This window comes from Schistocerca gregaria, unplaced genomic scaffold (assembly GCF_023897955.1).
Source record: "Schistocerca gregaria isolate iqSchGreg1 unplaced genomic scaffold, iqSchGreg1.2 ptg000333l, whole genome shotgun sequence".
NCBI lineage: Eukaryota > Metazoa > Arthropoda > Insecta > Orthoptera > Acrididae > Schistocerca > Schistocerca gregaria.
The window spans coordinates 4,682,841-5,259,556 of NW_026061799.1; positions in this window are offsets into that span (position 1 = coordinate 4,682,841).

Consider the following 576,716-nt stretch of genomic DNA (forward strand, 5'->3'; position numbering starts at 1 on the left):
TTTCCGATTAACATCTGGAGGCATTATGTAATCTGTGGTCTATCAGAGTGTTGATGAAACACAGAAATTGCACCGGGATTGAATACAACAGTCACCATGCGCACTTTCCTCCATGTTAGTAATGTCCCAAACAGTCTACGTTTTGATCGTTCCCTGGAAGACCAGTAGTAGTTTCCGATGAACATCTGGAGGCTTTCTGTAATCTGTGGAGTATCAGAGTGTTGATGAAACACAGAAAATGCATCGGGATTGAATACAACAGTGACCATGCGCACTTTCCTCCATGGGAGTATTGTCTCAAACAGTATACACTTTGATCGTTCCCGGGAAGACCAGTAGTAGTTTCCGATGCACATTTGGAGGCATTCTGTAATCTGTGGAGTATCAGAGTGTTGATGAAACACAGAAATTCCATTGGAATTGAATACAACGGTCACCATGCACACTTTCCTCCATGGCAGTAATGTCTCTAACAGTCTACGCTTTGATCGTTCCCGGGAAGACCAGTAGTAGTTTCCGATGCACATCTCGTGGCATTCTGTAACCTGTGGACTATCAGAGTGTTGATAAAACACAGAAAATGCATCGGGATTGAATACAACAGTCAGCATGCGCACTTTCGTCCATGGGAGTAATGTCTCAAAGAGTTTACGCTTTGATCGTTCCCTGGAAGACCAGTAGTAGTTTCCGATGCACATTTGGAGGCATTCTGTAATCTGTGGAGTATCAGAGTGTTGATAAAACACAAAAATTGCATCGGGATTGAATACAACAGTCACTATGCGCACATTCCTCCATGGGAGTAATGTCTCAAACACTCTACAATTTGATCGTTCGCTGGAAGAGCAGTAGTAGTTTCCGATGCACATCTGGAGGCATTCTGTAATCTGTGGACTATCAGAGTATTGATGAAACACAGAAATTGCATTGGAATTGAATACAACGGTCACCATGCACACTTTCCTCCATGGCAGTAATGTCTCAAACAGTCTACGCTTTGATCGTTCCCTGGAAGACCAGTAGTAGTTTCCGATGCCCATCTGGAGGCATTCTGTAATCTGTGGAGTATCAGAGAGTTGATGAAACACAGAAATTGTATCGGGATTGAATGAAACAGTCACCTTCCGCACTTTCCTCCATGGGAGTAATGTCTGAAACAGTCTACGCTTTTATCGTTCCCGGGAAGACCAGTAGTAGTTTCCGATTAACATCTGGAGGCATTCTGTAATCTGTGGACTATCAGAGTGTTGACGAAACACGGAAATTGCATCGGGATTGAATACAACAGTCACCATGAGCACTTTCCTCCATGGGAGTAATGTCCCAAACAGTCAACGTTTTGATCGTTCCCTGGAAGACCAGTAGTAGTTTCCGATGAACATCTGAAGGGTTTCTAAATTCTGTGGAGTATCAGAGTGTTGATGAAACACAGAAAATGCATCGGGATTGAATACAACAGTCACCATGCGCACTTTCCTCCAAGGGAGTAATGTCTCAAACAATCTACGCTTTGATCGTTCCCTGGAAGACCAGTAGTATTTTCCGATGCACTTCTGGTGGCATTCTGTAATGTCTAGACTATCAGAGTGTTGATGAAACACAGTAATTGCCTCGAGATTGAATAAAACAGTCACCATGCTCACTTTCCTCCATGGGAGTAAAGTCTCAAGCAGTCTACGCTTTGATCGTTCCCTGGAAGACCAGTAGTAGTTTCCGATGCCCATCTGGAGGCATTCCGTAATCTGTGGAGTATCAGAGAGTTAATGAAACACAGAAATTGTATCGGGATTGAATAAAACAGTCTCCATCCGCACTTTCCTCCATGGAAATAAAGTCTGAAACAGTCTACGCATTGATCGTTCCCGGGAAGACCAGTAGTAGTTTCCGATTAACATCTGGAGGCATTCTGTAATCTGTGGACTATCAGACTGTTGATGAAACATAGAAATTGCATCGGGATTGAATACAACAATCACCATGAGCACATTCCTCCATAAAAGTAATGTCTCAAACAGTCTACGCTTTGATCGTTCCCTGGAAGACCAGTAGTAGTTTCCGATTAACATCTGGAGGCATCCTGTAATCTGTGGGCTATCAGAGTGTTGATGAAACACAGAAACTGCATCGGGATTGAATACAACATTCTCCATGCGCAGTTTCCTCCATAGGAGCAATGTCTCAAATAGTCTACGCATTGATCGTTCAGTGGAAGGCCTGTAGTAGTTTCAACTGCACATCTGGAGGCATTCTGTAATCTGTGGAGTATCAGAGTGTTGATGAAACACAGAAATTGCATTGGGATTGATTACAACAGTCACCATGCGCACTTTCCTCCATGGGAGTAATATCTCTAACAGTCTACACTTTGATCGTTCCCGGGAAGACCAGTAGTAGTTTCCGATTAACATCTGGAGGCATTCTGTAATCTGTGGTCTATCAGAGTGTTGATGAAACACAGAAATTGCATCGGGATTGAATACAACAGTCACCATGCGCACTTTCCTCCATGTTAGTAATGTCCCAAACAGTCTACGTTTTGATCGTTCCCTGGAAGACCAGTAGTAGTTTCCGATGAACATCTGGAGGCTTTCTGTAATCTGTGGAGTATCAGAGTGTTGATGAAACACAGAAAATGCATCGGGATTGAATACAACAGTGACCATGCGCACTTTCCTCCATGGGAGTATTGTCTCAAACAGTATACACTTTGATCGTTCCCGGGAAGACCAGTAGTAGTTTCCGATGCACATTTGGAGGCATTCTGTAATCTGTGGAGTATCAGAGTGTTGATGAAACACAGAAATTCCATTGGAATTGAATACAACGGTCACCATGCACACTTTCCTCCATGGCAGTAATGTCTCTAACAGTCTACGCTTTGATCGTTCCCGGGAAGACCAGTAGTAGTTTCCGATGCACATCTCGTGGCATTCTGTAACCTGTGGACTATCAGAGTGTTGATAAAACACAGAAAATGCATCGGGATTGAATACAACAGTCAGCATGCGCACTTTCGTCCATGGGAGTAATGTCTCAAAGAGTTTACGCTTTGATCGTTCCCTGGAAGACCAGTAGTAGTTTCCGATGCACATTTGGAGGCATTCTGTAATCTGTGGAGTATCAGAGTGTTGATAAAACACAAAAATTGCATCGGGATTGAATACAACAGTCACTATGCGCACATTCCTCCATGGGAGTAATGTCTCAAACACTCTACAATTTGATCGTTCGCTGGAAGAGCAGTAGTAGTTTCCGATGCACATCTGGAGGCATTCTGTAATCTGTGGACTATCAGAGTATTGATGAAACACAGAAATTGCATTGGAATTGAATACAACGGTCACCATGCACACTTTCCTCCATGGCAGTAATGTCTCAAACAGTCTACGCTTTGATCGTTCCCTGGAAGACCAGTAGTAGTTTCCGATGCCCATCTGGAGGCATTCTGTAATCTGTGGAGTATCAGAGAGTTGATGAAACACAGAAATTGTATCGGGATTGAATGAAACAGTCACCTTCCGCACTTTCCTCCATGGGAGTAATGTCTGAAACAGTCTACGCTTTTATCGTTCCCGGGAAGACCAGTAGTAGTTTCCGATTAACATCTGGAGGCATTCTGTAATCTGTGGACTATCAGAGTGTTGACGAAACACAGAAATTGCATCGGGATTGAATACAACAGTCACCATGAGCACTTTCCTCCATTTGAGTAATGTCCCAAACAGTCAACGTTTTGATCGTTCCCTGGAAGACCAGTAGTAGTTTCCGATGAACATCTGAAGGCTTTCTGTAATCTGTGGAGTATCAGAGTGTTGATGAAACACAGAAAATGCATCGGGATTGAATACAACAGTCACCATGCGCACTTTCCTCCAAGGGAGTAATTTCTCAAACAATCTACGCTTTGATTGTTCCCTGGAAGACCAGTAGTAGTTTCCGATGCACTTCTGGTGGCATTCTGTAATGTCTAGACTATCAGAGTGTTGATGAAACACAGTCATCGCCTCGGGATTGAATAAAACAGTCACCATGCTCACTTTCCTCTATGGGAGTAATGTCTCAAGCAGTCTACGCTTTGATCGTTCCCGGAAAGACCAGTATTACTTTCCGATGCACATCTGGAGGCATTCTGTAATCTGTGGACTATCAGAGTGTTGATGAAACACAGAAATTCCATCGCGATTGCATACAACAGTCACCATGCGCTGTTTCTTCCATAAAAGCAATGTCTCAAACGGTCTACGCTTTATTCGTTCCCTGGAAGACAAGTAGTAGTTTCCGATGCACATCTGGAGGCATTCTGTAATCTGTGGAGTATCAGAGGGTTGATGAAACACAGAAATTGCATCAGGATTGAATAAAACAGTCACCATCCGCACTTTCCTCCATGGGTGTAATGTCTGAAGCAGTCTACACTTTGATCGTTCCCAGGGAAGACCAGTAGTAGTTTCCGATGCACATCTGGATGCATTCTGTAATCTGTGGACTATCAGAGTGTTGATGAAACATAGACATTGTATCGGGATTGAATACAACACTCACCATGTGCACCTTCCTCCATTTGAGTAATGTCTCAAACAGTCTACGCTTTGATCGTTCCCTGGAAGACCAGTAGTAGTTTCCGATGCACATCTGGAGGCATTCTGTAATCTGTGGACTATCAGAGTGTTGATGAAACACAGAAATTGCTTCGGGATTGAATACAACAGTCACAATGCGCACTTTCCCCCATAGGAGTAATTCTCAAGCAGTCTACGCATTGATCGTTCCCTGGAAGACCAGTAGTATTTCCTATGCACATCTGGTGGCATTCTGTAATCTGTGGACTATCAGAGTATTGATGAAACACAGAAATTGCATCGGGATTGAATACAATAGTCACCATGCGCACTTTCCTCCATGGGAGTAATGTCCCAAACAGTCTACGCTTTGATCGTTCCCTGGATAACCAGTAGAAGTTTCCGATTAACATCTGGAGGCATTCTGTAATCTGTGGACTATCAGAGTGTTGATGAAACACAGATTGCATTGGGATTAAATACAACAGTCACCATGCACAATTTCCTCCATGGCAGTAATGTCTCAAACAGTCTACGCTTTGATGGTTCCCTGGAAGACCAGTAGTAGTTTCCGATGCCCATCTGAAGGCATTCTGTAATCTGTGGAGTATCAGAGTGTTGATGAAACACAGAAATTGTATCGGGATTGAATAAAACAGTCACCATCCGCACTTTCCTCCATGGGCGTAATGTCTGAAACAGTCTACGCTTTGATCGTTCCTGGGAAGACCACTAGTAGTTTCCCATTAACATCTGGAGGCATTCTGTAATCTGTGGACTATCAGAGTGTTGATGAAACACAGAAATTGCATCGGGATTGAATACAACAGTCACCAAGCGCACATTCCTATACAGGTTTAAAGTCTCAAACAGTCTACGCTTTGATCGTTCCCTGGAAGACCAGTAGTAGTTTCCGATGCACATCTGAAGGCTTTCTGTAATCTGTGGAGTATCAGAGTGTTGATGAAACACAGAAAATGCATCGGGATTGAATACAACAGTCACCATGCGCACTTCCCTCCAAGGGAGTAATTTCTCAAACAATCTACGCTTTGATTGTTCCCTGTAAGACCAGTAGTAGTTTCCGATGCACTTCTGGTGGCATTCTGTAATGTCTAGACTATCAGAGTGTTGATGAAACACAGTCATCGCCTCGGGATTGAATAAAACAGTCACCATGCTCAGTTTCCTCTATGGGAGTAATGTCTCAAGCAGTCTACGCTTTGATCGTTCCCGGAAAGACCAGTATTACTTTCCGATGCACATCTGGAGGCATTCTGTAATCTGTGGACTATCAGAGTGTTGATGAATCACAGAAATTCCATCGGGATTGCATACAACAGTCACCATGCGCTGTTTCTTCCATAAAAGCAATGTCTCAAATGGTCTACGCTTTATTCGTTCCCTGGAAGACAAGTAGTAGTTTCCGATGCACATCTGGAGGCATTCTGTAATCTGTGGAGTATCAGAGGGTTGATGAAACACAGAAATTGCATCAGGATTGAATAAAACAGTCACCATCAGCACTTTCCTCCATGGGTGTAATGTCTGAAACAGTCTACACTTTGATCGTTCCCAGGGAAGACCAGTAGTAGTTTCCGATTAACATCTGGAGGCATTCTGTAATCTGTGGACATTCAGAGTGTTGATGCAACACAGAAATTGCATCGGGATTGAATACAACAGTCACCATGCGCACTTTCCTCCATAGGAGTAATGTCCCAAACAGTCTACGATTTGATCGTTCCCTGGAAGACCAGTAGTAGTATCCGATGCACATCTGGATGCATTCTGTAATCTGTGGACTATCAGAGTGTTGATGAAACATAGAGATTGTATCGGGATTGAATACAACACTCACCATGTGCACCTTCCTCCATTTGAGTAATGTCTCAAACAGTCTACGCTTTGATCGTTCCCTGGAAGACCAGTAGTAGTTTCCGATGCACATCTGGAGGCATTCTGTAATCTGTGGAGTATCAGAGAGTTGATGAAACACAGAAATTGCATCGGGATTGAATAAAACAGTCACCATCCGCACTTTCCTCCATGGGTGTAATGTCTGAAACAGTCTACGCTTTGATCGTTCCCTGGAAGACCAGTAGAAGTATCCGATTAACATCTGTAGGCATTCTGTAATCTGTGGACTTTCAGAGTGTTGATGCAACACAGAAATTGCATCGGGATTGAATACAACAGTCACCATGCGCACTTTCCTCCATAGGAGTAATGTCCCAAACAGTCTACGCTTTGATCGTTCCCTGGAAGACCAATAGTAGTTTCCGATGCACATCTGGATGCATTCTGTAATCAGTGGACTATCAGAGTTTTGATGAAACACAGATTGCATTGGGATTAAATACAACAGTCACCATGCACAATTTCCTCCATGGCAGTAATGTCTCAAACAGTCTACGCTTTGATCGTTCCCTGGAAAACCAGTAGTAGTTTCCGATGCCCATCTGGAGGCATTCTGTAATCTGTGGAGTATCAGAGAGTTGATGAAACACAGAAATTGTATCGGGATTGAATAAAACAGTCACCATGCGCACGTTCCTCCATGGGAGTAATGTCCCAAACAGTCAACGTTTTGATCGTTCCCTGGAAGACCAGTAGTAGTTTCCGATGCACTTCTGGTGGCATTCTGTAATATGTGGACTATCAGAGTATTGATGAAACACAGAAAAGGCATCGGGATTGAATACAACAGTCACCATGCGCACTTTCCTCCAAGGGAGTAATGTCTCAAACAATCTACGCTTTGATCGTTCCCTGGAAGACCAGTAGTAGTTTCCGATGCCCATCTGGAGGCATTCTGTAATCTGTGGAGTATCAGAGTGTTGATGAAACACAGAAATTGTATCGGGATTGAATAAAACAGTCACCATCCGCACTTTCCTCCATGGGCGTAATGTCTGAAACAGTCTACGCTTTGATCGTTCCTGGGAAGACCACTAGTAGTTTCCCATTAACATCTGGAGGCATTCTGTAATCTGTGGACTATCAGAGTGTTGATGAAACACAGAAATTGCATCGGGATTGAATACAACAGTCACCAAGCGCACATTCCTATACAGGTTTAAAGTCTCAAACAGTCTACGCTTTGATCGTTCCCTGGAAGACCAGTAGTAGTTTCCGATGCACATCTGAAGGCTTTCTGTAATCTGTGGAGTATCAGAGTGTTGATGAAACACAGAAAATGCATCGGGATTGAATACAACAGTCACCATGCGCACTTCCCTCCAAGGGAGTAATTTCTCAAACAATCTACGCTTTGATTGTTCCCTGGAAGACCAGTAGTAGTTTCCGATGCACTTCTGGTGGCATTCTGTAATGTCTAGACTATCAGAGTGTTGATGAAACACAGTCATCGCCTCGGGATTGAATAAAACAGTCACCATGCTCAGTTTCCTCTATGGGAGTAATGTCTCAAGCAGTCTACGCTTTGATCGTTCCCGGAAAGACCAGTATTACTTTCCGATGCACATCTGGAGGCATTCTGTAATCTGTGGACTATCAGAGTGTTGATGAAACACAGAAATTCCATCGGGATTGCATACAACAGTCACCATGCGCTGTTTCTTCCATAAAAGCAATGTCTCAAATGGTCTACGCTTTATTCGTTCCCTGGAAGACAAGTAGTAGTTTCCGATGCACATCTGGAGGCATTCTGTAATCTGTGGAGTATCAGAGGGTTGATGAAACACAGAAATTGCATCAGGATTGAATAAAACAGTCACCATCCGCACTTTCCTCCATGGGTGTAATGTCTGAAACAGTCTACACTTTGATCGTTCCCAGGGAAGACCAGTAGTAGTTTCCGATTAACATCTGGAGGCATTCTGTAATCTGTGGACATTCAGAGTGTTGATGCAACACAGAAATTGCATCGGGATTGAATACAACAGTCACCATGCGCACTTTCCTCCATAGGAGTAATGTCCCAAACAGTCTACGATTTGATCGTTCCCTGGAAGACCAGTAGTAGTATCCGATGCACATCTGGATGCATTCTGTAATCTGTGGACTATCAGAGTGTTGATGAAACATAGAGATTGTATCGGGATTGAATACAACACTCACCATGTGCACCTTCCTCCATTTGAGTAATGTCTCAAACAGTCTACGCTTTGATCGTTCCCTGGAAGACCAGTAGTAGTTTCCGATGCACATCTGGAGGCATTCTGTAATCTGTGGAGTATCAGAGAGTTGATGAAACACAGAAATTGCATCGGGATTGAATAAAACAGTCACCATCCGCACTTTCCTCCATGGGTGTAATGTCTGAAACAGTCTACGCTTTGATCGTTCCCTGGAAGACCAGTAGAAGTTTCCGATTAACATCTGTAGGCATTCTGTAATCTGTGGACTTTCAGAGTGTTGATGCAACACAGAAATTGCATCGGGATTGAATACAACAGTCACCATGCGCACTTTCCTCCATAGGAGTAATGTCCCAAACAGTCTACGCTTTGATCGTTCCCTGGAAGACCAATAGTAGTTTCCGATGCACATCTGGATGCATTCTGTAATCTGTGGACTATCAGAGTTTTGATGAAACACAGATTGCATTGGGATTAAATACAACAGTCACCATGCACAATTTCCTCCATGGCAGTAATGTCTCAAACAGTCTACGCTTTGATCGTTCCCTGGAAAACCAGTAGTAGTTTCCGATGCCCATCTGGAGGCATTCTGTAATCTGTGGAGTATCAGAGAGTTGATGAAACACAGAAATTGTATCGGGATTGAATAAAACAGTCACCATGCGCACGTTCCTCCATGGGAGTAATGTCCCAAACAGTCAACGTTTTGATCGTTCCCTGGAAGACCAGTAGTAGTTTCCGATGCACTTCTGGTGGCATTCTGTAATATGTGGACTATCAGAGTATTGATGAAACACAGAAAAGGCATCGGGATTGAATACAACAGTCACCATGCGCACTTTCCTCCAAGGGAGTAATGTCTCAAACAATCTACGCTTTGATCGTTCCCTGGAAGACCAGTAGTAGTTTCCGATGCACTTCTGGTGGCATTCTGTAATGTCTAGACTATCAGAGTGTTGATGAAACACAGATTGCATTGGTATTAAATACAACAGTCACCATGCACAATTTCCTCCATGGCAGTAATGTCTCAAACAGTCTACGCTTTGATCGTTCCCTGGAAGACCAGTAGTAGTTTCCGATGCCCATCTGGAGGCATTCTGTAATCTGTGGAGTATCAGAGAGTTGATGAAACACAGAAATTGTATCGGGATTGAATAAAACAGTCACCATCCGCACTTTCCTCCATGGGCGTAATGTCTGAAACAGTCTACGCTTTGATCGTTCCTGGGAAGACCACTAGTAGTTTCCGATTAACATCTGGAGGCATTCTGTAATCTGTGGACTATCAGAGTGTTGATGAAACACAGAAATTGCATCGGGATTGAATACAACAGTCACCTTGCGCACTTTCCTCCATGGGAGTAATGTCCCAAACAGTCAACGTTTTGATCGTTCCCTGGAAGACCAGTAGTAGTTTCCGATGAACATCTGAAGGCTTTCTGTAATCTGTGGAGTATCAGAGTGTTGATGAAACACAGAAAATGCATCGGGATTGAATACAACAGTCACCATGCGCACTTCCCTCCAAGGGAGTAATTTCTCAAACAATCTACGCTTTGATTGTTCCTTGGAAGACCAGTAGTAGTTTCCGATGCACTTCTGGTGGCATTCTGTAATGTCTAGACTATCAGAGTGTTGATGAAACACAGTCATCGCCTCGGGATTGAATAAAACAGTCACCATGCTCACTTTCCTCTATGGGAGTAATGTCTCAAGCAGTCTACGCTTTGATCGTTCCCGGAAAGACCAGTATTACTTTCCGATGCACATCTGGAGGCATTCTGTAATCTGTGGACTATCAGAGTGTTGATGAAACACAGAAATTCCATCGCGATTGCATACAACAGTCACCATGCGCTGTTTCTTCCATAAAAGCAATGTCTCAAACGGTCTACGCTTTATTCGTTCCCTGGAAGACAAGTAGTAGTTTCCGATGCACATCTGGAGGCATTCTGTAATCTGTGGACTATCAGAGGGTTGATGAAACACAGAAATTGCATCAGGATTGAATAAAACAGTCACCATCCGCACTTTCCTCCATGGGTGTAATGTCTGAAACAGTCTACACTTTGATCGTTCCCAGGGAAGACCAGTAGTAGTTTCCGATGCACATCTGGATGCATTCTGTAATCTGTGGACTATCAGAGTGTTGATGAAACATAGAAATTGTATCGGGATTGAATACAACACTCACCATGTGCACCTTCCTCCATTTGTGTAATGTCTCAAACAGTCTACGCTTTGATCGTTCCCTGGAAGACCAGTAGTAGTTTCCGATGCACATCTGGAGGCATTCTGTAATCTGTGGACTATCAGAGTGTTGATGAAACACAGAAATTGCTTCGGGATTGAATACAACAGTCACAATGCGCACTTTCCCCCATAGGAGTAATTCTCCAGCAGTCTACGCATTGATCGTTCCCTGGAAGACCAGTAGTATTTCCTATGCACATCTGGTGGCATTCTGTAATCTGTGGACTATCAGAGTATTGATGAAACACAGAAATTGCATCGGGATTGAATACAATAGTCACCATGCGCACTTTCCTCCATGGGAGTAATGTCCCAAACAGTCTACGCTTTGATCGTTCCCTGGATAACCAGTAGAAGCTTCCGATTAACATCTGGAATCATTTTGTAATCTGTGGACTATCAGAGTGTTGATGAAACACAGATTGCATTGGGATTAAATACAACAGTCACCATGCACAATTTCCTCCATGGCAGTAATGTCTCAAACAGTCTACGCTTTGATCGTTCCCTGGAAGACCAGTAGTAGTTTCCGATGCCCATCAGGAGGCATTCTGTAATCTGTGGAGTATCAGAGTGTTGATGAAACACAGAAATTGTATCGGGATTGAATAAAACAGTCACCATCCGCACTTTCCTCCATGGGCGTAATGTCTGAAACAGTCTACGCTTTGATCGTTCCTGGGAAGACCACTAGTAGTTTCCCATTAACATCTGGAGGCATTCTGTAATCTGTGGACTATCAGAGTGTTGATGAAACACAGAAATTGCATCGGGATTGAATACAACAGTCACCATGCGCACTTTCCTCCATGGGAGTAATGTCCCAAACAGTCAACGTTTTGATCGTTCCCTGGAAGACCAGTAGTAGTTTCCGATGAACATCTGAAGGCTATCTGTAATCTGTGGAGTATCAGAGTGTTGATGAAACACAGAAAATGCATCGGGATTGAATACAACAGTCACCATGCGCACTTCCCTCCAAGGGAGTAATTTCTCAAACAATCTACGCTTTGATTGTTCCCTGGAAGACCAGTAGTAGTTTCCGATGCACTTCTGGTGGCATTCTGTAATGTCTAGACTATCAGAGTGTTGATGAAACACAGTCATCGCCTCGGGATTGAATAAAACAGTCACCATGCTCAGTTTCCTCTATGGGAGTAATGTCTCAAGCAGTCTACGCTTTGATCGTTCCCGGAAAGACCAGTATTACTTTCCGATGCACATCTGGAGGCATTCTGTAATCTGTGGACTATCAGAGTGTTGATGAAACATAGAGATTGTATCGGGATTGAATACAACACTCACCATGTGCACCTTCCTCCATTTGAGTAATGTCTCAAACAGTCTACGCTTTGATCGTTCCCTGGAAGACCAGTAGTAGTTTCCGATGCACATCTGGAGGCATTCTGTAATCTGTGGAGTATCAGAGAGTTGATGAAACACAGAAATTGCATCGGGATTGAATAAAACAGTCACCATCCGCACTTTCCTCCATGGGTGTAATGTCTGAAACAGTCTACGCTTTGATCGTTCCCTGGAAGACCAGTAGAAGTTTCCGATTAACATCTGTAGGCATTCTGTAATCTGTGGACTTTCAGAGTGTTGATGCAACACAGAAATTGCATCGGGATTGAATACAACAGTCACCATGCGCACTTTCCTCCATAGGAGTAATGTCCCAAACAGTCTACGCTTTGATCGTTCCCTGGAAGACCAATAGTAGTTTCCGATGCACATCTGGATGCATTCTGTAATCTGTGGACTATCAGAGTTTTGATGAAACACAGATTGCATTGGGATTAAATACAACAGTCACCATGCACAATTTCCTCCATGGCAGTAATGTCTCAAACAGTCTACGCTTTGATCGTTCCCTGGAAAACCAGTAGTAGTTTCCGATGCGCATCTGGAGGCATTCTGTAATCTGTGGAGTATCAGAGAGTTGATGAAACACAGAAATTGTATCGGGATTGAATAAAACAGTCACCATGCGCACGTTCCTCCATGGGAGTTATGTCCCAAACAGTCAACGTTTTGATCGTTCCCTGGAAGACCAGTAGTAGTTTCCGATGCACTTCTGGTGGCATTCTGTAATATGTGGACTATCAGAGTATTGATGAAACACAGAAAAGGCATCGGGATTGAATACAACAGTCACCATGCGCACTTTCCTCCAAGGGAGTAATGTCTCAAACAATCTACGCTTTGATCGTTCCCTGGAAGACCAGTAGTAGTTTCCGATGCACTTCTGGTGGCATTCTGTAATGTCTAGACTATCAGAGTGTTGATGAAACACAGTAATTGCCTCGGGATTGAATAAAACAGTCACCATGCTCACATTCCTCCATGGGAGTAATGTCTCAAGCAGTCTACGCTTTGATCGTTCCCGGAATGACCAGTAGTAGTTTCCGATGCACATCTTGAGGCATTCTGTAATATGTGGACTATCAGAGCGTTGATGAAACACAGAAATTCCATCGGGATTGAATACAACAGTCACCATGTGCTTTTTTTTCCATAAAAGCAATGTCTCAAACAGTCTACGCTTTATTCGTTCCCTGGAAGACAAGTAGTAGTTTCCGATGCACATCTGGAGGCATTCTGTAATCTGTGGACTATCAGAGTGTTGATGAAACACAGAAATTCCATCGGGATTGCATACAACAGTCACCATGCGCTGTTTCTTCCATAAAAACAATGTCTCAAACAGTCTACGCTTTATTCGTTCCCTGGAAGACAAGTAGTAGTTTCCGATGCACATCTGGAGGCATTCTGTAATCTGTTGAGTATCAGAGAGTTGATGAAACACAGAAATTGCATCGGGATTGAATAAAACAGTCACCATCCGCACTTTCCTCCATGGGTGTAATGTCTGAAACAGTCTACGCTTTGATCGTTCCCTGGAAGACCAGTAGTAGTTTCCGATTAACATCTGTAGGCATTCTGTAATCTGTGGACTATCAGAGTGTTGATGCAACACAGAAATTGCATCGGGATTGAATACAACAGTCACCTTGCGCACTTTCCTCCATAGGAGTAATGTCCCAACAGTCTACGCTTTGATCGTTCCCTGGAAGACCAATAGTAGTTTGCGATGCACATCTGGATGCATTCTGTAATCTGTGGACTATCAGAGTGTTGATGAAACACAGAAATTGTATCGGGATTGAATACAACACTCACCATGTGCACCTTCCTCCATTTGAGTAATGTCTCAAACAGTCTATGCTTTGATCGTTCCCTGGAAGACCAGTAGTAGTTTCCGATGCACATGTGGAGGCATTCTGTTATCTGTGGACTATCAGAGTGTTGATGAAACATAGAAATTGCTTCGGGATTGAATACAACAGTCACAATGCGCACTTTCCCCCATAGGAGTAATTCTCAAGCAGTCTACGCATTGATCGTTCCCTGGAAGACCAGTAGTATTTCCTATGCACATCTGGTGGCCTTCTGTAATCTGTGGACTATCAGAGTATTGATGAAACACAGAAATTGCATCGGGATTGAATACAACAGTCACCATGCGCACTTTCCTCCATGGGAGTAATGTCCCAAACAGTCTACGCTTTGATCGTTCCCTGGATGACCATTAGTAGTTTCCGATTAACATCTGGAGGCATTCTGTAATCTGTGGACTATCAGAATGTTGACGAAACACAGATATTGCATCGGGATTGAATACAACATTCTCCATGCGCAGTTTCCTCCATGGGAGTAATGTCTCAAACAGTCTACGCTTTGATCGTTCCCGGGAAGACCAGTAGTAGTTTCCGATGCACATCTCGTGGCATTCTGTAATCTGTGGACTATCAGAGTGTTGATGGAACACAGAAAATGCATCGGGATTGAATACAACAGTCACCATGCGCACATTCCTCCATCGGAGTAATGTCTCAAAGAGTTTACGGTTTGATCGTTCCCTGGAAGACCAGTAGTAGTTTCCAATGCACATTTGGAGGCATTCTGTAATCTGTGGAGTATCAGAGTGTTGATAAAACACAGAAATTGCATAGGGATTGAATACAACAGTCACCATGCTCACATTCCTCCATGGGAGTAATGTCTCAAACAGTCTACAATTTGATCGTTCCCTGGAAGACCAGTAGAAGTTTCCGATGCACATCTGGAGGCATTCTGTAATCTGTGGACTATCAGAGTGTTGATGAAACACAAAAATTGCATCGGGATTGAATACAACAGTCACCATGCACACTTTCCTCCATGGCAGTAATGTCACAAACAGTCTACGCTTTGATCGTTCCCTGGAAGACCAGTAGTAGTTTCCGATATCCATCTGGAGGCATTTTGTAATCTGTGGAGTATCAGAGAGTTGATGAAACACAGAAATTGTATCGGGATTGAATAAAACAGTCACCATCCGCACTTTCCTCCATGGGAGTAATGTCTCAGACAGTCTACGCTTTGATCGTTCCCGGGAAGACCAGTAGTAGTTTCCGATTAACATCTGGAGGCATTCTGTAATCTGTGGACTATCAGAGTGTTGATGAAACACAGAAATTGCATCGTGATTGAATACAACAGTCACCATGCGCACTTTCCTCCATGGGAGTAATGTCCCAAACAGTCTACGTTTTGATCGTTCTCTGGAAGAACAGTAGTAGTTTCCGATGCACATCTGGAGGCATTCTGTAATCTGTGGAGTATCAGAGTGTTGATGAAACACAGAAAATGCATCGGTATTGAATACAACAGTCACCATGCGCACTTTCCTCCACGGGAGTAATGTCTCAAACAATCTACGCTTTGATCGTTCCCTGGAAGACCAGGAGTAGTTTCCGATGCACTTCTGGTGGCATTCTGTAATGTCTAGACTATCAGAGTGTTGATGAAACACAGTAATTGCATCGGGATTGAATAAAACAGTCACCATGCTCACTTTCGTCCACGGGAGTAATGTCTCTAACAGTCTACGCTTTGACCGTTCCCTGGAAGACCAGTAGTAGTTTCCGATGAACATCTGGAGGCTTTATGTAATCTGTGGACTATCAGAGTGTTGATGAAACACAGAAATTGTATCGGGATTGAATACAACAGTCACCATGCGCTCTTTCCTCCCTGGGAGTAATGTCTCAAACACTCTACAATTTGATCGTTCTCTGGAAGACCAGTAGTAGTTTCCGATGCACATCTGGAGGCATTCTGTAATCTGTGGAGTATCAGAGTGTTGATGAAACACAGAAAATGCATCGGGATTGAATACAACAGGCACTATGCGCACTTTCCTCCACGGGAGTAATGTCTCAAACAATCTACGCTTTGATCGTTCCCTGGAAGACCAGGAGTAGTTTCCGATGCACTTCTGGTGGCATTCTGTAATGTCTAGACTATCAGAGTGTTGATGAAACACAGTAATTACATCGGGATTGAATAAAACAGTCACCATGCTAATTTTCCTCCATGGGAGTAATGTCTCTAACAGTCTAGCCTTTCATCGTTCCCTGGAAGACCAGTAGTAGTTTCCGATGAACATCTGGAGGCTTTATGTAATCTGTGGACTATCAGAGTGTTGATGAAACACAGAAATTGAATCGGTATTTGATACAACATTCTCCATGCGCTGTTTCCTCCATGGGAGTAATGTCTCAAACACTCTACGATTTGATCGTTCCCTGGAAGACCAGTAGTAGTTTCCGATGAACATCCTTAGGCTTTCTGTAATCTGTGGACTATCAGAGTGTTGATGAAACACAGAAATTGCATCGGGATTGAATACAACAGTCACCATGCGCACTTTCATCCATGGGAGTAATGTCTCAAGCAGTCTACGCTTTGATCGTTCCCGGGAAGACCAGTTGTAGTTTCCGAAGTACATCTCGTGGCATTCTTTAATCTGTGGACTATCAGAGTGTTGATGAAACACAGAAAATGCTTCGGGATTGAATACAACAGTCACCATGCGTACATTCCTCCATAAATGTAATGTCTCAAACAGTCTACGCTTTGATCCTTTCCTGGAAGACCAGTAGTAGTTTCCGATGCACATCTGGAGGCATTCTGTAATCTGTGGACTATCATTGTGTTGATGAAACACAGAAATTGCATCGGGATTGAATACAACAGTCACAATGCGCACTTTCCTCCATAGGAGTAATTCTCAAGAAGTCTAAGCATTGATCGTTCCCTGGAAGACCAGTAGTATTTCCTATGCACATCTGGTGGCATTCTGAAATCTATGGACTATCAGAGTATTGATGAAACTCAGAAATTGCATCGGGATTGAATACAACAGTCACCATGCGCACTTTCCTCCACGGGAGGTATGTCTCAAACAGTCTGCGGTTTGATCGTTCCCTGGAAGACCAGTAGTAGTTTCCGATGCACATCTGGTGGCATTCTGTAATCTGTTCACTATCAGAGAGTTGATGAAACACAGAAATTGCATCGGGATTGAATACAACAGTCACCAAGCGCACATTCCTCCACAGGAGGTATGTCTCAAACAGTCTACGCTTTATTCGTTCCCTGGAAGACAAGTAGTAGTTTCCAATGCACATCTGGACGCATTCTGTAATCTGTGGACTATCAGAGTGTTGATGAAACACAGAAATTGCATCGGGATTGAATAAAACAGTCACCATCCGCACTTTCCTCCATGGGTGTAATGTCTGAAACAGTCTACGCTTTGATCGTTCCCAGGAAGACCAGTAGTAGTTTCCGATTAACATCTGGAGTCATTCTGTAATCTGTGGACTATCAGAGTGTTGATGCAACACAGAAATTGCATCGGGATTGAATACAACAGTCACCATGCGCACTTTCCTCCATGGGAGTAATGTCCCAAACAGTCTACGCTTTGATCGTTCCCTGGAAGACCAGTAGTAGTTTCCGATGCACATCTGGATGCATTCTGTAATCTGTGGACTATCAGAGTGTTGATGAAACACAGAAATTGTATCGGGATTGAATACAACACTCACTATGTGCACATTCCTCCATTTGAGTAATGTCTCAAACAGTCTACGGTTTGATCAATCCCTGGAAGACCAGTAGTAGTTTCCAATGCACATCTGGAGGCATTCTGTAATCTGTGGTCTATCAGAGTGTTGATGAAACACAGAAATTGCTTCGGGATTGAATACAACAGTCACCATGCGCACTTTCCTCCATGGGAGTAATGTCCCAAAAAGTCTACGTTTTGATCGTTCCCTGGAAGACCAGCAGTAGTTTCCGATGAACATCTGGAGGCTTTCTGTAATCTGTGGAGTATCAGAGACTTGATGAAACACAGAAATTGCATCGGGATTGAATAAAACAGTCACCATCCGCAATTTCCTCAATGGGTGTAATGTCTGAAACAGTCTACGCTTTGATCGTTCCCTGGAAGACCAGTAGTAGTTTCCGATGCACATCTGGAGGCATTCTTTAATCTGTGGACTATCAGAGTGTTGATAAAACACACAAAATGTATCACTGTTGAATACGACACTCACCATGTGCATCTTCCTCCATTTGAGTAATGTCTCAAACAGTCTACGCTTTGTTCGTTCCCTGGAAGACCAGTAGTAGTTTCCGATGCACATCTGGAGGCATTCTGTAATCTGTGGACTATCAGAGTGTTGATGAAACACAGACATTGCATCGGGATTGAATACAACAGTCACAATGCGCACTTTCCTCCATAGGAGTAATTCTCAAGCAGTCTAAGCACTGATCGTTCCCTGGAAGACCAGTAGTATTTCCTATGCACATCTGGTGGCATTCAGAAATCTATGGACTATCAGAGTATTGATGAAACTCAGAAATTGCATCGGGATTGAATACAACAGTCACCATGCGCTCTTTCCTCCACGGGAGGTATGTCTCAAACAGTCTGCGGTTTGATCGTTCCCTGGAAGACCAGTAGTAGTTTCCGATGCACATTTGGTGGCATTCTGTAATCTGTGAACTATCAGAGTGTTGATGAAACACAGAAATTGCATCGGGATTGAATACAACAGTCACCATGCGCACTTTCCTCAACGGTACTAATGTCTCAAACAGTCAACGATTTGATCGTTCCCTAGAAGACCTGTAGTAGTTTCCGATGAACATCTTTAGGCATTCTGTAATCTGTTCACTATCAGAGTGTTGATGAAACACAGACATTGCATCGGGATTGAATAAAACAGTCACCATCCGCACTTTCCTCCATTGGTGTAATGTCTGAAACAGTCTACGCTTTGATCGCTCCCAGGAAGCCCAGTAGTAGTTTCCGATTACAATCTGGAGTCATTCTGTAATCTGTGGACTATCAGAGTGTTGATGCAACACACAAATTGCATCGGGATTGAATACAACAGTCACCATGCGCACTTTCCTCCATGGGAGTAATGTCCCAAACAGTCTACGCTTTGATCGTTCCCTGGAAGACCAGTAGTAGTTTCCGATGCACATCTGGATGCATTCTGTAATCTGTGGACTATCAGAGTGTTGATGAAACACAGAAATTGTATCGGGATTGAATACAACACTCACCATGTGCCCCTTCCTCCATTTGAGTAATGTCCCAAACAGTCTACGCTTTGATCGTTCCCTGGAAGACCAGTAGTAGTTTCCAATGCACATCTGGAGGCATTCTGTAATCTGTGGACTATCAGAGTGTTGATGAAACACAGAAATTGCTTCGGGATTGAATACAACAGTCACCATGCGCACTTTCCTCCATGGGAGTAATGTCCCAAACAGTCTACGTTTTGATCGTTCCCTGGAAGACCAGTAGTAGTTTCCGATGAACATCTGGAGGTTTTCTGTAATCTGTGGAGTATCAGAGTGTTGATGAAACACAGAAAATGCATCGGGATTGAATACAACAGTCACCATGCGCACTTCCCTCCCAGGGAGTAATTTCTCAAACAATCTACGCTTTGATTGTTCCCTGGAAGACCAGTAGTAGTTTCCGATGCACTTCTGGTGGCATTCTGTAATGTCTAGACTATCAGAGTGTTGATGAAACACTGTAATTGCCTCGGGATTGAATAAAACAGTCACCATGCTCACTTTCCTCCATGGGAGTAATGTCTCAAGCAGTCTACGCTTTGATCGTTCCCGGAAAGACCAGTATTACTTTCCGATGCACATCTGCAGGCATTCTGTAATCTGTGGACTATCAGAGTGTTGATGAAACACAGAAATTCCATCGGGATTGCATACAACAGTCACCATGCGCTGTTTCTTCCATAAAAGCAATGTCTCAAACGGTCTACGCTTTATTCGTTCCCTGGAAGACAAGTAGTAGTTTCCGATGCACATCTGGAGGCATTCTGTAATCTGTGGACTATCAGAGGGTTGATGAAACACAGAAATTACATCGGGATTGAATAAAACAGTCACCATCCGCAATTTCCTCCATGGGTGTAATGTCTGAAACAGTCTACGCTTTGATCGTTCCCAGGGAAGACCAGTAGTAGTTTCCGATTAACATCTGGAGGCATTCTGTAATCTGTGGACTATCAGAGTGTTGATGAAACACAGAAATTGCATCGGGATGGAATACAACAGTCACAATGCGCACTTTCCTCCACGGGAGGTATGTCTCAAACAGTCTGCGGTTTGATCGTTCCCTGGAAGACCAGTAGTAGTTTCCGATGCACATCTGGTGGCATTCTGTAATCTGAGGACTATCAGAGTGTTGATGAAACACAGAAATTGCATCGGGATTGAATACAATAGTCACCATGCGCACTTTCCTCAACGGTAGTAATGTCTCAAACAGTCTACGATTTGATCGTTCCCTGGAAGACCAGTAGTAGTTTCCGATGAACATCTTTAGGCATTCTGTAATCTGTTCACTATCACAGTGTTGATGAAACACAGAAATTGCATCGGGATTGAATACAACAGTCACCAAGCGCACATTCCTATACAGGTTTAAAGTCTCAAACAGTCTACGCTTTGATCGTTCCCTGGAAGACCAGTAGTAGTTTCCGATGCACATCTGGTGGCATACTGTAATTTGTAGACTATCAGAATGTTGATGAAACACAGAAAATGCATCGGGATTGAATACAACAGTCACCATGCGCACTTTATTCCATGGGAGTCATGTCTCAAACAGTCTTCCCTTTGATCGTTATCTGGAAGAGCAGCAGTAGTTTCCGTTACACATCAGGAGGCTTTCTGTAATCTGTGGACTATCAGAGTGTTGATGAAACACAGAAATTACATCTGGATTGAATACAACAGTCACCATGTGCACTTTCCTCCATGGGAGTAATTCTCAAGCTGTCTACGCTTTGATCGTTCCCTGGAAGACAGTAGTAGTTTCCGATGCACATCTCGTGGCATTCTGTAATCTGTGGACTATCAGAGTGTTGATGAAACACAGAAATTGCATCGGGATTGAATACAACATTCACCATGCGCACTTTCCTCCATGGGAGTAATGTCTCAAAGAGTTTACACATTGATCGTTCCCTGGAAGACGAGTAGTAGTTTCCGATGCACATCTGGAGGCATTCTGTAATCTGTGGACTATTAGAGTGTTGATGAAACACAGAAATTGCATCGGGATTGAATACAACAATCACCATGCGCACATTCCTCCATAAAAGTAATGTCTCAAACAGTCTACGCTTTGATCGTTCCCTGGAAGACCTGTAGTAGATTCCGATGAACATCTGGAGGCATTCTGTAATCTGTGGACTATCAGAGTGTTGATGAAACACAGATATTCCATCGGGATTGAATACAACAGTAACCATGCAAACTTTCCTCCATGGGAGTAATGTCTCAAACAGTCTACGCTTTGATCGTTCGCAGGAAGACCAGTAGTTGTTTGCGATGCACATCTGGAGGCATTCTGTAATCTGTGGACTATCAGAGTGTTGATGAAACACAGAAATTGCATCGGGATTGAATAAAACAGTCACCATGCGCAGTTTCCTCCATGGGAGTAATGTCTCAAACAGTCTTCGCTTTGATCGTTCCCTGGAAGACCAGTAGTAGTTTCCGATGCACATCTGGAGGCTTTCTGTAATCTGTTTACTATCAGAGTGTTGATGAAACACAGACATTGCCTCGGGATTGAATACAACAGTCAGCATGCGCACTTTCCTCCATGGGAGTAATTCTCAAACAGTCTACGATTTGATCGTTCCCTGGAGGACCAGTAGTAGTTTCCGATGCATATTTTACGCCATTCTGTAAACTGTGGACTATCAGAGTATTGATGAAACACAGAAAATGCATCGGGAATGAATACAACAGTCACCATGCGCACTTTCCTCCACGGGAGGTATGTCTCAAACAGTCTACGCTTTAATCGTTCCCTGGAAGACCAGTAGTAGTTTCGAAAGCACATCTGAAGGCATTCTGTTATCTGTGGACTATCACAATGTTGATGAAGCACAGAAATTGCATACGGATTGAATACAACAGTCACCATGCGGACTTTCCTATATGGAAGCAATGTCTCAAACAGTCTACGCTTTGATCGTTTCCTGGGAGTTCAGTAGTATTTTTCGATGCACATCTGGTGGCATTTTGTAATCTGTAGACTATCAGAGTGTTGATGAAACACAGAAATTGCATCGGGATTGAATACAACAGTCACCATGCGCACATTCCTCCATGGGAGTAATGTCTCAAACAGACTACGCTTTGATCGTTCCCTGGAAGACCAGTAGTAGTTTCCGAAGCACATCTGGAATCATTCTGTAATCTGTGGACCTTCAAAGTGTGGATTGAAACACAGAAATTGCCTTGGGATTGAATACAACAGTCACCATGCGCACTTTCCTTCATGGGAGTAAAGTCTCAAACAGTCTAAGCTTTGATCGTTCCCTGTAAGACCAGTAGTAGTAACCGATGCAAATCTGGAGGCATTCTGTAATCTGTGTAATATCAGAGTTTTGATGAAACACAGAAGTTGCATCGGGATTGAATACAACAGTCACCATGCGCACTTTCCTCCATGGAAGTAATGTCTCTAACAGTCTACGTCTTGATCATTCCCTGGAAGACCAGTAGTAGATTCCGATGCACATCTGGAGTCATTCTGTAATCTGTGGACTATCAGACTGTTGATGAAACACAGAAATTGCATCGGGATTGAATACAACGGTAACCATGCGCACTTTCCTCCATGGGAGTAATGTCTCAGGCAGTCTACGCTTTGATCGTTCCCTGGAAGACCAGTAGTAGTTTCCGAAGCACATCTGGAAGCAATCTGTTACCTGTGGACTATCAGGGTGTTGATGAAACACAGAAATTGCATCGGTATTGAATACAACAGTCACCATACGCACTTTCCTACGTAAAAGTAATTTCTCAAAAGGTCTACGCTTTTATCGTTCCCTGGAAGACCAGTATTAGTTTCGAAAGCACATCTGAAGGCATTCTGTTATCTGTGGACTATCACAATGTTGATGAAACACAGAAATTGCATCGGGATTGAATACAACAGTCACCATGCGCACTTTTCTCCATGGGAGCCATGTCTCAAACAGTCTACGCTTTGATCGTTTCCTGGGAAACCAGTAGTTGTTTCCGATGCATATCTATTGGCATTTTGTGATCTGTAGACTATCAGAGTGTTGATGAAACACAGAAATTGCATCGGGATTGAATACAAGAGTCACCATGCGCACTTTCCTCCATGGGAGTAATGTCCCAAACAGTCAACACTTTGATCATTCCCTGGAAGAGCAGTAGTAGTTTCCGATGAACATCTGAAGGCTTTCTGTAATCTGTGGAGTATCAGAGTGTTGATGAAACACATAAAATGCATCGGGATTGAATACAACAGTCACCATGCGCACTTCCCTCCCAGGGAGTAATTTCTCAAACAATCTACGCTTTGATTGTTCCCTGGAAGACCAGTAGTAGTTTCCGATGCACTTCTGGTGGCATTCTGTAATGTCTAGACTATCAGAGTGTTGATGAAACACAGTAATTGCCTCGGGATTGAATAAAACAGTCACCATGCTCACTTTCCTAAATGGGAGTAATGTCTCAAGCAGTCTACGCTTTGATCGTTCCCGGAAAGACCAGTATTACTTTCCGATGCACATCTGGAGGCATTCTGTAATCTGTGGACTATCAGAGTGTTGATGAAACACAGAAATTCCATCGGGATTGCATACAACAGTCACCATGCGCTGTTTCTTCCATAAAAGCAATGTCTCAAACGGTCTACGCTTTATTCGTTCCCTGGAAGACAAGTAGTAGTTTCCGATGCACATCTGGAGGCATTCTGTAATCTGTGGACTATCAGAGGGTTGATGAAACACAGAAATTACATCGGGATTGAATAAAACAGTCACCATCCGCAATTTCCTCCATGGGGGTAATGTCTGAAACAGTCTACGCTTTGATCGTTCAGAGGGAAGACCAGTAGTAGTTTCCGATTAACATCTGGAGGCATTCTGTAATCTGTGGACTTTCAGAGTGTTGATGCAACACAGAAATTGCATCGGGATTGAATACATCAGTCACCATGCGCACTTTCCTCCATAGGAGTAATGTCCCAAACAGTCTACAATTTGATCGTTCCCTGGAAGACCAGTAGTAGTTTCCGATGCACATCTGGATGCATTCTGTAATCTGTGGACTATCAGAGTGTTGATGAAACATAGAAATTGTATCGAGTTTGAATACAACACTCACCATGTGCACCTTCCTCCATTTGAGTAATGTCTCAAACAGTCTACGCTTTGATCGTTCCCTGGAAGACCAGTAGTAGTTTCCGATGCACATCTGGAGGAATTCTGTAATCTGTGGACTATCAGAGTGTTGATGAAACACAGAAATTGCTTCGGGATTGAATACAACAGTCACAATGCGCACTTTCCCCCATAGGAGTAATTCTCAAGCAGTCTACGCATTGATCGTTCCCTGGAAGACCAGTAGTATTTCCTATGCACATCTGGTGGCATTCTGTAATCTGTGGACTATCAGAGTGTTGATGAAACACAGAAATTGCATCGGGATTGAATACAACAGTCACCATGCGCACTTTCATCCATCTGAGTAATGTCTCAAGCAGTCTACGCTTTGATCGTTCCCGGGTAGACCAGTAGTAGTTTCCGAAGTACATCTCGTGGCATTCTGTAATCTGTGGACTATCAGAGTGTTGATAAAACACAGAAAATGCTTCGGGATTGAATACAACAGTCACCATGCGTACATTCCTCCATAAAAGTAATGTCTCAAACAGCCTACGCTTTGATCGTTTCCTGGAAGACCAGTAGTAGTTTCCGATGCACATCTGGAGGCATTCTGTAGTCTGTGTACTATCAGAGTATTGATGAAACACAGAAATTGCATCGGGATTGAATACAACAGTCACCATGGGCTGTTTCTCCCATAAAAGCAATGTCTCAAACAGTCTACGCTTTATTCGTTCCCTGGAAGCCCAGTAGTAGTTTCCGATGCACATCTGGAGGCATTCTGTAATCTGTGGAGTATCAGAGACTTGATGAAACACAGAAATTGCATCGGGATTGAATAAAACAGTCACCATCCGCAATTTCCTCCATGGGTGTAATGTCTGAAACAGTCTACGCTTTGATCGTTCCCTGGAAGACCAGTAGTAGTTTCCGATGCACATCTGGAGGCATTCTTTAATCTGTGGACTATCAGAGTGTTGATAAAACACAGAAATTGCATCACTGTTGAATACGACACTCACCATGTGCATCTTCCTCCATGGGAGTAATGTCTCAAACAGTCTACGCTTTGTTCGTTCCCTGGAAGACCAGTAGTAGTTTCCGATGCACATCTGGAGGCATTCTGTAATCTGTGGACTATCAGAGTGTTGATGAAACACAGAAATTGCATCGGGATGGAATACAATAGTCACCATGCGCACTTTCCTCAACGGTAGTAATGTCTCAAACAGTCTACGATTTGATCGTTCCCTGGAAGACCAGTAGTAGTTTCCGATGAACATCTTTAGGCATTCTGTAATCTGTTCACTATCACAGTGTTGATGAAACACAGAAATTGCATCGGGATTGAATACAACAGTCACCAAGCGCACATTCCTATACAGGTTTAAAGTCTCAAACAGTCTACGCCTTGATCGTTCCCTGGAAGACCAGTAGTAGTTTCCGATGCACATCTGGTGGCATACTGTAATTTGTAGACTATCAGAATGTTGATGAAACACAGAAAATGCATCGGGATTGAATACAACAGTCACCATGCGCACTTTATTCCATGGGAGTCATGTCTCAAACAGTCTTCGCTTTGATCGTTATCTGGAAGAGCAGCAGTAGTTTCCGTTACACATCAGGAGGCTTTCTGTAATCTGTGGACTATCAGAGTGTTGATGAAACACAGAAATTACATCTGGATTGAATACAACAGTCACCATGTGCACTTTCCTCCATGGGAGTAATTCTCAAGCTGTCTACGCTTTGATCGTTCCCTGGAAGACAGTAGTAGTTTCCGATGCACATCTCGTGGCATTCTGTAATCTGTGGACTATCAGAGTGTTGATGAAACACAGAAAATGCATCGGGATTGAATACAACATTCACCATGCGCCCTTTCCTCCATGGGAGTAATGTCTCAAAGAGTTTACACATTGATCGTTCCCTGGAAGACGAGTAGTAGTTTCCGATGCACATCTGGAGGCATTCTGTAATCTGTGGACTATTAGAGTGTTGATGAAACACAGAAATTGCATCGGGATTGAATACAACAATAACCATGCGCACATTCCTCCATAAAAGTAATGTCTCAAACAGTCTACGCTTTGATCGTTCCCTGGAAGACCTGTAGTAGATTCCGATGAACATCTGGAGGCATTCTGTAATCTGTGGACTATCAGAGTGTTGATGAAACACAGATATTCCATCGGGATTGAATACAACAGTAACCATGCAAACTTTCCTCCATGGGAGTAATGTCTCAAACAGTCTACGCTTTGATCGTTCGCAGGAAGACCAGTAGTTGTTTGCGATGCACATCTGGAGGCATTCTGTAACCTGTGGACTATCAGAGTGTTGATGAAACACAGAAATTGCATCGGGATTGAATAAAACAGTCACCATGCGCGGTTTCCTCCATGGGAGTAATGTCTCAAACAGTCTTCGCTTTGATCGTTCCCTGGAAGACCAGTAATAGTTTCCGATGCACATCTGGAGGCTTTCTGTAATCTGTTTACTATCAGAGTGTTGATGAAACACAGACATTGCCTCGGGATTGAATACAACAGTCAGCATGCGCACTTTCCTCCATGGGAGTAATTCTCAAACAGTCTACGATTTGATCGTTCCCTGGAGGACCAGTAGTAGTTTCCGATGCATATTTTACGCCATTCTGTAAACTGTGGACTATCAGAGTATTGATGAAACACAGAAAATGCATCGGGAATGAATACAACAGTCACCATGCGCACTTTCCTCCATGGGAGTAATGTCTCAAACAGTCTACGCTTTGATCGTTCCCTGGAAGACCTGTTGTAGTTTCCGATGCACATCTGGTGGCATTCTGTAATCTGCGGACTATCGGAGTGTTGATGAAACACAGAAATTGCTTCGGGATTGAATACAACAGTCACCATCCGCACTTTCCTGCATGGGATTAATTATCAAACAGTCTACGCTTTGATCGATCCCTGGAAGACCAGTAGTAGTTTCCGATGCACATCTCGTTGCATTCTGCAATTTGTGGACTATCAGAGTGTTGATGAAACACAGAAAATGCATCGGGATTGAATACAACAGTCACCATGCGCACTTTCCTCCATGGGAGTAATGTCTCAAAGAGTTTACATTTTGTTCGTTCCCTGGAGGACGAGTAGTAGTTTCCGATGCACATCTGGATTCATTCTGTAAGCTGTGGCCTATCAGAGTGTTGATGAAACACAGAAATTCCATCGGGATTGAATACAACTGTCACCATGCGCACATTCCTCCATGGGAGTAATGTCTCAAACAGTCTACGCTTTGATCGTTCCCTGGAAGACCAGTAGTAGTTTTCGATGCACATCTGGTGGCATTTTGTAATCTGTAGACTATCAGAGTGTTGATGAAACACAGAAATTGCATCGGGATTGAATACAACAGTCACCATGCGCACATTCCTCCATGGGATTAATGTCTCAAACAGACTACGCTTTGATCGTTCCCTGGAAGACCAGTAGTAGTTTCCGAAGCACATCTGGAATCATTCTGTAATCTGTGGACCTTCAAAGTGTGGATTGAAACACAGAAATTGCCTTGGGATTGAATACAACAGTCACCATGCGCACTTTCCTTCATGGGAGTAAAGTCTCAAACAGTCTAAGCTTTGATCGTTCCCTGTAAGACCAGTAGTAGTAACCGATGCAAATCTGGAGGCATTCTGTAATCTGTGTAATATCAGAGTTTTGATGAAACACAGAAGTTGCATCGGGATTGAATACAACAGTCACCATGCGCACTTTCCTCCATGGAAGTAATGTCTCTAACAGTCTACGCCTTGATCGTTCCCTGGAAGACCAGTAGTAGTTTCCGAAGCACATCTGGAATCATTCTGTAATCTGTGGACCTTCAAAGTGTGGATTGAAACACAGAAATTGCATCGGGATTGAATACAACGGTAACCATGCGCACTTTCCTCCATGGGAGTAATGTCTCAGGCAGTCTACGCTTTGATCGTTCCCTGGAAGACCAGTAGTAGTTTCCGAAGCACATCTGGAAGCAATCTGTTACCTGTGGACTATCAGGGTGTTGATGAAACACAGAAATTGCATCGGTATTGAATACAACAGTCACCATACGCACTTTCCTACGTAAAAGTAATTTCTCAAACAGTCTACGCTTTTATCGTTCCCTGGAAGACCAGTATTAGTTTCGAAAGCACATCTGAAGGCATTCTGTTATCTGTGGACTATCACAATGTTGATGAAACACAGAAATTGCATCGGGATTGAATACAACAGTCACCATGCGCACTTTTCTCCATGGGAGCCATGTCTCAAACAGTCTACGCTTTGATCGTTTCCTGGGAAACCAGTAGTTGTTTCCGATGCATATCTGTTGGCATTTTGTGATCTGTAGACTATCAGAGTGTTGATGAAACACAGAAATTGCATCGGGATTGAATACAACAGTCACCATGCGCTCTTTCCTCCATGGGAGTAATGTCTCTAAACGTCTACGCTTTGATCTTTCCCTGGAAGGCCAGTGGTAGCTTCCGATGCACATCTCGAGGCTTTCTGTAATATGTGGACTATTAGAGTGTTGATGAAACACAGAAATTGCATCGGGATTGAGTACAACAGTCACCATGCGCACTTTCCTCCATGGGAGTAATGTCTCAAACAGTCTACGCTTTGATCGTTCCCTGGAAAACCAGTAGTAGTTTCCGAAGCACATCTGGAGGCAATCTGTTGTCTGTGGATTATCAGAGTGTTGAGGAAACACAGAAATTGCATCGGGATTGAATACAACAGTCACCATGCGCACTTTCCTCCATGAGGGTAATTCTCAAACAGTCTACGCTTTCATTGTTCCCTGGAAGACCAGTAGTAGTGTCCGATGCTCATCTGGAATCATTCTGTAATCTGTGGACCTTCAAAGTGTGGATTGAAACACAGAATTTGCCTCGGGATTGAATACAACAGTCACCATGCTCACTTTCCTCCATGGGAGTAATGTCTCTAACAGTCTACGCTTTGATCGTTCCCTGGAAGACCAGTAGTAGTTTCCGAAGCACATCTGGAGGCAATCTGTAATCTGTGGACTGCCAGAGTGTTGATGAGACACAGATATTGCAGCGGGATTGAATACAACAGACACCATGCCCACTTTCCACCATGGGGTATTTCTCAAACAGTCTACGCTTTGATCGTTCCCTGGAAGACCAGTAGTAGTTTCCGATGCACATCTCGAGGCATTTTGTAATCTCTGGACCTTTAAAGCGTGGATTGAAACACAGAAATTGCCTCGGGATTGAATACAACAGTCACCATGCGCACTTTCCTCCATGGGAGTAATGTCTCAAACAGTCTACGCTTTGATCGTTCCCTGGAAAACCAGTAGTAGTTTCCGAAGCACATCTGGAGGCCATCTGTTGTCTGTGGACTTTCAGAGTGTTGAGGAAACACAGAAATTGCATCGGGATTGAATACAACAGTCACCATGCGCACTTTCCTCCATGGGGATAATTCTCAAACAGTCTACTCTTTGATCGTTCCCTTGAAGACCAGTAGTAGTTTCTGATGCACATCTGGAATCATTCTGTAATCTGTGGACCTACAAAGTGTGGATTGAAACACAGAAATTGCCTCCGGATTGAATACAACAGACACCATGCGCACATTCCTCCATGGGAGTAATGTCTCTAACAGTCTACGCTTTGATCGTTCCCTGGAAGACCAGTAGTAGTTTCCGAAGCACATCTGGAGGCAATCTGTAATCTGTGGACTGTCAGAGTGTTGATGAAACACAGATATTGCAGCGGAATTGAATACAACAGACACCATGCCCACTTTCCTCCATGGGGTAATTCTCAAACAGTCTACGCTTTGATCGTTCCCTGGAAGACCAGTAGTAGTTCCGATGCACATCTGGAGGCATTTTGAAATCTCTGGACCATTAAAGTGTGGATTGAAACACAAAAATTGCATCGGAATTGAATATAACAGTCACCATGCGCACTTTCCTCCATGGGAATAATGTCTCTATAAGTCTACGCTTTGATCGTTCCCTGGAAGACCAGTAGTAGTTTCCGAAGCACATCTGGCGGCAATCTGTAATCTGTGGACTGTCAGAGTGTTGATGAAACACAGATATTGCAGCGGGAATGAATACAACAGACACCATGCCCACTTTCCTCCATGGGGTAATTCTCAAACAGTCTACGCTTTGATCGTTCCCTGGAAGACCAGTAGTAGTTTCCGATGCACATCTGGAGGCATTTTGGAATCACTGGAACTTTAAAGTGTGAATTGAAACACAGAAATTGCCTGGGGATTGAATACAAAAGTCACTATGCGCACATTCCTTCATGGGAGTAATGTCTCCAACAGTCTACGCTTTGATCGTTCCCTGGAAGACCAGTAGTAGTTTCCGATGCACATCTGGAGGCAATCTGTTATCTGTGGAATATCAGAGTGTTGATGAAACACAGAAATTGCATCGGGATTGAATACAACAGTCACCATGCACACTTTCCTCCATAAAAGTAAAGTCTCAAACAGTATACGCTTTGATCATTCCCTGGAGACCAGTAGTAGTTTCCGATGCACATCTCGAACCATTCTGTAATCTGTGGACTATCTGAGTGTTGATGAAACACAGAAATTGCATCGGAATTGAATATAACAGTCACCATGCGCACTTTCCTCCATGGGAGTAACCCTGAAACAGTCTACGCTTTGATCGTTCCCTAGAAGACCAGTAGTAGTTTCCGATGCACATCTGGAAGAATTCTGTAATCTGTGGACTACCTGAGTGTTGATGAAACACAGAAATTGCATCGGAATTGAATATAACAGTCACCATGTGCACTTTCCTCCATGGGAGTAATGTCTCTAACAGTCTACGATTTGATCATTCCCTGGAATACCTGTAGTAGTTTCCGATGCACATCTGGAAGCATTCTGTAATCTGTGGACTATCTGAGTGTTGATGAAACACAGAAATTGCATCGGAATTGAATATAACAGTCACCATGCGCACTTTCCTCCATGGGAGTAATGTCTCTAATAGTCTACACTTTGATCGTTCCCTGGAAGTCCAGTAGTAGTTTCCGATGCACATCTGGAGGCTTTCTGTAATCTGAAGACTATCAGAGTGTTGATGAAACACAGAAATTGCATCGGGATTGAATACAACAGTCTCCTTGCGCAGTTTCCTCCATGGGAGTTATGTCTCAAACAGTCTACGCTTTGATCGTTCCCTGGAAGACCAGTAGTAGTTTCCGATGCACATCTGGAGGCATTCTGTAACCTGTGCACTACTAGAGTGTTGGTGAAACACAGAAATTCATCGGGATTGAATACAACAATCACCATGCGCACTTTCCTCCATGGGAGTAATGTCTCAAACAGTCTACGTTTTGATCGTTCCATTTAAGATCAGTAGTAGATTCCGATGCACATCTGGAGGCATACTGTAATCTGTGGACTATCAGAGTGTTGATGAAACACATAAACTGCATCGGGATTGAATACAACAGTCACCATGCGCACCTTCCTCAATGGGAGTAATGTCTCTAATAGTCTACGCTTTGATCGTTCCCTGGAAGACCAGTAGTAGTTTGCGATGCCCATCTGGTGGCATTCTGTAATCTGTGGACTATCAGGGTGTTGATGAAACACAGAAATTGCATCGGGATTGAATACAACTGTCACCATGCGCACTTTCCTCCGTAAAAGTAATGTCTCAAACAGTCTACGCTTTGATCGTTTCCTGGGACTTCAGTAGTAGTTTCCGATGCACATCTGGTGGCATTTTGTAATCTGTGGACTATCTGAGTGTTGATGAAACACAGAAATTGCATCGGGATTGAATTCAACAGTCACCATGCGCACATTCCTCCATGGGAGTAATTGTCAAACAGTCTACGCTTTGATCGTTCCCTGGAGGACCAAAAGTAGTTTCCGATGCACATCTGGAGGCATTCTGTAATCTGTGGGCTATCAGAGTGTTGATGAAACACAGAAATTGCATCGGGATTGAATACAACAGTCACCATGCGCACTATCCTCAACGGGAGTAATGTCTCAAACAATCTACACTTTGATCACTCCCTGGAAGACCAGTAGTAGTTTCCGATACACATCTGGTGGCATTCTGTAATGTGTAGACTATCAGAGTGTTAATAAACACAGTAAATGCACCGGGATTCAATACAACAGTCACCATGCGCACTTTCCTCCATGGGAGTAATGTCTCTAATTGTCTACGCTTTGATCGTTCCCTGGAAGTCCAGTAGTAGTTTCCGATGCACATCTGGAGGCTTTCTGTAATCTGTGGACTATCAGAGTGTTGATGAAACACAGAAATTGCATCGGGATTGAATACAACAGTCTCCATGCGCAGTTTCCTCCATGGGAGTAATGTCTCAAACAGTCTACGCTTTGATCGTTCCCTGGAAGACCAGTAGTAGTTTCCGATGCACATCTGGAAGCAATCTGTTATCTATGGACTATTAGAGTGTTGGTGAAACACAGAAATTCATCGGGATTGAATACAACAATCACCATGCGCACTTTCCTCCATGGGAGTAATGTCTCAAACAGTCTACGTTTTGATCGTTCCATGGAAGATCAGTAGTAGATTCCGATGCACATCTGGAGGCATTCTGTAATCTGTGGACTATCAGACTGTTGATGAAACACAGAAATTGCATCGGGATTGAAGACAACAGTCACCATGCGCACCTCCCTCAATGGGAGTAATGTCTCTAATAGTCTACGCTTTGATCGTTCCCTGGAAGACCAATAGTAGTTTCCGATGCACATCTCGAGGCTTTCTGTATTCTGTGGACTATCAGAGTGTTGATGAAACACAGAAATTGCATCGGGATTGAATACAACAGTCACCATGCGCACTTTCCTCCATGGGAGCAATGTCTCAAACAGTCTACACTTTGATCGTTTCCTGGGAGTTCAGTAGTAGTTTCCGATGCACATCTGGTGGCATTTTGTTATCTGTATACTATCAGAGTGTTGATGAAACACTGAAACTGCATCGGGATTGAGTACAACAGTCACCATGCGCACTTTAATCCATGGGACTGATGTCTCAAACAGTCTACGCTTTGATCGTTCCCTGGAAGACCAGTAGTAGTTTCCGATGCACATCTGGAGGCAATCTGTTGTCTGTGGACTATCAGAGTGTTGATGAAACACAGAAATAGCATAGGGATTGAATACAACAGTCACCATGCGCTCTTTCCTCCATGGGAGTAAAGTCTCTAACAGTCTACGCATTGATCTTTCCCTGGAAGACCAGTGGCAGTTTCCGATGAACATCTCGAGGCTTTCTGTAATCTGTGGACTATCTGAGTGTTGATGAAACACAGAAATTGCATCGGAATTGAATATAACAGTCACCATGCGCACTTTCCCCCATGGGAGTAACCCTGAAACAGTCTACGCTTTGATCGTTCCCTAGAAGACCAGTAGTAGTTTCCGATGCACATCTGGAAGAATTCTGTAATCTGTGGACCACCTGAGTGTTGATGAAACACAGAAATTGCATCGGAATTGAATATAACAGTCACCATGTGCACTTTCCTCCATGGGAGTAATGTCTCTAACAGTCTACGATTTGATCATTCCCTGGAATACCTGTAGTAGTTTCCGATGCACATCTGGAAGCATTCTGTAATCTGTGGACTATCTGAGTGTTGATGAAACACAGAAATTGCATCGGAATTGAATATAACAGTCACCATGCGCACTTTCCTCCATGGGAGTAATGTCTCTAATAGTCTACATTTTGATCGTTCCCAGGAAGTCCAGTAGTAGTTTCCGATGCACATCTGGAGGCTTTCTGTAATCTGAAGACTATCAGAGTGTTGATGAAACACAGAAATTGCATCGGGATTGAATACAACAGTCTCCTTGCGCAGTTTCCTCCATGGGAGTTATGTCTCAAACAGTGTACGCTTTGATCGTTCCCTGGAAGACCAGTAGTAGTTTCCGATGCACATCTGGAGGCATTCTGTAACCTGTGCACTACTAGAGTGTTGGTGAAACACAGAAATTCATCGGGATTGAATACAACAATCACCATGCGCACTTTCCTCCATGGGAGTAATGTCTCAAACAGTCTACGTTTTGATCGTTCCATTTAAGATCAGTAGTAGATTCCGATGCACATCTGGAGGCATACTGTAATCTGTGGACTATCAGAGTGTTGATGAAACACAGAAACTGCATCGGGATTGAATACAACAGTCACCATGCGCACCTTCCTCAATGGGAGTAATGTCTCTAATAGTCTACGCTTTGATCGTTCCCTGGAAGACCAGTAGTAGTTTGCGATGCCCATCTGGTGGCATTCTGTAATCTGTGGACTATCAGGGTGTTGATGAAACACAGAAATTGCATCGGGATTGAATACAACTGTCACCATGCGCACTTTCCTCCGTAAAAGTAATGTCTCAAACAGTCTACGCTTTGATCGTTTCCTGGGACTTCAGTAGTAGTTTCCGATGCACATCTGGTGGCATTTTGTAATCTGTGGACTATCTGAGTGTTGATGAAGCACAGAAATTGCATCGGGATTGAATTCAACAGTCACCATGCGCACATTCCTCCATGGGAGTAATTGTCAAACAGTCTACGCTTTGATCGTTCCCTGGAGGACCAAAAGTAGTTTCCGATGCACATCTGGAGGCATTCTGTAATCTGTGGGCTATCAGAGTGTTGATGAAACACAGAAATTGCATCGGGATTGAATACAACAGTCACCATGCGCACTTTCCTCAACGGGAGTAATGTCTCAAACAATCTACACTTTGATCACTCCCTGGAAGACCAGTAGTAGTTTCCGATACACATCTGGTGGCATTCTGTAATGTGTAGACTATCAGAGTGTTAATAAACACAGTAAATGCACCGGGATTCAATACAACAGTCACCATGCGCACTTTCCTCCATGGGAGTAATGTCTCTAATTGTCTACGCTTTGATCGTTCCCTGGAAGTCCAGTAGTAGTTTCCGATGCACATCTGGAGGCTTTCTGTAATCTGTGGACTATCAGAGTGTTGATGAAACACAGAAATTGCATCGGGATTGAATACAACAGTCTCCATGCGCAGTTTCCTCCATGGGAGTAATGTCTCAAACAGTCTACGCTTTGATCGTTCCCTGGAAGACCAGTAGTAGTTTCCGATGCACATCTGGAGGCAATCTGTTATCTATGGACTATTAGAGTGTTGGTGAAACACAGAAATTCATCGGGATTGAATACAACAATCACCATGCGCACTTTCCTCCATGGGAGTAATGTCTCAAACAGTCTACGTTTTGATCGTTCCATGGAAGATCAGTAGTAGATTCCGATGCACATCTGGAGGAATTCTGTAATCTGTGGACTATCAGACTGTTGATGAAACACAGAAATTGCATCGGGATTGAAGACAACAGTCACCATGCGCACCTCCCTCAATGGGAGTAATGTCTCTAATAGTCTACGCTTTGATCGTTCCCTGGAAGACCAATAGTAGTTTCCGATGCACATCTCGAGGCTTTCTGTATTCTGTGGACTATCAGAGTGTTGATGAAACACAGATATTGCATCGGGATTGAATACAACAGTCACCAACCGCATTTTCCTCCACGGGAGTAATGTCTCAAACGGTCAACGCTTTGATCGTTCACTGGAAGACCAGTAGTAGTTTCCGATGCACATCTGGTGGCATTCTGTAATCTGTAGACTATCAGAGTGTTGATGAAACACAGAAATTGCATCGGGATTGAATACAACAGTCACCATGCGCTCTTTCCTCCATGGGAGTAAAGTCTCTAACAGTCTACGCATTGATCTTTCCCTGGAAGACCAGTGGCAGTTTCCGATGAACATCTCGAGGCTTTCTGTAATCTGTGGACTATCAGAGCGTTGATGAAACACAGAAATTGCATCGGGATTGAGTACAACAGTCACCATGCGCACTTTCCTCCATGGGATTTATGTCTCTAACAGTCTACGCTTTGATCGTTCCCTGGAAGACCAGTAGTAGTTTCCGAAGCACATCTGGAAGCAATCTGTTACCTGTGGACTATCAGAGTGTTGATGAAACACAGAAATTGCATCGGGATTGCGTACAACAGACACCATGCGCACTTTCCTCCGTGGGACTAATGTCTCAAACAGTGTACGCTTTGATCGTTCCCTGGAAGACCAGTAGTAGTTTCCGAAGCACATCTGGAGGCAATCTGTTGTCTGTGGACTATCAGAGTGTTGATGAAACACAGAAATTGCAAAGGGATTGAATACAACAGTCACCATGCGCTGTTTCCTCCATGGGAGTAAAGTGTCTAACAGTCTACGCATTGATCTTTCCCTGGAAGGCCAGTGGTAGTTTCCGATGCACATCTCGAGGCTTTGTGTAATCTGTGGACTATCAGAGCGTTGATGAAACACAGAAATTGCATCGGGATTGAATACAACAGTCACCATGCGCACTTTCCTCCATGGGGGTAATTCTCAAACAGTCTACGCTTTCATCGTTCCCTGGAAGACCAGTAGTAGTTTCCGATCCTCATCTGGAATCACTCTGTAATCTGTGGACCTTCAAAGTGTGGATTGAAACACAGAAATTGTCTCGGGATTGAATACAACAGTCACCATGCGCACTTTCCATCATGGGAGTAAGGTCTCAAACAGTCTAAGCTTTGATCGTTCCCTGGAAGACCAGTATTAGTTTCCGATGCACATCTGGAGTCATTCTGTAATCTGTGGACTATCAGAGTGTTGATGAAACACAGTAATTGCATCGGGACTGAATACAACGGTAACCATGCGCACTTTAATCCATGGGTGTAATGTCTCAAGCAGTCTACGCTTTGATCCTTCCCTGGTAAACCAGTAGTAGTTTGCGATGCCCATCTGGTGGCATTCTGTAATCTGTGGACTATCTGAGTGTTGATGAAACACAGAAATTGCATCGCAATTGAATATAACAGTCACCATGCGCACTTTCCTCCATGGGAGTAATGTCTCTAACAGTCTACGATTTGATCATTCCCTGGAATACCTGTAGTAGTTTCCGATGCACATCTGGAAGCATTCTGTAATCTGTGGACTATCTGAGTGTTGATGAAACACAGAAATTGCATCGGAATTGAATATAACAGTCACCATGCGCACTTTCCTCTATGGGAGTAATGTCTCTAATAGTCTACACTTTGGTCGTTCCCTGGAAGTCCAGTAGTAATTTCCGATGCACATCTGGAGGCTTTCTGTAATCTGTGGACTATCAGAGTGTTGATGAAACACAGAAATTGCATCGGGATTGAATACAACAGTCTCCTTGCGCAGTTTCCTCCATGGGAGTTATGTCTCAAACAGTCTACGCTTTGATCGTTCCCTGGCAGACCAGTAGTAGTTTCCGATGCACTTCTGGAGGCATTCTGTAACCTGTGCACCACTAGAGTGTTGGTGAAACACAGAAATTCATCGGGATTGAATACAACAATTACCATGCGCACTTTCCTCCATGGGAGTAATGTCTCAAACAGTCTACGTTTTGATCGTTCCATTTAAGATCAGTAGTAGATTCCGATGCACATCTGGAGGCATACTGTAATCTGTGGACTATCAGAGTGTTGATGAAACACAGAAATTGCATCGGGATTGAATACAACAGTCACCATGCGCACCTTCCTCAATGGGAGTAATGTCTCTAATAGTCTACGCTTTGATCGTTCCCTGGAGGACCAGTAGTAGTTTGCGATGGCCATCTGGTGGCATTCTGTGATCTGTGGACTATCTGGGTGTTGATGACACACAGAAATTGCATCGGGATTGAATACAACTGTCACCATGCGCACTTTCCTCCGTAAAAGTAATGTCTCAAACAGTCTACGCTTTGATCGTTTCCTGGGACTTCAGTAGTACTTTCCGATGCACATCTGGAGGCATTTTGTAATCTGTATACTATCAGAGTATTGATGAAACACAGATATTGCATCGGGATTGAGTACAACAGTGACCATGCGCACTTTCCTCCACGGAACTAATGTCTCAAACAGTCTACGCTTTTATCGTTCCCTGGAAGACCAGTAGAAGTTTCCGAAGCACATCTGGAGGCAATCTGTTGTCTGTGGACTATCTGAGTGTTGATGAAACACAGAAATTGCATCGGGATTGAATTCAACAGTCACCATGCGCACATTCCTCCATGGGAGTAATTGTCAAGCAGTCTACGCTTTGATCGTTCCCTGGAGGACCAAAAGTAGTTTCCGATGCACATCTGGAGGCATTCTGTAATCTGTGGGCTATCAGAGTGTTGATGAAACACAGAAATTGCATCGGGATTGAATACAACAGTCACCATGCGCACTTTCCTCAACGGGAGTATTGTCTCAAACAATCTACGCTTTGATCATTCCCTGGAAGACCAGTAGTAGTTTCCGATACACATCTGGTGGCATTCTGTAATGTGTAGACTATCAGAGTGTTAATGAAACACAGTATATGCACCGGGATTCAATACAACAGTCACCATGCGCACTTTCCTCCATGGGAGTAATGTCTCTAATAGTCTACGCTTTGATCGTTCCCTGGAAGTCCAGTAGTAGTTCCCGATGAACATCTGGAGGCTTTCTGTAATCTGTGGACTATCAGAGTGTTGATGAAACACAGAAATTGCATCGGGATTGAATACAACAGTCTCCATGCGCAGTTTCCTCCATGGGAGTAATGTCTCAAACAGTCTACGCTTTGATCGTTCCCTGGAAGACCAGTAGTAGTTTCCGATGCACATCTGGAGGCAATCTGTTATCTATGGACTATTAGGGTGTTGGTGAAACACAGAAATTCATCGGGATTGAATACAACAATCACCATGCGCACCTTCCTCCATGGGAGTAATGTCTCAAACAGTCTACGTTTTGATCGTTCCATGGAAGATCAGTAGTAGATTCCGATGCACATCTGGAGGCATTCTGTAATCTGTGGACTATCAGACTGTTGATGAAACACAGAAATTGCATCGGGATTGAAGACAACAGTCACCATGCGCACCTCCCTCAATGGGAGTAATGTCTCTAATAGTCTACGCTTTGATCGTTCCCTGGAAGACCAGTAGTAGTTTCCGATGCACATCTCGAGGCTTTCTGTAATCTGTGGACTATCAGAGTGTTGATGAAACACAGATATTGCATCGGGATTGAATACAACAGTCACCAACCGCATTTTCCTCCACGGGAGTAATGTCTCAAACGGTCAACGCTTTGATCGTTCACTGGAAGACCAGTAGTAGTTTCCGATGCACATCTGGTGGCATTCTGTAATCTGTAGACTATCAGAGTGTTGATGAAACACAGAAATTGCATCGGGATTGAATACAACAGTCACCATGCGCACTTTCCTCCATGGGAGCAATGTCTCAAACAGTCTACGCTTTGATCGTTTCCTGGGAGTTCAGTAGTAGTTTCCGATGCACATCTGGTGGCATTTTGTTATCTGTATACTATCAGAGTGTTGATGAAACACAGAAATAGCATAGGCATTGAATACAACAGTCACCATGCGCTCTTTCCTCCATGGGAGTAAAGTCTCTAACAGTCTACGCATTGATCTTTCCCTGGAAGACCAGTGGCAGTTTCCGATGCACATCTCGAGGCTTTCTGTAATCTGTGGACTATCAGAGCGTTGATGAAACACAGAAATTGCATCGGGATTGAGTACAACAGTCACCATGCGCACTTTCCTCCATGTAATTAATGTCTCTAACAGTCTAAGCTTTGATCGTTCCCTGGAAGACCAGTATTAGTTTCCGATGCACATCTGGAGTCATTCTGTAATCTGTGGACTATCAGAGTGTTGATGAAACACAGTAATTGCATCGGGACTGAATACAACGGTAACCATGCGCACTTTAATCCATGGGTGTAATGTCTCAAGCAGTCTACGCTTTGATCCTTCCCTGGTAAACCAGTAGTAGTCTGCGATGCCCATCTGGTGGCATTCTGTAATCTGTGGACTATCTGAGTGTTGATGAAACACAGAAATTGCATCGCAATTGAATATAACAGTCACCATGCGCACTTTCCTCCATGGGAGTAATGTCTCTAACAGTCTACGATTTGATCATTCCCTGGAATACCTGTAGTAGTTTCCGATGCACATCTGGAAGCATTCTGTAATCTGTGGACTATCTGAGTGTTGATGAAACACAGAAATTGCATCGGAATTGAATATAACAGTCACCATGCGCACTTTCCTCTATGGGAGTAATGTCTCTAATAGTCTACACTTTGGTCGTTCCCTGGAAGTCCAGTAGTAATTTCCGATGCACATCTGGAGGCTTTCTGTAATCTGTGGACTATCAGAGTGTTGATGAAACACAGAAATTGCATCGGGATTAAATACAACAGTCTCCTTGCGCAGTTTCCTCCATGGGAGTTATGTCTCAAACAGTCTACGCTTGGATCGTTCCCTGGCAGACCAGTAGTAGTTTCCGATGCACTTCTGGAGGCATTCTGTAACCTGTGCACCACTAGAGTGTTGGTGAAACACAGAAATTCATCGGGATTGAATACAACAATTACCATGCGCACTTTCCTCCATGGGAGTAATGTCTCAAACAGTCTACGTTTTGATCGTTCCATTTAAGATCAGTAGTAGATTCCGATGCACATCTGGAGGCATACTGTAATCTGTGGACTATCAGAGTGTTGATGAAACACAGAAATTGCATCGGGATTGAATACAACAGTCACCATGCGCACCTTCCTCAATGGGAGTAATGTCTCTAATAGTCTACGCTTTGATCGTTCCCTGGAAGACCAGTAGTAGTTTGCGATGGCCATCTGGTGGCATTCTGTGATCTGTGGACTATCTGGGTGTTGATGAAACACAGAAATTGCATCGGGATTGAATACAACTGTCACCATGCGCACTTTCCTCCGTAAAAGTAATGTCTCAAACAGTCTACGCTTTGATCGTTTCCTGGGACTTCAGTAGTACTTTCCGATGCACATCTGGAGGCATTTTGTAATCTGTATACTATCAGAGTATTGATGAAACACAGATATTGCATCGGGATTGAGTACAACAGTGACCATGCGCACTTTCCTCCACAGAACTAATGTCTCAAACAGTCTACGCTTTTATCGTTCCCTGGAAGACCAGTAGAAGTTTCCGAAGCACATCTGGAGGCAATCTGTTGTCTGTGGACTATCTGAGTGTTGATGAAACACAGAAATTGCATCGGGATTGAATTCAACAGTCACCATGCGCACATTCCTCCATGGGAGTAATTGTCAAGCAGTCTACGCTTTGATCGTTCCCTGGAGGACCAAAAGTAGATTCCGATGCACATCTGGAGGCATTCTGTAATCTGTGGGCTATCAGAGTGTTGATGAAACACAGAAATTGCATCGGGATTGAATACAACAGTCACCATGCGCACTTTCCTCAACGGGAGTATTGTCTCAAACAATCTACGCTTTGATCATTCCCTGGAAGACCAGTAGTAGTTTCCGATACACATCTGGTGGCATTCTGTAATGTGTAGACTATCAGAGTGTTAATGAAACACAGTATATGCACCGGGATTCAATACAACAGTCACCATGCGCACTTTCCTCCATGGGAGTAATGTCTCTAATAGTCTACGCTTTGATCGTTCCCTGGAAGTCCAGTAGTAGTTCCCGATGAACATCTGGAGGCTTTCTGTAATCTGTGGACTATCAGAGTGTTGATGAAACACAGAAATTGCATCGGGATTGAATACAACAGTCTCCATGCGCAGTTTCCTCCATGGGAGTAATGTCTCAAACAGTCTACGCTTTGATCGTTCCCTGGAAGACCAGTAGTAGTTTCCGATGCACATCTGGAGGCAATCTGTTATCTATGGACTATTAGGGTGTTGGTGAAACACAGAAATTCATCGGGATTGAATACAACAATCACCATGCGCACCTTCCTCCATGGGAGTAATGTCTCAAACAGTCTACGTTTTGATCGTTCCATGGAAGATCAGTAGTAGATTCCGATGCACATCTGGAGGCATTCTGTAATCTGTGGACTATCAGACTGTTGATGAAACACAGAAATTGCATCGGGATTGAAGACAACAGTCACCATGCGCACCTCCCTCAATGGGAGTAATGTCTCTAATAGTCTACGCTTTGATCGTTCCCTGGAAGACCAGTAGTAGTTTCCGATGCACATCTCGAGGCTTTCTGTAATCTGTGGACTATCAGAGTGTTGATGAAACACAGATATTGCATCGGGATTGAATACAACAGTCACCAACCGCATTTTCCTCCACGGGAGTAATGTCTCAAACGGTCAACGCTTTGATCGTTCACTGGAAGACCAGTAGTAGTTTCCGATGCACATCTGGTGGCATTCTGTAATCTGTAGACTATCAGAGTGTTGATGAAACACAGAAATTGCATCGGGATTGAATACAACAGTCACCATGCGCACTTTCCTCCATGGGAGCAATGTCTCAAACAGTCTACGCTTTGATCGTTTCCTGGGAGTTCAGTAGTAGTTTCCGATGCACATCTGGTGGCATTTTGTTATCTGTATACTATCAGAGTGTTGATGAAACACAGAAATAGCATAGGCATTGAATACAACAGTCACCATGCGCTCTTTCCTCCATGGGAGTAAAGTCTCTAACAGTCTACGCATTGATCTTTCCCTGGAAGACCAGTGGCAGTTTCCGATGCACATCTCGAGGCTTTCTGTAATCTGTGGACTATCAGAGCGTTGATGAAACACAGAAATTGCATCGGGATTGAGTACAACAGTCACCATGCGCACTTTCCTCCATGTAATTAATGTCTCTAACAGTCTATGCTTTGATCGTTCCCTGGAAGACCAGTAGTAGTTTCCGAAGCACATCTGGAAGCAATCTGTTACCTGTGGACTATCAGAGTGTTGATGAAACACAGAAATTGCATCGGGATTGCGTACAACAGACACCATGCGCACTTTCCTCCGTGGGACTAATGTCTCAAACAGTGTACGCTTTGATCGTTCCCTGGAAGACCAGTAGTAGTTTCCGAAGCACATATGGAGGCAATCTGTTGTCTGTGGACTATCAGGGTGTTGATGAAACACAGAAATTGCAAAGGGATTGAATACAACAGTCACCATGCGCTGTTTCCTCCATGGGAGTAAAGTGTCTAACAGTCTACGCATTGATCTTTCCCTGGAAGGCCAGTGGTAGTTTCCGATGCACATCTCGAGGCTTTGTGTAATCTGTGGAATATCAGAGCGTTGATGAAACACAGAAATTGCATCGGGGTTGAATACAACAGTCACCATGCGCACTTTCCTCCATAGGGGTAATTCTCAAACAGTCTACGCTTTCATCGTTCCCTGGAAGACCAGTAGTAGTTTCCGATGCTCATCTGGAATCATTCTGTAATCTGTGGACCTTCAAAGTGTGGATTGAAACACAGAAATTGTCTCGGGATTGAATACAACAGTCACCATGCGCACTTTCCATCATGGGAGTAAAGTCTCAAACAGTCTAAGATTTGATCGTTCCCTGGAAGACCAGTATTAGTTTCCGATGCACATCTGGAGTCATTCTGTAATCTGTGGACTATCAGAGTGTTGATGAAACACAGTAATTGCATCGGGACTGAATACAACGGTAACCATGCGCACTTTCCTCCATGGGTGTAATGTCTCAAGCAGTCTACACTTTGATCTTTCCCTGGAAAACCAGTAGTAGTTTGCGATGCCCATCTGGTGGCATTCTGTAATCTGTGGACTATCAGGGTGTTGATGAAACACAGAAATTGCATCGGGATTGAATACAACAGTCACCATGCGCACTTTCCTACGTAAAAGTAATGTCTCAAACAGTGTACGCTTTGATCGTTCCCTGGAAGACCAGTATTAGTTTCGAAAGCACATCTGAAGGCATTCTGTTATCTGTAGACTATCACAATGTTGATGAACACAGATATTGCATCGGGATTGAATACAACAGTCACCAAGCGCACTTTTCTCCATGGGAGCCACGTCTCAAACAGTCTACGCTTTGGTCGTTTCCTGGGAGACCAGTAGTAGTTTCCGATGCACATCTGATGGCATTTTGTGGTGTGTAGACTATCAGAGTGTTGATGAAACACAGAAATTGCATCGGGATTGAATACAACAGTCACCATGCGCTCTTTCCTCCATGGGAGTAATGTCTCTAAAAGTCTACGCTTTGATCATTCCCTGGAAGAACAGTGGTAGTTTCCGATGCACATCTGGAGGCATTCTGTAATCTGTGGACTATCAGACTGTTGATGAAACACAGAAATTGCATCGGGATTGAAGACAACAGTCACCATGCGCACCTCCCTCAATGGGAGTAATGTCTCTAATAGTCTACGCTTTGATCGTTCCCTGGAAGACCAGTAGTAGTTTCCGATGCACATCTCGAGGCTTTCTGTAACCTGTGGACTATCAGAGTGTTGATGAAACACAGATATTGCATCGGGATTGAATACAGCAGTCACCAACCGCATTTTCCTCCACGTGAGTAATATCTCAAACGGTCAACGCTTTGATCGTTCACTGGAATACCAGTAGTAGTTTCCGATGCACATCTGGTGGCATTCTGTAATCTGTAGACTATCAGATTGTTGATGAAACACAGAAATTGCATCGGGATTGAATACAGCAGTCACCATGCGCACTTTCCTCCATGGGAGCAATGTCTCAAACAGTCTACGCTTTGATCGTTTCCTGGGAGTTCAGTAGTAGTTTCCGATGCTTATCTGGTGGCATTTTGTTATCTGTATACTATCAGAGTGTTGATGAAACACTGAAACTGCATCGGGATTGAGTACAACAGTCACCACGCGCACTTTCCTCCATGGGACTGATGTCTCAAACAGTCTACGCTTTGATCGTTCCCTGGAAGACCATTAGTAGTTTCCGAAGCACATCTGGAGGCAATCTGTTGTCTGTGGACTATCAGAGTGTTGATGAAACACAGAAATAGCATAGGGATTGAATACAACAGTCACCATGCGCTCTTTCCTCCATGGGAGTAAAGTCTCTAACAGTCTACGCATTGATCATTCCCTGGAAGACCAGTGGCAGTTTCCGATGCACATCTCGAGGCTTTCTGTAATCTGTGGACTATCAGAGCGTTGATGAAACACAGAAATTGCATCGGGATTGAGTACAACAGTCACCATGCGCACTTTCTTCCATGGGATTAATGTCTCTAACAGTCTACGCTTTGATCGTTCCCTGGAAGACCAGTAGTAGTTTCCGAAGCACATCTGGAAGCAATCTGTTACCTGTGGACTATCAGAGTGTTGATGAAACACAGAAATTGCATCGGGATTGCGTACAACAGACACCATCCGCACTTTCCTCCGTGGGACTAATGTCTCAAACAGTGTACACTTTGATCGTTCCCGGAAGACCAGTAGTAGTTTCCGAAGCCCATCTGAAGGCAATCTGTTGTCTGTTGACTATCAGAGTGTTGATGAAACACAGAAATTGCAAAGGGATTGAATACAACAGTCACCATGCGCTCTTTCCTCCATGGGAGTAAAGTCTCTAACAGTCTACGCATTGATCTTTCCCTGGAAGGCCAGTGGTAGTTTCCGATGCACATCTCGAGGCTTTTTGTAATCTGTGGACTATCAGAGCGTTGATGAAACACAGAAATTGCATCGGGATTGAATACAACAGTCACCATGCGCACTTTCCTCCATGGGGGTAATTCTCAAACAGTCTACGCTTTCATCGTTCCCTGGAAGACCAGTAGTAGTTTCCCATGCTCATCTGGAATCATTCTGTAATCTGTGGACCTTCAAAGTGTGGATTGAAGCACAGAAATTGTCTCGGGATTGAATACAACAGTCACCATGCGCACTTTCCTACGTAAAAGTAATGTCTCAAACAGTGTACGCTTTGATCGTTCCCTGGAAGACCAGTATTAGTTTCGAAAGCACATCTGAAGGCATTCTGTTATCCGTAGACTATCACAATGTTGATGAAACACAGATATTGCATCGGGATTGAATACAACAGTCACCAAGCGCACTTTTCTCCATGGGAGCCACGTCTCAAGCAGTCTACGCTTTGATCGTTCCCTGGAAGACCAGTATTAGTTACCGATGCACATCTGGAGGCATTCTGTAATCTGTGGACTATCAGAGTGTTGATGAAACACGGAAATTGCATCGGGATTGAATACAACAGTCACCATGCACACTTTCCTCCATAAGAGTAAAGTCTCAAACAGTCTACGCTTTGATCATTCCCTGGAAGACCAGTAGTAGTTTCCGATGCACATCTGGAAGCATTCTGTATTCTGTGGACTATCTGAGTGTTGATGAAACATAGAAATTGCATCGGAATTGAATATAACAGTCACCATGCGCACTTTCCTAAAAGGGAGCTGTGTCTCAAACAGTCTACGCTTTGATCGTTCCCTGGAAGACCAGTAGTAGTTTCCGATGCACATCTTGAGTCATTCTGTAATCTGTGGACCTTCAAAGTGTTGATGAAACACAGTAATTGCATCGGGATTGAATACTACAGTCACCATGCGAACTTTCCTCCAAGGTAGTAATGTCTCAAAGAGTCTACGATTTGATCGTTCCCTGGAAGACCAGTGTTAGTTTCCGATGCACATCTGGTGGCATTTTGTTATCTGTATACTATCAGAGTGTTGATGAAACACTGAAACTGCATCGGGATTGAGTACAACAGTCACCATGCGCACTTTCCTCCATGGGACTGATGTCTCAAACAGTCTACGCTTTGATCGTTCCCTGGAAGACCATTAGTAGTTTCCGAAGCACATCTGGAGGCAATCTGTTGTCTGTGGACTATCAGAGTGTTGATGAAACCCAGAAATTGCATCGGGATTGAATTCAACAGTCACCATGCGCACTTACCTCCATGGGAGTAATGTCTCAAACAGTCTACGCTTTGATCGTTCCCTGGAAGACCAGCAGTAGTTTCCGATGCACATCTGGAGGCAGTCTGTAATCTGTGGTCTATCAGACTGTTGATGAAACACAGAAATTGCATCGGGATTGGCTACAGTCACCAAGTGCACTTACCTCCGTGGGAGTAATGTCTCAAACAGTCTACGCTTTAATCGTTCCCTGGAAGACCAGTAGTAGTTTCCGAAGCACATCTGAAGGCATTCTGTAATCTGTGGACTATCAGAGAGTTGATGAAACACAGAAAAAACATCGGGATTGAATACAACAGTCACCATGCGCACCTTCCTCCGTGGGAGTAATGTCTCAAACAGTCTACGCTTTGATCGTTCGCTGGAAGACCAGTAGTAGTTGCGATGCACGTCTCGTGGCATTCTGTAATCTGTAGACTATCAGAGTGTTGATGAAACACAGAAATTGCATCGGGATTGAATTCAACAGTCACCATGCGCACTTTCCTCCAAGGGAGCAGTGTCTCAAACAGTCTACGCTTTGATCGTTCCCTAGAAGACCAGTAGTAGTTTCCGATGCACATCTAGTGGCATTCTGTAATCTGTGGACTATCAGAGTGTTAATGAAACACAGAAATATCATCGGGATTGAGTACAACAGTGACCATGCGCTCTTTCCTCCATGGGAATAATGTCTCAAACAGTCTACGCTTTTATAGTTCCCTGGACGACCAGCAGTAGTTTCCAATGCACATCTAGTGGCATTCTGTAATCTGTAGACTATCAGAGTGTTGATGAAACGCAGACATTGCATCGGACATGAATGCAACAGTCACCATGCGCACTTTCCTCCATGGGAGTAACGTCTCAAACAGTCTACGCTTTGATCGTTTCCTGGAAGACCAGTAGTAGATTCCGATGCACATCTGGAGGCATTCTGTAATCGGTGGACTATCAGACTGTTGTTGAAACACAGCAATTGCATCGGGATTGAATACAACAGTCACAATGCGCACCTTTCACAATGGGAGTAATGTCTCAAAGTGTTTACGCTTTGATCGCCCCTGGAAGACCAGTAGTAGTTTCCGATGCACATCTGGAGGCATTCTGTAATCTCTGGTCCTTCAAAGTGTGGATTGAAACACAGAAATTGCCTCGGGATTGAATACAACAGGCACCATGCGCACTTTACTCCATGGGCGTGATGTCTCAAACGCTTTGATCGTTCCCTGGAAGACCAGTAGTAGTTACCGATGCACATCTGGAGGCATTCTGTAATCTGTGGACTATCAGAGTGTTGATGAAACACAGAAATTGCATCGGGATTGAATACAACAGTCACCATGCACACTTCCTTCCATAAAAGTAATGTCTCAAACAGTTTACGCTTTGATCATTCCCTGGAAGACCAGTAGTAGTTTCCGATGCACATCTGGAAGCATTCTGTAATCTGTGGACTATCAGGGTGTTGATGAAACACAGAAATTGTCTCGGGATTGAATACAACAGTCACCATGCGCACTTTCCATCATGGGAGTAAAGTCTCAAACAGTCTAAGATTTGATCGTTCCCTGGAAGACCAGTATTAGTTTCCGATGCACATCTGGAGTCATTCTGTAATCTGTGGACTATCAGAGTGTTGATGAAACACAGTAATTGCATCGGGACTGAATACAACGGTAACCATGCGCACTTTCCTCCATGGGTGTAATGTCTCAAGCAGTCTACACTTTGATCTTTCCCTGGAAAACCAGTAGTAGTTTGCGATGCCCATCTGGTGGCATTCTGTAATCTGTGGACTATCAGGGTGTTGATGAAACACAGAAATTGCATCGGGATTGAATACAACAGTCACCATGCGCACTTTCCTACGTAAAAGTAATGTCTCGAACAGTGTACGCTTTGATCCTTCCCTGGAAGACCAGTATTAGTTTCGAAAGCACATCTGAAGGCATTCTGTTATCTGTAGACTATCACAATGTTGATGAACACAGATATTGCATCGGGATTGAATACAACAGTCACCAAGCGCACTTTTCTCCATGGGAGCCACGTCTCAAACAGTCTACGCTTTGGTCGTTTCCTGGGAGACCAGTAGTAGTTTCCGATGCACATCTGGAGGCAATCTGTTGTCTGTGGACTATCAGAGTGTTGATGAAACACAGAAATAGCATAGGGATTGAATACAACAGTCACCATGCGCTCTTTCCTCCATGGGAGTAAAGTCTCTAACAGTCTACGCATTGATCATTCACTGGAAGACCAGTGGCAGTTTCCGATGCACATCTCGAGGCTTTCTGTAATCTGTGGACTATCAGAGCGTTGATGTAACACAGAAATTGCATCGGGATTGAGTACAACAGTCACCATGCGCACTCTCTTCCATGGGATTAATGTCTCTAACAGTCTACGCTTTGATCGTTCCCTGGAAGACCAGTAGTAGTTTCCGAAGCACATCTGGAAGCAATCTGTTACCTGTGGACTATCAGAGTGTTGATGAAACACAGAAATTGCATCGGGATTGCGTACAACAGTTACAATGTGCACTTTCCTCCATGGGAGTAATTCTCAAACAGTCTACGATTTGATCGTTCCCTGGAAGACCAGTAGTAGTTTCCGATGCACATCTGGAATCATTCTGTAATCTGTGGACCTTCAAAGTGTGGATTGAAACACAGAAATTGTCTCGGGATTGAATACAACAGTCACCATGCGCACTTTCCTACGTAAAAGTAATGTCTCTAACAGTGTACGCTTTGATCGTTCCCTGGAAGACCAGTATTAGTTTCAAAAGCACATCTGAAGGCATTCTGTTATCTGTAGACTATCACAATGTTGATGAAACACAGATATTGCATCGGGATTGAATACAACAGTCACCAAGCGCACTTTTCTCCATGGGAGCCACGTCTCAAACAGTCTACGCTTTGATCGTTCCCTGGAAGACCAGTAGTAGTTACCGATGCACATCTGGAGGCATTCTGTAATCTGTGGACTATCAGAGTGTTGATGAAACACGGAAATTGCATCGGGATTGAATACAACAGTCACCATGCACACTTTCCTCCATAAAAGTAAAGTCTCAAACAGTCTACGCTTTGATCATTCCCTGGAAGACCAGTAGTAGTTTCCGATGCACATCTGGAAGCATTCTGTATTCTGTGGACTATCTGAGTGTTGATGAAACATAGAAATTGCATCGGAATTGAATATAACAGTCACCATGCGCACTTTCCTAAAAGGGAGCAGTGTCTCAAACAGTCTACGCTTTGATCGTTCCCTGGAAGACCAGTAGTAGTTTCCGATGCACATCTTGAGTCATTCTGTAATCTGTGGACCTTCAAAGTGTTGATGAAACACAGTAATTGCATCGGGATTGAATACTACAGTCACCATGCGAACTTTTCTCCAAGGTAGTAATGTCTCAAAGAGTCTACGATTTGGTCGTTCCCTGGAAGACCAGTGTTAGTTTCCGATGCACATCTGGAGGCATTCTGTAATCTGTGGACTATCTGAGTGTTGAAGAAACACAGAAATTGCATCGGAATTGAATATAACGATCACCATGCGCACTTTCCTCCATGGGAGTAACCCTGACACAGGGTACGCTTTGATCGTTCCCTAGAAGACCAGTAGTAGTTTCCGATGCACATCTGGAGGCATTCTGTAATCTGTGGACTATCAGAGTGTTGATGAAACACAGATATATCATCGGGATTCAATACAACAGTCACCATGCGCACTTTCCTCCAAGGGAGCAGTGTCTCAAACAGTCTACGCTTTTATCGTTCCCTGGAAGACCAGTAGTAGTTTCCGATGCACATCTGGAGGCATTCTGTAATCTGTGGACCTTCAAAGTGTTGATGAAACACAGAAATTGCATCGGGATTGAATTCAACAGTCACCATGCGCACTTCCTCCATGGGAGTAATGTCTCAAACAGTCTACGCTTTGATCGTTCCCTGGAAGACCAGCAGTAGTTTCCGATGCACATCTGGAGGCAGTCTGTAATCTGTGGTCTATCAGACTGTTGATGAAACACAGAAATTGCATCGGGATTGACTACAGTCACCTAGTGCACTTACCTCCGTGGGAGTAATGTCTCAAACAGTCTACGCTTTAATCGTTCCCTGGAAGACCAGTAGTAGTTTCCGAAGCACATCTGGAGGCATTCTGTAATCTGTGGACTATCAGAGTGTTGATGAAACACAGAAATAACATCGGGATTGAATACAACAGTCACCATGCGCACCTTCCCCCGTGGGAGTAATGTCTCAAACAGTCTACGCTTTGATCGTTCGCTGGAAGACCAGTAGTAGTTGCGATGCACGTCTCGTGGCATTCTGTAATCTGTAGACTATCAGAGTGTTGATGAAACACAGAAATTGCATCCGGATTGAATACCCAGTCACCATGCGCACTTTCCTCCAAGGGAGCAGTGTCTCAAACAGTCTACGCTTTGATCGTTCCCTAGAAGACCAGTAGTAGTTTCCGATGCACATCTAGTGGCATTCTGTAATCTGTAGACTATCAGAGTGTTGATGAAACACAGACATTGCGTCGGAAATGAGTGCAACAGTCACCATGTGCACTTTCCTCCATGGGAGTAACGTCTCAAACAGTCTACGCTTTGATCGTTTCCTGGAAGACCAGTAGTAGTTTCTGATGCACATCTGGAGGCATTCTGTAATCGGTGGACTATCAGACTGTTGTTGAAACACAGCAATTGCATCGGGATTGAATACAACAGTCACAATGCGCACCTTTCACAATGGGAGTAATGTCTCAAAGTGTTTACGCTTTGATCGCTCCTGGAAGACCAGTAGTAGTTTCCGATGCACATCTCGAGGCTTTCTGTAATCTGTGGACTATCAGAGTGTTAATGAAACACAGAAATATCATCGGGATTGAGTACAACAGTGACCATGCGCACTTTCCTCCATGGGAATAATGTCTCAAACAGTCTACGCTTTTATAGTTCCCTGGACGACCAGCAGTAGTTTCCAATGCACATCTAGTGGCATTCTGTAATCTGTAGACTATCAGAGTGTTGATGAAACGCAGACATTGCATCGGACATGAATGCAACAGTCACCATGCGCACTTTCCTCCATGGGAGTAACGTCTCAAACAGTCTACGCTTTTATCGTTTCCTGGAAGACCAGTAGTAGTTTCCGATGCATATCTGGAGGCATTCTGTAATCTGTGGACTATCATAGTGTTGATGAAACACAGAAATTGCATCGGGATTGAATACAACAGTCACCATGCGCACTTTCCTCCATAAAAGTAATGTCTCAAACAGTCTACGCTTTGATCGTTCCCTGGAAGACGAGTAGTAGTTTCCGAAGCACATCTGGAGGCAATCTGTAATCTGAGGACTATCAGAGTGTTTATGAAACACAGATATTGCAACGGGATTGAATACAACAGACATTATGCCCTCTTTCCTCCATGGGGTAATTCTCAAACAGTCTACGCTTTGATCGTTCCCTTGAAGACCAGTAGTAGTTTCCGATGCACATCTGGAGGCATTCTGTAATCTCTGGTCCTTCAAAGTGTGGATTGAAACACAGAAATTGCCTCGGGATTGAATACAACAGGCACCATGCGCACTTTACTCCATGGGCGTGATGTCTCAAAGGCTTTGATCGTTCCCTGGAAGACCAGTAGTAGTTACCGATGCACATCTGGAGGCATTCTGTAATCTGTGGACTATCAGAGTGTTGATGAAACACAGAAATTGCATCGGGATTGAATACAACAGTCACCATGCACACTTCCTTCCATAAAAGTAATGTCTCAAACAGTCTACGCTTTGATCATTCCCTGGAAGACCAGTAGTAGTTTCCGATGCACATCTGGAAGCATTCTGTAATCTGTGGACTATCTGAGTGTTGTTGAAACACAGAAATTGCATCGGAATTGAATATAACAGTCAGCATTCGCACATTCCTCCATTGTAGTAATGTCTCTAACAGTCTACGATTTGATTATTTCCTGGAAGACCAGTAATAGTTTCCGATGCATATCTGGATGCATTCTGTAATCTGTGGACTAGCTGAGTGTTGATGAAACACAGAAATTGCATCGGAATTGAATATAACAGTCACCATGCGCACTTTCCTCCATGGGAGTAACCCTCAGAGAGTCTACGCTTTGATCGTTCCCGAGAAGACCAGTAGTAGTTTCCGATGCAAATCTGGAGGCATTCTGTAATCTGTGGACTATCAGAGTGTTGACGAAACACAGATATTGCATCGGGATTCAATACAACAGTTACCATGCGCACTCTCCTCCAAGAGAGCAGTGTCTCAAACAGTCTACGCTTTGATCGTTCCCTGGAAGACCAGTAGTAGTTTCCGAAGCACATCTGGAGGTAATCTGTTGTCTGTGGACTATCAGAGTGTTGTTGAAACAGAGAAATTGCAAAGGGATTGAATACAACAGTCACCATGCGCACTTTCCTCCATGGGGGTACTTCTCAAACAGTCTACGCTTTCATCGTTCCCTGGAAGACCAGTAGTAGTTTCCGATGCTCATCTGTAATCATTCTGTAATCTGTGGACCTTCAAAGTGTTGATTGAAACACAGAAATTGCCTCGGGATTGAATACAACAGTCACTATGCGCACTTTCCTCCATGGAAGTAATGTCTCTAACAGTCTACGCTTTGTTCGTTCCCTGGAAGACCAGTAGTAGTTTCCGAAGCACATCTGGAAGCAATCTGTTACCTGTGGACTATCAGAGTGTTGATGAAACACAGAAATTGCATCGGGATTGAATACAACAGTCACCATGCTCACTTTCCTCCATGGGGGTAATTCTCAAACAGTCTACAATTTGATCGTTCCCTGGAAGACCAGTAGTAGTTAACGATGCACATCTGGTGGCATTCAGTAATCTGTGGACTATCATAGTGTTGGTGAAACACAGAAATAGCATCGGGATTGAATACAACAGACACCATGTGCACTTTCATGCATGGGAGTAATGTCTGAAACAGTCTACGCTTTGATCGTTCCCAGGAAGACCAGTGGTAGTTTCCGATGCACATCTCGAGGTTTTGTGTAATCTGTGGACTATCAGAGCGTTGATGAAACAAAGAAATTGCATCGGGATTGAATACAACAGTCACCATGCGCACTTTCCTCCATGGGGGTACTTCTCAAACAGTCTACGCTTTCATCGTTCCCTGGAAGACCAGTAGTAGTTTCCGATGCTCATCTGGAATCATTCTGTAATATGTGGACCTTCAAAGTGTGGATTGAAACACAGAAATTGTCTCGGGATTGAATACAACAGTCACCATGCGCACTTTCCATCATGGGAGTAAAGTCTCAAACAGTCTAAGCTTTGATCGTTCCCTGGAAGACCAGTATTAGTTTCCGATGCACATCTGGAGTCATTCTGTAATCTGTGGACTATCAGAGTGTTGATGAAACACAGTAATTGCATCGGGATTGAATAAAACGGTAGCCATGCGCACTTTCCTCCATGGGTGTAATGTCTCAAGCAGTCTACGCTTTGATCTTTCCCTGGAAAACCAGTAGTAGTTTGCGATGCCCATCTGGTGGCATTCTGTAATCTGTGGACTATCAGGGTGTTGATGAAACACAGAAATTGCATCGGGATTGAATACAACAGTCACCATGCGCACTTTCCTACGTAAAAGTAATGTCTCAAACAGTCTACGCTTTGATCGTTCCCTGGAAGACCAGTATTAGTTTCGAAAGCACATCTGAAGGCATTCTGTTATCTGTAGACTATCACAATGTTGATGAAACACAGATATTGCATCGGGATTGAATACAACAGTCACCAAGCGCACTTTTCTCCATGGGAGCCACGTCTCAAACAGTCTACGCTTTGGTCGTTTCCTGGGAGACCAGTAGTAGTTTCCGATGCACATCTGGTGGCATTTTGTGATCTGTAGACTATCAGAGTGTTGATGAAACACAGAAATTGCATCGGGATTGAATACAACAGTCACCATGCGCTCTTTCCTCCATGGGAGTAATGTCTCTAAAAGTCTACGCTTTGATCATTCCCTGGAAGAACAGTGGTAGTTTCCGATGCACATCTCGAGGCTTTCTGTAATCTGTGGACTATCAGAGTGTTGATGAAACACAGAAATTGCATTGGGATTGAGTACAACAGTCACCATGCGCACTTTCCTCCAAGGGAGTAATGTCTCAAACAGTCTACGCTTTGATCGTTCCCTGGAAAACCAGTAGTAGTTTCCGAAGCACATCTGGAGGCAATCTGTTGTCTGTGGACTATCAGAGTGTTGAGGAAACACAGTAATTGCATCGGGTCTGAATACATCAGTCACCATGCGCACTTTCCCCCATGAGGGTTATTCTCAAACAGTCTACGCTTTCATTGTTCCCTGGAAGACCAGTAGTAGTTTCCGATGCACATCTGGAATCATTCTGTAATCTGTGGACCTTCAAAGTGTGGATTGAAGCACAGAAATTGCCTCGGGATTGAATACAACAGTCACCATGCACTCTTTCCTCCAAGGGAGCAGTGTCTCAAACAGTCTACGCTTTGATCGTTCCCTGGAAGACCAGCAGTAGTTTCCGATGCACATCTGGAGGCAGTCTGTAATCTGTGGTCTATCAGACTGTTGATGAAACACAGAAATTGCATCGGGATTGACTACAGTCACCAAGTGCACTTACCTCCGTGGGAGTAATGTCTCAAACAGTCTACGCTTTAATCGTTCCCTGGAAGACCAGTAGTAGTTTCCGAAGCACATCTGGAGGCATTCTGTAATCTGTGGACTATCAGAGTGTTGATGAAACACAGAAATAACATCGGGATTGTATACAACAGTCACCATGCGCACCTTCCTCCGTGGGAGTAATGTCTCAAACAGTCTACGCTTTGATCGTTCGCTGGAAGACCAGTAGTAGTTGCGATGCACGTCTCGTGGCATTCTGTAATCTGTATACAATCAGAGTGTTGAGGAAACACAGATATTGCATCGGGATTGAATTCAACAGTCACCATGCGCACTTTCCTCCGTGGGAGTAATGTCTCAAACAGTCTGCGCTTTGATCGTTCCCTAGAAGACCAGTAGTAGTTTCCACAGCACATCTGGAGGCATTCTGTAATCTGTGGACCTTCAAAGTGTTGATGAAACACAATAATTGCATCGGGATTGAATACAACAGTCACCATGCGCACTTTCCTCCATGGTAGTAATGTCACAAACAGTCTACGCTTTGATCGTACCCTGGAAGACCTGTGTTAGTTTCCGATGCACATCTGGACGTATTCTGTAATCTGTGGACTATCAGAGTGTTGATGAAACACAGAAATTGCATCCGGATTGAATACCCAGTCACCATGCGCACTTTCCTCCAAGGGAGCAGTGTCTCAAACAGTCTACGCATTGATCGTTCCCTAGAAGACCAGTAGTAGTTTCCGATGCACATCTAGTGGCATTCTATAATCTGTAGACTATCAGAGTGTTGATGAAACACAGACATTGCATCGGAAATGAATGCAACAGTCACTATGCGCACTTTCCTCCATGGGAGTAACGTCTCAAACAGTCTACGCTTTGATCGTTTCCTGGAAGACCAGTAGTAGTTTCCGATGCACATCTGGATGCATTCTATAATCTGTGGACTATCAGACTGTTGATGAAACACAGAAATTGCATCGGGATTGAATACAACATTTACCAAGCGCACTTTCCTCCATGGGAGTAATGTCTCAAACAGTCTACGGTTTGATCGTTCACTGGAAGACCAGTAGTACTTTCCGATGCATATCTGGAGGCATTCTGTAATCTGTGGACTATCATAGTGTTGATGAAACACAGATATTGCATCGGAATTGAATATAACAGTCACCATGCGCACTATCCTCCATGGGAGTAACCCCGAAACAGTCTACGCTTTTATCGTTCCCTAGAAGACCAGTACTAGTTTCCGATGCATATCTGGAGGCATTCTGTAATCTGTGGACTATCAGAGTGTTGACGAAACACAGATATTGCATCGGGATTCAATACAACAGCCACCATGCGCTTTCTCCTCCAAGGAAGCAGTGTCTCAAACAGTCTACGCTTTGATCGTTCCCTGGAAGACCAGTAGTAGTTTCCGATGCACATATGGAGGCATTCTGTTATCTGTGGACCTTCAAAGTGTTGATGAAACACAATAATTGCATCTGGATTGAATACCCAGTCACCATGCGCACTTTCCTCCACGGGAGTAATGTCTCAAACAGTCTACGCTTTGATCGTTTCCTGGAAGACCAGTAGTAGTTTCCGATGCACATCTGGATGCATTCTGTAATCTGTAGACTATCAGAGTGTTGATGAAACACAGAAATTGCATCGGGATTGAATACAACAGTCACCATGCGCATTTCCTCCATGGGAGTAATGTCTCAAACAGTCTACGCTTTGATCGCTCCCTGGAAGACCAGAAGTAGTTTAAGATGCACATCTGGAGGCATTCTATAATCTGTGGACTATCAGACTGTTGATGAAACACAGAAATTGCATCGGGATTGAATACAACATTCACCAAGCGCACTTTCCTCCATGGGAGTAATGTCTCAAACAGTCTACGGTTTGATCGTTCACTGGAAGACCAGTAGTAGTTTCCGATGCAGGTCTCGTAGCATTCTCTAATCTGTGGACTATCAGAGTGTTGATGAAACACAGAAATTGCATCGGGATTTAATACAACAGTCAGCATGCGCACTTTCCTCCATGGGAGTAATGTCCCAAACAGTCTACGCTTTGATCGTACCCTGGAAGACCAGTGTTAGTTTCCGATGCACATCTGGAGGCATTCTGTAATCTGTGGACTATCAGAGTGTTGATGAAACACAGAAATTGCATCCGGATTGAATACCCAGACACCATGCGCACTTTCCTCCACCGGAGTAATGTCTCAAACAGTCTACGCTTTGATCATTCCCTGGATGACCAGTAGTAGTTTCCGATGCACATCTGGAAGCATTCTGTAATCTCTCTACTATCTGAGTGTTGATGAAACACAGATATTGCATCGTTGTTGAATATAACTGCCACCATGCGCACTTTCCTCCATGGGAGTAACCCCAAAACAGTCTACGCTTTGATCGTTGCCTAGAAGACCAGTAGTAGTTTCCGATGCACATCTGGAGGCATTCTGTAATCTGTGGATTATCAGAGTGTTGATGAAAGACATATATTGCATTGGGATTCAATACAACAGTCACCATGCGCACTTTCCTCCAAGGGAGCAGTGTCTCAAACAGTCTATGCTTTGATCGTTCCCTAGAAGACCAGTAGTAGTTTCCGATGCACATCTAGTGGCATTCTGTAATCTGTAGACTATCAGAGTGTTGATGAAACACAGACATTGCATCGGAAATGAATGCAACAGTCACCATGCGCACCTACCTCCATGGGAGTAACGTCTCAAACAGTCTACGCTTTGATCGTTCCCAAGAAGACCAGTAGTAGTTTCCGATGCACATCTGGAGGCATTCTGTAATCGGTGGACTATCAGACTGTTGTTGAAACACGGCAATTGCATCGGGATTGAATACAACAGTCACCATGCGCACCTTTCACAATGGGAGTAATGTCTCAAAGTCTTTACGCTTTGATCGTCCCCTGGAAGACCAGTAGTAGTTTCCGATGCACATCTGGTGGCATTCTGTAATCTGTCGACTGTTTGAGTGTTGATGAAACACAGAAATTGCATCGGGATTGAATACAACAGTCACCATGCACACTTTCTTCCATAAAAGTAATGTCTTATACAGTCTACGCTTTGATCATTCCCTGGAAGACTAGTAGTAGTTTCCGATGCATATCTGGATGCATTCTGTAATCTGTGGACTATCTGAGTGTTGATGAAACACAGAAATTGCATCGGAATTGAATATAACAGTCACCATGCGCACTTTCGTCCATGGGAGTAACCTTGAAACAGTCTACGCTTTGATCGTTCCCTAGAAGACCAGTAGTAGTTTCCGATGCATATCTGGAGGCATTCTGTAATCTGTGGACTATCAGAGTGTTGACGATACACAGATATTGCATCGGGATTCAATACAACAGTCACCATGCGCACTCTCCTCCAAGGGAGCAGTGTCTCAAACACTCTACGCTTTGATCGTTCCCTGGAAGACCAGTAGTAGTTTCCGATGCACATATGGAGGCATTCTGTTATCTGTGGACCTTCAAAGTGTTGATGAAACACAATAATTGCATCTGGATTGTATACCCAGTCACCATGCGCACTTTCCTCCACGGGAGTAATGTCTCAAACAGTCTACGCTTTGATCGTTTCCTGGAAGACCAGTAGTAGTTTCCGATGCACATCTGGATGCATTCTGTAATCTGTAGACTATCAGAGTGTTGATGAAACACAGAAATTGCATCGGAATTGAATACAACAGTCACCATGCGCATTTCCTCCATGGGAGTAATATCTCAAACAGTCTACGCTTTGATCGCTCCCTGGAAGACAAGAAGTAGTTTCCGATGCACATCTGGAGGCATTCTACAATCTGTGGACTATCAGACTGTTGATGAAACACAGAAATTGCATCGGGATTGAATACAACATTCACCAAGCGCACTTTCCTCCATTGGAGTAACGTCTCAAACAGTCTACGCTTTGATCGCTCCCTGGAAGACCAGTAGTAGTTTCCGAAACACATCTGGAGGCATTCTGTAATCTGTGTACTATCAGAGTGTTGATGAAACACAGAGATTGCATCGGGATTGAATACAACAGTCACCATGCGCACTTTCCTCCATGGATGTAATTCTCAAACAGTCTACGCTTTGATCGTTCCCTGGAAGACCAGTAGTAGTTTCCGATGCACATCTGGAGGCATTCTGTAATCTGTGGACTATCAGAGTGTTGATGGAACACAGAAATGGCATCGGATTCAATACAAAAGTCACCATGCGCACTTTCCTCCATGCGAACAGTGTCTCAAACAGTCTACGCTTTGATCGTTCCCCGGAAGACCAGTAGTAGCTTCCGATGCACATCTGGTGGCATTCTGTAATCTGTGGACTATCAGAGTGTTGATGAAACACAGAAATTGCATCGGGATTGAATACAACAGTCATCATGCGCACTTTCCTCCATGGGAGTAATGTCTCAAACAGTCTACGCTTTGATCGTTCCCTGGAAGACCTGCAGAGGTTTCCGATGCACATCTGGAGGCATTCTGTAATCTGTGGACTATCAGACTGTTGATGAAACACAGAAATTGCATCGGGATTGACTACAACAGTCACCATGCGCACTTACCTCCATGGGAGTAATGTCTCAAACAGTCTACGCTTTGATCGTACCCTGGAAGACCAGCAGTAGTTTCCGATGCACATCTGGAGGCATTCTGTAATCTGTGGACTATCAGACTGTTGATGAAACACAGAAATTGCATCGGGATTGACTACAGTCACCAAGTGCACTTTCCTCCGTGGGAGTAATGTCTCAAACAGTCTACGCTTTGATCGTTCCCTGGAAGACCAGTAGTAGTTTCCGAAGCACATCTGGAGGAATTCTGTAATCTGTGGAGTATCAGAGTGTTGATGAAACACAGAAATTGCATCGGGATTGAATACCCAGTCACCATGCGCACTTTCCTCCACGGGAGTAAAGTCTCAAACAGTCTACGCTTTGATCATTCCCTGGAAGACCAGTAGTAGTTTCCGATGCACATCTGGAAGCATTCTGTAATCTGTGGACTATCTGAGTGTTGATGAATCACAGAAATTGCATCGGAATTGAATATAACTGTCACCATGCGCACTTTCCTCCATGGGAGTAACCCTGAAACAGACTACGGTTTGATCGTTCCCTAGAAGACCAGTAGTAGTTTCAGATGCACATCTGGAGGCATTCTGTAATCTGTGGACTATCAGAGTGTTGATGAAAGACAGATATTGCATCGGGATTCAATACAACAGTCACCATGCGCACTGTCCTCCAAGGGAGCAGTGTCTCAAACAGTCTACGATATGATCCTTCCCTGGAAGACCAGTAGTAGTTTCTGATGCACATCTGGAGGCATTCTGTAATCTGTGGACCTTCAAAGTTTTGATGAAACGCAATAATTGCATCGGGATTGAATACAACAGTCACCATGCGCACTTTCCTCCATGGTAGTGATGTCTCAAACAGTCTACGCTTTGATTGTTCCCTGGAAGACCAGTGTTTGTTGCCGATGCACATCTGGAGGCATTCTGTAATCTGTGGACTATCAGAGTGTTGATGAAACACAGAAATTGCATCGGGATTTAATACAACAGTTACCATGCACACATTCCTCCATAAACGTAATGTCTCGAACAGTCTACACTTTGATCATTCCCTGGAAGACCAGTAGTAGTCTCCGATGCACATCTGGAGGCATTCTGTAATCTGTGGACTATCTGAGTGTTAATGAAACACAGAAATTGCGACAGGATTGAATACAACAGTCACCATGCGCACTTTCCTCCATGGGAATAATGTCCCAAAGAGTCTACGCTTTGATAGTTCCCTGGAAGAACAGTAGTAGTTTCCGATGCACATCTAGTGGCATTCTGTAATCTGTAGACTATTATAGTGTTGATGAGTCACAGAAATTGCATCGGAAATGAATGCAACAGTCACCATGCGCAACATTCCTCCATGGGAGTAACGTCTCAAACAGTCTACTCTTTGATCGTTTCCTGGAAGACCAGTAGTAGTTTCCGATGCACATCTGGAGGCATTCTGTAATCGGTGGACTATCAGACTGTTGTTGAAACACAGAAATTACATAGGGATTGAATACAACAGTCACCATGCGAACCTTTCACAATGGGAGTAATGTCTCAAAGTCTTTACGCTTTGATCGTCCCCTGGAAGACCAGTAGTAGTTTCCGATGCACATCTGGTGGCATTCTGTAATCTGTCGACTATTTGAGTGTTGATGAAACACAGAAATTGCATCGGGATTGAATACAACAGTCACCATGCGCACTTTCCTCCATGGGAAAAATGTCTCTAACAGTCTACGCTTTGATCGTTCCCTGGAAGACCAGCAGTAGTTTCCGATGCACATCTCGAGGCTTTCTGTAATCTGTGGACTATCAGAGTGTTGATGAAACACAGAAATTGCATCGGGATTGAGTACAACAGTCACCATGCGCACCTTCCTCCATGGGAATTATGTCTCAAACAGTCTACGATTTGATCGTTAGCTGGATGCCAGTAGTAGTTTGTGATGCATATCTGGTGGCATTCTGTAATCTGTGGACTATCATAGTGTTGATGAAACACATAAATAGCATCGGGATTGGATACAACAGTCACCATGCGCACTTTCCTCCATAAAAGTAATGTCTCAAACAGTCTACGCTTTGATCGTTCCCTGGAAGACCAGTAGTAGTTTCCGAAGCACATCTGGAGGCAATATGTAATCTGTGGACTATCAGAGGGTTGATGAAACACAGATATTGCAGCGTTATTGAATACAACAGACACCATGCCCTCTTTCCTCCATGGGGTAATTCTCACACAGTCTACGCTTTGATCGTTCCCTGGAAGACCTGCAGTAGTTTCCGATGCACATCTGGAGGCAATCTGTTATCTGTGGACTATCTGAGTGTTGATGAAACACAGAAATTGCATCGGAATTGAATATAACAGTCACCATGCGCACTTTCGTCCATGGGAGTAACCTTGAAACAGTCTACGCTTTGATCGTTCCCTAGAAGACCAGTAGTAGTTTCCGATGCATATCTGGAGGCATTCTGTAATCTGTGGACTATCAGAGTGTTGACGAAACACAGATATTGCATCGGGATTCAATACAACAGTCACCATGCGCATTTCCTCCATGGGAGTAATATCTCAAACAGTCTACGCTTTGATCGCTCCCTGGAAGACCAGAAGTAGTTTCCGATGCACATCTGGAGGCATTCTATAATCTGTGGACTATCAGACTGTTGGTGAAACACAGAAATTGCATCGGGATTGAATACAACATTCACCAAGCGCACTTTCCTCCATTGGAGTAATGTCTCAAACAGTCTACGCTTTGATCGTTCCCTTGAAGACCAGTATTAGTTTCCGATGCACATCTGGAGGCATTCTGTAATCTGTGGACTATCAGAGTGTTGATGGAACACAGAAATGGCATCGGGATTGAATACAACAGTCACCATGCGCACTTTCCTCCATGGATGTAATTCTCAAACAGTCTACGCTTTGATCGTTCCCTGGAAGACCAGTAGTAGTTTCCGATGCACATCTGGAGGCATTCTGTAATCTGTGGACCTTCAAAGTGTGTATTGAAACACAGAAATTGCCTCGGGATTGAATACAAGAGTCACCATGCGCACTTTCCACCATGGGAGTAATGTCTCAAACAGTCTACGCTTTGATCGTTCCCTGGAAGACCAGTAGTACTTACCGATGCACATCTGGAGGCATTCTGTAAACTGTGGACTATCTGAGGGTTGATGAAACACAGATATTGCGCCGGGATTGAATACGTCACCATGCGCACTTTCCTCCATGGAAGTAATGTCTCAAACAGTCTACGCTTTGATCGTTCCCTTGAAGACCAGTATTAGTTTCCGATGCACATCTGGAGGCATTCTGTAATCTGTGGACTATCAGAGTGTTGATGGAACACAGAAATGGCATCGGATTCAATACAAAAGTCACCATGCGCACTTTCCTCCATGCGAACAGTGTCTCAAACAGTCTACGCTTTGATCGTTCCCCGGAAGACCAGTAGTAGCTTCCGATGCACATCTGGTGGCATTCTGTAATCTGTGGACTATCAGAGTGTTGATGAAACACAGAAATTGCATCGGGATTGAATACAACAGTCATCATGCGCACTTTCCTCCATGGGAGTAATGTCTCAAAGAGTCTACGCTTTGATCGTTCCCTGGAAGACCAGCAGAGGTTTCCGATGCACATCTGGAGGCATTCTGTAATCTGTGGACTATCAGACTGTTGATGAAACACAGAAATTGCATCGGGATTGAATACAACAGTCACCATGCGCACTTACCTCCATGGGAGTAATGTCTCAAACAGTCTACGCTTTGATCGTACCCTGGAAGACCAGCAGTAGTTTCCGATGCACATCTGGAGGCATTCTGTAATCTGTGGACTATCAGACTGTTGATGAAACACAGAAATTGCATCGGGATTGACTACAGTCACCAAGTGCACTTTCCTCCGTGGGAGTAATGTCTCAAACAGTCTGCGCTTTGATCGTTCCCTGGAAGACCAGTAGTAGTTTCGGAAGCACATCTGGAGGAATTCTGTAATCTGTGGAGTATCAGAGTGTTGATGAAACACAGAAATTGCATCGGGATTGAATACCCAGTCACCATGCGCACTTTCCTCCACGGGAGTAAAGTCTCAAACAGTCTACGCTTTGATCATTCCCTGGAAGACCCGTAGTAGTTTCCGATGCACATCTGGAAGCATTCTGTAATCTGTGGACTATCTGAGTGTTGATGAAACACAGAAATTGCATCGGAATTGAATATAACTGTCACCATGCGCACTTTCCTCCATGGGAGTAACCCTGAAACAGTCTACGGTTTGATCGTTCCCTAGAAGACCAGTAGTAGTTTCAGATGCACATCTGGAGGCATTCTGTAATCTGTGGACTATCAGAGTGTTGATGAAAGACAGATATTGCATCGGGATTCAATACAACAGTCACCATGCGCACTGTCCTCCAAGGGAGCAGTGTCTCAAACAGTCTACGATTTGATCGTTCCCATGAAGACCAGTGTTTGTTGCCGATGCACATCTGGAGGCATTCTGTAATCTGTGGACTATCAGAGTGTTGATGAAACACAGAAATTGCATCGGGATTTAATACAACAGTTACCATGCACACATTCCCCCATAAACGTAATGTCTCGAACAGTCTACACTTTGATCATTCCCTGGAAGACCAGTAGTAGTCTCCGATGCACATCTGGAGGCATTCTGTAATCTGTGGACTATCTGAGTGTTAATGAAACACAGAAATTGCGGCAGGATTGAATACAACAGTCACCATGCGCACTTTCCTCCATGGGAATAATGTCTCAAAGAGTCTACGCTTTGATAGTTCCCTGGAAGAACAGTAGTAGTTTCGGATGCACATCTAGTGGCATTCTGTAATCTGTAGACTATCAGAGTGTGGATGAGACACAGAAATTGCATCGGAAATGAATGCAACAGTCACCATGCGCAACATTCCTCCATGGGAGTAACGTCTCAAACAGTCTACTCTTTGATCGTTTCCTGGAAGACCAGTAGTAGTTTCCGATGCACATCTGGAGGCATTCTGTAATCGGTGGACTATCAGACTGTTGTTGAAACACAGAAATTACATAGGGATTGAATACAACAGTCACCATGCGAACCTTTCACAATGGGAGTAATGTCTCAAAGTCTTTACGCTTTGATCGTCCCCTGGAAGACCAGTAGTAGTTTCCGATGCACCTCTGGTGGCATTCTGTAATCTGTCGACTACTTGAGTGTTGATGAAACACAGAAATTGCATAGGGATTGAATACAACAGTCACCATGCGCACTTTCCTCCATGGGAAAAATGTCTCTAACAGTCTACGTTTTGATCGTTCCCTGGAAGACCAGCAGTAGTTTCCGATGCACATCTCGAGGCTTTCTGTAATCTGTGGACTATCAGAGTGTCGATGAAACACAGAAATTGCATCGGGATTGAGTACAACAGTCACCATGCGCACTTTCCTCCATGGGAATTATGTCTCAAACAGTCTACGATTTGATCGTTAGCTGGATGCCAGTAGTAGTTTGTGATGCATATCTGGTGGCATTCTGTAATCTGTGGACTATCATAGTGTTGATGAAACACATAAATAGCATCGGGATTGGATACAACAGTGACCATGCGCACTTTCCTCCATAAAAGTAATGTCTCAAACAGTCTACGCTTTGATCGTTCCCTGGAAGACCAGTAGTAGTTTCCGAAGCACATCTGGACGCAATATGTAATCTGTGGACTATCAGAGGGTTGATGAAACACAGATATTGCAGCGGGATTGAATACAACAGACACCATGCCCTCTTTCCTCCATGGGGTAATTCTCAAACAGTCTACGCTTTGCTCGTTCCCTGGAAGACCTGCAGTAGTTTCCGATGCACATCTGGAGGCATTCTGTAATCTCTGGACCTTCAAAGTGTGGATTGAAACACAGAAACTGCCTCGGGATTGAATACAACAGACACCATGCCCTCTTTCCTCCATGGGGTAATTCTCAAACAGTCTACGCTTTGCTCGTTCCCTGGAAGACCTGCAGTAGTTTCCGATGCACATCTGGTGGCATACTGTAATCTGTGGACTATCAGAGTGTTGATGAAACACAGAAATTGCATCAGGATTGAATACAACAGTCACCATGCGCACTTTCCTCCATGGGAGTAATGTCTCCAACAGTCTACGCTTTGATCGTTCCCTGGAAGACCTGCAGTAGTTTCCGATGCACATCTGGAGGCATTCTGTAATCTCTGGACCTCCAAAGTGTGGATTGAAACACAGAAATTGCCTCGGGATTGAATACAACAGTCACCATGCGCACTTTCCTCCATGGGAGTAATGTCTCCAACAGTCTACGCTTTGATCGTTCCCTGGAAGACCAGTAGTAGTTTCCGATGCACATCTGGAGGCAATCTGTTATCTGTGGACTATCAGAGTGTTGATGAAACACAGAAATTGCATCGGGATTGAATACAACAGTCACCATGCGCACTTTCGTCCATGGGGACAATTCTCAAACAGTCTACGCTTTGATCGTTCCCTTGAAGACCAGTAGTAGTTTCCGATGCACATCTGGAATCATTCTGTAATCTGTATACTGTCTGAGTGTTGATGAAACACAGAAATTGCATCGGAATTGAATATAACAGTCAGCATTCGCACTTTCCTCCATTGTAGTAATGTCTCTAACAGTCTACGATTTGATTATTCCCTGGAAGACCAGTAGTAGTTTCCGATGCACATCTGGAAGCATTCTGTAATCTGTGGACTATCTGAGTGTTGATGAACCACAAAAATTGCATCGGAATTGAATATAACAGTCACCATGCGCACTTTCCTCCAAATTAGCAGTGTCTCAAACAGTCTACGCTTTGATCGTTCCCTGGAAGACCAGTAGTAGTTTCCGATGCACATATGGAGGCATTCTGTAATCTGTGGACCTTCAAAAGTGTTGATGAAACACAATAATTCCATCTGGATTGAATACCCAGTCACCATGAGCACTTACCTCCACGGGAGTAATGTCTCAAACAGTCTACGTTTTGATCGTTCCCTGGAAGACCAGTAGTAGTTTCCGATGCACATCTGGTGGCATGCTGTAATCTGTAGACTATCAGAGTGTTGATGAAACACAGAAATTGCATCGGGATTGAATACAACAGTCACCAACTGAACTTTCCTCCGTGGGAGTAATGTCTCTAACAGTCTACGCTTTGATCGTTCCCTGGAAGACCAGTAGTAGTTTCCGAAGCACATCTGGAGGAATTCTGTAATCTGTGGAGAATCAGACTGTTGTTGAAACACAGAAATTGCATCGGGATAGAATACAAGTCACCATGTGCACCTTTCACCATGGGAGTAATGTCTCAAAGTCTTTAGGCTTTGATCGTCCCCTGGAAGACCAGTAGTAGTTTCCGATGCACATCTGGTGGCATTCTGTAATCTGTCGACTATTTGAGTGTTGATGAAACATAGAAATTGCATCGGGATTGAATACAACAGTCACCATGCGCACTTTCCTCCATGGGAGTAATGTCTCTAACAGTCTACGCTTTGATCGTTCCCTGGAAGACCAGTAGTAGTTTCCGATGCACATCTCGAGGCTCTCTGTAATCTGTGGACTATCAGAGTGTTGATGAAACACAGAAATTGCATCGGGATTGAGTACAACATTCACCATGAACACTTTCCTCCATGGGAATAATGTCTCAAACAGTCTACACTTTGATCGTTAGCTGGAAGCCAGTAGTAGTTTCTGATGCATATCTGGAGGCATTCTGTAATCTGTGGACTATCATAGTGTTGATGAAACACAGAAATTGCATCGGGATTGAATACAACAGTCACCATGCGCACTTTCCTCCATAAAAGTAATGCCTCAAGCAGTCTACGCTTTGATCGTTCCCTTGAAGACCAGTATTAGTTTCCGATGCACATCTGGAGGCATTCTGTAATCTGTGGACTATCAGAGTGTTGATGGAACACAGAAATGGCATCGGATTCAATACAAAAGTCACCATGCGCACTTTCCTCCATGCGAACAGTGTCTCAAACAGTCTACGCTTTGATCGTTCCCCGGAAGACCAGTAGTAGCTTCCGATGCACATCTGGTGGCATTCTGTAATCTGTGGACTATCAGAGTGTTGATGAAACACAGAAATTGCATCGGGATTGAATACAACAGTCATCATGCGCACTTTCCTCCATGGGAGTAATGTCTCAAACAGTCTACGCTTTGATCGTTCCCTGGAAGACCAGCAGAGGTTTCCGATGCACATCTGGAGGCATTCTGTAATCTGTGGACTATCAGACTGTTGATGAAACACAGAAATTGCATCGGGATTGAATACAACAGTCACCATGCGCACTTACCTCCATGGGAGTAATGTCTCAAACAGTCTACGCTTTGATCGTACCCTGGAAGACCAGCAGTAGTTTCCGATGCACATCTGGAGGCATTCTGTAATCTGTGGACTATCAGACTGTTGATGAAACACAGAAATTGCATCGGGATTGACTACAGTCACCAAGTGCACTTTCCTCCGTGGGAGTAATGTCTCAAACAGTCTGCGCTTTGATCGTTCCCTGGAAGACCAGTAGTAGTTTCGGAAGCACATCTGGAGGAATTCTGTAATCTGTGGAGTATCAGAGTGTTGATGAAACACAGAAATTGCATCGGGATTGAATACCCAGACACCATGCGCACTTTCCTCCATGGGTTAATTCTCAAACAGTCTACGCTTTGATCGTTCCCTGGAAGACCTGTAGTAGTTTCCGATGCACATCTGGAGGCATTCTGTAATCTCTGGACCTTCAAAGTGTGGATTGAAACACAGAAATTGCCTCGTGATTGAATACAACAGTCACCATGCGCACTTTCCTCCATGGGAGTAATGTCTCCAACAGTCTACGCTTTGATCGTTCCCTGGAAGACCAGTAGTAGTTTCCGATGCACATATGGAGGCATTCTGTAATCTGTAGACTATCAGAGTGTTGATGAAACACAGAAATTGCGTCGGGATTGAATACAACAGTCACCAAGTGAACTTTCCTCCGTGGGAGTAATGTCTCAAACAGTCTACGCTTTGATCGTTCCCTGGAAGACCAGTAGTAGTTTCCGAAGCACATCTGGAGGAATTCTGTAATCTGTGGAGAATCGGACTGTTGTTGAAACACAGAAATTGCATCGGGATTGAATACAACAGTCACCATGCGCACCTTTCACAATGGGAGTAATGTCTCAAAGTCTTTACGCTTTGATCGTCCCCTGGAAGACCAGTAGTAGTTTCCGATGCACATCTGGTGGCATTCTGTAATCTGTCGACTATTTGAGTGTTGATGAAACACAGAAATTGCATCGGGATTGAATACAACAGTCACCATGCGCACTTTCCTCCATAGGAGTAATGTCTCTAACAGTCTACGCTTTGATCGTTCCCTTGAAGACCAGTATTAGTTTCCGATGCACATCTGGAGGCATTCTGTAATCTGTGGACTATCAGAGTGTTGATGGAACACAGAAATGGCATCGGATTCAATACAAAAGTCACCATGCGCACTTTCCTCCATGCGAACAGTGTCTCAAACAGTCTACGCTTTGATCGTTCCCCGGAAGACCAGTAGTAGCTTCCGATGCACATCTGGTGGCATTCTGTAATCTGTGGACTATCAGAGTGTTGATGAAACACAGAAATTGCATCGGGATTGAATACAACAGTCATCATGCGCACTTTCCTCCATGGGAGTAATGTCTCAAACAGTCTACGCTTTGATCGTTCCCTGGAAGACCAGCAGAGGTTTCCGATGCACATCTGGAGACATTCTGTAATCTGCGGACTATCAGACTGTTGATGAAACACAGAAATTGCATCGGGATTGAATACAACAGTCACCATGCGCACTTACCTCCATGGGAGTAATGTCTCAAACAGTCTACGCTTTGATAGTACCCTGGAAGACCAGCAGTAGTTTCCGATGCACATCTGGAGGCATTCTGTAATCTGTGGACTGTCAGACTGTTGATGAAACACAGAAATTGCATCGGGATTGACTACAGTCACCAAGTGCACTTTCCTCCGTGGGAGTAATGTCTCAAACAGTCTGCGCTTTGATCGTTCCCTGGAAGACCAGTAGTAGTTTCGGAAGCACATCTGGAGGAATTCTGTAATCTGTGGAGTATCAGAGTGTTGATGAAACACAGAAATTGCATCGGGATTGAATACCCAGACACCATGCGCACTTTCCTCCACGGGAGTAAAGTCTCAAACAGTCTACGCTTTGATCATTCCCTGGAAGACCCGTAGTAGTTTCCGATGCACATCTGGAAGCATTCTGTAATCTGTGGACTATCTGAGTGTTGATGAAACACAGAAATTGCATCGGAATTGAATATAACTGTCACCATGCGCACTTTCCTCCATGGGAGTAATCCTGAAACAGTCTACGGTTTGATCGTTCCCTAGAAGACCAGTAGTAGTTTCAGATGCACATCTGGAGGCATTCTGTAATCTGTGGACTATCAGAGTGTTAATGAAAGACAGATATTGCATCGGGATTCAATACAACAGTCACCATGCGCACTGTCCCCCAAGGGAGCAGTGTCTCAAACAGTCTACGATTTGATCCTTCCCTGGAAGACCAGTAGTAGTTTCTGATGCACATCTGGAGGCATTCTGTAATCTGTGGACGTTCAAAGTTTTGATGGAACACAATAATTGCATCGGGATTGAATACAACAGTCACCATGCGCACTTTCCTCCATGGTAGTAATGTCTCAAACAGTCTACGTTTTGATCGTTCCCATGAAGACCAGTGTTTGTTGCCGATGCACATCTGGAGGCATTCTGTAATCTGTGGACTATCAGAGTGTTGATGAAACACAGAAATTGCATCGGGATTTAATACAACAGTTAACATGCACACATTCCTCCATAAACGTAATGTCTCGAACAGTCTACACTTTGATCATTCCCTGGAAGACCAGTAGTAGTCTCTGATGCACATCTGGAGGCATTCTGTAATCTGTGGACTATCTGAGTGTTAATGAAACACAGAAATTGCGACAGGATTGAATACAACAGTCACCATGCGCACTTTCCTCCATGGGAATAATGTCTCAAAGAGTCTACGCTTTGATAGTTCCCTGGAAGAACAGTAGTAGTTTCCGATGCACATCTAGTGGCATTCTGTAATCTGTAGACTATCAGAGTGTGGATGAGACACAGAAATTGCATCGGAAATGAATGCAACAGTCACCATGCGCAACATTCCTCCATGGGAGTATCGTCTCAAACAGTCTACTCATTGATCGTTTCCTGGAAGACCAGTAGTAGTTTCCGATGCACATCTGGAGGCATTCTGTAATCGGTGGACTATCAGACTGTTGTTGAAACACAGAAATTACATAGGGATTGAATACAACAGTCACCATGCGAACCTTTCACAATGGGAGTAATGTCTCAAAGTCTTTACGCTTTGATCGTCCCCTGGAAGACCAGTAGTAGTTTCCGATGCACATCTGGTGGCATTCTGTAATCTGTCGACTACTTGAGTGTTGATGAAACACAGAAATTGCATCGGGATTGAATACAACAGTCACCATGCGCACTTTCCTCCATGGGAAAAATGTCTCTAACAGTCTACGTTTTGATCGTTCCCTGGAAGACCAGCAGTAGTTTCCGATGCACATCTCGAGGCTTTCTGTAATCTGTGGACTATCAGAGTGTTGATGAAACACAGAAATTGCATCGGGATTGAGTACAACAGTCACCATGCGCACTTTCCTCCATGGGAATTATGTCTCAAACAGTCTACGATTTGATCGTTAGCTGGATGCCAGTAGTAGTTTGTGATGCATATCTGGTGGCATTCTGTAATCTGTGGACTATCATAGTGTTGATGAAACACATAAATAGCATCGGGATTGGATACAACAGTGACCATGCGCACTTTTCCTCCATAAAAGTAATGTCTCAAACAGTCTACGCTTTGATCGTTCCCTGGAAGACCAGTAGTAGTTTCCGAAGCACATCTGGACGCAATATGTAATCTGTGAACTATCAGAGGGTTGATGAAACACAGATATTGCAGCGGGATTGAATACAACAGACACCATGCCCTCTTTCCTCCATGGGGTAATTCTCAAACAGTCTACGCTTTGCTCGTTCCCTGGAAGACCTGCAGTAGTTTCCGATGCACATCTGGAGGCATTCTGTAATCTCTGGACCTTCAAAGTGTGGATTGAAACACAGAAATTGCCTCGGGATTGAATACAACAGTCACCATGCGCACTTTCCTCCATGGGAGTAATGTCTCCAACAGTCTACGCTTTGATCGTTCCCTGGAAGACCTGCAGTAGTTTCCGATGCACATCTGGAGGCATTCTGTAATCTCTGGACCTCCAAAGTGTGGATTGAAACACAGAAATTGCCTCGGGATTGAATACAACAGTCACCATGCGCACTTTCCTCCATGGGAGTAATGTCTCCAACAGTCTACGCTTTGATCGTTCCCTGGAAGACCAGTAGTAGTTTCCGATGCACATCTGGAGGCAATCTGTTATCTGTGGACTATCAGAGTGTTGATGAAACACAGAAATTGCATCGGGATTGAATACAACAGTCACCATGCGCACTTTCGTCCATGGGGACAATTCTCAAACAGTCTACGCTTTGATCGTTCCCTTGAAGACCAGTAGTAGTTTCCGATGCACATCTGGAATCATTCTGTAATCTGTATACTGTCTGAGTGTTGATGAAACACAGAAATTGCATCGGAATTGAATATAACAGTCAGCATTCGCACTTTCCTCCATTGTAGTAATGTCTCTAACAGTCTACGATTTGATTATTCCCTGGAAGACCAGTAGTAGTTTCCGATGCACATCTGGAAGCATTCTGTAATCTGTGGACTATCTGAGTGTTGATGAACCACAAAAATTGCATCGGAATTGAATATAACAGTCACCATGCGCACTTTCCTCCAAATTAGCAGTGTCTCAAACAGTCTACGCTTTGATCGTTCCCTGGAAGACCAGTAGTAGTTTCCGATGCACATATGGAGGCATTCTGTAATCTGTGGACCTTCAAAAGTGTTGATGAAACACAATAATTTCATCTGGATTGAATACCCAGTCACCATGAGCACTTACCTCCACGGGAGTAATGTCTCAAACAGTCTACGTTTTGATCGTTCCCTGGAAGACCAGTAGTAGTTTCCGATGCACATCTGGTGGCATGCTGTAATCTGTAGACTATCAGAGTGTTGATGAAACACAGAAATTGCATCGGGATTGAATACAACAGTCACCAAGTGAACTTTCCTCCGTGGGAGTAATGTCTCTAACAGTCTACGCTTTGATCGTTCCCTGGAAGACCAGTAGTAGTTTCCGAAGCACATCTGGAGGAATTCTGTAATCTGTGGAGAATCAGACTGTTGTTGAAACACAGAAATTGCATCGGGATAGAATACAAGTCACCATGTGCACCTTTCACCATGGGAGTAATGTCTCAAAGTCTTTAGGCTTTGATCGTCCCCTGGAAGACCAGTAGTAGTTTCCGATGCACATCTGGTGGCATTCTGTAATCTGTCGACTATTTGAGTGTTGATGAAACATAGAAATTGCATCGGGATTGAATACAACAGTCACCATGCGCACTTTCCTCCATGGGAGTAATGTCTCTAACAGTCTACGCTTTGATCGTTCCCTGGAAGACCAGTAGTAGTTTCCGATGCACATCTCGAGGCTCTCTGTAATCTGTGGACTATCAGAGTGTTGATGAAACACAGAAATTGCATCGGGATTGAGTACAACATTCACCATGAACACTTTCCTCCATGGGAATAATGTCTCAAACAGTCTACACTTTGATCGTTAGCTGGAAGCCAGTAGTAGTTTCTGATGCATATCTGGAGGCATTCTGTAATCTGTGGACTATCATAGTGTTGATGAAACACAGAAATTGCATCGGGATTGAATACAACAGTCACCATGCGCACTTTCCTCCATAAAAGTAATGCCTCAAGCAGTCTACGCTTTGATCGTTCCCTGGAAGACCAGTAGTAGTTTCCGAAGCACATCTGGAGGAAATCTGTAATCTGTGGACTATCAGAGTGTTGATGAAACACAGATATTGCAGCGGGATTGAATACAACAGACACCATGCCCTCTTTAGTCCATGGGTTAATTCTCAAACAGTCTACGCTTTGATCGTTCCCTGGAAGACCTGTAGTAGTTTCCGATGCACATCTGGAGGCATTCTGTAATCTCTGGACCTTCAAAGTGTGGATTGAAACACAGAAATTGCCTCGTGATTGAATACAACAGTCACCATGCGCACTTTCCTCCATGGGAGTAATGTCTCCAACAGTCTACGCTTTGATCGTTCCCTGGAAGACCAGTAGTAGTTTCCGATGCACATCTCGAGGCTTTCTGTTATCTGTGGACTATCAGAGTGTTGATGAAACACAGAAATTGCATCGGGATTGAGTACAACATTCACTATGCGCACTTTCCTCCATGGGAGTAATGTCTCAAACAGTCTACGCTTTGATCGTTAGCTGGAAGCCAGTAGTAGTTTCTGATGCATATCTGGAGGCATTCTGTAATCTGTGGACTATCATAGTGTTGATGAAACAAAGAAATTGCATCGGGATTGAATACGACAGTCACCATGCGCACTTTCCTCCATAAAAGTAATGTCTCAAACAGTCCACGCTTTGATCGTTCCCTGGAAGACCAGTAGTAGTTTCCGAAGCACATGTGGAGGCATTCTGTAATCTTTGGACCTTCAAAGTGTGTATTGAAACACAGAAATTGCTTCGGGATTGAATACAAAAGTCACCATGCGCACTTTCCACCATGGGAGTAATGTCTCAAACAGTCTACGCTTTGATCGTTCCCTGGAAGACCAGTAGTAGTTACCGATGCACATCTGGAGGCATTCTGTAATCTGTGGACTCTCAGAGTGTTGATGAAACACAGAAATTGCATCGGGATTGAATACAACGGTCACAATGCGCACTTTCCTCCATGGGAGTAATCTCTCAAACAGTCTACGTTTTGATCGTTCCCCGGAAGACCAGCAGTAGTTTCCGATGCACATCTGGAAGCATTCTGTAATCTGTGGTCTATCAGACTGTTGATAAAACACAGATATTGCATCGGGATTGACTACAGTCCCCAAGTGCACTTTCCTCCGTCTGAGTAATGTCTCAAACAGTCTACGCTTTGATCGTTCCCTGGAAGACCAGTAGTAGTTCCGATGCACATCTGGAGGCATTCTGTAATCAGTGGACTGTAAGAGTGTTGATGAAACACAGAAATTGCATCGGGATTGAATACAACAGTCGCCATGCGCACTTTCCTCCACGGGAGGTATGTCTCAAACTGACTATGCTTTGATCGTTCTCTGGAAGACCGGTAGTAGTTTCCGATGCACATCTGGTGGCATTCTGTAATCTGTGTACTATCAGAGTGTTGAGGAAACACAAAAATTGCATCGGAATTGAATACAACAGGCACCATGCGCACTTTCCTCCAGGGAAGTAATGTCTGTAACAGTCTACGCTTTGTTCATTCCCTGGAAGACCAGTAGTAGTTTCCGATGCACATCTGGAGGCATTCTGTTATCTGTGAACTATCTGAGTGTTGATGAAACACAGAAATTATATCGTGATTGAATACAACAGTCACCATGAGAACGTTCCTCCATGGGAGTAATGTCTCAAACATTCTATGCTTTGATCGTTCCCTGGAAGACCAGTAGTAGTTTCCGATGCTCATCTTGAGGCATTCTGTAATCTGTGGACTATCAGAGTGTTAATGAAACACAGAAATTGCATCGGGACTGAATACAACAGTCACCATTCGCACTTTCCTTTATGGGAGTAATGACTCAAACAGTCTACGTTTTGATCGTTCCGTGGAAGACCAGTAGTAGTTTCCGATGCACATCTGAAGACAATCTGTAATCTGTGGACTATCAGAGTGTTGATGAAACACAGAAATTGCATCGGGATTGAATACAACAGTCACCATGCGCACTTTCCTCCATGGGAGTAATGTCTCCAACAGTTTACGCTTTGATCGTTCCCTGGAAGAACAGTAGTAGTTTACGATGCACATCTGGAGGCATTCTGTAACCTCTGGACCTTCAAATTGTGGATTGAAACACAGAAATTGCCTCGCGATTGAATACAACAGTCACCATGCGCACTTTCCTCCATGGGAGTAATGTCTCCAACAGTCTACGCTTTGATCGTTCCCTGGAAGACCAGTAGTAGTTTCCGATGCACATCTGGAGGCAATCAGTTATCTGTGGACTATCAGAGTGTTGATGAAACACAGAAATTGCATCGGGATTGAATACAACAGTCACCATGCGCACTTTCCTCCATGGGGATAATTCTCAAACAGTCTACGCTTAGATCGTTCCCTTGAAGACCAGTAGTAGTTTCCGATGCACATCTGGAAGCATTCTGTAATCTGTGGACTATCTGAGTGTTGATGAACCACAGAAATTGCATCGGAATTGAATATAACAGTCACCATGCGCACTTTCCTCCAAATTAGCAGTGTCTTAAACAGTCTACGCTTTGATCGTTCCCTGGAAGACCAGTAGTAGTTTCCGATGCACATATGGAGGCATTCTGTAATCTGTGGACTATCATAGTGTTGATGAAACACAGAAATTGCATCGGGATTGAAAACAACAGTCACCATGCGCACTTTCCTCCATAAAAGTAATGTCTCAAACAGTCTACGCTTTGATAGTTCCCTGGAAGACCAGTAGTAGTTTCCGAAGCACATCTGGAGGCAATCTGTAATCTGTGGACTATCAGAGTGTTAATGAAACACAGATATTGCAGCGGGATTGAATACAACAGACACCATGCCCTCATTCCTACATGGGGTAATTCTCAAACAGTCTACGCTTTGATCGTTCCCTGGAAGACCTGTAGTAGTTTCCGATGCACATCTGGTGGCATTCTGTAATCTGTAGACTATCAGAGTGTTGATGAAACACAGAATTTGCATCGGGATTGAATACAACTGTCACCAAGTGAACTTTCCTCCAGGGGAGTAATGTCTCAAACAGTCTACGCTTTGATCGTTCCCTGGAAGACCAGTAGTGGTTTCCGAAGCACATCTGGAGGAATTCTGTAATCTGTGGAGAATCAGAGTGTTGATGAAACAGAGAAATTGCATCGGGATTGAATACAACAGTCACCATGCGCACTTTCCTCCATGGCAATAATGTCTCAAACTGTCTACGCTTTGATCGTTCCCTGGAAGATCAGTAGTAGTTTCCGTAACACATCTGGAGGCATTCTGTAATCTGTGGACTATCAGAGTGTTGATGAAACACAGAGATTGCATCGGTATTGAATACAACAGCCACCATGCGCACTTTCCTCCATGGGGTTAATTCTCAAACAGTCTATGCTTTGATCGTTCCCTGGAAGGCCAGTAGCAGTTTCCGATGCACAACTGGAGGCATTCTGTAATCTGTGTACCTTCAAAGTGTGTATTGATACACAGAAATTGCCTCGGGATTGAATACAAAAGTCACCATGCGCACTTTCCACCATGGGAGTAATGTCTCAAACAGTCTACGCTTTGATCGTTCCCTGGAAGACCAGTAGTAGTTACCGATGCTCATCTGGAGGCATTCTGTAATCTGTGGACTATCATAGTGTTGATGAAACACAGAAATTGCATCGGGATTGATAACAACAGTCACCATGCGCACTTTCCTCCATAAAAGTAATGGGTCAAACAGTCTACGCTTTGATCGTTCCCTGGAAGATCAGTAGTAGTTTCCGTAGCACATCTGGAGGCAATCTGTAATCTGTGGACTATCAGAGTGTTGATGACACACAGAAATGGCATCGGGATTCAATACAACTATCACCATGCGCACTTTCCTCCATGCGAACAGTGTCTCAAACAGTCTACGCTTTGATCGTTCCCTGGAAGACCAGTAGTAGTTTCCGATGCACATCTGGTGGCATTCTGTAATCTGTGGACTATCAGAGTATTGATGAAACACAGAAATTGCATCGGGATTGAATACAACAGTCACCATTCGCACTTTCCTTTATGGGAGTAATGACTCAAACAGTCTACGTTTTGATCGTTCCCGGGAAGACCAGTAGTAGTTTCCGATGCACATCTGAAGACAATCTGTAATCTGTGGACTATCAGAGTGTTGATGAAACACAGAAATTGCCTCGGGATTGAATACAACAGTCACCATGCGCACTTTCCTCCATGGGAGTAATGTCTCCAACAGTCTACGCTTTGATCGTTCCCTGGAAGACCAGTAGTAGTTTCCGATGCACATCTGGAGGCAATCTGTTATCTGTGGACTATCAGAGTGTTGATGAAACACAGAAATTGCATCGGGATTGAATACAACAGTCACCATGCGCACTTTCCTCCATGGGGATAATTCTCAAACAGTCTACGCTTAGATCGTACCCTTGAAGACCAGTAGTAGTTTCCGATGCACATCTGGAAGCATTCTGTAATCTGTGGCCTATCTGAGTGTTGATGAACCACAGAAATTGCATCGGAATTGAATATAACAGTCACCATGCGCACTTTCCTCCAAATTAGCAGTGTCTTAAACAGTCTACGCTTTGATCGTTCCCTGGAAGACCAGTAGTAGTTTCCGATGCACATATGGAGGCATTCTGTAATCTGTGGACTATCATAGTGTTGATGAAACACAGAAATTGCATCGGGATTGAAAACAACAGTCACCATGCGCACTTTCCTCCATAAAAGTAATGTCTCAAACAGTCTACGCTTTGATAGTTCCCTGGAAGACCAGTAGTAGTTTCCGAAGCACATCTGGAGGCAATCTGTAATCTGTGGACTATCAGAGTGTTAATGAAACACAGATATTGCAGCGGGATTGAATACAACAGACACCATGCCCTCATTCCTACATGGGGTAATTCTCAAACAGTCTACGCTTTGATCGTTCCCTGGAAGACCTGTAGTAGTTTCCGATGCACATCTGGTGGCATTCTGTAATCTGTAGACTATCAGAGTGTTGATGAAACACAGAAATTGCATCGGGATTGAATACAACTGTCACCAAGTGAACTTTCCTCCAGGGGAGTAATGTCTCAAACAGTCTACGCTTTGATCGTTCCCTTTAAGACCAGTAGTAGTTTCCGAAGCACATCTGGAGGAATTCTGTAATCTGTGGAGAATCAGAGTGTTGATGAAATAGAGAAATTGCATCGGGATTGAATACAACAGTCACCATGCGCACTTTCCTCCATGGCAGTAATGTCTCAAACTGTCTACGCTTTGATCGTTCCCTGGAAGATCAGTAGTAGTTTCCGTAGCACATCTGGAGGCATTCTGTAATCTGTGGACTATCATAGTGTTGATGAAACACAGAAATTGCATCGGGATTGAAAACAACAGTCACCATGCGCACTTTCCTCCATAAAAGTAATGGGTCAAACAGTCTACGCTTTGATCGTTCCCTGGAAGACCTGTAGTAGTTTCCGATGCACATCTGGTGGCATTCTGTAATCTGTAGACTATCAGAGTGATGATGAAACACAGAAATTGCATCGGGATTGAATACAACTGTCACCAAGTGAACTTTCCTCCAGGGGAGTAATGTCTCAAACAGTCTACGCTTTGATCGTTCCCTGGAAGATCAGTAGTAGTTTCCGATGCACATCTGGAGGCATTCTGTAATCTGTGAAGTATCTGAGTGTTGATGAAACACAGAAATTGCGTCGGGATTGAATACAACAGTCACCATGCGCACTTTCCTATATGGGAGTAATGTCACATACAGTCTAGGATTTGATCGTTCCCTGGAAGAGCAGTAGTAGTTTACGATGCACATCTGGAGGCATTCTGTAATCTGTGGACTATCAGACTGTTGATGAAACACAGAAATTGCATCGGGATTGAGTACAACAGTCACCATGCCCACTTTCCTCCACGGGAGGTATGTCTCAAACTGACTACGCTTTGATCGTTCCCTGGAAGACCAGTAGTAGTTCCCGATGCACATCTGGTGGCATTCTGTAATCTGTGGACTATCAGAGTGTTGATGAAACACAAAAATTGCATCGGAATTGAATACAACAGGCACCATGCGCACTTTCCACCATGGGAGTAATGTCTCTAACAGTCTACGATTTGATCGTTCCCTGGAAGACCAGTAGTAGTTTCCTATGCACATCTGCAGGCGTTCTGTAATCTGTGGACTATCAGAGTGCTGATGAAACACAGAAATTGCATCGCGATTGAATACAACAGTCACCATGACAACGTTTCTCCATGGGAGTAATGTCTCAAACAGTCTATGCTTTGATCGTTCCCTGGAAGACCAGTAGTAGTTTCCGATGCTCATCTTGAGGCATTCTGTAATCTGTGGACTATCAGAATGTTAATGAAACACAGAAATTGCATCGGGACTGAATACAACAGTCACCATTCGCACTTTCCTTTATGGGAGTAATGACTCAAACAGTCTACGTTTTGATCGTTCCCTGGAAGACCAGTAGTAGTTTCCGATGCACATCTGAAGACAATCTGTAGTCTGTGGACTATCAGAGTGTTGATGAAACACAGAAATTGCATCGGGATTGAATACAACAGTCACCATGCGCACTTTCCTATATGGGGGTAATGTCTCATACAGTCTAGGATTTGATCGTTCCCTGGAAGAGCAGTAGTAGTTTACGATGCACATCTGGAGGCATTATGTAATCTGTGGACTATCAGACTGTTGATGAAACACAGAAATTGCATCGGGATTGAGTACAACAGTCACCATGCCCACTTTCCTCCATGGGAATAATGTCTCAAACAGTCTACGCTTTGATCGTTAGCTGGAAGTCAGTAGTAGTTTCTGATGCATATCTGGAGGCATTCTGTAATCTGTGGACTATCATAGTGTTGATGAAACACAGAAATTGCATCGGGATTGAATACAACAGTCACCATGCGCACTTTCCTCCATAAAAGTAATGTCTCAAACAGTCTACGCATTGATCGTTCCCTGGAAGACCAGTAGTAGTTTCCGAAGCACATCTGGAGGCAATCTGAAATCTGTGGACTATCAGAGTGATGATGAAACACAGATATTGGAGCGGGATTGAATACAACAGACACCATGCCCTCTTTCCTCCATGGGGTAATTCTCAAACAGTCTACACTTGATCGTTCCCAGGGAGACCTGTAGTAGTTTCTGATGCACATCTGGAGGCATTCTGTAATCTCTGGACCTTCAAAGTGTGGACTGAAACACAGAAATTGCCTCGGGATTGAATACAACAGTCACCATGCGCACTTTCCTCCATGGGAGTAATGTCTCCAACAGTCTACGCTTTGATCGCTCCCTGGAAGACAAGTAGTAGTTTCCGATGCACATCTGGAGGCAATCTGTTATCTGTGGACTATCAGAGTGTTGATGAAACACAGAAATTGCATCGGGATTGAATACAACAGTCACCATGCGCACTTTCCTCCATGGGGATAATTCTCAAACAGTCTACGCTTTGATCGTTCCCTGGAATGCCAGTAGTAGTTTCCGATGCACATCTGGAGGCATTCTGTAATCTGTGGACTATCTGAGTGTTGATGAAACACAGAAATTGCGTCGGGATTTAATACTACAGTCACCATGTGCACTTTCCTCCATGGAAGTAATGTCTCAAACAGTCTACGCTTTGATCGTTCCCTCGAAGACCAGTAGTAGTTTCCGATGCACATCTGGAGGCATTCTGTAATCTGTGGTCTATCAGACTGTTGATGAAACACAGAAATTGCATCGGGATTGAATATAACAGTCAGCATTCGCACTTTCCTCCATTGTAGTAATGTCTCTAACAGTCTACGATTTGATTATTCCCTGGAAGACCAGTAGTAATTTCCGATGCACATCTGGAAGCATTCTGTAATCTGTGGACTATCTGAGTGTTGATGAACCACAGAAATTGCATCGGAATTGAATATAACAGTCACCATGCGCACTTTCCTCCAAGGGAGCAGTGTCTCAAACAGTCTACTCTTTGATCGTTCCCTGGAAGACCAGTAGTAGTTTCCGATGCACATATGGAGGCATTCTGTAATCTGTGGACTTTCAAAATGTTGATGAAACACAATAATTGCATCTGGATTGAATACCCAGTCACCATGCGCACTTTCCTCCACGGGAGTAATGTCTCAAACAGTCTACGCTTTGATCGTTCCCTGGGAGACCAGTAGTAGTTCCGATGCACGTCTCGTGGCATTCTGTAATCTGTGGGGTATCAGAGTGTTGATGAAACACAGAAATAGAATCGGGATTGAATACAACAATCACCATGCGCACTTTCCACCATGGGAGTAATGTCTCAAACAGTCTACGCTTTGATCGTTCCCTGGAAGACCAGTAGTAGTTTCCGATGCACATCTGGTGGCATTCTGTAATCTGTGGACTATCAGAGTGTTGATGAAACACAAAAATTGCATCGGAATTGAATACAACAGGCACCATGCGCACTTTCCTCCATGGGAGTAATGTCTCTAACAGTCTACGATTTGATCGTTCCCTGGAAGACCAGTAGTAGTTTCCTATGCACATCTGCAGGCGTTCTGTAATCTGTGGACTATCAGAGTGTTGATGAAACACAGAAATTGCATCGGGATTGAATACAACAGTCACCATGCGCACTTTCCTTCATGGGAGTAATGTCTCATACAGTCTACGTTTTGATCGTTCCCTGGAAGAGCAGTAGTAGTTTACGATGCACATCTGGAGGCATTCTGTAATCTGTGGACTATCAGACTGTTGATGAAACACAGAAATTGCATCGGGATTGAATACAACAGTCACCATGCGCACTTTCCTCCACCGGAGGTATGTCTCAAACTGACTACGCTTTGATCGTTCCCTGGAAGACCAGTAGTAGTTTCCGATGCACATCTGGTGGCATTCTGTAATCTGTGGACTATCAGAGTGTTGATGAAACACAAAAATTGCATCGGAATTGAATACAACAGGCACCATGCGCACTTTCCTCCATGGGAGTAATGTCTCTAACAGTCTACGATTTGATCGTTCCCTGGAAGACCAGTAGTAGTTTCCTATGCACATCTGCAGGCGTTCTGTAATCTGTGGACTATCAGAGTGCTGATGAAACACTGAAATTGCATCGGGATTGAATACAACAGTCACCATGGAAACGTTCCTCCATGGGAGTAATGTCTCAAACAGTCTATGCTTTGATCGTTCCCTGGAAGACCAGTAGTAGTTTCCGATGCTCATCTTGAGGCATTCTGTAATCTGTTGACTATCAGAGTGTTAATGAAACACAGAAATTGCATCGGGACTGAATACAACAGTCACCATTCGCACTTTCCTTTATGGGAGTAATGACTCAAACAGTCTACGTTTTGATCGTTCCCTGGAAGACCAGTAGTAGTTTCCGATGCACATCTGAAGACAATCTGTAATCTGTGGACTATCAGAGTGTTGATGAAACACAGAAATTGCATCGGGATTGAATACAACAGTCACCATGCGCACTTTCCTCCATGGGAGTAATGTCTCATACAGTCTACGTTTTGATCGTTCCCTGGAAGAGCAGTTGTAGTTTACGATGCACATCTGGAGGCATTCTGTAATCTGTGGACTATCAGACTGTTGATGAAACACAGAAATTGCATCGGGATTGAGTACAACAATCACCATGCCCACTTTCCTCCATGGGAATAATGTCTCAAACAGTCTACGCTTTGATCGTTAGCTGGAAGTCAGTAGTAGTTTCTGATGCATATCTGGAGGCATTCTGTAAACTGTGGACTATCATAGTGTTGATGAAACACAGAAATTGTATCGGGATTGAATACAACAATCACCATGCGCACTTTCCTCCATAAAGGTAATGTCTCAAACAGTCTACGCTTTGATCGTTCCCAGGAAGGCCAGTAGTAGTTTCCAATGCACATCTGGAGGCATTCTGTAATCTGTGGACTATCTGAGTGTTGATGAAACACAGAAATTGCGTCGGGATTTAATAAAACAGTCACCATGCGCACTTTCCTCCATGGAAGTAATGTCTCAAACAGTCTACGCTTTGATCGTTCCCTCGAAGACCAGTAGTAGTTTCCGATGCACATCTGGAGACATTCTGTAATCTGTGGTCTATCAGACTGTTGATGAAACACAGAAATTGCATCGGGATTGAATATAACAGTCAGCATTCGCACTTTCCCCCATTGTAGTAATGTCTCTAACAGTCTACGATTTGATTATTCCCTGGAAGACCAGTAGTAGTTTCCGATGCACATCTGGAAGCATTCTGTAATCTGTGGACTATCTGAGTGTTGATGAACCACAGAAATTGCATCGGAATTGAATATAACAGTCACCATGCGCACTTTCCTCCAAGGGAGCAGTGTCTCAAACAGTCTACGCTTTGATTATTCCCTGGAAGACCAGTAGTAGTTTCCGATGCACATCTGGAAGCATTCTGTAATCTGTGGACTATCTGAGTGTTGATGAACCACAGAAATTGCATCGGAATTGAATATAACAGTCACCATGCGCACTTTCCTCGAAGGGAGCAGTGTCTCAAACAGTCTACGCTTTGATCGTTCCCTGGAAGACCAGTAGTAGTTTCCGATGCACATATGGAGGCATTCTGTAATCTGTGGACTTTCAAAGTGTTGATGAAACACAATAATTGCATCTGGATTGAATACCCAGTCACCATGCGCACTTTCCTCCACGGGAGTAATGTCTCAAACAGTCTACGCTTTGATCGTTCCCTGGGAGACCAGTAGTAGTTCCGATGCACGTCTCGTGGCATTCTGTAATCTGTGGAGTATCAGAGTGTTGATGAAACACAGAAATTGCGTCGGGATTGAATACAACAGTCACCATGCGCCCTTTTCTCCATGGAAGTAATGTCTCAAACAGTCTACGCTTCGATCGTTCCCTTGAAGACCAGTAGTAGTTTCCGATGCTCATCTGGAGGCAATCTGTAATCTGTGGACTATCAGAGTGTTGATGGAACACAGAAATGGCATCGGGATTCAATACAACAGTCACCATGCACACTTTCCTCCATGCGAACAGTGTCTCAAACAGTCTACGCTTTGATCGTTCCCTGGAAGACCAGTAGTAGTTTCCGATGCACATCTGGAGGCATTCTGTAATCTGTGGTCTATCAGACTGTTGATGAAACACAGAAATTGCATCGGGATTGACTACAGTCACTAAGTGCACTTTCCTCTGTCTGAGTAATGTCTCAAACAGTCTACGCTTTGATCGTTCCCTGGAAGACCAGTAGTAGTTCCGATGCACATCTGGAGGCATTCTGTAATCAGTGGTCTGTCAGAGTGTTGATGAAACACAGAAATTGCATCGGGATTGAATACAACAGTCACCATGCGCACTTTCCTCCATGGGAGTAATGTCTCAAACAGTCTACGCTTTGATCGTTCCCTGGAAGACCAGCAGTAGTTTCCGATGCACATCTGGAGGCATTCTGTAATCTGTGGTCTATCAGACTGTTGATGAAACACAGAAATTGCATCGGGATTGAATACAACAGTCACCATGCGCACTTTCCTCCACCGGAGGTATGTCTCAAACTGACTACGCTTTGATCGTTCCCTGGAAGACCAGTAGTAGTTTCCGATGCACATCTGGTGGCATTCTGTAATCTGTGGACTATCAGAGTGTTGATGAAACACAAAATTTGCATCGGAATTGAATACAACAGGCACCATGCGCACTTTCCTCCATGGGAGTAATGTCTCTAACAGTCTACGATTTGATCGTTCCCTGGAAGACCAGTAGTAGTTTCCTATGCACATCTGCAGGCGTTCTGTAATCTGTGGACTATCAGAGTGCTGATGAAACACTGAAATTGCATCGGGATTGAATACAACAGTCACCATGGAAACGTTCCTCCATGGGAGTAATGTCTCAAACAGTCTATGCTTTGATCGTTCCCTGGAAGACCAGTAGTAGTTTCCGATGCTCATCTTGAGGCATTCTGTAATCTGTTGACTATCAGAGTGTTAATGAAACACAGAAATTGCATCGGGACTGAATACAACAGTCACCATTCGCACTTTCCTTTATGGGAGTAATGACTCAAACAGTCTACGTTTTGATCGTTCCCTGGAAGACCAGTAGTAGTTTCCGATGCACATCTGAAGACAATCTGTAATCTGTGGACTATCAGAGTGTTGATGAAACACAGAAATTGCATCGGGATTGAATACAACAGTCACCATGCGCACTTTCCTCCATGGGAGTAATGTCTCATACAGTCTACGTTTTGATCGTTCCCTGGAAGAGCAGTTGTAGTTTACGATGCACATCTGGAGGCATTCTGTAATCTGTGGACTATCAGACTGTTGATGAAACACAGAAATTGCATCGGGATTGAGTACAACAATCACCATGCCCACTTTCCTCCATGGGAATAATGTCTCAAACAGTCTACGCTTTGATCGTTAGCTGGAAGTCAGTAGTAGTTTCTGATGCATATCTGGAGGCATTCTGTAAACTGTGGACTATCATAGTGTTGATGAAACACAGAAATTGTATCGGGATTGAATACAACAATCACCATGCGCACTTTCCTCCATAAAGGTAATGTCTCAAACAGTCTACGCTTTGATCGTTCCCAGGAAGGCCAGTAGTAGTTTCCAATGCACATCTGGAGGCATTCTGTAATCTGTGGACTATCTGAGTGTTGATGAAACACAGAAATTGCGTCGGGATTTAATAAAACAGTCACCATGCGCACTTTCCTCCATGGAAGTAATGTCTCAAACAGTCTACGCTTTGATCGTTCCCTCGAAGACCAGTAGTAGTTTCCGATGCACATCTGGAGACATTCTGTAATCTGTGGTCTATCAGACTGTTGATGAAACACAGAAATTGCATCGGGATTGAATATAACAGTTAGCATTCGCACTTTCCCCCATTGTAGTAATGTCTCTAACAGTCTACGATTTGATTATTCCCTGGAAGACCAGTAGTAGTTTCCGATGCACATCTGGAAGCATTCTGTAATCTGTGGACTATCTGAGTGTTGATGAACCACAGAAATTGCATCGGAATTGAATATAACAGTCACCATGCGCACTTTCCTCCAAGGGAGCAGTGTCTCAAACAGTCTACGCTTTGATTATTCCCTGGAAGACCAGTAGTAGTTTCCGATGCACATCTGGAAGCATTCTGTAATCTGTGGACTATCTGAGTGTTGATGAACCACAGAAATTGCATCGGAATTGAATATAACAGTCACCATGCGCACTTTCCTCGAAGGGAGCAGTGTCTCAAACAGTCTACGATTTGATCGTTCCCTGGAAGACCAGTAGTAGTTTCCGATGCACATATGGAGGCATTCTGTAATCTGTGGACTTTCAAAGTGTTGATGAAACACAATAATTGCATCTGGATTGAATACCCAGTCACCATGCGCACTTTCCTCCACGGGAGTAATGTCTCAAACAGTCTACGCTTTGATCGTTCCCTGGGAGACCAGTAGTAGTTCCGATGCACGTCTCGTGGCATTCTGTAATCTGTGGAGTATCAGAGTGTTGATGAAACACAGAAATAGAATCGGGATTGAATACAACAGACACCATGCGCACTTTCCTCCATGGGAGAAATGTCTCAAACTGTCTATGCTTTGATCGTTCCCTGGAAGGCCAGTAGCAGTTTCCGATGCTCATCTGGAGGCATTCTGTAATCTGTGTACCTTCAAAGTGTGTATTGAAACACAGAAATTGCCTAGGGATTGAATACAAAAGTCACCATGCGCACTTTCCACCATGGGAGTAATGTCTCAAACAGTCTACGCTTTGATCGTTCCCTGGAAGACCAGTAGTAGTTACCGATGCACATCTGGAGGCATTCTGTAATCTGTGAACTATCTGAGTGTTGATGAAACACAGAAATTGCGTCGGGATTGAATACAACAGTCACCATGCGCCCTTTTCTCCATGGAAGTAATGTCTCAAACAGTCTACGCTTCGATCGTTCCCTTGAAGACCAGTAGTAGTTTCCGATGCTCATCTGGAGGCAATCTGTAATCTGTGGACTATCAGAGTGTTGATGGAACACAGAAATGGCATCGGGATTCAATACAACAGTCACCATGCACACTTTCCTCCATGCGAACAGTGTCTCAAACAGTCTACGCTTTGATCGTTCCCTGGAAGACCAGTAGTAGTTTCCGATGCACATCTGGAGGCATTCTGTAATCTGTGGTCTATCAGACTGTTGATGAAACACAGAAATTGCATCGGGATTGACTACAGTCACTAAGTGCACTTTCCTCTGTCTGAGTAATGTCTCAAACAGTCTACGCTTTGATCGTTCCCTGGAAGACCAGTAGTAGTTCCGATGCACATCTGGAGGCATTCTGTAATCAGTGGTCTGTCAGAGTGTTGATGAAACACAGAAATTGCATCGGGATTGAATACAACAGTCACCATGCGCACTTTCCTCCATGGGAGTAATGTCTCAAACAGTCTACGCTTTGATCGTTCCCTGGAAGACCAGCAGTAGTTTCCGATGCACATCTGGAGGCATTCTGTAATCTGTGGTCTATCAGACTGTTGATGAAACACAGAAATTGCATCGGGATTGAATATAACAGTCAGCATTCGCACTTTCCTCCATTGTAGTAATGTCTCTAACAGTCTACAATTTGATTATTCCCTGGAAGACCAGTAGTAGTTTCCGATGCACACCTGGAAGCATTCTGTAATCTGTGGACTATCTGAGTGTTGATGAACCACAGAAATTGCATCGGAATTGAATATAACAGTCACCATGCGCACTTTCCTCCAATGGAGCAGTGTCTCAAACAGTCTACGCTTTGATCGTTCCCTAGAAGACCAGTAGTAGTTTCCGATATACATATGGAGGCATTCTGTAATCTGTGGACGTTCAAAGTGTTGATGAAACACAATAATTGCATCTGGATTGAATACCCAGTCACCATGCGCACTTTCCTCCACGGGAGTAATGTCTCAAACAGTCTACGCTTTGATTGTTCCCTGGGAGACCAGTAATAGTTCCGATGCACGTCTCGTGGCATTCTGTAATCTGTGGACTATCAGAGTGTTGAAGAAACACAGAAATTGCATCGGGATTGAATACAACAGCCACCATGCGCACTTTCCTCCGTGGGGGTAATTCTCAAACAGTCTATGCTTTGATCGTTCCCTGGAAGGCCAGTAGCAGTTTCCGATGAACATCTGGAGGCATTCTGTAATCTGTGTACCTTCAAAGTGTGTATTGAAACACAGAAATTGCCTCGCGATTGAATACAAAAGTCACCATGCGCACTTTCCACCATGGGAGTAATGTCTCAAACAGTCTACGCTTTGATCGTTCCCTGGAAGACCAGTAGTAGTTTCCGATGCCCATCTGGTGGCATTCTGCAATCTGTGGACTATCAGAGTGTTGATGAATCACATAAATTGCATCGGGATTAAATACAACAGTCATCATGCGCACTCTCCTCCATGGGAGTAATGTCTCTAACAGCCTACGCTTTGATCATTCCCTGGAAGACCAGTAGTAGTTTCCGATGCACATCTGGAGGCAATCTGTAATCTGTGAACTATCTGAGTGTTGATGAAACACAGAAATTGCATCGGGATTACATACAACAGTCACCATGCACACTTTCCTCCATGCGAACAGTGTCTCAAACAGTCTACGCTTTGATCGTTCCCTGGAAGACCAGTAGTAGTTTCCGATGCACATCTGGAGGCATTCTGTAATCTGTGGTCTATCAGACTGTTGATGAAACACAGAAATTGCATCGGGATTGACTACAGTCACTAAGTGCACTTTCCTCTGTCTGAGTAATGTCTCAAACAGTCTACGCTTTGATCGTTCCCTGGAAGACCAGTAGTAGTTCCGATGCACATCTGGAGGCATTCTGTAATCAGTGGTCTGTCAGAGTGTTGATGAAACACAGAAATTGCATCGGGATTGAATACAACAGTCACCATGCGCACTTTCCTCCATGGGAGTAATGTCTCAAACAGTCTACGCTTTGATCGTTCCCTGGAAGACCAGCAGTAGTTTCCGATGCACATCTGGAGGCATTCTGTAATCTGTGGTCTATCAGACTGTTGATGAAACACAGAAATTGCATCGGGATTGAATATAACAGTCAGCATTCGCACTTTCCTCCATTGTAGTAATGTCTCTAACAGTCTACAATTTGATTATTCCCTGGAAGACCAGTAGTAGTTTCCGATGCACATCTGGAAGCATTCTGTAATCTGTGGACTATCTGAGTGTTGATGAACCACAGAAATTGCATCGGAATTGAATATAACAGTCACCATGCGCACTTTCCTCCAATGGAGCAGTGTCTCAAACAGTCTACGCTTTGATCGTTCCCTAGAAGACCAGTAGTAGTTTCCGATATACATATGGAGGCATTCTGTAATCTGTGGACGTTCAAAGTGTTGATGAAACACAATAATTGCATCTGGATTGAATACCCAGTCACCATGCGCACTTTCCTCCACGGGAGTAATGTCTCAAACAGTCTACGCTTTGATTGTTCCCTGGGAGACCAGTAATAGTTCCGATGCACGTCTCGTGGCATTCTGTAATCTGTGGACTATCAGAGTGTTGAAGAAACACAGAAATTGCATCGGGATTGAATACAACAGCCACCATGCGCACTTTCCTCCGTGGGGGTAATTCTCAAACAGTCTATGCTTTGATCGTTCCCTGGAAGGCCAGTAGCAGTTTCCGATGCACATCTGGAGGCATTCTGTAATCTGTGTACCTTCAAAGTGTGTATTGAAACACAGAAATTGCCTCGCGATTGAATACAAAAGTCACCATGCGCACTTTCCACCATGGGAGTAATGTCTCAAACAGTCTACGCTTTGATCGTTCCCTGGAAGACCAGTAGTAGTTTCCGATGCCCATCTGGTGGCATTCTGCAATCTGTGGACTATCAGAGTGTTGATGAATCACATAAATTGCATCGGGATTAAATACAACAGTCATCATGCGCACTCTCCTCCATGGGAGTAATGTCTCTAACAGCCTACGCTTTGATCATTCCCTGGAAGACCAGTAGTAGTTTCCGATGCACATCTGGAGGCAATCTGTAATCTGTGAACTATCTGAGTGTTGATGAAACACAGAAATTGCATCGGGATTACATACAACAGTCATCATGCGCACTTTCCTCCATGGGAGTAATGTCTCTAACAGTCTACGTTTTGATCGTTCCCTGGAAGAGCAGTAGTAGTTTACGATGCACATCTGGAGGCATTCTGTAATCTGTGGACTATCAGACTGTTGATGAAACACAGAAATTGCATCGGGATTGAATACAACAGTCACCATGCGCACTTTCCTCCATGGGAGTAATGTCTCCAACAGTCTACGCTTTGATCGTTCCCTGGAAGACCAGTAGTAGTTTCCGATGCACATCTGGAGGCAATCTGTTATATGTGGACTATCAGAGTGTTGATGAAACACAGAAATTGCATCGGGATTGAATACAACAGTCACCATGCGCACTTTCCTCCATGGGGATAATTCTCAAACAGTCTACGCTTTGATCGTTCCCTGGAAGGCCAGTAGTAGTTTCCGATGCACATCTGGAGGCATTCTGTAATCTGTGGTCTATCAGACTGTTGATGAAACACAGAAATTGCATCGGGATTGAATATAACAGTCAGCATTCGCACTTTCCTCCATTGTAGTAATGTCTCTAACAGTCTACAATTTGATTATTCCCTGGAAGACCAGTAGTAGTTTCCGATGCACATCTGGAAGCATTCTGTAATCTGTGGACTATCTGAGTGTTGATGAACCACAGAAATTGCATCGGAATTGAATATAACAGTCACCATGCGCACTTTCCTCCAAGGGAGCAGTGTCTCAAACAGTCTACGCTTTGATCGTTCCCTGGAAGACCAGTAGTAGTTTCCGATGCACATATGGAGGCATTCTGTAATCTGTGGACTTTCAAAGTGTTGATGAAACACAATAATTGCATCTGGATTGAATACCCAGTCACCATGCGCACTTTCCTCCACGGGAGTAATGTCTCAAACAGTCTACGCTTTGATCGTTCCCTGGGAGACCAGTAGTAGTTCCGATGCACGTCTCGTGGCATTCTGTAATCTGTGGAGTATCAGAGTGTTGATGAAACACAGAAATAGAATCGGGATTGAATACAACAGTCACCATGCGCACTTTCCACCATGGGAGTAATGTCTCAAACAGTCTACGCTTTGATCGTTCCCTGGAAGACCAGTAGTAGTTTCCGATGCAAATCTGGTGGCATTCTGTAATCTGTGGACTATCAGAGTGTTGATGAAACACAAAAATTGCATCGGAATTGAATACAACAGGCACCATGCGCACTTTCCTCCATGCGAGTAATGTCTCTAACAGTCTACGATTTGATCGTTCCCTGGAAGACCAGTAGTAGTTTCCTATGCACATCTGCAGGCGTTCTGTAATCTGTGGACTATCAGAGTGCTGATGAAACACAGAGATTGCATTGGGATTGAATACAACAGTCACCATGAGAACGTTCCTTCATGGGAGTAATGTCTCAAACAGTCTATGCTTTGATCGTTCCCTGGAAGACCAGTAGTAGTTTCCGATGCTCATCTTGAGGCATTCTGTAATCTGTGGACTATCAGAGTGTTAATGAAACACAGAAATTGCATCGGGACTGAATACAACAGTCACCATTCGCACTTTCCTTTATGGGAGTAATGACTCAAACAGTCTACGTTTTGATCGTTCCCGGGAAGACCAGTAGTAGTTTCCGATGCACATCTGAAGACAATCTGTAATCTGTGGACTATCAGAGTGTTGATGAAACACAGAAATTGCATCGGGATTGAATACAACAGTCACCATGCGCACTTTCCTCCATGGGAGTAATGTCTCATACAGTCTACGTTTTGATCGTTCCCTGGAAGAGCAGTAGTAGTTTACGATGCACATCTGGAGGCATTCTCTAATCTGTGGACTATCAGACTGTTGATGAAACACAGAAATTGCATCGGGATTGAATACAATAGTCACCATGCGCACTTTCCTCCACGGGAGGTATGTCTCAAACTGACTACGCTTTGATCGTTCCCTGGAAGACCAGTAGTAGTTTCCGATGCACATCTGGTGGCATTCTGTAATCTGTGGACTATCAGAGTGTTGATGAAACACAAAAATTGCATCGTAATTGAATACAACAGGCACCATGCGCACTTTCCTCCATGGGAGTAATGTCTCTAACAGTCTACGATTTTATCGTTCCCTGGAAGACCAGTAGTAGTTTCCTATGCACATCTGCAGGCGTTCTGTAATCTGTGGACTATCAGAGTGCTGATGAAACACAGAAATTGCATCGGGATTGAATACAACAGTCACCATGAGAACGTTCCTCCATGGGAGTAATGTCTCAAACAGTCTATGCTTTGATCGTTCCCTGGAAGACCAGTAGTAGTTTCCGATGCTCATCTTGAGGCATTCTGTAATCTGTGGACTATCAGAGTGTTAATGAAACACAGAAATTGCATCGGGACTGAATACAACAGTCACCATTCGCACTTTCCTTTATGGGAGTAATGACTCAAACAGTCTACGTTTTGATCGTTCCCTGGAAGGCCAGTAGCAGTTTCCGATGCACATCTGGAGGCATTCTGTAATCTGTGTACCTTCAAAGTGTGTATTGAAACACAGAAATTGCCTCGCGATTGAATACAAAAGTCACCATGCGCACTTTCCACCATGGGAGTAATGTCTCAAACAGTCTACGCTTTGATCGTTCCCTGGAAGACCAGTAGTAGTTTCCGATGCCCATCTGGTGGCATTCTGCAATCTGTGGACTATCAGAGTGTTGATGAATCACATAAATTGCATCGGGATTAAATACAACAGTCATCATGCGCACTCTCCTCCATGGGAGTAATGTCTCTAACAGCCTACGCTTTGATCATTCCCTGGAAGACCAGTAGTAGTTTCCGATGCACATCTGGAGGCAATCTGTAATCTGTGAACTATCTGAGTGTTGATGAAACACAGAAATTGCATCGGGATTACATACAACAGTCATCATGCGCACTTTCCTCCATGGGAGTAATGTCTCTAACAGTCTACGTTTTGATCGTTCCCTGGAAGAGCAGTAGTAGTTTACGATGCACATCTGGAGGCATTCTGTAATCTGTGGACTATCAGACTGTTGATGAAACACAGAAATTGCATCGGGATTGAATACAACAGTCACCATGCGCACTTTCCTCCATGGGAGTAATGTCTCCAACAGTCTACGCTTTGATCGTTCCCTGGAAGACCAGTAGTAGTTTCCGATGCACATCTGGAGGCAATCTGTTATATGTGGACTATCAGAGTGTTGATGAAACACAGAAATTGCATCGGGATTGAATACAACAGTCACCATGCGCACTTTCCTCCATGGGGATAATTCTCAAACAGTCTACGCTTTGATCGTTCCCTGGAAGGCCAGTAGTAGTTTCCGATGCACATCTGGAGGCATTCTGTAATCTGTGGTCTATCAGACTGTTGATGAAACACAGAAATTGCATCGGGATTGAATATAACAGTCAGCATTCGCACTTTCCTCCATTGTAGTAATGTCTCTAACAGTCTACGATTTGATTATTCCCTGGAAGACCAGTAGTAGTTTCCGATGCACATCTGGAAGCATTCTGTAATCTGTGGACTATCTGAGTGTTGATGAACCACAGAAATTGCATCGGAATTGAATATAACAGTCACCATGCGCACTTTCCTCCAAGCGAGCAGTGTCTCAAACAGTCTACGCTTTGATCGTTCCCTGGAAGACCAGTAGTAGTTTCCGATGCACATATGGAGGCATTCTGTAATCTGTGGACTTTCAAAGTGTTGATGAAACACAATAATTGCATCTGGATTGAATACCCAGTCACCATGCGCACTTTCCTCCACGGGAGTAATGTCTCAAACAGTCTACGCTTTGATCGTTCCCTGGGAGACCAGTAGTAGTTCCGATGCACGTCTCGTGGCATTCTGTAATCTGTGGAGTATCAGAGTGTTGATGAAACACAGAAATAGAATCGGGATTGAATACAACAGTCACCATGCGCACTTTCCACCATGGGAGTAATGTCTCAAACAGTCTACGCTTTGATCGTTCCCTGGAAGACCAGTAGTAGTTTCCGATGCAAATCTGGTGGCATTCTGTAATCTGTGGACTATCAGAGTGTTGATGAAACACAAAAATTGCATCGGAATTGAATACAACAGGCACCATGCGCACTTTCCTCCATGCGAGTAATGTCTCTAACAGTCTACGATTTGATCGTTCCCTGGAAGACCAGTAGTAGTTTCCTATGCACATCTGCAGGCGTTCTGTAATCTGTGGACTATCAGAGTGCTGATGAAACACAGAGATTGCATTGGGATTGAATACAACAGTCACCATGAGAACGTTCCTCCATGGGAGTAATGTCTCAAACAGTCTATGCTTTGATCGTTCCCTGGAAGACCAGTAGTAGTTTCCGATGCTCATCTTGAGGCACTCTGTAATCTGTGGACTATCAGAGTGTTAATGAAACACAGAAATTGCATCGGGACTGAATACAACAGTCACCATTCGCACTTTCCTTTATGGGAGTAATGACTCAAACAGTCTACGTTTTGATCGTTCCCGGGAAGACCAGTAGTAGTTTCCGATGCACATCTGAAGACAATCTGTAATCTGTGGACTATCAGAGTGTTGATGAAACACAGAAATTGCATCGGGATTGAATACAACAGTCACCATGCGCACTTTCCTCCATGGGAGTAATGTCTCATACAGTCTACGTTTTGATCGTTCCCTGGAAGAGCAATAGTAGTTTACGATGCACATCTGGAGGCATTCTCTAATCTGTGGACTATCAGACTGTTGATGAAACACAGAAATTGCATCGGGATTGAATACAATAGTCACCATGCGCACTTTCCTCCACGGGAGGTATGTCTCAAACTGACTACGCTTTGATCGTTCCCTGGAAGACCAGTAGTAGTTTCCGATGCACATCTGGTGGCATTCTGTAATCTGTGGACTATCAGAGTGTTGATGAAACACAAAAATTGCATCGTAATTGAATACAACAGGCACCATGCGCACTTTCCTCCATGGGAGTAATGTCTCTAACAGTCTACGATTTTATCGTTCCCTGGAAGACCAGTAGTAGTTTCCTATGCACATCTGCAGGCGTTCTGTAATCTGTGGACTATCAGAGTGCTGATGAAACACAGAAATTGCATCGGGATTGAATACAACAGTCACCATGAGAACGTTCCTCCATGGGAGTAATGTCTCAAACAGTCTATGCTTTGATCGTTCCCTGGAAGACCAGTAGTAGTTTCCGATGCTCATCTTGAGGCATTCTGTAATCTGTGGACTATCAGAGTGTTAATGAAACACAGAAATTGCATCGGGACTGAATACAACAGTCACCATTCGCACTTTCCTTTATGGGAGTAATGACTCAAACAGTCTACGTTTTGATCGTTCCCTGGAAGACCAGTAGTAGTTTCCGATGCACATCTGAAGACAATCTGTAATCTGTGGACTATCAGAGTGTTGATGAAACACAGAAATTGCATCGGGATTGAATACAACAGTCACCATGCGCACTTTCCTCCATGGGAGTAATGCCTCATACAGTCTACGTTTTGATCGTTCCCTGGAAGAGCAGTTGTAGTTTACGATGCACATCTGGAGGCATTCTGTAATCTGTGGACTATCAGACTGTTGATGAAACACAGAAATTGAATCGGGATTGAGTACAACAATCACCATGCCCACTTTCCTCCATGGGTATAATGTCTCAAACAGTCTACGCTTTGATCGTTAGCTGGAAGTCACTAGTAGTTTCTGATGCATATCTGGAGGCATTCTGTAAACTGTGGACTATCATGGTGTTGATGAAACACAGGAATTGCATTGGGATTGAATACAACAGTCACCATGCGCACTTTCCTCCATAAAGGTAATGTCTCAAACAGTCTACGCATTGATCGTTCCCTGGAAGACCAGTAGTAGTTTCCGAAGCACATCTGGAGGCAATCTGAAATCTGTGGACTATCAGAGTGATGATGAAACACAGATATTGGAGCGGGATTGAATACAACAGACACCATGAACTCTTTCCTCCATGGGGTAATTCTCAAACAGTCTACGCTTTGATCGTTCACTGGGAGACCTGTAGCAGTTTCCGATGCACATCTGGAGGCATTCTGTAATCTCTGGACCTTCAAAGTGTGGATTGAAACACAGAAATTGCCTCGGGATTGAATACAACAGTCACCATGCGCATTTTCCTCCATGGGAGTAATGTCTCCAACAGTCTACGCTTTGATCGTTCCCTGGAAGACAAGTAGTAGTTTCCGATGCACATCTGGAGGCAATCTGTTATCTGTGGACTATCAGAGTGTTGATGAAACTCAGAAATTGCATCGGGATTGAATACAACAGTCACCATGCGCACTTTCCTCCATGGGGATAATTCTCAAACAGTCTACGCTTTGATCGTTCCCAGGAAGGCCAGTAGTAGTTTCCGATGCACATCTGGAGGCATTCTGTAATCTGTGGACTATCTGAGTGTTGATGAAACACAGAAATTGCGTCGGGATTTAATACAACAGTCACCATGCGCACTTTCCTCCATGGAAGTAATGTCTCAAACAGTCTACGCTTTGATCGTTCCCTCGAAGACCAGTAGTAGTTTCCGATGCACATCTGGAGGCATTCTGTAATCTGTGGTCTATCAGACTGTTGATGAAACACAGAAATTGCATCGGGATTGAATATAACAGTCAGCATTCGCACTTTCCTCCATTGTAGTAATGTCTCTAACAGTCTACGATTTGATTATTCCCTGGAAGACCAGTAGTAGTTTCCAATGCACATCTGGAAGCATTCTGTAATCTGTGGACTATCTGAGTGTTGATGAACCACAGAATCTGCATCGGAATTGAATATAACAGTCACCATGCGCACTTTCCTCCAAGGGAGCAGTGTCTCAAACAGTCTACGCTTTGATCGTTCCCTGGAAGACCAGTAGTAGTTTCCGATGCACATATGGAGGCATTGTGTAATCTGTGGACTTTCAAAGTGTTGATGAAACACAATAATTGCATCTGGATTGAATACCCAGTCACCATGCGCACTTTCCTCCACGGGAGTAATGTCTCAAACAGTCTACGCTTTGATCGTTCCCTCGAAGACCAGTAGTAGTTTCCGATGCACATCTGGAGGCATTCTGTAATCTGTGGTCTATCAGACTGTTGATGGAACACAGAAATGGCATCGGGATTCAATACAACAGTCACCATGCACACTTTCCTCCATGCGAACAGTGTCTCAAACAGTCTACGCTTTGATCGTTCCCTGGAAGACCAGTAGTAGTTTCCGATGCACATCTGGAGGCATTCTGTAATCTGTGGTCTATCAGACTGTTGATGAAACACAGAAATTGCATCGGGATTGACTACAGTCACCAAGTGCACTTTCCTCCGTCTGAGTAATGTCTCAAACAGTCTACGCTTTGATCGTTCCCTGGAAGACCAGTAGTAGTTCCGATGCACATCTGGAGGCATTCTGTAATCAGTGGTCTGTCAGAGTGTTGATGAAACACAGAAATTGCATCGGGATTGAATACAACAGTCACCATGCGCACTTTCCTCCATGGGAGTAATGTCTCAAACAGTCTACGCTTTGATCGTTCCCTGGAAGACCAGCAGTAGTTTCCGATGCACATCTGGAGGCATTCTGTAATCTGTGGTCTATCAGACTGTTGATGAAACACAGAAATTGCATCGGGATTGAATATAACAGTCAGCATTCGCACTTTCCTCCATTGTAGTAATGTCTCTAACAGTCTACTATTTGATTATTCCCTGGAAGACCAGTAGTAGTTTCCGATGCACATCTGGAAGCATTCTGTAATCTGTGGACTATCTGAGTGTTGATGAACCACAGAAATTGCATCGGAATTGAATATAACAGTCACCATGTGCACTTTCCTCCAATGGAGCAGTGTCTCAAACAGTCTACGCTTTGATCGTTCCCTGGAAGACCAGTAGTAGTTTCCGATGCACATATGGAGGCATTCTGTAATCTGTGGACGTTCAAAGTGTTGATGAAACACAATAATTGCATCTGGATTGAATACCCAGTCACCATGCGCACTTTCCTCCACGGGAGTAATGTCTCAAACAGTCTACGCTTTGATTGTTCCCTGGGAGACCAGTAAGAGTTCCGATGCACGTCTTGTGGCATTCTATAATCTGTGGACTATCAGACTGTTGATGAAACACAGAAATTGCATCGGGATTGAATACAACAAACACCATGCGCACTTTCCTCCATGGGGGTAATTCTCAAACAGTCTATGCTTTGATCGTTCCCTGGAAGGCCAGTAGCAGTTTCCGATGCACATCTGGAGGCATTCTGTAATCTGTGTACCTTCAAAGTGTGTATTGAAACACAGAAATTGCCTCGCGATTGAATACAAAAGTCACCATGCGCACTTTCCACCATGGGAGTAATGTCTCAAACAGTCTACGCTTTGATCGTTCCCTGGGAGACCAGTAGTAATTTTCGATGCCCATCTGGTGGCATTCTGCAATCTGTGGACTATCAGAGTGTTGATGAATCACATAAATTGCATCGGGATTAAATACAACAGTCATCATGCGCACTCTCCTCCATGGGAGTAATGTCTCTAACAGCCTACACTTTGATCATTCCCTGGAAGACCAGTAGTAGTTTCCGATGCACATCTGGAGGCAATCTGTAATCTGTGAACTATCTGAGTGTTGATGAAACACAGAAATTGCGTCGGGATTTAATACAACAGTCACCATGCGCACTTTCCTCCATGGAAGTAATGTCTCAAACAGTCTACGCTTTGATCGTTCCCTCGAAGACCAGTAGTAGTTTCCGATGCCCATCTGGTGGCACTCTGCAATCTGTGGACTATCAGAGTGTTGATGAAACACAGAAATTGCATCGGGATTGAATACAACGGTCACCATGCGCACTTTCCTCCATGGGAGTAATGTCCCAAACAGTCTACGCTTTGATCGTTCCCTGGAAGACTAGCAGTAGTTTCCGATGCATATCTGGAGGCATTCTGTAATCTGTGGTCTATCAGACTGTTGATGAAACACAGAAATTGCATCGGGATTGACTACAGTCACCAAGTGCACTTTCCTCCGTCTGAGTAATGTCTCAAACAGTCGACGCTTTGATCGTTCCCTGGAAGACCAGTAGTAGTTCCGATGCACATCTGGAGGCATTCTGTAATCAGTGGTCTGTCAGAGTGTTGATGAAACACAGAAATTGCATCGGGATTGAATACAACAGTCACCATGCGCACTTTCCTATACGGGAGGTATGTCTCAAACAGACTACGCTTTGATCGTTCCCTGGAAGACCAGTAGTAGTTTCCGATGCACATCTGGTTTCATTCTGTAATCTGTGGACTATCAGAGTGTTGATGAAACACAAAAATTGCATCGGAATTGAATACAACAGGCACCATGCGCACTTTCCTCCATGGAAGTAATGTCTCTAATAGTCTACGATTTGATCGTTCCCTGGAAGACCAGTAGTAGTTTCCTATGCACATTTGCAGGCATTCTGTAATCTGTGGACTATCAGAGTGCTGATGAAACACAGAAATTGCATCGGGACTGAATACAACAGTCACCATTCGCACTTTCCTTTATGGGAGTAATGACTCAAACAGTCTATGTTTTGATCGTTCCCTGGAAGACGAGTAGTAGTTTCCGATGCACATCTGGAGACAATCTGTAATCTGTGGACTATCAGAGTGTCGATGAAACACAGAAATTTCATCGGGATTGAATACAACAGTCACCATGCGCACTTTCCTCCATGGGAGTAATGTCTCATACAGTCTACGTGTTGATCGTTCCCTGGAAGAGCAGTAGTAGTTTACGATGCACATCTGGCGGCATTCTGTAATCTGTGGACTATCCGACTGTAGATGAAACACAGAAATTGCATCGGGATTGAATACAACAGGCACCATGCTCATTTTCCTCCATGGGCGTAATGTCTCAAGCAGTCTATTCTTTGATCGTACCCTGGAAGACGTGAAGTAGTTTCCGATGCACATCTGGAGGCATTCTGCAATCTGTGGACTATCGGACTGTTGATGAAACTGAGAAATTCCATCGGGATTGAATACAACAGTCACCATCCCCACTCTCCTCCATGGGAGTAATTCTCAAACAGGCTACGCTTTGATCGTTCCTTGGAAGACCAGTAGTAGTTTCCGATGCACATCTGGTGGTATTCTGTAATCTGTGGACCTTCAAAGTGTTGATGAATCACAGAAATTGCATCGGGATTGAATACAAGAGTCACCATGCGCACTCTTTCTCCATGGGAGTAATGTCTGAAACAGTCTACGCTTTGATCGCTCCCAGGAAGACCAGTAGTAGTTTCCGATGCACATCTGGAGACAATCTGTAATCTGTGGACTATCAGAGTGTTGATGAAACACAGAAATTGCATCGGGATTGAATACAACAGTCCCCACGCGCACTTTCCACCATGGGAGAAATGTCTCTAACAGTCTACGCTTTGATCGTTCCCTGGAAGACCAGTAGTAGTTTCAGATGCACATCTGGAGGCATTCTGTAATCTGTGGACTATCATAGTGCTGATGAAACACAGAAATTGCATCGGGATTGAATACAACAGTCACCACACGCACTTTCCACCATGGGAGAAATGTCTCTAACAGTCTACGCTTTGATCGTTCCCTGGAAGACCAGTAGTAGTTACCGAAGCACATCTGGAGGCATTCTGTAATCTGTGGACTATCAGAGTAATGATGAAACACAGAAATTGCATCGGGATTAAATTCAACAGGCATCATGCGCACTTTCCTCCATGGCAGTAATGTCTGTAACAGTCTACGCTTTGATCGTTCCCTGGAAGACCAGTAGTAGTTTCCGATGCACATCTGGAGGCAATCTGTAATCTGTGAACTATCTGAGTGTTGATGAAACACAGAAATTGCGTCGGGATTTAATACAACAGTCACCATGCGCACTTTCCTCCATGGAAGTAATGTCTCAAACAGTCTACGCTTTGATCGTTCCCTCGAAGACCAGTAGTAGTTTCCGATGCCCATCTGGTGGCATTCTGCAATCTGTGGACTATCAGAGTGTTGATGAAACACAGAAATTGCATCGCGATTGAATACAACAGTCACCATGCGCACTTTCCTCCATGGGAGTAATGTCTCAAACAGTCTACGCTTTGATCGTTCCCTGGAGACCAGCAGTAGTTTCCGATGCACATCTGGAGGCATTCTGTAATCTGTGGTCTATCAGACTGTTAATGAAACACAGAAATTGCATCGGGATTGAATATAACAGTCAGCATTCGCATTTTCCTCCATTGTAGTAATGTCTCTAACAGTCTACGATTTGATTATTCCCTGGAAGACCAGTAGTAGTTTCCGATGCACATCTGGAAGCATTCTGTAATCTGTGGACTATCTGAGTGTTGATGAACCACAGAAATTGCATCGGAATTGAATATAACAGTCACCATGCGCACTTTCCTCCAAGGGAGCAGTGTCTCAAACAGTCTACGCTTTGATCGTTCCCTGGAAGACCAGTAGTAGTTTCCGATGCACATGTGGAGGCATTCTGTAATCTGTGGACGTTCAAAGTGTTGATGAAACACAATAATTGCATCTGGATTGAATACCCAGTCACCATGCGCACTTTCCTCCACGGGAGTAATGTCTCAAACATTCTACGCTTTGATTGTTCCCTGGGAGACCAGTAATAGTTCCGATGCACGTCTCGTGCCATTCTGTAATCTGTGTACTATCAGAGTGTTGATGAAACACAGAAATTGCATGGGCATTGAATACAACAGCCACCATGCGCACTTTCCTCCATGGGGGTAATTCTCAAACAGTCTATGCTTTGATCGTTCCCTGGAAGGCCAGTAGCAGTTTCCGATGCACATCTGGAGGCATTCTATAATCTGTGTACCTTCAAAGTGTGTATTGAAACACAGAAATTGCCTCGGGTTTGAATACAAAAGTCACCATGCGCACTTTCCACCATGGGAGTAATGTCTCAAACAGTCTACGCTTTGATCGTTCCCTGGAAGACCAGTAGTAGTTACCGATGCACATCTGGAGGCATTCTGTAATCTGTGACCTATCTGCGTGTTGATGAAACACAGAAATTGCGTCGGGATTGAATACAACAGTCACCATGCGCCCTTTTCTCCATGGAAGTAATGTCTCAAACAGTCTACGCTTTGATCGTTCCCTTGAAGACCAGTAGTAGTTTCCGATGCTCATCTCGAGGCAATCTGTAATCTGTGGACTATCAGAGTGTTGATGGAACACAGAAATGGCATCGGGATTCAATACAACAGTCACCATGCACACTTTCCTCCATGCGAACAGTGTCTCAAACAGTCTACTCTTTGATCGTTCCCTGGAAGACCAGTAGTAGTTTCCGATGCACAACTGGAGGCATTCTGTAATCTGTGAACTATCTGAGTGTTGATGAAACACAAAAATTGCATCGGGACTGAATACAACAGTCACCATTCGCACTTTCCTTTATGGGAGTAATGACTCAAACAGTCTATGTTTTGATCGTTCCCTGGAAGACGAGTAGTAGTTTCCGTTGCACATCTGGAGACAATCTGTAGTCTGTGGACTATCAGAGTGTCGATGAAACACAGAAATTTCATCGGGATTGAATACAACAGTCACCATGCGCACATTCCTCCATGGGAGTATTTCTCATACAGTCTACGTGTTGATCGTTCCCTGGAAGAGCAGTAGTAGTTTACGATGCACATCTGGCGGCATTCTGTAATCTGTGGACTATCCGACTATAGATGAAACTGAGAAATTCCATCGGGATTGAATACAACAGTCACCATCCGCACTCTCCTCCATGGGAGTAATTCTCAAACAGGCTACGCTTTGATCGTTCCTTGGAAGACCAGTAGTAGTTTCCGATGCACATCTGGAGGCATTCTGTAATCTGTGGACTATCAGAGTATTGATGAAAAACAGAAATTGCATCGGGATTAAATTCAACAGTCATCATGCGCACTTTCCTCCATGGCAGTAATGTCTGTAACAGTCTACGCTTTGATCGTTCCCTGGAAGACCAGTAGTAGTTACCGATGCACATCTGTAGGCATTCTGTAATCTGTGTACTATCAGAGTGTTGATGAATCATATAAATTGCATCGGGATTACATACAACAGTCATCATGCGCACTTTCCTCCATGGGAGTAATGTCTCTAACAGTCTACGCTTTGATCATTCCCTGGAAGACCAGTAGTAGTTTCCGATGCCCATCTGGTGGCATTCTGCAATCTGTGGACTATCAGAGTGTTGATGAAACACAGAAATTGCATCGGGATTGAATACAACGGTCACCATGAGCACTTTCCTCCTTGGGAGTAATGTCTCAAACAGTCTACGCTTTGATGGTTCCCTGGAAGACCAGCAGTAGTTTCCGATTCACTTCTGGAGGCATTCTGTAATCTGTGGTCTATCAGACTGTTGATGAAACACAGAAATTGCATCGGGATTGACTACAGTCACCAAGTGCACTTTAGTCCGTGGGAGTAATGTCTCAAACAGTCTACGCTTTGATAATTCCCTGGAAGACCAGTAGTAGTTCCGATGCCCATCTGGTGGCATTCTGCAATCTGTGGAGTATCAGAGTGTTGATGAAACACAGAAATTGCATCGGGATTGAATACAACTGTCACCTTGCGCACCTTCCTCCGTGGGAGTAATGTCTCAAACAGTCTACGCTTTGATCGTTCCCTGGAAGACCAGTAGTAGTTTCCGATGCAAATCTCGTTGCATTCTGTAATCTGTGGACTATCAGAGTGTTGATGAATCACAGTAATTGCATCGGGATTGAATACAACAGTCACCAAAAGCACTTTCCTCTATAAAAGTTATGTCTCAAACAGTCTACGCTTTGATCGGTCTCTGGAAGACCAGTAGTAATTTCCGAAGCACATCTGGAGGCAATCTGTAATTAGTGGACTGTCAGAGTGTTGATGAAACACAGAAATTGCATCGGGATTTAATACAACAGTCACCATTCGTACTTTCCTCCACGGGAGGTATGTCTCAAACAGACTACGCTTTGATCGTTCCCTGGAAGACCAGTAGTAGTTTCCGATGCCCATCTGGTGGCATTCTGTAATCTGTGGACTATCAGAGTGTTGATGAAACAAAGATATTGCATCGTGATTGAGTACAGGAGGCACCATGCGCACTTTCCTCCATGGAAGTAATGTCTCTAACAGTCTACGATTTGATCGTTCCCTGGAAGACCAGTAGTAGTTTCCGATGCACATCTGGATGCATTCTGTAATCTGTGGACTATCAGAGTGCTGATGAAACACAGAAATTGCATCGGGATTGAATACAAGAGTCACCATGAGAACGTTCCTCCATGGGAGTAATGTCTCAAACAGTCTACGCTTTGATCGTTCCCTGGAAGACCAGTAGTAGTTTCCGATGCAAATCTCGTTGCATTCTGTAATCTGTGGACTATCAGATTGTTGATGAATCACAGTAATTGCATCGGGATTGAATACAACAGTCACCAAAAGCACTTTCCTCTATAAAAGTTATGTCTCAAAGAGTCTACGCTTTGATCGTTCTCTGGAAGACCAGTAGTAATTTCCGAAGCACATCTGGAGGCAATCTGTAATAAGTGGACTGTCAGAGTGTTGATGAAACACAGAAATTGCATCGGGATTTAATACAACAGTCACCATTCGTACTTTCCTCCACGGGAGGTATGTCTCAAACAGACTACGCTTTGATCGTTCCCTGGAGGACCAGTAGTAGTTTCCGATGCCCATCTGGTGGCATTCTGTAATCTGTGGACTATCAGAGTGTTGATGAAACAAAGATATTGCATCGTGATTGAGTACAGGAGGCACCATGCGCACTTTCCTCCATGGAAGTAATGTCTCTAAGAGTCTACGATTTGATCGTTCCCTGGAAGACCAGTAGTAGTTTCCTATGCACATCTGGATGCATTCTGTAATCTGTGGACTATCAGAGTGCTGATGAAACACAGAAATTGCGTCGGGATTGAATACAAGAGTCACCATGAGAACGTTCCTCCATGGGAGTAATGTCTCAAACAGTCTATGCTTTGATCGCTCCTTGGAATATCAGTAGTATTTTCCGATGCTCATCTTGAGGCATTCTGTAATCTGTGGACTATCAGAGTGTTAATAAAACACAGAAATTGCATCGGGACTGAATACAACAGTCACCATTCGCACTTTCCTTTATGGGAGTAATGACTCAAACAGTCTACGTTTTGATCGTTCCCGGGAAGACCAGTAGTAGTTTCCGATGCACATCTGAAGACAATCTGTAATCTGTGGACTATCAGAGTGTTGATGAAACACAGAAATTGCATCGGGATTGAATACAACAGTCACCATGCGCACTTTCCTCCATGGGAGTAATGTCTCATACAGTCTACGTTTTGATCGTTCCCTGGAAGAGCAGTAGTAGTTTACGATGCACATCTGGAGGCATTCTGTAATCTGTGGACTATCAGACTGTTGATGAAACACAGAAATTGCATCGGGATTGAATACAACAGTCACCATGCGCACTTTCCTCCACGGGAGGTATGTCTCAAACTGACTACGCTTTGATCGTTCCCTGGAAGACCAGTAGTAGTTTCCGATGCACATCTGGTGGCATTCTGTAATCTGTGGACTATCAGAGTGTTGATGAAACACAAAAATTGCATCGGAATTGAATACAACAGGCACCATGCGCAATTTCCTCCATGGGAGTAATGTCTCTAACAGTCTACGATTTGATCGTTCCCTGGAAGACCAGTAGTAGTTTCCTATGCACATCTGCAGGCGTTCTGTAATCTGTGGACTATCAGAGTGCTGATGAAACACAGAAATTGCATCGGGATTGAATACAACAGTCACCATGAGAACGTTCCTCCATGGGAGTAATGTCTCAAACAGTCTATGCTTTGATCGTTCCCTGGAAGACCAGTAGTAGTTTCCGATGCTCATCTTGAGGCATTGTGTAATCTGTGGACTATCAGATTGTTAATGAAACACAGAAATTGCATCGGGACTGAATACAACAGTCACCATTCGCACTTTCCTTTATGGGAGTAATGACTCAAACAGTCTACTATTTGATCGTTCCCTGGAAGACCAGTAGTAGTTTCCGATGCACATCTGAAGACAATCTGAAATCTGTGGACTATCAGAGTGTTGATGAAACACAGAAATTGCATCGGGATTGAATACAACAGTCACCATGCGCACTTTCCTCCATGGGAGTAATGTCTCATACAGTCTACGTTTTGATCGTTCCCTGGAAGAGCAGTTGTAGTTTACGATGCACATCTGGAGGCATTCTGTAATCTGTGGACTATCAGACTGTTGATGAAACACAGAAATTGCATCGGGATTGAGTACAACAATCACCATGCCCACTTTCCTCCATGGGAATAATGTCTCAAACAGTCTACGCTTTGATCGTTAGCTGGAAGTCAGTAGTAGTTTCTGATGCATATCTGGAGGCATTCTGTAAACTGTGGACTATCATAGTGTTGATGAAACACAGAAATTGCATCGGGATTGAATACAACAGTCACCATGCGCACTTTCCTCCATAAAGGTAATGTCTCAAACAGTCTACGCATTGATCGTTCCCTGGAAGACCAGTAGTAGTTTCCGAAGCACATCTGGAGGCAATCTGAAATCTGTGGACTATCAGAGTGATGATGAAACACAGATATTCGAGCGGGATTGAATACAACAGACACCATGAACTCTTTCCTCCATGGGGTAATTCTCAAACAGTCTACGCTTTGATCGTTCCCTGGGAGACCTGTAGTAGTTTCCGATGCACATCTGGAGGCATTCTGTAATCTCTGGACCTTCAAAGTGTGGATTGAAACACAGAAATTGCCTCGGGATTGAATACAACAGTCACCATGCGCATTTTCCTCCACGGGAGTAATGTCTCCAACAGTCTACGCTTTGATCGTTCCCTGGAAGACAAGTAGTAGTTTCCGATGCACATCTGGAGGCAATCTGTTATCTGTGGACTATCAGAGTGTTGATGAAACACAGAAATTGCATCGGGATTGAATACAACAGTCACCATGCGCACTTTCCTCCATGGGGATAATTCTCAAACAGTCTACGCTTTGATCGTTCCCAGGAAGGCCAGTAGTAGTTTCCGATGCACATCTGGAGGCATTCTGTAATCTGTGGACTATCTGAGTGTTGATGAAACACAGAAATTGCGTCGGGATTTAATACAACAGTCACCATGCGCACTTTCCTCCATGGAAGTAATGTCTCAAACAGTCTACGCTTTGATCGTTCCCTCGAAGACCAGTAGTAGTTTCCGATGCACATCTGGAGGCATTCTGTAATCTGTGGTCTATCAGACTGTTGATGAAACACAGAAATTGCATCGGGATTGAATATAACAGTCAGCATTCGCACTTTCCTCCATTGTAGTACTGTCTCTAACAGTCTACGATTTGATTATTCCCTGGAAGACCAGTAGTAGTTTCCGATGCACATCTGGAAGCATTCTGTAATCTGTGGACTATCTGAGTGTTGATGAAACACCGAAATTGCGTCGGGATTTAATACAACAGTCACCATGCGCACTTTCCTCCAAGGGAGCAGTGTCTCAAACAGTCTACGCTTTGATCGTTCCCTGGAAGACCAGTAGTAGTTTCCGATGCACATATGGAGGCATTCTGTAATCAGTGGACTTTCAAAGTGTTGATGAAACACAATAATTGCATCTGGATTGAATACCCAGTCACCATGCGCACTTTCCTCCACGGGAGTAATGTCTCAAACAGTCTACGCGTTGATCGTTCCCTGGGAGACCAGTAGTAGTTCCGATGCACGTCTCGTGGCATTCTGTAATCTGTGGAGTATCAGAGTGTTGATGAAACACAGAAATAGGATCGGGATTGAATACAACAGACACCATGCGCACTTTCCTCCATGGGAGAAATGTCTCAAACTGTCTACGCTTTGATCGTTCCCTGGAAGACCAGTAGTAGTTTCCGATGCACATCTGGAGGCATTCTGTAATCTGTGGTCTATCAGACTGTTGATGAAACACAGAAATTGCATCGGGATTGACTACAGTCACCAAGTGCACTTTCCTCCGTCTGAGTAATGTCTCAAACAGTCTACGCTTTGATCGTTCCCTGGAAGACCAGTAGTAGTTCCGATGCACATCTGGAGGCATTCTGTAATCAGTGGTCTGTCAGAGTGTTGATGAAACACAGAAATTGCATCGGGATTGAATACAACAGTCACCATGCGCACTTTCCTCCATGGGAGTAATGTCTCAAACAGTCTACGCTTTGATCGTTCCCTGGAAGACCAACAGTAGTTTCCGATGCACATCTGGAGGCATTCTGTAATCTGTGGTCTATCAGACTGTTGATGAAACACAGAAATTGCATCGGGATTGAACATAACAGTCAGCATTCGCACTTTCCTCCATTGTAGTAATGTCTCTAACAGTCTACAATTTGATTATTCCCTGGAAGACCAGTAGTAGTTTCCGATGCACATCTGGAAGCATTCTGTAACCTGTGGACTATCTGAGTGTTGATGAACCACAGAAATTGCATCGGAATTGAATATAACAGTCACCATGCGCACTTTCCTCCAATGGAGCAGTGTCTCAAACAGTCAACGCTTTGATCGTTCCCTGGAAGACCAATAGTAGTTTCCGATGCACATATGGAGGCATTCTGTAATCTGTGGACGTTCAAAGTGTTGATGAAACACAATAATTGCATCTGGATTGAATACCCAGTCACCATGCGCACTTTAATCCACGGGAGTCATGTCTCAAACAGTCTACGCTTTGATTGTTCCCTGGGAGACCAGTAATAGTTCCGATGCACGTCTCGTGGCATTCTGTAATCTGTGGACTATCAGAGTGTTGATGAAACACAGAAATTGCATCGGGATTGAATACAACAGCCACCATGCGCACTTTCCTCCATGGGGGTAATTCTCAAACAGTCTATGCTTTGATCGTTCCTTGGAAGGCCAGTAGCAGTTTCCGATGCACATCTGGAGGCAATCTGTAATCTGTGAACTATCTGAGTGTTGATGAAACACAGAAATTGCATCGGGATTACATACAACAGTCATCATGCGCACTTTCCTCCATGGGAGTAATGTCTCTAACAGTCTACGCTTTGATCGTTCCCTGGAAGAGCAGTAGTAGTTTACGATGCACATCTGGAGGCATTCTGTAATCTGTGGACTATCAGACTGTTGATGAAACACAGAAATTGCATCGGGATTGAATACAACAGTCACCATGCGCACTTTCCTCCACGGGAGGTATGTCTCAAACTGACTACGCTTTGATCGTTCCCTGGAAGACCAGTAGTAGTTTCCGATGCACATCTGGTGGCATTCTGTAATCTGTGGACTATCAGAGTGTTGATGAAACACAAAAATTGCATCGGAATTGAATACAACAGGCACCATGCGCACTTTCCTCCATGGGAGTAATGTCTCTAACAGTCTACGATTTGATCGTTCCCTGGAAGACCAGTAGTAGTTTCCTATGCACATCTGCAGGCGTTCTGTAATCTGTGGACTATCAGAGTGCTGATGAAACACAGAAATTGCATCGGGATTGAATACAACAGTCACCATGAGAAAGTTTCTCCATGGGAGTAATGTCTCAAACAGTCTATGCTTTGATCGTTCCCTGGAAGACCAGTAGTAGTCTCCGATGCTCATCTTGAGGCATTCTGTAATCTGTGGACTATCAGAGTGTTAATGAAACACAGAAATTGCATCGGGACTGAATACAACAGTCACCATTCGCACTTTCCTTTATGGGAGTAATGACTCAAACAGTCTACGTTTTGATCGTTCCCTGGAAGACCAGTAGTAGTTTCCGATGCACATCTGAAGACAATCTGTAGTCTGTGGACTATCAGAGTGTTGATGAAACACAGAAATTGCATCGGAATTGAATACAACAGTCACCATGCGCACTTTCCTCCATGGGAGTAATGTCTCATACAGTCTAGGAGTTGATCGTTCCCTGGAAGAGCAGTAGTAGTTTACGATGCACATCTGGAGGCATTCTGTAATCTGTGGACTATCAGACTGTTGATGAAACACAGAAATTGCATCGGGATTGAGTACAACAGTCACCATGCCCACTTTCCTCCATGGGAATAATGTCTCAAACAGTCTACGCTTTGATCGTTAGCTGGAAGTCAGTAGTAGTTTCTGATGCATTTCTGGAGGCATTCTGTAATCTGTGGACTATCATAGTGTTGATGAAACACAGAAATTGCATCGGGATTGGATACAACAGTCACCATGCGCACTTTCCTCCATAAAAGTAATGTCTCAAACAGTCTACGCATTGATCGTTCCCTGGAAGACCAGTAGTAGCTTCCGAAGCACATCTGGAGGCAATCTGAAATCTGTGGACTATCAGAGTGATGATGAAACACAGATATTGGAGCGGGATTGAATACAACAGACACCATGCCCTCTTTCCTCCATGGGGTAATTCTCAAACAGTCTACGCTTTGATCGTTCCCTGGGAGACCTGTTGTAGTTTCCGATGCACATCTGGAGGCATTCTGTAATCTCTGGACCTTCAAAGTGTGGATTGAAACACAGAAATTGCCTCGGGATTGAATACAACAGTCACCATGCGCACTTTCCTCCATGGGAGTAATGTCTCCAACAGGCTACGCTTTCATCGTTCCCTGGAAGACAGGTAGTAGTTTCCGATGCACATCTGGAGGCATTCTGTAATCTGTGGACTTTCAAAGTGTTGATGAAACACAATAATTGCATCTGGATTGAATACCCAGTCACCATGCGCACTTTCCTCCACGGGAGTAATGTCTCAAACAGTCTACGCTTTGATCGTTCCCTGGAAAACCAGTAGTAGTTTCCTATGCACATCTGCAGGCGCTCTGTAATCTGTGGACTATCAGAGTGCTGATGAAACACAGAGATTGCATTGGGATTGAATACAACAGTCACCATGAGAACGTTCCTCCATGGGAGTAATGTCTCAAACAGTCTATGCTTTGATCGTTCCCTGGAAGACCAGTAGTAGTTTCCGATGCTCATCTTGAGGCATCCTGTAATCTGTGGACTATCAGAGTGTTAATGAAACACAGAAATTGCATCGGGACTGAATACAACAGTCACCATTCGCACTTTCCTTTATGGGAGTAACGACTCAAACAGTCTACGTTTTGATCGTTCCCGGGAAGACCAGTAGTAGTTTCCGATGCACATCTGAAGACAATCTGTAATCTGTGGACTATCAGAGTGTTGATTTAACACAGAAATTGCATCGGGATTGAATACAACAGTCACCATGCGCACTTTCCTCCATGGGAGTAATGTCTCATACAGTCTACGTTTTGATCGTTCCCTGGAAGAGCAGTAGTAGTTTACGATGCACATCTGGAGGCATTCTGTAATCTGTGGACTATCAGACTGTTGATGAAACACAGAAATTGCATCGGGATTGAATACAACAGTCACCATGCGCACTTTCCTCCACGGGAGGTATGTCTCAAACTGACTACGCTTTGATCGTTCCCTGGAAGACCAGTAGTAGTTTCCGATGCACATCTGGTGGCATTCTGTAATCTGTGGACTATCAGAGTGTTGATGAAACACAAAAATTGCATCGTAATTGAATACAACAGGCACCATGCGCACTTTCCTCCATGGGAGTAATGTCTCTAACAGTCTACGATTTGATCGTTCCCTGGAAGACCAGTAGTAGTTTCCTATGCACATCTGCAGGCGTTCTGTAATCTGTGGACTATCAGAGTGCTGATGAAACACAGAAATTGCATCGGGATTGAATACAACAGTCACCATGTGAACGTTCCTCCATGGGAGTAATGTCTCAAAGAGTCTATGCTTTGATAGTTCCCTGGAAGACCAGTAGTAGTTTCCGATGCTCATCTTGAGGCATTCTGTAATCTGTGGACTATCAGAGTGTTAATGAAACACAGAAATTGCATCGGGACTGAATACAACAGTCACCATTCGCACTTTCCTTTATGGGAGTAATGACTCAAACAGTCTACGTTTTGATCGTTCCCTGGAAGACCAATAGTAGTTTCCGATGCACATCTGAAGACAATCTGTAATCTGTGGACTATCAGAGTGTTGATGAAACACAGAAATTGCATCGGGATTGAATACAACAGTCACCATGCGCACTTTCCTCCATGGGAGTAATGTCTCATACAGTCTACGTTTTGATCGTTCCCTGGAAGAGCAGTTGTAGTTTACGATGCACATATGGAGGCATTCTGTAATCTGTGGACTATCAGACTGTTGATGAAACACAGAAATTGAATCGGGATTGAGTACAACAATCACCATGCCCACTTTCCTCCATGGGAATAATGTCTCAAACAGTCTACGCTTTGATCGTTAGCTGGAAGTCAGTAGTAGTTTCTGATGCATATCTGGAGGCATTCTGTAAACTGTGGACTATCATAGTGTTGATGAAACACAGAAACTGCATCGGGATTGAATACTACAGTCACCATGCGCACTTTCCTCCATAAAGGTAATGTCTCAAACAGTCTACGCATTGATCGTTCCCTGGAAGACCAGTAGTAGTTTCCGAAGCACATCTGGAGGCAATCGGAAATCTGTGGACTATCAGAGTGATGATGAAACACAGATATTGGAGCGGGATTGAATACAACAGACACCATGAACTCTTTCCTCCATGGGGTAATTCTCAAACAGTCTACGCTTTGATCGTTCCCTGGGAGACCTGTAGTAATTTCCGATGCACATCTGGAGGCATTCTGTAATCTCTGGACCTTCAAAGTGTGGATTGAAACACAGAAATTGCCTCGGGATTGAATACAACAGTCACTATGCGCATTTTCCTCCATGGGAGTAATGTCTCCAACAGTCTACGCTTTGATCGTTCCCTGGAAGACAAGTAGTAGTTTCCGATGCACATCTGGAGGCAATCTGTTATCTGTGGACTATCAGAGTGTTGATGAAACACAGAAATTGCATCGGGATTGAATACAACAGTCACCATGCGCACTTTCCTCCATGGGGATAATTCTCAAACAGTCTACGCTTTGATCGTTCCCAGGAAGGCCAGTAGTAGTTTCCGATGCACATCTGGAGGCATTCTGTAATCTGTGGACTATCTGAGTGTTGATGAAACACAGAAATTGCGTCGGGATTTAATACAACAGTCACCATGCGCACTTTCCTCCATTGAAGTAATGTCTAAAACAGTCTACGCTTTGATCGTTCCCTCGAAGACCAGTAGTAGTTTCCGATGCACATCTGGAGGCATTCTGTAATCTGTGGTCTATCAGACTGTTGATGAAACACAGAAATTGCATCGGGATTGAATATAACAGTCAGCATTCGCACTTTCCTCCATTGTAGTAATGTCTCTAACAGTCTACGATTTGATTATTCCCTGGAAGACCAGTAGTAGTTTCCAATGCACATCTGGAAGCATTCTGTAATCTGTGGACTATCTGAGTGTTGATGAACCACAGAAATTGCATCGGAATTGTATATAACAGTCACCATGCGCACTTTCCTCCAAGGGAGCAGTGTCTCAAACAGTCTACGCTTTGATCGTTCCCTGGAAGACCAGTAGTAGTTTCCGATGCACATATGGAGGCATACTGTAATCTGTGGACTTTCAAAGTGTTGATGAAACACAATAATTGCATCTGGATTGAATACCCAGTCACCATGCGCACTTTCCTCCACGGGAGTAATGTCTCAAACAGTCTACGCTTTGATCGTTCCCTGGGAGACCAGTAGTAGTTCCGATGCACGTCTCGTGGTATTCTGTAATCTGTGGAGTATCAGAGTGTTGATGAAACACAGAAATAGAATCGGGATTGAATACAACAGACACCATGCGCACTTTCCTCCATGGGAGAAATGTCTCAAACTGTCTACGCTTTGATCGTTCCCTGGAAGACCAGTAGTAGTTTCCGCAGCACATCTGGAGGCATTCTGTAATCTGTGGACTATCAGAGTGTTGATGAAACACAGAAATTGCATCGGGATTGAATACAACAGCCACCATGCGCACTTTCCTCCATGGTGGTAATTCTCAAACAGTCTATGCTTTGATCGTTCCCTGGAAGGCCAGTAGCAGTTTCCGATGCACATCTGGAGGCATTCTGTAATCTGTGTACCTTCAAAGTGTGTATTGAAACACAGAAATTGCCTAGGGATTGAATACAAAAGTCACCATGCGCACTTTCCACCATGGGAGTAATGTCTCAAACAGTCTACGCTTTGATCGTTCCCTGGAAGACCAGTAGTAGTTTCCGATGCCCATCTGGTGGCATTCTGCAATCTGTGGACTATCAGAGTGTTGATGAATCACATAAATTGCATCGGGATTAAATACAACAGTCATCATTCGCACTCTCCTCCATGGGAGTAATGTCTCTAACAGCCTACGCTTTGATCATTCCCTGGAAGACCAGTAGTAGTTTCCGATGCACATCTGGAGGCAATCTGTAATCTGTGAACTATCTGAGTGTTGATGAAACACAGAAATTGCGTCGGGATTTAATACAACAGTCACCATGCGCACTTTCCTCCATGGAAGTAATGTCTCAAACAGTCTACGCTTTGATCGTTCCCTGGAAGACTAGCAGTAGTTTCCGATGCATATCTGGAGGCATTCTGTAATCTGTGGTCTATCAGACTGTTGATGAAACACAGAAATTGCATCGGGATTGACTACAGTCACCAAGTGCACTTTCCTCCGTCTGAGTAATGTCTCAAACAGTCTACGCTTTGATCGTTCCCTGGAAGACCAGTAGTAGTTCCGATGCACATCTGGAGGCATTCTGTAATCAGTGGTCTGTCAGAGTGTTGATGAAACACAGAAATTGCATCGGGATTGAATACAACAGTCACCATGCGCACTTTCCTCCACGGGAGGTATGTCTCAAACAGACTACGCTTTGATCGTTCCCTGGAAGACCAGTAGTAGTTTCCGATGCACATCTGGTTTCCCTCTGTAATCTGTGGACTATCAGAGTGTTGATGAAACACAAAAATTGCATCGGAATTGAATACAGCAGGCACCATGCGCACTTTCCTCCATGGAAGTAATGTCTCTAACAGTCTACGATTTGATCGTTCCCTGGAAGACCAGTAGTAGTTTCCTATGCACATTTGCAGGCATTCTGTAATCTGTGGATCATCAGAGTGCTGATGAAACACAGAAATTGCATCGGGACTGAATACAACAGTCACCATTCGCACTTTCCTTTATGGGAGTAATGACTCAAACAGTCTATGTTTTGATCGTTCCCTGGAAGACGAGTAGTAGTTTCCGATGCACATCTGGAGACAATCTGTAATCTGTGGACTATCAGAGTGTCGATGAAACACAGAAATTTCATCGGGATTGAATACAACAGTCACCATGCGCACTTTCCTCCATGGGAGTAATGTCTCATACAGTCTACGTGTTGATCGTTCCCTGGAAGAGCAGTAGTAGTTTACGATGCACATCTGGCGGCATTCTGTAATCTGTGGACAATCCGACTGTAGATGAAACACAGATATTGCATCGGGATTGAATACAACAGGCACCATGCTCATTTTCCTCCATGGGCGTAATGTCTCAAGCAGTCTATTCTTTGATCGTACCCTGGAAGACGTGAAGTAGTTTCCGATGCACATCTGGAGGCATTCTGCAATCTGTGGACTATCAGACTGTTGATGAAACTGAGAAACTCCATCGGGATTGAATACAACAGTCACCATCCCCACTCTCCTCCATGGGAGTAATTCTCAAACAGGCTACGCTTTGATCGTTCCTTGGAAGACCAGTAGTAGTTTCCGATGCACATCTGGTGGTATTCTGTAATCTGTGGACCTTCAAAGTGTTGATGAATCACAGAAATTGCATCGGGATTGAATACAAGAGTCAACATGCGCACTTTCCTCCATGGGAGTAATGTCTGAAACAGTCTACGCTTTGATCGCTCCAAGGAAGACCAGTAGTAGTTTCCGATGCACATCTGGAGACAATCTGTAATCTGTGGACTATCAGAGTGTTGATGAAACACAGAAATTGCATCGGGATTGAATACAACAGTCCCCACGCGCACTTTCCACCATGGGAGAAATGTCTCTAACAGTCTACCCTTTGATCGTTCCCTGGAAGACCAGTAGTAGTTTCAGATGCACATCTGGAGGCATTCTGTAATCTGTGGACTATCATAGTGCTGATGAAACACAGAAATTGCCTCGGGATTGAATACAACAGTCACCACACGCACTTTCCACCATGGGAGAAATGTCTCTAACAGTCTACGCTTTGATCGTTCCCTGGAAGACCAGTAGTAGTTTCCGATGCACATCTGGAGGCATTCTGTAATCTGTGGACTATCAGAGTATTGATGAAACACAAAAATTGCATCGGGATTAAATTCAACAGTCATCATGCGCACTTTCCTCCATGGCAGTTATGTCTGTAACAGTCTACGCTTTCATCGTTCCCTGGAAGACCAGTAGTAGTTTCCGATGCACATCTGGAGGCAATCTGTAATCTGTGAACTATCTGAGTGTTGATGAAACACAGAAATTGCGTCGGGATTTAATACAACAGTCACCATGCGCACTTTCCTCCATGGAAGTAATGTCTCAAACAGTCTACGCTTTGATCGTTCCCTCGAAGACCAGTAGTAGTTTCCGATGCCCATCTGGTGGCATTCTGCAATCTGTGGACTATCAGAGTGTTGATGAAACACAGAAATTGCATCGGGATTGAATACAACGGTCACCATGCGCACTTTCCTCCATGGGAGTAATGTCTCAAACAGTCTACGCTTTGATCGTTCCCTGGAAGACTAGCAGTAGTTTCCGATGCATATCTGGAGGCATTCTGTAATCTGTGGTCTATCAGACTGTTGATGAAACACAGAAATTGCATCGGGATTGACTACAGTCACCAAGTGCACTTTCCTCCGTCTGAGTAATGTCTCAAACAGTCTACGCTTTGATCGTTCCCTGGAAGACCAGTAGTAGTTCCGATGCACATCTGGAGGCATTCTGTAATCAGTGGTCTGTCAGAGTGTTGATGAAACACAGAAATTGCATCGGGATTGAATACAACAGTCACCATGCGCACTTTCCTCCACGGGAGGTATGTCTCAAACAGACTACGCTTTGATCGTTCCCTGGAAGACCAGTAGTAGTTTCCGATGCACATCTGGTTTCATTCTGTAATCTGTGGACTATCAGAGTGTTGATGAAACACAAAAATTGCATCGGAATTGAATACAACAGGCACCATGCGCACTTTCCTCCATGGAAGTAATGTCTCTAACAGTCTATGTTTTGATCGTTCCCTGGAAGACGAGTAGTAGTTTCCGATGCACATCTGGAGACAATCTGTAATCTGTGGACTATCAGAGTGTCGATGAAACACAGAAATTTCATCGGGATTGAATACAACAGTCACCATGCGCACTTTCCTCCATGGGAGTAATGTCTCATACAGTCTACGTGTTGATTGTTCCCTGGAAGAGCAGTAGTAGTTTACGATGCACATCTGGCGGCATTCTGTAATCTGTGGACTATCCGACTGTAGATGAAACACAGAAATTGCATCGGGATTGAATACAACAGGCACCATGCTCATTTTCCTCCATGGGCGTAATGTCTCAAGCAGTCTATTTTTTGATCGTTCCCTGGAAGACGAGTAGTAGTTTCCGATGCACATCTGGAGACAATCTGTAATCTGTGGACTATCAGAGTGTCGATGAAACACAGAAATTTCATCGGGATTGAATACAACAGTCACCATGCGCACTTTCCTCCATGGGAGTAATGTCTCATACAGTCTACGTGTTGATCGTTCCCTGGAAGAGCAGTAGTAGTTTACGATGCACATCTGGCGGCATTCTGTAATCTGTGGACAATCCGACTGTAGATGAAACACAGATATTGCATCGGGATTGAATACAACAGGCACCATGCTCATTTTCCTCCATGGGCGTAATGTCTCAAGCAGTCTATTCTTTGATCGTACCCTGGAAGACGTGAAGTAGTTTCCGATGCACATCTGGAGGCATTCTGCAATCTGTGGACTATCAGACTGTTGATGAAACTGAGAAACTCCATCGGGATTGAATACAACAGTCACCATCCCCACTCTCCTCCATGGGAGTAATTCTCAAACAGGCTACGCTTTGATCGTTCCTTGGAAGACCAGTAGTAGTTTCCGATGCACATCTGGTGGTATTCTGTAATCTGTGGACCTTCAAAGTGTTGATGAATCACAGAAATTGCATCGGGATTGAATACAAGAGTCAACATGCGCACTTTCCTCCATGGGAGTAATGTCTGAAACAGTCTACGCTTTGATCGCTCCAAGGAAGACCAGTAGTAGTTTCCGATGCACATCTGGAGACAATCTGTAATCTGTGGACTATCAGAGTGTTGATGAAACACAGAAATTGCTTCGGGATTGAATACAACAGTCCCCACGCGCACTTTCCACCATGGGAGAAATGTCTCTAACAGTCTACCCTTTGATCGTTCCCTGGAAGACCAGTAGTAGTTTCAGATGCACATCTGGAGGCATTCTGTAATCTGTGGACTATCATAGTGCTGATGAAACACAGAAATTGCCTCGGGATTGAATACAACAGTCACCACACGCACTTTCCACCATGGGAGAAATGTCTCTAACAGTCTACGCTTTGATCGTTCCCTGGAAGACCAGTAGTAGTTTCCGATGCACATCTGGAGGCATTCTGTAATCTGTGGACTATCAGAGTATTGATGAAACACAAAAATTGCATCGGGATTAAATTCAACAGTCATCATGCGCACTTTCCTCCATGGCAGTTATGTCTGTAACAGTCTACGCTTTCATCGTTCCCTGGAAGACCAGTAGTAGTTTCCGATGCACATCTGGAGGCAATCTGTAATCTGTGAACTATCTGAGTGTTGATGAAACACAGAAATTGCGTCGGGATTTAATACAACAGTCACCATGCGCACTTTCCTCCATGGAAGTAATGTCTCAAACAGTCTACGCTTTGATCGTTCCCTCGAAGACCAGTAGTAGTTTCCGATGCCCATCTGGTGGCATTCTGCAATCTGTGGACTATCAGAGTGTTGATGAAACACAGAAATTGCATCGGGATTGAATACAACGGTCACCATGCGCACTTTCCTCCATGGGAGTAATGTCTCAAACAGTCTACGCTTTGATCGTTCCCTGGAAGACTAGCAGTAGTTTCCGATGCATATCTGGAGGCATTCTGTAATCTGTGGTCTATCAGACTGTTGATGAAACACAGAAATTGCATCGGGATTGACTACAGTCACCAAGTGCACTTTCCTCCGTCTGAGTAATGTCTCAAACAGTCTACGCTTTGATCGTTCCCTGGAAGACCAGTAGTAGTTCCGATGCACATCTGGAGGCATTCTGTAATCAGTGGTCTGTCAGAGTGTTGATGAAACACAGAAATTGCATCGGGATTGAATACAACAGTCACCATGCGCACTTTCCTCCACGGGAGGTATGTCTCAAACAGACTACGCTTTGATCGTTCCCTGGAAGACCAGTAGTAGTTTCCGATGCACATCTGGTTTCATTCTGTAATCTGTGGACTATCAGAGTGTTGATGAAACACAAAAATTGCATCGGAATTGAATACAACAGGCACCATGCGCACTTTCCTCCATGGAAGTAATGTCTCTAACAGTCTATGTTTTGATCGTTCCCTGGAAGACGAGTAGTAGTTTCCGATGCACATCTGGAGACAATCTGTAATCTGTGGACTATCAGAGTGTCGATGAAACACAGAAATTTCATCGGGATTGAATACAACAGTCACCATGCGCACTTTCCTCCATGGGAGTAATGTCTCATACAGTCTACGTGTTGATTGTTCCCTGGAAGAGCAGTAGTAGTTTACGATGCACATCTGGCGGCATTCTGTAATCTGTGGACTATCCGACTGTAGATGAAACACAGAAATTGCATCGGGATTGAATACAACAGGCACCATGCTCATTTTCCTCCATGGGCGTAATGTCTCAAGCAGTCTATTTTTTGATCGTACCCTGGAAGACGAGAAGTAGTTTCCGATGCACATCTGGAGGCATTCTGCAATCTGTGGACTATCAGACTGTTGATGAAACTGAGAAATTCCATCGGGATTGAATACAAAAGTCACCATCCGCACTCTCCTCCATGGGAGTAATTCTCAAACAGGCTACGCTTTGATCGTTCCTTGGAAGACCAGTAGTAGTTTCCGATGCACATCTGGTGGTATTCTGTAATCTGTGGACCTTCAAAGTGTTGATGAATCACAGAAATTGCATCGGGATTGAATACAAGAGTCACCATGCGCACTTTCCTCCATAAAGGTAATGTCTCAAACAGTCTACGCATTGATTGTTCCCTGGAAGACCAGTAGTAGTTTCCGAAGCACAACTGGAGGCAATCTGAAATCTGTGGACTATCAGAGTGTTGATGAAACACAGAAATTGCATCGGGATTGAATACAACAGTCCCCACGCGCACTTTCCACCATGGGAGAAATGTCTCTAACAGTCTACGCTTTGATCGTTCCCTGGAAGACCAGTAGTAGTTTCAGATGCACATCTGGAGGCATTCTGTAATCTGTGGACTATCATAGTGCTGATGAAACACAGAAATTGCATCGGGATTGAATACAACAGTCACCACACGCACTTTCCACCATGGGAGAAATGTCTCTAACAGTCTACGCTTTGGTCGTTCCCTGGAAGACCAGTAGTAGTTTCCGATGCACATCTGGAGGCATTCTGTAATCTGTGGACTATCAGAGTATTGATGAAACACAGAAATTGCAACGGGATTAAATTCAACAGTCATCATGCGCACTTTCCTCCATGGCAGTAATGTCTGTAACAGTCTACGCTTTGATCGTTCCCTGGAAGACCAGTAGTAGTTACCGATGCACATCTGTAGGCATTCTGTAATCTGTGTACTATCAGAGTGTTGATGAATCATATAAATTGCATCGGGATTAAATACAACAGTCATCATGCGCACTTTCCTCCATGGGAGTAATGTCTCTAACAGTCTACGCTTTGATCATTCCCTGGAAGACCAGTAGTAGTTTCCGATGCCCATCTGGTGGCATTCTGCAATCTGTGGACTATCAGAGTGTTGATGAAACACAGAAATTGCATCGGGATTGAATACAACGGTCACCATGCGCACTTTCCTCCATGGGAGTAATGTCTCAAACAGTCTACGCTTTGATCGTTCCCTGGAAGACCAGCAGTAGTTTCCGATTCACTTCTGGAGGCATTCTGTAATCTGTGGTCTATCAGACTGTTGATGAAACACAGAAATTGCATCGGGATTGAATATAACAGTCAGCATTCGCACTTTCCTCCATTGTAGTAATGTCTCTAACAGTCTACGATTTGATTATTCCCTGGAAGACCAGTAGTAGTTTCCGATGCACATCTGGAAGCATTCTGTAATCTGTGGACTATCTGAGTGTTGATGAACCACAGAAATTGCATCGGAATTGAATATAACAGTCACCATGCGCACTTTCCTCCAAGGGAGCAGTGTCTCAAACAGTCTACGCTTTGATCGTTCCCTGGAACACCAGTAGTAGTTTCCGATGCACATATGGAGGCATTCTGTAATCTGTGGACGTCCAAAGTGTTGATGAAACACAATAATTGCATCTGGATTGAATACCCAGTCACCGTGCGCACTTTCCTCCACGGGAGTAATGTCTCAAACAGTCTACGCTTTGATTGTTCCCTGGGAGACCAGTAAAAGTTCCGATGCACGTCTCGTGCCATTCTGTAATCTGTGGACTATCAGAGTGTTGATGAAACACAGAAATTGCATCGGCATTGAATACAACAGCCACCATGCGCACTTTCCTCCATGGGGGTAATTCTCAAACAGTCTATGCTTTGATCGTTCCCTGGAAGGCCAGTAGCAGTTTCCGATGCACATCTGGAGGCATTCTGTAATCTGTGTACCTTCAAAGTGTGTATTGAAACACAGAAATTGCCTCGGGATTGATTACAAAAGTCACCATGCGCACTTTCCACCATGGGAGTAATGTCTCAAACAGTCTACGCTTTGATCGTTCCCTGGAAGACCAGTAGTAGTTCCCGATGCACATCTGGAGGCATTCTGTAATCTGTGACCTATCTGAGTGTTGATGAAACACAGAAATTGCATCGGGATTGAATACAACAGTCACCATGCGCCCTTTTCTCATTGGAAGTAATGTCTCAAACAGTCTACGCTTTGATCGTTCCCTTGAAGACCAGTAGTAGTTTCCGATGCTCATCTGGAGGCAATCTGTAATCTTTGGACTATCAGAGTGTTGATGGAACACAGAAATGGCATCAGGATTCAATACAACAGTCACCATGCACACTTTCCTCCATGCGAACAGTGTCTCAAACAGTCTACTCTTTGATCGTTCCCTTGAAGACCAGTAGTAGTTTCCGATGCACAACTGGAGGCATTCTGTAATCTGTGGACTATCAGAGTGTTGATGAATCACATAAATTGCATCGGGATTAAATACAACAGTCATCATGCGCACTCACCTCCATGGGAGTAATGTCTCTAACAGCCTACGCTTTGATCTTTCCCTGGAAGACCAGTAGTAGTTTCCGATGCACATCTGGAGGCATTCTGTAATCTGTGAACTATCTGAGTGTTGATGAAACACAGAAATTGCGTCGGGATTTAATACAACAGTCACCATGCGCACTTTCCTCCATGGAAGTAATGTCTCAAACAGTCTACGCTTTGATCGTTCCCTCGAAGACCAGTAGTAGTTTCCGATGCCCATCTGGTGGCATTCTGCAATCTGTGGACTATCAGAGTGTTGATGAAACACAGAAATTGCATCGGGATTGAATACAACGGTCACCATGCGCACTTTCCTCCATGTGAGTAATGTCTCAAACAGTCTACGCTTTGATCGTTCCCTGGAAGACCAGTAGTAGTTCCGATGCACATCTGGAGGCATTCTGTAATCAGTGGTCTGTCAGAGTGTTGATGAAACACAGAAATTGCATCGGGATTGAATACAACAGTCACAATTCGCACTTTCCTCCAAGGGAGGTATGTCTCAAACAGACTACGCTTTGATCGTTCCCTGGAAGACCAGTAGTAGTTTCCGATGCACATCTGGTTTCATTCTGTAATCTGTGGACTATCAGAGTGTTGATGAAACACAAAAATTGCATCGGAATTGAATACAACAGGCACCATGCGCACTTTCCTCCATGGAAGTAATGTCTCTAACAGTCTACGATTTGATCGTTCCCTGGAAGACCAGTAGTAGTTTCCTATGCACATTTGCAGGCATTCTGTAATCTGTGGACTATCAGAGTGCTGATGTAACACAGAAATTGCATCGGGACTGAATACAACAGTCACCATTCGCACTTTCCTTTATGGGAGTAATGACTCAAACAGTCTATGTTTTGATCGTTCCCTGGAAGACGAGTAGTAGTTTCCGATGCACACCTGGAGACAATCTGTAATCTGTGGACTATCAGAGTGTCGATGAAACACAGAAATTTCATCGGGATTGAATACAACAGTCACCATGCGCACTTTCCTCCATGGGAGTAATGTCTCATACAGTCTACCTGTTGATCGTTCCCTGGAAGTGCAGTAGTAGTTTACGATGCACATCTGGCGGCATTCTGTAATCTGTGGACTATCCGACTGTAGATGAAACTGAGAAATTCCATCGGGATTGAATACAACAGTCACCATCCGCACTCTCCTCCATGGGAGTAATTCTCAAACAGGCTACGCTTTGATCGTTCCTTGGAAGACCAGTAGTAGTTTCCGATGCACATCTGGAGGCATTCTGTAATCTGTGGACAATCAGAGTATTGATGAAACACAGAAATTGCATCGGGATTAAATTCAACACTCATCATGCGCACTTTCCTCCATGGCAGTAATGTCTGTAACAGTCTACGCTTTGAATGTTCCCTGGAAGACCAGTAGTAGTTACCGATGCACATCTGTAGGCATTCTGTAATCTGTGTACTATCAGAGTGTTGATGAATCATATAAATTGCATCGGGATTACATACAACAGTCATCATGCGCACTTTCCTCCATGGGAGTAATGTCTCAAACAGTCTACGCTTTGATCATTCCCTGGAAGACCAGTAGTAGTTTCCGATGCCCATCTGGTGGCATTCTGCAATCTGTGGACTATCAGAGTGTTGATGAAACACAGAAATTGCATCGGGATTGAATACAACTGTCACCATGCGCACCTTCCTCCGTGGGAGTAATGTCTCAAACAGTCTACGCTTTGATCGTTCCCTGGAAGACCAGTAGTAGTTTCCGATGCAAATCTCGTTGCATTCTGTAATCTGTGGACTATCAGAGTGTTGATGAATCACAGTAATTGCATCGGGATTGAATACAACAGTCACCAAAAGCACTTTCCCCTATAAAAGTTATGTCTCAAACAGTCTACGCTTTGATCGTTCTCTGGAAGACCAGTAGTAATTTCCGAAGCACATCTGGAGGCAATCTGTAATAGGTGGACTGTCAGAGTGTTGATGAAACACAGAAATTGCATCGGGATTTAATACAAGAGTCACCATTCGTACTTTCCTCCACGGGAGGTATGTCTCAAACAGACTACGCTTTGATCGTTCCCTGGAAGACCAGTAGTAGTTTCCGATGCCCATCTGGTGGCATTCTGTAATCTGTGGACTATCAGAGTGTTGATGAAACAAAGATATTGCATCGTGATTGAGTACAGGAGGCACCATGCGCACTTTCCTCCATGGAAGTAATGTCTCTAACAGTCTACGATTTGATCGTTCCCTGGAAGACCAGTAGTAGTTTCCTATGCACATCTAGATGCATTCTGTAATCTGTGGACTATCAGAGTGCTGATGAAACACAGAAATTGCATCGGGATTGAATACAAGAGTCACCATGAGAACGTTCCTCCATGGGAGTAATGTCTCAAACAGTCTATGCTTTGATCGCTCCCTGGAATATCAGTAGTAGTTTCCGATGCTCATCTTGAGGCATTCTGTAATCTGTGGACTATCAGAGTGTTAATGAAACACAGATATTGCATCGGGACCGAATACAACAATCACCATGCGCACTTTCCTCCTAGGGAGTATTGTCTCAGACAGTCTACGCTTTAATCGTTCCCAGGAAGACCAGTAGTAGTTTCAGATACTCATCTGGAGGCATTCTGTAATCTGTGGACTATCAGAGTGTTGATGAAACTCAGAAAATGCATCGGGATTGTGTAAAACAGTCACCATGTGCACTTTCCTCCATGTGAGTAATTCTAATACAGGCTACGCTTTGATCGTTCCCTGGAAGACCAGTAGTAGTTTCCGATGCACATCTGGAGGCATTCTGCAATCTGTGGACTCTCAGACTGTTGATGAAACACAGAAATTACATCAGGATTGAATACAAAAGTCACCATTCGCACTTTCCTCCATGTGAGTATTGTCTCAAACAGTCTATTTTTTGATCGTTCCCTGGAAGACCAGTAGTAGTTTCCGATGCACATCTGGAGGCATTCTGTAATCTGTGGACTATCAGAGTTCTGATGAAACACAGAAATTGCATCGGGATTGAATACAACGGTCCCCACGCGCACTTTCCACCATGGGAGAAATGTCTCTAACAGTCTACGCTTTGATCGTTCCCTGGAAGACCAGTAGTAGTTTCCGATGCACATCTGGAGGCATTCTGTAATCTGTGGACTATCAGAGTATTGATGAAACACAGAAATTGCATCGGGATTAAATTCAACAGTCATCATGCGCACTTTCCTCCATTCCAGTAATGTCTGTAACAGTCTACGCTTTGATCGTTCCCTGGGAGACCAGTAGTAGTTACCGATGCACATCTGTAGGCATTCTGTAATATGTGTACTATCAGAGTGTTGATGAATCATATAAATTGCATCGGGATTAAATACAACAGTCATCATGCGCACTTTCCTCCATGGGAGTAATGTCTATAACAGTCTACGCTTTGATCATTCCCTGGAAGACCAGTAGTAGTTTCCGATGCCCATCTGGTGGCATTCTGCAATCTGTGGACTATCAGAGTGTTGATGAAACACAGATATTGCATCGGGATTGAATACAACGGTCACCATGCGCACTTTCCTCCATGGGAGTAATGTCTCAAACAGTCTACGCTTTGATCGTTCCCTGGTAGACCAGCAGTAGTTTCCGATTCACTTCTGGAGGCATTCTGTAATCTGTGGTCTATCAGACTGTTGATGAAACACAGAAATTGCATCGGGATTGACTACAGTCACCAAGTGCACTTTCCTCCATGGGAGTAATGTCTCAAACAGTCTACGCTTTGATAATTCCCTGGAAGACCAGTAGTAGTTCCGATGCACATCTGGAGGCATTCTGTAATCAGTGGTCTGTCAGAGTGTTGATGAAACACAGAAATTGCATCGGGATTGAATACAACAGTCACCATGCGCACTTTCCTCCATGGGAGTAATGTCTCAAACAGTCTACGCTTTGATCGTTCCCTGGAAGACCAGCAGTAGTTTCCGATGCACATCTGGAGGCATTCTGTAATCTGTGGTCTATCAGACTGTTGATGAAACACAGAAATTGCATCGGGATTGAATATAACAGTCAGCATTCGCACTTTCCTCCATTGTAGTTATGTCTCTAACAGTCTACGATTTGATTATTCCCTGGAAGACCAGTAGTAGTTTCCGATGCACATCTGGAAATATTCTGTAATCTGTGGACTATCTGAGTGTTGATGAACCACAGAAATTGCATCGGAATTGAATATAACAGTCACCATGCGCACTTTCCTCCAAGGGAGCAGTGTCTCAAACAGTCTACGCTTTGATCGTTCCCTGGAAGACCAGTAGTAGTTTCCGATGCACATATGGAGGCATTCTGTAATCTGTGGACGTTCAAAGTGTTGATGTAACACAATAATTGCATCTGGATTGAATACCCAGTCACCATGCGCACTTTCCTCCACGGGAGTAATGTCTCAAACAGTCTACGCTTTGATTGTTCCCTGGGAGACCAGTAATAGTTCCGATGCACGTCTCGTGCCATTCTGTAATCTGTGGACTATCAGAGTGTTGATGAAACACAGAAATTGCATCGGCATTGAATACAACAGCCACCATGCGCACTTTCCTCCATGGGGGTAATTCTCAAACAGTCTATGCTTTGATCGTTCCCTGGAAGGCCAGTAGCAGTTTCCGATGCACATCTGGAGGCATTCTGTAATCTGTGTACCTTCAAAGTGTGTATTGAAACACAGAAATTGCCTCGGGATTGAATACAAAAGTCACCATGCGCACTTTCCTCCATGGGAGTAATGTCTATAACAGTCTACGCTTTGATCATTCCCTGGAAGACCAGTAGTAGTTTCCGATGCCCATCTGGTGGCATTCTGCAATCTGTGGACTATCAGAGTGTTGATGAAACACAGAAATTGCATCGGGATTGAATACAACGGTCACCATGCGCACTTTCCTCCATGGGAGTAATGTCTCAAACAGTCTACGCTTTGATCGTTCCCTGGAAGACCAGCAGTAGTTTCCGATTCACTTCTGGAGGCATTCTGTAATCTGTGGTCTATCAGACTGTTGATGAAACACAGAAATTGCATCGGGATTGACTACAGTCACCAAGTGCACTTTCCTCCATGGGAGTAATGTCTCAAACAGTCTACGCTTTGATAATTCCCTGGAAGACCAGTAGTAGTTCCGATGCACATCTGGAGGCATTCTGTAATCAGTGGTCTGTCAGAGTGTTGATGAAACACAGAAATTGCATCGGGATTGAATACAACAGTCACCATGCGCACTTTCCTCCATGGGAGTAATGTCTCAAACAGTCTACGCTTTGATCGTTCCCTGGAAGACCAGCAGTAGTTTCCGATGCACATCTGGAGGCATTCTGTAATCTGTGGTCTATCAGACTGTTGATGAAACACAGAAATTGCATCGGGATTGAATATAACAGTCAGCATTCGCACTTTCCTCCATTGTAGTTATGTCTCTAACAGTCTACGATTTGATTATTCCCTGGAAGACCAGTAGTAGTTTCCGATGCACATCTGGAAATATTCTGTAATCTGTGGACTATCTGAGTGTTGATGAACCACAGAAATTGCATCGGAATTGAATATAACAGTCACCATGCGCACTTTCCTCCAAGGGAGCAGTGTCTCAAACAGTCTACGCTTTGATCGTTCCCTGGAAGACCAGTAGTAGTTTCCGATGCACATATGGAGGCATTCTGTAATCTGTGGACGTTCAAAGTGTTGATGTAACACAATAATTGCATCTGGATTGAGTACCCAGTCACCATGCGCACTTTCCTCCACGGGAGTAATGTCTCAAACAGTCTACGCTTTGATTGTTCCCTGGGAGACCAGTAATAGTTCCGATGCACGTCTCGTGCCATTCTGTAATCTGTGGACTATCAGAGTGTTTATGAAACACAGAAATTGCATCGGCATTGAATACAACAGCCACCATGCGCACTTTCCTCCATGGGGGTAATTCTCAAACAGTCTATGCTTTGATCGTTCCCTGGAAGGCCAGTAGCAGTTTCCGATGCACATCTGGAGGCATTCTGTAATCTGTGTACCTTCAAAGTGTGTATTGAAACACAGAAATTGCCTCGGGATTGAATACAAAAGTCACCATGCGCACTTTCCACCATGGGAGTAATGTCTCAAACAGTCTACGCTTTGATCTTTCCCTGGAAGACCAGTAGTAGTTTCCGATGCACATTTGGAGGCATTCTGTAATCTGTGAACTATCTGAGTGTTGATGAAACACAGAAATTGCGTCGGGATTTAATACAACAGTCACCATGCGCACTTTCCTCCATGGAAGTAATATCTCAAACAGTCTACGCTTTGATCGTTCCCTCGAAGACCAGTAGTAGTTTCCGATGCCCATCTGGTGGCATTCTGCAATCTGTGGACTATCAGAGTGTTGATGAAACACAGAAATTGCATCGGGATTGAATACAACGGTCACCATGCGCACTTTCCTCCATGGGAGTAATGTCTCAAACAGTCTACGCTTTGATCGTTCCCTGGAAGACCAGTAGTAGTTCCGATGCACATCTGGAGGCATTCTGTAATCAGTGGTCTCTCAGAGTGTTGATGAAACACAGAAATTGCATCGGGATTGAATACAACAGTCACAATGCGCACTTTCCTCCAAGGGAGGTATGTCTCAAACAGACTACGCTTTGATCGTTCCCTGGAAGACCAATAGTAGTTTCCGATGCACATCTGGTTTCATTCTGTAATCTGTGGACTATCAGAGTGTTGATGAAACACAAAAATTGCATCGGAATTGAATACAACAGGCACCATGCGCACTTTCCTCCATGGAAGTAATGTCTCTAACAGTCTACGATTTGATCGTTCCCTGGAAGACCAGTAGTAGTTTCCTGTACACTTTTGCAGGTATTCTGTAATCTGTGGACTATCAGAGTGCTGATGAAACACAGAAATTGCATCGGGACTGAATACAACAGTCACGATTCGCACTTTCCTTTATGGGAGTAATGACTCAAACAGTCTATGTTTTGATCGGTTCCTGGAAGACGAGTAGTAGTTTCCGATGCACATCTGGAGACAATCTGTAATCTGTGGACTATCAGAGTGTCGATGAAACACAGAAATTTCATCGGGATTGAATACAACAGTCACCATGCGCACTTTCCTCCATGGGAGTAATGTCTCATACAGTCTACGTGTTGATCGTTCACTGGAAGAGCAGTAGTAGTTTACGATGCACATCTGGCGGCATTCTGTAATCTGTGGACTATCAGACTGTAGATGAAACTGAGAAATTCCATCGGGATTGAATACAACAGTCACCATCCGCACTCTCCTCCATGGGAGTAATTCTCAAACAGGCTACGCTTTGATCGTTCCTTGGAAGACCAGTAGTAGTTTCCGATGCACAACTGGAGGCATTCTGTAATCTGTGGACTATCAGAGTGTTGATGAATCACATAAATTGCATCGGGATTAAATACAACAGTCATCATGCGCACTCACCTCCATGGGAGTAATGTCTCTAACAGCCTACGCTTTGATCTTTCCCTGGAAGACCAGTAGTAGTTTCCGATGCACATCTGGAGGCATTCTGTAATCTGTGAACTATCTGAGTGTTGATGAAACACAGAAATTGCGTCGGGATTTAATACAACAGTCACCATGCGCACTTTCCTCCATGGAAGTAATGTCTCAAACAGTCTACGCTTTGATCGTTCCCTCGAAGACCAGTAGTAGTTTCCGATGCCCATCTGGTGGCATTCTGCAATCTGTGGACTATCAGAGTGTTGATGAAACACAGAAATTGCATCGGGATTGAATACAACGGTCACCATGCGCACTTTCCTCCATGTGAGTAATGTCTCAAACAGTCTACGCTTTGATCGTTCCCTGGAAGACCAGTAGTAGTTCCGATGCACATCTGGAGGCATTCTGTAATCAGTGGTCTGTCAGAGTGTTGATGAAACACAGAAATTGCATCGGGATTGAATACAACAGTCACAATTCGCACTTTCCTCCAAGGGAGGTATGTCTCAAACAGACTACGCTTTGATCGTTCCCTGGAAGACCAGTAGTAGTTTCCGATGCACATCTGGTTTCATTCTGTAATCTGTGGACTATCAGAGTGTTGATGAAACACAAAAATTGCATCGGAATTGAATACAACAGGCACCATGCGCACTTTCCTCCATGGAAGTAATGTCTCTAACAGTCTACGATTTGATCGTTCCCTGGAAGACCAGTAGTAGTTTCCTATGCACATTTGCAGGCATTCTGTAATCTGTGGACTATCAGAGTGCTGATGTAACACAGAAATTGCATCGGGACTGAATACAACAGTCACCATTCGCACTTTCCTTTATGGGAGTAATGACTCAAACAGTCTATGTTTTGATCGTTCCCTGGAAGACGAGTAGTAGTTTCCGATGCACACCTGGAGACAATCTGTAATCTGTGGACTATCAGAGTGTCGATGAAACACAGAAATTTCATCGGGATTGAATACAACAGTCACCATGCGCACTTTCCTCCATGGGAGTAATGTCTCATACAGTCTACCTGTTGATCGTTCCCTGGAAGTGCAGTAGTAGTTTACGATGCACATCTGGCGGCATTCTGTAATCTGTGGACTATCCGACTGTAGATGAAACTGAGAAATTCCATCGGGATTGAATACAACAGTCACCATCCGCACTCTCCTCCATGGGAGTAATTCTCAAACAGGCTACGCTTTGATCGTTCCTTGGAAGACCAGTAGTAGTTTCCGATGCACATCTGGAGGCATTCTGTAATCTGTGGACAATCAGAGTATTGATGAAACACAGAAATTGCATCGGGATTAAATTCAACACTCATCATGCGCACTTTCCTCCATGGCAGTAATGTCTGTAACAGTCTACGCTTTGAATGTTCCCTGGAAGACCAGTAGTAGTTACCGATGCACATCTGTAGGCATTCTGTAATCTGTGTACTATCAGAGTGTTGATGAATCATATAAATTGCATCGGGATTACATACAACAGTCATCATGCGCACTTTCCTCCATGGGAGTAATGTCTCAAACAGTCTACGCTTTGATCATTCCCTGGAAGACCAGTAGTAGTTTCCGATGCCCATCTGGTGGCATTCTGCAATCTGTGGACTATCAGAGTGTTGATGAAACACAGAAATTGCATCGGGATTGAATACAACTGTCACCATGCGCACCTTCCTCCGTGGGAGTAATGTCTCAAACAGTCTACGCTTTGATCGTTCCCTGGAAGACCAGTAGTAGTTTCCGATGCAAATCTCGTTGCATTCTGTAATCTGTGGACTATCAGAGTGTTGATGAATCACAGTAATTGCATCGGGATTGAATACAACAGTCACCAAAAGCACTTTCCCCTATAAAAGTTATGTCTCAAACAGTCTACGCTTTGATCGTTCTCTGGAAGACCAGTAGTAATTTCCGAAGCACATCTGGAGGCAATCTGTAATAGGTGGACTGTCAGAGTGTTGATGAAACACAGAAATTGCATCGGGATTTAATACAAGAGTCACCATTCGTACTTTCCTCCACGGGAGGTATGTCTCAAACAGACTACGCTTTGATCGTTCCCTGGAAGACCAGTAGTAGTTTCCGATGCCCATCTGGTGGCATTCTGTAATCTGTGGACTATCAGAGTGTTGATGAAACAAAGATATTGCATCGTGATTGAGTACAGGAGGCACCATGCGCACTTTCCTCCATGGAAGTAATGTCTCTAACAGTCTACGATTTGATCGTTCCCTGGAAGACCAGTAGTAGTTTCCTATGCACATCTAGATGCATTCTGTAATCTGTGGACTATCAGAGTGCTGATGAAACACAGAAATTGCATCGGGATTGAATACAAGAGTCACCATGAGAACGTTCCTCCATGGGAGTAATGTCTCAAACAGTCTATGCTTTGATCGCTCCCTGGAATATCAGTAGTAGTTTCCGATGCTCATCTTGAGGCATTCTGTAATCTGTGGACTATCAGAGTGTTAATGAAACACAGATATTGCATCGGGACCGAATACAACAATCACCATGCGCACTTTCCTCCTAGGGAGTATTGTCTCAGACAGTCTACGCTTTAATCGTTCCCAGGAAGACCAGTAGTAGTTTCAGATACTCATCTGGAGGCATTCTGTAATCTGTGGACTATCAGAGTGTTGATGAAACTCAGAAAATGCATCGGGATTGTGTAAAACAGTCACCATGTGCACTTTCCTCCATGTGAGTAATTCTAATACAGGCTACGCTTTGATCGTTCCCTGGAAGACCAGTAGTAGTTTCCGATGCACATCTGGAGGCATTCTGCAATCTGTGGACTCTCAGACTGTTGATGAAACACAGAAATTACATCAGGATTGAATACAAAAGTCACCATTCGCACTTTCCTCCATGTGAGTATTGTCTCAAACAGTCTATTTTTTGATCGTTCCCTGGAAGACCAGTAGTAGTTTCCGATGCACATCTGGAGGCATTCTGTAATCTGTGGACTATCAGAGTTCTGATGAAACACAGAAATTGCATCGGGATTGAATACAACGGTCCCCACGCGCACTTTCCACCATGGGAGAAATGTCTCTAACAGTCTACGCTTTGATCGTTCCCTGGAAGACCAGTAGTAGTTTCCGATGCACATCTGGAGGCATTCTGTAATCTGTGGACTATCAGAGTATTGATGAAACACAGAAATTGCATCGGGATTAAATTCAACAGTCATCATGCGCACTTTCCTCCATTCCAGTAATGTCTGTAACAGTCTACGCTTTGATCGTTCCCTGGGAGACCAGTAGTAGTTACCGATGCACATCTGTAGGCATTCTGTAATATGTGTACTATCAGAGTGTTGATGAATCATATAAATTGCATCGGGATTAAATACAACAGTCATCATGCGCACTTTCCTCCATGGGAGTAATGTCTATAACAGTCTACGCTTTGATCATTCCCTGGAAGACCAGTAGTAGTTTCCGATGCCCATCTGGTGGCATTCTGCAATCTGTGGACTATCAGAGTGTTGATGAAACACAGATATTGCATCGGGATTGAATACAACGGTCACCATGCGCACTTTCCTCCATGGGAGTAATGTCTCAAACAGTCTACGCTTTGATCGTTCCCTGGTAGACCAGCAGTAGTTTCCGATTCACTTCTGGAGGCATTCTGTAATCTGTGGTCTATCAGACTGTTGATGAAACACAGAAATTGCATCGGGATTGACTACAGTCACCAAGTGCACTTTCCTCCATGGGAGTAATGTCTCAAACAGTCTACGCTTTGATAATTCCCTGGAAGACCAGTAGTAGTTCCGATGCACATCTGGAGGCATTCTGTAATCAGTGGTCTGTCAGAGTGTTGATGAAACACAGAAATTGCATCGGGATTGAATACAACAGTCACCATGCGCACTTTCCTCCATGGGAGTAATGTCTCAAACAGTCTACGCTTTGATCGTTCCCTGGAAGACCAGCAGTAGTTTCCGATGCACATCTGGAGGCATTCTGTAATCTGTGGTCTATCAGACTGTTGATGAAACACAGAAATTGCATCGGGATTGAATATAACAGTCAGCATTCGCACTTTCCTCCATTGTAGTTATGTCTCTAACAGTCTACGATTTGATTATTCCCTGGAAGACCAGTAGTAGTTTCCGATGCACATCTGGAAATATTCTGTAATCTGTGGACTATCTGAGTGTTGATGAACCACAGAAATTGCATCGGAATTGAATATAACAGTCACCATGCGCACTTTCCTCCAAGGGAGCAGTGTCTCAAACAGTCTACGCTTTGATCGTTCCCTGGAAGACCAGTAGTAGTTTCCGATGCACATATGGAGGCATTCTGTAATCTGTGGACGTTCAAAGTGTTGATGTAACACAATAATTGCATCTGGATTGAATACCCAGTCACCATGCGCACTTTCCTCCACGGGAGTAATGTCTCAAACAGTCTACGCTTTGATTGTTCCCTGGGAGACCAGTAATAGTTCCGATGCACGTCTCGTGCCATTCTGTAATCTGTGGACTATCAGAGTGTTGATGAAACACAGAAATTGCATCGGCATTGAATACAACAGCCACCATGCGCACTTTCCTCCATGGGGGTAATTCTCAAACAGTCTATGCTTTGATCGTTCCCTGGAAGGCCAGTAGCAGTTTCCGATGCACATCTGGAGGCATTCTGTAATCTGTGTACCTTCAAAGTGTGTATTGAAACACAGAAATTGCCTCGGGATTGAATACAAAAGTCACCATGCGCACTTTCCTCTATGGGAGTAATGTCTATAACAGTCTACGCTTTGATCATTCCCTGGAAGACCAGTAGTAGTTTCCGATGCCCATCTGGTGGCATTCTGCAATCTGTGGACTATCAGAGTGTTGATGAAACACAGAAATTGCATCGGGATTGAATACAACGGTCACCATGCGCACTTTCCTCCATGGGAGTAATGTCTCAAACAGTCTACGCTTTGATCGTTCCCTGGAAGACCAGCAGTAGTTTCCGATTCACTTCTGGAGGCATTCTGTAATCTGTGGTCTATCAGACTGTTGATGAAACACAGAAATTGCATCGGGATTGACTACAGTCACCAAGTGCACTTTCCTCCATGGGAGTAATGTCTCAAACAGTCTACGCTTTGATAATTCCCTGGAAGACCAGTAGTAGTTCCGATGCACATCTGGAGGCATTCTGTAATCAGTGGTCTGTCAGAGTGTTGATGAAACACAGAAATTGCATCGGGATTGAATACAACAGTCACCATGCGCACTTTCCTCCATGGGAGTAATGTCTCAAACAGTCTACGCTTTGATCGTTCCCTGGAAGACCAGCAGTAGTTTCCGATGCACATCTGGAGGCATTCTGTAATCTGTGGTCTATCAGACTGTTGATGAAACACAGAAATTGCATCGGGATTGAATATAACAGTCAGCATTCGCACTTTCCTCCATTGTAGTTATGTCTCTAACAGTCTACGATTTGATTATTCCCTGGAAGACCAGTAGTAGTTTCCGATGCACATCTGGAAATATTCTGTAATCTGTGGACTATCTGAGTGTTGATGAACCACAGAAATTGCATCGGAATTGAATATAACAGTCACCATGCGCACTTTCCTCCAAGGGAGCAGTGTCTCAAACAGTCTACGCTTTGATCGTTCCCTGGAAGACCAGTAGTAGTTTCCGATGCACATATGGAGGCATTCTGTAATCTGTGGACGTTCAAAGTGTTGATGTAACACAATAATTGCATCTGGATTGAGTACCCAGTCACCATGCGCACTTTCCTCCACGGGAGTAATGTCTCAAACAGTCTACGCTTTGATTGTTCCCTGGGAGACCAGTAATAGTTCCGATGCACGTCTCGTGCCATTCTGTAATCTGTGGACTATCAGAGTGTTTATGAAACACAGAAATTGCATCGGCATTGAATACAACAGCCACCATGCGCACTTTCCTCCATGGGGGTAATTCTCAAACAGTCTATGCTTTGATCGTTCCCTGGAAGGCCAGTAGCAGTTTCCGATGCACATCTGGAGGCATTCTGTAATCTGTGTACCTTCAAAGTGTGTATTGAAACACAGAAATTGCCTCGGGATTGAATACAAAAGTCACCATGCGCACTTTCCACCATGGGAGTAATGTCTCAAACAGTCTACGCTTTGATCTTTCCCTGGAAGACCAGTAGTAGTTTCCGATGCACATTTGGAGGCATTCTGTAATCTGTGAACTATCTGAGTGTTGATGAAACACAGAAATTGCGTCGGGATTTAATACAACAGTCACCATGCGCACTTTCCTCCATGGAAGTAATATCTCAAACAGTCTACGCTTTGATCGTTCCCTCGAAGACCAGTAGTAGTTTCCGATGCCCATCTGGTGGCATTCTGCAATCTGTGGACTATCAGAGTGTTGATGAAACACAGAAATTGCATCGGGATTGAATACAACGGTCACCATGCGCACTTTCCTCCATGGGAGTAATGTCTCAAACAGTCTACGCTTTGATCGTTCCCTGGAAGACCAGTAGTAGTTCCGATGCACATCTGGAGGCATTCTGTAATCAGTGGTCTCTCAGAGTGTTGATGAAACACAGAAATTGCATCGGGATTGAATACAACAGTCACAATGCGCACTTTCCTCCAAGGGAGGTATGTCTCAAACAGACTACGCTTTGATCGTTCCCTGGAAGACCAATAGTAGTTTCCGATGCACATCTGGTTTCATTCTGTAATCTGTGGACTATCAGAGTGTTGATGAAACACAAAAATTGCATCGGAATTGAATACAACAGGCACCATGCGCACTTTCCTCCATGGAAGTAATGTCTCTAACAGTCTACGATTTGATCGTTCCCTGGAAGACCAGTAGTAGTTTCCTGTACACTTTTGCAGGTATTCTGTAATCTGTGGACTATCAGAGTGCTGATGAAACACAGAAATTGCATCGGGACTGAATACAACAGTCACGATTCGCACTTTCCTTTATGGGAGTAATGACTCAAACAGTCTATGTTTTGATCGGTTCCTGGAAGACGAGTAGTAGTTTCCGATGCACATCTGGAGACAATCTGTAATCTGTGGACTATCAGAGTGTCGATGAAACACAGAAATTTCATCGGGATTGAATACAACAGTCACCATGCGCACTTTCCTCCATGGGAGTAATGTCTCATACAGTCTACGTGTTGATCGTTCACTGGAAGAGCAGTAGTAGTTTACGATGCACATCTGGCGGCATTCTGTAATCTGTGGACTATCAGACTGTAGATGAAACTGAGAAATTCCATCGGGATTGAATACAACAGTCACCATCCGCACTCTCCTCCATGGGAGTAATTCTCAAACAGGCTACGCTTTGATCGTTCCTTGGAAGACCAGTAGTCGTTTCCGATGCACATCTGGAGGCATTCTGTAATCTGTGGACTATCAGAGTATTGATGAAACACAGAAATTGCATCGGGATTACATACAACAGTCATCATGCGCACTTTCCTCCATGGGAGTAATGTCTCTAACAGTCTACGCTTTGATCATTCCCTGGAAGACCAGTAGTAGTTTCCGATGCCCATCTGGTGGCATTCTGCAATCTGTGGACTATCAGAGTGTTGATGAAACACAGAAATTGCATCGGGATTGAATACAACGATCACCATGCGCACTTTCCTCCATGGGAGTAATGTCTCAAACAGTCTACGCTTTGATGGTTCCCTGGAAGACCAGCAGTAGTTTCCGACTCACTTCTGGAGGCATTCTGTAATCTGTGGTCTATCAGACTGTTGATGAAACACAGAAATTGCATCGGGATTGACTACAGTCACCAAGTGCACTTTCCTCCGTGGGAGTAATGTCTCAAACAGTCTACGCTTTGATAATTCCCTGGAAGACCAGTAGTAGTTCCGATGCCCATCTGGTGGCATTCTGCAATCTGTGGAGTATCAGAGTGTTGATGAAACACAGAAATTGCATCGGGATTGAATACAACTGTCACCATGCGCACCTTCCTCCGTGGGAGTAATGTCTCAAACAGTCTACGCTTTGATCGTTCCCTGGAAGACCAGTAGTAGTTTCCGATGCAAATCTCGTTGCATTCTGTAATCTGTGGACTATCAGAGTGTTGATGAGTCACAGTAATTGCATCGGGATTGAATACAACAGTCACCAAAAGCACTTTCCTCTATAAAAGTTATGTCTCAAACAGTCTTCGCTTTGATCGTTCTCTGGAAGACCAGTAGTAATTTCCGAAGCACATCTGGAGGCAATCTGTAATAAGCGGACTGTCAGAGTGTTGATGAAACACAGAAATTGCATCGGCATTTAATACAACAGTCACCATTCGTATTTTCCTCCACGGGAGGTATGTCTCAAACAGACTTCGCTTTGATCGTTCCCTGGAAGACCAGTAGTTGTTTCCGATGCCCATCTGGTGGCATTCTGAAATCTGTGGACTATCAGAGTGTTGATGAAACAAAGATATTGCATCGTGATTGAGTACAGGATGCACCATGCGCACTTTCCTCCATGGAAGTATTGTCTCTAACAGTCTACGATTTGATCGTTCCCTGGAAGACCAGTAGTAGTTTCCTATGCACATCTAGATGCATTCTGTAATCTGTGGACTATCAGAGTGCTGATGAAACACAGAAATTGCATCGGGATAGAATACAAGAGTCACCATGAGAACGTTCCTCCATGGGAGTAATGTCTCAAACAGTCTATGCTTTGATCGCTCCCTGGAATATCAGTAGTAGTTTCCGATGCTCATCTTGAGGCATTCTGTAATCTGTGGAGTATCAGAGTGTTAATGAAACACAGATATTGCATCGGGACCGAATACAACAGTCACCATGCGCACATTCCTTTATGGGAGTAATGTCTCAAACAGTCAATGCTTTAATCGTTCCCTGGAAGACCAGTAGTAGTTTCCGATGCACATCTGGAGACATTCTGTAATCTGTGGACTATCAGAGTGTTGATGAAACACAGAAATTGCATCGGGATTGAATACGACAATCACCATGCGCACTTTCCTCCTAGGGAGTATTGTCTCAGACAGTCTACGCTTTAATCGTTCCCAGCAAGACCAGTAGTAGTTTCAGATACTCATCTGGAGGCATTCTGTAATCTGTGGACTATCAGAGTGTTGATGAAACTCAGAAAATGCATCGGGATTGTGTAAAACAGTCACCTTGTGCACTTTCCTCCATGTGAGTAATTCTAATACAGGCTACGCTTTGATCGTTCCCTGGAAGACCAGTAGTAGTTTCCGATGCACATCTGGAGGCATTCTGCAATCTGTGGACTCTCAGACTGTTGATGAAACACAGAAATTGCATCAGGATTGAATACAAAAGTCACCATTCGCACTTTCCTCCATGTGAGTATTGTCACAAACAGTCTATTTTTTGATCGTTCCCTGGAAGACCAGTAGTAGTTTCCGATGCACATCTGGAGGCATTCTGTAATCTGTGGACTATCAGAGTTCTGATGAAACACAGAAATTGCATCGGGATTGAATACAACGGTCCCCACGCGCACTTTCCACCATGGGAGAAATGTCTCTAACAGTCTACGCTTTGATCGTTCCCTGGAAGACCAGTAGTAGTTTCCGATGCACATCTGGAGGCATTCTGTAATCTGTGGACTATCAGAGTATTGATGAAACACAGAAATTGCATCGGGATTAAATTCAACAGTCATCATGCGCACTTTCCTCCATGGAAGTAATGTCCCTAACAGTCTACGATTTGATCGTTCCCTGGAAGACCAGTAGTTGTTTCCTATGCACATTTGCAGGCATTCTGTAATCTGTGGACTATCAGAGTGCTGATGAAACACAGAAATTGCATCGGGACTGAATACAACAGTCACCATTCGCACTTTCCTTTATGGGAGTAATGACTCAAACAGTCTATGTTTTGATCGTTCCCTGGAAGACGAGTAGTAGTTTCCGATGCACATCTGGAGACAATCTGTAATCTGTGGACTATCAGAGTGTCGATGAAACACAGAAATTTCATCGGGATTGAATACAACAGTCACCATGCGCACTTTCCTCCATGGGAGTAATGTCTCATACAGTCTACGTGTTGATCGTTCCCTGGAAGAGCAGTAGTAGTTTACGATGCACATCTGGCGGCATTCTGTAATCTGTGGACTATCCGACTGTAGATGAAACTGAGAAATTCCATCGGGATTGAATACAACAGTCACCATCCGCACTCTCCTCCATGGGAGTAATTCTCAAACAGGCTACGCTTTGATCGTTCCTTGGAAGACCAGTAGTAGTTTCCGATGCACATCTGGAGGCATTCTGTAATCTGTGGACTATCAGAGTATTGATGAAACACAGAAATTGCATCGGGATTAAATTCAACAGTCATCATGCGCACTTTCCTCCATGGCAGTAATGTCTGTAACAGTCTACGCTTTGATCATTCCCTGGAAGACCAGTAGTAGTTCCCGATGCCCATCTGGTGGCATTCTGCAATCTGTGGACTATCAGAGTGTTGATGAAACAAAGATATTGCATCGTGATTGAGTACAGGAGGCACCATGCGCACTTTCCTCCATGGAAGTAATGTCTCTAACAGTCTACGATTCGATCGTTCCCTGGAAGACCAGTAGTAGTTTCCTATGCACATCTGGATGCATTCTGTAATCTGTGGACTATCAGAGTGCTGATGAAACACAGAAATTGCATCGGGATTGAATACAAGAATCACCATGAGAACGTTCCTCCATGGGAGTAATGTCTCAAACAGTCTATGCTTTGATCGCTCCCTGGAATATCAGTAGTAGTTTCCGATGCTCATCTTGAGGCATTCTGTAATCTGTGGACTATCAGAGTGTTAATGAAACACAGATATTGCATCGGAACCGAATACAACACACACCATGCGCACATTCCTTTATGGGAGTAATGTCTCAAACAGTCTATGCTTTAATCGTTCCCTGGAAGACCAGTAGTAGTTTCCGATGCACATCTGGAGACATTCTGTAATCTGTGGACTATCAGAGTGTTGATGAAACACAGAAATTGCATCGGGATTGAATACAACAATCACCATGCGCACTTTCCTCCTAGGGAGTATTGTCTCAGACAGTCTACGCATTAATCGTTCCCAGGAAGACCAGTAGTAGTTTCAGATACTCATCTGGAGGCATTCTGTAATCTGTGGACTATCAGAGTGTTGATGAAACTCAGAAAATGCATCGGGATTGTGTAAAACAGTCACCATGTGCACTTTCCTCCATGTGAGTAATTCTAATACAGGCTACGCTTTGATCGTTCCCTGGAAGACCAGTAGTAGTTTCAGATGCACATCTGGAGGCATTCTGTAATCTGTGGACTATCATAGTGCTGATGAAATACAGAAATTGCATCGGGATTGAATACAACAGTCACCATGCGCACTTTCCTCCATGGAAGTAATGTCTCTAACAGTCTATGCTTTGATCGTTCCCTGGAAGACCAGTAGTAGTTTCCGATGCACATCTGGAGGCATTCTGTAATCTGTGGGCTATCAGAGTGTTGATGAAACACAGAAATTGCATCGGGATTGAATACAGCCGTCACCATGCGCACTTTCCTCCATGGAAGTAATGTCTCTAACAGTCTATGCTTTGATCGTTCCCTGGAAGACCAGTTGTAGTTTCCGATACACATCTGGAGGCATTCTGTAATCTGTGGGCTATCAGAGTGTTGATGAAACACAGAAATTGCATCGGGATTGAATAAAGCCGTCACCATTCGCACTTTCCTCCATGGAAGTAATGTCTCTAACAGTCTACGCTTCGATCATTCTTTGGAAGGCCAGTAGTAGTTTCCAATGCACATCTGGAGGCATTCTGTAATCTGTGGACTATCAGAGTGCTGATGAAACACAGAAATTGCATCAGGATTGAATACAACTGTCACCTTGAAAACTTTTATCCATGGCAGTAATGCCTCAAACAGTCTATGCTTTGATCGTTCCCTGGAAGACCAGTGGTAGTTTCGGATGCACATCTGGAGGCATTCTGCAATCTGTGGACTACCAGAGTGTTGATGAAACACAGAAATAGCATCGGGACCGAATACAACAGTCACCATTCGCACTTTCCTTTATGGGAGTAATGTCTCAAACTGTCTACGCTTTGATCGTTTACTGGAAGACCAGTAGTAGTTTCCGATGCACATCTGGAGGCAATCTGTAATCTGTGGACTATCAGAGTGTTGATGAAACACATAAATTGCATCGGAATTGAATACAACAGTCACCTTGCGCACTTTCCTCCATGGGAGTAATGTCTCAAACAGTCTACGTTTTGATCGTTCCCTTTAAGACCAGTAGTAGTTTACGATGCACATCTGGAGGCATTCTGTAGTCTGTGGACTCTCAGACTGTTGATGAAACACAAAAATTTGCATCGAGATTAAATACAACTGTCACCATGCGCACTTTCCTCCATGGGAGTATTGACTCAAACAGTCTACGCTTTGGTCGTTCCAAGGAAGACCAGTAGTAGTTTCCGATGCACATCTGGAGGCATTCTGTAATCTGTGGACTAACAGAGTGGTGATGAAACACAGAAAATGCATCGGGATTGAGTAAAACAGTCACCATGCGCACTTTACTTCATGGGAAAAATGTCTCAAACATTCTACGCTTTGATCGTTACCTTTAAGACCAGTAGTAGTTTCCGATGCACATCTGGAGGCATTCTGTAATCTGTGGACTATCAGAGTTTTGATGAAACACAGATATTGCATCGGGATTGAATACAACAGTCACCATGCGCACCTTCCTCCATGGGAGTAATGTCTCAAACAGTTTACGCTTTGATCGTTCCCTGGAAGATCAGTAGTAGTTTCCGATACACGTCTGGTGGCATTCTGTAATCTGTGGACTATCTGAGTGTTGATGAAACACAGAAATGGCATCGGGATTCAATACAACAGTCACCATGCGCACTTTCCTCCATGGGAGTATTGTCTCAGACAGACTACGCTTTGGTTGTTCCCAGGAAGACCAGTAGTAATTTCCGATGCACATCTGGAGGCATTCTATAATCTGTGGACTATCAGAGTGTTGATGAAACACAGATAATGCATCGGGATTGAGTAAAACAGTCACCATGTGCACTTTCTTCCATGTGAGTAATTCTCATACAGGCTACGCTTTGATCGTTCCCTGGTTGACCAGTAGTAGTTTACGATACACATCTGGAGGCATTCTGTAATCTGTGGATTATCAGACTGTTGATGAAACACAGAAATTGCATCGGGATTGAATACAATAGTCACCATGCGCACTTTCCTCTATGGGAGTAATGTCTGAAACAGTCTACGCTTTGATCGTACCTAGGAAGACCAGTGGTAGTTTCCGATGCACATCTGGAGACAATCTATAATATGTGGACTATCAGAGTGTTAATGAAACACAGAAATTGCAACGGGATTGAATACAACAGTCACCATGCGCACTTTCCTCCATGGGGGTAATTCTCAAACAGTCTATGCTTTGATCGTTCCGTGGAAGACCAGTAGGAGTTTCCGATGCACATCTGGAGGCATTCAGTAATCAGTGGACTATCAGAGTGTTGATGAAACACAGAAATTGCATCGGGACTGAATACAACAGTCACCATGTGCTCTTTCCTCCATGGGAGTAATGTCTCAAACAGTCTACTCTTTGATCGTTCACTGGAAGACCAGTAGTAGTTTCCGATGCACATCTGGAGACAATCTGTAATCTGTGGACTATCATAGTGCTGATGAAACACAGAAATTGCATCGGGATTGAATACAACAGTCACCACACGCACTTTCCACCATGGGAGAAATGTCTCTAACAGTCTACGCTTTGATCGTTCCCTGGAAGACCAGTAGTAGTTTCCGATGCACATCTGGAGGCATTCTGTAATCTGTGGACTATCAGAGTATTGATGAAACACAGAAATTGCATCGGGATTAAATTCAACAGTCATCATGCGCACTTTCCTCCATGGCAGTAATGTCTGTAACAGTCTACGCTTTGATCGTTCCCTGGAAGACCAGTAGTAGTTACCGATGCACATCTGTAGGCATTCGGTAATCTGTGTACTATCAGAGTGTTGATGAATCATATAAATTGCATCGGGATTAAATACAACAGTCATCATGCGCACTTTCCTCCATGGGAGTAATGTCTCTAACAGTCTACGCTTTGATCATTCCCTGGAACACCAGTAGTAGTTTCCGATGCCCATCTGGTGGCATTCTGCAATCTGTGGACTATCAGAGTGTTGATGAAACACAGAAATTGCATCGGGATTGAATACAATTGTCACCATGCGCACTTTCCTCCATGGGAGTAATGTCTCAAACAGTCTACGCTTTGATCGTTCCCTGGAAGACCAGCAGTAGTTTCCGATTCACTTCTGGAGGCATTCTGTAATCTGTGGTCTATCAGACTGTTGATGAAACACAGAAATTGCATCGGGATTGAATATAACAGTCAGCATTCGCACTTTCCTCCATTGTAGTAATGTCTCTAACAGTCTACGATTTGATTATTCCCTGGAAGACCAGTAGTAGTTTCCGATGCACATCTGGAAGCATTCTGTAATCTGTGGACTATCTGAGTGTTGATGAACCACAGAAATTGCATCGGAATTGAATATAACAGTCACCATGCGCACTTTCCTCCAAGGGAGCAGTGTCTCAAACAGTCTACGCTTTGATCGTTCCCTGGAAGACCAGTAGTAGTTTCCGATGCACATATGGAGGCATTCTGTAATCTGTGGACGTTCAAAGTGTTGATGAAACACAATAATAGCATCTGGATTGAATACCCAGTCACCATGCGCACTTTCCTCCACGGGAGTAATGTCTCAAACAGTCTACGCTTTGATTGTTCCCTGCGAGACCAGTAATAGTTCCGATGCACGTCTCGTGCCATTCTGTAATCTGTGGACTATCAGAGTGTTGATGAAACACAGAAATTGCATCGGCATTGAATACAACAGCCACCATGCGCACTTTCCTCCATGGGGGTAATTCTCAAACAGTCTATGCTTTGATCGTTCCCTGGAAGGCCAGTAGCAGTTTCCGATGCACATCTGGAGGCATTCTGTAATCTGTGTACCTTCAAAGTGTGTATTGAAACACAGAAATTGCCTCGGGATTGAATACAAAGTCACCATGCGCACTTTCCACCATGGGAGTAATGTCTCAAACAGTATACGCTTTGATCGTTCCCTGGAAGACCAGTAGTAGTTACCGATGCACATCTGGAGGCATTCTGTAATCTGTGACCTATCTGAGTGTTGATGAAACACAGAAATTGCGTCGGGATTGAATACAACAGTCACCATGCGCCCTTTTCTCCATGGAAGTAATGTCTCAAACAGTCTACGCTTTGATCGTTCCCTTGAAGACCAGTAGTAGTTTCCGATGCTCATATGGAGGCAATCTGTAATCTGTGGACTATCAGAGTGTTGATGGAACACAGAAATGGCATCGGGATTCAATACAACAGTCACCATGCACACTTTCCTCCATGCGAACAGTGTATCAAACAGTCTACTCTTTGATCGTTCCCTGGAAGACCAGTAGTAGTTTCCGATGCACAACTGGAGGCATTCTGTAATCTGTGGACTATCAGAGTGTTGATGAATCACATAAATTGCATCGGGATTAAATACAACAGTCATCATGCGCACTCTCCTCCATGGGAGTAATGTCTCTAACAGCCTACGCTTTGATCTTTCCCTGGAAGACGAGTAGTAGTTTCCGATGCACATCTGGAGGCATTCTGCAATCTGTGAACTATCTGAGTGTTGATGAAACACAGAAATAGCGTCGGGATTTAATACAACAGGCACCATGCGCACTTTCCTCCATGGGAGTAATGTCTTAAACAGTCTATTCTTTGATCGTACCCTGGAAGACCAGAAGTAGTTTCCGATGCACATCTGGAGGCATTCTGTAATCTGTGGACTATCAGAGTGTTGATGAAACACAGAAATTGCATCGGGATTAAATACAACTGTCACCATGCGCACTTTCCTCCATGGGAGTATTGTCTAAACAGTCTACGCTTTGGTCGTTCCAAGGAAGACCAGTAGTAGTTTTCGATGCACATCTGGAGGCATTCTGTAATCTGTGGACTAACAGAGTGGTGATGAGACACAGAAAATGCATCGGGATTGAGTAAAACAGTCACCATGCGCACTTTACTTCATGGGAAAAATGTCTCAAACATTGTACGCTTTGATCGTTACCTTTAAGGCCAGTAGTAGTTTCCGATGCACATCTGGAGGCATTCTGTAATCTGTGGACTATCAGAGTTTTGATGAAACACAGATATTGCATCGGGATTGAATACAACAGTCACCATGTGCACCTTTCTCCATGGGAGTAATGTCTCAAACAGTTTACGATTTGATCGTTCCCTGGAAGACCAGTAGTAGTTTCCGATACACGTCTGGTGGCATTCTGTAATCTGTGGACTATCTGAGTGTTGATGAAACACAGAAATGGCATCGGGATTCAATACAACAGTCACCATGCGCACTTTCCTACATGGGAGTATTGTCTCAGACAGACTACGCTTTGGTTGTTCCCAGGAAGACCAGTAGTAATTTCCGATGCACATCTGGAGGCATTCTATAATCTGTGGACTATCAGAGTGTTGATGAAACACAGATAATGCATCGGGATTGAGTAAAACAGTCACCATGTGCACTTTCTTCCATGTGAGTAATTCTCATACAGGCTACGCTTTGATCGTTCCCTGGTTGACCAGTAGTAGTTTACGATACACATCTGGAGGCATTCTGTAATCTGTGGATTATCAGACTGTTGATGAAACACAGAAATTGCATCGGGATTGAATACAATAGTCACCATGCGCACTTTCCTCTATGGGAGTAATGTCTGAAACAGTCTACGCTTTGATCGTACCTAGGAAGACCAGTGGTAGTTTCCGATGCACATCTGGAGGCATTCTGTAATCTGTGGACTATCAGAGTATTGATGAAACACAGAAATGGCATCGGGATTCAATACAACAGTCACCATGCGCACTTTCCTCCATGGGAGTATTGTCTCAGACAGACTACGCTTTGGTTGTTCCCAGGAAGACCAGTAGTAATTTCCGATGCACATCTGGAGGCATTCTATAATCTGTGGACTATCAGAGTGTTGATGAAACACAGATAATGCAACGGGATTGAATACAACAGTCACCATGCGCACTTTCCTCCATGGGGGTAATTCTCAAACAGTCTACGCTTTGATCGTTCCGTGGAAGACCAGTAGGAGTTTCTGATGCACATCTGGATTTATTCTGTAATCTGTGGCCTATCAGAGTGTTGATGAAACACAGATATTGCATCGGGATTGAATACAACAGTCACCATGCGCACTTTCCTCCATGGGAGTAATGTCTCAAACAGTCTACGGTTTGATTGTTTCCTGGAATACCAGTAGTAGTTTCCGATGCACATCTGGAGGCATTCAGTAATCAGTGGACAATCAGAGTGTTGATGAAACACAGAAATTGCATCGGGACTGAATACAACAGTCACCATGTGCACTTTCCTCCATGGGAGTAATGTCTCAAACAGTCTACTCTTTGATCGTTCACTGGAAGACCAGTAGTAGTTTCCGAAGCAATCTGGAGGCATTCTGTAATCTGTGGATTATCAGAGTGTTGATGAAACACAGAAATTGCATCGGGATAGAATACAACAGTCACCATGCGCACTTTCCTTTATGGGGTAATTCTCAAACAGTCTACGCTTTTATCGTTCCGTGGAAGACCAGTAGTAGTTTCCGATGCACGTCTGGAGGCATTCTGTAATCTGTGGACCTTCAAAGTGTGTATCAAAACACAGAAATTACATCGGGATTGAATATAACAGTCACCATGTGCACTTTCCTCTATGGGAGTAATGTCTGAAACAGTCTACGCTTTGATCGCTCCCAGGAAGACCAGTAGTAGTTTCCGATGCACATCTGGAGACAATCTGTAATCTGTGGACTATCATAGTGCTGATGAAACACAGAAATTGCATCGGGATTGAATACAACAGTCACCACACGCACTTTCCACCATGGGAGAAATGTCTCTAACAGTCTACGCTTTGATCGTTCCCTGGAAGACCAGTAGTAGTTTCCGATGCACATCTGGAGGCATTCTGTAATCTGTGGACTATCAGAGTATTGATGAAACACAGAAATTGCATCGGGATTAAATTCAACAGTCATCATGCGCACTTTCCTCCATGGCAGTAATGTCTGTAACAGTCTACGCTTTGATCGTTCCCTGGAAGACCAGTAGTAGTTACCGATGCACATCTGTAGGCATTCTGTAATCTGTGTACTATCAGAGTGTTGATGAATCATATAAATTGCATCGGGATTAAATACAACAGTCATCATGCGCACTTTCCTCCATGGGAGTAATGTCTCTAACAGTCTACGCTTTGATCATTCCCTGGAAGACCAGTAGTAGTTTCCGATGCCCATCTGGTGGCATTCTGCAATCTGTGGACTATCAGAGTGTTGATGAAAAACAGAAATTGCATCGGGATTGAATACAATTGTCACCATGCGCACTTTCCTCCATGGGAGTAATGTCTCAAACAGTCTACGCTTTGATCGTTCCCTGGAGGACCAGCAGTAGTTTCCGATTCACTTCTGGAGGCATTCTGTAATCTGTGGTCTATCAGACTGTTGATGAAACACAGAAATTGCATCGGGATTGACTACAGTCACCAAGTGCACTTTCCTCCGTGGGAGTAATGTCTCAAACAGTCTACGCTTTGATAATTCCCTGGAAGACCAGTAGTAGTTCCGATGCACATCTGGAGGCATTCTGTAATCAGTGGTCTGTCAGAGTGTTGATGAAACACAGAAATTGCATCGGGATTGAATACAACAGTCACCATGCGCACTTTGCTCCATGGGAGTAATGTCTCAAACAGTCTACGCTTTGATCGTTCCCTGGAGACCAGCAGTAGTTTCCGATGCACATCTGGAGGCATTCTGTAATCTGTGGTCTATCAGACTGTTGATGAAACACAGAAATTGCATCGGGATTGAATATAACAGTCAGCATTCGCACTTTCCTCCATTGTAGTAATGTCTCTAACAGTCTACGATCTGATTATTCCCTGGAAGACCAGTAGTAGTTTCCGATGCACATCTGGAAGCATTCTGTAATCTGTGGACTATCTGAGTGTTGATGAACCACAGAAATTGCATCGGAATTGAATATAACAGCACCATGCGCACTTTCCTCCAAGGGAGCAGTGTCTCAAACAGTCTACGCTTTGATCGTTCCCTGGAAGACCAGTAGTAGTTTCCGATGCACATATGGATACATTCTGTAATCTGTGGACGTTCAAAGTGTTGATGAAACACAGTAATTGCATCTGGATTGAATACCCAGTCACCATGCGCACTTTCCTCCACGGGAGTAACGTCTCAAACAGTCTACGCTTTGATTGTTCCCTGGGAGACCAGTAATAGTTCCGATGCACGTCTCGTGCCATTCTGTAATCTGTGGACTATCAGAGTGTTGATGAAACACAGAAATTGCATCGGCATTGAATACAACAGCCACCATGCGCACTTTCCTCCATGGAGGTAATTCTCAAACAGTCTATGCTTTGATCGTTCCCTGGAAGGCCAGTAGCGGTTTCCGATGCACATCTGGAGGCATTCTGTAATCTGTGTACCTTCAAAGTGTGTATTGAAACACAGAAATTGCCTCGGGATTGAATACAAAGTCACCATGCGCACTTTCCACCATGGGAGTAATGTCTCAAACAGTCTACGCTTTGATCGTTCCCTGGAAGACCAGTAGTAGTTACCGATGCACATCTGGAGGCATTCTGTAATCTGTGACCTATCTGAGTGTTGATGAAACACAGAAATTGCGTCGGGATTTAATACAACAGTCACCATGCGCCCTTTTCTCCATGGAAGTAATGTCTCAAACAGTCTACGCTTTGATCGTTCCCTTGAAGACCAGTAGTAGTTTCCGATGCTCATATGGAGGCAATCTGTAATCTGTGGACTATCAGAGTGTTGATGGAACACAGAAATGGCATCGGGATTCAATACAACAGTCACCATGCACACTTTCCTCCATGCGAACAGTGTCTCAAACAGTCTACTCTTTGATCGTTCCCTGGAAGACCAGTAGTAGTTTCCGATGCACATCTGGAGGCATTCTGTAATCTGTGGTCTATCAGACTGTTGATGAAACACAGAAATTGCATCGGGATTGAATATAACAGTCAGCATTCGCACTTTCCTCCATTGTAGTAATGTCTCTAACAGTCTACGATCTGATTATTCCCTGGAAGACCAGTAGTAGTTTCCGATGCACATCTGGAAGCATTCTGTAATCTGTGGACTATCTGAGTGTTGATGTACCACAGAAATTGCATCGGAATTGAATATAACAGTCACCATGCGCACTTTCCTCCAAGGGAGCAGTGTCTCAAACAGTCTACGCTTTGATCGTTCCCTGGAAGACCAGTAGTAGTTTCCGATGCACATATGGATACATTCTGTAATCTGTGGACGTTCAAAGTGTTGATGAAACACAGTAATTGCATCTGGATTGAATACCCAGTCACCATGCGCACTTTCCTCCACGGGAGTAATGTCTCAAACAGTCTACGCTTTGATTGTTCCCTGGGAGACCAGTAATAGTTCCGATGCACGTCTCGTGCCATTCTGTAATCTGTGGACTATCAGAGTGTTGATGAAACACAGAAATTGCATCGGCATTGAATACAACAGCCACCATGCGCACTTTCCTCCATGGAGGTAATTCTCAAACAGTCTATGCTTTGATCGTTCCCTGGAAGGCCAGTAGCGGTTTCCGATGCACATCTGGAGGCATTCTGTAATCTGTGTACCTTCAAAGTGTGTATTGAAACACAGAAATTGCCTCGGGATTAAATACAACAGTCATCATGCGCACTCTCCTCCATGGGAGTAATGTCTCTAACAGCCTACGCTTTGATCTTTCCCTGGAAGACCAGTAGTAGTTTCCGATGCACATCTGGAGGCATTCTGTAATCTGTGAACTATCTGAGTGTTGATGAAACACAGAAATTGCGTCGGGATTTAATACAACAGTCACCATGCGCACTTTCCTCCATGGAAGTAATGTCTCAAACAGTCTACGCTTTGATCGTTCCCTCGAAGACCAGTAGTAGTTTCCGATGCCCATCTGGTGGCATTCTGCAATCTGTGGACTATCAGAGTGTTGATGAAACACAGAAATTGCATCGGGATTGAATACAACGGTCACCATGCGCACTTTCCTCCAAGGGAGTAATGTCTCAAACAGTCTACGCTTTGATCGTTCCCTGGAAGACCAGTAGTAGTTCCGATGCACATCTGGAGGCATTCTGTAATCAGTGGTCTGTCAGAGTGTTGATGAAACACAGAAATTGCATCGGGATTGAATACAACAGTCACAATGCGCACTTTCCTCCAAGGGAGGTATTTCTCAAACAGACTACGCTTTGATCGTTCCCTGGAAGACCAGTAGTAGTTTCCGATGCACATCTGGTTTCATTCTGTAATCTGTGGACTATCAGACTGTTGATGAAACACAAAAATTGCATCGGAATTGAATACAACAGGCACCATGCGCACTTTCCTCCATGGAAGAAATGTCTCTAACAGTGTACGATTTGATCGTTCCCTGGAAGACCAGTAGTAGTTTCCTATGCACATTTGCAGGCATTCTGTAATCTGTGGCCTATCAGAGTGCTGATGAAACACAGAAATTGCATCGGGACTGAATACAACAGTCACCATTCGCACTTTCCTTTATGGAGTAATGACTCAAACAGTCTATGTTTTGATCGTTCCCTGGAAGACGAGTAGTAGTTTCCGATGCACATCTGGAGACAATCTGTAATCTGTGGACTATAAGAGTGTCGATGAAACACAGAAATTTCATCGGGATTGAATACAACAGTCACCATGCGCACTTTCCTCCATGGGAGTAATGTCTCATACAGTCTACGTGTTGATCGTTCCCTGGAAGAGCAGTAGTAGTTTACGATGCACATCTGGCGGCATTCTGTAATCTGTGGACTATCCGACTGTAGATGAAACTGAGAAATTCCATCGGGATTGAATACAACAGTCACCATACGCACTCTCCTCCATGGGAGTAATTCTCAAACAGGCTACGCTTTGATCGTTCCTTGGAAGACCAGTAGTAGTTTCCGATGCACATCTGGAGGCATTCTGTAATCTGTGGACTATCAGAGTATTGATGAAACACAGAAATTGCATCGGGATTAAATTCAACAGTCATCATGCGCACTTTCCTCCATGGCAGTAATGTCTGTAACAGTCTACGCTTTGATCGTTCCCTGGAAGACCAGTAGTAGTTACCGATGCACATCTGTAGGCATTCTGTAATCTGTGTACCATCAGAGTGTTGATGAATCATATAAATTGCATCGGGATTACATACAACAGTCATCATGCGCACTTTCCTCCATGGGAGTAATGTCTCTAACAGTCTACGGTTTGATCATTCCCTGGAAGACCAGTAGTAGTTTCCGATGCCCATCTGGTGGCATTCTGCAATCTGTGGACTATCAGAGTGTTGATGAAACACAGAAATTGCATCGGGATTGAATACAACGGTCACCATGCGCACTTTCCTCCTTGGGAGTAATGTCTCAAACAGTCTACGCTTTGATGGTTCCCTGGAAGACCAGCAGTAGTTTCCGATTCACTTCTGGAGGCATTCTGTAATCTGTGGTCTATCAGACTGTTGATGAAACACAGAAATTGCATCGGGATTGACTACAGTCACCAAGTGCACTTTCCTCCGTGGGAGTAATGTCTCAAACAGTCTACGCTTTGATAATTCCCTGGAAGACCAGTAGTAGTTCCGATGCCCATCTGGTGGCATTCTGCAATCTGTGGAGTATCAGAGTGTTGATGAAACACAGAAATTGCATCGGGATTGAATACAACTGTCACCATGCGCACCTTCCTCCGTGGGAGTAATGTCTCAAACAGTCTACGCTTTGATCGTTCCCTGGAAGACCAGTAGTAGTTTCCGATGCAAATCTCGTTGCATTCTGTAATCTGTGGACTATCAGAGTGTTGATGAATCACAGTAATTGCATCGGGATTGAATACAACAGTCACCAAATGCACTTTCCTCTATAAAAGTTATGTCTCAAACAGTCTACGCTTTGATCGTTCTCTGGAAGACCAGTAGTAATTTCCGAAGCACATCTGGAGGCAATCTGTAATAAGTGGACTGTCAGAGTGTTGATGAAACACAGAAATTGCATCGGGATTTAATACAACAGTCACCATTCGTACTTTCCTCCACGGGAGGTATGTCTCAAACAGACTACGCTTTGATCGTTCCCTGGAAGACCAGTAGTAGTTTCCGATGCCCATCTGGTGGCATTCTGTAATCTGTGGACTATCAGAGTGTTGATGAAACAAAGATATTGCATCGTGATTGAGTACAGGAGGCACCATGCATACTTTCCTCCATGGAAGTAATGTCTCTAACAGTCTACGATTTGATCGTTCCCTGGAAGACCAGTAGTAGTTTCCTATGCACATCTGGATGCATTCTGTAATCTGTGGACTATCAGAGTGCTGATGAAACACAGAAATTGCATCGGGATTGAATACAAGAGTCACCATGAGAACGTTCCTCCATGGGAGTAATGTCTCAAACAGTCTATGTTTGATCGCTCCCTGGAATATCAGTAGTAGTTTCCGATGCTCATCTTGAGGCATTCTGTAATCTGTGGACTATCAGAATGTTAATGAAACACAGATATTGCATCGGGACCGAATACAACAGTCACCATGCGCACATTCCTTTATGGGAGTAATGTCTCAAACAGTCTGTGCTTTAATCGTTCCCTGGAAGACCAGTAGTAGTTTCCGATGCACATCTGGAGACATTCTGTAATCTGTGGACTATCAGAGTGTTGATGAAACACAGAAATTGCATCGGGATTGAATACAACAATCACCATGCGCACTTTCCTCCTAGGGAGTATTGTCTCAGACAGTCTACGCTTTAATCGTTCCCAGGAAGACCAGTAGTAGTTTCAGATACTCATCTGGATGCATTCTGTAATCTGTGGACTATCAGAGTGTTGATGAAACTCAGAAAATGCATCGGGATTGTGTAAAACAGTCACCATGTGCACTTTCCTCCATGTGAGTAATTCTAATACAGGCTACGCTTTGATCGTTCCCTGGAAGACCAGTAGTAGTTTCCGATGCACATCTGGAGGCATTCTGCAATCTGTGGACTCTCAGACTGTTGATGAAACACAGAAATTGCATCAGGATTGAATACAAAAGTCACCATTCACACTTTCCTCCATGTGAGTATTGTCTCAAACAGTCTATTTTTTGATCGTTCCCTGGAAGACCAGTAGTAGTTTCCGATGCACATCTGGAGGCATTCTGTAATCTGTGGACTATCAGAGTATTGATGAAACACAGAAATTGCATCGGAATTAAATTCAACAGTCATCATGCGCACTTTCCTCCATTCCAGTAATGTCTGTAACAGTCTACGCTTTGATCGTTCCCTGGAAGACCAGTAGTAGTTACCGATGCACATCTGTAGGCATTCTGTAATATGTGTACTATCAGAGTGTTGATGAATCATATAAATTGCATCGGGACTAAATACAACAGTCATCATGCGCACTTTCCTCCATGGGAGTAATGTCTCTAACAGTCTACGCTTTGATCATTCCCTGGAAGACCAGTAGTAGTTTCCGATGCCCATCTGGTGGCATTCTGCAATCTGTGGACTATCAGAGTGTTGATGAAACACAGAAATTGCATCGGGATTGAATACAACGGTCACCATGCGCACTTTCCTCCATGGGAGTAATGTCTCAAACAGTCTACGCTTTGATCGTTCCCTGGAAGACCAGCAGTAGTTTCCGATTCACTTCTGGAGGCATTCTGTAATCTGTGGTCTATCAGACTGTTGATGAAACACAGAAATTGCATCGGGATTGACTACAGTCACCAAGTGCACTTTCCTCCATGGGAGTAATGTCTCAAACAGTCTACGCTTTGATAATTCCCTGGAAGACCAGTAGTAGTTCCGATGCACATCTGGAGGGATTCTGTAATCAGTGGTCTGTCAGAGTGTTGATGAAACACAGAAATTGCATCGGGATTGAATACAACAGTCACCATGCGCACTTTCCTCCATGGGAGTAATGTCTCAAACAGTCTACGCTTTGATAATTCCCTGGAAGACCAGTAGTAGTTTCCGATGCACATCTGGAAGCATTCTGTAATCTGTGGACTGTCTGAGTGTTGATGAACCACAGAAATTGCATCGGAATTGAATATAACAGTCACCATGCGCACTTTCCTCCAAGGGAGCAGTGTCTCAAACAGTCTACGCTTTGATTGTTCCCTGGGAGACCAGTAATAGTTCCGATGCACGTCTCGTGCCATTCTGTAATCTGTGGACAATCAGAGTGTTGATGAAACACAGAAATTGCATCGGCATTGAATACAACAGCCACCATGCGCACTTTCCTCCATGGGGGTAATTCTCAAACAGTCTATGCTTTGATCGTTCCCTGGAAGGCCAGTAGCAGTTTCCGATGCACATCTGGAGGCATTCTGTAATCTGTGTACCTTCAAAGTGTGTATTGAAACACAGAAATTGCCTCGGGATTGAATACAAAAGTCACCATGCGCACTTTCCACCATGGGAGTAATGTCTCAAACAGTCCACGCTTTGATCGTTCCCTGGAAGACCAGTAGTAGTTACCGATGCATATCTGGAGGCATTCTGTAATCTGTGACCTATCTGAGTGTTGATGAAACACAGAAATTGCGTCGGGATTGAATACAACAGTCACCATGCGCCCTTTTCTCCATGGAAGTAATGTCTCAAACAGTCTACGCTTTGATCGTTCCCTTGAACACCAGTAGTAGTTTCCGATGCTCATCTGGAGGCAATCTGTAATCTGTGGACTATCAGAGTGTTGATGGAACACAGAAATGGCATCGGGATTCAATACAACAGTCACCATGCACTCTTTCCTCCATGCGAACAGTGTCTCAAACAGTCTACTCTTTGATCGTTCCCTGGAAGACCAGTAGTAGTTTCCGATGCACAACTGGAGGCATTCTGTAATCTGTGGACTATCAGAGTGTTGATGAATCACATAAATTGCATCGGGATTAAATACAACAGTCATCATGCGCACTCTCCTCCATGGGAGTAATGTCTCTAACAGCCTACGCTTTGATCTTTCCCTGGAAGACCAGTAGTAGTTTCCGATGCACATCTGGAGGCATTCTGTAATCTGTGAACTATCTGAGTAATGATGAAACACAGAAATTGCGTCGGGATTTAATACAACAGTCACCATGCGCACTTTCCTCCATGGAAGTAATGTCTCAAACAGTCTACGCTTTGATCGTTCCCTGGAAGACCAGTAGTAGTTTCCTATGCACATTTGCAGGCATTCTGTAATCTGTGGACTATCAGAGTGCTGATGAAACACAGAAATTGCATCGGGACTGAATACAAGTCACCATTCGCACTTTCCTTTATGGGAGTAATGTCTCAAACAGTCTACGCTTTGATCGTTCCCTGGAAGACGAGTAGTAGTTTCCGATGCACATCTGGAGACAATCTGTAATCTGTGGACTATCAGAGTGTCGATGAAACACAGAAATTTCATCGGGATTGAATACAACAGTCACCATGCGCACTTTAATCCATGGGAGTAATGTCTCATACAGTCTACGTGTTGATCGTTCCCTGGAAGAGCAGTAGTAGTTTACGATACACATCTGGCGGCATTCTGTAATCTGTGGACTATCCGACTGTAGATGAAACTGAGAAATTCCATCGGGATTGAATACAACAGTCACCAACCGCACTCTCCTCCATGGGAGTAATTCTCAAACAGGCTACGCTTTGATCGTTCCTTGGAAGACCTGTAGTCGTTTCCGATGCACATCTGGAGGCATTCTGTAATCTGTGGACTATCAGAGTATTGATGAAACACAGAAATTGCATCGGGATTAAATTCAACAGTCATCATGCGCACTTTCCTCCATGGCAGTAATGTCTGTAACAGTCTACGCTTTGATCGTTCCCTGGAAGACCAGTAGTAGTTACCGATGCACATCTGTAGGCATTCTGTAATCTGTGTACTATCAGAGTGTTGATGAATCATATAAATTGCATCGGGATTACATACAACAGTCATCATGCGCACTTTCCTCCATGGGAGTAATGTCTCTAACAGTCTACGCTTTGATCATTCCCTGGAAGACCAGTAGTAGTTTCCGATGCCCATCTGGTGGCATTCTGCAATCTGTGGACTATCAGATTGTTGATGAAACACAGAAATTGCATCGGTATTGAATACAACGGTCACCATGAGCACTTTCCTCCATGGGAGTAATGTCTCAAACAGTCTACGCTTTGATGGTTCCCTGGAAGACCAGCAGTAGTTTCCGATTCACTTCTGGAGGCATTCTGTAATCTGTGGTCTATCAGACTGTTGATGAAACACAGAAATTGCATCGGGATTGACTACAGTCACCAAGTGCACTTTCCTCCGTGGGAGTAATGTCTCAAACAGTCTACGCTTTGATAATTCCCTGGAAGACCAGTAGTAGTTCCGATGCCCATCTGGTGGCATTCTGCAATCTGTAAAGTATCAGAGTGTTGATGAAACACAGAAATTGCATCGGGATTGAATACAACTGTCACCATGCGCACCTTCCTCCGTGGGAGTAATGTCTCAAACAGTCTACGCTTTGATCGTTCCCTGGAAGACCAGTAGTAGTTTCCGATGCAAATCTCGTTGCATTCTGTAATCTGTGGACTATCAGAGTGTTGATGAATCACAGTAATTGCATCGGGATTGAATACAACAGTCACCATAAGCACTTTCCTCTATAAAAATTATGTCTCAAACAGTCTACGCTTTGATCGTTCTCTGGAAGACCAGTAGTAATTTCCGAAGCACATCTGGAGGCAATCTGTAATAAGTGGACTGTCAGAGTGTTGATGAAACACAGAAATTGCATCGGGATTTAATACAACAGTCACCATTCGTACTTTCCTCCACGGGAGGTATGTCTCAAACAGACTACGCTTTGATCGTTCCCTGGAAGACCAGTAGTAGTTTCCGATGCCCATCTGGTGGCATTCTGTAATCTGTGGACTATCAGAGTGCTGATGAAACACAGAAATAGCATCGGGATTGAATACAAGAGTCACCATGAGAACGTTCCTCCATGGCAGTAATGTCTCAAACAGTCTATGCTTTGATCGCTCCCTGGAATATCACTAGTAGTTTCCGATGCTCATCTTGAGGCATTCTGTAATCTGTGGACTATCAGAGTGTTAATGAAACACAGATATTGCATCGGGACCGAATACAACAGTCACCATGCGCACATTCCTTTATGGGAGTAATGTCTCAAACAGTCTATGCTTTAATCGTTCCCTGGAAGACCAGTAGTAGTTTCCGATGCACATCTGGAGACATTCTGTAATCTGTGGACTATCAGAGTGTTGATGAAACACAGAAATTGCATCGGGATTGAATACAACAATCACCATGCGCACTTTCCGCCTAGGGAGTATTGTCTCAGACAGTCTACGCTTTAATCGTTCCCAGGAAGACCAGTAGTAGTTTCAGATACTCATCTGGAGGCATTCTGTAATCTGTGGACTATCAGAGTGTTGATGAAACACAGAAATTGCATCGGGATTGAATACAACAATCACCATGCGCACTTTCCTCCTAGGGAGTATTGTCTCAGACAGTCTACGCTTTAATCGTTCCCAGGAAGACCAGTAGTAGTTTCAGATACTCATCTGGAGGCATTCTGTAATCTGTGGACTATCAGAGTGTTGATGAAACTCAGAAAATGCATCGGGATTGTGTAAAACAGTCACCATGTGCACTTTCCTCCATGTGAGTCATTCTAATACAGGCTACGCTTTGATCGTTCCCTGGAAGACCAGTAGTAGTTTCCGATGCACATCTGGAGCCATTCTGCAATCTGTGGACTCTCAGACTGTTGATGAAACACAGAAATTGCATCAGGATTGAATACAAAAGTCACCATTCGCACTTTCATCCATGTGAGTATTGTCACAAACAGTCTATTTTTTGATCGTTCCCTTGAAGACCAGTAGTAGTTTCCGATGCACATCTGGAGGCATTCTGTAATCTGTGTACTATCAGAGTGTTGATGAATCATATAAATTGCATCGGGATTAAATACAACAGTCATCATGCGCACTTTCCTCCATGGGAGTAATGTCTCTAACAGTCTACGCTTTGATCATTCCCTGGAAGACCAGTAGTAGTTTCCGATGCCCATCTGGTGGCATTCTGCAATCTGTGGACTATCAGTGTGTTGATGAAACACAGAAATTGCATCGGGATTGAATACAACGGTCACCATGCGCACTTTCCTCCATTGGAGTAATGTCTCAAACAGTCTACGCTTTGATCGTTCCCTGGAAGACCAGCAGTAGTTTCCGATTCACTTCTGGAGGCATTCTGTAATCAGTGGTCTGTCAGAGTGTTGATGAAACACAGAAATTGCGTCGGGATTTAATACAACAGTCACCATGCGCACATTCCTTTATGGGAGTAATGTCTCAAACAGTCTATGCTTTAATCGTTCCCTGGAAGACCAGTAGTAGTTTCCGATGCACATCTGGAGACATTCTGTAATCTGTGGACTATCAGAGTGTTGATGAAACACAGAAATAGCATCGGGATTGAATACAACAATCACCATGCGCACTTTCCTCCTAGGGAGTATTGTCTCAGACAGTCTACGCTTTAATCGTTCCCAGGAAGACCAGTAGTAGTTTCAGATACTCATCTGGAGGCATTCTGTAATCTGTGGACTATCAGAGTGTTGATGAAACTCAGAAAATGCATCGGGATTGTGTAAAACAGTCACCATGTGCACTTTCCTCCATGTGAGTAATTCTAATACAGGCTACGCTTTGATCGTTCCCTGGAAGACCAGTAGTAGTTTCCGATGCACATCTGGAGGCATTCTGCAATCTGTGGACTCTCAGACTGTTGATGAAACACAGAAATTGCATCAGGATTGAATACAAAAGTCACCATTCGCACTTTCCTCCATGTGAGTATTGTCTCAAACAGTCTATTTTTTGATCGTTCCCTGGAAGACCAGTAGTAGTTTCCGATGCACATCTGGAGGCATTCTGTAATCTGTGGACTATCAGAGTTCTGATGAAACACAGAAATTGCATCGGGATTGAATACAACGGTCCCCACGCGCACTTTCCACCATGGGAGAAATGTCTCTAACAGTCTACGCTTTGATCGTTCCCTGGAAGACCAGTAGTAGTTTCCGAAGCACATCTGGAGGCATTCTGTAATCTGTGGACTATCAGAGTATTGATGAAACACAGAAATTGCATCGGAATTAAATTCAACAGTCATCATGCGCACTTTCCTCCATTCCAGTAATGTCTGTAACAGTCTACGCTTTGATCGTTCCCTGGAAGAGCAGCAGTAGTTTCCGATTCACTTCTGGAGGCATTCTGTAATCTGTGGTCTATCAGACTGTTGATGAAACACAGAAATTGCATCGGGATTGACTACAGTCACCAAGTGCACTTTCCTCCATGGGAGTAATGTCTCAATCAGTCTACGCATTGATAATTCCCTGGAGGACCAGTAGTAGTTCCGATGCACATCTGGAGGGATTCTGTAATCAGTGGTCTGTCAGAGTGTTGATGAAACACAGAAATTGCATCGGGATTGAATACAACAGTCACCATGCGCACTTTCCTCCATGGGAGTAATGTCTCAAACAGTCTACGCTTTGATAATTCCCTGGAAGACCAGTAGTAGTTTCCGATGCACATCTGGAAGCATTCTGTAATCTGTGGACTATCTGAGTGTTGATGAACCACAGAAATTGCATCGGAATTGAATATAACAGTCACCGTGCGCACTTTCCTCCAAGGGAGCAGTGTCTCAAACAGTCTACGCTTTGATCGTTCCCTGGAAGACCAGTAGTAGTTTCCGATGCACATATGTAGGCATTCTGTAATCTGTGGACGTTCAAAGTGTTGATGAAACACAATAATTGCATCTGGATTGAATACCCAGTCACCATGCGCACTTTCCTCCACGGGAGTAATGTCTCAAAGAGTCTACGCTTTGATTGTTCCCTGGGAGACCAGTAATAGTTCCGATGCACGTCTCGTGCCATTCTGTAATCTGTGGACTATCAGAGTGTTGATGAAACACAGAAATTGCATCGGCATTGAATACAACAGCCACCATGCGCACTTTCCTCCATGGGGGTAATTCTCAAACAGTCTATGCTTTGATCGTTCCCTGGAAGGCCAGTAGCAGTTTCCGATGCACATCTGGAGGCATTCTGTAATCTGTGTACCTTCAAAGTGTGTATTGAAACACAGAAATTGCCTCGGGATTGAATACAAAAGTCACCATGCGCACTTTCCACCATGGGAGTAATGTCTCAAACAGTCTACGCTTTGATCGTTCCCTGGAAGACCAGTAGTAGTTACCGATGCACATCTGGAGGCATTCTGTAATCTGTGACCTATCTGAGTGTTGATGAAACACAGAAATTGCGTCAGGTTTGAATACAACAGTCACCATGCGCCCTTTTCTCCATGGAAGTAATGTCTCAAACAGTCTACGCTTTGATCGTTCCCTTGAAGACCAGTAGTAGTTTCCGATGCTCATCTGGAGGCAATCTGTAATCTGTGGACTATCAGAGTGTTGATGCAACACAGAAATGGCATCGGGATTCAATACAACAGTCACCAAGCACTCTTTCCTCCATGCGAACAGTGTCTCAAACAGTCTACTCTTTGATCGTTCCCTGGAAGACCAGTAGTAGTTTCCGATGCACAACTGGAGGCATTCTGTAATCTGTGGACTATCAGAGTGTTGATGAATCACATAAATTGCATCGGGATTAAATACAACAGTCATCATGCGCACTCTCCTCCATGGGAGTAATGTCTCTAACTGCCTACGCTTTGATCTTTCCCTGGAAGACCAGTAGTAGTTTCCGATGCACATCTGGAGGCATTCTGTAATCTGTGAACTATCTGAGTGTTGATGAAACACAGAAAATGCATCGGGATTGAATAAATCAGTCACCATTCGCACTTTCCTTTATGGGAGTAATGACTCAAACAGTCTATGTTTTGATCGTTCCCTGGAAGACGAGTAGTAGTTTCCGATGCACATCTGGAGACAATCTGTAATCTGTGGACTATCAGAGTGTCGATGAAACACAGAAATTTCATCGGGATTGAATACAACAGTCACCATGCGCACTTTCCTCCATGGGAGTAATGTCTCATACAGTCTACGTGTTGATCGTTCCCTGGAAGAGCAGTAGTAGTTTACGATGCACATCTGGCGGCATTCTGTAATCTGTGGACTATCCGACTGTAGATGAAACTGAGAAATTCCATCGGGATTGAATACAACAGTCACCATCCGCACTCTCCTCCATGGGAGTAATTCTCAAACAGGCTACGCTTTGATCGTTCCTTGGAAGACCAGTAGTCGTTTCCGATGCACATCTGGAGGCATTCTGTAATCTGTGGACTATCAGAGTATTGATGAAACACAGAAATTGCATCGGGATTAAATTCAACAGTCATCATGCGCACTTTCCTCCATGGCAGTAATGTCTGTAACAGTCTACGCTTTGATCGTTCCCTGGAAGACCAGTAGTAGTTACCGATGCACATCTGTAGGCATTCTGTAATCTGTGTACTATCAGAGTGTTGATGAATCATATAAATTGCATCGGGATTACATACAACAGTCATCATGCGCACTTTCCTCCATGGGAGTAATGTCTCTAACAGTCTACGCTTTGATCATTCCCTGGAAGACCAGTAGTAGTTTTCGATGCCCATCTGGTGGCATTCTGCAATCTGTGGACTATCAGAGTGTTGATGAAACACAGAAATTGCATCGGTATTGAATACAACGGTCACCATGCGCACTTTCCTCCATGGGAGTAATGTCTCAAACAGTCTACGCTTTGATGGTTCCCTGGAAGACCAGCAGTAGTTTCCGATTCACTTCTGGAGGCATTCTGTAATCTGAGGTCTATCAGACTGTTGATGAAACACAGAAATTGCATCGGGATTGACTACAGTCACCAAGTGCACTTTCCTCCGTGGGAGTAATGTCTCAAACAGTCTACGCTTAGATAATTCCCTGGAAGACCACTAGTAGTTCCGATGCCCATCTGGTGGCATTCTGCAATCTGTGGAGTATCAGAGTGTTGATGAAACACAGAAATTGCATCGGGATTGAATACAACTGTCACCATGCGCACCTTCCTCCGTGGGAGTAATGTCTCAAACAGTCTACGCTTTGATCGTTCCCTGGAAGACCAGTAGTAGTTTCCGATGCAAATCTCGTTGCATTCTGTAATCTGTGGACTATCAGAGTGTTGATGAATCACAGTAATTGCATCGGGATTGAATACAACAGTCACCAAAAGCACTTTCCTCTATAAAAGTTATGTCTCAAACAGTCTACGCTTTGATCGTTCTCTGGAAGACTAGTAGTAATTTCCGAAGCACATCTGGAGGCAATCTGTAATAAGTGGACTGTCAGAGTGTTGATGAAACACAGAAATTGCATCGGGACTTAATACAACAGTCACCATTCGTACTTTCCTCCACGGGAGGTATGTCTCAAACAGACTACGCTTTGATCGTTCCCTGGAAGACCAGTAGTAGTTTCCGATGCCCATCTGGTGGCATTCTGTAATCTGTGGACTATCAGAGTGTTGATGAAACAAAGATATTGCATCGTGATTGAGTACAGGATGCACCATGCGCACTTTCCTCCATGGAAGTAATGTCTCTAACAGTCTACGATTTGATCATTCCCTGGAAGACCAGTAGTAGTTTCCTATGCACATCTGGATGCATTCTGTAATCTGTGGACTATCAGAGTGCTGATGAAACACAGAAATTGCATCGGGATTGAATACAAGAGTCACCATGAGAACGTTCCTCCATGGCAGTAATGTCTCAAACAGTCTATGCTTTGATCGCTCCCTGGAATATCAGTAGTAGTTTCCGATGCTCATCTTGAGGCATTCTGTAATCTGTGGACTATCAGAGTGTTAATGAAACACAGATATTGCATCGGGACCGAATACAACAGTCACCATGCGCACATTCCTTTACGGGAGTAATGTCTCAAACAGTCTATGCTTTAATCGTTCCCTGGAAGACCAGTAGTAGTTTCCGATGCACATCTGGAGACATTCTGTAATCTGTGGACTATCAGAGTGTTGATGAAACACAGAAATTGCATCGGGATTGAATACAACAATCACCATGCGCACTTTCCTCCTAGGGACCATTGTCTCAGACAGTCTACGCTTTAATCGTTCCCAGGAAGACCAGTAGTAGTTTCAGATACTCATCTGGAGGCATTCTGTAATCTGTGGACTATCAGAGTGTTGATGAAACTCAGAAAATGCATCGGGATTGTGTAAAACAGTCACCATGTGCACTTCCCTCCATGTGAGTAATTCTAATACAGGCTACGCTTTGATCGTTCCCTGGAAGACCAGTAGTAGTTTCCGATGCACATCTGGAGCCATTCTGCAATCTGTGGACTCTCAGACTGTTGATGAAACACAGAAATAGCATCAGGATTGAATACAAAAGTCACCATTCGCACTTTCCTCCATGTGAGTGTTGTCACAAACAGTCTATTTTTTGATCGTTCCCTGGAAGACCAGTAGTAGTTTCCGATGCACATCTGGAGGCATTCTGTAATCTGTGGACTATCAGAGTTCTGATGAATCACAGAAATTGCATCGGGATTGAATACAACGGTCCCCACGCGCACTTTCCACCATGGGAGAAATGTCTCTAACAGTCTACGCTTTGATCGTTCCCTGGAAGACCAGTAGTAGTTTCCGATGCACATCTGGAGGCATTCTGTAATCTGTGGACTATCAGAGTATTGATGAAACACAGAAATTGCATCGGGATTAAATTCAACAGTCATCATGCGTACTTTCCTCCATGGCAGTAATGTCTGTAACAGTCTACGCTTTGATCGTTCCCTGGAAGACCAGTAGTAGTTACCGATGCACATCTGTAGGCATTCTGTAATCTGTGTACTATCAGAGTGTTGATGAATCATATAAATTGCATCGGGATTATATACAACATTCATCATGCGCACTTTCCTCCATGGGAGTAATGTCTCTAACAGTCTACGCTTTGATCATTCCCTGGAAGACCAGTAGTAGTTTCCGATGCCCATCTGGTGGCATTCTGCAATCTGTGGACTATCAGTGTGTTGATGAAACACAGAAATTGCATCGGGATTGAATACAACGGTCACCATGCGCACTTTCCTCCATGGGAGTAATGTCTCAAACAGTCTACGCTTTGATCGTTCCCTGGAAGACCAGCAGTAGTTTCCGATTCACTTCTGGAGGCATTCTGTAATCAGTGGTCTGTCAGAGTGTTGATGAAACACAGAAATTGCATCGGGATTGAATACAACAGTCACCATGCGCACTTTCCTCCATGGGAGTAATGTCTCAAACAGTCTACGCTTTGATCGTTCCCTGGAAGACCAGCAGTAGTTTCCGATGCACATCTGGAGGCATTCTGTAATCTGTGGTCTATCAGACTGTTGATGAAACACAGAAATTGCATCGGAATTGAATATAACAGTCACCATGCGCACTTTCCTCCAAGGGAGCAGTGTCTCAAACAGTCTATGCTTTGATCGTTCCCTGGAAGACCAGTAGTAGTTTCCGATGCACATATGGAGGCATTCTGTAATCTGTGGACGTTCAAAGTGTTGATGAAACACAATAATTGCATCTGGATTGAATACCCAGTCACCATGCGCACTTTCCTCCACGGGAGTAATGTCTCAAACAGTCTACGCTTTGATTGTTCCCTGGGAGACCAGTAATAGTTCCGATGCACGTCTCGTGCCATTCTGTAATCTGTGGACTATCAGAGTGTTGATGAAACACAGAAATTGCATCGGCATTGAATACAACAGCCACCATGCGCACTTTCCCTAATGGGGGTAATTCTCAAACAGTCTACGCTTTGATCGTTCCCTGGAAGACCAGTATTAGTTACCGATGCACATCTGGAGGCATTCTGTAATCTGTGTACCTTCAAAGTGTGTATTGAAACACAGAAATTGCCTCGGGATTGAATACAAAAGTCACCATGCGCACTTTCCACCATGGGAGTAATGTCTCAAACAGTCTACGCTTTGATCGTTCCCTGGAAGACCAGTATTAGTTACCGATGCACATCTGGAGGCATTCTGTAATCTGTGACCTATCTGAGTGTTGATGAAACACAGAAATTGCGTCAGGATTGAATACAACAGTCACCATATGCCCTTTTCTCCATGGAAGTAATGTCTCAAACAGTCTACGCTTTGATCGTTCCCTTGAAGACCAGTAGTAGTTTCCGATGCTCATATGGAGGCAATCTGTAATCTGTGGACTATCAGAGTGTTGATGGAACACAGAAATGGCATCGGGATTCAATACAACAGTCACCATGCACACATTCCTCCATGCGAACAGTGTCTCGAACAGTCTACTCTTTGATCGTTCCCTGGAAGACCAGTAGTAGTTTCCGATGCACAACTGGTGGCATTCTGTAATCTGTGACCTATCTGAGTGTTGATGAAACACAGAAATTGCGTCAGGATTGAATACAACAGTCACCATATGCCCTTTTCTCCATGGAAGTAATGTCTCAAACAGTCTACGCTTTGATCGTTCCCTGGAAGACCAGTAGTAGTTTCCTATGCACATTTGCAGGCATTCTGTAATCTGTGGACTATCAGAGTGCTGATGAAACACAGAAATTGCATCGGGACTGAATACAACAGTCACCATTCGCACTTTCCTTTATGGGAGTAATGACTCAAACAGTCTATGTTTTGATCGTTCCCTGGAAGACGAGTAGTAGTTTCCGATGCACATCTGGAGACAATCTGTAATCTGTGGACTATCAGAGTGTCGATGAAACACAGAAATTTCATCGGGATTGAATACAACAGGCACCATGCGCACTTTCCTCCATGGGAGTAATGTCTCATACAGTCTACTCTTTGATCGTTCCCTGGAAGAGCAGTAGTAGTTTACGATGCACATCTGGCGGCATTCTGTAATCTGTGGACTATCCGACTGTAGATGAAACTGAGAAATTCCATCGGGATTGAGCACAACAGTCACCATCCGCACCCCCCTTCCATGGGAGTAATTCTCAAACAGGCTACGCTTTGATCGTTCCTTGGAAGACCAGTAGTAGTTTCCGATGCACATCTGGAGGCATTCTGTAATCTGTGGACTATCAGAGTATTGATGAAACACAGAAATTGCATCGGGATTAAGTTCAACAGTCATCATGCGCACTTTCCTCCATGGCAGTAATGTCTGTAACAGTCTACGCTTTGATCGTTCCCTGGAAGACCAGTAGTAATTACCGATGCACATCTGTAGGCATTCTGTAATCTGTGTACTATCAGAGTGTTGATGAATCATATAAATTGCATCGGGATTACATACAACAGTCATCATGCGCACTTTCCTTCATGGGAGTAATGTCTCTAACAGTCTACGCTTTGATCATTCCCTGGAAGACCAGTAGTAGTTTCCGATGCCCATCTGGTGGCATTCTGCAATCTGTGGACTATCAGAGTGTTGATGAAACACAGAAATTGCATCGGGATTGAATACAACGGTCACCATGCGCACTTTCCTCCATGGGAGTAATGTCTCAAACAGTCTACGCTTTGATGGTTCCCTGGAAGACCAGCAGTAGTTTCCGATTCACTTCTGGAGGCATTCTGTAATCTGTGGTCTATCAGACTGTTGATGAAACACAGAAATTGCATCGGGATTGACTACAGTCACCAAGTGCACTTTCCTCCGTTTGAGTAATGTCTCAAACAGTCTACGCTTTGATAATTCCCTGGAAGACCAGTAGTAGTTCCGATGCCCATCTGGTGGCATTCTGCAATCTGTGGAGTATCAGAGTGTTGATGAAACACAGAAACTGCATCGGGATTGAATACAACTGTCACCATGCGCACCTTCCTCCGTGGGAGTAATGTCTCAAACAGTCTACGCTTTGATCGTTCCTTGGAAGACCAGTAGTAGTTTCCGATGCAAATCTCGTTGCATTCTGTAATCTGTGGACTATCAGCGTGTTGATGAATCACAGTAATTGCATCGGGATTGAATACAACAGTCACCAAAAGCACTTTCCTCTATAAAAGTTATGTCTCAAACAGTCTACGCTTTGATCGTTCTCTGGAAGACCAGTAGTAATTTCCGAAGCACATCTGGAGGCAATCTGTAATAAGTGGACTGTCAGAGTGTTGATGAAACACAGAAATTGCATCGGGATTTAATACAACAGTCACCATTCGTACTTTCCTCCACGGGAGGTATGTCTCAAACAGACTACGCTTTGATCGTTCCCTGGAAGACCAGTAGTAGTTTCCGATGCCCATCTGGTGGCATTCTGTAATCTGTGGACTATCAGAGTGATGATGAAACAAAGAAATTGCATCGTGATTGAGTACAGGAGGCACCATGCGCACTTTCCTCCATGGAAGTAATGTCTCTAACAGTCTACGATTTGATCGTTCCCTGGAAGACCAGTAGTAGTTTCCTATGCACATCTGGATGCATTCTGTAATCTGTGGACTATCACAGTGCTGATGAAACACAGAAATTGCTTCGGGATTGAATACAAGAGTCACCATGAGAACGTTCCTCCATGGGAGTAATGTCTCAAACAGTCTATGCTTTGATCGCTCCCTGGAATATCAGTAGTAGTTTCCGATGCTCATCTTGAGGCATTCTGTAATCTGTGGACTATCAGAGTGTTAATGAAACACAGATATTGCATCGGGACCGAATACAACAGTCACCATGCGCACATTCCTTTATGGGAGTAATGTCTCAAACAGTCTATGCTTTAATCGTTCCCTGGAAGACCAGTAGTAGTTTCCGATGCACATCTGGAGACATTCTGTAATCTGTGGACTATCAGTGTGTTGATGAAACACAGAAATTGCATCGGGATTGAATACAACAATCACCATGCGCACTTTCCTCCTAGGGAGTATTGTCTCAGACAGTCTACGCTTTAATCGTTGCCAGGAAGACCAGTAGTTGTTTCAGATACTCATCTGGAGGCATTCTGTAATCTGTGGACTATCAGAGTGTTGATGAAACTCAGAAAATGCATCGGGATTGTGTAAAACAGTCGCCATGTGCACTTTCCTCCATGTGAGTAATTCTAATACAGGCTACGCTTTGATCGTTCCCTGGAAGACCAGTAGTAGTTTCCGATGCACATCTGGAGGCATTCTGCAATCTGTGGACTCTCAGACTGTTGATGAAACACAGAAATTGCATCAGGATTGAATACAAAAGTCACATTTCGCACTTTCCTCCATGGGAGTATTGTCTCAAACAGTCTATTTTTTGATCGTTCCCTGGAAGACCAGTAGTAGTTTCCGATGCACATCTGGAGGCATTCTGTAATCTGTGGACTATCAGAGTTCTGATGAAACACAGAAATTGCATCGGGATTGAATACAACGGTCCCCACGCGCACTTTCCACCATGGGAGTAATGTCTCTAACAGTCTACGCTTTGATCGTTCCCTGGAAGACCAGTAGTAGTTTCAGATGCACATCTGGAGGCATTCTGTAATCTGTGGACTATCATACTGCTGATGAAATACAGAAATTGCATCGGGATTGAATACAACAGTCACCATGCGCACTTTCCTCCATGGAAGTAATGTCTCTAACAGTCTATGCTTTGATCGTTCCCTGGAAGACCAGTAGTAGTTTCCGATGCACATCTGGAGGCATTCTGTAAACTGTGGGCTATCAGAGTGTTGATGAAACACAGAAATTGCATCGGGATTGAATACAGCCGTCACCATGCGCACTTTCCTCCATGGAAGTAATGTCTCTAACAGTCTATGCTTTGATCGTTCCCTGGAAGACCAGTTGTAGTTTCCGATGCACATCTGGAGGCATTCTGTAATCTGTGGGCTATCAGAGTGTTGATGAAACACAGAAATTGCATCGGGATTGAATAAAGCCGTCACCATTCGCACTTTCCTCCATGGAAGTAATGTCTCTAACAGTCTACGCTTCGATCATTCTTTGGAAGGCCAGTAGTAGTTTCCAATGCACATCTGGAGGCATTCTGTAATCTGTGGACTATCAGAGTGCTGATGAAACACAGAAATTGCATCAGGATTGAATACAACTGTCACCATGAAAACTTTTATCCATGGCAGTAATGCCTCAAACAGTCTATGCTTTGATCGTTCCCTGGAAGACCAGTGGTAGTTTCGGATGCACATCTGGAGGCATTCTGCAATCTGTGGACTACCAGAGTTTTGATGAAACACAGAAATAGCATCGGGACCGAATACAACAGTCACCATGCGCACTTTCCTTTATGGGAGTAATGTCTCAAACTGTCTACGCTTTGATCGTTTACTGGAAGACCAGTAGTAGTTTCCGATGCACATCTGGATTCAATCTGTAATCTGTGGACTATCAGAGTGTTGATGAAACACATAAATTGCATCGGAATTGAATACAACAGTCACCTTGCGCACTTTCCTCCATGGGAGTAATGTCTCAAACAGTCTACGTTTTGATCGTTCCCTTTAAGACCAGTAGTAGTTTACGATGCACATCTGGAGGCATTCTGTAGTCTGTGGACTCTCAGACTGTTGATGAAACACAAAAATTTGCATCGGGATTAAATACAACAGGCACCATGCGCACTTTCCTCCATGGGAGTAATGTCTTAGACAGTCTATTCTTTGATCGTACCCTGGAAGACCAGAAGTAGTTTCCGATGCACATCTGGAGGCATTCTGTAATCTGTGGACTATCAGAGTGTTGATGAAACACAGAAATTGCATCGGGATTAAATACAACTGTCACCATGCGCACTTTCCTCCATGGGAGTATTGTCTCAAACAGTCTACGCTTTGGTCGTTCCGTGGAAGACCAGTAGTAGTTTCCGATGCACATCTGGAGGCATTCTGTAATCTGTGGACTAACAGAGTGGTGATGAAACACAGAAAATGCATCGGGATTGAGTAAAACAGTCACCATGCGCACTTTCCTTCATGGGAAAAATGTCTCAAACATTCTACGCTTTGATCGTTACCTTTAAGGCTAGTAGTAGTTTCCGATGCACATCTGGAGGCATTCTGAAATCTGTGGACTATCAGAGTTTTGATGAAACACAGATATTGCATCGGGATTGAATACAACAGTCACCATGCGCACCTTCCTCCATGGGAGTAATGTCTCAAACAGTTTACGCTTTGATCGTTCCCTGGAAAACCAGTAGTAGTTTCCGATACACGTCTGGTGGCATTCTGTAATCTGTGGACTATCTGAGTGTTGATGAAACTCAGAAATGGCATCGGGATTCAATACAACAGTCACCATGCGCACTTTCCTCCATGGGAGTATTGTCTCAGACAGACTACGCTTTGGTTGTTCCCAGGAAGACCAGTAGTAAGTTCCGATGCACATCTGGAGGCATTCTATAATCTGTGGACTATCAGAGTGTTGATGAAACACAGATAATGCATCGGGATTGAGTAAAACAGTCACCATTAGCACTTTCTTCCATGTGAGTAATTCTCATACAGGCTACGCTTTGATCGTTCCCTGGTTGACCAGTAGTAGTTTACGATACACATCTGGAGGCATTCTGTAATCTGTGGATTATCAGACTGTTGATGAAACACAGAAATTGCATCGGGATTGAATACAATAGTCACCATGCGCACTTTCCTCTATGGGAGTAATGTCTGAAACAGTCTACGCTTTGATCGTACCTAGGAAGACCAGTGGTAGTTTCCGATGCACATCTGGAGACAATCTGTAATATGTGGACTATCAGAGTGTTAATGAAACACAGAAATTGCAACGGGATTCAATACAACAGTCACCATGCGCACTTTCCTCCATGGGGGTAATTCTCAAACAGTCTACGCTTTGATCGTTCCGTGGAAGACCAGTAGGAGTTTCCGATGCACATCTGGAGGTATTCTGTAATCTGTGGCCTATCAGAGTGTTGATGAAACACAGATATTGCATCGGGATTGAATACAACAGTCACCATGCGCAATTTCCTCCATGGGAGTAATGTCTCAAACAGTCTACGGTTTGATTGTTCCCTGGAAGACCAGTAGTAGTTTCCGATGCACATCTGGAGGCATTCAGTAATCTGTGGACTATCAGAGTGTTGATGAAACACATAAATTGCATCGGGACTGAATACAACAGTCAACATGCGCACTTTCCTCCATGGGAGTAATGTCTCAAACAGTCTACTCTTTGATCGTTCACTGGAAGACCAGTAGTAGTTTCCGAAGCAAGTCTGGAGGCATTCTGTAATCTGTGGACTATCAGAGTGTTGATGAAACACAGAACTTGCATCGGGATTGAATACAACAGTCACCATGCGCACTTTCCTTTATGGGGTAATTCTCAAACAGTCTACGCTTTTATCGTTCCGTGGAAGACCAGTAGTAGTTTCCGATGCACGTCTGGAGGCATTCTGTAATCTGTGGACCTTCAAAGTGTGTATCAAAACACAGAAATTACATCGGGATTGAATATAACAGTCACTATGTGCACTTTCCTCTATGGGAGTAATGTCTGAAACAGTCTACGCTTTGATCGTACCTAGGAAGACCAGTAGTTGTTTCCGATGCACATCTGGAGACAATCTGTATTCTGTGGACTATCTGAGTGTTGATGAAACACAGAAATTATATCGGGATTGAATACAACAGTCACCATGCGCACTTTCCTTCATGGGAAAAATGTCTCAAACAGTCTACGCTTTGGTCTTTCCCTTGAAGGCCAGAAGTAGATTCCGATACACATCTGGAGGTATTCTGTAATCTGTGGCCTATCAGAGTGTTGATGAAACACAGAAATTGCATCGGGATTGAATACAACAGTCACCATGCGCACTTTCCTCCATGGGAGTAATGTCTCAAACAGTCTACGCTTTGATCGTTTCCTGGAAGACCAGTAGTAGTACCGATGCACATCTGGAGGCATTTTGTAATCAGTGGACTATCAGAGAGTTGATGAAACACAGAAATTGCATCGGGATTGAATACAACAGTCACCATGCGCACTTTCCTCCATGGGAGTAATGTCTATAACAGTCTACGCTTTGATAATTCCCTGGAAGACCAGTAAAAGTTTCCAATGCACATCTGGAGGCATTCTGTAATCAGTGGACTATCTGAGTGTTGATCAAACAAAAATATTAAATCGGGATTGAATACAACAGTCACCATGCGCACTTTCCTTCATGGGAAAAATGTCTCAAACAGTCTACGCTTTGGTCTTTCCCTTGAAGGCCAGAAGTAGATTCCGATACACATCTGGAGGTATTCTGTAATCTGTGGCCTATCAGAGTGTTGATGAAACACAGAAATTGCATCGGGATTGAATACAACAGTCACCATGCGCACTTTCCTCCATGGGAGTAATGTCTCTAACAGTCTATGCTTTCATCGTTCCCTGGAAGACCAGTAGTAGTTTCCGATGCACACCTGGAGGCATTCTGTAATCTGTGGGCTATCACAGTGTTGATGCAACACAGAAATTGCATCGGGATTGAATACAGCCGTCACCATGCGCACTTTCCTCCATGGAAGTAATGTCTCTAACAGTCTATGCTTTGATCGTTCCCTGGAAGACCAGTAGTAGTTTCCGATGCACATCTGGGGGCATTCTGTAATCTGTGGGCTATCAGAGTGTTGATGAAACACAGAAATTGCATCGGGATTGAATAAAGCCGTCACCATGCGCACTTTCCTCCATGGAAGTAATGTCTCTAACAGTCTACGCTTCGATCATTCTTTGGAAGGCCAGTAGAAGTTTCCAATGCACATCTGGAGGCATTCTGTAATCTGTGGAGTATCAGAGTGCTGATGAAACACAGAAATTGCATCAGGATTGAATACAACTGTCACCATGAAAACTTTTATCCATGGCAGTAATGCCTCAAACAGTCTATGCTTTGATAGTTCCCTGAAAGACCAGTGGTAGTTTCGGATGCACATCTGGAGGCATTCTGCAATCTGTGGACTACCAGAGTGTTGATGAAACACAGAAATAGCATCGGGACCGAATACAACAGTCACCATGCGCACTTTCCTTTATGGGAGTAATGTCTCAAACTGTCTACGCTTTGATCGTTTACTGGAAGACCAGTAGTAGTTTCCGATGCACATCTGGAGACAATCTATAATATGTGGACTATCAGAGTGTTAATGAAACACAGAAATTGCAACGGGATTGAATACAACAGTCACCATGCCCTCTTTCCTCCATGGGGGTAATTCTCAAACAGTCTACGCTTTGATCGTTCCGTGGAAGACCAGTAGGAGTTTCCGATGCACATCTGGAGGTATTCTGTAATCTGTGGCCTATCAGAGTGTTGATGAAACACACATATTGCATCGGGATTGAATACAACAGTCACCATGCGCACTTTCCTCCATGGGAGTAATGTCTCAAACAGTCTACGGTTTGATTGTTCCCTGGAAGACCAGTAGTAGTTTCCGATGCACATCTGGAGGCATTCAGTAATCTGTGGACTATCAGAGTGTTGTTGAAACACAGAAATTGCATCGGGACTGAATACAACAGTCACCATGCGCACTTTCCTCCATGGGAGTAATGTCTCAAACAGTCTACTCTTTGATCGTTCACTGGAAGACCAGTAGTAGTTTCCGAAGCAAGTCTGGAGGCATTCTGTAATCTGTGGAATATCAGAGTGTTGATGAAACACAGAAATCGCATCGGGATTGAATACAACAGTCACCATGCGCACTTTCCTTTATGGGGTAATTCTCAAACAGTCTACGCTTTTATCGTTCCGTGGAAGACCAGTAGTAGTTTCCGATGCACGTCTGGAGGCATTCTGTAATCTGTGGACCTTCAAAGTGTGTATCAAAACACAGAAATTACATCGGGATTGAATATAACAGTCACTATGTGCACTTTCCTCTATGGGAGTAATGTCTGAAACAGTCTACGCTTTGATCGTACCTAGGAAGACCAGTAGTTGTTTCCGATGCACATCTGGAGACAATCTGTATTCTGTGGACTATCTGAGTGTTGATGAAACACAGAAATTATATCGGGATTGAATACAACAGTCACCATGCGCACTTTCCTTCATGGGAAAAATGTCTCAAACAGTCTACGCTTTGGTCTTTCCCTTGAAGGCCAGAAGTAGATTCCGATACACATCTGGAGGTATTCTGTAATCTGTGGCCTATCAGAGTATTGATGAAACACAGAAATTGCATCGGGATTGAATACAACAGTCACCATGCGCACTTTCCTCCATGGGAGTAATGTCTCAAACAGTCTACGCTTTGATCGTTTCCTGGAAGACCAGTAGTAGTACCGATGCACATCTGGAGGCATTTTGTAATCAGTGGACTATCAGAGAGTTGATGAAACACAGAAATTGCATCGGGATTGAATACAACAGTCACCATGCGCACTTTCCTCCATGGGAGTAATGTCTATAACAGTCTACGCTTTGATAATTCCCTGGAAGACCAGTAGAAGTTTCCAATGCACATCTGGAGGCATTCTGTAATCTGTGGACTATCTGAGTGTTGATCAAACAAAAATATTAAATCGGGATTGAATACAACAGTCACCATGCGCACTTTCCTTCATGGGAAAAATGTCTCAAACAGTCTACGCTTTGGTCTTTCCCTTGAAGGCCAGAAGTAGATTCCGATACACATCTGGAGGTATTCTGTAATCTGTGGCCTATCAGAGTGTTGATGAAACACAGAAATTGCATCGGGATTGAATACAACAGTCACCATGCGCACTTTCCTCCATGGGAGTAATGTCTCTAACAGTCTATGCTTTCATCGTTCCCTGGAAGACCAGTAGTAGTTTCCGATGCACATCTGGAGGCATTCTGTAATCTGTGGGCTATCAGAGTGTTGATGCAACACAGAAATTGCATCGGGATTGAATACAGCCGTCACCATGCGCACTTTCCTCCATGGAAGTAATGTCTCTAACAGTCTATGCTTTGATCGTTCCCTGGAAGACCAGTAGTAGTTTCCGATGCACATCTGGAAGCATTCTGTAATCTGTGGGCTATCAGAGTGTTGATGAAACACAGAAATTGCATCGGGTTTGAATAAAGCCGTCACCATGCGCACTTTCCTCCATGGAAGTAATGTCTCTAACAGTCTACGCTTCGATCATTCTTTGGAAGGCCAGTAGTAGTTTCCAATGCACATCTGGAGGCATTCTGTAATCTGTGGACTATCAGAGTGCTGATGAAACACAGAAATTGCATCAGGATTGAATACAACTGTCACCATGAAAACTTTTATCCATGGCAGTAATGCCTCAAACAGTCTATGCTTTGATCGTTCCCTGGAAGACCAGTGGTAGTTTCGGATGCACATCTGGAGGCATTCTGCAATCTGTGGACTACCAGAGTGTTGATGAAACACAGAAATAGCATCGGGACCGAATACAACAGTCACCATGCGCACTTTCCTTTATGGGAGTAATGTCTCAAACTGTCTACGCTTTGATCGTTTACTGGAAGACCAGTAGTAGTTTCCGATGCACATCTGGAGGCAATCTGTAATCTGTGGACTATCAGAGTGTTGATGAAACACATAAATTGCATCGGAATTGAATAAAACAGTCACCTTGCGCACTTTCCTCCATGGGAGTAATGTCTCAAACAGTCTACGTTTTGATCGTTCCCTTTAAGACCAGTAGTAGTTTACGATGCACATCTGGAGGCATTCTGTAGTCTGTGGACTCTCAGACTGTTGATGAAACACAAAAATTTGCATCGGGATTAAATACAACAGGCACCATGCGCACTTTCCTTCATGGGAGTAATGTCTTAAACAGTCTATACTTTGATCGTACCCTGGAAGACCAGAAGTAGTTTCCGATGCACATCTGGAGGCATTCTGTAATCTGTGGACTATCAGAGAGTTGATGAAACACAGACATTGCATCGGGATTAAAAACAACTGTAACCATGCGCACTTTCCTCCATGGGAGTATTGTCTCAAACAGTCTACGCTTTGGTCGTTCCAAGGAAGACCAGTAGTAGTTTCCGATGCACATCTGGAGGCATTCTGTAATCTGTCGACTAACAGAGTGGTGATGAAACACAGATAATGCATCGGGATTGAGTAAAACAGTCACCATGTGCACTTTCTTCCATGTGAGTAATTCTCATACAGGCTACGATTTGATCGTTCCCTGGTTGACCAGTAGTAGTTTCCGATGCACATCTGGAGGCATTGTGTAGTCTGTGGATTATCAGACTGTTGATGAAACACAGAAATTGCATCGGGATTGAATACAATAGTCACCATGCGCACTTTCCTCTATGGGAGTAATGTCTGAAACAGTCTACGCTTTGATCGTACCTAGGAAGACCAGTGGTAGTTTCCGATGCACATCTGGAGACAATCTGTAATATGTGGACTATCAGAGTGTTAATGAAACACAGAAATTGCAACGGGATTGAATACAACAGTCACCATGCGCACTTTCCTCCATGGGGGTAATTCTCAAACAGTCTACGCTTTGATCGTTCCGTGGAAGACCAGTAGGAGTTTCCGATGCACATCTGGAGGCATTGTGTATCTGTGGATCTTCAAAGTGTGGATTGAAACACAGAAATTGCCTCGGGATTGAATACAACAGTCACCATGCGCACTTTCCTCCATGGGGGTAATTCTCAAACAGTCTACGCTTTGATCGTTCCGTGGAAGACCAGTAGGAGTTTCCGATGCACATCTGGAGGCATTGTGTATCTGTGGATCTTCAAAGTGTGGATTGAAACACAGAAATTGCCTCGGGATTGAATACAACAGTCACCATGCGCACTTTCCTCCATGGGAGTAATGTCTATAACAGTCTACGCTTTGATAATTCCCTGGAAGACCAGTAGAAGTTTCCAATGCACATCTGGAGGCATTCTGTAATCTGTGGACTATCTGAGTGTTGATCAAACAAAACAATTAAATCGGGATTGAATACAACAGTCACTATGCGCACTTTCCTTCATGGGAAAAATGTCTCAAACATTCTACGCTTTGATCGTTCCCTTGAAGGCCAGTAGTAGTTTCCGATGCACATCTGGAGGTATTCTGTAATCTGTGGCCTATCAGAGTGTTGATGAAACACAGATATTGCATCGGGATTGAATACAACAGTCACCATGCGCACTTTCCTCCATGGAAGTAATGTCTCAAACAGTCTACGGTTTGATTGTTCCCTGGAAGACCAGTAGTAGTTTCCGATGCACATCTGGAGGCATTCAGTAATCTGTGGACTATCAGAGTGTTGATGAAACACAGAAATTGCATCGGGACTGAATACAACAGTCACCATGCGCACTTTCCTCCATGGGAGTAATGTCTCAAACAGTCTACTCTTTGATTGTTCACTGGAAGACCAGTAGTAGTTTCCGAAGCAAGTCTGGAGGCATTCTGTAATCTGTGGACTATCAGAGTGTTGATGAAACACAGAAATTGCATCGGGATTGAATACAACAGTCACCATGCGCACTTTCCTCCATGGGAGTAATGTCTATAACAGTCTACGCTTTGATAATTCCCTGGAAGACCAGTAGAAGTTTCCAATGCACATCTGGAGGCATTCTGTATTCTGTGGACTATCTGAGTGTTGATGAAACACAGAAATTATATCGGGATTGAATACAACAGTCACCATGCGCACTTTCCTTCATGGGAAAAATGTCTCAAACAGTCTACGCTTTGGTCTTTCCCTTGAAGGCCAGAAGTAGATTCCGATACACATCTGGAGGTATTCTGTAATCTGTGGCCTATCAGAGTGTTGATGAAACACAGAAATTGCATCGGGATTGAATACAACAGTCACCATGCGCACTTTCCTCCATGGGAGTAATGTCTCAAACAGTCTACGCTTTTATCGTTTCCTGGAAGACCAGTAGTAGTACCGATGCACATCTGGAGGCATTTTGTAATCAGTGGACTATCAGAGAGTTGATGAAACACAGAAATTGCATCGGGATTGAATACAACAGTCACCATGCGCACTTTCCTCCATGGGAGTAATGTCTATAACAGTCTACGCTTTGATAATTCCCTGGAAGACCAGTAGAAGTTTCCAATGCACATCTGGAGGCATTCTGTAATCTGTGGACTATCTGAGTGTTGATCAAACAAAAATATTAAATCGGGATTGAATACAACAGTCACCATGCGCACTTTCCTTCTGGGAAAAATGTCTCAAACATTCTACGCTTTGATCGTTCCCTTGAAGGCCAGTAGTAGTTTCCGATGCACATCTGGAGGCATTCTGTAATCTGTGGACTAACAGAGTGGTGATGAAACACAGAAAATGCATCGGGATTGAGTAAAACAGTCACCATGCGCACTTTCCTTCATGGGAAAAATGTCTCAAACATTCTACGCTTTGATCGTTACCTTTAAGGCCAGTAGTAGTTTCCGATGCACATCTGGAGGCATTCTGTAATCTGTGGATTATCAGAGTTTTGATGAAACACAGGTATTGCATCGGGATTGAATACAACAGTCACCATGCGCACCTTCCTCCATGGGAGTAATGTCTCAAACAGTTTACGCTTTGATCGTTCCCTGGAAGACCAGTAGTAGTTTCCGATACACGTCTGGTGGCATTCTGTAATCTGTGGACTATCTGAGTGTTGATGAAACACAGAAATGGCATCGGGATTCAATACAACAGTCACCATGCGCACTTTCCTCCATGGGAGTATTGTCTCAGACAGACTACGCTTTGGTTGTTCCCAGGAAGACCAGTAGTAATTTCCGATGCACATCTGGAGGCATTCTATAATCTGTGGACTATCAGAGTGTTGATGAAACACAGATAATGCATCGGGATTGAGTAAAACAGTCACCATGTGCACTTTCTTCCATGTGAGTAATTCTCATACAGGCTACGCTTTGATCGTTCCCTGGTTGAGTAGTAGTAGTTTCCGATGCACATCTGGAGGCATTCTGTAATCTGTGGATTATCAGACTGTTGATGAAACACAGAAATTGCATCGGGATTGAATACAATAGTCACCATGCGCACTTTCCTCTATGGGAGTAATGTCTGAAACAGTCTACGCTTTGATCGTACCTAGGAAGACCAGTGGTAGTTTCCGATGCACATCTGGAGACAATCTGTAATATGTGGACTATCAGAGTGTTAATGAAACACAGAAATTGCAACGGGATTGAATACAACAGTCACCATGCGCACTTTCCTCCATGGGGGTAATTCTCAAACAGTCTACGCTTTGATCGTTCCGTGGAAGACCAGTAGGAGTTTCCGATGCACATCTGGAGGCATTGTGTTTCTGTGGATCTTCAAAGTGTGGATTGAAACTCAGAAATTGCCTCGGGATTGAATACAATAGTCACCATGCGGACTTTCCTCCATGGGATTAATGTCTCAAACAGTATACGCTTTGATCCTTTCCTGGAAGACCAGTAGTAGTACCGATGCACATCTGGAGGCATTTTGTAATCTGTGGACTATCAGAGAGTTGATGAAACACAGAAATTCCATCGGGATTGAATACAACAGTCACCATGCGCACTTTCCTCCATGGGAGTAATGTCTATAACAGTCTACGCTTTGATAATTCCCTGGAAGACCAGTAGAAGTTTCCAATGCACATCTGGAGGCATTCAGTAATCTGTGGACTATCTGAGTGTTGATCAAACAAAAAAATTAAATCGGGATTGAATACAACAGTCACCATGCGCACTTTCCTTCATGGGAAAAATGTCTCAAACAGTCTACGCTTTGGTCTTTCCCTTGAAGGCCAGAAGTAGATTCCGATACACATCTGGAGGTATTCTGTAATCTGTGGCCTATCAGAGTGTTGATGAAACACAGAAATTGCATCGGGATTGAATACAACAGTCACCATGCGCACTTTCCTCCATGGGAGTAATGTCTCTAACAGTCTATGCTTTCATCGTTCCCTGGAAGACCAGTAGTAGTTTCCGATGCACATCTGGAGGCATTCTGTAATCTGTGGGCTATCAGAGTGTTGATGCAACACAGAAATTGCATCGGGATTGAATACAGCCGTCACCATGCGCACTTTCCTCCATGGAAGTAATGTCTCTAACAGTCTATGCTTTGATCGTTCCCTGGAAGACCAGTAGTAGTTTCCGATGCACATCTGGAAGCATTCTGTAATCTGTGGGCTATCAGAGTGTTGATGAAACACAGAAATTGCATCGGGTTTGAATAAAGCCGTCACCATGCGCACTTTCCTCCATGGAAGTAATGTCTCTAACAGTCTACGCTTCGATCATTCTTTGGAAGGCCAGTAGTAGTTTCCAATGCACATCTGGAGGCATTCTGTAATCTGTGGACTATCAGAGTGCTGATGAAACACAGAAATTGCATCAGGATTGAATACAACTGTCACCATGAAAACTTTTATCCATGGCAGTAATGCCTCAAACAGTCTATGCTTTGATCGTTCCCTGGAAGACCAGTGGTAGTTTCGGATGCACATCTGGAGGCATTCTGCAATCTGTGGACTACCAGAGTGTTGATGAAACACAGAAATAGCATCGGGACCGAATACAACAGTCACCATGCGCACTTTCCTTTATGGGAGTAATGTCTCAAACTGTCTACGCTTTGATCGTTTACTGGAAGACCAGTAGTAGTTTCCGATGCACATCTGGAGGCAATCTGTAATCTGTGGACTATCAGAGTGTTGATGAAACACATAAATTGCATCGGAATTGAATAAAACAGTCACCTTGCGCACTTTCCTCCATGGGAGTAATGTCTCAAACAGTCTACGTTTTGATCGTTCCCTTTAAGACCAGTAGTAGTTTACGATGCACATCTGGAGGCATTCTGTAGTCTGTGGACTCTCAGACTGTTGATGAAACACAAAAATTTGCATCGGGATTAAATACAACAGGCACCATGCGCACTTTCCTTCATGGGAGTAATGTCTTAAACAGTCTATACTTTGATCGTACCCTGGAAGACCAGAAGTAGTTTCCGATGCACATCTGGAGGCATTCTGTAATCTGTGGACTATCAGAGAGTTGATGAAACACAGACATTGCATCGGGATTAAAAACAACTGTAACCATGCGCACTTTCCTCCATGGGAGTATTGTCTCAAACAGTCTACGCTTTGGTCGTTCCAAGGAAGACCAGTAGTAGTTTCCGATGCACATCTGGAGGCATTCTGTAATCTGTCGACTAACAGAGTGGTGATGAAACACAGAAAATGCATCGGGATTGAGTAAAACAGTCACCATGTGCACTTTCTTCCATGTGAGTAATTCTCATACAGGCTACGCTTTGATCGTTCCCTGGTTGACCAGTAGTAGTTTCCGATGCACATCTGGAGGCATTGTGTAGTCTGTGGATTATCAGACTGTTGATGAAACACAGAAATTGCATCGGGATTGAATACAATAGTCACCATGCGCACTTTCCTCTATGGGAGTAATGTCTGAAACAGTCTACGCTTTGATCGTACCTAGGAAGACCAGTGGTAGTTTCCGATGCACATCTGGAGACAATCTGTAATATGTGGACTATCAGAGTGTTAATGAAACACAGAAATTGCAACGGGATTGAATACAACAGTCACCATGCGCACTTTCCTCCATGGGGGTAATTCTCAAACAGTCTACGCTTTGATCGTTCCGTGGAAGACCAGTAGGAGTTTCCGATGCACATCTGGAGGCATTGTGTATCTGTGGATCTTCAAAGTGTGGATTGAAACACAGAAATTGCCTCGGGATTGAATACAACAGTCACCATGCGCACTTTCCTCCATGGGGGTAATTCTCAAACAGTCTACGCTTTGATCGTTCCGTGGAAGACCAGTAGGAGTTTCCGATGCACATCTGGAGGCATTGTGTATCTGTGGATCTTCAAAGTGTGGATTGAAACACAGAAATTGCCTCGGGATTGAATACAACAGTCACCATGCGCACTTTCCTCCATGGGAGTAATGTCTATAACAGTCTACGCTTTGATAATTCCCTGGAAGACCAGTAGAAGTTTCCAATGCACATCTGGAGGCATTCTGTAATCTGTGGACTATCTGAGTGTTGATCAAACAAAACAATTAAATCGGGATTGAATACAACAGTCACTATGCGCACTTTCCTTCATGGGAAAAATGTCTCAAACATTCTACGCTTTGATCGTTCCCTTGAAGGCCAGTAGTAGTTTCCGATGCACATCTGGAGGTATTCTGTAATCTGTGGCCTATCAGAGTGTTGATGAAACACAGATATTGCATCGGGATTGAATACAACAGTCACCATGCGCACTTTCCTCCATGGAAGTAATGTCTCAAACAGTCTACGGTTTGATTGTTCCCTGGAAGACCAGTAGTAGTTTCCGATGCACATCTGGAGGCATTCAGTAATCTGTGGACTATCAGAGTGTTGATGAAACACAGAAATTGCATCGGGACTGAATACAACAGTCACCATGCGCACTTTCCTCCATGGGAGTAATGTCTCAAACAGTCTACTCTTTGATTGTTCACTGGAAGACCAGTAGTAGTTTCCGAAGCAAGTCTGGAGGCATTCTGTAATCTGTGGACTATCAGAGTGTTGATGAAACACAGAAATTGCATCGGGATTGAATACAACAGTCACCATGCGCACTTTCCTCCATGGGAGTAATGTCTATAACAGTCTACGCTTTGATAATTCCCTGGAAGACCAGTAGAAGTTTCCAATGCACATCTGGAGGCATTCTGTATTCTGTGGACTATCTGAGAGTTGATGAAACACAGAAATTATATCGGGATTGAATACAACAGTCACCATGCGCACTTTCCTTCATGGGAAAAATGTCTCAAACAGTCTACGCTTTGGTCTTTCCCTTGAAGGCCAGAAGTAGATTCCGATACACATCTGGAGGTATTCTGTAATCTGTGGCCTATCAGAGTGTTGATGAAACACAGAAATTGCATCGGGATTGAATACAACAGTCACCATGCGCACTTTCCTCCATGGGAGTAATGTCTCAAACAGTCTACGCTTTTATCGTTTCCTGGAAGACCAGTAGTAGTACCGATGCACATCTGGAGGCATTTTGTAATCAGTGGACTATCAGAGAGTTGATGAAACACAGAAATTGCATCGGGATTGAATACAACAGTCACCATGCGCACTTTCCTCCATGGGAGTAATGTCTATAACAGTCTACGCTTTGATAATTCCCTGGAAGACCAGTAGAAGTTTCCAATGCACATCTGGAGGCATTCTGTAATCTGTGGACTATCTGAGTGTTAATCAAACAAAAATATTAAATCGGGATTGAATACAACAGTCACCATGCGCACTTTCCTTCTGGGAAAAATGTCTCAAACATTCTACGCTTTGATCGTTCCCTTGAAGGCCAGTAGTAGTTTCCGATGCACATCTGGAGGCATTCTGTAATCTGTGGACTAACAGAGTGGTGATGAAACACAGAAAATGCATCGGGATTGAGTAAAACAGTCACCATGCGCACTTTCCTTCATGGGAAAAATGTCTCAAACATTCTACGCTTTGATCGTTACCTTTAAGGCCAGTAGTAGTTTCCGATGCACATCTGGAGGCATTCTGTAATCTGTGGATTATCAGAGTTTTGATGAAACACAGATATTGCATCGGGATTGAATACAACAGTCACCATGCGCACCTTCCTCCATGGGAGTAATGTCTCAAACAGTTTACGCTTTGATCGTTCCCTGGAAGACCAGTAGTAGTTTCCGATACACGTCTAGTGGCATTCTGTAATCTGTGGACTATCTGAGTGTTGATGAAACACAGAAATGGCATCGGGATTCAATACAACAGTCACCATGCGCACTTTCCTCCATGGGAGTATTGTCTCAGACAGACTACGCTTTGGTTGTTCCCAGGAAGACCAGTAGTAATTTCCGATGCACATCTGGAGGCATTCTATAATCTGTGGACTATCAGAGTGTTGATGAAACACAGATAATGCATCGGGATTGAGTAAAACAGTCACCATGTGCACTTTCTTCCATGTGAGTAATTCTCATACAGGCTACGCTTTGATCGTTCCCTGGTTGAGTAGTAGTAGTTTCCGATGCACATCTGGAGGCATTCTGTAATCTGTGGATTATCAGACTGTTGATGAAACACAGAAATTGCATCGGGATTGAATACAATAGTCACCATGCGCACTTTCCTCTATGGGAGTAATGTCTGAAACAGTCTACGCTTTGATCGTACCTAGGAAGACCAGTGGTAGTTTCCGATGCACATCTGGAGACAATCTGTAATATGTGGACTATCAGAGTGTTAATGAAACACAGAAATTGCAACGGGATTGAATACAACAGTCACCATGCGCACTTTCCTCCATGGGGGTAATTCTCAAACAGTCTACGCTTTGATCGTTCCGTGGAAGACCAGTAGGAGTTTCCGATGCACATCTGGAGGCATTGTGTTTCTATGGATCTTCAAAGTGTGGATTGAAACTCAGAAATTGCCTCGGGATTGAATACAATAGTCACCATGCGGACTTTCCTCCATGGGATTAATGTCTCAAACAGTATACGCTTTGATCCTTTCCTGGAAGACCAGTAGTAGTACCGATGCACATCTGGAGGCATTTTGTAATCTGTGGACTATCAGAGAGTTGATGAAACACAGAAATTCCATCGGGATTGAATACAACAGTCACCATGCGCACTTTCCTCCATGGGAGTAATGTCTATAACAGTCTACGCTTTGATAATTCCCTGGAAGACCAGTAGAAGTTTCCAATGCACATCTGGAGGCATTCAGTAATCTGTGGACTATCTGAGTGTTGATCAAACAAAAAAATTAAATCGGGATTGAATACAACAGTCACCATGCGCACTTTCCTTCATGGGAAAAATGTCTCAAACATTCTACGATTTGATCGTTCCCTTGAAGACCAGTAGTAGTTTCCGATGCACATCTGGAGGTATTCTGTAATCTGTGGCCTATCAGAGTGTTGATGAAACACAGATATTGCATCGGGATTGAATACAACAGTCACCATGCGCACTTTCCTCCATGTGAGTAATGTCTCAAACAGTCTACGGTTTGATTGTTCCCTGGAAGACCAGTAGTAGTTTCCGATGCACATCTGGAGGCATTCAGTAATCTGTGGACTATCAGAGTGTTGATGAAACACAGAAATTGCATCGGGACTGAATACAACAGTCACCATGCGCACTTTCCTCCATGGGAGTAATGTCTCAAACAGTCTACTCTTTGATCGTTCACTGGAAGACCAGTAGTAGTTTCCGAAGCAAGTCTGGAGGCATTCTGTAATCTGTGGACTATCAGAGTGTTGATGAAACACAGAAATTTCATCGGGATTGAATACAACAGTCACCATGCGCACTTTCCTTTATGGGGTAATTCTCAAACAGTCTACGCTTTTATCGTTCCGTGGAAGACCAGTAGTAGTTTCCGATGCACGTCTGGAGGCATTCTGTAATCTGTGGACCTTCAAAGTGTGTATCAAAACACAGAAATTACATCGGGATTGAATATAACAGTCACCATGTGCACTTTCCTCTATGGGAGTAATGTCTGAAACAGTCTACGCTTTGATTGTACCTAGGAAGACCAGTAGTTGTTTCCGATGCACATCTGGAGACAATCTGTATTCTGTGGACTATCTGAGTGTTGATGAAACACAGAAATTATATCGGGATTGAATACAACAGTCACCATGCGCACTTTCCTTCATGGGAAAAATGTCTCAAACAGTCTACGCTTTGGTCTTTCCCTTGAAGGCCAGAAGTAGATTCCGATACACATCTGGAGGTATTCTGTAATCTGTGGCCTATCAGAGTGTTGATGAAACACAGAAATTGCATCGGGATTGAATACAACAGTCAGCATGCGCACTTTCCTCCATGGGGGTAATTCTCAAACAGTCTACGCTTTTATCGTTCCATGGAAGACCAGTAGTAGTTTCCGATGCACGTCTGGTGCATTCTGTAATCTGTGGACCTTCAAAGTGTGTATCAAAACACAGAAATTACATCGGGATTGAATATAACAGTCACCATGTGCACTTTCCTCTATCGGAGTAATGCCTGAAACAGTCTACGCTTTGATCGTACCTAGGAAGACCAGTAGCTGTTTCCGATGAACATCTGGAAACAATCTGTATTCTGTGGACTATCTGAGTGTTGATGAAACACAGAAATTATATCGGGATTGAATACAACAGTCACCATGCGCACTTTCCTTCATGGGAAAAATGTCTCAAACAGTCTACCCTTTGGTCTTTCCCTTGAAGGCCAGAAGTAGATTCCGATACACATCTGGAGGTATTCTGTAATCTGTGGCCTATCAGAGTGTTGATGAAACACAGAAATTGCATCGGGATTGAATACAACAGTCACCATGCGCACTTTCCTCCATGGGAGTAATGTCTCAAACAGTCTACGCTTTGATCGTTTCCTGGAAGACCAGTAGTAGTACCGATGCACATCTGGAGGCATTTAGTAATCAGTGGACTAACAGAGTGGTGATGAAACACAGAAAATGCATCGGGATTGAGTAAAACAGTCACCATGCGCACTTTCCTTCATGGGAAAAATGTCTCAAACATTCTACGCTTTGATCGTTACCTTTAAGGCCAGTAGTAGTTTCCGATGCACATCTGGAGGCATTCTGTAATCTGTGGATTATCAGAGTTTTGATGAAACACAGATATTGCATCGGGATTGAATATAACAGTCACCATGCGCACCTTCCTCCATGGGAGTAATGTCTCAAACAGTTTACGCTTTGATCGTTCCCTGGAAGACCAGTAGTAGTTTCCGATACACGTCTGGTGGCATTCTGTAATCTGTGGACTATCTGAGTGTTGATGAAACACAGAAATGGCATCGGGATTCAATCCAACAGTCACCATGCGCACTTTCCTCCACGGGAGTGATATCTCAAACAGTCTACGCTTTGATCCTTCCCTGGAATACCACTAGTAGTTTCCGATGCACGTCTGGTGGCATTCTGTAATCTGTGGACTATCTGAGTGTTGATGAAACACAGATAATGCATCGGGATTGAGTAAAACAGTCACCATGTGCACTTTCTTCCATGTGAGTAATTCTCATACAGGCTACGCTTTGATCGTTCCCTGGTTGACCAGTAGTAGTTTCCGATGCACATCTGGAGGCATTCTGCAATCTGTGGATTATCAGACTGTTGATGAAACACAGAAATTGCATCGGGATTGAATACAATAGTCACCATGCGCACTTTCCTCTATGGGAGTAATGTCTGAAACAGTCTACGCTTTGATCGTACCTAGGAAGACCAGTGGTAGTTTCCGATGCACATCTGGAGACAATCTGTAATATGTGGACTATCAGAGTGTTAATGAAACACAGAAATTGCAACGGGATTGAATACAACAGTCACCATGCGCACTTTCCTCCATGGGGGTAATTCTCAAAGAGTCTACGCTTTGATCGTTCCGTGGAAGACCAGTAGGAGTTTCCGATGCACATCTGGAGGCATTGTGTATCTGTGGATCTTCAAAGTGTGGATTTAAACACAGAAATTGCCTCGGGATTGAATACAACAGTCACCATGCGGACTTTCCTCCATGGGATTAATGTCTCAAACAGTATACGCTTTGATCGTTTCCTGGAAGACCAGTAGTAGTACCGATGCACATCTGGAGGCATTTTGTAATCTGTGGACTATCAGAGAGTTGATGAAACACAGAAATTGCATCGGGATTGAATACAACAGTCACCATGCGCACTTTCCTCCATGGGAGTAATGTCTATAACAGTCTACGCTTTGATAATTCCCTGGAAGACCAGTAGAAGTTTCCAATGCACATCTGGAGGCATTCTGTAATCTGTGGACTATCTGAGTGTTGATCAAACAAAAAAATTAAATCGGGATTGAATACAACAGTCACCATGCGCACTTTCCTTCATGGGAAAAATGTCTCAAACATTCTACGCTTTGATCGTTCCCTTGAAGGCCAGTAATAGTTTCCGATGCACATCTGGAGGTATTCTGTAATCTGTGGCCTATCAGAGTGTTGATGAAACACAGATATTGCATCGGGATTGAATACAACAGTCACCATGCGCACTTTCCTACATGGGAGTAATGTCTCAAACAGTCTACGGTTTGATTGTTCCCTGGAAGACCAGTAGTAGTTTCCGATGCACATCTGGAGGCATTCAGTAATCTGTGGACTATCAGAGTGTTGATGAGACACAGAAATAGCGTTGGGATTGAATACAACAGTCACCATGCGCACTCTCCTCCATGGAAGTAATGTCTCAAACTGTCTACTCTTTGATCGTTCCCTTGAAGACTAGTAGTAGTTTCGATGCACATCTGGAGGCATTCTGTAATCTGTGGCCTATCAGAGTGTTGATGAAACACAGAAATTGCATCGGGATTGAATACAACAGTCACCATGCGCACTTTCCTCCATGGGGGTAATTCTCAAACAGTCTACGCATTTATCGTTCCGTGGAAGACCAGTAGTTGTTTCCGATGCACGTCTGACGGCATTCTGTAATCTGTGGACCTTCAAAGTGTGTATCAAAAAACAGAAATTGCATCGGGATTGAATACAACAGTCACCATGCGCACTTTCCTCCATGGGAGTAATGTCTCAAACAGTCTACGTTTTGATCGTTCTCTGGAAGACCAGTAGTAGTTTCCGAAGCAAGTCTGGAGGCATTCTGTAATCTGAAGAGTATCTGAGTGTTGATGAAATACAGAAATTGCATCGGGATTGAATACAACAGTCACCATGCGCACTTTCCTCCATGGAAGTAATGTCTCTAACAGTCTACGCTTTGATAACTCCCTGGAAGACCAGTAGTAGTTTCTAATGCACATCTGGAGGCATTCTGTAATCTGTGGACTATCTGAGTGTTGATCAAACAAAAAAATTACATCGGCATTGAATACAACAGTCACCATGCGCACTTTCCTTCATGGGAAAAATGTCTCCAACATTCTACGCTTTGATCGTTCCCTTGAAGGATAGTAGTAGTTTCCGATGCACATCTGGATGCATTCAGTAATCTGTGGACTATCAGAGTGTTGATGAAACACAGAAATTGCATCGGGACTGAATACAACAGTCACCATGCGCACTTTCCTCCATGGGAGTAATGTCTCAAACAGTCTACTCTTTGATCGTTCTCTGGAAGACCAGTAGTAGTTTCCGAAGCAAGTCTGGAGGCATTCTGTAATCTGATGAGTATCTGAGTGTTGATGAAACACAGAAATTGCATCGGGATTGAATACAACAGTCACCATGCGCACTTTTCTCCATGGGAGTAATGTCTCAAACAGTCTACGTTTTGATCGTTCCCTGGAAGACCAGTAGTAGTTTACGATGCACATCTGGAGACAATCTGTAATCTGTGGACTATCAGAGTGTTGATGAAACACAGAAATTGCATCGGGATTGTATACAACAGTCACCACGCGCACTTTCCAACATGGGAGAAATGTCTCTAACAGTCTACGCTTTGATCGTTCCCTGGAAGACCAGTAGTAGTTTCCGATGCACATCTGGAGGCATTCTGTAATCTGTGGACTATCAGAGTGTTGATGAAACACAGAAATTGCATCGGGATTGAATAAAGCCGTCACCATGCGCACTTTCCTCCATGGAAGTAATGTCTCTAACAGTCTACGCTTTGATAATTCCCTGGAAGACCAGTAGTAGTTTGTAATGCACATCTGGAGGCATTCTGTAATCTGTGGACTATCTGAGTGTTGATCAAACAAAAAAATTACATCGCGATTGAATACAACAGTCACCATGCGCACTTTCCTTCATGGGAAAAATGTCTCAAACATTCTACGCTTTGATCGTTCCCTTGAAGGCCAGTAGTAGTTTCCGATGCACATCTGGAGGCATTCAGTAATCTGTGGTCTATCAGAGTGTTGATGAAACACAGAAATTGCATCGGGACTGAATACAACAGTCACCATGCGCACTTTCCTAGATGGGAGTAATGTCTCAAACAGTCTACTCTTTGATCGTTCTCTAGAAGACCAGTAGTAGTTTCCGAAGCAAGTCTGGCGGCATTCTGTTATCTGTGGACTATCAGAGTGTTGATGAAACACAGAAATTGCATCGGGATTGAATACAACAGTCACCATGCGCACTTTCCTCCATGGGGGTAATTCTCAAACAGTCTACGCATTTATCGTTCCGTGGAAGACCAGTAGTTGTTTCCGATGCACGTCTGACGGCATTCTGTAATCTGTGGACCTTCAAAGTGTGTATCAAAACACAGAAATTGCATCGGGATTGAATACAACAGTCACCATGCGCACTTTCCTCCATGGGAGTAATGTCTCAAACAGTCTACGTTTTGATCGTTCTCTGGAAGACCAGTAGTAGTTTCCGAAGCAAGTCTGGAGGCATTCTGTAATCTGAAGAGTATCTGAGTGTTGATGAAATACAGAAATTGCATCGGGATTGAATACAACAGTCACCATGCGCACTTTCCTCCATGGAAGTAATGTCTCTAACAGTCTACGCTTTGATAACTCCCTGGAAGACCAGTAGTAGTTTCTAATGCACATCTGGAGGCATTCTGTAATCTGTGGACTATCTGAGTGTTGATCAAACAAAAAAATTACATCGGCATTGAATACAACAGTCACCATGCGCACTTTCCTTCATGGGAAAAATGTCTCCAACATTCTACGCTTTGATCGTTCCCTTGAAGGATAGTAGTAGTTTCCGATGCACATCTGGATGCATTCAGTAATCTGTGGACTATCAGAGTGTTGATGAAACACAGAAATTGCATCGGGACTGAATACAACAGTCACCATGCGCACTTTCCTCCATGGGAGTAATGTCTCAAACAGTCTACTCTTTGATCGTTCTCTGGAAGACCAGTAGTAGTTTCCGAAGCAAGTCTGGAGGCATTCTGTAATCTGATGAGTATCTGAGTGTTGATGAAACACAGAAATTGCATCGGGATTGAATACAACAGTCACCATGCGCACTTTTCTCCATGGGAGTAATGTCTCAAACAGTCTACGTTTTGATCGTTCCCTGGAAGACCAGTAGTAGTTTACGATGCACATCTGGAGACAATCTGTAATCTGTGGACTATCAGAGTGTTGATGAAACACAGAAATTGCATCGGGATTGTATACAACAGTCACCACGCGCACTTTCCAACAGGGGAGAAATGTCTCTAACAGTCTACGCTTTGATCGTTCCCTGGAAGACCAGTAGTAGTTTCCGATGCACATCTGGAGGCATTCTGTAATCTGTGGACTATCAGAGTGTTGATGAAACACAGAAATTGCATCGGGATTGAATAAAGCCGTCACCATGCGCACTTTCCTCCATGGAAGTAATGTCTCTAACAGTCTACGCTTTGATAATTCCCTGGAAGACCAGTAGTAGTTTGTAATGCACATCTGGAGGCATTCTGTAATCTGTGGACTATCTGAGTGTTGATCAAACAAAAAAATTACATCGCGATTGAATACAACAGTCACCATGCGCACTTTCCTTCATGGGAAAAATGTCTCAAACATTCTACGCTTTGATCGTTCCCTTGAAGGCCAGTAGTAGTTTCCGATGCACATCTGGAGGCATTCAGTAATCTGTGGTCTATCAGAGTGTTGATGAAACACAGAAATTGCATCGGGACTGAATACAACAGTCACCATGCGCACTTTCCTCCATGGGAGTAATGTCTCAAACAGTCTACTCTTTGATCGTTCTCTGGAAGACCAGTAGTAGTTTCCGAAGCAAGTCTGGAGGCATTCTGTAATCTGATGAGTATCTGAGTGTTGATGAAACACAGAAATTGCATCGGGATTGAATACAACAGTCACCATGCGCACTTTCCTCCATGGGGGTAATGTCTCAAACAGTCTACGTTTTGATCGTTCCCTGGAAGACCAGTAGTAGTTTACGATGCACATCTGGAGGCATTCTGTAGTCTGTGGACTATCACACTGTTGATGAAACACAGAAATTGCATCGGGATTGAATACAACAGGTACCATGCGCACTTTCCTCCATGGGAGTAATGTCTCAAACAGGCTATTCTTTGATCGTTCCCTGGAAGACCAGTAGTAGTTCCCGATGCACATCTGGAGGCAGTCTGTAGTCTGTGGACTATCAGAATATTGATGAAACACAGAAAATTGCATGGGGATTGAATACAGCCGTCACCATGCGCACTTTCCTCCATGGAAGTAATGTCTCTAACAGTCTATGCTTTGATCGTTCCCTGGAAGACCAGAAGTAGTTTCCGATGCACATCTGGAGGCATTCTGTAATCTGTGGACTATCAGAGTGTTGATGAAACTCAGAAAATGCATCGGGATTGAGTAAAACAGTCACCATGTGCACTTTCCTCCATGTGAGTAAGTCTAATACAGGCTACGCTTTGATCGTTCCCTGGAAGACCAGTAGGAGTTTCCGATGCACATCTGGAGGCATTCTGTAATCCGTGGACTATCTGAGTGTTGATGGAACACAGAAATTGCATCGGGATTGGATACAACAGTCTTTATGCGCACTTTCCTCCATGGGAGTAATGTCTCAAACAGTCTACGTTTTGATCGTTCCCTGGAAGACCATTAGTAGTTTACGATGCACATCTGGAGACAATCTGTGATCTGTAGACTATCAGAGTGTTGATGAAACACAGAAATTGCATCGGGATTGAATACAACAGTCACCACGCGCACTTTCCACCATGGGAGAAATGTCTCTAACAGTCTACGCTTTGATCGTTCCCTGGAAGACCAGTAGTAGTTTCCGATGCACATCTGGAGGCATTCTGTAATCTGTGGACTATCAGAGTGGTAATGAAACACAGAAATTGCATCGGGATTGAATAAAGCCGTCACCATGCGCACTTCCCTCCATGGAAGTAATGTCTCTAACAGTCTACGCTTTGATCGTTCCCTGGAAGACCAGTAGTAGTTTCCGATGCACATCTGGAGGCATTCTGTAATCTATGGACTATCAGAGTGTTGATGAAACACAGAAATTGCATCGGGATTGAATAAAGCAGTCACCATGCGCACTTTCCTCCATGGAAGTAATGTCTCTAACAGTCTACGCTTTGATAATTCCCTGGAAGACCAGTAGTAGTTTCTAATGCACATCTGGAGGCATTCTGTAATCTGTGGACTATCTGAGAGTTGATCAAACAAAAAAATTATATCGGCATTGAATACAACAGTCACCATGCGCACTTTCCTTCATGGGAAAAATGTCTCAAACATTTTACGCTTTGATCGTTCCCTTGAAGGCCAGTAGTAGTTTCCGATGCACATCTGGATGCATTCAGTAATCTGTGGACTAGCAGAGTGTTGATGAAACACAGAAATTGCATCGGGACTGAATACAACAGTCACCATTCGCACTTTCCTCCATGGGAGTAATGTCTCAAACTGTCTACTCTTTGATCGTTCTCTGGAAGACCAGTAGTAGTTTCCGAAGCAAGTCTGGAGGCATTCTGTAATCTGTGGACTATCAGAGTGTTGATGAAACACAGAACTTGCATCGGGATTGAATACAACAGTCACCATGCGCACTTTCCTCCATGGGGGTAATGTCTCAAACATTCTAGGTTTTGATCGTTCCCTGGAAGACCAGTAGAAGTTTACGATGCACATCTGTAGGCATTCTGTAGTCTGTGGACTATCACACTGTTGATGAAACACAGATATTGCATCGGGATTGAATACAACAGGCACCCTGCGCACTTTCCTCCATGGGAGTAATGTCTCTAACAGTCTATGCTTTGATCGTTCCCTCGAAGACCAGTAGTAGTTTCCGATGCACATCTGGAGGCATTCTGTAATCCGTGGACTATCTGAGTGTTGATGGAACACAGAAATTGCATCGGGATTGGATACAACAGTCTTTATGCGCACTTTCCTCCATGGGAGTAATGTCTCAAACAGTCTACGTTTTGATCGTTCCCTGGAAGACCAGTAGTAGTTTACGATGCACATCTGGAGACAATCTGTGATCTGTAGACTATCAGAGTGTTGATGAAACACAGAAATTGCATCGGGATTGAATACAACAGTCACCACGCGCACTTTCCACCATGGGAGAAATGTCTCTAACAGTCTACGCTTTGATCGTTCCCTGGAAGACCAGTAGTAGTTTCCGATGCACATCTGGAGGCATTCTGTAATCTGTGGACTATCAGAGTGGTAATGAAACACAGAAATTGCATCGGGATTGAATAAAGCCGTCACCATGCGCACTTCCCTCCATGGAAGTAATGTCTCTAACAGTCTACGCTTTGATCGTTCCCTGGAAGACCAGTAGTAGTTTCCGATGCACATCTGGAGGCATTCTGTAATCTGTGGACTATCAGAGTGTTGATGAAACACAGAAATTGCATCGGGATTGAATAAAGCAGTCACCATGCGCACTTTCCTCCATGGAAGTAATGTCTCTAACAGTCTACGCTTTGATAATTCCCTGGAAGACCAGTAGTAGTTTCTAATGCACATCTGGAGGCATTCTGTAATCTGTGGACTATCTGAGAGTTGATCAAACAAAAAAATTATATCGGCATTGAATACAACAGTCACCATGCGCACTTTCCTTCATGGGAAAATGTCTCAAACATTTTACGCTTTGATCGTTCCCTTGAAGGCCAGTAGTAGTTTCCGATGCACATCTGGATGCATTCAGTAATCTGTGGACTAGCAGAGTGTTGATGAAACACAGAAATTGCATCGGGATTGAATACAACATTCACCATGCGCACTTTCCTCCATGGGGGTAATGTCTCAAACATTCTAGGTTTTGATCGTTCCCTGGAAGACCAGTACAAGTTTACGATGCACATCTGGAGGCATTCTGTAGTCTGTGGACTATCACACTGTTGATGAAACACAGAAATTGCATCGGGATTGAATACAACAGGCACCCTGCACACTATCCTCCATGGGAGTAATGTCTCTAACAGTCTATGCTTTGATCGTTCCCTGGAAGACCAGTAGTAGTTTCCGATGCACATCTGGAGGCATTCTGTAATCTGTGGGCTATCAGAGTGTTGATGAAACACAGAAATTGCATCGGGATTGAATACAGCCGTCTCCATGCGCACTTTCCTCCATGGAAGTAATGTCTATAACAGTCTATGCTTTGATCGTTCCCTGGAAGACCAGTAGTAGTTTCCGATGCACATCTGGAGGCATTCTGTAATCTGTGGGCTATCAGAGTGTTGGTGAAACACAGAAATTGCATCGGGATTGAATACAACAGTGACCATGCGCACTTTCCTCCATGGGAGTATTGTCTCATACAGTCTACACTTTGGTCGTTCCCAGGAAGACCAGTAGTAGTTTCCGATGCACATCTGGAGGCATTCTGTAATCTGTGGACTATCATAGTGCTGATGAAACACAGAAATTGCATCGGGATTGAATACAACAGTCACCACGCGCACTTTCCACCAGGGGTGAAATGTCTCAAACTGTCTACGCTTTGATCGTTCCCTGGAAGACCAGTAGTAGTTTCCGATGCACATCTGGAGGCAGTCTGTAATCTGTGGATTATCAGAGTATTGATGAAACACAGAAATTGCATCGGGATTGAATACAGCCGTCACCATGCGCACTTTCCTCCATGGAAGTAATGTCTCTAACAGTCTATGCTTTGATCGTTCCCTGGAAGCCCAGTAGTAGTTTCCGATGCACATCTGGAGGCGTTCTGTAATCTGTGGGCTATCAGAGTGTTGATGAAACACAGAAATTGCATCGGGATTGAATACAACAGTCACCATGCGCACTTTCCTCCTTGGGAGTAATGTCTCAAACAGTCTACGTTTTGATCGTTCCCTGGAAGACCAGTAGTAGTTTACGATGCACATCTGGAGGCATTCTGTAGTCTGTGGACTATCAGACTGTTGATGAATCACAGAAATTGCATCGGGATTGAATACAACACTCACCATGCGCACTTTCCTCCTTGGGAGTAATGTCTCAAACAGGCTATTCTTTGATCGTTCCCTGGAAGAGCAGTAGTAGTTCCCGATGCACATCTGGAGGCAGTCTGTAATCTGTGGACTATCAGAGTATTGATGAAACACAGAAATTGCATCGGGATTGAATACAGCCGTCACCATGCGCACTTTCCCCCATGGGAGTAATGTCTCAAACAGTCTACGTTTTGATCGTTCCCTGGAAGACCAGTAGTAGTTTACGATGCACATCTGGAGACAATCTGTAATCTGTGGACTATCAGAGTGTTGATGAAACACAGAAATTGCATCGGGATTGAATAAAGCCGTCACCATGCGCACTTTCCTTCATTGAAGTAATGTCTCTAACAGTCTACTCTTTGATCGTTCCCTGGAAGACCAGTAGTAGTGTCCGATGCACATCTGGAGGCATTCTGTAATCTGTGGACTATCAGAGTGCTGATGAAACACAGAAATTGCATCGGGATTGAATAAAGCCGTCACCATGCGCACTTTCCTCCATGGAAGTAATGTCTCTAACAGTCTACGCTTTGATAATTCCCTGGAAGACCAGTAGCAGTTTCTAATGCACATCTGGAGGCATTCTGTAATCTGTGGACTATCTGAGTGTTGATCAAACAAAAAAATTACATCGGGATTGAATACAACAGTCACCATGCGCACTTTCCTTCATGGGAAAAATGTCTCAAACATTCTACGCTTTGATCGTTCCCTTGAAGGCCAGTAGTAGTTTCCGATGCACATCTGGAGGTCTTCTGTAATCTGTGGCCTATCAGAGTGTTGATGAAACACAGAAATTGCATCGGGATTGAATACAAGTGTCACCATGCGCACTTTCCTCCATGGGAGTAATGTCTCAAACAGTCTACGTTTTGATCGTTCCCTGGAAGACCAGTAGTAGTTTACGATGCACATCTGGAGACAATCTGTAATCTGTGGACTATCAGAGTGTTGATGAAACACAGAAATTGCATTGGGATTGAATACAACAATCACCACACGCACTTTCCACCATGGGAGAAATGTCTCTAACAGTCTACGCTTTGATCGTTCCCTGGAAGACCAGTAGTAGTTTCCGATGCACATCTGGAGGCATTCTGTAATCTGTGGACTATCAGAGTGTTGATGAAACACAGAAATTGCATCGGGATTAAATAAAGCCGTCACCATGCGCACTTTCCTCCATGGAAGTAATGTCTCTAACAGTCTACGCTTTGATAATTCCCTGAAAGACCAGTAGCAGTTTCTAATGAACATCTGGAGGCATTCTGTAATCTGTGGACTATCTGAGTGTTGATCAAACAAAAAAATTACATCGGGATTGAATACAACAGTCACCATGCGCACTTTCCTTCATGGGAAAAATGTCTCAAACATTTTACGCTTTGATCGTTCCCTTGAAGGCCAGTAGTAGTTTCCGATGCACATCTGGATGCATTCAGTAATCTGTGGACTAGCAGAGTGTTGATGAAACACAGAAATTGCATCGGGATTGAATACAACAGTCACCATGCGCACTTTCCTCCATGGGGGTAATGTCTCAAACAGTCTACTCTTTGATCGTTCTCTTTAAGACCAGTAGTAGTTTCCGAAGCAAGTCTGGAGGCATTCTGTAATCTGTGGACTATCAGAGTGTTGATGAAACACAGAAATTGCATCGGGATTGAATAAAGCCGTCACCATGCGCACTTTCCTCCATGGAAGTAATGTCTCTAACAGTCTACGCTTTGATCGTTCACTGGAAGACCAGTAGTAGTTTCCGATGCACATCTGGATGCATTCAGTAATCTGTGGACTATCAGAGTGTTGATGAAACACAGAAATTGCATCGGGACTGAATACAACAGTCACCATGTGCACTTTCCTCCATGTGAGTAAGTCTAATACAGGCTACGCTTTGATCGTTCCCTGGAAGACCAGTAGGAGTTTCCGATGCACATCTGGAGGCATTCTGTAATCCGTGGACTATCTGAGTGTTGATGGAAAACAGAAATTGCATCGGGATTGGATACAACAGTCTTTATGCGCACATTCCTCCATGGGAGTAATGTCTCAAACAGTCTACGTTTTGATCGTTCCCTGGAAGACCAGTAGTAGTTTACGATGCACATCTGGAGACAATCTGTGATCTGTAGACTATCAGAGTGTTGATGAAACACAGAAATTGCATCGGGATTGAATACAACAGTCACCACGCGCACTTTCCACCATGGGAGAAATGTCTCTAACAGTCTACGCTTTGATCGTTCCCTGGAAGACCAGTAGTAGTTTCCGATGCACATCTGGAGGCATTCTGTAATCTGTGGACTATCAGAGTGGTAATGAAACACAGAAATTGCATCGGGATTGAATAAAGCCGTCACCATGCGCACTTCCCTCCATGGAAGTAATGTCTCTAACAGTCTACGCTTTGATCGTTCCCTGGAAGACCAGTAGTAGTTTCCGATGCACATCTGGAGGCATTCTGTAATCTGTGGACTATCAGAGTGTTGATGAAACACAGAAATTGCATCGGGATTGAATAAAGCAGTCACCATGCGCACTTTCCTCCATGGAAGTAATGTCTCTAACAGTCTACGCTTTGATAATTCCCTGGAAGACCAGTAGTAGTTTCTAATGCACATCTGGAGGCATTCTGTAATCTGTGGACTATCTGAGAGTTGATCAAACAAAAAAATTATATCGGCATTGAATACAACAGTCACCATGCGCACTTTCCTTCATGGGAAAAATGTCTCAAACATTTTACGCTTTGATCGTTCCCTTGAAGGCCAGTAGTAGTTTCCGATGCACATCTGGATGCATTCAGTAATCTGTGGACTAGCAGAGTGTTGATGAAACACAGAAATTGCATCGGGACTGAATACAACAGTCAACATGCGCACTTTCCTCCATGGGAGTAATGTCTCAAACTGTCTACTCTTTGATCGTTCTCTGGAAGACCAGTAGTAGTTTCCGAATCAAGTCTGGAGGCATTCTGTAACCTGTGGACTATCAGAGTGTTAATGAAACACAGAAATTGCATCGGGATTGAATACAACAGTCACCATGCGCACTTTCCTCCATGGGGGTAATGTCTCAAACATTCTAGGTTTTGATCGTTCCCTGGAAGACCAGTAGAAGTTTACGATGCACATCTGGAGGCATTCTGTAGTCTGTGGACTATCACACTGTTGATGAAACACAGAAATTGCATCGGGATTGAATACAACAGGCACCCTGCACACTTTCCTCCATGGGAGTAATGTCTCTAACAGTCTATGCTTTGATCGTTCCCTGGAAGACCAGTAGTAGTTTCCGATGCACATCTGGAGGCATTCTGTAATCTGTGGGCTATCAGAGTGTTGATGAAACACAGAAATTGCATCGGGATTGAATACAGCCGTCTCCATGCGCACTTTCCTCCATGGAAGTAATGTCTATAACAGTCTATGCTTTGATCGTTCCCTGGAAGACCAGTAGTAGTTTCCGATGCACATCTGGAGGCATTCTGTAATCTGTGGGCTATCAGAGTGTTGGTGAAACACAGAAATTGCATCGGGATTGAATACAACAGTGACCATGCGCACTTTCCTCCATGGGAGTATTGTCTCATACAGTCTACACTTTGGTCGTTCCCAGGAAGACCAGTAGTAGTTTCCGATGCACATCTGGAGGCATTCTGTAATCTGTGGACTATCATAGTGCTGATGAATCACAGAAATTGCATCGGGATTGAATACAACAGTCACCACGCGAACTTTCCACCAGGGGTGAAATGTCTCAAACTGTCTACGCTTTGATCGTTCCCTGGAAGACCAGTAGTAGTTTCCGATGCACATCTGGAGGCAGTCTGTAATCTGTGGACTATCAGAGTGTTGATGAAACACAGAAATTGCATCGGGATTGAATACAGCCGTCACCATGCGCACTTTCCTCCATGGAAGTAATGTCTCTAACAGTCTATGCTTTGATCGTTCCCTGGAAGCCCAGTAGTAGTTTCCGATGCACATCTGGAGGCGTTCTGTAATCTGTGGGCTATCAGAGTGTTGATGAAACACAGAAATTGCATCGGGATTGAATACAACAGTCACCATGCGCACTTTCCTCCTTGGGAGTAATGTCTCAAACAGTCTACGTTTTGATCGTTCCCTGGAAGACCAGTAGTAGTTTACGATGCACATCTGGAGGCATTCTGTAGTCTGTGGACTATCAGACTGTTGATGAATCACAGAAATTGCATCGGGATTGAATACAACACTCACCATGCGCACTTTCCTCCTTGGGAGTAATGTCTCAAACAGGCTATTCTTTGATCGTTCCCTGGAAGAGCAGTAGTAGTTCCCGATGCACATCTGGAGGCAGTCTGTAATCTGTGGACTATCAGAGTATTGATGAAACACAGAAATTGCATCGGGATTGAATACAGCCGTCACCATGCGCACTTTCCCCCATGGGAGTAATGTCTCAAACAGCCTACGTTTTGATCGTTCCCTGGAAGACCAGTAGTAGTTTACGATGCACATCTGGAGACAATCTGTAATCTGTGGACTATCAGAGTGTTGATGAAACACAGAAATTGCATTGGGATTGAATACAACAATCACCACACGCACTTTCCACCATGGGAGAAATGTCTCTAACAGTCTACGCTTTGATCGTTCCCTGGAAGACCAGTAGTAGTTTCCGATGCACATCTGGAGGCCTTCTGTAATCTGTGGACTATCAGAGTGTTGATGAAACACAGAAATTGCATCGGGATTAAATAAAGCCGTCACCATGCGCACTTTCCTCCATGGAAGTAATGTCTCTAACAGTCTACGCTTTGATAATTCCCTGAAAGACCAGTAGCAGTTTCTAATGCACATCTGGAGGCATTCTGTAATCTGTGGACTATCTGAGTGTTGATCAAACAAAAAAATTACATCGGGATTGAATACAACAGTCACCATGCGCACTTTCCTTCAGGGGAAAAATGTCTCAAACATTCTTCGCTTTGATCGTTCCCTTGAAGGCCAGTCGTAGTTTCTGATGCACATCTTGAGGCATTCAGTAATCTGTGGACTATCAGAGTGTTGATGAAACACAGAAATTGCATCGGGACTGAATACTACAGTCACCATGCGCACTTTCCTCCATGGGAGTAATGTCTCAAACAGTCTACTCTTTGATCGTTCTCTTTAAGACCAGTAGTAGTTTCCGAAGCAAGTCTGGAGGCATTCTGTAATCTGTGGACTATCAGAGTGTTGATGAAACACAGAAATTGCATCGGGATTGAATACAACAGTCACCACGCGCACTTTCCACCATGGGAGAAATGTCTCTAACAGTCTACGCTTTGATCGTTCCCTGGAAGACCAGTAGTAGTTTCCGATGCACATCTGGAGGCATTCTGTAATCTGTGGACTATCAGAGTGTTGATGAAACACAGAAATTGCATCGGGATTGAATAAAGCCGTCACCATGCGCACTTTCCTCCATGGAAGTAATGTCTCTAACAGTCTACGCTTTGATCGTTCACTGGAAGACCAGTAGTAGTTTCCGATGCACATCTGGAGGCATTCTGTAATCTGTGGACTATCAGAGTGTTGATGAAACACAGAAATTGCATCGGGATTGAATAAAGCCGCCACCATGCGCACTTTCCTCCATGGAAGTAATGTCTCAAACAGTCTACTCTTTGATCGTTCTCTGGAAGACCAGTAGTAGTTTCCAAAGCAAGTCTGGACGCATTCTGTAATGTGTGGACTATCAGAGTGTTGATGAAACACAGAAATTGCATCGGGATTGAATACAACAGTCACCATGCGCACTTTCCTCCATGGGGGTATTTCTCAAACAGTCTACGCTTTGATAATTCCCTGGAAGACCAGTAGTAGTTTCTAATGCACATCTGGAGGCATTCTGTAATCTGTGGACTATCTGAGTGTTGATCAAACAAAAAAATTACATCGGCATTGAATACAACAGTCACCATGCGCACTTTCCTTCATGGGAAAAATGTCTCAAACATTCGACGCTTTGATCGTTTCCTTGAAGGATAGTAGTAGTTTCCGATGCACATCTGGATGCATTCAGTAATCTGTGGACTATCAGAGTGTTGATGAAACACAGAAATTGCATCGGGACTGAATACAACAGTCACCATGTGCACTTTCCTCCATGTGAGTAAGTCTAATACAGGCTACGCTTTGATCGTTCCCTGGAAGACCAGTAGGAGTTTGCGATGCACATCTGGAGGCATTCTGTAATCCGTGGACTATCTGAGTGTTGATGGAACACAGAAATTGCATCGGGATTGGATACAACAGTCTTTATGGGCACTTTCCTCCATGGGAGTAATGTCTCAAACAGTCTACGTTTTGATCGTTCCCTGGAAGACCAGTAGTAGTTTACGATGCACATCTGGAGACAATCTGTGATCTGTAGACTATCAGAGTGTTGATGAAACACAGAAATTGCATCGGGATTGAATACAACAGTCACCACGCGCACTTTCCACCATGGGAGAAATGTCTCTAACAGTCTACGCTTTGATCGTTCCCTGGAAGACCAGTAGTAGTTTCCGATGCACATCTGGAGGCATTCTGTAATCTGTGGACTATCAGAGTGGTAATGAAACACAGAAATTGCATCGGGATTGAATAAAGCCGTCACCATGCGCACTTCCCTCCATGGAAGTAATGTCTCTAACAGTCTACGCTTTGATCGTTCCCTGGAAGACCAGTAGTAGTTTCCGATGCACATCTGGAGGCATTCTGTAATCTGTGGACTATCAGAGTGTTGATGAAACACAGAAATTGCATCGGGATTGAATAAAGCAGTCACCATGCGCACTTTCCTCCATGGAAGTAATGTCTCTAACAGTCTACGCTTTGATAATTCCCTGGAAGACCAGTAGTAGTTTCTAATGCACATCTGGAGGCATTCTGTAATCTGTGGACTATCTGAGAGTTGATCAAACAAAAAAATTATATCGGCATTGAATACAACAGTCACCATGCGCACTTTCCTTCATGGGAAAAATGTCTCAAACATTTTACGCTTTGATCGTTCCCTTGAAGGCCAGTAGTAGTTTCCGATGCTCATCTGGATGCATTCAGTAATCTGTGGACTAGCAGAGTGTTGATGAAACACAGAAATTGCATCGGGACTGAATACAACAGTCACCATGCGCACTTTCCTCCATGGGAGTAATGTCTCAAACTGTCTACTCTTTGATCGTTCTCTGGAAGACCAGTAGTAGTTTCCGAAGCAAGTCTGGAGGCATTCTGTAACCTGTGGACTATCAGAGTGTTGATGAAACACAGAAATTGCATCGGGATTGAATACAACAGTCACCATGCGCACTTTCCTCCATGGGGGTAATGTCTCAAACATTCTAGGTTTTGATCGTTCCCTGGAAGACCAGTAGAAGTTTACGATGCACATCTGGAGGCATTCTGTAGTCTGTGGACTATCACACTGTTGATGAAACACAGAAATTGCATCGGGATTGAATACAACAGGCACCCTGCACACTTTCCTCCATGGGAGTAATGTCTCTAACAGTCTATGCTTTGATCGTTCCCTGGAAGACCAGTAGTAGTTTCCGATGCACATCTGGAGGCATTCTGTAATCTGTGGGCTATCAGAGTGTTGATGAAACACAGAAATTGCATCGGGATTGAATACAGCCGTCTCCATGCGCACTTTCCTCCATGGAAGTAATGTCTATAACAGTCTATGCTTTGATCGTTCCCTGGAAGACCAGTAGTAGTTTCCGATGCACATCTGGAGGCATTCTGTAATCTGTGGGCTATCAGAGTGTTGGTGAAACACAGAAATTGCATCGGGATTGAATACAACAGTGACCATGCGCACTTTCCTCCATGGGAGTATTGTCTCATAAAGTCTACACTTTGGTCGTTCCCAGGAAGACCAGTAGTAGTTTCCGATGCACATCTGGAGGCATTCTGTAATCTGTGGACTATCATAGTGCTGATGAAACACAGAAATTGCATCGGCATTGAATACAACAGTCACCACGCGCACTTTCCACCATGGGAGAAATGTCTCAAACTGTCTACGCTTTGATCGTTCCCTGGAAGACCAGTAGTAGTTTCCGATGCACATCTGGAGGCAGTCTGTAATCTGTGGACTATCAGAGTATTGATGAAACACAGAAATTGCATCGGGATTGAATACAGCCGTCTCCATGCGCACTTTCCTCCATGGAAGTAATGTCTCTAACAGTCTATGCTTTGATCGTTCCCTGGAAGACCAGTAGTAGTTTCCGATGCACATCTGGAGGCGTTCTGCAATCTGTGGGCTATCAGAGTGTTGATGAAACACAGAAATTGCATCGGGATTTAATACAACAGTCAGTATGCGCACTTTCCTCCTTGGGAGTAATGTCTCAAACAGTCTACGTTTTGATCGTTCCCTGGAAGACCAGTAGTAGTTTACGATGCACATCTGGAGGCATTCTGTAGTCTGTGGACTATCAGACTGTTGATGAATCACAGAAATTGCATCGGGATTGAATACAACACTCACCATGCGCACTTTCCTCCTTGGGAGTAATGTCTCAAACAGTCTACGTTTTGATCGTTCCCTGGAAGACCAGTAGTAGTTTACGATGCACATCTGGAGGCATTCTGTAGTCTGTGGACTATCAGACTGTTGATGAATCACAGAAATTGCATCGGGATTGAATACAACAGGCACTATGCGCACTTTTCTCCATGGGAGTAATGTCTCAAACAGGCTATTCTTTGATCGTTCCCTGGAAGACCAGTAGTAGTTCCCGATGCACATCTGGAGGCAGTCTGTAATCTGTGGACTATCAGAGTATTGATGAAACACAGAAATTGCATCGGGATTGAATACAGCCGTCACCATGCGCACTTTCCCCCATGGGAGTAATGTCTCAAACAGTCTACGTTTTGATCGTTCCCTGGAAGACCAGTAGTAGTTTACGATGCACATCTGGAGACAATCTGTAATCTGTGGACTATCAGAGTGTTGATGAAACACAGAAATTGCATCGGGATTGAATAAAGCCGTCACCATGCGCACTTTCCTTCATTGAAGTAATGTCTCTAACAGTCTACTCTTTGATCGTTCCCTGGAAGACCAGTAGTAGTGTCCGATGCACATCTGGAGGCATTCTGTAATCTGTGGACTATCAGAGTGTTGATGAAACACAGAAATTGCATCGGGATTGAATAAAGCCGTCACCATGCGCACTTTCCTCCATGGATGTAATGTCTCTAACAGTCTACGCTTTGATAATTCCCTGGAAGACCAGTAGCAGTTTCTAATGCAAATCTGGAGGCATTCTGTAATCTGTGGACTATCTGAGTGTTGATCAAACAAAAAAATTACATCGGGATTGAATACAACAGTCACCATGCGCACTTTCCTTCATGGGAAAAATGTCTCATACATTCTACGCTTTGATCGTTCCCTTGAAGGCCAGTAGTAGTTTCCGATGCACATCTGGAGGTATTCTGTAATCTGTGGCCTATCAGAGTGTTGATGAAACACAGAAATTGCATCGGGATTGAATACAAGAGTCACCATGCGCACTTTCCTCCATGGGAGTAATGTCTCAAACAGTCTACGTTTTGATCGTTCCCTGGAAGACCAGTAGTAGTTTACGATGCACATCTGGAGGCATTCTGTAATCTGTGGACTATCATAGTGCTGATGAAACACAGAAATTGCATCGGGATTGAATACAACAGTCACCATGCGCACTTTCCTCCATGGGGGTATTTCTCAAACAGTCTACGCTTTTATCGTTCCGTGGAAGACCAGTAGTAGTTTCCGATGCACGTCTGGAGGCATTCTGTAATCTGTGGACCTCCAAAGTGTGTATCAAAACACAGAAATTGCATCCGGATTGAATATAACAGTCGCCATGCGCACTTTCCTCCATGGGAGTAATGTCTCAAACAGTGTACGTTTTGATCGTTCCCTGGAAGACCAGTAGTAGTTTACGATGCACATCTGGAGACAATCTGTAATCTGTGGACTATCAGAGTGTTGATGAAACACAGAAATTGCATCGGGAAAGAATAAAGCCGTCACCATGCGCACTTTCCTCCATGGAAGTAATGTCTCTAACAGTCTACGCTTTGATCGTTCCCTGGAAGACCAGTAGTAGTTTCCGATGCACATCTGGAGGCATTCTGTAATCTGTGGACTATCAGAGTGTTGATGAAACACAGAAATTGCATCGGGATTGAATAAAGCCGTCACCATGCGCACTTTCCTCCATGGAAGTAATTTCTCTAACAGTCTACGCTTTTATAATTCCCTGGAAGACCAGTAGCAGTTTCTAATGCACATCTGGAGGCATTCTGTAATCTGTGGACTATCTGAGTGTTGATCAAACAAAAAAACTACATCGGGATTGAATACAACAGTCACCAGGCGCACTTTCCTTCATGGGAAAAATGTCTCAAACATTCTACGCTTTGATCGTTCCCTTGAAGGCCAGTAGTACTTTCCGATGCACATCTGGAGGCATTCAGTAATCTGTGGACTATCAGAGTGTTGATGAAACACTGAAATTGCATCGGGACTGAATACAACAGTCACCATGCGCACTTTCCTCCATGGGAGTAATGTCTCAAACAGTCTACTCTTTGATCGTTCTCTGGAAGACCAGTAGTAGTTTCCGAAGCAAATCTGGAGGCATTCTGTAATCTGTGGACTATCAGAGTGTTGATGAAACACAGAAATTGCATCGGGATTGAATACAACAGTCACCAAGTGCACTTTCCTCCATGGTGGTAATGTCTCAAACAGTCTACGTTTTGATCGTTCCCTGGAAGACCAGTAGTAGTTTACGATGCACATCTGGAGGCATTCTGTAGTCTGTGGACTATCACACTGTTGATGAAACACAGAAATTGCATCGGGATTGAATACAACAGGCACCATGCGCACTTTCCTCCATGGGAGTACTGTCTCTAACAGTCTACGCTTTGATCGTTCCCTGGAAGACCAGTAGTAGTTTCCGATGCACATCTGGAGGCATTCTGTAATCTGTGGGCTATCAGAGTGTTGATGAAACACAGAAATTGCATCGGGATTGAATACAACAGTCACCATGCGCACTTTCCTAAATGGGAGTAATGTCTCAAACAGTCTACGTTTTGATCGTTCCCTGGAAGGCCAGTAGTAGTTTACGATGCACATCTGGAGGCATTCTGTAATCTGTGGACTATCATAGTGCTGATGAAACACAGAAATTGCATCGGGATTGAATACAACAGTCACCACGCGCACTTTCACCATGGGAGAAATGTCTCAAACTGTCTAGGCTTTGATCGTTCCCTGGAAGACCAGTAGTAGTTTCCGATGCACATCTGGAGGCAGTCTGTAATCTGTGGACTATCAGAGTATTGATGAAACACAGAAATTGCATCGGGATTGAATACAGCCGTCACCATGCGCACTTTCCTCCATGGAAGTAATGTCTCTAACAGTCTATGCTTTGATCGTTCCCTGGAAGACCAGTAGTAGTTTCCGATGCACATCTGGAGGCATTCTGTAATCTGTGGACTATCAGAGTGTTGATGAAACACAGAAATTGCATCGGGATTGAATACAACAGTCACCATGCGCACTTTCCTCCATGGGGGTAATTCTCAAACAGTCTACGCATTTATCGTTCCGTGGAAGACCAGTAGTAGTTTCCGATGCACGTCTGGAGGCATTCTGTAATCTGTGGACCTTCGAAGTGTGTATCAAAACACAGAAATTGCATCGGGATTGAATACAACAGTCACCATGCGCACTTTCCTCCATGGGAGTAATGTCTCAAACAGTCTACGTTTTGATCGTTCCCTGGAAGACCAGTAGTAGTTTATGATGCACATCTGGAGATAATCTGTAATCTGTGGACTATCAGAGTGTTGATGAAACACAGAAATTGCATCGGGATTGAATACAACAGTCACCACGCGCACTTTCCACCATGGGAGAAATTTTTTCTAACAGTCTACGCTTTGATCGTTCCCTGGAAGGCCAGTAGTAGTTTCCGATGCACATCTGGAGGCATTCTGTAATCTGTGGACTATCAGAGTGTTGATGAAACCCAGAAATTGCATCGGGATTGAATAAATCAGTCACCATGCGCACTTTCCTCCATGGAAGTAATGTCTCTAACTGTCTACGCTTTGATAATTAGCTGGAAGGCCAGTAGTAGTTTCTAATGCACATCTGGAGGCATTCTGTAATCTGTGGACTATCTGAGTGTTGATCAAACAGAAAAATTACATCGGCATTGAATACAACAGTCACCATGCGCACTTTCCTTCATGGGAAAAATGTCTCAAACAATCTACGCTTTGATCGTTCCCTTGAAGGCCAGTAGTAGTTTCCGATGCACATCTGGATGCATTCGGTAATCTGTGGACTATCAGAGTGTTGATGAAACACAGAAATTGCATCGGGACTGAATACAACAGTCACCATGCGCACTTTCCTCCATGGGAGTAATGTCTCAAACAGTCTACTCTTTGATCGTTCTCTGGAAGACCAGTAGTAGTTTCCGAACCAAGTCTGGAGGCATTCTGTAATCTGTGGACTATCAGAGTGTTGATGAAACACAGAAATTGCATCGGGATTGAATACAACAGTCACCATGCGCACTTTCCTCCATGGGGGTAATGTCTCAAACAGTCTACGTTTTGATCCTTCCCTGGAAGACCAGTAGTAGTTTACGATGCACATCTGGAGGCATTCTGTATATCTGTGGATTATCACACTGTTGATGAAACACAGAAATTGCATCGGGATTGAATACAACAGTCACCATGCGCACTTTCCTCCTTCGGAGTAATGTCTCAAACAGTCTACGTTTTGATCGTTCCCTGGAAGACCAGTAGTAGTTTACGATGCACATCTGGAGGCATTCTGTAGTCTGTGGACTATCAGACTGTTGATGAATCACAGAAATTGCATCGGGATTGAATACAACAGGCACCATGCGCACTTTCCTCCATGGGAGTAATGTCTCAAACAAGGCTATTCTTTGATCGTTCCCTGGAAGACCAGTAGTAGTTCCCGATGCACATCTGGAGGCATTCTGTAATCTGTGGGCTATCAGAGTGTTGATGAATCACAGAAATTGCATCGGGATTGAATACAACAGTCACCATGCGCACTTTCCTTCATGGGAAAAATGTCTCAAACAATCTACGCTTTGATCGTTCCCTTGAAGGCCAGTAGTAGTTTCCGATGCACATCTGGATGCATTCAGTAATCTGTGGACTATCAGAGTGTTGATGAAACACAGAAATTGCATCGGGACTGAATACAACAGTCACCATGCGCACTTTCCTCCATGGGCGTAATGTCTCAAACAGTCTACTCTTTGATCGTTCTCTGGAAGACCAGTAGTAGTTTCCGAAGCAAGTCTGGAGGCATTCTGTAATCTGTGGACTATCAGAGTGTTGATGAAACACAGAAATTGCATCGGGATTGAATACAACAGTCACCATGCGCACTTTCCTCCATGGGGGTAATGTCTCAAACTGTCTACGTTTTGATCGTTCCCTGGAAGACCAGTAGTAGTTTACGATGCACATCTGGAGGCATTCTGTAGTCTGTGGATTATCACACTGTTGATGAAACACAGAAATTGCATCGGGATTGAATACAACAGTCACCATGCGCACTTTCCTCCTTGGGAGTAATGTCTCAAACAGTCTACGTTTTGATCGTTCCCTGGAAGACCAGTAGTAGTTTACGATGCACATCTGGAGGCATTCTGTAGTCTGTGGACTATCAGACTGTTGATGAATCACAGAAATTGCATCGGGATAGAATACAACAGGCACCATGCGCACTTTCCTCCATGGGAGTAATGTCTCAAACAAGGCTATTCTTTGATCGTTCCCTGGAAGACCAGTAGTAGTTCCCGATGCACATCTGGAGGCATTCTGTAATCTGTGGGCTATCAGAGTGTTGATGAATCACAGAAATTGCATCGGGATTGAATACAACAGTCACCATGCGCACTTTCCTCCATGGGAGTATTGTCTCATACAGTCTACACTTTGGTCGTTCCCAGGAAGACCAGTAGTAGTTTCCGATGCACATCTGGAGGCATTCTGTAATCTGTGGACTATCATAGTGCTGATGAAACACAGAAATTGCATCGGGATTGAATACAACAGTCACCACGCGCACTTTCCACCATGGGAGAAATGTCTCAAACTGTCTACGCTTTGATCGTTCCCTGGAAGACCAGTAGTAGTTTCCGATGCACATCTGGAGGCAGTCTGTAATCTGTGGACTATCAGAGTATTGATGAAACACAGAAATTGCATCGGGATTGAATACAGCCGTCACCATGCGCACTTTCCTCCATGGAAGTAATGTCTCTAACAGTCGATGCTTTGATCGTTCCCTGGAAGACCAGAAGTAGTTTCCGATGCACATCTGGAGGCATTCTGTAGTCTGTGGACTATCAGAGTGTTGATGAAACTCAGAAAATGCATCGGGATTGAATACAACAGTCACCATGCGCACTTTCCTCCTTGGGAGTAATGTCTCAAACAGTCTACGTTTTGATCGTTCCCTGGAAGACCAGTAGTAGTTTACGATGCACATCTGGAGGCATTCTGTAGTCTGTGGACTATCAGACTGTTGATGAATCACAGAAATTGCATCGGGATTGAATACAACAGGCACCATGCGCACTTTCCTCCATGGGAGTAATGTCTCAAACAGGCTATTCTTTGATCGTTCCCTGGAAGACCAGTAGTAGTTCCCGATGCACATCTGGAGGCAGTCTGTAATCTGTGGACTATCAGAGTATTGATGAAACACACAAATTGCATCGGGATTGAATACAGCCGTCACCATGCGCACTTTCCTCCATGGAAGTAATGTCTCTAACAGTCTATGCTTTGATAGTTCCCTGGAAGACCAGAAGTAGTTTCCGATGCACATCTGGAGGCATTCTGTAATCTGTGGCCTATCAGAGTGTTGATGAAACTCAGAAAATGCATCGGGATTGAGTAAAACAGTCACCATGTGCACTTTCCTCCATGTGAGTAATTCTAATACAGGCTACGCTTTGATCGTTCCCTGGAAGACCAGTAGTAGTTTGCGATGCACATCTGGAGGCATTCTGTAATCCGTGGACTATCAGAGTGTAGATGAAACACAGAAATTGCATCGGGATTGAATACAGCAGTCTTCATGCGCACTTTCCTCCATGGGAGTAATGTCTCAAACAGTCTACGCTTTGATCGTTCCCTGGAAGACCAGTAGTAGTTTCCGATGCACATCTGGAGGCATTCTGTAATCTGTGGACTATCAGAGTGTTGATGAAACACAGAAATTGCATCGGGATTGAATAAAGCCGTCACCATGCGCACTTTCCTTCATTGAAGTAATGTCTCTAACAGTCTACTCTTTGATCGTTCCCTGGAAGACCAGTAGTAGTTTCCGATGCACATCTGGAGGCATTCTGTAATCTATGGACTATCAGAGTGTTGATGAAACACAGAAATTGCATCGGGATTGAATAAAGCCGTCACCATGCGCACTTTCCTCCATGGAAGTAATGTCTCTAACAGTCTACGCTTTGATCGTTCCCTTGAAGGCCAGTAGTAGTTTCCGATGCACATCTGGAGGTATTCTGTAATCTGTGGCCTATCAGAGTGTTGATGAAACACAGAAATTGCATCGGGATTGATTACAACAGTCACCATGCGCACTTTCCTCCATGGGAGTAATGTCTCAAACAGTCTACGTTTTGATCGTTCCCTGGAAGACCAGTAGTAGTTTACGATGCACATCTGGAGACAATCTGTAATCTGTGGACTATCAGAGTGTTGATGAAACACAGAAATTGCATTGGGATTGAATACAACAGTCACCACGCGCACTTTCCACCATGGGAGAAATGTCTCTAACAGTCTACGCTTTGATCGTTCCCTGGAAGACCAGTAGTAGTTTCCGATGCACATCTGGAGGCATTCTGTTATCTGTGGACTATCAGAGTGTTGATGAAACACAGAAATTGCATCGGGATTGAATAAAGCCGTCACCATGCGCACTTTCCTCCATGGAAGTAATGTCTCTAACAGTCTACGCTTTGATAATTCCCTGAAAGACCAGTAGCAGTTTCTAATGCACACCTGGAGGCATTCTGTAATCTGTGGACTATCTGAGTGTTGATCAAACAAAAAAATTACATTGGGATTGAATACAACAGTCACCATGCGCACTTTCCTTTATGGGAAAAATGTCTCAAACATTCTACGCTTAAATCGTTCCCATGAAGGCCAGTAGTACTTTCCGATGCACATCTGGAGGCATTCAGTAATCTGTGGACTATCAGAGTGTTGATGAAACACTGAAATTGCATCGGGACTGAATACAACAGTCACCATGCGCACTTTCCTCCATGGGAGTAATGTCTCAAACAGTCTACTCTTTGATCGTTCTCTGGAAGACCAGTAGTAGTTTCCGAAGCAAGTCTGGAGGCATTCTGTAATCTGTGGACTATCAGATTGTTGATGAAACACAGAAATAGCATCGGGATTGAATACAACAGTCACCATGCGCACTTTCCTCCATGGTGGTAATGTCTCAAACAGTCTACGTTTTGATCGTTCCCTGGAAGACCAGTAGTAGTTTACGATGCACATCTGGAGGCATTCTGTAGTCTGTGGACAATCACACTGTTGCTCAAACACAGAAATTGCATCGGGATTGAATACAACTGGCACCATGCGCACTTTCCTCCATGGGAGTAATGTCTCTAAGAGTCTATGCTTTGATCGTTCCCTGGAAGACCAGTAGTAGTTTCCGATGCACATCTGGAGGCATTCTGTAATCTGTGGGCTATCAGAGTGTTGATGAAACACAGAAATTGCATCGGGATTGAATACAACAGTCACCATGCGCACTTTCCTCCATGGGAGTAATGTCTCAAACAGTCTACGTTTTGATCGTTCCCTGGAAGACCAGTAGTAGTTTACGATGCACATCTGGAGGCATTCTGTAGCCTGTGGACTATCAGACTGTTGATGAAACACAGAAATTGCATCGGGATTGAATACAACAGGTACCATGCGCACTTTCCTCCATGGGAGTAATGTCTCAAACAGGCTATTCCTTGATCGTTCCCTGGAAGACCAGTAGTAGTTCCCGATGCACATCTGGAGGCAGTCTGTAATCTGTGGACTATCAGAGTATTGATGAAACACAGAAATTGCATCGGGACTGAATACAGCCGTCACCATGCGCACTTTCCTCCATGGAAGTAATGTCTCTAACAGTCTATTCCTTGATCGTTCCCTGGAAGACCAGTAGTAGTTCCCGATGCACATCTGGAGGCATTCTGTAATCTGTGGACTATCAGAGTGTTGATGAAACTCAGAAAATGCATCGGGATTGAGTAAAACAGTCACCATATGCACTTTTCTCCATGTGAGTAATTCTAATACAGGCTACGCTTTGATCGTTCCCTTGAACACCAGTAGTAGTTTCCGATGCACATCTGGAGGCATTCTGTAATCCGTGGACTATCAGAGTGTTGATGAAACACAGAAATTGCATCGGGATTGAATACAACAGTCTTCATGCGCACTTTCCTCCATGGGAGTAATGTCTCAAACAGGCTATTCCTTGATCGTTCCCTGGAAGACCAGTAGTAGTTTCCGATGCACATCTGGAGGCATTCTGTAATCCGTGGACTATCAGAGTGTTGATGAAACACAGAAATTGCATCTGGATTGAATACAACAGGCACCATGTGCACATTCCTCCATGGGAGTAATGTCTCAAACAGGCTATTCCTTGATCGTTCCCTGGAAGACCAGTAGTAGTTCCCGATGCACATCTGGAGACAATCTGTAATCTGTGGACTATCAGAGTGTTGATGAAACACAGAAATTGCATCGGGATTGAATACAACAGTCACCACGCGCACTTTCCACCATGGGAGAATTGTCTCTAACAGTCTACGCTTTGATCGTTCCCTGGAAGACCAGTAGTAGTTTCCGATGCACATCTGGAGGCATTCTGTAATTTGTGGACTATCAGAGTGTTGATGAAACACAGAAATTGCATCGGGATTGAATAAAGCCGTCACCATGCGCACTTTCCTCCATGGAAGTAATGTCTCTAACAGTCTACGCTTTGATAATTCCCTGGAAGACCAGTAGCAGTTTCTTGTGCACATCTGGAGGCATTCTGTAATCTGTGGACTATCTGAGTGTTGATCAAACAAAAAAATTACATCGGGATTGAATACAACATTCACCATGCGCACTTTCCTTCATGGGAAAAATGTCTCAAACATTCTACGCTTTGATCGTTCCCTTGAAGGCCAGTAGTAGTTTCCGATGCACATCTGGAAGTATTCTGTAATCTATGGATTATCAGAGTGTTGATGAAACACAGAAATTGCATCGGGACTGAATACAACAGTCACCATGCGCACTTTCCTCCATGGGAGTAATGTCTCAAACAGTCTACGCTTTGATCGTTCTCTGGAAGACCAGTAGTAGTTTCCGAAGCAAGCCTGGAGGCATTCTGTAATATGTGGAGTATCAGAGTGTTGATGAAACACAGAAATTGCATCGCGATTGAATACAACAGTCACCATCCGCGCTTTTCTCCATCGGAGTAATATCTGAAACAGTCTACGCTTTGATCGTTCCCTGGAATACCAGTAGTAGTTTCCGATGCACATCAGGAGGCATTCTGTAATCTGTGGACCTTCAAAGTGTTGATGAAACACAGAAATTGCATCGGTAGTGAATACGTCAGTCACGATTCGCCCTTTCCTCCGTGGGAGTAATGTGTGGTTCAGTCTACGCTTGGATCGTTCTTAGGAATATTAGTAGTAGTTTCCGATGCGCATCTGTAGGTATTCTGCAATCTGTGGATTATCAGAGTGTTGATGAAACACAGAAATTGCATCGGGATTGAATACTACAGTCACCATGCGCACTTTTCTCCATGGGAGTAATGTCTCAAACAGTCTATGCTTAGATCGTTCCCTGGAAGACCAGTAGTAATTTCCGATGCACATCTGGACTCATTCTGTAATCTCTGGACTATCAGAGTGTTGATGAAGCACAGAAATTGCATCGGGATTGAATACAACAGTCACAATGCGCACTTTCCTCCATGGGAGTAATGTCTCAAACAGTCTACGCTTTGATCGTTCCCTGGAATATGAGTAGTAGTTTCCGATGCGCATCTGGAGGTATTCTGTAATCTGTAGACTTTCAGAGTGTTGATGAAACACAGAAATGTCATCGGGATCGAATGCAACAGTCACCATGCGCACTTTCCTGCATGGGAGTAATGTCTCAAACAGTCTACGCTTTGATCGTTCTTGGAAGACAGTAGTAGTTTCCGATGCACATCTGGACTCATTCTGTAATCTGTGGACTATCAGAGTGTTGATGAAGCACAGAAATTGCATCGGGATTGAATACAACAGTCACAATGCGCACTTTCCTCCATGGGAGTAATGTCTCAAACAGTCTACGCTTTGATCGTTCCATGGAATATCAGTCGTAGTTTCCGATGCGCATCTGGAGGTATTCTGCAATCTGTGGACTATCAGAGTGTTGATGAAACACAGAAATTCCATCGGGATTGAATACAACAGTCACCATGCGCACTTTCCTCCATGGGAGTAATTCTCAAACAGTCTACGCTTTGATCGTTCCCTGGAAGACCAGTAGTAGTTTCCGATGCACATCTGGTGGCATTCTGTAATCTGTGGACTATCAGAGCGTTGATGAAACACAGAAATTGCATCGGGATTCAATACAACAGTCACCATGCGCACTTTCCTCCTTGGGACTAATGTCTCAGACAGTGTACGCTTTGATCGTTCTCTAGAAGACCAGTAGTAGTTTCCGATGCACATCTGATGGCATTCTGTAATCTGTGGACTATCAGAGTGTTTATGGAACACAGAAATTGCATCGGGATTGAATACAACAGTCACCATGCGCACTTTCCTCCATGGGAGTCATGTATCAAACAGTCTACGCTTTGATCGTTCCTGGAATACCAGTAGTAGTTTCCGATGCACATCTGGAAGCATTCTGTAATCTGTGGACCTTCAAAATGTTGATGAAACACAGAAATTGCATCGAGATTGAATACAACAGTCACCATGCGCACTTTTCTCCATGGGAGTAATGTCTCAAACAGTCTACGCTTTGATCGTTCCCTGGAAGACCAGTAGTGGTTTCCGATGCACATCTGGTGGCATTCTGTAATCTGTGGACTATCAGAGTGTTGATGATACACAGATATTGCATCGGGATTGAATACAACAGTCACCATGCGCACTTTCCTCCATGGGGGTAATGTCTCAAACAGTCTACGCGTTGATCGTTCCCTGGAAGACCAGTAGCTGTTTCCGATGCAAATCTGGTGGCATTCTGTAATCTGTGGACTATCAAAGTGTTGATGAAACACAGAAAATGCATCGGGATTAAATACAACAGTCACCATGTGCACTTTTCTCCACGTGAGTGATATCTCAAACAGTCTACGCTTTGATCGTTCCCTGGAATACCAATAGTAGATTCCGATGCACATCTAGTGGCATTCTGTAATCTGTGGACTATCAGAGTGTTGATGAAACACAGAAATAGCATCGGGATTGAATACAACAGTCACCATGCGCACTTTCTTCCATGGGAGTAATGTCTCAAATAGTCTACGCTTTGATCGTTCCCTGGAAGTCCAGTAGTAGTCTTCGATACACATCTGGTGGCATTCTGTAATCTGTGGACTATCAGAGTGTTGGTGAAACACAGAAATAGCATCGGGATTGAATACAACAGTCACCATGCGCACTTACCTCCATGGGAGTAATGTCTCAAACAGTCTACGCTTTCATCGTTCCCTGGAAGACCAGTAGCAGTTTCCGATGCACATCTGGTGGCATTCTGTAATCTGTGGACTATCAGAGTGTTGATGAAACACAGAAATTGCATCGGGAATGAATACAACTGTCACCATGCGCCCTTTCCTCCATGGGAGTAATGTCTCAAACAGTCTACGCTTTGATCCTTCCCTGGAATACCACTAGTAGTTTCCGATGCACATCTGGAGGCATTCTGTAATCTGTGGACTATCAGAGTGTTGATGAAACACAGAAATTGCATCGGGAATGAATACAACAGTCACCATGCGCACATTCCTCCATGGGAGTAATGTCTCAAACAGTCTACGCTTTGAACGTTCCCTGGAAGACCAGTGGTAGTCTCCGATGCACACCTGGTGGCATTCTGTAATCTGTGGACTAACAGAGTGTTGATGAAACACAGAAATTGCATCGGGATTGAATGCAATAGTCAATATTCGCACTTTCCTCCATGGGAGTAACGTCTCAATCATTCTACGCTTTGATCGTTCCCTGGAAGACCAGTAGTAATTTCCGACGCACACCTGGTGGCATTCTGTAACCTGTGGACATTCAGAGTGATGATGAAACACAGAAATAGCATCGGGATTGAATGCAACAGTCACCATGCGCACTTTCCTCCATGGGAGTAATGTCTCAGACAGTCTACGATTTGATCGTTCTCTGAAAGATTAGTAGTTGTTTCCGATGCACATCTGATGGCATTCTCTAATCTGTGGACTATCAGAGTGTTGATGAAACACAGAAATTCCATCGGGATTGAATACAACAGTCATCATGCGCACTTTCTTCCATGGGAGTAATGTCTCAAACAGTCTACGATTGGGTCGTTCATTGGTTGACCAGTAGTAGTTTCCGATGCACATCTGGAGGCATTCTGTAATCTGTGGACTATCAGAGTGCTGATGAAACACAGAAATTGCATCGGGATTGGATACAACAGTCACCATGCGCACTTTCCTCCACGGGAGTGATATCTCAAACAGTGTACGCTTTGATCGTTCCCTGGAATACCAGTAGTAGTTTCCGATGCACATCTGGTGGCTTTCTGTATTCTGTGGACTATCAGATTGTTGATGAAACAGAGAAATAGCATCAGGATTGCATACAACAGGCACCATGCGGTCTTTCCTCCATGGGAGTAATGTCACAAACAGTCTACGCTTTGATCGTTCCCTGGTAGACCAGCAGTAGTTTCCGATGCAAATCTGGTGGCATTCTGTAATCTGTGGACTATCAGAGTGTTGATGAAACACAGAAAATGCATCGGGATTAAATAGAACAGTCACAATGTGTACTTTTCTCCACGTGAGTGATATCTCAAACTGTCTACGCTTTGATCGTTCCCTGGAATACCAGTAGTAGATTCCGATGCACATCTGGTGGCATTCTGTAATCTGTGGACTATCAGAGTGTTGATTAAACACAGAAATTGCATCGGGATTGAATACAACAATCACCATGCGCACTTTCTTCCATGGGAGTAATGTCTCAAATAGTCTACGCTTTAATCGTTCCCTGGAAGACCAGTAGTAGTCTCCGATACACATCTGGTGGCGTTCTGTAATCTGTGGACTACCAGAGTGTTGATGAAACACAGAAATTGCAACGGGATTGAATACAACAGTGAATACTCGCACTTTCCTCCATTTGAGTAATGTCTCATAGCGTCTACGCTTTGATCGTTCCCTGGAAGACCAGTAGTAATTTCCGATGCACATCTGGTGACATACTGTAATCTGTGGACTATCAGAGTGTTGGTGAAACACAGAAATACCATCGGGATTGAATACAACAGTCACCATGCGCACTTACCTCCATGGGAGTATGTCTCAAACAGTCTACGCTTTGATCGTTCCCTGGAAGACCAGTAGTAGTCTCCGATGCACACTTGGTGGCATTCTGTAATCTGTGGACTAACAGACTGTTGATGAAACACAGAAATGTCATCGGGATTGAATACAACAGTCAATATTCGCACTTTCCTCCATGGGAGTAATGTCCCAAACAGTCTACGCTTTGATCGTCCCCTGGAAGACCAGTAGTGGTTTCCGATGCACATCTGGTGGCATTCTGTAATCTGTGGACTATCAGAGCGTTGATGAAACACAGAAATAGCATCGGGATTCAATACAACAGTCACCATGCGCACTTTCCTCCATGGGAGTAATGTCTCAAACAGTCTACGCTTTGATCGTTCCCTGGAAGACCAGTGGTAGTCTCCGATGCACACCTGGTGGCATTCTGTAATCTGTGGACTAACAGTGTTTTGATGAAACACAGAAATTGCATCGGGATAGAATACAACAGTCAATATTCGCACTTTCCTCATTGGGAGTAATGTCTCAAACAGTCTACGTTTTGATCGTCCCCTGGAAGACCAGTAGTAATTTCCGATGCACATCTGGTGGCATACTGTAATCTGTGGACTATCAGAGTGTTGGTGAAACACAGAAATACCATCGGGATTGAATACAACAGTCACCATGCGCACTTACCTCCATGGGAGTATGTCTCAAACAGTCTACGCTTTGATCGTTCCCTGGAAGACCAGTAGTAGTTTCCGATGCACATCTGGTGGCATTCTGTAATCTGTGGACTATCAGAGTAATGATGAAACACAGAAATAGCATCGGGATTGAATACAACAGTCACCATGCGCACTTTCCTATATGGGAGTAATGTCTCAGACAGTCTACGATTTGATCGTTCTCTGAAAGACCAGTAGTAGTTTCAGATGCACATCTGATGGCATTCTGTAATCAGTGGACTATCAGAGTGTTGATGAAACACAGAAATTCCATCGGGATTGAATACAGCAATCACCATGCGCACTTTCCTCCATGGGAGTAATGTCTCAAACAGTCTACGATTTGATCGTTCCCTGGAAGACCAGTAGTAGTTTACGATGCACATCTGGAGACAATCTGTAATCTGTGGACTATCAGAGTGTTGATGAAACACAGAAATTGCATCGGGATTGAATACAACAGTCACCACGCGCACTTTCCACCATGGGAGAAAAGTCTCTAACAGTCTACGCTTTGATCGTTCCCTGGAAGACCAGTAGTAGTTTCCGATGCACATCTGGAGGCATTCTGTAATCTGTGGACTATCAGAGTGTTGATGAAACACAGAAATTGCATCGGGATTGAATAAAGCCGTCACCATGCGCACTTTCCTCCATGGAAGTAATGTCTCTAACAGTCTACGCTTTGATAATTCCCTGGAAGACCAGTAGCAGTTTCTAATGCACATCTGGAGGCATTATGTAATCTGTGGACTATCTGAGTGTTGATCAAACAAAAAAATACATCGGGATTGAATACAACAGTCACCATGCGCACTTTTCTTCATGGGAAAAATGTCTAAAACATTCTAAGCTTTGATCGTTCCTTTGAAGGCCAGTAGTAGTTTCCGATGCACATCTGGAGGCATTCTGTAATCTGTGGACTATCAGAGTGTTGATGAAACACAGAAATTGCATCGGGACTGAATACAACAGTCACCATGCGCACTTTCCTCCATGGGAGTAATGTCTCAAACAGTCTACTCAATGATCGTTCTCTGGAAGACCAGTAGTAGTTTCCGAAGCAAATCTGGAGGCATTCCGTAATATGTGGACTATCACAGTGTTGATGAAACACAGAAATTGCATCGGGATTAAATACAACAGTCACCATGCGCACTTTCCTCCATGGGAGTAATGTCTCAAACAGTCTATGCTTAGATCGTTCCCTGGAAGACCAGTAGTAATTTCCGATGCACATCTGGACTCATTCTGTAATCTGTGGACTATCAGAGTGTTGATGAAGCACAGAAATTGCATCGCGATTGAATACAACAGTCACAATGCGCACTTTCCTCCATGGGAGTAATGTCTCAAACAGTCTACGCTTTGATCGTTCCCTGGAATATCAGTAGTAGTTTCCGATGCGCATCTGGAGGTATTCAATAATCTGTGGACTATCAGAGTGTTGATGAAACACAGAAATTGCATCGGGATCGAATACAACAGTCACCATGCGCACTTTCCTCCTCGGGAATAATGTCTCAGACAGTCTACGCTTTGATCGTTCTCTAGAAGACCAGTAGTAGTTTCCGATGCGCATCTGATGGCAATCTGTAATCTGTTGACTATCAGAGTGTTTATGGAACACAGAAATTGCATCGGGATTGAATACAACATTCACCATGCGCACTTTCCTCGATGGGAGTAATGTCTCAAACAGTGTACGATTTGATCGTTCCCTGGAAGACCAGTAGCAGTTTCCGATGCACTTCTGGTGGCATTTTGTAATCTGTGGACTATCAGAGTGTTGATGAAACACAGAAATTGCATCGGGATTGAATACAACAGTCACCATGCGCACTTTCCTCCATGGGAGTCATGTATCAAACAGTCTACGCTTTGATCGTTCCTGGAATACCAGTAGTAGTTTCCGATGCACATCTGGTGGCATTCTGTAATCTATGGACTATCAGAGTGTTGATGAAACACAGAAGTTGCATCGGGATTGAATACAACAGTCACCATGTGAACTTTCCTATACTGGAGTAATGTCTCAAACAGCCTATGTTTTGATCGTTCCCTGGAAGGCCAGTAGTAGTTTCCGATGCACATCTGGAATCATTCTGTAATCTGTGGACCTTCAAAATGTTGATGAAACACAGAAATTGCATCGGGAGTGAATACAACAGTCATAATCCGCACTTTCCTCCATGGGAGTAACGTCTGAAACAGTATACGCTTTGATCGTTCCCAGGAAGACGAGTAGTACTTTCCGATGCACATTTGGAGGCAACCTGTAGTCTGTGGACTATCAGAGAGTTGATGAAAGTCAGAAATTTCATCGAGATTGAATACAACAGTCACCATGCGCACTTTTCTCCATGGGAGTAATGTTTCAAACAGTCTACGTTTTGATTGTTCCCTGGAAGACTAGTAGTAGTTTTCGATGCACATCTGGAGGCATTCTGTAATCTATGGACTATCAGAGTGTTGATGAAACACAGAAATTCCATCGGGATTGCATACAACTGACACCATGCGCACTTTCCTCCATGGGAGTAATGTCTCAAACAGTCTACGCTTTGATCGTTCCCTGGAAGACCAGTAGTAGTTTCCGATGCACATCTGGTGGCATTCTGTAATCTGTGGACTATCAGAGTGTTGATGATACACAGATATTGCATCGAGATTGAATACAACAGTCACCATGCGCACTTTCCTCCATGGGAGTAATGTCTCAAACAGTCTACGCGTTGATCGTTCCCTGGAAGACCAGTAGTGGTTTCCGATGCAAATCTGGTGGCATTCTGTAATCTGTGGACTATCAGAGTGTTGATGAAACACAGAAATTGCATCGGGTTTGAATACAACAGTCACCATGCACACTTTCCTCCACGGGAGTGATATCTCAAACAGTCTACGCTTTGATCCTTCCCTGGAATACCACTAGTAGTTTCCGATGCACATCTGGTGGCATTCTGTAATCTGTGTACTATCACAGTGTTGATGAAACACAGAAATAGCATCGGGATTGAATACAACAGTGACCATGCCCACTTTCCTCCATGGGAGTAATGTCTCAAACAGACTACGCTTTGATCGTTCCCTGGAAGACCAGTAGTAGTCTCCGATGCACACCTGGTGGCATTCTGTAATCTGTGGACTAACAGAGTGTTGATGAAACACAGAAATTTCATCGGGATTGAATACAACAGTCAATATTCGCACTCTCCTCCATGGGAGTAATGTCTCAAAGAGTCTACGTTTTGATCGTGCCCTGGAAGACCAGTAGTAGTTTCCGATGCACATCTGGAGGCATTCTGTAATCTGTGGACTATCAGAGCGTTGATGAAACACAGAAATAGCATCGGGATTCAATACAACAGTCACCATGCGCACTTTCCTCCATGGGAGTAATGTCTCAAACAGTCTACGCTTTGATCGTTCCCTGGAAGACCAGTGGTAGTCTCCGATGCACACCTGGTGGCATTCTGTAATCTGTGGACTAACAGAGTGTTGATGAAACACAGAAATTGTATCGGGATTGAATACACCAGTCAATATTCGCACTTTCCTCAATGGGAGTAATGTCTCAAACAGTCTACGCTTTGATCGTCCCCTGGAAGACCAGTAGTAATTTCCGACGCACACCTGGTGGCATTCTGTAATCTGTGGACTATCAGAGTGTTGATGAAACACAGAAATTGCATCGGGATTGAATACAACAGTCACCATGCGCACTTTCTTCCATGGGAGTAATGTCTCAAACAGTCTACGCTTTGATCGTTCCCTGGAAGACCAGTAGTAATTTCCGATGCACATTTGGAGGCATTCTGTAATATGTGGACTATCAGAGTGTTGATGAAACACAGAAATTGCATCGCGATTCAATACAACAGTCACCATCCGCGCTTTTCTCCCTCGGAGTAATATCTGAAACAGTCTACGCTTTGATCGTTCCCTGGAATACCAGTAGTAGTTTCCGATGCACATCTATAGGCATTCTGTAATCTGTGGACCTTTAAAGTGTTGATGAAACACAGAAATTGCATCGGGAGTGAACACATCAGTCACAATCCGCCCTTTCCTACATGGGAGTATAGTGTGATACAGTCTTCGTTTGGATCGTTTCCAGGAAGACCAGTAGTAGTTTCCGATGCCCATCTGGTGGCATTCTGTAATCTGTGGACTTTCAGAGTGTTGATGAAACACAGAAATTGCATCGGGATTGAATACAACATTCACCATGCGCACTTTCCTGCATGGGAGTAATGTCTCAAACAGTGTACGCTTTGATCGTTCTTGGAAGACCAGTAGAAGTTTCCGATGCACATCTGGAGGCATTCTGTAATCTGTGGACTATCTCAGTGTTGATGAAACACAGAAATTGCTTCGGGATTGAATACAACAGTCACCATGCCCACTTTCATCCATGGGAGTAATGTCTCAAACAGTCTACGCTTTGATCGTTCCCTGGAAGACCAGTAGTAGTCTCCGATGCACTCCTGGTGGCATTCTGTAATCTGTGGACTAACAGAGTGTTGATGAAACACAGAAATTGCATCGGGATTGAATGCAATAGTCAATATTCGCACTTTCCTCCATGGGAGTAATGTCTCAATCAGTCTACGCTTTGATCGTCCCCTGTAAGACCATTAGTAATTTCCGACGCACACCTGGTGGCATTCTGTAACCTGTGGACTATCAGAGTAATGATGAAACACAGAAATAGCATCGGGATTGAATGCAACAGTCACCATGCGCACTTTCCTCCATGGGAGTAATGTCTCAGACAGTCTACGATTTGATCGTTCTCTGAAAGACCAGTAGTAGTTTCCGATGCACATCTGATGGCATTCTGTAATCTGTGGACTATCAGAGCGTTGATGAAACACAGAAATTCCATCGGGATAGAATACAACAGTCATCATGCGCACTTTCCTCCATGGGAGTAATGTCTCAAACAGTCTACGATTGGATCGTTCATTGGTTGACCAGTAGTAGTTTCCGATGCACATTTGGAGGCATTCTGTAATCTGTGGACTATCAGAGTGTTGATGAAACACAGAAATTGCATCGGGATTGAATACAACAGTCACCATGCGCACTTTCCTCCACGGGAGTGATATCTCAAACAGTGTACGCTTTGATCGTTCCCTGGAATACCAGTAGTAGTTTCCGATGCACATCTGGTGGCTTTCTGTAATCTGTGGACTATCAGATTGTTAATGAAACAGAGAAATTGCATCAGGTTTGCATACAACAGGCACCATGCGGACTTTCCTCCATGGGAGTAATGTCACAAACAGTCTACGCTTTCATCGTTCCCTGGTAGACCAGCAGTAGTTTCCGATGCACATCTGGTGGCATTCTGTAATCTGTGGACCATCAGAGTGTTGATGAAACACAGAAATTCCATTGGGATTGAATACAACAGTCACCATGCGCACTTTCCTCCATGGGAGTAATGTCTCAAACAGTCTACGCTTTGATCGTTCCCTGGAATACCAGTAGTAATTTCCGATGCACATCTGGAGGCATTCTGTAATATGTGGACTATCAGAGTGTTGATGAAACACAGAAATTGCATCGGGATTGAATACAACAGTCACCATGCGCACTTTCCTCCATGGGAGTAATGTCTCAAACAGTCTACGCGTTGATCGTTCCCTGGAAGACCAGTAGTGGTTTCCGATGCAAATCTGGTGGCATTCTGTAATCTGTGGACTATCAGAGTGTTGATGAAACACAGAAAATGCATCGGGATTAAATACAACAGTCACAATGTGCACTTTTCTCCACGTGAGTGATATCTCAAACTGTCTACGCTTTGATCGTTCCCTGGAATACCAGTAGTAGATTCCGATGCACATCTGGTGGCATTCTGTAATCTGTGGACTATCAGAGTGTTGATGAAACACAGAAATTGCATCGGGATTGAATACAACAGTCACCATGCGCTCCTTCTTCCATGGGAGTAATGTCTCAAATAGTCTACGCTTTGATCGTTCCCTGGAAGACCAGTAGTAGTCTCCGATACATATCTGGTGGCGTTCTGTAATCTGTGGACTACCAGAGTGTTGATGAAACACAGAAATTGCAACGGGATTGAATACAACAGTGAATACTCGCACTTTCCTCCATTTGAGTAATGTCTCAAAGCGTCTACGCTTTGATCGTTCCCTTGAAGACCAGTAGTAATTTCCGATGCACATCTGGTGGCATACTGTAATCTGTGGACTATCAGAGTGTTGGTGAAACACAGAAATAGCATCGGGATTGAATACAACAGTCACCATGCGCACTTACCTCCATGGGAGTATGTCTCAAACAGTCTACGCTTTGATCGTTCCCTGTAAGACCAGTAGTAGTTTCCGATGCACATCTGGTGGCATTCTGTAATCTGTGGACTATCAGAGTGTTGATGAAACACAGAAATTGCATCGGGATTGAATACAACAGTCACCATGCGCACTTTCCTCCATGGGAGTAATGTCTCAAACAGTCTACGCTTTGATCGTTCCCTGGAAGACCAGTAGTAGTCTCCGATGCACACTTGGTGGCATTCTGTAATCTGTGGACTAACAGAGTGTTGATGAAACACAGAAATTGCATCGGGATTGAATACAACAGTCAATATTCGCACTTTCCTCCATGGGAGTAATGTCTCAAACAGTCTACGCTTTGATCGTCCCCTGGAAGACCAGTAGTAGTTTCCGATGCACATCTGGTGGCATTCTGTAATCTGTGGACTATCAGAGCGTTGATGAAACACAGAAATAGCATCGGGATTCAATACAACAGTCACCATGCGCACTTTCCTCCATGGGAGTAATGTCTCAAACAGTCTACGCTTTGATCGTTCCCTGGAAGACCAGTAGTAGTCTCCGATGCACACTTGGTGGCATTCTGTAATCTGTGGACTAACAGAGTGTTGATGAAACACAGAAATTGCATCGGGATTGAATACAACAGTCAATATTCGCACTTTCCTCAATGGGAGTAATGTCTCAAACAGTCTACGCTTTGATCGTCCCCTGGAAGACCAGTAGTAATTTCCGACGCACACCTGGTGGCATACTGTAATCTGTGGACTATCAGAGTAATGATGAAACACAGAAATAGCATCGGGATTGAATACAACAGTCACCATGCGCACTTTCCTATATGGGAGTAATGTCTCAGACAGTCTACGACTTGATCGTTCTCTGAAAGACCAGTAGTAGTCTCCGATGCACACCTGGTGGCATTCTGTAATCTGTGGACTAACAGAGTGTTGATGAAACACTGAAATTGCATCGGGATTGAATGCAACATTCACCATGCGCACTTTCCTCGATGGGAGTAATGTCTCAAACAGTGTACGATTTGATCGTTCCCTGGAAGACCAGTAGCAGTTTCCGATGCACATCTGGTGGCATTTTGTAATCTGTGGACTATCAGAGTGTTGATGAAACACAGAATTTGCATCGGGATTGAATACAACAGTCACCATGCGCACTTTCCTCCATGGGAGTCATGTATCAAACAGTCTACGCTTTGATCGTTCCTGGAATACCAGTAGTAGTTTCCGATGCACATCTGGTGGCATTCTGTAATCTATGGACTATCAGAGTGTTGATGAAACACAGAAATTCCATCGGGATTGCATACAACTGACACCATGCGCACTTTCCTCCATGGGAGTAATGTCTCAAACAGTCTACGCTTTGATCGTTCCCTGGAAGACCAGTAGTAGTTTCCGATGCACATCTGGTGGCATTCTGTAATCTGTGGACTATCAGAGTGTTGATGATACACAGATATTGCATCGGGATTGAATACAACAGTCACCATGCGCACTTTCCTCCATGGGAGTAATGTCTCAAACAGTCTACGCGTTGATCGTTCCTTGGAAGACCAGTAGTAATTTCCGATGCACATCTGGTGGCATTCTGTAATCTGTGGACTATCAGAGTTTTGGTGAAACACAGAAATAGCATCGGGATTGAATACAACAGTCACCATGCGCACTTACCTCCATGGGAGTAATGTCTCAAACAGTCTACGCTTTCATCGTTCCCTGGAAGACCAGTAGTAGTTTCCGATGAACATCTGGTGGCATTCTGTAATCTGTGGACTGTGAGAGTGTTGATGAAACACAGAAATTGCATCGGGTTTGAATACAACAGTCACCATGCACACTTTCCTCCACGTGAGTGATATCTCAAACAGTCTACGCTTTGATCCTTCCCTGGAATACCACTAGTAGTTTCCGATGCACATCTGGTGGCATTCTGTAATCTGTGTACTATCACAGTGTTGATGAAACACAGAAATAGCATCGGGATTGAATACAACAGTGACCATGCCCACTTTCCTCCATGGGAGTAATGTCTCAAACAGACTACGCTTTGATCGTTCCCTGGAAGACCAGTAGTAGTCTCCGATGCACACCTGGTGGCATTCTGTAATCTGTGGACTAACAGAGTGTTGATGAAACACAGAAATTTCATCGGGATTGAATACAACAGTCACCATGCCCACTTTCATCCATGGGAGTAATGTCTCAAACAGTCTACGCTTTGATCGTTCCCTGGAAGACCAGTAGTAGTTTCCGATGCACATCTATAGGCATTCTGTAATCTGTGGACCTTTAAAGTGTTGATGAAACACAGAAATTGCATCGGGAGTGAATACATCAGTCACAATCCGCCCTTTCCTACATGGGAGTATAGTGTGATACAGTCTTCGTTTGGATCGTTTCCAGGAAGACCAGTAGTAGTTTCCGATGCCCATCTGGTGGCATTCTGTAATCTGTGGACTTTCAGAGTGTTGATGAAACACAGAAATTGCATCGGGATTGAATACAACATTCACCATGCGCACTTTCCTGCATGGGAGTAATGTCTCAAACAGTGTACGCTTTGATCGTTCTTGGAAGACCAGTAGTAGTTTCCGATGCACATCTGGAGGCATTCTGTAATCTGTGGACTATCTCAGTGTTGATGAAACACAGAAATTGCATCGGGATTGAATACAACAGTCACCATGCCCACTTTCATCCATGGGAGTAATGTCTCAAACAGTCTACGCTTTGATCGTTCCCTGGAAGACCAGTAGTAGTCTCCGATGCACACCTGGTGGCATTCTGTAATCTGTGGACTAACAGAGTGTTGATGAAACACAGAAATTGCATCGGGATTGAATGCAATAGTCAATATTCGCACTTTCCTCCATGGGAGTAATGTCTCAATCAGTCTACGCTTTGATCGTCCCCTGTAAGACCATTAGTAATTTCCGACGCACACCTGGTGGCATTCTGTAACCTGTGGACTATCAGAGTAATGATGAAACACAGAAATAGCATCGGGATTGAATGAAACAGTCACCATGCGCACTTTCCTCCATGGGAGTAATGTCTCAGACAGTCTACGATTTGATCGTTCTCTGAAAGACCAGTAGTAGTTTCCGATGCACATCTGATGGCATTCTGTAATCTGTGGACTATCAGAGCGTTGATGAAACACAGAAATTCCATCGGGATTGAATACAACAGTCATCATGCGCACTTTCCTCCATGGGAGTGATATCTCAAACAGTGTACGCGTTGATCGTTCCCTGGAAGACCAGTAGTGGTTTCCGATGCACATCTGGTGGCTTTCTGTAATCTGTGGACTATCAGATTGTTAACGAAACAGAGAAATTGCATCAGGATTGCATACAACAGGCACCATGCGGACTTTCCTCCATGGGAGTAATGTCACAAACAGTCTACGTTTTGATCGTTCCCTGGTAGACCAGCAGTAGTTTCCGATGCACATCTGGTGGCATTCTGTAATCTGTGGACCATCAGAGTGTTGATGAAACACAGAAATTCCATTGGGATTGAATACAACAGTCACCATGCGCACTTTCCTCCATGGGAGTAATGTCTCAAACAGTGTACGCTTTGATCGTTCCCTGGAATACCAGTAGTAATTTCCGATGCACATCTGGAGGCATTCTGTAATATGTGGACTATCAGAGTGTTGATGAAACACAGAAATTGCATCGGGATTGAATACAACAGTCACCATGCGCACTTTCCTCCATGGGAGTAATGTCTCAAACAGTCTACGCGTTGATCGTTCCCTGGAAGACCAGTAGTGGTTTCCGATGCAAATCTGGTGGCATTCTGTAATCTGTGGACTATCAGAGTGTTGATGAAACACAGAAAATGCATCGGGATTAAATACAACAGTCACAATGTGCACTTTTCTCCACGTGAGTGATATCTCAAACTGTCTACGCTTTGATCGTTCCCTGGAATACCAGTAGTAGATTCCGATGCACATCTGGTGGCATTCTGTAATCTGTGGACTATCAGAGTGTTGATGAAACACAGAAATTGCATCGGGATTGAATACAACAGTCACCATGCGCTCCTTCTTCCATGGGAGTAATGTCTCAAGTAGTCTACGCTTTGATCGTTCCCTGGAAGACCAGTAGTAGTCTCCGATACATATCTGGTGGCGTTCTGTAATCTGTGGACTACCACAGTGTTGATGAAACACAGAAATTGCAACGGGATTGAATACAACAGTGAAAACTCGCACTTTCCTCCATTTGAGTAATGTCTCAAAGCGTCTACGCTTTGATCGTTCCCTGGAAGACCAGTAGTAATTTCCGATGCACATCTGGTGGCATACTGTAATCTGTGGACTATCAGAGTGTTGGTGAAACACAGAAATAGCATCGGGATTGAATACAACAGTCACCATGCGCACTTACCTCCATGGGAGAATGTCTCAAACAGTCTACGCTTTGATCGTTCCCTGTAAGACCAGTAGTAGTTCCGATGCACATCTGGTGGCATTCTGTAATCTGTGGACTATCAGAGTGTTGATGAATCACAGAAATTGCATCGGGATTGAATACAACAGTCACCATGCGCACTTTCCTCCATGGGAGTCATGTCTCAAACAGTCTACGCTTTGATCGTTCCCTGGAAGACCAGTGGTAGTCTCCGATGCACACCTGGTGGCATTCTGTAATCTGTGGACTAACAGAGTGTTGATGAAACACAGAAATTGCATCGAGATTGAATACACCAGTCAATATTCGCACTTTCCTCAATGGGAGTAATGTCTCAAACAGTCTACGCTTTGATCGTCCCCTGGAAGACCAGCAGTAATTTCCGACGCACACCTGGTGGCATTCTGTAATCTGTGGACTATCAGAGTGTTGATGAAACACAGAGATTGCATCGGGATTGAATACAACAGTCACCATGCGCACTTTCTTCCATGGGAGTAATGTCTCAAACAGTCTACGCTTTGATCGTTCCCAGGAAGACCAGTAGTAATTTCCGATGCACATTTGGAGGCATTCTGTAATATGTGGACTATCAGAGTGTTGATGAAACACAGAAATTGCATCGCGATTCAATACAACAGTCACCATCCGCGCTTTTCTCCCTCGGAGTAATATCTGAATTAGTCTACGCTTTGATCGTTCCCTGGAATACCAGTAGTAGTTTCCGATGCACATCTATAGGCATTCTGTAATCTGTGGACCTTTAAAGTGTTGATGAAACACAGAAATTGCATCGGGAGTGAATACATCAGTCACAATCCGCCCTTTCCTACATGGGAGTAAAGTGTGATACAGTCTTCGTTTGGATCGTTTCCAGGAAGACCAGTAGTAGTTTCCGATGCCCATCTGGTGGCATTCTGTAATCTGTGGACTTTCAGAGTGTTGATGAAACACAGAAATTGCATCGGGATTGAATACAACATTCACCATGCGCACTTTCCTGCATGGGAGTAATGTCTCAAACAGTGTACGCTTTGATCGTTCTTGGAAGACCAGTAGTAGTTTCCGATGCACATCTGGAGGCATTCTGTAATCTGTGGACTATCTCAGTGTTGATGAAACACAGAAATTGCATCGGGATTGAATACAACAGTCACCATGCCCACTTTCATCCATGGGAGTAATGTCTCAAACAGTCTACGCTTTGATCGTTCCCTGGAAGACCAGTAGTAGTCTCCGATGCACACCTGGTGGCATTCTGTAATCTGTGGACTAACAGAGTGTTGATGAAACACAGACATTGCATCGGGATTGAATGCAATAGTCAATATTCGCACTTTCCTCCATGGGAGTAATGTCTCAATCAGTCTACGCTTTGATCGTCCCCTGTAAGACCATTAGTAATTTCCGACGCACACCTGGTGGCATTCTGTAACCTGTGGACTATCAGAGTAATGATGAAACACAGAAATAGCATCGGGATTGAATGAAACAGTCACCATGCGCACTTTCCTCCATGGGAGTAATGTCTCAGACAGTCTACGATTTGATCGTTCTCTGAAAGACCAGTAGTAGTTTCCGATGCACATCTGATGGCATTCTGTAATCTGTGGACTATCAGAGCGTTAATGAAACACAGAAATTCCATCGGGATTGAATACAACAGTCATCATGCGCACTTTCCTCCATGGGAGTAATGTCTCAAACAGTCTACGATTGGTTCGTTCATTGGTTGACCAGTAGTAGTTTCCAATGCACATCTGGAGGCATTCTGTAATCTGTGGACTATCAGAGTGTTGATGAAACACAGAAATTGCATCGGGATTGAATACAACAGTCACCATGCGCACTTTCCTCCACGGGAGTGATATCTCAAACAGTGTACGCTTTGATCGTTCCCTGGAATACCAGTAGTAGTTTCCGATGCACATCTGGTGGCTTTCTGTAATCTGTGGACTATCAGATTGTTAATGAAACAGAGAAATTGCATCAGGATTGCATACAACAGGCACCATGCGGACTTTCCTCCATGGGAGTAATGTCACAAACAGTCAACGCTTTGATCGTTCCCTGGTAGACCAGCAGTAGTTTCCGATGCACATCTGGTGGCTTTCTGTAATCTGTGGACCATCAGAGTGTTGATGAAACACAGAAATTCCATTGGGATTGAATACAACAGTCACCATGCGCACTTTCCTCCATGGGAGTAATGTCTCAAACAGTGTACGCTTTGATCGTTCCCTGGAATACCAGTAGTAATTTCCGATGCACATCTGGAGGCATTCTGTAATATGTGGACTATCAGAGTGTTGATGAAACACAGAAATTGCATCGGGACTGAATACAACAGTCACCATGCGCTCCTTCTTCCATGGGAGTAATGTCTCAAGTAGTCTACACTTTGATCGTTCCCTGGAAGACCAGTAGTAGTCTCCGATACATATCTGGTGGCGTTCTGTAATCTGTGGACTACCACAGTGTTGATGAAACACAGAAATTGCAACGGGATTGAATACAACAGTGAATACTCGCACTTTCCTCCATTTGAGTAATGTCTCAAAGCGTCTACGCTTTGATCGTTCCCTGGAAGACCAGTAGTAATTTTCGATGCACATCTGGTGGCATACTGTAATCTGTGGACTATCAGAGTGTTGGTGAAACACAGAAATAGCATCGGGATTGAATACAACAGTCACCATGCGCACTTACCTCCATGGGAGTATGTCTCAAACAGTCTACGCTTTGATCGTTCCCTGTAAGACCAGTAGTGGTTCCGATGCACATCTGGTGGCATTCTGTAATCTGTGGACTATCAGAGTGTTGATGAAACACAGAAATTGCATCGGGATTGAATACAACAGTCACCATGCGCACTTTCCTCCATGGGAGTAATGTCTCAAACAGTCTACGCTTTGATCGTCCCCTGGAAGACCAGTAGTAGTTTCCGATGCACATCTGGTGGCATTCTGTAATCTGTGGACTATCAGAGCGTTGATGAAACACAGAAATAGCATCGGGATTCAATACAACAGTCACCATGCGCACTTTCCTCCATGGGAGTAATGTCTCAAACAGTCTACGCTTTGATCGTTCCCTGGAAGACCAGTAGTAGTCTCCAATGCACACCTGGTGGCATACTGTAATCTGTGGACTATCAGAGTAATGATGAAACACAGAAATAGCATCGGGATTGAATACAACAGTCACCATGCGCACTTTCCTATATGGGAGTAATGTCTCAGACAGTCTACGACTTGATCGTTCTCTGAAAGACCAGTAGTAGTCTCCGATGCACACCTGGTGGCATTCTGTAATCTGTGGACTAACAGAGTGTTGATGAAACACTGAAATTGCATCGGGATTGAATGCAATAGCCAATATTCGCACTTTCCTCCATGGGAGTAATGTCTCAATCAGTCTACGCTTTGATCGTCCCCTGGAAGACCAGTAGTAATTTCCGACGCACACCTGGTGTCATTCTGTAACCTGTGGACTATCAGAGTGTTGATGAAACACAGAAATTGCATCGGGATTGAATACAACAGTCACCATGCGCACTTTCCTCCATGGGAGTATGTCTCAAACAGTCTACGCTTTGATCGTTCCCTGGAAGACCAGTAGTAGTTTCCGATGCACATCTGGTGGCATTCTGTAATCTGTGGACTATCAGAGTGTTGATGAAACACAGAAATTGCATCGGGATTGAATAGAACAGTCACCATGCGCACTTTACTCCATGGGAGTAGTGTCTCAAACAGTCTACGCTTTGATCGTTCCCTGTAAGACCAGTAGTAGTTTCCGATGCACATCTGGTGGCATTCTGTAATCTGTGGACTGTGAGAGTGTTGATGAAACACAGAAATTGCATCGGGTTTGAATACAACAGTCACAATGCACACTTTCCTCCACGGGAGTGATATCTCAACAGTCTACGCTTTGATCCTTCCCTGGAATACCACTAGTAGTTTCCGATGCACATCTAGTGGCATTCTGTAATCTGTGTACTATCAGAGTGTTGATGAAACAGAGAAATTGCATCAGGATTGAATACAACAGTTACCATGCGCACTTTCCTCCGTGGGAGTAATGTCTCAAACAGTCTACGCTTTGATCGTTCCCTGGAAGACCAGTAGTTGTCTCCGATGCACACTTGGTGGCATTCTGTAATCTGTGGACTAACAGAGTGTTGATGAAACACAGAAATTGCAACGGGATTGAATACAACAGTGAATACTCGCACTTTGCTCCATTTGAGTAATATCTCAAAGCGTCTACGCTTTGATCGTTCCCTGGAAGACCAGTAGTAATTTACGATGCACATCTGGTGGCATACTGTAATCTGTGGACTATCAGAGCGTTGATGAAACACAGAAATAGCATCGGGATTCAATACAACAGTCACCATGCGCACTTTCCTCCATGGGAGTAATGTCTCAAACAGTCTACCCTTTGATCGTTCCCTGGAAGACCAGTAGTAGTCTCCGATGCACACCTGGTGGCATTCTGTAATCTGTGTACTATCAGAGCGTTGATGAAACACAGAAATAGCATCGGGATTTAATACAACAGTCACCATGCGCACTTTCCTCCATGTGAGTAATGTCTCAAACAGTCTACGCTTTGATTGTTCCCTGGAAGACCAGTAGTAGTCTCCGATGCACACCTGGTGGCATTCTGTAATCTGTGGACTAACAGAGTGTTGATGAAACACAGAAATTGCATCGGGATTGAATACAACAGTCAATATTCGCACTTTCCTCAATGGGAGTAATGTCTCAATCAGTCTACGCTTTGATCGTCCCCTGGAAGACCAGTAGTAATTTCCGACGCACACCTGGTGGCATTCTGTAGTCTGTGGACTATCAGAGTAATGATGAAACACAGAAATAGCATCGGGATTGAATACAACAGTCACCATGCGCACTTTCCTATATGGGAGTAATGTCTCAGACAGTCTACGACTTGATCGTTCTCTGAAAGACCAGTAGTAGTCTCCGATGCACACCTGGTGGCATTCTGTAATCTGTGGACTAACAGAGTGTTGATGAAACACAGAAATTGCATCGGGATTGAATGCAATAGTCAATATTCGCACTTTCCTCCATATGAGTAATGTCTCAATCAGTCTACGCTTTGATCGTCCCCTGGAAGACCAGTAGTAATTTCCGACGCACACCTGGTGGCATTCTGTAACCTGTGGACTATCAGAGTAATGATGAAACACAGAAATAGCATCGGGATTGAATGCAACAGTCACCATGCGCACTTTCCTCCATGGGAGTAATGTCTCAGACAGTCAACGATTAGATCATTCTCTGAAAGACCAGTAGTAGTTTCCGATGCACATCTGATGGCATTCTGTAATCTATGGACTATCAGAGTGTTGATGAAACACAGAAATTCCATCGGGATTGAATACAACAGACATCATGCGCACTTTCCTCCATGGGAGTAATGTCTCAAACAGTCCACGATTGGATCGTTCATTGGTTGACCAGTAGTAGTTTCCGATGCACATCTGGAGGCATTCTGTAATCTGTGGACTATCAGAGTGTTGATGAAACACAGAAATTGCATCGGGATTGAATACAACAGTCACCATGCGCACTTACCTCCATGGGAGTATGTCTCAAACAGTCTACGCTTTGATCGTTCCCTGGAAGACCAGTAGTAGTTTCCGATGCACATCTGGTGGCATTCTGTAATCTGTGGACTATCAGAGTGTTGATGAAACACAGAAATTGCATCGGGATTGAATACAACAGTCACCATGCGCACTTTCCTCCATGGGAGTAATGTCTCAAACAGTCTACGCTTTGATCGTTCCCTGGAAGACCAGAAGTAGTTTACGATGCACATCTGGTGGCATTCTGTAATCTGTGGACTGTGAGAGTGTTGATGAAACACAGAAATTGCATCGGGTTTCAATACAACAGTCACCATGCACACTTTCCTCCACGGGAGTGATATCTCACAGTCTACGCTTTGATCCTTCCCTGGAATACCACTAGTAATTTTTTCGATGCACATCTGGTTTCATTCTGTAATCTGTGTACTATCAGAGTGTGGATGAAACACAGAAATAGCATCGGGATTGAATACAACAGTTACCATGCGCACTGTCCTCCATGGGAGTAATGTCTCAAACAGTCTACGCTTTGATCGTTCCCTGGAAGACCAGTAGTAGTCTCCGATGCACACTTGGTGGCATTCTGTAATCTGTGGACTAACAGAGTGTTGATGAAACACAGAAATGTCATCGGGATTGAATACAACAGTCAATATTCGCACTTTCCTCAATGGGAGTAATGCCTCAAACAGTCTACGCTTTGATCGTCCCCTGGAAGACCAGTAGTAATTTCCGACGCACACCTGGTGGCATTCTGTAATCTGTGGACTATCAGAGCGTTGATGAAACACAGAAATAGCATCGGGATTCAATACAACAGTCACCATGCGCACTTTCCTCCATGGGAGTAATGTCTCAAACAGTCTACCCTTTGATCGTTCCCTGGAAGACCAGTAGTAGTCTCCGATGCACACCTGGTGGCATTCTGTAATCTGTGGACTAACAGAGTGTTGATGAAACACAGAAATTGCATCGGGATTGAATACAACAGTCAATATTCGCACTTTCCTCAATGGGAGTAATGCCTCAAACAGTCTACGCTTTGATCGTCCCCTGGAAGACCAGTAGTAATTTCCGACGCACACCTGGTGGCATTCTGTAATCTGTGGAATATCAGAGTAATGATGAAACACAGAAATAGCATCGGGATTGAATACAACAGTCACCATGCGCACTTTCTTCCATGGGAGTAATGTCTCAAATAGTCTACGCTTTGATCGTTCCCTGGAAGACCAGTAGTAGTCTCCGATACACATCTGGTGGCGTTCTGTAATCTGTGGACTACCAGAGTGTTGATGAAACACAGAAATTGCAACGGGATTGAATACAACAGTGAATACTCGCACTTTCCTCCAATTGAGTAATATCTCAAAGCGTCTACGCTTTGATCGTTCCCTGGAAGACCAGTAATAATTTCCGATGCACATCTGGTGGCATACTGTGATCTGTGGACTATCAGAGTGTTGGTGAAACACAGAAATAGCATCGGGATTGAATACAACAGTCACCATGCGCACTTACCTCCATGTGAGTATGTCTCAAACAGTCTACGCTTTGATCGTTCCCTGGAAGACCAGTAGTAGTTTCCGATGCACATCTGGTGGCATTCTGTAATCTGTGGACTATCAGAGTGTTGATGAAACACAGAAATTGCATCGGGATTGAATACAACAGTCACCATGCGCACTTTCCTCCATGGGAGTAATGTCTCAAACAGTCTACGCTTTGATCGTTCCCTGGAAGACCAGTAGTAGTTTCCGATGCACATCTGGTGGCATTCTGTAATCTGTGGACTGTGAGAGTGTTGATGAAACACAGAAATTGCATCGGGTTTGAATACAACAGTCACCATGCACACTTTCCTCCACGGGAGTGATATCTCAACAGTCTACGCTTTGATCCTTCCCTGGAATACCACTAGTAATTTTTTCGATGCACATCTGGTGGCATTCTGTAATCTGTGGACTAACAGAGTGTTGATGAAACACAGAAATAGCATCGGGATTGAATACAACAGTTACCATGCGCACTTTCCTCCATGGGAGTAATGTCTCAAACAGTCTACGCTTTGATCGTTCCCTGGAAGACCAGTAGTAGTCTCCGATGCACACTTGGTGGCATTCTGTAATCTGTGGACTAACAGAGTGTTGATGAAACACAGAAATGTCATCGGTATTGAATACAACAGTCAATATTCGCACTTTCCTCCATAGAAGTAATGTCTCAAACAGTCTACGCTTTGATCGTCCCCTGGAAGACCAGTAGTAGTTTCCGATGCACATCTGGTGGCATTCTGTAATCTGTGGACTATCAGAGCGTTGATGAAACACAGAAATAGCATCGGGATTCAATACAACACTCACCATGCGCACTTTCCTCCATGGGAGTAATGTCTCAAACAGTCTACGCTTTGATCGTTCCCTGGAAGACCAGTAGTAGTCTCTGATGCACACCTGGTGGCATTCTGTAATCTGTGGACTAACAGAGTGTTGATGAAACACAGAAATTGTATCGGGATTGAATACAACAGTCAATATTCGCACTTTCCTCAATGGGAGTAATGCCTCAAACAGTCTACGCTTTGATCGTCCCCTGGAAGACCAGTAGTAATTTCCGACGCACACCTGGTGGCATTCTGTAATCTGTGGAATATCAGAGTAATGATGAAACACAGAAATAGCATCGGGATTGAATACAACAGTCACCATGCGCACTTTCTTCCATGGGAGTAATGTCTCAAATAGTCTACGCTTTGATCGTTCCCTGGAAGACCAGTAGTAGTCTCCGATACACATCTGGTGGCGTTCTGTAATCTGTGGACTACCAGAGTGTTGATGAAACACAGAAATTGCAACGGGATTGAATACAACAGTGAATACTCGCACTTTCCTCCATTTGAGTAATATCTCAAAGCGTCTACGCTTTGATCGTTCCCTGGAAGACCAGTAATAATTTCCGATGCACATCTGGTGGCATACTGTAATCTGTGGACTATCAGAGTGTTGGTGAAACACAGAAATAGCATCGGGATTGAATACAACAGTCACCATGCGCACTTACCTCCATGGGAGTATGTCTCAAACAGTCTACGCTTTGATCGTTCCCTGGAAGACCAGTAGTAGTTTCCGATGCACATCTGGTGGCATTCTGTAATCTGTGGACTATCAGAGTGTTGATGAAACACAGAAATTGCATCGGGATTGAATACAACAGTCACCATGCGCACTTTCCTCCATGGGAGTAATGTCTCAAACAGTCTACGCTTTGATCGTTCCCTGGAAGACCAGTAGTAGTTTCCGATGCACATCTGGTGGCATTCTGTAATCTGTGGACTGTGAGAGTGTTGATGAAACACAGAAATTGCATCGGGTTTGAATACAACAGTCACCATGCACACTTTCCTCCACGGGAGTGATATCTCAACAGTCTACGCTTTGATCCTTCCCTGGAATACCACTAGTAATTTTTTCGATGCACATCTGGTGGCATTCTGTAATCTGTGTACTATCAGAGTGTTGATGAAACACAGAAATAGCATCGGGATTGAATACAACAGTTACCATGCGCACTTTCCTCCATGGGAGTAATGTCTCAAACAGTCTACGCTTTGATCGTTCCCTGGAAGACCAGTAGTAGTCTCCGATGCACACCTGGTGGCATTCTGTAATCTGTGGACTAACAGAGTGTTGATGAAACACAGAAATGTCATCGGGATTGAATACAACAGTCAATATTCGCACTTTCCTCCATAGAAGTAATGTCTCAAACAGTCTACGCTTTGATCGTCCCCTGGAAGACCAGTAGTAGTTTCCGATGCACATCTGGTGGCATTCTGTAATATGTGGACTATCAGAGCGTTGATGAAACACAGAAATAGCATCGGGATTCAATACAACAGTCACCATGCGCACTTTCCTCCATGGGAGTAATGTCTCAAACAGTCTACGCTTTGATCGTTCCCTGGAAGACCAGTAGTAGTCTCCGATACACATCTGGTGGCGTTCTGTAATCTGTGGACTACCAGAGTGTTGATGAAACACAGAAATTGCAACGGGATTGAATACAACAGTGAATACTCGCACTTTCCTCCACTTGAGTAATATCTCAAAGCGTCTACGCTTTGATCGTTCCCTGGAAGACCAGTAATAATTTCCGATGCACATCTGGTGGCATACTGTAATCTGTGGACTATCAGAGTGTTGGTGAAACACAGAAATAGCATCGGGATTGAATACAACAGTCACCATGCGCACTTACCTCCATGGGAGTATGTCTCAAACAGTCTACGCTTTGATCGTTCCCTGGAAGACCAGTAGTAGTTTCCGATGCACTTCTGGTGGCATTCTGTAATCTGTGGACTATCAGAGTGTTGATGAAACACAGAAATAGCATCGGGATTGAATACAACAGTCACCATGCGCACTTTCCTCCATGGGAGTAATGTCTCAAACAGTCAACGCTTTGATCGTTCCCTGGAAGACCAGTAGTAGTTTCCGATGCACATCTGGTGGCATTCTGAAATCTGTGGACTGTGAGAGTGTTGATGAAACACAGAAATTGCATCGGGTTTGAATACAACAGTCACCATGCACACTTTCCTCCACGGGAGTGATATCTCAACAGTCTACGCTTTGATCCTTCCCTGGAATACCACTAGTAATTTTTTCGATGCACATCTGGTGGCATTCTGTAATCTGTGTACTATCAGAGTGTTGATGAAACACAGAAATAGCATCGGGATTGAATACAACAGTTACCATGCGCACTTTCCTCCATGGGAGTAATGTCTCAAACAGTCTACGCTTTGATCGTTCCCTGGAAGACCAGTAGTAGTCTCCGATGCACACTTGGTGGCATTCTGTAATCTGTGGACTAACAGAGTGTTGATGAAACACAGAAATGTCATCGGGATTGAATACAACAGTCAATAATCGCACTTTCCTCCATAGAAGTAATGTCTCAAACAGTCTACGCATTGATCGTCCCCTGGAAGACCAGTAGTAGTTTCCGATGCACATCTGGTGGCATTCTGTAATCTGTGGACTATCAGAGCGTTGATGAAAGACAGAAATAGCATCGGGATTCAATACAACAGTCACCATGCGCACTTTCCTCCATGGGAGTAATGTCTCAAACAGTCTACGCTTTGATCGTTCCCTGGAAGACCAGTAGTAGTCTCCGATGCACACCTGGTGGCATTCTGTAATCTGTGGACTAACAGAGTGTTGATGAAACACAGAAATTGCATCGGGATTGAATACAACAGTCAATATTCGCACTTTCCTCAAAGGGAGTAATGCCTCAAACAGTCTACGCTTTGATCGTCCCCTGGAAGACCAGTAGTAATTTCCGACGCACACCTGGTGGCATTCTGTAATCTGTGGAATATCAGAGTAATGATGAAACACAGAAATAGCATCGGGATTGAATACAACAGTCACCATGCGCACTTTCATCCATGGGAGTAATGTCTCAAATAGTCTACGCTTTGATCGTTCCCTGGAAGACCAGTAGTAGTCTCCGATACACATCTGGTGGCGTTCTGTAATCTGTGGACTACCAGAGTGTTGATAAAACACAGAAATTGCAACGGGATTGAATACAACAGTGAATACTCGCACTTTCCTCCATTTGAGTAATATCTCAAAGCGTCTACGCTTTGATCGTTCCCTGGAAGACCAGTAATAATTTCCGATGCACATCTGGTGGCATACTGTAATCTGTGGACTATCAGAGTGTTGGTGAAACACGGTTATAGCATCGGGATTGAATACAACAGTCACCATGCGCACTTACCTCCATGGGAGTATGTCTCAAACAGTCTACGCTTTGATCGTTCCCTGGAAGACCAGTAGTAGTTTCCCATGCACATCTGGTGGCATTCTGTAATCTGTGGACTATCAGAGTGTTGATGAAACACAGAAATTGCATCGGGATTGAATACAACAGTCACCATGCGCACTTTCCTCCATGGGAGTAATGTCTCAAACAGTCTACGCTTTGATCGTTCCCTGGAAGACCAGTAGTAGTTTCCGATGCACATCTATTGGCATTCTGTAATCTGTGGACTGTGAGAGTGTTGATGAAACACAGAAATTGCATCGGGTTTGAATACAACAGTAACCATGCACACTTTCCTCCACGGGAGTGATATCTCAACAGTCTACGCTTTGATCCTTCCCTGGAATACCACTAGTAATTTTTTCGATGCACATCTGGTGGCATTCTGTAATCTGTGTACTATCAGAGTGTTGATGAAACACAGAAATAGCATCGGGATTGAATACAACAGTTACCATGCGCACTTTCCTCCATGGGAGTAATGTCTCAAACAGTCTACGCTTTGATCGTTCCCTGGAAGACCAGTAGTAGTCTCCGATGCACACTTGGTGGCATTCTGTAATCTGTGGACTAACAGAGTGTTGATGAAACACAGAAATGTCATCGGGATTGAATACAACAGTCAATATTCGCACTTTCCTCCATAGAAGTAATGTCTCAAACAGTCTACGCTTTGATCGTCCCCTGGAAGACCAGTAGTAGTTTCCGATGCACATCTGGTGGCATTCTGTAATCTGTGGACTATCAGAGCGTTGATGAAACACAGAAATAGCATCGGGATTCAATACAACAGTCACCATGCGCACTTTCCTCCATGGGAGTAATGTCTCAAACAGTCTACGCTTTGATCGTTCCCTGGAAGACCAGTAGTAGTCTCCGATGCACACCTGGTGGCATTCTGTAATCTGTGGACTAACAGAGTGTTGATGAAACACAGAAATTGCATCGGGATTGAATACAACAGTCTATATTCGCACTTTCCTCAATGGGAGTAATGCCTCAAACAGTCTACGCTTTGATCGTCCCCTGGAAGACCAGTAGTAATTTCCGACGCACACCTGGTGGCATTATGTAATCTGTGGACTATCAGAGTAATGATGAAACACAGAAATAGCATCGGGATTGAATACAACAGTCACCATGCGCACTTTCCTATATGGGAGTAATGTCTCAGACAGTCTACGATTTGATCGTTTTCTGAAAGACCAGTAGTAGTTTCCGATGCACATCTGATGGCATTATGTAATCTGTGGACTATCAGAGTGTTGATGAAACACAGAAATTCCATCGGGATTGAATACAACAGTCACCATGCGCACTTTATTCCATGGGAGTAATGTCTCAAACAGTCTACGATTGGATCGTTCATTGGTTGACCAGTAGTAGTTTCCGATGCACATCTGGAGGCATTCTGTAATCTGCGGACTATCAGATTGTTGATGAAACACAGAAATTGCATCGGGATTGAATACAACAGTCACCATGCGCACTTTCTTCCATGGGAGTAATGTCTCAAACAGTCTACGCTTTGATCGTTCCCTGGAAGACCAGTAGTAATTTCCGATTCACTTCTGGAGGCATTTTGTAATATGTGGACTATCAGAGTGTTGATGAAACACAAAAATTGCATCGCGATTCAATACAACAGTCACCATCCGCGCTTTTCTCCCTCGGAGTAATATCTGAAACAGTCTACGCTTTGATCGTTCCCTGGAAGACCAGTAGTAATTTCCGATGCACATCTGGTGGCATACTGTAATCTGTGGACAATCAGAGTGTTGGTGAAACACAGAAATAGCATCGGGATTGAATACAACAGTCACCATGCGCACTTACCTCCATGGGAGTATGTCTCAAACAGTCTACGCTTTGATCGTTCCCTGGAAGACCAGTAGTAGTTTCTGATGCACATCTGGTGGCATTCTGTAATCTGTGGACTATCAGAGTGTTGATGAAACACAGAAATTGCATCGGGATTGAATACAACAGTCACCATGCGCACTTTCCTCCATGGGAGTAATGTCTCAAACAGTCTACGCTTTGATCGTTCCCTGGAAGACCAGTAGTAGTTTCCGATGCACATCTGGTGGCATTCTGTAATCTGTGGACTGTGAGAGTGTTGATGAAACACAGAAATTGCATCGGGTTTGAATACAACAGTCACCATGCACACTTTCCTCCACGGGAGTGATATCTCAACAGTCTACGCTTTGATCCTTCCCTGGAATACCACTAGTAATTTTTTCGATGCACATCTGGTGGCATTCTGTAATCTGTGTACTATCAGAGTGTTGATGAAACACAGAAATAGCATCGGGATTGAATACAACAGTTACCATGCGCACTTTCCTCCATGGGAGTAATGTCTCAAACAGTCTACGCTTTGATCGTTCCCTGGAAGACCAGTAGTAGTCTCCGATGCACACTTGGTGGCATTCTGTAATCTGTGGACTAACAGAGTGTTGATGAAACACAGAAATGTCAGCGGGATTGAATACAACAGTCAATATTCGCACTTTCCTCCATAGAAGTAATGTCTCAAACAGTCTACGCTTTGATCGTCCCCTGGAAGACCAGTAGTAGTTTCCGATGCACATCTGGTGGCATTCTGTAATCTGTGGACTATCAGAGCGTTGATGAAACACAGAAATAGCATCGGGATTCAATACAACAGTCACCATGCGCACTTTCCTCCATGGGAGTAATGTCTCAAACAGTCTACGCTTTGATCGTTCCCTGGAAGACCAGTAGTCATTTCCGACGCACACCTGGTGGCATTCTGTAATCTGTGCACTATCAGAGTAATGATGAAACACAGAAATAGCATCGGGATTGAATACAACAGTCACCATGCGCACTTTCTTCTATGGGAGTAATGTCTCAAATAGTCTACGCTTTGATCGTTCCCTGGAAGACCAGTAGTAGTCTCCGATACACATCTGGTGGCGTTCTGTAATCTGTGGACTACCAGAGTGTTGATGAAACACAGAAATTGCAACGGGATTGAATACAACAGTGAATACTCGCACTTTCCTCCATTTGAGTAATATCTCAAAGCGTCTACGCTTTGATCGTTCCCTGAAAGAGCAGTAGTAATTTCCGATGCACATCTGGTGGCATACTGTAATCTGTGGACTATCAGAGTGTTGGTGAAACACAGAAATAGCATCGGGATTGAATACAACAGTCACCATGCGCACCTACCTCCATGGGAGTATGTCTCAAAAAGTCTACGCTTTGATCGTTCCCTGGAAGACCAGTAGTAGTTTCCGATGCACATCTGGTGGCATTCTGTAATCTGTGGACTATCAGAGTGTTGATGAAACACAGAAATTGCATCGGGATTGAATACAACAGTCACCATGCGCACTTTCCTCCATGGGAGTAATGTCTCAAACAGTCTACGCTTTGATCGTTCCCTGGAAGACCATTAGTAGTTTTCTGATGCACATCTGGTGGCATTCTGTAATCTGTGGACTGTGAGAGTGTTGATGAAACACAGAAATTGCATCGGGTTTGAATACAACAGTCACCATGCACACTTTCCTCCACGGGAGTGATATCTCAACAGTCTACGCTTTGATCCTTCCCTGGAATACCACTAGTAATTTTTTCGATGCACATCTGGTGGCATTCTGTAATCTGTGTACTATCAGTGTGTTGATGAAACACAGAAATAGCATCGGGATTGAATACAACAGTTACCATGCGCACTTTCTTCCATGGGGGTAATGTCTCAAACAGTCTACGCTTTGATCGTTCCCTGGAAGACCAGTAGTAGTCTCCGATGCACACTTGGTGGCATTCTGTAATCTGTGGACTAACAGAGTGTTGATGAAACACAGAAATGTCATCGGGATTGAATACAACAGCCAATATTCGCACTTTCCTCCATAGATGTAATGTCTCAAACAGTCTACGCTTTGATCGTCCCCTGGAAGACCAGTAGTAGTTTCCGATGCACATCTGGTGGCATTCTGTAATCTGTGGACTATCAGAGCGTTGATGAAACACAGAAATAGCATCGGGATTCAATACAACAGTCACCATGCGCACTTTCCTCCATGGGAGTAATGTCTCAAACAGTCTACGCTTTGATCGTTCCCTGGAAGACCAGTAGTAGTCTCCGATGCACACCTGGTGGCATTCTGTAATCTGTGGACTAACAGAGTGTTGATGAAACACAGAAATTGCATAGGGATTGAATACAACAGTCAATATTCGCACTTTCCTCAATGGGAGTAATGCCTCAAACAGTCTACGCTTTGATCGTCCCCTGGAAGACCAGTAGTAATTTCCGACGCACACCTGGTGGCATTCTGTAATCTGTGGAATATCAGAGTAATGATGAAACACAGAAATAGCATCGGGATTGAATACAACAGTCACCATGCGCACTTTCTTCCATGGGAGTAATGTCTCAAATAGTCTACGCTTTGATCGTTCCCTGGAAGACCAGTAGTAGTCTCCGATACACATCTGGTGGCGTTCTGTAATCTGTGGACTACCAGAGTGTTGATGAAACACAGAAATTGCAACGGGATTGAATACAACAGTGAATACTCGCACTTTCCTCCATTTGAGTAATATCTCAAAGCGTCTACGCTTTGATCGTTCCCTGGAAGACCAGTAATAATTTCCGATGCACATCTGGTGGCATACTGTAATCTGTGGACTATCAGAGTGTTGGTGAAACACAGAAATAGCATCGGGATGGAATACAACAGTCACCATGCGCACTTACCTCCATGGGAGTATGTCTCAAACAGTCTACGCTTTGATCGTTCCCTGGAAGACCAGTAGTAGTTTCCGATGCACATCTGGTGGCATTCTGTAATCTGTGGACTATCAGAGTGTTGATGAAACACAGAAATTGCATCGGGATTGAATACAACAGTCACCATGCGCACTTTCCTCCATGGGAGTAATGTCTCAAACAGTCTACGCTTTGATCGTTCCCTGGAAGACCAGTAGTAGTTTCCGATGCACATCTGGTGGCATTCTGTAATCTGTGGACTGTGAGAGTGTTGATGAAACACAGAAATTGCATCGGGTTTGAATACAACAGTCACCATGCACACTTTCCTCCATGGGAGTGATATCTCAACAGTCTACGCTTTGATCCTTCCCTGGAATACCACTAGTAATTTTTTCGATGCACATCCGGTGGCATTCTGTAATCTGTGTACTATCAGAGTGTTGATGAAACACAGAAATAGCATCGGAATTGAATACAACAGTTACCATGCGCACTTTCCTCCATGGGAGTAATGTCTCAAACAGTCTACGCTTTGATCGTTCCCTGGAAGACCAGTAGTAGTCTCCGATGCACACTTGGTGGCTTTCTGTAATCTGTGGACTAACAGAGTGTTGATGAAACACAGAAATGTCATCGGGATTGAATACAACAGTCAATATTCGCACTTTCCTCCATAGAAGTAATGTCTCAAACAGTCTACGCTTTGATCGTCCCCTGGAAGACCAGTAGTAGTTTCCGATGCACATCTGGTGGCATTCTGTAATCTGTGGACTATCAGAGCGTTGATGAAACACAGAAATAGCATCGGGATTCAATACAACAGTCACCATGCGCACTTTCCTCCATGGGAGTAATGTCTCAAACAGTCTACGCTTTGATCGTTCCCTGGAAGACCAGTAGTAGTCTCCGATGCACACCTGGTGGCATTCTGTAATCTGTGGACTAACAGAGTGTTGATGAAACACAGAAATTGCATCGGGATTGAATACAACAGTCAATATTCGCACTTTCCTCAATGGGAGTAATGCTTCAAACAGTCTACGCTTTGATCGTCCCCTGGAAGACCAGTAGTAATTTCCGACGCACACCTGGTGGCATTCTGTAATCTGTGGACTATCAGAGTAATGATGAGACACAGAATTAGCATCGGGATTGAATACAACAGTCACCATGTGCACTTTCCTATATGGGAGTAATGTCTCAGACAGTCTACGATTTGATCGTGTTCTGAAAGACCAGTAGTAGTTTCCGATGCACATCTGATGGCATTCTGTAATCTGTGGACTATCAGAGTGTTGATGAAACACAGAAATTCCATCGGGATTGAATACAACAGTCACCATGTGCACTTTCCTCCATGGGAGTAATGTCTCAAACAGTCTACGATTGGATCGCTCATTGGTTGACCAGTAGTAGTTTCCGATGCACATCTGGAGGCATTCTGTAATCTGCGGACTATCAGATTGTTGATGAAACACAGAAATTGCATCGGGATTGAATACAACAGTCACCATGCGCACTTTCTTCCATGGGAGTAATGTCGCAAACAGTCTACGCTTTGATCGTTCCCTGGAATACCAGTAGTAATTTCCGATTCACATCTGGAGGCATTTTGTAATATGTGGACTATCAGAGTGTTGATGAAACACAGAAATTGCATCGCGATTCAATACAACAGTCACCATCCGCGCTTTTCTCCCTCGGAGTAATATCTGAAACAGTCTACGCTTTGATCGTTCCCTGGAATACCAGTAGTAATTTCCGATTCACATCTGGAGGCATTTTGTAATCTGTGGACTATCAGAGCGTTGATGAAACACAGAAATAGCATCGGGATTCAATAAAACAGTCACCATGCGCACTTTCTTCCATGGGAGTAATGTCTCAAATAGTCTACGCTTTGATCGTTCCCTGGAAGACCAGCAGTAGTCTCCGATACACATCTGGTGGCGTTCTGTAATCTGTGGACTACCAGAGTGTTGATGAAACACAGAAATTGCAACGGGATTGAATACAACAGTGAATACTCGCACTTTCCTCCATTTGAGTAATATCTCAAAGCGTCTACGCTTTGATCGTTCCCTGGAAGACCAGTAGTAGTTTCCGATGCACATCTGGTGGCATACTGTAATCTGTGGACAATCAGAGTGTTGGTGAAACACAGAAATAGCATCGGGATTGAATACAACAGTCACCATGCGCACTTACCTCCATGGGAGTATGTCTCAAACAGTCTACGCTTTGATCGTTCCCTGGAAGACCAGTAGTAGTTTCTGATGCACATCTGGTGGCATTCTGTAATCTGTGGACTATCAGAGTGTTGATGAAACACAGAAATTGCATCGGGATTGAATACAACAGTCACCATGCGCACTTTCCTCCATGGGAGTAATGTCTCAAACAGTCTACGCTTTGATCGTTCCCTGGAAGACCAGTAGTAGTTTCCGATGCACATCTGGTGGCATTCTGTAATCTGTGGACTGTGAGAGTGTTGATGAAACACAGAAATTGCATCGGGTTTGAATACAACAGTCACCATGCACACTTTCCTCCACGGGAGTGATATCTCAACAGTCTACGCTTTGATCCTTCCCTGGAATACCACTAGTAATTTTTTCGATGCACATCTGGTGGCATTCTGTAATCTGTGTACTATCAGAGTGTTGATGAAACACAGAAATAGCATCGGGATTGAATACAACAGTTACCATGCGCACTTTCCTCCATGGGAGTAATGTCTCAAACAGTCTACGCTTTGATCGTTCCCTGGAAGACCAGTAGTAGTCTCCGATGCACACTTGGTGGCATTCTGTAATCTGTGGACTAACAGAGTGTTGATGAAACACAGAAATGTCAGCGGGATTGAATACAACAGTCAATATTCGCACTTTCCTCCATAGAAGTAATGTCTCAAACAGTCTACGCTTTGATCGTCCCCTGGAAGACCAGTAGTAGTTTCTGATGCACATCTGGTGGCATTCTGTAATCTGTGGACTATCAGAGTGTTGATGAAACACAGAAATTGCATCGGGATTGAATACAACAGTCACCATGCGCACTTTCCTCCATGGGAGTAATGTCTCAAACAGTCTACGCTTTGATCGTTCCCTGGAAGACCAGTAGTAGTTTCCGATGCACATCTGGTGGCATTCTGTAATCTGTGGACTGTGAGAGTGTTGATGAAACACAGAAATTGCATCGGGTTTGAATACAACAGTCACCATGCACACTTTCCTCCACGGGAGTGATATCTCAACAGTCTACGCTTTGATCCTTCCCTGGAATACCACTAGTAATTTTTTCGATGCACATCTGGTGGCATTCTGTAATCTGTGTACTATCAGAGTGTTGATGAAACACAGAAATAGCATCGGGATTGAATACAACAGTTACCATGCGCACTTTCCTCCATGGGAGTAATGTCTCAAACAGTCTACGCTTTGATCGTTCCCTGGAAGACCAGTAGTAGTCTCCGATGCACACTTGGTGGCATTCTGTAATCTGTGGACTAACAGAGTGTTGATGAAACACAGAAATGTCAGCGGGATTGAATACAACAGTCAATATTCGCACTTTCCTCCATAGAAGTAATGTCTCAAACAGTCTACGCTTTGATCGTCCCCTGGAAGACCAGTAGTAGTTTCCGATGCACATCTGGTGGCATTCTGTAATCTGTGGACTATCAGAGCGTTGATGAAACACAGAAATAGCATCGGGATTCAATACAACAGTCACCATGCGCACTTTCCTCCATGGGAGTAATGTCTCAAACAGTCTACGCTTTGATCGTTCCCTGGAAGACCAGTAGTAGTCTCCGATGCACACCTGGTGGCATTCTGTAATCTGTGGACTAACAGAGTGTTGATGAAACACAGAAATTGCATCGGGATTGAATACAACAGTCAATATTCGCACTTTCCTCAATGGGAGTAATGCCTCAAACAGTCTACGCTTTGATCGTCCCCTGGAAGACCAGTAGTCATTTCCGACGCACACCTGGTGGCATTCTGTAATATGTGCACTATCAGAGTAATGATGAAACACAGAAATAGCATCGGGATTGAATACAACAGTCACCATGCGCACTTTCTTCTATGGGAGTAATGTCTCAAATAGTCTACGCTTTGATCGTTCCCTGGAAGACCAGTAGTAGTCTCCGATACACATCTGGTGGCGTTCTGTAATCTGTGGACTACCAGAGTGTTGATGAAACACAGAAATTGCAACGGGATTGAATACAACAGTGAATACTCGCACTTTCCTCCATTTGAGTAATATCTCAAAGCGTCTACGCTTTGATCGTTCCCTGGAAGAGCAGTAGTAATTTCCGATGCACATCTGGTGGCATACTGTAATCTGTGGACTATCAGAGTGTTGGTGAAACACAGAAATAGCATCGGGATTGAATACAACAGTCACCATGCGCACCTACCTCCATGGGAGTATGTCTCAAACAGTCTACGCTTTGATCGTTCCCTGGAAGACCAGTAGTAGTTTCCGATGCACATCTGGTGGCATTCTGTAATCTGTTTACTATCAGAGTGTTGATGAAACACAGAAATTGCATCGGGATTGAATACAACAGTCACCATGCGCACTTTCCTCCATGGGAGTAATGTCTCAAACAGTCTACGCTTTGATCGTTCCCTGGAAGACCAGTAGTAGTTTTCTGATGCACATCTGGTGGCATTCTGTAATCTGTGGACTGTGAGAGTGTTGATGAAACACAGAAATTGCATCGGGTTTGAATACAACAGTTACCATGCACACTTTCCTCCACGGGAGTGATATCTCAACAGTCTACGCTTTGATCCTTCCCTGGAATACCACTAGTAATTTTTTCGATGCACATCTGGTGGCATTCTGTAATCTGTGTACTATCAGTGTGTTGATGAAACACAGAAATAGCATCGGGATTGAATACAACAGTTACCATGCGCACTTTCTTCCATGGGGGTAATGTCTCAAACAGTCTACGCTTTGATCGTTCCCTGGAAGACCAGTAGTAGTCTCCGATGCACACTTGGTGGCATTCTGTAATCTGTGGACTAACAGAGTGTTGATGAAACACAGAAATGTCATCGGGATTGAATACAACAGCCAATATTCGCACTTTCCTCCATAGATGTAATGTCTCAAACAGTCTACGCTTTGATCGTCCCCTGGAAGACCAGTAGTAGTTTCCGATGCACATCTGGTGGCATTCTGTAATCTGTGGACTATCAGAGCGTTGATGAAACACAGAAATAGCATCGGGATTCAATACAACAGTCACCATGCGCACTTTCCTCCATGGGAGTAATGTCTCAAACAGTCTACGCTTTGATCGTTCCCTGGAAGACCAGTAGTAGTCTCCGATGCACACCTGGTGGCATTCTGTAATCTGTGGACTAACAGAGTGTTGATGAAACACAGAAATTGCATAGGGATTGAATACAACAGTCAATATTCGCACTTTCCTCAATGGGAGTAATGACTCAAACAGTCTACGCTTTGATCGTCCCCTGGAAGACCAGTAGTAATTTCCGACGCACACCTGGTGGCATTCTGTAATCTGTGGAATATCAGAGTAATGATGAAACACAGAAATAGCATCGGGATTGAATACAACAGTCACCATGCGCACTTTCTTCCATGGGAGTAATGTCTCAAATAGTCTACGCTTTGATCGTTCCCTGGAAGACCAGTAGTAGTCTCCGATACACATCTGGTGGCGTTCTGTAATCTGTGGACTACCAGAGTGTTGATGAAACACAGAAATTGCAACGGGATTGAATACAACAGTGAATACTCGCACTTTCCTCCATTTGAGTAATATCTCAAAGCGTCTACGCTTTGATCGTTCCCTGGAAGACCAGTAATAATTTCCGATGCACATCTGGTGGCATACTGTAATCTGTGGACTATCAGAGTGTTGGTGAAACACAGAAATAGCACCGGGATGGAATACAACAGTCACCATGCGCACTTACCTCCATGGGAGTATGTCTCAAACAGTCTACGCTTTGATCGTTCCCTGGAAGACCAGTATTAGTTTCCCATGCACATCTGGTGGCATTCTGTAATCTGTGGACTATCAGAGTGTTGATGAAACACAGAAATTGCATCGGGATTGAATACAACAGTCACCATGCGCACTTTCCTCCATGGGAGTAATGTCTCAAACAGTCTACGCTTTGATCGTTCCCTGGAAGACCAGTAGTAGTTTCCGATGCACATCTGGTGGCATTCTGTAATCTGTGGACTGTGAGAGTGTTGATGAAACACAGAAATTGCATCGGGTTTGAATACAACAGTCACCATGCACACTTTCCTCCATGGGAGTGATATCTCAACAGTCTACGCTTTGATCCTTCCCTGGAATACCACTAGTAATTTTTTCGATGCACATCCGGTGGCATTCTGTAATCTGTGTACTATCAGAGTGTTGATGAAACACAGAAATAGCATCGGAATTGAATACAACAGTTACCATGCGCACTTTCCTCCATGGGAGTAATGTCTCAAACAGTCTACGCTTTGATCGTTCCCTGGAAGACCAGTAGTAGTCTCCGATGCACACTTGGTGGCTTTCTGTAATCTGTGGACTAACAGAGTGTTGATGAAACACAGAAATGTCATCGGGAATGAATACAACAGTCAATATTCGCACTTTCCTCCATAGAAGTAATGTCTCAAACAGTCTACGCTTTGATCGTCCCCTGGAAGACCAGTAGTAGTTTCCGATGCACATCTGGTGGCATTCTGTAATCTGTGGACTATCAGAGCGTTGATGAAACACAGAAATAGCATCGGGATTCAATACAACAGTCACCATGCGCACTTTCCTCCATGGGAGTAATGTCTCAAACAGTCTACGCTTTGATCGTTCCCTGGAAGACCAGTAGTAGTCTCCGATGCACACCTGGTGGCATTCTGTAATCTGTGGACTAACAGAGTGTTGATGAAACACAGAAATTGCATCGGGATTGAATACAACAGTCAATATTCGCACTTTCCTCAATGGGAGTAATGCTTCAAACAGTCTACGCTTTGATCGTCCCCTGGAAGACCAGTAGTAATTTCCGACGCACACCTGGTGGCATTCTGTAATCTGTGGACTATCAGAGTAATGATGAGACACAGAAATAGCATCGGGATTGAATACAACAGTCACCATGTGCACTTTCCTATATGGGAGTAATGTCTCAGACAGTCTACGATTTGATCGTTCTCTGAAAGACCAGTAGTAGTTTCCGATGCACATCTGATGGCATTCTGTAATCTGTGGACTATCAGAGAGTTGATGAAACACAGAAATTCCATCGGGATTGAATACAACAGTCACCATGTGCACTTTCCTCCATGGGAGTAATGTCTCAAACAGTCTACGATTGGATCGCTCATTGGTTGACCAGTAGTAGTTTCCGATGCACATCTGGAGGCATTCTGTAATCTGCGGACTATCAGATTGTTGATGAAACACAGAAATTGCATCGGGATTGAATACAACAGTCACCATGCGCACTTTCTTCCATGGGAGTAATGTCGCAAACAGTCTACGCTTTGATCGTTCCCTGGAATACCAGTAGTAATTTCCGATTCACATCTGGAGGCATTTTGTAATATGTGGACTATCAGAGTGTTGATGAAACACAGAAATTGCATCGCGATTCAATACAACAGTCACCATCCGCGCTTTTCTCCCTCGGAGTAATATCTGAAACAGTCTACGCTTTGATCGTTCCCTGGAATACCAGTAGTAATTTCCGATTCACATCTGGAGGCATTTTGTAATCTGTGGACTATCAGAGCGTTGATGAAACACAGAAATAGCATCGGGATTCAATAAAACAGTCACCATGCGCACTTTCTTCCATGGGAGTAATGTCTCAAATAGTCTACGCTTTGATCGTTCCCTGGAAGACCAGCAGTAGTCTCCGATACACATCTGGTGGCGTTCTGTAATCTGTGGACTACCAGAGTGTTGATGAAACACAGAAATTTCAACGGGATTGAATACAACAGTGAATACTCGCACTTTCCTCCATTTGAGTAATATCTCAAAGCGTCTACGCTTTGATCGTTCCCTGGAAGACCAGTAGTAGTTTCCGATGCACATCTGGTGGCATTCTGTAATCTGTGGACTATCAGAGTGTTGATGAAACACAGAAATTGCATCGGGATTGAATACAACAGTCACCATGCGCACTTTCCTCCATGGGAGTAATGTCTCAAACAGTCTACGCTTTGATCGTTCTCTGGAAGACCAGTAGTAGTTTCCGATGCACATCTGGTGGCATTCTGTAATCTGTGGACTATCAGAGTGTTGATGAAACACAGAAATTGCATCGGGATTGAATACAACAGTCACCATGCGCACTTTCCTCCATGGGAGTAATGTCTCAAACAGTCTACGCTTTGATCGTTCTCTGGAAGACAAGTAGTAGTTTCCGATGCACATCTGGTGGCATTCTGTAATCTGTGGACTGTGAGAGTGTTGATGAAACACAGAAATTGCATCGGGTTTGAATACAACAGTCACCATGCACACTTTCCTCCACGGGAGTGATATCTCAACAGTCTACGCTTTGATCCCTCCCTGGAATACCACTAGTAATTTTTTCGATGCACATCTGGTGGCATTCTGTAATCTGTGTACTATCAGAGTGTTGATGAAACACAGAAATAGCATCGGGATTGAATACAACAGTTACCATGCGCACTTTCCTCCATGGGAGTAATGTCTCAAACAGTCTACGCTTTGATCGTTCCCTGGAAGACCAGTAGTAGTCTCCGATGCACACTTGGTGGCATTCTGTAATCTGTGGACTAACAGAGTGTTGATGAAACACAGAAATGTCATCGGGATTGAATACAACAGTCAATATTCGCACTTTCCTCCATAGAAGTAATGTCTCAAACAGTCTACGCTTTGATCGTCCCCTGGAAGACCAGTAGTAGTTTCCGATGCACATCTGGTGGCATTCTGTAATCTGTGGACTATCAGAGCGTTGATGAAACACAGGAATAGCTTCGGGATTCAATACAACAGTCACCATGCGGACTTTCCTATATGGGAGTAATGTCTCAGACAGTCTACGATTTGATCGTTCTCTGAAAGACCAGTAGTAATTTCCGATTCACATCTGGAGGCATTTTGTAATATGTGGACTATCAGAGTGTTGATGAAACACAGAAATTGCATCGCGATTCAATACAACAGTCACCATCCGCGCTTTTCTCCCTCGGAGTAATATCTGAAACAGTCTACGCTTTGATCGTTCCCTGGAAGACCGGTAGTAGTTTCCTATGCACATCTATAGGCATTCTGTAATCTGTGGACCTTTAAAGTGTTGATGAAACACAGAAATTGCATCGGGGGTGAATACATCAGTCACAATCCGCCAGTTCCTACATGGGAGTAATGTGTGATACAGTCTACGCTTGGATCGTTTCCAGGAAGACCAGTAGTAGTTTCCGATGCCCATCTGGTGGCATTCTGTAATCTGTGGACTATCAGAGCGTTGATGAAACACAGAAATAGCATCGGGAATCAATACAACAGTCACCATGCGCACTTTCCTCCATGGGAGTAATGTCTCTAACAGTCTACGATTTGATCGTTCCCTGGAAGACTAATAGTAGTCTCCGATGCACACCTGGTGGCATTCTGTAATCTGTGGACTAACAGAGTGTTGATGAAACACAGAAATTGCATCGGGATTGAATGCAATAGTCAATATTCGCACTTCCCTCCATGGGAGTAATGTCTCAAACAGTCTACGCTTTGATCGTCCCCTGGAAGACCAGTAGTAATTTCCGACGCACACCTGGTGGCATTCTGTAACCTGTGGACTATCAGAGTAATGATGAAACACAGAAATAGCATCGGGATTGAATGCAACAGTCACCATGCGCACTTTCCTCCATGGGAGTAATGTCTCAGACAGTCTACGATTTGATCGTTCTCTGAAAGACCAGTTGTAGTTTCCGATGCACATCTGGTGGCATTCTGTAATCTGTGGACTATCAGGGCGTTGATGAAACACAGAAATAGCATCGGGAATCAATACAACAGTCACCATGTGCACTTTCCTCCATGGGAGTAATGTCTCAGACAGTCTACGATTTGATCGTTCTCTGAAAGACCAGTAGTAGTTTCCGATGCACATCTGATGGCATTCTGTAATCTGTGGACTATCAGAGTGTTGATGAAACACAGAAATTCCATCGGGATTGAATACAACAGTCACCATGCGCACTTTCCTCCATGGGAGTAATGTCTCAAACAGTCTACGATTGGATCGTTCATTGGTTGACCAGTAGTAGTTTCCGATGCACATCTGGAGGCATTCTGTAATCTGTGGACTATCAGAGTGTTGATGAAACACAGAAATTGCATCGGGATTGAATACAACAGTCACCATGCACACTTTCCTCCACGGGAGTGATATCTCAAACAGTGTACGCTTTGATCGTTCCCTGGAATACCAGTAGTAGTTTCCGATGCACATCTGGTGGCATTCTGTAATCTGTGGACTATCAGATTGTTGATGAAACAGAGAAATTGCATCAGGATTGCATACAACAGGCACCATGCGGTCTTTCCTCCATGGGAGTAATGTCACAAACAGTCTACGCTTTGATCGTTCCCTGGAAGACCAGCAGTAGTTTCCGATGCACATCTGGTGGCATTCTGTAATCTGTGGACTATCAGAGTGTTGATGAAACACAGAAATTGCATCGGGATTGAATACAACAGTCACCATGCACACTTTCCTCCACGGGAGTGATATCTCAAACAGTGTACGCTTTGATCGTTCCCTGGAATACCAGTAGTAGTTTCCGATGCACATCTGGAGGCATTCTGTAATCTGTGGACCTACAAAGTGTTGATGAAACACAGAAATTGCATCCGCAGTGAATACATCAGTCACAATCCGCCCTTTCCTACCTGGGAGTAACGTCTGAAACAGTCTACGCTTTGATCGTTCCCAGGAAGACGTGTAGTAGTTTCCGATGCACATCTGGAGGCAATCTGTAATCTGTGGACTATCAGAGTGTTGATGAAAATCAGAAATTGCATCGAGATTGAATACAACAGTCACCATGCGCACTTTTCTCCATGGGAGTAACGTCTCAAACAGTCTACGTTTTGATTGTACCCTGGAAGACTAGTAGTAGTTTTCGATGCACATCTGGAGGCATTCTGTAATCTGTGGACTATCAGAGTGCTGATGAAACACAGAAATTCCATCGGGATTGAATACAACAGTCGCCATGCGCCCTACCTCCATATGAGTAATGTCTCAACAGTCTACGATTTGATCGTTCCATGGAACACCGGTACTAGTTTCCGATGCACATCTGGAGGCAATCTGTAATCTGTGGACTATCAGAGTGTTGATGAAAATCAGAAATTGCATCGAGATTGAATACAACAGTCACCATGCGCACTTTTCTCCATGGGAGTAACGTCTCAAACAGTCTACGTTTTGATTGTACCCTGGAAGACTAGTAGTAGTTTTCGATGCACATCTGGAGGCATTCTGTAATCTGTGGACTATCAGAGTGTTGATGAAACACAGAAATTCCATCGGGATTGAATACAACAGTCACCATGCGCACTTTCCTCCAGGGGAGTAAAGTCTCAAACAGTCTACGCTTGGATCGTTCCCTGGAAGACCAGTAGTAGTTTCCGATGCACATCTGGTAGCATTCTGTAATCTGTGGACCTTCAGAGTGTTGATGAAAATCAGAAATTGCATCGATATTGAATACAACAGTCACCATGAGTACTTTCCTCCATGGGAGTAATGTCTCAAACAGTCTACGTTTTGATTGTTCCCTGGAAGACCAGTAGTAGTTTTCGATGCACATCTGGAGGCATTCTGTAGTCTGTGGACTATCAGAGTGTTGATGAAACACAGAAATTCCATCGGGATTGAATACAACAGTCACCATGCGCACTTTCCTCCATGGGAATAATTCTCAAACAGTCTACGCTTTGATCGATCCCTGGAAGACCAGTAGTAGTTCCTGATGCACATCTGGTGGCATTCTGTAATCTGTGGACTATCAGAGTGTTGATGAAACACAGAAATTCCATTGGGATTGAATACAACAGTCACCATGCGCACTTTCCTCCATGGCAGTAATGTCTCAAACAGTCTACGCTTTGATCGTTCCCTGGAATACCAGTAGTAATTTCCGATGCACATCTGGAGGCATTCTGTAATATGTGGACTATCAGAGTGTTGATGAAACACAGAAATTGCATCGGGATTGAATACAACAGTCACCATGCGCACTTTCCTCCATGGGAGTAACGTCTCAAACAGTCTACGAGTTGATCGTTCCCTGGAAGAGCAGTAGTGGTTTCCGATGCAAATCTGGTGGCATTCTGTAATCTGTAGACTATCAGAGTGTTGATGAAACACAGAAAATGCATCGGGATTAAATACAACAGTCACAATGTGCACTTTTCTCCACGTGAGTGATATCTCAAACTGTCTACGCTTTGATCGTTCCCTGGAATACCAGTAGTAGATTCCGATGCACATCTGGTGGCATTCTGTAATCTGTGGACTATCAGAGTGTTGAAGAAACACAGAAATTGCATCGGGATTGAATACAACAGTCACCATGCGCACTTACTTCCATGGGAGTAATGTCTCAAATAGTCTACGCTTTGATCGTTCCCTGGAAGACCAGTAGTAGTCTCCGAAACACATCTGGTGGCATTCTGTAATCTGTGGACCATCAGAGTGTTGATGAAAACCAGAAATTGCATCGATACTGAATACAACAGTCACCATGAGTACTTTCCTCCATGGGAGTAATGTCTCAAACAGTCTACGTTTTGATTGTTCCCTGGAAGACCAGTAGTAGTTCTGGATGCACATCTGGAGGCATTCTGTAATCTGTGGACTATCAGAGTGTTGATGAAACACAGAAATTCCATCGGGATTGAATACAACAGTCACCATGCGCACTTTCCTCCATGGGAATAATTCTCAAACAGTCTACGCTTTGATCGATCCCAGGAAAACCAGTAGTAGTTTCTGATGCACATCTGGTGGCATTCTGTAATCTGTGGACTATCAGAGTGTTGATGAAACACAGAAATTCCATTGGGATTGAATACAACAGTCACCATGCGCACTTTCCTACATGGGAGTAATGTCTCAAACAGTCTACGATTTGGTCGTACCCTGGAATACCAGTAGTAATTTCCGATGCACATCTGGAGGCATTCTGTAATATGTGGACTATCAGAGTGTTGATGAAACACAGAAATTGCATCGGGATTGAATACAACAGTCACCATGCGCACTTTTCTCCATGGGAGTATGTCTCAAACAGTCTACGCGTTGATCGTTCCCTGGAAGACCAGTAGTGGTTTCCGATGCAAATCTGGTGGCATTCTGTAATCTGTGGACTATCAGAGTGTTGATGAAACACAGAAAATGCATCGGGATTAAATACAACAGTCACAATGTGCACTTTTCTCCACATGAGCGATATCTCAAACTGTCTACGATTTGATCGTTCCCTGGAATACCAGTTGTAGATTCCGATGCACATCTGGTGGCATTCTGTAATCTGTGGACTATCAGAGCGTTGATGAAACACAGAAATAGCATCGGGAATCAATACAACATTCACCATGCGCACTTTCCTCCATGGGAGTAATGTCTCAAACAGTCTACGCTTTGATCGTTCCCTGGAAGACGAGTAGTAGTTTCCGATGCACACCTGGTGGCATTCTGTAATCTGTGGACTAACAGAGTGTTGATGAAACACAGAAATTGCATCGGGATTGAATGCAATAGTCAATATTCGCACTTTCCTCCATGGGAGTAATGTCTCAAACAGTCTACGTTTTCGTCGTCCCCTGGAAGACCAGTAGTAATTTCCGACGCACACCTGGTGGTTTTCTGTAACCTGTGGACTATCAGAGTAATGATGAAACACAGAAATATCATCGGGATTGAATGCAACAGTCACCATGCGCACTTTCCTCCATGGGAGTAATGTCTCAGACAGTCTACGATTTGATCGTTCTCTGAAAGACCAGTAGTAGTTTCCGATGCACATCTGATGGCATTTTGTAATCTGCGGACAATCAGAGTGTTGATGAAAAACAGAAATTCCATCGGGATTGAATACAACAGTCACAATGCGCACTTTCCTCCATGCGAGTAATGTCTCAAACAGTCTACGATTGGATCGTTCATTGGTTGACCAGTAGTAGTTTCCGATGCACATCTGGTGGCATTCTGTAATCTGTGGACTATCAGAGTGTTGATGAAACACAGAAATTCCATTGGGATTGAATACAACAGTCACCATGCGCACTTTCCTCCATGGGAGTAATGTTTCAAACAGTCTACGCGTTGATCGTTCCCTGGAAGACCAGTAGTGGTTTCCGATGCAAATCTGGTGGCATTCTGTAATCTGTGGACTATCAGAGTGTTGATGAAACACAGAAAATGCATCGGGATTAAATACAACAGTCACAATGTGCACTTTTCTCCACGTGAGTGATATCTCAAACTGTCTACGCTTTGATCGTTCCCAGGAATACCAGTAGTAGATTCCGATGCACATCTGGTGGCATTCTGTAATCTGTGGACTACCAGAGTGTTGATGAAACACAGAAATTGCAACGGGATTGAATACAACAGTGAATACTCGCACTTTCCTCCATTTGAGTAATGTCTCAAAGCGTCTACGCTTTGATCGTTCCCTGGAAGACCAGTAGTAATTTCCGATGCACAACTGGTGGCATACTGTAATCTGTGGAATATCAGAGTGTTGGTGAAACACAGAAATAGCATCGGGATTGAATACAACAGTCACCATGCGCACTTACCTCCATGGGAGTAATGTCTCAAACAGTCTACGCTTTGATCGTTCCCTGGAAGACCAGTAGTAGTTTCCGATGCACATCTGGTGGCATTCTGCAATCTGTGGCCTAACAGAGTGTTGATGAAACACAGAAATTGCATCGGGATTGAATACAACAGTCAATATTCGCACATTCCTCCATGGGAGTAATGTCTCAAAGGGTCTACGCTTTGATCGATCCCTGGAAGACCAGTAGTAATTTCCGATGCACATTTGGTGGCATTCTGTAATCTGTGGACTATCAGAGTGTTGGTGAAACACAGAAATAGCATCAGGATTGAATACAACAGTCACCATGCGCACTTTCCTCCATGGGAGTAATGTCTCAAACAGTCTACGCTTGGATCGTTCCCTGGAAGACCAGTAGTAGTTTCCGATGCACATCTGGTGGCATTCTGTAATCTGTGGACCATCAGAGTGTTGATGAAAATCAGAAATTGCATCGATATTGAATACAACAGTCACCATGAGTACTTTCCTCCATGGGAGTAATGTCTCAGACAGTCTACGTTTTGATTGTTCCCTGGAAGACCAGTAGTAGTTTTCGATGCACATCTGGAGGCATTCTGTAATCTGTGGACTATCAGAGTGTTGATGAAACACAGAAATTCCATCGGGATTGAATACAACAGTCACCATGCGCACTTTCCTCCATGGGAATAATTCTCAAACAGTCTACGCTTTGATCGTTCCCTGGAATACCAGTAGTAATTTCCGATGCACATCTGGAGGCATTCTGTAATATGTGGACTATCAGAGTGTTGATGAAACACAGAAATTGCATCGGGATTGAATACAACAGTCACCATGCGCACTTTTCTCCATGGGAGTATGTCTCAAACAGTCTACGCGTTGATCGTTCCCTGGAAGACCAGTAGTGGTTTCCGATGCAAATCTGGTGGCATTCTGTAATCTGTGGACTATCAGAGTGTTGATGAAACACAGAAAATGCATCGGGATTAAATACAAGAGTCACAATGTGTACTTTTCTCCACGTGAGCGATATCTCAAACTGTCTACGCTTTGATCGTTCCCTGGAATACCAGTAGTAGATTCCGATGCACATCTGGTGGCATTCTGTAATCTGTGGACTATCAGAGCGTTGATGAAACACAGAAATAGCATCGGGAATCAATACAACAGTCACCATGCGCACTTTCCTCCATGGGAGTAATGTCTCAAACAGTCTACGTTTTGATCGTTCCCTGGAAGACGAGTAGTAGTCTCCGATGCACACCTGGTGACATTCTGTAATCTGTGGACTAACAGAGTGTTGATGAAACACAGAAATTGCATCGGGATTGAATGCAATAGTCAATATTCGCACTTTCCTCCATGGGAGTAATGTCTCAAACAGTCTACGTTTTCGTCGTCCCCTGGAAGACCAGTAGGAATTTCCGACGCACACCTGGTGGCATTATGTAACCTGTGGACTATCAGAGTAATGATGAAACACAGAAATATCATCGGGATTGAATGCAACAGTCACCATGCGCACTTTCCTCCATGGGAGTAATGTCTCAGACAGTCTACGATTTGATCGTTCTCTGAAAGACCAGTAGTAGTTTCCGATGCACATCTGATGGCATTCTGTAATCTGCGGACAATCAGAGTGTTGATGAAAAACAGAAATTGCATCGGGATTGAATACAACAGTCACCATGCGCACTTTCCTCCATGGGAGTAATGTCTCAAACAGTCTACGATTGGATCCTTCATTGGTTGACCAGTAGTAGTTTCCGATGCACAACTGGAGGCATTCTGTAATCTGTGGACTATCAGAGTGTTGATGAAACACAGAAGTAGCATCGGGATTGAATACAACAGTCACCATGCGCACTTTCCTCCATGGGAATAATGTCTCAAACAGTCTACGATTGGATCGTTCATTGGTTGACCAGTAGTAGTTTCCGATGCACATCTGGAGGCATTCTGTAATCTGTGGACTATCAGAGTGTTGATGAAACACAGAAATTGCATCGCGACTGAATACAACAGTCACCATCCGCGCTCTTCTCCATCGGAGTAATATCTGAAACAGTCTACGCTTTGATCGTTCCCTGGAATACCAGTAGCAGCTTCCGATGCACATCTGGAGGCATTCTGTAATCTGTGGACCTACAAAGTGTTGATGAAACACAGAAATTGCATCGGGAGTGAATACATCAGTCACAATGCGCCCTTTTCTACATGGGAGTAACGTGTGATACAGTCTACCCTTGGATCGTTCCCAGGAAGACCAGTAGTAGTTTTCGATGCCCATCTGGTGGCATTCTGTAATCTGTGGACTTTCAGAGTGTTGATGAAACACAGAAATTGCATCGGGATTGAATACAACAGTCACCATGCGCACTTTCCTGCAAGGGAGTAATGTCTCAAACAGTTTACGCTTTGATGGTTCTTGGAAGACCAGTAGTAGTTTCCGATGCACATCTGGAGGCATTCTGTAATCTGTGGACTATCTGAGTGTTGATGAAACACAGAAATTGCATCGGGATTGAAAACAACAGTCACCATGCGCACTTTCATCCATGGGAGTAATGTCTCAAACAGTCTATGCTAAGATCGTTCCCTGGAAAACCAGTAGTAATTTCCGATGCACATCTTCAGTCATTCTGTAATCTGTGGACTATCAGAGTGTTGATGAAACTCAGAAATTGCATCGGGATTGAATACAACAGCTACAATGCTCACTTTCCTCCATGGGAGAAATGTCTCAAACAGTCTACGCTTTGATCGTTCACTCTAATATCAGTAGTAGTTTCCGATGCACATCTGGAGGCATTCTGTAATCTGTGGAATATCAGAGTGTTGATGAAACACTGATATTGAATCGGGATTGAATACAACATACTCCATCCGCACTCTCCTCCATGGTGGTATGTCTGAAACAGTCTACGCTTTGATCGTTCCCAGGAAGACCATTAGTAGTTTCCGGTGCACATCTGGAAGCATTCTGTAATCTGTGGACCTTCAAAATGTTGGTGAAACACAGAAATTGCATCGGAAGTGAATACAACAGTCACCATCCGCACTTTCCTCCATGGGAGTAATGTCTCAAACAGTCTACGATTTGATCGTTCATTGGTTGACCAGTAGTAGTTTCCGATGCACATCTGGAGGCATTCTGTAATCTGTGGACCATCAGAGTGTTGATGAAACACAGAAATTGCATCGGGATTGAATACAACAGTCACCATGCTCACTTTCCTCCTCGGGAGTGATATCTCAAACAGTCTACGCTTTGATCGTTCCCTGGAATACCAGTACTAGTTTCCGATGCATATCTGGAGGCATTCTGTAATCTGTGGACTATCAGAGTGTTGATGAAACACTGAAATTGAATCGGAATTGAATACAACATTCACCATCCGCACTTTCCTCCATGTTAGTAATGTCTGAAACAGTCTACGCTTTGATCGTTCCCAGGAAGAACATTACTAGTTTCCGGTGAACATCTGGAAGCATTCTGTAGTCTGTGGACCTTCAAAATGTTGATGAAACACAGAAATGGCATCGGGAGTGAATACAACAGTCACCATCCACACTTTCCTCCATGGGAGTAACGTCTGAAACAGTCTACGCTTTGATCGTTCCCTGGAATACCAGTAGTAGCTTCCGATGCACATCTGGAGGCATTCTGTAATCTGTGGACTGTCAGAGTGTTGATTAAACACTGAAATTGCATCGGGTTTGAATACAACAGTCACCATGCGCACTTTCCTCCATGGGGAAATGTCTAAAACAGTCTACACTTTGATCGTTCCCTGGAAGACCAGTAGTAATTTCCGATGCACAGCTGGTGGCATTCTGTAATCTATGGACAATCAGAGTGTTGGTGAAACATAGAAATTGCATCGGGATGGAGTACAACAGTCACTATCCGCACTTTCCTCCATGGGAGTAATTCTCAAACAGTCTACGCTTTGATCGATCCCTGGAAGGCCAGTAGTAGTTTCCGATGCACATTTGGTGGCATTCTGTAATCTATGGACTATCAGAGTGTTGATGAAACACAGAAATTGCATCGGGATTGAATACAACAGTCACCATGCGCACTTTCCTCCATGGGAGTAATGTCTCAAACAGTCTACGCTTTGATCGTTCCCTGGAAAACCAGTAGTAGTTTCCGATGCCCATCTGGAGGCATTCTGTAATCTGTGGACCCTCAAAGTGTTGATGAAACACAGAAATTGCATCGAGTTTGAATACAACAGTCACCATCCGCACTTTCCTCCATGGCAGTAAGTCTCAAACAGTCTACGCTTTGATCGTTCCCAGGAAGACTAGTAGTTGTTTCCGATGCACATCTGGAGGCAATCTGTAATCTGTGGACTATCAGAGTGCCGATGAAACATAGTAATTGCATGGGATGGAATACAACAGTCACCATCCGCGCTTTTCTACATGGCAGTAATATCTTAAACAGTCTACGCTTTGATCGTTCCATGGAATACCAGTAGAAGTTTCCGATGCACATCTGGAGGCATTCTGTAGTCTGTGGACCTTCAAAGTGTTGATGAAACACAGAAATTGCATCGGGAGTGAATACAACAGTCACAATCCGCACTTTCCTCCATGGGAGTAAGGTCTGATACAGTCTACGATTTGATCGTTTCCGCGAAGACCAGTAGTAGTTTCCAATGCATATCTGGGGGCATTCTGATATTTGTGGACTAACTGAGTGTTGATAAAACCCAGATATTGCAATGGGATTGAATACAACAGTCACCGTGCGCACTTTCCTCCATGGGAGTAATGTCTCAAACAGTCTACGCTTTGATCGTTCCCAGGAAGACCAGTAGTAGTTTCCGATGCACATCTGGAAACAATCTGTAATCTGTGGACCATCAGAGTGTTGATGAAATATAGAAATTGCGTCGGGATGGAATACAACAGTCGCCATCCGCACTTTCCTCCATGGGAGTAATTCTCAAACAGTCTACGCTTTGATCGATCCCTGGAAGACCAGTAGTAGTTTCCGATGCACATCTGGTGGCATTCTGTAATCTGTGGACTATCAGAGTGTTGATGTAACACAGATATTGCAATGGGATTGAATACAACAGTCACCATGCGCACTTCCCTCCATGGGAGTAATGTCTCAAAGAGTGTACGCTTTGATCGTTCCCTGGAAGACCAGTAGTAATTTCCGATGCACATCTGGTGGCATTCTGTAATCTGTGGACTATCAGAGAGTTGGTGAAACACAGAAATAGCATCGGGATTGAATACAACAGTCACCATGCGAACTTTCCTATACGGGAGTAGTGTCTCAAACAGCTTATGCTTTGATCGTTCCCTGGAAGACAAGTAGTAGTTTCCGATGCACATCTGGAGGCATTCTGTAATCTGTGGACTATCAGAGTGTTGATGAAACACTGAAATTGAATCGGGATTGAATACAACATTCACCATCCGCACTTTCCTCCATGTTAGTAATGTCTGAAACAGTCTACGCTTTGATCGTTCCCAGGAGACCATTACTAGTTTCCGGTGCACATCTGGAAACATTCTGTAATCTGTGGACCTTCAAAATGTTGATGAAACGCAGAAATTGCATCGGGAGTGAATACAACACCATCCGCACTTTCCTCCATGGGAGTAACGTCTGAAACAGTCAACGCTTTGATCGTTCCCTGGAATACCAGTAGTAGTTTCCGATGCACATCTGGAGGCATTCTGTAATCTGTGGACCTTCAAAGTGTTGATGGAACACAGAAATTGCATCGGGATTGAATACAACAGTCACCATCCGCACTTTCCTCCATGCGAGTAACGTCTGAATCAGTCTACGCTTTGATCGTTCCCTGGAAGACCAGTAGTAGTTTCCGATGCACATCTGGTGGCATTCTGTAATCTGTGGGCTGTCAGAGTGTTGATGAAACACAGAAATTGCATCGGGTTTGAATACAACAGTCATCATCCGAACTTACCTCCATGGGAGTAATGTCTCAAACAGTCTACGAGTTGATCGTTCCATGGAAGACCTGGAGTAGTTTCCGATGCACATCTGGTGGCATTCTGTAATCTGTGGACTATCAGAGTGTTGATGAAACACAGAAATTGCATCGGGATTGAATACAACAGTCACCATGCGCACTTTCCTCCATGGGAGTAATGTCTGATACAGTCTACGATTTGATCGTTTCCACGAAGACCAGTAGTAGTTTCCAATGCACATCTGGAGGCATTCTGTAATCTGTGGACCTTCAAAGTGTTGTTGAAACACAGAAATTGCATCGGGAGTGAATACAACAGACACAATACGCACTTTCCTCCATGGGAGTAATGTCTGATACGGTCTACGATTTGATCGTTTCCACGAAGACCAGTAGTAGTTTCCAATATATATCTGGGGGCATTCTGAAATTTGTGGACTAACTGAGTGTTGATAAAACCCAGATATTGCAATGGGATTGAATACAACATTCACCATCCGCACTTTCCTCCATGTTAGTAATGTCTGAAACAGTCTACGCTTTGATCGTTCCCAGGAAGACCATTACTAGTTTCCGGTGCACATCTGGAAACATTCTGTAATCTGTGGACCTTCAAAATGTTGATGAAACGCAGAAATTGCATCGGGAGTGAATACAACACCATCCGCACTTTCCTCCATGGGAGTAACGTCTGAAACAGTCTACGCTTTGATCGTTCCCTGGAATACCAGTAGTAGTTTCCGATGCACATCTGGAGGCATTCTGTAATCTGTGGACCTTCAAAGTGTTGATGAAACACAGAAATTGCATCGGGATTGAATACAACAGTCACCATCCGCACTTTCCTCCATGCGAGTAACGTCTGAAACAGTCTACGCTTTGATCGTTCCCTGGAAGACCAGTAGTAGTTTCCGATGCACATCTGGTGGCATTCTGTAATCTGTGGACTATCAGAGTGTTGATGAAACACAGAAATTGCATCGGGATTGAATACAACAGTCACCATGCGCACTTTCCTCCATGGGAGTAATGTCTCAAACAGTCTACGCTTTGATCGTTCCCAGGAAGACCAGTAGTAGTTTCCGATGCACATCTGGAGGCAATCTGTAATCTGTGGACCATCAGAGTGTTGATGAAACATAGAAATTGCATCGGGATGGAATACAACAGTCACCATCCGCACTTTCCTCCATGGGAGTAATTCTCAAACAGTCTACGCTTTGATCGATCCCTGGAAGACCAGTAGTAGTTTCCGATGCACATCTGGTGGCATTCTGTAATCTGTGGACTATCAGAGTGTAGATGAAACACAGAAATTGCATCGGGATTGAATACAACAGTCACCATGCGCACTTTCCTCCATGGAAGTAATGTCTCAAAGAGTGTACGCTTTGATCGTTCCCTGGAAGACCAGTAGTAATTTCTGATGCACATCTGGTGGCATTCTGTAATCTGTGGACTATCAGAGAGTTGGTGAAACACAGAAATAGCATCGGGATTGAATACAACAGTCATCATGAGCACTTACCGCCGTGGGACTAATGTCTCAAACAGTCTACGCTTTGATCTTCCCTGGAAGACCAGTAGTAGTTTCCGATGCACATCTGGTGGCATTCTGTAATCTGTGGACTGTCAGAGTGTTGATGAAACACAGAAATTGCATCGGGTTTGAATACAACAGTCACCATGCGCACTTTCCTCCATGGGAGTAATGTCTAAAACAGTCTACGCTTTGATCGTTCCCTGGAAGACCAGTAGTAATTTCCGATGCACAGCTGGTGGCATTCTGTAATCTATGGACAATCAGAGTGTTGGTGAAACATAGAAATAGCATCGGGATTGAATGCAACAGTCACCATGCGCACTAACCTCCATGGGAGTAATGTCTCAAACAGTTTACGCTTTGATCGTTCCCTGGAAGACCAGGAGTAGTTTCCGATGCACATCTGGTGGCATTCTGTAATCTGTGGACTATCAGAGTGTTGACGAAACACAGAAATTGCATCGGGATTGAATACAACAGTCACCATGCGCACTTTCCTCCATGGGAGTAATGTCTCAAACAGTCTACGCTTTGATCGTTCCCTGGAAGACCAGTAGTAGTTTCCGATGCCCATCTGGAGGCATTCTGTAGTCTGTGGACCCTCAAAGTGTTGATGAAACACAGAAATTGCATCGAGTTTGAATACAACAGTCACCATCCGCACTATCCTCCATGGCAGTAAGTCTCAAACAGTCTACGATTTGATCGTTCCCAGGAAGACTAGTAGTAGTTTCCGATGCACATCTGGAGGCAATCTGTAATCTGTGGACTATCAGAGTGCCGATGAAACATAGTAATTGCATGGGATAGAATACAACATTCACCATCCGCACTTTTCTCCATGGCAGTAATATCTTAAACAGTCTACGCTTTGATCGTTCCATGGAATACGAGTAGAAGTTTCCGATGCACATCTGGAGGCATTCTGTAATCTGTGGACCTTCAAAGTGTTGATGAAACACAGAAATTGCATCGGGAGTGAATACAACAGTCACAATCCGCACTTTCCTCCATGGGTGTAATGTCTGATACAGTCTACGATTTGATCGTTTCCACGAAGACCAGTAGTAGTTTCCAATGCACATCTGGAGGCATTCTGAAATTTGTGGACTAACTGAGTGTTGATAAAACACAGATATTGCAATGGGATTGAATACAACAGTCACCATGCGCACTTTCCTCCATGGAAGTAATGTCTCAAAAAGTGTACGCTTTGATCGTTCCCTGGAAGACCAGTAGTAATTTCCGATGCACATCTGGTGGCATTCTGTAATCTGTGGACTATCAGAGAGTTGGTGAAACACAGAAATAGCATCGGGATTGAATACATTATTCACCATCCGCACTTTCTTCCATGTTAGTAATGTCTGAAGCAGTCTACGCTTTGATCGTTCCCAGGAAGACCATTACTAGTTTCCGGTGCACATCTGGAAACATTCTGTAATCTGTGGACCTTCAAAATGTTGATGAAACGCAGAAATTGCATCGGGAGTGAATACAACACCATCCGCACTTTCCTCCATGCGAGTAACGTCTGAAACAGTCTACGCTTTGATCGTTCCCTGGAAGACCAGTAGTAGTTTCTGATGCACATCTGGTGGCATACTGTAATCTGTGGACTGTCAGAGTGTTGATGAAACACAGAAATTGCATCGGGTTTGAATACAACAGTCACCATGCGCACTTACCTCCATGGGAGTAATGTCTCAAACAGTCTACGAGTTGATCGTTCCATGGAAGACCAGGAGTAGTTTCCGATGCACATCTGGTGGCATTTTGTAATCTGTGGACTATCAGAGTGTTGATGAAACACAGAAATTGCATCGGGATTGAATACAACAGTCACCATGCGCACTTTCCTCCATGGGAGTAATGTCTCAAACAGTCTACGCTTTGATCGTTCCCTGGAAGACTAGTAGTAGTTTCCGATGCCCATCTGGAGGCACTCTGTAATCTGTGGACCCTCAAAGTGTTGATGAAACACAGAAGTTGCATCGAGTTTCAATACAACAGTCACCATCCGCACTTTCCTCCATGGCAGTAAGTCTCAAACAGTCTACGCTTTAATCGTTCCCAGGAAGACTAGTAGTAGTTTCCGATCCACATCTGGAGGCATTCTGTAATCTGTGGACTATCAGAGTGTGGATGAAACATAGTAATTGCATGGGATGGAATGCAACAGTCACCATCCGCACTTTTCTCCATGGCAGTAATATCTTAAACAGTCTACGCTTTGATCGTTCCATGGAATACCAGTAGAAGTTTCCGATGCACATCTGGAGGCATTCTGTAATCTGTGGACCTTCAAAGTGTTGATGAAACACAGAAATTGCATCGGGAGTGAATACAACAGTCACAATCCGCACTTTCCTCCATGGGAGTAATGTCTGATACAGTCTACGATTTGATCGTTTCCACGAAGACCAGTAGTAGTTTCCAATGCACATCTGGAGGCATTCTGTAATCTGTGGAGCTTCAAAGTGTTGTTGAAACACAGAAATTTCATCGGGATTTAATACAACAGTCACCATGCGCACTTTCCTCCATGGGAGTAATGTCTGAAACAGTCTACGCTTTGATCGTTCCCTGGAAGACCATTAGTAGTTTCCGATGCACATCTGGAGGCATTCTGGAATCTGTGGAGTAACTGAGTGTTGATAAAACGCAGAAATTGCAATGGGATTGAATACAACAGTCGCCATGCGCACTTTCCTCCATGGGAGTAATGTCTCAAACAGTCTACCTTTTGATCGATCCCTGGAAGACCAGTAGTAGTTTCCGATGCACATCTGGTGGCATTCTGTAATCTGTGGACTATCAGAGTGTTGATGAAACACAGAAATTGCATCGAGTTTGAGTACAACAGTCACCATCCGCACTTTCCTCCATGGGAGTAATGTCTCAAACAGTCTACTCTTTGATCGTTGTCTGGAAGACCAGTAGTAGTTTCCGAAGCAAGTCTGGAGGCATTCTGTAATCTGTGGACTATCAGAGTGTTGATGAAACATAGAAATTGCATGGGATGGAATACAACAGTCACCATCCGCACTTTTCTCCATGGCAGTAATATCTTAAACAGTCTACGCTTTGATCGTTCCATGGAATACCAGTAGAAGTTTCCGATGCACATCTGGAGGCATTCTGTAATCTGTGGACCTTCAAAGTGTTGATGAAACACAGAAATTGCATCGGGAGTGAATACAACAGTCGATATCCTCACTTTGCTCCATGGGAGTAATGTCTGATACAGTCTACGTTTTGATCGTTTCCAGGAAGGCCAGTAGTAGTTTCCAATGCACATCTGGAGGCATTCTGAAATTTGTGGACTAACTGAGTGTTGATAAAACACAGAAATTGCAATGGGATTGAATACAACAGTCACTATGCGCAATTTCCTCCATGGGAGTAATGTCTCAAACAGTCTACACTTTGATCGTTCCCAGGAAGACCAGTAGTAGTTTCCGATGCACATCTGGAGGCAATCTGTAATCTGTGAACCATCAGAGTGTTGATGAAACATAGAAATTGCATCGGGATGGAATACAAAAATCACCATCCGCACTTTTCTCCATGGGAGTAATATCTGAAACAGTCAACGCTTTGATAGTTCCATGGAATACCAGTAGTAGTTTCCCATGCACATCTGGAGGCATTCTGTAATCTGTGGACCTTCAAAGTGTTGATGAAACACAGAAATTGCATCGTGAGTGAATACAACAGACACAATTCGCACTTTCCTCCATGGGAGTAATGTCTGATACAGTCTATGCTTTGATCGTTCCCTTTAAGACCAGTAGTAGTTTCCGATGCACATCTGGAGGCATTCTGGAATCTGTGGACTAACTGAGTGTTAATAAAACACAGAAATTGCAATGGGATTGAATACAACAGTCACCAAGAGCACTTTCCTCCATGGGAGTAATGTCTCAAACAGTCTACGCTTTGATCGTACCCTGGGAGGCCAGTAGTAGATTCCCATGCACATCTGGAGGCATTCTGTAATCTGTGGACTAACTGAGTGTTGATCAAACACAGAAATTGCAATGGGATTGAATACACCAGTCACCATGCGCACTTTCCTCCATGGGAGTAATGTCTCAAAGAGTCTACGCTTTGATCGTTCCCTGGAAGACCTGTAGTAGTTTCCGATGCACATCTGGTGGCATTCTGTAATCTGTGGACTATCATAGTGATGATGAAACACTGAAATTGAATCGGGATTGAATACAACAGTCACCATCCGCATTTTCCTCCATGGGAGTAATGTCTGAAACAGTCTACGCTTTGATCGTTCCCTGGAAGACCATTAGTAGTTTCCGGTGCACATCTGGAAGCATTCTGTAATCTGTGGACCTTCAAAATGTTGATGAAACACAGAAATTGCATCGGGAGTGAATACAACAGTCACCATCCGCACTTTCCTCCATGGGAGTAACGTCTGAAACAGTCTACGCTTTGATCGTTCCCAGGAAGACAAGTAGTAGTTTCCGATGCACATCTGGATTCAATCTGTAATCTGTGGACTATCAGAGTGTTGATGAAAATCAGAAATTGCATCGGGATTTAATACAACAGTCACCATGCGCTCCTTCCTCCATGGGAGTAATGTCTCAAACAGTATACTTTCTGATTGTTCCCTGGAAGACCAGTAGTAGTTTTTGATGCACATCTGGAGGCATTCTGTAATCTGTGGACTATCAGAGTGTTGCTGAAACACAGAAATTGCATCGGGATTGAATACAACGGTCAATATTCGCACTTTCCTCCATGGGAGTAATGTCTCAAACAGTCTACGGTTTGATCGTTCCCTGGAAGACCAGTAGTAATTTCCGATGCACATCTGGAGGCATTCTGTAATCTGTGGACTAACTGAGTGTTGATCAAACACAGAAATTGCAATGGGATTGAATACAACAGTCACCATGCGCACTTTCCTCCATGGGAGTAATGTCTCAAACAGTGTACGCTTTGATCGTTCCCAGGAAGACCAGTAGTAGTTTCCGATGCACATCTGGAGGCAATCTGTAATCTGTGGACTATCAGAGTGTTGATGAAAATCAGAAATTGCATCGGGATTTAATACAACAGTCACCATGCGCTCCTTCCTCCATGGGAGTAATGTCTCAACCAGTATACTTTTTGATTGTTCCCTGGAAGACCAGTAGTAGTTTTTGATGCACATCTGGAGGCATTCTGTAATCTGTGGACTATCAGAGTGTTGCTGAAACACAGAAATTGCATCGGGAGTGAATACAACAGTCAAAATCCGCACTTTCCTCCATGGGAGTAATGTCTGATACAGTCTACGTTTTAATCGTTTCCAGGAAGACCAGTAGTAGTTTGTAATTCACATCTGGTGGCATTCAGAAATTTGTGAACTAACTGAGTGTTGATAAAACACAGAAAATGCAATGGGATTGAATACAACAGTCACCATGCGCAATTTCCTCCATGGGAGTCATGTGTCAAACAGTCTACGCTTTGATCGTTCCCAGAAAGACCAGTAGTAGTTTCCGATGCACATGTGGAGGCAATCTGTAATCTGTGGACCATCATAGTGTTGATGAAACATATAAATTGCATCGGGATGGAATACAACAATCACCATCCGCACTTTTCTCCATGGGAGTAATATCTGAAACAGTCTACGCTTGGATAGTTCCATGGAATACCAGTAGTAGTATCCGATGCACATCTGGAGGCAATCTGTAATCTGTGGACTATCAGAGTATTGATGAAAATCAGAAATTTCATCGGGATTTAATACAACAGTCACCATGCGCACTTTCCTCCATGGGAGTAATGTCTGAAACAGTCTACGCTTTGATCGTTCCCTGGAAGACCATTAGTAGTTTCCGATGCACATCTGGAGGCATTCTGGAATCTGTGGAGTAACTGAGTGTTGATAAAACGCAGAAATTGCAATGGGATTGAATACAACAGTCGCCATGCGCACTTTCCTCCATGGGAGTAATGTCTCAAACAGTCTACCTTTTGATCGATCCCTGGAAGACCAGTAGTAGTTTCCGATGCACATCTGGTGGCATTCTGTAATCTGTGGACTATCAGAGTGTTGATGAAACACAGAAATTGCATCGAGTTTGAGTACAACAGTCACCATCCGCACTTTCCTCCATGGGAGTAATGTCTCAAACAGTCTACTCTTTGATCGTTGTCTGGAAGACCAGTAGTAGTTTCCGAAGCAAGTCTGGAGGCATTCTGTAATCTGTGGACTATCAGAGTGTTGATGAAACATAGAAATTGCATGGGATGGAATACAACAGTCACCATCCGCACTTTTCTCCATGGCAGTAATATCTTAAACAGTCTACGCTTTGATCGTTCCATGGAATACCAGTAGAAGTTTCCGATGTACATCTGGAGGCATTCTGTAATCTGTGGACCTTCAAAGTGTTGATGAAACACAGAAATTGCATCGGGAGTGAATACAACAGTCGAAATCCTCACTTTGCTCCATGGGAGTAATGTCTGATACAGTCTACGTTTTGATCGTTTCCAGGAAGGCCAGTAGTAGTTTCCAATGCACATCTGGAGGCATTCTGAAATTTGTGGACTAACTGAGTGTTGATAAAACACAGAAATTGCAATGGGATTGAATACAACAGTCACCATGCGCACTTTCCTCCATGGGAGTAATGTCTCAAACAGTCTACACTTTGATCGTTCCCAGGAAGACCAGTAGTAGTTTCCGATGCACATCTGGAGGCAATCTGTAATCTGTGAACCATCAGAGTGTTGATGAAACATAGAAATTGCATCGGGATGGAATACAAAAATCACCATCCGCACTTTTCTCCACGGGAGTAATATCTGAAACAGTCAACGCTTTGATAGTTCCATGGAATACCAGTAGTAGTTTCCCATGCACATCTGGAGGCATTCTGTAATCTGTGGACCTTCAAAGTGTTGATGAAACACAGAAATTGCATCGTGAGTGAATACAACAGACACAATTCGCACTTTCCTCCATGGGAGTAATGTCTGATACAGTCTATGCTTTGATCGTTCCCTTTAAGACCAGTGGAATTTGCCGATGCACATCTGGAGGCATTCTGGAATCTGTGGACTAACTGAGTGTTAATAAAACACAGAAATTGCAATGGGATTGAATACAACAGTCACCAAGAGCACTTTCCTCCATGGGAGTAATGTCTCAAACAGTCTACGCTTTGATCGTACCCTGGGAGGCCAGTAGTAGTTTCCCATGCACATCTGGAGGCATTCTGTAATCTGTGGACTAACTGAGTGTTGATCAAACACTGAAATTGAATCGGGATTGAATACAACAGTCACCATCCGCATTTTCCTCCATGGGAGTAATGTCTGAAACAGTCTACGCTTTGATCGTTCCCTGGAAGACCATTAGTAGTTTCCGGTGCACATCTGGAAGCATTCTGTAATCTGTGGACCTTCAAAATGTTGATGAAACACAGAAATTGCATCGGGAGTGAATACAACAGTCACCATCCGCACTTTCCTCCATGGGAGTAACGTCTGAAACAGTCTACGCTTTGATCGTTCCCAGGAAGACCAGTAGTAGTTTCCGATGCACATCTGGAGGCAATCTGTAATCTGTGGACTATCAGAGTGTTGATGAAAATCAGAAATTGCATCGGGATTTAATACAACAGTCACCATGCGCTCCTTCCTCCATGGGAGTAATGTCTCAAACAGTATACCTTTTTATTGTTCCCTGGAAGACCAGTAGTAGTTTTTGATGCACATCTGGAGGCATTCAGTAATCTGTGGACTATCAGAGTGTTGCTGAAACACAGAAATTGCATCGGGATTGAATACAACGGTCAATATTCGCACTTTCCTCCATGGGAGTAATGTCTCAAACAGTCTACGGTTTGATCGTTCCCTGGAAGACCAGTAGTAATTTCCGATGCACATCTGGAGGCATTCTGTAATCTGTGGACTAACTGAGTGTTGATCAAACACAGAAATTGCAATGGGATTGAATACAACAGTCACCATGCGCACTTTCCTCCATGGGAGTAATGTCTCAAACAGTCTACGCTATGATCGTTCCCAGGAAGACCAGTAGTAGTTTCCGATGCACATCTGGAGGCAATCTGTAATCTGTGGACTATCAGAGTGTTGATGAAAATCAGAAATTGCATCGGGATTTAATACAACAGTCACCATGCGCTCCTTCCTCCATGGGAGTAATGTCTCAAACAGTATACTTTTTGATTGTTCCCTGGATGACCAGTAGTAGTTTTTGATGCACATCTGGAGGCATTCTGTAATCTGTGGACTATCAGAGTGTTGCTGAAACACAGAAATTGCATCGGGAGTGAATACAACAGTCAAAATCCGCACTTTCCTCCATGGGAGTAATGTCTGATACAGTCTACGTTTTAATCGTTTCCAGGAAGACCAGTAGTAGTTTGTAATTCACATCTGGTGGCATTCAGAAATTTGTGGACTAACTGAGTGTTGATAAAACACAGAAAATGCAATGGGATTGAATACAACAGTCACCATGCGCAATTTCCTCCATGGGAGTCATGTGTCAAACAGTCTACGCTTTGATCGTTCCCAGAAAGACCAGTAGTAGTTTCCGATGCACATGTGGAGGCAATCTGTAATCTGTGGACCATCATAGTGTTGATGAAACATATAAATTGCAACGGGATGGAATACAACAATCACCATCCGCACTTTTCTCCATGGGAGTAATATCTGAAACAGTCTACGCTTGGATAGTTCCATGGAATACCAGTAGTAGTATCCGATGCACATCTGGAGGCATTCTGTAATCTGTGGACCTTCAAAGTTTTGTTGAAACACAGAAATTGCATCGGGAGTGAATACAACAGACACAATACGCACTTTCCTCCATGGGAGAAATGTCTGATACAGTCTACGCTTTGATCGTTCCCATTAAGACCAGTAGTAGTTTCCGATGCACATCTGGAGGCATTCTGGAATCTGTGGACTAACTGAGTGTTGATAAAACACAGAAATTGCAATGGGATTGAATACAACAGTCACCATTCGCACTTTCCTCCATGGGAGTAACGTCTGAAACAGTCTACGCTTTGATCGTTCCCAGGAAGACCAGTAGTAGTTTCCGATGCACATCTGGAGGCAATCTGTAATCTGTGGACTATCAGAGTATTGATGAAAATCAGAAATTTCATCGGGATTTAATACAACAGTCACCATCCGCACTTTCCTCCATGGGAGTAACGTCTGAAACAGTCTACGCTTTGATCGTTCCCAGGAAGACCAGTAGTAGTTTCCGATGCACATCTGGAGGCAATCTGTAATCTGTGGACTATCAGAGTGTTGATGAAAATCAGAAATTGCATCGGGATTTAATACAACAGTCACCATGCGCTCCTTCCTCCATGGGAGTAATGTCTCAAACAGTATACCTTTTTATTGTTCCCTGGAAGACCAGTAGTAGTTTTTGATGCACATCTGGAGGCATTCAGTAATCTGTGGACTATCAGAGTGTTGCTGAAACACAGAAATTGCATCGGGATTGAATACAACGGTCAATATTCGCACTTTCCTCCATGGGAGTAATGTCTCAAACAGTCTACGGTTTGATCGTTCCCTGGAAGACCAGTAGTAATTTCCGATGCACATCTGGAGGCATTCTGTAATCTGTGGACTAACTGAGTGTTGATCAAACACAGAAATTGCAATGGGATTGAATACAACAGTCACCATGCGCACTTTCCTCCATGGGAGTAATGTCTCAAACAGTCTACGCTATGATCGTTCCCAGGAAGACCAGTAGTAGTTTCCGATGCACATCTGGAGGCAATCTGTAATCTGTGGACTATCAGAGTGTTGATGAAAATCAGAAATTGCATCGGGATTTAATACAACAGTCACCATGCGCTCCTTCCTCCATGGGAGTAATGTCTCAAACAGTATACTTTTTGATTGTTCCCTGGATGACCAGTAGTAGTTTTTGATGCACATCTGGAGGCATTCTGTAATCTGTGGACTATCAGAGTGTTGCTGAAACACAGAAATTGCATCGGGAGTGAATACAACAGTCAAAATCCGCACTTTCCTCCATGGGAGTAATGTCTGATACAGTCTACGTTTTAATCGTTTCCAGGAAGACCAGTAGTAGTTTGTAATTCACATCTGGTGGCATTCAGAAATTTGTGGACTAACTGAGTGTTGATAAAACACAGAAAATGCAATGGGATTGAATACAACAGTCACCATGCGCAATTTCCTCCATGGGAGTCATGTGTCAAACAGTCTACGCTTTGGTCGTTCCCAGAAAGACCAGTAGTAGTTTCCGATGCACATGTGGAGGCAATCTGTAATCTGTGGACCATCATAGTGTTGATGAAACATATAAATTGCAACGGGATGGAATACAACAATCACCATCCGCACTTTTCTCCATGGGAGTAATATCTGAAACAGTCTACGCTTGGATAGTTCCATGGAATACCAGTAGTAGTATCCGATGCACATCTGGAGGCATTCTGTAATCTGTGGACCTTCAAAGTTTTGTTGAAACACAGAAATTGCATCGGGAGTGAATACAACAGACACAATACGCACTTTCCTCCATGGGAGAAATGTCTGATACAGTCTACGCTTTGATCGTTCCCATTAAGACCAGTAGTAGTTTCCGATGCACATCTGGAGGCATTCTGGAATCTGTGGACTAACTGAGTGTTGATAAAACACAGAAATTGCAATGGGATTGAATACAACAGTCACCATGCGCACTTTCCTCCATGGGAGTAACGTCTGAAACAGTCTACGCTTTGATCGTTCCCAGGAAGACCAGTAGTAGTTTCCGATGCACATCTGGAGGCAATCTGTAATCTGTGGACTATCAGAGTATTGATGAAAATCAGAAATTTCATCGGGATTTAATACAACAGTCACCATGCGCACTTTCCTCCATGGGAGTAATGTCTGAAACAGTCTACGCTTTGATCGTTCCCTGGAAGACCATTAGTAGTTTCCGGTGCACATCTGGAAGCATTCTGTAATCTGTGGACCTTCAAAATGTTGATGAAACACAGAAATTGCATCGGGAGTGAATACAACAGTCACCATCCGCACTTTCCTCCATGGGAGTAACGTCTGAAACAGTCTACGCTTTGATCGTTCCCAGGAAGACCAGTAGTAGTTTCCGATGCACATCTGGATGCAATCTGTAATCTGTGGACTATCAGAGTATTGATGAAAATCAGAAATTTCATCGGGATTTAATACAACAGTCACCACGCGCACTTTCCTCCATGGGAGTAATGTCTCAAACAGTATACTTTTTGATTGTTCCCTGGAAGACCAGTAGTAGTTTTCGATGCACATCTGGAGGCATTCTGTAATCTGTGGACTATCAGAGTGTTGATGAAACACTGAAATTGAATCGGGATTGAATACAACAGTCACCATGCGCACTCTCCTCCATGGGAGTAATGTCTCAAACAGTATACGTTTTGATTGTTCCCTGGAAGACCAGCAGTAATTTTCGATGCACATCTGGAGGCATTCTGTAATCTGTGGACCTTCAAAGTGTTGATGAAACACAGAAATTGCATCGTGAGTGAATACAACAGCTACAATTCGCACTTTCCTCCATGGGAGTAATGTATCATACAGTCTATGCTTTGATCGTTCCCTTTAAGACCAGTAGTAGTTTCCGATGCACATCTGGAGGCATTCTGGAATCAGTGGACTAACTGAGTGTTAATAAAACACAGAAATTGCAATGGGATTGAATACAACAGTCACCAAGAGCACTTTCCTCCATGGGAGTAATGTCTCAAACAGTCTACGCTTTGATCGTACCCTGGGAGACCAGTAGTAGTTACCCATGCACATCTGGAGGCATTCTGTAATCTGTGGACTAACTGAGTGTTGATCAAACACAGAAATTGCAATGGGATTGAATACAACAGTCACCATGCGCACATTCCTCCATGGGAGTAATGTCTCAAACAGTCTACGCTTTGATCGTTCCCTGGAAGACCTGTAGTAGTTTCCGATGCACATTTGGTTTCATTCTGTAATCTGTGGACTATCATAGTGTTGATGAAACACTGAAATTGAATCGGGATTGAATACAACAGTCACCATCCGCACTTTCCTCCATGAGAGTAATGTCTGAAACAGTCTACGCTTTGATCGTTCCCTGGAAGACCATTAGTAGTTTCCGGTGCACATCTGGAAGCATTCTGTAATCTGTGGACCTTCAAAATGTTGATGAAACACAGAAATTGCATCGGGAGTGAATACAACAGTCACCATGCGCACTTTCCTCCATGGGAGTAACGTCTGAAACAGTCTACGCTTTGATCGTTCCCAGGAAGACCAGTAGTAGTTTCCGATGCACATCTGGAGGCAATCTGTAATCTGTGGACTATCAGAGTGTTGATGAAACACTGAAATTGAAACGGGATTGAATACAACAGTCACCATGCGCACTTCCCTCCATGGGAGTAATGTCTGAAACATTCTACGATTTGATCGTTCCCTGGAACACCAGTAGTAGTTTCCTTTGCGTATATGGTGGCATTCTTTAATCTGTGGACTATCAGAGTGTTGATGAAACACAGAAATTGCATCGGGAGTGAATACAACAGTCAAAATCCGCACTTTCCTCCATGGGAGTAATATCTGAAACAGTCTACGCTTTGATAGTTCCATGGAATACCAGTAGTAGTTTCCGATGCACATCTGGAGGCATTCTATAATCTGTGGACTTTCAAAGTGTTGTTGAAACAAAGAAATTGCATCGGGAGTGAATACAACAGACACAATACGCACTTTCCTCCATGGGAGTAATGTCTGATACAGTCTACGCTTTGATCGTTCCCATTAAGACCAGTAGTGGTTTCCGATGCACATCTGGAGGCATTCTGGAATCTTTGGACTAACTGAGTGTTGATAAAACACAGAAATTGCAATGGGATTGAATACAACAGTCACCATGCGCACTTTCCTCCATGGGAGTAATGTCTCAAACAGTCTACGCTTTGATCGTTCCCTGGAAGACCAGTAGTAGTTTCCGATGCACATCTGGAGGCATTCTGTAATCTGTGGACTAACTGAGTGTTGATCAAACACAGAAATTGCAATGGGATTGAATACAACAGTCACCATGCGCACTTTCCTCCATGGGAGTAATGTCTCAAACAGTCTACGCTTTGATCGTTCCCTGGAAGACCTGTAGTAGTTTCCGATGCACATTTGGTTTCATTCTGTAATCTGTGGACTATCATAGTGTTGATGAAACACTGAAATTGATTCGGGATTGAATACAACAGTCACCATCCGCACTTTCCTCGATGGGAGTAATGTCTGAAACAGTCTACGCTTTGATCGTTCCCTGGAAGACCATTAGTAGTTTCCGGTGCACATCTGGAAGCACTCTGTAATCTGTGGACTAACTAAGTGTTGTGAAACACAGAAATTGCAAAGGGATTGAATACAACAGTCACCATGCGCACTTTCCTCCATGGGAGTTATGTCTCAAACAGTCTACGCTTTGATCTTTCCCTGGAAGACCAGTAGTAGTTTCCGATGCACATCTGGAGGCAATCTGTAATCTGTGGACTATCAGAGTATTGATGAAAATCAGAAATTTCATCGGGATTTAATACAACAGTCACCATGCGCACTTTCCTCCATGGGAGTAATGTCTCAAACAGTATACTTTTTGATTGTTCCCTGGATGACCAGTAGTAGTTTTCGATGCACATCTGGAGGCATTCTGTAATCTGTGGACTATCAGAGTGTTGATGAAACACTGAAATTGAATCGGGATTGAATACAACAGTCACCATGCGCACTTCCCTCCATGGGAGTAATGTCTGAAACAGTCTACGATTTGATCGTTCCCTGGAACACCAGTAGTAGTTTCCTTTGCGTATATGGTGGCATTCTTTAATCTGTGGACTATCAGAGTGTTGATGAAACACAGAAATTGCATCGGGATTGAATACAACATTCACCATGCGCACTTTCCTCCATGGGAGTAATGTCTCAAACAGTCTACGCTTTGATCGTTCCCTGGAAGACCAGTAGTAGTTTCCGACGCACATCTGGTGGCATTCTGGAATCTGTGGACTAACTGAGTGTTGATAAAACACAGAAATTGCAATGGGATTGAATACAACAGTCACCATGCGCATTTTCCTCCATGGGAGTAACGTCTGAAACAGTCTACGCTTTGATCGTTCAAAGGAAGACCAGTAGTAGTTTCCGATGCACATCTGGAGGCAATCTGTAATCTATGGACTATCAGAGTGTTGATGAAAAACAGAAATTGCATCGGGATTGAATACAACAGTCACCATGCGCACTCTCCTCCATGGGAGTAATGTCTCAAACAGTATACGTTTTGATTGTTCCCTGGAAGACCAGTAGTAGTTTTCGATGCACATCTGGAGGCATTCTGTAATCTGTGGACTATCAGAGTGTTGATGAAACACTGAAATTGAATCGGAATTGAATACAACAGTCACCATGCGCACATTCCTCCATGGGAGTAATGTCTCAAACATTCTACGCTTTGATCGTTCCCTGAAAGAATAGTAGTGGTTTCCGATGCACAACTGGTGGCATTCTGTAACCTGTGGATCATCAGAGTGTTGATGAAACACAGAGAATGCATCGGGATTGAATACAACAGTCACCATGCGCACTTTCCTCCACGGGAGTGATATCTCAAACAGTCTACGCTTTGATCGTTCCCTGGAATACCAGTAGTAGTTTCCGATGCACATCTGGTGGCATTCTGTAATCAGTGGACTATCAGAGTGTTGATGAAACACAGAAATAGCGTCGGGATTGAATACAACAAACACCATGCGTACTTTCCTCCATGGGAGTAATTTCTCAAACAGTCTACGCTTTGATCGTGACCTGGAAGAGCAGTAGTAGTTTCCGATGCACATCTGGTGGCATTCTGTAATCTGTGGACTAACAGAGTGTTGATGAAAGACAGAAATTACATCGGGATTGAATACAACGGTCAATATTCGCACTTTCCTCCATGGGAGTAATGTCTCAAACAGTCTACGCTTTGATCGTTCCCTGGAAGACCAGTAGTAATTTCCGATGCACATCTGGAGGCATTCTGTAATCTGTGGACTATCAGAGTGTTGATGAAACACAGTAATTGCATCGGATTGAATACAACAGTCACCATGCGCACTTTCCTCCATGGCAGTAATTCTCAAACATTCTACGCTTTGATCGTTCCCTGGAAGACCAGTAGTAGTTTCCGATTCACATCTGGTGGCATTCAGTAATCTGTGGACTATCAGAGTGTAGGTGAAACACAGAAATAGCATCGGGATTGAATACAACAGTCACCATGCGCACATTCCTACATGGAAGTAATGTCTCAAACAGTCTACGCTTTGCTCGTTCCCTGGAAGACCAGTAGAAGTTTCCGATGCACATCTGGTGGCATTCTGTAATCTATGGACTATCAGAGTGTTGATGAAACACAGAAATTTAATCGGGATTTAATACAACAGTCACCATGCGCACTTTCCTCCATGGGAGTAATGTCTCAAACAGTGTACGTTTTGATTGTTGCCTGGAATGCCAGTAGTAGTTTTCGATGCACAAATGGAGACATTCTGTAATCTGTGGACTATCAGAGTGTTGATGAAACACAGAAATTCCATCGGGATTGAATACAACAGTCACCATGCGCACTTTCCTCCATGGGAGTAATTCTCAAACAGTCTACGCTTTGATCGTTCCCTGGAAGCCCAGTAGTAGTTTCCGATGCACATCTGGAGGCATTCTGTAATCTGTGGACTAACTAAGTGTTGATGAAACACAGAAATTGCATCGGAAACTACTACTGGTCTTCCAGGGAAAGATCAAAGCTTAGACTGTTTGAGACATTACTCCCATGGAGGAAAGTGCGAATGGTGACTGTTGTATTCAATCCCTTTGCAATTTCTGTGTTTCACCTACACTCTGATAGTCCACAGATTACTGAATGCCACCAGATGTGAATCGGAAACTACTACTGGTCTTCCAGGGAACGATCAAATCGTAGACTGTTTGAGACATTACTCCCTTTTAGAGAAGTGCGCATGGTGACTGTTGTATTCAATCCCTATGCAATTTCTGTGTTTCATCAACACTCTGATAGTCCACAGATTACAGAATGCCTCCATTTGTGCATCGAAAACTACTACTGCCATTCCAGAGAACAATGAAAACGTAGACTGTTTGAGACTTTACTCCCATGGAGGGATTGAATACAACAGTCACCATGCGCACTTTCCTCTATGGGAGTAATGTCTCAAACAGTCTACGCTTTGATCGTTCCCAGGAAGACCAGTAGTAGTTTCCGATGCACATCTGGAGGCATTCTGTAATCTGTGGACTAACTAAGTGTTGATGAAACACAGAAATTGCAAAGGGATTGAATACAACAGTCACCATTCGCACTTTCCTCCATGGGAGTAATGTCTCAAACAGTCTAAGCTTTGATCTTTCCCTGGAAGACCAGTAGTAGTTTCCGATGCACATCTGGTGGCATTCTGTAATCTGTGGACTATCATAGTGTTGATGAAACCCTGAAATTGAATCGGGATTGAATACAACAGTCACCATCCGCACTTTCCTCCATGGGAGTAATGTCTGAAACAGTCTACGCTTTGATCGTACCCTGGAAGACCATTAGTAGTTTCCGGTGCACATCTGGAAGCATTCTGTAATCTGTGGACCTTCAAAATGTTGATGAAACACAGAAATTGCATCGGGAGTGAATACAACAGTCACCATCCGCACTTTCCTCCATAGGAGTAACGTCTGAAACAGTCTACGCTTTGATCGTTCCCTGGAAGACCAGCAGAAGTATCCGATGCACATCTGGTGGCATTCTGTAATCTATGGACTATCAGAGTGGTGATGAAACACAGAAATAGCATCGGGATTGTATACAACAGTCACCATGCGCACTTTCCACCATAGGAGGAATGTCTCAAACAGTCTACGCTTTGATCGTTCCCTGGAAGACCAGTAGTAGTCTCCGATGCACTTCTGGTGGCATTCTGTAATCTGTGGAATAACAGAGTGTTGATGAAACACAGAAATTGCATCGGGATTGAATACAACAGTCAATATTCGCACTTTCCTCCATGGGAGTAATGTCTCAAACAGTCTACGCTATGATCGTTCCCTGGAAGACCAGTAGTAATTTTCGATGCTCATCTGGAGGCATTCTGTCATCTGTGGACTATCAGAGTGTTGATGAAACACAGAAATTCCATCGGGATTGAATACAACAGTCACCATGCGCACTTTCCTCCATGGGAGTAATTCTCAAACAGTCTACGCTTTGATCGTTCCCTGGAAGCCCAGTAGTAGTTTCCGATGCACATCTGGTGGCATTCTGTAATCTGTGGACTATCAGAGTGTTGATGAAACACAGAAGTAGCATCGGGATTGAATACAACAGTCATCATGAGCACTTTCCACCTTGGGAGTAATGTCTCAAACAGTCTACGCTTTGATCGTTCACTGGAAGACCAGTAGTAGTTTCCGATTCACATCTGGTGGCATTCAGTAATCTGTGGACTATCAGAGTGTAGGTGAAACACAGAGAATGCATCGGGATTGAATACAACAATCACCATGCGCACTTTCCTCCACGGGAGTGATATCTCAAACAGTCTACGCTTTGATCGTTCCCTGGAATACCACTAGTGGTTTCCGATGCACATCTGGTGGCATTCTGTAATCAGTGGACTATCAGAGTGTAGGTGAAACACAGAAATAGCATCAGGATTGAATACAACAGTTACCATGCGCACATTCCTACATGGGAGTAATGTCTCAAGCAGTCTACGCTTTGCTCGTTCCCTGGAAGACCAGTAGAAGTTTCCGATGCACATCTGGTGGCATTCTGTAATCTATGGACTATCAGAGTGTTGATGAAACACAGAAATTTAATCGGGATTTAATACAACAGTCACCATGCGCACTTTCCTCCATGGGAGTAATGTCTCAAACAGTCTACGTTTTGATTGTTGCCTGGAATGCCAGTAGTAGTTTTCGATGCACAACTGGTGGCATTCTGTAATCTGTAGATCATCAGAGTGTTGATGAAACACAGAGAATGCATCGGGATTGAATACAACAATCACCATGCGCACTTTCCTCCACGGGAGTGATATCTCAAACAGTCTACGCTTTGATCCTTCCCTGGAATACCACTAGTGGTTTCCGATGCACATCTGGTGGCATTCTGTAATCAGTGGACTATCAGAGTGTTGATGAAACACAGAAATAGCATCGGGATTGAATACAACAAACACCATGCGAACTTTACTCCATGGGAGTAATGTCTCAAACAGTCTACGCTTTGGTCGTTCCCTGGAAGAGCAGTAGTAGTTTCCGATGCACATCTGGTGGCATTCTGTAATCTGGGGACTAACAGAGTGTTGATGAAAGACAGAAATTGCATCGGGATTGAATACAACGGTCAATATTCGCACTTTCCTCCATGGGAGTAATGTCTCAAACAGTCTAAGCTTTGATCTTTCCCTGGAAGAGCAGTAGTAGTTTCCGATGCACATCTGGTGGCATTTTGTAATCTGTGGACTATCAGAGTGTTGATGAAACACAGGAATTGCATCGGGATTGAATACAACAGTAACCATGCGCACTTTCCTCCATGGGAGTAATTCTCAAACATTCTACGCTTTGATCGTTCCCTGGAAGACCAGTAGTAGTTTCCGATTCACATCTGGTGGCATTCAGTAATCTGTGGACTATCAGAGTGTAGGTGAAACACAGAAATAGCATCGAGATTGAATACAACAGTCACCATGCGCACCTTCCTCCATGGGAGTAATGTCTCAAACAGTCTACGCTTTGATTGTTCCCTGGAAGACCAGTAGAAGTTTCCGATGCACATCTGGTGGCATTCTGTAATCTATGGACTATCAGAGTGTTGATGAAACACAGAAATTTAATCGGGATTTAATACAACAGTCACCATGCGCACTTTCCTCCATGGGAGTAATGTCTCAAACAGTGTACGTTTTGATTGTTGCCTGGAATGCCAGTAGTAGTTTTCGATGCACAAATGGAGACATTCTGTAATCTGTGGACTATCAGAGTGTTGATGAAACACAGAAATTCCATCGGGATTGAATACAACAGTCACCATGCGCACTTTCCTCCATGGGAGTAATTCTCAAACAGTCTACGCTTTGATCGTTCCCTGGAAGCCCAGTAGTAGTTTCCGATGCACATCTGGTGGCATTCTGTAATCTGTGGACTATCAGAGTGTTGATGAAACACGGAAGTAGCATAGGGATTGAATACAACAGTCATCATGAGCACTTTCCTCCTTGGGACTAATGTCTCAAACAGTCTACGCTTTGATCGTTCACTGGAAGACCAGTAGTAGTTTTCGATGCACATCTGGTGGCATTCTGTAATCTGTGGACTATCAGAGTGTTGATGAAACACAGAAATTGCATAGGGATTGAATACAACAGTCACCATGCGCACTTCTCTAAAAGGGAGTAATGTCTCAAACAGTCTACGATTTGATCGTTCCCTGGAAGACCAGTAGTAGTTTCCGATTCACATCTGGTGGCATTCAGTAATCTGTGGACTATCAGAGTGTAGGTGAAACACAGAAATAGCATCGGGATTGAATACAACAGTCACCATGCGCACATTCCTCCATGGGAGTAATGTCTCAAACAGTCTACGCTTTGATTGTTCCCTGGAAGACCAGTAGAAGTTTCCGATGCACATCTGGTGGCATTCTGTAATCTATGGACTATCAGAGTGTTGATGAAACACAGAAATTTAATCGGGATTTAATACAACAGTCACCATGCGCACTTTTCTCCATGGGAGTAAAGTCTCAAACAGTCTACGTTTTCATTGTTCTCTGGAATGGCAGTAGTAGTTTTCGATGCACAAATGGAGGCATTCTGTAATCTGTGGACTATCAGAGTGTTGATGAAACACAGAAATTGCATCGGGATTGAATACAACAGTCACCATGCGCACTTTCCTCTATGGGAGTAATGTCTCAAACAGTCTACGCTTTGATCGTTCCCAGGAAGACCAGTAGTAGTTTCCGATGCACATCTGGAGGCATTCTGTAATCTGTGGACTAACTAAGTGTTGATGAAACACAGAAATTGCAAAGGGATTGAATACAACAGTCACCATTCGCACTTTCCTCCATGGGAGTAATGTCTCAAACAGTCTAAGCTTTGATCTTTCCCTGGAAGACCATTAGTAGTTTCCGGTGCACATCTGGAAGCATTCTGTAATCTGTGGACCTTCAAAATGTTGATGAAACACAGAAATTGCATCGGGAGTGAATACAACAGTCACCATCCGCACTTTCCTCCATAGGAGTAACGTCTGAAACAGTCTACGCTTTGATCGTTCCCTGGAAGACCAGCAGAAGTATCCGATGCACATCTGGTGGCATTCTGTAATCTATGGACTATCAGAGTGGTGATGAAACACAGAAATAGCATCGGGATTGTATACAACAGTCACCATGCGCACTTTCCACCATAGGAGGAATGTCTCAAACAGTCTACGCTTTGATCGTTCCCTGGAAGACCAGTAGTAGTCTCCGATGCACTTCTGGTGGCATTCTGTAATCTGTGGAATAACAGAGTGTTGATGAAACACAGAAATTGCATCGGGATTGAATACAACAGTCAATATTCGCACTTTCCTCCATGGGAGTAATGTCTCAAACAGTCTACGCTATGATCGTTCCCTGGAAGACCAGTAGTAATTTTCGATGCTCATCTGGAGGCATTCTGTCATCTGTGGACTATCAGAGTGTTGATGAAACACAGAAATTGCATCGGGATTGAATACAACAGTCACCATGCGCACTTTCCTCCTTGGGAGTAATGTCTCAAACAGTCTACGCTTTGCTCGTTCCCTGGAAGACCAGTAGAAGTTTCCGATGCACATCTGGTGGCATTCTGTAATCTATGGGCTATCAGAGTGTTGATGAAACACAGAAATTTAATCGGGATTTAATACAACAGTCACCATGCGCACTTTCCTCCATGGGAGTAATGTCTCAAACACTCTACGTTTTGATTGTTGCCTGGAATGCCAGTAGTAGTTTTCGATGCACAAATGGAGACATTCTGTAATCTGTGGACTATCAGAGTGTTGATGAAACACAGAAATTCCATCGGGATTGAATACAACAGTCACCATGCGCACTTTCCTCCATGGGAGTAATTCTCAAACAGTCTACGCTTTGATCGTTCCATGGAAGCCCAGTAGTAGTTTCCGATGCACATCTGGTGGCATTCTGTAATCTGTGGACTATCAGAGTGTTGATGAAACACAGAAGTAGCATCGGGATTGAATACAACAGTCATCATGAGCACTTTCCTCCTTGGGAGTAATGTCTCAAACAGTCTACGCTTTGATCGTTCACTGGAAGACCAGTAGTAGTTTCCGATTCACATCTGGTGGCATTCAGTAATCTGTGGACTATCAGAGTGTAGGTGAAACACAGAGAATGCATCGGGATTGAATACAACAATCACCATGCGCACTTTCCTCCACGGGAGTGATATCTCAAACAGTCTACGCTTTGATCGTTCCCTGGAATACCACTAGCGGTTTCCGATGCACATCTGGTGGCATTCTGTAATCAGTGGACTATCAGAGTGTAGGTGAAACACAGAAATAGCATCAGGATTGAATACAACAGTTACCATGCGCACATTCCTACATGGGAGTAATGTCTCAAGCAGTCTACGCTTTGCTCGTTCCCTGGAAGACCAGTAGAAGTTTCCGATGCACATCTGGTGGCATTCTGTAATCTATGGACTATCAGAGTGTTGATGAAACACAGAAATTTAATCGGGATTTAATACAACAGTCACCATGCGCACTTTCCTCCATGGGAGTAATGTCTCAAACAGTCTACGTTTTGATTGTTGCCTGGAATGCCAGTAGTAGTTTTCGATGCACAACTGGTGGCATTCTGTAATCTGTAGATCATCAGAGTGTTGATGAAACACAGAGAATGCATCGGGATTGAATACAACAATCACCATGCGCACTTTCCTCCACGGGAGTGATATCTCAAACAGTCTACGCTTTGATCCTTCCCTGGAATACCACTAGTGGTTTCCGATGCACATCTGGTGGCATTCTGTAATCAGTGGACTATCAGAGTGTTGATGAAACACAGAAATAGCATCGGGATTGAATACAACAAACACCATGCGAACTTTACTCCATGGGAGTAATGTCTCAAACAGTCTACGCTTTGGTCGTTCCCTGGAAGAGCAGTAGTAGTTTCCGATGCACATCTGGTGGCATTCTGTAATCTGGGGACTAACAGATTGTTGATGAAAGACAGAAATTGCATCGGGATTGAATACAACGGTCAATATTCGCACTTTCCTCCATGGGAGTAATGTCTCAAACAGTCTAAGCTTTGATCTTTCCCTGGAAGAGCAGTAGTAGTTTCCGATGCACATCTGGTGGCATTTTGTAATCTGTGGACTATCAGAGTGTTGATGAAACACAGGAATTGCATCGGGATTGAATACAACAGTAACCATGCGCACTTTCCTCCATGGGAGTAATTCTCAAACATTCTACGCTTTGATCGTTCCCTGGAAGACCAGTAGTAGTTTCCGATTCACATCTGGTGGCATTCAGTAATCTGTGGACTATCAGAGTGTAGGTGAAACACAGAAATAGCATCGAGATTGAATACAACAGTCACCATGCGCACCTTCCTCCATGGGAGTAATGTCTCAAACAGTCTACGCTTTGATTGTTCCCTGGAAGACCAGTAGAAGTTTCCGATGCACATCTGGTGGCATTCTGTAATCTATGGACTATCAGAGTGTTGATGAAACACAGAAATTTAATCGGGATTTAATACAACAGTCACTATGCGCACTTTTCTCCATGGGAGTAAAATCTCAAACAGTCTACGATTTCATTGTTCTCTGGAATTGCAGTAGTAGTTTTCGATGCACAAATGGAGGCATTCTGTAATCTGTGGACTATCAGAGTGTTGATGAAACACAGAAATTGCATCGGGATTGAATACAACAGTCACCATGCGCACTTTCCTCTATGGGAGTAATGTCTCAAACAGTCTACGCTTTGATCGTTCCCAGGAAGACCAGTAGTAGTTTCCGATGCACATCTGGAGGCATTCTGTAATCTGTGGACTAACTAAGTGTTGATGAAACACAGAAATTGCAAAGGGATTGAATACAACAGTCACCATTCGCACTTTCCTCCATGGGAGTAATGTCTCAAACAGTCTAAGCTTTGATCTTTCCCTGGAAGACCAGTAGTAGCTTCCGATGCACATCTGGTGGCATTCTGTAATCTGTGGACTATCATAGTGTTGATGAAACCCTGAAATTGAATCGGGATTGAATACAACAGTCACCATCCGCACTTTCCTCCATGGGAGTAATGTCTGAAACAGTCTACGCTTTGATCGTACCCTGGAAGAAAATTAGTAGTTTCCGGTGCACATCTGGAAGCATTCTGTAATCTGTGGACCTTCAAAATGTTGATGAAACACAGAAATTGCATCGGGAGTGAATACAACAGTCACCATGCGCACTTTCCTCCATGGGAGTAACGTCTGAAACAGTCTACGCTTTGATCGTTCCCTGGAAGACCAGCAGAAGTATCCGATGCACATCTGGTGGCATTCTGTAATCTATGGACTATCAGAGTGTTGATGAAACACAGAAATAGCATCGGGATTGAATACAACAGTCAATATTCGCACTTTCCTCCATGGGAGTAATGTCTCAAACAGTCTACGCTATGATCGTTCCCTGGAAGACCAGTAGTAATTTTCGATGCTCATCTGGAGGCATTCTGTCATCTGTGGACTATCAGAGTGTTGATGAAACACAGAAATTGCATCGGGATTGAATACAACAGTCAATATTCGCACTTTCCTCCATGGGAGTAATGTCTCAAACAGTCTACGCTATGATCGTTCCCTGGAAGACCAGTAGTAATTTTCGATGCTCATCTGGAGGCATTCTGTCATCTGTGGACTATCAGAGTGTTGATGAAACACAGAAATTGCATCGGGATTGAATACAACAGTCACCATGCGCACTTTCCTCCATGGGAGTAATGTCTCAAGAAGTCTACGTTTTGATCGTTCCCTGGAAGACCATTAGTAGTATCCGGTGCACATCTGGAGGCATTCTGTAATCTGTGGACTATCAGAGTGTTGTTAAAACACAGAAATTGCATCGGGATTGAATACAACAGTCACCATGCGCATTTTCCTCCATGGGAGTAACGTCTGAAACAGTCTACGCTTCGATCGTTCAAAGAAAGACCAGTAGTAGTTTCCGATGCACATGTGGTGGCATTCTGTAATCTGTGGACTATCAGAGAGTTGATGAAACACAGAAATACCATCGGGATTGAATACAACAGTCACCATGCGCACATTCCTCCATGGGAGTAATGTCTCAAACAGTCTACGGTTTGATCGTTCCCTGGAAGACCAGTAGAAGTTTCCGATGCACATCTGGTGGCATTCTGTAATCTATGGACTATCAGAGTGTTGATGAAACACAGAAATTTAATCGGGATTTAATACAACAGTCACCATGCGCACTTTCCTCCATGGGAGTAAAGTCTCAAACAGTCTACGTTTTCATTGTTCTCTGGGATGGCAGTAGTAGTTTTCGATGCACAAATGGAGGCATTCTGTAATCTGTGGACTATCAGAGTGTTGATGAAACACAGAAATTGCATCGGGATTGAATACAACAGTCACCATGCGCACTTTCCTCTATGGGAGTAATGTCTCAAACAGTCTACGCTTTGATCGTTCCCAGGAAGACCAGTAGTAGTTTCCGATGCACATCTGGAGGCATTCTGTAATCTGTGGACTAACTAAGTGTTGATGAAACACAGAAATTGCAAAGGGATTGAATACAACAGTCACCATGCGCACTTTCCTCCATGGGAGTAATGTCTCAAACAGTCTACGCTTTGATCTTTCCCTGGAAGACCAGTAGTAGTTTCCGATGCACATCTGGTGGCATTCTGTAATCTGTGGACTATCATAGTGTTGATGAAACAATGAAATTGAATCGGGATTGAATACAACAGTCACCATCCGCACTTTCCTCCATGGGAGTAATGTCTGAAACAGTCTACGCTTTGATCGTACCCTGGAAGACCAGTAGAAGTATCCGATGCACATCTGGTGTCATTCTGTAATCTATGGACTATCAGAGTGTTGATGAAACACAGAAATAGCATCGGGATTGTATACAACAGTCACCATGCGCACTTTCCTCCATGGGAGGAATGTCTCAAACAGTCTACGCTTTGATCGTTCCCTGGAAGACCAGTAGTAGTCTCCGATGCACATCTGGTGGCATTCTGTAATCTGTGGAATAACAGAGTGTTGATGAAACAGAGAAATTGCATCGGGATTGAATACAACAGTCAATATTCGCACTTTCCTCCATGGGAGTAATGTCTCAAACAGTCTACGCTATGATCGTTCCCTGGAAGACCAGTAGTAATTTTCGATGCTCATCTGGAGGCATTCTGTCATCTGTGGACTATCAGAGTGTTGATGAAACACAGAAATTGCATCGGGATTGAATACAACAGTCACCATGCGCACTTTCCTCCATGGGAGTAATGTCTCAAGAAGTCTACGTTTTGATCGTTCCCTGGAAGACCATTAGTAGTTTCCGGTGCACATCTGGAGGCATTCTGTAATCTGTGGACTATCAGAGTGTTGTTGAAACACAGATATTGCATCGCGATTGAATACAACAGTCACCATGCGCACTTTCCTCCATGGGAGTAATTCTCAAACATTCTACGCTTTGATCGTTCCCTGTAAGACCAGTAGTAGTTTCCGATGCACTTCTGGTGGCATTCAGTCATCTGTGGACTACCAGAGTGTAGGTGAAACACAGAAATAGCATCGGGATTGAATACAACAGTCACCATCCGCACTTTCCTCAATGGGAGTAACGTCTGAAACAGTCTACGCTTTGATCGTTCCCTGGAAGACCAGTAGAAGTATCCGATGCACATCTGGTGGCATTCTGTAATCTATGGACTATCAGAGTGTTGATGAAACACAGAAATAGCATCGGGATTGTATACAACAGTCACCATGCGCACTTTCCTCCATGGGAGGAATGTCTCAAACAGTCTACGCTTTGATCGTTCCCTGGAAGACCAGTAGTAGTCTCCGATGCACATCTGGTGGCATTCTGTAATCTGTGGAATAACAGAGTGTTGATGAAACACAGAAATTGCATCGGGATTGAATACAACAGTCACCATGCGCACTTTCCTCCATGGGAGTAATGTCTCAAACAGTCTACGTTTCTATTGTTCTCTGGAATGGCAGTAGTAGTTTTCGATGCACAAATGGAGGCATTCTGTAATCTGTGGACTATCAGAGTGTTGATGAAACACAGAAATTGCATCGGGATTGAATACAACAGTCACCATGCGCACTTTCCTCCATGGGAGTAATGTCTCAAACAGTCTACGTTTCTATTGTTCTCTGGAATGGCAGTAGTAGTTTTCGATGCACAAATGGAGGCATTCTGTAATCTGTGGACTATCAGAGTGTTGATGAAACACAGAAATTGCATCGGGATTGAATACAACAGTCACCATGCGCACTTTCCTCCATGGGAGTATGTCTCAAACAGTCTACGCTTTGATCGTTCCCTGGAAGACCAGTAGTAGTTTCCGATGCACATCTGGTGGCATTCTGTAATCTGTGGACTATCAGAGTGTTGATGAAACACAGAAGTAGCATCGGGATTGAATACAACAGTCATCATGAGCACGTTCCTCCTTGGGAGTAATGTCTCAAACAGACTACGCTTTGATCGTGCACTGGAAGACCAGTAGTAATTTTCGATGCTCATCTGGTGGCATTCTGTAATCTATGGACTATCAGAGTGTTGATGAAACACAGAAATTTAATCGGGATTTAATACAACAGTCACCATGCGCACTTTCCTCCATGGGAGTAATGTCTCAAACAGTCTACGTTTCTATTGTTCTCTGGAATGGCAGTAGTAGTTTTCGATGCACAAATGGAGGCATTCTGTAATCTGTGGACTATCAGAGTGTTGATGAAACACAGAAATTGCATCGGGATTGAATACAACAGTCACCATCCGCACATTCCTCAATGGGAGTAATGTCTGAAACAGTCTACGCTTTGATCGTACCCTGGAAGACCATTAGTAGTTTCCGGTGCACATCTGGAAGCATTCTGTAATCTGTGGACCTTCAAAATGTTGATGAAACACAGAAATTGCATCGGGAGTGAATACAACAGTCACCATCCGCACTTTCCTCCATTGGAGTATCGTCTGAAACAGTCTACGCTTTGATCGTTCCCTGAAAGACCAGCAGAAGTATCCGATGCACATCTGGTGGCATTCTGTAATCTATGGACTATCAGAGTGGTGATGAAACACAGAAATAGCATCGGGATTGTATACATCAGTCACCATGCGCACTTTCCACCATAGGAGGAATGTCTCAAACAGTCTACGCTTTGATCGTTCCCTGGAAGACCAGTAGTAGTTTCCGATGCACTTCTGGTGGCATTCTGTAATCTGTGGAATAACAGAGTGTTGATGAAACACAGAAATTGCATCGGGATTGAATACAACAGTCAATATTCGCACTTTCCTCCATGGGAGTAATGTCTCAAACAGTCTACGCTATGATCGTTCCCTGGAAGACCAGTAGTAATTTTCGATGCTCATCTGGAGGCATTCTGTCATCTGTGGACTATCAGAGTGTTGATGAAACACAGAAATTGCATCGGGATTGAATACAACAGTCACCATGCGCACTTTCCTCCTTGGGAGTAATGTCTCAAACAGTCTACGCTTTGCTCGTTCCCTGGAAGACCAGTAGAAGTTTCCGATGCACATCTGGTGGCATTCTGTAATCTATGGACTATCAGAGTATTGATGAAACACAGAAATTTAATCGGGATTTAATACAACAGTCACCATGCGCACTTTCCTCCATGGGAGTAATGTCTCAAACAGTCTACGTTTTGATTGTTGCCTGGAAGACCAGTAGTAATTTTCGATGCTCATCTGGAGGCATTCTGTAATCTGTGGACTATCAGAGTGTTGATGAAACACAGAAATTCCATCGGGATTGAATACAACAGTCACCTTGCGCACTTTCCTCCATGGGAGTAATTCTCAAACAGTCTACGCTTTGATCGTTCCATGGAAGCCCAGTAGTAGTTTCCGATGCACATCTGGTGGCATTCTGTAATCTGTGGACTATCAGAGTGTTGATGAAACACAGAAGTAGCATCGGGATTGAATACAACAGTCATCATGAGCACTTTCCTCCTTGGGAGTAATGTCTCAAACAGTCTACGCTTTGATCGTTCACTGGAAGACCAGTAGTAGTTTCCGATTCACATCTGGTGGCATTCAGTAATCTGTGGACTATCAGAGTGTAGGTGAAACACAGAGAATGCATCGGGATTGAATACAACAATCACCATGCGCACTTTCCTCCACGGGAGTGATATCTCAAACAGTCTACGCTTTGATCGTTCCCTGGAATACCACTAGTGGTTTCCGACGCACATCTGGTGGCATTCTGTAATCAGTGGACTATCAGAGTGTAGGTGAAACACAGAAATAGCATCAGGATTGAATACAACAGTTACCATGCGCACATTCCTACATGGGAGTAATGTCTCAAGCAGTCTACGCTTTGCTCGTTCCCTGGAAGACCAGTAGAAGTTTCCGATGCACATCTGGTGGCATTCTGTAATCTATGGACTATCAGAGTGTTGATGAAACACAGAAATTTAATCGGGATTTAATACAACAGTCACCATGCGCACTTTCCTCCATGGGAGTAATGTCTCAAACAGTCTACGTTTTGATTGTTGCCTGGAACGCCAGTAGTAGTTTTCGATGCACAACTGGTGGCATTCTGTAATCTGTAGATCATCAGAGTGTTGATTAAACACAGAGAATGCATCGGGATTGAATACAACAATCACCATGCGCACTTTCCTCCACGGGAGTGATATCTCAAACAGTCTACGCTTTGATCCTTCCCTGGAATACCACTAGTGGTTTCCGATGCACATCTGGTGGCATTCTGTAATCAGTGGACTATCAGAGTGTTGATGAAACACAGAAATAGCATCGGGATTGAATACAACAAACACCATGCGAACTTTACTCCATGGGAGTAATGTCTCAAACAGTCTACGCTTTGGTCGTTCCCTGGAAGAGCAGTAGTAGTTTCCGATGCACATCTGGTGGCATTCTGTAATCTGGGGACTAACAGAGTGTTGATGAAAGACAGAAATTGCATCGGGATTGAATACAACGGTCAATATTCGCACTTTCCTCCATGGGAGTAATGTCTCAAACAGTCTAAGCTTTGATCTTTCCCTGGAAGAGCAGTAGTAGTTTCCGATTCACATCTGGTGGCATTCAGTAATCTGTGGACTATCAGAGTGTAGGTGAAACAAAGAAATAGCATCGAGATTGAATACAACAGTCACCATGCGCACCTTCCTCCATGGGAGTAATGTCTCAAACAGTCTACGCTTTGATTGTTCCCTGGAAGACCAGTAGAAGTTTCCGATGCACATCTGGTGGCATTCTGTAATCTATGGACTATCAGAGTGTTGATGAAACACAGAAATTTAATCGGGATTTAATACAACAGTCACCATGCGCACTTTTCTCCATGGGAGTAAAGTCTCAAACAGTCTACGTTTTCATTGTTCTCTGGAATGGCAGTAGTAGTTTTCGATGCACAAATGGAGGCATTCTGTAATCTGTGGACTATCATAGTGTTGATGAAACCCTGAAATTGAATCGGGATTGAATACAACAGTCACCATCCGCACTTTCCTCCATGGGAGTAACGTCTGAAACAGTCTACGCTTTGATCGTTCCCTGGAAGACCAGCAGAAGTATCCGATGCACATCTGGTGGCATTCTGTAATCTATGGACTATCAGAGTGTTGATGAAACACAGAAATAGCATCGGGATTGTATACAACAGTCACCATGCGCACTTTCCTCCATAGGAGGAATGTCTCAAACAGTCTACGCTTTGATCGTTCCCTGGAAGACCAGTAGTAGTCTCCGATGCACTTCTGGTGGCATTCTGTAATCTGTGGAATAACAGAGTGTTGATGAAACACAGAAATTGCATCGGGATTGAATACAACAGTCAATATTCGCACTTTCCTCCATGGGAGTAATGTCTCAAACAGTCTACGCTATGATCGTTCCCTGGAAGACCAGTAATAATTTTCGATGCTCATCTGGAGGCATTCTGTCATCTGTGGACTATCAGAGTGTTGATGAAACACAGAAATTGCATCGGGATTGAATACAACAGTCACCATGCGCATTTTCCTCCATGGGAGTAACGTCTGAAACAGTCTACGCTTTGATCGTTCAAAGAAAGACCAGTAGTAGTTTCCGATGCACATGTGGTGGCATTCTGTAATCTGTGGACTATCAGAGAGTTGATGAAACACAGAAATACCATCGGGATTGAATACAACAGTCACCATGCGCACATTCCTCCATGGGAGTAATGTCTCAAACAGTCTACGGTTTGATCGTTCCCTGGAAGACCAGTAGAAGTTTCCGATGCACATCTGGTGGCATTCTGTAATCTATGGACTATCAGAGTGTTGATGAAACACAGAAATTTAATCGGGATTTAATACAACAGTCACCATGCGCACTTTCCTCCATGGGAGTAAAGTCTCAAACAGTCTACGTTTTCATTGTTCTCTGGAATGGCAGTAGTAGTTTTCGATGCAGAAATGGAGGCATTCTGTAATCTGTGGACTATCAGAGTGTTGATGAAACACAGAAATTGCATCGGGATTGAATACAACAGTCACCATGCGCACTTTCCTCTATGGGAGTAATGTCTCAAACAGTCTACGCTTTGATCGTTCCCAGGAAGACCAGTAGTAGTTTCCGATGCACATCTGGAGGCATTCTGTAATCTGTGGACTAACTAAGTGTTGATGAAACACAGAAATTGCAAAGGGATTGAATACAACAGTCACCATGCGCACTTTCCTCCATGGGAGTAATGTCTCAAACAGTCTACGCTTTGATCTTTCCCTGGAAGACCAGTAGTAGTTTCCGATGCACATCTGGTGGCATTCTGTAATCTGTGGACTATCATAGTGTTGATGAAACCCTGAAATTGAATCGGGATTGAATACAACAGTCACCATCCGCACTTTCCTCCATGGGAGTAATGTCTGAAACAGTCTACGCTTTGATCGTACCCTGGAAGACCAGTAGAAGTATCCGATGCACATCTGGTGTCATTCTGTAATCTATGGACTATCAGAGTGTTGATGAAACACAGAAATAGCATCGGGATTGTATACAACAGTCACCATGCGCACTTTCCTCCATGGGAGGAATGTCTCAAACAGTCTACGCTTTGATCGTTCCCTGGAAGACCAGTAGTAGTCTCCGATGCACATCTGGTGGCATTCTGTAATCTGTGGAATAACAGAGTGTTGATGAAACAGAGAAATTGCATCGGGATTGAATACAACAGTCAATATTCGCACTTTACTCCATGGGAGTAATGTCTCAAACAGTCTACGCTATGATCGTTCCCTGGAAGACCAGTAGTAATTTTCGATGCTCATCTGGAGGCATTCTGTCATCTGTGGACTATCAGAGTGTTGATGAAACACAGAAATTGCATCGGGATTGAATACAACAGTCACCATGCGCACTTTCCTCCATGGGAGTAATGTCTCAAGAAGTCTACGTTTTGATCGTTCCCTGGAAGACCATTAGTAGATTCCGGTGCACATCTGGAGGCATTCTGTAATCTGTGGACTATCAGAGTGTTGTTGAAACACAGATATTGCATCGCGATTGAATACAACAGTCACCATGCGCACTTTCCTCCATGGGAGTAATTCTCAAACATTCTACGCTTTGATCGTTCCCTGTAAGACCAGTAGTAGTTTCCGATGCACATCTGGTGGCATTCAGTAATTTGTGGACTATCAGAGTGTAGGTGAAACACAGAAATAGCATCGGGATTGAATACAACAGTCACCATCCGCACTTTCCTCAATGGGAGTAACGTCTGAAACAGTCTACGCTTTGATCGTTCCCTGGAAGACCAGTAGACGTATCCGATGCACATCTGGTGGCATTCTGTAATCTATGGACTATCAGAGTGTTGATGAAACACAGAAATAGCATCGGGATTGTATACAACAGTCACCATGCGCACTTTCCTCCATGGGAGGAATGTCTCAAACAGTCTACGCTTTGATCGTTCCCTGGAAGACCAGTAGTAGTCTCCGATGCACATCTGGTGGCATTCTGTAATCTGTGGAATAACAGAGTGTTGATGAAACACAGAAATTGCATCGGGATTGAATACAACAGTCAATATTCGCACTTTCCTCCATGGGAGTAATGTCTCAAACAGTCTACGCTATGATCGTTCCCTGGAAGACCAGTAGTAATTTTCGATGCTCATCTGGTGGCATTCTGTAATCTATGGACTATCAGAGTGTTGATGAAACACAGAAATTTAATCGGGATTTAATACAACAGTCACCATGCGCAATTTCCTCCATGGGAGTAATGTCTCAAACAGTCTACGTTTCTATTGTTCTCTGGAATGGCAGTAGTAGTTTTCGATGCACAAATGGAGGCATTCTGTAATCTGTGGACTATCAGAGTGTTGATGAAACACAGAAATTGCATCGGGATTGAATACAACAGTCACCATGCGCACTTTCCTCCATGGGAGTAATTCTCAAACAGTCTACGCTTTGATCGTTCCCTGGAAGACCAGTAGTAGTTTCCGATGCACATCTGGTGGCATTCTGTAATCTGTGGACTATCAGAGTGTTGATGAAACACAGAAGTAGCATCGGGATTGAATACAACAGTCATCATGAGCACGTTCCTACTTGGGAGTAATGTCTCAAACAGACTACGCTTTGATCGTGCACTGGAAGACCAGTAGTAGTTTTCGATGCACATCTGGTGGCATTGTGTAATCTGTGGACTATCAGAGTGTTGAAGAAACACAGAAATTCCATTGGGATTGAATACAACAGTCACCATGCGCACTTCTCTCCATGGGAGTAATGTCTCAAACAGTCTACGATTTGATCGTTCCCTGGAACACCAGTAGTAGTTTCCGATGCACATGTGGTGGCATTCTGTAATCTGTGGACTATCAGAGAGTTGATGAAACACAGAAATAGCATCGGGATTGAATTCAACAGTCACAATTCTCACATTCCTCCATGTGAGTAATGTCTCAAACAGTCTACGCTCTGATCGCTCCCTGAAAGACCAGTAGTGGTTTCCGATGCACAACTGGTGGCATTCTGTAATCTGTGGACTTTCAGAGTGTTGATGAAACACAGAGAATGCATCGGGATTGAATACAACAGTCACCATGCGCACTTTCCTCCACGGGAGTGATATCTCAAACCGTCTACGCTTTGATCGTTCCCTGGAATACCAGTATTAGTTTCCGATGCACATCTGGTGGCATTCTGTAATCTGTGGACTATCAGAGTGTTGATGAAACACAGAAATAGCATCGGGATTGTATACAACAGTCACCATGCGCACTTTCTTCCATGGGAGTAATGTCTTAAACAGTCTACGCTTTGATCGTTCCCTGGAAGACCAGTAGTAGTCTCCGATGCACATCTGGTGGCATTCTGTAATCTGTGGACTAACTGAGTGTTGATGAAACACAGAAATTGCATCGGGATTGAATACAACAGTCATCATGCGCACTTTCCTCCATGGGAGTAATGTCTCAAACAGTCTACGCTTTGATCGTTCCCTGGAAGACCAGTAGTAGTCTCCGATGCACATCTGGTGGCATTCTGTAATCTGTGGGCTAACAGAGTGTTGATGAAACACAGAAATTGCATCGGGATTGAATACAACAGTCAATATTCGAACTTTCCTCCATGGGGGTAATGTCTCAAACAGTCTACGCTATGATCGTTCCCTGGAAGACCAGTAGTAATTTTCGATGCACTTCTGGAGGCATTCTGTCATCTGTGGACTATCAGAGTTTTGATGAAACACAGAAATTGCATCGGGATTGAATACAACAGTCACCATGCGCACTTCCCTCCATGGGAGTAATGTCTCAAAGAATCTACGTTTTGATCGTTCCCTGGAAGACCATTAGTAGTCTCCGGTGCACATATGGAGGCATTCTGTAATCTGTGGACTATTAGAGTGTTGATGAAACACAGAAGTAGCATCGGGATTGAATACAACAGTCACCATGCGCACTTTCCTACATGGGAGTAATGCTCAAACATTCTACGCTTTGATCGTTCCCTGGAAGACCAGTAGTAGTTTCCGATGCACATCTGGTGGCATTCAGTAATCTGTGGACTATCAGAGTGTTGGTGAAAGACAGAAATAGCATCGGGATGAATACAACAGTCACCATTCGCACATTCCTCCAAGGGAGTAATGTCTCAAACAGTATACGTTTTGATTGTTCCCTGGAAGACCAGTAGTAGTTTTCGATGCACTTCTGGAGGCATTTTGTAATCTGTGGACTATCAGAGTGTTGTTGAAACACTGAAATTGAATCGGGATTGAATACAACAGTCACCATGCGCACTTCCCTCCATGGGAGTAATGTCTCAAACAGTCTACGCTTTGATCGTTCCCTGGAATGCAGTAGTAGTTTCCAATGCACATCTGGTGGCATTCTGTAATCAGTGGACAATCAGAGTGTTGATGAAACACAGAAATAGCATCGGGATTGAATACAACAGTCACCATGCGCACTTTCCTCCATGGGAGTAATGTCTCAAACAGTCTACGCTTTGAACGTTCCCTGGAAGACCAGTAGTAGTTTCCGATGCACATCTGGTGGCATTCTGTGATATGTGGACTAACAGAGTGTTGATGAAACAGAGATTGCATCGGGATTTAATACAACAGTCAATATTCGCACTTTCCTCCATGGGAGTATTGTCTCAAACAGTCTACGCTTTGATCGTTCCCTGGAAGACCAGTAGTAATTTCCGATGCACATCTGGAGGCATTCTGTAATCTGTGGACTATCAGAGTGTTGATGAAACACAGAAATTGCATCGGGATTGAATACAACAGTCACCATGCGCACTTTCCTCCATGGGAGTAATTCTCAAACAGTCTACGCTTTGATCGTTCCCTGGAAGACCAGTAGTAGTTTCCGATGCACATCTGCTGGCATTCTGTAATCTGTGGACTATCAGAGTGTTGATGAAACACAGAAATTGCGTCGGGATTGAATACAACAGTCACCATGCGCACATTCCTCCATGGGAGTAATGTCTCAAACAGTCTACGCTTTGATCGTTCCCTGGAAGACCAGTAGAAGTTTCCGATGCACATCTGGTAGCATTCTGTAAACTATGGACTATCAGAGTGTTGATGAAACACAGAGATTGCATCGGGATTGAATACAACAGTCACCATGCGCACTTTCCTCCATGGGAGTATTGTCTCAAACAGTCTACGTTTTGATTGTTCCCTGGAAGACCAGTAGTAGTTTTCGATGCACAAATGGAGGCATTCTGTAATTTGTGGACTATCAGAGTGTTGATGAAACACAGAAATTCCATCGGGATTGAATACAACAGTCACCATGCGCACTTTCCTCCATGGCAGTAATTCTCAAACAGTTTACGCTTTGATCGTTCCCTGGAAGACCAGTAGTAGTTTCCGATGCACATCTGGTGGCATTCTGTAATCTGTGGACTATCAGAGTGTTGATGAAACATAGAAGTAGCATCGGTATTGAATACAACAGTCATCATGAGCATTTTCCTCTTTGGGAGTAATGTCTCTAACAGTCTACGCTTTGATCGTTCTCTGGAAGACCAGTAGTACTATTGGATGCACATCTGGAGGCATTCTGTAATCTGTGGACCACCAGAGTGTTGATGAAACAGAGAAATTGCATCGTGATTGAATACAACAGTCATCATGCGCACTTTCCTCCATGGGAGTAATGTCTCAAACAGTCTACGCTTTGATCGTTCCCTGGAAGACCAGTAGTAGTCTCCGATGCACATCTGGTGGCATTCTGTAATCTGTGGGCTAACAGAGTGTTGATGAAACACAGAAATTGCATCGGGATTGAATACAACAGTCAATATTCGAACTTTCCTCCATGGGGGTAATGTCTCAAACAGTCTACGCTATGATCGTTCCCTGGAAGACCAGTAGTAATTTTCGATGCACTTCTGGAGGCATTCTGTCATCTGTGGACTATCAGAGTTTTGATGAAACACAGAAATTGCATCGGGATTGAATACAACAGTCACCATGCGCACTTCCCTCCATGGGAGTAATGTCTCAAAGAATCTACGTTTTGATCGTTCCCTGGAAGACCATTAGTAGTCTCCGGTGCACATATGGAGGCATTCTGTAATCTGTGGACTATTAGAGTGTTGATGAAACACAGAAGTAGCATCGGGATTGAATACAACAGTCACCATGCGCACTTTCCTACATGGGAGTAATGCTCAAACATTCTACGCTTTGATCGTTCCCTGGAAGACCAGTAGTAGTTTCCGATGCACATCTGGTGGCATTCAGTAATCTGTGGACTATCAGAGTGTTGGTGAAAGACAGAAATAGCATCGGGATGAATACAACAGTCACCATTCGCACATTCCTCCAAGGGAGTAATGTCTCAAACAGTATAAGTTTTGATTGTTCCCTGGAAGACCAGTAGTAGTTTTCGATGCACTTCTGGAGGCATTTTGTAATCTGTGGACTATCAGAGTGTTGTTGAAACACTGAAATTGAATCGGGATTGAATACAACAGTCACCATGCGCACTTCCCTCCATGGGAGTAATGTCTCAAACAGTCTACGCTTTGATCGTTCCCTGGAATGCAGTAGTAGTTTCCAATGCACATCTGGTGGCATTCTGTAATCAGTGGACAATCAGAGTGTTGATGAAACACAGAAATAGCATCGGGATTGAATACAACAGTCACCATGCGCACTTTCCTCCATGGGAGTAATGTCTCAAACAGTCTACGCTTTGAACGTTCCCTGGAAGACCAGTAGTAGTTTCCGATGCACATCTGGTGGCATTCTGTGATATGTGGACTAACAGAGTGTTGATGAAACAGAGATTGCATCGGGATTTAATACAACAGTCAATATTCGCACTTTCCTCCATGGGAGTATTGTCTCAAACAGTCTACGCTTTGATCGTTCCCTGGAAGACCAGTAGTAATTTCCGATGCACATCTGGAGGCATTCTGTAATCTGTGGACTATCAGAGTGTTGATGAAACACAGAAATTGCATCGGGATTGAATACAACAGTCACCATGCGCACTTTCCTCCATGGGAGTAATTCTCAAACAGTCTACGCTTTGATCGTTCCCTGGAAGACCAGTAGTAGTTTCCGATGCACATCTGCTGGCATTCTGTAATCTGTGGACTATCAGAGTGTTGATGAAACACAGAAATTGCGTCGGGATTGAATACAACAGTCACCATGCGCACATTCCTCCATGGGAGTAATGTCTCAAACAGTCTACGCTTTGATCGTTCCCTGGAAGACCAGTAGAAGTTTCCGATGCACATCTGGTAGCATTCTGTAAACTATGGACTATCAGAGTGTTGATGAAACACAGAGATTGCATCGGGATTGAATACAACAGTCACCATGCGCACTTTCCTCCATGGGAGTATTGTCTCAAACAGTCTACGTTTTGATTGTTCCCTGGAAGACCAGTAGTAGTTTTCGATGCACAAATGGAGGCATTCTGTAATTTGTGGACTATCAGAGTGTTGATGAAACACAGAAATTCCATCGGGATTGAATACAACAGTCACCATGCGCACTTTCCTCCATGGCAGTAATTCTCAAACAGTTTACGCTTTGATCGTTCCCTGGAAGACCAGTAGTAGTTTCCGATGCACATCTGGTGGCATTCTGTAATCTGTGGACTATCAGAGTGTTGATGAAACATAGAAGTAGCATCGGTATTGAATACAACAGTCATCATGAGCATTTTCCTCTTTGGGAGTAATGTCTCTAACAGTCTACGCTTTGATCGTTCTCTGGAAGACCAGTAGTACTATTGGATGCACATCTGGAGGCATTCTGTAATCTGTGGACCACCAGAGTGTTGATGAAACAGAGAAATTGCATCGTGATTGAATACAACAGTCACCATGCGCACTTCCTTCCATGGGAGTAATGTCGCAAACAGGCTACGATTTGATCGTTCCCTGGAACACCAGTAGTAGTTTCCGATGCACATCTGGTGGCATTCTGTAATCTGTGGACTAACAGAGTGTTGATGAAACAGAGAAATTGCATCGGGATTGAATACAACAGTCAATATTCGCACTTTCCTCCATGGGAGTAATGTCTCAAACAGTCTACGCTTTGATCGTTCCCTGGAAGACCAGTAGTAATTTTCGATGCACATCTGGAGGCATTCAGTAATCTGTGGACTATAAGAGTGTTGGTGAAACACAGAAATAGCATCGGGATTGAATACAACTGTCACCATGCGCACTTTCCTCCATGGGAGTAATTCTCAAACTTTCTACGCTTTGATCGTTCCCTGGATGACCAGTAGTAGTTTCCGATGCACATCTGGTGGCATTCAGTAATCTGTGGACTATCAGAGTGTTGACGAAACACAGAAATTGCATCGAGATTGAATAGAACAGTCACCATGCGCACATTCCTCCATGGGAGTAATGTCTGAAACAGTCTACGCTTTGATCGTTCCCTGGAAGACAAGTAGAAGTTTCCGATGCACATCTGATAGCATTCTGTAATCTATGGACTATCAGAGTGTTGATGAAACACAGAAGTAGCATCGGGATTGAATACAACAGTCATCATGAACACATTCCTCCTTGGGAGTAATGTCTCAAACAGTCTACGCTTTGATCGTTCTCTGGAAGACCAGTAGTAGTTTTGGATGCACATCTGGTGGCATTCTGTAATCTGTGTACTATCAGAGAGTTGATGAAACACAGAAATTGCATCGGGATTGAATACAACAGTCACAGTGCGCACATTCCTCCATGTGAGTAATGTCTCAAATAGTCTACGCTTTGATCGTTCCCTGAAAGACCAGTAGTAGTCTCCGATGCACATCTGGTGGCATACTGTAATCTGTGGACTAACAGAGTGTTGATGAAACACAGAAATTGCATCGGGATTGAATACAACAGTCAATTTTCTCACTTTCCTCCATGGGAGTAATGTCTCGAAGTCTACGCTTTGATCGTTCCCTGGAAGACCAGTAGTAGTCTCCGATGCGCATCTGGTGGCATACTGTAATCTGTGGACTAACAGAGTGTTGATGAAACACAGAAATTGCATCGGGATTGAATACAACAGTCAATTTTCTCACTTTCCTCCATGGGAGTAATGTCTCAAACAGTCTACGCTTTGATCGTTCCCTGGAATGCAGTAGTAGTTTCCAATGCACATCTGGTGGCATTCTGTAATCAGTGGACAATCAGAGTGTTGATGAAACACAGAAATAGCATCGGGATTGAATACAACAGTCACCATGCGCACTTTCCTCCATGGGAGTAATGTCTCAAACAGTCTACGCTTTGAACGTTCCCTGGAAGACCAGTAGTAGTTTCCGATGCACATCTGGTGGCATTCTGTGATATGTGGACTAACAGAGTGTTGATGAAACAGAGATTGCATCGGGATTTAATACAACAGTCAATATTCGCACTTTCCTCCATGGGAGTATTGTCTCAAACAGTCTACGCTTTGATCGTTCCCTGGAAGACCAGTAGTAATTTCCGATGCACATCTGGAGGCATTCTGTAATCTGTGGACTATCAGAGTGTTGATGAAACACAGAAATTGCATCGGGATTGAATACAACAGTCACCATGCGCACTTTCCTCCATGGGACTAATTCTCAAACAGTCTACGCTTTGATCGTTCCCTGGAAGACCAGTAGTAGTTTCCGATGCACATCTGCTGGCATTCTGTAATCTGTGGACTATCAGAGTGTTGATGAAACACAGAAATTGCGTCGGGATTGAATACAACAGTCACCATGCGCACATTCCTCCATGGGAGTATTGTCTCAAACAGTCTACGTTTAGATTGTTCCCTGGAAGACCAGTAGTAGTTTTCGATGCACAAATGGAGGCATTCTGTAATTTGTGGACTATCAGAGTGTTGATGAAACACAGAAATTCCATCGGGATTGAATACAACAGTCACCATGCGCACTTTCCTCCATGGCAGTAATTCTCAAACAGTTTACGCTTTGATCGTTCCCTGGAAGACCAGTAGTAGTTTCCGATGCACATCTGGTGGCATTCTGTAATCTGTGGACTATCAGAGTGTTGATGAAACATAGAAGTAGCATCGGTATTGAATACAACAGTCATCATGAGCATTTTCCTCTTTGGGAGTAATGTCTCTAACAGTCTACGCTTTGATCGTTCTCTGGAAGACCAGTAGTACTTTTGGATGCACATCTGGAGGCATTCTGTAATCTGTGGACCACCAGAGTGTTGATGAAACAGAGAAATTGCATCGTGATTGAATACAACAGTCACCATGCGCACTTCCTTCCATGGGAGTAATGTCGCAAACAGTCTACGATTTGATCGTTCCCTGGAACACCAGTAGTAGTTTCCGATGCACATCTGGTGGCATTTTGTAATCTGTGGACTATCAGAGTGTTGATGAAACACATGGAATGCATCGGGATTGATTACAACAGTCACCATGCGCAATTTCCTCCACGGGAGTAATATCTCAAACAGTCTACGACTTGATCGTTCAGTGGAATGCCAGTAGTAGTTTCCGATGCACATCTGGTGGCATTCTGTAATCTGTGGACTATCAGAGTGTTGATGAAACACAGAAATAGCATCGGGATTGAACACAACAGTCACCATGCGCACTTTCTTCCATGGAAGTAATGTCTTAAAGTCTACGCTTTGATCGTTCCCTGGAAGACCAGTAGTAGTCTCCGAGGCACATCTGGTGGCATTCTGTAATCTGTGGACTAACAGAGTGTTGATGAAACACAGAAATTGCATCGGGATTGAATACAACAGTCACCATGCGCACTTTCCTCCATGGGAGTAATGTCTGAAACAATCTACGCTTTGATCGTTCCCTGGAAGACCATTAGTAGCTTCCGGTGCACATCTGGAAGCATTCTGTAATCTGTGGACCTTCAAAATGTTGATAAAACACAGAAATTGCATCGGGAGTGAATACAACAGTCACCATCCGCACTTTCCTCCAAGGGAGTAACGTCTGAAACAGACTACGCTTTGATCGTTCCCAGGAAGACCAGTAGTAGTTTCCGATGCACATCTGGAGGCAATCTGTAATCTGTGGACTATCAGAGTGTTGATGAAACACAGAAATTGCATCAACAGTCACCATGCGCACATTCCTCCGTGGGAGTAATGTCTCAAACACTCTACGCTTTGATCGTTCCCTGAAAGACCAGTAGTGGTTTCCGATGCACAACTGGTGGCATTCTGTAATCTGTGGACCATCAGAGTGTTGATGAAACACAGAGAATGCATCGGGATTGAATACAACAGTCACCATGCGCACTTTCCCCCACGGGAGTGATATCACAAACAGTCTACGCTTTGATCGTTCCCTGGAATGCAGTAGTAGTTTCCAATGCACATCTGGTGGCATTCTGTAATCAGTGGACTATCAGAGTGTTGATGAAACACAGAAATAGCATCGGGATTGATTACAACAGACACCATGCGCACTTTCCTCCATGGGAGTAATGTTTTAAACAGTCTACGATTTGATCGGTCCCTGGAAGACAATTAGTAGTTTCCGATGCACATCTGGTGGCATTTTGTAATCTGTGGACTATCAGAGTGTTGATGAAACACAGAAATTGCATCGGGAGTGAACAGAACAGTCATCATGCGCACATTCCTCCATGGGAGTAATGTCTGAAACAGTCTACGCTTTGATCGTTCCCTGGAAGACAAGTAGAAGTTTCCGATGCACATCTGGTAGCATTCTGTAATCTATGGACTATCAGAGTGTTGATGAAACACAGAAATTTAATCGGGATTGAATACAACAGTCACCATGCGCTCTTTTCTCCATGGGAATATTGTCTCAAACAGTCTACGTTTTGATTGTTCCCTGGAAGACCAGTAGTAGTTTCCGATGCTCATCTGGTAGCATTCTTTAATCTGTGGACTATCAGAGTGTTGATGAAACACAGAAATTCCATCGGGATTGAATACAATAGTCACTATGCGCACATTCCTCCATGGGAATATTGTCTCAAACAGTCTACGTTTTGATTGTTCCCTGGAAGACCAGTAGTAGTTTCCGATGCTCATCTGGTAGCATTCTTTAATCTGTGGACTATCAGAGTGTTGATGAAACACAGAAATTCCATCGGGATTGAATACAATAGTCACTATGCGCACATTCCTCCATGGGAGTAATTCTCAAACAGTCTACGCTTTGATCGTTCCCTGAAGGACCAGTAGTAGTTTCCGATGCACATCTGGAGGCATTCTGTAATCTGTGGACTATCAGAGTGTTGATGAAACACAGAAGTAGCATCGGGATTGAATACAACAGTCATCATGAACACATTCCTCCTTGGGAGTAATGTCTCAAACAGTCTACGCTTTGATCGTTCTCTGGAAGACCAGTAGTAGTTTTGGATGCACATCTGGTGGCATTCTGTAATCTGTGTACTATCAGAGAGTTGATGAAACACAGAAATTGCATCGGGATTGAATACAACAGTCACAATGCGCACATTCCTCCATGTGAGTAATGTCTCAAATAGTCTACGCTTTGATCGTTCCCTGAAAGACCAGTAGTGGTTTCCGATGCACAACTGGTGGCATTCTGTAATCTGTGGACTATCAGAGTGTTGATGAAACACAGAGAATGCATTGGGATTGAATACAACAGTCACCATGAGCACTTTCCTCCACGGGAGTGATATCTCAAACAGTCTACGCTTTGATCGTTCCCAGGAATACCAGTAGTAGTTTCCGATGCACATCTGGTGGCATTCTGTATTCTGTGGACTATCAGAGTGTTGATGAAACACAGAAATAGCATCGGGATTGAATACAACAGTCACCATGCGCACTTTCCTCCATGGGAGTAATGTCGCGAAGTCTACGCTTTGATCGTTCCCTGGAAGACCAGTAGTAGTCTCCGATGCACATCTGGTGGCATACTGTAATCTGTGGACTAACAGAGTGTTGATGAAACACAGAAATTGCATCGGGATTGAATACAACAGTCAATTTTCTCACTTTCCTCCATGGGAGTAATGTCTCAAACAGTCTACGCTTTGATAGTTCCCTGGAAGAGCAGTAGTAATTTCCGATGCACATCTGGAGGCATCTGTGGACTATCAGAGTGTTGATGAAACACAGAAATTGCATCGGGATTGAATACAACAGTCACCATGCGCACTTTCCTCCATGGGAGTAATGTCTCAAACAGTCTACGTTTTGATCGTTCGCTGGAAGACCAGTAGTAGTTTCCGAAGCACATCTGGTGGCATTTTGTAATCTGTGGACTATCAGAGTGTTGATGAAACACATGGAATGCATCGGGATTGAATACAACAGTCTCCATGCGCAATTTCCTCCACGGGAGTAATATCTCAAACAGTCTACGACTTGATCGTTCCCTGGAATACTAGTAGTAGTTTCCGATGCACTTCTGGTGGCATTCTGTAATCTGTGGACTATCAGAGTGTTGATGAAACACAGAAATAGCATCGGGATTGAATACAACAGTCACCATGCGCACTTTCCTCCATGGAAGTAATGTCTCAAAGTCTACGCTTTGATCGTTCCCTGGAAGACCAGTAGTAGTCTCCGATGCACATCTGGTGGCATTCTGTAATCTGTGGACTAAGAGAGTGTTGATGAAACACAGAAATTGCATCGGGATTGAATACAACAGTCAATATTCGCACTTTCCTCCATGGGAGTAATGTCTCAAACAGTCTACGCTATGATCGTTCCCTGGAAGACCAGTAGTAATTTTCGATGCTCATCTGGAGGCATTCTGTCATCTGTGGACTATCAGAGTGTTGATGAAACACAGAAATTGCATCGGGATTGAATACAACAGTCACCATGCGCACTTTCCTCCATGGGAGTAATGTCTCAAGAAGTCTACGTTTTGAGCGTTCCCTGGAAGACCATTAGTAGTTTCCGGTGCACATCTGGAGGCATTCTGTAATCTGTGGACTATCAGAGTGTTGTTGAAACACAGATATTGCATCGGGATTGAATACAACAGTCACCATGCGCACTTTCCTCCATGGGAGTAATTCTCAAACATTCTACGCTTTGATCGTTCCCTGTAAGACCAGTAGTAGTTTCCGATGCACATCTGGTGGCATTCAGTAATCTGTGGACTATCAGAGTGTAGGTGAAACACAGAAATAGCATCGGGATTGAATACAACAGTCACCATGCGCACATTCCTCCACGGGAGTAATGTCTCAAACAGTCTACGCTTTGATCGTTTCCTGGAAGACCAGTAGAAGTTTCCGATGCACATCTGGTGGCATTCTGTAATCTATGGACTATCAGAGTGTTGATGAAACACAGAAATTTAATCGGGATTTAATACAACAGTCACCATGCGCACTTTCCTCCATGGGAGTAATGTCTCAAACAGTCTACGTTTTTATTGTTCTCTGGAATGGCAGTAGTAGTTTTCGATGCACAAATGGAGGCATTCTGTAATCTGTGGACTATCAGAGTGTTGATGAAACACAGAAATTGCATCGGGATTGAATACAACAGTCACCATGCGCACTTTCCTCCATGGGAGTAATTCTCAAACAGTCTACGCTTTGATCGTTCCCTGGAAGACCAGTAGTAGTTTCCGATGCACATCTGGTGGCATTCTGTAATCTGTGGACTATCAGAGTGTTGATGAAACACAGAAGTAGCATCGGGATTGAATACAACAGTCATCATGAGCACTTTCCTCCTTGGGAGTAATGTCTCAAACAGTCTACGCTTTGATCGTGCACTGGAAGACCAGTAGTAGTTTTCGATGCACATCTGGTGGCATTGTGTAATCTGTGGACTATCAGAGTGTTGAAGAAACACAGAAATTGCATAGGGATTGAATACAACAGTCACCATGCGCACTTCTCTCCATGGGAGTAATGTCTCAAACAGTCTACGATTTGATCGTTCCCTGGAACACCAGTAGTAGTTTCCGATGCACATGTGGTGGCATTCTGTAATCTGTGGACTATCAGAGAGTTGATGAAACACAGAAATAGCATCGGGATTGAATACAACAGTCACAATTCTCACATTCCTCCATGTGAGTAATGTCTCAAACAGTCTACGCTCTGATCGCTCCCTGAAAGACCAGTAGTGGTTTCCGATGCACAACTTGTGGCATTCTGTAATCTGTGGACTATCAGAGTGTTGAAGAAACACAGAGAATGCATCGGGATTGAATACAACAGTCACCATGCGCACTTTCCTCCACGGGAGTGATATCTCAAACCGTCTACGCTTTGATCGTTCCCTGGAATACCAGTATTAGTTTCCGATGCACATCTGGTGGCATTCTGTAATCTGTGGACTATCAGAGTGTTGATGAAACACAGAAATAGCATCGGGATTGTATACAACAGTCACCATGCGCACTTTCTTCCATGGGAGTAATGTCTCAAACAGTCTACGCTTTGATCGTTCCCTGGAAGACCAGTAGTAGTCTCCGATGCACATCTGGTGGCATTCTGTAATCTGTGGGCTAACAGAGTGTTGATGAAACACAGAAATTGCATCGGGATTGAATACAACAGTCACCATGCGCACTTTCCTCCATGGGAGTATTGTCTCAAACAGTCTACGCTTTGATCGTTCCCTGGAAGACCAGTAGTAGTCTCCGATGCACATCTGGTGGCATTCTGTAATCTGTGGGCTAACAGAGTGTTGATGAAACACAGAAATTGCATCGGGATTGAATACAACAGTCAATATTCGCACTTTCCTCCATGGGAGTAATGTCTCAAACAGTCTACGCTATGATCGTTCCCTGGAAGACCAGTAGTAATTTTCGATTCACTTCTGGAGGCATTCTGTCATCTGTGGACTATCAGAGTTTTGATGAAACACAGAAATTGCATCGGGATTGAATACAACAGTCACCATGCGCACTTCCCTCCATGGGAGTAATGTCTCAAAGAATCTACGTTTTGATCGTTCCCTGGAAGACCATTAGTAGTCTCCGGTGCACATCTGGAGGCATTCTGTAATCTGTGGACTATCAGAGTGTTGATGAAACACAGAAGTAGCATCGGGATTGAATACAACAGTCACCATGCGCACTTTCCTACATGGGAGTAATGCTCAAACATTCTACGCTTTGATCGTTCCCTGGAAGACCAGTAGTAGTTTCCGATGCACATCTGGTGGCATTCAGTAATCTGTGGACTATCAGAGTGTTGGTGAAAGACAGAAATAGCATCGGGATGAATACAACAGACACCATGCGCACTTTCATGCATGGGAGTAATGTCAGAAACAGTCTACGCTTTGATCGTTCCCAGGAAGACCAGTAGTAGTTTCCGATGCACATCTGGAGGCATTCTGTAATCTGTGGACTATCAGAGTGTTGATGAAAATCACAAATTGCATCGGGATTGAATACAACAGTCACCATGCGCACTTTCCTCCATGGGAGTAATGTCTCAAACAGTATACGTTTAGATTGTTCCCTGGAAGACCAGTAGTAGTTTTCGATGCACTTCTGGAGGCATTTTGTAATCTGTGGACTATCAGAGTGTTGTTGAAACACTGAAATTGAATCGGGATTGAATACAACAGTCACTATGCGCACTTCCCTCCATGGGAGTAATGTCTCAAACAGTCTACGCTTTGATCGTTCCCTGGAATGCAGTAGTAGTTTCCAATGCACATCTGGTGGCATTCTGTAATCAGTGGACAATCAGAGTGTTGATGAAACACAGAAATAGCATCGGGATTGAATACAACAGTCACCATGCGCTCTTTCCTCCATGGGAGTAATGTCTCAAACAGTCTACGCTTTGAACGTTCCCTGGAAGACCAGTAGTAGTTTCCGATGCACATCTGGTGGCATTCTGTGATATGTGGACTAACAGAGTGTTGATGAAACAGAGATTGCATCAGGATTTAATACAACAGTCAATATTCGCACTTTCCTCCATGGGAGTATTGTCTCAAACAGTCTACGCTTTGATCGTTCCCTGGAAGACCAGTAGTAATTTCCGATGCACATCTGGAGGCATTCTGTAATCTGTGGACTATCAGAGTGTTGATGAAACACAGAAATTGCATCGGGATTGAATACAACAGTCACCATGCGCACATTCCTCCATGGGAGTAATTCTCAAACAGTCTACGCTTTGATCGTTCCCTGGAAGACCAGTAGTAGTTTCCGATGCACATCTGCTGGCATTCTGTAACCTGTGGACTATCAGAGTGTTGATGAAACACTGAAATTGCATCGGGATTGAATACAACAGTCACCATGCGCACATTCCTCCATGGGAGTAATGTCTCAAACAGTCTACGCTTTGATCGTTCCCTGGAAGACCAGTAGAAGTTTCCGATGCACATCTGGTAGCATTCTGTAAACTATGGACTATCAGAGTGTTGATGAAACACAGAGATTGCATGGGGATTGAATACAACAGTCACCATGCGCACTTTCCTCCATGGGAGTATTGTCTCAAACAGTCTACGTTTTGATTGTTCCCTGGAAGACCAGTAGTAGTTTTCGATGCACAAATGGAGGCATTCTGTAATTTGTGGACTATCAGAGTGTTGATGAAACACATGGAATGCATCGGGATTGATTACAACAGTCACCATGCGCAATTTCCTCCACGGGAGTAATATCTCAAACAGTCTACGACTTGATCGTTCCCTGGAATGCCAGTAGTAGTTTCCGATGCACATCTGGTGGCATTCTGTAATCTGTGGACTATCAGAGTGTTGATGAAACACAGAAATAGCATCGGGATTGAACACAACAGTCACCATGCGCACTTTCTTCCATGGAAGTAATGTCTCAAAGTCTACGCTTTGATCGTTCCCTGGAAGACCTGTAGTAGTCTCCGAGGCACATCTGGTGGCATTCTGTAATCTGTGGACTAACAGAGTGTTGATGAAACACAGAAATTGCATCGGGATTGAATACAACAGTCACCATGCGCACTTTCCTCCATGGGAGTAATGTCTGAAACAATCTACGCTTTGATCGTTCCCTGGAAGACCATTAGTAGCTTCCGGTGCACATCTGGAAGCATTCTGTAATCTGTGGACCTTCAAAATGTTGATAAAACACAGAAATTGCATCGGGAGTGAATACAACAGTCACCATCCGCACTTTCCTCCATGGGAGTAACGTCTGAAACAGACTACGCTCTGATCGTTCCCAGGAAGACCAGTAGTAGTTTCCGATGCACATCTGGAGGCAATCTGTAATCTGTGGACTATCAGAGTGTTGATGAAACACAGATATTGCATCAACAGTCACCATGCGCACATTCCTCCATGGGAGTAATGTCTCAAACACTCTACGCTTTGATCGTTCCCTGAAAGACCAGTAGTGGTTTCCGATGCACAACTGGTGGCATTCTGTAATCTGTGGACCATCAGAGTGTTGATGAAACACAGAGAATGCATCGGGATTGAATACAACAGTCACCATGCGCACTTTCCCCCACGGGAGTGATATCACAAACAGTCTACGCTTTGATCGTTCCCTGGAATGCAGTAGTAGTTTCCAATGCACATCTGGTGGCATTCTGTAATCAGTGGACTATCAGAGTGTTGATGAAACACAGAAATAGCATCGGGATTGATTACAACAGACACCATGCGCACTTTTCTCCATGGGAGTAATGTCTCAAACAGTCTACGCTTTGATCTTTCCCTGGAAGACCAGTAGTAGTTTCCGATGCACATCTGGTGGCATTCTGTAATCTGTGGACTAACAGAGTGTTGATGAAACACAGAAATTGCATCGGGATTGAATACAACAGTCAATATTCGCACTTTCCTCCATGGGAGTAATGTCTCAAACAGTCTACGCTTTGATAGTTCGATGGAAGACCAGTAGTAATTTTCGATGCACATCTGGAGGCATTCAGTAATCTGTGGACTATAAGAGTGTTGGTGAAACACAGAAATAGCATCGGGATTGAATACAACTGTCACCATGCACACTTTCCTCCATGGGAGTAATTCTCAAACTTTCTACGCTTTGATCGTTCCCTGGATGACCAGTAGTAGTTTCCGATGCACATCTGGTGGCATTCAGTAATCTGTGGACTATAAGAGTGTTGGTGAAACACAGAAATAGCATCGGGATTGAATACAACTGTCACCATGCGCACTTTCCTCCATGGGAGTAATGTTTTAAACAGTCTACGATTTGATCGTTCCCTGGAAGACAATTAGTAGTTTCCGATGCACATCTGGTGGCATTTTGTAATCTGTGGACTATCAGAGTGTTGATGAAACACAGAAATTGCATCGGGATTGAATAGAACAGTCACCATGCGCACATTCCTCCATGGGAGTAATGTCTGAAACAGTCTACGCTTTGATCGTTCCCTGGAAGACAAGTAGAAGTTTCCGATGCACATCTGGTAGCATTCTGTAATCTATGGACTATCAGAGTGTTGATGAAACACAGAAATTGCATCGGGATTGAATACAACAGTCATCATGAACACTTTCCTCCTTGGGAGTAATGTCTCAAACAGTCTACGCTTTGATCGTTCTCTGGAAGACCAGTAGTAGTTTTGGATGCACATCTGGTGGCATTCTGTAATCTGTGGACTATCAGAGTGTTGATGAAACACAGAAATTGCATCGGGATTGAATACAATAGTCACTATGCGCACTTTCCTCCATGGGAGTAATTCTCAAACAGTCTACGCTTTGATCGTTCCCTGGAGGACCAGTAGTAGTTTCCGATGCACATCTGGAGGCATTCTGTAATCTGTGGACTATCAGAGTGTTGATGAAACACAGAAGTAGCATCGGGATTGAATACAACAGTCATCATGAACACTTTCCTCCTTGGGAGTAATGTCTCAAACAGTCTACGCTTTGATCGTTCTCTGGAAGACCAGTAGTAGTTTTGGATGCACATCTGGTGGCATTCTGTAATCTGTGGACTATCAGAGTGTTGATGAAACACAGAAATTGCATCGTGATTGAATACAACAGTCACCATGCGCACTTCCCTCCATGGGAGTAATGTCTCAAACAGTCTACGATTTGATCGTTCCCTGGAACACCAGTAGTAGTTTCCGATGCACTTCTGGTGGCATTCTGTAATCTGTGTACTATCAGAGAGTTGATGAAACACAGAAATTGCAGCGGGATTGAATACAACAGTCACAATGCGCACATTCCTCCATGTGAGTAATGTCTCAAATAGTCTACGCTTTGATCGCTCCCTGAAAGACCAGTAGTGGTTTCCGATGCACAACTGGTGGCATTCTGTAATCTGTGGACTATCAGAGTGTTGATGAAACACAGAGAATGCATTGGGATTGAATACAACAGTCACCATGAGCACTTTTCTCCACCGGAGTGATATCTCAAACAGTCTACGCTTTGATCGTTCCCAGGAATACCAGTAGTAGTTTCCGATGCACATCTGGTGGCATTCTGTATTCTGTGGTCTATCAGAGTGTTGATGAAACACAGAAATAGAATCGGGATTGAATACAACAGTCACCATGCGCACTTTCCTCCATGGGAGTAATGTCTCAAACAGTCTACGTTTTGATCGTTCGCTGGAAGACCAGTAGTAGTTTCCGAAGCACATCTGGTGGCATTTTGTAATCTGTGGACTATCAGAGTGTTGATGAAACACATGGAATGCATCGGGATTGAATACAACAGTCTCCATGCGCAATTTCCTCCACGGGAGTAATATCTCAAACATTCTACGACTTCATCGTTCCCTGGAATACCAGTAGTAGTTTCCGATGCACTTCTGGTGGCATTCTGTAATCTGTGGACTATCAGAGTGTTGATGAAACACAGAAATAGCATCGGGATTGAATACAACAGTCACCATGCGCACTTTCCTCCATGGAAGTAATGTCTCAAAGTCTACGCTTTGATCGTTCCCTGGAAGACCAGTAGTAGTCTCCGATGCACATCTGGTGGCATTCTGTAATCTGTGGACTAAGAGAGTGTTGATGAAACACAGAAATTCCATCGGGATTGAATACAACAGTCACCATGCGCACTTTCCTCCATGGGAGTAATGTCTGAAACAATCTACGCTTTGATCGTTCCCTGGACGACCATTAGTAGCTTCCGGTGCACATCTGGAAGCATTCTGTAATCTGTGGACCTTCAAAATGTTGATAAAACACATAAATTGCATCGGGATTGAATTCAACAGTCACCATGCGCACATACCTCCATGGGAGTAATGTCTGAAAGAGTCTACGCTTTGATCGTTCCCTGGAAGACCAGTAGTAATTTTCGATGCACATCTGGAGGCATTCTGCAATCTGTGGACTAACGGAGTGTGGATGAAACACAGAAATTGCATCGGGATTGAATACAACAGTCAATATTCGCACTTTCCTCCATGGGAGTAATGTCTCAAACAGTCTACGCTTTGATCGTTCCCTGGAAGACCAGTAGTAATTTTCGATGCACATCTGGAGGCATTCTGCAATCTGTGGACTATCAGAGTGTTCATGAAACATAGATATTGCATCGGGATTGAATACAAGAGTCACCACGCGCACTTTCCTCCATGGGAGTAATTCTCAAACTTTCTACGCTTTGTTCGGTCCGTGGAAGACCAGTAGTAGTTTCCGATGCACATCTGGTGGCATTCAGTAATCTGTGGACTATAAGAGTGTTGGTGAAACACAGAAATTGCATCGGGATTGAATACAACAGTCACCATGCGCTCTTTCCTCCATGGGAGTAATGTCTCAAACAGTCTACGATTTGATCGTTCCCTGGAAGACAATTAGTAGTTTCCGATGCACTTCTGGTGGCATTTTGTAATCTGTGGACTATCAGAGTGTTGATGAAACACAGAAATTGCATCGGGATTGAATACAACAGTCACCATGCGCACATTCCTCCATGGGAGTAACGTCTGAAAGAGTCTACGCTTTGATCGTTCCCTGGAAGACCAGTAGAAGTTTCCGATGCTCATCTGGTAGCATTCTGTAATCTATGGACTATCAGAGTGTTGATGAAACACAGAAATTGCATCGGGATTGAATACAACAGTCACCGTGCGCACTATCCTCCATGGGAGTATTGTCTCAAACAGTCTACGGTTTGATTGTTCCCTGGAAGACCAGTAGTAGTTTCCGATGCTCATCTGGTAGCATTCTGTAATCTGTGGACTATCAGAGTGTTGATGAAACACAGAAATTCCATCGGAATTGAATTCAACAGTCACTATGCGCACTTTCCTCCATGGGAGTAATTCTCAATCAGTCTACGCTTTGATCGTTCCCTGGAAGACCAGTAGTAGTTTCCGATGCACATCTGGAGGCATTCTGTAATCTGTGGACTATCAGAGTGTTGATGAAACACAGAAGTAGCATCGGGATTGAATACAACAGTCATCATGAGCACTTTCCTCCTTGGGAGTAATGTCTCAAACAGTCTACGCTTTGATCGTTCCCTGGAAGACCAGTAGTAGTTTTGGATGCACATCTGGTGGCATTCTGTAATCTGTGGACTATCAGAGTGTTGATGAAACACAGAAATTGCATCGTGATTGAATACAACAGTCACCATGCGCACTTCCCTCCATGGGAGTAATGTCTCAAACAGTCTACGATTTGATCGTTCCCTGGAACACCAGTAGTAGTTTCCGATGCACATCTGGTGGCATTCTGTAACCTGTGTACTATCAGAGAGTTGATGAAACACAGAAATTGCATCGGGATTGAATACAACAGTCACAATGCGCACATTCCTCCATGTGAGTAATGTCTCAAACAGTCTACGCTTTGATCGTTCAATGAAAGACCAGTAGTTGTTTCCGATGCACAACTGGTGGCATTCTGTAATCTGTGGACTATCAGAGTGTTGATGAAACACAGAGAATGCATCGGAATTGAATACAACAGTCACCATGAGCACTTTCCTCCACGGGAGTGATATCTCAAACAGTCTACGCTTTGATCGTTCCCTGGAATACCAGCAGTAGTTTCCGATGCACATCTGGTGGCATTCTGTAATCTGTGGACTATCAGAGTGTTGATGAAACACAGATATAGCATCGGGATTGAATACAACAGTCACCATGCGCACTTTCCTCCATGGGAGTAATGTCTCAAAGTCTACGCTTTGATCGTTCCCTCGAAGACCAGTAGTAGTCTCCGATGCACATCTGGTGGCATTCTGTAATCTGTGGACTAACAGAGTGTTGATGAAACACAGAAATAGCATCGGGATTGAATACAACAGTCACCATGCGCACTTTCCTCCATGGAAGTAATGTCTCAAAGTCTACGCTTTGATCGTTCCCTGGAAGACCAGTAGTAGTCTCCGATGCACATCTGGTGGCATTCTGTAATCTGTGGACTAACAGAGTGTTGAAGAAACACAGAAATTGCATCGGGATTGAATACAACAGTCACCATGCGCACTTTCCTCCATGGGAGTAATGTCTGAAACAATCTACGCTTTGATCGTTCCCTGGAAGACCATTAGTAGCTTCCGGTGCACATCTGGAAGCATTCTGTAACCTGTGGACCTTCAAAATCTTGATAAAACACAGAAATTGCATCGGGAGTGAATACAAAAGTCACCATCCGCACTTTCCTCCAAGGGAGTAACGTCTGAAACAGACTACGCTTTGATCGTTCCCAGGAAGACCAGTAGTAGTTTCCGATGCACATCTGGAGGCAATCTGTAATCTGTGGACTATCAGAGTGTTGATGAAACACAGATATTGCATCGGGATTGAATTCAACAGTCACCATGCGCACATTCCTCATGGGAGTAATGTCTCAAACAGTCTACGCTTTGATCGTTCCCTGAAAGACCAGTAGTGGTTTCCGATGCACAACTGGTGGCATTCTGTAATCTGTGGACCATCAGAATGTTGATGAAACACAGAGATTGCATCGGGATTGAATACAACAGTGACCATGCGCACTTTCCCCCACGGGAGTGATATCACAAACAGTCTACGCTTTGATCGTTCCCTGGAATGCAGTAGTAGTTTCCGATGCACATCTGGTGGCATTCTGTAATCAGTGGACTATCAGAGTGTTGATGAAACACAGAAATAGCATCGTGATTGATTACGACAGTCACCATGCGCACTTTTCTCCATGGGAGTAATGTCTCAAACAGTCTACGCTTTGATCGTTCAATGGAAGACCAGTAGTAGTTTCCGATGCACATCTGGTGGCATTCTGTAATCTGTGGACTAACAGAGTGTTGATGAAACAGAGGAATTGCATCGGGATTGAATACAACAGTCAATATTCGCACTTACCTCCATGGGAGTAATGTCTCAAACAGTCTACGCTTTGATCGTTCCCTGGAAGACCAGTAGTAATTTTCGATGCACATCTGGAGGCATTCTGCAATCTGTGGACTATCAGAGTGTTGATGAAACACAGTTATTGCATCGGGATTGAATACAACAGTCACCATGCGCACTTTCCTCCATGGGAGTAATTCTCAAACTTTCTACGCTTTGTTCGGTCCCTGGAAGACCAGTAGTAGTTTCCGATGTACATCTGGTGGCATTCAGTAATCTGTGGACTATAAGAGTGTTGGTGAAACACAGAAATAGCATCGGGATTGAGTACAACAGTCACCATGCGCACTTTCCTCCATGGGAGTAATGTCTCAAACAGTCTACGATTTGATCGTTCCCTGGAAGACAATTAGTAGTTTCCGATGCACATCTGGTGGCATTTTGTAATCTGCGGACTATCAGAGTGTTGATGAAACACAGAAATTGCATCGGGATTGAATACAACAGTCACCATGCGCACATTCCTCCATGGGAGTAATGTCTGAAACAGTCTACGCTTTGATCGTTCCCTGGACGACCAGTAGAAGTTTCCGTTGCACATCTGGTAGCATTCTGTAATCTATGGACTATCAGAGTGTTGATGAAACACAGAAATTGCATCGGGATTGAATACAACAGTCACTTTGCGCACTTTTCTCCATGGGAGTAATTCTCAAACAGTCTACGCTTTGATCGTTCCCTGGAAGACCAGTAGTAGTTACCGATGCACATCTGGAGGCATTCTGTAATCTGTGGACTATCAGAGTGTTGATGAAACACAGAAGTAGCATCGGGATTGAATACAACAGTCATCATGAGCACTTTCCTCCTTGGGAGTAATGTCTCAAACAGTCTACGCTTTGATCGTTATCTGGAAGACCAGTAGTAGTTTTGGATGCACATCTGGTGGCATTCTGTAATCTGTGGACTATCAGAGTGTTGATGAAACACAGAAATTGCATGGTGATTGAATACAACAGTCACCATGCGCACTTCCCTCCATGGGAGTAATGTCTCAAACAGTCTACGATTTGATCGTTCCCTGGAACACCAGTAGTAGTTTCCGATGCACATCTGGTGGCATTCTGTAATCTGTGTACTATCAGAGAGTTGATGAAACACAGAAATTGCATCGGGATTGAATACAACAGTCACAATGCGCACATTCCTCCATGTGAGTAATGTCTCAAACAGTCTACGCTTTGATCGTTCCCTGAAAGACCAGTAGTTGTTTCCGATGCACAACTGGTGGCATTCTGTAATCTGTGGACTATCAGAGTGTTGATGAAAGACAGAGAATGCATCGGGATTGAATACAACAGTCACCATGAGCACTTTCCTCCACGGGAGTGATATCTCAAACAGTCTACGCTTTGATCGTTCGCTGGAAGACCAGCAGTAGTTTACGATGCACATCTGGTGGCATTCTGTAATCTGTGGACTATCAGAGTGTTGATGAAACACAGATATAGCATCGGGATTGAATACAACTGTCACCATGCGCACTTTCCTCCATGGGAGTAATGTCTCAAAGTCTACGCTTTGATCGTTCCCTCGAAGACCAGTAGTAGTCTCCGATGCACGTCTGGTGGCATTCTGTAATCTGATGACTAACAGAGTGTTGATGAAACACAGAAACTGCATCGGGTTTGAATACAACAGTCAATTTTCTCACTTTCCTCCATGGGAGTGATGTCTCAAACAGTCTACGCTTTGATAGTTCCCTGGAAGACCAGTAGTAATTTCCGATGCACATCTGGAGGCATTCTGTAATCTGTGGACTATCAGAGTGTTGATGAAACACATAAATTGCATCGGGATTGAATACAACAGTCACCATGCGCACTTTCCTCCATGGGAGTAATGTCTCAAACAGTCTACGTTTTCATCGTTCCCTGGAAGACCAGTAGTAGATTCCGATGCACATCTGGAGGCATTCTATAATCTGTGGACTATCAGAGTGTTGATGAAACACTGATATTGCATCGGGATTGAATACAACAGTCACCATGCGCACTTTTCTCCATGGGAGTAATGTCTCAAACAGTCTACGCTTTGATCGTTCACTGGAAGACCAGTAGTACTTTCCGATGCACATCTGGTGGCATTCTGTAATCTGTGGACTAACAGGGTGTTGATGAAACAGAGAAATTGCTTCGGGATTGAATACAACAGTCAATATTCGCACTTTCCTCCATGGGAGTAATGTCTCAAACAGTATACGCTTTGATCGTTCCCTGGAAGACCAGTAGTAATTTCCGATGCACATCTGGAGGCATTCTGCAATCTGTGGACTATCAGAGTGTTGATGAAACACAGAAATTGCATCGGGATTGAATAAAACAGTCACCATGCGCACTTTCCTCCATGGGAGTAATTCTCAAACTTTCTACGCTTTGATCGTTCCCTGGAAGACAAGTAGTAGTTTCCGATGCACATCTGGTGGCATTCAGTAATCTGTGGACTATCAGAGTGTTGGTGAAACACAGAAATAGCATCGGGATTGAATACAACAGTCACCATGCGCACTTTCCTCCATGGGAGTAATGTCTCAAACAGTCTACGATTTGATCGTTCCCTGGAAGACAATTAGTAGATTCCGATACACATCAGGTGGCATTCTGTAATCTGTGGACTATCAGAGTGTTGATGAAACACAGAAATAGCATCGGGATTGAATACAACAGTCACCATGCGCACTTTCCTCCATGGAAGTAATGTCTCAAAGTCTACGCTTTGATCGTTCCCTGGAAGACCAGTAGTAGTCTCCGATGCACACCTGGTGGCATTCTGTAATCTGTGGACTAACAGAGTGTTGATGAAACACAGAAATTGCATCGGGATTGAATACAACAGTCACAATGCGCACTTTCCTCCATGGGAGTAATGTCTGAAACAATCTACGCTTTGATCGTTCCCTGGAAGACCATTAGTAGCTTCCGGTGCACATCTGGAAGCATTCTGTAATCTGTGGACCTTCAAAATGTTGATAAAACACAGAAATTGCATCGGGAGTGAATACAACAGTCACCATCCGCACTTTCCTCCATGGGAGTAACGTCTGAAACAGACTACGCTTTGATCGTTCCCAGGAAGACCAGTAGTAGTTTCCGATGCACATCTGGAGGCAATCTGTAATCTGTGGACTATCAAAGTGTTGATGAAACACAGAAATTGCATCGGGATTGAATTCAACAGTCACCATGCGCACATTCCTCCATGGGAATAATGTCTCAAACAGTCTACGCTTTGATCGTTCCCTGAAAGACCAGTAGTGGTTTCCGATGCACAACTGGTGGCATTCTGTAATCTGTGGACCATCAGAGTGTTGATGAAACACAGAGATTGCATCGGGATTGAATACAACAGTCACCATGCGCACTTTCCCCCACGGGAGTGATATCACAAACAGTCTACGCTTTGATCGTTCCCTGGAATGCAGTAGTAGTTTCCGATGCACATCTGGTGGCATTCTGTAATCAGTGGACTATCAGAGTGTTGATGAAACACAGAAATAGCATCGGGATTGATTACAACAGTCACCATGCGCACTTTTCTCCATGGGAGTAATGTCTCAAACAGTCTACGCTTTGATCGTTCCCTGGAAGACCAGTAGCAGCTTCCGATGCACATCTGGTGGCATTCTGTAATCTGTGGACTAACAGAGTGTTGATGAAACAGAGAAATTGCATCGGGATTGAATACAACAGTCAATATTCTCACTTTCCTCCATGGGAGTAATGTCTCAAACTGTCTACGCTTTGATCGTTCCCTGGAAGACCAGTAGTAATTTTCGATGCACATCTGGAGGCATTCTGCAATCTGTGGACTATCAGAGTGTTGATGAAACACAGATATTGCATCGGGATTGAATACAACAGCACCATGCGCACTTTCCTCCATGGGAGTAATTCTCAAACTTTCTACGCTTTTTTCGGTCCCTGGAAGACCAGTAGTAGTTTCCGATGCACATCTGGTGGCATTCAGTAATCTGTGGACTATAAGAGTGTTGGTGAAACACAGAAATAGCATCGGGATTGAATACAACAGTCACCATGCGCACTTTCCTTCATGGGAGTAATGTCTCAAACAGTCTACGATTTGATCTTTCCCTGGAAGACCAGTAGTAGTTTCCGATGCACATCTGGTGGCATTTTGTAATCTGTGGACTATCAGAGTGTTGATGAAACACAGAAATTGCATCGGGATTGAATACAACAGTCACCATGCGCACATTCCTCCATGGGAGTAATGTCTGAAACAGTCTACGCTTTGATCGATCCCTGGAAGACCAGTAGAAGTTTACGATGCACATCTGGTAGCATTCTGTAATCTATGGACTATCAGAGTGTTGATGAAACACAAAAATTGCATCGGGATTGAATACAACAGTCATCATGAGCACATACCTCCTTGGGAGTAATGTCTCAAACAGTCTACGTTTTGATCGTTCTCTGGAAGACCAGTAGTAGTTTTGGATGCACATCTGGTGGCATTCTGTAATCTGTGGACTATCAGAGTGTTGATGAAACACAGAAATTGCATCGTGATTGAATACAACAGTCACCATGCGCACTTCCCTCCATGGGAGTAATGTGTCAAACAGTCTACGATTTGATCGTTCCCTGGATAACCAGTAGTAGTTTCCGATGCACATCTGGTGGCATTCTGTAATCTGTGCACTATCAGAGAGTTGATGAAACACAGAAATTGCATCGGGATTGAATACAACAGTCACAATGCGCACATTCCTCCATGTGAGTAATGTCTCAAACAGTCTACGCTTTGATCGTACCCTGAAAGACCAGTAGTTGTTTCCGATGCACAACTGGTGGCATTCTGTAATCTGTGGACTATCAGAGTGTTGATGAAACACAGAGAATGCATCGGGATTGAATACAACAGTCACCATGAGCACTTTCCTCCATGGGAGTGATATCTCAAACAGTCTACGCTTTGATCGTTCCCTGGAATACCAGCAGTAGTTTCCGATACACATCTGGTGGCAATCTGTAATCTGTGGACTATCAGAGTGTTGATGAAACACAGATATAGCATCGGGATTGAATACAACAGTCACCATGCGCACTTTCCTCCATGGGAGTAATGTCTCAAAGTCTACGCTTTGATCGTTCCCTCGAAGACCAGTAGTAGTCTCCGATGCACATCTGGTGGCATTCTGTAATCTGATGACTAACAGAGTGTTGATGAAACACAGAAACTGCATCGGGTTTGAATACAACAGTCAATTTTCTCACTTTCCTCCATGGGAGTGATGTCTCAAACAGTCTACGCTTTGATAGTTCCCTGGAAGACCAGTAGTAATTTCCGATGCACATCTGGAGGCATTCTGTAATCTGTGGACTATCAGAGTGTTGATGAAACACATAAATTGCATCGGGATTGAATACAACAGTCACCATGCGCACTTTCCTCCATGGGAGTAATGTCTCAAACAGTCTACGTTTTCATCGTTCCCTGGAAGACCAGTAGTAGATTCCGATGCACATCTGGAGGCATTCTGTAATCTGTGGACTATCAGAGTGTTGATGAAACACTGATATTGCATCGTGATTGAATACAACAGTCACCATGCGCACTTTTCTCCATGGGAGTAATGTCTCAAACAGTCTACGCTTTGATCGTTCCCTGGAAGACCAGTAGTAGTTTCCGATGCACATCTGGTGGCATTCTGTAATCTGTGGACTAACAGGGTGTTGATGAAACAGAGAAATTGCTTCGGGATTGAATACAACAGTCAATATTCGCACTTTCCTCCATGGGAGTAATGTCTCAAACAGTATACGCTTTGATCGTTCCCTGGAAGACCAGTAGTAATTTCCGATGCACATCTGGAGGCATTCTGCAATCTGTGGACTATCAGAGTGTTGATGAAACACAGAAATTGCATCGGGATTGAATAAAACTGTCACCATGCGCACTTTCCTCCATGGGAGTAATTCTCGAACTTTCTACGCTTTGATCGTTCCCTGGGAGACAAGTAGTAGTTTCCGATGCACATCTGGTGGCATTCAGTAATCTGTGGACTATCAGAGTGTTGGTGAAACACAGAAATAGCATCGGGATTGAATACAACAGTCACCATGCGCACTTTCCTCCATGGGAGTAATGTCTCAAACAGTCTACGATTTGATCGTTCCCTGGAAGACAATTAGTAGATTCCGATGCACATCAGGTGGCATTCTGTAATCTGTGGACTATCAGAGTGTTGATGAAACACAGAAATAGCATCGGGATTGAATACAACAGTCACCATGCGCACTTTCCTCCATGGAAGTAATGTCTCAAAGTCTACGCTTTGATCATTCCCTGGAAGACCAGTAGTAGTCTCCGATGCACACCTGGTGGCATTCTGTAATCTGTGGACTAACAGAGTGTTGATGAAACACAGAAATTGCATCGGGATTGAATACAACAGTCACAATGCGCACTTTCCTCCATGGGAGTAATGTCTGAAACAATCTACGCTTTGATCGTTCCCTGGAAGACCATTAGTAGCTTCCGGTGCACATCTGGAAGCATTCTGTAATCTGTGGACCTTCAAAATGTTGATAAAACACAGAAATTGCATCGGGAGTGAATACAACAGTCACCATCCGCACTTTCCTCCATGGGAGTAACGTCTGAAACAGACTACGCTTTGATCGTTCCCAGGAAGACCAGTAGTAGTTTCCGATGCACATCTGGAGGCAATCTGTAATCTGTGGACTATCAAAGTGTTGATGAAACACAGAAATTGCATCGGGATTGAATTCAACAGTCACCATGCGCACATTCCTCCATGGGAATAATGTCTCAAACAGTCTACGCTTTGATCGTTCCCTGAAAGACCAGTAGTGGTTTCCGATGCACAACTGGTGGCATTCTGTAATCTGTGGACCATCAGAGTGTTGATGAAACACAGAGATTGCATCAGGATTGAATACAACAGTCACCATGCGCACTTTCCCCCACGGGAGTGATATCACAAACAGTCTACGCTTTGATCGTTCCCTGGAATGCAGTAGTAGTTTCCGATGCACATCTGGTGGCATTCTGTAATCAGTGGACTATCAGAGTGTTGATGAAACACAGAAATAGCATCGGGATTGATTACAACAGTCACCATGCGCACTTTTCTCCATGGGAGTAATGTCTCAAACAGTCTACGCTTTGATCGTTCCCTGGAAGACCAGTAGCAGTTTCCGATGCACATCTGGTGGCATTCTGTAATCTGTGGACTAACAGAGTGTTGATGAAACAGAGAAATTGCATCGGGATTGAATACAACAGTCAATATTCTCACTTTCCTCCATGGGAGTAATGTCTCAAACTGTCTACGCTTTGATCGTTCCCTGGAAGACCAGTAGTAATTTTCGATGCACATCTGGAGGCATTCTGCAATCTGTGGACTATCAGACTGTTGATGAAACACAGATATTGCATCGGGATTGAATACAACAGCACCATGCGCACTTTCCTCCATGGGAGTAATTCTCAAACTTTCTACGCTTTTTTCGGTCCCTGGAAGACCAGTAGTAGTTTCCGATGCACATCTGGTGGCATTCAGTAATCTGTGGACTATAAGAGTGTTGGTGAAACACAGAAATAGCATCGGGATTGAATACAACAGTCACCATGCGCACTTTCCTCCATGGGAGTAATGTCTCAAACAGTCTACGATTTGATCTTTCCCTGGAAGACCAGTAGTAGTTTCCGATGCACATCTGGTGGCATTTTGTAATCTGTGGACTATCAGAGTGTTGATGAAACACAGAAATTGCATCGGGATTGAATACAACAGTCACCATGCGCACATTCCTCCATGGGAGTAATGTCTGAAACAGTCTACGCTTTGATCGATCCCTGGAAGACCAGTAGAAGTTTACGATGCACATCTGGTAGCATTCTGTAATCTATGGACTATCAGAGTGTTGATGAAACACAAAAATTGCATCGGGATTGAATACAACAGTCATCATGAGCACATACCTCCTTGGGAGTAATGTCTCAAACAGTCTACGTTTTGATCGTTCTCTGGAAGACCAGTAGTAGTTTTGGATGCACATCTGGTGGCATTCTGTAATCTGTGGACTATCAGAGTGTTGATGAAACACAGAAATTGCATCGTGATTGAATACAACAGTCACCATGCGCACTTCCCTCCATGGGAGTAATGTGTCAAACAGTCTACGATTTGATCGTTCCCTGGATAACCAGTAGTAGTTTCCGATGCACATCTGGTGGCATTCTGTAATCTGTGCACTATCAGAGAGTTGATGAAACACAGAAATTGCATCGGGATTGAATACAACAGTCACAATGCGCACATTCCTCCATGTGAGTAATGTCTCAAACAGTCTACGCTTTGATCGTACCCTGAAAGACCAGTAGTTGTTTCCGATGCACAACTGGTGGCATTCTGTAATCTGTGGACTATCAGAGTGTTGATGAAACACAGAGAATGCATCGGGATTGAATACAACAGTCACCATGAGCACTTTCCTCCATGGGAGTGATATCTCAAACAGTCTACGCTTTGATCGTTCCCTGGAATACCAGCAGTAGTTTCCGATGCACATCTGGTGGCAATCTGTAATCTGTGGACTATCAGAGTGTTGATGAAACACAGATATAGCATCGGGATTGAATACAACAGTCACCATGCGCACTTTCCTCCATGTTAGTAATGTCTCAAAGTCTACGCTTTGATCGTTCCCTCGAAGACCAGTAGTAGTCTCCGATGCACATCTGGTGGCATTCTGTAATCTGTGGACTAACAGAGTGTTGATGAAACACAGAAATTGCATCGGGATTGAATACAACAGTCAATTTTCTCACTTTCCTCCATGGGAGTAATGTCTCAAACAGTCTACGCTTTGATAGTTCCCTGGAAAACCAGTAGTAATTTCCGATGCACATCTGGAGGCATTCTGTAGTCTGTGGACTATCAGAGTGTTGATGAAACACAGAAATTGCATCGGGATTGAATACAACAGTCACCATGCGCACTTTCCTCCAGGGGAGTATTGTCTCAAACAGTCTACGTTTTGATTGTTCCCTGGAAGACCAGTAGTAGTTTTCGATGCACAAATGGAGGCATTCTGTAATCTGTGGACTATCAGAGTGTTGATGAAACACAGAAATACCATCGGGATTGAATACAACAGTCACTATTCGCACTTTCCTCCATGGGAGTAATTCTCAAACAGTCTACGCTTTGATCGTTCCCTGAAAGACCAGTAGCAATTTCCGATGCACATCTGGTGGCATTCTGTAATCTGTGGACTATCAGAGTGTTGATGAAACACAGAAGTAGCATCGGGATTGAATACCACAGTCATCATGAGCACTTTCCTCCATGGAAGTAATGTCTCAAAGTCTACGCTTTGATCGTTCCCTGGAAGACCAGTAGTAGTCTCCGATGCACATCTGGTGGCATTCTGTAATCTGTGGACTAACAGAGTGTTGATGAAACACAGATATTGCATCGGGATTGAATACAACAGTCAATTTTCTCACTTTCCTCCATGGGAGTAATGTCTCAAACAGTCTACGATTTGATCGTTCCTTGGAAGACCAGTAGTAGTTTCCGATGCATATCTGGTGGCATTCTGTAATCTGTGGACTATCAGAGTGTTGATGAAACGCAGAAATTGCATCGGGATTGAATACAACAGTCACCATGCTCACGTTCCTCCATGGGAGTAATACTTAAAAACATTCTACGCTTTGATCGTTCCCTGGAAGACCAGTAGTAGTTTCCGATGCAAATCTGGTGACATTCTGTAATCTGTGGACTATCAGAGTGTTGATGAAACACAGAAATTGCATCGGGAATGAATTCAACAGTCACCATGGGCACATTCCTCCATGGGAGTAATGTCGCAAACAGTCTACGTTTTGATCGTTCCCTGAAAGACCAGTAGTGGTTTCCGATGCACAACTGGTGGCATTCTGTAATCTGTGGACCATCAGAGTGTTGATGAAACACAGAGAATGCATCGGGATTGAATACAACAGTTACCATGCGCACTTTCCTCCACGGGAGTGATATCACAAACAGTCTACGCTTTGATCGTTCCCTGGAATGCAGTAGTAGTCTCCGATGCACATCTGGTGGCATTCTGTAATCAGTGGACTATCAGAGTGTTGATGAAAAAGAGAAATAGCATCGGGATTGAATACAACAGTCTCCATGCGAACTTTTCTCCATGGGAGTAATGTCTCAAACAGTCTACGCTTTGATCGTTCCCTGGAAGACCAGTAGTAGTTTCCGATGCACATCTGGTGGCATTCTTTAATCTGTGGACTAACAGAGTGTTGATGAAACAGAGAGATTGCATCGGGATTGAATACAACAGTCAACATTCGCACTTTCCTCCATGGGAGTAATGTCTCAAACAGTCTACGCTTTGATCGTTCCCTGGAAGACCAGTAGTAGTTTCCGATTCACATCTGGTGGCATTCAGTAATCTGTGGACTATCAGAGTGTTGGTGAAACACAGAAATAGCATCGGGATTGAATACAACAGTCACCATGCGCACTTTCCCCTTGGGAGTAATGTCTCAAACAGTCTACGATTTGATCGTTCCCTGAAAGACCAGTAGTAGTTTCCGATGCACATCTGGTGGCATTCTGTAATCTGTGGACTATCAGAGTGTTGATTAAACAAAGAAATTGCATCGTTATTGAATACAACAGTCACCATGCGCACATTCCTCCATGGGAGTAATGTCTCAAACAGTCTACGCTTTCATCGTTCCCTGGAAGACCAGTAGAAGTTTCCGATGCTCATCTGGTAGCATTCTGTAATCTATGGACTATCAGAGTGTTGATGAAACACAGAAATTGCATCGGGATTGAATACAACAGTCACCATGCGCACTTTCCTCCATGGGAGTATTGTCTCAAACAGTCTACGTTTTGACTGTTCCCTGGAAGACCATTAGTAGTTTTCGATGCACATCTGGTGGCATTCTGTAATCTGTGGACTATCAGAGAGTTGATGAAACACAGAAATTGCATCGGGATTGAATACAACAGTCACCACGCGCACTTTTCACCATGGGAGTAATGTCTCAAACAGTCTACGCATTGATCGTTCCCTGGAAGACCAGTAGTAGTTTCCGATGCACAAATGGAGGCATTCTGTAATCTGTGGACTATCAGAGTGTTAATGAAACACAGAAATTCCATCGGGATTGAATACAACAGTCACCATGCGCAATTTCCTCCATGGGAGTAATGTCTCAAACAGTCTACGCTTTGATCGTTCCCTGGAAGACCAGTAGTAGTTTCCGATGCACATCTGGTGGCATTCTGTAATCTGTGGACTATCAGAGTGTTGATGAAACACAGAAGTAGCTTCGTGATTGAATACAACAGTCATCATGAGCACTTTCCTCCATGGGAGTAATGTCTCAAACAGTCTACGCTTTGATCGTTCTCTGGAAGACCAGTAGTAGTCTCCGATGCACATCTGGTGGCATTTTGTAATCTGTGGAGTATCAGAGTGTTGATGAAACCCAGAAATTGCATCGTGATTGAATACAACAGTCACCATGCGCACTTCGTTCCATGGGAGTAATGTCTCAAACAGTCTACGATTTGATCGTTCCCTGGAACACCAGTAGTAGTTTCCGATGCACATCTGGTGGCATTCTGTAATCTGTGGACTATCAGAGAGTTGATGAAACACAGAAATTGCATCGGGATTGAATACAACAGTCACCACGCGCACTTTTCAGCATGGGAGTAATGTCTCAAACAGTCTACGATTTGATCGTTCCCTGGAACACCAGTAGTAGTTTCCGATGCACATCTGGAGGCACTCTGCAATCTGTGGACTATCAGAGTGTTGATGAAACACAGAAATTGCATCGGGATTGAATACAACAGTCACCATGCGCACTTTCCTCCATGGGAGTAATTCTCAAACTTTCTACGCTTTGGTCGTTCCCTGGAAGACAAGTAGTAGTTTCCGATGCACATCTGGTGGCATTCAGTAATCTGTGGACTATCAGAGTGTTGGTGAAACACAGAAATTCCATCGGGATTGATACAACAGTCACCATGCGCACTTTCCTCCATGAGAGTAATTCTCAAACAGTCTGCGCTTTGATCGTTCCCTGGAAGACCAGTAGTAGTTTCCGATGCACATCTGGTGGCATTCTGTAATCTGTGGACTATCAGAGTGTTGATGAAACACAGAAATTGCATCGGGATTGAATACAACAGTCTCCATGCGCACTTTCCTCCATGGGAGTAATTCTCAAACATTCTACGCTCTGATCGTTCCCTGGAAGACCAGTAGTAGTTTCCGATGCACATCATGTGACATTCGTAATCTGTGGACTATCAGAGTGTTGGTGAAACACAGATATAGCATCGGGATTGAATACAACAGTCACCATGCGCACTTTCCTCCATGGGAGTAATGTCTCAAACAGTCTACGCTTTCATCGTTCCCTGGAAGACCAGTAGAAGTTTCCGATGCTCATCTGGTAGCATTCTGTAATCTATGGACTATCAGAGTGTTGATGAAACACAGAAATTGCATCGCGATTGAATACAACAGTCACCATGCGCACTTACCTAAATGGGAGTATTGTCTCAAACAGTCTACGTTTTGATTGTTCCCTGGAAGACCAGTAGTAGTTTTCGATGCACAAATGGAGGCATTCTGTAATCTGTGGACTATCAGAGTGTTGATGAAACACAGATATTCCATCGGGATTAAATACAACAGTCACCATGCGCACTTTCCTCCATGGGAGTAATTCTCAAACAGTCTACGCTTTGATCGTTCCCTGGAAGACCAGTAGTAGTTTCCGATGCACATCTGGTGGCATTCTGTAATCTGTGGACTATCAGAGTGTTGATGAAACACAGAAGTAGCATCGGGATTGAATACAACAGTCATCATGAGCACTTTCCTCCATGGGAGTTATGTCTCAAACAGTCTACGCTTTGATCGTTCTCTGGAAGACCAGTAGTAGTTTTGGATGCACATCTGGTGGCATTCTGTAATCTGTGGACTATCAGAGTGTTGATGAAACACAGAAATTGCATCGTGATTGATTACAACAGACACCATGCCCACTTCCCTCCATGGGAGTAATGTCTCAAACAGTCTACGATTTGATCGTTCCCTGGAACACCAGTAGTAGTTTCCGATGCACATCTGGTGGCATTCTGTAATCTGTGGACTATCAGAGAGTTGATGAAACACAGAAATTGCATGGGGATTGAATACAACAGTCACGTTCCGCACTTTTCTCCATAGGAGTAATGTCTCATACAGTCTACGCTTTGATCGTTCCCTGGAAGACCAGTATTAGTTTCCGATGCACATCTGGTGGCATTCTGTAATCTGTGGACTAACAGAGTGTTGATGAAACAGAGAAATTGCATCGGGATTGAATACAACAGTCAATATTCGCACTTTCCTCCATGGGAGTAATGTCTCAAACAGTCTACGCTTTGATCGTTCCCTGGAACACCAGTAGTAGTTTCCGATGCACATCTGGTGGCATTCTGTAATCTGTGGACTATCAGAGAGTTGATGAAACACAGAAATTGCATCGGGATTGAATACAACAGTCACCACGCGCACTTTTCACCATGGGAGTAATGTCTCAAACAGTCTACGCTTTGATCGTTCCCTGGAAGACCAGTAGTAGATTCCGATGCACATCTGGTGGCATTCTGTAATCTGTGGACTAACAGAGTGTTGATGAAACAGAGAAATTGCATCGGGATTGAATACAACAGTCAATATTTTCACTTTCCTCCATGGGAGTAATGTCTCAAACAGTCTACGCTTTGATCGTTCCCTGGAAGACCAGTAGTAATTTCCGATGCACATCTGGAGGCACTCTGCAATCTGTGGACTATCAGAGTGTTGATGAAACACAGAAATTGCATCGGGATTGAATACAACAGTCACCATGCGCACTCTCCTCCATGGGAGTAATTCTCAAACTTTCTACGCTTTGGTCGTTCCCTGGAAGACAAGTAGTAGTTTCCGATGCACATCTGGTGGCATTCAGTAATCTGTGGACTATCAGAGTGTTGGTGAAACACAGAAATTCCATCGGGATTGATACAACAGTCACCATGCGCACTTTCCTCCATGAGAGTAATTCTCAAACAGTCTACGCTTTGATCGTTCCCTGGAAGACCAGTAGTAGTTTCCGATGCACATCTGGTGGCATTCTGTAATCTGTGGACTATCAGAGTGTTGATGAAACACAGAAATTGCATCGGGATTGAATACAACAGTCACCATGCGCACTTTCCTCCATGGGAGTAATTCTCAAACATTCTACGCTTTGATCGTTCCCTAGAAGACCAGTAGTAGTTTCCGATGCACATCTGGTGGCATTCAGTAATCTGTGGACTATCAGAGTGTTGGTGAAACACAGATATAGCATCGGGATTGAATACAACAGTCACCATGCGCACTTCCCTCCATGGGAGTAATGTCTCAAACAGTCTACGATTTGATCGTTCCCTGAAAGACCAGTTTTAGTTTCCGATGCACATCTGGTGGCATTCTGTAATCTGTGGACTATCAGAGTGTTGTTGAAACACAGTAATTGCATCGTTATTGAATACAACAGTCACCATGCGCACATTCCTCCATGGGAGTAATGTCTCAAACAGTCTACGCTTTCATCGTTCCCTGGAAGACCAGTAGAAGTTTCCGATGCTCATCTGGTAGCATTCTGTAATCTATGGACTATCAGAGTGTTGATGAAACACAGAAATTGCATCGGGATTGAATACAACAGTCACCATGCGCACTTTCCTAAATGGGAGTATTGTCTCAAACAGTCTACGTTTTGATTGTTCCCTGGAAGACCAGTAGTAGTTTTCGATGCACAAATGGAGGCATTCTGTAATCTGTGGACTATCAGAGTGTTGATGAAACAGAGAAATTGCATCGGGATTGAATACAACAGTTAATATTCGCACTTTCCTCCATGGGAGTAATGTCTCAAACAGTCTACGCTTTGATCGTTCCCTGGAAGACCAGTAGTAATTTCCGATGCACATCTGGAGGCACTCTGCAATCTGTGGACTATCAGCGTGTTGATGAAACACAGAAATTGCATCGGGATTGAATACAACAGTCACCATGCGCACTTTCCTCCATGGGAGTAATTCTCCTACTTTCTACGCTTTGGTCGTTCCCTGGAAGACAAGTAGTAGTTTCCGATGCACATCTGGTGGCATTCAGTAATCTGTGGACTATCAGAGTGTTGGTGAAACACAGAAATTCCATCGGGATTGATACAACAGTCACCATGCGCACTTTCCTCCATGAGAGTAATTCTCAAACAGTCTGCGCTTTGATCGTTCCCTGGAAGACCAGTAGTAGTTTCCGATGCACATCTGGTGGCATTCTGTAATCTGTGGACTATCAGAGTGTTGATGAAACACAGAAATTGCATCGGGATTGAATACAACAGTCTCCATGCGCACTTTCCTCCATGGGAGTAATTCTCAAACATTCTACGCTCTGATCGTTCCCTGGAAGACCAGTAGTAGTTTCCGATGCACATCATGTGACATTCGTAATCTGTGGACTATCAGAGTGTTGGTGAAACACAGATATAGCATCGGGATTGAATACAACAGTCACCATGCGCACTTCCCTCCATGGGAGTAATGTCTGAAACAGTCTACGATTTGATCGTTCCCTGAAAGACCAGTTTTAGTTTCCGATGCACATCTGGTGGCATTCTGTAATCTGTGGACTATCAGAGTGATGATGAAACACAGTAATTGCATCGTTATTGAATACAACAGTCACCATGCGCACATTCCTCCATGGGAGTAATGTCTCAAACAGTCTACGCTTTCATCGTTCCCTGGAAGACCAGTAGAAGTTTCCGATGCTCATCTGGTAGCATTCTGTAATCTATGGACTATCAGAGTGTTGATGAAACACAGAAATTGCATCGCGATTGAATACTACAGTCACCATGCGCACTTACCTAAATGGGAGTATTGTCTCAAACAGTCTACGTTTTGATTGTTCCCTGGAAGACCAGTAGTAGTTTTCGATGCACAAATGGAGGCATTCTGTAATCTGTGGACTATCAGAGTGTTGATGAAACACAGATATTCCATCGGGATTAAATACAACAGTCACCATGCGCACTTTCCTCCATGGGAGTAATTCTCAAACGGTCTACGCTTTGATCGTTCCCTGGAAGACCAGTAGTAGTTTCCGATGCACATCTGGTGGCATTCTGTAATCTGTGGACTATCAGAGTGTTGATGAAACACAGAAGTAGCATCGGGATTGAATACAACAGTCATCATGAGCACTTTCCTCCATGGGAGTTATGTCTCAAACAGTCTACGCTTTGATCGTTCTCTGGAAGACCAGTAGTAGTTTTGGATGCACATCTGGTGGCATTCTGTAATCTGTGGACTATCGGAGTGTTGATGAAACACAGAAATTGCATCGTGATTGATTACAACAGACACCATGCCCACTTCCCTCCATGGGAGTAATGTCTCAAACAGTCTACGATTTGATCGTTCCCTGGAACACCAGTAGTAGTTTCCGATGCACATCTGGTGGCATTCTGTAATCTGTGGACTATCAGAGAGTTGATGAAACACAGAAATTGCATGGGGATTGAATACAACAGTCACGTTCCGCACTTTTCTCCATGGGAGTAATGTCTCATACAGTCTACGCTTTGATCGTTCCCTGGAAGACCAGTATTAGTTTCCGATGCACATCTGGTGGCATTCTGTAATCTGTGGACTAACAGAGTGTTGATGAAACAGAGAAATTGCATCGGGATTGAATACAACAGTCAATATTCGCACTTTCCTCCATGGGAGTAATGTCTCAAACAGTCTACGCTTTGATCGTTCCCTGGAACACCAGTAGTAGTTTCCGATGCACATCTGGTGGCATTCACTAATTTGTGGACTATCAGAGTGTTGGTGAAACACAGAAATTGCATCGGGATTGATACAACAGTCACCATGCGCACTTTCCTCCATGAGAGTAATTCTCAAACAGTCTACGCTTTGATCGTTCCCTGGAAGACCAGTAGTAGTTTCCGATGCACATCTGGTGGCATTCTGTAATCTGTGGACTATCAGAGTGTTGATGAAACACAGAAATTGCATCGGGATTGAATACAACAGTCACCATGCGCACTTTCCTCCATGGGAGTAATTCTCAAACATTCTACGCTCTGATCGTTCCCTGGAAGACCAGTAGTAGTTTCCGATGCACATCTGGTGACATTCGTAATCTGTGGACTATCAGAGTGTTGGTGAAACACAGAAATTGCATCGGGATTGAATACAACAGTCACCATGTGCACTTCCCTCCATGGGAGTAATGTCTCAAACAGTCTACGATTTGATCGTTCCCTGAAAGACCAGTTTTAGTTTCCGATGCACATCTGGTGGCATTCTGTAATCTGTGTACTATCAGAGTGTTGATGAAACACAGAAATTGCATCGTTATTGAATACAACAGTCACCATGCGCACATTCCTCCATGGGAGTAATGTCTCAAACAGTCTACGCTTTCATCGTTCCCTGGAAGACCAGTAGAAGTTTCCGATGCTCATCTGGTAGCATTCTGTAATCTATGGACTATCAGAGTGTTGATGAAACACAGAAATTGCATCGGGATTGAATACAACAGTCACAATGCGCACTTACCAAAATGGGAGTATTGTCTCAAACAGTCTACGTTTTGATTGTTCCCTGGAAGACCAGTAGTAGTTTTCGATGCACAAATGGAGGCATTCTGTAATCTGTGGACTATCAGAGTGTTGATGAAACACAGATATTCCATCGGGATTAAATACAACAGTCACCATGCGCACTTTCCTCCATGGGAGTAATTCTCAAACAGTCTACTCTTTGATCGTTCCCTGGAAGACCAGTAGTAGTTTCCGTTGCACATCTGGTGGCATTCTGTAATCTGTGGACTATCAGAGTGTTGATGAAACACAGAAGTAGCATCGGGATTGAATACAACAGTCATCATGAGCACTTTCCTCCATGGGAGTTATGTCTCAAACAGTCTACGCTTTGATCGTTCTCTGGAAGACCAGTAGTAGTTTTGGATGCACATCTGGTGGCATTCTCTAATCTGTGGACTATCAGAGTGTTGATGAAACACAGAAATTGCATCGTGATTGATTACAACAGACACCATGCGCACTTCCCTCCATGGGAGTAATGTCTCAAACAGTCTACGATTTGATCGTTCCCTGGAACACCAGTAGTAGTTTCCGATGCACATCTGGTGGCATTCTGTAATCTGTGGACTATCAGAGAGTTGATGAAACACAGAAATTGCATGGGGATTGAATACAACAGTCACGTTGCGCACTTTTCTCCATGGGAGTAATGTCTCAAACAGTCTACGCTTTGATCGTTCCCTGGAAGACCAGTATTAGTTTCCGATGCACATCTGGTGGCATTCTGTAATCTGTGGACTAACAGAGTGTTGATGAAACAGAGAAATTGCATCGGGATTGAATACAACAGTCAATATTCGCACTTTCCTCCATGGGAGTAATGTCTCAAACAGTCTACGCTTTGATCGTTCCCTGGAACACCAGTAGTAGTTTCCGATGCACATCTGGTGGCATTCTGTAATCTGTGGACTATCAGAGAGTTGATGAAACACAGAAATTGCATCGGGATTGAATACAACAGTCACCACGCGCACTTTTCATCATGGGAGTAATGTCTCAAACAGTCTACGCTTTGATCGTTCCCTGGAAGACCAGTAGTAGATTCCGATGCACATCTGGTGGCATTCTGTAATCTGTGGACTAACAGAGTGTTGATGAAACAGAGAAATTGCATCGGGATTGAATACAACAGTCAATATTTTCACTTTCCTCCATGGGAGTAATGTCTCAAACAGTCTACGCTTTGATCGTTCCCTGGAAGACCAGTAGTAATTTCCGATGCACATCTGGAGGCACTCTGCAATCTGTGGACTATCAGAGTGTTGATGAAACACAGAAATTGCATCGGGATTGAATACAACAGTCACCATGCGCACTCTCCTCCATGGGAGTAATTCTCAAACTTTCTACGCTTTGGTCGTTCCCTGGAAGACAAGTAGTAGTTTCCGATGCACATCTGGTGGCATTCAGTAATCTGTGGACTATCAGAGTGTTGGTGAAACACAGAAATTCCATCGGGATTGATACAACAGTCACCATGCGCACTTTCCTCCATGAGAGTAATTCTCAAACAGTCTACGCTTTGATCGTTCCCTGGAAGACCAGTAGTAGTTTCCGATGCACATCTGGTGGCATTCTGTAATCTGTGGACTATCAGAGTGTTGATGAAACACAGAAATTGCATCGGGATTGAATACAACAGTCACCATGCGCACTTTCCTCCATGGGAGTAATTCTCAAACATTCTACGCTTTGATCGTTCCCTAGAAGACCAGTAGTAGTTTCCGATGCACATCTGGTGGCATTCAGTAATCTGTGGACTATCAGAGTGTTGGTGAAACACAGATATAGCATCGGGATTGAATACAACAGTCACCATGCGCACTTCCCTCCATGGGAGTAATGTCTCAAACAGTCTACGATTTGATCGTTCCCTGAAAGACCAGTTTTAGTTTCCGATGCACATCTGGTGGCATTCTGTAATCTGTGGACTATCAGAGTGTTGTTGAAACACAGTAATTGCATCGTTATTGAATACAACAGTCACCATGCGCACATTCCTCCATGGGAGTAATGTCTCAAACAGTCTACGCTTTCATCGTTCCCTGGAAGACCAGTAGAAGTTTCCGATGCTCATCTGGTAGCATTCTGTAATCTATGGACTATCAGAGTGTTGATGAAACACAGAAATTGCATCGGGATTGAATACAACAGTCACCATGCGCACTTTCCTAAATGGGAGTATTGTCTCAAACAGTCTACGTTTTGATTGTTCCCTGGAAGACCAGTAGTAGTTTTCGATGCACAAATGGAGGCATTCTGTAATCTGTGGACTATCAGAGTGTTGATGAAACACAGATATTCCATCGGGATTAAATACAACAGTCACCATGCGCACTTTCCTCCATGGGAGTAATTCTCAAACAGTCTACGCTTTGATCGTTCCCTGGAAGACCAGTAGTAGTTTCCGATGCACATCTGGTGGCATTCTGTAATCTGTGGACTATCAGAGTGTTGATGAAACACAGAAGTAGCATCGGGATTGAATACAACAGTCATCATGAGCACTTTCCTCCATGGGAGTAATGTCTCAAACAGTCTACGCTTTGATCGTTCTCTGGAAGACCAGTAGTAGTTTCCGATGCACATCTGGTGGCATTCTGTAATCTGTGGACTATCAGAGTGTTGATGAAACACAGAAATTGCATCGTGATTGAATACAACAGACACCATGCGCACTTCCCTCCATGGGAGTAATGTCTCAAACAGTCTACGATTTGATCGTTCCCTGGAAGACCAGTAGTAGTTTCCGATGCACATCTGGTGGCATTCTGTAATCTGTGGACTATCAGAGAGTGGATGAAACACAGAAATTGCATGGGGATTGAATACAACAGTCACGTTGCGCACTTTTCTCCATGGGAGTAATGTCTCAAACAGTCTACGCTTTGATCGTCCATGGAAGACCAGTAGTAGTTTCCGATGCACATCTGGTGGCATTCTGTAATCTGTGGACTAACAGAGTGTTGATAAAACAGAGAAATTGCATCGGGATTGAATACAACAGTCAATATTCGCACTTTCCACCATGGGAGTAATGTCTCAAACAGTCTACGCTTTGATCGTTCCCTGGAAGAAAAGTAGTAATTTCCGATGCACATTTGGAGGCATTCTGCAATCTGTGGACTATCAGAGTGTTGATGAAACACAGAAATTGCATCGGGATTGAATACAACAGTAACCATGCGCACTTTCCTCCATGGGAGTAATTCTAAACTTTCTACGCTTTGATCTTTCCCTGGAAGACAAGTAGTAGTTTCCGATGCACATCTGGTGGCATTCAGTAATCTGTGGACCATCAGAGTGTTAATGAAACACAGAAATAGCATCGGGTTGGAATACAACAGTCACCATGCGCACTTTCCTCCATGGGAGTAATGTCTCAAACAGTTTACGATTTGATCGTTCCCTGGAAGACAAATAGTAGTTTCCGATGCACATCTGGTGGCATTCTGTAATCTGTGGACTATCATAGTGATGATGAAACACAGAAATTGCATCGGGATTGAATGCAACAGTCACCATGCGCACATTGCTCCATGGGAGTAATGTCTCAAACAGTCTACGATTTGATCGTTCCCTGGAAGACCAGTAGAAGTTTCCGATGCACAAATGGAGGCATTCTGTAATCTGTGGACTATCAGAGTGTTGATGAAACACATAAATTACATCGGGATTGAATACAACAGTCACCATGGGCACTTTCCTCTATGGGAGTAATTCTCAAACAGTCTACGGTTTGATCGTTCCCTGGAAGACCAGTAGTAGTTTCCGATGCACATCTGGTGGCATTCTGTAATCTGTGGACTATCAGAGTATTGATGAAACTCAGAAGTAGCATCGGGATTGAATACAACAGTCGTCATGATCACTTTCCTCCATGGGAGTAATGTCTCAAACAGTCTACGCTTTGATCGTTCCCTGGAAGACCAGTTGTAGCTTTGGATGCACATCTGGTGGCATTCTGTAATCTGTGGACTATCAGAGTGTTGATGAAACACAGAAATTGCATCGTGATTAAATACAACAGTCACCATGCGCACTTCCCTCCATGGGAGTAATGTCTCAAACAGTCTACGATTTGATCGTTCCCTGGAACACCAGTAGTAGTTTTCGATGCACAAATGGAGGCATTCTGTAATCTGTGGACTATCAGAGTGTTGATGAAACACAGAAATTCCATCGGGATTAAATACAACAGTCACTATGCGAACTTTCCTCCATGGGCGTAATTCTCAAACAGTCTACGCTTTGATCGTTCCCTGGAAGACCAGTAGTAGTTTCCGATGTACATCTGGTGGCATTCTGTAATCTGTGGACTATCAGAGTGTTGATGAAACACAGAAGTAGCATCGGGATTGAATACAACAGTCATCATGAGCACTTTCCTCCTTGGGAGTAATGTCTCAAACAGTCTACGCTTTGATCGTTCTCTGGAAGACCAGTAGTAGTTATGGATGCACATCTGGTGGCATTCTGTAATCTGTGGACTATCAGAGTGTTGATGAAACACAGAAATAGCATCGTGATTGAATACAACAATCACCATGCGCACTTCCCTCCATGGGAGTAATGTCTCAAACAGTCTACGATTTGATCGTTCCCTGGAACACCAGTAGTAGTTTCCGATGCACATCTGGTGGCATTCTGTAATCTGTGTACTATCAGAGAGTTGATGAAACACAGAAATTGCATCGGGATTGAATACAACAGTCAATATTCGCACTTTCCTCCATGTGAGTAATGTCTCAAACAGTCTACGCTTTGATCGTTCCCTGAAAGACCAGTAGTGTTTTCCGATGCACAACTGGTGGCATTCTGTAATCTGTGGACTATCAGAGTGTTGATGAAACACAGAGAATGCATCGGGATTGACTACAACAGTCACCATGAGCACTTTCCTCCACGGGAGTTATATCTCAAACAGTCTACGCTTTGATCGTTCACTGGAATACCAGTAGTAGTTTTCGATGCACATCTGGTGGCATTCTGTAATCTGTGGACTATCAGAGTGTTGATGAAACACAGAAATAGCATCGGGATTGAATACAACAGTCACCATGCGCACTTTCCTCCATGGGAGTAATGTCTCAAAGTCTACGCTTTGATCGTTCCCTGGAAGAACAGTAGTAGTCTCCGATGCACATCTGGTGGCATTCTGTAATCTGTGGACTAACAGAGTGTTGATGAAACACATAAATTGCATCGGGATTGAATACAACAGTCAATATTCGCACTTTTCTCAATGTGAGTAATGTCTCAAACAGTCTACGCTTTGATCGTTCCCTGAAAGACCAGTAGTGTTTTCAGATGCACAACTGGTGGCATTCTGTAATCTGTGGACTATCAGAGTGTTGATGAAACACAGAGAATGCATCGGGATTGACTACAACAGTCCCCATGAGCACTTTCCTCCACGGGAGTGTTATCTCAAACAGTCTACGCTTTGATCGTTCACTGGAATACCAGTAGTAGTTTCCGATGCACATCTGGTGGCATTCTGTAATCTGTGGACTATCAGAGTGTTGATGAAACACAGAAATAGCATCGGGATTGAATACAACAGTCACCATGCGCACTTTCCTCCATGGGAGTAATGTCTCAAAGTCTACGCTTTGATCGTTCCCTGGAAGAAACAGTAGTAGTCTCCTATGCACATCTGGTGGCATTCTGATAATCTGTGGACTATCAGAGTGTTGATGAAACACAGAAATTGCATCGGGATTAAATACAACAGTCACCATGCGCACATTCCTCCATGGGAGTAATGTCTCAAACTGTCTACGCTTTCATCGTTCCCTGGAAGACCAGTAGAAGTTTCCGATGCTCATCTGGTAGCATTCTATAATCTATGGACTATCAGAGTGTTGATGAAACACAGAAATTGCATCGGGATTGATTACAACAGTCACCATGCGCACTTTCCTCCATGGGAGTATTGTCTCAAACAGTCTACGTTTTGATTGTTCCCTGGAAGACCAGTAGTAGTTTTCGATGTACAAATGGAGGCATTCTGTAAACTGTGGACTATCAGAGTGTTGATGAAACACAGAAATTCCATCGGGATTTAATACAACAGTCACCATGCCCACTTTCCTCCATGGGAGTAATTCTCAAACAGTCTACGCCTTGATCGTTCCCTGGAAGACCAGTAGTAGTTTCCGATGCACATCTGGTGGCATTCTGTAATCTGTGGACTATCAGAGTGTTGATGAAACAAAGAAGTAGCATCGGGATTGAATACAACAGTCATCATGAGCACTTTCCTCCATGGGAGTAATGTCTCAAACAGTCTACGCTTTGATCGTTCTCTGGAAGACCAGTAGTAGTTTTGGATGCACATCTGGTGGCATTCTGTAATCAGTGGACTATCAGAGTGTTGATGAAACACAGAAATTGCATCGTGCTTGAATACAACAGTCACCATGCGCACTTCCCTCCATGGGAGTTATGTCTCAAACAGTCTACGATTTGATCGTTCCCTGGAACACCAGTAGTAGTTTCCGATGCACATCTGGTGGCATTCTGTAATCTGTGGACTATCAGAGTGTTGATGAAACACAGAAATAGCATCGGGATTGAATACAACAGTCAATTTTCTCACTTTCCTCCATGGGAGTAATGTCTCAAACAGTCTACGCTTTGATAGTTCCCTGGAAGACCAGTAGTAATTTCCGATGCACATCTGGAGGCATTCTGTAATCTGTGGACTATAAGAGTCTTGATGAAACACAGAAATTGCATCGGGATTGAATGCAACAGTCACTATGCGCACTTTCCTCCATGGGAGTAATGTCTCAAACAGTCAACGTTTTGATCGTTCCTTGGAACACCAGTAGTAGTTTCCGATGCACATCTGAAGGCATTCTGTAATCTGTGGACTATCAGAGTGTTAATGAAGCACAGAAATAGCATCGGGATTGAATACAACATTCACCATGCGCACTTTCCTCCATGGGAGTAATGTCTCAAACAGTCAACGCTTTCATCGTTCCCTGGAAGACCAGTAGAAGTTTCCGATGCTCATCTGGTAGCATTCTATAATCTATGGACTATCAGAGTGTTGATGAAACACAGAAATTGCATCGGGATTGATTACAACAGTCACCATGCGCACTTTCCTCCATGGGAGTATTGTCTCAAACAGTCTACGTTTTGATTGTTCCCTGGAAGACCAGTAGTAGTTTTCGATGTACAAATGGAGGCATTCTGTAAACTGTGGACTATCAGAGTGTTGATCAAACACAGAAATTCCATCGGGATTTAATACAACAGTCACCATGCCCACTTTCCTCCATGGGAGTAATTCTCAAACAGTCTACGCCTTGATCGTTCCCTGGAAGACCAGTAGTAGTTTCCGATGCACATCTGGTGGCATTCTGTAATCTGTGGACTATCAGAGTGTTGATGAAACAAAGAAGTAGCATCGGGATTGAATACAACAGTCATCATGAGCACTTTCCTCCATGGGAGTAATGTCTCAAACAGTCTACGCTTTGATCGTTCTCTGGAAGACCAGTAGTAGTTTTGGATGCACATCTGGTGGCATTCTGTAATCAGTGGACTATCAGAGTGTTGATGAAACACAGAAATTGCATCGTGCTTGAATACAACTGTCACCATGCGCACTTCCCTCCATGGGAGTTATGTCTCAAACAGTCTACGATTTGATCCTTCCCTGGAACACCAGTAGTAGTTTCCGATGCACATCTGGTGGCATTCTGTAATCTGTGGACTATCAGAGTGTTGATGACACACAGAAATAGCATCGGGATTGAATACAACAGTCAATTTTCTCACTTTCCTCCATGGGAGTAATGTCTCAAACAGTCTACGCTTTGATAGTTCCCTGGAAGACCAGTAGTAATTTCCGATGCACATCTGGAGGCATTCTGTAATCTGTGGACTATAAGAGTCTTGATGAAACACAGAAATTGCATCGGGATTGAATGCAACAGTCACGATGCGCACTTTCCTCCATGGGAGTAATGTCTCAAACAGTCTACGTTTTGATCGTTCCCTGGAACACCAGTAGTAGTTTCCGATGCACATCTGAAGGCATTCTGTAATCTGTGGACTATCAGAGTGTTGATGAAGCACAGAAATAGCATCGGGATTGAATACAACATTCACCATGCGCACTTTCCTCCATGGGAGTAATGTCTCAAACAGTCTACGCTTTGCTCGTTCCCTGGAAGACCAGTAGTAGTTTCCGATGCACATCTGGTGGCAATCTGTAATCTGTGGAATAACAGAGTGTTGATGAAACAGAGAAATTGCATCGGGATTGAATACAACAGTCAATATTCGCACTTTCCTACATGGGAGTAATGTCTCAAACAGTCTACGCTTTGATTGTTCCCTGGATGACCAGTAGTAACTTCCGATGCACATCTGGAGGCATTCTGCAATCTGTGGACTATCAGAGTGTTGATGAAACACAGAAATTGCATCGGGATTGAATACAACAATCACCATGCGCACTTTCCTCCATGGGAGTAATTCTCAAACTTTCTACGCTTTGATCGTTGCCTGGAAGACCAGTAGTAAATTCCGATGCACATCTGGTGGCACTCAGTAATCTGTGGACTATCAGAGTGTTGGTGAAACACAGAAATAGCATCGGGATTGAATACAACAGTCACCATGCGCACTTTCCTCCATGGGAGTAATGTCTCAAACAGTCTACGCTTTGCTCGTTCCCTGGAAGACCAGTAGTAGTTTCCGATGCACATCTGGTGGCATTCTGTAATCTGTGGAATAACAGAGTGTTGATGAAACAGAGAAATTGCATCGGGATTGAATACAACAGTCAATATTCGCACTTTCCTACATGGGAGTAATGTCTCAAACAGTCTACGCTTTGATTGTTCCCTGGAAGACCAGTAGTAACTTCCGATGCACATCTGGAGGCATTCTGCAATCTGTGGCCTATCAGAGTGTTGATGAAACACAGAAATTGCATCGGGATTGAATACAACATTAATCATGCGCACTTTCCTCCATGGGAGTAATTCTCAAACTTTCTACGCTTTGATCGTTCCCTGGAAGACCAGTAGTAAATTCCGATGCACATCTGGTGGCACTCAGTAATCTGTGGACTATCAGAGTGTTGGTGAAACACAGAAATAGCATCGGGATTGAATACAACAGTCACCATGCGCACTTTCCTCCATGGGAATATTGTCTCAAACAGTCTACGTTTTGATTGTTCCCTGGAAGACCAGTAGTAGTTTTCGATGCAGAAATGGAGGCATTCTGTAATCTGTTGACTATCAGAGTGTTGATGAAACACAGAAATTCCATCGGGATTGAATACAACAGTCACCATGCGCACTTTCCTCCATGGGAGTAATTCTCAAACAGTCTACGCTTTGATCGTTTCCTGGAAGACCAGTAGTAGTTTCCGATGCACATCTGGTATCATTCTGTAATCTGTGGACTATCAGAGTGTTGATGAAACACAGAAGTAGCATCGGGATTGAATACAACAGTCATCATGAGTACTTTCCTCCATGGGAGTAATGTCTCAAACAGTCTACGATTTGATCGTTCCCTGGAACACCAGTAGTAGTTTCCGATGCACATCGGGTGGCATTCTGTAATCTGTGGACTATCAGAGAGTTGATGAAATACAGAAATTGCATCGGGATTGAATACAACAGTCCTAATGCGCACGAACCTCCATGTGAGTAATGTCTCAAACAGACTACGCTTTGATCGTTCCCTGAAAGACCAGTAGTGGTTTCCGATGCGCAACTGGTGACATTCTGTAATCTGTGGACTATCAGAGTGTTGATGAAACACAGAGAATGCATCGGGATTCAATACAACAGTCACCATGCGCACTTTCCTCCACGGGAGTGATATCTCAAACAGTCTACGCTTTGATCGTTCCCTGGAATACCAGTAGTGGTTTCCGATGCGCAACTGGTGGCATTCTGTAATCTGTGGACTATCAGAGTGTTGATGAAACACAGAGAATGCATCGGGATTCAATACAACAGTCACCATGCGCACTTTCCTCCACAGGAGTGATATCTCAAACAGTCTACGCTTTGATCCTTCCCTGGAATACCAGTAGTGGTTTCCGATGCGCAACTGGTGGCATTCTGTAATCTGTGGACTAACAGAGTGTTGATGAAACAGAGAAATTGCATCGGGATTGAATACAACAGTCAATATTCGCACTTTCCTACATGGGAGTAATGTCTCAAACAGTCTACGCTTTGATTGTTCCCTGGAAGACCAGTAGTAATTTCCGATGCACATCTGGAGGCATTATGTAATCTGTGGACTATAAGAGTCTTGATGAAACACAGAAATTGCATCGGGATTGAATGCAACAGTCACTATGCGCACTTTCCTCCATGGGAGTAATGTCTCAAACAGTCTACGTTTTGATCGTTCCCTGGAACACCAGTAGTAGTTTCCGATGCACATCTGAAGGCATTCTGTAATCTGTGGACTATCAGAGTGTTGATGAAGCACAGAAATAGCATCGGGATTGACTACAACAATAATCATGCGCACTTTCCTCCATGGGAGTAATTCTCAAACTTTCTACGCTTTGATCGTTCCCTGGAAGACCAGTAGTAAATTCCGATGCACATCTGGTGGCACTCAGTAATCTGTGGACTATCAGAGTGTTGGTGAAACACAGAAATAGCATCGGGATTGAATACAACAGTCACCATGCGCACTTTCCTCCATGGGAGTAATGTCTCAAACAGTCTACGATTTGATCGTTCCCTGGAAGACCAGTAGAAGTTTCCGATGCTCAGCTGGTAGGATTCTGTAATCTATGGACTATCAGAATGATGATGAAACACAGAAATTGCATCGGGATTGATTACAGCAGTCACCATGCGCACTTTCCTCCATGGGAATATTGTCTCAAACAGTCTACGTTTTGATTGTTCCCTGGAAGACCAGTAGTAGTTTTCGATGCAGAAATGGAGGCATTCTGTAATCTGTTGACTATCAGAGTGTTGATGAAACACAGAAATTCCATCGGGATTGAATACAACAGTCACCATGCGCACTTTCCTCCATGGGAGTAATTCTCAAACAGTCTACGCTTTGATCGTTTCCTGGAAGACCAGTTGTAGTTTCCGATGCACATCTGGTATCATTCTGTAATCTGTGGACTATCAGAGTGTTGATGAAACACAGAAGTAGCATCGGGATTGAATACAACAGTCATCATGAGCACTTTCCTCCATGGGAGTAATGTCTCAAACAGTCAACGATTTGATCGTTCCCTGGAACACCAGTAGTAGTTTCCGATGCACATCTGGTGGCATTCTGTAATCTGTGGACTATCAGAGAGTTGATGAAACACAGAAATTGCATCGGGATTGAATACAACAGTCACAATGAGCACGAACCTCCATGTGAGTAATGTCTCAAACAGACTACGCTTTGATCGTTCCCTGAAAGACCAGTAGTGGTTACCGATGCGCAACTGGTGACATTCTGTAATCTGTGGACTATCAGAGTGTTGATGAAACACAGAGAATGCATCGGGATTCAATACAACAGTCACCATGCGCACTTTCCTCCACGGGAGTGATATCTCATACAGTCTACGCTTTGATCGTTCCCTGGAATACCAGTAGTGGTTTCCGATGCGCAACTGGTGGCATTCTGTAATCTGTGGACTATCAGAGTTTTGATGAAACACAGAGAATGCATCGGGATTGAATACAACAGTCACCATGCGCACTTTCCTCCACGGGAGTGATATCTCAAACAGTCTACGCTTTGATCGTTCCCTGGAAGACCAGTAGTAGTCCCCGATGCACATCTGGAGGCATTTTGTAATCTGTGGACTAACAGAGTGTCGATGAAACACAGAAATTGCATCGGGATTGAATACAACAGTCAATTTTCTCACTTTCCTCCATGGGAGTAATGTCTCAAACAGTCTACGCTTTGATAGTTCCCTGGAAGACCAGTAGTAATTTCCGATGCACATCTGGAGGCATTCTGTAATCTGTGGACTATAAGAGTGATGATGAAACACAGAAATTGCATCGGGATTGAATGCAACAGTCACCATGCGCACTTTCCTCCATGGGAGTAATGTCTCAAACAGTCGACGTTTTGATCGTTCCCAGGAAGACCAGTAGTAGTTTCCGATGCACATCTGAAGGCATTCTGTAATCTGTGGACTATCAGAGTGTTGATGAAACACAGAAGTAGCATCGGGATTGAATACAACAGTCACCATGCGCACTTTCCTCCATGGGAGTAATTCTCAAACATTCTACGCTTTGATCGTTCCCTGGAAGACCAGTAGTAGTTTACGATGCACATCTGGTGGCATTCTGTAATCTGTGGACTATCAGAGTGTTGATGAAACACAGAAATAGCATCGGGATTGAATACAACAGTCACCATGCGCACATTCCTCCATGGGAGTAATGTCTCAAACAGTCTACGCTTTGATCGTTCCCTGGAAGACCAGTATAAGTTTCCGATGGACATCTGGTAGCATTCTGTTATCTATGGACTATCAGAGTGTTCATGAAACACAGAAATTGCATCGGGATTGAATACAACATTCACCATGCTCACTTTCCTCCATGGGAGTATTGTCTCAAACAGTCTACGTTTTGATTGTTCCCTGGAAGACCAATAGTAGTTTTCGATGCACAAATGGAGGCATTCTGTAATCTTTGGACTATCAGAGTGTTGATGAAACACAGAAATTCCATCGGGATTGAATACAACAGTCACCATGCGCACTTTCCTCCATGGGAGTAATTTTCAAACAGTCTACGCTTTGATCGTTCCCTGGAAGACCAGTAGTAGTTTCCGATGCACATCTGGTGGCATTCTGTAATCTGTGGACTATCAGAGTGTTGATGAAACACAGAAGTAGCATCGGGATTGAATACAACAGTCATCATGAGCACTTTCCTCCTTGGGAGTAATGTCTCAAACAGTCTACGGTTTGATCGCTCCCTGGAACACCAGTAGTAGTTTCCGATGCACATCTGGTGGCATTCTGTAATCTGTGGACTATCAGAGAGTTGATGAAACACAGAAATTGCATCGGGATTGAATACAATAGTCACAATGCGCACATTCCTCCATGTGAGTAATGGCTCAAACAGTCTACGCTTTGATCGTTCCCTGAAAGACCAGTAGTGGTTTCCGATGCTCAACTGGTGGTATTCTGTAATCTGTGGACTATCAGAGTGTTGATGAAACACAGAGAATGCATCGGGATTGAATACAACAGTCACCATGAGCACTTTCCTCCACGGGAGTGATATCTCAAACAGTCTACGCTTTGATCGTTCCCTGGAATACCAGTAGTAGTTTCCGATGCACATCTGGTTGCATTCTGTAATCTGTGGACTATCAGTGTGTTGATGAAACACAGAAATAGCATCGGGATTGAATACAACAGTCACCATGCGCACTTTCCTCCATCGGAGTAATGTCTCAAAGTCTACGCTTTGATCGTTCCCTGGAAGACCAATAGTAGTCTCCGATGCACATCTGGTGGCATTCTGCAATCTGTGGACTAACAGAGTGTTGTTGAAACACAGAAATTGCATCGGGATTGAATACAACAGTCAATTTTTTCACTTTCCTCCATGGGAGTAATGTCTCAAACAGTCTACGCTTTGATAGTTCCCTGGAATACCAGTAGTAATTTCCGATGCACATCTGGAGGCATTCTTTAATCTGTGGACTATCAGAGTGTTGATGAAACACAGAGAATGCATCGGGATTGAATACAACAGTCACCATGCGCACTTTCCTCCACGGGAGTGATATCTCAAAAAGTCTACGTTTTGATCGTTCCCTGGAAGACCAGTAGTAGTTTCCGATGCACATCTGGTGGCATTCTGTAATCTGTGGACTATCAGAGTGTTGATGAAACACAGAAATTGCATCGGGATTGAATACAACAGTCACCATGCGCACTTTCCTCCACGGGAGTGATATCTCAAATAGTCTACGCTTTGATCGTTCTCTGGAATGCATTAGTAGTTTCCGATGCACATCTGGTGCCATTCTGTAATCAGTGGGCTATCAGAGTGTTGATGAAACACAGAAATAGCACTGGGATTGAATACAACAGTCACCATGCGCACTTTTCTCCATGGGAGTAATGTCTCAAACAGTCTACACTTTGATCGTTCCCTGGAAGACCAGTAGTAGTTTCCGATGCACACCTGGTGGCATTCTGTAATCTGTGGACTAACAGAGTGTTGATGAAACAGAGAAATTGCATCGGGATTGAATACAATAGTCAATATTCGCACTTTCCTCCATGGTAGTAATGTCTCAAACAGTCTACGCTTTGATCGTTCCCTGGAAGACCAGCAGTAATTTCCGATGCACATCTGGAGGCATTCTGCAATCTGTGGACTATCAGAGTGTTGATGAAACACAGAAATTGCATCGGGATTGTATACAACAGTCACCATACGCACTTTCCTCCATGGGAGTAATTATCAAACATTCTACGCTTTGATCGTTCACTGGAAGACCAGTAGTAGTTTCCGATGCACATCTGGTGGCATTCAGTAGTCTGTGGACGATTAGAGTGTTGGTGAAACACAGAAATAGCATCGGGATTGAATACAACAGTCACCATGCGCACTTTCCTCCATGGGAGTAATGTCTCAAACAGTCTACGATTTGATCGTTCCCTGGATGACCAGTAGTAGTTTCCGATGCACATCTGGTGGCATTCTGTAATCTGTGGACTATCAGAGAGTTCATGAAACACAGAATTGCATCGGGATTGAATACAACAGTCACAATGCGCACATTCCTCCATGATTGTAATGTCTCAAACAGTCTACGCTTTGATCGTTCCCTGAAAGACCAGTAGTGGTTTCCGATGCTCAACTGGTGGTATTCTGTAATCTGTGGACTATCAGAGTGTTGGTGAAACACAGAGAATGCATCGGGATTGAATACAACAGTCACCATGAGCACTTTCCTCCACGGGAGTGATATCTCAAACAGTCTACGCTTTGATCGTTCCCTGGAATACCCGTAGTAGTTTCCGATGCACACCTGGTGGCATTCTGTAATCTGTGGACTATCAGTGTGTTGATGAAACACAGAAATAGCATCGGGATTGAATACAACAATCACCATGCGCACTTTCCTCCATCGGAGTAATGTCTCAAAGTCTACGCTTTGATCGTTCCCTGGAAGACCAGTAGTAGTCTCCGATGCACAACTGGTGGCATTCTGTAATCTGTGGACTAAACGAGTGTTGTTGAAACACAGAAATTGCATCGGGATTGAATACAACAGTCAATTTTCTCACTTTCCTCCATGGGAGTAATGTCTCAAACAATCTACGCTTTGATAAATCCCTGGAAGACCAGTAGAAATTTCCGATGCACATCTGGAGGCATTCTGTAATCTGTGGACTATCAGAGTGTTGATGAAACACAGAAATTGCAACGATATTGAATACAACAGTCACCATGCGCACATTCCTCCATGTGAGTAATGTCTCAAACAGTCTACGCTTTGATCGTTCCCTGGAAGACCAGCAGTAATTTCCGATGCACATCTGGAGGCATTCTGCAATCTGTGGACTATCAGAGTGTTGATGAAACACAGAAATTGCATCGGGATTGTATACAACAGTCACCATACGCACTTTCCTCCATGGGAGTAATTATCAAACATTCTACGCTTTGATCGTTCCCTGGAAGACCAGTAGTAGTTTCCGATGCACATCTGGTGGCATTCAGTAGTCTGTGGACGATTAGAGTGTTGGTGAAACACAGAAATAGCATCGGGATTGAATACAACAGTCACCATGCGCACTTTCCTCCATGGGAGTAATGTCTCAAACAGTCTACGATTTGATCGTTCCCTGGATGACCAGTAGTAGTTTCCGATGCACATCTGGTGGCATTCTGTAATCTGTGGACTATCAGAGAGTTGATGAAACACAGAAATTGCATCGGGATTGAATACAACAGTCACAATGCGCACATTCCTCCATGATTGTAATGTCTCAAACAGTCTACGCTTTGATCGTTCCCTGAAAGACCAGTAGTGGTTTCCGATGCTCAACTGGTGGTATTCTGTAATCTGTGGACTATCAGAGTGTTGATGAAACACAGAGAATGCATCGGGATTGAATACAACAGTCACCATGAGCACTTTCCTCCATGGGAGTGATATCTCAAACAGTCTACGCTTTGATCGTTCCCTGGAATACCCGTAGTAGTTTCCGATGCACACCTGGTGGCATTCTGTAATCTGTGGACTATCAGTGTGTTGATGAAACACAGAAATAGCATCGGGATTGGATACAACAGTCACCATGCGCACTTTCCTCCATCGGAGTAATGTCTCAAAGTCTACGCTTTGATCGTTCCCTGGAAGACCAGTAGTAGTCTCCGATGCACAACTGGTGGCATTCTGTAATCTGTGGACTAACAGAGTGTTGTTGAAACACAGAAATTGCATCGGGATTGAATACAACAGTCAATTTTCTGACTTTCCTCCATGGGAGTAATGTCTCAAACAATCTACGCTTTGATAAATCCCTGGAAGACCAGTAGAAATTTCCGATGCACATCTCTAGGCATTCTGTAATCTGTGGACTATCAGAGTGTTGATGAAACACAGAAATTGCAACGGGATTGAATACAACAGTCACCATGCGCACTTTCCTCCATGGGAGTAATGTCTCAAATAGTCTACGTTTTGATCGTTCCCTGGAAGACCGGTAGTAGTTTCCGATGCACATCTGGTGGCATTCTGTAATCTGTGGACTATCAGAGTGTTGGTGTAACACAGAAATTGCATCGGGATTGAATACAACAGTCACCATGCGCACGTTCCTCCATGGGAGTAATTCTCATACATTCTACGCTTTGATCGTTCCCTGGAAGACCAGTAGTAGTTTCCGATGCAGATCTGGTGGCATTCTGTAATCTGTGGACTATCAGAGTGTTGATGAAACACAGAAATTGCATCGGGATTGAATTCAACAGTCACCATGCGCACATTCCTCCATGGGAGTAATATCTCACACAGTCTACGCTTTGATCGTTCCCTGGAAGACCAGTAGTAGTTTCCGATGCACATCTGGCGGCATTCTCTAATCTGTGGACTATCAGAGTGTTGATGAAACACAGAAGTAGCATCGGGATTGAATACAACAGTCATCATGAGCACTTTCCTCCTTGGGAGTAATGTCGCAAACAGTCTACACTTTGATCGTTCTCTGGAAGACCAGTAGTAGTTTTGGATGCACATCTGGTGGCATTCTGTAATCTGTGGACTGTCAGAGTGTTGATGAAACACAGAAATTGCATCCTGATTGAATACAACAGTCACCATGCGCACTTCCCTCCATGGGAGTAATGTCTCAAACAGTCTACGATTTGATCGTTCCCTGGAACACCAGTAGTGGTTTCCGATGCACAACTGGTGGCATTCTGTAATCTGTGGACTATCAGAGTGTTGATGAAACACAGAGAATGCATCGGGATTGAATACAACAGTCAACATGCGCACTTTCCTTCATGGGAGTAATGTCTCAAACAGTCTACGCTTTGATCGTTCCCTGGAAGACCAGTAGTAGATACCGATAGACATCTGGTGGCATTCTGTAATCTGTGGACTATCAGAGTGTTCATGAAACACAGAAATTGCATCGGGATTAAATACAACAATCACCATGCGAACATTCCTCCATGGGAGTAATGTCTCAAACAGTCTACGCTTTGATCATTCCCTGGAAGACCAGTAGAAGTTTCCGATGCACATCTGAAGGCATTCTGTAATCTATGGACTATCAGAGTGTTGATGAAACACAGAAATTGCATCGGGATTGAATACAACAGTCAACATCCGCACTTTCTCCATGGGAGTAACGTCTGAAACATTCTACGCTTTGATCGTTTCCTGGACGACCAGTAGTAGTTTCCGATGCACATCTGGTGGCATTCTTAATCTGTGGACTATCAGAGTGTTAATGAAACACAGAAATAGCATCGGGATTGAATACATCAGTCACCATGCGCACTTTCCTCCATGGGAGTAACGTCTCAAACAGTCTACGCTTTGATCGTTCCCTGGAAGACCAGTAGTAGTTTCCGATGGACATCTGGTGGCATTCTGTAATCTGTGGACTACCAGAGTGTTGATGAAACACAGAAATTGCATCGGGATTGAATACAACAGTCACCATGCGCACTTTCCTCCATGGGAGTAATGTCTAAAGCAGTCTACGTTTTGATTGTTCCCCTTAAGACCAGTAGTAGTTTTCGATGCACATCTGGAGGCATTCTGTAATCTGTGGACTATCAGAGTGTTGATGAAACATAGAAATTCCATCGGGATTGAATACAACAGTCACCATGCGCACATTCCTCCATGGGAGTAATGTCTCAAACAGTCTACGCTTTGATCGTTCCCTGGAAGACCAGTATAAGTTTCCGATGGACATCTGGTAGCATTCTGTTATCTATGGACTATCAGAGTGTTCATGAAACACAGAAATTGCATTGGGATTGAATACAACATTCACCATGCACACTTTCCTCCATGGGAGTATTGTCTCAAACAGTCTACGTTTTGATTGTTCCCTGGAAGACCAATAGTAGTTTTCGATGCACAAATGGAGGCATTCTGTAATCTTTGGACTATCAGAGTGTTGATGAAACACAGAAATTCCATCGGGATTGAATACAACAGTCACCATGCGCACTTTCCTGCATGGGAGTAATTTTCAAACAGTCTACGCTTTGATCGTTCCCTGGAAGACCAGTAGTAGTTTCCGATGCACATCTGGTGGCATTCTGTAATCTGTGGACTATCAGAGTGTTGATGAAACACAGAAGTAGCATCGGGATTGAATACAACAGTCATCATGAGCACTTTCCTCCTTGGGAGTAATGTCTCAAACAGTCTACGGTTTGATCGCTCCCTGGAACACCAGTAGTAGTTTCCGATGCACATCTGGTGGCATTCTGTAATCTGTTGACTATCAGAGAGTTGATGAAACACAGAAATTAAATCGGGATTGAATACAATAGTCACAATGCGCACATTCCTCCATGTGAGTAATGGCTCAAACAGTCTACGCTTTGATCGTTCCCTGAAAGACCAGTAGTGGTTTCCGATGCTCAACTGGTGGTATTCTGTAATCTGTGGACTATCAGAGTGTTGATGAAACACAGAGAATGCATCGGGATTGAATACAACAGTCACCATGAGCACTTTCCTCCATGGGAGTGATATCTCAAATAGTCTACGCTTTGATCGTTCTCTGGAATGCATTAGTAGTTTCCGATGCACATCTGGTGCCATTCTGTAATCAGTGGGCTATCAGAGTGTTGATGAAACACAGAAATAGCACTGGGATTGAATACAACAGTCACCATGCGCACTTTCCTCCATGGTAGTAATGTCTCAAACAGTCTACGCTTTGATCGATCCCTGGAAGAACAGCAGTAATTTCCGATGCACATCTGGAGGCATTCTGCAATCTGTGGACTATCAGAGTGTTGATGAAACACAGAAATTGCATCGGGATTGTATACAACAGTCACCATACGCACTTTCCTCCATGGGAGTAATTATCAAACATTCTACGCTTTGATCGTTCCCTGGAAGACCAGTAGTAGTTTCCGATGCACATCTGGTGGCATTCAGTAGTCTGTGGACGATTAGAGTGTTGGTGAAACACAGAAATAGCATCGGGATTGAATACAACAGTCACCATGGGCACTTTCCTCCATGGGAGTAATGTCTCAAACAGTCTACGATTTTATCGTTCCCTGGATGACCAGTAGTAGTTTCCGATGCACATCTGGTGGCATTCTGTAATCTGTGGACTATCAGAGAGTTGATGAAACACAGAAATTGCATCGGGATTGAATACAACAGTCACAATGCGCACATTCCTCCATGTTTGTAATGTCTCAAACAGTCTACGCTTTGATCGTTCCCTGAAAGACCAGTAGTGGTTTCCGATGCTCAAATCTTCGTATTCTGTAATCTGTGGACTATCAGAGTGTTGATGAAACACAGAGAATGCATCGGGATTGAATACAACAGTCACCATGAGCACTTTCCTCCACGGGAGTGTTATCTCAAACAGTCTACGCTTTGATCGTTCCCTGGAATACTCGTAGTAGTTTCCGATGCACACCTGGTGGCATTCTGTAATCTGTGGACTATCAGTGTGTTGATGAAACACAGAAATAGCATCGGGATTGAATACAACAGTCACCATGCGCACTTTCCTCCATCGGAGTAATGTCTCAAAGTCTACGCTTTGATCGTTCCCTGGAAGACCAGTAGTAGTCTCCGATGCACAACTGGTGGCATTCTGTAATCTGTGGACTAACAGAGTGTTGTTGAAACACAGAAATTGCATCGGGATTGAATACAACAGTCAATTTTCTCACTTTCCTCCATGGGAGTAATGTCTCAAACAATCTACGCTTTGATAAATCCCTGGAAGACCAGTAGAAATTTCCGATGCACATCTGGAGGCATTCTGTAATCTGTGGACTATCAGAGTGTTGATGAAACACAGAAATTGCAACGGGATTGAATACAACAGTCACCATGCGCACTTTCCTCCATGGGAGTAATGTCTCAAATAGTCTACGTTTTGATCGTTCCCTGGAAGACCGGTAGTAGTTTCCGATGCACATCTGGTGGCATTCTGTAATCTGTGGACTATCAGAGTGTTGGTGTAACACAGAAATTGCATCGCGATTGAATACAACAGTCACCATGCGCACTTTCCTCCACGGGAGTGAAATCTCAAACAGTCTACGCTTTGATCGGTCTCTGGAACGCAGTAGTAATTTCCGATGCACATCTGGTGCCATTCTGTAATCAGTGGGCTATCAGAGTGTTGATGAAACACAGAAGTAGCACTGGGATTGAATACAACAGTCACCATGCGCACTTTTCTCCATGGGAGTAATGTCTCAAACAGTCTACACTTTGATCGTTCTCTGGAAGACCAGTAGTAGTTTCCGATGCACATCTGGTGGCATTCTGTAATCTGTGGACTAACAGAGTGTTAATGAAACAGAGAAATTGCATCGGGATTGAATACAACAGTCAATATTCGCACTTTCCTCCATGGGAGTAATGTCTCAAACAGTCTACGCTTTGATCGTTCCCTGGAAGACCAGTAGTAGTTTCCGATGCACATCTGGTGGCATTCAGTAGTCTGTGGACTATCAGAGTGTTGGTGAAACACAGAAATAGCATCGGGATTGAATTCAACAGTCAACATGCGCACTTTCCTCCATGGGAGGAATGTCTCAAACATTCTACGATTTGATCGTTCCCTGGATGACCAGTAGTAGTTTCCGATGCACATCTGGTGGCATTCTGTAATCTGTGGACTATCAGAGTGTTGATGAAACACAGTAATTGCATCGGGATTGAATACAACAGTCACAATGCGCACTTTCCTCCATGTGAGTATTGTCTCAAACAGTGTACGTTTTGGTTGTTCCCTGGAAGACCAGTAGTAGTTTTCGATGCTCAAATGGAGGCATTCTGTAATCTGTGGACTATCAGAGTGTTGATGAAACACAGAAATTCCATCGGGATTGAATACAACAGTCACCATGCGCACTTTCCTCCATGGGAGTAATTCTCAAACAGTCTACGCTTTGATCGTTCCCTGGAAGACCAGTAGTAGTTTCCGATGCACATCTGGCGTCATTCTCTAATCTGTGGACTATCAGAGTGTTGATGAAACACAGAAGTAGCATCAGGATTGAATACAACAGTCATCATGAGCACTTTCCTCCTTGGGAGTAATGTCGCAAACAGTCTACACTTTGATCGTTCTCTGGAAGACCAGTAGTAGTTTTGGATGCACATCTGGTGGCATTCTGTAATCTGTAAACTGTCAGAGTGTTGATGAAACACAGAAATTGCATCCTGATTGAATACAACAGTCACCATGCGCACTTCCCTCCATGGGAGTAATGTCTCAAACAATCTACGATTTGATCGTTCCCTGGAACACCAGTAGTGGTTTCCGATGCACAACTGGTGGCATTCTGTAATCTGTGGACTATCAGAGTGTTGATGAAACACAGAGAATGCATCGGGATTGAATACAACAGTCAACATGCGCACTTTCCTTCATGGGAGTAATGTCTCAAACAGTCTACGCTTTGATCGTTTCCTGGAAGACCAGTAGTAGATACCGATGGACATCTGGTGGCATTCTGTAATCTGTGGACTATCAGAGTGTTCATGAAACACAGAAATTGCATCGGGATTAAATACAACAATCACCATGCGAACATTCCTCCATGGGAGTAATGTCTCAAACAGTCTACGCTTTGATCATTCCCTGGAAGACCAGTAGAAGTTTCCGATGCACATCTGAAGGCATTCTGTAATCTATGGACTATCAGAGTGTTGATGAAACACAGAAATTGCATCGGGATTGAATACAACAGTCACCATCCGCACTTTCTCCATGGGAGTAACGTCTGAAACATTCTACGCTTTGATCGTTTCCTGGACGACCAGTAGTAGTTTCCGATGCACATCTGGTGGCATTCTTAATCTGTGGACTATCAGAGTGTTAATGAAACACAGAAATAGCATCGGGATTGAATACATCAGTCACCATGCGCACTTTCCTCCATAGGAGTAACGTCTCAAACAGTCTACGCTTTGATCGTTCCCTGGAAGACCAGTAGTAGTTTCCGATGGACATCTGGTGGCATTCTGTAATCTGTGGACTACCAGAGTGTTGATGAAACACAGAAATTGCATCGGGATTGAATACAACAGTCACCATGCGCACTTTCCTCCATGGGAGTAATGTCTAAAGCAGTCTACGTTTTGATTGTTCCCCTGAAGACCAGTAGTAGTTTTAGATGCACATCTGGAGGCATTCTGTAATCTGTGGACTATCAGAGTGTTGATGAAACACAGAAATTCCATCGGGATTGAATACAATAGTCACCATGCGCACTTTCCTCCATGGGAGTAATTTTCAAACAGTCTACGCTTTGATCGTTATCTGGAAGACCAGTAGTAGATTCCGATGCACATCTAATGGCATTCTGTAATCTGTTTACTATCAGAGTGTTGATGAAAAACAGAAATAGCATCGGGATTGAATACAACAGTCATCATGAGCACTTTCCTCCTTGGGAGTAATGTCTCAAACAGTCTACGCTTTGATCGTTCTCTGGAATACCAGTAGTAGTTTCCGATGCACAACTGGTGGCATTCTGTAACCTGTGGACTATCAGAGTGTTGGTGAAACACAGAAATAGCATCGGGATTGAATACAACATTCAACATGCGCACTTACCTCCATGGGAGTAATGTCTCAAACAGTCTACGCTTTGTTCGTTCCCTATAAGACCAATAGTAGTTTCCGATGCACATCTGGTAGCATTCTGTAATCTGTGGACTATCAGAGTGTTGATGAAACACAGATATTGCATCCGGATTGAATACAACAGTCACCATGCGCACTTTCCTCCATGGGAGTAATGTCTCAAAGAGTGTACGCTTTGATCATCCCTTGGAAGAGCAGTAGTAATTTCCGATGCACATCAGGTGGCATTCTGTAATCTGTGGACTATCAGAGTGTTGGTGAAACACAGAAATAGCATCGGGATTGCATACAACAGTCACCATGCGCACTTTCCTCCATGGGAGTAATGTCTCAAACAGTCTAGGGTTTGATCGCTCCCTGGAAGACCAGTAGTAGTTTCCGATGCACATCTGGAGGCATTCTGTAATCTGTGGACTATCAGAGTGTTGATGAAAAGCAGAAATTGCATCGGGAGTGAATACAACAGTCACCATGCGTACTTTCCTCCATGGGAGTAATGTCTCAAACGGTATACGCTTTGATCGTTCCCAGGAAGACCAGTAGTAGTTTCCGATTCACATCTGGAGGCATTCTGTAATCTGTGGTTCTTCAAAGTATTGATGAAACACAGAAATTGCATCGGGATTGAATACAACAATCACCATGGGCACTTTCCTCCATGGGAATAATGTCTGAAAGAGTGTACGCTTTGATCGTTCCTTGGAAGACCAGTAGTAATTTCCGGTGCACATCTGGTGGCATTCTGTAATCTGTGGACTATCAGAGTGTTGGTGAAACACAGATATAGCATCGGGATTGAATACAACAGTCACCATGAGCACTTTCCTCCATGGGAGTAATGTCTAAAACAGTCTACGCTTTGATCGTTCCCTGGAAGACCAGTAGTAGTTTCCGATGCACATCTGGAGGCATTCTGTAATCTGTGGGCTATCAGAGTCTTGATGAAAAACAGAAATTGCATCGGGAGTGAATACAACAGTTACAATCCGCACTTTCCTCCATGGGAGTAATGTCTGATACAGTCTACGATTTGATCGTTTCCAAGAAGACCAGTAGTAGTTTCCAATGCACATCTGGAGGCATTCCGAAATTTGTGGACTAACTGAGTGTTGATGAAACACAGAAATTGCAATGGGATTGAATACAACAGTCACCATGCGCACTTTCCTCCATGGGAGTAATGTCTCAAACAGTCTACGCTTTGATCGTTCCCAGGAAGACCAGTAGTAGTTTCCGATGCACATCTGGTGGCAATCTGTAATCTGTGGACTATCAGAGTGTTGATGAAACACAGAAATTGCATCGGGATTGAATACAACAGTCACCATGCGCACTTTCCTCCATATGAGTGATGTCTCAAACAGTCTACGCGTTGATCGTTCCCTGGAAGACCAGTAGTGGTTTCCGATGCACATCTGGAGGCATTCTGTAATCTGTGGACTATCAGAGTGTTGATGAAAAACAGAAATTGCATCGGGAGTGAATACAACAGTTACAATCCGCACTTTCCTCCATGGGAGTAATGTCTGATACAGTCTACGATTTGATCGTTTCCAGGAAGACCAGTAGTAGTTTCCAATTCACATCTGGAGGCATTCTGAAATTTGTGGACTAACTGAGTGTTGATAAAACACAGAAATTGCAATGGGATTGAATACAACAGTCACCATGCGCACTTTCCTCCATGGGAGTAATGTCTCAAACAGTATACGCTTTGATCGTTCCCAGGAAGACCAGTAGTAGTTTCCGATGCACATCTGGTGGCAATCTGTAATCTGTGGACTATCAGAGTGTTGATGAAACACAGAAATTGCATCGGGATTGAATACAAGAGTCACCATGCGCACTTTCCTCCATATGAGTAATGTCTCAAACAGTCTACGCGTTGATCGTTCCCTGGAAGACCAGTAGTGGTTTCCGATGCACAACTGGTGGCGTTCTGTAATCTGTAGACTATCAGAGTGTTGATGAAACACAGAAAATGCATCGGGATTAAATACAACAGTCACCATGTGCACTTTCCCCCACGTGAGTGATATTTCAAACAGTCTACGCTTTGATCGTTCCCTGGAATACCAGTAGTAGTTTCCGATGCACATCTGGTGGCATTCTGTAATCTGTGGACTATCAGAGAGTTGATGAAACACAGAAATAGCATCGGGATTGAATACAAGAGTCACCATGCGCACTTTCTTCCATGGGAGTAATGTCTCAAACAGTCTACGCTTTGATCTTTCCTGGAAGACCAGTAGTAGCCTCCGATACACATCTGGTGGCGTTCTGTAATCTGTGGACTACCAGAGTGTTCATGAAACACAGAAATTGCAACGGGATTGAATACAACAGTCAATACTCGCATTTCCTCCATGGGAGTAATGTCTCAAAGAGTGTACGCTTTGATCGTTCCCTGGAACACCAGTAGTAATTTCCGATGCACATCTGGTGGCATTCTGTAACCTGTGGACTATCAGAGTGTTGGTGAAACACAGAAATAGAATTGGGATTGAATACAACATTCACCATGCGCACTTACCTCCATGGGAGTAATGTCTCAAACAGTCTACGCTTTGATCGTTCCCTATAAGACCAGTAGTAGTTTCCGATGCACATCTGGTAGCATTCTGTAATCTGAGGACTATCAGAGTCTTGATGAAACACAGATATTGCATCCGGATTGAATACAACAGTCACCATGCGCACTTTCCTCCATGGGAGTAATGTCTCAAAGAGTGTACGCTTTGATCATCCCTTGGAGGACCAGTAGTAATTTCCGATGCACATCTGGTGGCATTCTGTAATCTGTGGACTATCAGAGTGTTGGTGAAACACAGAAATAGCATCGGGATTGAATACAACAGTCACCATGCGCACTTTCCTCCATGGGAGTAATGTCTCAAACAGTCTAGGGTTTGATCGCTCCCTGGAAGACCAGTAGTAGTTTCCGATGCACATCTGGAGGCATTCTGTAGTCTGTGGACTATCAGAGTGTTGATGAAAAACAGAAATTGCATCGGGAGTGAATACAACAGTCACAATCCGCACTTTCCTCCATGGGAGTAATGTCTGATACAGTCTACGAATTGATCGTTTCCAGGAAGACCAGTAGTAGCTACCAATGCACATCTGGAGGCATTCCGAAATTTGTGGACTAACTGAGTGTTGATAAAACACAGAAATTGCAATGGGATTGAATACAACAGTCACCATGCGCACTTTCCTCCATGGGAGTAATGTCTCAAACAGTCTACGCTTTGATCGTTCCCAGGAAGACCAGTAGTAGTTTCCGATGCACATCTGGTGGCAATCTGTAATCTGTGGACTATCAGAGTGTTGATGAAACACAGAAATTGCATCGGGATTGAATACAACAGTCACCATGCGCACTTTCCTCCATGGGAGTAATTTCTCAAACGGTCTACGCTTTGATCGTTCCCAGGAAGACCAGTAGTAGTTTCCGATGCACATCTGGTGGCAATCTGTAATCTGTGGACTATCAGAGTGTTGATGAAACACAGAAATTGCATCGGGATTGAGTACAGCAGTCACCATGCGCACTTTCCTCCATGGGAGTATCGTCTCAAACAGTCTACTCGTTGATCGTTCCCTGGAAGACCAGTAGTAGATACCGATGGACATCAGGTGGCATTCTGTAATCTGTGGACTATCAGAGTGTTCATGAAACACAGAAATTGCATCGGGATTAAATACAACAGTCACCATGCGCACATTCCTCCAAGGGAGTAATGTCTCAAACAGTCTACGCTTTGATCGTTCCCTGGAAGACCAGTAGTAGATACCGATGGACATCAGGTGGCATTCTGTAATCTGTGGACTATCAGAGTGTTCATGAAACACAGAAATTGAATCGGGATTGAATACAACAGTCACCATCCGCACTTTCCTCCATGGGAGTAACGTCTGAAAAATTCTACGCTTAGATCGTTTCCTGGACGACCAGTAGTAGTTTCCGATGCACATCTGGTGGCATTCTGTAATCTGTGGACTATCAGAGTGTTGATGAAACACAGAAATAGCATCGGGATTGAATACAACAGTCACCATGCGCACTTTCCTCCATGGGAGCAACGTCTCAGACAGTCTACGCTTTGATCGTTCCCTGGAAGACCAGTAGTAGTTTCCGATGGACATCTGGTGGCATTCTGTAATCTGTGGACTACCAGAGTGTTGATGAAACACAGAAATAGCATCGGGATTGAATACAACAGTCACCATGCGCACTTTCCTCCATGGGAGTAATGTCTCAAACAGTCTACGGTTTCATCGTTCCCTGGAAGACCAGTAGTAGTTTCCGATGCACATCTGGAAGCATTCTGTAATCTGTGGACTATCAGAGTGTTGAAGAAAAACAGAAATTGCATCGGGAGTGAATACAACAGTCACAATCCGCACTTTCCTCCATGGGAGTAATGTCTGATACAGTCTACGATTTGATCGTTTCCAGGAAGTCCAGTAGTAGTTTCCAATGCACATCTGGAGGCATTCTGAAATTTGTGGACTAACTGAGTGTTGATAAAACACAGAAATTGCAATGGGATTGAATACAACATTCACCATGCGCACTTTCCTCCATGGGAGTTATGTCTCAAACAGCCTACGCTTTGATCGTTCCCTGAAAGACCAGTAGTGGTTTCCGATGCTCAACTGGTGGTATTCTGTAATCTGTGGACTATCAGAGTGTTGATGAATCACAGAGAATGCATCGGGATTGAATACAACAGTCACCATGAGCACTTTCCTCCACGGGAGTGATATCTCAAACAGTCTACGCTTTGATCGTTCCCTGGAATACCAGTAGTAGTTTCCGATGCACATCTGGTGGCATTCTGTAATCTGTGGACTATCAGTGTGTTGATGTAACACAGAAATAGCATCGGGATTGAATACAACAGTCACCATGCGCACTTTCCTCCATGGGAGTAATGTCTCAAAGTCTACGCTTTGATCGTTCCCTGGAAGACCAGTAGTAGTCTCCGATGCACATCTGGTGGCATTCTGTAATCTGTGGACTAACAGAGTGTTGATGAAACACAGAAATTGCATCGGGATTGAATACAACAGTCAATTTTCTCACTTTCCTCCATGGGAGTAATGTCTCAAACAGTCTACGCTTTGATAGTTCCCTGGAAGACCAGTAGTAATTTCCGATGCACATCTGGAGGCATTCTGTAATCTGTGGACTATCAGAGTGTTGATGAAACACAGAAATAGCAACGGGATTGTATAAAACAGTCATCATGAGCACTTTCCTCCTTGGGAGTAATGTCTCAAACAGTCTACGCTTTGATCGTTCTCTGGAAGACCAGTAGTAGTTTTGGATGCACATCTGGTGGCATTCTGTATTCTGTGGACTATCAGAGTGTTGATGAAACACAGAAATTGCATCGTGATTGAATACAACAGTCACCATGCGCACTTCCCTCCATGGGAGTAATGTCTCAAACAGTCTACGTTTGATCGTTCCCTGGCACACCAGTAGTAGTTTCCGATGCACATCTGATGGCATTCTGTAATCTGTGGACTATCAGAGAGTTGATGAAACACAGAAATTGCATCGGGATTGAATACAACAGTCACCATGCGCACTTTCCTTCACGGGAGTAATGTCTCAAACAGTCTACGCTTTGATCGTTCCCTGGAAGACCAGTAGTAGATACCGATGGACATCTGGTGGCATTCTGTAATCTGTGGACTATCAGAGTGTTCATGAAACACAGAAATTGCGTCGGGATTAAATACAACAATCACCATGCGCACATTCCTCTATGGGAGTAATGTCTCAAACAGTCTACTCTTTGATCATTCCCTGGAAGACCAGTACAAGTTTCCGATGCACATCTGGTGGCATTCTGTAATCTATGGACTATCAGAGTGTTGATGAAACACGGAAATTGCATCGGGATTGAATACAACAGTCACCATGCGCACTTTCCTCCATGGGAGTAATGTCTCAAACAGTCTACGTTTTGATCGTTCCCTGGAAGACCAGTAGTAGTTTCCGATGCACATCTGGAGGCATTCTGTAATCTCTGGACTATCAGTGTGTTGATGAAACACAGAAATTGCATCGGGATTGATTACAACAGTCACCATGCGCACTTTCCTCCATGGGAGTAATTCTCAAACTTTCTACGCTTTGATCGTTCCCTGGAAGACCAGTAGTAGTTTCCGATGCACATCTGGTGGCATTCTGTAATCTGTGGACAATCAGAGTGTTGATGAAACACAGAAATAGCATCGGGATTGAATACAACAGTCACCATGCGCACTTTCCTCCATGGGAGTAATGTCTGAAACAGTCTACTCTTTGATCGTTCCCTGGAAGACCAGTAGTAGATACCGATGGACATCAGGTGGCATTCTGTAATCTGTGGACTATCAGAGTGTTCATGAAACACAGAAATTGCATCGGGATTAAATACAACAGTCACCATGCGCACATTCCTCCAAGGAAGTAATGTCTCAAACAGTCTACGCTTTGATCGTTCCCTGGAAGACCAGTAGTAGATACCGATGGACATCAGGTGGCATTCTGTAATCTGTGGACTATCAGAGTGTTCATGAAACACAGAAATTGCATCGGGATTGAATACAACAGTCACCATCCGCACTTTCCTCCATGGGAGTAACGTCTGAAACATTCTACGCTTTGATCGTTTCCTGGACGACCAGTAGTAGTTTCCGATGCACATCTGGTGGCATTCTGTAATCTGTGGACTATCAAAGTGTTGATGAAACACAGAAATAGCGTCGGGATTGAATACAACAGTCACCATGCGCACTTTCCTCCATGGGAGCAACGTCTCAAACAGTCTACGCTTTGATCGTTCCCTGGAAGACCAGTAGTAGTTTCCGACGGAAATCTGGTGGCATTCTGTAATCTGTGGACTACCAGAGTGTTGATGAAACACAGAAATTGCATCGGGATTGAATACAACAGTCACCATGCGCACTTTCCTCCATGCGAGTAATGTCTCAAGCAGTCTACGTTTTCATTGTTCCCCTGAAGAGCAGTAGTAGTTTTCGATGCACATCTGGAGGTATTCTGTAATCTGTGGACTATCAGAGTGTTGATGAAACACAGAAATTCCATCGGGATTGAATACAACAGTCACCATGCGCACTTTCCTCCATGGGAGTAATTTTCAAACAGTCTACGTTTTGATCGTTATCTGGAAGAACAGTAGTAGTTTCCGATGCACATCTAATGGCATTCTGTAATCGGTGGACTACCAGAGTGTTGATGAAAAACAGAAATAGCATCGGGATTGAATACAACAGTCATCATGAGCACTTTCCTCCTTAGGAGTAATGTCTCAAACAGTCTACACCTTGATCGTTCCCGGAATACCAGTAGTAGTTTCCGATGCACATCTGGTGGCATTCTGTAATCTGTGGACTATCAGAGTGTTGATGAAACACAGATATAGCATCGGGATTGAATACAAGGGTCACCATGCGCACTTTCTTCCATGGGAGTAATATCTCAAACAGTCTACGCTTTAATCCTTCCAGGAAGAACAGTAGTAGTCTCCGATACACATCTGGTATCGTTCTGTAATCTGTGGACTTCCAGAGTGTTCATGAAACACAGAAATTGCAACGGGATTGAATACAACAGTCACCATGCGCACTTACCTCCATGGGAGTAATGTCTCAAACAGTCTACGCTTTGATCGTTCCCTGGAATACCAGTAGTAGTTTTCGATGCACATCTGGAGGCATCCTGTAATCTGTGGACTATCAAAGAGTTGATGAACACAGAAATTGTATCGGGATTGAATACAACAGTCAACATGCGCACATTCCTCTACGGGAGTAATGTCTCAAACAGTCTACGCTTTGATCGTTCCCTGGAAGACCAGTAGTAGTTTCTGATGCACATCTGGAGGTATTCTGTAATCTGTGATCTACCCGGGTGTTGATAAAAGACAGAAATTGCATCGGGATTAAATACAACACTCACCATGCCCACTTCCCTCCATGGGAGTAATGTCTCAAACAGTCTAAGTTCTGATCGTTCCCTGGGAGACCAGTAGTAGTTTCGTTTCACATCTGGAGGCATTCTGTAATCTGTGGTTCTTCAAAGTATTGATGAAACACAGAAATTGCATCGGGATTGAATACAACAATCACCATGGGCACTTTCCTCCATGAGAGTAATGTCTCAAAGAGTGTACGCTTTGATCGTTCCTTGGAAGACCAGTAGTAATTTCCGATGCACATCTGGTGGCATTCTGTAATCTGTGGACTATCAGAGTGTTGGTGAAACACAGAAATAGCATCGGGATTGAATACAACAGTCACCATGCGCACTTACCTCCATGGAAGTAATGTCTCAAACAGGCTACGCTTTGACCGTTAACTGGAAGACCAGTAGTAGTTTCCGATGCACATCTGGTGGATTTCTGTAATCTGTGGACTATCAGAGTGTTGATGAAACACAGAAATAGCATCGGGATTGAATACAACAGTCACCGTGCGCACTTTCCTCCATGGGAGTAATGTCTCAAACAGTCTACGGTTTCATCGTTCCCTGGAAGACCAGTAGTAGTTTCCGATGCACATCTGGAAGCATTCTGTAATCTGTGGACTATCAGAGTGTTGAAGAAAAACTGAAATTGCATCGGGAGTGAATACAACAGTCACAATCCGCACTTTCCTCCATGGGAGTAATGTCTGATACAGTCTACGATTTGATCGTTTCCAGGAAGACCAGTAGTAGTTTCCAATGCACATCTGGAGGCATTCTGAAATTTGTGGACTAACTGAGTGTTGATAAAACACAGAAATTGCAATGGGATTGAATACAACATTCACCATGCGCACTTTCCTCCATGGGAGTTATGTCTCAAACAGCCTACGCTTTGATCGTTCCCTGAAAGACCAGTAGTGGTTTCCGATGCTCAACTGGTGGTATTCTGTAATCTGTGGACTATCAGAGTGTTGATGAATCACAGAGAATGCATCGGGATTGAATACAACAGTCACCATGAGCACTTTCCTCCACGGGAGTGATATCTCAAACAGTCTACGCTTTGATCGTTCCCTGGAATACCAGTAGTAGTTTCCGATGCACATCTGGTGGCATTCTGTAATCTGTGGACTATCAGTGTGTTGATGTAACACAGAAATAGCATCGGGATTGAATACAACAGTCACCATGCGCACTTTCCTCCATGGGAGTAATGTCTCAAAGTCTACGCTTTGATCGTTCCCTGGAAGACCAGTAGTAGTCTCCGATGCACATCTGGTGGCATTCTGTAATCTGTGGACTAACAGAGTGTTGATGAAACACAGAAATTGCATCGGGATTGAATACAACAGTCAATTTTCTCACTTTCCTCCATGGGAGTAATGTCTCAAACAGTCTACGCTTTGATAGTTCCCTGGAAGACCAGTAGTAATTTCCGATGCACATCTGGAGGCATTCTGTAATCTGTGGACTATCAGAGTGTTGATGAAACACAGAAATAGCAACGGGATTGTATACAACAGTCATCATGAGCACTTTCCTCCTTGGGAGTAATGTCTCAAACAGTCTACGCTTTGATCGTTCTCTGGAAGACTAGTAGTAGTTTTGGATGCACATCTGGTGGCATTCTGTATTCTGTGGACTATCAGAGTGTTGATGAAACACAGAAATTGCATCGTGATTGAATACAACAGTCACCATGCGCACTTCCCTCCATGGGAGTAATGTCTCAAACAGTCTACGTTTGATCGTTCCCTGGCACACCAGTAGTAGTTTCCGATGCACATCTGATGGCATTCTGTAATCTGTGGACTATCAGAGAGTTGATGAAACACAGAAATTGCATCGGGATTGAATACAACAGTCACCATGCGCACTTTCCTTCACGGGAGTAATGTCTCAAACAGTCTACGCTTTGATCGTTCCCTGGAAGACCAGTAGTAGATACCGATGGACATCTGGTGGCATTCTGTAATCTGTGGACTATCAGAGTGTTCATGAAACACAGAAATTGCGTCGGGATTAAATACAACAATCACCATGCGCACATTCCTCTATGGGAGTAATGTCTCAATCAGTCTACTCTTTGATCATTCCCTGGAAGACCAGTACAAGTTTCCGATGCACATCTGGTGGCATTCTGTAATCTATGGACTATCAGAGTGTTGATGAAACACGGAAATTGCATCGGGATTGAATACAACAGTCACCATCCGCACTTTCTCCATGGGAGTAACGTCTGAAACATTCTACGCTTTGATCGTTTCCTGGACGACCAGTAGTAGTTTCCGATGCACATCTGGTGGCATTCTGTAATCTGTGGACTATCAGAGTGTTGATGAAACACAGAAATTGCATCGGGATTGAACACAACAGTCACCATGCGCACATTCCTCCATGGGAGTAACGTCTCAAACAGTCTACGCTTTGATCGTTCCCTGGAAGACCAGTAGTAGTTTCCGATGGACATCTGGTGGCATTCTGTAATCTGCGGACTACCAGAGTATTGATGAAACACAGAAATTGCATCGGGATTGAATACAACAGTCACCATGCGCACTTTCCTCCATGGGAGTAATGTCTAAAGCAGTCTACGTTTTGATTGTTCCCCTGAAGACCAGTAGTAGTTTTCGATGCACATCTGGAGGTATTCTGTAATCTGTGGACTATCAGAGTGTTGATGAAACACAGAAATTCCATCGGGATTGAATACAACAGTCACCATGCGCACTTTCCTCCATGGGAGTAATTTTCAAACAGTCTACGTTTTGATCGTTATCTGGAAGACCAGTAGTAGTTTCCGATGAACATCTAATGGCATTCTGTAATCGGTGGACTACCAGAGTGTTGATGAAAAACAGAAATAGCATCGGGATTGAATACAACAGTCATCATGAGCACTTTCCTCCTTGGGAGTAATGTCTCAAACAGTCTACGCTTTGATCGTTCCCTGGAATACCAGTAGTAGTTTCCGATGCACATCTGGTGGCATTCTGTAATCTGTGGACTATCAGAGTGTTGATGAAACACAGATATAGCATCGGGATTGAATACAAGAGTCACCATGCGCACTTTCTTCCATGGGAGTAACATCTCAAACAGTCTACGCTTTGATCGTTCCCTGGAATACCAGTAGTGGTTTCCGATGCACAACTGGTGGCGTTCTGTAATCTGTAGACTATCAGAGTGTTGATGAAACACAGAAAATGCATCGGGATTAAATACAACAGTCACCATGTGCACTTTCCCCCACGTGAGTGATATCTCAAACAGTCTACGCTTTGATCGTTCCCTGGAATACCAGTAGTAGTTTCCTATGCACATCTGGTGGCATTCTGTAATCTGTGGACTATCAGAGAGTTGATGAAACACAGAAATAGCGTCGGGATTGAATACAACAGTCACCATGCGCACTTACCTCCATGGGAGTAATGTCTCAAACAGTCTACGCTTTGATCGTTCCCTGGGATACCAGTAGTAGTTTTCAATGCACATCTGGAGGCATTCTGTAATCTGTGGACTATCAGAGAGTTGATGAACACAGAAATTGCATCGGGATTGAATACAACAGTCAACATGCGCACATTCCTCCATGGGAGTAATGTCTCAAACAGTCTACGCTTTGATCGTTCCCTGGAAGACCAGTAGTAGTTTCTGATGCTCATCTGGAGGTATTCTGTAATCTGTGGTCTAGTCGGGTGTTGATAAAAGACAGAAATTGCATCGGGATTAAATACAACAGTCAGCATGCCCACTTTCCTCCATGGGAGTAATGTCTCAAACAGTCTAAGCTCTGATCGTTCCCTGGAAGACCAGTAGTAGTTTCGATTCACATCTGGAGGCATTCTGTAATTTGTGGACTATCAGAGTGTTGATGAAACACAGAAATTCCATCGGGATTGAATACAACAGTCACCATGCGCACTTTCCTCCATGGGAGTAATGTCTCAAACAGTCTACGTTTTGATCGTTCCCTGGAAGACCAGTAGTAGTTTCCGATGCACATCTGGAGGCATTCTGTAATCTCTGGACTATCAGTGTGTTGATGAAACACAGAAATTGCATCGGGATTGAATACAACAGTCACCATGCGCACTTTCCTCCATGGGAGTAATTCTCAAACTTTCTACGCTTTGATCGTTCCCTGGAAGACCAGTAGTAGTTTCCGATGCACATCTGGTGGCATTCTGTAATCTGTGGACTATCAGAGTGTTGATGAAACACAGAAATAGCATCGGGATTGAATACAACAGTCACCATGCGCACTTTCCTCCATGGGAGTAATGTCTGAAACAGTCTACTCTTTGATCGTTCCCTGGAAGACCAGTAGTAGATACCGATGGACATCAGGTGGCATTCTGTAATCTGTGGACTATCAGAGTGTTCATGAAACACAGAAATTGCATCGGGATTAAATACAACAGTCACCATGCGCACATTCCTCCAAGGAAGTAATGTCTCAAACAGTCTACGCTTTGATCGTTCCCTGGAAGACCAGTAGTAGATACCGATGGACATCAGGTGGCATTCTGTAATCTGTGGACTATCAGAGTGTTCATGAAACACAGAAATTGCATCGGGATTGAATACAACAGTCACCATCCGCACTTTCCTCCATGGGAGTAACGTCTGAAACATTCTACGCTTTGATCGTTTCCTGGACGACCAGTAGTAGTTTCCGATGCACATCTGGTGGCATTCTGTAATCTGTGGACTATCAGAGTGTTGATGAAACACAGAAATAGCGTCGGGATTGAATACAACAGTCACCATGCGCACTTTCCTTCATGGGAGCAACGTCTCAAACAGTCTACGCTTTGATCGTTCCCTGGAAGACCAGTAGCAGTTTCCGATGGACATCTGGTGGCATTCTGTAATCTGTGGACTACCAGAGTGTTGATGAAACACAGAAATTGCATCGGGATTGAATACAACAGTCACCATGCGCACTTTCCTCCATGCGAGTAATGTCTCAAGCAGTCTACGTTTTGATTGTTCCCCTGAAGAGCAGTAGTAGTTTTCGATGCACATCTGGAGGTATTCTGTAATCTGTGGACTATCAGAGTGTTGATGAAACACAGAAATTCCATCGGGATTGAATACAACAGTCACCATGCGCACTTTCCTCCATGGGAGTAATTTTCAAACAGTCTACGTTTTGATCGTTATCTGGAAGAACAGTAGTAGTTTCCGATGCACATCTAATGGCATTCTGTAATCGGTGGACTACCAGAGTGTTGATGAAAAACAGAAATAGCATCGGGATTGAATACAACAGTCATCATGAGCACTTTCCTCCTTAGGAGTAATGTCTCAAACAGTCTACACCTTGATCGTTCCCTGGAATACCAGTAGTAGTTTCCGATGCACATCTGGTGGCATTCTGTAATCTGTGGACTATCAGAGTGTTGATGAAACACAGATATAGCATCGGGATTGAATACAAGGGTCACCATGCGCACTTTCTTCCATGGGAGTAATATCTCAAACAGTCTACGCTTTAATCCTTCCAGGAAGAACAGTAGTAGTCTCCGATACACATCTGGTATCGTTCTGTAATCTGTGGACTTCCAGAGTGTTCATGAAACACAGAAATTGCAACGGGATTGAATACAACAGTCACCATGCGCACTTACCTCCATGGGAGTAATGTCTCAAACAGTCTACGCTTTGATCGTTCCCTGGAATACCAGTAGTAGTTTTCGATGCACATCTGGAGGCATTCTGTAATCTGTGGACTATCAAAGAGTTGATGAACACAGAAATTGCATCGGGATTGAATACAACAGTCAACATGCGCACATTCCTCTACGGGAGTAATGTCTCAAACAGTCTACGCTTTGATCGTTCCCTGGAAGACCAGTAGTAGTTTCTGATGCACATCTGGAGGTATTCTGTAATCTGTGATCTACCCGGGTGTTGATAAAAGACAGAAATTGCATCGGGATTAAATACAACACTCACCATGCCCACTTCCCTCCATGGGAGTAATGTCTCAAACAGTCTAAGTTCTGATCGTTCCCTGGGAGACCAGTAGTAGTTTCGTTTCACATCTGGAGGCATTCTGTAATCTGTCGTTCTTCAAAGTATTGATGAAACACAGAAATTGCATCGGGATTGAATACAACAATCACCATGGGCACTTTCCTCCATGAGAGTAATGTCTCAAAGAGTGTACGCTTTGATCGTTCCTTGGAAGACCAGTAGTAATTTCCGATGCACATCTGGTGGCATTCTGTAATCTGTGGACTATCAGAGTGTTGGTGAAACACAGAAATAGCATCGGGATTGAATACAACAGTCACCATGCGCACTTACCTCCATGGAAGTAATGTCTCAAACAGGCTACGCTTTGACCGTTAACTGGAAGACCAGTAGTAGTTTCCGATGCACATCTGGTGGATTTCTGTAATCTGTGGACTATCAGAGTGTTGATGAAACACAGAAATAGCATCGGGATTGAATACAACAGTCACCATGCGCACTTTCCTCCATGGGAGTAATGTCTCAAACAGTCTACGGTTTCATCGTTCCCTGGAAGACCAGTAGTAGTTTCCGATGCACATCTGGAAGCATTCTGTAATCTGTGGACTATCAGAGTGTTGAAGAAAAACAGAAATTGCATCGGGAGTGAATACAACAGTCACAATCCGCACTTTCCTCCATGGGAGTAATGTCTGATACAGTCTACGATTTGATCGTTTCCAGGAAGACCAGTAGTAGTTTCCAATGCACATCTGGAGGCATTCTGAAATTTGTGGACTAACTGAGTGTTGATAAAACACAGAAATTGCAATGGGATTGAATACAACATTCACCATGCGCACTTTCCTCCATGGGAGTTATGTCTCAAACAGCCTACGCTTTGATCGTTCCCTGAAAGACCAGTAGTGGTTTCCGATGCTCAACTGGTGGTATTCTGTAATCTGTGGACTATCAGAGTGTTGATGAATCACAGAGAATGCATCGGGATTGAATACAACAGTCACCATGAGCACTTTCCTCCACGGGAGTGATATCTCAAACAGTCTACGCTTTGATCGTTCCCTGGAATACCAGTAGTAGTTTCCGATGCACATCTGGTGGCATTCTGTAATCTGTGGACTATCAGTGTGTTGATGAAACACAGAAATAGCATCAGGATTGAATACAACAGTCACCATGCGCACTTTCCTCCATGGGAGTAATGTCTCAAAGTCTACGCTTTGATCGTTCCCTGGAAGACCAGTAGTAGTCTCCGATGCACATCTGGTGGCATTCTGTAATCTGTGGACTAACAGAGTGTTGATGAAACACAGAAATTGCATCGGGATTGAATACAACAGTCAATTTTCTCACTTTCCTCCATGGGAGTAATGTCTCAAACAGTCTACGCTTTGATAGTTCCCTGGAAGACCAGTAGTAATTTCCGATGCACATCTGGAGGCATTCTGTAATCTGTGGACTATCAGAGTGTTGATGAAACACAGAAATAGCAACGGGATTGTATACAACAGTCATCATGAGCACTTTCCTCCTTGGGAGTAATGTCTCAAACAGTCTACGCTTTGATCGTTCTCTGGAAGACCAGTAGTAGTTTTGGATGCACATCTGGTGGCATTCTGTATTCTGTGGACTATCAGAGTGTTTATGAAACACAGAAATTGCATCGTGATTGAATACAACAGTCACCATGCGCACTTCCCTCCATGGGAGTAATGTCTCAAACAGTCTACGTTTGATCGTTCCCTGGCACACCAGTAGTAGTTTCCGATGCACATCTGATGGCATTCTGTAATCTGTGGACTATCAGAGAGTTGATGAAACACAGAAATTGCATCGGGATTGAATACAACAGTCACCATGCGCACTTTCCTTCACGGGAGTAATGTCTCAAACAGTCTACGCTTTGATCGTTCCCTGGAAGACCAGTAGTAGATACCGATGGACATCTGGTGGCATTCTGTAATCTGTGGACTATCAGAGTGTTCATGAAACACAGAAATTGCGTCGGGATTAAATACAACAATCACCATGCGCACATTCCTCTATGGGAGTAATGTCTCAAACAGTCTACTCTTTGATCATTCCCTGGAAGACCAGTACAAGTTTCCGATGCACATCTGGTGGCATTCTGTAATCTATGGACTATCAGAGTGTTGATGAAACACGGAAATTGCATCGGGATTGAATACAACAGTCACCATCCGCACTTTCTCCATGGGAGTAACGTCTGAAACATTCTACGCTTTGATCGTTTCCTGGACGACCAGTAGTAGTTTCCGATGCACATCTGGTGGCATTCTGTAATCTGTGGACTATCAGAGTGTTGATGAAACACAGAAATTGCATCGGGATTGAACACAACAGTCACCATGCGCACATTCCTCCATGGGAGTAACGTCTCAAACAGTCTACGCTTTGATCGTTCCCTGGAAGACCAGTAGTAGTTTCCGATGGACATCTGGTGGCATTCTGTAATCTGCGGACTACCAGAGTATTGATGAAACACAGAAATTGCATCGGGATTGAATACAACAGTCACCATGCGCACTTTCCTCCATGGGAGTAATGTCTAAAGCAGTCTACGTTTTGATTGTTCCCCTGAAGACCAGTAGTAGTTTTCGATGCACAACTGGAGGCATTCTGTAATCTGTGGACTATCAGAGTGTTGATGAAACACAGAAATTCCATCGGGATTGAATACAACAGTCACCATGCGCACTTTCCTCCATAGGAGTAATTTTCAAACAGTCTACGCTTTGTTCGTTATCTGGAAGACCTGTAGTAGTTTCCGATGCACATCTAATAGCATTCTGTAATCTGTGGCCTATCAGAGTGTTGATGAAAAACAGAAATAGCATCGGGATTGAATACAACAGTCATCATGAGCACTTTCCTCCTTGGGAGTAATGTCTCAAACAGTCTACGCTTTGATCTTTCCCTGGAATACCAGTAGTAGTTTCCGATGCACATCTGGTGGCATTCTGTAATCTGTGGACTATCAGAGTGTTGATGAAACACAGATATAGCATCGGGATTGAATACAACAGTCACGATGCGCACTTTCCTCCATGGGAGTAATGTCTCAAACAGTCTAGGGTTTGACCGCTCCCTGGAAGACCAGTAGTAGTTTCCGATGCACATCTGGAGGCATTCTGAAATTTGTGGACTAACTGAGTGTTGATAAAACACAGAAATTGCAATGGGATTGAATACAACAGTCAATACTCGCACCTTCCTCAATGGGAGTAATGTCTCAAACAGTCTACGCTTTGATCGTTCCCAGGAAGACCAGTAGTAGTTTCCGATGCACATCTGGTTTCAATCTGTAATCTGTGGACTATCAGAGTGTTGATGAAACACAGAAATTGATTCGGGATTGAATACAACAGTCACCATGCGCACATCCCTCCATGGGAGTAATGTCTCAAACAGTCTACGCGTTGATCGTTCCCTGGAAGACCAGTAGTGGTTTCCGATGCACAACTGGTGGCGTTCTGTAATCTGTAGACTATCAGAGTGTTGATGAAACACAGAAAATGCATCGGGATTAAATACAACAGTCACCATGTGCACTTTCCCCCACGTGAGTGATATCTCAAACAGTCTACGCTTTGATCGTTCCCTGGAATACCAGTAGAAGTTTCCGATGCAGATCTGGTGGCATTCTGTACTCTGTGGACTATCAGAGAGTTGATGAAACACAGAAATAGCTTCGGGATTGAATACAAGAGTCACCATGCGCACTTTCTTCCATGGGAGTAATGTCTCAAACAGTCTACGCTTTGATCCTTCCTGGAAGACCAGTAGTAGTCTCCGATACACATCTGGTGGCGTTCTGTAATCTGTGGACTACCAGAGTGTTCATGAAACACAGAAATTGCAACGGGATTGAATACAACAGTCAATACTCGCATTTCCTCCATGGGAAAATGTCTCAAACGGTGTACGCTTTGATCGTTCCCTGGAACACCAGTAGTAATTTCCGATGCACATCTGGTGGCATTCTGTAACCTGTGGACTATCAGAGTGTTGGTGAAACACAGAAATAGCATCGGAATTGAATACAACAGTCACCATGCGCACTTACCTCCATGGGAGTAATGTCTCAAACAGTCTACGCTTTGATCGTTCCCTGGAAGACCAGTAGTAGTTTCCGATGCACATCTGGTAGCATTCTGTAATCTGTGGACTATCAGAGTGTTGATGAAACACAGATATTGCATCCGGATTGAATACAACAGTCACCATGCGCACTTTCCTCCATGGGAGTAATGTCTCAAACAGTCTACGCGTTGATCGTTCCCTGGAAGAACAGTAGTGGTTTCCGATGCACAACTGGTGGAGTTCTGTAATCTGTAGACTATCAGAGTGTTGATGAAACACAGAAAATGCATCGGGATTAAATACAACAGTCACCATGTGCACTTTCCCCCACGTGAGTGATATCTCAAACAGTCTACGCTTTGATCGTTCCCTGGAATACCAGTAGTAGTTTCCGATGCACATGTGGTGGCATTCTGTAATCTGTGGACTATCAGAGAGTTGATGAAACACAGAAATAGAATCGGGATTGAATACAACAGTCACCATGCGCACATTCCTCCATGGGAGTAATGTCTCAAACAGTCTACGCTTTGATCATTACCTGGAAGACCAGTAGTAGTTTCCGATGCACATCTGTGTGGCATTCTGTAATCTGTGGACTATCAGAGTGTTGATGAAACGCAGAAATAGTATCGGGATTGAATACAAGAGTCACCATGCGCACTTTCTTCCATGGGAGTAATGTCTCAAACAGTCTACGCTTTGATCCTTCCTGGAAGACCAGTAGTAGTCTCCGATACACATCTGGTGGCGTTCTGTAATCTGTGGACTACCAGAGTGTTCATGAAACACAGAAATTGCAACGGGATTGAATACAACAGTCACCATGCGCACTTACCTCCATGGGAGTAATGTCTCAAACAGTCTACGCTTTGATCGTTCCCTGGAATACCAGTAGTAGTTTTCGATGCACATCTGGAGGCATTCTGTAATCTGTGGACTATCAGAGAGTTGATGAACACAGAAATTGCATCGGGATTGAATACAACAGGCAACATGCGCACATTCCTCCATGGGAGTAATGTCTGAAACAGTCTACGCTTTGATCGTTCCCTGGAAGACCAGTAGTAGTTTCTGATGCACATCGGGAGGTATTCTGTAATCTGTGGTCTAGCCGGGTGTTGATAAAAGACAGAAATTGCATCGGGATTAAATACAACAGTCACCATGCCCACTTTCCTCCATGGGAGTAATGTCTCAAACAGTCTAAGCTCTGATCGTTCCCTGGAAGACCAGTAGTAGTTTCGATTCACATCTGGAGGCATTCTGTAATCTGTGGTTCTTCTAAGTATTGATGAAACACAGAAATTGCATCGGGATTGAATACAACAATCACCATGAGCACTTTCCTCCATGGGAGTAATGTCTCAAAGAGTGTACGCTTTGATCGTTCCTTGGAAGACCAGTAGTAATTTCCGATGCACATCTGGTGGCATTCTGTAATCTGTGGACTATCAGAGTGTTGATGAAACACAGATATAGCATCGGATTGAATACAACAGTCACCATGCGCACTTTCCTCCATGGGAGTAATGTCTCAAACAGTCTAGGATTTGATCGCTCCCTGGAAGACCAGTAGTAGTATCCGATGCACATCTGGAGGCATTCTGTAATCTGTGGACTATCAGAGTGTTGATGAAAAACAGAAATTGCATCGGGAGTGAATACAACAGTCACAATCCGCACGTTCCTCCATGGGAGTAATGTCTGATACAGTCTACGATTTGATGGTTTCCAGGAAGACCAGTAGTAGTTTCCAATGCACATCTGGAGGCATTCTGAAATTTGTGGACTAACTGAGTGTTGATAAAACACAGAAATTGCAATGGGATTGAATACAACAGTCACCTTGCGCACTTTCCTCCATGGGAGTAATGTCTCAAACAGTCTACGCTTTGATCGTTCCCTGGAAGACCAGTAGTAGTTTCCGATGCACATCTGGTAGCATTCTGTAATCTGTGGACTATCAGAGTGTTGCTGAAACACAGATATTGCATCCGGATTGAATACAACAGTCACCTTGCGCACTTTCCTCCATGGGAGTAATGTCTCATACAGTCTACGCGTTGATCGTTCCCTGGAAGACCAGTAGTGGTTTCCGATGCTCAACTGGTGGCGTTCTGTAATCTGTAGACTATCAGAGTGTTGATGAAACACAGAAAATGCATCGGGATTAAATACAACAGTCACAATGTGCACTTTCCCCCACGTGAGTGATATCTCAAACAGTCTACGCTTTGATCGTTCCCTGGAATACCAGTAGTAGTTTCCGATGCACATCTGGTGGCATTCTGTACTCTGTGGACTATCAGAAAGTTGATGAAACACAGAAATAGCATCGGGATTGAATACAGGAGTCACCATGCGCACTTTCTTATATGGGAGTAATGTCTCAAAAAGTCTACGCTTTGATCCTTCCTGGAAGACCAGTAGTAGTCTCCGATACACATCTGGTGGCGTTCTGTAATCTGTGGACTACCAGAGTGTTCATGAAACACAGAAATTGCAACGGGATTGAATACAACAGTCAATACTCGCATATCCTCCATGGGAAAATGTCTCAAAGAGTGTACGCTTTGATCGTTCCCTGGAACACCAGTAGTAATTTCCGTTGCACATCTGGTGGCATTCTGTAACCTGTGGACTATCAGAGTGTTGGTGAAACATAGAAATAGCATCGGAATTGAATACAACAGTCACCATGCGCACTTACCTCCATGGGAGTAATGTCTCAAACAGTCTACGCTTTGATCGTTCCCTGGAAGACCAGTAGTGGTTTCCGATGCACAACTGGTGGCGTTCTGTAATCTGTAGACTATCAGAGTGTTGATGAAACACAGAAAATGCATCGGGATTAAATACAACAGTCACCATGTGCACTTTCCCCCACGTGAGTGATATCTCAAACAGTCTACGCTTTGATCGTTCCCTGGAATACCAGTAGTAGTTTCCGATGCACATCTGGTGGCATTCTGTAATCTGTGGACTATCAGAGAGTTGATGAAACACAGAAATAGCATCGGGATTGAATACAACAGTCACCATGCGCACTTACCTCCATGGGAGTAATGTCTCAAACAGTCTACGCTTTGATCGTTCCCTGGAATACCAGTAGTAGTTTTCGATGCACATCTGGAGGCATTCTGTAATCTGTGGACTATCAGAGAGTTGATGAACACAGAAATTGCATCGGGATTGAATACAACAGTCAACATGCGCACATTCCTCCATGGGAGTAATGTCTCAAACAGTCTACGCTTTGATCGTTCCCTGGAAGACCAGTAGTAGTTTCTGATGCACATCTGGAGGTATTCTGTAATCTGTGGTCTAGCCGGGTGTTGATAAAAGACAGAAATTGCATCGCGATTAAATACAACAGTCACCATGCCCACTTTCCTCCATGGGAGTAATGTCTCAAACAGTCTAAGCTCTGATCGTTCCCTGGAAGACCAGTAGCAGTTTCGATTCACATCTGGAGGCATTCTGTAATCTGTGGTTCTTCAAAGTATTGATGAAACACAGAAATTGCATCGGGATTGAATACAACAATCACCATGGGCACTTTCCTCCATGGGAGTAATGTCTCAAAGAGTGTACGCTTTGATCGTTCCTTGGAAGACCAGTAGTAATTTCCGATGCACATCTGGTGGCATTCTGTAATCTGTGGACTATCGGAGTGTTGGTGAAACACAGAAATAGCATCGGGATTGAATACAACAGTCACCATGCGCACTTTCCTCCATGGGAGTAATGTCTCAAACAGTCTAGGGTTTGATCGCTCCCTGGAAGACCAGTAGTAGTTTCCGATGCACATCTGGAGGCATTCTGTAATCTGTGGACTATCAGAGTGTTGATGAAACACAGATGTAGCATCCGGATTGAATACAACAGTCACCATGCGCACTTTCCTCCATGGGAGTAATGTCTCAAACAGTCTACGCGTTGATCGTTCCCTGGAAGACCAGTAGTGGTTTCCGATGCACAACTGGTGGCGTTCTGTAATCTGTAGACTATCAGAGTGTTGATGAAACACAGAAAATGCATCGGGATTAAATACAACAGTCACCATGTGCACTTTCCCCCACGTGAGTGATATCTCAAACAGTCTACGCTTTGATCGTTCCCTGGAATACCAGTAGTAGTTTCCGATGCACATCTGGTGGCATTCTGTAATCTGTGGACTATCAGAGAGTTGATGAAACACAGAAATAGCATCGGGACTGAATACAACAGTCACCATGCGCACTTACCTCCATGGGAGTAATGTCTCAAACAGTCTACGCTTTGATCGTTCCCTGGAATACCAGTAGTTGTTTTCGATGCACATCTGGAGGCATTCTGTAATCTGTGGACTATCAGAGAGTTGATGAACACAGAAATTGCATCGGGATTGAATACAACAGTCAAAATGCGCACATTCCTCCATGGGAGTAATGTCTCAAACAGTCTACGCTTTGATCGCTCCCTGGAAGACCAGTAGTAGTTTCTGATGCACATCTGGAGGTATTCTGTAATCTGTGGTCTAGCCGGGTGTTGATAAAAGACAGAAATTGCATCGGGATTAAATACAACAGTCACCATGCCCACTTTCCTCCATGGGAGTAATGTCTCAAACAGACTAAGCTCTGATCGTTCCCTGGAAGACCAGTAGCAGTTTCGATTCACATCTGGAGGCATTCTGTAATCTGTGGTTCTTCAAAGTATTGATGAATCACAGATATTGCATCGGGACTGAATACAACAATCACCATGGGCACTTTCCTCCATGGGAATAATGTCTCAAAGAGTGTACGCTTTGATCGTTCCTTGGAAGACCAGTAGTAATTTCCGATGCACATCTGGTGGCATTCTGTAATCTGTGGACTATCAGAGTGTTGGTGAAACACAGAAATAGCATCGGGATTGAATACAACAGTCACCATGCGCACTTTCCTCCATGGGAGTAATGTCTCAAACAGTCTAGGGTTTGATCGCTCCCTGGAAGACCAGTAGTAGTTTCCGATGCACATCTGGACGCATTCTGTAATCTGTGGACTATCAGAGTGTTGATGAAAAACGGAAATTGCATCGGGAGTGAATACAACAGTCACAATCCGCACTTTCCTCCATGGGAGTAATGTCTGATACAGTCTACGATTTGATCGTTTCCAGGAAGACCAGTAGTAGTTTCCAATGCACATCTGGTGGCAATCTGTAATCTGTGGACTATCAGAGTGTTGATGAAACACAGAAATTGCATCGGGATTGAATACAACAGTCACCATGCGCACATTCCTCCATGGGAGTAATGTCTCAAACAGTCTACGCGTTGATCGTTCCCTGGAAGACCAGTAGTGGTTTCCGATGCACAACTGGTGGCGTTCTGTAATCTGTAGACTATCAGAGTGTTGATGAAACACAGAAAATGCATCGGGATTAAATACAACAGTCACCATGTGCACTTTCCCCCACGTGAGTGATATCTCAAACAGTCTACGCTTTGATCGTTCCCTGGAATACCAGTAGTAGTTTCCGATGCACATCTGGTGGCATTCTGTACTCTGTGGACTATCAGAGAGTTGATGAAACACAGAAATAGCATCGGGATTGAATACAAGAGTCACCATGCGCAGTTTCTTCCATGGGAGTAATGTCTCAAACAGCCTACGCTTTGATCCTTCCTGGAAGACCAGTAGTAGTCTCCGATACACATCTGGTGGCGTTCTGTAATGTGTATACTACCAGAGTGTTCATGAAACACAGAAATTGCAACTGGATTGAATACAACAGTCAATACTCGCATTTCCTCCATGGGAAAATGTCTCAAAGAGTGTACGCTTTGATCGTTCCCTGGAACACCAGTAGTAATTTCCGATGCACATCTGGTGGCATTCTGTAACCTGTGGACTATCAGAGTGTTGGTGAAACACAGAAATAGCATCGGAATTGAATACAACAGTCACCATGCGCACTTACCTCCATGGGAGTAATGTCTCAAACAGTCTACGCTTTGATCGTTCCCTGGAAGACCAGTAGTAGTTTCCGATGCACATCTGGTAGCATTCTGTTATCTGTGGACTATCAGAGTGTTGATGAAACACAGATATTGCATCCGGATTGAATACAACAGTCACCATGCGCACTTTCCTCCATGGGAGTAATGTCTCAAACAGTCTACGCGTTGATCGTTCCCTGGAAGACCAGTAGTTGTTTCCGATGCACAACTGGTGGCATTCTGTAATCTGTGGACTATCAGAGTGTTGATGAAACACAGAGAATGCATCGGGATTGAATACAACAGTCACCATGCGCACTTTCCTCCATGGAAGTAATGTCTCAAACAGTCTACGCGTTGATCGTTCCCTGGAAGACCAGTAGTGGTTTCCGATGCACAACTGGTGGCGTTCTGTAATCTGTAGACTATCAGAGTGTTGATGAAACACAGAAAATTCATCGGGATTAAATACAACAGTCACCATGTGCACTTTCCCCCACGTGAGTGATATCTCAAACAGTCTACGCTTTGATCGTTCCCTGGAATACCAGTAGTAGTTTAAGATGCACATCTGGAGGCATTCTGTAATCTGTGGACTATCAGAGAGTTGATGATCACAGAAATTGCATCGGGATTGAATACAACAGTCAACATGCGCACATTCCTCCATGGGAGTAATGTCTCAAACAGTCTACGCTTTGATCGTTCCCTGGAAGACCAGTAGTAGTTTCTGATGCACATCTGGAGGTATTCTGTAATCTGTGGTCTAGCCGGGTGTTGATAAAAGACAGAAATTGCATCGGGATTAAATACAACAGTCACCATGCCCACTTTCCTCCATGGGAGTAATGTCTCAAACAGTCTAAGATCTGATCGTTCCCTGGAAGACCAGTAGCAGTTTCGATTCACATCTGGAGGCATTCTGTAATCTGTGGTTCTTCAAAGTATTGATGAAACACAGAAATTGCATCGGGATTGAATACAACAATCACCATGGGCACTTTCCTCCATGGGAGTAATGTCTCAAAGAGTGTACGCTTTGATCGTTCCTTGGAAGACCAGTAGTAATTTCCGATGCACATCTGGTGGCATTCTGTAATCTGTGGACTATCAGAGCGTTGGTGAAACACAGAAATAGCATCGGTATTGAATACAACAGTCACAATGCGCACTTTCCTCCATGGGAGTAATGTCTCAAACAGTCAAGGGTTTGGTCGCTCCCTGGAAGACCAGTAGTAGTTTCCGATGCACATCTGGAGGCATTCAGTAATCTGTGGACTATCAGAGTGTTGATGAAAAACAGAAAATGCATCGGGAGTGAATACAACAGTCACAATCCGCACTTTCCTCCATGGGAGTAATGTCTGATACAGTCTACGATTTGATCGTTTCCAGGAAGACCAGTAGTAGTTTCCAATGCACATCTGGAGGCATTCTGAAATTTGTGGACTAACTGAGTGTTGATAAAACACAGAAATTGCAATGGGATTGAATACAACAGTCACCATGCGCCCTTTCCTCCATGGGAGTAATGTCTCGAACAGTCTACGCTTTGATCGTTCCCAGGAGGACCAGTAGTGGTTTCCGATGCACATCTGGTGGCAATCTGTAATCTGTGTACTATCAGAGTGTTGATGAAACACAGAAATTGCATCCGGATTGAATACAACAGTCACCATGCGCACTTTCCTCCATGGGAGTAATGTCTCAAACAGTCTACGTTTTGATCGTTCCCTGGAAGACCAGTAGTAGTTTCCGATGCACATCTGGAGGCATTCTGTAATCTCTGGACTATCAGTGTGTTGATGAAACACAGATATTGCATCGGGATTGAACACAACAGTCACCATGCGCACTTTCCTCCATGGGAGTAATGTCTCAAACAGTCTACGCTTTGATCGTTCCCTGGAAGACCAGTAGTAGATACCGATCTACATCTGGTGGCATTCTGTAATCTGTGGACTATCTGAGTGTTCATGAAACACAGAAATTGCATCGGGATTAAATACAACAGTCACCATGCGCACATTCCTCCATGCTAGTAATGTCTCAAACAGTCTACGCTTTGATCATTCCCTGGAAGACCAGTAGAAGTTTCCGATGCACATCTGGTGGCATTCTGCAATCTATGGACTATCAGAGTGTTGAATAAACACAGAAATTGCATCGGGATTGAATACAACAGTCACCATCCGCACTTTCCTCCATGGGAGTAACGTCTGAAACATTCTACGCTTTGATCGTTTCCTGGACGACCAGTAGTAGTTTCCGATGCACATCTGGTGGCATTCTGTAATCTGTGGACTATCAGAGTGTTGATGAAACACAGAAATAGCATCGGGATTGAATACAACAGTCACCATGCGCACTTTCCCCCATGGGAGTAACGTCTCAAACAGTCTACGCTTTGATCGTTCCCTGGAAGAAAAGTAGCAGTTTCCGATGGACATTTGGTGGCATTCTGTAATCTGTGGACTACCAGAGTGTTGATGAAACACAGAAATTGCATCGGGATTGAATACAACAGTCACCATGCGCACTTTCCTCCATGGGAGTAATGTCTCAAGCAGTCTACGTTCTGATTGTTCCCCTGAAGACCAGTAGTGGTTTTCGATGCATATCTGGAGGCATTCTGTAATCTGTGGACTATCAGAGTGTTGATGAAACACAGAAATTCCATCGGGATTGAATACAACAGTCACCATGCGCACTTTCCTCCATGGGAGTAATTTTCAAACAGTCTACGCTTTGATCGTTATCTGGAAGACCAGTAGTAGTTTCCGATGCACATCTAATGGCATTCTGTAATCGGTGGACTACAAGAGTGTTGATGAAAAACAGAAATAGCATCGGGATTGAATACAACAGTCATCATGAGCACTTTCCTCCTTGGGAGTAATGTCTCAAACAGTCTCCGCTTTGATCGTTCCCTGGAATACCAGTAGTAGTTTCCGATCCACATCTGGTGGCAATCCGTAATCTGTGGACTATCAGGTGTTGAAGAAACACAGAAATTGCATCGGGAATGAATACAATAGTCACCATGCGCACATTCCTCCATGGGAGTAATGTCTCAAACAGTCTACGCGTTGATCGTTCCCTGGAAGACCAGTAGTGGTTTCCGATGCACATCTGGTGGCATTCTGTACTATGTGGACTATCAGAGAGTTGATGAAACACAGAAATAGCATCGGTATTGAATACAAGAGTCACCATGCGCACTTTCTTCCATGGGAGTAATGTCTCAAACATTCTACGCTTTGATCCTTCCTGGAAGACCAGTAGTAGTCTCCGATACACATCTGGTGGCGTTCTGTAATCTGTGGACTACCAGAGTGTTCATGAAACACAGAAATTGCAACGGGATTGAATACAACAGTCACCATGCGCACTTACCTCCATGGGAGTAATGTCTCAAACAGTCTACGCTTTGATCGTTCCCTGGAATACCAGTAGTAGTTTTCGATGCACATCTGGAGGCATTCTGTAATCTGTGGACTATCAGAGAGTTGATGAACACAGAAATTGCATCGGGATTGAATACAACAGGCAACATGCGCACATTCCTCCATGGGAGTAATGTCTGAAACAGTCTACGCTTTGATCGTTCCCTGGAAGACCAGTAGTAGTTTCTGATGCACATCGGGAGGTATTCTGTAATCTGTGGTCTAGCCGGGTGTTGATAAAAGACAGAAATTGCATCGGGATTAAATACAACAGTCACCATGCCCACTTTCCTCCATGGGAGTAATGTCTCAAACAGTCTAAGCTCTGATCGTTCCCTGGAAGACCAGTAGTAGTTTCGATTCACATCTGGAGGCATTCTGTAATCTGTGGTTCTTCCAAGTATTGATGAAACACAGAAATTGCATCGGGATTGAATACAACAATCACCATGAGCACTTTCCTCCATGGGAGTAATGTCTCAAAGAGTGTACGCTTTGATCGTTCCTTGGAAGACCAGTAGTAATTTCCGATGCACATCTGGTGGCATTCTGTAATCTGTGGACTATCAGAGTGTTGATGAAACACAGATATAGCATCGGATTGAATACAACAGTCACCATGCGCACTTTCCTCCATGGGAGTAATGTCTCAAACAGTCTAGGATTTGATCGCTCCCTGGAAGACCAGTAGTAGTATCCGATGCACATCTGGAGGCATTCTGTAATCTGTGGACTATCAGAGTGTTGATGAAAAACAGAAATTGCATCGGGAGTGAATACAACAGTCACAATCCGCACTTTCCTCCATGGGAGTAATGTCTGATACAGTCTACGATTTGATGGTTTCCAGGAAGACCAGTAGTAGTTTCCAATGCACATCTGGAGGCATTCTGAAATTTGTGGACTAACTGAGTGTTGATAAAACACAGAAATTGCAATGGGATTGAATACAACAGTCACCTTGCGCACTTTCCTCCATGGGAGTAATGTCTCAAACAGTCTACGCTTTGATCGTTCCCTGGAAGACCAGTAGTAGTTTCCGATGCACATCTGGTAGCATTCTGTAATCTGTGGACTATCAGAGTGTTGCTGAAACACAGATATTGCATCCGGATTGAATACAACAGTCACCTTGCGCACTTTCCTCCATGGGAGTAATGTCTCATACAGTCTACGCGTTGATCGTTCCCTGGAAGACCAGTAGTGGTTTCCGATGCTCAACTGGTGGCGTTCTGTAATCTGTAGACTATCAGAGTGTTGATGAAACACAGAAAATGCATCGGGATTAAATACAACAGTCACAATGTGCACTTTCCCCCACGTGAGTGATATCTCAAACAGTCTACGCTTTGATCGTTCCCTGGAATACCAGTAGTAGTTTCCGATGCACATCTGGTGGCATTCTGTACTCTGTGGACTATCAGAAAGTTGATGAAACACAGAAATAGCATCGGGATTGAATACAGGAGTCACCATGCGCACTTTCTTATATGGGAGTAATGTCTCAAAAAGTCTACGCTTTGATCCTTCCTGGAAGACCAGTAGTAGTCTCCGATACACATCTGGTGGCGTTCTGTAATCTGTGGACTACCAGAGTGTTCATGAAACACAGAAATTGCAACGGGATTGAATACAACAGTCAATACTCGCATATCCTCCATGGGAAAATGTCTCAAAGAGTGTACGCTTTGATCGTTCCCTGGAACACCAGTAGTAATTTCCGTTGCACATCTGGTGGCATTCTGTAACCTGTGGACTATCAGAGTGTTGGTGAAACATAGAAATAGCATCGGAATTGAATACAACAGTCACCATGCGCACTTACCTCCATGGGAGTAATGTCTCAAACAGTCTACGCTTTGATCGTTCCCTGGAAGACCAGTAGTGGTTTCCGATGCACAACTGGTGGCGTTCTGTAATCTGTAGACTATCAGAGTGTTGATGAAACACAGAAAATGCATCGGGATTAAATACAACAGTCACCATGTGCACTTTCCCCCACGTGAGTGATATCTCAAACAGTCTACGCTTTGATCGTTCCCTGGAATACCAGTAGTAGTTTCCGATGCACATCTGGTGGCATTCTGTAATCTGTGGACTATCAGAGAGTTGATGAAACACAGAAATAGCATCGGGATTGAATACAACAGTCACCATGCGCACTTACCTCCATGGGAGTAATGTCTCAAACAGTCTACGCTTTGATCGTTCCCTGGAATACCAGTAGTAGTTTTCGATGCACATCTGGAGGCATTCTGTAATCTGTGGACTATCAGAGAGTTGATGAACACAGAAATTGCATCGGGATTGAATACAACAGTCAACATGCGCACATTCCTCCATGGGAGTAATGTCTCAAACAGTCTACGCTTTGATCGTTCCCTGGAAGACCAGTAGTAGTTTCTGATGCACATCTGGAGGTATTCTGTAATCTGTGGTCTAGCCGGGTGTTGATAAAAGACAGAAATTGCATCGCGATTAAATACAACAGTCACCATGCCCACTTTCCTCCATGGGAGTAATGTCTCAAACAGTCTAAGCTCTGATCGTTCCCTGGAAGACCAGTAGCAGTTTCGATTCACATCTGGAGGCATTCTGTAATCTGTGGTTCTTCAAAGTATTGATGAAACACAGAAATTGCATCGGGATTGAATACAACAATCACCATGGGCACTTTCCTCCATGGGAGTAATGTCTCAAAGAGTGTACGCTTTGATCGTTCCTTGGAAGACCAGTAGTAATTTCCGATGCACATCTGGTGGCATTCTGTAATCTGTGGACTATCGGAGTGTTGGTGAAACACAGAAATAGCATCGGGATTGAATACAACAGTCACCATGCGCACTTTCCTCCATGGGAGTAATGTCTCAAACAGTCTAGGGTTTGATCGCTCCCTGGAAGACCAGTAGTAGTTTCCGATGCACATCTGGAGGCATTCTGTAATCTGTGGACTATCAGAGTGTTGATGAAACACAGATGTAGCATCCGGATTGAATACAACAGTCACCATGCGCACTTTCCTCCATGGGAGTAATGTCTCAAACAGTCTACGCGTTGATCGTTCCCTGGAAGACCAGTAGTGGTTTCCGATGCACAACTGGTGGCGTTCTGTAATCTGTAGACTATCAGAGTGTTGATGAAACACAGAAAATGCATCGGGATTAAATACAACAGTCACCATGTGCACTTTCCCCCACGTGAGTGATATCTCAAACAGTCTACGCTTTGATCGTTCCCTGGAATACCAGTAGTAGTTTCCGATGCACATCTGGTGGCATTCTGTAATCTGTGGACTATCAGAGAGTTGATGAAACACAGAAATAGCATCGGGACTGAATACAACAGTCACCATGCGCACTTACCTCCATGGGAGTAATGTCTCAAACAGTCTACGCTTTGATCGTTCCCTGGAATACCAGTAGTTGTTTTCGATGCACATCTGGAGGCATTCTGTAATCTGTGGACTATCAGAGAGTTGATGAACACAGAAATTGCATCGGGATTGAATACAACAGTCAAAATGCGCACATTCCTCCATGGGAGTAATGTCTCAAACAGTCTACGCTTTGATCGCTCCCTGGAAGACCAGTAGTAGTTTCTGATGCACATCTGGAGGTATTCTGTAATCTGTGGTCTAGCCGGGTGTTGATAAAAGACAGAAATTGCATCGGGATTAAATACAACAGTCACCATGCCCACTTTCCTCCATGGGAGTAATGTCTCAAACAGACTAAGCTCTGATCGTTCCCTGGAAGACCAGTAGCAGTTTCGATTCACATCTGGAGGCATTCTGTAATCTGTGGTTCTTCAAAGTATTGATGAATCACAGATATTGCATCGGGACTGAATACAACAATCACCATGGGCACTTTCCTCCATGGGAATAATGTCTCAAAGAGTGTACGCTTTGATCGTTCCTTGGAAGACCAGTAGTAATTTCCGATGCACATCTGGTGGCATTCTGTAATCTGTGGACTATCAGAGTGTTGATGAAACACAGATATAGCATCGGATTGAATACAACAGTCACCATGCGCACTTTCCTCCATGGGAGTAATGTCTCAAACAGTCTAGGATTTGATCGCTCCCTGGAAGACCAGTAGTAGTATCCGATGCACATCTGGAGGCATTCTGTAATCTGTGGACTATCAGAGTGTTGATGAAAAACAGAAATTGCATCGGGAGTGAATACAACAGTCACAATCCGCACTTTCCTCCATGGGAGTAATGTCTGATACAGTCTACGATTTGATGGTTTCCAGGAAGACCAGTAGTAGTTTCCAATGCACATCTGGAGGCATTCTGAAATTTGTGGACTAACTGAGTGTTGATAAAACACAGAAATTGCAATGGGATTGAATACAACAGTCACCTTGCGCACTTTCCTCCATGGGAGTAATGTCTCAAACAGTCTACGCTTTGATCGTTCCCTGGAAGACCAGTAGTAGTTTCCGATGCACATCTGGTAGCATTCTGTAATCTGTGGACTATCAGAGTGTTGCTGAAACACAGATATTGCATCCGGATTGAATACAACAGTCACCTTGCGCACTTTCCTCCATGGGAGTAATGTCTCATACAGTCTACGCGTTGATCGTTCCCTGGAAGACCAGTAGTGGTTTCCGATGCTCAACTGGTGGCGTTCTGTAATCTGTAGACTATCAGAGTGTTGATGAAACACAGAAAATGCATCGGGATTAAATACAACAGTCACAATGTGCACTTTCCCCCACGTGAGTGATATCTCAAACAGTCTACGCTTTGATCGTTCCCTGGAATACCAGTAGTAGTTTCCGATGCACATCTGGTGGCATTCTGTACTCTGTGGACTATCAGAAAGTTGATGAAACACAGAAATAGCATCGGGATTGAATACAGGAGTCACCATGCGCACTTTCTTATATGGGAGTAATGTCTCAAAAAGTCTACGCTTTGATCCTTCCTGGAAGACCAGTAGTAGTCTCCGATACACATCTGGTGGCGTTCTGTAATCTGTGGACTACCAGAGTGTTCATGAAACACAGAAATTGCAACGGGATTGAATACAACAGTCAATACTCGCATATCCTCCATGGGAAAATGTCTCAAAGAGTGTACGCTTTGATCGTTCCCTGGAACACCAGTAGTAATTTCCGTTGCACATCTGGTGGCATTCTGTAACCTGTGGACTATCAGAGTGTTGGTGAAACATAGAAATAGCATCGGAATTGAATACAACAGTCACCATGCGCACTTACCTCCATGGGAGTAATGTCTCAAACAGTCTACGCTTTGATCGTTCCCTGGAAGACCAGTAGTGGTTTCCGATGCACAACTGGTGGCGTTCTGTAATCTGTAGACTATCAGAGTGTTGATGAAACACAGAAAATGCATCGGGATTAAATACAACAGTCACCATGTGCACTTTCCCCCACGTGAGTGATATCTCAAACAGTCTACGCTTTGATCGTTCCCTGGAATACCAGTAGTAGTTTCCGATGCACATCTGGTGGCATTCTGTAATCTGTGGACTATCAGAGAGTTGATGAAACACAGAAATAGCATCGGGATTGAATACAACAGTCACCATGCGCACTTACCTCCATGGGAGTAATGTCTCAAACAGTCTACGCTTTGATCGTTCCCTGGAATACCAGTAGTAGTTTTCGATGCACATCTGGAGGCATTCTGTAATCTGTGGACTATCAGAGAGTTGATGAACACAGAAATTGCATCGGGATTGAATACAACAGTCAACATGCGCACATTCCTCCATGGGAGTAATGTCTCAAACAGTCTACGCTTTGATCGTTCCCTGGAAGACCAGTAGTAGTTTCTGATGCACATCTGGAGGTATTCTGTAATCTGTGGTCTAGCCGGGTGTTGATAAAAGACAGAAATTGCATCGCGATTAAATACAACAGTCACCATGCCCACTTTCCTCCATGGGAGTAATGTCTCAAACAGTCTAAGCTCTGATCGTTCCCTGGAAGACCAGTAGCAGTTTCGATTCACATCTGGAGGCATTCTGTAATCTGTGGTTCTTCAAAGTATTGATGAAACACAGAAATTGCATCGGGATTGAATACAACAATCACCATGGGCACTTTCCTCCATGGGAGTAATGTCTCAAAGAGTGTACGCTTTGATCGTTCCTTGGAAGACCAGTAGTAATTTCCGATGCACATCTGGTGGCATTCTGTAATCTGTGGACTATCGGAGTGTTGGTGAAACACAGAAATAGCATCGGGATTGAATACAACAGTCACCATGCGCACTTTCCTCCATGGGAGTAATGTCTCAAACAGTCTAGGGTTTGATCGCTCCCTGGAAGACCAGTAGTAGTTTCCGATGCACATCTGGAGGCATTCTGTAATCTGTGGACTATCAGAGTGTTGATGAAACACAGATGTAGCATCCGGATTGAATACAACAGTCACCATGCGCACTTTCCTCCATGGGAGTAATGTCTCAAACAGTCTACGCGTTGATCGTTCCCTGGAAGACCAGTAGTGGTTTCCGATGCACAACTGGTGGCGTTCTGTAATCTGTAGACTATCAGAGTGTTGATGAAACACAGAAAATGCATCGGGATTAAATACAACAGTCACCATGTGCACTTTCCCCCACGTGAGTGATATCTCAAACAGTCTACGCTTTGATCGTTCCCTGGAATACCAGTAGTAGTTTCCGATGCACATCTGGTGGCATTCTGTACTCTGTGGACTATCAGAAAGTTGATGAAACACAGAAATAGCATCGGGATTGAATACAGGAGTCACCATGCGCACTTTCTTATATGGGAGTAATGTCTCAAAAAGTCTACGCTTTGATCCTTCCTGGAAGACCAGTAGTAGTCTCCGATACACATCTGGTGGCGTTCTGTAATCTGTGGACTACCAGAGTGTTCATGAAACACAGAAATTGCATCGGGATTGAATACAACAGTCAAAATGCGCACATTCCTCCATGGGAGTAATGTCTCAAACAGTCTACGCTTTGATCGCTCCCTGGAAGACCAGTAGTAGTTTCTGATGCACATCTGGAGGTATTCTGTAATCTGTGGTCTAGCCGGGTGTTGATAAAAGACAGAAATTGCATCGGGATTAAATACAACAGTCACCATGCCCACTTTCCTCCATGGGAGTAATGTCTCAAACAGACTAAGCTCTGATCGTTCCCTGGAAGACCAGTAGCAGTTTCGATTCACATCTGGAGGCATTCTGTAATCTGTGGTTCTTCAAAGTATTGATGAATCACAGATATTGCATCGGGACTGAATACAACAATCACCATGGGCACTTTCCTCCATGGGAATAATGTCTCAAAGAGTGTACGCTTTGATCGTTCCTTGGAAGACCAGTAGTAATTTCCGATGCACATCTGGTGGCATTCTGTAATCTGTGGACTATCAGAGTGTTGGTGAAACACAGAAATAGCATCGGGATTGAATACAACAGTCACCATGCGCACTTTCCTCCATGGGAGTAATGTCTCAAACAGTCTAGGGTTTGATCGCTCCCTGGAAGACCAGTAGTAGTTTCCGATGCACATCTGGACGCATTCTGTAATCTGTGGACTATCAGAGTGTTGATGAAAAACGGAAATTGCATCGGGAGTGAATACAACAGTCACAATCCGCACTTTCCTCCATGGGAGTAATGTCTGATACAGTCTACGATTTGATCGTTTCCAGGAAGACCAGTAGTAGTTTCCAATGCACATCTGGAGGCAGTCTGAAATTTGTGGACTAACTGAGTGTTGATAAAACACAGAAATTGCAATGGGATTGAATACAACATTCACCATGCGCACTTTCCTCCATGGGAGTAATGTCTCAAACAGTCAACGCTTTGATCGTTCCCAGGAAGACCAGTAGTAGTTTCCGATGCACATCTGGTGGCAATCTGTAATCTGTGGACTATCAGAGTGTTGATGAAACACAGAAATTGCATCGGGATTGAATACAACAGTCACCATGCGCACATTCCTCCATGGGAGTAATGTCTCAAACAGTCTACGCGTTGATCGTTCCCTGGAAGACCAGTAGTGGTTTCCGATGCACAACTGGTGGCGTTCTGTAATCTGTAGACTATCAGAGTGTTGATGAAACACAGAAAATGCATCGGGATTAAATACAACAGTCACCATGTGCACTTTCCCCCACGTGAGTGATATCTCAAACAGTCTACGCTTTGATCGTTCCCTGGAATACCAGTAGTAGTTTCCGATGCACATCTGGTGGCATTCTGTACTCTGTGGACTATCAGAGAGTTGATGAAACACAGAAATAGCATCGGGATTGAATACAAGAGTCACCATGCGCAGTTTCTTCCATGGGAGTAATGTCTCAAACAGCCTACGCTTTGATCCTTCCTGGAAGACCAGTAGTAGTCTCCGATACACATCTGGTGGCGTTCTGTAATCTGTATACTACCAGAGTGTTCATGAAACACAGAAATTGCAACTGGATTGAATACAACAGTCAATACTCGCATTTCCTCCATGGGAAAATGTCTCAAAGAGTGTACGCTTTGATCGTTCCCTGGAACACCAGTAGTAATTTCCGATGCACATCTGGTGGCATTCTGTAACCTGTGGACTATCAGAGTGTTGGTGAAACACAGAAATAGCATCGGAATTGAATACAACAGTCACCATGCGCACTTACCTCCATGGGAGTAATGTCTCAAACAGTCTACGCTTTGATCGTTCCCTGGAAGACCAGTAGTAGTTTCCGATGCACATCTGGTAGCATTCTGTTATCTGTGGACTATCAGAGTGTTGATGAAACACAGATATTGCATCCGGATTGAATACAACAGTCACCATGCGCACTTTCCTCCATGGGAGTAATGTCTCAAACAGTCTACGCGTTGATCGTTCCCTGGAAGACCAGTAGTTGTTTCCGATGCACAACTGGTGGCATTCTGTAATCTGTGGACTATCAGAGTGTTGATGAAACACAGAGAATGCATCGGGATTGAATACAACAGTCACCATGCGCACTTTCCTCCATGGAAGTAATGTCTCAAACAGTCTACGCGTTGATCGTTCCCTGGAAGACCAGTAGTGGTTTCCGATGCACAACTGGTGGCGTTCTGTAATCTGTAGACTATCAGAGTGTTGATGAAACACAGAAAATTCATCGGGATTAAATACAACAGTCACCATGTGCACTTTCCCCCACGTGAGTGATATCTCAAACAGTCTACGCTTTGATCGTTCCCTGGAATACCAGTAGTAGTTTAAGATGCACATCTGGAGGCATTCTGTAATCTGTGGACTATCAGAGAGTTGATGATCACAGAAATTGCATCGGGATTGAATACAACAGTCAACATGCGCACATTCCTCCATGGGAGTAATGTCTCAAACAGTCTACGCTTTGATCGTTCCCTGGAAGACCAGTAGTAGATTCTGATGCACATCTGGAGGTATTCTGTAATCTGTGGTCTAGCCGGGTGTTGATAAAAGACAGAAATTGCATCGGGATTAAATACAACAGTCACCATGCCCACTTTCCTCCATGGGAGTAATGTCTCAAACAGTCTAAGATCTGATCGTTCCCTGGAAGACCAGTAGCAGTTTCGATTCACATCTGGAGGCATTCTGTAATCTGTGGTTCTTCAAAGTATTGATGAAACACAGAAATTGCATCGGGATTGAATACAACAATCACCATGGGCACTTTCCTCCATGGGAGTAATGTCTCAAAGAGTGTACGCTTTGATCGTTCCTTGGAAGACCAGTAGTAATTTCCGATGCACATCTGGTGGCATTCTGTAATCTGTGGACTATCAGAGCGTTGGTGAAACACAGAAATAGCATCGGTATTGAATACAACAGTCACAATGCGCACTTTCCTCCATGGGAGTAATGTCTCAAACAGTCAAGGGTTTGGTCGCTCCCTGGAAGACCAGTAGTAGTTTCCGATGCACATCTGGAGGCATTCAGTAATCTGTGGACTATCAGAGTGTTGATGAAAAACAGAAAATGCATCGGGAGTGAATACAACAGTCACAATCCGCACTTTCCTCCATGGGAGTAATGTCTGATACAGTCTACGATTTGATCGTTTCCAGGAAGACCAGTAGTAGTTTCCAATGCACATCTGGAGGCATTCTGAAATTTGTGGACTAACTGAGTGTTGATAAAACACAGAAATTGCAATGGGATTGAATACAACAGTCACCATGCGCCCTTTCCTCCATGGGAGTAATGTCTCGAACAGTCTACGCTTTGATCGTTCCCAGGAGGACCAGTAGTGGTTTCCGATGCACATCTGGTGGCAATCTGTAATCTGTGTACTATCAGAGTGTTGATGAAACACAGAAATTGCATCCGGATTGAATACAACAGTCACCATGCGCACTTTCCTCCATGGGAGTAATGTCTCAAACAGTCTACGTTTTGATCGTTCCCTGGAAGACCAGTAGTAGTTTCCGATGCACATCTGGAGGCATTCTGTAATCTCTGGACTATCAGTGTGTTGATGAAACACAGATATTGCATCGGGATTGAACACAACAGTCACCATGCGCACTTTCCTCCATGGGAGTAATGTCTCAAACAGTCTACGCTTTGATCGTTCCCTGGAAGACCAGTAGTAGATACCGATCTACATCTGGTGGCATTCTGTAATCTGTGGACTATCTGAGTGTTCATGAAACACAGAAATTGCATCGGGATTAAATACAACAGTCACCATGCGCACATTCCTCCATGCTAGTAATGTCTCAAACAGTCTACGCTTTGATCATTCCCTGGAAGACCAGTAGAAGTTTCCGATGCACATCTGGTGGCATTCTGCAATCTATGGACTATCAGAGTGTTGAATAAACACAGAAATTGCATCGGGATTGAATACAACAGTCACCATCCGCACTTTCCTCCATGGGAGTAACGTCTGAAACATTCTACGCTTTGATCGTTTCCTGGACGACCAGTAGTAGTTTCCGATGCACATCTGGTGGCATTCTGTAATCTGTGGACTATCAGAGTGTTGATGAAACACAGAAATAGCATCGGGATTGAATACAACAGTCACCATGCGCACTTTCCCCCATGGGAGTAACGTCTCAAACAGTCTACGCTTTGATCGTTCCCTGGAAGAAAAGTAGCAGTTTCCGATGGACATTTGGTGGCATTCTGTAATCTGTGGACTACCAGAGTGTTGATGAAACACAGAAATTGCATCGGGATTGAATACAACAGTCACCATGCGCACTTTCCTCCATGGGAGTAATGTCTCAAGCAGTCTACGTTTTGATTGTTCCCCTGAAGACCAGTAGTGGTTTTCGATGCATATCTGGAGGCATTCTGTAATCTGTGGACTATCAGAGTGTTGATGAAACACAGAAATTCCATCGGGATTGAATACAACAGTCACCATGCGCACTTTCCTCCATGGGAGTAATTTTCAAACAGTCTACGCTTTGATCGTTATCTGGAAGACCAGTAGTAGTTTCCGATGCACATCTAATGGCATTCTGTAATCGGTGGACTACAAGAGTGTTGATGAAAAACAGAAATAGCATCGGGATTGAATACAACAGTCATCATGAGCACTTTCCTCCTTGGGAGTAATGTCTCAAACAGTCTCCGCTTTGATCGTTCCCTGGAATACCAGTAGTAGTTTCCGATCCACATCTGGTGGCAATCCGTAATCTGTGGACTATCAGGTGTTGAAGAAACACAGAAATTGCATCGGGAATGAATACAACAGTCACCATGCGCACATTCCTCCATGGGAGTAATGTCTCAAACAGTCTACGCGTTGATCGTTCCCTGGAAGACCAGTAGTGGTTTCCGATGCACATCTGGTGGCATTCTGTACTATGTGGACTATCAGAGAGTTGATGAAACACAGAAATAGCATCGGTATTGAATACAAGAGTCACCATGCGCACTTTCTTCCATGGGAGTAATGTCTCAAACATTCTACGCTTTGATCCTTCCTGGAAGACCAGTAGTTGTTTCCGATGCGCATCTGGTAGCATTCTGTAATCTGTGGACTATCAGAGTGTTGATGAAACACAGATATTGCATCCGGATTGAATACAACAGTCACCATGCGCACTTTCCTCCATGGGAGTAATGTCTCAAACAGTCTACGCGTTGATCGTTCCCTGCAAGACCAGTAGTAGTTTCCGATGCACAACTGGTGGCGTTCTGTAATCTGTAGACTATCAGAGTGTTGATGAAACACAGAAAATGCATCGGGATTAAATACAACAGTCACCATGTGCACTTTCCCCCACGTGAGTGATATCTCAAACAGTCTACGCTTTGATCGTTCCCTGGAAAACCAGTAGTAGTTTCCGATGCACATCTGGTGGCATTCTGTAATCTGTGGACTATCAGAGAGTTGATGAAACACAGAAATAGCATCGGGATTGAATACAACAGTCACCATGCGCACATTCCTCCAAGGGAGTAATGTCTCAAACAGTCTACGCTTTGATCGTTCCCTGGAAGACCAGTAGTAGTTTCTGATGCACATCTGGAGGTATTCTGTAATCTGTGGTCTATCCGGGTGTTGATAAAAGACAGAAATTGCATCGGGATTAAATACAACAGTCACCATGCCCACTTCCCTCCATGGGAGTAATGTCTCAAACAGTCTAAGCTCTGATCGTTCCCTGGAAGACCAGTAGTAGTTTCGATTCACATCTGGAGGCATTCTGTAATCTGTGGTTCTTCAAAGTATTGATGAAACACAGAAATTGCATCGGGATTGAATACAACAATCACCATGGGCACTTTCCTCCATGGGAGTAATGTCTCGAAGAGTGTACGCTTTGATCGTTCCTTGGAAGACCAGTAGTAATTTCCGATGCACATCTGGTGGCATTCTGTAATCTGTGGACAATCAGAGTGTTGATGAAACACAGATATTGCATCATGATTGAATACAACAGTCACCATGCGCACTTTCCTCCATGGGAGTAATGTCTCAAACAGTCTAGGGTTTGATCGCTCCCTGGAAGATCAGTAGTAGTTTCCGTTGCACATCTGGAGGCATTCTGTAATCTGTGGACTGTCAGAGTGTTGATGAAAAACAGAAATTGCATCGGGAGTGAATACAACAGTCACAATCCGCACTTTCCTCCATGGGAGTAATGTCTGATACAGTCTACGATTTGATCGTTTCCAGGAAGACCAGTAGTAGTTTCCAATGCACATCTGGAGGCATTCTGAAATTAGTGGACTAACTGAGTGTTGATAAAACACAGAAATTGCAATGGGATTGAATACAACAGTCACCATGCGCACTTTCCTCCATGGGAGTAATGTCTCAAACAGTCTACGCTTTGATCGTTCCCAGGAAGACCAGTAGTAGTTTCCGATGCACATCTGGTGGCAATCTGTAATCTGTGGACTATCAGAGTGTTGATGAAACACAGAAATTGCATCGGGATTGAATACAACAGTCACCATGCGCAAATTCCTCCATGGGAGTAATGTCTCAAACAGTCTACGCGTTGATCGTTCCCTGGAAGACTAGTAGTGGTTTCCGATGCACAACTGGTGGCGTTCTGTAATCTGTAGACTATCAGAGTGTTGATGAAACACAGAAAATGCATCGGGATTAAATACAACAGTCACCATGTGCTTTTTCCCCCACGTGAGTGATATCTCAAACAGTCTACGCTTTGATCGTTCCCTGGAATACCAGTAGTAGTTTCCGATGCACATCTGGTGGCATTCTGTACTCTGTGGACTATCAGAGAGTTGATGAAACACAGAAATAGCATCGGGATTGAATACAAGAGTCACCATGCGCACTTTCTTCCATGGGAGTAATGTCTCAAACAGTCTACGCTTTGATCCTTCCTGGAAGACCAGTAGTAGTCTCCGATACACATCTGGTGGCGTTCTGTAATCTGTGGACTACCAGAGTGTTCATGAAACACAGAAATTGCAACGGGATTGAATACAACAGTCAATACTCGCATTTCCTCCATGGGAAAATGTCTCAAAGAGTGTACGCTTTGATCGTTCGCTGGAACACCAGTAGTAATTTCCGATGCACATCTGGTGGCATTCTGTAACCTGTGGACTATCAGAGTGTTGGTGAAACACAGAAATAGCATCGGAATTGAATACAACAGTCACCATGCGCACTTACCTCCATGGGAGTAATGTCTCAAACAGTCTACGCTTTGATCGTTCCCTGGAAGACCAGTAGTATTTTCCGATGCACATCTGGTAGCATTCTGTAATCTGTGGACTATCAGAGTGTTGATGAAACACAGATATTGCATCCGGATTGAATACAACAGTCACCATGCGCACTTTCCTCCATGGGAGTAATGTCTCAAACAGTCTAAGTTCTGATCGTTCCCTGGAAGACCAGTAGTAGTTTCGATTCACATCTGGAGGCATTCTGTAATCTGTGGTTCTTCAAAGTATTGATGAAACACAGAAATTGCATCGGGATTGAATACCACAATCACCATGGGCACTTTCCTCCATGAGAGTAATGTCTCAAAGAGTGTACACTTTGATCGTTCCTTGGAAGACCAGTAGTAGTTTCCGATGCACATCTGGAGGCATTCTGTAATCTGTGGACTATCAGAGTGTTGATGGAAAACAGAAATTGCAACGGGAGTGAATACAACAGTCATCATGAGCACTTTCCTCCTTGGGAGTAATGTCTCAAACAGTCTCCGCTTTGATCGTTCCCTGGAATACCAGTAGTAGTTACCGATGCACATCTGGTGGCATTCTGTAATCTGTGGACTATCAGATTGTTGATGAAACGCAGAAATAGCATCGGGATTGAATACAACAGTCACCATGCGCACTTTCCCCCATGGGAGTAACGTCTCAAACAGTCTACGCTTTGATCGTTCCCTGGAAGAAAAGTAGCAGTTTCCGATGGACATTTGGTGGCATTCTGTAATCTGTGGACTACCAGAGTGTTGATGAAACACAGAAATTGCATCGGGATTGAATACAACAGTCACCATGCGCACTTTCCTCCATGGGAGTAATGTCTCAAGCAGTCTACGTTTTGATTGTTCCCCTGAAGACCAGTAGTGGTTTTCGATGCATATCTGGAGGCATTCTGTAATCTGTGGACTATCAGAGTGTTGATGAAACACAGAAATTCCATCGGGATTGAATACAACAGTCACCATGCGCAGTTTCCTCCATGGGAGTAATTTTCAAACAGTCTACGCTTTGATCGTTATCTGGAAGACCAGTAGTAGTTTCCGATGCACATCTAATGGCATTCTGTAATCGGTGGACTACCAGAGTGTTGATGAAAAACAGAAATAGCATCGGGATTGAATACAACAGTCATCATGAGCACTTTCCTCCTTGGGAGTAATGTCTCAAACAGTCTCCGCTTTGATCGTTCCCTGGAATACCAGTAGTAGTTACCGATGCACATCTGGTGGCATTCTGTAATCTGTGGACTATCAGATTGTTGATGAAACGCATAAATAGCATCGGGATTGAATACAAGAGTCACCATGCGCACTTTCTTCCCTGTCAGTAATATCTCAAACAGTCTACGCTTTGATCCTTCCAGGAAGACCAGTAGTAGTTTCCGATGCACATCTGGTGGCAATCCGTAATCTGTGGACTATCAGGTGTTGAAGAAACACAGAAATTGCATCGGGAATGAATACAACAGTCACCATGCGCACATTCCTCCATGGGAGTAATGTCTCAAACAGTCTACGCGTTGATCGTTCCCTGGAAGACCAGTAGTGGTTTCCGATGCACATCTGGTGGCATTCTGTACTATGTGGACTATCAGAGAGTTGATGAAACACAGAAATAGCATCGGTATTGAATACAAGAGTCACCATGCGCACTTTCTTCCATGGGAGTAATGTCTCAAACAGTCTACGCTTTGATCCTTCCTGGAAGACCAGTAGTTGTTTCCGATGCACATCTGGTAGCATTCTGTAATCTGTGGACTATCAGAGTGTTGATGAAACACAGATATTGCATCCGGATTGAATACAACAGTCACCATGCGCACTTTCCTCCATGGGAGTAATGTCTCAAACAGTCTACGCGTTGATCGTTCCCTGCAAGACCAGTAGTAGTTTCCGATGCACAACTGGTGGCGTTCTGTAATCTGTAGACTATCAGAGTGTTGATGAAACACAGAAAATGCATCGGGATTAAATACAACAGTCACCATGTGCACTTTCCCCCACGTGAGTGATATCTCAAACAGTCTACGCTTTGATCGTTCCCTGGAATACCAGTAGTAGTTTCCGATGCACATCTGGTGGCATTCTGTAATCTGTGGACTATCAGAGAGTTGATGAAACACAGAAATAGCATCGGGATTGAATACAACAGTCACCATGCGCACATTCCTCCAAGGGAGTAATGTCTCAAACAGTCTACGCTTTGATCGTTCCCTGGAAGACCAGTAGTAGTTTCTGATGCACATCTGGAGGTCTTCTGTAATCTGTGGTCTATCCGGGTGTTGATAAAAGACAGAAATTGCATCGGGATTAAATACAACAGTCACCATGCCCACTTCCCTCCATGGGAGTAATGTCTCAAACAGTCTAAGCTCTGATCGTTCCCTGGAAGACCAGTAGTAGTTTCGATTCACATCTGGAGGCATTCTGTAATCTGTGGTTCTTCAAAGTATTGATGAAACACAGAAATAGCATCGGGGTTGAATACAACAATCACCATGGGCACTTTCCTCCATGGGAGTAATGTCTCGAAGAGTGTACGCTTTGATCGTTCCTTGGAAGACCAGTAGTAATTTCCGATGCACATCTGGTGGCATTCTGTAATCTGTGGACAATCAGAGTGTTGATGAAACACAGATATTGCATCATGATTGAATACAACAGTCACCATGCGCACTTTCCTCCATGGGAGTAATGTCTCAAACAGTCTAGGGTTTGAACGCTCCCTGGAAGATCAGTAGTAGTTTCCGTTGCACATCTGGAGGCATTCTGTAATCTGTGGACTGTCAGAGTGTTGATGAAAAACAGAAATTGCATCGGGAGTGAATACAACAGTCACAATCCGCACTTTCCTCCATGGGAGTAATGTCTGATACAGTCTACGATTTGATCGTTTCCAATAAGACCAGTAGTAGTTTCCAATGCACATCTGGAGGCATTCTGAAATTAGTGGACTAACTGAGTGTTGATAAAACACAGAAATTGCAATGGGATTGAATACAACAGTCACCATGCGCACTTTCCTCCATGGGAGTAATGTCTCAAACAGTCTACGCTTTGATCGTTCCCAGGAAGACCAGTAGTAGTTTCCGATGCACATCTGGTGGCAATCTGTAATCTGTGGACTATCAGAGTGTTGATGAAACACAGAAATTGCATCGGGATTGAATACAACAGTCACCATGCGCAAATTCCTCCATGGGAGTAATGTCTCAAACAGTCTACGCGTTGATCGTTCCCTGGAAGACTAGTAGTGGTTTCCGATGCACAACTGGTGGCGTTCTGTAATCTGTAGACTATCAGAGTGTTGATGAAACACAGAAAATGCATCGGGATTAAATACAACAGTCACCATGTGCTTTTTCCCCCACGTGAGTGATATCTCAAACAGTCTACGCTTTGATCGTTCCCTGGAATACCAGTAGTAGTTTCCGATGCACATCTGGTGGCATTCTGTACTCTGTGGACTATCAGAGAGTTGATGAAACACAGAAATAGCATCGGGATTGAATACAAGAGTCACCATGCGCACTTTCTTCCATGGGAGTAATGTCTCAAACAGTCTACGCTTTGATCCTTCCTGGAAGACCAGTAGTAGTCTCCGATACACATCTGGTGGCGTTCTGTAATCTGTGGACTACCAGAGTGTTCATGAAACACAGAAATTGCAACGGGATTGAATACAACAGTCAATACTCGCATTTCCTCCATGGGAAAATGTCTCAAAGAGTGTACGCTTTGATCGTTCGCTGGAACACCAGTAGTAATTTCCGATGCACATCTGGTGGCATTCTGTAACCTGTGGACTATAAGAGTGTTGGTGAAACACAGAAATAGCATCGGAATTGAATACAACAGTCACCATGCGCACTTACCTCCATGGGAGTAATGTCTCAAACAGTCTACGCTTTGATCGTTCCCTGGAAGACCAGTAGTATTTTCCGATGCACATCTGGTAGCATTCTGTAATCTGTGGACTATCAGAGTGTTGATGAAACACAGATATTGCATCCGGATTGAATACAACAGTCACCATGCGCACTTTCCTCCATGGGAGTAATGTCTCAAACAGTCTAAGTTCTGATCGTTCCCTGGAAGACCAGTAGTAGTTTCGATTCACATCTGGAGGCATTCTGTAATCTGTGGTTCTTCAAAGTATTGATGAAACACAGAAATTGCATCGGGATTGAATACCACAATCACCATGGGCACTTTCCTCCATGAGAGTAATGTCTCAAAGAGTGTACACTTTGATCGTTCCTTGGAAGACCAGTAGTAGTTTCCGATGCACATCTGGAGGCATTCTGTAATCTGTGGACTATCAGAGTGTTGATGGAAAACAGAAATTGCAACGGGAGTGAATACAACAGTCATCATGAGCACTTTCCTCCTTGGGAGTAATGTCTCAAACAGTCTCCGCTTTGATCGTTCCCTGGAATACCAGTAGTAGTTACCGATGCACATCTGGTGGCATTCTGTAATCTGTGGACTATCAGATTGTTGATGAAACGCAGAAATAGCATCGGGATTGAATACAACAGTCACCATGCGCACTTTCCCCCATGGGAGTAACGTCTCAAACAGTCTACGCTTTGATCGTTCCCTGGAAGAAAAGTAGCAGTTTCCGATGGACATTTGGTGGCATTCTGTAATCTGTGGACTACCAAAGTGTTGATGAAACACAGAAATTGCATCGGGATTGAATACAACAGTCACCATGCGCACTTTCCTCCATGGGAGTAATGTCTCAAGCAGTCTACGTTTTGATTGTTCCCCTGAAGACCAGTAGTGGTTTTCGATGCATATCTGGAGGCATTCTGTAATCTGTGGACTATCAGAGTGTTGATGAAACACAGAAATTCCATCGGGATTGAATACAACAGTCACCATGCGCACTTTCCTCCATGGGAGTAATTTTCAAACAGTCTACGCTTTGATCGTTATCTGGAAGACCAGTAGTAGTTTCCGATGCACATCTAATGGCATTCTGTAATCGGTGGACTACCAGAGTGTTGATGAAAAACAGAAATAGCATCGGGATTGAATACAACAGTCATCATGAGCACTTTCCTCCTTGGGAGTAATGTCTCAAACAGTCTCCGCTTTGATCGTTCCCTGGAATACCAGTAGTAGTTACCGATGCACATCTGGTGGCATTCTGTAATCTGTGGACTATCAGATTGTTGATGAAACGCATAAATAGCATCGGGATTGAATACAAGAGTCACCATGCGCACTTTCTTCCATGTCAGTAATATCTCAAACAGTCTACGCTTTGATCCTTCCAGGAAGACCAGTAGTAGTTTCCGATGCACATCTGGTGGCAATCCGTAATCTGTGGACTATCAGGTGTTGAAGAAACACAGAAATTGCATCGGGAATGAATACAACAGTCACCATGCGCACATTCCTCCATGGGAGTAATGTCTCAAACAGTCTACGCGTTGATCGTTCCCTGGAAGACCAGTAGTGGTTTCCGATGCACATCTGGTGGCATTCTGTACCATGTGGACTATCAGAGAGTTGATGAAACACAGAAATAGCATCGGTATTGAATACAAGAGTCACCATGCGCACTTTCTTCCATGGGAGTAATGTCTCAAACAGTCTACGCTTTGATCCTTCCTGGAAGACCAGTAGTTGTTTCCGATGCACATCTGGTAGCATTCTGTAATCTGTGGACTATCAGAGTGTTGATGAAACACAGATATTGCATCCGGATTGAATACAACAGTCACCATGCGCACTTTCCTCCATGGGAGTAATGTCTCGAAGAGTGTACGCTTTGATCGTTCCTTGGAAGACCAGTAGTAATTTCCGATGCACATCTGGTGGCATTCTGTAATCTGTGGACAATCAGAGTGTTGATGAAACACAGATATTGCATCATGATTGAATACAACAGTCACCATGCGCACTTTCCTCCATGGGAGTAATGTCTCAAACAGTCTAGGGTTTGATCGCTCCCTGGAAGATCAGTAGTAGTTTCCGTTGCACATCTGGAGGCATTCTGTAATCTGTGGACTGTCAGAGTGTTGATGAAAAACAGAAATTGCATCGGGAGTGAATACAACAGTCACAATCCGCACTTTCCTCCATGGGAGTAATGTCTGATACAGTCTACGATTTGATCGTTTCCAATAAGACCAGTAGTAGTTTCCAATGCACATCTGGAGGCATTCTGAAATTAGTGGTCTAACTGAGTGTTGATAAAACACAGAAATTGCAATGGGATTGAATACAACAGTCACCATGCGCACTTTCCTCCATGGGAGTAATGTCTCAAACAGTCTACGCTTTGATCGTTCCCAGGAAGACCAGTAGTAGTTTCCGATGCACATCTGGTGGCAATCTGTAATCTGTGGACTATCAGAGTGTTGATGAAACACAGAAATTGCATCGGGATTGAATACAACAGTCACCATGCGCAAATTCCTCCATGGGAGTAATGTCTCAAACAGTCTACGCGTTGATCGTTCCCTGGAAGACTAGTAGTGGTTTCCGATGCACAACTGGTGGCGTTCTGTAATCTGTAGACTATCAGAGTGTTGATGAAACACAGAAAATGCATCGGGATTGAATACAACAGTCAATACTCGCATTTCCTACATGGGAAAATGTCTCAAAGAGTGTACGCTTTGATCGTTCGCTGGAACACCAGTAGTAATTTCCGATGCACATCTGGTGGCATTCTGTAACCTGTGGACCATCAGAGTGTTGGTGAAACACAGAAATAGCATCGGAATTGAATACAACAGTCACCATGCGCACTTACCTCCATGGGAGTAATGTCTCAAACAGTCTACGCTTTGATCGTTCCCTGGAAGACCAGTAGTATTTTCCGATGCACATCTGGTAGCATTCTGTAATCTGTGGACTATCAGAGTGTTGATGAAACACAGATATTGCATCCGGATTGAATACAACAGTCACCATGCGCACTTTCCTCCATGGGAGTAATGTCTCAAACAGTCTACGCGTTGATCGTTCCCTGGAAGACCAGTAGTCGTTTCCGATGCACAACTGGTGGCGTTCTGTAATCTGTAGACTATCAGAGTGTTGATGAAACACAGAATATGCTTCGGGATTAAATACAACGGTCACCATGTGCACTTTCCCCCACGTGAGTGATATCTCAAACAGTCTACGCTTTGATCGTTCCCTGGAATACCAGTAGTAGTTTCCGATGCACATCTGGTGGCATTCTGTAATCTGTGGACTATCAGAGAGTTGATGAAACACAGATATAGCATCGGGATTGAATACAACAGTCACCATGCGCACATTCCTCCATGGGAGTAATGTCTCAAACAGTCTACGCTTTGATCGTTCCCTGGAAGACCAGTAGTAGTTTCTGATGCACATCTGGAGGTATTCTGTAATCTGTGGTCTAGCCGGGTGTTGATAAAAGACAGAAATTGCATCGGGATTAAATACAACAGTCACCATGCCCACTTTCCTCCATGGGAGTAATGTCTCAAACAGTCTAAGTTCTGATCGTTCCCTGGAAGACCAGTAGTAGTTTCGATTCACATCTGGAGGCATTCTGTAATCTGTGGTTCTTCAAAGTATTTGATGAAACACAGAAATTGCATCGGGATTGAATACCACAATCACCATGGGCACTTTCCTCCATGAGAGTAATGTCTCAAAGAGTGTACGCTTTGATCGTTCCTTGGAAGACCAGTAGTAGTTTCCGATGCACATCTGGAGGCATTCTGTAATCTGTGGACTATCAGAGTGTTGATGGAAAACAGAAATTGCAACGGGAGTGAATACAACAGTCACAATCCGCACTTTCCTCCATGGGAGTAATGTCTGATACAGTCTACGATTTGATCGTTTCCAGGAAGACCAGTAGTAGTTTCCAATGCACATCTGGAGGCATTCTGAAATTTGTGGACTAACTGAGTGTTGATAAAACACAGAAATTGCAATGGGATTGAATACAACAGTCACCATGCGCACTTACCTCCATGGGAGTAATGTCTCAAACAGTCTACGCTTTGATCGTTCCCAGGAAGACCAGTAGTAGTTTCCGATGCACATCTGGTGGCAATCTGTAATCTGTGGACTATCAGAGTGTTGATGAAACACAGAAATTGCATCGGGATTGAATACAACAGTCACCATGCGCACATTCCTCCATGGGAGTAATGTCTCAAACAGTCTACGCGTTGATCGTTCCCTGGAAGACCAGTAGTGGTTTCCGATGCACAACTGGTGGCGTTCTGTAATCTGTAGACTATCAGAGTGTTGATGAAACACTGAAAATGCATCGGGATTAAATACAACAGTCACCATGTGCACTTTCCCCCACGTGAGTGATATCTCAAACAGTCAACGCTTTGATCGTTCCCTGGAATACCAGTAGTAGTTTCCGATGCACATCTGGTGGAATTCTGTACTCTGTGGACTATCAGAGAGTTGATGAAACACAGAAATAGCATCGGGATTGAATACAAGAGTCACCATGCGCACATTCTTCCATGGGAGTAATGTCTCAAACAGTCCTCGCTTTGAACCTTCCTGGAAGACCAGTAGTAGTCTCCGATACACATCTGGTGGCTTTCTGTAATCTGTGGACTACCAGAGTGTTCATGAACCACAGAAATTGCAACGGGATTGAATACAACAGTCAATAATCGCATTTCCTCCATGGGAAAATGTCTCAAAGAGTGTACGCTTTGATCGTTCCCTGGAACACCAGTAGTAATTTCCGATGCACATCTGGTGGCATTCTGTAACCTGTGGACTATCAGAGTGTTGGTGAAACACAGAAATAGCATCGGAATTGATTACAACAGTCACCATGCGCACTTACCTCCATGGGAGTAATGTCTCAAACAGTCTACGCTTTGATCGTTCCCTGGAAGACCAGTAGTAGTTTCCGATGCACATCTGGTAGCATTCTGTAATCTGTGGACTATCAGAGTGTTGTTGAAACACAGATATTGCATTCGGATTGAATACAACAGTCACCATGCGCACTTTCCTCCATGGGAGTAATGTCTCAAACAGTCTACGCGTTGATCGTTCCCTGGAAGACCAGTAGTGGTTTCCGATGCACAACTGGTGGCGTTCTGTAATCTGTAGACTATCAGAGTGTTGATGAAACACAGAAAATGCATCGGGATTAAATACAACGGTCAATATGTGCAATTTCCCCCACGTGAATGATATCTCAAACAGTCTACGCTTTGATCGTTCCCTGGAATACCAGTAGTAGTTTTCGATGCACATCTGGAGGCATTCTGTAATCTGTGGACTGTCAGAGAGTTGATGAACACAGAAATTGCATCGGGATTGAATACAACAGTCAACATGTGCACATTCCTCCACGGGAGTAATGTCTCAAACAGTGTACGAATTGATCGTTCCCTGGAAGACCAGTAGTAGTTTCTGATGCACATCTGGAGGTATTCTGTAATCTGTGGTCTACCAGGGTGTTGATAAAAGACAGAAATTGCATCGGGATTAAATACAACAGTAACCATGCACACTTTCCTCCATGGGAGTAATTTCTCAAACATTCTAAGCTCTGATCGTTCCCTGGGACACCAGTAGTAGTTTCGTTTCACATCTGGAGGCATTCTGTAATCTGTGGTTTTTCAAAGTATTGATGAAACACAGAAATTGCATCGGGATTGAATACAACAATCACCATGGCCACTTTCCTCCATGGGAGTAATGTCTCAAAGAGTGTACGCTTTGATCGTTCCTTGGAAGACCAGTAGTAGTTTCCAATGCACATCTGGAGGCATTCTGAAATTTGTGGACTAACTGAGTGTTGATAAAACACAGAAATTGCAATGGGATTGAATACAACAGTCACCATGCGCACTTTCCTCCATGGGAGTAATGTCTCGAACAGTCTACGCTTTGATGGTTACCAGGAGGGCCAGTAGTAGTTTCCGATGCACATCTGGTGGCAATCTGTAATCTGTGTACTATCAGAGTGTTGATGAAACACAGAAATTGCATCGGGATTGAATACAACAGTCACCATGCGCACTTTCCTCCATGGGAGTAATGTCTCAAACAGTCTACGCGTTGATCGTTCCCTGGAAGACCAGTAGTGGTTTCCGATGCACACCTGGTGGCGTTCTGTAATCTGTAGACTATCAGAGTGTTGATGAAACACAGAAAATGCATCGGGATTAAATACAACAGTCACCATGTGCACTTTCCCCCACGTGAGTGATATCTCAAACAGTCTACGCTTTGATCGTTCCCTGGAATACCAGTAGTAGTTTCCGATGCACATCTGGTGGCATTCTGTAATCAGTGGACTATCAGAGAGTTGATGAAACACAGATATAGCATCCGGATTGAATACAACAGTCACCATGCGCACTTTCCTCCATGGGAGTAATGTCTCAAACAGTCTAGGGTTTGATCGCTCCCTGGAAGACCAGTAGTAGTTTCCGATGCACATCTGGAGGCATTCTGTAATCTGTGGACTATCAGAGTGTTGATGAAAAACAGAAATTGCATCGGGAGTGAATACAACAGTCACAATCCGCACTTTCCTCCATGGGAGTAATGTCTGATACAGTCTACGATTTGATCGTTTCCAGGAAGACCAGTAGTAGTTTCCAATGCACATCTGGAGGCATTCTGAAATTTGTGGACTAACTGAGTGTTGATAAAACACAGAAATTGCAATGGGATTGAATACAACAGTCACCATGCGCACTTTCCTCCATGGGAGTAATGTCTCAAACAGTCTACGCTTTGATCGCTCCCAGGAAGACCAGTAGTAGTTTCTGATGCACATCTGGTGGCAATCTGTGATCTGTGGACTATCAGAGTGTTGATGAAACACAGAAATTGCATCGGGATTGAATACAACAGTCACCATGCGCACATTCCTCCATGGGAGTAATGTCTCAAACAGTCTACGCGTTGATCGTTCCCTGGAAGACCTGTAGTGGTTTCCGTTGCACAACTGGTGGCGTTCTGTAATCTGTAGACTATCAGAGTGTTGATGAAACACAGAAAATGCATCGGGATTAAATACAACAGTCACCATGTGCACTTTCCCCCACGTGAGTGATATCTCAAACAGTCTACGCTTTGATCGTTCCCTGGAATACCAGTAGTAGTTTCCGATGCACATCTAATGGCATTCTGTAATCGGTGGACTACCAGAGTGTTGATGAAACACAGAAATTCTATCGGGATTGAATACAACAGTCACCATGCGCACTTTCCTCCATGGGAGTAATTTTCAAACAGTCTACGTTTTGATCGTTATCTGGAAGACCAGTAGTAGTTTCCGATGCACATCTAATGGCATTCTGTAATCGGTGGACTACCAGAGTGTTGATGAAAAACAGAAGTAGCATCGGGATTGAATACAACAGTCATCATGAGAACTTTCCTCCTTGGGAGTAATGTCTCAAACAGTCTACGCTTTGATCGTTCCCTGGAATACCAGTAGTAGTTTTCGATGCACATCTGGAGGCATTCTGTAATCTGTGGACAATCAGAGAGTTGATGAACACAGAAATTGCATCGGGATTGAATACAACAGTCAACATGTGCACATTCCTCCACGGGAGTAATGTCTAAAACAGTCTACGTTTTGATCGTTCCCTGGAATACCAGTAGTATTTTCCGATGCACATCTGTTGGCATTCTTTAATCTGTGGACTATCAGAGTGTTGATGAAACACAGAAATTGCATCGGGATTGAATACAACAGTCAACATGCGCACTTGCCTCCATGGGATTAATGTCTCAAACAGTCTACGCGTTGATCGTTCCCTGGAAGACCAGTAGTAGTTTCCGATGCACACCTGGTGGCGTTCTGCAATCTGTAGACTATCAGAGTGTTGATGAAACACAGAAAATGCATCGGGATTAAATACAACAGTCACCATGTGCACTTTCCCCCACGTGAGTGATATCTCAAACAGTCTACGCTTTGATCGTTCCCTGGAATACCAGTAGTAGTTTTCGATGCACATCTGGAGGCATTCTGTAATCTGTGGACTGTCAGAGAGTTAATGAACACAGAAATTGCATCGGGATTGAATACAACAGTCAACATGTGCACGTTCCTCCACGGGAGTAATGTCTCAAACAGTGTACGCTTTGATCGTTCCCTGGAAGACCAGTAGTAGTTTCTGATGCACATCTGGAGGTATTCTGTAATCTGTGGTCTACCAGGGTGTTGATAAAAGACAGAAATTGCATCGGGATTAAATACAACAGTAACCATGCACACTTTCCTCCATGGGAGTAATGTCTCAAACATTCTAAGCTCTGATCGTTCCCTGGGAGACCAGTAGTAGTTTCGTTTCACATCTGGAGGCATTCTGTAATCTGTGGTTTTTCAAAGTATTGATGAAACACAGAAATTGCATCGGGATTGAATACAACAATCACCATGGCCACTTTCCTCCATGGGAGTAATGTCTCAAAGAGTGTACGCTTTGATCGTTCCTTGGAAGACCAGTAGTAGTTTCCAATGCACATCTGGAGGCATTCTGAAATTTGTGGACTAACTGAGTGTTGATAAAACACAGAAATTGCAATGGGATTGAATACAACAGTCACCATGCGCACTTTCCTCCATGGGAGTAATGTCTCGAACAGTCTACGCTTTGATCGTTACCAGGAGGGCCAGTAGTAGTTTCCGATGCACATCTGGTGGCAATCTGTAATCTGTGTACTATCAGAGTGTTGATGAAACACAGAAATTGCATCGGGATTGAATACAACAGTCACCATGCGCACTTTCCTCCATAGGAGTAATGTCTCAAACAGTCTACGCGTTGATCGTTCCCTGGAAGACCAGTAGTGGTTTCCGATGCACACCTGGTGGCGTTCTGTAATCTGTAGACTATCAGAGTGTTGATGAAACACAGAAAATGCATCGGGATTAAATACAACAGTCACCATGTGCACTTTCCCCCACGTGAGTGATATCTCAAACAGTCTACGCTTTGATCGTTCCCTGGAATACCAGTAGTAGTTTCCGATGCACATCTGGTGGCATTCTGTAATCAGTGGACTATCAGAGAGTTGATGAAACACAGATATAGCATCCGGATTGAATACAACAGTCACCATGCGCACTTTCCTCCATGGGAGTAATGTCTCAAACAGTCTAGGGTTTGATCGCTCCCTGGAAGACCAGTAGTAGTTTCCGATGCACATCTGGAGGCATTCTGTAATCTGTGGACTATCAGAGTGTTGATGAAAAACAGAAATTGCATCGGGAGTGAATACAACAGTCACAATCCGCACTTTCCTCCATGGGAGTAATGTCTGATACAGTCTACGATTTGATCGTTTCCAGGAAGACCAGTAGTAGTTTCCAATGCACATCTGGAGGCATTCTGAAATTTGTGGACTAACTGAGTGTTGATAAAACACAGAAATTGCAATGGGATTGAATACAACAGTCACCATGCGCACTTTCCTCCATGGGAGTAATGTCTCAAACAGTCTACGCTTTGATCGTTCCCAGGAAGACCAGTAGTAGTTTCTGATGCACATCTGGTGGCAATCTGTGATCTGTGGACTATCAGAGTGTTGATGAAACACAGAAATTGCATCGGGATTGAATACAACAGTCACCATGCGCACATTCCTCCATGGGAGTAATGTCTCAAACAGTCTACGCGTTGATCGTTCCCTGGAAGACCTGTAGTGGTTTCCGATGCACAACTGGTGGCGTTCTGTAATCTGTAGACTATCAGAGTGTTGATGAAACACAGAAAATGCATCGGGATTAAATACAACAGTCACCATGTGCACTTTCCCCCACGTGAGTGATATCTCAAACAGTCTACGCTTTGATCGTTCCCTGGAATACCAGTAGTAGTTTCCGATGCACATCTAATGGCATTCTGTAATCGGTGGACTACCAGAGTGTTGATGAAACACAGAAATTCTATCGGGATTGAATACAACAGTCACCATGCGCACTTTCCTCCATGGGAGTAATTTTCAAACAGTCTACGTTTTGATCGTTATCTGGAAGACCAGTAGTAGTTTCCGATGCACATCTAATGGCATTCTGTAATCGGTGGACTACCAGAGTGTTGATGAAAAACAGAAGTAGCATCGGGATTGAATACAACGGTCATCATGAGAACTTTCCTCCTTGGGAGTAATGTCTCAAACAGTCTACGCTTTGATCGTTCCCTGGAATACCAGTAGTAGTTTTCGATGCACATCTGGAGGCATTCTGTAATCTGTGGACTATCAGAGAGTTGATGAACACAGAAATTGCATCGGGATTGAATACAACAGTCAACATGTGCACATTCCTCCACGGGAGTAATGTCTAAAACAGTCTACGTTTTGATCGTTCCCTGGAATACCAGTAGTAGTTTCCGATGCACATCTGGTGGCATTCTTTAATCTGTGGACTATCAGAGTGTTGATGATACACAGAAATTGCATCGGGATTGAATACAACAGTCAACATGCGCACTTGCCTCCATGGGATTAATGTCTCAAACAGTCTACGCGTTGATCGTTCCCTGGAATACCAGTAGTAGTTTCCGATGCACATCTGGTGGCATTCTTTAATCTGTAGACTATCAGAGTGTTGATGAAACACAGAAAATGCATCGGGATTAAATACAACAGTCACCATGTGCACTTTCCCCCACGTGAGTGATATCTCAAGCAGTCTACGCTTTGATCGTTCCCTGGAATACCAGTAGTAGTTTCCGATGCACATCTGGTGGCATTCTGTAATCTGTGGACTATCAGAGAGTTGATGAAACACAGAAATAGCATCGGGATTGAATACAAGGGTTACCATGCGCACTTTCTTCCATGGGAGTAATGTCTCAAACAGTCTACGCTTTGATCCTTCCTGGAAGACCAGTAGTAGTCTCCGGTACACATCTGGTGGCGTTCTGTAATCTGTGGACTATCAGAGAGTTGATGAAACACAGAAATTGCAACGGGATTGAATACAACAGTCAATACTCCATGGGAGTAATGTCTCAAAGAGTATACGCTTTGATCGTTCCCTGGAAGACCAGTAGTAATTTCCGATGCACATCTGGTGGCATTCTGTAACCTGTGGACTATCAGGGTGTTGGTGAATCACAGAAATAGCATCGGGATTGAATACAACAGTCACCATGCGCACTTACCTCCATGGGAGTAATGTCTCCAACAGTCTACGCTTTGATCGTTCCCTGGAAGACCAGTAGTAGTTTCCGATGCACATCTGGTAGCATTCTGTAATCTGTATACTATCAGAGTGTTGATGAAACACAGATATTGCATCCGGATTGAATACAACAGTCACCATGCGCACTTTCCTCCATGGGAGTAATGTCTCAAACAGTCTACGCTTTGATCGTTCCCTGGAAGACCAGTAGTAGATACCGATCTACATCTGGTGGCAGTCTGTAATCTGTGGACTATCAGAGTGTTGATGAAACACAGAAATTGCATCGGGATTAAATACAACAGTCACCATGCGCACATTCCTCCATGGGAGTAATGTCTCAAACAGTCTACGCTTTGATCATTCCCTGGAAGACCAGTAGAAGTTTCCGATGCACATCTGGTGGCATTCTGTAATCTATGGGCTATCAGAGTGTTGATGAAACACAGAAATTGCATCGGGATTGAATACAACAGTCACCATCCGCACTTTCCTCCATGGGAGTAACGTCTGAAACATTCTACGCTTTGATCGTTTCCTGGACGACCAGTAGTAGTTTCCGATGCACATCTGGTGGCATTCTGTAATCTGTGGGCTATCAGAGTGTTGATGAAACACAGAAACAGCATCGGGATTGAATACAACAGTCACCATGCGGACATTCCTCCATGGGAGTAACGTCTCAAACAGTCTACGCTTTGATCGTTCCCTGGAAGAAAAGTAGTAGTTTCCGATGGACATCTGGTGGCATTCTGTAATCTGTGGACTACCAGAGTGTTGATGAAACACAGAAATTGCATCGGGATTGAATACAACAGTCACCATGCGCACTTTCCTCCATGGGAGTAATGTCTCAAGCAGTCTACGTTTTGATTGTTCCCCTGAAGACCAGTAGTAGTTTTCGATGCACATCTGGAGGCATTCTGTAATCTGTGGACTATCAGAGTGTTGATGAAACACAGAAATTCTATCGGGATTGAATACAACAGTCACCATGCGCACTTTCCTCCATGGGAGTAATTTTCAAACAGTCTACGCTTTGATCGTTATCTGGAAGACCAGTAGTAGTTTCCGATGCACATCTAATGGCATTCTGTAATCGGTGGACTACCAGAGTGTTGATGAAAAACAGAAATAGCATCGGGATTGAATACAACAGTCATCATGAGAACTTTCCTCCTTGGGAGTAATGTCTCAAACAGTCTACGCTTTGATCGTTCCCTGGAAGACCAGTAGTAGTTTCCGATGCACATCTGGTAGCATTCTGTAATCTGTGGACTATCAGAGTGTTGATGAAACACAGAAATAGCATCGGGATTGAATACAAGAGTCACCATGCGCACTTTCTTCCATGTCAGTAATATCTCAAACAGTCTACGCTTTGATCCTTCCAGGAAGACCAGTAGTAGTCTCCGATACACATCTGGTGGCGTTCTGTAATCTGTGGACTACCAGAGTGTTCATGAAACACAGAAATTGCAACGGGATTGAATACAACAGTCACCATGCGCACTTACCTCCATGGGAGTAATGTCTCAAACATTCTAAGTTCTGATCGTTCCCTGGGAGACCAGTAGTAGTTTCGTTTCACATCTGGAGGCATTCTGTATTCTGTGGTTCTTCAAAGTATTGATGATACACAGAAATTGCATCGGGATTGAATACAACAATCACCATGGGCACTTTCCTCCATGGGAGTAATGTCTCAAAGAGTGTCCGCTTTGATCGTTCCTTGGAAGACCAGTAGTAGTTTCCAATGCACATCTGGAGGCATTCTGAAATTTGTGGACTAACTGAGTGTTGATAAAACACAGAAATTGCAATGGGATTGAATACAACAGTCACCATGCACACTTTCCTCCATGGGAGTAATGTCTCAAACAGTCTACGCTTTGATCGTTCCCAGGAAGACCAGTAGTAGTTTCCGATGCACATCTGGTGGCAATCTGTAATCTGTGGACTATCAGAGTGTTGATGAAACACAGAAATTGCATCGGGATTGAATACAACAGTCACCATGCGCACATTCCTCCATGGGAGTAATGTCTCAAACAGTCTACGCGTTGATCGAACCCTGGAAGACCAGTAGTGGTTTCCGATGCACTACTGGTGGCGTTCTGTAATCTGTAGACTATCAGAGTGTTGATGAAACACAGAAAATGCATCGGGATTAAATACAACAGTCACCATGTGCACTTTCCCCCACGTGAGTGATATCTCAAACAGTCTACGCTTTGATCGTTCCCTGGAATACCAGTAGTAGTTTCCGATGCACATCTGGTGGCATTCTGTACTCTGTGGACTATCAGAGAGTTGATGAAACACAGAAATACCATCGGGATTGAATACAAGAGTCACCATGCGCACATTCCTCCATGGGAGTAATGTCTCAAACAGTCTACGCTTTGATCATTCCCTGGAAGACCAGTAGAAGTTTCCGATGCACATCTGGTGGCATTCTGTAATCTATGGACTATCCGAGTGTTGATGAAACACAGAAATTGCATCGGGATTGAATACAACAGTCACCATCCGCACTTTCCTCCATGGGAGTAACGTCTGAAACATTCTACGCTTTGATCGTTTCCTGGACGACCAGTAGTAGTTTCCGATGCACATCTGGTGCATTCTGTAATCTGTGGACTATCAGAGTGTTGATGAAACACAGAAATAGCATCGGGATTGAATACAACAGTCACCATGCGCACTTTCCTCCATGGGAGTAACGTCTCAAACAGTCTACGCTTTGATCGTTCCCTGGAAGAAAAGTAGTAGTTTCCGATGGACATCTGGTTTCATTCTGTAATCTGTGGACTACCAGAGTGTTGATGAAACACAGAAATTGCATCGGGATTGAATACAATAGTCACCATGCGCACTTTCTCCATGGGAGTAATGTCTCAAGCAGTCTACGTTTTGATTGTTCCCCTTGTGGCGTCGCAACTAGTGCGAGCGCACAGTTTTCTATCAAATATTTACTGTGAAATGTAGACAGACTGTAAAGTAGCCATCAGATTAGCATATGTGCTGTAGCGGGCAGATTACCGGTGTCCGTTCGTCTGACGTCACGACCATATGGCATGTCTGTACCGTGAGAATGTAAGACCTGTGCGCTAACTAGCCGCGTGTATAACGTGGAACTTTCATCTTTAATAACTTCTAACTGAGGAACCTGAGGAAATTAAAAGTTAATATACTAGTTTCTGTTATGAATAAAAATAAGTCATCCAAATTTGAGCTTTGAAACCTGCATATTTTGGAAATTAGAAAAATCTTACAGAAAACGCAAATTTCTACAATTTTCGAGTCTAAATAAATACCATTATGTATAGATCACCTTCAGTGACCATCCAACTATGAAACAAAATCACCTTCCGTGCTTTTGTATTTATTTTGAGAATTTTACTTTTAGAAATTCACCTATAACTTTGTTAAAACCATAAATGTTTTGAATTTTTGTGAACAGTTATTTTATATGAGTAGGTGAGAGTGAATGAGTGTGCCTGAGTGAATGAAAGAGGGACATTCGCCATTCTTTGCAAGTGTATAAAATCTAGGTTGGAACTCGCAAGTGTTCAGACGATGTAACCGTGGGAACAGAGTCGCCAGTGGTTCCCCATCTTAGTGAATGTCGGATGTCCAAGAGTGTATGGTATTGTACAAGCAGCCAGAACGTTCGCGAGTATTTAAATAATTTCTGGAAATAAAGTAAAGTCTAGTTTTCCTTTCGGTTTGTTAAATTATACAGTAAATTTTGTGTAACAAGAAATCATGACGTAAATGATTCAGAAGTCATGACTGGTGCGTGCTAGATTTTGGCGCGAGGCGCACCCAAAGAGTTAATTCTGATTGGCTGTGTGATGTGTGAGCCAATGAGATGCGAGGACGGTTAGCAGACTAGGAGAGGGAGTCGCGAGGGGATGAGGAGTCGCGAAGGAACTGTGATCGAGAAGAGACATGCTTGATGTGTCCTCGCGAATAATGTGTAAAATGAAGTCATAAAACGGCTTCATCGGTTCGGTACTGTGCGATTTGAGACTGGAAGAGTCCAGTAACGCGTAGTGTGAGTTTGAGCGAGTTGTGACTTTTCGTTCCGCGAAAGACGCGAGTAACTTTAATAATTAAAAGCGTGGCGGTACTTCGTAAACTTTTACTAAGTGCTTATGGCGAGCATTAACGTTAAAAAACGAACTATTATTGAACATCGACTGCAAACGTGTATGTTAGAAAATCGTCTGTGTTGCAGTTAAGTAAATTCCGTAACTTTGAAAGCTAATTCTGGCGGGGTTTGAGTGTGGATAGAATTGTGAACTGAACTTTCTTCAAACGTAGATTAGCGGGCTGATGATCAGGCTTAAAGACAATAAAGAGCTTAAATAGAATTACCAACTTCGCGTTCTCGTTTGAGTAAACAATTACTACCATTCCAATAACTCAATTTATTTAGGAAGATTGCTCATAGATTGTATTTCAGCAAACATGTATCGCGGCCTCCGGTGAGCGGCTATTAAATTGCAGTTTCTTCAACACTGCTTTTCTGCAATTTTTCCAGTAGCTGCTATCAGGAGAGGCGAGTACAGCAACTACCTAAGAAACGAGGTAGGTGGATTTTCTTTCAGGGAAAGGAAACTGCGCGATAAGAGCCTGACCCGTCGCAAGTGGTGCATCGGCCGGGAAATAAAAAATAGTAAATTCCAGTGAATTTCAAAAAAAAGCAGTAATGACAATTACCGGACAATACAGAAGTGCTCGCTATGTGTAGGAACTGTGTAGCGTACAAATTGATATCGCCACGTGAATAGGAAGGACAGTGAAAGTGTCCGTGAACTGTAATGTGTTGTACGGAACGGAAGAATTTTTCGGTGACTACGCGCCGATTGGAATAGCAGTCTACGACGGCGTCTGGCAGACGACGAGCTACGGAGACTACGCAGAGGCGACGACAGCAGTGGCAGTTGGCAGCGCTGATTCGAGCGGGGGCCCGGAAACTGGTACAGCATTGCAGTGTATGGTGAACGGACCCGCAGTTTCATCTAGCAGCAACGCAGCACGCCGAAGCACAAAGTTAAGTACAGTGCTTTTGAAAACTTTGTGTGTTTGTGGAGTCAAACTGAGAAAAATGGCTGAGTTTCAACCAAGTGACAAAAAGGCGGAACTAAGTTGTGATAGTGGGATGGAGACAGGGGAAAATGACCCCATGAATTTTAGTTTAGACGTGTCTCAACCCAATTTCAGTAGTAGTTTGACTGATTCATCCTATGTTAATTATAGTTTGGAGTCAGATCCAAATATGTCAGTGCCCAGTGAGTTACAGTTACCCATGCCGGTAGTTAATGTTAATAGGGACATTGTATCAGCAAATGAGGGGGCGAAGGATAATGTCGCCAGTATGCTGATGAATCTATTAACTAAGATGAACGTGTTGGATTCCAATATGTCAAGTAAGATGGATTCCAGTATGTCAAAAATGGAAACTAATATGTCACAAATGGAAACTAATATGTCAAGTAAAATGGATTCAAAAATGTCTAAATTAGGATCTGATTTAAGTAATGAGATGACTAAAATGGGCGCTGATTTAGATTCCAAAATATCCGATCTCAGAGACTGTTGGAAGCAAGATTTAGCAGTGCTCAGTAGTAAAGTAAATGTTGAAATACAGCAGGTTAAACTAGAATGTACAGAAAATATTGTTCAAGTGCAAAGTGAATTGACGACACGAATCGAACAGGTTACTGAGGATCAACAGCAATTTAAATCCCATGTTGATGCAGAATTAGATAAAGTATGTGAGCACATAAAAGTGGTAGAGAATTCCAATGAAATTAATCATGCCGCCTTAGAATGTAAAGTAAATGATACCAAAATTCGGTGTGAGAAACTTGGAGAGCAAGTTGTAAATAAGGTCAATAATTTAGAGACTCACATAAGCCATTTCAGTGAAAGTGTGAATGAGCAACTTTGTGGGCATGAATGCAGACTAACCAAAGTAGAACAGTGTATTTCTAACCATAGTGGTAGTATAATTTCCAGTGGAATAATTGAATCTACCGAGGTTGCGTATGTTACCCACAGACAGTTTTTAAAATTTCACCCAAGTAAGAACATGCACCCCAGAGAATTTTGGAACGATTTTGAAGACGTTTTGCCGAAAGTATGGAGCGATAAACAAAAGATAGGCTTTATCACTTCAAATTTGATGGGAGAGGCCAGAGTATGGGGGAATTTAGCCTCTGAAAAATACGCGAAATTGTCAGAATTTAAATTAGCGTTCTTTGAGGAATACTGGGGAAAGAGAAAGCAGATGGATGTTCTTAATCGGTTCTGGTCGGGAGAGAAGTATGACCCCAAGAGAGAGGGCATCAAACGATTTGTTCAAAGGTGGGTAACAACTCTGTCCTACCTTAGTAATAAGTTAGAAACAGGACAGATCATATTAGGGGTAGAAAATAAGCTACCGTGGAACTGGAAAACTAAGATCATATCTGCGCCCCGAGATAACATTGACAAGTTCGTACAGTATTTAGAAAGGGTTGAATCCGTCCAAAAAGAAGAAGAAAACATGAGGAGGGAGCATCGCCCGCCTGCTAGGCAGAATGACAATCGCGCGGATGTAAACATTAATAGGATGGGTGTTCAGAGAGGCGGCGGATACCGTGGCAGTTCACGTGGTAGAGGAAGAACATATGTTAACAGGTTCAATGAACGCGAGCAGTATGACAGCGGCCGACAGATGTCAGGAGGTGAGGCGGTCAGCTGGAGGCATAGTGATGACGCACCGCGCTCGGAAAACCATTAATTGTCTACGAGTGTGCTGGCGATCGTAGGCAACAGCGTTTAAAGTTAAATCCGCTGGCAAAACCATTCATAAGAAAGCAGCCTGAACGACCACCTAACATAAATGTTGTTGCTGCAAAATTTAGAGAGGATAACGTAAAACAGACAGAGATAGTAGCTTTAAGTCAAGTGGAGGTTAATGAACCAATTAACTGTAAGAATAATCATAAGAAGCCACTTGTTGAAGAACTAAGTACTAGTTATAAGGGTAATAATCAGAAAGACATTATGCACAGTAAAACTAATGAAGAGCTGTCGCATAGGGGTGAGAACAGTAATAATGGCAGGGTTGTGACTGTGCTTGATAAGATAATTGATGTTGTAGATAGTTACGAAGAAGAGGATAGATTAGAGGAGGAGGTAGAGGTTAATGACGACGCCTTGGATAGGGTCGTAGAAAAGGAGGTTAATGAGAAAGAGGGGGAAACATTGGAAAAATGTTTTGACTTAGCAATAGTGGATAGGCTAATAGGAGCTGCCACTAGAATTGAGGGTGATAATAAGCATGAAATAAACCCTGTAAGTGTGAATGTGATTGCCACCCAAAAGACAGGCTTCGAAAGGAGAGAAATTGTGCAAGATTTATTGGAGGAAGCAGAACCCAAAATAAATAAAGAGTACTTAGGGCAACCGATAGTAGAGCTAAGAGTATTAAATGAACCAGTTAAATGTTTGATAGATACTGGATCGGAAGTCTGTGCAGTATCCCAGAACTTGGTAAATGAACTCCCTAACAGTAAACAGATTGTTAAGATGCCAGTAAGTGGCTTGAACATTGTAGTAGCAACCGGTAAGACTAAGAAGACAGTAAAACTGGAAGTGTTTCTACCCATAGCATTTAAGGAAGTAGAAATAAGACAGAACTTCTTAGTTATAAATGGACTGAGTGTAGACATATTGGTGGGGGCTGACTTTTTGAATAAATATGAAGGATGGGTGAATTTTTCTACCAATGATGTTATGGTAAAAATTAAGGGTAAACTAATTACTATACCTTTCATCGGTAAGCAGCTATGTGAGGATCCTGAGCAGAATGATTTTCCTATATGTATTTGTAAAACAGAGAAATTCTTGGAGGGCTATAATGAGTACGGTGGCAAAAAAGTAGAGGATCCGTCTGAGCTTGTGAGTGTCAGAAATAGGATCGAGGAGAAATTACTAGAATTAATTGATATTGATGAAGCAAGAAAAAACGATTTAAGACAAATATTAGTCAAACATGCCGAAGTTTTCTCAGATCAACCAGGGCTAGTAAAGGATTATGAGTGTTTTTTGACAGTGCAGAAAGACGCTCATTTCTTCAAAAAACCATTTGCAATCCCAGAAGTACATAAGGAGGCAGTACGTGACTTAATTCAAAATATGTTAGAGTGGGGAATTATTGAAAGGGCTGTTAGTGTGTACAATAACCCGCTAGTCATAGTTCCTAAGAAGGATGGCTCAATTAGACTATTGTTGGATGCTCGAGCATTAAACAAAATAGTACTACCTGAGAGTGACCGTCCGGAGAATATTGAAGAACTGCTACAAAAGTTTAAAGGTGCTAAGTTCTTTACATCCATGGATGTGACCTGTGGATATTGGAACCTACCGTTAGCAAAGGAATCAAGAAAGTACACGGCATTCTTATTCGAAGGTAGATGTTATCAGTATAAGGTGGTGCCGTTTGGTTTAAATATAAGTGTATGTGCCTTTGTAAGAGCTATGTCGCAGGTATTAGGGGACCATCTACTAAGAAGAATTACAGTGTATGTAGACGACGTTTTGATATCGACACCAACGTGGGAGGAACACTGTATGTTATTGGATGAAGTATTGAGGGCCATAAAATTGGGGGGTATGAAATTGAAGCTAGACAAAACTGAATTTGTGAAGAAAGAAATTAAATTCTTGGGGCACATAGTGAGTGGCGATGGTATCATGCCGGATCCAGAAAAGATTAGAGCAATAAGGGATTATGCTGCACCTACAACACGTAAAGCATTAAAGGGGATGTTTGGTTTGTTTGGGTTTTATAGAAAATTTGTGTCTGGACAATTATTCAATTCACCGTGCCTGCGAGAACTCTTAAAGAAAAATGTAGTTTATAAATGGACTTCTGAGTGTCAGAAGGCGTTTGAAGAATTGAAAGAAGCTCTTATTAATAGTAAGATTTTGAACCATCCCGATTTTTCGAAACCATTTTGTCTGGGATCTGATGCTTGTGGTTACGGGTTAGGAGTTGAACTATTTCAGTTGGAAAAAGAAGGAGAAGAGGAAGTCCACAAGACCATAGCCTTTGCGAGCAGGTCATTGCAACAATCCGAGAAAAATTATAGTATATCTGAACTTGAAGCATTAGCTGTTATTTTCGGCCTGCAAAAATTTGAAAAGTACCTTTTAGGACATGAAATTTGGATCTACACAGACCATAGTGCCCTTACATATTTAGACTCATGTCAGCTAAAACATGCTAGATTAAGAAGGTGGTCCCTGTATTTACAGCAATTTAATTATAAGATGATATACATTAAGGGTTCCGAGAACATCGTGGCGGACGCCTTATCAAGAAGTGTGAAAGATACAGGACAAGAAGGGAAATCTTTAAGAAATACCGATAATAATGAAGTAATGTTGGCCATCATGCAGCTCCAGGACGATGGCTTAATTAAGCGCATTTGTAAGAACCTACGGAGGGAACAGAACCAGGATGACAACATTAAATTAGTAAAGAGTAGATTAGGTCATCCAGACTACCCAAAATTACTGGTCTACTATAAAGTGCATAAAGATGTCTTATTTAGGCGCAGGAAAGACAGTGAGGAGAATTGGAAAATATGTTTTCCGGAGCAACATGTAGATGCACTTATAGACTACGTACATTGTAAGTATGGGCATTATGGCGCTCGTAAATGTATAGCTAAGTTAAGTGAAGTGGTAATTTTTGATAATATGTGGAGAAGGGTGCAACAGCGATTAGAATCCTGTGATCGTTGCCAGAAAGTTAGGGCCAACAATAGAACTATCCAAGGACAGATGTATTCAGTAGAACCACAAAATCGGCTGGATTTAGTAGCTGTAGATTTATTTGGTCCACTACCAGTGTCTAGAGGGGGATGTGAATATGTGTTTGTGATGGTGGATGGGTTTACTAAGTACGTAAAATTTTACCCAATTAAGAAAGCCAACTCTAAAGTATTAGTGAATAAGTTGGAGAAGGACTATTTTGGGAAGATAGGAGTGCCAAAGGCAATATTGTCAGACAATGGGCCCCAGTTTATCTCTAAGAAATTTAGTGAATGTTTACAACAGAGAGGTATCGATCACATAAAAATCTCCGCGTACTTTCCTCAAGGGAACATGTGTGAGCGAATTATGAAGGAGTTAAACAGATTGTGTAGAACATATTGTCATAAAAAACACTCCGCTTGGGCCAATTATATTGAATACTTCGAAGAAGTAATAAACCATCTGAAGCATGAAGCCACAGGATATGCACCAGTAGAGCTAATGTGTGACATTAGGCCGAATAATATTTTATTCGACCTGGTCGAGTTTCCAAATCTCACAGACATAGCCATCGAAGAGAAGGAGAGACTGGCACGTATTAATATAAGAAAGAAGGCCCTGGAAAGAAAGAGAAGGCATGACGCAAGAGCTGATCCCACTAGTTTTCAGGTAGGGGATCTAGTGCTAGTGAAAACTAGGGAAAGATATAAGAAACTTACGTCAGAAACAAAGAAGTTTACCGATGAGTACGTGGGCCCATTTAGAATCGTAGAGAAGCCTCACCCAAATGCTTATAGACTGGAGTTTGTGAAATCACATAAGGTGTTAGGGCTTAGGAAACACACGCGAGACAGATATATGTTCAAAAGAGAGACGTGGCCAGGAGTGAGTAGATACCTCAGAGAGCTTTGCACTCTTTGCAGAGCTAAGTGCGTGACGAGCACTAGGTCTCGAGTCGTTTGACAATATTTCTTCCACTTTCTTTTCCGTATTGTCAACCTACCTCTTCTTTCATTCAGAACTAAAATTCTATCGTCTTTCCTTCTTCTCTATCGTAGTTTTTAAGTGATAAAGTGTTTAAGTAATGAGTAGGAAAGAACCTCAGTGCAGTATAGGTTAAGCGTAAGGAATGAGTGTAAGAGAAAATCAAAAAGGATTAAGATACCTCAGATAAGTAATAAGTCTCAGTAAAGTAAATGTTTGGCCTAAGGTGTGAGTAATGCCCTTAGAAAGGTAAAATAACTAAGAAATGTAAGAGCCTCAGAAAATATGGGTGACGAACATTGAAGCTGTTTGTTAAGTAACAGAACGATATGTTAAGACGTAGCATTAAGCTAATGTTTAGGAAAGGAAATGGAGCAGTACAGCAAAACTGTCTGTTCAATGAAGTCAGAGCCTCAGGAGGTGATTTAGTGGTAAAATGAGTAAAGGTACAGTGCAACAAGGTTGACTGTCAAAGGGGTAAAGGAAGTTAAGTTAAAGGGACAGTGCAGCAGGACTGACTGTCAAATGAAGAGAAATATGTGAGAAAAGGAGAAAGAATGAGCATAGTGTTTGGCTAGCTCGATATTAGGAAAAAGTGAGGCTACGAAGGTGAGTAAATAAAAAGCTTAATGTTGGTAACCAGAGGTGGCGTTTGTTGGTAAACAGAGGAGATGTTTGTAAACAAAAGGAAGTGAGGCTACGAATGTAAACAGAGCTGAGGCGACGTTGGTAACTCAGGAGGTGGATGTATGTTAGAAAGTATGGGTAACGAGGTTTCGCAGATTAGTAGGAAACGCTTTAACAAATACTAACCTGAGTGTGTGAAGTATGAGTATGAGAGTTGTAAATTAAACCCGAATGTGACTAGAGAAAACCTGATGTTGACAAGAAATTGAAGTAACTCCAGATATGTGAGATGAGGGAAAGTACCCATGACATCGATTCCATTTTTGACCAGAGACACACAAAGCTCCCCAAGTTTGTCGTAGAGATTAGTATAAGGATTGTAGTGTTGATAAATGAATAAGTAAATATGTATTTTTCAGTGTTTAATTTATGATACAGGACTACAGGAGATTGCCTGGAGACAGAATTGTAATATTGATAATTTTGTGTATATTTTATATTGTTGTGTATTGTACAGGAACTGGAGAGTCACCAGTGCTGGCGGAGATTTATTATGTATTTGTGAACTATTTGTAGGAATTGTTTTTCTTAGTATTTCTTATGTAACCATAACTTGTTTGATTATGAGATGAAGAAGTAATTAAAGAGTAAATGTGCCACTTCGGTACTGCATTAGGAAAGTCAATTCACTTTTCACTTTAAAAAAAAAAAAAAAAAAAAAAAATTTTTGAAAATTGTACATAATGTAAAGTAAATTTTATCAAAAATATGAGACTTTAGAGTCAAGCAGATAGCGCCATTTATCGCTGCTGTAGGTTAAGACGTAGCAGTTAGAAAGGGAACTGAGGCCAGCTGATGTTTCAGGTGCGCCGAAGTAAACAGAGGTGGTAGCACGAGACTTGAAATGGACCTCCCAAGCAGGACCCGGTCGAACTACGAGTGCTATCAAAATCTTAAGTGTAAGTGGTAAAAAAGTGACGCTCACCATAGCGATAGTAGTGTTAGTGTGCGTGTGACGTACATCAAGATAGTATTTAGGTTTGTTTTCTCTTTCAGGAATTTGTAAATAGAATTTTGTAATCTGAAAAATTTTTTTTTGAATGATGATAAAAGTGCATGTTTAGATATAAGATGTTTTGTAGGTCGTCAGCCCTAGGTATAAGTGGATGATTGATGTACAGGAACTATAAATGTTAAATAGCTGTTTGAGTAAATCTTTAATAGAAATTTTTTTTAGAAAACTAAAAGTTTGTCATGAATGAAAAAATTTAGTTTCCTCAGGAGGTGTGTGGCGTCGCAACTAGTGCGAGCGCACAGTTTTCTATCAAATATTTACTGTGAAATGTAGACAGACTGTAAAGTAGCCATCAGATTAGCATATGTGCTGTAGCGGGCAGATTACCGGTGTCCGTTCGTCTGACGTCACGACCATATGGCATGTCTGTACCGTGAGAATGTAAGACCTGTGCGCTAACTAGCCGCGTGTATAACGTGGAACTTTCATCTTTAATAACTTCTAACTGAGGAACCTGAGGAAATTAAAAGTTAATATACTAGTTTCTGTTATGAATAAAAATAAGTCATCCAAATTTGAGCTTTGAAACCTGCATATTTTGGAAATTAGAAAAATCTTACAGAAAACGCAAATTTCTACAATTTTCGAGTCTAAATAAATACCATTATGTATAGATCACCTTCAGTGACCATCCAACTATGAAACAAAATCACCTTCCGTGCTTTTGTATTTATTTTGAGAATTTTACTTTTAGAAATTCACCTATAACTTTGTTAAAACCATAAATGTTTTGAATTTTTGTGAACAGTTATTTTATATGAGTAGGTGAGAGTGAATGAGTGTGCCTGAGTGAATGAAAGAGGGACATTCGCCATTCTTTGCAAGTGTATAAAATCTAGGTTGGAACTCGCAAGTGTTCAGACGATGTAACCGTGGGAACAGAGTCGCCAGTGGTTCCCCATCTTAGTGAATGTCGGATGTCCAAGAGTGTATGGTATTGTACAAGCAGCCAGAACGTTCGCGAGTATTTAAATAATTTCTGGAAATAAAGTAAAGTCTAGTTTTCCTTTCGGTTTGTTAAATTATACAGTAAATTTTGTGTAACAAGAAATCATGACGTAAATGATTCAGAAGTCATGACTGGTGCGTGCTAGATTTTGGCGCGAGGCGCACCCAAAGAGTTAATTCTGATTGGCTGTGTGATGTGTGAGCCAATGAGATGCGAGGACGGTTAGCAGACTAGGAGAGGGAGTCGCGAGGGGATGAGGAGTCGCGAAGGAACTGTGATCGAGAAGAGACATGCTTGATGTGTCCTCGCGAATAATGTGTAAAATGAAGTCATAAAACGGCTTCATCGGTTCGGTACTGTGCGATTTGAGACTGGAAGAGTCCAGTAACGCGTAGTGTGAGTTTGAGCGAGTTGTGACTTTTCGTTCCGCGAAAGACGCGAGTAACTTTAATAATTAAAAGCGTGGCGGTACTTCGTAAACTTTTACTAAGTGCTTATGGCGAGCATTAACGTTAAAAAACGAACTATTATTGAACATCGACTGCAAACGTGTATGTTAGAAAATCGTCTGTGTTGCAGTTAAGTAAATTCCGTAACTTTGAAAGCTAATTCTGGCGGGGTTTGAGTGTGGATAGAATTGTGAACTGAACTTTCTTCAAACGTAGATTAGCGGGCTGATGATCAGGCTTAAAGACAATAAAGAGCTTAAATAGAATTACCAACTTCGCGTTCTCGTTTGAGTAAACAATTACTACCATTCCAATAACTCAATTTATTTAGGAAGATTGCTCATAGATTGTATTTCAGCAAACATGTATCGCGGCCTCCGGTGAGCGGCTATTAAATTGCAGTTTCTTCAACACTGCTTTTCTGCAATTTTTCCAGTAGCTGCTATCAGGAGAGGCGAGTGCAGCAACTACCTAAGAAACGAGGTAGGTGGATTTTCTTTCAGGGAAAGGAAACTGCGCGATAAGAGCCTGACCCGTCGCACCCTGAAGACCAGTAGTAGTTTTCGATGCACATCTGGAGGCATTCTGTAATCTGTGGACTATCAGAGTGTTGATGAAACACAGAAATTCCATCGGGATTGAATACAACAGTCACCATGCGCACTTTCCTCCATGGGAGTAATTTTCAAACAGTCTACGCTTTGATCGTTATCTGGAAGACCAGTAGTAGTTTCCGATGCACATCTAATGGCATTCTGTAATCGGTGGACTACCAGAGTGTTGATGAAAAACAGAAATAGCATCGGGATTGAATACAACAGTCATCACGAGCACTTTCCTCCTTGGGAGTAATGTCACAAACAGTCTACGCTTTGATCGTTCCCTGGAATACCAGTAGTAGTTTCCGATGCACATCTGGTGGCATTCTGTACTCTGTGGACTATCAGAGAGTTGATGAAACACAGAAATAGCATCGGGATTGAATACAAGAGTCACCATGCGCACTTTCTTCCATGTCAGTAATATCTCAAACACTCTACGCTTTGATCCTTCCAGGAAGACCAGTAGTAGTCTCCGATACACATCTGGTGGCGTTCTGTAATCTGTGGACTACCAGAGTGTTCATGAAACACAGAAATTGCAACGGGATTGAATACAACAGTCACCATGCGCTTTTACCTCCATGGGAGTAATGTCTCAAACAGTCTACGCTTTGATCGTTCCCTGGAATACCAGTAGTAGTTTTCGATGCACATCTGGAGGCATTCTGTAATCTGTGGACTATCGGAGAGTTGATGAACACAGAAATTGCATCGGGATTGAATACAACAGTCAACATGTGCACATTCCTCCACGGGAGTAATGTCTCAAACAGTCTACGCTTTGATCGTTCCCTGGAAGACCAGTAGTAGTTTCTAATGCACATCTGGAGGTATTCTGTAATCTGTGGTCTACCCGGGTGTTGATAAAAGACAGAAATTGCATCGGGATTAAATACAACAGTCACCATGCCCACTTTCCTCCATGGGAGTAATGTCTCAAACATTCTAAGTTCTGATCGTTCCCTGGGAGACCAGTAGTAGTTTCGTTTCACATCTGGAGGCATTCTGTAATCTGTGGTTCTTCAAAGTATTGATGAAACACAGAAATTGCATCGGGATTGAATACAACAATCACCATGGGCACTTTCCTCCATGAGAGTAATGTCTCAAAGAGTGTACGCTTTGATCGTTCCTTGGAAGACCAGTAGTAATTTCCGATGCACATCTGGTGGCATTCTGTAATCTGTGGACTATCAGAGTGTTGGTGAAACACAGAAATAGCATTGGGATTGAATACAACAGTCACCATGCGCACTTACCACCATGGGAGTAATGTCTCAAACAGTCTACGCTTTGATCGTTTCCTGGAAGACCAGTAGTAGTTTCCGATGCACATCTGGTGGCATTCTGTAATCTGTGGACTATCAGAGTGTTGATGAAACACAGAAATAGCATCGGGATTGAATACAACATTCACCATGCGCACTTTCCTCCATGGGAGTAATGTCTCAAACAGTCTACGGTTTCATCGTTTCCTGGAAGACCAGTAGTAGTTTCCGATGCACATCTGGAGGCATTCTGTAATCTGTGGACTATCAGAGTGTTGATGAAAAACAGAAATTGCAATGGGATTAAATACAACAGTCACCATGCGCACTTTCCTCCATGGGAGTAAGATCTCAAACAGTCTACGCGTTGATCGTTCCCTGGAAGACCAGTAGTGCTTTCCGATGCACAACTGGTGGCATTCTGTAATCTGTGGACTATCAGAGTGTTGATGAAACACAGAAAATGCATCGGGATTAAATACAACAGTCACCATGTGCACTTTCCTCCACGTGAGTGATATCTCAAACAGACTACGCTTTGATCGTTCCCTGGAATACCAGTAGTAATTACCGATGCACATCTGGTGGCATTCTGTAGTCTGTGGACTATCAGAGAGTTGATGAAACACAGAAATAGCATCGGGATTGAATACAAGAGTCACCATGCGCACTTTCTTCCATGTCAGTAATATCTCAAACAGTCTACGCTTTGATCCTTCCAGGAAGACCAGTAGTAGTCTCCGTTACACATCTGGTGGCGTTCTGTAATCTGTGGACTACCAGAGTTTTCATGAAACACAGAAATTGCAACGGGATTGAATACAACAGTCACCATGCGCACTCTCCTCCATGGGAGTAAAGTCTCAAACAGTCTACGCTTTGATCGTTCCCTGGAATACCAGTAGTAGTTTTCGATGCACATCTGGAGGCATTCTGTAATCTATGGACTATCAGAGAGTTGATGAACACAGAAATTGCATCGGGATTGAATACAACAGTCAACATGTGCACATTCCTCCACGGGAGTAATGTCTCAAACAGTCTACGCTTTGTTCGTTCCCTGGAAGACCAGTAGTAGTTTCTGATGCACATCTGGGGGTATTCTGTAATCTGTGGTCTACCCGGGTGTTGATAAAAGACAGAAATTGCATCGGGATTAAATACAGCAGTCACCATGCCCCCTTTCCTCCATGGGAGTAATGTCTCAAAGAGTGTACGCTTTGATCGTTCCTTGGAAGACCAGTAGTAATTTCCGATGCACATCTGGTGGCATTCTGTAATCTGTGGACTATCAGAGTGTTGGTGAAACACAGAAATAGCATCGGGATTGAATACAACAGTCACCATGCGCACTTACCTCCATGGGAGTAATGTCTCAAACAGTCAACGATTTGATCGTTCCCTGGAAGACCAGTAGTAGTTTCCGATGCACATCTGGTGGCATTCTGTAATCTGTGGACTATCAGAGTGTTGATGAAACACAGAAATAGCATCGGGATTGAATACAACAGTCACCATGCGCACTTTCCTCCATGGGAGTAATGTCTCAAACAGTCTACGCTTTGATCGTTCCCTGGAAGACCAGTAGTAGTTTCCGATGCACATCTGGTAGCATTCTGTAATCTGTATACTATCAGAGTGTTGATGAAACACAGATATTGCATCCGGATTGAATACAACAGTCACCATGCGCACTTTCCTCCATGGGAGTAACGTCTGAAACATTCTACGCTTTGATCGTTTCCTGGACGACCAGTAGTAGTTTCCGATGCACATCTGGTGGCATTCTGTAATCTGTGGGCTATCAGAGTGTTGATGAAACACAGAAATAGCATCGGGATTGAACACAACAGTCACCATGCGCACTTTCCTCTATGGGAGTAATGTCTCAAACAGTCTACGCTTTGATCGTTCCCTGGAAGACCAGTAGTAGATACCGATCTACATCTGGTGGCAGTCTGTAATCTGTGGACTATCAGAGTGTTCATGAAACGCAGAAATTGCATCGGGATTAAATACAACAGTCACCATGCGCACATTCCTCCATGGGAGTAATGTCTCAAACAGTCTACGCTTTGATCATTCCCTGGAAGACCAGTAGAAGTTTCCGATGCACATCTGGTGGCATTCTGTAATCTATGGGCTATCAGAGTGTTGATGAAACACAGAAATTGCATCGGGATTGAATACAACAGTCACCATCCGCACTTTCCTCCATGGGAGTAACGTCTGAAACATTCTACGCTTTGATCGTTTCCTGGACGACCAGTAGTAGTTTCCGATGCACATCTGGTGGCATTCTGTAATCTGTGGGCTATCAGAGTGTTGATGAAACACAGAAATAGCATCGGGATTGAATACAACAGTCACCATGCGGACTTTCCTCCATGGGAGTAACGTCTCAAACAGTCTACGCTTTGATCGTTCCCTGGAAGAAAAGTAGTAGTTTCCGATGGACATCTGGTGGCATTCTGTAATCTGTGGACTACCAGAGTGTTGATGAAACACAGAAATTGCATCGGGATTGAAAACAACAGTCACCATGCGCACTTTCCTCCATGGGAGTAATGTCTCAAGCAGTCTACGTTTTGATTGTTCCCCTGAAGACCAGTAGTAGTTTTCGATGCACATCTGGAGGCATTCTGTAATCTGTGGACTATCAGAGTGTTGATGAAACACAGAAATTCTATCGGGATTGAATACAACAGTCACCATGCGCACTTTCCTCCATGGGAGTAATTTTCAAACAGTCTACGCTTTGATCGTTATCTGGAAGACCAGTAGTAGTTTCCGATGCACATCTAATGGCATTCTGTAATCGGTGGACTACCAGAGTGTTGATGAAAAACAGAAATTGCATCGGGATTGAATACAACAGTCAACATGTGCACATTCCTCCACGGGAGTAATGTCTCAAACAGTCTACGCTTTGATCGTTCCCTGGAAGACCAGTAGTAGTTTCTGATGCACATCTGGGGGTATTCTGTAATCTGTGGTCTACCCGGGTGTTGATAAAAGACAGAAATTGCATCGGGATTAAATACAGCAGTCACCATGCCCACTTTCCTCCATGGGAGTAATGTCTCAAAGAGTGTACGCTTTGATCGTTCCTTGGAAGACCAGTAGTAATTTCCGATGCACATCTGGTGGCATTCTGTAATCTGTGGACTATCAGAGTGTTGGTGAAACACAGAAATAGCATCGGGATTGAATACAACAGTCACCATGCGCACTTACCTCAGTGGGAGTAATGTCTCAAACAGTCAACGATTTGATCGTTCCCTGGAAGACCAGTAGTAGTTTCCGATGCACATCTGGTGGCATTCTGTAATCTGTGGACTATCAGAGTGTTGATGAAACACAGAAATAGCATCGCGATTGAATACAACAGTCACTATGCGCACTTTCCTCCATGGGAGTAATGTCTCAAACAGTCTACGGTTTCATCGTTTCCTGGAAGACCAGTAGTAGTTTCCGATGCACATCTGGAGGCATTCTGTAATCTGTGGACTATCAGAGTGTTGATGAAAAACAGAAATTGCATCGGGAGTGTATACAAAAGTCACAATCCGCATTTTCCTCCATGGGAGTAATGTCTGATACAGTCTACGATTTGATCGTTTCCAGGAAGACCAGTAGTAGTTTCCAATGCACATCTGGAGGCATTCTGAAATTTGTGGACTAACTGAGTGTTGATAAAACACAGAAATTGCAAAGGGATTGAATACAACAGTCACCATGCGCACTTTCCTCCATGGGAGTAATGTCTCTAACAGTCTACGCGTTGATCGTTCCCTGGAAGACCAGTAGTGCTTTCCGATGCACAACTGGTGGCATTCTGTAATCTGTGTACTATCAGAGTGTTGATGAAACACAGAAATAGCATCGGGATTGAATACAACAGTCACCATGCGCACTTACCTCCATGGGAGTAATGTCTCAAACAGTCTACGCTTTGATCGTTCCCTGGAAGACCAGTAGTAGTTTCCGATGCACATCTGGTAGCATTCTGTAATCTGTATACTATCAGAGTGTTGATGAAACACAGATATTGCATCCGGATTGAATACAACAGTCACCATGCGCACTTTCCTCCATGGGAGTAATGTCTTAAACAGTCTACGTTTTGATCGTTCCCTGGAAGACCAGTAGTAGTTTCCGATGCACATCTGGAGGCATTCTGTAATCTGTGGACTATCAGTGAGTTGATGAAACACAGAAATTGCATCGGGATTGAACACAACAGTCACCATGCGCACTTTCCTCCATGGGAGTAATTCTCAAACTTTCTACGCTTTGATCGTTCCCTGGAAGATAAGTAGTAGTTTCCGATGCACATCTGGTGGCATTCTGTAATCTGTGGACTATCAGAGTGTTGATGAAACACAGAAATAGCATCGGGATTGAATACAACAGTCACCATGCGCACTTTCCTCCATGGGAGTAATGTCTCAAACAGTCTACGCTTTGATCGTTCCCTGGAAGACCAGTAGTAGATACCGATCTACATCTGGTGGCAGTCTGTAATCTGTGGACTATCAGAGTGTTCATGAAACGCAGAAATTGCATCGGGATTAAATACAACAGTCACCATGCGCACATTCCTCCATTGGAGTAATGTCTCAAACAGTCTACGCTTTGATCATTCCCTGGAAGACCAGTAGAAGTTTCCGATGCACATCTGGTGGCATTCTGTAATCTATGGGCTATCAGAGTGTTGATGAAACACAGAAATTGCATCGGGATTGAATACAACAGTCACCATCCGCACTTTCCTCCATGGGAGTAACGTCTGAAACATTCTACGCTTTGATCGTTTCCTGGACGACCAGTAGTAGTTTCCGATGCACATCTGGTGGCATTCTGTAATCTGTGGGCTATCAGAGTGTTGATGAAACACAGAAATAGCATCGGGATTGAATACAACAGTCACCATGCGGACTTTCCTCCATGGGAGTAACGTCTCAAACAGTCTACGCTTTGATCGTTCCCTGGAAGAAAAGTAGTAGTTTCCGATGGACATCTGATGGCATTCTGTAATCTGTGGACTACCAGAGTGTTGATGAAACACAGAAATTGCATCGGGATTGAATACAACAGTCACCATGCGCACTTTCCTCCATGGGAGTAATGTCTCAAGCAGTCTACGTTTTGATTGTTCCCCTGAAGACCAGTAGTAGTTTTCGATGCACATCTGGAGGCATTCTGTAATCTGTGGACTATCAGAGTGTTGATGAAACACAGAAATTCTATCGGGATTGAATACAACAGTCACCATATGCACTTTCCTCCATGGGAGTAATTTTCAAACAGTCTACGCTTTGATCGTTATCTGGAAGACCAATAGTAGTTTCCGATGCACATCTAATGGCATTCTGTAATCGGTGGACTACCAGAGTGTTGATGAAAAACAGAAATAACATCGGGATTGAATACAACAGTCATCATGAGAACTTTCCTCCTTGGGAGTAATGTCTCAAACAGTCTACGCTTTGATCGTTCCCTGGAAGACCAGTAGTAGTTTCCGATGCACATCTGGTAGCATTCTGTAATCTGTGGACTATCAGAGTGTTGATGAAACACAGAAATAGCATCGGGATTGAATACAAGAGTCACCATGCGCACTTTCTCCCATGTCAGTAATATCTCAAACAGTCTACGCTTTGATCCTTCCAGGAAGACCAGTAGTAGTCTCCGATACACATCTGGTGGCGTTCTGTAATCTGTGGACTACCAGAGTGTTCATGAAACACAGAAATTGCAACGGGATTGAATACAACAGTCACCATGCGCACTTACCTCCATGGGAGTAATGTCTCAAACATTCTAAGTTCTGATCGTTCCCTGGGAGACCAGTAGTAGTTTCGTTTCACATCTGGAGGCATTCTGTAATCTGTGGTTCTTCAAAGTATTGATGATACACAGAAATTGCATCGGGATTGAATACAACAATCACCATGGGCACTTTCCTCCATGGGAGTAATGTCTCAAAGAGTGTACGCTTTGATCGTTCCTTGGAAGACCAGTAGTAGTTTCCAATGCACATCTGGAGGCATTCTGAAATTTGTGGACTAACTGAGTGTTGATAAAACACAGAAATTGCAATGGGATTGAATACAACAGTCACCATGCGCACTTTCCTCCATGGGAGTAATGTCTCAAACAGTCTACGCTTTGATCGTTCCCAGGAAGACCAGTAGTAGTTTCCGATGCACATCTGGTGGCAATCTGTAATCTGTGGACTATCAGAGTGTTGATGAAACACAGAAATTGCATCGGGATTGAATACAACAGTCACCATGCGCACATTCCTCCATGGGAGGAATGTCTCAAACAGTCTACGCGTTGATCGTTCCCTGGAAGACCAGTAGTGGTTTCCGATGCACTACTGGTGGCGTTCTGTAATCTGTAGACTATCAGAGTGTTGATGAAACACAGAAAATGCATCGGGATTAAATACAACAGTCACCATGTGCACTTTAGCCCACGTGAGTGATATCTCAAACAGTCTACGCTTTGATCGTTCCCTGGAATACCAGTAGTAGTTTCCGATGCACATCTGGTGGCATTCTGTACTCTGTGGACTATCAGAGAGTTGATGAAACACAGAAATAGCATCGGGATTGAATACAAGAGTCACCATGCGCACATTCCTCCATGGGAGTAATGTCTCAAACAGTTTACGCTTTGATCATTCCCTGGAAGACCAGTAGAAGTTTCCGATGCACATCTGGTGGCATTCTGTAATCTATGGACTATCCGAGTGTTGATGAAACACAGAAATTGCATCGGGATTGAATACAACAGTCACCATCCGCACTTTCCTCCATGGGAGTAACGTCTGAAACATTCTACGCTTTGATCGTTTCCTGGACGACCAGTAGTAGTTTCCGATGCACATCTGGTGCATTCTGTAATCTGTGGACTATCAGAGTGTTGATGAAACACAGAAATAGCATCGGGATTGAATACAACAGTCACCATGCGCACTTTCCTCCATGGGAGTAACGTCTCAAACACTCTACGCTTTGATCGTTCCCTGGAAGAAAAGTAGTAGTTTCCGATGGACATCTGGTTTCATTCTGTAATCTGTGGACTACCAGAGTGTTGATGAAACACAGAAATTGCATCGGGATTGAATACAACAGTCACCATGCGCACTTTCCTCCATGGGAGTAATTTTCAAACAGTCTACGCTTTGATCGTTATCTGGAAGACCAGTAGTAGTTTCCGATGCACATCTAATGGCATTCTGTAATCGGTGGACTACCAGAGTGTTGATGAAAAACAGAAATAGCATCGGGATTGAATACAACAGTCATCACGAGCACTTTCCTCCTTGGGAGTAATGTCACAAACAGTCTACGCTTTGATCGTTCCCTGGAATACCAGTAGTAGTTTCCGATGCACATCTGGTGGCATTCTGTACTCTGTGGACTATCAGAGAGTTGATGAAACACAGATATAGCATCGGGATTGAATACAAGAGTCACCATGCGCACTTTCTTCCATGTCAGTAATATCTCAAACAGTCTACGCTTTGATCCTTCCAGGAAGACCAGTAGTAGTCTCCGATACACATCTGGTGGCGTTCTGTAATCTGTGGACTACCAGAGTGTTCATGAAACACAGAAATTGCAACGGGATTGAATACAACAGTCACCATGCGCTTTTACCTCCATGGGAGTAATGTCTCAAACAGTCTACGCTTTGATCGTTCCCTGGAATACCAGTAGTAGTTTTCGATGCACATCTGGAGGCATTCTGTAATCTGTGGACTATCAGAGAGTTGATGAACACAGAAATTGCATCGGGATTGAATACAACAGTCAACATGTGCACATTCCTCCACGGGAGTAATGTCTCAAACAGTCTACGCTTTGATCGTTCCCTGGAAGACCAGTAGTAGTTTCTGATGCACATCTGGGGGTATTCTGTAATCTGTGGTCTACCCGGGTGTTGATAAAAGACAGAAATTGCATCGGGATTAAATACAGCAGTCACCATGCCCACTTTCCTCCATGGGAGTAATGTCTCAAAGAGTGTACGCTTTGATCGTTCCTTGGAAGACCAGTAGTAATTTCCGATGCACATCTGGTGGCATTCTGTAATCTGTGGACTATCAGAGTGTTGGTGAAACACAGAAATAGCATTGGGATTGAATACAACAGTCACCATGCGCACTTACCTCCATGGGAGTAATGTCTCAAACAGTCAACGATTTGATCGTTCCCTGGAAGACCAGTAGTAGTTTCCGATGCACATCTGGTGGCATTCTGTAATCTGTGGACTATCAGAGTGTTGATGAAACACAGATATAGCATCGGGATTGAATACAACAGTCACCATGCGCAATTTCCTCCATGGGAGTAATGTCTCAAACAGTCTACGGTTTCATCGTTTCCTGGATGACCAGTAGTAGTTTCCGATGCACATCTGGAGGCATTCTGTAATCTGTGGACTATCAGAGTGTTGATGAAAAACAGAAATTGCATCGGGGGTGTATACAACAGTCACAATCCGCACTCTCCTCCATGGGAGTAATGTCTGATACAGTCTACGATTTGATCGTTTCCAGGAAGACCAGTAGTAGTTTCCAATGCACATCTGGAGGCATTCTGAAATTTGTGGACTAACTGAGTGTTGATAAAACACAGAAATTGCAATGGGATTGAATACAACAGTCACCATGCGCACTTTCCTCCATGGGAGTAATGTCTCTAACAGTCTACGCGTTGATCGTTCCCTGGAAGACCAGTAGTGCTTTCCGATGCACAGCTGGTGGCATTCTGTAATCTGTGGACTATCAGAGTGTTTATGAAACACAGAAAATGCATCGGGATTAAATACAACAGTCACCATGTGCACTTTCCTCCACGTGAGTGATATCTCAAACAGTCTACGCTTTGATCGTTCCCTGGAATACCGGTAGTAATTACCGATGCACATCTGGTGGCATTCTGTTATCTGTGGACTACCAGAGTGTTCATGAAACACAGAACTTGCAACGGGATTGAATACAACAGTCAATACTCGCACCTTCCTCAATGGGAGTAATGTCTCAAAGAGTGTACGCTTTGATCGTTCCCTGGAAGACCAGTAGTAATTTCCGATGCACATCAGGTGGCATTCAGTAATCTGTGGACTAACTGAGTGTTGATGAAACACAGAAATTGCAATGGGATTGAATACAACAGTCACCATGCGCACTTTCCTCCATGGGAGTAATGTCTCAAACAGTCTACGCTTTGATCGTTCCCTGGAAGACCATTAGTAGTTTCCGGTGCACATCTGGAAGCATTCTGTAATCTGTGGACCTTCAAAATGTTGATAAAACACACAAATTGCATCGGGCGTGAATACAACAGTCACCATGCGCTCTTTCCTCCATGGGGGTAATGTCTCAAACAGTCTACGCTTTGATCGTTCCCTGGAAGACCAGTAGTAGTTTCCGGTGCACATCTGGAGGCATTCTGTAATCTGTGGACTAAATGAGTGTTGATGAAACACAGATATTGCAATGGGATTGAATACAACAGTCACCATGCGCACATTCCTCCATGGGAGTAATGTCTCAAACAGTCTACGCTTTGATCGTCCCCTGGAAGACCAGTAGTAGTTTCCGATGCACATCTGGTGGCATTCTGTAATCTGTGGACTATCGTAGTGTTGATGAAACACTGAAATTGAATCGGGATTGAATACAACAGTCACCATCCGCACTTTCCTCCATGGGAGTAATGTCTGAAACAGTCTACGCTTTGATCGTTCCCTGGAAGACCATTAGTAGTTTCCGGTGCACATCTGGAAGCATTCTGTAATCTGTGGACCTTCAAAATGTTGATAAAACACAGAAATTGCATCGGGAGTGAATACAACAGTCACCATCCGCACTTTCCTCCATGGCAGTAACGTCTGAAACAGTCTACGCTTTGATCGTTCCCAGGAAGACCAGTAGTAGTTTCCGATGCACATCTGGAGGCAATCTGCAATATGTGGACTATCAGAGTGTTGATGAAAATCAGAAGTTGCATCGGGATTGAATACAACAGTCACCATGAGCACTTTCCTCCATATGAGTAATGTCTCAAACAGTATACGTTTTGATTGTTCCCTGGAAGACCAGTAGAAGTTTTCGATGCACATCTGGAGGCATTCTGTAATCTGTGGACTATCAGAGTGTTGATGAAACTCTGAAATTGAATCGGGATTGAATACAACAGTCACCATGCGCACTTCCCTCCATGGGAGTAATGTCTCAAACAGTCTACGATTTGATCGTTCCACGGAACACCAGTAGTACTTTCCGATGCACATCTGGTGGCATTCTTTAATCTGTGGACTATCAGAGTGTTGATGAAACACAGAAATTGCATCGAGATTGAATACAACGGTTAATATTCGCACTTTCGTCCATGGGAGTAATGTCTCAAACAGTCTACGCTTTGATCGTTCCGTGGAAAACCAGTAGTAATTACCGATGCACATGTTTAGGCATTCTGTAATCTGTGGACTATCAGATTGTTGATGAAACACAGGAATTGCATCGGGATTGAATACAACAGTCACCATGCGCATTTTCCACCGTGGGAGTAATTCTCAAACATCCTACGCTTTGATCGTTCCCTGGAAGACCTGTAGTAGTTTTCGATTCACTTCTGGTGGCATTAAGTAATCTATGGACTATCAGAGTGTTGGTGAAACACAGAAATTGCATCGGGATTGAATACAACTCTCACCATGCACACATCCTTGCATGGGAGTAATGTCTCAAACAGTCTGCGCTTTGATCGTTCCCTGGAAGACCAGTAGTAGTTTCCGATGCACATCTGGTGGCATTCTGGAATCTGTGGACTAACTGAGTGTTAATGAAACACAGAAATTGCATCGGGATTGAATACAACAGTCACCATGCGCACTTTCCTCCATGGGAGTAATGTCTCAAACAGTCTACGATTTGATCGTTCCCTGGAACACCAGTAGTAGTTTCCGATGCACATCTGGTGGCATTCTTTAATCTGTGGACTATCAGAGTGTTGATGAAACACAGAAATTGCATCGGGATTGAATTCAACAGTCACCATGCGCACTTTCCTCCATGGGAGTAATGTCTCAAACAGTCTACGCTTTGATCGCTCCCTGAAAGACCAGTAGTGGTTTCCGATGCACAACTGGTTTCATTCTGTAATCTGTGGATAATCAGAGTGTTGATGAAACACAGAGAATGCATCGGGATTGAATACAACAGTCACCATGCGCACTTTCCTCGACGGGAGTGATATCTCAAACAGTCTACGCTTTGATCGTTCCCTGGAATACCAGTAGTAGTTTCCGATGCACATCTGGTGGCATTCCGTAATCAGTGGACTATCAGAGTGTTGATGAAACACAGAAAAAGCATCGGGATTGAATACAACAGTCACCATGCGCACTTTCCTCCATGGGAGTAATGTCTCAAACAGTCTACGCTTTGATCGTTCCCTGGAAGACCAGTAGTAGTTTCCGATGCACATCTGGTGGCATTCTGTAATCTGTGGACTAACAGAGTGTTGATGAAAGACAGAAATTGATTGCATCGGTGATGGAATACAACGGTCAATATTCGCACTTTCCTCCATGGGAGTAATGTCTCAAACAGTCTACGCTTTGATCGTTCCCTGGAAGACCAGTAGTAATTTCCGATGCACATCTGGAGGCATTCTGTAATCTGTGGACTATCAGAGTGTTGATGAAACACAGGAATTGCATCAGGATTGAATACAACAGTCACCATGCGCACTTTCCCCCATGGGAGTAATTCTCAAACATTCTACGCTTTGATCGTTCCCTGGAAGACCAGTAGTAGTTTCCGATTCACATCTGGTGGCATTCAGTAATCTGTGGACTATCAGAGTGTTCGAGAAACACAGAAATAGCATCGGGATTGAGTACAACAGTCACCATGCGCACATTCCTCCATGGGAGTAATGTCTCAAACAGTCTACGCTTTGATCGTTCCCTGGAAGACCAGTAGAAGTTTCCGATGCACATCTGGTGGCATTCTGTAATCTATGGACTATCAGAGTGTTGATGAAACACAGAAAGTTCATCGGGATTGAATACAACAGTCACCATGCGCACTTTCCTCCATGGGAGTAATGTCTCAAACAGTCTACGTTTTGATTGCTCCTTGGAAGACCAGTAGTAGTTTCCGATGCACATCTGGTGGCATTCTGGAATCTGTGGACTAACTGAGTGTTAATGAAACACAGAAATTGCATCGGGATTGAATACAACAGTCACCATGCGCACTTTCCTCCATGGGAGTAATGTCTCAAACAGTCTACGATTTGATCGTTCCCTGGAACATCAGTAGTAGTTTCCGATGCACATCTGGTGGCATTCTTTAATCTGTGGACTATCAGAGTGTTGATGAAACACAGAAATTGCATCGGGATTGAATTCAACAGTCACCATGCGCACTTTCCTCCATGGGAGTAATGTCTCAAACAGTCTACGCTTTGATCGCTCCCTGAAAGACCAGTAGTGGTTTCCGATGCACAACTGGTTTCATTCTGTAATCTGTGGATCATCAGAGTGTTGATGAAACACAGAGAATGCATCGGGATTGAATACAACAGTCACCATGCGCACTTTCCTCGACGAGAGTGATATCTCAAACAGTCTACGCTTTGATCGTTCCCTGGAATACCAGTAGTAGTTTCCGATGCACATCTGGTGGCATTCCGTAATCAGTGGACTATCAGAGTGTTGATGAAACACAGAAATAGCGTCGGGATTGAATACAACAGTCACCATGCGCACTTTCCTCCATGGGAGTAATGTCTCAAACAGTCTACGCTTTGATCGTTCCCTGGAAGACCAGTAGTAGTTTCCGATGCACATCTGGTGGCGTTCTGTAAACTGTGGACTACCAGAGTGTTGATGAAACACAGAAATTGCATCGGGATTGAATACAACAGTCACTTTGCGCACTTTCCTCCATGGGAGTAATGTCTCAAGCAGTCTACGTTTTGATTGTTCCCCTGAAGACCAGTAGTAGTTTTCGATGCACATCTGGAGGCATTCTGTAATCTTTGGACTATCAGAGTGTTGATGAAACACAGAAATTCCATCGGGATTGAATACAACAGTCACCTTGCGCACTTTCCTCCATGGGAGTAATTGTCAAACAGTCTACGCTTTGATCGTTATCTGGAAGACCAGTAGTAGTTTCCGATGCACATCTAATGGCATTCTGTAATCGGTGGACTACCAGAGTGTTGATGAAAAACAGAAATAGCATCATGATTGAATACAACAGTCATCACGAGCACTTTCCTCCTTGGGAGTAATGTCTCAAACAGTCTACGCTTTGATCGTTCCCTGGAATACCAGTAGTAGTTTCCGATGCACATCTGGTGGCATTCTGTACTCTGTGGACAATCAGAGAGTTGATGAAACACAGAAATAGCATCGGGATTGAATACAAGAGTCACCATGCGCACTGTCTTCCATGTCAGTTATATCTCAAACAGTCTACGCTTTGATCCTTCCAGGAAAACCAGTAGTAGTCTCCGATACACATCTGGTGGCGTTCTGTAATCTGTGGACTACCAGAGTGTTCATGAAACACAGAAATTGCAACGGGATTGATTACAACAGTCACCATGCGCACTTACCTCCATGGGAGTAAAGTCTCAAACAGTCTACGCTTTGATCGTTCCCTGGAATACCAGTAGTAGTTTTCGATGCACATCTGGAGGCATACTGTAATCTGTGGACTATCAGAGAGTTGATGAACACAGAAATTGCATCGGGACTGAATACAACAGTCAACATGTGCACATTGCTCCACGGGAGTTATGTCTCAAACAGTCTACGCTTTGATCGTTCCCTGGAAAACCAGTAGTAGTTTCTAATGCACATCTGGAGGTATTCTGTAATCTGTGGTCTACCCGGGTGTTGATAAAAGACAGAAATTGCATCGGGATTAAATACAACAGTCACCATGCCCACTTTCCTCCATGGGAGTAATGTCTCAAACATTCTAAGTTCTGATCGTTCCCTGGGAGACCAGTAGTAGTTTCGTTTCACATCTGGAGGCATTCTGTAATCTGTGGTTCTTCAAAGTATTGATGAAACACAGAAATTGCATCGGGATTGAATACCACAATCACCATGGGCACTTTCCTCCATGAGAGTAATGTCTCAAAGAGTGTACACTTTGATCGTTCCTTGGAAGACCAGTAGTAGTTTCCGATGCACATCTGGAGGCATTCTGTAATCTGTGGACTATCAGAGTGTTGATGGAAAACAGAAATTGCAACGGGAGTGAATACAACAGTCATCATGAGCACTTTCCTCCTTGGGAGTAATGTCTCAAACAGTCTCCGCTTTGATCGTTCCCTGGAATACCAGTAGTAGTTACCGATGCACATCTGGTGGCATTCTGTAATCTGTGGACTATCAGATTGTTGATGAAACGCAGAAATAGCATCGGGATTGAATACAACAGTCACCATGCGCACTTTCCCCCATGGGAGTAACGTCTCAAACAGTCTACGCTTTGATCGTTCCCTGGAAGAAAAGTAGCAGTTTCCGATGGACATTTGGTGGCATTCTGTAATCTGTGGACTACCAGAGTGTTGATGAAACACAGAAATAGCATCGGGATTGAATACAACAGTCACCATGCGCACTTACCACCATGGGAGTAATGTCTCAAACAGTCTACGCTTTGATCGTTCCCTGGAAGACCAGTAGTAGTTTCCGATGCACATCTGGTGGCATTCTGTAATCTGTGGACTATCAGAGTGTTGATGAAACACAGAAATAGAATCGGGATAGAATACAACAGTCACCATGCGCACTTTCCTCCATGGGAGTAATGTCTCAAACAGTCTACAGTTTCATCGTTTCCTGGAAGACCAGTAGTAGTTTCCGATGCACATCTGGAGGCATTCTGTAATCTGTGGACTATCAGAGTGTTGATGAAAAACAGGAATTGCATCGGGAGTGAATACAACAGTCACAATCCGCACTTTCCTCCATGGGAGTAATGTCTGATACAGTCTACGATTTGATCGTTTCCAGGAAGACCAGTAGTAGTTTCCAATGCACATCTGGAGGCATTCTGAAATTTGTGGACTAACTGAGTGTTGATAAAACACAGAAATTGCAATGGGATTAAATACAACAGTCACCATGCGCACTTTCCTCCATGGGAGTAATGTCTCAAACAGTCTACGCGTTGATCGTTCCCTGGAAGACCAGTATTGCTTTCCGATGCACAACTGGTGGCATTCTGTAATCTGTGGACTATCAGAGTGTTGATGAAACATAGAAAATGCATCGGGATTAAATACAACAGTCACCATGTGCACTTTCCTCCACGTGAGTGATATCTCAGACAGACTACGCTTTGATCGTTCCCTGGAATACCAGTAGTAATTACCGATGCACATCTGGTGGCATTCTGTAATCTGTGGACTATCAGAGAGTTGATGAAACACAGAAATAGCATCGGGATTGAATACAAGAGTCACCATGCGCACTGTCTTCCATGTCAGTTATATCTCAAACAGTCTACGCTTTGATCCTTCCAGGAAAACCAGTAGTAGTCTCCGATACACATCTGGTGGCGTTCTGTAATCTGTGGACTACCAGAGTGTTCATGAAACACAGAAATTGAAACGGGATTGATTACAACAGTCACCATGCGCACTTACCTCCATGGGAGTAAAGTCTCAAACAGTCTACGCTTTGATCGTTCCCTGGAATACCAGTAGTAGTTTTCGATGCACATCTGGAGGCATTCTGTAATCTGTGGACTATCAGAGAGTTGATGAACACAGAAATTGCATCGGGATTGAATACAACAGTCAACATGTGCACATTCCTCCACGGGAGTAATGTCTCAAACAGTCTACGCTTTGATCGTTCCCTGGAAGACCAGTAGTAGTTTCTGATGCACATCTGGAGGTATTCTGTAATCTGTGGTCTACCCGGGTGTTGATAAAAGACAGAAATTGCATCGGGATTAAATACAACAGTCACCATGCCCACTTTCCTCCATGGGAGTAATGTCTCAAAGAGTGTACGCTTTGATCGTTCCTTGGAAGACCAGTAGTAATTTCCGATGCACATCTGGTGGCATTCTGTAATCTGTGGACTATCAGAGTGTTGGTGAAACACAGAAATAGCATCGGGATTGAATACAACAGTCACCATGCGCACTTACCTCCATGGGAGTAATGTCTCAAACAGTCAACGATTTGATCGTTCCCTGGAAGACCAGTAGTAGTTTCCGATGCACATCTGGTGGCAATCTGTAATCTGTGGACTATCAGAGTGTTGATGAAAAACAGAAATTGCATCGGGAGTGAATACAACAGTCACAATCCGCACTTTCCTCAATGGGAGTAATGTCTGATACAGTCTACGATTTGATCGTTTCAAGGAAGACCAGTAGTAGTTTCCAATGCACATCTGGAGGCATTCTGAAATTTGTGGACTAACTGAGTGTTGATAAAACACAGAAATTGCAATGGGATTAAATACAACAGTCACCATGCGCACTTTCCTCCATGGGAGTAATGTCTCTAACAGTCTACGCGTTGATCGTTCCCTGGAAGACCAGTAGTGCTTTCCGATGCACAACTGGTGGCATTCTGTAATCTGTGGATTATCAGAGTGTTGATGAAACACAGAAAATGCATCGGGATTAAATACAACAGGCACCATGTGCACTTTCCTCCACGTGAGTGATATCTCAAACAGTCTACGCTTTGATCGTTCCCTGGAATACCGGTAGTAATTACCGATGCACATCTGGTGGCATTCTGTAATCTGTGGACTATCAGAGAGTTATTGAAACACAGAAATAGCATCGGGATTGAATACAAGAGTCACCATGCGCACTTTCTTCCATGGGAGTAATGTCTCAAACAGTCTACGCTTTGATCCTTCCTGGAAGACCAGTAGTAGTCTCCGATAAACATCTGGTGGCGTTCTGTAACCTGTGGACTACCAGAGTGTTCATGAAACACAGAAATTGCAACGGGATTGAATACAACAGTCAATACTCGCATCTTCCACCATGGGAGTAATGTCTCAAAGAGTGTACGCTTTGATCGTTCCCTGGAAGACCAGTAGTAATTTCCGATGCACATCAGGTGGCATTCTGTAATCTGTGGACTAACTGAGTGTTGATGAAACACAGAAATTGCAATGGGATTGAATACAACAGTCACCATGCGCACTTTCCTCCATGGGAGTAATGTCTCAAACAGTCTACGCTTTGATCGTTCCCTGGAAGACCATTAGTAGTTTCCGGTGCACATCTGGAAGCATTCTGTAATCTGTGGACCTTCAAAATGTTGATAAAACACAGAAATTGCATCGGGAGTGAATACAACAGTCACCATGCGCACTTTCCTCCATGGGGGTAATGTCTCAAACAGTCTACGCTTTGATCGTTCCCTGGAAGACCAGTAGTAGTTTCCGGTGCACATCTCTAGGCATTCTGGAATCTGTGGACTATCTGAGTGTTGATGAAACACAGAAATAGCGTCGGGATTGAATACAACAGTCACCATGCGCACTTTCCTCCATGGGAGTAATGTCTCAAACAGTCTACGCTTTGATCGTTCCCAGGAAGACCAGTAGTAGTTTCCGATGCACATCTGGACTCATTCTGTAATCTGTGGACTAACTGAGTGTTGATGAAACACAGAAATTGCAATGGGATTGAATACAAAAGTCACCATGCGCACATTCCTCCATGGGAGTAATGTCTCAAACAGTCTACGCTTTGATCGTCCCCTGGAAGACCAGTAGTAGTTTCCGATGCACATCTGGTGGCTTTCTGTCATCTGTGGACTATCGTAGTGTTGATGAAACACTGAAATTGAATCGGGATTGAATACAACAGTCACCATCCGCACTTTCCTCCATGGGAGTAATGTCTGAAACAGTCTACGCTTTGATCGTTCCCTGGAAGACCATTAGTAGTTTCCGGTGCACATCTGGAAGCATTCTGTAATCTGTGGACCTTCAAAATGTTGATGAAACACAGAAATTGCATCGGGAGTGAATACAACAGTCACCATCCGCACTTTCCTCCATGGCAGTAACGTCTGAAACAGTCTACGCTTTGATCGTTCCCAGGAAGACCAGTAGTAGTTTCCGATGCACATCTGGAGGCAATCTGCAATATGTGGACTATCAGAGTGTTGATGAAAATCAGAAGTTGCATCGGGATTGAATACAACAGTCACCATGCGCACTTTCCTCCATGGGAGTAATGTCTCCAACAGTATACGTTTTTGATTGTTCCCTGGAAGACCAGTAGAAGTTTTCGATGCACATCTGGAGGCATTCTGTAATCTGTGGACTATCAGAGTGTTGATGAAACTCTGAAATTGAATCGGGATTGAATACAACAGTCACCATGCGCACTTCCCTCCATGGGAGTAATGTCTCAAACAGTCTACGATTTGATCGTTCCACGGAACACCAGTAGTACTTTCCGATGCACATCTGGTGGCATTCTTTAATCTGTGGACTATCAGAGTGTTGATGAAACACAGAAATTGCATCAAGATTGAATACAACGGTTAATATTCGCACTTTCGTCCATGGGAGTAATGTCTCAAACAGTCTACGCTTTGATCGTTCCTTGGAAAACCAGTAGTAATTTCCGATGCACATCTGGAGGCATTCTGTAATCTGTGGACTATCAGAGTGTTGATGAAACACAGGAATTGCATCGGGATTGAATACAACAGTCACCATGCGCATTTTCCACCGTGGGAGTAATTCTCAAACATCCTACGCTTTGATCGTTCTCTGGAAGACCTGTAGTAGTTTTCGATTCACATCTGGTGGCATTAAGTAATCTGTGGACTATCAGAGTGTTGGTGAAACACAGAAATTGCATCGGGATTGAATACAACTCTCACCATGCACACATTCCTCCATGGGAGTAACGTCTCAAACAGTCTGCGCTTTGATCGTTCCTTGGAAGACCAGTAGTAGTTTCCGATGCACATCTGGTGGCATTCTGGAATCTGTGGACTAACTGACTGTTAATGAAACACAGAAATTGCATCGGGATTGAATACAACAGTCGCCATGCGCACTTTCCTCCATGGGAGTAATGTCTCAAACAGTCTACGATTTGATCGTTCCCTGGAACACCAGTAGTAGTTTCCGATGCACATCTGGTGGCATTCTTTAATCTGTGGACTATCAGAGTGTTGATGAAACACAGAAATTGCATCCGGATTGAATTCAACAGTCACCATGCGCACTTTCCTCCATGGGAGTAATGTCTCAAACAGTCTACGCTTTGATCGCTCCCTGAAAGACCAGTAGTGGTTTCCGATGCACAACTGGTTTCATTCTGTAATCTGTGGATCATCAGAGTGTTGATGAAACACAGAGAAAGCATCGGGATTGAATACAACAGTCACCATGCGCACTTTCCTCGACGGGAGTGATATCTCAAACAGTCTACGCTTTGATCGTTCCCTGGAATACCAGTAGTAGTTTCCGATGCACATCTGGTGGCATTCCGTAATCAGTGGACTATCAGAGTGTTGATGAAACACAGAAATAGCATCGGGATTGAATACAACAGTCACCATGCGCACTTTCCTTCATGGGAGTAATGTCTCAAACAGTCTACGCTTTGATCGTTCCCTGGAAGACCAGTAGTAGTTTCCGATGCACATCTGGTGGCATTCTGTAATCAGTGGACTATCAGAGTGTTGTTGAAACACAGAAATAGTTTCGGGATTGAATACAACAGTCACCATGCGCACTTACCTCCTTGGGAGTAATATCTCAAACAGTCTACGCTTTGATCGTTCCCTGGACGACCAGTAGTAATTTCCGATGCACATCTGGAGGCATTCTGTAATCTGTGGACTATCAGAGTGTTGATGAAACACAGAAATTGCATAGGGATTAAATACAACAGTCACCATGCGCACTTTCCTCCATGGCAGTAATTCTCAAACATTCGACGCTTTGATCGTTCCCTGGAAGACCAGTAGTAGTTTCCGATGCACATCTGGTGTCATTCAGTAATCTGTGGACTATCAGAGTGTTGGTGAAACACAGAAATAGCATCGGGATTGATTACAACAGTCACCATGCGCACTTTCCTCCATGGGAGTAATGTCTCAAACAGTCTACGCTTTGATCGTTCCCTGAATGACCAGTAGTGGTTTAAGATGCACAACTGGTGGCATTCTGTAATCTGTGGACTATCAGAGTGTTGATGAAACACAGAGAATGCATCGGGATTAAATACAACAGTCACCATGCGCACTTTCATCCGCGGGAGTGATATCTCAAACAGTCTACGCTTGGATCGTTCCCTGGAATACCAGTAGTAGTTTCCGATGCACATCTCGTTTCATTCTGTAATCTGTGGACTATCAGTGTGTTGATGAAACACAGAAATAGCATCGGGATTGAATACAACAGTCACCATGCGCACTTTCCTCCATGGGAGTAATGTCTCAAACAGGCTACGATTTGATTGTTCCCTGGAAGACCAGTAGTAGTTTCCGATGCACATCTGGAAGCATTCTGTAATCTGTGGACCTTTAAAATGTTGTTAAAACACAGAAATTGCGTCGGGAGTGAATACAACAGTCACCATCCGCACTTTCCTCCATGGGAGTAACGTCTGAAACAGTCTACGCTTTGATCGTTCCCAGGAAGACCAGTAGTAGTTTCCGATGCACATCTGGAGGCAATCTGTAATATGTGGACTATCAGAGTGTTGATGAAAATCAGAAATTGCATCGGGATTGAATACAACAGTCACCATGCGCACATTCCTCCATGGGAGTAATGTCTCAAATAGTCTACGCTTTGATCGTTCCCTGGAAGACCAGTAGAAGTTTCCGATGCACATCTGGTAGCATTCTGTAATCTATGGACTATCAGAGTGTTGATGAAACACAGAAATTGCATCGGGATTGAATACAACAGTCACCATGCGCACTTTCCTCCATGGGAGTATTGTCTCAAACAGTCTACATTTTGATTGTTCCCTGGAAGACCAGTAGTAGTTTTCGATGCACAAATGGAGGCATTCTGTAATCTGTGGACTATCAGAGTGTTGATGAAACACAGAAATTCCATCGGGATTGAATACAACAGTCACCATGCGCACTTTCCTCCATGGGAGTAATTCTCAAACAGTCTACGCTTTGATCGTTCCCTGGAAGACCAGTAGTAGTTTCCGATGACCATCTGGTGGCATTCTGTAATCTGTGGACTATCAGAGTGTTGATGAAACACAGAAATTGCATCGGGATTGAATACAACAGTCACCATACGCACATTCCTCCATGGGAGTAATGTCTTAAACAGTCTACGCTTTGATCGTACCCTGGAAGACCAGTAGAAGTTTCCGATGCACATCTGGTGGCATTCTGTAATCTATGGACTATCAGAGTGTTGATGAAACACAGATATTGCGTCGGGATTGAATAATACTGTCACCATCCGCACTTTCCTCCATGGGAGTAACGTCTGAAACATTCTACGCTTTGACCGTTTCCTGGAAGACCAGTAGTAGTTTCCGATGCACATCTGGTGGCATTCTGTAACCTTTGGACTATCAGAGTGTTGATGAAACACAGAAATTGCATCGTGATTGAATACAACGGTCACCATGCGCAATTCCCTCCATGGTGAGTAATGTCTCAAACAGTCTACGATTTGATCGTTCCCTGGAACACCAGTTTCCGCTGCACATCTGGTGGCATTCTGTAATCTGTGGACTATCAGAGTGTTGATGAAACACAGTGAATGCATCGGGATTGAATACAACAGTCAACATGCGCACTTTCCTCCGCGGGAGTGATATCTCAAACAGTCAACGCTTTGATCGTTCCCTGGAATACCAGTTGTAGTTTCCGATGCACATCTGGTGGCATTCTGTAATCTGTGGACTATCAGAGTGTTCATGAAACACAAAAATAGCATCGGGATTGAATACAACAGTCACCATGCGCACTTTCCTCCATGGGAGTAATGTCTCGAACAGTCTACGGTTTCATCGTTTCCTGGAAACCAGTAGTAGATTCCGATGCACATCTGGAGGCATTCTGTTTTCTTTGGACCTTCAAAGTGTTGATGAAACACAGAAATTGCATCGGGATTCAATACAACAGTCACCATGCGCAATTTCCTCCATGGGAGTAATGTCTGATACACTCTACGCTTTGATCGTTCCTTGCAAGACCAGTAGTAGTTTCCGATGCACATCAGGTGGCATTCTGTAATCTGTGGACCTTCAAAGTTTTGATGAAGCACAGGAATTGCAGCGGGATTGAATACAACAGTCACCATGCGCACTTTCGTCCATGGGAGTAATGTAACAAACAGTCTAGGGTTTGATCGTTCCCTGGAAGACCAGTAGTAGTTTCCGATGCACATCTGGAGGCATTCTGTAATCTGTGGACTATCAGAGTGTTGATGAAAAACAGAAATTGCATCGGGAGTGAATACAACAGTCACCATGCGCACTTTCCTCCATGGGAGTAATGTCTCAAACAGTCTACGTTTTGATCGTTCCCTGGAAGACCAGTAGTAGTTTCCGATGCACATCAGGAGGCATTCTGTAATCTGTGGACTATCAGAGTGTTGGTGAAACACAAAAATAGCATCGGGAATCAATACAACAGTCACCATGCACACTTTCCTCCATGGGAGTAATGTCTCAAACAGTCCACGATTTAATCGTTCGATGGAAGACCAGTAGTAGTTTCCGATGCACATCTGGAGGCATTCAATAACCTGTGGACTATCTGAGTGTTGATGAAACACAGAAAATGCATCGGGATTTAATACAACAGTCACCATGCGCACTTTTCTCCATGGGAGTAATGTCTCCAACAGTCTACGCTTTGATCGTTCCCTGGAAGACCAGTAGAAGTTTCCGAAGCACATCTTGTGGCATTCTGTAATCTATGGACTATCAGAGTGTTGATGAAACACAGAAATAGCATCAGGATTGAATACAACATTCACCATTCGCACTTTCCTCCATGGGAGTACTGTCTCAAATAGTCTACGCTTTGATCGTTCCCTGGAAGACCAGTAGTAGTTTCCGATGCACATCTGGTGGCATTCTGTAATCTGTGGACTAACCGAGTGTTGATGAGACACATAAATTGCATCGGGATTGAATACAACAGTCAATATTCGCACTTTCCACCATTGGAGTAATGTCTCAAACAGTCTACGCTTTGATCGTTACCTGGAAGACCAGTAGTAATTTCCGATGCACATCTCGAGGCATTCGGTAATCTGTGGACTATCTGAGTGTTAATGAAACACAGAAATTGCATCGGGATTGAATACAACAGTCACCATGCGCACTTTCCTCCATGGGAGTAATGTCTCAAACAGTCTACGCTTTGATCGTTCCCTGGAAGACCAGTAGTAGTTTCCGATGCAAATCTGGAGGCATTCTGTAATCTGTGGACTATCAGAGTGTTGATGAAACACAGAAAAAGCATCGCGATTGAATACAACAGTCACCATGCGCACTTTCCTCCACTGTAGTAATGTCTCAATCATTCCACGATTTCATCGGTCGATGGGAGACCAGTAGTAGTTTCCGATGCACATCTGGAGGCAATCTGTAATCTGAGGACTATCAGAGTGTTGATGAAACACAGTAATTGTGTCGGGATTGAATACAACACTCACAATGCGCACTTTCCTCCTTGGGAGTAATGTGTCAAACTTTCTACGTTTTGATCGTTCCCTGTTAGACCAGTACTAGTTCCCGATGCACATCTGGAGGCATTCTGTAATCTGTGGACTATCAGACTGTTGATGAAACACAGAAATTGAATCGGGATTGAATACAACAGTCACCATCCGCACTTTCCTCCATTGGAGTAACGTCTGAAACATTCTACGCTTTGATTGTTTCCTGGAAGACCAGTAGTAGTTTCCGATGCACATCTGGTGGCATTCTGTAATCTGTGGACTGTCAGAGTGTTGATGAAACACACAAATGGCATCGGGATTGAATACAACAGTCACCATGCACAATTTCCCCCATGGGAGTAATGTCTCAAACAGTCTACGTGTTGATCGTTCCCTGAAAGACCAGTAGAAGTTTCCGATGCACATCTGGTGGCATTCTGTAATCTATGGATTATCAGAGTCTTGATGGAACACAGAAATTGCATCGGGATTGATAACAACAGTCACCATGCGCACTTTCCTCCACGGGAGTAATGTCTCAAACAGTCCACGATTTTATCGTTCGATGGTAGACCAGTAGTACTTTCCGATGAACATCTGGAGGCATTCTGTAATCTGTGGACTATCAGAGTGTTGGTGAAACACAAAAATAGCATCGGGAATCAATACAACAGTCACCATGCACACTTTCCTCCATGGGAGTAATGTCTCAAACAGTCCACGATTTAATCGTTCGATGGAAGACCAGTAGTAGTTTCCGATGCACATCTGGAGGCATTCTATAACCTGTGGACTATCTGAGTGTTGATGAAACACAGAAATTGCATCGGGATTTAATACAACAGTCACCATGCGCACTATTCTCCATGGGAGTAATGTCTCCAACAGTCTACGCTTTGATCGTTCCCTGGAAGACCAGTAGAAGTTTCCGAAGCACATCTGGTGGTATTCTGTAATCTATGGACAATCAGAGTGTTGATGAAACACAGAAATAGCATCACGATTGAATACAACATTCACCATGCGCACTTTCCTCCATGGGAGTAATGTCTCAAATAGTCTACGCTTTGATCGTTCCCTGGAAGACCAGTAATAGTTTCCGATGCACATCTGGTGGCATTCTGTAATCTGTGGACTGTCAGAGTGTTGATGAAACACAGAAATGGCATCGGGTTTGAATACAACAGTCACCATGCGCACTTTCCTCCACGGGAGTGATATCTCAAACAGTCTACGCTTCGATCGTTCCCTGGAATACCAGTAGTAGTTTCCGATGCACATCTGCTGGCATTCTGTAATCTGTGGACTATCAGAGTGTTGATGAAACACAGAAATAGCATCGAGATTGAATACAACAGTCAACATGCGCACTTTCCTCCATGGGAATAATGTCTCAGACAGTCTACGTTTTCATTGTTCCCTGGAAGACCAGTAGTAGTTTTCGATGCACATCATGATTCATTCTGTAATCTGTGGACTATCAGAGTGTTAATGAAACACAGAAATTGAATCGGGATTGAATACAACAGTCACCATGCGCACTTTCCTCCACGGGAGTGATATCTCAAACAGTCTACGCTTCGATCGTTCCCTGGAATACCAGTAGTAGTTTCCGATGCACATCTGCTGGCATTCTGTAATCTGTGGACTATCAGAGTGTTGATGAAACACAGAAATAGCGTCGGGATTGAATACAACAGTCACCATGCGCACTTTCCTCCATGGGAGTAATGTCTCAAACAGTCTACGCTTTGATCGTTCCCTGGAAGACCAGTAGTAGTTTCCGATGCACATCTGGAGGCATTCCGTAATCTGTGGAGTATCAGAGTGTTGATGAAGCACAGAAATTGAATCGGGATTGAATACAACAGTCACCATGCGCATTTTCCTCCACGGGAGTAATGTCTCAATCAGTCCACGATTTGATCGTTCGATGGAAGACCAGTAGTAGTTTCCGATGCACATCTGGAATCAATCTGTAATCTGAGGATTATCAGAGTGTTGATGAAACACAGTAATTGCGTCGGGATTGAATACAACACTCTCCATGCGCACTTTCCTCCATGGGAGTAATGTCTCAAAGTTTCTACGCTTTGATCGTTCCCTGTTAGACCAGTACTAGTTCCCGATGCACATCTGGGGGCATTCTGTAATGTGTGTACTATCAGACTGTTGATGAAACACAGAAATTGAATCGGGATTGAATACAACAGTCACCATCCGCACTTTCCTCCATGGGAGTAACGTCTGATACATTCTACGCTTTGATCGCTCCCTGGAAGACCAGTAGTAGTTTCCGATAAACATCTGGTGGCATTCTGTAATCTGTGGACTATCAGAGTGTTGATGAAAAACAGAAATAGCATCGAGATTGAGAACAACAGTCATCATGAGCAATTTCCTCCTTGGGAGTAATGTCTCAAACAGTCTACGCTTTGATGGTTCTCTGGAAGACCAGAAGCAGTTTTCGATGCACATCTGGTGGCAATCTGTAATCTTTGGACTATCAGAGTGTTGATGAAACACAGAAATTTCATCGGGATTGAATACAGCAGTCACCATCCGCACTTCCATCCATGGGAGTAATGTCTCAAACAGTCTACGATTTGATCGTTCCCTGGAACACCAGTAGTAGTTTCCGATGCACATCTGGTGGCATTCTGTAATCTGTGGAATATCAGGGTGTTGATGTAACACAGAAATTGCATTGGGATTGAATACAACAGTTACCTTGCGCACAATCCTCCACTGGAGTAATGTCTAAAACAGTCTACGCTTTGATGGTTCCCTGAAAGACCAGTAATGGTTTCCGATGCACAACTGGTGGCATTCTGTAATCTGTGGACTATCAGAGTGTTGATGAAACACAGAGAATGCATCGGGATTGAATAGAACAGTCACCATGCGCACTTTCCTCCACGGGAGTGATATCTCAAACAGTCTACGCTTCGATCGTTCCCTGGAATACCAGTAGTAGTTTCCGATGCACATCTGCTGGCATTCTGTAATCTGTGGACTATCAGAGTGTTGATGAAACACAGAAATAGCATCGAGATTGAATACAACAGTCAACATGCGCACTTTCCTCCATGGGAGTAATGTCTCAAATAGTCTACGCTTTGATCGTTCCCTGGATGACCAGAAGTAGTTTCCGATGCACATCTGGAGGCATTCTGCAATCTGTGGACCCTCAAAGTGTAGATGAAACACAGAAATTGCATCGAGTTTGAATACAACAGCACCATCCGCACTTTCCTCCATGGCAGTAATGTCTCAAACAGTCTACGCTTTGATCGTTGCCATGAAGACTAGTAGAAGATTCCGATGCACATCTGGAGGCAATCTGTAAACTGTGGACTATCAGAGTGTTGAAGAAACATAGAAATTGCATCGGGATGGAATACAACAGTCACCATCCGCACTTATCTGCATGTTAGTAATATCTGAAACAGTCTACGCTTTGATCGTTCCATGGAATACCAGTAGTAGTTTCCGATGCACATCTGGTGGCATTCTGAAATCTGTGGACCTTCAAAGTGTTGATGAAACACAGAAATTGCATCGGGAGTGAATACAACAGTCACAGTCCGCACTTTCCTCCATGGGAGTAATGTCTGATACACTCTACGCTTTGATCGTTCCCAGGAAGACCAGTAGTAGTTTCCCATGCACATATGGAGGCATTCTGAAATCTGTGGACTATCTGAATGTTGATGAAACACAGAAATTGCATCGGGATTGAATACAACAGTCACCATGCGCACTTTCCTCCATGGGAGTAATGTCTCAAACAGTCTACGCTTTGATCGTTCCCTGGAAGACCAGTATTAGTTTCCAATGCACATCAGGAGGCATTCTGTAATCTGTGGACTATCTGAGTGTTGATGAATCACAGAAATTGCATCGGGATTGAATACAACAGTCACCATGCCCACTTTCCTCCATGGAAGTAATGTCTCAAACAGTCCACGATTTAATCGTTCGATGGAAGACCAGTAGTAGTTTCCGATGCACATCTGGAGGCATTCTATAACCTGTGGACTATCTGAGTGTTGATGAAACACAGAAATTGCATCGGGATTTAATACAACAGTCACCATGCGCACTATTCTCCATGGGAGTAATGTCTCCAACAGTCTACGCTTTGATCGTTCCCTGGAAGACCAGTAGAAGTTTCCGAAGCACATCTGGTGGTATTCTGTAATCTATGGACAATCAGAGTGTTGATGAAACACAGAAATAGCATCACGATTGAATACAACATTCACCATGCGCACTTTCCTCCATGGGAGTAATGTCTCAAATAGTCTACGCTTTGATCGTTCCCTGGAAGACCAGTAATAGTTTCCGATGCACATCTGGTGGCATTCTGTAATCTGTGGACTGTCAGAGTGTTGATGAAACACAGAAATGGCATCGGGTTTGAATACAACAGTCACCATGCGCACTTTCCTCCACGGGAGTGATATCTCAAACAGTCTACGCTTCGATCGTTCCCTGGAATACCAGTAGTAGTTTCCGATGCACATCTGCTGGCATTCTGTAATCTGTGGACTATCAGAGTGTTCATGAAACACAGAAATAGCATCGAGATTGAATACAACAGTCAACATGCGCACTTTCCTCCATGGGAATAATGTCTCAGACAGTCTACGTTTTCATTGTTCCCTGGAAGACCAGTAGTAGTTTTCGATGCACATCATGATTCATTCTGTAATCTGTGGACTATCAGAGTGTTAATGAAACACAGAAATTGAATCGGGATTGAATACAACAGTCACCATGCGCACTTTCCTCCACGGGAGTGATATCTCAAACAGTCTACGCTTCGATCGTTCCCTGGAATACCAGTAGTAGTTTCCGATGCACATCTGCTGGCATTCTGTAATCTGTGGACTATCAGAGTGTTGATGAAACACAGAAATAGCGTCGGGATTGAATACAACAGTCACCATGCGCACTTTCCTCCATGGGAGTAATGTCTCAAACAGTCTACGCTTTGATCGTTCCCTGGAAGACCAGTAGTAGTTTCCGATGCACATCTGGAGGCATTCCGTAATCTGTGGAGTATCAGAGTGTTGATGAAGCACAGAAATTGAATCGGGATTGAATACAACAGTCACCATGCGCATTTTCCTCCACGGGAGTAATGTCTCAATCAGTCCACGATTTGATCGTTCGATGGAAGACCAGTAGTAGTTTCCGATGCACATCTGGAATCAATCTGTAATCTGAGGATTATCAGAGTGTTGATGAAACACAGTAATTGCGTCGGGATTGAATACAACACTCTCCATGCGCACTTTCCTCCATGGGAGTAATGTCTCAAAGTTTCTACGCTTTGATCGTTCCCTGTTAGACCAGTACTAGTTCCCGATGCACATCTGGGGGCATTCTGTAATCTGTGTACTATCAGACTGTTGATGAAACACAGAAATTGAATCGGGATTGAATACAACAGTCACCATCCGCACTTTCCTCCATGGGAGTAACGTCTGATACATTCTACGCTTTGATCGCTCCCTGGAAGACCAGTAGTAGTTTCCGATAAACATCTGGTGGCATTCTGTAATCTGTGGACTATCAGAGTGTTGATGAAAAACAGAAATAGCATCGAGATTGAGAACAACAGTCATCATGAGCAATTTCCTCCTTGGGAGTAATGTCTCAAACAGTCTACGCTTTGATGGTTCTCTGGAAGACCAGAAGCAGTTTTCGATGCACATCTGGTGGCAATCTGTAATCTTTGGACTATCAGAGTGTTGATGAAACACAGAAATTTCATCGGGATTGAATACAGCAGTCACCATCCGCACTTCCATCCATGGGAGTAATGTCTCAAACAGTCTACGATTTGATCGTTCCCTGGAACACCAGTAGTAGTTTCCGATGCACATCTGGTGGCATTCTGTAATCTGTGGAATATCAGGGTGTTGATGTAACACAGAAATTGCATTGGGATTGAATACAACAGTTACCTTGCGCACAATCCTCCACTGGAGTAATGTCTAAAACAGTCTACGCTTTGATGGTTCCCTGAAAGACCAGTAATGGTTTCCGATGCACAACTGGTGGCATTCTGTAATCTGTGGACTATCAGAGTGTTGATGAAACACAGAGAATGCATCGGGATTGAATACAACAGTCACCATGCGCACTTTCCTCCACGGGAGTGATATCTCAAACAGTCTACGCATCGATCGTTCCCTGGAATACCAGTAGTAGTTTCCGATGCACATCTGCTGGCATTCTGTAATCTGTGGACTATCAGAGTGTTGATGAAACACAGAAATAGCATCGAGATTGAATACAACAGTCAACATGCGCACTTTCCTCCATGGGAGTAATGTCTCAAATAGTCTACGCTTTGATCGTTCCCTGGATGACCAGAAGTAGTTTCCGATGCACATCTGGAGGCATTCTGCAATCTGTGGACCCTCAAAGTGTAGATGAAACACAGAAATTGCATCGAGTTTGAATACAACAGCACCATCCGCACTTTCCTCCATGGCAGTAATGTCTCAAACAGTCTACGCTTTGATCGTTGCCATGAAGACTAGTAGAAGATTCCGATGCACATCTGGAGGCAATCTGTAAACTGTGGACTATCAGAGTGTTGAAGAAACATAGAAATTGCATCGGGATGGAATACAACAGTCACCATCCGCACTTATCTGCATGTTAGTAATATCTGAAACAGTCTACGCTTTGATCGTTCCATGGAATACCAGTAGTAGTTTCCGATGCACATCTGGTGGCATTCTGAAATCTGTGGACCTTCAAGGTGTTGATGAAACACAGAAATTGCATCGGGAGTGAATACAACAGTCACAGTCCGCACTTTCCTCCATGGGAGTAATGTCTGATACACTCTACGCTTTGATAGTTCCCAGGAAGACCAGTAGTAGTTTCCCATGCACATATGGAGGCATTCTGAAATCTGTGGACTATCTGAATGTTGATGAAACACAGAAATTGCATCGGGATTGAATACAACAGTCACCATGCGCACTTTCCTCCATGGGAGTAATGTCTCAAACAGTCTACGCTTTGATCGTTCCCTGGAAGACCAGTATTAGTTTCCAATGCACATCAGGAGGCATTCTGTAATCTGTGGACTATCTGAGTGTTGATGAATCACAGAAATTGCATCGGGATTGAATACAACAGTCACCATGCACACTTTCCTCCATGGAAGTAATGTCTCAAACAGTCCACGATTTAATCGTTCGATGGAAGACCAGTAGTAGTTTCCGATGCACATCTGGAGGCATTCTATAACCTGTGGACTATCTGAGTGTTGATGAAACAAATAAATTGCGTCGGGATTGAATACAACAGTCACCATGCGCACTTTTCACCATGGGAGTAATGTCTCCAACAGTCTACGCTTTGATCGTTCCGTGGAAGACCAGTAGAAGTTTCCGAAGCACATCTGGTGGCATTCTGTAATCTATGGACTATCAGAGTGTTGATGAAACACAGAAATAGCATCAGGATTGAATACAACAGTCACCATGCGCACTTTTTTTCCATGGGAGTAATGTCTCAAATAGTCTACGCATTGATCGTTCCCTGGAAGACCAGTAGTAGTTTCCGATGCACATCTGGTGGCATTCTGTAATCTGTGGACTAACAGAGTGTTGATGAGACACAGAAATTGCATCGGGATTGAATACAACAGTCAATATTCGCACTTTCCTCCATGGGAGTAATGTCTCAAACAGTCTACGCTTTGATCGTTCCCTGTTAGACCAGTACTAGTTCCCGATGCACATCTGGAGGCATTCTGTATTCTGTGTACTATCAGACTGTTGATGAAATACAGAAATTGAATCGGGGTTGAATGCAACAGTCACCATCCGCACTTTCCTCCATGGGAGTAACGTCTGAAACAATCTACGCTTTGATTGTTTCCTGGAAGACCAGTAGTAGTTTCCGATGCACATCTGGTGGCATTCTGTAATCTGTGGACTGTCAGAGTGTTGATGAAACACAGAAATGGCATCGGGTTTGAATACAAGAGTCACCATGCGCACTTTCCTCCATGGGAGTAATGTCTCATACAGTCTACGCGTTGATCGTTCCCTGAAAGACCAGTAGAAGTTTCCGATGCACATCTGGTGGCTTTCTGTAATCTATGGACTATCAGAGTCTTGATGGAACACAGAAATTGCATCGGGATTGATAACAACAGTCACCATGGGCACTTTCCTCCACGGGAGTAATGTCTCAAACAGTCCACGATTTTATCGTTCGATGGAAGACCAGTAGTACTTTCCGATGCACATCTGGAGGCATTCTGTAAACTGTGGACTATCTGAGTGTTGACGAAACACAGAAATTGCATCGGGATTGAATACAACAGTCACCATGCGCACTTTTCTCCATGTGAGTAATGTCCCCAACAGTCTACGCTTTGATCGTTCCCTGGAAGACCAGTAGAAGTTTCCGATGCACATCTGGTGGCATTCTGTAATCTATGGACTATCAGAGTGTTGATGAAACACAGAAATAGCATCGGGATTGAATACAACAGTCACCATGCGCACTTTCCTCCATGGGGATAATGTCTCAAACAGTCTATGTTTTGATTGTTCCCTGGAAGACCAGTAGTAGTTTTTGATGCACATCATGAGGCATTCTGTAATCTGTGGACTATCAGAGTGTTAATGAAACACAGAAATTCCATCGGGATTGAATACAAAAGTCACCATGCGCACTTTCCTCCATGGGAGTAATTCTCAAACAGTCTACGCTTTGATCGTTCCCTGGAAGACCAGTAGTAGTTTCCGATAAACATCTGGTGGCATTCGGTAATCTGTGGACTATCAGAGTGTTGATGAAAAACAGAAATAGCATCGGGATTGAGTACAACAGTCATCATGAGCAATTTCCTCCTTGGGAGTAATGTCTCAAACAGTCTACGCTTTGATGGTTCTCTGGAAGACCAGAAGCTGTTTTCGATCCACATCTGGTGGCATTCTGTAATCTGTGGACTATCATAGTGTTGATGAAACACAGAAATTTCATCGGGATTGAATACAACAGTCACAATCCGCACTTCCATCCATGGGAGTAATGTCTCAAACAGTCTACGATTTGATCGTTCCCTGGAACACCAGTAGTAGTTTCCGATGCTCATCTGGTGGCATTCTGTAATCTGTGGACTATCAGAGTGATGATGTAACACAGAAATTGCATTGGGATTGAATACAACAGTTACCATGCGCACATTCCTCCATGGGAGTAATGTCTCAAACAGTCTACGCTTTGATCGTTCCCTGAAAGACCTGTAATGGTTTCCGATGCACAACTGGTGGCATTCTGTAATCTGTGGACTATCAGAGTGTTGATGAAACACAGAGAATGCATCGGGATTGAATACAACAGTCACCATGCGCACTTTCCTCCACGGGAGTGATATCTCAAACAGTCTACGCTTCGATCGTTCCCTGGAATACCAGTAGTAGTTTCCGACGCACATCTGGTGGCATTCTGTAATCTGTGGACTATCAGAGTGTTGATGAAACACAGAAATAGCATCGAGATTGAATACAACAGTCAACATGCGCACTTTCCTCCATGGGAGTAATGTCTCAAATAGTCTACGCTTTGATCGTTCCCTGGAAGACCAGTAGTAGTTTCCGAAGCACATCTGGAGGCATTCTGCAATCTGTGGACCCTCAAAGTGTAGATGAAACACAGAAATTGCATCGAGTTTGAATACAACAGCACCATCCGCACTTTCCTCCATGGCAGTAATGTCTCAAACAGTCTACGCTTTGATCGTTGCCATGAAAACTAGTAGAAGATTCCGATGCACATCTGGAGGCAATCTGTAAACTGTGGACTATCAGAGTGTTGATGAAACATAGAAATTGCATCGGGATGGAATACAACAGTCACCATCCGCACTTTTCTGCATGTTAGTAATATCTGAAACAGTCTACGCTTTGATCGTTCCATGGAATACCAGTAGTAGTTTCCGATGCACATCTGGAGGCATTCTGTAATCTGTGGACCTTCAAAGTGTTGTTGAAACACAGAAATTGCATCGGGAGTGAATACAACAGTCACAATCCGCACTTTCCTCCATGGGAGTAATGTCTCAAACAGTCTACGCTTTGATCGTTCCCTGGAAGACCAGTATTAGTTTCCAATGCACATCGGGAGGCATTCTGTAATCTGTGGACTATCTGGGTGTTGATGAAACACAGAAATTGCATCGGGATTGAATACAACAGTCACCATGCACACTTTCCTCCATGGAAGTAATGTCTCAAACAGTCCACGATTTAATCGTTCGATGGATGACCAGTAGTAGTTTCCGATGCAGATCTGGAGGCATTCTATAACCTGTGGACTATCTGAGTGTTGATGAAACAAATAAATTGCGTCGGGATTGAATACAACAGTCACCATGCGCACTTTTCACCATGGGAGTAATGTCTCCAACAGTCTACGCTTTGATCGTTCCCTGGAAGACCAGTAGAAGTTTCCGAAGCACATCTGGTGGCATTCTGTAATCTATGGACTATCAGAGTGTTGATGAAACACAGAAATAGCATCAGGATTGAATACAACAGTCACCATGCGCACTTTCCTCCATGGGAGTAATGTCTCAAATAGTTTACGCTTTGATCGTTCCCTGGAAGACCAGTAGTAGTTTCCGATGCACATCTGGTGGCATTCTGTAATCTGTGGACTAACAGAGTGTTGATGAGACACAGAAATTGCATCGGGATTGAATACAACAGTCAATATTCGCACTTTCCTCCATGGGAGTAATGTCTCAAAGAGTCTACGCTTTGATCGTTACCTGGAAGACCAGTAGTAATTTCCGATGCACATCTGGAGGCATTCCGTAGTCTGTGGAGTATCAGAGTGTTGATGAAGCACAGAAATAGCATCGGGATTGAATACAACAGTCACCATGCGCATTTTCCTCCACGGGAGTAATGTCTCAATCAGTCCACGATTTGATCGTTCGATGGAAGACCAGTAGTAGTTTCCGATGCACATCTGGAGGCAATCTGTAATCTGAGGACTATCAGAGTGTTGATGAAACACAGTAATTGCGTCGGGATTGAATACAACACTCACCATGCGCACTTTCCTCCATGGGAGTAATGTCTCAAACTTTCTACGCTTTGATCGTTCCCTGTTAGACCAGTACTAGTTCCCGATGCACATCTGGAGGCATTCTGTAATCTGTGTACTATCAGACTGTTGATGAAACACAGAAATTGAATCGGGATTGAATACAACAGTCACCATCCGCACTTTCCTCCATGGGAGTAACGTCTGAAACATTCTACGCTTTGATTGTTTCCTGGAAGACCAGTAGTAGTTTCCGATGCACATCTGGTGGCATTCTGTAATCTGTGGACTGTCAGAGTGTTGATGAAACACAGAAATGGCATCGGGTTTGAATACAAGAGTCACCATGCGCACTTTCCTCCATGGGAGTAATGTCTCATACAGTCTACGCGTTGATCGTTCCCTGAAAGACCAGTAGAAGTTTCCGATGCACATCTGGTGGCATTCTGTAATCTATGGACTATCAGAGTCTTGATGGAACACAGAATTTGCATCGGGATTGATAACAACAGTCACCATGCGCACTTTCCTCCACGGGAGTGATATCTCAAACAGTCTACGCTTCGATCGTTCCCTGGAATACCAGTAGTAGTTTCCGATGCACATCTGCTGGCATTCTGTAATCTGTGGACTATCAGAGTGTTGATGAAACACAGAAATAGCATCGAGATTGAATACAACAGTCACCACGCACACTTTCCTCCATATAAGTAATGTCTCAAACAGTCAACGCTTTGATCGTTCCCTGGAAGACCAACATTAGTTTCCGATGCACATCTGGAGGCATTCTGCAATCTGTGGACCCTCAAAGTGTAGATGAAACACAGAAATTGCATCGGGAGTGAATACAACAGTCACAGTCCGCACTTTCCTCCATGGGAGTAATGTCTGATACACTCTACGCTTTGATCGTTCCCAGGAAGACCAGTAGTAGTTTCCCATGCACATATGGAGGCATTCTGAAATCTGTGGACTATCTGAATGTTGATGAAACACAGAAATTGCATCGGGATTGAATACAACAGTCACCATGCGCACTTTCCTCCATGGGAGTAATGTCTCAAACAGTCCACGATTTAATCGTTCGATGGAAGACCAGTAGTAGTTTCCGATGCACATCTGGAGGCATTCTATAACCTGTGGACTATCTGAGTGTTGATGAAACAAATAAATTGCGTCGGGATTGAATACAACAGTCACCATGCGCACTTTTCACCCTGGGAGTAATGTCTCCAACAGTCTACGCTTTGATCGTTCCGTGGAAGACCAGTAGAAGTTTCCGAAGCACATCTGGTGGCATTCTGTAATCTATGGACTATCAGAGTGTTGATGAAACACAGAAATAGCATCAGGACTGAATACAACAGTCACCATGCGCACTTTTTTTCCATGGGAGTAATGTCTCAAATAGTCTACGCTTTGATCGTTCCCTGAAAGACCAGTAGTAGTTTCCGATGCACATCTGGTGGCATTCTGTAATCTGTGGACTGTCAGAGTGTTGATGAAACACAGAAATGGCATCGGGTTTGAATACAAGAGTCACCATGCGCACTTTCCTCCATGGGAGTAATGTCTCATACAGTCTACGCGTTGATCGTTCCCTGAAAGACCAGTAGAAGTTTCCGATGCACATCTGGTGGCTTTCTGTAATCTATGGACTATCAGAGTCTTGATGGAACACAGAAATTGCATCGGGATTGATAACAACAGTCACCATGGGCACTTTCCTCCACGGGAGTAATGTCTCAAACAGTCCACGATTTTATCGTTCGATGGAAGACCAGTAGTACTTTCCGATGCACATCTGGAGGCATTCTGTAAACTGTGGACTATCTGAGTGTTGACGAATCACAGAAATTGCATCGGGATTGAATACAACAGTCACCATGCGCACTTTTCTCCATGTGAGTAATGTCCCCAACAGTCTACGCTTTGATCGTTCCCTGGAAGACCAGTAGAAGTTTCCGATGCACATCTGGAGGCAATCTGGAATCTGAGGACTATCAGAGTGTTGATGAAACGCAGTAATTGCGTCGGGATTGAATACAACACTCACCATGCGCACTTTCCTCCATGGGAGTAATGTCTCAAACTTTCTACGCTTTGATCGTTCCCTGTTAGACCAGTACTAGTTCCCGATGCACATCTGGAGGCATTCTGTAATCTGTGTACTATCAGACTGTTGATGAAACACAGAAATTGAATCGGGATTGAATGCAACAGTCACCATCCGCACTTTCCTCCATGGGAGTAACGTCTGAAACAATCTACGCTTTGATTGTTTCCTGGAAGACCAGTAGTAGTTTCCGATGCACATCTGGTGGCATTCTGTAATCTGTGGACTGTCAGAGTGTTGATGAAACACAGAAATGGCATCGGGTTTGAATACAAGAGTCACCATGCGCACTTTCCTCCATGGGAGTAATGTCTCATACAGTCTACGCGTTGATCGTTCCCTGAAAGACCAGTAGAAGTTTCCGATGCACATCTGGAGGCATTCTATAACCTGTGGACTATCTGAGTGTTGATGAAACAAATAAATTGCGTCGGGATTGAATACAACAGTCACCATGCGCACTTTTCACCATGGGAGTAATGTCTCAAATAGTTTACGCTTTGATCGTTCCCTGGAAGACCAGTAGTAGTTTCCGATGCACATCTGGTGGCATTCTGTAATCTGTGGACTAACAGAGTGTTGATGAGACACAGAAATTGCATCGGGATTGAATACAACAGTCAATATTCGCACTTTCCTCCATGGGAGTAATGTCTCAAAGAGTCTACGCTTTGATCGTTACCTGGAAGACCAGTAGTAATTTCCGATGCACATCTGGAGGCATTCCGTAGTCTGTGGAGTATCAGAGTGTTGATGAAGCACAGAAATAGCATCGGGATTGAATACAACAGTCACCATGCGCATTTTCCTCCACGGGAGTAATGTCTCAATCAGTCCACGATTTGATCGTTCGATGGAAGACCAGTAGTAGTTTCCGATGCACATCTGGAGGCAATCTGTAATCTGAGGACTATCAGAGTGTTGATGAAACACAGTAATTGCGTCGGGATTGAATACAACACTCACCATGCGCACTTTCCTCCATGGGAGTAATGTCTCAAACTTTCTACGCTTTGATCGTTCCCTGTTAGACCAGTACTAGTTCCCGATGCACATCTGGAGGCATTCTGTAATCTGTGTACTATCAGACTGTTGATGAAACACAGAAATTGAATCGGGATTGAATACAACAGTCACCATCCGCACTTTCCTCCATGGGAGTAACGTCTGAAACATTCTACGCTTTGATTGTTTCCTGGAAGACCAGTAGTAGTTTCCGATGCACATCTGGTGGCATTCTGTAATCTGTGGACTGTCAGAGTGTTGATGAAACACAGAAATGGCATCGGGTTTGAATACAAGAGTCACCATGCGCACTTTCCTCCATGGGAGTAATGTCTCATACAGTCTACGCGTTGATCGTTCCCTGAAAGACCAGTAGAAGTTTCCGATGCACATCTGGTGGCATTCTGTAATCTATGGACTATCAGAGTCTTGATGGAACACAGAATTTGCATCGGGATTGATAACAACAGTCACCATGCGCACTTTCCTCCACGGGAGTGATATCTCAAACAGTCTACGCTTCGATCGTTCCCTGGAATACCAGTAGTAGTTTCCGATGCACATCTGCTGGCATTCTGTAATCTGTGGACTATCAGAGTGTTGATGAAACACAGAAATAGCATCGAGATTGAATACAACAGTCACCACGCACACTTTCCTCCATATAAGTAATGTCTCAAACAGTCAACGCTTTGATCGTTCCCTGGAAGACCAACATTAGTTTCCGATGCACATCTGGAGGCATTCTGCAATCTGTGGACCCTCAAAGTGTAGATGAAACACAGAAATTGCATCGGGAGTGAATACAACAGTCACAGTCCGCACTTTCCTCCATGGGAGTAATGTCTGATACACTCTACGCTTTGATCGTTCCCAGGAAGACCAGTAGTAGTTTCCCATGCACATATGGAGGCATTCTGAAATCTGTGGACTATCTGAATGTTGATGAAACACAGAAATTGCATCGGGATTGAATACAACAGTCACCATGCGCACTTTCCTCCATGGGAGTAATGTCTCAAACAGTCCACGATTTAATCGTTCGATGGAAGACCAGTAGTAGTTTCCGATGCACATCTGGAGGCATTCTATAACCTGTGGACTATCTGAGTGTTGATGAAACAAATAAATTGCGTCGGGATTGAATACAACAGTCACCATGCGCACTTTTCACCCTGGGAGTAATGTCTCCAACAGTCTACGCTTTGATCGTTCCGTGGAAGACCAGTAGAAGTTTCCGAAGCACATCTGGTGGCATTCTGTAATCTATGGACTATCAGAGTGTTGATGAAACACAGAAATAGCATCAGGACTGAATACAACAGTCACCATGCGCACTTTTTTTCCATGGGAGTAATGTCTCAAATAGTCTACGCTTTGATCGTTCCCTGAAAGACCAGTAGTAGTTTCCGATGCACATCTGGTGGCATTCTGTAATCTGTGGACTGTCAGAGTGTTGATGAAACACAGAAATGGCATCGGGTTTGAATACAAGAGTCACCATGCGCACTTTCCTCCATGGGAGTAATGTCTCATACAGTCTACGCGTTGATCGTTCCCTGAAAGACCAGTAGAAGTTTCCGATGCACATCTGGTGGCTTTCTGTAATCTATGGACTATCAGAGTCTTGATGGAACACAGAAATTGCATCGGGATTGATAACAACAGTCACCATGGGCACTTTCCTCCACGGGAGTAATGTCTCAAACAGTCCACGATTTTATCGTTCGATGGAAGACCAGTAGTACTTTCCGATGCACATCTGGAGGCATTCTGTAAACTGTGGACTATCTGAGTGTTGACGAATCACAGAAATTGCATCGGGATTGAATACAACAGTCACCATGCGCACTTTTCTCCATGTGAGTAATGTCCCCAACAGTCTACGCTTTGATCGTTCCCTGGAAGACCAGTAGAAGTTTCCGATGCACATCTGGAGGCAATCTGGAATCTGAGGACTATCAGAGTGTTGATGAAACGCAGTAATTGCGTCGGGATTGAATACAACACTCACCATGCGCACTTTCCTCCATGGGAGTAATGTCTCAAACTTTCTACGCTTTGATCGTTCCCTGTTAGACCAGTACTAGTTCCCGATGCACATCTGGAGGCATTCTGTAATCTGTGTACTATCAGACTGTTGATGAAACACAGAAATTGAATCGGGATTGAATGCAACAGTCACCATCCGCACTTTCCTCCATGGGAGTAACGTCTGAAACAATCTACGCTTTGATTGTTTCCTGGAAGACCAGTAGTAGTTTCCGATGCACATCTGGTGGCATTCTGTAATCTGTGGACTGTCAGAGTGTTGATGAAACACAGAAATGGCATCGGGTTTGAATACAAGAGTCACCATGCGCACTTTCCTCCATGGGAGTAATGTCTCATACAGTCTACGCGTTGATCGTTCCCTGAAAGACCAGTAGAAGTTTCCGATGCACATCTGGTGGCTTTCTGTAATCTATGGACTATCAGAGTCTTGATGGAACACAGAAATTGCATCGGGATTGATAACAACAGTCACCATGGGCACTTTCCTCCACGGGAGTAATGTCTCAAACAGTCCACGATTTTATCGTTCGATGGAAGACCAGTAGTACTTTCCGATGCACATCTGGAGGCATTCTGTAAACTGTGGACTATCTGAGTGTTGACGAATCACAGAAATTGCATCGGGATTGAATACAACAGTCACCATGCGCACTTTTCTCCATGTGAGTAATGTCCCCAACAGTCTACGCTTTGATCGTTCCCTGGAAGACCAGTAGAAGTTTCCGATGCACATCTGGTGGCATTCTGTAATCTATGGACTATCAGAGTGTTGATGAAACACAGAAATAGCATCGGTATTGAATACAACAGTCACCATGCCCACTTTCCTCCATGGGGATAATGTCTCAAACAGTCTATGTTTTGATTGTTCCCTGAAAGACCAGTAGTAGTTTTCGATGCACATCATGAGGCATTCTGTAATCTGTGGACTATCAGAGTGTTAATGAAACACAGAAATTCCATCGGGATTGAATACAACAGTCACCATGCGCACTTTCCTCCATGGGAGTAATTCTCAAACAGTCTACGCTTTGATCGTTCCCTGGAAGACCAGTAGTAGTTTCCGATAAACATCTGGTGGCATTCGGTAATCTGTTTACTATCAGAGTGTTGATAAAAAACAGAAATAGCATCGGGATTGAGTACAACAGTCATCATGAGCAATTTCCTCCTTGGGAGTAATGTCTCAAACAGTCTACGCTTTGATGGTTCTCTGGAAGACCAGAATCTTTTTTCGATCCACATCTGGTGGCATTCTGTAATCTGTGGACTATCATAGTGTTGATGAAACACAGAAATTTCATCGGGATTGAATACAACAGTCACAATCCGCACTTCCATCCATGGGAGTAATGTCTCAAACAGTCTACGATTTGATCGTTCCCTGGAACACCAGTAGTAGTTTCCGATGCTTATCTGGTGGCATTCTGTAATCTGTGGACTATCAGAGTGTTGATGTAACACAGAAATTGCATTGGGATTGAATACAACAGTTACCATGCGTACATTCCTCCACGGGAGTAATGTCTCAAACAGTCTACGCTTTGATCGTTCCCTGAAAGACCAGTAATGGTTTCCGATGCACAACTGGTGGCATTCTGTAATCTGTGGACTATCAGAGTGTTGATGAAACACAGAGAATGCATCGGGATTGAATACAACAGTCACCATGCGCACTTTCCTCCACGGGAGTGATATCTCAAACAGTCTACGCTTCGATCGTTCCCTGGAATAACAGTAGTAGTTTCCGATGCACATCTGGTGGCATTCTGTAATCTGTGGACTATCAGAGTGTTGATGAAACACAGAAATGGCATCGAGATTGAATACAACAGTCACCATGCGCACTTTCCTCCATGGGAGTAATGTCTCAAATAGTCTACGCTTTGATCGTTCCCTGGAAGACCAGTAGTAGTTTCCGATGCACATCTGGTGGCATTCTGTAATCTGTGGACTAACAGAGTGTTGATGAGACACAGAAATTGCATCGGGATTGAATACAACAGTCACCATCCGCACTTTTCTGCATGTTAGTAATATCTGAAACAGTCTACGCTTTGATCGTTCCATGGAATACCAGTAGTAGTTTCCGATGCACATCTGGAGGCATTCTGTAATCTGTGGACCTTCAAAGTGTTGATGAAACACAGAAATTGCATCGGGAGTGAATACAACAGTCACAATCCGCACTTTCCTCCATGGGAGTAATGTCTCAAACAGTCTACGCTTTGATCGTTCCCTGGAAGACCAGTATTAGTTTCCAATGCACATCAGGAGGCATTCTGTAATCTGTGGACTATCTGAGTGTTGATGAAACACAGAAATTGCGTCGGGATTGAATACAACAGTCACAGTCCGCACTTTCCTCCATGGGAGTAATGTCTGATACACTCTACGCTTTGATCGTTCCCAGGAAGACCAGTAGTAGTTTCCCATGCACATATGGAGGCATTCTGAAATCTGTGGACTATCTGAATGTTGATGAAACACAGAAATTGCATCGGGATTGAATACAACAGTCACCATGCGCACTTTCCTCCATGGGAGTAATGTCTCAAACAGTCCACGATTTAATCGTTCGATGGAAGACCAGTAGTAGTTTCCGATGCACATCTGGAGGCATTCTATAACCTGTGGACTATCTGAGTGTTGATGAAACAAATAAATTGCGTCGGGATTGAATACAACAGTCACCATGCGCACTTTTCACCCTGGGAGTAATGTCTCCAACAGTCTACGCTTTGATCGTTCCGTGGAAGACCAGTAGAAGTTTCCGAAGCACATCTGGTGGCATTCTGTAATCTATGGACTATCAGAGTGTTGATGAAACACAGAAATAGCATCAGGACTGAATACAACAGTCACCATGCGCACTTTTTTTCCATGGGAGTAATGTCTCAAATAGTCTACGCTTTGATCGTTCCCTGAAAGACCAGTAGTAGTTTCCGATGCACATCTGGTGGCATTCTGTAATCTGTGGACTAACAGAGTGTTGATGAGACACAGAAATTGCATCGGGATTGAATACAACACTCAATATTCGCACTTTCCTCCATGGGAGTAATGTCTCAAACAGTCTACGCTTTGATCGTTACCTGGAAGACCAGTAGTAATTTCCGATGCACATCTGGAGGCATTCCGTAGTCTGTGGGGTATCAGAGTGTTGATGAAGCACAGAAATAGCATCGGGATTGAATACAACAGTCACCATGCGCATTTTCCTCCACGGGAGTAATGTCTCAATCAGTCCACGATTTGATCGTTCGATGGAAGACCAGTAGTAGTTTCCGATGCACATCTGGAGGCAATCTGGAATCTGAGGACTATCAGAGTGTTGATGAAACGCAGTAATTGCGTCGGGATTGAATACAACACTCACCATGCGCACTTTCCTCCATGGGAGTAATGTCTCAAACTTTCTACGCTTTGATCGTTCCCTGTTAGACCAGTACTAGTTCCCGATGCACATCTGGAGGCATTCTGTAATCTGTGTACTATCAGACTGTTGATGAAACACAGAAATTGAATCGGGATTGAATGCAACAGTCACCATCCGCACTTTCCTCCATGGGAGTAACGTCTGAAACAATCTACGCTTTGATTGTTTCCTGGAAGACCAGTAGTAGTTTCCGATGCACATCTGGTGGCATTCTGTAATCTGTGGACTGTCAGAGTGTTGATGAAACACAGAAATGGCATCGGGTTTGAATACAAGAGTCACCATGCGCACTTTCCTCCATGGGAGTAATGTCTCATACAGTCTACGCATTGATCGTTCCCTGAAAGACCAGTAGAAGTTTCCGATGCACATCTGGTGGCTTTCTGTAATCTATGGACTATCAGAGTCTTGATGGAACACAGAAATTGCATCGGGATTGATAACAACAGTCACCATGGGCACTTTCCTCCACGGGAGTAATGTCTCAAACAGTCCACGATTTTATCGTTCGATGGAAGACCAGTAGTACTTTCCGATGCACATCTGGAGGCATTCTGTAAACTGTGGACTATCTGAGTGTTGACGAAACACAGAAATTGCATCGGGATTGAATACAACAGTCACCATGCGCACTTTTGTCCATGTGAGTAATGTCCCCAACAGTCTACGCTTTGATCGTTCCCTGGAAGACCAGTAGAAGTTTCCGATGCACATCTGGTGGCATTCTGTAATCTATGGACTATCAGAGTGTTGATGAAACACAGAAATAGCATCGGGATTGAATACAACAGTCACCATGCCCACTTTCCTCCATGGGGATAATGTCTCAAACAGTCTATGTTTTGATTGTTCCCTGAAAGACCAGTAGTAGTTTTCGATGCACATCATGAGGCATTCTGTAATCTGTGGACTATCAGAGTGTTAATGAAACACAGAAATTCCATCGGGATTGAATACAACAGTCACCATGCGCACTTTCCTCCATGGGAGTAATTCTCAAACAGTCTACGCTTTGATCGTTCCCTGGAAGACCAGTAGTAGTTTCCGATAAACATCTGGTGGCATTCGGTAATCTGTGGACTATCAGAGTGTTGATAAAAAACAGAAATAGCATCGGGATTGAGTACAACAGTCATCATGAGCAATTTCCTCCTTGGGAGTAATGTCTCAAACAGTCTACGCTTTGATGGTTCTCTGGAAGACCAGAATCTTTTTTCGATCCACATCTGGTGGCATTCTGTAAACTGTGGACTATCATAGTGTTGATGAAACACAGAAATTTCATCGGGATTGAATACAACAGTCACAATCCGCACTTCCATCCATGGGAGTAATGTCTCAAACAGTCTACGATTTGATCGTTCCCTGGAACACCAGTAGTAGTTTCCGATGCTCATCTGGTGGCATTCTGTAATCTGTGGACTATCAGAGTGTTGATGTAACACAGAAATTGCATTGGGATTGAATACAACAGTTACCATGCGTACATTCCTCCACGGGAGTAATGTCTCAAACAGTCCACGCTTTGATCGTTCCCTGAAAGACCAGTAATGGTTTCCGATGCACAACTGGTGGCATTCTGTAATCTGTGGACTATCAGAGTGTTGATGAAACACAGAGAATGCATCGGGATTGAATACAACAGTCACCATGCGCACTTTCCTCCACGGGAGTGATATCTCAAACAGTCTACGCTTCGATCGTTCCCTGGAATAACAGTAGTAGTTTCCGATGCACATCTGGTGGCATTCTGTAATCTGTGGACTATCAGAGTGTTGATGAAACACAGAAATGGCATCGAGATTGAATACAACAGTCACCATGCGCACTTTCCTCCATGGGAGTAATGTCTCAAATAGTCTACGCTTTGATCGTTCCCTGGAAGACCAGTAGTAGTTTCCGATGCACATCTGGTGGCATTCTGTAATCTGTGGACTAACAGAGTGTTGATGAGACACAGAAATTGCATCGGGATTGAATACAACAGTCACCATCCGCACTTTTCTGCATGTTAGTAATATCTGAAACAGTCTACGCTTTGATCGTTCCATGGAATACCAGTAGTAGTTTCCGATGCACATCTGGAGGCATTCTGTAATCTGTGGACCTTCAAAGTGTTGATGAAACACAGAAATTGCATCGGGAGTGAATACAACAGTCACAATCCGCACTTTCCTCCATGGGAGTAATGTCTCAAACAGTCTACGCTTTGATCGTTCCCTGGAAGACCAGTATTAGTTTCCAATGCACATCAGGAGGCATTCTGTAATCTGTGGACTATCTGAGTGTTGATGAAACACAGAAATTGCGTCGGGATTGAATACAACAGTCACCATGCGCACTTTTCACCATGGGAGTAATGTCTCCAACAGTCTACGCTTTGATCGTTCCCTGGAAGACCAGTAGAAGTTTCCGAAGCACATCTGGTGGCATTCTGTAATCTATGGACTATCAGAGTGTTGATGAAACACAGAAATAGCATCAGGATTGAATACAACAGTCACCATGCGCACTTTCCTCCATGGGAGTAATGTCTCAAATAGTCTACGCTTTGATCGTTCCCTGGAAGACCAGTAGTAGTTTCCGATGCACATCTGGTGGCATTCTGTAATCTGTGGACTAACAGAGTGTTGATGAGACACAGAAATTGCATCGGGATTGAATACAACAGTCAATATTCGCACTTTCCTCCATGGGAGTAATGTCTCAAACAGTCTACGCTTTGATCGTTACCTGGAAGACCAGTAGTAATTTCCGATGCACATCTGGAGGCATTCCGTAGTCTGTGGAGTATCAGAGTGTTGATGAAGCACAGAAATAGCATCGGGATTGAATACAACAGTCACCATGCGCATTTTCCTCCACGGGAGTAATGTCTCAATCAGTCCACGATTTGATCGTTCGATGGAAGACCAGTAGTAGTTTCCGATGCACATCTGGAGGCAATCTGTAATCTGAGGACTATCAGAGTGTTGATGAAACACAGTAATTGCGTCGGGATTGAATACAACACTCACCATGCGCACTTTCCTCCATGGGAGTAATGTCTCAAACTTTCTACGCTTTGATCGTTCCCTGTTAGACCAGTACTAGTTCCCGATGCACATCTGGAGGCATTCTGTAATCTGTGTACTATCAGACTGTTGATGAAACACAGAAATTGAATCGGGATTGAATACAACAGTCACCATGCGCACTTTCCTCCACGGGAGTAATGTCTCAAACAGTCCACGATTTTATCGTTCGATGGAAGACCAGTAGTACTTTCCGATGCACATCTGGAGGCATTCTGTAAACTGTGGACTATCTGAGTGTTGACGTAACACAGAAATTGCATCGGGATTGAATACAACAGTCACCATGCGCACTTTTCTCCATGTGAGTAATGTCCCCAACAGTCTACGCTTTGATCGTTCCCTGGAAGACCAGTAGAAGTTTGCGATGCACATCTGGTGGCCTTCTGTAATCTATGGACTATCAGAGTGTTGATGAAACACAGAAATAGCATCGGGATTGAGTACAACAGTAATCATGAGCAATTTCCTCCTTGGGAGTAATGTCTCAAACAGTCTACGCTTTGATGGTTCTCTGGAAGACCAGAAGCTGTTTTCGATCCACATCTGGTGGCATTCTGTAATCTGTGGACTATCATAGTGTTGATGAAACACAGAAATTTCATCGGGATTGAATACAACAGTCACAATCCGCACTTCCATCCATGGGAGTAATGTCTCAAACACTGTACGATTTGATCGTTCCCTGGAACACCAGTAGTAGTTTCCGATGCACATCTGGTGGCATTCTGTAATCTGTGGACTATCAGCGTGTTGATGTAACACAGAAATTGCATTGGGATTGAATACAACAGTTACCATGCGCACATTCCTCCACGGGAGTAATGTCTCAAACAGTCTACGCTTTGATCGTTCCCTGAAAGACCAGTAATGGTTTCCGATGCACAACTGGTGGCATTCTGTAATCTGTGGACTATCAGAGTGTTGATGAAACACAGAGAATGCATCGGGATTGAATACAACAGTCACCATGCGCACTTTCCTCCATGGGAGTGATATCTCAAACAGTCTACGCTTCGATCGTTCCCTGGAATACCAGTAGTAGTTTCCGATGCACATCTGGTGGCATTCTGTAATCTGTGGACTATCAGAGTGTTGATGAAACACAGAAATAGCATCGAGATTGAATACAACAGTCAACATGCGCACTTTCCTCCATGGGAGTAATGTCTCAAATAGTCTACGCTTTGATCGTTCCCTGGAAGACCAGTAGTAGTTTCCGAAGCACATCTGGAGGCATTCTTCAATCTGTGGACCCTCAAAGTGTAGATGAAACACAGAAATTGCATCGAGTTTGAATACAACAGCACCATCCGCACTTTCCTCCATGGCAGTAATGTCTCAAACAGTCTACGCTTTGATCGTTGCCATGAAGACTAGTAGAAGATTCCGATGCACATCTGGAGGCAATCTGTAAACTGTGGACTATCAGAGTGTTGATGAAACATAGAAATTGCATCGGGATGGAATACAACAGTCACCATCCGCACTTTTCTGCATGTTAGTAATATCTGAAACAGTCTACGCTTTGATCGTTCCATGGAATACCAGTAGTAGTTTCCGATGCACATCTGGAGGCATTCTGTAATCTGTGGACCTTCAAAGTGTTGATGAAACACAGAAATAGCATCGGGAGTGAATACAACAGTCACAATCCGCACTTTCCTCCATGGGAGTAATGTCTCAAACAGTCTACGCTTTGATCGTTCCCTGGAAGACCAGTATTAGTTTCCAATGCACATCAGGAGGCATTCTGTAATCTGTGGACTATCTGAGTGTTGATGAAACACAGAAATTGCATCGGGATTGAATACAACAGTCACCATGCACACTTTCCTCCATGGAAGTAATGTCTCAAACAGTCCACGATTTAATCGTTCGATGGAAGACCAGTAGTAGTTTCCGATGCACATCTGGAGGCATTCTATAACCTGTGGACTATCTGAGTGTTGATGAAACAAATAAATTGCGTCGGGATTGAATACAACAGTCACCATGCGCACTTTTCACCATGGGAGTAATGTCTCCAACAGTCTACGCTTTGATCGTTCCCTGGAAGACCAGTAGAAGTTTCCGAAGCACATCTGGTGGCATTCTGTAATCTATGGACTATCAGAGTGTTGATGAAACACAGAAATAGCATCAGGATTGAATACAACAGTCACCATGCGCACTTTTCTCCATGTGAGTAATGTCCCCAACAGTCTACGCTTTGATCGTTCCCTGGAAGACCAGTAGAAGTTTCCGATGCACATCTGGTGGCATTCTGTAATCTATGGACTATCAGAGTGTTGATGAAACACAGAAATAGCATCGGGATTGAGTACAACAGTCATCATGAGCAATTTCCTCCTTGGGAGTAATGTCTCAAACAGTCTACGCTTTGATGGTTCTCTGGAAGACCAGAAGCTGTTTTCGATCCACATCTGGTGGCATTCTGTAATCTGTGGACTATCATAGTGTTGATGAAACACAGAAATTTCATCGGGATTGAATACAACAGTCACAATCCGCACTTCCATCCATGGGAGTAATGTCTCAAACAGTGTACGATTTGATCGTTCCCTGGAACACCAGTAGTAGTTTCCGATGCACATCTGGTGGCATTCTGTAATCTGTGGACTATCAGCGTGTTGATGTAACACAGAAATTGCATTGGGATTGAATACAACAGTTACCATGCGCACATTCCTCCACGGGAGTAATGTCTCAAACAGTCTACGCTTTGATCGTTCCCTGAAAGACCAGTAATGGTTTCCGATGCACATCTGGTGGCATTCTGTAATCTGTGGACTATCAGAGTGTTGATGAAACACAGAAATAGCATCGAGATTGAATACAACAGTCAACATGCGCACTTTCCTCCATGGGAGTAATGTCTCAAATAGTCTACGCTTTGATCGTTCCCTGGAAGACCAGTAGTAGTTTCCGAAGCTCATCTGGAGGCATTCTGCAATCTGTGGACCCTCAAAGTGTAGATGAAACACAGAAATTGCATCGAGTTTGAATACAACAGCACCATCCGCACTTTCCTCCATGGCAGTAATGTCTCAAACAGTCTACGCTTTGATCGTTGCCATGAAGACTAGTAGAAGATTCCGATGCACATCTGGAGGCAATCTGTAAACTGTGGACTATCAGAGTGTTGATGAAACATAGAAATTGCATCGGGATGGAATACAACAGTCACCATCCGCACTTTTCTGCATGTTAGTAATATCTGAAACAGTCTACGCTTTGATCCTTCCATGGAATACCAGTAGTAGTTTCCGATGCACATCTGGAGGCATTCTGTAATCTGTGGACCTTCAAAGTGTTGATGAAACACAGAAATTGCATCGGGAGTGAATACAACAGTCACAATCCGCACTTTCCTCCATGGGAGTAATGTCTCAAACAGTCTACGCTTTGATCGTTCCCTGGAAGACCAGTATTAGTTTCCAATGCACATCAGGAGGCATTCTGTAATCTGTGGACTATCTGAGTGTTGATGAAACACAGAAATTGCATCGGGATTGAATACAACAGTCACCATGCACACTTTCCTCCATGGAAGTAATGTCTCAAACAGTCCACGATTTAATCGTTCGATGGAAGACCAGTAGTAGTTTTCGATGCACATCTGGAGGCATTCTATAACCTGTGGACTATCTGAGTGTTGATGAAACAAATAAATTGCGTCGGGATTGAATACAACAGTCACCATGCGCACTTTTCACCATGGGAGTAATGTCTCCAACAGTCTACGCTTTGATCGTTCCCTGGAAGACCAGTAGAAGTTTCCGAAGCACATCTGGTGGCATTCTGTAATCTATGGACTATCAGAGTGTTGATGAAACACAGAAATAGCATCAGGATTGAATACAACAGTCACCATGCGCACTTTCCTCCATGGGAGTAATGTCTCAAATAGTCTACGCTTTGATCGTTCCCTGGAAGACCAGTAGTAGTTTCCGATGCGCATCTGGTGGCATTCTGTAATCTGTGGACTAACAGAGTGTTGATGAGACACAGAAATTGCATCGGGATTGAATACAACAGTCAATATTCGCACTTTCCTCCATGGGAGTAATGTCTCAAACAGTCTACGCTTTGATCGTTACCTGGAAGACCAGTAGTAATTTCCGATGCACATCTGGAGGCATTCCGTAGTCTGTGGAGTATCAGAGTGTTGATGAAGCACAGAAATAGCATCGGGATTGAATACAACAGTCACCATGCGCATTTTCCTCCACGGGAGTAATGTCTCAATCAGTCCACGATTTGATCGTTCGATGGAAGACCAGTAGTAGTTTCCGATGCACATCTGGAGGCATTCTGTAATCTGTGGACCTTCAAAGTGTTGATGAAACACAGAAATTGCATCGGGAGTGAATACAACAGTCACAATCCGCACTTTCCTCCATGGGAGTAATGTCTCAAACAGTCTAAGCTTTGATCGTTCCCTGGAAGACCAGTATTAGTTTCCAATGCACATCAGGAGGCATTCTGTAATCTGTGGACTATCTGAGTGTTGATGAAACACAGAAATTGCATCGGGATTGAATACAACAGTCGCCATGCACACTTTCCTCCATGGAAGTAATGTCTCAAACAGTCCACGATTTAATCGTTCGATGGAAGACCAGTAGAAGTTTCCGAAGCACATCTGGTGGCATTCTGTAATCTATGGACTATCAGAGTGTTGATGAAACACAGAAATAGCATCAGGATTGAATACAACAGTCACCATGCGCACTTTCCTCCATGGGAGTAATGTCTCAAATAGTCTACGCTTTGATCGTTCCCTGGAAGACCAGTAGTAGTTTCCGATGCACATCTGGTGGCATTCTGTAATCTGTGGACTAACAGAGTGTTGATGAGACACAGAAATTGCATCGGGATTGAATACAACAGTCAATATTCGCACTTTCCTCCATGGGAGTAATGTCTCAAACAGTCTACGCTTTGATCGTTACCTGGAAGACCAGTAGTAATTTCCGATGCACATCTGGAGGCATTCCGTAGTCTGTGGAGTATCAGAGTGTTGATGAAGCACAGAAATAGCATCGGGATTGAATACAACAGTCACCATGCGCATTTTCCTCCACGGGAGTAATGTCTCAATCAGTCCACGATTTGATCGTTCGATGGAAGACCAGTAGTAGTTTCCGATGCACATCTGGAGGCAATCTGTAATCTGAGGACTATCAGAGTGTTGATGAAACACAGTAATTGCGTCGGGATTGAATACAACACTCACCATGCGCACTTTCCTCCATGGGAGTAATGTCTCAAACTTTCTACGCTTTGATCGTTCCCTGTTAGACCAGTACTAGTTCCCGATGCACATCTGGAGGCATTCTGTAATCTGTGTACTATCAGACTGTTGATGAAACACAGAAATTGAATCGGGATTGAATACAACAGTCACCATGCGCACTTTCCTCCACGGGAGTAATGTCTCAAACAGTCCACGATTTTATCGTTCGATGGAAGACCAGTAGTACTTTCCGATGCACATCTGGAGGCATTCTGTAAACTGTGGACTATCTGAGTGTTGACGTAACAAATAAATTGCATCGGGATTGAATACAACAGTCACCATGCGCACTTTTCTCCATGTGAGTAATGTCCCCAACAGTCTACGCTTTGATCGTTCCCTGGAAGACCAGTAGTAGTTTCCGAAGCACATCTGGAGGCATTCTTCAATCTGTGGACCCTCAAAGTGTAGATGAAACACAGAAATTGCATCGGGATTGAGTACAACAGTAATCATGAGCAATTTCCTCCTTGGGAGTAATGTCTCAAACAGTCTACGCTTTGATGGTTCTCTGGAAGACCAGAAGCTGTTTTCGATCCACATCTGGTGGCATTCTGTAATCTGTGGACTATCATAGTGTTGATGAAACACAGAAATTTCATCGGGATTGAATACAACAGTCACAATCCGCACTTCCATCCATGGGAGTAATGTCTCAAACAGTGTACGATTTGATCGTTCCCTGGAACACCAGTAGTAGTTTCCGATGCACATCTGGTGGCATTCTGTAATCTGTGGACTATCAGCGTGTTGATGTAACACAGAAATTGCATTGGGATTGAATACAACAGTTACCATGCGCACATTCCTCCACGGGAGTAATGTCTCAAACAGTCTACGCTTTGATCGTTCCCTGAAAGACCAGTAATGGTTTCCGATGCACAACTGGTGGCATTCTGTAATCTGTGGACTATCAGAGTGTTGATGAAACACAGAGAATGCATCGGGATTGAATACAACAGTCACCATGCGCACTTTCCTCCACGGGAGTGATATCTCAAACAGTCTACGCTTCGATCGTTCCCTGGAATACCAGTAGTAGTTTCCGATGCACATCTGGTGGCATTCTGTAATCTGTGGACTATCAGAGTGTTGATGAAACACAGAAATAGCATCGAGATTGAATACAACAGTCAACATGCGCACTTTCCTCCATGGGAGTAATGTCTCAAATAGTCTACGCTTTGATCGTTCCCTGGAAGACCAGTAGTAGTTTCCGAAGCACATCTGGAGGCATTCTTCAATCTGTGGACCCTCAAAGTGTAGATGAAACACAGAAATTGCATCGAGTTTGAATACAACAGCACCATCCGCACTTTCCTCCATGGCAGTAATGTCTCAAACAGTCTACGCTTTGATCGTTGCCATGAAGACTAGTAGAAGATTCCGATGCACATCTGGAGGCAATCTGTAAACTGTGGACTATCAGAGTGTTGATGAAACATAGAAATTGCATCGGGATGGAATACAACAGTCACCATCCGCACTTTTCTGCATGTTAGTAATATCTGAAACAGTCTACGCTTTGATCGTTCCATGGAATACCAGTAGTAGTTAACGATGCACATCTGGAGGCATTCTGTAATCTGTGGACCTTCAAAGTGTTGATGAAACACAGAAATTGCATCGGGAGTGAATACAACAGTCACAATCCGCACTTTCCTCCATGGGAGTAATGTCTCAAACAGTCTACGCTTTGATCGTTCCCTGGAAGACCAGTATTAGTTTCCAATGCACATCAGGAGGCATTCTGTAATCTGTGGACTATCTGAGTGTTGATGAAACACAGAAATTGCATCGGGATTGAATACAACAGTCACCATGCACACTTTCCTCCATGGAAGTAATGTCTCAAACAGTCCACGATTTAATCGTTCGATGGAAGACCAGTAGTAGTTTCCGATGCACATCTGGAGGCATTCTATAACCTGTGGACTATCTGAGTGTTGATGAAACAAATAAATTGCGTCGGGATTGAATACAACAGTCACCATGCGCACTTTTCACCATGGGAGTAATGTCTCCAACAGTCTACGCTTTGATCGTTCCCTGGAAGACCAGTAGAAGTTTCCGAAGCACATCTGGTGGCATTCTGTAATCTATGGACTATCAGAGTGTTGATGAAACACAGAAATAGCATCAGGATTGAATACAACAGTCACCATGCGCACTTTTCTCCATGTGAGTAATGTCCCCAACAGTCTACGCTTTGATCGTTCCCTGGAAGACCAGTAGAAGTTTCCGATGCACATCTGGTGGCATTCTGTAATCTATGGACTATCAGAGTGTTGATGAAACACAGAAATAGCATCGGGATTGAGTACAACAGTCATCATGAGCAATTTCCTCCTTGGGAGTAATGTCTCAAACAGTCTACGCTTTGATGGTTCTCTGGAAGACCAGAAGCTGTTTTCGATCCACATCTGGTGGCATTCTGTAATCTGTGGACTATCATAGTGTTGATGAAACACAGAAATTTCATCGGGATTGAATACAACAGTCACAATCCGCACTTCCATCCATGGGAGTAATGTCTCAAACAGTGTACGATTTGATCGTTCCCTGGAACACCAGTAGTAGTTTCCGATGCACATCTGGTGGCATTCTGTAATCTGTGGACTATCAGCGTGTTGATGTAACACAGAAATTGCATTGGGATTGAATACAACAGTTACCATGCGCACATTCCTCCACGGGTGTAATGTCTCAAACAGTCTACGCTTTGATCGTTCCCTGAAAGACCAGTAATGGTTTCCGATGCACAACTGGTGGCATTCTGTAATCTGTGGACTATCAGAGTGTTGATGAAACACAGAGAATGCATCGGGATTGAATACAACAGTCACCATGCGCACTTTCCTCCACGGGAGTGATATCTCAAACAGTCTACGCTTCGATCGTTCCCTGGAATACCAGTAGTAGTTTCCGATGCACATCTGGTGGCATTCTGTAATCTGTGGACTATCAGAGTGTTGATGAAACACAGAAATAGCATCGAGATTGAATACAACAGTCAACATGCGCACTTTCCTCCATGGGAGTAATGTCTCAAATAGTCTACGCTTTGATCGTTCCCTGGAAGACCAGTAGTAGTTTCCGAAGCTCATCTGGAGGCATTCTGCAATCTGTGGACCCTCAAAGTGTAGATGAAACACAGAAATTGCATCGAGTTTGAATACAACAGCACCATCCGCACTTTCCTCCATGGCAGTAATGTCTCAAACAGTCTACGCTTTGATCGTTGCCATGAAGACTAGTAGAAGATTCCGATGCACATCTGTAGGCAATCTGTAAACTGTGGACTATCAGAGTGTTGATGAAACATAGAAATTGCATCGGGATGGAATACAACAGTCACCATCCGCACTTTTCTGCATGTTAGTAATATCTGAAACAGTCTACGCTTTGATCCTTCCATGGAATACCAGTAGTAGTTTCCGATGCACATCTGGAGGCATTCTGTAATCTGTGGACCTTCAAAGTGTTGATGAAACACAGAAATTGCATCGGGAGTGAATACAACAGTCACAATCCGCACTTTCCTCCATGGGAGTAATGTCTCAAACAGTCTACGCTTTGATCGTTCCCTGGAAGACCAGTATTAGTTTCCAATGCACATCAGGAGGCATTCTGTAATCTGTGGACTATCTGAGTGTTGATGAAACACAGAAATTGCATCGGGATTGAATACAACAGTCACCATGCACACTTTCCTCCATGGAAGTAATGTCTCAAACAGTCCACGATTTAATCGTTCGATGGAAGACCAGTAGTAGTTTTCGATGCACATCTGGAGGCATTCTATAACCTGTGGACTATCTGAGTGTTGATGAAACAAATAAATTGCGTCGGGATTGAATACAACAGTCACCATGCGCACTTTTCACCATGGGAGTAATGTCTCCAACAGTCTACGCTTTGATCGTTCCCTGGAAGACCAGTAGAAGTTTCCGAAGCACATCTGGTGGCATTCTGTAATCTATGGACTATCAGAGTGTTGATGAAACACAGAAATAGCATCAGGATTGAATACAACAGTCACCATGCGCACTTTCCTCCATGGGAGTAATGTCTCAAATAGTCTACGCTTTGATCGTTCCCTGGAAGACCAGTAGTAGTTTCCGATGCGCATCTGGTGGCATTCTGTAATCTGTGGACTAACAGAGTGTTGATGAGACACAGAAATTGCATCGGGATTGAATACAACAGTCAATATTCGCACTTTCCTCCATGGGAGTAATGTCTCAAACAGTCTACGCTTTGATCGTTACCTGGAAGACCAGTAGTAATTTCCGATGCACATCTGGAGGCATTCCGTAGTCTGTGGAGTATCAGAGTGTTGATGAAGCACAGAAATAGCATCGGGATTGAATACAACAGTCACCATGCGCATTTTCCTCCACGGGAGTAATGTCTCAATCAGTCCACGATTTGATCGTTCGATGGAAGACCAGCAGTAGTTTCCGATGCACATCTGGAGGCAATCTGTAATCTGAGGACTATCAGAGTGTTGATGAAACACAGTAATTGCGTCGGGATTGAATACAACACTCACCATGCGCACTTTCCTCCATTGGAGTAATGTCTCAAACTTTCTACGCTTTGATCGTTCCCTGTTAGACCAGTACTAGTTCCCGATGCACATCTGGAGGCATTCTGTAATCTGTGTACTATCAGACTGTTGATGAAACACAGAAATTGAATCGGGATTGAATACAACAGTCACCATCCGCACTTTCCTCCATGGGAGTAACGTCTGAAACATTCTACGCTTTGATTGTTTCCTGGAAGACCAGTAGTAGTTTCCGATGCACATCTGGTGGCATTCTGTAATCTGTGGACTGTCAGAGTGTTGATGAAACACAGAAATGGCATCGGGTTTGAATACAAGAGTCACCATGCGCACTTTCCTCCATGGGAGTAATGTCTCATACAGTCTACGCGTTGATCGTTCCCTGAAAGACCAGTAGAAGTTTCCGATGCACATCTGGTGGCATTCTGCAATCTATGGACTATCAGAGTCTTGATGGAACACAGAAATTGCATCGGGATTGATAACAACAGTCACCATGCGCACTTTCCTCCACGGGAGTAATGTCTCAAACAGTCCACGATTTTATCGTTCGATGGAAGACCAGTAGTACTTTCCGATGCACATCTGGAGGCATTCTGTAAACTGTGGACTATCTGAGTGTTGACGAAACACAGAAATTGCATCGGGATTGAATACAACAGTCACCATGCGCACTTTTCTCCATGTGAGTAATGTCACCAACAGTCTACGCTTTGATCGTTCCCTGGAAGACCAGTAGAAGTTTCCGATGCACATCTGGTGGCATTCTGTAATCTATGGACTATCAGAGTGTTGATGAAACACAGAAATAGCATCGGGATTGAATACAACAGTCACCATGCGCACTTTCCTCCATGGGAGTAATGTCTCAAATAGTCTACGCTTTGATCGTTCCCTGGAAGACCAGTAGTAGTTTCCGATGCACATCTGGAGGCATTCTGCAATCTGTGGACCCTCAAAGTGTAGATGAAACACAGAAATTGCATCGAGTTTGAATACAACAGCACCATCCGCACTTTCCTCCATGGCAGTAATGTCTCAAACAGTCTACGCTTTGATCGTTGCCATGAAGACTAGTAGAAGATTCCGATGCACATCTGGAGGCAATCTGTAAACTGTGGACTATCAGAGTGTTGATGAAACATAGAAATTGCATCGGGATGTAATACAACAGTCACCATCCGCACTTTTCTGCATGGAAGTAATATCTGAAACAGTCTACGCTTTGATCGTTCCATGGAATACCAGTAGTAGTTTCCGATGCACATCTGGAGGCATTCTGTAATCTGTGGACCTTCAAAGTGATGATGAAACACAGAAATTGCATCGGGAGTGAATACAACAGTCACAATCCGCACTTTCCTCCATGGGATTAATGTCTGATACACTCTACGCTTTGATCGTTCCCAGGAAGACCAGTAGTAGTTTCCCATGCACATATGGAGGCATTCTGAAATCTGTGGACTATCTGAATGTTGATGAAACACAGAAATTGCATCGGGATTGAATACAACAGTCACCATGCGCACTTTCCTCCATGGGAGTAATGTCTCAAACAGTCTACGCTTTGATCGTTCCCTGGAAGACCAGTAGGAGTTTCCAATGCACATCAGGAGGCATTCTGTAATCTGTGGACTATCTGAGTGTTGATGAAACACAGAAATTGCATCGGGATTGAATACAACAGTCACCATGCGCACTTTCCTCCATGGGAGAAATGTCTCAAACAGTCTATGCTTTGATCGTTCCCAGGAAGACCAATAGTAGTTTCCGATACACATCTGGAGGCATTCTGTAATCTGTGGACTAACAGAGTGTTGATGAAACACAGAAATTGCATCGGGAGTGAATACAACAGTCACCATCCGCACTTTTCTCCATGGGAGTAATTCTCAAACAGTCTACGCTTTGATCGTTCCCTGGAAGACCAGTAGAAGTTTCCGATGCACATCAGGAGGCATTCTGTAATCTGTGGACTATCTGAGTGTTGATGAAACACAGAAATAGCATCGGGATTGAGTACAACAGTCATCATGAGCAAATTCCTCCTTGGGAGTAATGTCTCAAACAGTCTACGCTTTGATGGTTCTCTGGAAGACCAGAGGCAGTTCTCGATCCACATCTGGTGGCATTCTGTAATCTGTGGACTATCAGAGTGTTGATGAAACACAGAAATTTCATCGGGATTGAATACAACAGTCACCATCCGCACTTCCATCCATGGGAGTAATGTCTCAAACAGTCTACGATTTGATCGTTCCCTGGAACACCAGTAGTAGTTTCCGATGCACATCTGGTGGCATTCTGTAATCTGTGGACTATCAGAGTGTTGATGTAACACAGAAATTGCATTGGGATTGAATACAACAGTTACCATGCGCACATTCCTCCACGGGAGTAATGTCTCAAACAGTCTACGCTTTGATCGTTCCCTGAAAGACCAGTAATGGTTTCCGATGCACAACTGGTGGCATTCAGTAATCTGTGGACTATCAGAGTGTTGATGAAACACAGAGAATGCATCGGGATTGAATACAACAGTCACCATGCGAACTTTCCTCCACGGGAGTGATAACTCAAACAGTCTACGCTTCGATCGTTCCCTGGAATACCAGTAGTCGTTTCCGATGCACATCTTGTGGCATTCTGTAATCTGTGGACTATCGGAGTGTTGATGAAACACAGAAATAGCGTCGAGATTGAATACAACAGTCAACATGCGCACTTTCCTCCATGGGAGTAATGTCTCAAATAGTTTACGCTTTGATCGTTCCCTGGAAGACCAGTAGTAGTTTCCGATGCACATCTGGAGGCATTCTGCAATCTGTGGACCCTCAAAGTGTAGATGAAACTCAGAAATTGCATCGAGTTTGAATACAACAGCACCATCCGCACTTTCCTCCATGACAGTAATGTCTCAAACAGTCTACGCATTGAACGTTCCCATGAAGACTAGTAGAAGATTCCGATGCACATCTGGAGGTAATCTGTAAACTGTGGACTATCAGAGTGTTGATAAAAACCATAGAAATTGCATCGGGATGGAATACAACAGTCACCATCAGCACTTTTCTGCATGGGAGTAATATCTGAAATAGTCTACGCTTTGATCGTTCCATGGAAGACCAGTAGGAGTTTCCAATGCACATCAGGAGGCATTCTGTAATCTGTGGACTAACAGAGTGTTGATGAAACACAGAAATTGCATCGGGAGTGAATACAACAGTCACCATCCGCACTTTTCTCCATGGGAGTAATTCTCAAACAGTCTACGCTTTGATCGTTCCCTGGAAGACCAGTAGAAGTTTCCGATGCACATCAGGAGGCATTCTGTAATCTGTGGACTATCTGAGTGTTGATGAAACACAGAAATAGCATCGGGATTGAGTACAACAGTCATCATGAGCAAATTCCTCCTTGGGAGTAATGTCTCAAACAGTCTACGCTTTGATGGTTCTCTGGAAGACCAGAGGCAGTTCTCGATCCACATCTGGTGGCATTCTGTAATCTGTGGACTATCAGAGTGTTGATGAAACACAGAAATTTCATCGGGATTGAATACAACAGTCACCATCCGCACTTCCATCCATGGGAGTAATGTCTCAAACAGTCTACGATTTGATCGTTCCCTGGAACACCAGTAGTAGTTTCCGATGCACATCTGGTGGCATTCTGTAATCTGTGGACTATCAGAGTGTTGATGTAACACAGAAATTGCATTGGGATTGAATACAACAGTTACCATGCGCACATTCCTCCACGGGAGTAATGTCTCAAACAGTCTACGCTTTGATCGTTCCCTGAAAGACCAGTAATGGTTTCCGATGCACAACTGGTGGCATTCAGTAATCTGTGGACTATCAGAGTGTTGATGAAACACAGAGAATGCATCGGGATTGAATACAACAGTCACCATGCGAACTTTCCTCCACGGGAGTGATAACTCAAACAGTCTACGCTTCGATCGTTCCCTGGAATACCAGTAGTCGTTTCCGATGCACATCTTGTGGCATTCTGTAATCTGTGGACTATCGGAGTGTTGATGAAACACAGAAATAGCGTCGAGATTGAATACAACAGTCAACATGCGCACTCTCCTCCATGGGAGTAATGTCTCAAATAGTTTACGCTTTGATCGTTCCCTGGAAGACCAGTAGTAGTTTCCGATGCACATCTGGAGGCATTCTGCAATCTGTGGACCCTCAAAGTGTAGATGAAACACAGAAATTGCATCGAGTTTGAATACAACAGCACCATCCGCACTTTCCTCCATGACAGTAATGTCTCAAACAGTCTACGCATTGAACGTTCCCATGAAGACTAGTAGAAGATTCCGATGCACATCTGGAGGTAATCTGTAAACTGTGGACTATCAGAGTGTTGATAAAAACCATAGAAATTGCATCGGGATGGAATACAACAGTCACCATCAGCACTTTTCTGCATGGGAGTAATATCTGAAATAGTCTACGCTTTGATCGTTCCATGGAATACCAGTAGTAGTTTCCGATGCAAATCTGGAGTCATTCTGTAATCTGTGGACCTTCACAGTGTTGATGAAACACAGAAATTGCATCGGGAGTGAATACAACAGTCACAATCCGCACTTTCCTACATGGGAGTAATGTCTGATACACTCTACGCTTTGATCGTTCCCAGGAAGACCAGTAGTAGTTTCCCATGCACATATGGAGGCATTCTGAAATCTGTGGACTATCTGAATGTTGATGAAACACAGAAATTGCATCGGGATTGAATACAACAGTCACCATGCGCACTTTCCTCCATGGGAGTAATGTCTCAAACAGTCTACGCTTTGATCGTTCCCTGGAAGACCAGTAGGAGTTTCCAACGCACATCAGGAGGCATTCTGTAATCTGTGGACTATCTGAGTGTTGATGAAACACAGAAATTGCATCGGGATTGAATACAACAGTCACCATGCGCACTTTCCTCCATGGGAGTAATGTCTCAAACAGTCTATGCTTTGATCGTTCCCAGGAAGACCAATAGTAGTTTCCAATGCACATCTGGAGGCATTCTGTAATCTGTGGACTAACTGAGTGTTGATGAAACACAGAAATTGCATCGGGAGTGAATACAACAGTCACCATCCGCACTTTTCTCCATGGGAGTAATTCCCAAACAGTCTACGCTTTGATCGTTCCCTGGAAGACCAGTAGAAGTTTCCGAAGCACATCTGGTGGCATTCTGTAATCTATGGACTATCAGAGTGTTGATGAAACACAGAAATAGCATCAGGATTGAATACAACAGTCACCATGCGCACTTTCCTCCAAGGGAGTAATGTCTCAAATAGTCTACGCTTTGATCGTTCCCTGGAAGACCAGTAGTAGTTTCCGATGCACATCTGGTGGCATTCTGTAATCTGTGGACTAACAGAGTGTTGATGAGACACAGAAATTGCATCGGGATTGAATACAACAGTCAATATTCGCCCTTTCCTCCATGGGAGTAATGTCTCAAACAGTCTACGCTTTGATCGTTACCTGGAAGACCAGTAGTAATTTCCGATGCACATCTGGAGGCATTCTGTAATCTGTGGACTATCAGAGTGTTAATGAAACACAGAAATTGCATCGGGATTGAATACAACAGTCACCATGCGCACTTTCCTCCATGGGAGTAATGTCTCAAACAGTCTACGCTTTGATCGTTCCCTGGAAGACCAGTAGTAGTTTCCGATGCAAATCTGGAGGCATTCTGTAATCTGTGGAATATCAGAGTGTTGATGAAACACAGAAGTAGCATCGCGATTGAATACAACAGTCACCATGCGCACTTTCCTCCACGGGAGTAATGTCTCAATCAGTCCACGATTTGATCGGTCGATGGAAGACCAGTAGTAGTTTCCGATGCACATCTGGAGGCAATCTGTAATCTGAGGACTATCAGAATGTTGATGAAACACAGTAATTGTGTCGGGATTGAATACAACACTCACCATGCGCACTTTCCTCCCTGGGAGTAATGTCTCAAACATTCTACGCTTTCATCGTTCCCTGTTAGACCAGTACTAGTTCCCGATACACATCTGGAGGCATTCTGTAATCTGTGGACTATCCGACTGTTGATGAAACACAGAAATTGAATCGGGATTGAATACAACAGTCACCATCCGCACTTTCCTCCATGGGAGTAACGTCTGAAACATTCTACGCTTTGATTGTTTCCTGGAAGACCAGTAGTAGTTTCCGATGCACATCTGGTGGCATACTGTAATCTGTGGACTGTCAGAGTGTTGATGAAACACAGAAATGGCATCGGGTTTGAATACAACAGTCACCATGCGCACTTTCCTCCATGGGAGCAATGTCTCATACAGTCTACGCGTTGATCGTTCCCTGAAAGACCAGTAGTAGTTTCCGATGCACATCTGGAGGCATTCCGTAATCTGTGGAGTATCAGAGTGTTGATGAAACACAGAAATAGCATCAGGATTGAATACAACAGTCACCATGCGCATTTTCCTCCACGGGAGTGATATCTCAAAGAGTCTACGCTTCGATCGTTTCCTGGAATACCAGTAGTAGATTCCGATGCATATCTGGTGGCATTCTGTAATCCGTGGACTATCAGAGTGATGATGAAACATAGAAATAGCATCGAGATTGAATACAACAGTCAACATGCGCACTTTCCTCCATGGGAGTAATGTCTCAAACAGTATACGTTTTGATTGTTCCCTGGAAGACCAGTAGTAGTTTCCGATGCACATCTGGAGGCATTCTGCAACCTGTGGACCCTCAAAGTGTAGATGAAACACAGAAATTGCATGTAGTTTGAATACAAGAGCACCATCGGCACCTTCCTGCATGGCAGTAATGTCTCAAACAGTCTACGCTTTGATCGTTCCCATGAAGACTAGTAGAAGATTCCGATGCACATCTGGAGGCAATCTGTAAACTGTGGACTATCAGAGTGTTGATGAAACATAGAAATTGCATCGCCATGGAATACAACAGTCACCATCCGCACTTTTCTGCATGGGAGTAATATCTGAAACAGTCTACGCTTTGATCGTTCCATGGAATACCTGTAGCAGTTTCCGATGCACATCTGGAGGCATTCTGTAATCTGTGGACCTTCAAAGTGTTGATGAAACACAGAAATTGCATCGGGAGTGAATACAACAGTCACAATCCGCACTTTCCTCCATGGGACTAATGTCTGATACACTCTACCCTTTGATCGTTCCCAGGAAGACCAGTAGTAGTTTCCCATGCACATATGGAGGCATTCTGAAATCTGTGGACTATCTGAATGTTGATGAAACACAGAAATTGCATCGGGATTGATTACAACAGTCACCATGCGCACTTTCCTCCATGGGAGTAATGTCTCAAACAGTCTACGTTTTGATCGTTCCCATGACGACTAGTAGAAGATTCCGATGCACATCTGGAGGCAATCTGTAAACTGTGGACTATCAGAGTATTGATGAAACATAGAAATTGCATCGGGATGGAATACAACAGTCACCATCCGCACTTTTCTGCATGGGTGTAATATCTGAAACAGTCTACGCTTTGATCGTTCCATGGAATACCTGTAGCAGTTTCCAATGCACATCTGGAGGCATTCTGTAATCTGTGGACCTTCAAAGTGTTGATGAAACACAGAAATTGCATCGGGATTGAATACAACAATCACCATGAGCACATTCCTCCATGGGAGTAATGTCTCACACAGTCTATGCTTTGATCGTTCCCAGGAGGACCAGTAGTATTATCCGATGCATATCTGGTGGCAATCTGTAATCTGTGGACTGCAAGACCAGTAGTAGTTTCCGATGCACATCTGGAGGCAATCTGTAATCTGTGGACTATCAGAGTGTTGATGAAAAACAGAAATAGCATCGGGATTGAGTACAACAGTCATCATGAGCAAATTCCTCCTTGGGAGTAATGTCTCAAACAGTCTACGCTTTGATGGTTCTCTGGAAGACCAGAAGCAGTTTTCGATCCACATCTGGTGGCATTCTGTAATCTGTGACCTATCAGAGTGTTGATGTAACACAGAAATTGCATTGGGACTGAATACAACAGTTACCATGCGCACATTCCTCCACGGGAGTAATGTCTCAAACAGTCTACGCTTTGATCGTTCCCTGAAAGACCAGTAATGGTTTCCGATGCACAACTGGTGGCATTCTGTAATCTGTGGACTATCAGGGTGTTGATGAAACACAGAGAATGCATCGGGATTGAATACAACAGTCACCATGCGCACTTTCCTCCACGGGAGTGATATCTCAAACAGTCTACGGTTCGATCGTTCCCTGGAATACCAGTAGTAGTTTCCGATGCACATCTGGTGGCATTCTGTAATCTGTGGACTATCAGAGTGTTGATGAAACACAGAAATAGCTTCGAGATTGAATACAACAGTCAACATGCGCACTTTCCTCCATGGGAGTAATGTCTCAAATAGTCTACGCTTTGATCGTTCCCTGGAAGACCAGTAGTAGTTTCCGATGCACATCTGGAGGCATTCTGCAATATGTGGACCCTCAAAGTGTAGATGAAACACAGAAATTGCATCGAGTTTGAATACAACAGCACCATCCGCACTTTCCTCCATGGCAGTAATGTCTCAAACAGTGTACGCTTTGATCGTTGCCATGAAGACTAGTAGAAGATTCCGATGCACATCTGGAGGCAATCTGTAAACTGTGGACTATCAGAGTGTTGATGAAACATAGAAATTGCATCGGGATGTAATACAACAGTCACCATCCGCACTTTTCTGCATGGAAGTAATATCTGAAACAGTCTACGCTTTGATCGTTCCATGGAATACCAGTAGTAGTTTCCGATGCACATCTGGAGGCATTCTGTAATCTGTGGACCTTCAAAGTGATGATGAAACACAGAAATTGCATCGGGAGTGAATACAACAGTCACAATCCGCACTTTCCTCCATGGGAGTAATGTCTGATACACTCTACGCTTTGATCGTTCCCAGGAAGACCAGTAGTAGTTTCCCATGCACATATGGAGGCATTCTGAAATCTGTGGACTATCTGAATGTTGATGAAACACAGAAATTGCATCGGGATTGAATACAACAGTCACCATGCGCACTTTCCTCCATGGGAGTAATGTCTCAAACAGTCTACGCTTTGATCGTTCCCTGGAAGACCAGTAGGAGTTTCCAATGCACATCAGGAGGCATTCTGTAATCTGTGGACTATCTGAGTGTTGATGAAACACAGAAATTGCATCGGGATTGAATACAACAGTCACCATGCGCACTTTCCTCCATGGGAGAAATGTCTCAAACAGTCTATGCTTTGATCGTTCCCAGGAAGACCAATAGTAGTTTCCGATACACATCTGGAGGCATTCTGTAATCTGTGGACTAACTGAGTGTTGATGAAACACAGAAATTGCATCGGGAGTGAATACAACAGTCACCATCCGCACTTTTCTCCATGGGAGTAATTCTCAAACAGTCTACGCTTTGATCGTTCCCTGGAAGACCAGTAGAAGTTTCCGATGCACATCAGGAGGCATTCTGTAATCTGTGGACTATCTGAGTGTTGGTGAAACACAGATATAGCATCGGGAATGAACACAACAGTCACCATGCACACTTTCCTCCATGGAAGTAATGTCTCAAACAGTCCACGATTTAATCGTTTTATGGAAGACCAGTAGTAGTTTCCGATGCACATCTGGAGGCATTCTATAACCTGTGGACTATCTGAGTGTTGATGAAACACAGAAATTGCGTCGGGATTGAATACAACAGTCACCATGCGCACTTTTCTCCATGGGAGTAATGTCTCCAACAGTCTACGCTTTGATCGTTCCCTGGAAGACCAGTAGAAGTTTCCGAAGCACATCTGGTGGCATTCTGTAATCTATGGACTATCAGAGTGTTGATGAAACACAGAAATAGCATCAGGATTGAATACAACAGTCACCATGCGCACTTTCCTCCATGGGAGTAATGTCTCAAATAGTCTACGCTTTGATCGTTACCTGGAAGACCAGTAGTAGTTTTCGATGCACATCTGGTGGCATTCTGTAATCTGTGGATTAACAGAGTGTTGATGAGACACAGAAATTGCATCGGGATTGAATACAACAGTCAATATTCGCACTTTCCTCCATGGGAGTAATGTCTCAAACAGTCTACGCTTTGATCGTTACCTGGAAGACCAGTAGTAATTTCCGATGCTCATCTGGATGCATTCCGTAATCTGTGGAGTATCAGAGTGTTGATGAAGCACAGAAATAGCATCGGGATTGAATACAACAGTCACCATGCGCATTTGCCTCCACGGGAGTAATGTCTCAATCAGTCCACGATTTGATCGTACGATGGAAGACCAGTAGTAGTTTCCGATGCACATCTGGAGGCAATATGTAATCTGAGGACTATCAGAGTGTTGATGAAACACTGTAATTGCGTCGGGATTGAATACAACACTTACCATGCGCACATTCCTCCATGGGAGTAATGTCTCAAACTTTCTACGCTTTGATCGTTCCCTGTTAGACCAGTACTAGTTCCCGATGCACATCTGGAGGCATTCTGTAATCTGTGTACTATCAGACTGTTGATGAAACACAGAAATTGAATCGGGATTGAATACAACAGTCACCATCCGCACTTTCCTCCATGGGAGTAACGTCTGAAACATTCTACGCTTTGATTGTTTCCTGGAAGACCAGTAGTAGTTTCCGATGCACATCTGGTGGCATTCTGTAATCTGTGTACTGTCAGAGTGTTGATGAAACAAAGAAATGGCATCGGGTTTGAATACAACAGTCACCATGCGCACTTTCCTCCATGGGAGTAATGTCTCATACAGTCTACGCGTTGATCGTTCCCTGAAAGACCAGTAGAAGTTTCCGATGCACATCTGGTGGCATTCTGTAATCTATGGACTATCAGTCTTGATGGAACACAGATATTGCATCGGGATTGATAACAACAGTCACCATGCGCACTTTCCTCCACGGGAGTAATGTCTCAAACAGTCCACGATTTTATCGTTCGATGGAAGACCAGTAGTACTGTCCGATGCACATCTGGAGGCATTCTGTAATCTGTGGACTATCTGAGTGTTGATGAAACACAGAAATTGCATCGGGATTGAATACAACAGTCACCATGCGCACTTTTCTCCATGTGAGTAATGTCCCCAACAGTCTGCGCTTTGATCGTTCCCTGGAAGACCAGTAGAAGTTTCCGATGCACATCTGGTGGCATTCTGTAATCTATGGACTATCAGAGTGTTGATGAAACACAGAAATAGCATCGGGATTGAATACAACAGTCACCATGCGCACTTTCCTCCATGGGGATAGTGTCTCAAACAGTCTACGTTTTGATTGTTCCCTGGAAGACCAGTAGTAGTTTTCGATGCACATCATGAGGCATTCTGTAATCTGTGGACTATCAGAGTGTTAATGAAACACAGAAATTACATCGGGATTGAATACAACAGTCACCATGCGCACTTTCCTCCATGGGAGTAATGTCTCAAACAGTTTACGCTTTGATCGTTCCCTGGAAGACCAGTAGTAGTTTCCGATGCACATCTGGAGGCATTCTGCAATCTGTGGACCCTCAAAGTGTAGATGAAACACAGAAATTGCATCGAGTTTGAATACAACAGCACCATCCGCACTCTCCTCCATGACAGTAATGTCTCAAACAGTCTACGCTTTGAACGTTCCCATGAAGACTAGTAGAAGATTCCGATGCACATCTGGAGGTAATCTGTAAACTGTGGACTATCAGAGTGTTGATGAAACATAGAAATTGCATCGGGATGGAATACAACAGTCACCATCCGCACTTTTCTGCATGGGAGTAATATCTGATACACTCTACGCTTTGATCGTTCCCAGGAAGACCAGTAGAAGTTTCCGAAGCACATCTGGTGGCATTCTGTAATCTATGGACTATCAGAGTGTTGATGAAACACAGAAATAGCATCAGGATTGAATACAACAGTCACCATGCGCACTTTCCTCCATGGGAGTAATGTCTCAAACAGTCTACGCTTTGATCGTTCCCTGGAAGACCAGTAGGAGTTTCCAACGCACATCAGGAGGCATTCTGTAATCTGTGGACTAACTGAGTGTTGATGAAACACAGAAATTGCATCGGGAGTGAATACAACAGTCACCATCCGCACTTTTCTCCATGGGAGTAATTCTCAAACAGTCTACGCTTTGATCGTTCCCTGGAAGACCAGTAGAAGTTTCCGAAGCACATCTGGTGGCATTCTGTAATCTATGGACTATCAGAGTGTTGATGAAACACAGAAATAGCATCAGGATTGAATACAACAGTCACCATGCGCACTTTCCTCCATGGGAGTAATGTCTCAAATAGTCTACGCTTTGATCGTTCCCTGGAAGACCAGTAGTAGTTTCCGATGCACATCTGGTGGCATTCTGTAATCTGTGGACTAACAGTGTGTTGATGAGACACAGAAATTGCATCGGGATTGAATACAACAGTCAATATTCGCACTTTCTTCCATGGGAGTAATGTCTCAAACAGTCTACGCTTTGATCGTTACCTGGAAGACCAGTAGTAATTTCCGATGCACATCTGGAGGCATTCTGTAATCTGTGGACTATCAGAGTGTTAATGAAACACAGAAATTGCATCGGGATTGAATACAACAGTCACCATGCGCACTTTCCTCCATGGGAGTAATGTCTCAAACAGTCTACGCTTTGATCGTTCCCTGGAAGACCAGTAGTAGTTTCCGATGCAAATCTGGAGGCATTCTGTAATCTGTGGAATATCAGAGTGTTGATGAAACACAGAAGTAGCATCGCGATTGAATACAACAGTCACCATGCGCACTTTCCTCCACGGGAGTAATGTCTCAATCAGTCCACGATTTGATCGGTCGATGGAAGACCAGTAGTAGTCTCCGATGCACATCTGGAGGCAATCTGTAATCTGAGGACTATCAGAGTGATGATAAAACACAGTAATTGTGTCGGGCTTGAATACAACACTCACCATGCGCACTTTCCTCCTTGGGAGTAATGTCTCAAACATTCTACGCTTTCATCGTTCCCTGTTAGACCAGTACTAGTTCCCGATGCACATCTGGAGGCATTCCGTAATCTGTGGAGTATCAGAGTGTTGATGAAACACAGAAATAGCATCAGGATTGAATACAACAGTCACCATGCGCATTTTCCTCCACGGGAGTGATATCTCAAAGAGTCTACGCTTCGATCGTTTCCTGGAATACCAGTAGTAGTTTCCGATGCATATCTGGTGGCATTCTGTAATCCGTGGACTATCAGAGTGATGATGAAACATAGAAATAGCATCGAGATTGAATACAACAGTCAACATGCGCACTTTCCTCCATGGGAGTAATGTCTCAAACAGTATACGTTTTGATTGTTCCCTGGAAGACCAGTAGTAGTTTCCGATGCACATCTGGAGGCATTCTGCAATCTGTGGACCCTCAAAGTGTAGATGAAACACAGATATTGCATCTAGTTTGAATACAAGAGCACCATCCGCACTATCCTCCATGGCAGTAATGTCTCAAACAGTCTACGTTTTGATCGTTCCCATGAAGACTAGTAGAAGATTCCGATGCACATCTGGAGGCAATCTGTAAACTGTGGACTATCAGAGTGTTGATGAAACATAGAAATTGCATCGCCATGGAATACAACAGTCACCATCCGCACTTTTTCTGCATGGGAGTAATATCTGAAACAGTCTACGCTTTGATCGTTCCATGGAATACCTGTAGCAGTTTCCGATGCACATCTGGAGGCATTCTGTAATCTGTGGACCTTCAAAGTGTTGATGAAACACAGAAATTGCATCGGGAGTAAATACAACAGTCACAATCCGCACTTTCCTCCATGGGAGTAATGTCTGATACACTCTACGCTTTGATCGTTCCCAGGAAGACCAGTAGTAGTTTCCCATGCACATATGGAGGCATTCTGAAATCTGTGGACTAACTGAGTGTTGATAAAACACAGAAATTGCAATGGGATTCAATACAACAGTCACAATGCGCACTTTCCTCCATGGGAGTAATGTCTCAAACAGTCTACGTTTTGATCGTTGCCTGGAAGACCAGTACTAGTTTCCGATGCACATCTGGAGGCATTCTGTAATCTGTGGACTATCTGAATATTGATGAAACACAGAGATGGCATCGGGATTGAATACAACAGTCACCATGCGCACCTTCCTTCATGGGAGTAATGTCTCAAACAGTCTACGCTTTGATCGTTCCCTGGAAGACCAGTAGGAGTTTCCGATCCACATCAGGAGGCATTCTGTAATCTGTGGACTATATGAGTGTTGATGAAACACAGAAATTGCATCGGGATTGAATACAACAGTCACCATACGCACTTTCCTCCATGGGAGTAATGTCTCAAACAGTCTACGCTTTGATCGTTCCCAGGAAGACCAGTAGTAGTTTCCGATGCACATCTGGTGGCATTCTGTAATCTGTGGACTATCAGAGTGTTGATGAAACACAGAAATTGCATCGGGATTGAATACAACAGTCACCATGCGCACTTCCTTCCATGGGAGTAATGTCTCAAACAGTCTGCGCTTTGATCGTTCTCTGGAAGACCTGTAGTGGTTTCCAATGCACAACTGGTGGCATTCTGTAATCTGTGGACTATCAGGGTGTTGATAAAACACAGAGAACGCATCGGGATTGAATACAACAGTCAACATGCGCACTTTCCTCCACGTTAGTGATATCTCAAACATTCTACGCTTTGATCGTTCCCTGGAATACCAGTAGTAGTTTCCGATGCACATCTGGTGGCATTCTGTAATCTGTGGACTATCAGAGTGTTGATGAAACACAGAAATTGCATCGGGATTGAATACAACAGTCACCATGCGCACTTCCTTCCATGGGAGTAATGTCTCAAACAGTCTGCGCTTTGATCGTTCTCTGGAAGACCTGTAGTGGTTTCCAATGCACAACTGGTGGCATTCTGAAATCTGTGGACTATCAGAGTGTTGATGAAACACAGAAATTGCATCGGGATTGAATACAACAGTCACCATGCGCACTTCCTTCCATGGGAGTAATGTCTCAAACAGTCTGCGCTTTGATCGTTCTCTGGAAGACCTGTAGTGGTTTCCAATGCACAACTGGTGGCATTCTGTAATCTGTGGACTAACAGAGTGTTGATGAAACACAGAAATTGCATCGGAATGGAATACAACAGTCAATATTCGCACTTTCCTCAATGGGAGTGATGTCTCAAAAAGTCTACGCTTTGATCGTTTCATGGAAGACCAGTAGTAATTTCCGATGCACATCTGGAGGCATACTGTAATCTGTGGACTATCAGAGTGTTGATGAAACACAGAAATTGCATCGGGATTGATTAAACAGTCACCATGCGCACTTTCCTCCATGGGAGTAATGTCTCAAACAGTCTATGCTTTGATCGTTCCCTGGAAGACCAGTAGTAGTTTCCGATGCACATCTGGAGGCATTCTGTAATCTGTGGACCTTCAAAGTGTTGATGAAACACAGAAATTGCATCGGGATTGCATACAACAGTCACCATGAGCACATTCCTCCATGGGAGTAATGTCTCACACAGTCTATGCTTTGATCGTTCCCAGGAAGACCAATAGTATTATCCGATGCATATCTGGTGGCAATCTGTATTCTGTGGACTGGAAGACCAGTAGTAGTTTCCGATGCACATCTGGATTCATTCTGTAGTCTGTGGACTATCAGAGTGTTGATGAAACATAGAAATTGCATCATGATATAATACAACAGTCACCATCCGCAGTTTTCTCCATGGGAGTAATATCTGAAACCGTGTACGCCTTGATCGTTCCATGGAATACCAGTAGTAGCTTCCGATGCACATCTGGAGGCATTCTGTAATCTGTGGACCTTCAAATTGTTGATGAAACACAGAAATTGCATCGGGAGTGAATACAACAGTCACAATCCGCACTTTCTTCCATGGGAGTAATGTCTGATACACTCTACGCTTTGATCGTTCCCAGGAAGACCAGTAGTAGTTTCCCATGCACATATGGAGGCATTCTGTAATCTGTGGACTAACTGAGTGTTGATAAAACACAGAAATTGCAATGGGATTGAATACAACAGTCACAATGCGCACTTTCCTCCATGGGAGTAATGTCTCAAACAGTCTACGCTTTAATCGTTGCCTGGAAGACCAATAGTAGTTTCCGATGCACATATGGAGGCATTCTGTAATCTGTGGACTATCTGAATATTGATGAAACACAGAAATTGCATCGGGATTGAATACAACTGTCACCATGCGCACCTTCCTTCATGGGAGTAATGTCTCAAACAGTCTACGCTTTGATCGTTCCCTGGAAGACCAGTAGGAGTTTCCGATCCACATCAGGAGGCATTCTGTAATCTGTGGACTATATGAGTGTTGATGAAACACAGAAATTGCATCGGGATTGAATACAACAGTCACCATGCGCACTTTCCTCCATGGGAGTAATGTCTCAAACAGTCTACGCTTTGATCGTTCCCATTTAGACCAGTAGTAGTTTCCGATGCACATCTGGTGGCATTCTGTAATCTGTGTACTGTCAGAGTGTTGATGAAACACAGAAATGGCATCGGGTTTGAATACAACAGTCACCATGCGCACTTTCCTCCATGGGAGTAATGTCTCATACAGTCTACGCGTTGATAGTTCCCTGAAAGACCAGTAGAAGTTTCCGATGCACATCTGGTGGCATTCTGTAATCTATGGACTATCAGTCTTGATGGAACACAGAAATTGCATCGGGATTGATAACAACAGTCACCATGCGCACTTTCCTCCACGGGAGTAATGTCTCAAACAGTCCACGATTTTATCGTTCGATGGAAGACCAGTAGTACTTTCCGATGCACATCTGGAGGCATTCTGTAATCTGTGGACTATCTGAGTGTTGACGAAACACAGAAATTGCATCGGGATTGAATACAACAGTCACCATACGCACTTTTCTCCATGTGAGTAATGTCCCCAACAGTCTGCGCTTTGATCGTTCCCTGGAAGACCAGTAGAAGTTTCCGATGCACATCTGGTGGCATTCTGTAATCTATGGACTATCAGAGTGTTGATGAAACACAGAAATAGCATCGGGATTGAATACAACAGTCACCATGCGCACTTTCCTCCATGGGGATAGTGTCTCAAACAGTCTACGTTTTGATTGTTCCCTGGAAGACCAGTAGTAGTTTTCGATGCACATCATGAGGCATTCTGTAATCTGTGGACTATCAGAGTGTTAATGAAACACAGAAATTCCATCGGGATTGAATACAACAGTCACCATGCGCACTTTCCTCCATGGGAGTAATTCTCAAACAGTCTACGCTTTGATCGTTCCCTAGAAGACCAGTAGTAGTTTCCGATAAACATCTGGTGGCATTCGGTAATCTGTGGACTATCAGAGTGTCGATGAAAAACAGAAATAGCATCGGGATTGAGTACAACAGTCATCATGAGCAATTTCCTCCTTGGGAGTAATGTCTCAAACAGTCTACGCTTTGATGGTTCTCTGGAAGACCAGAGGCAGTTTTCGATCCACATCTGGTGGCATTCTGTAATCTGTGGACTATCAGAGTGTTGATGAAACACAGAAATTTCATCGGGATTGAATACAACAGTCACCATCCGCACTTCCATCCATGGGAGTAATGTCTCAATCAGTCTACGATTTGATCGTTTCCAGGAACACCAGTAGTAGTTCCCGATGCACATCTGGTGGCATTCTGTAATCTGTGGACTATCAGAGTGTTCATGTAACACAGAAATTGCATTGGGATTGAATACAACAGTTACCATGCGCACATTCCTACACGGGAGTAATGTCTCAAACAGTCTACGCTTTGATCGTTCCCTGAAAGACCAGTAATGGTTTCCGATGCACAACTGGTATCATTCAGTAATCTGTGGACTATCAGAGTGTTGATGAAACACAGAGAATGTATCGGGATTGAATACAACAGTCACCATGCGAACTTCCCTCCACGGGAGTGGTAACTCAAACAGTCTACGCTTCGATCGTTCCCTGGAATACCAGTAGTAGTTTCCGATGCACATCTTGTGGCATTTTGCAATCTGTGGACCCTCAAAGTGTAGATGAAACACAGAAATTGCATCGAGTTTGAATACAACAGCACCATCCGCACTTTCCTCCATGACAGTAATGTCTCAAACAGTCTACGCTTTGAACGTTCCCATGAAGACTAGTAGAAGATTCCGATGCACATCTGGAGGTAATCTGTAAACTGTGGACTATCAGAGTGTTGATGAAACATAGAAATTGTATCGGGATGGAATACAACAGTCACCATCCGCACTTTTCTGCATGGGAGTAATATCTGAAATAGTCTACGCTTTGATCGTTCCATGGAATACCAGTAGTAGTTTCCGATGCACATCTGGAGGCATTCTGTAATCTGTGGACCTTCAAAGTGTTGATGAAACACAGAAATTGCATCGGGAGTGAATACAACAGTCACAATCCGCACTTTCCTCCATGGGAGTAATGTCTGATACACTGTACGCTTTGATCGTTCCCAGGAAGACCAGTAGTAGTTTCCCATGCACATATGGAGGCATTCTGAAATCTGTGGACTATCTGAATGTTGATGAAACCCAGAAATTGCATCGGGATTGAATACAACATTCACCATGCGCACTTTCCTCAATGGGAGTAATGTCTCAAACAGTCTACGCTTTGATCGTTCCCTGGAAGAACAGTAGGAGTTTCCAACGCACATCAGGAGGCATTCTGTAATCTGTGGACTATCTGAGTGTTGATGAAACACAGATATTGCATCGGGATTGAATACAACAGTCACCATGCGCACTTTCCTCCATGGGAGTAATGTCTCAAACAGTCTATGCTTTGATCGTTCCCAGGAAGACCAATAGTAGTTTCCGATGCACATCTGGAGGCATTCTGTAATCTGTGGACTAACTGAGTGTTGATGAAACACAGAAATTGCATCGGGAGTGAATACAACAGTCACCATCCGCACTTTTCTCCATGGGAGTAATTCTCAAACAGTCTACGCTTTGATCGTTCCCTGGAAGACCAGTAGAAGTTTCCGAAGCACATCTGGTGGCATTCTGTAATCTATGGACTATCAGAGTGTTGATGAAACACAGAAATAGCATCAGGATTGAATACAACAGTCACCATGCGCACATTCCTCCATGGGAGTAATGTCTCAAATAGTCTACGCTTTGATCGTTCCCTGGAAGACCAGTAGTAGTTTCCGATGCACATCTGGTGGCATTCTGTAATCTGTGGACTAACAGAGTGTTGATGATACACAGAAATTGCATCGGGATTGAATACAACAGTCAATATTCGCACTTTCCTCCATGGGAGTAATGTCTCAAACAGTCTACGCTTTGATCGTTACCTGGAAGACCAGTAGTAATTTCCGATGCACATCTGGAGGCATTCTGTAATCTGTGGCCCTTCACAGTGTTGATGAAACACAGAAATTGCATCGGGATTGAATACAACAGTCACCATGCGCACTTTCCTCCATGGGAGTAATGTCTCAAACAGTCTACGCGTTGATCGTTCCCTGGAAGACCAGTAGTAGTTTCCGATGCAAATCTGGAGAAATTCTGTAATCTGTGGAATATCAGAGTGTTGATGAAACACAGAAGTAGCATCGCGATTGAATACAACAGTCACCATGCGCACTTTCCTCCACGGGAGTAATGTCTCAATCAGTCCACGATTTGATCGGTCGATGGAAGACCAGTAGTAGTTTCCGATGCACATCTGGAGGCAATCTGTAATCTGAGGACTATCAGAGTGTTGATGAAATACAGTATTTGTGTCGGGATTGAATACAACTCTCACCATGCGCACTTTCCTCCTTGGGAGTAATGTCTCAAACATTCTACGCTTTCATCGTTCCCTGTTAGACCAGTACTAGTTCCCGATGCACATCTGGAGGCATTCTGTAATCTGTGGACTATCCGACTGTTGATGAAACACAGAAATTGAATCGGGATTGAATACAACAGTCACCATCCGCACTTTCCTCCATGGGAGTAACGTCTCAAACATTCTACGCTTTGATTGTTTCCTGGAAGACCAGTAGTAGTTTCCGATGCACATCTGGTGGCATTCTGTAATCTGTGGACTGTCAGAGTGTTAATGAAACACAGAAATGGCATCGGGTTTGAATACAACAGTCACCATGCGCACTTTCCTCCATGGGAGCAATGTCTCATACAGTCTACGCGTTGATCGTTCCCTGAAAGACCAGTAGTAGTTTCCGATGCACATCTGGAGGCATTCCGTAATCTGTGGAGTATCAGAGTGTTGATGAAACACAGAAATAGCATCAGGATTGAATACAACAGTCACCATGCGCATTTTCCTCCACGGGAGTGATATCTCAAAGAGTCTACGCTTCGATCGTTTCCTGGAATACTAGTAGTAGTTTCCGATGCATATCTGGTGGCATTCTGTAATCCGTGGACTATCAGTGTGATGATGAAACATAGAAATAGCATCGGGATTGAATACAACAGTCAACATGCGCACTTTCCTCCATGGGAGTAATGTCTCAAACAGTATACGTTTTGATTGTTCCCTGGAAGACCAGTAGTAGTTTCCGATGCATATCTGGAGGCATTCTGCAATCTGTGGACCCTCAAAGTGTAGATGAAACAGAAATTGCATCTAGTTTGAATACAAGAGCACCATCCGCACTTTCCTCCATGGCAGTAATGTCTCAAACAGTCTACGTTTTGATCGTTCCCATGAAGACTAGTAGAAGATTCCGATGCACATCTGGAGGCAATCTGTAAACTGTGGAGTATCAGAGTGTTGATGAAACATAGAAATTGCATCGGGATGGAATACAACAGTCACCATCCGCACTTTTCTGCATGGGAGTAATATCTGAAACAGTCTACGCTTTGATCGTTCCATGGAATATCTGTAGCAGTTTCCGATGCACATCTGGAGGAATTCTGTAATCTGTGGACCTTCAAAGTGTTGATGAAACACAGAAATTGCATCGGGAGTGAATACAACAGTCACAATCCTCACTTTCCTCCATGGGAGTAATGTCTCACACAGTCTATGCTTTGATCGTTCCCAGGAGGACCAGTAGTATTATCCGATGCATATCTGGTGGCAATCTGTAATCTGTGGACCGGAAGACCAGTAGTAGTTTCCGATGCACATCTGGAGGCAATCTGTAATCTGTGGACTATCAGAGTGTTGATGAGACATAGAAATTGCATCATGATGGAATACAACAGTCACCATCCGCACTTTTCTCCATGGGAGTAATATCTGAAACAGTGTAGGCTTTGATCGTTTCCTGGTATACCAGTAGTAGTTTCCGATGCACATATGGAGGCATTCTGTAATCTGTGGACCTTCAAAGTGTTGATGAAACACAGAAATTGCATCGGGAGTGAATACAACAGTCACAATCCGCACTTTCCTCCATGGGAGTAATGTCTTATACATTCTACGCTTTGATCGTTCCAAGGAAGACCATTAGTAGTTTCCGATGCACATCTGGAGACAATCTGTAATCTGTGGACTAGCAGAGTGTTTATGAAACACAGAAATTGCATCGGGATTGAATACAACAGTCACCATCCACACTTTCCTCCATGGGAGTAACGTCTGAAACATTCTACGTTTTGATCGTTTCCTGGAAGACCAGTAGTAGTTTCCGATGCACATCTGGAGGCAATCTGTAATCTGTGGACTATCAGAGTGTTGATGAAACATAGAAATTGCATCATGATATAATACAACAGTCACCATCCGCACTTTTCTCCATGGGAGTAATATCTGAAACAGTGTACGCTTTGATCGTTCCATGGAATACCAGTAGTAGCTTCCGATGCACATCTGGAGGCATTCTGTAATCTGTGGACCTTCAAATTGTTGATGAAACACAGAAATTGCATCGGGAGTGAATACAACAGTCACAATCCGCACTTTCTTCCATGGGAGTAATGTCTGATACACTCTACGCTTTGATCGTTCCCAGGAAGACCAGTAGTAGTTTCCCATGCACATATGGAGGCATTCTGAAATCTGTGGACTAACTGAGTGTTGATAAAACACAGAAATTGCAATGGGATTGAATACAACAGTCACAATGCGCACCTTTCTCCATGGAGTAATGTCTCAAACAGTCTACGTTTTGATCGTTGCCTGGAAGACCAGTACTAGTTTCCGATGCACATCTGGAGGCATTCTGTAATCTGTGGACTATCTGAATATTGATGAAACACAGAAATGGCATCGGGATTGAATACAACAGTCACCATGCGCACCTTCCTTCATGGGAGTAATGTCTCAAATAGTCTACGCTTTGATCGTTCCCTGGAAGACCAGTAGGAGTTTCCGATCCACATCAGGAGGCATTCTGTAATCTGTGGACTATATGAGTGTTGATGAAACACAGAAATTGCACCGGGATTGAATACAACACTCACCATACGCACTTTCCTCCATGGGAGTAATGTCTCAAACAGTCTACGCTTTGATCGTTCCCAGGAAGACCAGTAGTAGTTTCCGATGCACATCTGGTGGCATTCTGTAATCTGTGGACTATCAGAGTGTTGATGAAACATAGAAATTGCATCGGGATTGAATACAACAGTCACCATGCGCACTTCCTTCCATGGGAGTAATGTCTCAAACAGTCTGCGCTTTGATCGTTCTCTGGAAGACCTGTAGTGGTTTCCAATGCACAACTGGTGGCATTCTGTAATCTGTGGACTATCAGGGTGTTGATAAAACACAGAGAACGCATCGGGATTGAATACAACAGTCAACATGCGCACTTTCCTCCACGTTAGTGATATCTCAAACATTCTACGCTTTGATCGTTCCCTGGAATACCAGTAGTAGTTTCCGATGCACATCTGGTGGCATTCTGATATCTGTGGACTATCAGAGTGTTGATGAAACACAGAAATAGCATCGGGATTGAAACAACAGTCACCATGCGCACTTTTCTCCATGAGAGTAATGTCTCAAACAGTCAACGCTTTCATCGTTCCCTGGAAGACCAGTAGTAGTCTCCGTTGCACATCTGGTGGCATTCTGTAATCTGTGGACTAACAGAGTGTTGATGAAACACAGAAAATGCATCGGAATGGAATACAACAGTCAATATTCGCACTTTCCTCAATGGGAGTGATGTCTCAAAAAGTCTACGCTTTGATCGTTTCCTGGAAGACCAGTAGTAATTTCCGATGCACATCTGGAGGCATACTGTAATCTGTGGACTATCAGAGTGTTGATGAAACACAGAAATTGCATCGGGATTGATTAAACAGTCACCATGCGCACTTTCCTCCATGGGAGTAATGTCTCAAACAGTCTATGCTTTGATCGTTCCCTGGAAGACCAGTAGTAGTTTCCGATGCACATCTGGAGGCATTCTGTAATCTGTGGACCTTCAAAGTGTTGATGAAACACAGAAATTGCATCGGGATTGAATACAACAGTAACCATGAGCACATTCCTCCATGGGAGTAATGTCTCACACAGTCTATGCTTTGATCGTTCCCAGGAAGACCAGTAGTATTATCCGATTCATATCTGGTGGCAATCTGTATTCTGTGGACTGGAAGACCAGTAGTAGTTACCGATGCACATCTGGAGGCATTCTGTAGTCTGTGGAACGTCAAAGTGTTGATGAAACAAAGAATTTGCATCGGGAGTGAATACAACAGTCACAATCCGCACTTTCCTCCATGGAAGTAATGTCTGATACAGTCTACGTTTTGATCGTTCCCAGGAAGACCAGTAGTAGTTTCCGATGCACATCTGGAGACAATCTGTAATCTGTGGACTAGCAGAGTGTTTATGAAACACAGAAATTGCATCGGGATTGAATACAACAGACACCATCCGCACTTTCCTCCATGGGAGTAACGTCTGAAACATTCTACGCTTTGATCGTTTCCTGGAAGACCAGTAGTAGTTTCCGATGCACATCTCGAGGCAATCTGTAATCTGTGGACTATCAGAGTGTTGATGAAACATAGAAATAGCATCATGATATAATACAACAGTCACCATCCGCACTTTTCTCCATGGGAGTAATATCTGAAACCGTGTACGCTTTGATCGTTCCATGGAATACCAGTAGTAGCTTCCGATGCACATCTGGAGGCATTCTGTAATCTGTGGACCTTCAAATTGTTGATGAAACACAGAAATTGCATCGGGAGTGAATACAACAGTCACAATCCGCACTTTCTTCCATGGGAGTAATGTCTGATACACTCTACGCTTTGATCGTTCCCAGGAAGACCAGTAGTAGTTTCCCATGCACATATGGAGGCATTCTGAAATCTATGGACTAACTGAGTGTTGATAAAACACAGAAATTGCAATGGGATTGAATACAACAGTCACAATGCGCACTTTCCTCCATGGGAGTAATGTCTCAAACAGTCTACGCTTTAATCGTTGCCTGGAAGACCAGTAGTAGTTTCCGATGCACATATGGAGGCATTCTGTAATCTGTGGACTATCTGAATATTGATGAAACACAGAAATTGCATCGGGATTGAATACAACAGTCACCATGCGCACCTTCCTTCATGGGAGTAATGTCTCAAACAGTCTACGCTTTGATCGTTCCCTGGAAGACCAGTAGGAGTTTCCGATCCACATCAGGAGGCATTCTGTAATCTGTGGACTATATGAGTGTTGATGAAACACAGAAATTGCATCGGGATTGAATACAACAGTCACCATGCGCACTTTCCTCCATGGGAGTAATGTCTCAAACAGTCTACGCTTTGATCGTTCCCATTTGGACCACTAGTAGTTTCCGATGCACATCTGGTGGCATTCTGTAATCTGTGGACTATCAGAGTGTTGATGAAACACAGAAATTGCATCGGGATTGAATTCAACAGTCACCATGCGCACTTCCCTCCATGGGAGTAATGTCTCAAACAGTCTGCGCTTTGATCGTTCTCTGGAAGACCTGTAGTGGTTTCCAATGCACAGCTGGTGGCATTCTGTAATCTGTCTACTATCAGGGTGTTGATAAAACACAGAGAATGCATCGGGATTGAATAAAACAGTCACCATGCTCATTTTCCTCCACGGGAGTGATATCTCAAACATTCTACGCTTTGATCGTTCCCTGGAATACCAGTAGTAGTTTCCGATGCACATCTGGTAGCATTCTGAAATCTGTGGACTATCAGAGTGTTGATGAAACACAGACATAGCATCGGGATTGAATACAACTGTCACCATGCGCACTTTTCTCCATGGGAGTAATGTCTCAAACAGTCAACGCTTTGATCGTTCCCTGGAAGACCAGTAGTAGTCTCCATTGCACATCTGGTGGCATTCTGTAATCTGTGGACTAACAGAGTGTTGATGAAACACAGAAATTGCATTGGGATTGAATACAACAGTCAATATTCGCACTTTCCTCAATGGGAGTGATGTCTCAAACAGTCTACGCTTTGATCGTTTCCTGGAAGACCAGTAGTAATTTCCGATGCACATCTGGAGGCATACTGTAATCTGTGGACTATCAGAGTGTTGATGAAACACAGAAATTGCATCGGGATTGATTACAACAGTCACCATGCGCACTTTCCTCCATGGGAGTAATGTCTCAAACAGTGTATGCTTTGATCGTTCCCTGGAAGACCAGTAGTAGTTTCCGATGCACATCTGGAGGCATTCTGTATTATGTGGACTGGAAGACCAGTAGTAGCTTCCGATGCACATCTGGAGGCATTCTGTAATCTGTGGAACTTCGAAGTGTTGATGAAACACAGAAATTGCATCGGGATTGAATACAACAGTCACCATGCGCACTTTCCTCCAAGGGAGTATTGTCTCAAACTGTCTACACTTTGATCGTTCCCTGGAAGACCAGCAGTAGTTTCCGACGACGTCTGGAGGCATTCTGTAATCTGTGGACCCTCATAGTGTTGATGAAACACAGAAATTGCATCGAGTTTGAATACAACAGTCACCATCCGCACTTTCCTCCATGGCAGTAATGTCTCAAACAGTCTACGGTTTGATCGTTCCCAGGAGGACCAGTAGTATTATCCGATGCATATCTGGTGGCAATCTGTAATCTGTGGACTGGAAGACCAGTAGTAGTTTCCGATGCACATCTGGAGGCAATCTGTAATCTGTGGACTATCAGAGTGTTGATGAAACATAGAAATTGCATCATGATGGAATACAACAGTCACCATCCGCACTTTCCTCCATGGGAGTAATATCTGAAACAGTGTAGGGTTTGATTGTTCCCTGGTATACGAGTAGTAGTTTCCGATGCACATATGGAGGCATTGTGTAATCTGTGGACCTTCAAAGTGTTGATGAAACACAGAAATTGCATCGGGAGTGAATACAACAGTCACAATCCGCACATTCCTCCATGGGAGTAATGTCTGATACAGTCTACGCTTTGATCGTTCCCAGGAAGACCAGTAGCAGTTTCCCATGCACATCTGGAGACAATCTGTAATCTGTGGACTAGTAGAGTGTTTATGAAACACAGAAATTGCATCGGGATTGAATACAACAGTCACCATCCACACTTTCCTCCATGGGAGTAACGTCTGAAACATTCTACGCTTTGATCGTTTCCTGGAAGACCAGTAGTAGTTTCCGATGCACATCTGGAGGCAATCTGTAATCTGTGGACTATCAGAGTGTTGATGAAACATAGAAATTGCATCATGATATAATACAACAGTCACCATCCGCACATTTCTCCATGGGAGTAATATCTGAAACAGTGTAAGCTTTGATCGTTCCATGGAATACCAGTAGTAGCTTCCGATGCACATCTGGAGGCATTCTGTAATCTGTGGACCTTCAAATTGTTGATGAAACACAGAAATTGCATCGGGAGTGAATACAACAGTCACAATCCGCACTTTCTTCCATGGGAGTAATGTCTGATACACTCTACGCTTTGATCGTTCCCAGGAAGACCAGTAGTAGTTTCCCATACACATATGGAGGCATTCTGAAATCTGTGGACTAACTGAGTGTTGATAAAACACAGATATTGCAATGGGATTGAATACAACAGTCACAATGCGCACTTTCCTCCATGGGAGTAATGTCTCAAACAGTCTACGCTTTGATCGTTGCCTGGAAGACCAGTAGTAGTTTCCGATGCACATCTGGAGGCATTCTGTAATCTGTGCACTATCTGAATATTGATGAAACACAGAAATTGCATCGGGATTGAATACAACAGTCACCATGCGCACCTTCCTTCTTGGGAGTAATGTCTCAAACAGTCTACGCTTTGATCGTTCCCTGGAAGACCAGTAGGAGTTTCCGATCCACATCAGAAGGCATTCTGTTATCTGTGGACTATATGAGTGTTGATAAATCACAGAAATTGCATCGGGATTGAATACAACAGTCACCATGCGCACTTTTCTCCATGGGCGTAATGTCTCAAACAGTCAACGCTTTGATCGTTCCCTGGAATACCAGTAGTAGTCTCCGTTGCACATCTGGTGGCATTCTGTAATCTGTGGACTAACAGAGTGTTGATGAAACACAGAAATTGCATCGGGTTTGAATACAACAGTCAATATTCGCACTTTCCTCCATGGGAGTTATGTCTCAAACAGTCTACGATTTGATCGTTTCCTGGAAGACCAGTAGTAATTTCCGATGCACATCTGGAGGCATACTGTAATCAGTGGACTATCAGAGTGTTGAAACACAGAAATTGCATCGGGATTGATTACAACAGTCACCATCCGCACTTTTCTCCATGGGAGTAATATCTGAAACAGAGTAGGCTTTGATCGTTCCCTGGAATACCAGTAGTAGTTTCCGATGCACATATGGAGGCATTCTGTAATCTGTGGAACTTCAAAGTGTTGATGAAACACAGAAATTGCATCGGGAGTGAATACAACAGTCACAATCCGCACTTTCCTCCATGGGAGTAATGTCTGATACAGTCTACGCATTGATCGTTCCCAGGAAGACCAGTAGTAGTTTCCGATGCACATCTGGAGACAATCTGTAATCTGTGGACTATCAGAGTGTTTATGAAACACAGAAATTGCATCGGGATTGAATACAACAGTCACCATCCGCACTTTCCTCCATGGGAGTAACGTCTGAAACATTCTACGCTTTGATCGTTTCCTGGAAGACCATTAGTAGTTTCCGATGCACATCTGGAGGCAATCTGTAATCTGTGGACTATCAGAGTGTTGATGAAACATAGAAATTGCATCATGATGGAATACAACAGTCACCATCCGCACTTTTCTCCATGGGAGTAATATCTGAAACAGTTAACGCTTTGATCGTTCAATGGAATACCAGTAGTAGCTTCCGATGCACATCTGGAGGCATTCTGTAATCTGTGGACCTTCAAAGTGTTGATGAAACACTGAAATTGCATCGGGGTTGATAACAACAGTCACCATGCGCACTTTCCTCCACGGGAGTAATGTCTCAAACAGTCCACGCTTTGATCGTTTGATGGAAGACCAGTAAAAGTTACTGATGAACATCTGGAGGCATTCTGTAATCTGTGGACTATCTGAGTGTTGATGAAACACAGAAATTGCATCGGGATTGAATACAACAGTCACCATGCGCACTTTTCTCCATGGGAGTCATGTCTCAAAGAGTCTACGCTTTGATCGTTCCCAGGAAGGCCAGTAGTATTTTCCGATGCACATCTGGAGGCAATCTGAAATCTGTGGACAATCAGAGTGTTGATGAAACACAGAAATTGCATCGGGATTGAATACTACACTCACCATGCGCACTTTCCTCCACGGGAGTAATGTCTCAAACATTCTACGCTTTGATCGTTCCCTGTTAGACCAGTAGTAGTTCTCGATGCACATCTGGAGGCATTCTGTAATCTGTGGACTATCAGAGTGTTGATGAAACACAGAAATTGAATCGGGATTGAATACAACAGTCACCATCCGCACTTTCCTCCATGGGAGTAATGTCTGAAACAGTCTACGCTTTGATCGTTCCCTGGAAAACCATTAGTAGTTTCCAGTGCACATCTGGAGGAATTCTGTAATCTGTGGACCTTCAAAATGTTGATGAAACACAGAAATTGCATCGGGATTGAATACAACAGTCACCATCCGCACTTTCCTCCATGGGAGTAACGTCTGAAACTGTCTACGCTTTGATCGTTCCCAGGAAGACCAGTAGTAGTTTCCGATGCACATCTAGAGGCAATCTGTAATCTGTGGACTATCAGAGTGTTGATGAAAGACAGAAATTGCATCGGTATTGAATACAACAGTCACCATGCGCACTTTCTTCCATGGGAGTAATGTCTCAAACAGTTTACGCTTTGATCGTTCACAGGAAGACCAGTAGTAGTTTCCGATGCACATCTGGAGGCATTCTGTAGTCTGTGGACCTTCAAAGTGTTGATGAAACACAGATATTGCATCATGATTGAATACAACAGTCACCATGCGCACTTTCCTCCATGGGAGTAATATCTCAATCGGTCTATGCTTTGATCGTTCCCACGAAGACCAGTAGTAGTTTCCGATCCACATCTGGTGGCATTCTGTAATCTGTAACCTGTCAGAGTGTTGATGAAACACAGAAATGGCATCGGGTTTGAATACAACAGTCACCATGCGCACTTTCCTCCATGGGAGTAATCTCTCAAACAGTCTACACTTTGATCGTTCCGTGGAAGACCAGTAGAAGTTTCCGATGCACATCTGGTGGCATTCTGTAATCTATGGACTATCAGATTGTTGATGAAACACAGAAACTGCATCGGGATTGAATACAACAGTCACCACGCGCACTTTCCTCCATGGGAGTAATGTCTAAAAGAGTTTACGCTTTGATCGTTCCCTGGAAGACCAGTAGTAGTTTCCGATGCACATCTGGAGGCAATCTGTAAACTGTGGACTATCAGAGTGTTGATGAAACATAGAAATTGCATCATGATATAATACAACAGTCACCATCCGCACTTTTCTCCGAGGGAGTAATATCTGAAACAGTGTACGCTTTGATCGTTCCATGGAATACCAGTAGTAGCTTCCGATGCACATCTGGAGGCATTCTGTAATCTGTGGACCTTCAAATTGTTGATGAAACACAGAAATTGCATCGGGAGTGAATACAACAGTCACAATCCGCACTTTCTTCCATGGGAGTAATGTCTGATACACTCTACGCTTTGATCGTTCCCAGGAAGACCAGTAGTAGTTTCCCAAGCACATATGGAGGCATTCTGAAATCTGTAGACTAACTGAGTGTTGATAAAACACAGAAATTGCAATGGGAATGAATACAACAGTCACAATGCGCACTTTCCTCCATTGGAGTAATGTCTCAAACAGTCTACGATTTGATCGTTGCCTGGAAGACCAGTAGTAGTTTCCGATGCACATCTGGAGGCATTCTGTAATCTGTGGACTATCTGAATGTTGATGAAACGCAGAAATTGCATCGGGATTGAATACAACAGTCAAAATGCGCACTTTCCTCCATGGGAGTAATTCTCATACAGTCTAAACTTTGATCGTTCCCTAGAAGACCAGTAGTAGTTTCCGATGCACATCTGGAGGCATTCTGTAATCTGTGGACTATCGGAGTGTTGATGAAACACAGAAATTCCATCGGGATTGATTACAACAGTCACCATCCGCACTTTTCTCCATGGGAGTAATATCTGAAACAGAGTAGGCTTTGATCGTTCCCTGGAATACCAGTAGTAGTTTCCGATGCACATATGGAGGCATTCTGTAATCTGTGGAGCTTCAAAGTGTTGATGAAACACTGAAATTGCATCGGGGTTGATAACAACAGTCACCATCCGCACTTTCCTCCATGGGAGTAACGTCTGAAACATTCTACGCTTTGATCGTTTCCTGGAAGACCATTAGTAGTTTCCGATGCACATCTGGAGGCAATCTGTAATCTGTGGACTATCAGAGTGTTGATGAAACATAGAAATTGCATCATGATGGAATACAACAGTCACCATCCGCACTTTTCTCCATGGGAGTAATATCTGAAACAGTTAACGCTTTGATCGTTCAATGGAATACCAGTAGTAGCTTCCGATGCACATCTGGAGGCATTCTGTAATCTGTGGACCTTCAAAGTGTTGATGAAACACTGAAATTGCATCGGGGTTGATAACAACAGTCACCATGCGCACTTTCCTCCACGGGAGTAATGTCTCAAACAGTCCACGCTTTGATCGTTTGATGGAAGACCAGTAAAAGTTACTGATGAACATCTGGAGGCATTCTGTAATCTGTGGACTATCTGAGTGTTGATGAAACACAGAAATTGCATCGGGATTGAATACAACAGTCACCATGCGCACTTTTCTCCATGGGAGTCATGTCTCAAAGAGTCTACGCTTTGATCGTTCCCAGGAAGGCCAGTAGTATTTTCCGATGCACATCTGGAGGCAATCTGAAATCTGTGGACAATCAGAGTGTTGATGAAACACAGAAATTGCATCGGGATTGAATACTACACTCACCATGCGCACTTTCCTCCACGGGAGTAATGTCTCAAACATTCTACGCTTTGATCGTTCCCTGTTAGACCAGTAGTAGTTCTCGATGCACATCTGGAGGCATTCTGTAATCTGTGGACTATCAGAGTGTTGATGAAACACAGAAATTGAATCGGGATTGAATACAACAGTCACCATCCGCACTTTCCTCCATGGGAGTAATGTCTGAAACAGTCTACGCTTTGATCGTTCCCTGGAAAACCATTAGTAGTTTCCAGTGCACATCTGGAGGAATTCTGTAATCTGTGGACCTTCAAAATGTTGATGAAACACAGAAATTGCATCGGGATTGAATACAACAGTCACCATCCGCACTTTCCTCCATGGGAGTAACGTCTGAAACTGTCTACGCTTTGATCGTTCCCAGGAAGACCAGTAGTAGTTTCCGATGCACATCTAGAGGCAATCTGTAATCTGTGGACTATCAGAGTGTTGATGAAAGACAGAAATTGCATCGGTATTGAATACAACAGTCACCATGCGCACTTTCTTCCATGGGAGTAATGTCTCAAACAGTTTACGCTTTGATCGTTCACAGGAAGACCAGTAGTAGTTTCCGATGCACATCTGGAGGCATTCTGTAGTCTGTGGACCTTCAAAGTGTTGATGAAACACAGATATTGCATCATGATTGAATACAACAGTCACCATGCGCACTTTCCTCCATGGGAGTAATATCTCAATCGGTCTATGCTTTGATCGTTCCCACGAAGACCAGTAGTAGTTTCCGATCCACATCTGGTGGCATTCTGTAATCTGTAACCTGTCAGAGTGTTGATGAAACACAGAAATGGCATCGGGTTTGAATACAACAGTCACCATGCGCACTTTCCTCCATGGGAGTAATATCTGAAACAGTGTACGCTTTGATCGTTCCATGGAATACCAGTAGTAGCTTCCGATGCACATCTGGAGGCATTCTGTAATCTGTGGACCTTCAAATTGTTGATGAAACACAGAAATTGCATCGGGAGTGAATACAACAGTCACAATCCGCACTTTCTTCCATGGGAGTAATGTCTGATACACTCTACGCTTTGATCGTTCCCAGGAAGACCAGTAGTAGTTTCCCAAGCACATATGGAGGCATTCTGAAATCTGTAGACTAACTGAGTGTTGATAAAACACAGAAATTGCAATGGGAATGAATACAACAGTCACAATGCGCACTTTCCTCCATGGGAGTAATGTCTCAAACAGTCTACGATTTGATCGTTGCCTGGAAGACCAGTAGTAGTTTCCGATGCACATCTGGAGGCATTCTGTAATCTGTGGACTATCTGAATGTTGATGAAACGCAGAAATTGCATCGGGATTGAATACAACAGTCAAAATGCGCACTTTCCTCCATGGGAGTAATTCTCATACAGTCTAAACTTTGATCGTTCCCTAGAAGACCAGTAGTAGTTTCCGATGCACATCTGGAGGCATTCTGTAATCTGTGGACTATCGGAGTGTTGATGAAACACAGAAATTCCATCGGGATTGATTACAACAGTCACCATCCGCACTTTTCTCCATGGGAGTAATATCTGAAACAGAGTAGGCTTTGATCGTTCCCTGGAATACCAGTAGTAGTTTCCGATGCACATATGGAGGCATTCTGTAATCTGTGGAGCTTCAAAGTGTTGATGAAACACTGAAATTGCATCGGGGTTGATAACAACAGTCACCATCCGCACTTTCCTCCATGGGAGTAACGTCTGAATCATTCTACGCTTTGATCGTTTCCTGGAAGACCATTAGTAGTTTCCGATGCACATCTGGAGGCAATCTGTAATCTGTGGACTATCAGAGTGTTGATGAAACATAGAAATTGCATCATGATGGAATACAACAGTCACCATCCGCACTTTTCTCCATGGGAGTAATATCTGAAACAGTTAACGCTTTGATCGTTCAATGGAATACCAGTAGTAGCTTCCGATGCACATCAGGAGGCATTCTGTAATCTGTGGAGCTTCAAAGTGTTGATGAAACACTGAAATTGCATCGGGGTTGATAACAACAGTCACCATGCGCACTTTCCTCCACGGGAGTAATGTCTCAAACAGTCCACGCTTTGATCGTGCGATGGAAGACCAGTAGTAGTTATTGATGAACATCTGGAGGCATTCTGTAATCTGTGGACTATCTGAGTGTTGATGAAACACAGAAATTGCATCGGGATTGAATACAACAGTCACCATGCGCACTTTTCTCCATGGGAGTCATGTCTCAAAGAGTCTACGCTTTGATCGTTCCCAGGAAGGCCAGTAGTATTTTCCGATGCACATCTGGAGGCAATCTGAAATCTGTGGACAATCAGAGTGTTGATGAAACACAGAAATTGCATCGGGATTGAATACAACACTCACCATGCGCACTTTCCTCCATGGGAGTAATGTCTCAAACATTCTACGCTTTGATCGTTCCCTGTTAGACCAGTAGTAGTTCTCGATGCACATCTGGAGGCATTCTGTAATCTGTGGACTATCAGAGTGTTGATGAAACACAGAAATTGAATCGGGATTGAATACAACAGTCACCATCCGCACTTTCCTCCATGGGAGTAATGTCTGAAACAGTCTACGCTTTGATCGTTCCCTGGAAAACCATTAGTAGTTTCCAGTGCACATCTGGAGGAATTCTGTAATCTGTGGACCTTCAAAATGTTGATGAAACACAGAAATTGCATCGGGATTGAATACAACAGTCACCATCCGCACTTTCCTCCATGGGAGTAACGTCTGAAACTGTCTACGCTTTGATCGTTCCCAGGAAGACCAGTAGTAGTTTCCGATGCACATCTAGAGGCAATCTGTAATCTGTGGACTATCAGGGTGTTGATGAAAGACAGAAATTGCATCGGTATTGAATACAACAGTCACCATGCGCACTTTCTTCCATGGGAGTAATGTCTCAAACAGTTTACGCTTTGATCGTTCACAGGAAGACCAGTAGTAGTTTCCGATGCACATCTGGAGGCATTCTGTAGTCTGTGGACCTTCAAAGTGTTGATGAAACACAGATATTGCATCATGATTGAATACAACAGTCACCATGCGCACTTTCCTCCATGGGAGTAATATCTCAATCGGTCTATGCTTTGATCGTTCCCACGAAGACCAGTAGTAGTTTCCAATCCACATCTGGTGGCATTCTGTAATCTGTAACCTGTCAGAGTGTTGATGAAACACAGAAATGGCATCGGGTTTGAATACAACAGTCACCATGCGCACTTTCCTCCATGGGAGTAATCTCTCAAACAGTCTACACTTTGATCGTTCCGTGGAAGACCAGTAGAAGTTTCCGATGCACATCTGGTGGCATTCTGTAATCTATGGACTATCAGATTGTTGATGAAACACAGAAACTGCATCGGGATTGAATACAACAGTCACCACGCGCACTTTCCTCCATGGGAGTAATGTCTAAAAGAGTTTACGCTTTGATCGTTCCCTGGAAGACCAGTAGTAGTTTCCGATGCACATCTGGAGGCAATCTGTAATCTGTGGACTATCAGAGTGTTGATGAAACATAGAAATTGCATCATGATATAATACAACAGTCACCATCCGCACTTTTCTCCCAGGGAGTAATATCTGAAACAGTGTACGCTTTGATCGTTCCATGGAATACCAGTAGTAGCTTCCGATGCACATCTGGAGGCATTCTGTAATCTGTGGACCTTCAAATTGTTGATGAAACACAGAAATTGCATCGGGAGTGAATACAACAGTCACAATCCGCACTTTCTTCCATGGGAGTAATGTCTGATACACTCTACGCTTTGATCGTTCCCAGGAAGACCAGTAGTAGTTTCCCAAGCACATATGGAGGCATTCTGAAATCTGTAGACTAACTGAGTGTTGATAAAACACAGAAATTGCAATGGGAATGAATACAACAGTCACAATGCGCACTTTCCTCCATTGGAGTAATGTCTCAAACAGTCTACGATTTGATCGTTGCCTGGAAGACCAGTAGTAGTTTCCGATGCACATCTGGAGGCATTCTGTAATCTGTGGACTATCTGAATGTTGATGAAACGCAGAAATTGCATCGGGATTGAATACAACAGTCAAAATGCGCACTTTCCTCCATGGGAGTAATTCTCATACAGTCTAAACTTTGATCGTTCCCTAGAAGACCAGTAGTAGTTTCCGATGCACATCTGGAGGCATTCTGTAATCTGTGGACTATCGGAGTGTTGATGAAACACAGAAATTCCATCGGGATTGATTACAACAGTCACCATCCGCACTTTTCTCCATGGGAGTAATATCTGAAACAGAGTAGGCTTTGATCGTTCCCTGGAATACCAGTAGTAGTTTCCGATGCACATATGGAGGCATTCTGTAATCTGTGGAGCTTCAAAGTGTTGATGAAACACTGAAATTGCATCGGGGTTGATAACAACAGTCACCATCCGCACTTTCCTCCATGGGAGTAACGTCTGAAACATTCTACGCTTTGATCGTTTCCTGGAAGACCATTAGTAGTTTCCGATGCACATCTGGAGGCAATCTGTAATCTGTGGACTATCAGAGTGTTGATGAAACATAGAAATTGCATCATGATGGAATACAACAGTCACCATCCGCACTTTTCTCCATGGGAGTAATATCTGAAACAGTTAACGCTTTGATCGTTCAATGGAATACCAGTAGTAGCTTCCGATGCACATCTGGAGGCATTCTGTAATCTGTGGACCTTCAAAGTGTTGATGAAACACTGAAATTGCATCGGGGTTGATAACAACAGTCACCATGCGCACTTTCCTCCACGGGAGTAATGTCTCAAACAGTCCACGCTTTGATCGTTTGATGGAAGACCAGTAAAAGTTACTGATGAACATCTGGAGGCATTCTGTAATCTGTGGACTATCTGAGTGTTGATGAAACACAGAAATTGCATCGGGATTGAATACAACAGTCACCATGCGCACTTTTCTCCATGGGAGTCATGTCTCAAAGAGTCTACGCTTTGATCGTTCCCAGGAAGGCCAGTAGTATTTTCCGATGCACATCTGGAGGCAATCTGAAATCTGTGGACAATCAGAGTGTTGATGAAACACAGAAATTGCATCGGGATTGAATACAACACTCACCATGCGCACTTTCCTCCATGGGAGTAATGTCTCAAACATTCTACGCTTTGATCGTTCCCTGTTAGACCAGTAGTAGTTCTCGATGCACATCTGGAGGCATTCTGTAATCTGTGGACTATCAGAGTGTTGATGAAACACAGAAATTGAATCGGGATTGAATACAACAGTCACCATCCGCACTTTCCTCCATGGGAGTAATGTCTGAAACAGTCTACGCTTTGATCGTTCCCTGGAAAACCATTAGTAGTTTCCAGTGCACATCTGGAGGAATTCTGTAATCTGTGGACCTTCAAAATGTTGATGAAACACAGAAATTGCATCGGGATTGAATACAACAGTCACCATCCGCACTTTCCTCCATGGGAGTAACGTCTGAAACTGTCTACGCTTTGATCGTTCCCAGGAAGACCAGTAGTAGTTTCCGATGCACATCTAGAGGCAATCTGTAATCTGTGGACTATCAGGGTGTTGATGAAAGACAGAAATTGCATCGGTATTGAATACAACAGTCACCATGCGCACTTTCTTCCATGGGAGTAATGTCTCAAACAGTTTACGCTTTGATCGTTCACAGGAAGACCAGTAGTAGTTTCCGATGCACATCTGGAGGCATTCTGTAGTCTGTGGACCTTCAAAGTGTTGATGAAACACAGATATTGCATCATGATTGAATACAACAGTCACCATGCGCACTTTCCTCCATGGGAGTAATATCTCAATCGGTCTATGCTTTGATCGTTCCCACGAAGACCAGTAGTAGTTTCCGATCCACATCTGGTGGCATTCTGTAATCTGTAACCTGTCAGAGTGTTGATGAAACACAGAAATGGCATCGGGTTTGAATACAACAGTCACCATGCGCACTTTCCTCCATGGGAGTAATCTCTCAAACAGTCTACACTTTGATCGTTCCGTGGAAGACCAGTAGAAGTTTCCGATGCACATCTGGTGGCATTCTGTAATCTATGGACTATCAGATTGTTGATGAAACACAGAAACTGCATCGGGATTGAATACAACAGTCACCACGCGCACTTTCCTCCATGGGAGTAATGTCTAAAAGAGTTTACGCTTTGATCGTTCCCTGGAAGACCAGTAGTAGTTTCCGATGCACATCTGGAGGCAATCTGTAATCTGTGGACTATCAGAGTGTTGATGAAACATAGAAATTGCATCATGATATAATACAACAGTCACCATCCGCACTTTTCTCCCAGGGAGTAATATCTGAAACAGTGTACGCTTTGATCGTTCCATGGAATACCAGTAGTAGCTTCCGATGCACATCTGGAGGCATTCTGTAATCTGTGGACCTTCAAATTGTTGATGAAACACAGAAATTGCATCGGGAGTGAATACAACAGTCACAATCCGCACTTTCTTCCATGGGAGTAATGTCTGATACACTCTACGCTTTGATCGTTCCCAGGAAGACCAGTAGTAGTTTCCCAAGCACATATGGAGGCATTCTGAAATCTGTAGACTAACTGAGTGTTGATAAAACACAGAAATTGCAATGGGAATGAATACAACAGTCACAATGCGCACTTTCCTCCATGGGAGTAATTCTCAAACAGTCTACGCATAGATCGTTCCCTGGAAGACCAGTAGTAGATTCCGATGCACATCTGGTGGAATTCTGTAATCTGTGGACTACCAGAGTGTTGAAGAAACACAGAAATAGCATCGGGATGAATAAAACAGTCACCATGCGCACTTTCCTCATTAGGAGTAATGTCTCAAACAGTCTACGCTTTGATCGTTCTCTGGACGACCAGTAGTAGTTTCCGATGCACATCCGAAAGCATTCTGTAATCTGTGGACTATCAGAATGTTGATGAAACACAGAAATTGCATAGGTTTTGAATACAACAGTCACCATGCGCGCTTCCCTCCATGGGAGTAATGTCTCAAACAGTCTGCGCTTTGATCGTTCCCTGGAAGACCTGTAGTGGTTTCCAATGCACAACTGGTGGCATTCTGTAATCTGTGGACTATCAGGGTGTTGATAAAACACAGAGAATGCATCGGGATTCAATACAACAGTCACCATGCGCACTTTTCTAAATGGGAGTAATGTCTCAAACAGTCAACGCTTTGATCGTTCCCTATAATACCAGTAGTAGTCTCCGTTGCACATCTGGTGGCATTCTGTAAACTGTGGACTAACAGAGTGTTGATGAAACACAGAAATTGCATCGGGATTGATTACAACAGTCACCATGCGCACTTTCCTCCATGGGAGTAATGTCTCAAACAGTCTATGATTTGATCGTTCCCTGGAAGACCAGTAGTAGTTTCCGATGCACATCTGGAGGCATTCTGTAATCTGTGGACCTTCAAAGTGTTGATGAAACACAGAAATTGCATCGGGATTGAATACAACAGTCACCATGCGCACTTTCCTCCACGGGAGTAATGTCTCAAACAGTCTACGCTTTGATCGTTCCCTGGAAGAACACAGAAATTGAATCGGGATTGAATACAACAGTCACCATCCGCACTTTCCTCCATGGGAGTAATGTCTGAAACAGTCTACGCTTTGATCGTTCCCTGGAAGACCATTAGTAGTTTCCGGTGCACATCTGAAGGAATTCTGTAATCTATGGACCTTCAAAATGTTGATGAAACACAGAAATTGCATCGGGATTGAATACAACAGTCACCACGCGCACTTTCCTCCATGGGAGTAATGTCTAAAAGAGTTTACGCTTTGATCGTTCACAGGAAGACCAGTAGTAGTTTCCGATGCACATCTGGAGGCAATCTGTAATCTGTGGACTATCAGAGTGTTGATGAAACATAGAAATTGCATCATGATGGAATACAACAGTCACCATCCCCACTTTTCTCCATGGGAGTAATATCTGAAACAGTGTAGGCTTTGATCGTTCCCTGGAATACCAGTAGTAGTTTCCGATGCACATATGGAGGCATTCTGTAATCTGTGGACCTTCAAAGTGTTGATGAAACACAGAAATTGCATCGGGAGTGAATACAACAGTCACAATCCGCACTTTCCTCCATGGGAGTAATGATGATACAGTCTACGCATTGATCGTTCCCAGGAAGACCAGTAGTAGTTTCCGATGCACATCTGGAGACAATCTTTAATCTGTGGACTATCAGAGTGTTGATGAAACACAGAAATTGCATCGGGATTGAATACAACAGTCACTATCCGCACTTTCCTCCATGGGAGTAATGTCTCAAACAGTCTACGCTTTGATCGTTCCCTGGAAGACCAGTAGTAGTTTACGATGCACATCTGGAGGCAATCTGTAATCTGCGGTCTTTCAAAGTGTTGATGAAACACAGATATTGCATCGGGAGTGAATACAACAGTCACAATCCCCACTTTCCTCCATGGGAGTAATGTCTGAAACAGTCTACGCCTTGATCGGTCCCAATAAGACCAGTAGTAGTTTCCGATGCACATCTGGAGACAATCTTTAATCTGTGGTCTATCAGAGTGTTGATGAAACACAGAGGTTGCATCGGGATTGAATAGAACTTTCACCATGCGCACTTTCCTCCATGGGAGTAATGTCTCAAACAGTTTACGCTTTGATCGTTCCCTAAAGACCAGTAGTGATTTCCGATGCACATCTGGAGACAATCTGTATTCTGTGGACTATCAGAGTGTTGATGGAACACAGAAATTGCATTGGGATTGAATACAACAGTCACCATGCGCACTATCCTCCATGGGAGTAATGTCTCAAACACTTTAAGATTTGATCGTTAACAGGAAGACCAGTAGTAGTTTCTGATGCACATCTGGAGGCATTCTGTAATCTGTGGACTATCAGAGTGTTGATGAAACACAGAAATTGCATCGGGAATGAATACAGCAGTCACCATGCGCACTTTGCTCCACGGGAGTAATGTCTCAAACAGTCTATGCTTTGATCGTTCCCTGGAAGACCAGTAGTAGTTTCCGATGCACATCTGGAGGCATTCTGTAATCTGTGGACCTTCAAAGTGTTGATGAAACACAGAAAATGCATCGGGATTGAATACAACAGTCACCATGCGCACTTTCCTCCATGGGAGTAATGTCTCAAACAGTGTATGCTTTGATCGTTCCCAGGAAGACCAGTAGTAGTTTCGGATGCATATCTGGTGGCAATCTGTAATCTGTGGACTATCAGAGTGTTGATGAAACACAGAAATTGCATTGGGATTGAATACAACAGTCACAATCCCCACTTTGCTCCATGGGAGTAATGTCTGAAACAGTCTACACCTTGATCGGTCCCAGGAAGACCAGTAGTAGTTTCCGATGCATATCTGGAGACAATCTTTAATCTGTGGACTATCAGAGTGTTGATGAAACACAGAAATTGCATCGGGATTGAATACAACAGTCGCCAACCGCACATTCCTAAATGGGAGTAACGACTGGAACAGTCTACCCTTTGATCGTTCCCTGGAAGACCAGTAGTAGTTTCCGATGCATATCTGGTGGCAATCTGTAATCCATGGACTATCAGAGTGTTGATGAAACACAGAAATTGCATCGGGATTGAATACAACAGTCACCATCCGCACTCTCCTCCATGGGAGTAACGTCTGAATCATTCTAGGCTTTGATCGTTTCCTGGAAGACCAGTAGTAGTTTCCGATGCACATCTGGTGGCATTCTGTAATCTGTGTACTGTCAGAGTGTTGATGAAACACAGAAATGGCATCGGGTTTGAATACAACAGTCACCATCTGCACTTTCCTCTATGGCAGTAAAGTCTCAAAACAGTCTACGCTTTGATCGTTCCCAGGAAGACCAGTAGTAGTTTCCGATGCACATCTGGAGGCAATCTGTAATCTGTGGACTATCAGAGTGTTGATGAAACATTGAAATTGCATCATGATGGAATACAACAGTCACCATCCCCACTTTTCTCCATGGGAGTAATATCTGAAACAGTGTACGCTTTGATCGTTCCATGGAATACCAGTAGTAGCTTCCGATGCACATCTGGAGGCATTCTGTAATCTGTGGACCTTCAAAGTGTTGATGAAACACATAAATTGCATCGGGATTGATAACAACAGTCACCATGCGCAATTTCCTCCACGGGAGTAATGTCTCAAACAGTCCACGCTTTGATCGTTCGATGGAAGACCAGTAGTAGTTTCCGATGCACATCTGGAGGCATTCTGTAATCTGTGGACTATCTGAGTGTTGATGAAACACAGAAATGGCATCGGGATTGAATACAACAGTCACCATGCCCACTTATCTCCATGGGAGTAATGTCTCAAAGAGTCTACGCTTTGATCGTTCCCGGGAAGGCCAGTAGTATTTTCAGATGCACATCTGGAGGCAATCTGAAATCTGTGGACAATCAGAGTGTTGATGAAACACAGAAAGTGCATCGGGATTGAATACAACACTCACCATGTGCACTTTCCTCCATGGGAGTAATGTCTCAAAGATTCTACGCTTTGATCGTTCCCTGTTAGACCAGTAGTAGTTCTCGATGCACATCTGGAGGCATTCTGTAATCTGTGGACTATCAGAGTGTTGATCAAACACAGAAATTGAATCGGGATTGAATACAACAGTCACCATCCGCACTTTCCTCCATGGGAGTAATGTCTGAAACAGTCTACGCATTGATCGTTCCCAGGAAGACCAGTAGTAGTTTCCGATGCACATCTGGAGACAATCTTTAATCTGTGGACTATCAGAGTGTTTATGAAACACAGAAATGCATCGGGATTGAATACAACATTCACCATCCGCACTTTCCTCCATGGGAGTAACGTCTGACACATTCTACGCTTTGATCGTTTCCTGGAAGACCATTAGTAGTTTCCGATGCACATCTGGAGGCAGTCTGTAATCTGTGGACTATCAGAGTGTTGATGAAACATAGAAATTGCAACATGATGGAATACAACAGTCACCATGCACACTTTCCTCCATGGGAGTAATGTCTCAAACAGTCTACGCTTTGATCGTTCCCTGGAAGACCAGTAGTAGTTTCCCATGCACATCTGGAGGCATTCTGTAATCTGTGGACCTTCAAAGTGTTGATGAATCGCAGATATTGCATCGGGATTGAATAAAACAGTCTCCATGCGCACTTTCCTCCATGGGAGTAATGTCTCAAACAGTTTATGCTTTAATCGTTCCCAGGAAGACCAGTAGTAGTTTCCGATGCATATCTGGTGGCAATCTGTAATCTGTGGACTATCAGAGTGTTGATGAAACACAGAAATTGCATCGGGATTGAATACAACAGTCACCATCCGCACACTCCTCCATGGGAGTAACGTCTGAAACATTCTAGGCTTTGATAGTTTCCTGGAAGACCAGTTGTAGTTTCCGATGCACATCTGGTGGCATTCTGAAATCTGTAACCTGTCAGAGTGTTGATGAAACACAGAAATGGCATCGGGTTTGAATACAACATTCACCATGCGCACTTTCCTCCATGGGAGTAATGGAGCAAACAGTCCACGCTTTGATCGTTCGATGGAAGACCAAAAGTAGTTTCCGATGCACATCTGGAGGCATTCTGTAATCTGTGGGCTATCTGAGTGTTGATGAAACACAGGAATTGCATCGGGATTGAATACAACTGTCACCATCCGCACTTTCCACTATGGGAGTAATGTCTGAAACGGTCCTCTCTTTAATCGTTCCCTGGAAGACCAGTAGAAGTTTCCAATGCACATCTGGTGGCATTCTGTAATCTTTGGGCTATCAGAGTGTTGATGAAACACAGATATTGCATCGGGATTGAATACAACAGTCACCATGTGCACTCTCCTCCACGGGAGTAATGTCTCAAACAGTTTACGCTTTGATCGTTCCCTGGAAGACCAGTAGTAGTTTCCGATGCACATCTGGTGGCATTCTGTAATCTGTGGACTATCAGAGTGTTGATGAAACACAGAAATTGCATCGGGATTGAATACAACAGTCACTATCCGCACTTTCCTCCATGGGAGTAATGTCTCAAACAGTCTACGCTTTGATCGTTCCCTGGAAGACCAGTAGTAGTTTACGATGCACATCTGGAGGCAATCTGTAATCTGCGGTCTTTCAAAGTGTTGATGAAACACAGATATTGCATCGGGAGTGAATACAACAGTCACAATCCCCACTTTCCTCCATGGGAGTAATGTCTGAAACAGTCTACGCCTTGATCGGTCCCAATAAGACCAGTAGTAGTTTCCGATGCACATCTGGAGACAATCTTTAATCTGTGGTCTATCAGAGTGTTGATGAAACACAGAGGTTGCATCGGGATTGAATAGAACTTTCACCATGCGCACTTTCCTCCATGGGAGTAATGTCTCAAACAGTTTACGCTTTGATCGTTCCCTAAAGACCAGTAGTGATTTCCGATGCACATCTGGAGACAATCTGTATTCTGTGGACTATCAGAGTGTTGATGGAACACAGAAATTGCATTGGGATTGAATACAACAGTCACCATGCGCACTATCCTCCATGGGAGTAATGTCTCAAACACTTTAAGCTTTGATCGTTAACAGGAAGACCAGTAGTAGTTTCTGATGCACATCTGGAGGCATTCTGTAATCTGTGGACTATCAGAGTGTTGATGAAACACAGAAATTGCATCGGGAATGAATACAGCAGTCACCATGCGCACTTTGCTCCACGGGAGTAATGTCTCAAACAGTCTATGCTTTGATCGTTCCCTGGAAGACCAGTAGTAGTTTCCGATGCACATCTGGAGGCATTCTGTAATCTGTGGACCTTCAAAGTGTTGATGAAACACAGAAAATGCATCGGGATTGAATACAACAGTCACCATGCGCACTTTCCTCCATGGGAGTAATGTCTCAAACAGTGTATGCTTTGATCGTTCCCAGGAAGACCAGTAGTAGTTTCGGATGCATATCTGGTGGCAATCTGTAATCTGTGGACTATCAGAGTGTTGATGAAACACAGAAATTGCATTGGGATTGAATACAACAGTCACAATCCCCACTTTGCTCCATGGGAGTAATGTCTGAAACAGTCTACACCTTGATCGGTCCCAGGAAGACCAGTAGTAGTTTCCGATGCACATCTGGAGACAATCTTTAATCTGTGGACTATCAGAGTGTTGATGAAACACAGAAATTGCATCGGGATTGAATACAACAGTCGCCAACCGCACATTCCTAAATGGGAGTAACGACTGGAACAGTCTACCCTTTGATCGTTCCCTGGAAGACCAGTAGTAGTTTCCGATGCACATCTGAAGGCATTCTGTAATCTGTGGACTTTCAAAGTGTTGATGAAACACAGAAATTGCATCGGGATTGAATTCAACAGTCACCATGCACACTTTCCTCCATGGGAATAATGTATGAAACAGTCTACGCCTTGATCGGTCCCAGGAAGACCAGTAGTAGCTTTCGATGCACATCTGGAGACAATCTTTAATCTGTGGACTATCAGAGTGTTGATGAATCACAGAAATTGCATTGGGTATGAATACAACAGTCACCATGCGCACTTTCCTCCACGGGAGTAATATCTCAAACATTCTACGACTTCATCGTTCCCAGGAAGACCAGTAGTAGTTTCCGATGCATATCTGGTGGCAATCTGTAATCTGTGGACTATCAGAGTGTTGATGAAACACAGAAATTGCATCGGGATTGAATACAACAGTCACCATCCGCACTCTCCTCCATGGGAGTAACGTCTGAAACATTCTAGGCTTTGATCGTTTCCTGGAAGACCAGTAGTAGTTTCCGATGCACATCTGGTGGCATTCTGTAATCTGTGTACTGTCAGAGTGTTGATGAAACACAGAAATGGCATCGGGTTTGAATACAACAGTCACCATCTGCACTTTCCTCTATGGCAGTAATGTCTCAAAACAGTCTACGCTTTGATCGTTCCCAGGAAGACCAGTAGTAGTTTCCGATGCACATCTGGAGGCAATCTGTAATCTGTGGACTATCAGAGTGTTGATGAAACATTGAAATTGCATCATGATGGAATACAACAGTCACCATCCCCACTTTTCTCCATGGGAGTAATATCTGAAACAGTGTACGCTTTGATCGTTCCATGGAATACCAGTAGTAGCTTCCGATGCACATCTGGAGGCATTCTGTAATCTGTGGACCTTCAAAGTGTTGATGAAACACAGAAATTGCATCGGGATTGATAACAACATTCACCATGCGCACTTTCCTCCATGGGAGTAATGGAGCAAACAGTCCACGCTTTGATCGTTCGATGGAAGACCAAAAGTAGTTTCCGATGCACATCTGGAGGCATTCTGTAATCTGTGGGCTATCTGAGTGTTGATGAAACACAGAAATTGCATCGGGATTGAATACAACAGTCAGCATGCGCACTTTTCTCCATGGGAGTAATGTCTCAAAGAGTCTACGCTTTGATCGTTCCCTGGAAGACCAGTAGTATTTACCGATGCACATCTGGAGGCAATCTGTAATCTGTGGACTATCAGAGTGTTGATGAAACACAGAAATTGCATCGGGATTGAATACAACACTCACCATGCTTACTTTCCTCCATGGGAGTAATGTCTCAAACATTCTACGCTTTGATCGTTCCCTGTTACACCAGTTGTACTTCCCGATGCACATCTGTAGGAATTCTGTAATCTGTGGACTATCAGAGTGTTGATGAAACACAGATATTGAATCGGGATTGAATACAACAGTCACCATCCGCACTTTCCTCCATGGGAGTAATGTCTGAAACAGTCTACGCTTTGATCGTACATTGGAAGACCATTAGTAGTTTCCGGTGAACATCTGGAGGATTTCTGTAATCTGTGGACCTTCAAAATGTTGATGAAAAACAGAAAGTGCATCGGAAGTGAATGCAACAGTCACCATCCGCACTTTCCTCCATGGGAGTGACGTCTGAAACTGTCTACGCTTTTATCGTTCCCAGGAAGACCAGTAGTAGTTTCCGATGCACATCTGGAGGCAATCTGTAATTTGTATACTATCAGAGTGTTGATGAAAAACAGAAATTGCATCGCTATTGAATACAACGATCACCATGCGCACTTTCTTCCATTTTAGTAATGTCTGTAACGGTCTACACTTTGATCCTTCCCTGGAAGACCAGTAGTAGCTTCCGACGCACGTCTGGTGGCATTCTGTAATCTGTGGACTATCAGAGTGTTGATGAAACACAGAAATTGCATCGGCATTGAATACAACAGTCACAATGCGCACTTTCCTCCACGGAAGTAATGTCTCAAACAGTCTACGCTTTGATCGTTCCCTGGAAGACCAGTAGTAGTTTCCGATGCACATCTGGTGGCATTCTGTAATCTGTGGACTATCAAAGTGTTGATGAAACACAGAAATTGCATCGGGATTGAATACAACATTCACAATACGCACTTTTCTCCATGGGAATAATGTCTAAAACAGTCTACGCTTTGATCGTTCCCTGGAAGACCAGTAGTAGTTTCCGATGCACATCTGGAGGCATTCTGTAATCTGTGGAGCTTCAAAGTGTTGATGAAACACAGAAATTGCATCGGGAGTGAATACAACTGTCACAGTCCGAACTTCCTCAATGGGAGTAATGTCTGGTACAGTCTACTCTTTGATCGTTCAGAGGAAGGACAGTAGTACTTTCCGATGCACATCTGGAGACAATCTGTATTCTGTGGACTATCAGAGTGTTGATGAAACACAGAAATTGCATTGGGATTGAATACAACAGTCACAATGCGTACTTTCCTCCATGGGAGTAATGTCTCAAACAGTATACGCTTTGATCGTTCACAGGAAGACCAGTAGTAGTTTCCGATGCACATCTGGAGGCATTCTGTAATCTGTGGACCTTCAAAGTGTTGATGAAACACAGAAATTGCATCGGGATTGAATACAACAGTCACCATGCGCACTTTCCTCCATGGGAGTAATGTCTCAAACAGTGTATGCTTTGATCGTTCCCAGGAAGACCAGTAGTAGTTTCCGATGCATATCTGGTGGCAATCTGTAATCTGTGGACTATCGGAGTGTTGATGAAACACAGAAATTGCATTGGGATTGAATACAACAGTCACCATTGGCACTTTCCTCCACGGGAGTAACGTCTCAAACAGTCTACGCTTTGATCGTTCCCTGGAAGACCGGTAGTAGTTTCCCATGCACATCTGGAGGTATTCTGTAATCTGTGGACATTCAAAGTGTTGATGAAACACAGAAATTGAATCGAGATTGAATACAACAAGCACCATGCGCACTTTCCTCCACGGGAGTAATGTCTCAAACAGTCTACGCTTTGATCATTCCCTGGGAGACCAGTAGTGGTTTCCGATGCACATCTGGTGGCATTCTATAATCTGTGGACGATCAGGGTGTTGATGAAACACAGAAATATCTTCGGGATTGAATACAACAGTCACCATGCGCACTTTCCTCCACGGGAGTAATGTCTCAAACAGTCTACGCTTTGACCGGTCCCTGGAAGACCAGTAGCAGTTTCCGTTGCACATCTGGTGGGATTCTGTATTCTGTGGACTATCAGAGTGTTGATGAAACACAGAAATTCCATCGGGAGTGAATGTAACAGGCACCATGCGCACTTTCCTCCACAGGAGTAATGTCTGAAACAGTCTACTTCTTGATCGTTCCCTGGAAGACCAGCAGTAGTTTCCGATGCACGTCTGGAGGCAATCTGACATCTGTGGACTACCAGAGTGTTGATGAAACACAGAAATTGCATCGGGATTGAATACAACAGTCACCATCCGCACTTTCCACTATGGGAGTAATGTCTGAAACGGTCCTCTCTTTAATCGTTCCCTGGAAGACCAGTAGAAGTTTCCAATGCACATCTGGTGGCATTCTGTAATCTTTGGGCTATCAGAGTGTTGATGAAACACAGATATTGCATCGGGATTGAATACAACAGTCACCATGTGCACTCTCCTCCACGGGAGTAATGTCTCAAACAGTTTACGCTTTGATCGTTCCCTGGAAGACCAGTAGTAGTTTCCGATGCACATCTGGTGGCATTCTGTAATCTGTGGACTATCAGAGTGTTGATGAAACACAGAAATTGCATCGGGAATGAATACAGCAGTCACCATGCGCACTTTGCTCCACGGGAGTAATGTCTCAAACAGTCTATGCTTTGATCGTTCCCTGGAAGACCAGTAGTAGTTTCCGATGCACATCTGGAGGCATTCTGTAATCTGTGGACCTTCAAAGTGTTGATGAAACACAGAAAATGCATCGGGATTGAATACAACAGTCACCATGCGCACTTTCCTCCATGGGAGTAATGTCTCAAACAGTGTATGCTTTGATCGTTCCCAGGAAGACCAGTAGTAGTTTCGGATGCATATCTGGTGTCAATCTGTAATCTGTGGACTATCAGAGTGTTGATGAAACACAGAAATTGCATTGGGATTGAATACAACAGTCACAATCCCCACTTTGCTCCATGGGAGTAATGTCTGAAACAGTCTACACCTTGATCGGTCCCAGGAAGACCAGTAGTAGTTTCCGATGCACATCGGGAGACAATCTTTAATCTGTGGACTATCAGAGTGTTGATGAAACACAGAAGTTGCATCGGGATTGAATAGAACAGTCACCATGCGCACTTTCCTCCATGGGAGTAATGTCTCAAACATTCTACGCTTTGATCGTTCCCTGTTAGACCAGTTGTAGTTCCCGATGCACATCTGGAGGCATTCTGTAATCTGTGGACTATCAGAGTGTTGATGAAACACAGAAATTGAATCGGGATTGAATACAACAGTCACCATCCGCACTTTCCTCCATGGGAGTAATGTCTGAAACAGTCTACGCTTTGATCGTTCATTGGAAGACCATTAGTTGTTTCCGGTGAACATCTGGAGGATTTCTGTAATCTGTGGACCTTCAAAATGTTGATGAAACACAGAAAGTGCATCGGAAGTGAATGCAACAGTCACCATCCGCACTTTCCTCCATGCGAGTAACGTCTGAAATTGTCTACGCTTTTATCGTTCCCATGAAGACCAGTAGTAGATTCCGATGTAAATCTGGAGGCAATCTGTAATCTGTGGACCATCAGAGTGTTGATGAAAAACAGAAATTGCATCGGTATTGAATACAACGATCACCATGCGCACTTTCTTCCATGGGAGTAATGTCTCTAACGGTCTACGCTTTGATCCTTCCCTGGAAGACCAGTAGAAGCTTCCGACGCACGTCTGGTGGCACTCTGTAATCTGTGGACTATCAGAGTGTTGATGAAACACAGAAATTGCATCGGCATTGAATACAACAGTCACAATGCGCATTTTCCTCCACGGAAGTAATGTCTCAAACAGTCTACGCTTTGATCGTTCCCTGGAAGACCAGTAGTAGTTTCCGATGCACATCTGGTGGCATTCTGTAATCTGTGGACTATCAAAGTGTTGATGAAACACAGAAATTGCATCGGGATTGAATACAACATTCACAATACGCACTTTTCTCCATGGGAATAATGTCTAAAACAGTCTACGCTTTGATCGTTCCCTGGAAGACCAGTAGTAGTTTCCGATGCACATCTGGAGGCATTCTGTAATCTGTGGAGCTTCAAAGTGTTGATGAAACACAGAAATTGCATCGGGAGTGAATACAACTGTCACAGTCCGAACTTTCCTCAATGGGAGTAATGTCTGGTACAGTCTACGCTTTGATCGTTCAGAGGAAGAACAGTAGTACTTTCCGATGCACATCTGGAGACAATCTGTATTCGGTGTACTATCAGAGTGTAGATGAAACACAGAAATTGCATTGGGATTGAATACAACAGTCACCATGCGCACTTTCCGCCATGGGAGTAATGTCTCAAACAGTTTACGCTTTGATCGTTCACAGGATGACCAGTAGTAGTTTCCGATGCACATCTGGAGGCATTCTGTAATCTGTGGACCTTCAAAGTGTTGATGAAACACAGAAATTGAATCGAGATTGAATACAACAGTCACCATGCGCACTTTCCTCCATGGGAGTAATGTCTCAAACAGTCTACTCTTTGATCGTTCCCTGGGAGACCAGTAGTGGTTTCCGATGCACATCTGGTCCCATTCTATAATCTGTGGACTATCAGGGTGTTGATGAAACACAGAAATATCTTCGGGAATGAATACAACTGTCACCATGCGCACTTACCTCCACGGGAGTAATGTCTCAAACAGTCTACGCTTTGACCGGTCCCTGGAAGACCAGTAGTAGTTTCCGATGCACGTCTGGAGGCAATCTGACATCTGTGGACTACCAGAGTGTTGATGAAACACAGAAATTGCATCGGGATTGAATACAACAGTCACCATCCGCACTTTCCACTATGGGAGTAATGTCTGAAACGGTCCTCTCTTTAATCGTTCCCTGGAAGACCAGTAGAAGTTTACAATGCACATCTGGTGGCATTTTGTAATCTTTGGGCTATCAGAGTGTTGATGAAACACAGATATTGCATCGGGATTGAATACAACAGTCACCATGCGCACTCTCCTCCACGGGAGTAATGTCTCAAACAGTTTACGCTTTGATCGTTCCCTGGAAGACCAGTAGTAGTTTCCGATGCGCATCTGGTGGCATTCTGTAATCTGTGGACTATCAGAGTGTTGATGAAACACAGAAATTGCATCGGGATTGAATACAACAGTCACTATCCGCACTTTCCTCCATGGAAGTAATGTCTCAAACAGTCTACGCTTTGATCGTTCCCTGGAAGACCAGTAGTAGTTTCCGATGCACATCTGGAGGCAATCTGTAATCTGTGGTCTTTCAAAGTGTTAATGAAAAACAGAAATTGCATAGGGAGTGAATACAACAGTCACAATCCCCACTTTCCTCCATGGGAGTAATGTCTGAAACAGTCTACGCCTTGATCGGTCCCAGGAAGACCAGTAGTAGTTTCCGATGCACATCTGGAGACAATCTTTAATCTGTGGACTATCAAAGTGTTGATGAAACACTGAAATTGCATCGGGATTGAATAGAACAGTCACCATGCGCACTTTCCTCCATGGGAGTAATGTCTCAAACACTTTACGCTTTGATCGTTCACAGGAAGACCAGTAGTAGTTTCCGATGTACATCTGGAGGCATTCTGTAATCTGTGGACTATCAGAGTGTTGATGAAACACAGAAATTGCATCGGGAATGAATACAACAGTCACCATGCGCACTTTGCTCCACGGGAGTAATGTCTCAAACAGTCTATGCTTTGATCGTTCCCTGGAAGACCAGTAGTAGTTTCCGTTGCACATCTGGATGCATTCTGTAATCTGTGGACTTTCAAAGTGTTGATGAAACACAGAAATTGCATCGGGATTGAATACAACAGTCACCAACCGCACATTCCTAAATGGGAGTAACGTCTGGAACAGTCTACCCTTTGATCGTTCCCTGGAAGACCAGTAGTAGTTTCCGATGCACATCTGAAGGCATTCTGTAATCTGTGGACTTTCAAAGTGTTGATGAAACACAGAAATTGCATCGGGATTGAATTCAACAGTCAACATGCACACTTGCCTCCATGGGAATAATGACTCAAACAGTCTAAGCTTTGATCGCTCCCAGGAAGACCAGTAGTAGTTTTCGATGCACTTCTGGAGGCAATCTGTTATCTGTGGACTATCAGAGTGTTGATGAAACACAGAAATTGCATCGGGATTAAATACAACAGTCACTATGCACACTTTCCTCCATGGGAGTAATGTCTCTAACAGTCTACGCTTTGATCGTTCCCTGGAAGACCAGTAGTGGTTTCCGATGCACATCTGGAGGCATTCTGTAATCTGTGGACTATCAGAGTGTTGATGAAACAAAGAAATTGCATCGGGATTCAATACAACAGTCACCATGTGCATCTCCCTCCATGGGAGTAATGTCTCAAACAGTCTACGCTTTGATCGGTCCCTGGAAGACCAGTAGTGGTTTCCGATCCACATCTGGAGCATTCTGTAATCTGTGGACTATCAGAATGTTGTTGAAACACTGAAATTGCATCGGGATTCAATACAACAGTCACCATCAGCACATTCCTCCATGGGAGTAACGTCTGAAACAGTCTACCCTTTGATCGTTCCCTGGAAGACCAGTAGTAGTTTCCGATGCACATCTGGAGGCATTCTGTAATCTGTGGACCTTCAAACTGTTGATGAAACACAGAAATTGCATCGGGATTGAATACAACAGTCACCATGCACACTTTCCTCCATGGGAATAATGTCTCAAACAGTCTAAGCTTTGATCGTTCCCAAGAAGACCAGTAGTAGTTTTCGATGCACTTCTGGAGAAAATCTGTTATCTGTGGACTATCAGAGTGTTGATGAAACACAGAAATTGCATCGGGATTGAATACAACAGTCACCATGCACACTTTCCTCCATGGGAGTAATGTCTCTAACAGTCTACGCTTTGATCGTTCCCAGGAAGACTAGTATTACTTTCCGATGCACATCTGGAGGCATTCTGTATCCTGTTGACTATCAGAGTGTTGATGAAACACAGAAATTGCATCGGGATTCAATACAACAGTCACCATGTGCACCTTCCTCCTTGGGAGTAATGTCTTAAACAGTCTACACTTTGATCGTTCCCTGGAAGACCAGTAGTAGTTTCCGATGCACATCTGGAGGCATTCTGTAATCTGTGGACTATCAGAATGTTGTTGAAACACTGAAATTGCATCGGGATTGGCTACAACAGTCACCATGCGCACTTTCCTCCATGGGAGTAATGTCTCAAACAGTCTACGCTTTGATCATTCCCTGGAAGACCAGTAGTAGTTTCCGATGCACATCTGGAAACATTCTGTAAACTGTGGACCTTCAAAGTGTTGATGAAACACAGAAATTGCAAAGGGAGTGAATACAACTGTCACAATCCGCACTTTCCTACACAGGAATAATGTCTCAAACAGTCTAAGATTTGATTTTTCCCAGGAAGACCAGTACTAGTTTTCGATGCACTTCTGGAGGCAATCTGTTATCTGTGGACTATCAGAGTGTTGATGAAACACAGACATTGCATCGGGATGTAATACAACAGTCACCATCCGCAATTCCCTATATGGGAGTAACGTCTGAAACAGTCTAGGCTTTGATGTTCCCTGGAAGACCAGTAGTAGTTTCCGATGCACATCTGGAGACAATCAATAATCTGTTGACTTTCAGAGTGTTGATGAAACACAGAAATTGCATCGGGATTGAATACAACAGTCACCATCAGCATATACCTCCATGGGAGTAACGTCTGAAACAGTCTACCCTTTGATCGTTCCCTGGAAGACCAGTAGTAGTTCCCGATGCACATCTGGAGGCATTCTGTAATCGGTGGACCTTCAAAGTGTTGATGAAACACAGAAACTGCAAAGGGAGTGAATACAACTGTCACAATCCGCACTTTACTCCATGGGAATAATGCCTCAAACAGTCTAAGTTTTGATTTTTCCCAGGAAGACCAGTACTAGTATTCGATGCATATCTGGTGGCAATCTGTAATCTGTGGACTATCGGAGTGTTGATGAAACACAGAAATTGCATTGGGATTGAATACAACAGTCACCATTCGCACTTTCCTCCACGGGAGAAACGTCTCAAACAGTCTACGCTTTGATCGTTCCCTGGAAGACCGGTAGTAGTTTCCCATGCACATCTGGAGGCATTCTGTAATCTGTGGACCTTCAAAGTGTTGATGAAACACAGAAATTGAATCGAGATTGAATACAACAGTCACCATGCGCACTTTCCTCCATGGGAGTAATGTCTCAAACAGTCTACTCTTTGATCGTTCCCTGGGAGACCAGTAGTGGTTTCCGATGCACATCTGGTCCCATTCTATAATCTGTGGACTATCAGGGTGTTGATGAAACACAGAAATATCTTCGGGAATGAATACAACTGTCACCATGCGCACTTTCCTCCACGGGAGTAATGTCTCAAACAGTCTACGCTTTGACCGGTCCCTGGAAGACCAGTAGTAGTTTCCGATGCACGTCTGGAGGCAATCTGACATCTGTGGACTACCAGAGTGTTGATGAAACACAGAAATTGCATCGGGATTGAATACAACAGTCACCATCCGCACTTTCCACTATGGGAGTAATGTCTGAAACGGTCCTCTCTTTAATCGTTCCCTGGAAGACCAGTAGAAGTTTACAATGCACATCTGGTGGCATTTTGTAATCTTTGGGCTATCAGAGTGTTGATGAAACACAGATATTGCATCGGGATTGAATACAACAGTCACCATGCGCACTCTCCTCCACGGGAGTAATGTCTCAAACAGTTTACGCTTTGATCGTTCCCTGGAAGACCAGTAGTAGTTTCCGATGCGCATCTGGTGGCATTCTGTAATCTGTGGACTATCAGAGTGTTGATGAAACACAGAAATTGCATCGGGATTGAATACAACAGTCACTATCCGCACTTTCCTCCATGGGAGTAATGTCTCAAACAGTCTACGCTTTGATCGTTCCCTGGAAGACCAGTAGTAGTTTCCGATGCACATCTGGAGGCAATCTGTAATCTGTGGTCTTTCAAAGTGTTAATGAAAAACAGAAATTGCATAGGGAGTGAATACAACAGTCATAATCCCCACTTTCCTCCATGGGAGTAATGTCTGAAACAGTCTACGCCTTGATCGGTCCCAGGAAGACCAGTAGTAGTTTCCGATGCACATCTGGAGACAATCTTTAATCTGTGGACTATCAAAGTGTTGATGAAACACTGAAATTGCATCGGGATTGAATAGAACAGTCACCATGCGCACTTTCCTCCATGGGAGTAATGTCTCAAACACTTTACGCTTTGATCGTTCACAGGAAGACCAGTAGTAGTTTCCGATGTACATCTGGAGGCATTCTGTAATCTGTGGACTATCAGAGTGTTGATGAAACACAGAAATTGCATCGGGAATGAATACAACAGTCACCATGCGCACTTTGCTCCACGGGAGTAATGTCTCAAACAGTCTATGCTTTGATCGTTCCCTGGAAGACCAGTAGTAGTTTCCGATGCACATCTGGATGCATTCTGTAATCTGTGGACTTTCAAAGTGTTGATGAAACACAGAAATTGCATCGGGATTCAATACAACAGTCACCATGTGCATCTTCCTCCATGGGAGTAATGTCTCAAACAGTCTACGCTTTGATCGGTCCCTGGAAGACCAGTAGTGGTTTCCGATCCACATCTGGAGCATTCTGTAATCTGTGGACTATCAGAATGTTGTTGAAACACTGAAATTGCATCGGGATTCAATACAACAGTCACCATCAGCACATTCCTCCATGGGAGTAACGTCTGAAACAGTCTACCCTTTGATCGTTCCCTGGAAGACCAGTAGTAGTTTCCGATGCACATCTGGAGGCATTCTGTAATCTGTGGACCTTCAAACTGTTGATGAAACACAGAAATTGCATCGGGATTGAATACAACAGTCACCATGCACACTTTCCTCCATGGGAATAATGTCTCAAACAGTCTAAGCTTTGATCGTTCCCAAGAAGACCAGTAGTAGTTTTCGATGCACTTCTGGAGAAAATCTGTTATCTGTGGACTATCAGAGTGTTGATGAAACACAGAAATTGCATCGGGATTGAATACAACAGTCACCATGCACACTTTCCTCCACGGGAGTAATGTCTCTAACAGTCTACGCTTTGATCGTTCCCAGGAAGACTAGTATTACTTTCCGATGCACATCTGGAGGCATTCTGTATCCTGTTGACTATCAGAGTGTTGATGAAACACAGAAATTGCATCGGGATTCAATACAACAGTCACCATGTGCACCTTCCTCCTTGGGAGTAATGTCTTAAACAGTCTACACTTTGATCGTTCCCTGGAAGACCAGTAGTAGTTTCCGATGCACATCTGGAGGCATTCTGTAATCTGTGGACTATCAGAATGTTGTTGAAACACTGAAATTGCATCGGGATTGGCTACAACAGTCACCATGCGCACTTTCCTCCATGGGAGTAATGTCTCAAACAGTCTACGCTTTGATCATTCCCTGGAAGACCAGTAGTAGTTTCCGATGCACATCTGGAAACATTCTGTAAACTGTGGACCTTCAAAGTGTTGATGAAACACAGAAATTGCAAAGGGAGTGAATACAACTGTCACAATCCGCACTTTCCTACACAGGAATAATGTCTCAAACAGTCTAAGATTTGATTTTTCCCAGGAAGACCAGTACTAGTTTTCGATGCACTTCTGGAGGCAATCTGTTATCTGTGGACTATCAGAGTGTTGATGAAACACAGACATTGCATCGGGATGTAATACAACAGTCACCATCCGCAATTCCCTATATGGGAGTAACGTCTGAAACAGTCTAGGCTTTGATGTTCCCTGGAAGACCAGTAGTAGTTTCCGATGCACATCTGAGGGCATTGTGTAATCTGTTTAGTATCAGAGTGTTGATAAAACACAGAAATTGCATCGGGATTGAATACAACAGTCACCATCCGCACTATACTCCATGGGAGTAATGTCTCAAACAGTCTACGCCTTGATCGGTCCCACGAAGACCAGTAGTAGTTTCCGATGCACATCTGGAGACAATCAATAATCTGTTGACTTTCAGAGTGTTGATGAAACACAGAAATTGCATCGGGATTGAATACAACAGTCACCATCAGCATATACCTCCATGGGAGTAACGTCTGAAACAGTCTACCCTTTGATCGTTCCCTGGAAGACCAGTAGTAGTTCCCGATGCACATCTGGAGGCATTCTGTAATCGGTGGACCTTCAAAGTGTTGATGACACACAGAAACTGCAAAGGGAGTGAATACAACTGTCACAATCCGCACTTTACTCCATGGGAATAATGCCTCAAACAGTCTAAGTTTTGATTTTTCCCAGGAAGACCAGTACTAGTATTCGATGCACTTCTGGAGGCAATCTGTTATCTGTGGACTATCAGAGTGTTGATGAAACACAGAAATTGCATCGGGATTGAATACAACAGTCTCCAAGCACTCTTACCTCCATGGGCATAATGTCTCTAACAGTCTACGCTTTGATCGTTCCCTGGAAGACCAGTAATAGTTTCCGATGCACATCTGGTGGTATTCTGTAATCTGTGGCCTATCAGAGTGTAGATGAAACACATAAATTGCAACGGGGTTGAATACAACAGTCACAATCCGCACTTTTCTCCATGGGAATAATGTCTAAAACAGTCTACGCTTTGTTCGTTCCCTGGAAGACCAGTAGTAGTTTACGATTCACATCTGGAGACAATCTGTATTCTGTGGACTATCAGAGTGTTGATGAAACACAGAAATTGCATCGGGATGGAATACAACAGTCACCATCCGCAATTTTCTCCATGGGAGTAACGTCTGAAACAGTCTACGCTTTGACGTTCCCAGGAAGACCAGTAGTAGTTTCCGATGCACATCTGGTGGCATTCTGTAATCTGTGGACTATCAGAGTGTTGATGAAACACAGAAATTGCATCGGGATTGAATACAACAGTCACCTTCCACACTTTCTTCCATGGGAGAGATGTCCGAAACAGTCCTCGCTTTAATCGTTCCCTGGAAGACCAGTAGTAGTTTCCGATGCACATCTGGAGGCAATCTGTAATCTGTGGACTATCAGAGTGTTGATGAAACACAGAAATTGCTTTGGGATTGATTACAACAGTCACTATGCGCACTTTCCTCCATGGGAGTAATATCTCAAACAGTCTACGCCTTGATCGTTCCCTGGAACACCAGTAGTAGTTTCCGATGCACATCTGGAGGCAGTCTGTAATCTGTGGACTATCAGAGTGTTGTTGAAACACAGAAATTGCATCGGGATTGAATACAACAGTCACCATGCGCACTTTCCTACATAGTAGTAATGTCTCAAACAGTCTACGCTTTGATCGTTCCCTGGATGACCAGTAGTAGTTTCCGATGCACATCTGGAGGCATTCTGTAATCTGTGGTCCATCCGGGTGTTGATAAAAGACAGAAATTGCATCGGGATTGAATACAACAGGCACCATGCGTACATTTCTCCATGGGAGAAATGTCTCAAACTGTCATCGATTTGATCGTGTCCTGGAAGACCAGTAGTAGTTTCCGATGCACATCTGGAGGCATTCTGTAATCTGTGGACCTTCAAAGTGTTGATGAAACACAACAATGGCATCGGGAGTGAATACAACTGCCACAATCCACACTTTCCTCCATGGGAGAGATGTCTGAAACAGTCCTCGCTTTAATCGTTCCCTGGAAGACCAGTAATAGTTTCCGATGCACATCTGGAGGCAGTCTGTAATCTGTGGACTATCAGAGTGTTGTTGAAACACAGAAATTGCATCGGGATTGAATACAACAGTCACCATGCGCACTTTCCTACATAGTAGTAATGTCTCAAACAGTCTACGCTTTGATCGTTCCTGGAAGACCAGTAGTAGTTTCCGATGCACATCTGGAGGTATTCTCTAATCTGTGGTCCATCCGGGTGTTGATAAAAGACAGAAATTGCATCGGGACTGAATACAACAATCACCATGCTCTCTTTCCTCCACAGGAATAATGTCTCAAACTGTCTACGCTTTGATCGTTCCCTGGAAGACCAGTAGTAGTTTCCGATGCACATCTGGTGGCATTCTGTAATCTGTGGACTATCAGAGTGTTGATGAAACACAGAAATTGCATCGGGATTGAATACAACAGTCACCATCCACACTTTCCTCCATGGGAGAGATGTCTGAAACAGTCCTCGCTTTAATCGTTCCCTGGAAGACCAGTAGTAGTTTCCGATGCACATCTGGTGGCATTCTGTAATCTGTGGGCTATCAGAGTGTTAATGAAACAAAGAAATTGCATCGGGATTGAATACAACAGTCACCATGCGCACTTTCCTCCAAGGGAGTAATGTCTCAAACAGTTTACGCTTTGATGTTCTCTGGAAGACCAGTAGTAGTTTCCGATGCACATCTGGTGGCATTGTGTAATCTGTTTAGTATCAGAGTGTTGATGAAACACAGAAATTGCATCGGAATTGAATACAACAGTCACCATCCGCACTTTCCTCCATGGGAGTAATGTCTCAAAGAGTCTACGTCTTGATCGGTCCCACGAAGACCAGTAGTAGTTTCCGATACACATCTGGAGACAATCTATAATCTGTGGACTTTCAGAGTGTTGATGAAACACAGAAATTGCATCGGGATTCAATACAACAGTCACCATCAGCACATTCCTCTATGGGAGTAACGTCTGAAACAGTCTACCCTTTGATCGTTCCCTGGAAGACCAGTAGTAGTTTCCGAAGCTCATCTGGAGGCATTCTGTAATCTGTGGACCTTCAAAGTGTTGATGAAACACAGAAATTGCATCGGGATTGAATACAACAGTCACCATGCACACTTTCCTCCATGGGAATAATGTCTCAAACAGCCTAAGCTTTGATCGTTCCCAAGAAGACCAGTAGTAGTTTTCGATGCACTTCTGGAGGCAATCTGTTATCTGTGGATTATCAGAGTGTTGATGAAACACAGAATTAGCATCGGGATTGAATACAACAGTCACCATGCACACTTTGCTCCATGGGAGTAATGTCTCTAACAGTCTACGCTTTGATCGTTCCCTGGAAGACTAGTAGTAGTTTCCGATGCACATCTGGAGGCATTCTGTAATCTGTGGACTATCAGAGTGTTGATGAAACACAGAAATTGCATCGGGATTCAATACAACAGTCACCACGTGCACATTCCTCCATGGGAGTAATGTCTGAAAGAGTCTACACTTTGATCGTTCCCTGGAAGACCAGTAGTAGTTTCCGATGCACATCTGGAGGCATTCTGTAATCTGTGGACTATCAGAATGTTGTTGAAACACTGAAATTGCATCGCGATTGACTACAACAGTCACCATGCGCACTTTATTCCATGGGAGTAATGTCTCAAACAGTCTACGCTTTGATCGTTCCCTGTAAGACCAGTAGTAGTTTCCGATGCACATCTGGAGACATTCTGTAATCTGTGGACCTTCAAAGTGTTGATGAAACACAGAAACTGCAAAGGGAGTGAATACAACTGTCACAATCCGCACTTTACTCCATGGGAATAATGCCTCACACAGTCTAAGTTTTGATTTTTCCCAGGAAGACAAGTACTAGTATTCGATGCACTTCTGGCGGCAATCTGTTTTCTGTGGACTATCAGAGTGTTGATGAAACACAGAAATTGCATCGGGATTGAATACAACTTTCACCAAGCACTCTTTCCTCCATGGGAATAATGTTTCTAACAGTCTACGCTTTGATCCTTCCCTGGAAGACCAGTAATAGTTTCCGATGCACATCTGGTGGCATTCTGTAATCTGTGGACTATCAGAGTGTTGATGAAACACAGAAATTGCATCGGGATTGAATACAACAGTCACAATCCGCAATTTTCTCCATGGGAATAATGTCTAAAACAGTCTACGCTTTGTTCGTTCCCTGGAAGACCAGTAGTAGTTTCCGATGCACATCTGGAGGCAGTCTGTAATCTGTGGACTATCAGAGTGTTGTTGAAACACAGAAATTGCATCGGGATTGAATACAACAGTCACCATGCGCACTTTCCTACATAGTAGTAATGTCTCAAACAGTCTACGCTTTGATCGTTCCCTGGAAGACCAGTAGTAGTTTCCGATGCACATCTGGAGGCATTCTGTAATCTGTGGTCCATCCGGGTGTTGATAAAAGACAGAAATTGCATCGGGATTGAATACAACAGGCACCATGCGTACATTTCTCCATGGGAGAAATGTCTCAAACTGTCATCCATTTGATCGTGTCCTGGAAGACCAGTAGTAGTTTCCGATGCCCATCTGGAGGCATTCTGTAATCTGTGGACCTTCAAAGTGTTGATGAAACACAACAATGGCATCGGGAGTGAATACAACTGTCACAATCCACACTTTCCTCCATGGGAGAGATGTCTGAAACAGTCCTCGCTTTAATCGTTCCCTGGAAGACCAGTAGTAGTTTCCGATGCACATCTGGAGGCAGTCTGTAATCTGTGGACTATCAGAGTGTTGTTGAAACACAGAAATTGCATCGGGATTGAATACAACAGTCACCATGCGCACTTTCCTACATAGTAGTAATGTCTCAAACAGTCTACGCTTTGATCGTTCCTGGAAGACCAGTAGTAGTTTCCGATGCACATCTGGAGGTATTCTGTAATCTGTGGTCAATCCGGGTGTTGATAAAAGACAGAAATTGCATCGGGACTGAATACAACAGGCACCATGCTCTCTTTCCTCCACAGGAATAATGTCTCAAACTGTCTACGCTTTGATCGTTCCCTGGAAGACCATTAGTAGTTTCCGATGCACATCTGGTGGCATTCTGTAATCTGTGGACTATCAGAGTGTTGATGAAACACAGAAATTGCATCGGGATTGAATACAACAGTCACCATCCACACTTTCCTCCATGGGAGAGATGTCTGAAACAGTCCTCGCTTTAATCGTTCCCTGGAAGACCAGTAGTAGTTTCCGATGCACATCTGGTGGCATTCTGTAATCTGTGGGCTATCAGAGTGTTAATGAAACAAAGAAATTGCATCGGGATTGAATACAACAGTCACCATGCGCACTTCCCTCCATGGGAGTAATGTCTCAAAGAGTCTACGTCTTGATCGGTCCCACGAAGACCAGTAGTAGTTTCCGATGCACATCTGGAGACAATCTATAATCTGTGGACTTTCAGAGTGTTGATGAAACACAGAAATTGCATCGGGATTCAATACAACAGTCACCATCAGCACATTCCTCTATGGGAGTAACGTCTGAAACAGTCTACCCTTTGATCGTTCCCTGGAAGACCAGTAGTAGTTTCCGAAGCTCATCTGGAGGCATTCTGTAATCTGTGGACCTTCAAAGTGTTGATGAAACACAGAAATTGCATCGGGATTGAATACAACAGTCACCATGCACACTTTCCTCCATGGGAAAAATGTCTCAAACAGCCTAAGTTTTGATCGTTCCCAAGAAGACCAGTAGTAGTTTTCGATGCACTTCTGGAGGCAATCTGTTATCTGTGGATTATCAGAGTGTTGATGAAACACAGGATTAGCATCGGGATTGAATACAACAGTCACCATGCACACTTTGCTCCATGGGAGTAATGTCTCTAACAGTCTACGCTTTGATCGTTCCCTGGAAGACTAGTAGTAGTTTCCGATGCACATCTGGAGGCATTCTGTAATCTGTGGACTATCAGAGTGTTGATGAAACACAGAAATTGCATTGGGATTCAATACAACAGTCACCACGTGCACATTCCTCCATGGGAGTAATGTCTGAAACAGTCTACACTTTGATCGTTCCCTGGAAGACCAGTAGTAGTTTCCGATGCACATCTGGAGGCATTCTGTAATCTGTGGACTATCAGAATGTTGTTGAAACACTGAAATTGCATCGCGATTGACTACAACAGTCACCATGCGCACTTTCCTCCATGGGAGTAATGTCTCAAACAGTCTACGCTTTGATCGTTCCCTGTAAGACCAGTAGTAGTTTCCGATGCACATCTGGAGGCATTCTGTAATCTGTGGACCTTCAAAGTGTTGATGAAACACAGAAACTGCAAAGGGAGTGAATACAACTGTCACAATCCGCACTTTACTCCATGGGAATAATGCCTCACACAGTCTAAGTTTTGATTTTTCCCAGGAAGACAAGTACTAGTATTCGATGCACTTCTGGAGGCAATCTGTTATCTGTGGACTATCAGAGTGTTGATGAAACACAGAAATTGCATCGGGATTGAATACAACAGTCACCAAGCACTCTTTCCTCCATGGGAATAATGTTTCTAACAGTCTACGCTTTGATCGTTCCCTGGAAGACCAGTAATAGTTTCCGATGCACATCTGGTGGCATTCTGTAATCTGTGGACTATCAGAGTGTTGATGAAACACAGAAATTGCATCGGGATTGAATACAACAGTCACAATCCGCACTTTTCTCCATGGGAATAATGTCTAAAACAGTCTACGCTTTGTTCGTTCCCTGGAAGACCAGTAGTAGTTTCCGATGCATATCTGGAGGCAGTCTGTAATCTGTGGACAATCATAGTGTTGTTGAAACACAGAAATTTCATCGGGATCGAATACAACAGTCACCATGCGCACTTTCCTACATAGTAGTAATGTCTCAAACAGTCTACGCTTTGATCGTTCGTTGGAAGACCAGTAGTAGTTCCCGATGTACATCTGGTGGCATTCTGTAATCTGTGGACTATCAGAGTGTTGATGAAACACAGAAAATGCATCGGGATTGAATACAACAGTCACCATTCACACTTTTCTCCATGGGAGTAATGTCTCAAACAGACTACGCTTTGATCGCTCCCTGGAAGACATGTAGTAGTTTCCGATGCACATCTGGTGGCATTGTGTAATCTGTTTAGTATCTGAGTGTTGATGAAACACAGAAATTGCATCGGGATTGAATACAACTGTCACCATGCGCACTTCCCTCCATGGGAGTAATGTCTCAAACAGTCTACGCCTTGATCGGTCCCGCGAAGACCGGTAGTAGTTTCCGATGCACATCTGGAGACAATCTGTATTCTGTGGACTATCAGAGTGTTGATGAAACACAGAAATTGCATCGGGACTGAATACAACAGTCACCATGCACACTTTCCTCCATGGGAATAATGTCTCAAACAGTCTAAGCTTTGATCGTTCCCAGGAAGACCAGTAGTAGTTTTCGATACACTTCTGGAGGCAATCTGTAATCTGTGGACTATCAGAGTGTTGATGAAACACAGAATATGCATCGGGATTGAATACAACAGTCACCATGCACACTTTCCTCCATGGGAGTAATGTCTCTAACTGTCTACGCTTTGATTGTTCCCTGGAAGACTAGTAGTAGTTTCCGATGCACATCTGGAGGCATTCCGTAATCTGTGGACTATCAGAGTGTTGATGAAACACAGAAATTGCATCGGGATTCAATACAACAATCACCACGTGCACCTTCCTCCATGGGAGTAATGTCTCAAACAGTCTACACTTTGATCGTTCCCTGGAAGACCAGTAGTAGTTTCCGATGCACATCTGGAGGCATTCTGTAATCTGTGGACTATCAGAATGTTGTTGAAACACTGAAATTGCATCGGGATTGACTACAACAGTCACCACGCGCACTTTCCTCCATGGGAGTAATGTCTCAAACAGTTTACGCTTTGATCGTTCCCTGGATGACCACTAGTAGTTTCCGATGCACATCTGGAATCATTCTGTAATCTGTGGACCTTCAAAGTGTTGATGAAACACAGAAACTGCCAAGGGAGTGAATACAACTGTCACAATCCGCACTTTACTCCATGGGAATAATGCCTCATACAGTCTAAGTTTTGATTTTTCACAGGAAGACAAGTACTAGTATTCGATGCACTTCTTTAAGCAATCTGTTATCTGTGGACTATCAGAGTGTTGATGAAACACAGAAATTGCATCGGGATTGAATACAACAGTCACCAAGCACTCTTTCCTCCATGGGAATAATGTTTCTAACAGTCTACGCTTTGATCGTTCCCTGGAAGACCAGTAATAGTTTCCGATGCACATCTGGTGGCATTCTGTAATCTATGGACTATCAGAGTGTTGATGAAACACAGAAATTGCATCGGGATTGAATACAACAGGCACCATGCGCACTTTCCTCCACAGGAGTAATGTCTCTAAGTGTCTACGCTTTGATCGTTGCCTGGAAGACCAGTAGTAGTTTCCGATGCACATCTAGTGGCATTCTGTAATCTGTGGACTATCAGAGTGTTGATCAAACACAGAAATTGCATCGGGATTGAATACAACAGTCACCATGCGCACTTCCCTCCATGGGAGTAATGTCTCAAACAGTCTACGCTTTGATCGTTCCCTGGAAGACCAGTAGTAGTTTCCGATGCACATCTGGTGGCATTCTGTAACCTGTGAGCTATCAGAGTGTTGATGAAACACAGAAATTGCATCGGGATTGAATACAACAGTCACCATACGCACTTTCCTCCATAAGAGTATTGTCTCAAACAGTCTACGCTTTGATCGTTCCCTGGAAGACCAGTAGTAGTTTCCGTTGCACATTTGGAGGCATTCTGTAATCTGTGGACCTTCAAAGTGTTGATGAAACACAGAAATTGCATCGGGTTTGATTGCAACAGTCACCATGCGCACTTTGCTCCATTTGAGTAATGTCTCATACAGTTTACGCTTTAATCGTTCCCTGGAATACCAGTAGTAGTTTCCGATGCATATCTGGAGGCATTCTGTAACCTGTGAGCTATCAGAGTGTTGATGAAACACAGAAATTGCATCGGGATTGAATACAACAGTCACCATGCACACTTTCCTCCAATCGAGTAATGTCTCTAACAGTCTACGCTTTGATCGTTCCCTGGAAGACCAGTAGTAGTTACCGATGCACATCTGGAGGCATTGTGTAATCTGTGGACTATCAGAGTGTTGATGAAACACAGAAATTGCATCGGGATTCAATACAATAGTCACCATGTGCACCTTATTCCATGGGAGTAATGTCTCAAACAGTCTACGCTTTGATCGTTCCCTGGAACACCAGTAGTAGTTTCCGATGCACATCTGGAGGCATTCTGTAATCTGTAGAGTATCAGAGTGTTGATGAAACACAGAAATTGCATCGGGATTGAATACAACAGTCACCATCCGCAATTTCCTCCATGGGAGTAACGTCTAAAACAGTCGACGCTTTGATCGTTCCCAGGAAGACCAGTAGTAGTTTCCGATGCACATCTGGAGGTATTCTGTAATCTGTGGACCTTCAAAGTGTTGATGAAACACAGAAATTGCATCGGGAGTGAATAAAACTGTCACAATCCGCACTTTCCTCAATGAGAGTAATGTCTGGTACAGTCTACGTTTTGATCGTTCCCAGGAAGACCAGTAGTAGTTTCCGATGCACATCTGGAGACAATCTGTATTCTGTGGACTATCACAGTGTTGATGAAACACAACAATGGCATCGGGAGTGAATACAACTGTCACAATCCACACTTTCCTCCATGGGAGAGATGTCTGAAACAGTCCTCGCTTTAATCGTTCCCTGGAAGACCAGTAGTAGTTTCCGATGCACATCTGGAGGCAGTCTGTAATCTGTGGACTATCAGAGTGTTGTTGAAACACAGAAATTGCATCGGGATTGAATACAACAGTCACCATGCGCACTTTCCTACATAGCAGTAATGTCTCAAACAGTCTACGCTTTGATCGTTCCTGGAAGACCAGTAGTAGTTTCCGATGCACATCTGGAGGTATTCTGTAATCTGTGGTCAATCCGGGTGTTGATAAAAGACAGAAATTGCATCGGGACTGAATACAACAGGCACCATGCTCTCTTTCCTCCACAGGAATAATGTCTCAAACTGTCTACGCTTTGATCGTTCCCTGGAAGACCATTAGTAGTTTCCGATGCACATCTGGTGGCATTCTGTAATCTGTGGACTATCAGAGAGTTGATGAACACAGAAATTGCATCGGGATTGAATACAACAGTCACCATGCGCACTTCCCTCCATGGGAGTAATGTCTCAAACAGTCTACGCTTTGATCGTTCCCTGGAAGACCAGTAGTAGTTTCCGATGCACATCTTTAGGTACTCTGTAATCTGTGGTCTATCCGGGTGTTGATAAAAGACTGAAATTGCATCGGGATTGAATACAACAGGCACCATGCGTACATTTCTTTATGGGAGTAATGTCTCAAACTGTCATCGCTAAGATCGTTCCCTGTTAGACCAGTAGTAGTTTCCGATGCACATCTGGAGGAATTCTGTAATCTGTGGACTATCAGAGTGTTGATGAAACACAGATTTTACATCGGGATTGAATACAACAGTCACCATGACCACTTTGCCCTATGGGAGTAATGTCTCAAACAGTCTACGCTTTGATCGTTCCCTGGAAGTCCAGTAGTAGTTTCCGATGCACATCTGGAGGTATTCTGTAATCTGTGGTCTATCCGGGTGTTGATAAGAGACAGAAATTGCATCGGGATTCAATACAACAGGCACCATGCGTACATTTCTCCATGTTAGTAATGTCTCAAACTGTCATCGACTTGATCGTTCCCTGAAGACCAGTAGTAGTTTACGATGCACATCTCGAAGCATTCTGCAATCTGTGGACTATCAGAGAGTTGAAGAACATAGAAATTGCATCGTGATTGAATACAACAGTCACCATGCGCACTCTCCTCCATGGGAGTAATGTCTCAAACAGTCTACGCTTTGATCGTTCCGTGGAAGACCAGTAGTAGTTTCCGATGCACATCTGGAGGTATTCTGTAATCTGTGGTCTATCCGGTTGTTGACAAAAGACAGAAAATGCATCGGGATTGAATACAACAGTCATCATGCGCACTTTCCTCCATGGGAGTAATGTCTCAAACAATCTAATCTCTGATCGTTCCCTGGATGACCAGTAGTACTTTCGATTCACATCTGGAGGCATTCTGTAATCTGTGGTTCTTCAAAGTATTGATGAAACACAGAAGCTGCATCGGGATTGAATACAACAATCACCATGGGCACTTTCCTCCATGGGAGTAATGTCTCTAACAGTCTACGCTTTGATCGTTCCCTGGAAGACCAGTAGTAGTTTCCGATGCACATCTGGAGGTATTCTGTAATCTGTGGTCTATCCGGGTGTTGATAAGAGACAGAAATTGCATCGGGATTGAATAGAACAGGCACCATGCGTACATTTCTCCATGTTAGTAATTTCTCAAACTGTCATCGCCTTGATCGTTCCCTGAAGACCAGTAGTAGTTTCCGATGCACATCTGGAGGCATTCTGCAATCTGTGGACTATCAGAGAGTTGATGAACATAGAAATTGCATCGGAATTGAATACAACAGGCGCCATGCGTACATTTCTCCATGTTAGTAATGTCTCAAACTGTCATCGCCTTGATCGTTCCCTGAAGACCAGTAGTAGTTTCCGATGCACATCTGGAGGTATTCTGTAATCTGTGGTGATATCCTTTTGTTGATAAAAGACAGAAAATGCATCGGGATTGAATACAACAGTCACCATGCGCACTTTCCTCCATGGGAGTAATGTCTCAAACAGTCTAAACTCTGATCGTTCCCTGGAAGACCAGTAGCAGTTTCGATTCACATTTGGAGGCATTCTGTAATCTGTGGTTCTTCAATGTATTGATGAAACACATAATCTGCATCGGGATTGAATACAACAATCACCATGGGCACTTTCCTCCATGGGAGTAATGTCTCAAACAGTCTACTCTTGTATCGTTCAATGGAAGACCAGTAGTAGTTTCCGATGCACATCTGGAGGCATTCTGTAATCTGTGGAATATCAGAGTGTTGTTGAAACACAGAACTTGCATCAGGATTGAATACAACAGTAACCATGCACACCTTCCTAAATGGGAGTTGTATCTCAGTCTACGCTATGATCGTTCGCTGGAACACCAATAGTAGATTCCAGTGAACATCTTGAGGCATTCTGTAATCTGTGGACCTTCAAAGTGTTGATGAAACACAGAAATTGCATCGGGAGTGAATACAACTGTCACAATCCGCACTTTCCTCAATGGGAGTAATGTCTGGTACAGTCTACGCTTTGATCGTACCCAGGAAGGCCAGTAGTAGTTTCCGATGCACATCTAGAGACAATCTGTATTCTGTGGACTATCAGAGTGTTGGTGAAACACAGAAATTGCATCGGGATTGAATACAACAGTCACCATCCGCAATTTCCTCCAAGGGAGTAACGTCTGAAACAGTCTACGCTTTGATCGTTCCCTGGAAGACCAGTAGTAGTTTCCGATGCACATCTGGAGGCATTCTGTATTCTGTGGACTGTCAGAGTGTTCATGAAACACAGAAATTGCATCGGGATTGAATACAACAGGCACCATGCTCACTTTCCTCCACAGGATTAATGTCTCAAACAGTCTACGCTTTGATCGTTCCCTGGAAGACCAGTAGTAGTTTCCGATGCACATCTGGTGGCATTCTGTTACCTGTGGACTATCAGAGTGTTGATGAAACACAGAAATTGCATCGGAATTGAATACAACAGTCACCATCCACACTTTCCGCCATGGGAGTAATGTCTGAAACAGTCCTTGCTTTAATCGTTTCCTGGAAGACCAGTAGTAGTTTCCGATGCACATCTGGTGGCATTCTGTAATCTGTGGTCTATCAGAGTTTTGATGAAATACAGAAATTGCATCGGGATTGAGTACAACAGTCACCATGCGCACTTTCCTCCAAGGGAGTAATGTCTCAAACAGTTTACGCTTTGATGGTTCCCTGGAAGACCAGTAGTAGTTTCCGATGCACATTTGGTTTCATTCTGTAATATGTGGACTGTCAGAGTGTTGATGAAACACAGAAATTGCATCGGGATTGAATACAATAGTCACCATGCGCACTTTCCTAAACGGTAGTAGTGTGTCAAACAGTCTACGCTTTGATCATTCACTGGAAGACCAGTAGTAGTTTCCGATGCACATCTGGTATGATTCTGTAATCTGCGCACTATCAGAGTGTTGATGAAACACAAAAATTGCATCGGTATTGAATACAACAGTCACCATCCGCAATTTCCGCCATGGGAGTAATGTCTGAAACAGTCCTCGCTTTAATCGTTCCCTGGAAGACCAGTAGTAGTTTCCGATGCACATCTGGTGGCATTCTGTAACCTGTGAGCTATCAGAGTGTTGATGAAACACAGATATTGCATCGGGATTGAATACAACAGTCACCATGCGCACTTTCCTCCACGGGAGTAATGTCTCAAACAGTCTACGCTTTGATCGTTCCCTGGAAGACCAGTAGTAGTTTCCGATGCACATCTGGTTTCATTCTGTAATATGTGGACTGTCAGAGTGTTGATGAAACACAGAAATTGCATCGGGATTGAATACAATAGTCACCATGCGCACTTTCCTAAACGGTAGTAGTGTGTCAAACAGTCTACGTTTTGATCATTCCCTGGAAGACCAGTAGTAGTTCCCGATGTACATCTGGTGGGATTCTGTAATCTGTGGACTATCAGATTGTTGATGAAACACAGAAATTGCATCGGGATTGAATACAACAGTCACCATCCGCACTTTCCTAAATGGGAGGAATGTCTCAAACGGTCTACGCGTTGATCGGTCCCAGGAAGACCAGTAGTAGTTTTCGATGCACATCTGGAGGTATTCGGTAATCTGTGGTCTATCCGGGCGTTGATAAAAGACAGAAATTGCATCGGGATTGAATACAACAGGCACCATGCGTACATTCCTCCATGGGAGTAATGTCTCAAACTGTCATCGCTGTGATCGTTCCCTGGAAGACCAGTAGTAGTTTCCGATGCACATATGGTGGCATTCTGTAATCTGTGGACTATCAAGTGTTGATGAAACACAGAAATTCCATCGGGATTGAATACAACAGTAACAATCGGCACTTTTCTCCATGGGAATAATGTCTAAAACAGTCTACGCTTTGATCGTTCCCTGGAAGACCAGTAGTAGTTTCCGATGCACATCTGGAGACAATCTGTATTCTGTGGACTATCAGAGTGTTGATGAAACTCAGAAATTGCATCGGGATTGAATACAACAGTCACCATCCGCAATTTCATCCATGGAGTAACGTCTGAATCAGTCTACGCTTTGATCCTTCCCAGGATGACCAGTAGTAGTTTCCGATGCACATCTGGTGGCATCTGTAACCTGTGGGCTATCAGATTGTTGATGAAGCACAGAAATGGCATCGGGTTTGAATACAACAGACACGATGCGCACTTTCCTCCATGGGAGTAATGTCTCAAACAGTCTACGATTTGATCGTTCCCTGGAAGACCAGTAGTAGTTTCCGATGCACATCTTAGGGCATTCTGTTATCTGGGGACTATCAGAGTGTTGATGAAACACAGAAATTGCATCATGATTGAATACAACAGTCACCATCCACACTTCCCGCCATGGGAGTAATATCTGAAACAGTCCTCGCTTTAATCGTTTCCTGGAAGACCAGTAGTAGTTTCCGATGCACATCTGGTGGCATTCTGTAATCTGTGGGCTATCAGAGTGTTGATGAACCACAGAAATTGCGTCGGGATTGAATACAACAGTTACCATGCGCACTTTCCTCCAAGGGGGTAATGTCTCAAACAGTTTACGCTTTGATCGTTCCCTGGAAGACCAGTAGTAGTTTCCGATGCACATCTGGTTTCATTCTGTAATATGTGGACTGTCAGAGTGTTGATGAAACACAGAAATTGCATCGGGATTGAATACAATAGTCACCATGCGAACTTTCCTAAACGGGAGTAGTGTGTCAAACAGTCTACGCTTTGATCATTCCCTGGAAGACTAGTAGTAGTTCCCGATGTTCATCTGGTGGCATTCTGTAATCTGGGGAATATCAGAGTGTTGATGAAACACAGAAATTCCATCTGGGCTGAATACAACAGTCACCATCTGCACATTCCTCCATGGGAGTAACGTCTGAAACAGTCTACCCTTTGATCGTTCACTGGAAGACCAGTAGTAGTTTCCGATGCACATCTGGAGGCATTCTGTAATCTGTGGACCTTCAAAGTGTTGATGAAATACAGAAATTGCATCGGGATTGAATACAACAGTCACCATGCACACTTTCCTTCATGGGAATAATGTCTCAAACAGTCTAAGCTTTGATCGTTCCCAGGAAGACCAGTAGTAGTTTCCGATGCACATCTGGAGGCATTCTGTAATCTGTGGACCATCAGAATGTTGTTGAAACACTGAAATTGCATCGGGATTTAATACAACAGTCACCATGCGCACTTTTCTCCATGGGAGTAATGTCTCAAAAAGTCTACATTTTGATCGTTCCCTGGAAGACCAGTAGTAGTTTCCGATGCACATCTGGAGGCATTCTGTAATCTGTGGACTATGAGAGTGTTGTTGAAACACAGAAATTGCATCGGGATTGAATACAACAGTCACCATCCGCACTTTCCTACATAGTAGTAATGTGTCAAACAGTCTACGCTTTGATCGTTCCTGGAAGACCAGTAGTAGTTTCCGATGCTCATCTGGAGGTATTCGGTAATCTGTGGTCTATCCGGGTGTTGATAAAAGACAGAAATTGCATCGGGATTGAATACAACAGGCACCATGCGTACATTTCTCCATGGGAGAAATGTCACAAACTGTCATCGCTTTGATCGTTCCCTGGAAGACCAGTAGTAGTTTCCGATGCACATATGGTGGCATTCTGTAATCTGTGGACTATCAAGTGTTGATGAAACACAGAAATTGCATCGAGATTGAATACAACAGTCACCATCCACACTTTCCGCCATGGGAGTAATGTCTGAAACAGTCCTCGCTTTAATCGTTTCAAGGAAGACCAGTAGTAGTTTCCGACGCACATCTGGTGGCATTCTGTAATCTGTGGGCTATCAGAGTGTTGATGAAACATAGAAATTGCATCGGGATTGAATACAACAGTCACCATGCGCACTTTCCTCCAAGGGAGTAATGTCTCAAACAGTCTACGCTTTGATCGCTCCCTGGAAGACCAGTAGTAGTTTCCGATGCACATCTGGTGGCATTCTGTATTCTGTGGACTATCAGAGTGTTGATGAAACACAGAAATTGCATCGGGATTGAATACAACAGTCACCATCCGCAATTTCCGCCATGGGAGTAATGTCTGAAACAGTCCTCGCTTTAATCGTTCCCTGGAAGACCAGTAGTTGTTTCCGATGCACATCTGGTGGCATTCTGTAACCCGTGAGCTATCAGAGTGTTGATGAAACACAGAAATTACATCGGGACTGAATACAACTGTCACCATGCGCACTTTCCTCCACGGGAGTAATGTCTCAAATACTCTACGCTTTGATCGTTCCCTGGAAGACCAGTAGTAGTTCCCCATGTACATCTGGTGGCATTCTGTATTCTGTGGACTATCAGAGTGTTGATGAAACATAGAAATTGCATCGGGATTGAATACAACTTTCACCATGCGCGCTTTAGTACATGGGAGTAATGGCTCGAACAGTCTATGCTTCGATCGTTCCCACGAAGACCAGTAGTAGTTTCCGATGCATATCTGGAGGCAATCTGTAATCTGTGGACTATCACAGTGTTGATGAAACACAGAAATTGCATTGGGATTGAATACAACAGTCACCATCCGCACTTTCCAAAACGGGAGTAATGTCTCAAAAAGTCAACGCTTTGATCGTTCTGTGGAAGACCAGTAGTAGTTTCCGATGCACATCTGGAGCCATTCTGTAATCTGCTGACCTTCAAAGTGTTGATGAAATACAGAAATTGCTTCGGGATTGAATACAACAGTCACCATCCACACTTTCCTCCACGGGAGTAATGTCTCAAACGGTCTACGATATGATCGTTCCCTGAAGACCAGTAGTAGTTTCCGATGCACATCTGGTGGCATTCTGTATTCTGTGGACTATCAGAGTGTTGATGAAACACAGAAATTGCATCGGGATTGAATACAACAGACACCTTGCTCACTTTCTTCCACAGGATTAATGTCTCAAACAGTCTACGCTTTGATCGTTCCCTGGAAGACCAATAGTAGATTCCGATGCACATCTGGTGGCATTCTGATATCTGTGGACTATCAGAGTGTTGATGAAACACAGAAATTGCATCGGGATTGAATACAACAGTCACCATCCACACTTTCCGCCATGGGAGTAATGTCTGAAACAGTCCTCGCTTTAATCGTTTCCTGGAAGACCAGTAGTAGTTTCCGACGCACATCTGGTGGCATTCTGTAATCTGTGGGCTATCAGAGTGTTGATGAAACATAGAAATTGCATCGGGATTGAATACAACAGTCACCATGCGCACTTTCCTCCAAGGGAGTAATGTCTCAAACAGTTTACGCTTTGATCGTTCCCTGGGAGACCAGTAGTAGTTTCCGATGCACATCTGGTTTTATTCTGTAATATGTGGTCTGTCAGAGTGTTGATGAAACACAGAAATTGCATCGGGATTGAATACAATAGTCACCATTCGCACATTCCTCCATGGTAGTAACGTCTGAAACAGTCTACCCTTTGATCGTTCCCTGGAAGACCAGTAGTAGTTTCCGATGAACATCTGGAGGCATTCTGTAATCTGTGGACCTTCAAAGTGTTGATGAAACACAGAAATTGCATCGGGATTGAATACAACGTTCACCATGCACACTTTCCTCCATGGGAATAATGTCTCAAACAGTCTAAGCTTTGATCGTTCCCAGGAAGACCAGTAGTAGTTTTCGATGCACTTCTGGAGGCAATCTGTTATCTGTGGACTATCAGAGTGTTGATGAAACACAGAAATTGCATCGGGATTGAATACAACAGTCACCATGCACACTTTCCTCCATGGGAGTAATGTGTCTAACAGTCTACGATTTGATCGTTCCCTTTAAAGCCAGTAGTAGTTTCCGATGCACATCTGGAGGCATTCTGTAATCTGTGGACCATCAGAGTGTTGATGAAACACAGAAATTGCATCGGGATTCAATACAACAGTCACCATGTGCACCTTCCTCCATGGGAGTAATGTCTCAAACAGTCTACGCTTTGATAGTTCACTGGAAGACCAGTAGTAGTTTCCGATGCACATCCGGTGGCATTCTGTAATCTGTGGACTATCAGAATGTTGTTGAAACACTGAAATTGCATCGGGATTGAATACAACAGTCACCATGCGCACTTTTCTCCATGGGAGTAATGTCTCAAACAGTCTACATTTTGATCGTCCCCTGGAAGACCAGTAGTTGTTTCCGATGCACATATGGTGGCATTCTGTAATCTGTGGACTATCAAGTGTTGATGAAACACAGAAATTGCATCGAGATTGAATACAACAGTCACAATCCGCACTTTTCTCCATGGGCATAATGTCTAAAGCAGTCTACGCTTTGATCGTTCCCTGGAAGACCAGTAGTAGTTTCCGATGCACATCTGGTGGCATTCTGTATTCTGTGGACTATCAGAGTGTTGATGAAACACAGAAATTGCATCGGGATTGAATACAACAGTCACCATGCGCACTCTCCTCCACGGGAGTAATGTCTCAAACAGTTTACGCTTTGATCGTTCCCTGGAAGACCAGTAGTAGTTTCCGATGCACATCTGGTGGCATTCTGTAATCTGTGGACTATCAGAGTGTTGATGAAACACAGAAATTGCATCGGGATTGAATACAACAGTCACCATCCACACTTTCCTCCACGGGAGTAATGTCTCAAACGGTCTACGATTTGATCGTTCCCTGAAGACCAGTAGTAGTTTCCGATGCACATCTGGTGGCATTCTGTATTCTGTGGACTATCAGAGTGTTGATGAAACACAGAAATTGCATCGGGATTGAATACAACAGACACCATGCTCACTTTCTTCCACAGGATTAATGTCTCAAAGAGTCTACGTATTGATCGTTCCCTGGAAGACCAGTAGTAGATTCCGATGCACATCTGGTGGCATTCTGATATCTGTGGACTATCAGAGTGTTGATGAAACACAGAAATTGCATCGGGATTGAATACAACAGTCACCATCCACACTTTCCGCCATGGGAGTAATGTCTGAAACAGTCCTCGCTTTAATCGTTTCCTGGAAGACCAGTAGTAGTTTCCGACGCACATCTGTTGGCATTCTGTAATCTGTGGGCTATCAGAGTGTTGATGAAACATAGAAATTGCATCGGGATTGAATACAACAGTCACCATGCGCACTTTCCTCCAAGGGAGTAATGTCTCAAACAGTTTACGCTTTGATCGTTCCCTGGGAGACCAGTAGTAGTTTCCGATGCACATCTGGTTTCATTCTGTAATATGTGGTCTGTCAGAGTGTTGATGAAACACAGAAATTGCATCGGGATTGAATACAATAGTCACCATCCGCACATTCCTCCATGGTAGTAACGTCTGTAACAGTCTACCCTTTGATCGTTCCCTGGAAGACCAGTAGTAGTTTCCGATGAACATCTGGAGGCATTCTGTAATCTGTGGACCTTCAAAGTGTTGATGAAACACAGAAATTGCATCGGGATTGAATACAACGTTCACCATGCACACTTTCCTCCATGGGAATAATGTCTCAAACAGTCAAAGCTTTGATCGTTCCCAGGAAGACCAGTAGTAGTTTTCGATGCACTTCTGGAGGCAATCTGTTATCTGTGGACTATCAGAGTGTTGATGAAACACAGAAATTGCATCGGGATTGAATACAACAGTCACCATGCACACTTTCCTCCATGGGAGTAATGTGTCTAACAGTCTACGATTTGATCGTTCCCTTTAAAGCCAGTAGTAGTTTCCGATGCACATCTGGATTCATTCTGTAATCTGTGGACCATCAGAGTGTTGATGAAACACAGAAATTGCATCGGGATTCAATTCAACAGTCACCATGTGCACCTTCCTCCATTTGAGTAATGTCTCAAACAGTCTACGCTTTGATAGTTCACTGGAAGACCAGTAGTAGTTTCCGATGCACATCCGGTGGCATTCTGTAATCTGTGGACTATCAGAATGTTGTTGAAACACTGAAATTGCATCGGGATTGAATACAACAGTCACCATGCGCACTTTTCTCCATGGGAGTAATGTCTCAAACAGTCTACATTTTGATCGTCCCCTGGAAGACCAGTAGTAGTTTCCGATGCACATCTGGAGGCATTCTGTAATCTGTGGACTATGAGAGTGTTATTGAAACACAGAAATTGCATCGGGATTGAATACAACAGTCACCATGCGCACTTTCCTACATAGTAGTAACGTCTCAAACAGTCTACGCTTTGATCGTTCCCTGGAAGACCAGTAGTAGTTTCCGATGCACATCTGGAGGTATTCGGTAATCTGTGGTCTATCCGGGTGTTGATAAAAGACAGAAATTGCATCGGGATTGAATACAACAGGCACCATGCGTACATTTCTCCATGGGAGAAATGTCTCATACTGTCATCGCTTTGATCGTTCCCTGAAAGACCAGTAGTAGTTTCTGATGCACATATGGTGGCATTCTGTAATCTGTGGACTATCAAGTGTTGATGAAACACAGAAATTGCATCGAGATTGAATACAACAGTCACAATCCGCACTTCTCTCCATGGGCATAATGTCTAAAACAGTCTACGCTTTGATCGTTCCCTGGAAGACCAGTAGTAGTTTCCGATGCACATCTGGTGGCATTCTGTATTCTGTGGACTATCAGAGTGTTGATGAAACACAGAAATTGCATCGGGATTGAATACAACATTCACCATGCGCTCTTTGCTCCACAGGAGTAATGTCTCAAAGAGTCTACATTTTGATCGTCCCCTGGAAGACCAGAAGTAGTTTCCGATGCACATCTGGAGGCATTCTGTAATCTGTGGACTATCAAGTGTTGATGAAACACAGAAATTGCATCGGGATTGAATACAACAGTCACCATCCACACTTTCCGCCATGGGAGTAATGTCTGAAACAGTCCTCGCTTTAATCGTTTCCTGGAAGACCAGTAGTAGTTTCCGACGCACATCTGTTGGCATTCTGTAATCTGTGGGCTATCAGAGTGTTGATGAAACATAGAAATTGCATCGGGATTGAATACAACAGTCACCATGCGCACTTTCCTCCAAGGGAGTAATGTCTCAAACAGTTTACGCTTTGATCGTTCCCTGGGAGACCAGTAGTAGTTTCCGATGCACATCTGGTTTCATTCTGTAATATGTGGTCTGTCAGAGTGTTGATGAAACACAGATATTGCATCGGGATTGAATACAATAGTCACCATCCGCACATTCCTCCATGGTAGTAACGTCTGTAACAGTCTACCCTTTGATCGTTCCCTGGAAGACCAGTAGTAGTTTCCGATGAACATCTGGAGGCATTCAGTAATCTGTGGACCTTCAAAGTGTTGATGAAACACAGAAATTGCATCGGGATTGAATACAACGTTCACCATGCACACTTTCCTCCATGGGAATAATGTCTCAAACAGTCTAAGCTTTGATCGTTCCCAGGAAGACCAGTAGTAGTTTTCGATGCACTTCTGGAGGCAATCTGTTATCTGTGGACTATCAGAGTGTTGATGAAACACAGAAATTGCATCGGGATTGAATACAACAGTCACCATGCACACTTTCCTCCATGGGAGTAATGTGTCTAACAGTCTACGATTTGATCGTTCCCTTTAAAGCCAGTAGTAGTTTCCGATGCACATCTGGAGGCATTCTGTAATCTGTGGACCATCAGAGTGTTGATGAAACACAGAAATTGCATCGGGATTCAATTCAACAGTCACCATGTGCACTTTCCTCCATGGGAGTAATGTCTCAAACAGTCTACGCTTTGATAGTTCACTGGAAGACCAGTAGTAGTTTCCGATGCACATCTGGTGGCATTCTGTATTCTGTGGACTATCAGAGTGTTGATGAAACACAGAAATTGCATCGGGATTGAATACAACAGACACCATGCTCACTTTCTTCCACAGGATTAATGTCTCAAAGAGTCTACGTATTGATCGTTCCCTGGAAGACCAGTAGTAGATTCCGATGCACATCTGGTGGCATTCTGATATCTGTGGACTATCAGAGTGTTGATGAAACACAGAAATTGCATCGGGATTGAATACAACAGTCACCATCCACACTTTCCGCCATGGGAGTAATGTCTGAAACAGTCCTCGCTTTAATCGTTTCCTGGAAGACCAGTAGTAGTTTCCGACGCACATCTGTTGGCATTCTGTAATCTGTGGGCTATCAGAGTGTTGATGAAACATAGAAATTGCATCGGGATTGAATACAACAGTCACCATGCGCACTTTCCTCCAAGGGAGTAATGTCTCAAACAGTTTACGCTTTGATCGTTCCCTGGGAGACCAGTAGTAGTTTCCGATGCACATCTGGTTTCATTCTGTAATATGTGGTCTGTCAGAGTGTTGATGAAACACAGAAATTGCATCGGGATTGAATACAATAGTCACCATCCGCACATTCCTCCACGGTAGTAACGTCTGTAACAGTCTACCCTTTGATCGTTCCCTGGAAGACCAGTAGTAGTTTCCGA